At 45.1% G+C, this 576716-nt stretch overlaps 8 protein-coding genes, 1 long non-coding RNA gene, 1 other non-coding gene and 1 pseudogene across 41 annotated transcripts; 4 read left to right on the forward strand and 7 right to left on the reverse strand.

The window, feature by feature from the left end:
• The first annotated feature begins 14636 nt into the window (after nucleotides 1-14636).
• On the forward strand, nucleotides 14637-115223 carry TMEM181 (transmembrane protein 181). 6 transcript variants are annotated; one of them, XM_004044884.5, is made up of 17 exons: nucleotides 14637-14995; nucleotides 51273-51376; nucleotides 58819-58874; nucleotides 61840-61930; nucleotides 63201-63322; nucleotides 67567-67677; nucleotides 83155-83235; nucleotides 85236-85335; nucleotides 86329-86459; nucleotides 86655-86746; nucleotides 103469-103526; nucleotides 105024-105126; nucleotides 105623-105674; nucleotides 108189-108271; nucleotides 109511-109600; nucleotides 111106-111172; nucleotides 111594-115223. In XM_004044884.5, the coding sequence occupies exons 1-17, from the start codon at nucleotides 14865-14867 to the stop codon at nucleotides 111670-111672; spliced, it is 1551 nt and encodes a 516-aa protein (XP_004044932.4). In that variant the 5' UTR covers nucleotides 14637-14864; the 3' UTR covers nucleotides 111673-115223. The 6 variants fall into 6 exon arrangements, 5 of the variants coding, with proteins under 5 accessions (XP_004044932.4, XP_055246978.1, XP_055246979.1 ...); XM_055391003.2 differs by lacking the exon at nucleotides 14637-14995 and adding an exon at nucleotides 30746-31474; XM_055391004.2 differs by lacking the exon at nucleotides 14637-14995 and adding an exon at nucleotides 38513-38698.
• Nucleotides 115224-116258: 1035 nt separating this feature from the next.
• Nucleotides 116259-124544, reverse strand: DYNLT1 (dynein light chain Tctex-type 1). 2 transcript variants are annotated; one of them, XM_004044885.3, is made up of 5 exons: nucleotides 124420-124544; nucleotides 121067-121108; nucleotides 117553-117676; nucleotides 116910-116987; nucleotides 116259-116682 (listed from the first exon to the last, which is right to left on the reverse strand). In XM_004044885.3, the coding sequence occupies exons 1-5, from the start codon at nucleotides 124444-124446 to the stop codon at nucleotides 116612-116614; spliced, it is 342 nt and encodes a 113-aa protein (XP_004044933.1). In that variant the 5' UTR covers nucleotides 124447-124544; the 3' UTR covers nucleotides 116259-116611. The 2 variants fall into 2 exon arrangements, with proteins under 2 accessions (XP_004044933.1, XP_018884684.1); XM_019029139.2 differs by lacking the exon at nucleotides 116259-116682 and having other exon boundaries at nucleotides 116912-116967.
• SYTL3 (synaptotagmin like 3) lies at nucleotides 124506-246707 on the forward strand. Of its 22 annotated transcripts, none has more exons than XM_055391013.1 (19): nucleotides 124544-124914; nucleotides 131506-131595; nucleotides 141044-141160; nucleotides 142527-142589; nucleotides 142750-143155; nucleotides 145171-145389; nucleotides 164989-165053; nucleotides 189112-189163; nucleotides 190202-190271; nucleotides 195691-195769; nucleotides 199967-200091; nucleotides 207368-207502; nucleotides 227295-227473; nucleotides 233775-233877; nucleotides 239058-239228; nucleotides 242482-242587; nucleotides 243922-244024; nucleotides 245152-245357; nucleotides 246332-246707. In XM_055391013.1, the coding sequence occupies exons 5-19, from the start codon at nucleotides 143046-143048 to the stop codon at nucleotides 246439-246441; spliced, it is 1833 nt and encodes a 610-aa protein (XP_055246988.1). In that variant the 5' UTR covers nucleotides 124544-124914; nucleotides 131506-131595; nucleotides 141044-141160; nucleotides 142527-142589; nucleotides 142750-143045; the 3' UTR covers nucleotides 246442-246707. The 22 variants fall into 22 exon arrangements, with proteins under 22 accessions (XP_063563293.1, XP_030867945.2, XP_063563295.1 ...); XM_019029140.4 differs by having other exon boundaries at nucleotides 124611-124992; XM_055391009.2 differs by having other exon boundaries at nucleotides 124616-124992; nucleotides 142982-143155.
• On the reverse strand, nucleotides 207598-208661 carry LOC109027287 (archaemetzincin-2-like; annotated as a pseudogene).
• An 897-nt stretch (nucleotides 246708-247604) lies between the features above and the next one.
• EZR (ezrin) lies at nucleotides 247605-300969 on the reverse strand. Of its 2 annotated transcripts, XM_004044887.5 has the most exons (14): nucleotides 300771-300969; nucleotides 299472-299556; nucleotides 271117-271200; nucleotides 268929-269024; nucleotides 267136-267410; nucleotides 266467-266550; nucleotides 265343-265489; nucleotides 258232-258328; nucleotides 253069-253232; nucleotides 252590-252720; nucleotides 251614-251774; nucleotides 251156-251248; nucleotides 249105-249356; nucleotides 247605-248922 (listed from the first exon to the last, which is right to left on the reverse strand). In XM_004044887.5, exons 2-14 carry the CDS (start codon nucleotides 299481-299483, stop codon nucleotides 248758-248760), a joined length of 1761 nt encoding a protein of 586 aa, XP_004044935.1. In that variant the 5' UTR covers nucleotides 299484-299556; nucleotides 300771-300969; the 3' UTR covers nucleotides 247605-248757. The 2 variants fall into 2 exon arrangements, with proteins under 2 accessions (XP_004044935.1, XP_018884691.1); XM_019029146.4 differs by lacking the exons at nucleotides 267136-267410; nucleotides 268929-269024; nucleotides 299472-299556; nucleotides 300771-300969 and having other exon boundaries at nucleotides 271117-271175.
• A 960-nt stretch (nucleotides 300970-301929) lies between these two features.
• LOC109027289 (uncharacterized) lies at nucleotides 301930-326695 on the forward strand. The gene is made up of 5 exons (XR_008680862.1): nucleotides 301930-302046; nucleotides 310334-310418; nucleotides 319416-319540; nucleotides 325574-325690; nucleotides 326577-326695. It is a non-coding gene; the product is annotated as an uncharacterized lncRNA (long non-coding RNA).
• On the reverse strand, nucleotides 323101-323595 carry LOC109027288 (oligosaccharyltransferase complex subunit OSTC-like). 2 transcript variants are annotated; one of them, XM_063707229.1, is made up of 2 exons: nucleotides 323350-323583; nucleotides 323101-323118 (listed from the first exon to the last, which is right to left on the reverse strand). In XM_063707229.1, the coding sequence occupies exons 1-2, from the start codon at nucleotides 323581-323583 to the stop codon at nucleotides 323101-323103; spliced, it is 252 nt and encodes an 83-aa protein (XP_063563299.1). The 2 variants fall into 2 exon arrangements, with proteins under 2 accessions (XP_063563299.1, XP_018884692.2); XM_019029147.3 differs by lacking the exon at nucleotides 323101-323118 and having other exon boundaries at nucleotides 323124-323595.
• A 24487-nt stretch (nucleotides 326696-351182) lies between the features above and the next one.
• On the forward strand, nucleotides 351183-388493 carry LOC101136510 (putative uncharacterized protein LINC02901). The gene is made up of 3 exons (XM_055391022.2): nucleotides 351183-351334; nucleotides 373344-373489; nucleotides 388103-388493. Exons 2-3 carry the CDS (start codon nucleotides 373359-373361, stop codon nucleotides 388287-388289), a joined length of 318 nt encoding a protein of 105 aa, XP_055246997.1. The 5' UTR covers nucleotides 351183-351334; nucleotides 373344-373358; the 3' UTR covers nucleotides 388290-388493.
• A 16052-nt stretch (nucleotides 388494-404545) lies between these two features.
• Nucleotides 404546-404651, reverse strand: LOC115935116 (U6 spliceosomal RNA). The gene has a single exon (XR_004070823.1). It is a non-coding gene; the product is annotated as a U6 spliceosomal RNA (small nuclear RNA).
• A 20373-nt stretch (nucleotides 404652-425024) lies between these two features.
• Nucleotides 425025-478391, reverse strand: RSPH3 (radial spoke head 3). Of its 3 annotated transcripts, XR_008680859.2 has the most exons (9): nucleotides 477515-478391; nucleotides 472293-472380; nucleotides 464741-464882; nucleotides 462156-462301; nucleotides 460982-461185; nucleotides 458935-459097; nucleotides 456429-456515; nucleotides 455653-456018; nucleotides 425025-426057 (listed from the first exon to the last, which is right to left on the reverse strand). XR_008680859.2 is itself a non-coding variant. In XM_004044895.5 (8 exons), the coding sequence occupies exons 1-8, from the start codon at nucleotides 478054-478056 to the stop codon at nucleotides 455708-455710; spliced, it is 1683 nt and encodes a 560-aa protein (XP_004044943.4). In that variant the 5' UTR covers nucleotides 478057-478391; the 3' UTR covers nucleotides 455538-455707. The 3 variants fall into 3 exon arrangements, 2 of the variants coding, with proteins under 2 accessions (XP_004044943.4, XP_063563297.1); XM_004044895.5 differs by lacking the exon at nucleotides 425025-426057 and having other exon boundaries at nucleotides 455538-456018; XM_063707227.1 differs by lacking the exons at nucleotides 425025-426057; nucleotides 462156-462301; nucleotides 464741-464882 and having other exon boundaries at nucleotides 455538-456018; nucleotides 477515-478300.
• Nucleotides 478392-512496: 34105 nt separating this feature from the next.
• TAGAP (T cell activation RhoGTPase activating protein) lies at nucleotides 512497-523057 on the reverse strand. The gene is made up of 10 exons (XM_004044896.4): nucleotides 522908-523057; nucleotides 522148-522232; nucleotides 522006-522059; nucleotides 521616-521682; nucleotides 520107-520273; nucleotides 519383-519544; nucleotides 518752-518861; nucleotides 517131-517326; nucleotides 516140-516254; nucleotides 512497-515134 (listed from the first exon to the last, which is right to left on the reverse strand). The coding sequence occupies exons 2-10, from the start codon at nucleotides 522172-522174 to the stop codon at nucleotides 513837-513839; spliced, it is 2196 nt and encodes a 731-aa protein (XP_004044944.3). The 5' UTR covers nucleotides 522175-522232; nucleotides 522908-523057; the 3' UTR covers nucleotides 512497-513836.
• Between the last annotated feature and the right edge of the window lie 53659 nt (nucleotides 523058-576716).

A 576716-nucleotide genomic window follows, 5' to 3' on the forward strand; every position in this document is an offset into this window, starting at 1 on the left:
TCCAGCCTGGGTGACAGAGTGAGACCCTGTCTCAGAAAAAGAAGAGGAGGGGAGGGGAGGAGAAGGGAGAGAAGGGAAGGGGAGGGGAGGGGAGGGGGAAGAGAGCCTGGCACTTTCAGTTCATTTCCCTTTCTCCCTCCCCCAGCACCTGATATTTCAACAGACAAATTTTCCATCAGCCAAAATTTAATCACTTAATTTAGAATGTCCTTTTTTGGGGTGAACTCGGAGAAACTCAGTCTCAGTGGCCTGTTTCACTTAAATAAATTAATGTTTCTTGGATTGCCATTTTTCACACTGTTCTTAGTTTCAAGCAAAAAAGAAATAAGTTGAATTAACCTAAGTTTGTGTAGAGATAGAAACAAATTACCAATTTTGGTTGTCAGTTACCCTCTTCTTTAGTCCTGCCTGGGGCTGCCAAGGCTGGAGTGGCTGGAGGCACCCTTGCTCAACCCATACCAAACACCTCTTAAGTCAAAAGGGCCTAACTACTTTAACAGCCCAAATACCAACTCCCAGAACATTTCCCAGCAATTAGAAAGTGCCAAACTTAACAAGTTTCAGTAAACATTTGTTGAATAAATGCAATGCAAGGCAGATTTAGTTCTTATTTATTCTCTCCTCTGGGAGAAACTGACTCATAGGTGAAGTTATATTTCTATAAAATAATTAGATAATATACATTTCTGGAAAGAAAAAAATGCTTAGCTACTTTACATAATACAATATCTTGATAAATTCGTTACTTAATGAAAGCCAAAAGGGGAAATGGGGAGGGAGATGTAAAGCCGTTAAATGATCGTGCTTCTTATTGTTTTCTAGCAATCATCTGGAAATCCATCTTCTATTGCATCAGAAACAAAACCCAAGGGACAATAAGGACTGTGTTTCTTTGTTGGTTTTTTTTTTTTTTTTTTTTTTGAGACAGAGTCTGTCTCTGTCGCCCAGGCTGGAATGCAATGGTGTGATCTCGGCTCACTGCAACCTCCACCTCTTGGGTTCAAGCGATTCTCCTGCCTCAGCCTCCCGAATAGCTGGGACTATAGGCGTGCGCCACCACGCCCAGCTAATTTTTGTATTTTTAATAGAGGTGGGGTTTCACCATGTTGGCGAGGCTGGTCTTGATCTCTTGACCTCGTGATCCCCCGGCTGGGGAAAGCTGTACACGGCCTGGTGGAAAGGAAATGGTCAGGGTGCATTGGCACGGGTAGAACTTTGTGGACGAGACGGTGAAGTGTCAAGCAGGCAGGTCAGCCCCCAGTACCAATGCTGTGGCTGGCATGGATGCCCCAGCACTCCTGGAGATGAACTGGCTCTCCATCCATAATAACAAGACACAGTGGGCCAGGCGCGGTGGCTCACGTCTCTAATCCCAGCACTTCGGGAGGCCGAAGCAGGCAGATTACTTGAGGCCAGGAGTTCGAGACCAACATGGTGAAATCCCGTCTCTACAAAAAATACAAAAATTAGCCGAGCATGGTGGCGCACTCCTGTAGTCCAGCTACTTGGGAGGCTGAGGTGGGGAAATCGCTTGAACCTGGGAGGCAGAGGCTGCAGTGAGCCGAGATCACACCATTGCACTCCAGCTGGATAACAAGAAGGAAACTCCGTCTCAAAAAAAGCAAAACAAACAAACAAAAAAGACAGTGGGTATGAGAGAGTAGCTAAAATAAAACGTATATCTGGAATTCAATATCGATGTGTCAGTGGTGCCAGCAGAGAGATCATGCAATTTTTTTTTTTTTTTTTGAAACGGAGTCTCACTCTGTCGCCAGGCTGGAGTGCAGTGCCGTAATCTCAGCTCACTGCAACCTCTGCCTCCCAGGTTCAGGCAATTCTCCTGCCTCAGCCTCCCGGATAGCTGGGATTACAGGCATATACCATAACACCCAGCTAATTTTTGTATTTTTAGTAGAGACAGGGTTTCACCATGTTGGCCAGTATGCTCTCAATCTCTTGACCTCGTGATCTGCCCACCTCGGCCTCCCAAAGTGCTGGGACTACAGGTGTGAGCCACTGCACCCGGCTGAGATAATACAAATTAATCAGCAATCTAGGTTGTGTATGACCAGCAGAAAGGAAAAGGATATATTTTCCTGAGTCTCATTTCCTGTGATGAAATAATTGGTGCCTGGTGGATAAATGTGTGATATGGATCGTGCTTGGAGAGAATAATCAGAAATGAACCAATTCCATTGGGTTGACGTGAACAAAGTGTCCTTTTTGAGGGTCAGAAAGGTTGACTATGGGCAGGCAATTCCACACGGCTCAACGAGATACTTCCATGAGCTAGTGATGTGAACGTGGTATTGGACAGCTTGTGGGATGGACGGGAAAGGGGCGCATCACTGCCTCATGGACAGAAAGCCTGGTGCCCTGCTCTAGTGGCAGATGCAGCAGAAAGCAGCTTCAAAGCCAGGAGCGACAGGAGCACAGCAGAGGGACAGCCACAGAGACCAGTCAGCAACTGCTGTGAAAGCCAACCCCCCAGGCCAAAAGCCAAGACGCACAGGACAAGGAGGAGAAGAAGATGCAAAAAGAGATGGGAGAGGGAAGCAAAAAGGAGGATTTTTTTTTCCAAAAAAAAATCAGCAAAGGAAGGAAGGGCAGATTGAGATGAGATGGCAGGGGCAACAGCAGCCACACTGGCTATGATGAGCAGACACAGCTGAGGCGGAGCAGGGCCCCTTCCTGGCAGCCCTGGGTGCAGGGTGGGTGCTGGCGTGTTCTGTTGGGATCCTGAGAGCACATTTGTCCAACTGCTCAGCCTATAGGGATGTCTGGCGAATAGACAAGCTGAGCCTCCCCTTCCGCAGACTCTGAGGATGTTCACCGATGCCCCATGCAGCAGGCAGGCGTCCAAGATGAGGCTGAGATAAACCAGCCCAGGGGGCAGAGAGGAGACGAACATTCCACACTCCGTTCAGGGACAGCCAAAGGCAGGCAGAGGACACTGGCAGCCCTACGAGAGACAGACGTCTCACCAATCCTTGAAGACGACCAGAACCAGAGCGCAGCCCTCGATACAACATCGCTCAATCATATGGTGTGTCATAAAGGAGGCGAGAGGTGCTTGTGCCCGGCCACACTGCCCGCAGCAGCTCCCAGGATGAGGATCAGAGACTCCGCTCCATCTCCCATGGTGCCGCCATGGGTGCTGACTGCCTGGGACGTCCATGCCATGGTCACCAGCGTCCCCAACCACTGGCAGTCACCAGCAGTCACCAGAGCCAGATAACTGAGTCACCCAAGATATCATATTCCACTTTTGTAAATTTCACCCTCAAATGTCTTCCCAAACTGTCTCCGTGTTCTATCCTGTGCCAGTGTGTGCTGGCTCTAGCCACTGTCACTCCTTGCCTGGGTTGCCACACTGGTCTCCTAACCCCTCCTCACCTCCATCCTGTCCTGCTGCCCCAGGAACTGTCCTCCTAAAACTCACTGAATCCAGTCCGCCTCTGCCCAGAGCCTTCCATGGCTCCCACTCATTCAAGACAAAGCCCAAACCCTATCATTGTCCAGAAGTCCCCATGGCTCAGCCTCTGCCTCCTTAACCAGGCTCAGCTCTTCCTCCTCCAAAGCAAACGTGGTCCACCTGTGAGGAACTATCACTGCTTCTGGAACAATCCCTCTCTAATGAGCTCCACGTGTTCACACTCTTCCTGCCGCCTGGAATTTCTCCTCCCCCGTCCACTCCGTGAATTCTTCATTCCTCGCCTCTCAGCACAGGTGTTACCTCTGCAGTGAAGTCTTCCTAGATCCATGGCCCCTGGAATGGCCTCCACTGCAGACTTAACCACATGGCTTGGATCTGTGTCTCCCTGCTAGACTAGGAATCCCTAGTGGGCAGGAATGGATTCTTACTCGATCTTGAATTTCCAGTACTTAGTATTGTCTGTGGCTTCATGGGTATTAAATGTTTATTAAAATCAAAATGAAATTAAAGTGCTCGATTCTGCCCCAAGGCTCAACTGAAACATCAAGATCTATTGGCTGATGTTGGTGCAGCTGCCTGTGGATTCTGCAGAGTGGCTGGGCCTCTCGACATGGGAGATGGTGGAGAGGCTGGCAAGGGCTGATGAGAACTGAGCGGCAGGCCGTGACGCTGGAGCACAACTCAGCTCTCAGCCCAGAGTTGCCACCAAAACTGGGGAAGTCAGAGCGTCTGGTCCTGCTGACCAACATCTCAGCTGAGGGCACCCTGAATCAAATCCCTCTGAGTCTCAGCTGTGTAAGGACAGGTGGCTAGACGTCATTTAAATTAAACTTTGGTGGAAGGACATTTTTGTTGCTCTAGATTATTCAAAAATGTTACTTACAAATGACCACTCAAGGTGTAGCTAGACAAAGGCTGTTTTCTGTCATCTTTGAATGCTTTCAGTGAAGATCATCCCAGCCCCACACACTTACAAGTGTCCTTAACTGCAAGGTGGCCACCAAGCTTCCATAGAGCTTACTGGTCACTGGCAATGCCCTTACCATTTTCTTGCCCACAGGTGTGTGTCAGTGATTCCATCTGCAAGCCAGAGAGTTACTGTAGGTGAAATTTCCCTGACATGATTAATTCACCACAAAGCACCACCGTGCATTTCATTTTAAGACACATGGTGCCACTTTTATGCTGTGTGTTCCCGAAATTGTGTTAAATTAAATGCAAAGGCAACGGTAGGAAACTTGGGACTTTGTGTGATAGTTGCAGAAGCGTCCAGTAATGGTGAAGAAGAATGTGAAGGCTGGCCCAGGACCAGACGGATTTAGAGCTGAATTCTACCAGAGGTACAAAGAGGAGTTGGTACCATTTCTTCTGAAACTATTCCGAACAATGGAGAAAGAGAGATTCTCCCTAACTCATTTTATGAGGCCAGCATCATCCTGATACCAAAACCTGGCAGAGATACAAAAACAACAAAAAAACTTCAGGCCAATATCCCTGATCAACATCAATGCAAAAATCCTCAATAAAATACTGGCAAACCGAATCCAGCAGCACATCAAAAAGCTTATCCGCCATGATCAAGTTGGCTTCATCCCCAGGATGCAAGGCTAGTTCAACATACACAAATCAATAAATGTAACTAATCACATAAAAAGAACTAAAGACAAACCACATGATCATGTCAATGAACATAGAAAAGACCTCTGATAAAATTCAACATCGCTTCATGTTAAAAACTCTCAATAAACTAGGTATTGATGGACCATACCTCAAAATAATAAGAGCCATTTATGACAAACCCACAACCAATATACTGAATGAGGAAAAACTGGAAGCATTCCCCTTGAAATCTGGCACAAGACAAGGATGCCCTCTCTCACCACTCAAATTTAACATAGTATTGGAATTTCTGGCTGGGACAATCAGGAAAGAGAAAGAAATAAAGAAATAGGAAGAGAGGAAGTCAAACTGTTCCTGTTTGCAGATAACATGATCCTACATCCAGAAAACCTCATCATCACAGCCCAAAAGCTTCTTAAACTGATAAGCAACTTCAGCAAAGTCTCAGGATACAAAATCAATGTGCAAAAAATCACAAGCATTCCTATGCACCAAAAATAGACAAGCAGAGAGCCAAATCATGAACTCACCATTGCTACAAATAGAATAAAATACCTAGGAATATAGCTAACAAGGAAAGTGAAGGACCTCTTCAAGAACTACAAGCCACTGCTCAAGGAAATAAGAAGGACACGAACAAATGGAAAAACATTCCGTACTCATGGATAGGAAGAATGAATATCATGAAAATGACACTGCCCAAAGTAATTTATAAATTCAATTCTATTCCTATTAAACTACCATTGACATTCTTCACAGAATTAGAAAAAACTACTTTAAAATTCATATGGAACCAAAAAAGAGCCCATATAGCCAAGACAATCCTAAGCAAAAAGAACAAAGCTGGAGGCACCATGCTACCTGACTTCAAACTATACTACAAGGCTACAGTAACTGAAACAGCGTGGTACTGGTACAAAAACAGACACATAAACCAATGGAATGGAATAGAGATCTCAGACATAAGACCGCACATCTACAACCATCTGATCTTTGACAAACTTGACAAAAACAAGCAATGGGGAAAAGATTCCCTATTTAATACATTATGCTGGGAAAACTGACTAGCCATATGCAGAAAATTGAAACTGGACCCCTTCCTTACACCTTATACAAAAATTAACTCAAGATGGATTAAAGACTTAAATGTAAAACCTAAAACTATAAAAACTCTAGAAGAAAATCTAGGCAATACCATTCATGACATAGGCACAGGCAAAGATTTCATGACAAAAAGGTCAAATGCAATTGCAACGAAAGCAAAAATTGACAAATGGGATCTAATTTAACTAAAGACCTTCTGCACAACAAAAGAAACTATCATCAGAGTGAACAGACAACCTACAGAATGGGAGAAAATTTTTGTACTCTATCCATCTGACAAAGATCTAATATGCAAAATCTACAAGGAACTTAAACAAATTTGCAAGAAAAAAAACAAACAACCCCATTAAAAAATGGGCAAGGGACATGAACAGACACTTCTCAAAAGAAGACATACATGCAGCCAATAAACATATGCAGGAAAGCTCAACATCACTGATCATTAGAGAAATGCAAATCAAAATGAGATTCCATCTCATGAAATCACAATGAGATACCATCTCACGCCAGTCAGGATGGTAATTATTCAAAAGTCAAGGAACAACAGATGCTGGTGAGGCTGTGGAGAAATAGGAACGCTTTTACACTGTTGGTGGGAATGTAAATTAGTTCATTCTTCCATTGTGGAAGACAATGTGGCAATTCTTCCTCAAAGACCTAGAACCAGAAATACGATTTGACCCAGCAGTCCCATTGCTGGGTATATACCCAAAGGGATATAAATCATTCTGTTATAAAGATACATGCACAAGTATGTTCACTGCAGCACTATTCACAATTGCAGAGAGATGGAATCACTCTAAATGCCCATCAGCGATAGACTGGATAAAGAAAATGCGGTCCATATACACCATGGAATACTGTGCAACCATAAAAAGGAATGAGATCATGTCCTTTGCAGGGACATGGGTGGAGCTAGAAGCCATTATCCTCAGCAAACTAATTTAGGAACAGAAAACCAAATGCCGCATGTTCTCACTTATAAGTGGGAGCGGAACAATGAGAACACATGGACACAGGGAGGGGAACAACACACACTGGGGCCTATTGGGCATTCGAGGGGAGGGAGAGCATCAGGATAAATAGTTAATGCATGTGGGGCTGAATACCTAGGTGATGGGTTGATAGGTGCAGCAAACCACCATGGCACACGTTTACCTATGCAACAAACCTGCACGTCCTGCACATGTATCCTGGAACTTAAAATAAAAATTAAAAAAAAGAATGTGAAGGTTTAAGGGACTAGACACGCCTCCAGTCCTTTTCAGAAAAAGAGGGGGCATCAGTCATCTATAAAGAACCTGCACTGGGGGCCACAGAGCTGGATTTAACCCCTGCTCTGCTCCCTGTCCTGTGTCAGCCTCTTAGTCCAGTAGAGCCTCAATTTCCTCATCTTCACAATGCCGACCTTCCAGCGTTCTATTCTGTGATTTGTAAGCCTCCCCTCCCCTCCCCTCCCCTCCCTTCCGCTCTCCTTTCCTTTCCTTGTTTTAAACATACGGTCTCACTGTCACCCAGGCTGGAATGCAGTGGCACGGTCACAGCTCACTGCAGCCTTGACTTCCTAGGCTCAAGCAATCCTCCCACCTCAGCTTCCCCAGGAGCTGGGACCACAGGCATGTGCCCCCATGCCCAGCTAATTTTTTATTTTATTTTTTTAAGAGACAAGGTCTCACTATGTTGCTGGTCTCCAACTCCTGGCCTCAAGTAATCCTCCCACCTCAGCCTCCCACAGTGTTGGGGTTACAGCCATGAGCCACTGGGCCTGGCCTGTAAGCCTTTTCTTCAAACACTCAAGCATGAATCCATGAAAGAGGCCATGAGCCCCCCTCCATGGTTTGCTGGCAGTGCTCTCTTTGAGCTGAAGCCCAGGACACTCATGTCTGCCTACTTCACCCACTTCTCTTTCTTCTCCTTAAAACTACTCCTGGGACTGCAAACGAGGATAGTTTTTTCTCTTATGTCATATTTACTCCCTACCATCAAGCAACAAACTTCACTGACATCAGAGGAAAGTTTTGTGAGTACAGTAGGCCGGTTACCATCTCTTCCCTGCTCTCCCTGGGTCCACGTTCCGCCCTTCTCTGTCTAGTCCTGTGTCCCAGGAGGCTGCATCGCTGGGCTCCCTCTATCCCTGGCTCTATCAGGATTGGTCAGCGGGAGGTACTGGCATGAGATTGGCAGGCTGGAGGACACGGCTAGCCCTTCTCTTGAACATATATGTGAGTGCACATGCCTGAACATGACCATCCATTCCAGCTGTCACAGATTCTAGGTGTCTTAGCTCACATGTCTTTAAACACACAGTGCCCCTTCAGTGGGTTGTGTGATGCTATGTAAAATCAGGGAAACGGGGCTGTTTCTGAGTAAGCTACAAGACCTCAGTCTCCAAACACAAATGGTCTCCACAGGGACTAACAAGAAATTGTTGACATCGTCAAGCACAAAGCTGCCTTGAAGACTCTAGGGAACTGAGTGGCTCCTCTGATTTGGTTAAACCTGGTGAAAATATCTTACCATAATGACAGAATAGTCTTCTAGACTTAATCACATTGTTTGGATCTGTTCACCATGTGTCTCTCCCACTAGACTACAAACTCCTAGAAGGCAGGAGCTGATTCTTACTCAATTCTGAATTGTCAGCACCTAAAATTCCCTAGGACATAATGGGTATTTAATTAAATGTTTATCAAGGTTAAAAGAAAATTAAAGTGTGGCACAGTGGCTCACGCCTGTAATCCCAACACTTTAGGAGGCTGAGTTGGGAGAATTGCTTGACGCCAAAAGTTCAAGACCAGCCTGGGCAACATAGTGAGATTCTGTCTCTACAAAAATTTTATTTTAAAATTAGCCTGGTGTAGTGGCACGTGGCTGTAATCCCAGCTACTCCAGAAGCTGAGGCAGAAGGACCACTTGAGCCCAGGAGTTCGACACTGCAATGCCCTATGATTGCACCCCTGCATTTCAGCCTGGGCAACGGAGTGAGACCCAGATTCTAAAAATTGCACACATTGGCTGGGCGCTGTGGATCACCCCCGTAATCCCAGCACTTTGGGAGACCGAGGCAGGTGGATCACCTGAGGTCAGGCATTTGAGACCAGCCTGGCCAACATGGTGAAACCCCGTGTCTACTAAAAATACAAAAATTAAGGCTGGGCGCAATGGTGGACGCCTGTAATCCCAGCTACTCAGGAGGCTGAGGCAGGAGAATCGCTTGAACCCGGGAGGCGGAGGTTGCGGTGAGGTGAGATCACACCATTGCACTCCAGCCTGGGCAACAAGAGCGAAACTCCATCTCAAAAAAAAAAAAAAAAAAAAAATTAGCCAGGTGTGGTGGTGCAAACTATAATCCTAGCTACTCAGGAGGCTGAGGCAGAAGAATCGCTTGAACCAGGGAGGCAGAGGTTGCAGTGAGCCGAGATCATGCCACTGCACTCAAGCCTGGGCGACAGAGCAAGACTCCGTCTTCAAAACTAAAAAAAAAAAAATCCGGGTGCAGTGGCTGACACCTGTAATCCCAGCACTTTGGGAGGCCGAGGCGGGCAGATCACGAGGTCAGGAGATTGAGACCATCCTGGCTAACAGGGTGAAACCCCGTCTCTACTAAAAATACAAAAAAATTAGCCGGGCATGGTGACGGGCACCTGTAGTCCCAGCTACTCAGGAGGCTGAGGCAGGAGAATGGCGTGAACCCAGGAAGCGGAGCTTGCAGTGAGCCGAGATTGCGCCACTGCACTCTAGCCTGAGCGACAGAGTGAAATTCTGTCTCAAAAAAAAAAAAATTGTACACGTCACTAATGTTATATACCACCCCGATAACTGCCATCCGTCTTCCTCCATTCTGCTTCCAGAATGCAGGCAACCAGGCCTTCACTGTCCAGTGGGAACTGGAAGAATCCTCTACAGAACTGAGCCAGTTGTGTCAGTTTTCTATTGTGGAAAAACAAATCACTCTCAAACTTATTCACCCCAAACCTCAACGACATCATGATTCTGTTGGTCTGTTCGACCTAAGTGAGCATCTCCTCTTCCCTGTATGTTGCTCTCTAGTATGATTCACATGCTTGCCTTCAGCTGAGAGCCAGGCTGAGGCTGGAACATTCACAGTGGCCTTGCTCACGTGTCCAGCAGTTGGTGCTGGCTATGGACAGGGACATCTCTGGTCTCCTCCACACAGCCTCTCATCCTCCAGGGTCTCTCTCCACATGGTCTCTCCAACAGGAAAATCCACACTTCTTTACACAGAGGCGGACTTTTGAGATGCTGAAAACAGAAGTTATAATACCTGTGAAGCCTAGGACCAGAAGACATACAGTGTAATTTCCAACCCATTTTACTTGTCCAAGAAAGGTACAAAACCAGCTCAGATTCAAGATTCTGCCGATTGATGGGAAGAGTGGCACAGTCACATTGTAAGTGGGTGACCTTTGGACACCAGTCTAAGAGGAAAGACCTAACAATATTGATACCAGGGGTTCCCTAAGGAATTAGCTCAGCCATATTACCCACAACAAAGCCTGCTGTCAACCACCGCCCCCTACCCACTCACACATACACATACAGAGTTTCCAAGGATTTTAGTGCTCCACTTGTAAAGAGGGCATTCAAACAAAATACTGGACATCTGAAGAAAACTTCTAACATGAAAGACAGAAACACAAACGATCATTAAAGAACAAGTTAGAGGAAATAAATTATAAGGGGAAAAGGAATTTTTTTTTTTTTTTGAGACGGAGTCTTGCTCTGTCACCCAGGCTGGAGTGCAGTGGCATGATCTCGGCTCACTGCAACCTCCACCTCCTAGGTTCAAGCCATTCTCCTGCATCAGCCTCCCCAGTAGCTGGGATTACAGGTGGGCACTACCACACAGACAGCTAATTTTTTTATTTTTAGTAGAGAGAAGGTTTCACCATGTTGGTCAGGCTGGTCTTGAACTCCTGACCTCATGATTCGCCTGCCTCGGCCTCCCAAAGTGTTGGGATTACAAGCATGAGCCACCGCGCCTGGCAGAGAAGGAAATATTTTAATATTATCATTAGTCTTGAGAGAGAAGATATTGTATCCATGAAACAAGAGTAAGATCATTCAGAGAACTAATCAAAACTCTTGGATATTAAAAGCATCATAGTGGCCGGGCGCGGTGGCTCATGCCTGTAATCCCAGCACTTTGGGAGGCCAAGGCGGGCGGATCATGAGGTCAGGAGATCAAGACCATCCTGGCTAACACAGTGAAACCCCGTCTCTACTAAAAATACAAAAACAAAATTAGCCAGGCATGGTGGCAGGCGCCTGTAGTCCCAGCTACTTGGGAGGCTGGGGCAGAAGAATGGTGTGAACCCGGGAGGCAGAGCTTGCAGTGAGCCGAGATCGCACCACTGCACTCCAGACTGGGGGACAGAGCGAGACTCCGTCTCAAAAAACAAAAACAAACAAAAAAAATGCATCATAGTAGAAATGAAAATCTTAATAGAAGAACTGGAAAATAGTGAACAAAAAATAATGAACAAAAGTGGAGGAAACAGAAAAATAAATGAAAACTAGTAAAAAAATTAGAGGGCAAATTCAGGATGACCAACTTTCAATTAATAGGAGTTCTAGAAAGAAATAACAAACATGAAAGCAACAATATGAGAGGAAAGGACATTATCAAAAAAACAACACAAGAAAATTTATTCAAGCTGAAATACTTAGATTGTCAGGAAAAAAAGTGTAGGCCAATGTATAACATAATCTTGAAATGTCATTACACTGTGGACAAAATGAAGCCCTTATACCCTTGTAGAGAGAAAAACAATTGGTCTGTGTAAGGTGAATCAGGATTTATAATGACTTTGGACTTCTCAACAGCAATACTAGAATCCAAGAGGCAATTGAAAAATACCTACGAAATTTAGAGGTAAATTATTTCCAATTGCTGGGGGCAGTGACTCCTGCCTGTAATCCCAGCACTTTGGGAGGCCAAGGCTGATCACTTGAGGTCAGGAGTTCAAGACCAGCCTGGCCAACATGGTGAAACCCCATCTCTACTAAAAATACAAAAATTAGCCGGGCATGGTGGCAAGCACCTGTAATCCCAGCTATTTGGGAGGCTGAGGCAGGAGAATTGCTTAAACCAGGGAGGCAGAGGTTGCAGTGAGCCGAGATTGCACCATTGCACTCCAGCCTGGGCAAGAGAGCGAGACTCCGTCTCACAAATCAAAACAAAACAAAACAAAAAAATCTATTTCCAACCAAATTTTTTATTCATAGCCAAGCTATTAAGAAAGTATAAAAGAATGACATTTTCCTACATCCAGAACCTCAAAAAATTTGCATCCCATGCATCTTTTCTCAAAATCTTGTAGAAGATATTTTCTACCAGTAAATAGAAAATGTGGGATTCAAACAGAACAGAGGGGAGATAATTACCAGGATGATGGTGGGGAGATCCCTCCAGGCACCCATGCACTGGGTGTGAAGATAACTTTTCTACAGCTGGTCAGAAGGCCCATGAGAGCTGTCATTCACAAAGGTGAAACTGACAGGATGTCTCATGCACCTGAGTATCTTAAAAGAGAAATTAGACAATTGGTGCAGGACCCGAGGTTATATTAATAAGTATATTTAAAAATCAAGCAATAAAAATGACAACCATTAATTCTATGGGAAATAAAATATACAAAAAAGAAATTGTAGTATGTGGCTCAGCTGTGCATAACATGCACGTCACTGTGTGTGTGTGGTTTTTTTTTTTTTTGAGGCGGAGTCTCGCTCTGTCGCCCAGGCTGGAGTGCAGTGGCGCAATCTCGGCTCACTGCAAGCTCTGCCTCCCAGGTTCACGCCATTCTCCTACCTCAGCCTCCCAAGTAGCTGGGACTACAGGCGTCCGCCACCTCGCCCGGCTAATTTTTTGTATTTTTAGTAGAGACGGGATTTCACCATGTTAGCCAGGATGGTCTCGATCTCCTGACCTCGTGACCTGCCCGCCTTGGCCTCCCAAAGTGCTGGGATTACAGGCATGAGCCACCGTGCCCGGCCGTGTGTGTGTGTTTTATCTCGAATTTCTAGCGATTTGTAGTAAAAGAGCTGACAAAATAGATTAGTACCTCACAGTGCTGGAGCCAGATGTGTATTATCCTCGAGGGGCTACTGTACTTCAAAGAGGGAGGGAAAAAAAACTAGGCTTGAGAAGCTAAGGAAGGCTCCCTAGAGGATTTTTAGTGTTTTGATGTATCTTGGAGATTGGCCTATATACCTCCTAAAAATAAGCTCTCTGTAGCCAATGATACAATGTTTAAAATATGGCACATGCTGAACTCACAGTCTCTCTCATTTCAGAAAACAAATCTGCATGTGTGTTCTCTGAAGTTCTTCTTAGTGCGGCTCTTGATGCACTATATTTTGAATATTACCAAACCTGAGCTCTTTAAAAAAAAATACTGAGATGATTAAACACAAATGCTCATGTTAATGAATTAAGGCTAAAACCTAACTGTGCGCAATGCAAGATGATCAGCAGTTATGGGAAGATGTGCAAGCCCTGATAGGGAGCCTGGCTAGCATACAAAAGCTGTTCCAAAATGTAAAGGGAGGGAATAAAAATACAGAGCAAGGAAGAGTGGGTGGAGTGACAGAGTAGGCACAGACAGCAGGAAACATGGGAATGCTGAGACCACTGGCACCTGAGTCGTCATTAGACTTGCCTGTGGAGTTTGGACAAATACAGATTCTTGGGATCGATATTCCACAATTATTTAGGTTCAATTGTGTAGGTTTTGTCCCTAAAAGTAAGAGGTTTCCCCCAGTGCAGGGAGGATCAACCTTGCGTGGAAACCTGCCCTGGGTTCAGTTGGAAATGCACTAACATCGTCTGGAAAGACTGTTTTTCCACCTATTACTGGAAAAATTCACAAGAGGAGATCACACCACGCTTTGGAGAAGCCATTCCGTAGAAGACGTGTTAACTGGTTAACTGTAGTTTGCACACTAGTGTTGAGCTTGTAGAGGGTGAGAAACTCCTCTGCGTAGACTTTTTTTGGTGGTTTTAGTACATGTGGGAAGAGGCACCTCACTTGGACACACTTCATTTAAAAATAATATTTATTATGACTATAACCCTAATGGGCTTAGTTTTAAATGTTTCTGCATTCGGCCAAGTGGAGCCCAAGAAGCCAGAAGTCGCCCGGGGGAGCTGTCCGCGGTGCTGAACCCGGTAGCCGGCTTCAGCCTTTGACCTCCCCAGCAGGAAAGGGCCCTCGGTCCGCCCCCAAGCACCATTTTCCTTCGTGCTCCCACCTCCAGTGTCTTCCCTTCCCAGCGCTGCCAATGGCGAGGGCGGCACTGAGATTTTTGTCCTGGGCGGCAGACGACCTTGTGTTGCACTTCCTCCCCCGCCTTCTGCCTCTCCCGGGGCGGCGGCGGATGGGCGCGGAGGCGGATGGGCGCGGCTCCCTCCCCCACTCAGGCCTCTTCACGGGGCGGGGGGCCGGGTCCCCCAGTCCCCACCCGCGCCGTGTCCGGCTCCTCGCGTGCTCGCGACGGAGCCCTGAGCGCACTGGGTCCGCGTCCTGCGCGCCCCCTCACCACCTCCCCCGCACCTGCTCCTCCTCCTCGGTCCCGCCCAGCGCGCCAGCAGCCCGATCCCCAGTGCTGGGAGGAGAGAGGGGGCGCAGGCGGCGACACAAAGGGCGGAGCGGCGGGACCGGGGCCCCGGAGGCTGCGCGGCATGGACGCCGAGTACCCTGCCTTTGAGCCCCCGCTCTGCAGCGAGCTCAAGCACCTGTGCCGGCGGCTGCGGGAGGCGTACCGCGAGCTCAAGGAGGACCTCACGCCCTTCAAGGATGACCGCTACTACAGGTGGGCGCGGCGCGGGCAGCGGCGGGGCGGCCGGAGGCTTCCGGGCCGCAGTCCCCTCCGGGACCCCGGCGGCGCCCCGGCCTTGGCCTGGTCCCGCCGACGGCCGCCTCCGCCGGCCGGGCGCGGAGCCTACGGATGGGGACGGGGTCGGGGCGGGGATCTGGGAGGGACCAGGAAGGGGACGGGGAGCAGGGGTACTGGCAGCGGCGCGCAGGTTCCTGGATTCAGGGCAGCCCGGCGCCCCCGGGCGAAGGGCCGATTTCCGTTCAGCTGAAACCCGAGCCGAGGCTCCCGCCTCCCCGGAAAGGAGCTGCGGGTTGTAGCTCCTCCCTGCGCCCCGCGTCGTTCTCCCCCAGCGCCCGCCTCGCCGCCCCCGCTCGGGCCTCACGCGGCGGAGTCTGGGGAGGCGACCGCGCGCTCCGGCGTCGGGAGGAGGGTCTTGGCCGCAGCTCTGAGCGCCCTAGGCTTTGCAGGACGCCTCGGAGGCTGGGGCGCCGCCAAGGGCTGGGGGCGGACGGGCGCGGCGGGGAAGACGCCGCGGGGCGCCATGCGGGGACACGGCGCCTGGGAGCGGCTGTGTGGAACTTGTTTGCGTTCATCTCTGTCTCCCTCTTCAGCGGCCTAGGGGAGAGCGGTGGGGACTGCAGACCCTGGCGCCGGCACCCGCCCCCTTCCTCTCTGCGCTCTGCAGTTCGGAGGGGAAGGAAAGTCTGTTCACCGCCAATGGCCGATTTACCCAAAGGCTTGGCGGTGTCGGGACAGGACCCTATCGCGAGTCGGTAGAAGGCTCCCTCACCCCCACCTCAACCTTCCTCATCTGTTACATGGGAAGTCTGAACCAGAAGGTCTCAGAAAGCTGAGGTTTAATCATGATTTACTCACTCTGTGCTAAGGATGGCGAGGGTATCGCACTGCTATGGGGAACGGGTGGTCATTTTTCTAAGACCCATCCTGTGCTAATCATAGGAACATGCTCAGAAAAAGGTGTGTCACACTTATCCTCACATCTGTTAAAAAACCTAATGCCTTCCCACGGGCTAATCAGCAACGCAGCGGGACCGTGGTCGTGGTTACTGAGTGAAAAAGCCCATTTTAAACAAATGTAAAAAATCATGTGATGTAGCTTTGGGGCGAGCCTGGAAATCTGTCTGATGCAGCCTCCTGGAAGACCTGAGGGTATGGGAAAAGAACCCACAGTTTCATATCATACTTGTTAAATAAGATTATTTCCAATCTCCTTTTCTACTAGTCCCCCGTCCCCCGCCCCCTACTCTGTTTTTTTTTTTTTCCTATTTATTTATTTATTGAGACAGAGTCTTGCCCTGTCGCCCAGGCTGGAGTGCAGTGGTGCAATCTTGGCTCACTGCATCCTCCACTTCCCTGGCTCAACCAAGCAATCCTTCTACCTCAGCCTCCTGAGTAGCTGGGACCACAGGCCTGTGCCCCATCACCTAATTTTTGTATTTTTTTTAGAGATGGAATCTCCCTGTATTGCCCAGGCTGGTCTCAAACTCCTGGGCTCAAGTGATGCTCCCACCTTGGCCTCCCAAAGTACTGAGATTACAGGCGTGAGCCACCATGCCTGGCCTTTTTTTTTTTTTTTTTTTCCTGTATTTTCTTTTCTTGGGAATATTTCTTTGGCAACACAGCTAGTGAAAGTGGAATGATCACAGTGCAAATAGCCGAGAAGAGAACACACCCCAGTGGTTAATTTCCATCTTTATTCATTGACCAATGTATTCACCTGGTAGTTACTGAGCATTTTTTATGTTCCTGCTGTTGTTCTAGGCGTTGTGAATACAGCGGTGAGCAAGACAGGGTCTCTGCTGTCCTGGGGCTTACAGATAATAAACCAAGTGACATGAGAGAGTGACAGGGTACTGCCACACAGAGGGTAGTCAGGTGAGGCTCATCTTGAAGGTGACATTTGTCTGAGAACTGAAAAATGAGGAGCTAACCAGACAAGGAGGCAGGGAGGAAAGTCCCAGAAGAGGAAGGAGTATTGCAAAGTCCCTGAGGCCATAAAAACATGAAATGTTCAAGGCACAGATGGAAGACCAGCGAGCCTGGAGCACTGTAGTCAGAGAGAGAGGCTGGGCCAGGCCCTGAAGACCCTTGAAGGTCAGACTAAGGAATGTGGATTTCACTGGGACTGCAGTGTGAAGCCACTAGAGGATTTTACACGGGACAAGTGACATCAGCAATTTGGCTGCCTGTACTACAGCAAGCATTTGAGTCTTTGCTCCAGGAGCCACTTCCTTAGTTGAGTTGGAGCTTGAAGACAGATTCACAGCGGTTGGAAGTGATCAGTGATGGATTCTGCCCCGCCCCCCGCCATGAGCACAAGTTGACTGCAGAGTACTTTACAATATTTTGTATAGACAGGGCAGTTAGGCTGAATCACAAAGTCTGTTTTATAGTGAGAAGATGTTTTAGATCACTGAACTATCTTCAGTAGCTCCATTGAATTTTTATATCAATGGATTGTTGCTGTACAAAACTAGGTGAAATACTCGGGTTTCTAAGTTGGGAAGCTGCTAGTTACAGCTCCACATCTGTCTAGCTGGAAGGTGAAATTGCTACTGTGATTTTGGCTCCTTCTCTTCTCACCATCTTCATTTCCTTATTGGTGATTTATGAGTAAAACGCACCAGCTCTTTCCCCTGGAGGACCAGGGACTCACCTCACGTGGTTGGCAGTTTTCTCATAACAGGGCGAAGCAAAGAACACAGCTGCTAAAGCTCCGTTTACAAAACATGATTGGCCCCTCTGTTCAGCAGCATGGCTGTTTGCATATTTGCTACATAATTTGGCATCAGTGAAGAGCTGCAGCTATGTGATCAAAGGACTCATGGCGATTTTCACAAAATGAGAGGTGACAGTTGTATTGCCTGTCAGGAGAGGGAAGGTGGTAAAACAATAGGCCAGGGATCTGAAATCCTGGTTCTAGCCGCAGTTCCACTCCTTGCTAACTCCCCGGCCTTGGGGGGAGTTAATTGCATTTCACTGGACAATCCGTTTCCACATCAGGATAAAGAAACCCTCTTCACACGGATTTTCATAAGACTCAGACACTTTATGAAGAGAGCACTAAAGATGTTTTCAGATACACACAACAGAAAAACCACAGCGAACCAGTCTAAACAATAAGGGAATGAATTGGGTTGCTGATTCAGCAGCTTAATGATGTAATCAAGTTCTTTCTTTTTAACTTGATAGCAATTGGCTGCTGATAATCATTTGGGCTATTGCTTCTCATTCATATTCATGGGGGAAACTGGCTGGCTTTCTATGACTGTCTCTAAAAGAAAAAGAATAACTTGAAGTCTACAGAAAACTCCTTGAATCTCCGTATCTACACCCCACCAAAATGGTAACAAGGACGTGGAATGTTCACGCACTGCGGATGGGAGGGTAAATTGCTATAATCATTATGGAAAACCACTTGGCAAGCAGCTACTGAAGTTGAACATACACATTTCCTCAGGCCCAGCATTTGCTGTCGGGTATATGCCCTGCAGAAATGCATACATGGGGCCATCAGAAGACATGTACTAAAAAGTGTTCATAACAGCACAAGTTGTAATACTCCTAAACTGGAAAGTAGCCAGATACTAAAAAATAGTAGAATGGACAAAGGTAGCAGGGTGCGGTGGCTCGTGCCTGTAATCCCAGCACTTTGGGAGGCCAAGGTAGGCAGATCACTTGAGCCCAGGAATTGGAGACCAGCCTGAGCAACGTAGTGAAAGCCCATCTCTACAAAAAATACAAAAGTTAGCTGGGCGTGGTGGTGCATGCCTGTGATCCCAGTTACTTCGGAGGCTGAGGCACGAGAATCGCTTGAACCCTGGGGGAATTGGTAAGATCAGGATTTGCAGTGCTGGCTGCACATCAGAATCATCTGAAGGAGCTGTTTCTTTTTTTTTGAGAGAGAGAGTCTCACCCCTGTCACCAAGGCTGGAGTGCAGTGGTGTGGTCATGGCTCACTGCAGCCTTGACCTCCTGGACTCCTCTCCCGCAGCCTCCCAGGTAGCTGGTACTACAGGCATGCGCCACCATACCCAACTAATATTTTTGTTCATTTGAATTTTTTCGTAGAGACGAGGTCTCACTATGTTGCCCAGGCTGGTTTTGAACTTCTGAGCTCAAGGATGTGAGGCAGCTTTTAAAAACAAAGATGCCCAGGTCCCACCCTTGAGGATTCTAATGTAATTGACCTGGGCTGGATCTCTGCCAGGATGGAGAGCCATGAGGGGTGAGTGAAATATCTTACAGCAGGCTGGGCGCGGTGGCTCATGCCTGTAATCCTAGCACTTTGGGATGCTGATGGGGGCGGATCACTTGAGGTCAGGAGTTCGAGACCAGCCTGGCCAACATGGCGAAACCCCGTCTCTACTAAAAAATACAAAAATTAGCAGGGCGTGATGGCGGGCACCTGTAATCCCAGTTACTCAGGAGGCTGAGGCAGGAGAATCGCTTGAACCAGGGAGGCAGAGGTTGCAGTGAGTTGAGATCATGCCATTGCACTCCAGCCTGGGCGACAAGAGCGAGACTCCATCTCAAAAAACAAAAAAACAAAAAACAAAACACAAAAGAATTATCTTAGAGCAGCAGGTGGAGGCACCCTGGGGCACCCATCTCCTTCTCTGATGGATTTTCTAATGGGTGGCAGTATTGGCAGCCAGGCGCCACGTCTCCCTCTCCCCACACAAAGCTCAGTGACTGCTGTCAGCTCACCTTGGCTCATGCTCCGTTTCCACGCCTCCAGGCTGGCCAACCTTCCTTTCTGCTTTGACACCTTTGATCAGGTTACATTCAGGTTTAAAGGTCTGGGAGCCATGTTTTTTATTTAAGGCCAACGTTATTTCCTGATGCATCTGTACTGATTTTGATGTAAGCATATCAGAGGGCCTCATCTTTTCTCCTTGTTTTCAAGTTATTGGGTACACCTCAGTGTAACTATTGACTGACAACTCTCTCTGCCTTTTGTTTCTTTTTTTGGTGGGAGGAGACAGTGAGTGTCCCTGATGAGACTGGGATTTTATCTTTTTTTTTTTTTTTTTGAGATGGAGTCTTGCTCTGTTACTAAAGGCTGGAGTGCAGTGGCCTGATCTCAGCTCATTGCAACCTCCACCTCCCGGGTTCAAGCGATTCTCCTGGCTCAGCCTCCCAAGTAGCTGAGATTACAGGCATGCGCCACTATGCTTGGCTAATTTTTTTTTTTTTTAGTAGAGATGGGGCTTCATCATGATGCCCAGGCTGGTCTCGAACTCCTGACCTCAAGCGATCCACCCACCTTGGCCTCCCAAATTGCAGGGATTACAAGTGTGAGCCACCGCACCTGGCCTAGATATTCTTTTAATCACACAGCCAGAGGCTAACATATTCTGAATCTCACATATAGTATTGGGCATATTTATGTCTATAATGGACATCTCTTGAATTATATTTTGTCAGATACTAAAGTTGTTACTCCGTTATTGAGTCCTTACTATGTACTGAGTACTGGACCAAGTGTTTACATGCATCATCTTATATAATCTTCCCAACAACCCTCAGAGGAAAATGAAGTCTAGCAAGACCAAGTAACTTGTTCGAGGTTGCACTTTAGAACCAGAATTCAAACCCAAGTCTGTATCGTATGCACTTACCAGAGCTCTTCCTGGTGGTTACCTAGGCTTAATTATGTCTTTGTATACCTTGGGGTAAGCGGAGCTATTGCCCATACAGCAGAGTGTGGGTTTCTTTTTGTTGTTTGTTTTTGAGGCAGAGTCTTGCTCTGTTGCCCAGGCTAGAATGCAGTGACGTGACCTCAGCTCACTACAACCTGCACCTCCTGGGTTCAAGCAATTCTTGTGCCTCAGCCTCCTGAGTAGCTGGGACTACGTGCATGGACCACCACACCTGGCTAATTTTTGTATTTTTAGTAGAGAAGGGGTTTCACCATGTTGGCCAGGCTGGTCTCGAACTGCTGACTTCGGAATCCGCCTGCCTCGGCCTCCAGAGTGGTTTTTTTTGTTTGTTTGTTTTTGTTTTTGTTTTTGTTTTGAGACAGAGTTTTGCTTAGTCACCCAGGCTGGAGTGCAGTGGCGCGATCTCAGCTCACTGCAACCTCCACCTCCCAGGTTCAAATGATTCTCCTGCTTCAGCCTCCCGAGTAGCTGGGACTACAGGTGTGTGCCACCACGCCTGTCTAATTTTTTGTATTTTTAGTAGAGATGAGGTTTTACCATGTTAGCCAGGATAGTTTCGATCTCCTGACCTCGTGGTCTGCTTGCCTCAGCCTCCCAAAGTGGTGGGATTACAGGCGTGAGCCACCTCACCTGGCCTCAGAGTATGTTTATTTAAGCCACATCTCGCTCTGAATTGAGAGGAAAAAATAAAGATACAATTTCCTGGATAGCAGAGCAGGTATAAGCATCCCATCTGTTCTTCCTGGTCATCATCCGGCTGGAAGGATGACTCAGTTCTGGCAACTGAAAGACCATCCTTTGCCAGAGGAGGACAGGCCTCAAGTCTGGTGGAACAACTGAAGCTTGAAGTGGACCTCGTTCCCCAGATATGGAAGCTGGGGCTCTGGAGCCGCCTTCTAGGGCCGCAGTAAGAAAACACCACAGCCTGCAGGGCTCAAGCAACAGGGGTGTATCGTCTCCTGGTTCTAAGGCCAGAAGTCCGAAATCCAGGTGTTGGCAGAGTTGGCTCCTCCTGAGGGACATTCTGTCCCAGGCCTTTTCTCCAGCTTCTGGTAGCTTCAGGCTTGGCTTGTAGATGTCTGTCATCTCCCTGTGTCTTCACATTGTCTTCTTTCTACGTGCGTTTGTGTCCAAATCTCCCCTTTTTATAAGGACATCAGTCACACTGGATTTAGGGCCTGCCTTAATGACCTCATTTTAGCTTGCTCGTCTGCCAAGGCCTTATCACCAAATAAGGCCACGTTCACAGGCACTGGGTGTTAGGACTTCAGCATCTTTTTGGGGACACAAGCCACACCATAACAGGCTTTCCTTGAAAAGAACAGCTCATGTGTTGATACAGGGCTATGGATTTTGGCTCCTCTCTGCCAATATTTTCTGAGCGTAGCAGCCGAATGCTTGATGAACAAGAGTCAGGAGGACTGGGCAGGTCCTGGCTTAGATCGGCTGCTGTGCTTATTGGAAATCGGGTCTGCACATCTTATAGGATGATCTCAGATCCCTCCTGGCTCTAAACGGAGAGAGCAGACTGATAGTGCAGCTGTGTCTGGATCAGGGTGGCTCCGTCTCCCTGGCAGAGGTGTCTGAAACCTTCACTGTGTCACCTGAGTTGCCTGAGGTTTCTCAGGTGCAAATTGGAGAGGGTGTGTGTGTGTGTGTGTGTGTGTGTGTGTGTGTGTGTGTGTGTGTGTTGGAGTGAGGGAGAGTATGCAATGAAGGCAGAGGAAACAGGCTCTGGCCTAGCTCAGGAGCTGTTCGGTCAGAGTTATGGTGCTCAGCGCATCCTGGCTTGAAAGTCTAGTGTTCCAGGAAACCCCTACGTCCCAGAAAAATCAGGATGGTTGGTCAACCTAAAGGTGGATCAGGACACAAGGAGTCACTCCAGGTTAAGCCAGGCTGGGTGAGGCAGGGTTGGAGACTCAAGGCAGATGAGCCGTCTGCTGGGGTAGTGTGTGTGTGCTGGGGTATCACGGTCACGTAGCGGGCAGAAGGCGGCTGAAAGCTAGCTGAACACTGCAGAAAGGGATGGGGTGCTCATTTTCCCAATTTCTTCAGCCTCAGTGGCATTCCCTTCCATGAGTCTCAGGGCAAACCCCTGAGCTCTTGCGCTCTGGGGTCTTGGTCTTCCCGCCTTCCTTCCAGCTGGCTGGTTCTCTTGCTCTTCTTGGCTCAGTCCTCATCACCCCCTCCCCTGCTCAATGGACAGCTCCCTGTAAGGCCTGCCCACGGCCTCAGGGCTGTGCTTCTCAGAGAACTCCCTCCTGCTCTTTTTATAACAGGGACTATGTTGTAGTCCCTCTTTTCCTATCCCGAAATGAAATTCCTTGAGAACGTCATACATGCTTCCATAACTTAAAAAAATTAAATTACCCTAAATGTCTTCTAAACAAGCAATGAAAGAAAAGTAATTTATAAGAAATAGCATGCATTTCAACGTGAAAATGCCCTGGCAAGACTACCCTAAAAGGAAAACGCCCCGGGGTGACGGTTTAGGAAGCTGGCACCTTAGAGCCGCACAGGGAGAGGATGCTGCCCACCGCTCAGGGGCCAGGCAGCTCTCCAGGCCCCGTTCCCCTGCGGCTTGCTCTGCCGTGGGCTGCAGGGCACTGCTATGCCTACTCCGAACGTTTCTGCACCAGCGTTCCCGCTACACCCCCCTTTCTTCCTTACCCCATGTTTACTGGAGTTGTGAGGTTTAGGCCACACTTAGGAAATCAGGACAAAGCCCCATGGTTCTGCATGTTCAAGGCTATAGCAGAGGATTTATTTGTGACCCTGGGACCCACAACGGCACAGAATCATCACGTGCCTGGGACTGGCCTCCCCTGGCCTTGTCCTGACTTGGAAAGTCGTGGCAAATGACGGATCTCGCTGGAGCAGCGCTTGTTTTGCTACGTAGGAAGCAGCTTGAGCGAAGGGCTGATCGCCTGCCTCTGGGAGCAGAGCTCTGAAGGCGTGAGGCAGGCTCGTCATGAGCAACGCCGCCCGCTTTTCCAGCTGCTGTGGGATGCAGGGGCACGTGGCGGGTGGGCGTTGTCCTGCCTTCTCTGCCTCCTGGGGCATGAAGGAACCGAACAGAACTTGGAAACATGCTGTAAGGGGGCATAGCTGCACTCTTTCCATTCTTTTTTAGTTTTTTTATTTTGGTGGTGGTTGTCTTGTTTTTTAGAGACGGGGTCTCGCTACGTTGCCCAGGTTGGAGTGCAGTGGCTCCTCATAGTGCAGTCATGGTGCACTACAGCCTCGAACTTCTGGGCTCAAGTGATTCTGATTCTCCCACCTCAGCCTCCTGAATAACTGGGGCTCTGGCTTCCCATTCTTTTTTTTTTTTTTTTTTTTTGAGACGGAGTCTCGCTCTGTCGCCCAGGCTGGAGTGCAGTGGCGCGATCTCGGCTCACTGCAAGCTCCGCCTCCTGGGTTCACGCCATTCTCCTGCCTCAGCCTCCCGAGTAGCTGGGACTACAGGCGCCCGCCACCACGCTCGGCTAATTTTTAGTATTTTTAGTAGAGACGGGGTTTCACCGTGTTAGCCAGGATGGACTCGATCTCCTGACCTCGTGATCCACCCGCCTCGGCCTCCCAAAGTGCTGGGATTACAGGCGTGAGCCACCGTGCCCGGCCCCCATTCTTTTTAATACACCCCCATGGCTAGGAAAGTGCCCTCTGTGCTGTGTTTGTTCATGGTGGAGTACATCCAGCAAAGTAATCTTGGTTGTTTACTGTTGACTTTCAGCCTTCAAGTCTTGTCAGGACTTAAAGACGGAGTTTTGCTCGTAAGTGAAGATAATGACCAGTTTCCCTGGCTCATCTATCTGGCATGACCAGGGCAGTGTTTCTGATGTGTAAACCCATGCTCTTCGGTGAACAGAGCCCCCCGTTTAGGATTCAGGCTGACAGAGATTACTTCCTATTCCATCTGGAAAGGTCGAGCATGCTCCTGCCTCGTGGTGACAAGCTGGGAGCTCCAGAACCCGTGTTCTTCCAGTGGAGACTGTCCTCAGCTTCTGCAAGCGGAAATGCAAAACCAAATACCCTCCCCTCAGGCTGCAGTAGGAATGAGAACATATTAGAACTTTGCTATAGTTCTCATCATTGGCAGCTATGTCAGGGACAGCTAGAGGCATTGATAGTCACTTTATAAAGATATGGCACTACAGCATTTAAGACCATTGGTTGCAAGTATTAGTTTCAGCCAAAAAGGGTAAACATGACGAGAATACAGGGATCATTCACAGACCAAAGGGCAAAAATAGAACTGAACCCGAGGAAGGAGCTGGAGCTGAAACTGAACCCCAGGAAGGAGTTGGAGCTGAAACTGAACCCCAGGAAGGAGTTGGAGCTGAAACTGAACCCCAGGAAGGAGCTGATGTGGCATGGATTCCATGGGTTCATCTTCTAGATCTCTCTTGCCAATGCCCTGAACTGTGGGTTATCAAATTTACTGTACATTAGAATCCCTTAGGGAGCTTTAAAAATACTGATGTCAGCCAGGCGCGATGGCTCACACCTGTAATCCCAGCACTTTGGGAGGCCCAGGTAGGCAGATCACAAGGGTCAGGAGTTCGAGACCAGCCTGGCCAATATGGTGTGAAACCCCATCTCTACTAAAAATACAAAAATTAGCAGGGCATGGTGGTGGGCGCCTGTAGTCCCAGCTGCTTGTGAGGCTGAGGCAGGAGAATCATTTGAACCCGGGAGGTGGAGGTTGCAGTGAGCCGAGATTGCGCCACTGCACTCCAGCCTGGGCGACAGAGCGAGACTCCATCTCAAAAAGAAAAACAAACAAATAAAAAATACTGATGCCAGCTGGGCGCAGTGGCTCACGCCTGTAATCCCAGCACTTTGGGAGGCTGAGGTGGGCAGATTGCTTGAGCCCAGGGGTTCCATGCCAGCCTGGACAACATGGCGACGCTTCATCTCTACAAAAAACACAGGAATTAGCTGGCCGTGGTGGCATGTGCCTGTAGTCCCAGCTACTTAGGAAGCTGAGGTGGGAGGGTTATCTGAGCCTGGGAACTCGAGGCTGCAGTGAACCGTGATTGTGCCACTGCACTTCAGCCTGGGCAACAGAGTGAGACCCTGTCTCTAAATAAATAAATACAGAAATACGGACGCCTAAGCCCTGCTTCAGATCTGCCTCAGTTGGTTTGGGGTTCAGCCTGAGCACTGGGTTTTTTTTAAAGCTCCCCAGGTGATTCCAGCTTCTGCAGATACTGAGACCCACTGTCTTCAACTAGTTTGCTTCTCTGTCTTTTCGTCTCGTCTGTCCTGGGGCCCCCAATCTCTGATCAGTACAAATACTCTCATGCTTACGCCACCCATTCAGCAGGAGGAAAGTGCCACCAGGCAGGCGCTCGTGGAAGTCACCACTGACACAGGGTCTCCCCTCTCAGCTGGGGCCTCAGCGAAGCCCTGAAATCCTGCTAGCTTTTCCCAGGCTGCTCATTTCTCCAGACTTTGTAACAACGATTCCAGACCTTCTCCACCTCTTTGCGCTGGATCTAGTTGACAGGCCCCCCAGTCCCCCTTGGTCCTGCCCATATCCACCTCCCGTCTCCCACCCTGCCCCCGGGCCACTGGTCCCTGGCCTTGCCTCCCAACCTGACCTCCTGGTGCAGGCCCCAGAGGTTGCGGTGAGTCGATATCACGCCATTGCACTCCGGCCTGGGCAACAAGAGCAAAACTCTGTCTCAAAAAAAAAAAAAAAAAAAAAAAAAAGTCCTGACAAATAAGTTGGTGAAAGCCATGGAGAGAAGCAGTTCCCAGCCTCTGCCCCTTCCACCCCACAGACCAAAGAGCTGCTTTGGTGCTGACTGACATGGGGGCTCCTTCGCCCCACACTGACTGAACTGGCAGCCACGGGCCTGGCTCCCCAGGGCTGCTTGAGGGCCAGGTAACATCACCTGGATGTGTAGGTCAGACTTTGGCCAAGGGTGACAGTGACTAGACAGAGCTAACAGATTGTTTCCAAACACAGTAGTTTGGAAATAAACCAGCCGTGTTTGTCCTGAAGCTCTGGCCCACGTGCACCCTCTGAAATGTACTCTCCGACCTCCTGTCTGACTCCATCCTCTCTCCTTCTTTCCCTGGGATTGTACCACTCCTAGTAAAATTGACATGGAAACTGTTGCTCTAGGTTCTGTGTTTGAGGGAACCCAGCTGCTAAGACATTCTTTAAATGTTGAGATAATCTTGCCCGGTAACTCATAGAAAAACATGGGCCAGAAGGAGGGTGGCCAACGATCCTGGTTTGTCTGGGACTGAGGGCGTCTTCGGGACAGGGACTTTCAGTGCTCATACTTGGAAAGTCTCAGGCAAACCAGAATCAGCCGGTTGCTCTGGCCAGGTGGCAGGAATGCTCTCAGCTGCCACCTCCAGTCCTGCGCTCACTGGCCCTCCAGCTCTCTTTCCTTGTTCCAAGGGATGGTGCCCTCATTCTCTAAACAATGAGGAAATGGGTGTCTTATTGTGAGGCAGCCAGCAAGCCCAGGGCAGTCATTTGTTCAACACAGGGGCTTGGTGTCTTTCTCTACCAGGCTGGGTGCCAGGTCCTGGAAAGAGGAGGACGAATAAAGGCTTGCACGGTGAATTCGTAGGAGACAATGATGGAGAGGCGCTGCTCAAACATTGAAAATAAATTAAAATACATGTTTCAGTTTGATAGCTTGGGACTGATACTTAAAAACCAACCAAGGCAGAGAAGGTGAAGGGTGTTGGGAGGCTGGTGCCTCCTTCCTGGTCAGTACCCGGGGCTTGTGAGTGATGGCCTTGCTGTGCCAGAGAGGCAGGGAGGGGCCTGCTCTACTCACCAGGCTTTGTTATTGTAAATTCCAGAAACCCGCAGGGGCCACAGAAAATAGGGCATTTGCTTTAATGGTGGCAAAGGGGACAAAATGAGGGAATATGTGCACATTTCTTTTTTTTTTTTTTTTTTTTTTGAGACAGGGTCTCTCTCTGTTGCCCAGGCCGGAGCCCAGTGGCGCAATCACGGCTCACTGCAACCTCCGCCTCCCGGGTTCAAGCAATTCTTCTGCCTCAGCCTCCTGAGTAGCTGGGACTATAGGTGCGCCACTATGCCCGGCTGATTTTTGTATTTTTAGTAGAGACGGGGTTTCACCATATTGGCCAGGCTGGTCTTGAACTCCTGACGTCGTGATCCACCCGCCTTGGCCTCCCAAAGTACTGGGATCACAGGTGTGAGCCACCGTGCCCGGCCTACACTTCTTAACATATAGTAGTAGACTTTCAAGTGATTCAGAATGTTCTGTGCATGATTATCTCACCCTTGGAAATGAAGAAAGGAGAGAATGCAAACATGGTTGTTTACAGACTTCACGACTATGGTTGTGTCAGCCTAAATAACAGAGAGCGGCTCTCAAAAATAATATTTATTTGGGAGCAAAGCATTGCAGTGGGAATAGGCATTCCACAGTAAGCTCTGTGCGTAGTCAGGGCGGTAAAGGAAGACAAAGGTTTTTAAAGGAAAAATGAAGAGGATTACGTAATTGCTTTGAGGTAATTATTTTTGGCTACAAGGATCAATAACAAGGGTGATGCCAATTTGAGGTTGGACCGGCAGTGGCTGGGCAGATGTTGTTGCAGGAGTATTTTTTGTATGTAAGGTGGTGACGGCCTTTATGCAACGTTGTGGTTTTTGTAGAGTCTTTTGTGATAGTTTTTATTACTAGGCATTTATGCGTAAGTGCATAAGACTCCTCTTCATGGCCTTCCCCAACCTATTTGTCAGGACTTTTTCTTTCTTTTTTTTTTTTTTTTAACACAAATGACTCCACTTTGATTCTGATAATTTTCCCATTCCCTCTTTTGATCAAGATCTTTCTCCAAAAGCGTCACTGATCGATTATCCTGTAGTTAGGTTTTGATGTCCCTCCGTGCTTGGATGGACCTGTCTTGGGTTGCTGGTCTGGTCCCATGTTGGAGGGCGTGAATGGTGGCCAGGAGTCAGTGTCAAAACCCTTTCAGCCACATTTGGGCAACAAGGGAGCTTTGAAGGGACTGGCTGTGAGGCTAAGAGACGGGGTTTCACTATGTTGGTTAGGCTGGTCTCGAACTCCTGACCTCAGGTGATCTGCCCGCCACGGCCTCCCACAGTGCTGGGATCACAGGCGTGAGCCACCACGCCCGGCCGAGACTTGTTTCTTAAAATGTATCTAGTTTCGGCCGGGCGCGGTGGCTCACGCCTGTGATCCCAGCACTGTGGGAGGCCGTGGCGGGCGGATCACAAGGTCAAGAGATCAAGACCATCCTGACCAACATGGTGAAGCCCCGTCTCTACTGAAAATAGAAAAATTAGCTCGGCGTGGTGTCGTGTACCTGTAGTCTCAGCTACTCGGGAGGCTGAGGCAAGAAGATTGCTTGAACCTGGGAGGCAGAGGTTGCAATGAGCCGAGATGGCGCCACTGCACTCTAGCCTCGTGATAGAGTGAGACTCCGTCTCAAAAAAAAGAAAAAAATGTATATAGTTTCATCTTATAGGTCTTAGGAACAGAATAGTCCCCAATTTTAGTAATTTCATGGAACAAAGTTGGATTGGAGAAATCTAGAAGAATTCAGGACCTAGCCTAGTCTACAGGCAAATAACTAGAACTTGAAGCTAATGCACAGAGCTACCGTTTATAGTTTTTATAGTGTATTATAGCACTCCAGCCTGGGCGAGAGTGAGACTCTGTCTCAGGAAAAAAAAAAAAAAGAACCAATAATGTTTTAAATAAAAATCATACAAACATTATCTTTATCAATTCCTTTTTTTTTTTTTAGACAGAGTTTCTCTCTGTTGCCAAGCTGGAGTGCAGTGCTGCAATCTCGGCTCACTGCAAATTCCAACTCCTGGTTCAAGCGATTCTCCTGCCTCAGCCTCCCGAGTAGCTGGGACTGCAGGCATGCACCACCATGTCCAGCTAATTTTTTTGTGTTTTTAGTAGAGACGGGGTTTCACCATGTTGGCCAGGAGGGTCTCAATCTCCTGACCTCGTGATCCGCCTGCCTCGGCCTCCCAAAATGCTGGGATTACAGGTGTGAGCCACTGTGCCCGGCTCAATTATTTAATTTTATGTAATTAATTTTTGTTCTGCTTGATCTGAATTAGCAGTTTCATAAACCTGTCAGTTTATTTATTAGAGTTCTGGGAATTTTATTTAATCCACTGGTCCTACAGTTACTAGAAATGTGTTCAAGAGTACTTGTTAGGGTCTTTTCCATGAAAAGCCATTTTGGAGTATAGCTAATTGTAAATGTTTTAAGGGACAAATCAAAACAATAACTGTGGATGACAAAACACAGAATAGCCAGGGTTAAGAACCTGACAAACATTTATTATAATCGGGAATTGCCAAGGAAATGTAGTTATTTCTATTACACACAATGTTTTAAGATGGCAACCAGAATCATGACTGACAGCATCACATATCAGGACCATTAGACTTTTACAAATTTTACATAATCTTTAAGATACATCAATAACATATCTCTAAAAATATAGCTTTAAATTAGATTTAACATAACAAGTAAAATATGATTGATAATGTATTATCTAATTTTTGAAACATTTGTATTGATAACATATCCATAAATGTAATTGAAAGAAGAGCTGCTATCACTGATCACCTGACAAAGTTTCCCATGGAGCAAGTAAGCCTAATCATTTCCTATCACTATGAGATGATATGACAGATACAGTTTTTATGCTCTCCAGGGGCCTAACTGGTAAATTCCCAAGTTAATTTTAGGTCAAAAGATTTAATTTAGAATTTTGATCCTGGGGAGGCCTGCCAAAGATGTCAAAAAGTTTACAGTCCTTGCTCAAGACAGGATCACAGCTCACTGTGAAATAATAGTTATTTAAGCAGAGTGGTAATCGAAAGATTTTAAAAGCAATACAGAAAGGCACGTGAAATTAAAAAAGCGTAACCCTTTTAAAGCTCAGTTTTCCTGAGTAATCAAAAATTGAATTGAGATAACACAGGAAGTTATCCTAATAAAATATAAATCCTTTGTTTTTTTTAGGCCAGTTACCAAAAGGTGAAGAAAAACCTCCTGCAGTGTGATTGCTTTTCCTTATGGGAAGCCCACTTAGATATCTTGGAAGTTGAACCTGATGAAAGGTACTTACATTTAATCAGAAGCAGGAAGAATGTGTTCAAGATGTTGAGTGTACACTATATCACAGAGGAATATACACAAGAAAACTAATACATTGAGCGGGGAATACATGGATCTTAGAGAAAGTGAGAGCCTGTGAAGTTTCCCTGTTACATAGAACAATTCAGACACATCAAGAAAAGCCAAGAGTACAGAATCAAGTTACACTGGAGGAAAAGATTGCTGCTTCAGGTCTTCAAGATAAACATTTTAGCATTGGGCCATAAGAGCAGAGTTAGAACTGAAGGGAAAAGTTACAGGAGCTGATAAAAAGGTTGAAGGAGAGAGTTATCGTCTCGGCCTTATCAGGGAAGAAAGAGCTGTAGGCAGTGATGTGTGACCTGCCAGTCATGGGCTGTGAGATGGAAACAAAGTTGAGCTTCTGAGAGATGAACCTAAGAAGCTTTAAGATGAAAACTCTACCTCAAGAAGTGAAATTACCATTCGGAATGAAAAAACAACATTTCTGTCTTGAAACTAGAGAAATTAAGTGGCTTTCAGGAAGAAATGTGGCAGAAATAGAAACTGTCAGCCAGGCACAGGGGCTCATGCCTGTCATCCCAGCACTTTCGGAGGCTGATGCGGGAGGATCACTTGAGCCTAGTTTGAGACCAGCCTGGGCAACATGGTGAGACCCCAGTCCTGCAAAACAATTAAAAAATTAGCTGGGTGTGGTGGTGTGTGCCTGTGGTTCCAGTTACATGGATGGCTGAGGCAGGAGGATTGTTTGAGCCTGAGAGGTCGAAGCTGCTGTGAGTTGTGATTGTGCCATTGCCCTCCAGCCTGGGTGACAGAGAGCGGTCCCTGTCTCCAAAAAAGAAAAAAAAAAATTGGAAATGAACCAGACATTTAATGAATATCTGTTGTTTAATTTAACATACCATAAAACTTTAAGATTTTAAATTACATAAAAAGCTTATTTATAAACACATATACCATTTACATTTACAAAATTTATTTTTAACAATTATACCTAGATTACTTATTAAAACTGAGATATTAGACAAAGCTAGTCATCAGTTATTTCTCTGTTAACCATTTTTATAGCCTGTGCATATCAGGTGTTCACCTAAGAACCTTAAATATATGGTTATTTTGTCAATAACTCAGAAGATACAGCTATTTTTATTAAACCAACAATATTAAATTAGTGTTACTTATCAAAGAATTGTACAAAAAATCATTTTATTTTAGGCTGGGTTTATAGTTTTATAATCTTTGTGCTAAACCCTAATACCTTAAAACATCTAATGAAGACTGTCTTAAAACTGTCTGCCACAAAACCCATGCAACAGTATATTAATATGTTGGCAATTGTGCAGACATTTTTATTTTTTTCAACAATTTAAAAGCTAGTTTATTTATTAAAGACATTCTTAAGTCACATGAACTAAAACGCATTTCGGTTAATTAATACAGAGAGCAAGTCAGCACTTACTGCCATTAGTAGGTTCTTGGAAACTGTGACTGGGTGAAACAACGTCCAGCAGGTCCTCAAATGATGTCACTTTGTTCAATGCTGTTTCATTATTTTTATTTTTATTTTTGAGACGGAGTTTTGCTCTGTTGCCCAGGCTAGAGTGTAATGGCACCATCTCAGCTCGCCAGAACCCCCACCTCCCGGGTTAAAGTGATTCTCCTGCCTCATCCTCCCGAGTAGCTGGGATTACAGGTGCCAGCCACCACGCCTGGCTAATTTTTTTATTCTATTTTTATTTTTTGAGATGGAGTTTCGCTTTTGTTGCCCAGGCTGGAGTACAATGGCCCGGTCTTGGCTCACTGCAACCTCCACCTCCCAGGTTCAAGTGATTCAACTGCCTCAGCCTCCCGAGCAGCTGGGATTACAGGCGCCTGCCACCACGCCTGGCTAAGTTTTGTATTTTTAGTAGAGACGAGGTTTCACCATGTCGGTGAGGCTGATCTCGAACTCTTGACCTCAGGCAGTCCGCTCACCTTGGCCTCCCAAAGTGCTGGGATTACAGGCGTGAGCCACCGCACCTGGCCATTTTTGTAGTTTTAGTAGAGATGGGATTTCGCCATGTTGGCCAGGCTGGTCTCGAGCTCCTGACCTCAGGTGATCCACCTGCCTCAGCCTCCCAAAGTGCTAGCATTATAGGCGTGAGCCACTTCGCCTGGCCAATGCTGTTTCATTTTAACAATGATGAGGAAAAAAATTGGTTTCATTACACATTGTTTTGCTCAAAGTCACAGTTTCCAACAACCTATTCACAACATTAAGTCAGGACTTACTATATTTTATATGAAAGCTCATTTATCTAAGCCACTCTGAATAGAATTTAAGGGTCCATGAAGACACAACATAAAACAATACACGTACATGTGTAAATGCACCGAAACAAATACCCACACAGAGAAATATCTTACAGCTTTCATTTTAGAATGTTAGTCATGAGACAGTAAACGATAATAAAACACAGCTGGATCCAAATTGTATTACTGACAACATTGAAACCTGTTCACGTGTCTGAACCTTATTTGCCCCGATAGGTAATCTAATGAAGATTGTGGGCGAAGATTTTGGACAAAGCAGTTTGGTTTTTAAAAATCTCTTTTACTCCCACTCTTTTGCTTTTTTCAGCTTTAAATGAGTTTAGGGTTACATTTTCAATGTTTACATTTTAGCTAGGACTGGCTGAATTGTATAAGGAAAACAAACTCTCCAAAGAGCCTTGAACTAGTAACAAATGTATCTTTTGTTTGCCCATCTGGTTTGCTTGGTTAATGTGAACAGGGAAGAATGTTAGCTGGGTTTCCTTCCTGTGTTTGTTTGGCTTTTTCTTTTTGGCCCCTGTGTGGCAGAAAAAGCAATTTTATGCCAGAGACACCTTATATTATTGCTCTGAGCTCAAGATTTTGACTTGTTTGATCTGTGAGCCTTTTATGAAGATTTATCTAATTTTTTCTTTATCAATCCTTCAACTAACTTCCATTACCCCAAACAATTATTAGTCAGGCAAAACTAAATTTACCTTGAAAGAGGTGATCCTTAGGCCTAGGTTGTTGGTTTTGGTTTAAAAAATCTTGGCTGGAATGCCATAAGCAGTGAGTTTTATCTCAACTCCAGTAGAAAAGTCAGCAGATTTAAAGTAAGCAGAAAAAAATAGAGAATTTAGAAGACTCTACATGCTAACTGTATAGTTGCAGACGTGTTTTTAGAGAATTCAGATAATGATCATTTGAGTTCTGAATGTTTCTTGATGTAATTTGTCTATTAGTTTAAAAATGTGCGTGAAAAGAAGCCATAATATACAGCTAGCTGGAGTCCCAGAAGACTTGAGAGAATCCCATTGACTTGACTTGAGAATCCCATTCTGCTTTTTATTAATCTCTCAGGAGCAAAGGAAACCCTATAAATTCTGTCAGCAAATGTCAGGAGTTTGGACAATGTTTAGATGGTGGCTTTTAACTAGCCATCGTGTGCCCACCATTTAGAATGTTTGTTTTTCTCTTGGAAGATTTTCAGAAACAAGCAAGGGAAAAAAAGACGAATCATTTATAGACACATAACTAAACCAAAATCAGTGTAGTCACAAGCTTTAACTCAGCATGCAGATCAAACAAAATATTAAATTAGACATGCAGAAAGAAGCAAAAGTAAATTAACCAGAAAAGACACGTCTCAGAGACAGAATGTCAATTCTGCAGAAACCAGAGTACTCAAACCAGCATGTCTTTCTACCAACAAGGACTTTTCAGAAAAGACAAAAAAGTCTTTTATCATCCCAGTAGGGATGTAAGGCAGCCTTATAACCAAAACGAATCCAGAATAATATAAAAAAGCTGCGACCAAAAAGAGGGAGCGTGGGCCTGAGAGAAGAGTCGCCTTGGCCAAAAAGGCAAGCTGTGCCAGCAGAGTTCAGAGGGCTCAAGTGAGTACCACACACCCGTTCTAAGAATCATCACTTCCTTCCCGTAGTGATCCTTTTCCCGATTCCATTTCTGACACATTTGCGTCAACCTAAATAACAAACAAAGAGGCTCTCTAAAAGAAATGATATTTATCCAGGAATAGGGCATTGCAATGGGAATATATGTGCCATAGTGAACTATGTGCCTTTTCAGGGAGGTATAGAAAGATGAAGGTTTTTAAAGGAACAATGGGGAGGATTACATAATTGTTTTGAGTTAATTATTCTTGGCTACAAGGATCACTCACAAGGGGGATGCCAGTCTCACGTTGGACAGGCAGTTACTGGGCAGATGTCCTTGCAAAAGTGTAAGATTGCGATGGTCTTTGTGCAAGGTTATGGTTTTTATAGTCTTTTGTTATGGTTTTTGTTATCAAGCATTTATGCATGAGAATCCTCTTCATGGCGTTCTCTGGCTCTATTTGTCAGGATTGTTTTTGGTATTTTTTTTTTGAGATGGAGTCTCGCTCTGTTGCCCAGGCTGGAGTGCAGTGACGCCATCTTGGCTCACTGTAACCTCTGCCTCCTGGGTTCAAGTGATTCTCTTGCCTCAGCCTCATGACTAGCTGGGATTACAGGCACCTGCCACCACACTCAGGTAATTTTTGTATTTTGTTGGCCAAGCTGGTCTCAAACTCCTGAGCTCAAGTGATCCGCGCTCTTCAGCCTCCCAAAGTGCTGGGATTATAGGCATGAGCCACTGCACCTGGCCTGTTTTTTGTTTTTAATACAAGTGACTCCATTTTAATTCTGACAACTTTCACAGTAGCTTATCTCCAAAGGCGGTGCACCTCCTAGGATCCCAGCACTTTGGGAGGCTGAGGCAGGCAGACTGCTTGAGCCCAGGAGTTCAAGACCAGCCTGGACAACATAGTGAAACCTTGTCTCTACAAAAAATACAAAATTAGCTGGTTGTGGTAGTGCACACCTGTAGTCCCAGCTACATGGGAGACTGAGGCCGGAGGATCTTTTGAGTGGGAGGCAGAGGCTGCAGTGAGCCGAGATTGCACCACTGCATTCTAGCCTGGGTGACAGAGGGAGACTCTGTCTCAAAAACAAACAGGTCATGTGAGAAATGGCTGATAGATCACACCAGGCTTCTGAGAGCCCAGAATAGTTTGGGTCCCTTTCCCCTTTTCATAACATGATCATAGCACCTTTCATTTCCTTTTCTATCACAGCTGTAATTAAGTAATTGTTTATTTATTTATTTATTTGAGACAGAGTCTTGCTCTGTCGCTCAGGCTGGAGTGCAGTGGTGTGATCTTGGCTCACTGCAATCTCCACCCCCTGGATTTAAGCAATTCTCCTGCTTCAGCCTCCCAAGTACCTGGGATTACAGGCACCCACCACCACGCCCAGCTAATTTTTGTATTTTTAGTAGAGACGGATTTCGCCATATTGGCCAAGATGGTCTTGAACTCCTGAGCTCAGGTGATCCCCGCCTCACCCTCCCAAAGTGCTGGGATTATAGGCGTGAGCCACCATGCCCATGCCCGGCCAATTAAGTAATTATTTAGGTTATTGTTTGTTCTTGACTAGAAAAGGACAGGGACCTCATCTGTCTATTCGTGTTGTGTTTCCAGAGCTGAGAGTTGTTCCTGGCACACACACAGTGCTCCATTAATGTTTGAAGAACAAATAAATGAGAAAACGAGTATGACGGGAGAAGAGGAGCTGAGGGCCATGTGGTTGTTCACATCCTTGAAGAAGGAGTGTTGGGAGAGGGCTCATGCTGACCTGGGTGATGCTGGACAGCAAATCCGGGGAGATCTGACAGGAAGGAATTGCCAGGAGGTAGTTTGGAGCCAAATGCACACAGTGAGGGCCAGGGGTCCTTGGGGTGGTGACAGTTTCCTCTCGCTGGAGATGCCTCAGGAGAGACTAGGCAGCTGGCACAGAGCAGGGATTTCCACGTCATCTCATGCTGCTCTGGGCTGGAGGTAGATACTGGCTGCCTCTAGGCAAATGTGGCCAGCAAATGTGCTTTGTTTAGTCCCTCCCAGGGTTTAAGATATTTTTTCGAATTAGTTTCTAACATTTTAGAATCAGAAGTGTCGAAAGACAAAATGACAGCAAATTTAAAGATCCTAAGTAGCTTTTCTTCGTGATTCTAGAATCGGGCAGCCCTCAGAACCAACAGGTTCAAAGGACTCCGGGGCTGCAACGTGGTTAGACAACATTTATGGACAGAAAGTGGAACTGAGGCGCAGAGACAGCTTGATTGGTTACAGGTTTATGTTCTAGCTTATTTGAATCAGCTAACCACCTGCCAATGACAGAAGCTCACTGGCTGTGATTGGCTGAGACTCAGCTGTTTGTTACAAAAGCATCCTCCTCAATTAGGGTGTCTTCTCTTTTATGTTAACTATGCCAGGCTGCGGCTCCTTATGTAAGGACTCAAGTAGGGAGGCATCCTCAGGCCTAAACATTTAACAGAAGGTGTTGCATGAAAACGCATGTTTGGGCTGGTTGCGGTGGCTCACGTCTGTAATTTAACAGGCCCCGGGGTTGGGGACCCCTGCTCTAGCTCATAGAACTCCCTCCGACTCACCCCTTCCCGCGCCCCACGTCCCTGTGAACAGTCTGTCCCTGCAGGTACCGAGTTTCTGTTCTCCGGTCTTGTTGCTATGAAGAACCCTTTCCCTCTGCTTATGTATGAAAAGAACTTAAGAAATAATCTTTTGTTATTCCTTGAAGAGTTGCGGTTTAGGATTCAGAGCACTAATGAGATTTTGTGTAACTATTCCTTGGTGCCCTGGCTTAGGGTGTGCTTTGCTTGGTATCTCCCCCTTTTAACCCTCCTCTTCCTAATATCCACCTCACCCTCCAGATTCAGCCCAAACTCTGCATTCTGTCCCCTACCTTCTCCACTCCCCCAAGGCGAGTTAGGCACCCTTCCTCACTGTAGCACCCTGAGCTAAGGGTACCTAACTTACTGTTGGTAATTTTCTTTGCCTGTAATTTCACTGAGGGCAGGAACTGTTCCTTATTCATGTCCACACTTTTCTGCCAATAATAAGCCTGTTTACAGTTTAGTGAATGAATGAGGATACACTGCAAAGGAAGCTTGGAAGTCCTTTATTTAACTCATGCAGACCGACTTGAAACCCACAGCACACGGGAACACGGGACATTTTGAGTAATGCTCCAAAGAGAATCTCAGAAATAGCCAAACCTTGGTTCTCATCCATTCTTGATTACAGAAATGGGGAACACTGAGCCAAGATGCGAAATCAGGAAAGTGCTTTTGGTCCACTGGTCTAGCTGCAGTCTAGAAGCGGCTTGCGGGAGAAGCTACCAGAAAGAGCCCGGAAGGTTCCTGTCATCATTCGGGATGGCAGAAGTTTGTCCTGGCTTTTAACCTTTTTTGGGGTCACAAGACCTTTTGGGAATGAATATACAGCTATAGCTCGTCTCCCTAGAAAAACGCAGACACCCATAGCGTTTTCCAGACAACTGCAGGGCATTCATGGACTCCCGAGGCCCATCCTTACGCCCCGACACTCGGGAAGTAGGAGTGAATGAATGCGCTGTTTCCCTGCCCTAGGGACAAGAGGTAAACTAAGTCATTCATTCACTCATTCCTTCTGTCTTGAGCCCCAGCTCAGGGCTAGCCTGGGTGCTCCCGGCCGTGGGGCTCCGCCCTCGCACGGGGCCACGACGCGGGGCCACCCCCCTCGCCGCGCGCCCGCGGCCCCGCTTCCACCGCGCCGCGCCCTCTTCCGCCGTGAGAGTCGCTTCCGCGCACGTGATCTCGGCGTCGCGCTCTGATGAGTTTTCCGCGGCCGGCCGCTGCTGAGCCGCTGTCGCTCCGGCTCCGGCTGCGGCTGCGGCTGCCGCTGCCGAGGCTGCTGCGTGGCGCCTGGCGGGCTCGGGACGCGCGGGCCGGGGCCGAGGGCTCTGGGCGCCGAGATGGAGCCGTGAGTCCCCGGCCGAGCGGGCGGGCTGGCTGGGTCTCCGGACACTCCGGCCGAAAGTTGGGGCTCCCTGGATCCCGGCGCCGAGCCGCAGGGTCCCTGGCGCCCACGTGGAACTGGCGGCAGGGAAAAGGGCGCTGAAGGGGGCTTCGCGGGCGGGTCAGGCGGAGGTGTTTGCGCGGGGCGAGAGTAGACCGGGGCCGGGGCTCCCTCCTGCCTGCCCGCCCGGCCACGGTTAGAGACCGGGATGCGGTCGGGGTTCCGGGACGGGGTTGCGAGCCAGAGCGCTCACCGGCGGGCCGAGAGAACCGGGAGCGCTGCGGCCCTTCCCCGACGGAGGGTGGCCGCCCGCATGGAGCCCCGCCGCCTCCTGGGCAGCCTCTCCTGCCGGAAAGGCCCCGCCCCGTCGTCCCTTCGGTATCGAGAGCGCCCCGCGCTGCCCTGCGGTCTCGCCCAGCGCCGGGTGCGAGGCTCTCAGAGGCGATTGGTGACGTGGGCACCGGGGAGCCTGCCGAAACAGCCCCTTTGGACTCGGGGTGTCGAGTTTTATGGGTTTTACGATTTGCTGACTTTCGGCTTTTTTTTTTCTTTACCTCTTTGAAGTCCAGGGTTTTTAATGAGGAAAAACCTGTCTGGGGCCTCGTGGACGCCATCCCTAAAGCTTGCTTTTGACCCAACAGTCGCCTAGGTGTCCCCCTGGGCGCGTCTGGAAAAGAAGGAGACGGAGTTAACCAGAGGGTTAGCGCCGCGTGGAGTTGCAGAAAGTCCGGGAGAAGGAGTGGCCCAGCTGTGCAGCCGCGCCTGGCGCAGGAGGCTTCCAGGGTCGGCTCCCTGCACTGAAGGCAGCCTCCGAGGGGCCTGGGTGCCCTTCTTGGCTTATATGCGGTTTTTGAGGCAGAAGGGTTTTGCTTTGGATCTTTGCTGATTTCTCTGGCTGTGGACGTGGTCAGAGAAGTGACACCCAGGCCTGTTGCCTCAGCGCAAGTGCCTGTGACAGATCTGTTTTTCCTTCTGCTTCCTTAGAAGTTTCTGATTTTGGTATGTTGCTTTAGCACCTCTTGGGAAACTGGAATGGCATCAAATATCAGACCTATGTGGATGTTTTAAAGATTTTAAAAGCCAAGTGGAGGTAGGTTAGCAGTATTGCCTCTGCACAACTCCAGAGGGCAGGATTCTTGTGCGGCCTATGTAAATAATACTGCTTGGAACGGTGTCTTGTGGAACTGTGGCCTTGTAGCAGAGTGACAGCTGCGTGTTATAGGAGTTCTCTCACGCGCTGCCCCTTGGAGCTGCATAGGTGGGCTGGGTGTGCTTTTTCAGTAGGAGAGAGGCCGGGGGCGTGAGGTGGTGAGGGCCTTGGCCAGAACAGGGATCTGGGCCTTCTGCCAGGGTCCTGGGCTGTTACAGGACAGGGAACTAGACCAAAGAAAGCAGTTGACTAAGGAAAGGTCCCGAGGAGGACAAGCAAAACACAGCTTGAATTTTGTGCGAGTTGGAGGCCTCCCCCTGCAGCAGTAAGCGCTTTGTGCCTCAGGCTCTGTGGAGCACTGAGAGGGTTAGGGAAGAGGGAGGGGGATGAGGGTATCTGGAAATCAGCCCACCGCCATCGGCCAGCATTCCAGGCACCTACCTGGAAACTGAGAAAAGTTTGGTAGCAGATAAAACCCTCCTAAAAAACAAGCCTGAAAATCCGAAGTGCGTCCTGGACTTAGGTGACTGAGTGCTCTCTGTCCTTGTCTGGTGTGCCTGAGAGCCCAGAGGTGAGAAAGGTGAGAAAGAAGAGAAGTCCAGGGAAAGAATGGGAGAGAACAGAGCCGCTTGGAGGAGCAGGGGCAGCTCCACCACTCTGCTTACGGTGTGTAGGGGACCGTCCCCCTGCAGACCCTGGCCCTATGACCTCTGACTCTCATTCGGCCTAGCCTCCTCTTTAAAAATGTAGGAGAGGTTGCCATCAAAACTCATCAGCAAAAAAGGTTAGCAGTTCTTACAGTTTTACCTTGAACTCTCCTGCAGTCTCCATTCCTTCTCTGATGATGCTAGGGACGGGAGAGGTGCTAGGAGTCTGAGGACGGTGTGGGGCGTCTCATTTGCTAACCTGACTTGTTTCAGCTACAGGGCTGCACGGAGTTGAGACTCTCATGCTCACATGTTGCTTTGGTCTTACTTTAGCATTTCTCTGCAAATTTAAATAAGGCTGTTTTTGTGTGTGTGTGTGTCTTGCTTGGCACGTGAAGCCATTTTTTAGTGTGTATTTTATGTGTCTTTTTCATCCTGGGGGCATTTCAGTGTAGAAGTATATTAATTAGAGCCACCTTCGGCTAGCAGCAAAGCGTGGCACAGACAGATTAAGTACCCTGGAGCCCTGCTGTGGTTTCAGGGTCCTGGGCCTCCTGAGTCTCCCAGTACTTTTGAGGGCACACTAGGCTTGGGTCAGTATCCTATTCCTACAACCATTTAATTATTTAGGACTTTGTCTCGTGGAATGGTTTTTTGTTCTGACCAAAATGATCTCTAGAAATAGTAAAAGATAACTGTGAGTGTTCACCATGTAGCAGGTGCCGTTGTAAGCACATTACATCCATTGTTTCATGGAATCCTCACTATCACCTTTCGTGAGGAAGTTTCTCTTTGCCCCATTTTGCAGATGAGGAAACTGAGGTATGAAGAAGACAAGTGAGTTTTTCAAGGCTTTAGAGCTGAGCCCAAACCCTGGGCCGCCTGGCTCTAGAGCCCACACTCCTGACTGCTGTACTCTGCTCCTCTCAATAACAGCTGACAGTTCATGGTTACTTGGCAAGGGTTTTCACGTCACAACGGATTTAATTGCCACAGCATTGCTAGGCGGTGGGTTCCCTAGTTTCCTGAATTTTCAGAAACGGGATGTTTTGTTTGTTTGTATTTTGAGACAGAGTCTCGCTCTGTCACCCAGGCTGGAGAGCAGTGGTGCGATCTCGGCTCACTGCAACCTCTGCCTCCCGGGTTCAAGTGATTCTCCTGCCTCAGCCTCCTGAGTAGCTGGGCTTCCAGGCAAGTGCCACCATGCCCGGCTAATTTTTGTATTTTTAGTAGAGACAGGGTTTCACCATGTTGGCCAGGCTGGTTTCGAACTCCTGACCTCAGGTGATCTACCTGCCTCAGCCTCCCAAAGTGCTGGGATTATAGGTGTGAGCCACCACGCTTGGCCAGGAACTGGGGTTCTTGAGAGATAGAGTAACTGCCCCAGGTTACCCTGCAGTGGATAGGTCCAGGCAGCTGGCCCCCAGCCCAGGTTCGTAACCACCAGGCCGCACTGCCTGGAGCCTCCTGCTAGGGCCAGCACTGCTTGTGCTGAAATGGGGCTCACTGGCCAGCGTTTGACCTACTTCCTTGTTCCCTGTGGCCTGGGCAGGGTATTTGCTGAACTGACCAACATGCTCCTGCGTGTGAGTCACTGGGCTTGCAGTCTGGAAAGGATACACGTGAACTCACCGGTCCTTGGGTAGCTTAGAACATTGTTTATTAAATTGTGTTTTGAGGTGGTTAGGCCTTGAATGTTCACATAATAGCTCTGCGAACTCTGTTGCTCAGGCTGGAGTGCAATGGTGCGATCTCAGCTCACTGCAACCTTTGCCTCCCAGGTTCAAGCAATTCTCCTGCCTCAGCCTCCCAAGAAGCTGGAACTACAGGTGCACGCCACCACACCTAGCTAATTTTTGTATTTTTAGTAGGGACACGGTTTCGCCATGTTGGCCAGGCTGGTCTTGAACTCCTGACCTCAGGTGATGCACCTACCTCGGCTTCCCAAAGTGCTGGGATTACAGGCATGAGCCACCGTGCCTGGCTTGTACTTAACTCTTGAATAGCTAGAGAAATGACTTATAAGATACCCAAGTTGGCTGATTGAAATTTTAGAGTTCCTATCCTGCTCCCTTTGAGAAGTTTCTTTTCAAAACCCATTAGCTGGTAGGTTACTTGAAAAGGAAAGATTTTAGTGAGGGGCCAAAGAGTGAATGTGAGGGAGTGGTGGGCCTTCTTTCTGCCCCGACCTCCACATGCTGGGTGTGCATTTGTGGGTTCCAGTCCCACCTCCACACCCTGCTGCCTGGGGCCTCAGTGGGCCTGCATCCTCTCACCCCAGCCTGTGTTTTCCCACTTGTGAAATGGGCCGATGTGCCCGTCCTACAGGGAAGCTCCCAGCCTGGTACCAAATAGGTGCTCAGGAAATGCCAGCTCCCACCTCTGCAGCAGCCAGCTGGAGGGGAGACTTCATACAGTGGGGTCTTTGAAGATGTTGTTAGAATGAAATCCAAAATGCTTTCAAACAGAAAAAGTAGAGGAGAAAAATCACAGCCATCGTTTCTAATAGCTAGCCTGGCTGAGTTCTTGCCACGCTGTTCTGACCACTGTGTTTATGATTCCACTCGCACCTGCCAGCAACTCTGTGAGATGAATCTTCTGCCCCTCTCCATTTTGCAGGTGAGGAAACTGAGGGTCTGGAGATCTGATTACTTGCCTGCTGTCATGTGGTCAGGAAGTGGGGAGCCAGGCTGTCAGGCAACAGGCTGGCATTTTGGGCCAAAGGAGAAGAGATTATTTTTATACAGATTGGAAAAATAAAAACAACAGCGTGAGAATGGGCTGGGAGATTTAAAGTCCCCGACTACTGCTCAGATCCTAATTTGTCAATTCTCATGTGGGAGATCCCGGCATGAGTTGAACAAGCAGCAGGATGTGTAGTACCAGACGTTCTCAGTCTTACCCGCCTACCGTCGTGGTGGTTTGTGGAGACCGAGATGAAGGCGTCTCTCACTCCCCTTGGGCCCCTGCTGCGGATGCTGGTGTTGCTGGGTTCTGTAGAAGTGGGAATGCTGGTGCTGGCTTCCCTCACATCTCTGTCCCTCTCGCTGCAGGACAGCAATTTGAGGTGTTCTCACGACCTCTGCTTACCCGGATTGTATCTGTTTTGTGGTTCTGTGCAGCAGTCCTAGGGCAGCTGAGTGCTTGCGGACTGCTCGCCTCACCTGCTGTGCCCTCCTGGCCCTGCTTTCTGAACCCCTCATGAGCCCTATGTGGGAGGGGTAGGCACTTAGTGGGCAAAGTTGTGTTGGTGCCGTGGTCCTGAGGTGCTCAGTGCATCTAGTGGGGACATGGCTTTACAGCTGGCCAGGCCTGAGCAAGCATTGTGGCCTCAAGGACCAGGTCCCAGGGAGAAGGCTTTCTGGATGGGGCTGCCAGGAACTGCTGTGCCCCAGCTACAGAAGCAGAGGGCCAAAGCCAGAGCCACAGACAGCAGGAAGAGACAACGCTGGGGGGAGGAAGTTCAGTGTTGCAATTCAGTGGTTCGCTTACCATTTACCATTGCAGGGAAGATAGGAGAACATGGAGGAAAATAGAAAAAAACAGGGAAGAGTGAGTTAGTAAAAATGAGAGGCATCGAAAGTTACTGGACCTGCACCATTCCTGAGGCTCAGTGCTGGCCTCTGGGGGTGGGAGGGGAGCTGCAGGTGTGGGGAGGGTGTGGGGTGGATCCACAGTGGAGCCCCTGCAATGAAATCCTGAAAACTGGTGCAGCGTGTCCTGCGGGCGAGTGGACAGTTGCTTTCCCCCACAGAGCCTCCCGGTGGGGGCGGGGGTGGAGTGACCTGTCAGTGGCAGCAGGATGGGCAGTGCTCCACAGCAGGGATGGCTGCTGTCTTGCGTTCTGAAAGGACAGTTCCCGGCACCTCTAGACAGGAGGTTTTCTATGCCTATGTGACTTTGTATGTTGAGTTTCCTTCTAAATTTTGTTTTATTTCTGGGGTGTGTGTACTGGTGGAAAACTTTGGATTTAGTAGAATATCTGAGGTGAATCTAAATAGATTCTTCCCAATCTCCTGGCTTGTGTACCTGGACGGTTGGAGTTGTTGTGTCCTGAGATGGGCCAGGCCACAGGCACAGGACCAGGGGTTTGGTGTGAGGCAGGTCACGTGTGAGGTACCTGCTTGATAGCCAAACGGGCATGCCAAGTGGTTGAGTAGGGGTCTGGAGTTGAGGGGAGAGGACTGGGCTGAGGTCTAGAGCAGGCCATTGTTCATACCTGCATCCTCTCAGAAGCCTGAGACAGGATGAGATTACCAAGGGAGTGAGAGTAGAGAAGGGGAGGGGACAGAGAGCAGTGTGTCCCAGGATGATGATGGTGAGGGAGGTGATGGGGTGAGGAAGATGATGGCGAGGAGTTGATGAGGGAGGTGATGGGGTGAGGGAGGTGATGGGGTGAGGGAGGTGATGGGGTGAGGGAGGTGATGGGGTGAGGGAGGTGATGGGGTGAAGGAGATGATGGTGAAGAGTTGAGGGAGGTGATGGGGTGAGGGAGGTGATGGGGTGAGGGAGGTGATGGGGTGAGGGAGGTGATGGGGTGAGGGAGGTGATGGGGTGAGGGAGGTGATGGGGTGAGGGAGGTGATGGGGTGAGGGAGGTGATGGGGTGAGGGAGGTGATGGGGTGAGGGAGGTGATGGTGAGCTCATGAGGGAGGTGATGGTGAGGGAGGTGATGGGGTGAGGGAGGTGATGGGGTGAGGGAGGTGATGGGGTGAGGGAGGTGATGGGGTGAGGGAGGTGATGGGGTGAGGGAGGTGATGGGGTGAGGGAGGTGATGGGGTGAGGGAGGTGATGGGGTGAGGGAGGTGATGGGGTGAGGGAGGTGATGGGGTGAGGGAGGTGATGGGGTGAGGGAGGTGATGGGGTGAGGGAGGTGATGGGGTGAGGGAGGTGATGGGGTGAGGGAGGTGATACGGTGAGGGAGGTGATGGTGAGGAGTTGAGGGAGGTGATGGTGAGGCTGTGGAGAGACCGACGAAAGTTTTCCAGCTCCTGTCTCATTTGGATTAGACACTCCACAAACCTCACCTTGCTTGGAAGCAGTCTTTTGGGAAAGAAGATGCATAATGAGGGGAGACCTGGCTCACGGTGATTTGCATTATGGATGCAATTTTGGGGATAGGCATTCCAGTAAAAGTGTGTTTAGTTTTTCTAGGAAACACATCTGTGATATTTTAAAGCACCTGTGAAAGTGAGATTAATTTAGAAAGGGCCCAAAGAGTCAAGGGGACCTTCAGGGGACAGTTTATTTCCTTGCCTTTGACAGATCTTCCAAGGGCCCCGCGGCTCTGGGCAGGCCAGAATTTGTGAGTGTATTAGATGCCTCTTGTGAAAAGCTGCATGGGCCAGGAGGGGAAACTGACATGTGGCCCCAGCAAGAAGAAGAGACAGTGTTGAGAGCCGGCAGGGGTTTTCTAGGAAGTCTTGCTGGCCTGGGTAGCTGGGCCGAGGACTTCCTCAGCTGGCATGCCGACCCGGCTGGGCACGTGGGGAAGCATGGAGCCCCTTGCCTAGCATCTCTCCACCAGCTTGAGGGAACAACACAAACGCTTTTGGAATAACGAATGGAAGTTGAGTTTGGTAGATGATTTTGTATGCCTCCCATGTGCCAAGCCTTTCGCCGTCAGGCACTCTGCTGTGTAGTGCAGACCGCATCTGTTGTAATGGTTTCAACTGTGGGCAGCCGTGAGAGATGGAGGGTGAGGGAACACTTCAGGGAGAAGGTGGGACACAGCTGAACCCTGGATGCTGGGTGGGATTGAGGTAGCTTTGCTGGGAGAAGAGAGAGCATCTTAGATCAGCAGAGCGCTGTGTGAGTGGGCCAGCCTGGAGTCTGGCTTGACCCTGTTGGGCAGCATCATAGAATTGAAGCTCTGGAGTCGGATGCGCGGGTTTCAGTGTTGCACTTAGCAGCCTTGTGATCTCGGGCAAGTGATGGAACCTTCCTGAGTCTGAGCTTTCTCATCTGAAAGGGGTTGCGATAGCACCTATCTCAGGGCTGTGATGACGGAGGGAGCGCGTATAATTCACATAGGATATGTGCAGGGTGGCAGGAAGGCTGGAGAGGGGTTGTGGGGAAGGATCTCGGGGACTTTGAAAGGCCTGTGTAAACTCGATGGAGTTGGCTGCGGGGCACTGTACGCTTCCTGAGCAGGGCGAGGCTGTTAAAGTGCTGTAATGGCACAAAGGAAGGTGCGTTTGGAGGTGATGGCAGCAGCTGGCAGGAGTTTTTGGGGCCTGAACGGTGGCACTGGCGTGCTGGGGATGAAGAGGAACTGGGGAGCAAGGACTCAGCTCTTCCTGGCTGGCTGAAAGTGTGGGAGGAGCGAGAGAAGGGCATCTGAGATGGTGCCAGGTTTCAGGGTACGAGAATGGAGAAAGGGTGGAGGCAGGAAGTGGGCAGTGGAAGCGGGCTTTTCAGTAATGCTATTTTGTTTTTTAGCTCAGTTTGAAACCTTTCGACCTTGAAGTACTGTAGGGCTTCTAGGTGAAAATGTGTTGGGCAACGCTGCTTCAGAGTGGGGTAGGGTGGGCAGGGAGGTTGGCTCCCGAAGGCAGGAAGGACGGAGAGAGAAGCAGCAGGAGATGAGCTGGTGCTGGAGGACTGGTGCGAGGGGTGGCAGGAGTCTAGGACTCGAGGTTTCAGGAAGCACACGGGGACGACAGAGATGAGGAGAGGGAAGGCCTGGGGTCAGGGGACCCCAGGGACCCTCCCCTGTTCATAGGCTGTGCGTATTTTCTGCATCACAGACTTGCCTCTATGTGTTTAGAAATATCCTCCCTTGGGGGACTGATCAGAGAGGGCCATGGGCTCTCTTGGTCGCTGAGACTTACTCGGTCACTGGTCTAGGTTGGCTTGATGTTAGAGACCTGTGAGCATTTCAGCAGGAGGCAGAGCTGCCAGTGGGTTTCTGGTGCAGAACAGGAGCCGTGTTCTGAAGCGACTGGGGACTCTACCCGTTGTGGGCACTGAGCTGGTCTCACAGCAGGGGGCTAGGTTAGTTCTGGCAAAGACACCTCCCCTCTCCCATCTTTACCTTGGCTTCTCAATGTTTTGTTGTTTTGCCCATGAGCAACAGTTTTAGAGCTATGATTGATCTGAAACGGGGTCTTGTTTCTGAGGTTTCTGAAGTCTCTGGTTTTTTTTGGCTCAAATCTTTTTTAATTTTTTAGTGACAGGGTCTCGCCCTGTTACCCAGGCTGAGTGCAGTGGTGCAGTCTTAGCTCACTGTAGCTTCAAATTTCTGAGCTCAAACGATCCTCCCCCCTCAGCCTCCAGAGCTGCTGGGACTACAGGCATGAGCCATGCTGGGCTGTTTCAGAACTTTTAGATTGGAAGTCGAGAGCGGAAAGAGTCGCAGAGGGGAAGGCATTGATCATCACGCAGAATTATCCTGTCCTGGGTGCTGCCTTGGCCCATGATAGCCCTGCAGACTGCAGAGGGTCCCAGGACCCTAGGCCCTCCAGTGAGGATGCCTGCTTGTCAGGAAAATGAAGACGGCGGAAGCCAGGGCCTGGCGCCCACCCTCTCACCCACGAGCCTGGTGCAGCACAGGCGGTTATACCCAGCTTACACTTGCTTAAGAAGACAGATTATGTTGTTTTCTCTGTGTCTTTTTTCCTTTGAGTTGGATGACTTGATTGTTAAACCAGGAAAATTTCTAATAAGTTGGACTTAAGTAGAAGTTTTCAGGAAGGGGAGACAATAGATTTTATTGAGCCTTCTGAGAGAGACTGGCAGGTGCCTGGGGCGGGTTGTGCCCTCATGCCCTTTCTCTTTTTTTTTTTTTTTTTTTAAATTGAGACAGGGTCTTGCTCTGTCGCCCAGGCTGGAGTCCAGTGGCATGGTCTAGGCTCACTGCAACCTCCACCTCCCGGGTTCAAGTGATTCTCCTGCTTCAGCCTCCCAAGTAGCTGGGATTATAGGCATGTGCCATCACACCTGGCTAAGTTTTGTATTTTTGTAGAGATGGGGTTTCACCATGTTGGCCAAGGCTGGTCCCGAACTCCTGACCTCAGGTGATCTGCCCGCCTCGGCCTCCCATGCCCTTTATGGGATTGCAGGCATGAGCCACCGCACCCAGCCTCTCATGCCCTTTCTTAAGGCCTCTTTTTGCAACGTTCCTTCTCATTTGCTAAATAACTAGCAAATTGCTAGTAGGGGGTCAATAATGTGTTTTTGAAATCAAGATTTAAAATATAGTTATTCTGGTTTTCTCTGCTTCCAAGTAATTTCTCTTGTGCTTTCAGCCTCTGCTTGGGGAGTTCTCGGAGCTCCATAGTCTTGGGACTGTGGCTGCCCCTGGGGGATGGGACCCCCGAGAACGTTGTAGTGGAGGAACTCAGAAATAGCAGTGTCATTGTTTAAAAGCTACTTGAGCTTTACAGCAGAGGGCCAGAGATAGCAGAGTGTTTCCGTACACTCTTTTTTTTTTTTTTTTGAGATGGAGTCTTGCTCTGTCGTCCAGGCTGGAGTGCAGTGGTGCAATCTCAGCTCACTGCAAGCTCTGCGTCCCGGGTTCACACCATTCTCCTGCCTCAGCCTCCCGAGTAGCTGGGACTACAGGTGCCCGCCACAAAGCCCGGCTAATTTTTTTTTTTTTGTATTCTCAGTAGAGACAGAGTTTCACCGTGTCAGCCAGGATGGTCTCGATCTCCTGACCTCGTGATCCGCCCGCCTTGGCCTCCCAAAGTGCTGGGATTATAGGCATGATCTGCCCGCCTTGGCCTTGTGATCTGCCTGCCTTGGCCTCCCAAAGTGCTGAGATTACAGGCCTGAGCCACCGCGCCTGGCTGCTAATTTTTGTATTTTTAGTAGAGACGGGGTTTCATCAGGATGGTCTCGATCTCCTGACCTCGTGATCTGCCCACCTTGGCCTCCCAAAGTGCTGGGATTATAGGCATGAGCCACCGCGCCTGGCCATCTGCAGTGTTAATAACGTATTAAACACACCATGCTTAAACTAAGGAATAGACTTGACACCTGGGTTAACTGCGGAAGGTCAGAGGAGACACTTCTTCCCGGGCCAGCCTTCACACTTTGCAGGGCTTGCCCAGAGGAGTTGGTGTAGGTTGGAGCCTGCAGCGCCGTCCCAGAGCCACCTCTGTGCAGTGCAGGTGCAGAGGGCAGGGCTGCAGCATCTTGGGCACATGCACTCTCTCCAGACCTCATTTTCCCCACTTGTGAATTGAAGGTGTTGAGTTTGCTCCCTGAGGTCATTCCTATGGCTCCTGGGTCTCTGAGGATCTGTCAGGCCCCAGAGCTGAGTTGGGGCCGGGCCACCTCCTTCCCCAGCTCTCTCGTCTCATGTTTGTGGGTGAGTGTTTGCACCGAGTCCCGGGGCAGCTGTGGAGCCACCTATTCTTTATTTCTTCACCCAGCGACCCTGGTCTGTGTGCTCACTGCCCGGGTGGCCACGCAGGCCCTGCTGGGGGCAGCGGGCCCGGCCTTATCAGAGCCACGTTGCAGAGGTGTTGACTCACGGCCTCACCCTGGCCCTGGGACGGGCCTGGCAGTGACTTCCTGCTCTGCAACTGCAGTCTCTCAGGCGTGTGCTGCGGGGATGTGGGCACGCAGGCCCGTGTGAGCTTTGGACCGTGAAGCCAGTAACCTTCCTGCAGGGCCAGGCTGAGCCTGTGTCCATCTCCCCGGGTGGGCGTGCAGCTGCTTGTCCCTGAGGTGAGGTGCTCGGTCTCCTTCCCACTGGTCTGGCTCCCAAGACCAGAACATGCGAGGACAACAGAGAACACAGAAGACAGAGCAAAACAGACAGCGCCGCACGTCCCTCTGGTCTGTGGGTCTCCTCCTCAGGGCACAGGGCGGGGGCCGGCCACACCCCTTTTGTCGATGGTTTGACTGGGACACAGCCATGCTCGTGTGTCCCGTGCTGCTCAGAGAAGCAGAGCTGTGCCTTGCGACAGAGACTGAGTGTTCCCAAAGCCTCATATATACTACCTGGGCCTTTACAGAGTTTTCTTTTGTTTGCTGGCCCTTGATAGAGAGTGTTCTAAAAGAAATGATCCCTGCCTCCTAGAGTTTTCCTGTGACCGGGCGGACACCTGGGAGGGCGAGTGAGTTTCCCTGTCTGTGTAAATCACAGAAACCTGCACGGCAAGGCAGCGTCCGTGTTGGGTGGCACAAGGGGAACCTGAAGTTGTGGAGGACTTGGGATGTGTGGGCTTGTGGGAATGGCAGAGGGAGGAGTGGGTTTGTGGGCTTGTGGGTTGTGAGGTGAGGTTGTGGGCTTGTGGGAATGGCAGAGGGAGGAGTGTGGTGCTGGCAGTACCTGGAGCTTCGAGTGGGGCCTGGCAGTGTCACCCCCATAGGCCATGTGCTTGTGGGTGTGCCAGTGTGTGTGCGTGTGTGTATGTATGTGTGTGCATGAGGTGAGTAGTGGGATCTGGACACTGCCTCTGTGGCAGTGACCCCTGGGGGGCCTAGGAGGCCCCCCCAGTGCGTTCTCCTCGAGTGTGGGGTTGGTGTGCCGCGTGCAGACCGTGGTGGCCGGTGTGTCCACGGACCCTCTAACCCGGAATGTGCAGGAACGCACAGCTCCTGAATTGGCCGCCGAGGCTGTTTTGTCAGGAGGTTACCTGGTGGCAGTGCAGGCCCACTTCAGAAGTGAGGGTCTGGGAGGGGAGGTGGGCAGTGTCGTGTGGGGAGGGGTGTTGCTGCAGGGCCGCTTTCCTGTGACCTCCGGGCCTTCCCCTGACCGTCCCTCACTGCTGGCTTCTGCCCCCAGGCTGGCGCCCATGCGGCTCTACACACTCTCCAAGCGCCACTTTGTCCTCGTGTTTGTCGTCTTCTTCATCTGCTTTGGCCTGACCATCTTCGTTGGGATCAGAGGTAAGGTTCGGTTTTTACTCAGTGAATCTTTTGCCATGCGCGGTGGCCCTGGCGTGTTGCTTTGGGTCAGCCCAGCTGTGCCCCTATCTCCCACTGCTAAGGGCCCCAGCGTGGAGGGAGAAGTGTCCACAGGGTGGATGGGGTCCCAGCCCTGTGCTTCTAGCTGCTCTGTCTCTTGTGGGGGAGGTGTGCAGTAAGTAGCCCCAAGTGACCCTGGCCATGCCCTGTGCAGCAGCCAGGGGCAGCCTTGACCACATACCTTCATTGGCCAAGCAAACGTTTCTAATCTGTGCACTAGACCCAGCTGGGCGCTGGTGCGTCCAGAACGTGCTGCCTGGTTGGGGAGACAGGCCACGGAAGAGCTCCGATGCAGCTCATGGGGTGGGGAGGAGAGTGGGGGGCTGATGGCTGTGAGCATGGGACGGGGTGGCTGTAGGAGCAGTGAGATCATCTAGGCCAATCCCCTTTCTCATGGATGGAGAACCTGAGAAGCCAAGTGGTTTTCACAAGGTTCCCAGAGACCCAGGTATCTTCAGCCCCGTGCACAGGGCAGGCAACCAGGAGCCTGACTTGTTTGGAGAGAATCTGTTCCTCCATTGCTTTGTTTCCCTCTTAAATAAAATATCTTTTTCCATAAGGGTGATTTCTGGTAGATGTTATTTAATTGATTGACTTAATACTAAAGTGTGAATGGCAATTAGGCTTAACCTGTCCCAGAGGCAATTTGTGCCTCAAAAGGTTAGTTTCTTACCCAAAACTGGGTTGGTAAATGGATGAGGAAGCTGGGGGAGAGTGCTGTTTATCTGATGGTGATGGTGATAATAGCAGCTGTAGCCAACTTCTTTTCTTTCCCGTTAAGTCATCAAGAAATAAAAATTACATTAATTACAGCACAAGATATATCCATGATCTTATTTGATTTTCACTGCTATCCTTTAAGATTGGTAGGGGAGGCATTAATATTCTCATGGTTTCCAGTCTCAGTGGGACCTCAGCCACCTTCTGTTCTTTTAAGCCACTCTTCGATCTCAAACGTCCATGATTATATCAAACCCTCTCCACTCTTGCAGAAATGAGAAATGTAAAGTGTGCGCCAAGGCTGAGATACAAGTGATGTCAGGATTTCTACATCCCCTTCTTTCTTTCCATACAGTACTCTATTAGTCAGAGTTCTCCGGAGAAACAGAATCAATACGAAATATCTATCTGCCTGCCTGCCTGCCTATCCTGTCTGTCTATCCTGCCTGTCTGTCTATTATAAGGAATTGGTACATGATTATGGAAGCTGGGAAGTCCAAAGGTCTGCAGTCAGCAAGTAAGAGGCCGGGAGAGCCCATGGTGTAGTTCCAGTCCAAGCCCAAAGGCATGAGAACTAGGAGAGCTGATGGAGTAAATTTCCAGCTGAGTCCAGGTCCGAGTCTGAAAGCAGGAGACCAGTGTCCCAGCTGGACATAGAGCAAATTCCCCCTTACTCAGCCAATTTGTTTTATTCAATGGATTGGATGAGGTCCACCCACATTGGAGAGAGCAATCCGCTTGACTCAGTCTACCGATTCACATGTTAATCTCATCCAGAAACGACCCACAGACACACTAGAATAATGTTTAACCAAATGTCTCAGCACCCTGTGGCCCAGTCATGTTGACACATAAAATTATCACAAGTACTCTGCTCCTGATTATTTTATGTGATAAGGTTATTATTATTTTAGAGTTAGGAGTACCTTAGGGACTATTGGCTTAGTAACTCTCATTTTGCAAATGAGGAAATCAAGACCCAGAAAGCCTTGTTAGTGAAGACTGGAGTCCAGATTCTTCTTTTTTTTTGCCCAGGCTAGAGTGCAGTGGTGCGATCTTGGCTCACTGCAACCTCTTCCTCCCCAGTTCAAACGATTCTCCAGTAGCTTGGATTAGAGGCAGCTGCCTCCATGCCTGGCTAATTTTTGTTGGTATTTTTAGTAGAGACAGGGTTTCACCATGTTGGCCAGGCTGGTCTCGAACTCCTGACCTCAGATGATCCGCCTGCCTCGACCTCCCAAAGTGCTGGGATTACAGGTGTGAGTCACCGCAGCCAGCCAAGTCTAGATTTTTCTGATTCCCAGTTCTTAATTCTTTACAGGAAACCAGACTGCCTTACTTCCTGGGTTAGGAGTTCACTCAGATTGTGAATCTGTTTAAAAGGGGCCTCATTGCAGACACAAGCCTCTTTCCTACATTTGATATATCCTTCCCAGCATTCCTAAATGCATTCCAGAGAAATGTTACTGCCTTGTATTTCCTCCTTTTGAGTGGAGGATTGTTGGCAGACAATCCTTCTGGGCATGGTCACTGAGGCAGCCCAGAAAAACTGACATCACCAGTTGATAGTGATACGTTTTGGAACAAATCTAGTTCTAAATTAAATTAAAATCAGATTCACAGTGTTTCCTTTGACTACTTCTTTTAAGGCCAAAACTCTAAAGAAATGCATTGTAAGAATCTGTGAAGCTTGGAGAGGATTCTGGGAAGATGGTGGAGTAGGAATCGATGTCTTCTACTTAGCCAACAGCTGCAGTGGCAGAATCTGTATGGTGTAACTGTTCTGGAACTCCAGAGTCTGTTGAAGGCTTGCCACTTGGAAGGGAACACTTGTACATTAGATGGTGGCTAACTTTGGTCAGCGCAGCTCTTAGCACAGTAGCAGGTACCCATCTTCCACTGCAGGCCTATAGCAGGCAGCTAAATGTGTGTTCCTAGAGCTTACAGAAACCAAGGTGGGCAAAAAGGACCCTGTCCTCCAGATAGCAGGCATCTGTGCTCTGATTGCTGATGCTGCTTCTGATTGCAGAAGTTTGACGAAGTAAGAGTGGCTGCTGCTGTTGTACCTCCCTCAATTGTTGCAAGCCCCTCCCCCGCTGGCTAACGTTACTTCCAGGGGATTTAAAGGGCTGGCACTTTTTTACCCCTTCATTTTTGCCTTTTTCCTTTCTCGGGAGTCAGACATAGAAGACCAGGACATTCAAAACTGCTAATACAGGGAAATTTAGAAAGTCACCACACATGCCCAGAGGAAGGCACAGGCTCAGAGAAAACCTTAAGTTTAAACCTCAGGCCGATCCTTTGCACAGAGACACTCTATAACAACGACAAAAACAAAAATTCAAAAATGAATAACAGCAAACTCTGAGGAAGGGGAGAGTCTGGTTTCCAGAGGTACATTATTAGATTTAAGTGTCCACTTTTAAACAAAAGGTCACAAGGCGGCTGGGCGCGGTGGCCTCATGCCTGTAATCCCAGCACTTTGGGAGGCTGAGGTGGGTGGATCACAACGTCAGGAGATGGAGACCATCCTGGCTAACATGGTGAAACCCCATCTCTGCTAAAAATACAAAAAATTAGCCAGGCATGGTGGTGGGCACCTGTAGCCCCAGCTACTTGGGAGGCTGAGGCAGGAGAATGGTGTGAACCTGGGAGGCAGAGCTTGCAGTGAGCCGAGATCGCGCCACTGCACTCAAGCCTGGGCAATAGAGCAAGACTCCATCTCAAAAAAAAACAAAAAAAAAAAATAGTCACAAGGCAAACAATGAAGTATGACCCATCGAAGGGAAAAAAATGAACTGTCAGAATCTGTCTCTGAGTAAGACCATACGACAGATCTGTTAGGCAGAGACTTTAAAACAGCTGTCTTAAAGGTGCTGAGGCAACTAAAGGAAGAGACATGGAGACAGTCAAGAAAACAATGTATGAATAAAAAGATAGAAAACCTAAAAGGAAACCAAAAAGAAATTCTGGAGATGAAAAGTACACAAGAGTGATTCAAAGGCAGATTTGAACAGGTAGAGGAAAGAATCAGTGAATCCGAAGATAGGACAGTGGAAATTTTTGAGTCTGAGGAACAGAAAAACAGAAGAAAAATGAACAGAGACTGAGGGACCTTTGGGACACTATCAAATGGACCAACATACACACTGTGGGAGTCTGAGAAGGAGAAGAGATAGAGAATGGGTCAGAGAGAATATTTCAAGCAGTGATGACTGAAAACTTCCCATATTTGGTGAATGTGAATATAAACATCCGAGAAGCTCAACAAACTCAAAGTAGGATGAACTCAAAGAGACCCACACCAAGATATAATCAAACTGTAGAAAGCCAAAGACAGAATCTTGAAAGCAGTAAGAGAGTGACTCATCACATACAAGGGATCCTCAGTAAGTTTGTCAGCAGATACCTCATCAGAAACTTTGGAGACCAGAAGGCAGTGGGTTGATACATTCAGAGTTCTAAAAGAAAACTGTTGGCCGGGTGCAGTGGCTCACCCCTGTAATCCCAGCACTTGGGGAGGCTGAGGCGGGTGGATCACCTGAGGTCGGGAGTTCAAGACCAGCCTGACCAAGGTGGAGAAACCCGATTTCTACTAAAAATACAAAATTAGCCAGGCGTGGTGGCACATGCCTGTAATCCTAGCTACTTGGGAGGCTGAGGCAGGAGAATCTCTTGAACCCGGGAGGTGGAGGTTGTGGTGAACTGAGATCGCGCCATTGCACTCCAGCCTGGGCAACAAGAGCGAAACTCCATCTCAAAAAAAAAGACAAAAAAACAAAGAACAAAACAAAACTGTCAATCAAGAATCCTACATATAGCAAAACTGTCCTTTAAAACTAAGGGAGAAGTTAAGACATTCCCAGATAAAATTTGAGGAAGTTATTACTATTAGACCTGCCCTGCAAGAATTGCTGAAGTGAGTCCTGCAGGTTGAAATGAAAGGACACTAGACAGTAACTTGAAGCCATATGATTTCAGTAAAGGTAAATACTTGGGTAATTATAAAAGCTCATACCATTGTAACAATGGTGTATAACTCCATTTTTTTTGTTTTCAACATTATTTGAAAGACTAACACATTTTTAAAAAGCCAACTATTTCTGTAAAATCCAGTATTATTATAACTTTGGTTTGTAACTCCACATTTTGTTTTCTGCATAGTTTAAGAGACTAATGCATTAAAACTCATTGTATGTTTTTGGACACAATATATAAAGATAGGCTTTTGTCACAATTGTGACAGCAATTGAAAGAGGCGGGGATGGAGCTGTTATAGGTGCAGAATTTTTACATATTATTGATGTTAAGCTGGTGTAAATTTAAATTAGAGTGTTATAACTTTAGGATATTAAAAGAGGTACAAAAAGGCTATGAGACATATAGAGAACAAAGGCATATAGAAAGCAAAATGACAGAAGCAAGTTTCTCCTGACCAGTAATTACTATAAATGTAAATAGATTAAACTCTCCAATTAAAAAGCAGAGGTTGGCAGAATGGATTTTAAAACACCATACTCCAACTGTATACTGTCTGCAGGAGACTCACTCTAGATCCAAAGACACAAATAGGTTGAAGTAGAAGGATGGAAAAGGTTATGCCATGCAAATAGCACCACATGATCCAGCAGTTTCACTCTTGAGTGTGTATACTCGAGATTTGAAAGCAGGGTCTTGGCCGGGCACGGTGGCTCATGCCTGTAATCCCAGCACTTTGGGAGGCTGAGGCGGGTGAATCACCTGAGGTTAGAAGTTCGATTCCAGCCTAACCAACATGGTGAAACCCCGTCTCTACTAAAAATACAAAAATTAGCCAGGCGTGGTGGTACATGCCTGTAATCCCAGCTACTTGGGAGGCTGAGGCAGGAGAAACGCTTGAACCCAGGAGGCGGAGGTTGCAGTGAGCCGAGATCGCGCTATTGTACTCCAGCCTGGGCAACAACAATGAAACTCCGTCTCAAAATTAAAAAAAAAAAAAAAGCAGGGTCTTGATACTTGTACACCCATGTTCATAGCAGCATTATTCAAAATAACAAACTGTGGAATCAACCACAGTATCCATTGACAGATAAATGGACAGAGGAATGAAATGTGGTATACACATACAATGGAATATTTAGCCTTAAAAAGTAAGGAAATTCGGCCGGGTGCAGTGGCTCAAGCCTGTAATCCCAGCACTTTGGGAGGCAGAGGTGGGTGGATCACAAGGTCAGGAGTTCAAGACCAGCCTGGCCAACATGATGAAACCCCATCTCTACTAAAATGCAAAAATAAGCCGAGCATGGTGGTGAGCACCTGTAATCCCAGCTACTTGGGAGGCTGAGGCAGGAGAATCGCTTGCACCTGGGAGGCAGAGGTTGCAGTGAGCCGAGGTCCTGCCATTGCAGTCCAGCCTGGGCAACAAGAGTGAAATGCTGTCTCAAAAAAAACAAAACAAAACAAAACAAAAAACAAAAATAAGGAAATTCATACAGAAGCTATAATATGGATGAATTTTGAGGACATTATACTAAGTAAAATAAGCCATTGGAAAAAAGATAAATACTATAAGATTCACTTATATGGGGTACTTAGAGTAGTCAAAATCATCAAGACAGAAAGTAGAGTGGTGGCAGCCAGGGGCTGGGGGAAGGGAATGGGGAATTGTTTGATAGGCACAGTGTTTCAGTTTTGAATTGTGGAGATGGATGGCAGTGACGGTTGCACAGTATGAACATATTTACTACCACTGAACTGTATACTTAAAAATGGTTAAGACGGGCATGGCGCAGTGGCTCATGCCTGTAATCCCGGCACTTTGGGAGGCTGAGGTGGGCGGATCACCTGAGGTCAGGAGTTTGAGACCAGCCTGACCAACATGGTGAAACCCTGTCTTTACTAAAAATAAAAAATTAGCCGGGCATGGTGGCGCATGCCTGTAATCCCAGTTACTCGGGAGGCTGAGGCAGGAGAAGTGCTTGAACCTGGGAGGTGGAGGTTGTGATGAGCTGAGACTGCGCTATTGCACTCCAGCCTGGGCAACAAGAACAAAAAGAAAAAAAATAGTTAAGATGTCAAGTTCTTTGATCTATAGGAAAAAAAATGGTTAAGATGGCAAATCTTATGTATATTTTGTCACAGTAAAAATTGGGAAAAAAACTATGAGGTTCGTATACCTATTAGTTAAAACTTTATGTTTTCCTGCTTATATTAGCATATATTATGTTTATAGCCCTTAATAAGTATTTTTGGAAGACGGGATTAATTGGATGAGCAGATAAGTGTGTCTTAGGTCTTTGAAGAAGTATTTTACAGAATATATAAGACAGAGTCTCTATAGTTAATGCCTTCTTGGGCCCATGCATGTAGAGAGTGCTCTCACTGAGAGCTTAGCAGGGTGTTTAGTGTGGAAACCCTCTGTGTTGTATGCCAGTCATGCTGGTTGACTTGTGTTGGGAAGTCGTGAAGCACAGCAGAGTGGATATTCTGTGTCTGTGTTTGTGTGTTTATATCTTTTACTTACACATTGTATAATCTCTAAAGAAAAACCAGGTGAATTAAGGTCATCTCCGTGTAATGTGTGAGTCTTTCCTGGAATTTGGGAAAAAATACTAAATTATCAATATCGCTATAATCTGCTTTTGTCCTTTTCTGTTACACTTTAGGACCTAAAGTGATCCAGACTTCTGCGGCTAATTTTTCACTAAATAATAGTAAAAAGGTAAGACTGGGTCTGAGTGGCAGCTGGGTGGTGGGGTGCATTATAAACCTCAGGTCACTGAGAAATGGTTCTGCTTAGAGTCTTTAAGGTAGCCTGCCCTTGCCTTGTGGCTTCTCAGGCAACACATTTCTTCTTCCATTGTCAGCTGCTGGCGTCTGGGTTCTTGTTTGCTAAAGTCACCATTTCTGCTGTAATAAACACCTCCTCAGTACTTAGGAAGATGGTGGTGTTACCTCTTAGGGAGCAGTTGTTCATTTCCAAAGAGTGGCTAACTCATCCTGATTCCTTGCCTCTGTAAGTCCTATCAGATTGTAATTTTTAATAATGATACCACTTAGGTGTCTCATCTTATATTTGCCCAGGTTAAGAATTGGCTTCTGTCAGGTTTCTAATGGTACATTTCTTTCTAATGATTACTTTGTATTCCTTGTGTGAACTCAGTTTAAATGAAAAATCCTTTAAAAAATACACCTTAACTTGGCCGGGCGAGGTGGCTCATGCCTGTAATCCCAGCACTTTGGGAGGCTGAGGCGAGCAGATCACAAGGTCGAGATTGAGACTATCCTGGCTAACATGGTGAAACCCCATCTCTATTGAAAATACAAAAAAATTAGCTGGGCGTGGTGGGGGGGCGCCTGTAGTCCCAGCTACTCGGGAGGCTGAAGCAGGAGAATGGTGTGAACCCAGGCGGGGGAGCTTGCCGTCAGCCAAGATCGTGCCACTGCACTCCAGCTTGGGTGACAGAGTGAGACTCTGTCTCAAAAAAAAAAAAAAAGCCTTAACTTTTTACCACCTTTAGAGAAAAACAGAGGTTCTTTCAATTGCAGAATTTTGGTTTCCTTGAATAAATACTAACTTGTGAGAGCCCAGACAACTAAACCTTTTTTTGTGTGTGAAACATAACTTTACCTATAAACTGAACACAGTTGCCCTGTATCTTCGAGACACCATGATATATATAGTTTAAGTCTGATTATATGACCCCAAATCCCCCTTCTCTCTGTTCTCACACTTCCTTGCTAGTTTTCTACCCTTATAATTTTGCAAAAAGTCAAAAGAAGAAAAAGTACTAAAACTTACACCATTTGATTTTTCTCTTTGCTACTGCTAGTTTGAAAGGGCCCTCTGCATAGCCTGTTTTCACATTTCCTTTGCATTGCTTTATTTTCTTTCACTGTTGGCGTGATGATCTGATTTGAAGAGGTGCCGCCGTGGGCTTTCCTGATAGTAGTTCATCTTTTACAGTTTCTGTCTCTCAGGGTGTGGGTCTCTCTTTGACACTGAACACAGCAGCCATTCCACTGAACTGACTTGCTTCCAAGAGACCATCCTCACTTCACTAAGACAGTAGCTCATTCCTGGAGAGATTTCCTGCCTTGATGGTTTTTAGGCAAATCTTTAGTCCTAGGGAGTTTTATTGAGACCCTGACAGAAGTATTAAGACACAAAAACACATTCACTTGAGACTAGCCTGGGCAACATAGGGAGACTGTGTCTCTACAACAAATTTAAAAATAAGCTGGGTGTGGTGGGGCATACCTGTAGTCCCAGCTACTTGGGAGGCTGAGGTGGGAGGATCACTTGATCCTGAGAGGTTGATGCTGCAGTAAGCCGTGATTGCACCACTACACTCCAGCCCTGGGTGACAGAGCACGACCCTGTCTTAAAAAAGAAAAAAAAAAAAAAGAAAAAAAAGGAAAAACCCATTCACTTCCAAAGACGATGCATTCAAATAATGCTTTTCTTTGGAACCATGGGTGGGCTGCTTCAGTAACTCTCTCTGTGGCCTGCTGCTATTAAACACCAGTATTACGGCTTTCAAAAGATACTGCAGAAGAATCACTGGCAACATCATCACCTCTAATTTTTCTCCCCAGGGGTGTTAAGATTTTCTTTCAGAAGGCTAAAAATAGCAGATGTCAAAGAGCAATTTGCCTGGCATATGGATACTACAGAAATAATTCTTGGCCGGGCGCGGTGGCTCATGCTTGTAATCCCAGCAGTTTGGGAGGCCGAGGTGGGCTGATCATGAGATCAGGACTTCGAGACCAGTCTGGCCAACACAGTGAAACTCCATCTCTACTAAAAATAGAAAAATTAGCTGGGTGTGGTGGCAGGTGCCTGTAATCCCAGCTATTTGGGAGGCTGAGGCAGGAGAATCACTTGAACCTGGGAGGCAGAGGTTGCAGTGAGCCGAGATCACGCCCCTGCTCTCCAGCCTGGGCGACAGAGCTAGACTCCCGTCTCAAAAAATAATAATTCTTGAGATATATTATCTTGTAAATATGAAAGCATTCCTTTGGTATTCTTTATTATCTTAGTATGTATCTCATCATTCTGCTCATTTTATTCTTTTTCCAAGATGGTTTTTTTCTTGGTATTTAAGTAAGTGTATTGTTCCCAAGGGTCCCAGTGTGAAAAATGTCTGCTTAGAGATTTCTGTGAGAGACAGACATGAATTGCTGCTGGAAGTTAGTCGTTTCTTCTTCTGAAAGGCAAAATGTCACTTATGTTCTTGAAAGGAAAACCTCATGGCCGGGCGCAGTGGCTAATGCCTGTAACCTAGTGCTTTAGGAGGCCGAGGTGGGCGGATCACCAGGTCAGGAGATTGAGACCATCCTGGCTAACACGGTGAAACTCCGTCTGTGCTAGAAATACAAAAAACTAGCTGGACGTGGTGGCGGGCGCCTGTAGTCCCAGCTACTTGGGAGGCTGAGGCAGGAGAATGGCGTGAACCCAGGAGGCAGAGCTTGTAGTGAGCCGAGATCGCGCCACTGCACTCTAGCCTAGGCGACAGAGTGAGACTCCATCAAAAAAAAAAAAAGAAGGAAAACCTCACATATTTCTGTTTCAAAGCTAACACTGAAGCCTTTATTGCTAAAAGTAAACTTTGTGTGTTAAAACGATGAGGTATTCGGTAGACTCAATGAAAAGGTCACATGGATTACTTTGTTTTTTTTTTCAGCTAAAGCCAATTCAAATACTTTCAAATCCACTGTCTACATACAATCAGCAACTATGGCTGACATGTGTTGTTGAGTTGGATCAATCAAAAGGTATGGAGCTTGACATTTTGGAATGATTTTTCTTTATACGAAGAAACATCGTATTTTAGATGTTGACTTCAGAATATTTGGACAAGCAAGTACTCAAAGATAGATGTATAAGGATGTCGATTATTATTTATCATAGCAACAAATTGGAAACCCCTTAAATGTCTTCCAGTGGGAGAGAAAGTTGCGATAGATAGACGTCCTCCGTAGAGTCCTGGTTAGCTCAGCTCAGTGGCTGCATGGTGTCGGCGCTACAGCTGCCAGCCTTTTTCAGTGAGGATCTGGGAGAGAATTAAGACCTGATGCCCTAAAGTAATGGTTCTGGCCCCCAGGGACACTTGCCAATGTCTTGAGACAATTTCGTCCCACACGGAGAGGAGGAGGGAGTGCTCCTGGCATCTAGTGGGTAGAGGGCAGAGGTGCCGACACCTCCCCCACTTTCACCACAAGGAATTATCTGGCCCAAAATGTCAGTGATGCAGAGGCTGAGAAACCCTCCCCTAATGCATCCATTGTTTATGATGAATTAGCTTCTGTCAGTCTACAGTGGCACTAGTTTTATATCATCCTAGGGAGGAATTGAGAAGATAACCAAATCCTTTTCTGTTCTGTGCTTCACATGAGACACTCTGGTTGAGAAAGAATTTGAAAAGATAACCCCATGACCACAGTAAATGAAGTGAAACAAATATATATTACAAAAAAGTTATCCCCTCTTTGTAACATTTTAGAAAGCAAAAAATTCATATTACTACGTATTTGTCTAGAAAATGGTCTGGAAGGATAGACATGAAATATGAATTACGATTAATCTCTAGGTGAAATTCTCAGTATTTAGTGCTATCTTTATATTTTGTTATGATTTTTTAAAAATGAGAATATAATGAGAAAAACCTATAATCAGAAGAAATAAATCTATTTCTATTTTTGGTGTAGAATTTGGTAAGTTAAAAATGTATGTGAGAAATTAAAAATATAAGTTCATTAGCCATGAAATATTTACCCTTTTTTTGTGTGTGAAGTGAAACTGATGGGTCTGAAGTGCAGGTTTTGACATAGACCCCCTGGGTGCTGGGTTGGAATCTAATGGAAAGGCTTTTACTTTGCTGGGCAATTAAGAGATTTTCAAATGTGCTGAGGCCAATGTGGCCTAAGGACCTTATGGGCTATCTGCGTTTTCCTGGCTCCAAGGTCATTACAGAGCCAGGAAGGCACCTTTGTAGGTGTGATGTGCCTGGCATGGTCTCTAACACTGAATTTTTTTCTTTTGTAGAAACTTCTATTAAGACAAGCTTTCCCATGACTGTTAAAGTCGATGGTGTAGCTCAAGATGGAACCACGATGTACATTCATAACAAAGTTCACAACCGGACAAGGACCCTCACATGTGCAGGGGTGAGTGTGTGGGGTGAGCCCCACAGTCAGTCCTCAGGCTGCGTACACATTTAATTACAGAGCCACTTTCCAGTCTAAAAGATAGCATGGTAAGAGGCTTCGAGAAATTGTTCTTAAGTGAAAAAAATGGAGTCATACCAAAGATGGCATGAAAAAACTTACTTATTTTTACAGTTGGATACCCTTAAAAATTCTTATAAGCGTACACATGCATTCACACATCCATAAACACATGTGTACGCACATATGCATGCACACACGTACTGCCAGCCACCCTGAGCATACACGGTACTTGTTTTTACTGTGTGTGTGACCTTCTGCCCAGTGTGTCCCTAATGAATGTTATGGGCTGCCTCCTCATACGAACGTCTGCCACAGGCTGTGGTCACTGGATTTTTTTGTTTTATTTTGTTTGGAGACAGGTTTTTGCTCTATCACCCAGGCTGGAGTGCAGTGGCACAATCACAGCTCACTGCAGCCTCAAACTCCTGGGCTCAAGCAATTCTCCTGCCTTAACTTCCCAAGTAACTGGGACTGCAAGCGTGTGCTACCAGGCCTGACTAATTTTCCATGGTCACTCTTGACTGAGGCTTTGGGTTGTTCCCAGCTGAATGATGCATGCCCTAATCCGTCTGTGTGAAGCCAAGTACCTGGGCCTCTTGGGCGTCAGGGGCCTACCTTTTTGAGCATCTACTTCAGAGCACAGTGTGGCTAAGGGATAGGAAACCTGGGGTCCACAGTGGGGAATGAGCCCTCACGGTTGATTTCATTGGCACTGTATTCTGTTCAGAGTCCAGAGAATGAGAACCAGATCCCTGCTATAGCAAGGAGTCCACCTCAGGCACAACAGGTTATTGGCAGCGTGGAGAACTTGGAGAGCATCAAAACAGGGCAGTGCATTTTCTTATAGGATTAGGAAAGTAATGTCAGAAGCCAGATGGCAAGTAGTTTCTCTGCTGGGTGTCATGCCAAGTACCGTCCACTCATTGTCTCATTCAGTCCTCACGACAAGTCCATGAAGTAGAAACTACTGTTAGAGCCTATTTTGTAGAAGAAGAAACTGAGGATTAGAGAGGTCTAAACCATTGCCCAAGGTAACGCAGATATTAAGTGGAGGGCCCAGGATTTAAACCTGTGCCCTTTTATTCTGAAGCTTGTGGCCTTAACCACCATGCATACTGCCTAGTTACTGGTGATGCATATACTGGCACTGTTTTTCCTAGCAAGAAATAATTCAAGGGCTGGGCGCAGTGGCTCATGCCTGTAATCCCAGCACTTTGGGAGGGTAGGGTGGGAGGATCACGTGGGACTGGCCTCTCATTCTGCTTCCAGGGGCTGAGTCAGCTTCCAAAGTGTATTTTCCCCATCTATAAAGTTGGGATCCAGCCTTCCCTGCCTGCCTTAGGAAAGCAGTAAAGATCAAGGTGAATAACGTGTGAGTGTGCCTTATGTGTGCAGCCTGAGGCATCCCTGCGTCCCCCAGTGAGGCCTGTGTGCGGGAGGGGTGCGATCAGTACTGCTGAAGGGATAACAGGTGTGAGTGTCAGACAGGACCATGGCCCAAGAAGCTGCTCTCTTCCTATCCGAGCGCCTGGTGGCCACTCCCACCTGGACAGCTTGATGACACCCACCTCTCAGATTGAGGCTCAATGGACTATTAGTCAGGGGTTGCTTATTTGGAGCTGTTGAGACCCATCGTCCTGGTTTGCTTGCACTGAGTGGTTGCTCAGCACACAGGACTTTCTGTTTTAAAATCGGCACAAGTGGGTTGCCCTACCTAAAGCCTTTGCTTCAAGCAGGGCCAGGCTGCCAGGGTACTGGCTGGTCTGCACTGTTCCTTCTTGGATGTGCCCGCCATGCTTTGCACCTTGAGAATGGCCCTTCAGCGCATCTTCATGGTTTCTTCCCGCTTCTGTTGTTGGCCCTACCTCATTTTACACTGTGTTACCCCTTGGGAATATCTTGCTTCTGTTCCTTGTCTACGCAGGTCTCTAACCCTGCAAGGAGCATTGCCCTGGCTTTAAAAAACATGGAATTTTTACATTACAGAGATATTTACCACCCTCTTATATTACTTTTTTTTTTTTTTAAACACACAGTCTTGCTATGTTACCCAGGCTGGCTTTGAACTCCTGGGCTCAAGCAGTCCTCCTGCTTCAGCCTCCCAAGTAGCTAGGATGACAGATGTGCACCACTGTGCCTGGCTTCCTTTTTTTTTTTTCTACTGTAAAGAAAAGCCATTGTCTGACTTAGGTAGCAAGGCTTTCCACGCCTTGCAGGTGGGAAAGCTGAGGTACCATCACGTGATTTTCAGAGGTACATCATTGTCAGCAGCAGAACCGTGGTTTGAAGTTGGGATGCCGCAACCGCTGGTGTAGTTTTTTTAAACTCGTAAGTATATGCAGCCTGAGATACAGCTCTTTTGTTAATTAAAACATCCCTGAAAAGTGAGACAAATTCTTAAACTCGCAAGAGATGTTTGTCTACCCAGCAAAAATGTATTTACAAATTTTAAGCCATCCCTTCCTGCATAGTCCTTAGCCACCCCTGCCTTTGCACATCATCCTGTGACCCGACTGCCAGAGGGGAAAGGTGAATTTAATTTTGTGGAGAAGGTGGACCACACACTTAAAGTCCAGAGGGCAGGCAGCAGATTGCAATGAGAGCTGATCAGGTGGAAAGGAAGCCTTGGCTTCCCCTTCCAATGTGATGAAAATAGCAGATGACCTGTGCTTCCGGCATAGGAGAATGGGAGGTGGGCGGGTGGCCAGCCAGAGGGCTTTTAGCCCTTTGCAGGGCAGCCCCTCCCTGCGGAGCATTGTGGGCTTTAGTGCAGACCCAGGGCTGCTAGTGGGCTGAAGTGTTTGGTGAGTTGAGATGGTGACCTTGGTGCTGCCTTCAGCCCCCTGCACACTCCCCTCCTCTCTGCTTTCTCCCCCTTGCCTTAGGTCAGCACCCCACTGTGTTAACCCCACTCCTTGTACCCCTCCCTCACAGTTGCCCTCTTGTCTTTTTGTTTGTTTTTGTTTGTTTGTTTTTGAGACGGAGCTTTGCTCTTGTTGCCCAGGCTGGAGTGCAATGGCGTGATCTTGGCCCACTGCAACCTCCACCTCCCAGGTTCAAGGGATTCTCCTGCCTCAGCCTCCTGAGTAGCTGGGATTACAGGCACCTGGCACCACACCCGGCTGATTTTTGGTACTTTTAGTGGAGACGGGGTTTCACTGTGCTGGCCAAGCTGGTCTTGAAATAGCCTCAAGTGATCCGCCTGCCTTGGCCTCCCAAAGTGCTGGGATTACAGGCGTGAGCCACCACGCCCAGCCACCTTCTTGTCTTTTTTAAGCCTGCTGTGTAAAACCCACACCTGTTTTCTTACCTGACCTCAGACATTCGAGGCTTGACCAGTCATTGGAGCGATGCCCTATTAGAAAGCCAGAGAACCACCCGTTTGCTCTGGGCAGCAGCAGGATGGTGGAGAGCGACATTCCGAAAGGCAGGGCCGGGGCAGAGCTTGCTGGGGAGGAGTGGCTGGCTCGGTGTGCGTGGCTGGTGGGTGCACCTCTGTATCCCTGCATGAGGGTTTGTCCTCCCTGCCACTCCGGAAGGGGATAACAAAGCAGAAGAGACCTGGCTTTTAATTCTAAAGGACAAAAGGAAGGGCTCTTGTCAACAGTGGAGCACACATATCCTCACATCTGCACTTGGTGCTGTGCACACAGCCTTTGCTTTGACTCGGAGTGGAGGGTGGAGAGAGCAGGATGAAGAGGAAAGAGGGCTCCATGTAGAGAGTGACAGGTTAAAAGGAGAGAAAGAAGAATGTGTAATTCACTCTGTTCATTATTATAACAATCGCAAAATTGGGCCAGGGAGGACAAATTAGGCCGCGGCATCTGCATTGACGTGTCTTAGCTTACGTTTCCCCCGTGCTCTAGTGTTATATATTTATGGAAATGTCAGGCTTGCATTGCACTGTTAACTTTCTTACACGGTGACTTATTTTCAGTCATCCAAAGTAGAAAGATTGTAATTGGTGTAAATCATATATTATGTTTCCAAAAATACCCATTTGGTTCATTCTTTCTAGGAACTGTGTTTGGCTGGCATCTGACTTTCTCTGGGCTTTTGGCGAGTTCCCTGGAGACGATGAGTTCTGCTCATCTGCTGTTGAAACGTGTTACTTCACGGGTTATTTGGCGGGAGCGGGAGTCTCGCTTTCTTTAAAGGCAAATCTTTCTGTGTATTTGCAGAAATGTGCGGAGATTATTGTGGCTCACCTTGGCTACCTGAACTACACTCAGTATACAGTGATAGTGGGATTTGAACACCTGAAGCTCCCCATCAAGGGAATGAACTTCACGGTAAGTATACCAGCTGACTGCACGTTTCCATGGCTCATGTTCTAGTTCCCATTCTTTGTTCAATGATGGAAATACATCTCAGCATCTAAATAATGTTAATTTGGACAGTGGAGGACTTGTAAAGTTTTTAAAAATTATAGGAAAACTACAGTTTCTTAAGTATATAGAACTAAGAATAGCTTAAATATCATAGAATTGGGCAAACCTTAGGTGTCTGAGATTTAGAATAGAGAGTATATAGTGTGTTCAGCTGCAAGGCAGTGAAGGAGTTAGCAGACACAGCACCCCCTTCTCTGGCCCCTGTGAGTGGTCGTCAGTCTCTGCCTGAACTGCCGGTGAGTGGGAGGGCACTGTTCTAATTGTTAGACTGTCCTTTCTTGTGTCCAACTGAAATCTCCCCTTTCCACTCATTAGGAGTCAGTATAAGCAGCATAGTGACGAGGAGTGGGGGTTTAGACTGGACGGTGAGCTGGGTTCTCACGCTGCCTCCATCATTGACTCGTGATTTTGTTGAGCCTCAGTTTTCTTATCTGTAAAATAGCTGCCTCATAGAGCCGTGAATATTAAATGAAGATACTAATGGATACCTTCAAAAAAAAAAAACAGCTTTATCTAAGTAGAAAGTTTGCTTGCCCTTTTAATGAAAGCGTACATTCAGTGGTTTTTTTTTTTTTTTTTTTGAGACAGAGACTCACTCTGTCACCAGGCTGGAGTGTGGAGTGCAGTGGCACGATCTTGGCTCACTGCAACCTCCGCCTCCCAGGTTCTAGCAATTCTCCTGCCTCAGCCTCCCAAGTAGCTGGGATTACAAGTGTGCGCCACCATGCCCAGCTAATTTTTGTATTTTTAGTAGAGACAGAGTTTCACCATGTTGGCCAGGATGGTCTTGATCTCCTGACCTGGTGATCCGCCCACCTTGGCCTCCCAAAGTGCTGGGATTGCAGGCGTGAGCCGCCGTGCCTGGCCCATTCAGTGGTTTTTAGCACAGTCATGGAGCTGTCCAGTCATTCTGTTCCAGAACATTTTCATTGCCCCTTAAAGAAACCTGTTAGTGATCATTTCCCATTCCCTCCCCCACAGTCCTTGGCAATCACTAACGTTCTCTCTGTCACCGTGGATTTGCCTGGTCTGGACATTTCGTGTGAATGGAATCACACAACGTGTGGTCTTTGGTGACTGGCTGCTTTCACTTAGCATGATGTCTCAAGGTCCATCCAGGTTGTCGTGGGATCAGTACTTCACTCCTTCATTTTGCTAAGTGATATTTTGTTGTATTGCTAGACCACATTTTGTTAATCCCTTCATCAGGTGACAGGCGTTTGGGTTGTTTCCATTTTTTTGGCTGTTGTGAACTACACAAAATGAGTTTTCTTCTCTGTCTACCCTATAGCCCTTTGCAGGCGGCTGTCTTGTCCCCTCTGAGATTGTTCTTTTCTTTCACATTGTGCTGGGGATGTGACCTCTGCACCCCTCTGGCTCCATGTTTCCTTCCTGAAGCTGCCCCAGTCACCCGGCTGCAGGGGCAGGTGTTGCTGATGTGGAAGGAGCAGGTGGCCCTGGGCTGTGCTGCTGGGACAGCTGAGCCGGCTCTCGTCACTAGTGGTCTCTTCCTTTCGGCCCTTTGCCTCAGCCAGCCTTTCCAGATCTTTTGGATCTGAATCTGGGGTCTGGTCTTTGCTGTCTGAATGATCTCCTGGATCTTTGTCTTCAGAGAATCTGATTAGTATTCTGCTTGTGTCCTCCATTCATGGTGCAGTGGGGGATTCCAGATGGGGTCTGAGGCAGGTGCACTGAGCTTAGGCGTACTTTGATGTAGTCCTTTGTTAATCATCTGTGCTTTAGACTTTGCTATTTCAGAATCATTCTGATTCAACAGTGCAGACAAACAAGGGACCTCTCCCTTTCATCATCTTCTTTATTAGAACATCATCTCCTACAAGCCTTTTATGGTTCTCAGCACCTTTCTCCAGAGGCTGTAGTTCATCCTGACCCTATTCCATGGGTGTGGGCTGCTGTTTCGTCTTTATGGTTTTTGTCCTTCCATGTTTTGTATCTATGTTTCCTCTTAAAGTTGTTCCTGAAGAATGTGGTACATATGTTAGGTGAACTAGGTACATGCCATTCTGCCATTGCTGATGGAAGGCAAGTGATACAGTGTTGCTGTGGGGCTCAAAAAGGAATTGGTTCAAAAGACGTTACCATGGGAACCACTCACCTTGAATTACACCACAGCCAGAGCCTCATTTCTGGTGGCACTCTTCAGTATCTGGAAAGACAGCCCTTAAGACCCTTGGGATTTGTAAGGGATGTCACCAAAGATTTTTCTGCGTTTTTTGTACATTTCGTTTCCCCAGCAGCCAGCATAGGGCCCAGCAGCTGGTAGGCTTGCAACAGATATGTATTGGTTGAATGAAAGAACAGCAGTACAGCACCTTACAAATTCAGAAATTCACGTGGCAACAGACTTCTGAAATTGTGTTCATCCTTGCTTTAAACCAAAGATTAGAGAGTTCAAGAATGAATGTCTTTTTTCAACCAATCAATTTTCATAGATTGGGCCGGGGGCAGTAGCTTATGCCTGTAATCCCAGCACTTTGGAAACTGAATGTAGGAGGATTGCTTGAGCCCAGGAGTTCGAGACCAGCCTGGACAACATAATGAGACCCCATCTTGTTTTTTTTTTTTGAAACGGAGTCTCACTGTGTTGCCCAGGCTGGAGTGCAGTGGCGCGATCACGGCTTACTGTAACCTCTGCCTCCTGGGTTCAGGCAATTCTGCCTTAGCCTCCCTAGTAGCTGGGATTACAGCTACTAATAGCTGTAGTAGTTCACCACGCCCTGCTAATTTTCATGTATTTAGTAGAGATGGGGTTTTACCACGTTGGCCAGGCTAGTTTCAAACTCCTGACCTCAGGTAATCGGCCTAGCTGAGACCCCCCTCTCTAAACAAAAGTTTAAAACTTAGCCATGCATGGTGGTGCACACCTGTAGTCCCAGCTACTAGGTAGGCTTAGGCAGGAGGATCACTTGAGCCCGGGAGTTTGAGGCTGCAATGAGCTGTAATCACACCACTGCATACTCCAGCCTGGGTGACAGAGTGAGACCCTGTCTAAAAAAAATGCAAATATTAAAAACAGCAAATAATATCCAGGGTTGGCGAAATGCAAGGACACAAGTTTTCTCATACACATGAGTGGGGGGGTGTAAACTGATTTAACTTTTGGGGTAATTTAGCAATGTATAAAAGCCTCTACTTCCATGTTCTTTTTGACTTAGTAATTCTATTTCTAGAAATTTATACTCAGGAAGTAGAAACATACACAGTGATTTATGTTCAAACCTATTCCTCAGAGTAAGAAGTTGGGAGCAATCTGTATTTCAGCAGTAGATTTCTGGTTAAATAAATTAGTTCTGTAGCTACTAAAATAATAAGTTAATAGGATAGCTAGTACAAACTATATACTGATTTAAGACAAGAAAAGCACATGAATTAGAAGTGTTTCTATTACAGAAAACTAGACGTCTAGAAGGCTGTCTCTGGGTGGTGGGATTAATGTTTAATTTCTTCTGTGTTTTCCTTTATTTCCCATAATGAATGTTTATTATTTTTATTACCTGAAAAGAAAATTATTTGAAAACAAAACAAGAACTCCTGAGGCAACTAATATTTGAAGGGGGAAGTCCTGGGCATATGCCAGTATCCATCCCAGAACCTCAGGTGCTGGCAAGCCCTGCATGCTGTTTCTTCTGGTCTGACTCAGTATCCTCGGAGAATCACATAACCAACATTGTGCTGGCAGCTTGTAGAGAGATGCACTAAGAAATTAGAGAACTGTATGCAAAGTGTTTCTATGTCTTTTATAAAATTGCTGTTGAAGACATTGTGTTGTGAACTTTAAACCTCCAAATATAATTCTTTTTTTCCCACATTATTACTATTTTTTAGAGCAATTTTAGTTTCACAGCAAAATTGAGAGGAAGGTACAGAGAGTTCCTAAATGCTCTCTCCGCCCACACATGCACAGCCTCCCCCATTGTCAGCATCTCGCACCAAAGTGGTCCATTTGTTACAGTTAATGAACCCACATTTGAACCCACACTGACACACCACACAGAGCCCACAGTTTACATTAGAATTCCCTCTTGGTGTTGTACATTCTGTAGGATCCACTATTTGTAGTACCATAGAGTTCATTTCAGTGCCCTGAAAATCCTTTGTGCTCCACCTATTCATCCCTCCCTCCTCCTCACACCCCTGGCAACCACTTGTCTTTTTACTGTTTCCATGGTTTTGCCTTTTTTTTTTTTTTCTGAGACAGAGTCTGTTGCCCAGGCTGGAGTGCAGTGGTGAGATCTCAGCTCACTGCAACCTCCGCCTCCCAGGTTCAAGTGATTCTCGTGCCTTAGCCTCCCGGGTAGCTGGGATTACAGGTGCGCACCACTATGCCTGGCTAATTTTTGTATTTTTAGTAGAGACGGGGTTTCACCATGTTGGCCAGGCTGGTCTCGAACTCCTGACCTCTGGTGATCCACCTGCCTCGGCCTCCGAAAGTGCTGGGATTACATGCGTGAGCCACTGTGCCAGGCCATGGTTTTGCTTTTTCCAGAATGTCATCTAGTTGGAATCATATAGTATGTAATTTTTTCAGATTGACTTATTTTACTAAGTTATATGCATTTTAAGTTTTCTGTATGGCTTGATTGCTTATTTCTTTTTATCATGGAATAATATTTCATTGTCTGGATGTACTGCAGCTTGTTTGTCCATTGGCTGAAGGACAACATCTTGGTTGTTTTTAAGTTTTGACAATTATGAACATAGCTACTATAAACATCTGTATACAAGTTTTTCTGTGGACATAAGTTCTCAATTTCTTTTTTGTTGTTGTTCTTTTGAAATGGAGTTTCATTCTTGTTGCCCAGGCTGGAGTGCAATGGCACAATCTCAGCTCACTGCAACCTCTGCCTCCTGGGTTCAAGCGATTCTCCTGCCTCAGCCTCCTGAGTAGCTGGGATTACAGATGCCCATCACCATGCCCGGAAATTTTTTGTATTTTTAGTAGAGACGAGGTTTCACCATGTTGCTAGGCTGGTCTCGAACTCCTGACCTCAGGTGATCCAGCCTCTCAAAGTGCTGGGATTACAGGCATGAGCCACCATGCCTGGCCCCTACGTTTTCAACTTCTTTGGGTAAATATCAAAAAGCAAAAACAGAATTTCTTTGGCTATTTGTTATAATGCCTTTTCTTAGAGAGTGAAAGCCATGGGATGCATTGCATTTTTCTCTTGGTACTGGCTGTCAGATATTTCAGAAATCATTTTTTTGCTGAATTGTACTAATTACTAACATCCTGGTATGGATTTCTGGTATAATTATCTGCGTTCTTTCTTCACTATTTTGCCTTTTAAAACACTTTAAAAATTATTTCTATCTAATCTGGCTTTTTATTATAAGCTGCTTTCATTTCTTTTTGGAAGTAAACAAGCTATAATGAATAGATAGACGCTAATGGTATTTTAGTGGTGTTAATGCACACCCACCAGAATGGCAGAAATAAGACAGAATATGCTGAAGCTGGCAAGGATGTGGGGCAGGCGGAGCCCTTGCCCCCTGCTGGGGAGCGTGTAAATTGATACAGCAGTAATGCATACGTATGTTGACCGAAAGACTTGCATTTAGATATTCACAGCAGCTCAATTCTTAATAGCCAAACTGTAAACTGTATACTAGCAGCAAAATGAGTACATAAATTCTGCTATATTCATATAATGGAATACTATACAGCGAGGAGAATGAACTTTCATCGCTTCATGTAATGTCATGGAGGACTTCCTGAAGCATAATGTTGAATGAAATAAGCCAAATACGAAACAGTACGGAGTGTATGATTCCTTTTATATAAATTACAAAGACAGGCAAAATGAACCTGTGCTGTTGAATCAGGGTTAGTGTTCCTTTGGGGTAGGTTAGTGGCTGGAAGGGAGCATCAAGGGGGGGTTTCTGGGGTGCTGGTGATGTTCTGTGTCTTGGTCAGGTACTGTTGACACAGGTGTGTTCAATTTGTGACGTTCATTGAACTGTAATTTAGGATACCTGTCCAATTCTTTTTTTTAATTTTTATTTATTTTTATTTTTTTTGAGACGGAGTCTTGCTCTGTCACCCTGGCTGGAGTGCAGTGGCGCAATCTCGGCCCACTGCAAGCTCCGCCTCCTGGGTTCATGCCATCCTCCTGCCTCAGCCTCCCAAGTAGCTGGGACTACAGGTGCCCACCACCACGCCTGGCTAATTTTTTGTATTTTTGTAGAGACGGGGTTTCACTGCGTTAGCCAGGATGGTCTTGATCTCCTGACCTCGTGATCTGCCCGCCTGGTCTCCCAAAGTGCTGGGATTACCAGTGTGAGCCACTGCGCCTGGCCCAATACCTGTCGCATTCTTTATACACATTACGTTCAGTAGGAACTTAACGGTATACAGTGCGCCTGATAAATTGGAGCTGCCGCCTGTACGGCCGCACGTTTCTTGAGACAGCTCTTGCTTCTTCAGCAGTACCGTGTGTGGCTGGCTGTACTGACACAATTAACCTTTGAGGGTTTCTGTTGCTTTTGTTTGGCATTTCCTTGGGAAATCTTAGTTCTGAGTTCTGCATTCCTGGAGTCTGGGCTCCATTTCACTGAGCCTGGTGGTGCCCTTGGCTCTGATAAAAGAGCACCAGAATCACACAGATACCTTCCCCTGGTGCCACTGTTTGTTTCACTAACCAGCTCTTCTTCCTTGTTGATGACAATCAAATTCAGGGTAAAGATGACCCTGATTGCTTCCTGTATTAGTCTGTTTTCGTGCTGCTGGCAAAGACGTACCCAAGACTGGGAAGAAAAAGGGGTTTAATTGGACATAGAGTTCCACATGGCTGGGGAGGTCTCAGAATCATGGCGGGAGGCGAAAGGCTCTTCTTACATGGGAGCAGCAAGAGAAAATGAGGAAGAAGCAAAAGTGGAAACCCTGATAAACCCATCAGATCTCATGAGACTTATTCACTATCAAGAGAATAGCACGGGAAAGGCTGGTCCCCATGATTCGATGACCTCCCCCGGGTCCCTCCCACAACACATGGGAATTCTGGGAGATATAATTCAAGTTGAGATTTGGGTGGGGGCACAGCTAAACCGTATCACTTCCCTAATGTACTGAGAGAAAAATTGTCACCCTGCACCCAGCGTGTTCAGATGAGGCTCTGTTTTCGGTGGAAGGTGTCTGTGCTGAGCAGATGTCGAGATGGTCGATGGCCCCTTCCTGCCTGAGCCTGTCGTGTGGGCTGTGTCTTCCATCTGGCACTGTTGTTGATGCCGTCTCCCTTTAACTCAAGAAGCTGATTTCTCTCTCCTTTTGTTCTCAACCCCATTTTCCATGAACATTTGGTTCATTTGTTTCTACTTAAGTGTTTATCTTTTAAGTAGATAGAATGGTGTCTTAGTCTATGCTGCTGTAACTGTACACCACACACCGGGTAATTTATAAATAATAGAGATTTATTCCTTACAGTTTTGGAGGGCGGGGAAGTCCAGGATCCAGGCACTGGCAGGTTTGGTGTCTGGTGAGGGCTGTTCTCTGCTTCCAAGATGGTACCTTGTTGCTGTATCCTCTGGAAAGGACACATTCTGTGCCGTCAGTGGAAGGGATGGAAGGACAAAGGGGGCCTCAGCTAGCCCCCCTTTTTTTGAGACAGGGTTTTGCTCTGTCACTCAATCTAGAGTGCAGTGGCACGATCACATCTCGGTTGCAGTATCAACCTCCCAGCCTCAAGTGATCCTTCCACCTCAGTCTCCTGAGTAGCTGGAGCCAGACAGGCACACACCACCATGCCTGGCTTGGATTTTTTTAATTTTTAATTTTCTAGAGACGGGGTCTCACTGTGTTGCCCAGGCTCGAACTCCTGGGTTCAAGCAGTCCTCCCTCCTTGGCCTCCCAAAGTGTTGGGATTACAGGTGTGAGCCACTGCACCGTGCCCCTCTAGCCCTTCTATAAGGTGCAAATCCATTCATGGGGGCAGAGTCCTTATGACTTAATCACTTTACCAAATTCTCCACCTCACAATACCACCATAATGGGGGCTAAGTTTAAACATGAATTTTGGAGGGGGACAGATTCCAACTGTAGCAAGTGGTGATCCTTCTCTGTATCCCTCTTGTATCAGCTCTTACTCTTTGGAATACGTTGTGCCCACACCCGTTGCCATGTTCAGGCCATGAGACCACTCACTAGGTCTCACTGGCACTTGTGGGATGATGCTTACCTCCTGTGTTTTTTAAAAAGTTGGTTTCATCGGCCACGCTCTGCATATGCAGTGACCTTTGACACTACAAAAATCACTTGTACTCACTTTCCTGTTCTTTTCTCCTGAGATTTTGCAGGCACCTTCTCTGGGCACGTCACATGCGTCATCCTCAGCACCCTGAGTCCTCTCGGTTATTCTGGGCATTTTTTCCTCTGATTGTTTTTCGGGCCGAGTTTTGATTGACACTCTGTGGCCAGCTGTTCACATCTCATTTCCTCCATTTTCTTCTAAGCCATGACCTTTGACTGGGGAGTGAGATGAAAACAGCGACTCACGTCTCGAGTCCTTCAGGCTCCTACCTGAGGCTGCCCTTGCGCCTGGCCATACTTTCCTGAGTGTCTCCCGGCTTCTGAGACCTGTGCTTACTGTACTTTCCTGAGTGCTGCCCGGCTTCTCGGACCTGTGCTTGCTACATCGTTGTCATTTCCAACCCCCCAGTATTCCTGGACAGTGCGTTTCATGTTTTTTTTTATTTTTATTTTTTTATTTTCATTTTCATTTTTATTTTATTTATTTATTTTTTTGAGATGGAGTCTTGCTCTGTTGCGTAGGCTGGAGTGCAGTGGCACAATCTCGGCTCACTGTAAGCTCTGCCTCCCGGGTTCAGGCCATTCTCCTGCCTCAGCCTCCCGAGTAGCTGGGACTACAGGCGCCTGCCACCACGCCCAGCTAATTTTTTGTATTTTTAGTAGAGACGGGGTTTCACCGTGGTCTTGATCTCCTGACCTCGTCATCCGCCTGCCTCGGCCTCCCAAAGTGTTGGGATTACAGGCGTGAGCCACCGCACCCGGCCATTTCATGTTGTTTTTAAACATGGGGACCCAGGCTGTGAATCTGAAGCTGGGCCTCCAGTCCAGGCACTTTGCTTGGTGCTGCACAGGTCGCTGTGACACGTCCCTCCTCCGGTCTGTTTCTGTGGTTGTCCATTCAGAGGACTCTGAGGATGTGAGGAAACGTTTGTTCTGTGCCAAAGAGCCAGTCAGCTCCTGGAGGCCTTTTACTGGTCATATTTTTGTTAAAGTCACTTATTTCGTGCTGCATGGGAATTGACATCACCTGTGCCTGCACGGAGGACAAGGTTGTGCTCAGCAGATGTGGATGGATGGATGGGCGCATGGGAGATTTAATCAGGGAGGAGTGGCCCAGGGTATGGTGTGGGCACTTGTTCCAAAGGTAACTTCGTGGTGTCACAGGGCAAGCCTCGGCTCTGAAAGGACAAAGACAGCAGCTTTGTAATGCCAAAGGGACCTTGACGCAAAAGCTTGAGTGCCGAGTGACAGTGCTTCAGATTTCAAAAGGAATGTCTAAGCCGGAATATTTTCTGGGAACTGTACTCTTTATTTCATTTTACTTATTTTACATTTTAATTTCAAAAATGTATTTTGTGGTTTAAAAATAAACACAGAACAAACAAAACCCCCAAACCCAGTACCCTAGAGTTGGGTCCACACAGTGAACCTGGCAGTGCCCACCGGACGGGACGGGACGGGACGGGACGGAACGGGACGGAACGACCTCTGCTTGTGGACACCTGTGAGGCACTGGCTGGGCTTGCTCCTGTGGATCTTCTGGCCCCAGCTCACGGGATCCAGCGCGCCTGGAGGCTGCTGTGTGTCATGGAGGGGCCAGGGCCCTACTCTCGGGACTTCCTGCAGCTTGCTTGGGAAAACTCAGCCTTTCAGGCCCTTGGCAGAAACGCGTGTCAGATTGAGCTGTCAGCTGGGCTGGCCCAGGAGGAGCACGCAGGTGATTCTGCTTGGCTGCTGCTGACAGGGGCGGCCTCCCAGAGAGTCAGAATATGTGGAAATGGCTTTTCCCGGAACCAGGAGGATGGGGACCCATGATAGGAGGAAGGAAGCCCGGATGGAGCGTGATGAAGGCGCCGCGTGCCTCCTGCAGGCCACATAGCAGGTTGGGTGTGCAGGGTCTCATTTGAAAGCTGGACCAAAGCGTGCTCTCAGCTCACATTTTAGAACTAAAATGCATGTTTTAGATTAGCTACATTTATTGAATAAAGCATTGTTTTGTAGTGTTAATTTTTTGTTTTTGAGATGGAGTTTTGCTCTTGTTGCCCAGGCTGGAATGCAGTGCGATCTCAGCTCACTGCAACCGCTGCCTCCTGGGTTCAAGTGATTTCTCCTGCCTCAGGAGTAGCTGGGATTACAGACATGCGCCACCACGTCTCTGTTTTTAGTAGAGACAGGGTTTCTCCGTGTTGGTCAGGCTGGTCTCGAACTCCTGACCTCAGGCGATCCACCCGCATCGGCCTCCCGAAGTGCTGGGATTATAGGCGTGAGCCACCGTGCCTGGCCTAGTGTTAATTTTTTTTTTTTTTTTTTGGAGATGGAATCTTGCTCTGTCGCCCAGGCTACAGTGCAGTGGTGCAATCTTGGCTCACTGCAACCTCCACCTCCTGGGTTCAAGCACTTCTCCCTGCCTCAGCCTCCCAAGTAGCTGGGATTACAGGCATGCACCACCACGCCCGGCTGATTTTTGTATTTTTAGTAGAGATGGGGTTTTGCGATGTTGCCCAGGCTGGTCTCAAATTCCTGACCTCAGGTGATCTGCCCACCTCAGCCTTCCAAAGTGCTGAGATTACAGGTGTGAGCCACCGCACCCAGCCCTAGTGTTAATTTTTAATGAGAGTGAGTTGATTATTTTCTGTTGCTCTAACAGACTCTTAAGCTAGAATCCCCCTCCTCCAGGGAGTCTGAGATTATTTTCTTTCTTAAGAGTTACGGTTCCTTGAGAGTAAAAACAACCACCCAGCCTTTCAGACCTATTAATTCAGACATATTTTGTGTTTTTTTCTGATGGTAGCAATTCTTTTTTCTCTTCTTGACTGTGCGTTAGAGTATGTTTGTTCGACTAAGACGTAGTAAACGTTTTTAATCTCAATATTATGTTTATATCAACACTCCCCCCAAATGCTCAAGTCGCTACTTTGATCATTCTATAAATGATATAATGTTATAAAATTTAAATGCTGTAGCAATAATAATAATAGTTATGTGATGTTTTGGGTTTATAGTAGGAACTGTTGTTTACTGAACCTTTGCTGTTTGCTGGGCATTGTGCTTAGTTTTTAATACGCATCATCTCATTAAAATGCTATGATGGGCCAGGCATGGTAGCTCACGCCTGTAATCCCAGCACTTTGGGAGGCCAAGGCAGGCAGATCACCTGAGATCAGGAGTTCGGGACCAGCCTGACCAACATAGTGAAACTTTGTCTCTGCTAAAAATCAGAATTAGCCGGGCATGGTGGCACATGCCTGTAATCCCAGCTACTCAGGAGGCTGAAGCAGGAGAATCGCTTGAACCCAGGAGAGGGCCAGGTGCAATGGCTCACACCTGTAATCCCAGCACTTCGGGAGGCTGAGGCGGGTGGATCACAAGGTCAGGAGTTCAAGACCAGCCTGGCCAATATGATGAAGCCCCGTCTCGACTAAAAATACAAAAATTAGCTGAGGGTGGTGGCGTGCACCTGTAGTCCCAGCTGCTTGGGAGGCTGAGGCAGGAGAATCGCTTGAACCTGGGAGACGGAGGTTGCAGTGAGCCGAGATCCCGCCACTGCAGCCCAGCCTGGGTGGCAGAGCAAGACTGTCTCAGAAAAAAAAAAAAACAAGGCTAAAAGGATACAAAAATTATGTGAAGTAGGTTACTAGCATCCCCATTTTATGGAGGAAAATCTGAGGTTTCTTGAGATTAAGTCATTTGCCCAACTATTAATGGCAAGAGCCGGAATTTGAACCTGAATCACTGTGATCTCCACTTGCCCATTACCGTCTATTGTTAGTGGTTGGTTTTTGTTTGGCAGCTTTATTGAGGTATATAGTTGACACACAGTGAAACCTGGGAAACCGTTCCCACAATCAAGATCATAAGCATCCCCTCACCAGCCATCACCCCTAAACATCTTCTTGTGCCCCTTCCTCCTGTCCTTTCCCATCCCTGGGAAGTCACTGATCTGTTTTCACAACACGCTTATTTGCATTTTTTTTTAGAATTTTATGTAACTGGAATTATACAATATGTACTTCTCCAATATGAATTGTTTCACATAGCATAATTATTTTGAGCTTGATCGATGATGAGTGTGTCCATAGTGATATTCTAGTATAAATATAACAAATTGTTTATTCATTCACCTGTTGATGGACATTTGAATTACTTCCAGTTTGGGGCTGTTACAAAGAAAGCAGCGATGAACATCTGTGTATAAAGCTTTGTGTGGACATATGCTTTCATTTCTCTTGGATAAATGCTAGAAATGGAATGGTTGGGCCATGTGGTTAAGAAACTCACAAACTGTTCTGCAGAGTGGTTGTGTTACTTTATGTTACACCAGTAGCGTGTGAGGGTTTCAGTTACTTCATATCCCATCAATGCTCGGTATGGTCAGTCTTTTGAATTTTGGCTGTTCTAATAGGTGTATAATGGTATTTAATGGTTTTACATTGCGGTTTTAATTTATGTACTTTTTTTTTTTTGAGATGGGACCTTGCTCTGTCGCCTAGGCTAGAGTGCAGTGAGATGATCATGGCTCACTGACCCTGGGCTCAAGAGATCCTCCTGACTCTGCTTCCTGAGTAGCTGTGAATACAGGCGCACGCCACCATGCTGGCTAATTTTTTTATTTTTTATTTTTGTAGAGACAGGATCTTGCTCTGTTGACCAGGCTCATCTCAAACTCCTGGCCTCAAACTAGCCTCCTACCTCAGCCTCCCAAAGTGTTGGGATTACAGGCGTGAGCCACTGCACCTGGCCTAATTTACATACTTTGAAAATGTTGGTCACTGTCTTCTGGCTTGCATTTTTCTGACAAGAAATCTGATGTCCATCTTATCTTTGTCCTTATCTTCGTCTTCTGTAATAATGTTCTTCCCTCTCCCCACCCCCTTTTAAGATTTTTCCCTCATGGTGCTTCTTGTACTTTTCCTCGTTTCTTGTGCTTTGCCATTGAGCTTCTTGGATTTGTGAGTTGATAGTTTTCATCAAATCGGAAACATTTTGGCCATTATCTCTTCAAATACTTTTTTTGTCCTTCTGGTTCCCTGACCTCCCAAATTCAGGGACCCCAAATTAGGCCAGTGGTCCCCAGCCTTTTTGGCACTGGGGACTGGTTTTGTGGAAGACAATTTTTCCATGGACCAGGGTTGGTTGGGGATGATTTGGGGACGACTCAAGGGCATTTCATTTATCATTAGATTCTTGTAAGGAGCGTGCAGCCTAGATCCCTCGCCTGCACAGTTGACAGCAGGTTCGTGCTTCTGTGAGAATCTAATGCCCTGGCCGACCTGCAGAGCTCAGGCGGTAATGCTTGCTGGCCCACTGCTCACCTGCTGCTGTATGGCCCGGTTGCTGACAGGCCACGTGGCCAGTATTGGTCTGTGGCCTGGGGACCCCTGTATTAGGCCACTTGAAGTTGTCCAAAGCTTCCCGATGCTATGTTAATTTTTTTTCAGGGTTTTTTTTTTTTTTTTAGTTTTATTTTAGATAGCTTCTATTGCTGTGCCTTCACATTTACCAATCTCTGTCATGTCTAATCTGTTGATCATCTTCCAAGTCTTTATTTAACACAAAAATCTTTCATCTAGCTGCTTTATTTCCTTATCTGCTAATTTTGTCATCTGTGATTTCTGGGCCTGTTTTGATTGGTTGTTTTTTTCCTCATATGGTTTGTATTTTCCTGCTTTTTGGTGTGTCTGGTACTTTTGGTTCAGTGCCAGACATTATTGATTGCTAGGTTTTATATATTATAAATATCCCTGAGCTTTGTTCTGGGACGTTGTTAATTTCCTTGGAAATGGTTTGATCTTTTCCGGCCTTGCTTTTCAACATTGCTAGGTGGGGCCAAAGCAGCATCAAGTCTGAGGCTAATTTTTTCCTAACGCTGAGGCAAAAGCATTCAGCATATGCTACCCAATGCCCTTTCATGGTGAGTTTCTTCTCTGTCTTGTGGGTGCCAGGCACTGGCTTTTTGGGAGGTTCGTTCTCTCTCTGTACAGCTCTCCTTTCCAGCACTCTGTCCTGTGGATTCGGGCCAGCCCTGTCTCCCTGGACTCCCAGCTGTGGCTCTGCCTGGGTTCCCCTCCATGATGTGGGGCCACCAGGGGCACCCCTTGTTGTTTCCCATTAGTCAGAGGTTACTACCCTTCATTGCTTCCTCAGGTCCAGTGTCTTAAATCATCCTTGTGCATGCGTGTGTGTGTGTGTGCGTGTGTGTGTGTGTGTGTGTGATGTTTTAGGTAAATCTGTAACTATTTGTACTGAAGTGGATTTTTTAGATGGCTCAGATGACTTTAATTCAATTCATCAGAATGATGGGGCTCACTGGTCCCGTGAGCACAGTGTTCTGGGGTCTGGTTATGGACCTGGCTCGTGCTTAGGTTGGTGGTGGCTAGCCTCTGCTCTGCTGTCAGCAGCAGTGCCCCTGTCCTCGGCTCCATCAGTGCACACTTGGCACACGTGGGACTGTCCAGTCAGCATGAGAACGGTCTCCTTCAACTGCAGCTCACTCTTCTGCTTTCACATTCATACTTAAAGGTTTTACTTAAACTTTGTTACAACATTCTAGTCGCACTTCTACATCTTTTAAAACTTTGTTTTGATGGAAAGTATGACTATTTCTAATAAAGAGATTGACAAGGTTGATTTTTGATGTGAGATTTAAGATCCAAATGCTTTTATGATTATAAAATAATTTGTCGGATTTATCATCCATATAACAACATTTGAAATTATTTTTCGCTCTTGGTAATTAAGATTTTTTTATGTCTGTGTCCTTTGATAAAAGAGTAAACTGTACTAAATGTTAAAATTTTGGAACATGTAGGATGTTCCAAAATTTTAACCTGCATGGTGGCAGGAACCTGTAATCCCAGCTACTCAGGAGGCTGAGGCAGGAGAAGTGCTTGAACCTGGGAGGCGGAGGTTGCAGTGGGCAAAGATTGCGCCACTTCACTCCGGCCTGGGCGACAGAGCGAGACTCCATATCCAAAAAAAAAAAAAAAGTGTGTGTGTGTGTATATATATATGTATATATATTGTCTCATCTAGAGATAACTATTAGTAATCTGGTGTATTTTCTCTTAGATGCATATATATTTTTTTCAAATCGTTTTCTCCACTTTCTATTTTAGTGGAAGACTTATAACCCTGCCTTCTCCCGGTTGGAAATCTGGTTCCGGTTTTTCTTTGTGGTGCTCACCTTCATCGTCACTGTGAGTACCATTTGCCTGATGGACTGCGGCAGATCCCAGCCAGGAAGAAGCTGGTTTATGCAGTTAGGATCTTCGGTGCAAGCCACGTGGAGATTGATCTGAACTCAGATGCTCCATCCAGTGGGCTGTGCTGATATTACAACTCTGTGTGTTTGCCGAGATGCTGCCATGCAAGAAAAAATGATGTGGTATCATGTATTCAGGATTTCTGTAGAGTGCACGTCCCTGACTTTTAAGTAAATGTTGATCATGTGCGGTGAAAAGTGCCATTTCACCTGTGTGGAAGGAAGCTGCCTTACTTGAATGAGCTTTTCTGAGTGCAGATGCAGCATGCTCTTGGGTTTTTATATTTTTATAGTTGTTCCAGTCCTTTGCGTTTTTGGGCATTTTCAGGAATAAGGCCAAAGAGAAGTGTTTTGGAAATGCAGGCATTGGGCTCATTTGGGATCTGAGGTTTGTGTCCACAAACCCACATGACTTTGGGGGAAATGCTTACTCTGAGAAGCCCAAGGGAGGCCCCCAGAGCCCCAGTCTGCGAAGACAAGAATTGGTAAATTGGAGGAAGGGAAAGTGTGCTTCATTTAGTGATATGTTGCCGCCCGAAGCGTGGCGTTCTGCCTGCATCAGCTGCTTGTCCTTGTGCGGGAGGGTGGGGAGGTGACATTTAGGAAATGTGTCCACCCAGGAACACTTGGTATTTTTCAGAGGAACTGTGCATGGAAGGACACAGGTGCGTGCACATGTGAGGGGGTGCTCTGCTGGAGCGAAGGGCGTGGGCGCTAGAGCCACAGGGAGCTGGAGGGAAGGGCGTGGGCGCTAGAGCCACAGGGAGCTGGAGGGAAGGGCGTGGGCGCTAGAGCCACAGGGAGCTGGAGGGAAGGGCGTGGGCGCTAGAGCCACAGGGAGCTGGAGGGAAGGGGGCGTGGGCGCTAGAGCCACAGGGAGCTGGAGGGAAGGGCGTGGGCCTAGAGCCACAGGGAGCTGGAGGGAAGGGCGTGGGCGCTAGAGCCACAGGGAGCTGGAGGGAAGGGCGTGGGCGCTAGAGCCACAGGGAGCTGCAGGTTGTGGTGCTTAGGCCCAGCCCAGGGCCTCCAGGATCTCAGGGCTCCCCCAGTGAGCTTCATAAATGAAAGCGGAAAGCTGTTATTTGTGTCTGGGCAGCCAGAAACACTTGCTTCTTCTCAAAGGCTCTCTGATGCCCTGAGATTCTCCTGCCACACTCTGGAGTCCAAAGAGCTATTAATTACTCAGGGCCCTAAGTATGTTCTTAAAAACAGGGAAGATGGTCCCTAGGCAAGGAAACCCACATTGCCTAGAAAACTGTTGGCTTATATCAGATTATATGAAAACAATCAACAACAAAACCCTGGCCTAAAAATTATGTTATATAATGTTTTAAAGCAGTTTAAAGAAACTTATTCCACGGGCCTAACACACCTTCTTCAGGGAGGTGTTTGAAAAGAAACGCATCCTCTGACCTTTGTTACAAGACTCCTACATTCTCTTGGCTTTTCATGGGCGAGCCCTGGCACCATCTTGGAAGCTGCTGCCATCTGTAGCAGTTGCGCTGCCGGGAACATGAGGCTCCTGTCACACCCACAGATGTGGCCTGTGTCCTGGGTGGGTTCGTCTGAGTGCTGGCTCTCTGGAGCAGGCCCAGTGGAAGTGGGCCTTGTTTTCCTCGCCGTGGTGGTGAGAGGGCGGGTCCTCTTTCCTTTTGCAGGGATTACGTTCCTTCTCCTTTCCTGCTCCTGTGAGGACAGCTCGGAACCTGTCTTAGCTGTGGCTTCTCTGCAGAAAGTAACAACCTTGTCTTGGTTGTCACTGATGGCCTCCAGGACACAGTAGGCAATTCAGCCAGGGCTTAAGGCAGCGACTCTTAGTGGGGCACCTAGACCATTGATTAGAGAAGACAACCTGGTATGCCGGCAAGGTGTGAGCAAAGGCTGCAGGCAAGGTGTGAGCAAAGGCAGTAACTGGAGGCCTGATTTGGTTTGCAGTGCCTGTTTGCGCATTCCCTCCGGAAATTTTCCATGAGAGACTGGGGCATCGAGCAGAAGTGGATGTCTGTTCTCCTGCCTCTGCTGCTACTTTACAATGGTGGGTAGTTCCATTTTTACTTAGGAACTTTTCCCTTTAAAATGTAAAGCTGGAGGCCAGGTGCAGGGTTGTGCCTGTCATCCCAGCACTTTGAGAGGCTGGGGCAGGAGGATTGCTTGAAGCCAGGAGTTTAACACCAGCCTGGGTAACATAGCAAGACTCTACAAAAAGTAAAATTTAGCTGGGCATGGTGGTGCATGCCTGTGGTCCCAACTGCTTGGGAGGCTGAGGTGGGTGGATTGCTTGAGCCCAGGAGTCTGAGGCTGCAGTGAGTCATGATGACATCACTTCACTCCAGCCTGGATAACAGAGCAAGACCCTGTCTCTTAAAACAAAACAAAACTAAAGCTGGAAGCCATCTTGGAGATGGCCTAGGCCCAGAAGAGCCCGTAGGGAGCCCCAGAAGGAACATGTAGCCGTGTGCTCCCTGGCACCCCAGGAGCCATGTTCCACCGAGCTGGGGCAGATGCCTGGCTCTCTAACAAATAGGCAGGCGGCTGTTCGGTAGTTAAAACTTGGATGTGCTACAGACACAGCAGTCCTGGAACTTGGCTGAAGGTGGCCAGACATGGCTGGCTGTTCCTCTTTTCCTGCTCCAAGAGTGTTTGCTTCCCGAGCTGCCGCAGTCGGAACTCCCAGGCTCCGGGAGGAGCTGATGGCAGCGGCATACGGCTCTCTGTCATGATCAGTGCAGCAATCTGTTCAGTGGCTTTTAGGTGTTTTGGAAAACAAAATAGCCATTGGTTCACTACCTTTCCTTTGGCTCTGACCAGGGAGAAAAGCTGGTAGTGAGCTCCGACCCTGCAGTGGGATGGGGTGCTCTCTGCTAGGTGCTGACCCCGTAGAGGTATGGGGTGCTGTCTGCCAGGTGCTGACCCCGCAGAAGTATGGGGTGCTCTCTGCTAGGTGCTGACCCCGCAGAGGTATGGGGTGCTCTCTGCCAGGTGCTGGCGGGCCTGTTTTCCACATGCATTTCTGCCCTTTGTGTTCCAGATCCGTTCTTCCCCCTCTCCTTCCTGGTCAACAGCTGGCTCCCAGGGATGCTGGATGACCTCTTTCAGTCCATGTTCCTGTGCGCCCTGCTGCTCTTCTGGCTGTGCGTGTACCACGGGATTCGTGTCCAGGTGAGCCGGAGCCCTCCTCACTGCCGGGGGAGGTTCCAGACTGTGTCCTCCCTCCCGAACTCTGAGGACAGCCCAGAAAGGTGAATTTATCCATGGAAGCCTGTCTGCAGGCCCATACTCAATGGAAAAATCACGTTATGTACAATTACCAATTTGGTTTTCTTTATTTGTTACTTCTTATTTTTTCCTTTTTAGGGAGAAAGAAAGTGTTTAACTTTCTATTTGCCTAAATTCTTCATTGTTGGACTATTGTGGTTGGCTTCTGTTACGCTAGGAATATGGCAAACGTGAGTAATTCTATTATGTGTGAAACGTCAGTCATGAAAAGCATTTGACAAAAGTGGAAAGGCCAGGCCAGGCGTAGTGGCTCACGCCTGTAATCCCGGCACTTTGAGAGGCTGAGGCAGGCAAGTCACTTGAGCTCAGGAGTTCAAGACCAGCCTGGGCAACATGGTGAAACCCCGTCTCTACCAAAAATACGAAAATTAGCTGGCCGTGGTGGCGCATGCCTGTAGTCCCAGCTCCCTGGGAGGCTGAGGTGGGAGGATCGCTTGAGCCTGCGAGGCACAGGTTGCAATGAGCCGAGATTGCACCACTGCGCTCCAGCCTGGGCAGCAGAGTGAGACCTTGTCTCAAAAAAAAAAAAAAGGTGAAAAGGCTTACAATCAAACTGTGTTTTGTGAACTCATCCAGAAAAGAATCAGCTTTCAGTTTATCTAACTTGGTGACACAGTAGACGCCCCTTATTTTGGGGGGATTTGTTCCCAGACCCCCATTAACTATCTGCGGTCTTGGATAGTACTGATCCTTATATATAGCTGTTTATACCCTCTGTATACCCATACTATGTTTTTCTTTTTTTTTTTTTTTTTAGACGAATAGGAGGGTGACTTTAGTCACAGGCTGCTCAAAAACACAGGCTGCAGAGAACAGGATTTGGATTGGCAAACTCATTGTACCCTCATGTCACACTCCTTTGCTCCTACCTTGGAGCATTTTGGCTGGGAGGCAAAACCCCAATGCTATTATGGGCAGTCCCCTTACCCCTCATTCCACACCCACTACCCAGAAACTGAAGCCTCATGACCCGCTTTGAGGAAAAATATCCCGTCCTGGTTTTCTGTGTTTCAGTCGGCCTTCCAAACACATCCTCCTCCTGGGACACAGACTTCAGGCCAGCCTGTATTACATCAGGTTGCTAGTTGCCCTTTTCTGGGAGACTCCCAATGACTGTACCCTCTCTGCTTAAAGACTGTAGAGGCAACTGGTGTTCTCACGCAAAGTGGCCAGGGTGTGGGAGACTAGATCTTTGACTCTGGCAGTCTCTAGGACTGTATGCAAGGCCAGGCCCAGGTGGGCATACTGGCAAAGGCTTTTGGGAACCTGGCTAGGGAGGAAGTAGGGAGCATCCGTTTCCATGATGATTCTCTCCAGTGGGAACTGCCTCAGCACTTCCCGGGCTTCTCAGGTGGAGGAGTACGTCAGGACTGCCATGAGGCCCACCGACGTTGGGAAAGTACTTCAGCGGGGTTCGATGGCCAGGTAGCTGCAGTGAAGCAATGCTTGTGTATCTTGTAGTCAAGAGAACACACATTTTCTCATGGTGTCCAGCAGATCCTCGTCAGCTTGCTGGCAGAGGATCACCAAAGCTTCTCTAGAGACGCAGCCAGCTCAAGCTGTCTCTTAAATACCTTGTGATGTTCTGGGACAGGCCTGGTGCACTTGTAGGAGTAATTGAAGCCTATTTCTCCAAATGCCACAGTCGTGGGGTGCCTTAAGGCTTGTAAAAGATTTCTTTCCTGACTCTTATTGTAGTAACATGGAAAATGAGGGTGACAGCCAAAGGCCCCCCAGACCAGATTCTCTTTCAACAGCTCCCCCACCTAGGCAATTTGTCAGGGTGAGGGTGGCAGAGGTCAGAGATGCAACCCTGAAATTCCTTAGAGAAGGAGCTGCTGTAAATTCTTCTGAACTTAGTCAAGGTCCCTTTGAAAGACAACTTGGAATACAGCATATCCAAATGACAGTGGGTATCAGTGAAGCCCTGCTCTAGGCTTGGCTCCCAGTGGCTCTTTGGCAGGGAGCTGGATGTGTGTCCTCCACAAGGACACAGAGGCATCTCCTCTTGGAATGTTCTTTTTTGCTTCACCTCTTTTCCTCCCAAGCTTCTGGAGAAGTGAAATGAGTGAGAATTCTGGGAGCTGCCTTCCTTTGAGGCCTCCACATCTCTGGAGATGTTATGGGCGCTCACTGCAGAGTTGGGGGAAGAATCACTCAGGCACTCGGGCTGCTCCTCCCAGCCTGCGCTGCGTCATTGCTGCTGCTGCTCACAGACAGGTAGCCGGCAGGCTTGGGGCTGCTGGTGCACTAGCTGACATACTCACGCCAAGGACTACTGTAAAAATGAGGCAGGTACATGACATAGTAGTGAAGGAAGAAGGCTCTGGAATGGCTGAGGGTTTTAGTGAGACGGGTTCCTCCTGAGAGAATCTGACCGTGGAGATCTCCACATCAGACCAGTTGCTTCCTGAAGAGGGGTGCTCCATCACCACCTCCCTATCTTTATGCTTTCGGATTTCTAAATGAGAGAGTCATCCAGAAACTCGAGGGGTGGAGAGCATTTGTCAGTGACTGTCCTTTGGTCCCCAAGGGGCTCCTCAGTGGGTTTCTCCTGAGGGTCTGTGACTACTCTCCTGTCACAGAAGCTGCTTCTCTCTGGCACTGTCTTGTCCTTCTCCACTGACCTCTGGGATTGACTCTCTATCCTTCTCAGCAAGGGTGACTGTGACACTCCTGGCTGTTCCTTCTCAGTCTTGGCTGGTCCTTCTCCACAACTGGGACACTCTGCTATGCTTGGTTTTGAACTAGTGACAGCCTCTCCCTTCCTTTTCGGCATTGATTTCCCTGGATGCCCTGGTTAGCCTCCAGGTAGATCATTGTGGAGCCCTGATGTCGAAGTCTATCCGTCTTCCTTTTCTGGACCTTGTTGGGTTCCTCAGTCGTATCATTCTGACTCTCAGCTTCAGCTGCAAATTAAGAGTTCATGGAGTTACGAGAACTATCTTTGGGATCAGCCTTAAAGCTGCAGGCTTCCTTTTCTAGAGAAGCTATTTCTTCTAGAAAGGGATTGGTAGGATGTGGAGGGGTTCCCCCTGACAAAAAGAATCCCTGAGTGCTCTGAATCAGGCAGCCTTTGGTGGTGGCCCCGCCCACACCTGTGCCCGAGGAATGCCGGGGAGGAGTGTAAGAGTTAAAGAAAGGAAAGAAACAGGAAAAGCGGCTCAACAGTCAAAGACAGGTTTGTTTCGGACAATAAACCTGAGAGGGCCTTCTGGCCGAGTTAGGTCAGAGTCACTCTCTCTTACAGGCTAAGAGTATTTAAGGGTTCAGGGCAGAAGAGGTTATCACAGGCTTGAAATGTTTCTGTATCTCTTCGCCTTGCTTATCTGGGAGGGGGAGGTTTTGTGTCTGTTCCCATACAACTCCCTGCAGCTGCAGGGATACCCCCCCAACCCCACCTCCTAGTCTGCTTTTAGCTTGTCTATCTTAGCGCATTTAAAGGGAAAGGAATGTGCTTATTAGGGCCTACTTTTTTACTGGGGCCCATTTTTTGGGGCCCATTTACACTCCCAAAACATGAGTGTGAAGTTTGGTGGTTACCCAAGAGACTTGGGTGCCCAGCTGTGCCCAGCTGTCTTATCTGTGTTTTACTGTCTACTCTTTCTGGCTGCTTTTTGTTAGAAGTGATTTCCTTGAAACGCAAGAAGTTAGAAAGGGAGCTGGAACTGAAAATGGTGGTGTTTGTCCAAGATGACGGTGCTCCTGCTCTGTCATTCCAGACCCTATAGTTATAAAAGGACCAGGGGCGACGTGTTCTTTCTGGTTACTTCCTGCTGGGTGGGAGAGGTAGAGAGTCCCTTGGTCTCGGATTGACTGCGGGAGCAATGCCGTCTGTAGATGTTTTGGATAGTTGTCTGTGAAATAGCCATGCTCCTGTCAGTTAAGAATCTTTGCCGGGCGCGGTGGCTCACGCCTGTAATCCCAGCACTTTGGGAGGCCGAGGCGGGCGGATCACGAGGTCGGGAGATCGAGACCATCCTGGCTAACACAGTGAAACCCTGTCTCTACTAAAAATACAAAAAATTAGCCGGGCGAGGTGGTGGACGCCTGTAGTCCCAGCTACTCGGGAGGCTGAGGCAGGAGAATGGCGTGAACCCGGGAGGTGGAGCTTGCAGTGAGCCGAGATCACGCCACTGCACTCCAGCCTGGGCGACAGAGTGAGACTCTGTCTCAGAAAAAAAAAAAAAAAGAAAAAAAAAAGAATCTTTGAAAAAGGTTAATTAGGCAGGGTAAAAACATTAGTCCTAGGCTTATTATTAGGAGAGGGCCCAGGAATGGGATGACCCATGGTATGCTTTTTGTTCCCAAACCAATAATTCATTTGGTTGTTTTGGTATTCGCTTAGCCTTTTAGCCCTTTGTTTGAGATTTTTAGCAGCCTCTCTTACGAGACCTGATTGGTTGAGATAGAAGCAACATTTCTTTCCCAGTGAGAGGCAGAGGCACATGTTTGGAAAGACCCATGTGTTATTTTTTATTAGTAACTGTTATTCCTGCTGTAAGGATAGTAATTAAGCAAAATGCTACGGTAATTGAGATTGTCTGTCTGATATCCTACCCTCAGGGTGCTGCAGTACATAGTCCTACTGCAAATAGTCCAGTAAAGCAGTTCCCGCAAGGGTGGCATGGTAAATAATTTCCATAAAAAAGCTTTAATATTTGGCTTAAAAGGAGAGGTAGAAATGACAAAAAGTACTTGGTGAGGTAAGAGTGAGACTGAGTCAGATGAGTAATTGTCACTCAGTTATTTTTTATGATTTTCAGCTTAAGATTTCTTATTTCTTTACATTGATATTTAGGACGTTCTTCTGGGCTGTTGGGATTGCTTCCCCAGCTTTTCAGGCTTTGACTTGAGTGTGATGTATACAGGGGTTGATTCCTGTAACAGATGTAATTTAAACTGTCGAAAACCATAAAAATTGAAAAACATCAGTCAAGACTAGAATTTAACAGGTGTGCTATAGTTTTTGAAACCTAATTTTCTGTCTCCAGTTTCCCATTTTTATTAAAAGACAAAACATAATAGGACTGGTTTGCTTTATTATACTTGGCTTATTTATTTGTATACGGTGCAGCAAGAGTAATTATTTGCTACGTACGCCTTTTAAATTGGCTTTGATGGAACTTTTTTTCCATAGAAGGAATCAGATAAGACTTTCCAAAGCCAAACCCAGCCATGGATTTGTACCATTAAATACCTGTGAATTGGGTGAATTCCTTTCCTCTTGAGGTTTCAAGATAACTTGGGGTTCCTGTCCTGTCAGAAAGTGACATGCTTTGCTTAGCGCAGGTCAGAAACTCTGTACAGGGACTGTGTACACAGAATATGAGACCAGTTTCCAAGGGCTTTCTTGGCTTCCTAAGTCAAGTTCGATTCCTTAAAGTAGAGCACACCATTCCAGTGAAAGCCTTGGCAGAATAACCAGTTTCTCCAATTGTGTTCTGTTACACAAGAAAATATATTCTTACCACACTGATGCACACAACTATATTGTTGTGCTTTAAGAATACTTATAACTAGTTTTCAAATTCTAGAGGAGCTAGGCAGAGAGAAACAAACATCTTTAAATCCTAATATTTACAGGAGTATATTTAGTTTAAGACAAGTTTCCTTGACTCTGGAAAATAAAATAAGGATTGGCAGTGTCCTGTTTGGATACAGTCAGAAACGCAGTTGACAAATAAATTTGGTTATTTCTGTGGTTTACAGTAACCCAACATAACCTTACTTGTGATTAATAGCACATATTTAGATACTAGAACCTTAGACATCCCATACAGTTTTGGAACATATGTTAATATTATTCCCTCAAATAAAACCTATTGGACATTATCTTGACAATTTCATGTACCTAAACATGTTAAATAATCCTGTTTACCTCTTTTCCGGATGCTCCAGGGGCCTTCTGCAGCACCCAAAGGCCGGGGGTTAGGAAAGACAACCTTGAGACTAAAGTTTGATTTGGGGAAGCCTGTTAAATATGTTGAAAATTTGAAACACTTGATAGTATGAAATAGAACTTTAGATTACCGTTAAGTTTTTGCTTCGCCAAAATGATGAGTTAAACATTTGAAAGCAAAAACCATTCCTCATCCTTCTTATTACATAAAAATCCTGTTTAAGAGAGAAAGTTAAGTTTTATCCTTGCATTCGTTTGCTATTAATATTAACCCTAATTTTTAATGAAACCTTATAGACAATCCTATTTAATTAAAAAAAATTTTTTTTAATTACACTTTAAGTTCTAGGGTACATGTGCACAACGTGCAGGTTTGTTACATATGTATACATGTGCCATGTTGGTGTGCTGCACCCATTAACTCATCATTTACATTAGGTATATCTCCTAATGCTGTCCCTCCAACCTCCCCCCACCCTAAGACAGGCCCTGTTGTGTGATGTTCCCCACCCTGTGTCCAAGTGTTCTCATTGTTCAATTCCCACCTATGAGTGAGAGTATGTGGTGTTTGGTTTTCTGTCCTTGGCGATAGTTTGCTCAGAATGATGGTTTCCAACTTCATCCATGTCCCTGCAAAGGACATGAACTCATCCTTTTTTATGGCTGCATAGTATTCCATGGTGTATATGTGTCACATTTTCTTAATCCAGTCTATCATTGATGAACATTTGGGTTGGTTCCAAGTCTTTGCTGTTGGGAATAGTGCTGCAATAAACATACGTGTGCATGTGTCTTTATAGTAGCATGATTTGTCGTCCTTTGGGTATATACCCAGTAATGGGATGGCTAGGTCAAATGATATTTCTAGTTCTAGATCCTTGAGGAATTGCCACACTGTCTTCCACAATGGTTGAACTAGTTTACACTCCCACCAACAGTGTAAAGATGTTCCTCTTTCTCTACATCCTCTCCAGGACCTGTTGTTTCCTGACGTTTTAATGATCGCCATTCTAACTGGTGTGAGTTGATATCTCATTGTGGTTTTGATTTGCATTTCTCTGATGACCAGTGATGATGAGCATTTTTTCATGTGTCTTTTGGCTGCATAAATGCCTTCTTTTGAGAAGTGTCTGTTCATATCCTTCACCCACTTTTTGATGGGATTGTTTGATGTTTTCTTGTAAATTTGTTTTTTTTTTATTTTTTTTTATTTTTTATTGATTATTCTTGGGTGTTTCTCGCAGAGGGGGATTTGGCAGGGTCATAGGACAATAGTGGAAGGAAGGTCAGCAGATAAACAAGTGAACAAAGGTCTCTGGTTTTCCTGGGAAGAGTGTTTGTGTCCCTGGGTACTTGAGATTAGAGAGTGGTGATGACTCTTAAGGAGCATGCTGCCTTCAAGCATCTGTTTAACAAAGCACATCTTGCACCGCCCTTAATCCATTTAACCCTGAGTGGACACAGCACATGTTTCAGAGAGCACAGGGTTGGGGGTAAGGTCATAGATCAACAGGATCCCAAGGCAGAAGAATTTTTCTTAGTACAGAACAAAATGAAAAGTCTCCCATGTCTACCTCCCTCTACACAGACACAGCAACCATCTGATTTCTCAAACTTTTCCCCACATTTCCCCCCTTTCTATTCGACAAAACCGCCATCGTCATCATGGCCTGTTCTCAATGAGCTGTTGGGTACACCTCCCAGACGGGGTGGTGGCCGGGCAGAGAGGCTCCTCACTTCCCAGCAGGGGCGGCCGGGCAGAGGCGCCCCTCACCTCCCGGACGGGGTGGCTGGCCGGGCGGGGGGCTGACCCCCCCCACCTCCCTCCCGGACGGGGCAGCTGGCCGGGCGGGGGGCTGACTCCCCCACCTCCCTCCCGGACGGGGCGGCTGGCCGGGCAGAGGGGCTCCTCACTTCCCAGTAGGGGCGGCCGGGCAGAGGCGCCCCTCACCTCCCGGACGGGGCGGCTGGCTGGGCGGCTGGCTGACCCCCCCACCTCCCTCCCGGACGGGGCGGCTGGCCGGGCGGGGGGCTGACTCCCCCACCTCCCTCCCGGACGGGGCGGCTGGCCGGGCAGAGGGGCTCCTCACTTCCCAGTAGGGGCGGCCAGGCAGAGGCGCCCCTCACTTCCCGGATGGGGCGCCTGGCCGGGCGGGGGGCTGACCCCCCACCTCCCTCCTGGACGGGGCAGCTGGCCTGGCGGGGGCTGACCCCCACCTCCCTCACGGACGGGGTGGCAGCCAGGCGGAGGGGCTCCTCACTTCTCAGACGGGGCGGTTGCCAGGCGGAGGGTCTCCTCACTTCTCAGACGGGGTGGCCGGGCAGAGACGCTCCTCACTTCCCAGACGGGGTGGCAGCCGGGCAGAGGCTGCAATCTCGGCACTTTGGGGGGCCAAGGCAGGCGGCTGGGAGGTGGAGGTTGTAGCGAGCCAAGATCTCGCCACTGCACTCCAGCCTAGGCACCATTGAGCACTGAGTTAATGAGACTCCGTCTGCAATCCTGGCACCTCGGGAGGCCGGGGCTGGCGGATCACTCGCGGTTAGGAGCTGGAGACCAGCCCGGCCAACACAGCGAAACCCCGTCTCCACCAAAAAAATACGAAAACCAGTCAGGTGTGGCGGCGCATGCCTGCAATCGCAGGCACTCGGCAGGCTGAGGCAGGAGAATCAGGCAGGGAGGTTGCAGTGAGCCGAGATGGCAGCAGCACAGTCCAGCTTCGGTTCGGCATGAGAGGGAGACCATGGAAAGAGAGGGAGAGGGTTTGGCATGAGAGGGAGACCATGGAAAGGGGAGAGGGAGAGGGAGAGAGGGTAAATTTGTTTAAGTTCTTTGTAGATTCTGGATATTAGCCCTTTATCAGATGAGTAGATTGCAGAAATTTTCTCCCATTCTGTAGGTTGCCTGTTCACTCTGATGGCAATTTCTTTTGCTGTGCAGAAGCTCTTTAGTTTAATTAGATCCCATATGTCTATTTTGGCTTTTGTTGCCATTGCTTTTGGTGTTTTAGTCATGATGTCCTTGCCCATGCCCATGTCCTGAATGGCATTGCCTAGGTTTTCTTCTAGGGTTTTTATGGTTTTAGGTCTAACATTTAACTCTTTAATCCATCTTGAATTAATTTTTGTATAGGGTGTAAGGAAGAGCTCCCATTTCAGCTTTCTACATATGGCTAGCCAGTTTTCCCAGCACCATTTATCAAATAGGGAATCCTTTCCCCATTTCTTGTTTTTGTCAGGTTTGTCAAAGATCAGATGGTTGTAGATGTGTGATATTATTTCTGAGGGCTCTGTTCTGTTCCCTTGTTCTACATCTCTGTTTTGTTACCAGTACCATGCTGTTTTGGTTACTGTAGCCTTGCAGTATAGTTTAAAGTCAGGTAGCATGATGCTCCAGCTTTGTTCTTTTTGCTTAGGATTGTCTTGGCAATGTGGGCTCTTTTTTGGCTCCATATAAATTTTAAAGTAGTTTTTTCCAATTCTGTGAAGAAAGTCCTTGGTAGCTTAATGTGGATGGCATTGAATCTATAAATTACCTTGGGCAGTATGGCCATTTTCATGATATTGATTCTTCCTATCCATGAGCATGGAATGTTCTTCCATTTGTTTGTGTCCTCTTTTATTTCGTTGAGCAGTGGTTTGTAGTTCTCCTTCAAGAGATCCTTCACATCCCTTGTAAGTTGGATTCCTAGGTATTTTATTCTCTTTGAAGCAATTACGAATTGGAGTTCACTCATGATTTGGCTGTTTGTCTGTTATTGGTGTATAGGAATGTTTGTGATTTTTGCACATTGATTTTGTATCCTGAGACTTTCCTAAAGTTGCTTATCAGCTTAAGGAGATTTTGGGCTGAGACGATGGGGTTTTCTAGATATACAATCATGTCAACTGCAAACAGGGACAATTTGACTTCCTTTTTTCCTAATTGAATACCCTTTATTTCTTTCTCCTGCCTGACTGCCCGGGCCAGAACTTCCAATAATATGTTGAATAGGAGTGGTGAGAGAGGGCATTCCTGTCTTGTGCCAGTTTTCAAAGGGAATGCTTCCAGTTTTTGCCCATTCAGTATGATATTGGCTGTGGGTTTGTCACAGATAGCTCTTATTATTTTGAGATACGTCCCATCAATACCTAGTTTATTGAGAGTTTTTAGCATGAAGCGCTGTTGAATTTTGTCAGAGGCCTTTTCTGCATCTATTGAGATAATCATGTGGTTTTTGTCTTTGGTTCTGTTTATATGCTGGATTACATTTATAGATTTGCGTATGTTGAACCAGCCTTGTATCCCAGGGATGAAGCCAACTTGATCGTGGTGGATAAGCTTTTTGATGTGCTGCTGGATTGCCAGTATTTTATTGAGGATTTTCACATCAATGTTCATCAGGGATATTGGTCTAAAATTCTCTTTTGTTGTGTCTCTGGCCAGGCTTTGGTGTCAGGATGATGCTGGCCTCATAAAATAAGTTAGTGAGGATTCCTTCTTTTTCTATTGATTGGAATAGTTTCAGAAAGAATAATACCAACTCCTCCCTGTACCTCTGGTAGAATTCGGCTGTGAATCCATCTGGTCCTGGACTTTTTTTCGTTGGTAAGCTATTAATTATTGCCTCAATTTCAGAGCCTGTTATTGGTCTATTAAGAGATTCAGCTTCTTCCTGGTTTCGTCTTGGGAGAGTGTATGTGTCCAGGAATTTATCTGTTTCTTCCAGATTTTCTAGTTTATTTGAGTAGAGGTGTTTATAGTATTCTCTGATGGTAGTTTGTATTTCTGTGGGTTCGGTGGTGATATCCCCTTTATCATTTTTTATTGCATCTATTTGGTTTTTCTCTCTTTTCTTCTTTATTAATCTTGCTAGCGGTCTATTTTGTTGATCTTTTCAAAAAACCAGCTCCTGGATTCATTGATTTTTTTTGAAGGGTTTTTTTGTGTCTCTATCTCCTTCAGTTCTGCTCTGATCTTAGTTATTTCTTGCCTTCGGCTAGCTTTTGAATGTGTTTGCTCTTGCTTCTCTAGTTCTTTTAATGGTGATGTTAGGGTGTCAATTTTAGATCTTTCCTGCTTTCTCTTGTGGGCATTTAGTGCTATAAATTTTCCTCTACACACTTCTTTAAATGTGTCCCAGAGATTCTGGTATGTTGTGTCTTTGTTCTCATTGGTTTCAAAGAACATCTTTATTTCTGCCTTCATTTCGTCATTTACCCAGTAGTCATTCAGGAGCAGGTTGTTCAGTTCCCATGTAGTTGTGAGGTTTTGAGTGAGTTTCTTAATCCTGAGTTCTAATTTGATTGCACTGTGGTCTGAGAGACAGTTTGTTATAATTTCTGTTCTTTTACATTTGCTGAGGAGTGCTTTACTTCCAACTACGTGGTCAGTTTTGGAATAAGTGTGATGTGGTGCTGAGAAGAATGTATATTCCGTTGATTAGGGGTGGAGAGTTCTGTAGATGTCTGTTAGACCCGCTTGGTGCAGAGCTGAGTTCAAGTCCTGGATATCCTTGTTAGCTTTCTGTCTTGTTGATCTGTCTAATGTTGACAGTGGGGTGTTAAAGTCTCCCATTATTATTGTGTGGAAGTCTAAGTCTCTTTGTAGGTCTCTAAGGACTTGCTTTATGAATCTGGTTGCTCCTATATTGGGTGCATATATATTTAGGATAGTTAGCTCTTCTTGTTGCATTGATCCCTTTACCATTATGTAATGGCCTTCTTTGTCTCTTTTGATCTTTGTTGGTTTAAAGTCTGTTTTATCAGAGACTAGGATTGCAACCCCTGTTTTTGTTGTTGTTGTTGTTGTTTTCCATTTGCTTGGTAGATATTCATCCATCCCTTTATTTTGAGCCTATGTGTGTCTCTGCATGTGAGATGGGTCTCCTGAATACATCATACTGATGGGTCTTGACTCTTTATCCAATTTGCCAGTCTGTGTCTTTTAATTGGGGCATTTAGCCCATTTACGTTTAAGGTTAATATTGTTATGTGTGAATTTGATCCTACCATTATGATATTAGCTGGTTATTTTGCTTGTTAGTTGATGCTGTTTCTTCCTAGCATTGATGGTCTTTACAGTTTGGCATGTTTTTGCAGTGGCTGGTACCGCTGTTCCTTTCCATGTTTAGTGCTTCCTTCAGGAGCTCTTGTAAGGCAGGCCTGGTGGTGACAAAAATCTCTCAGCATTTGCTGTCTGTAAAGGATTTTATTTCTCCTTCACTTATGAAGCTTAGTTTGGCTTGATACGAAATTCTGGGTTGAAAATTCTTTTCTTTAAGAATGTTGAATATTGGCCCCCACTCTTTTGGCTTGTAGAGTTTCTGCTGAGAGATCAGCTGTTATTCTGATGGGCTTCCCTTTGTGAGTAACCTGACCTTTCTCTCTGGCTGGCCTTAACATTTTTTCGTTCGTTTCAACCTTGGTGAATCTGACAATTACGTGTCTTGGGGTTGCTCTTCTCAAGGAGTATCTTTGTGGCGTTCTCTGTATTTCCTGAATTTGAATGTTGGCCTGCCTTGCTAGTTGGGGAAGTTCTCCTGGGGGATAATATCCTGAAGAGTGTTTTCCAACTTGGTTCCATTCTCTCTGTCACTTTCAGATACAACAATCAAACATAGATTTGGTCTTTTCACATAGTCCCATATTTCTTGGAGGCTTTGTTCGTTTCTTTTTACTCTTTTTTCTCTGAACTTCTCTTCTTGCTTCATTTCATTCATTTGATCTTCAGTCACTGATACCCTTTCTTCCACTTGATCGAATCGGCTACTGAAGCTTGTGCATGCGTCACGTAGTTCTTATGCCATGGTTTTCAGCTCCATCAGGTCGTTTAAGGTCTTCTCTGTGCTGTTTATTCTAGTTAGCCATTCGTCTAATCTTTTTTCAAGGTTTTTAGCTTCTTGGCGATGGGTTCGAACATCCTCCTTTAGCTCGGAGAAGTTGGTTATTACCGATCTTCTGAAGCCTACTTCTGTCAACTCGTCAAAGTCATTCAGAGGAAGGAGTTTTGGAGGAAGGAGAGACCTAGGGAGGGTTTTTTGTTTTGTTTTTGTAAGAGAAGGATGTTGGCCAGGCGCGGTGGCTCATGCCTATAATCCCGGCACTTTGGGAGGCCAGTGCAGGCCGATCATGAGGTTAGGAGATTGAGACCATCCTGGCCAACATGGTGAAATGCCGTCTGTACTAAAATACAAAAAATTAGTCAGGCGTGGTGGTACACACCTGTAGTCCCAGCTACTTGGGAGGCTGAGGCAGGAGAATTACTTGCACCTGGGAGGCAGAGGTTGCAGTGAGCTGAGATTGCGCCACTGCACTCCAGCCTGGCGACACAGCAAGACTCCGTCTCAAAAAAAAAAAAAAAAAAAAAAGAGGATGTCATGAGGGGTGCAAGGTTGACATAGAGAGGGTAGAGGAAAGCCTGAGTATAGGGAACCTCTTGCCATTTGCCATTCCTGGTGATAAAATTGTCAAGGTCCCTGAGAATCTGAAAGTTAAAGGGTGCTGTTCTCAGGCGATTGGCTGTTACTATCTTGCTTGTATTGGGACCAGGCCATATTGCAATAAAAAACTAAACACTTTGGCTTTAGGCGTCCCTGTGAGCCAAGTTTGGCGAGGTTGTGAAGGAGACAGCCCAGAGGGGAGGCGTGGGAATGTGGGATGGTTTGGCACCATGTGGGCTGGTGAGAGGAGGCCCAGGGGGTCTATTTTTATTAGGCATCCCCAGACAAGAGACCTGGAATCTTCTTTCCAAAGAGGACAGTTAAGCTGAGAAGAAACTGGGCGCCCCCAAGATGTCCTCTAGCTTAGTCCCACTGGCCCCCTGAGGACTGGGACGGCAGACCGAACTTTCTCAGGTACCACGAGAAAGCCAGGAGAAGGCAGATCTTACCAGTCAGCTGAATTAGTGTCTGATGTTGGATGTTCCAGTTGGAATCAGCAAAGGGCCTCCCGAACCAGCATGCGCGAGGAAGAGAGAGGGAGAGGGAGAGAGAAAGAAGAGGGAGAAAGAGGGAGCGAGGGTTAGGGAGCGAAATACCCATCGCTGGTGGTTGGAGGTGGATTCCTGAGACCTGAGGGTTTTGAGAGCCCACTGGGGAGTAGCCCCCGCCCGAGCCTCGCAGTCCCCTTCAGATTAGTTGTCCTCGCACAAATTGCTGGAAAAGTGAAGTGAGAGAAAAGATGGGGTGCATCGCCAGAGACTCTCAGGATCCAGGAGTTAACTCGGGACAAGCCGCTGCTGCCCACTGCTTCCTGGGTTGCAAGAGAGCCTCTGTCCCCAACATCTGTCCCAGGTTTCAGCACCAAATGTAAGTGTTAAAGAGAAAAGAAACGCGAAAAGCAGCTCAACAGTCAAAAATAGGTTTATTTTGGACAATAAACCTGAGAGGGCCTTCTGGCCAAGTTAGGTCAGAGGCATTCTCTTACAGGCTAAGAGTATTTAAGCGTTCAGGGTGGGAGAGCTTATCACAGGCTCGAAATGTTTCTGTGTGTCTCTTTGTCTTGCTTATCTGGGAGGGAGAGTTTTGTGTCTGTTCCCATACATCTTCCTGCAGCTGCAGGCATAGCCCCCACGTCTGCTTTTAGCTTTCCTATCTTGGTGCACCTAAAGGGAAACGAATGTGCTTATTAGGACACACTGTTCTACTGGGGCCCATGGTATGAGTGTGAAGTTTGGTGCTTACCCAAGAGACTTCCCCTCTCTGTCTGTGCCCAGCTGTGTTATCTGTGTTTTACTATCTGCTCTTTCTGGCTGCTGCTTGTTAGAATCTCGAGAAGTGATTTCCTTAAAATGCAGGAGGTTAGAAAGGGAGCTGGCACTGAAAATGGCAGTGTTTGTCCAAGATGAAGGTGCTTCTGCTCTGTCAAGGAGGAGTAGTTACTTCTGCGGCAGGATGAGCCCCAGGGTAACCTCGGCGAAGCAAGCCACATCATCATCCTGGGTTTTCAGGCGCTTGGGGCTACCAGCCTGTCCTGAACCCAACACAGAGCTCTGAGCTGGCCAGCTGAGGGGGCCACATCACCGGACTCCGGAGGCAGCTGCGCTTGCTGGGACACCTTCCCACATGCTGCTCCGATGGTACCTGACCTTGTGCCAATCCAGCACCATGGACCCCCTTCCCTCTTCCTCCCACTGCCCATCACAGTTCTCACAGTTTCAGAGATGCCAGCGTGCTTCGGAGAAGTCAGAATGATCCGATATTTACTAAAGGCTTTGGTTTGGCTTCCAAGCTCAGTGTGCTTCTGAGATCACCAAGCGCTTCTGTCTGTGCAGGCCACTTCACAGATGCCTAACTGCTTCAGGGGCTACAGAGCACTTTGATTACTTTGCAATACAAAGTCCAGAGCTGTCAAAGCGCTTCCGAAGACCACAAAGGGCTTTAAGGTCCACACATGGCTGCTGGACCCATGGGCTCCCGCAGCTCGCCCACCTGCCCTGGGCTGGAAGGGGCCCAAGCGCCCCTCAGAGCCAGCCGCACCCCTGAAGGCTACCTCCGGACAGCCCACCTGGCTGCCGAGGCCCAGACACCCGCCCTGCCTGCCCCGTTGGGCCGCCCACACTGTTCTGCCCGGCCCGACCTCTGCCCAAGATGACACCACTCTGACCTCCCCAGCGCCTGCCCTCTGGTATGTTTTTCTCTATACATACGTACCTATGATAAAGAATATTTGTTAGGCTAATAATAACCAATAAAATAGAAAAACTATAACAATATATTATAATAAAAGTTATGTGACGTGCTCTCTCTTTTTCAAAATATCCTGTATTCTTATGATGATGATGTGAGATGCCCCAGTCCCTGCGTGTGGGATAGGTGAGGGGAATGGTGTAGGCATCGTGACATAGGGCTAGGCTGCTCCTGAGCTTCCTGTGATATGTCGGGAGGGTCACGCAGCCATGACAGTGTCGGTGGTTGTGTGTCAGGAGCAGATGATGTGGCCGACTGACGGGCGAGCCACGTTTGCAGCCGGGGTACACAGGACAAAGGGGTGGCACACGTCCCTGGGGGGATGGTGCAGGATGTCATCGTGCTATCAGATTGGCATGCAATTTAAAACTTAGGGAGTGCTTTTTTTTGGAATGTCCCATTTAACGTTTTCTGACTGCAGCTGATCTCAGTTAACTGAAACTGCAGAAAGTGAAACCATGGGTAAGTGGGGACAGCTGTATGACTTGAACTGACACATTCGTTTTTGCTTAAATGAGTTGTGGAGAATCCACGATTCTACTGGTCTATGATGAAAGATGAAAAAGACCACGTCCTTTTCGATTTCTCCTTTAGAGAGCGGAGACCTTGTTGTAGGAGTGAATCTTGGGTGGCTCCTGGCTTTCCACTGTCCACCGATGCTCTGCTGTGTCCACACACTTTCAAGCCCTATGCCCGCTCCCACGCTTGCTCTTTATGAGTGCTTTTGTCCTGTAAAATGGCCCCACAGCAGAAGCCTAGTGTGGTAGCAGCCTGGTTCACATGAATAGGACTTTCACGGAGTAGCTCCGTTTCCAGGTGTGACTTCGGAGCCCAGCATGCCTAGTGTCATGCCACAGTGACCCAAGTGAGTCACCCCGTCTGCTCCAGTCCCCTGTCCCCAATTCCCTGTCATCTCAGCCACCCATTTTCATTTTGAAAATCAATCTCATGGAAGTTTCTATTTGCTTTTATTGCTTTCTTTGTTTACTTGTCTATTTCCTAGTACTCATATGTGCCATTAAAAAGGTGACTGGAAAAACAGCTTTTAAAACTGCAAGAGAAATAGTGTATAGGGTTTTGTGTAATAAAAAATACTGCAACTTTCCAATACTGATAAATGTGGACCCTTGGTAGGATTGTATAGTTTTTTCATGTGAAATATGAAATTCAGGATTTCTCATAAATTTAGGATTGCTTTGTAAAAATCCTTCACTGTTGGTAAGTAGTTTATATTAATAAGTAAAAAAAAAGTCAATAAGAAAACATGTAAAATAAAAAGTAAAGGTAGTTATTAATCTATAATTATTTATAATGTCAATTTTTAGAGTTAACGAATTACATGATCCAATGTACCAGTATCGAGTTGACACCGGAAATTTTCAGGTAAAGATTGTTAATGAAGCCTGCAATTTTTCTTCTTAATGCTGTTTTGTAAAATTACTGAATTTTGTGACTTAAATTGTTCTGTTGAGCTTTTTGCTAACTGACTACTTGGGAAGGACTACATAGAAAGTTCAAGGGTGGAAGATTTGGGGAAAAATTTTTTTTTTTTTTTGAGATGGAGTCTTGCTCTGTTACCCAGGCTGGAGTGCAGTGGTGCAATCTCAGCTTACTGCAGCCTCCGCCTCCTGGGTTCAAGTGGTTCTCCTGCCTCAGCCTTCTGAGTAACTGGGACGATAGGCGTGCGCCACCACACCTGGGTAATTTCTGTATTTTTAGTAGAGATGGGGGTTTCACTATATTGGCCAGACTGGTCTCAAACTCCTGATCTCAAGTGATCTACCCATCTCGGCCTCCCAAAGTGCTGGGATTACAGGCGTGAGCCACTGTACCCGGCAGAAAAGCTCTTTAAAACAATGTTTTTACTCCCAGTCTTTGGTTTGTGGCTGACGCAGTTTGAGGCCCTGTCACTGTGGTTCTGGTCGGCTGCTCTTCCCTTCCCAGTCAGGTGTCGGGGAGAACCAGCCATGTGGGCTGTGGAACAGACCCCAGGGCCCACGTCTATTGCTGAAGGAGACACCGGAGAGCAGAGCCTTCTCAGTGCTAAACACGCTGGTCTAGTCCAGTCCCTTTGCTTTACGTAAGGTCCCAGCTAAAGTCACTTAGGTGCTTTTGAGAAAAATGATCCCGATTCCTGCTGTGCTGTCCTGTGCTCTGAGCCTTGACTGTAAGAGGGGAGCTCTGGCGCTGAGAGGACAGGAAAGGGCTGGGGGGATGGCGTGGGCCGGAGCCATCGAGGAGCGGGGACTGCATCTAAAGACACTGGCCACCCCGCGGCCTGGCCCTTGTCAGAACCCACGGGCCTGCCCTCCCCATCACAGCTCCATCTTCAGAAAAGGGCTTTGGCTTGCTGTGACATTACAGAATTGTGCACTTTTAGACCTTAGGTCCTGTAGGCATTTAATTCAAGCCCCTCGTGTCACAGATAAGAAAACAGAGGTCCGGAATGGTTGATGGTTAAGACGGCGCGTGGATTCCCAGGGCCTAGCCTGGGTCCTTTCTTGGACACCTGCCACCTTCCCACATGCAGGGGCGGGGTGGGGAGTCAGCCCCTCGCCCCCATGGGTGAGAGAGACAGATAGTGGCCACTGCAGTCTGAGCACCCACTGTGCCTGGACAGGTCCCTGGTGGGACGGGTTTGGGCTCTGCTCCGCTGATTTGCAAGGCCTGGGGTGTCGTCCACCTCAGGGGAGCTGCCTGTGCTCGCAGCGGGATTGAGCAGATGGTCCCGGGTGGGAGCCCATTGTTCTGCTTCCTGGAGGGACCTTCAGGATTTAAGTCCCTTCTAAAAACCTGTGGCTTTCCTGCCTGTGGTGCTGCGGGGAGGAGAAGGTCACAGAGGCCCTGTTCTGACTCAAGTGCTGCCTTGTGTCCTCCTAGGGAATGAAGATCTTCTTCATGGTGGTGGCAGCGGTGTACGTTCTGTACCTCTTGTTCTTGATAGTGCGGGCATGTTCCGAGCTACGTCACATGCCTTATGTGGGTAAGTGCTCCTTTAAGAATCGGTGCAGGGGTGGCTTGGGAGTGACTCAGGTGGGGGAAGAAGTGGTTGGAGTCTCCCAAGCCAGGGGCCTTCCTTGAGGGCCCAGGGACTGGTCCATTCCCACAGGCTGGGGACCAGGGCACATGGTCCCCGGGAGCCACAACAGGCCTTACAGGTTACTCTGGCATTTGGGAGCATCAGAGTGGCCTGGGTCCTGCGGGACTGTACCCTGCAGAGCAGGGCGAGTCACCCTGAGCTTGCGGGATCCTTTCCTGAATCTGTCCCCACCAGAGGATGTTGGCTGTGGCCTCCCTGGACACCATCCTGGCCCTGGGAAGGGACCAACGTTCTCCTAGGCTGCTGGTGACTCCGGCTGAGTCTGGAGGGAGGAGCATTTGTCCAAAGAGCTTTGCTTAATTTTTGTTTTTTATTTTTCAAAATAAAATGCAAGTGGAATTTACTTCCAGAGTTGTTAATGAGTTTCTTTCTTTTTCAGATCTCAGGTTGAAATTTTTGACTGCATTGACTTTCGTAGTACTTGTCATTAGGTAAGAAAACCTTATTTCTTGAAAACAGCAAAACGGAATTTTTCTTTTACTGTCAGGAATATCTGTTGCCTCCTTTTGTGGAGTGGATTTCGGGGTACTTCTAGCCCAGTAGACTCATGAGGTTAGAGGGCCTCCCACCAAGGCTGGGCAGCCGAGAGCAGCCGTCAGCCTGGAGAGCATGTTTTTGTTGTAAGCGGCCGAGGACTGGAGCACGTTCACTTGCACACTCGGCCTGCGCTGGGCATGTTCTGTCCTTGCTGTGCCACCTGCTATGTGTGCAGCGTGCAGTCACCAGCTGGATGTAGGGGCACTGGGGACCTCGGGATCCTTGGGGTGCCCCAGGGACAGGACTCTAAGCGAGTTAGGACAGCAAACACCCTTGAGCAGCATGCTCCGTTGCTGCCACTGGGGGAGATGGGAGGTGAAGTGGGCTTGGTCGTGTTGTGTCAGGGAGTGGGGTCAGCCTGAGGTCTCCCAGGGCAGGCTCAGCCTGGCCTGAGCGCCCCGGACCTCCCTGGGGACCGGTGCTGGCCAGTTGGTAGAGCAACAGAGCGGTCTGGGAAGTTGTTGATTTGAATCGATTCCAGGTAATTGCTTGGTGGTTTATGGTTTGTCTGTTTCTCCTAAAATCAGAATCCAGAGGAGGAAAAAATCTAGCTGCTGCTTGCCTTTTTAGGTTGTTTGGATGGCAAATAAGCGGATGTTGGCCCTTTTCCTTTATAGGAGTGACAAGGGGCCTCTGGGAGGTCAACCCTTGTCCAAGCTTTCCAGGTGGGCTCTGGGAGTCCCCACCTTGTGGAGGGCGAGGACTGAGATAGGCATCCAAGGTCGTCCACCACCACTAGGAGTGTGAACTCAGCTCAGACTTGGACTTGAACTCAAATTTCATTCAGCATCAAAATTCACTCAATAATGCTGCATGTGTGTTGTATTAGTCTCTGTTCAGTGCTAGGTGTGCACGTTGTCTCTGTGACGTCTCATATACATGGCCATACAACCTCACAACCTCACATAGAGGCTCACTCACACAACCTCACTTATGCCTTCACTCACAACTGACCCACCCTCACACACTCACACCTTCACACACACCCTCATTTTCACACATCCTCACACCCTTACAGCCTCTCACTCTCACACATCCTTACACACACCCTCATTCTCACACCCTCACACCTTCACTGACACATCCTCACCCTCATTTTCACCCTCACACCCTCACACACACCCTTGCTCGCACACCTTACACCCTCACTGTCACACATCCTCACACACACCCTCACTCTCACACCCTTACACCTTCACTCACACACCCTCACCCTCAAACTACCTAGTCCCCAAGTTGGGAGCTACTGTCTACTTCTGGTGGCCTCCGTCTCGGAAGTTGCCCTGCCACGTGATCTCTCTTCACATGGATGTTAGGGGACTCATTTATCCTACAAATAGTTACTGAGTGCCTGTCCTGGCAGACAGGCTTCTCTCTGTCACGGGATTTATGTTCACACAGAGAGAGACGAGTGGCAAACAACTAAATACATTCCCCCTGCGTGCCATGCTGCAGACGAAACAAGGAGACGTGACTTACAGAGGGGAAGGGTCCACTTTAGATGAGTGGTTTGGGGACGTGTCTCTTGGAGAGGCGACATTTGGCTGAGGACCTGAGGAGGAGCCCTGAAAGCTGTGGGGTGGCTGCCCCAGGCCGCAGAACAGGGCACCGGCAGCCTGGGTGGGCATCAGCATAGCGAGGTGGAGAGACAGCTGCGTCGCTGGAGGCCAGCGTGGCTGGAGATGAGCAGGCGTGGGCACGGCAGGAGGCAGAGCGAGCTCTTGAGTCCAGTTTCCATTCTGTGCTGGGAGACCGCCAGAGGGCCTTGAGCTGGGAGGTGAAAGGGTCTGGTGCACATGTTAATAAAGCCTTCTGGCTGAGGGTGGCATGTGGGAGGTGAGGTGGAAGGCAGGTGGGGGAGGAGCCTGTGGACCTGTGTCCCGAGGCCTCTGTTGTCATCTGTCACCGGCTGGGAGTCTGAACCAAAGATGTTGCCTTCGCTGCTGTGCAAAGTCACTGGAACTGACCGGGGAGGCGTCCCTGTGTCTGAAAGGGGAGCTGTGACGAAGGAGAAGCAGGTTTCCCTCGGGAGAGGGGCTCTGTCACAGGAGATGGTCTTGAAAACCTGAGTTACAAAAGCAAGAGCAGGGAGGAAATGTGCCAAGGGGGCTTCAAGGCCCCGAGTAGGGAGAGTGTGATGGGGCCCGCAGCAGGGTTCATCCTGTCCCTGCAGCTGGCTGGTGGGTCTAGCCCGCCTAGATCCGAGACCAAAAAACCAGAAGCAGGGGCTGTCTGTGTGTGTGCATGTGTGCATCTGTGCGTGCATCTGTGCACGTGTGTGGAAGTTCCCATGCAGAAATCATAGTGTACAGACGGAAAGCTTAAATGGGGTGAATAGAGAATTCTCTGAAGCTAGTGCCGTTTTCGTGCATGTTTACATAATGTCTCTGCTCCTCTGTCTCGTTCAGCATCGCCATCCTTTATTTGAGATTTGGAGCGCAAGTACTACAAGACAATTTTGTAGCAGAGCTGTCAACTCACTACCAGAATTATATCCTTTTCACTGGAGGGCCCTGGCTGCAGGAGGCCTGCTTAGCATTGCAGCAGTTAGTGGCTCAGATTTGCCCCTCTCAAGAGGAGACAGGTCAGCTCCTCGTGCCCTGTTCTCCGGAGGCCTCGTCTCTGCTGTGAGGTGTCTCAGTTGGCCCCGCTGCAGCCGTGGGAAGGGGCAGCCTGTCCCTCCTCTGTACGCAGGAAGCTTGGCTCAGTAGTTGCCCCAGGTCAGGTTTCGGGTGGCAGAGCCCGGCTCCAAACCCAGAGAGGCTGGCGCTCTGGAGCGTGCCCACGCCACGCTGCTTTCCACCCAGAGGGGCAGGTGCCGTGAGGTAAATGAGGTGCAGTTGCCTCTCCACACCGCGGGGCTCCAAGCCCCTACTGCCCTCCAGCAGAGCACTGCGGGGTGGCTGAGGGCTGCCGTGAGCCTCCTGTCTCCCCCCGGGATATCTCTCCCATCATCACTGAGATGTATCCAAGGGTATGACAGTCGTGGCAGGTTGAGCCTGTGTCTGTAGGGAAGAGCTCAGAAAATACTGGGACCCCCTTCGATTCCCGCTGTGCCCGAGGCCAGTGGCGCAGGGCTGTTGCCTCCCGGGAGCCCTGGCCTCGCCCAGAAGTCGGAGAGGTTAGGTATGTGCTTTCCACTCTTTGTTGGGGACACTTCAAGAGTTAATCCTTTAAATCCTGGGTTCTTTCTTTGGGATTTCTTACGTTCCAGTTAATGCATGAATTAATATACGATTTTTTCAAATTTTCGTGACTGAATTTCACGCTAAGCTTTTATCTGATTTTCATAGGGGTCTGTAATCCAGAAATGTTCAGAGCAATTGGTTTGAGAGTTTGTTTCTAATTCTTTATTTCATTATTGTGTCTAGAGACCTTGATTCACCGTATGCCCGTGGCCTTCCTGCCCTTTTCATGTAACTTGATCTCTTCTGGCCCTGCCCTCGGTGCTGGTGACAGGAGCGCCACCAGATGGCTCAGTGGGTCCAGGTTTCCACTGATGTGAGAGGCCATAGTTCACCTGTTATTTACTGTGACCTCGAAGAGTGCTTGTGACCCCTGGCTGTGGGCTTGAACTGTGGAGTCCTGATGTCTGGGTAATGGACCCCCGGGCAGTGGCAGGTGCTTGGCACTAGAAGGGGCTGCTGATGGTGGGAGGAGTGGTCGGGCTGTAGGCAGAGCCTCTGACTGATGTGTCCAGATGCCGCGTTCCTTCCCTTGACAGCACCACCAGCCGAGTTCTTATCTTTCTATGGCCTGTTGAACTTCTATCTCTACACCTTGGCCTTTGTATATTCTCCATCGAAGAATGCCCTCTATGGTAAGCCACCCTGGGGTCTGGACTGCTGGCCAGGTAGCGGGCACAGGGGCCTGTGTTCATCCACGACCCACTTCCCGGGTTTCCCATTCATGTGGGCGCTGTGATTCCCAGTGACTTCTCTTGGCAGAGAGACAGTGAGTTGAAATGTCGAGCTCTGAGGTGAGTTGGGGCCCAGCATATGTAGAACGTGCGTTGTGTCATTCCCACAGAGTTGACACACTCATTTTATTAGTGTCAGTCCCCAGCTTTTGCTGTTCAGTTTGGGATTTTTTGACTTTACAGTGGTGCAAAAAGCAATGCACATTCAGGAGAAATCACACTTTGAATACCCAAACAACCATTCTGTTTTTCACTTTCAGTACAGTATTCAGTAAATTCATGAGAGAGTCAACATTTATTACAAAACAGGCTTTGATCCTTTGATCCCAGCACTTCTGGAGGCCAAGGCGGGAGGATTGTTTGAGGCTGGGAGTTTGAAACCAGCCTGGGGAACAAAATAGAGACCCCATCTCTACAAAAATTTAAAAATTAGACAGGTGTGGTGACATGTGCCTGTAGTCCTAGCTACTCGGTTGGCTGAGGAGGGACGGTCGCTTGAGCCCAAGAGGAGAGGCTGCAGTGAGCTATGAGAACACCACTGCACTCCAACCTCGGTGACAGAATGAGACCCTGTCTCTTAAAAAAAAATTAAATAAAATAGGCTTTGCATTAGATGATTTTGCCCAACTATAGGCTAATGTAGTAACACTTAAGGCAGAATAGGCTAAGCTGCAATGTTCGGTGCCTTAGCTGTAGTTGATGCGTTTTTGACTTCACGATATTTTCAACCTAACGATGGGTTTATCAGGACATAACCCCATCATAAGTCAAGGAGGATCTGTAGTAGTGTTGTTACCATTAAAAAAAAAAAAAGCCAAAACATACAAAAAGTCACCTAATAGTGAAACCAAAACAACCCTCTTGCACAGGGAATGAAAAGGATGGGAACTCTCTAGAACATAGGCAGCTCTCCGCACCCCCTGACATCTTATAGTGGGCTAGCACTTTCCCAGCACCTTCACAAACGGCGTCTCACTTAAGCTTCACAACTTTATGATAAACATATAATCATGCCCATTTTACAGAAGCAGCAGCTCGCTGCATGTCCAAGGACTGGGCGGGGGCAGGCAGGGCAGAGCCATGTCTCCTGGGGCCTATGTTCAGCTCCCCACTCCTCGTGTCAACAGGAGGCAGCTCGTGCGTGGGCAATGGCAGCCTGCCTGCTCCTTCCCACAGGCCGCCTCCCTCAGCCTTCAGGACGTCCCTGCCAGGCAGGCCAGGCCAGCCCTGTCTTGTAGATGAGAAAATAGCCTCACGAGATGTGTTCAGGTTTATACAGACATGGCAGCATCTGCGATTTGAGTCCAGTTCTTTCCAACTCCCTTCCTTTGTCCGGGACAGCATCCTGCCTGTCCGGGCTCATCACGTCAATTGCTTGAGATGCAGATGCTCTTGTTGGTTTTCAGAGTCCCAGCTGAAAGACAATCCTGCCTTCTCCATGCTGAATGACTCGGATGATGATGTGATTTATGGGTAAGTCCCTGTCCGTTAGAAGGCCGGCACACCTTGGGCATCCCGGCACAGCCTTGCATGTTTCTGAATGGGTTACTCTTCTAAAATTATTTTCAAGGTATGAAGGCATTTACCTTGGAGTGTCAAAGTGGCTCGTGGTTTTCTGTTTTCACAGTATTCAGGCTTAGATGTGGTAGTAGTCCTTTCTGCTGGCTACCTGTAGGGCGTGCTGGCCACGGGAAGAACTGTGCTTTCTGGACTGATGGGCCCTGGGAACTGGGGGTCGGGGAGAGGAGGACAGGGTGAGCAGTAGCTGTTGGTGATAGAAAATTGAAAGAGCGAAGCTATGATTTAATTCCTGCTGGAATGGTGTGTCAGTGTGGAAGAGGAAAATAAAGAGCTGTCAGAAGTTAGACGGTCTCAAAGGTCTCTTTGCTCACAGGAGTGACTATGAGGAAATGCCGCTGCAGAACGGCCAGGCCATCCGGGCCAAGTACAAGGAGGAGTCAGATAGTGACTGAGCCCCGGCCAGTCCAGCGAGGCGACAAGATGCCTGGATGCTTTCCCCGGTGACCGTCTGCTGACCTTCCCGTTACATTCAGACTTTTCTTACAAGGAGAGATTTCCTGTTCCTCATTTGTTTACATATTTTTTTAAAGGAAAACCAAAACTGAGGGCAAATTTAAATGTTTAGCCAAATTTATTGTCATGGTGGCTACGAGAAAAGAGGCATTGATAACAAGTTTCAACAGCCAAATCCTTTTTTACAGAGATTTCAGATGAGCGTGTTTTCAGGGATGAGGAAATTACACGTTTTTAGTAGAGTGAATTATGTACTTTTTTTCCTGTAATCATTCACTGATTCCAAGTTCACGGGCAGCCTGTGACTAGGCCCTCAGCGTGACAGCATCACCCTCTTTCTTCCCTTTTCCGTGGTACTGTTTTTTGACCCTTTAAACTCAAAGGGAAGCCTTATCTGTGGCTGCTTCAGGGCAGTCCTTCCTCGTTGAGTGGCCCGTGCCCTGGGTAACCAAGCGGCTGAAGTGATTGGTCAGTTACGTGGACTGCATTTTGTGCAGTGTGCGAGTTATGACTCATCGGGAATGGGAGATGCCGGGGTTCCAACCCTTCACGTCACCAAAGGGGAAGTAATAGTGTAGAGTTCTGAGGAGGGTTTGGTAAGTTGAATAAGGAAAGGCTAAGATAATTTACAGGTTACCAACTCCTGTGGGGAAGGTCTTACTGCCATGGTGCTCTTCAGGGGCCTGTGTGTACACACATGATTAAATGGATTTCCCTGTGGGAGGTATGGGCAGGAGAGGAACCCTTACCATTCCAGTAAATAGCAGTTTCTGCAATTCTGTTAAATATGAAATGCCATAGAGCTTTATTTATTTATGTAAGTAAAAGCTAAATGAGGGGCCAGGCGCAGTGGCTCACATCTGTAATCTCAACACTTTGGGAGGCCAAGGTGGGAGGATCACTTGAGCCCAGGAGTTTGAGACCAGCCTGGGCAACATAGGGAGACCCCGTCTCTATAAAACATTTAGAAAGTTAGCTGGGCGTGCTGCGGCATGCCCATAGTCCCAGCTACTCAGGAGGCTGAGGTGGGAGGATTGCTTGAGCCCTGGAGGTCAAGGCTGCAGTGAGCCATGATTGCACCACTGCACTCCAGCCTGGGTGTCAGAGCGAGAACCTGTGTCATAAATAAATAAAGCTACATGAAAGATTGATAGACTATTTTAGATTATTTATTGGCCAAAAGTTTTTAAAACTCATATTTGGAAGCAAAATGAAAAGCAAGTAAAATGTTTTAAATGGTTCATGGAAAACGTATTTGGGTAGAAGGCAACTCGTGCTTCCGGAAGGGGTTCCCTGTCCTCCATGTGTCACATGGCGGTCAGGTAGGGATGACCTGTTCTGTGAAGTCCTTGGCACTGCCGAATCTGTGGCATCATAGAAGGCCCTGGAGCTGCCCCGTTCCTTTCAGTCAGGGACTCCATATAGAGTCTCATGTGGACGTCTCCCGTGCTTTCCTCTTGACCTCTACAGTCACACTTCTGTTAACATCTGGTAACTGTGGGCAACCTGACTGATGCCGTCTTGGCGATTGAGGTCCAGAAGATGATAGTTCCGCAACGCAAGCAGTATCTACTTTTTTTCTTCATCTATGCATTGACTCTCAGATTACCATGCAGAGCTTCACGTTATCATCCACGTTAAGTAGTGCTAGGTGTAGGACCTTAGAGATGTTCATGAGAAACTATTTGTTATGACTTCCCTTTGTATCTTTCCTTTTAATTTAAACTTTAATGATAATGTACTTTTAATATGGATTCTATTCACATTTGTTTTAAAAACCTTGTAAATATGAATGTTTAAGACAACTTACTGCAAGGGTAATTCAAGTTTACATGATTTTTAAATTTGCAATGATGTGTTTTTTTTATTCTGTGTATTGAAAAAAATTTTCTGTTACCAAATTTTACAACTTCTAATAAGACTACTATAACTTTATGTAAACTGATGAAGACGTGCTGATTAACATAGTCTGTGATATGGTTTACAACTTTTAATCATAATTGTCCATGATTTTGGAATGCTGTTATTTATCAGTAAATGTAAAATATTTGAGGCATTTAGCCATACACACACTAGAACTTTTTAAAACTTTGTCCTATAGTGTAATTATAAACTGATGACTATTATCTTCATACATTGAGTCTTCATGCATCAATGAAATGAAAAATATAGGATTATTTATTTACTTTTTGTAACTAAGTGGGAAATAAGAAAAAAAGTTAGAAAGAAAGTACTTAAGGGGAAAATCGTTCTTACTAAGTCATGTATTTTCAACTTGTCTTCCCTGGTATATCATAAACACTGACATATTACATACCCCATGTAAAATTTTGCTTAAACTCTCTAGCACTTGGCATGTAGAATATGTACCATAGGTATCAGGTTAAAACACTAAAGTCTGCCAGAAACTTTTGACAGTAGCAAGAAAATTGTTGAAGAAAAAATAAATTATTTACTGAGGGTAGTTATGTTAAAGTTTTGCGAACTTAAAGGGCTGACTTTAGTTCTTTCATGGTAATGGCTTGAGTAACATCATCTTTGGGATTTTTAAAATACTGGTCCAGTCTAGGAGAACCTGGAAGATGACCAGAGGTATTTCAGTTTCCCTAGGGAGAGCTTCGTTATCCATGTGGATAATAAGTCTGCTTGATTTATTATTAAATCATTACAGCAGTGAAGTGGTGCCATTTTCTCTCTCTTAAGCCCCATTTGAAAGGCTAGAGAAAGGGATATATATACTATGTTCAAGGTTTGTAAGGTTGTTAATGTACATAATTGCAGATTGCAATAAAAGCTTAGATACATTTTGTAAACCCAACCCACTAAATGAGCAGGTTACAAGACAAATGTCACCAGCCTCAAGTATTTTATGAACTATTTACTGAGGGTAGTTATGTTAAATAGATTATAATGTGGTAAATTATTTCCTGAATCCTTTATCACAGGAAAAACACAGACCCTCATAAAAGGGATAATTAAAACGGATGTGTCTAAACATTTAGTGAAGATGAGACTTAAAACATGAAAGTGTATTTGTGTATTCTGAGGGTTTTAGAAACCGGTTGCCTTAGAGGTTAGACTTTTGAAGAAAAAAAAAAAAAGATACAAATCTTTTTCCCCTGGCCAAAGGGAAGTTGTATTAGTCTGTGACATCTTGTGATGCTGTTTATCTTGGTTTGACATTGGAGATACGCTGGTAACTGTGATACCATACTATAACAAAGAAGAATTGTCTGCTACGAAAAACTGCCTTTTTACAAAATGACTGTAAATATTTGTAAAATAAAATAACACTAAACTTTAAGCCCAAAAGGAGAGGTAGAGCCATGTGTTCAGTTGTGGACCTGTCCGTGGGGCACAGTGCCACCCCATCACAGTGTTGCTGTCATCAGGCAAAAGTGAATGTTTGTTTATGGCAAGTTCGTCTTTTGCGAATGGCTTAATTCTGACACTACCTTTCTGGGAAATGTTAATAAATTTTTAATATTTACTTCTATGTGTCTTGATTTGTTTGCTGTTTGTGTGTGGAGTTAATTTGGCCTTGCAGACATAAATGCTTTAATAAAGCGGCTTTGGAGACAACGGCAGGGCTTTTCCATTTCAGCAGGCAGGCACGGAGGTATCTTTATTGCCATGTCTAATGTGGCCTGGGGAAGAGCACTGAAGATGGAGACAAGGCGTGGGTTTGGGCCCAACTTGGATGTGTGACTTTAAACCAATCAGATAACCTCCAAACACATTTTCTGAGATTTTTTAAATGACTGCAAATTGTTGAAGACACAGAATGAATGATTGTGAAAGCCATTTTGTAAGCTATGAAGTACTAAGACAATTTGTGAGCCCTACAGAGAACACGGGATTAACAGTTAAGGTGTTATAGCTTTGGGCCAAGTGTGAGTTAGAGCTCTCTGGCTAAGAGAATAGAAATTGGTTTGCCCACCTCCCACCCCTTCACCTCTAGAAGAGGAGGGCTTAAGAATTGGGGGGGTGTGATGCCCAGGGGTAGGAATCTAACCAGAACCCAGCAGAGCCGTCAGGATCCTGGTCCCATGGGTCCCATGGGTAAAATGAGTACATCATGGAGAGGACCACAGCAGAACTGCAACTTTTTTTTTGGTTGTATAGAATTTTTTTTTTTTTTTTTTTTTGAGGCAGACTCTTGCTCTGTCACCCAGGCTGGAGTGCAGTGGCGGGAACTTGGCTCACGATCTTGGCTCACTGCAACCTTTGCCTCCCGGGTTCATGCCATTCTCCTGCCTCAGCCTCCCGCGTAGCTGGGACTACAGGCGCCCGCTACCACACCTGGCTAATTTTTTGTATTTTTAGTAGAGACGGGGTTTCACCGTGTTAGACAGGATGGTCTTGATCTCCTGACCTCATGATCCGCCTGCCTCAGCCTCCCAAAGTGGTGGGATTACAGGCGTGAGCCACCGCGCCTGGTCTGGTTGTATAGATTCTGTAGCCACTCACTAAATACGAAGAAATCGTTTATGATACTATGCAGACTATGAAGAACACAACAGGCTTTAGATTTGAATAATTTATTCTAACAAAAGTATAAAGTATGGAAAATTAGTGTATTTGAATCATTTCAGAGAGTAGAGCAAGTTTCACACTAGCAGATTTCAGATTTTAGCACCTTTGAAATGAAATATTCAGAGTTAAGACAAGTGGCAATGCAGGCTGCAGGTGACCTACAGGGATACTCATCTGACTTCGGTGCCATTCACATCACAGTGCGGTCATTTGGTTTTTTCCTCTACATTGTGAAAGTGCCACAAAACAAAGAGAATGAGAAAAGAGTTCACTGAATTCATGGCTGGTGGTTAGAGGATGAACTAGAGACAAAAGGAGAAAGGCCATAGGCTGGACTGCAGGTCAAATAGACAGTCCGAAGGCACTGACGATGCAGTACATGGTCTTATTCTCCCATCGCACAGTGCAGCTCCCTGCGGGAGGGAAGAGAACAGCATTTAAGGCAGGGAAAGCTGGGGGACGACGTTTTACTCACAATAGGGCCAACATTCAAGTACCCATCTCTATGCTACACAAAGAACCTTGGCAAGTCTATTAAATGTTTTAAAAGGTGATAAACATGCATTGCATTCAAAGATAGGAAACTTCCAGTCATATATTTCACACAACAAAACTTCACAAACATGAATGAAAATCATACCGTCAGTAGAGCTGTCCCAGAAGCAGGAACTTGCTGTGTGTAATCCAGCTCCATTCTTCTGCATAATTACACAGGTCACTTAAGTTAAAACAAATTTTTGTTAGAGAAGTCTACTGGGTAACACAAATGTCATTCTGTCCATTTTTAGCAAATGTACAATGTATGTAGCTCCACATGGTTGATGTTCTCGATAAAAATTATAGGGGCAGATTGCCTTGTCTCACTATATTGACAGATTATAGGTGCTCCTTGACTTACAACGTCCCATAAACCCATCATAAATCAACAATATATGAAAATGTAAGTTGCAAATGCACTTAATACCCCGGTAAATCCATCAAAGTTGAAAAATTCTAAGTTGAGCCACTGTCAGCTGGTGGCTGTCCACACTTCCTCTACGCTTCACTTGTTCTAAAAGCATCTGATGGGACCTCCTGTAAGATCCCGCTTCACATACGATCTGCAATTGTACCAGCAGCCAAATGGTCAAGCGTACGCTAACGTATACTACACACACGACTGACTCCCACCAGGAGCCTTCCTTGAGTTGAGCCACGTTAGCTGTTGTTTCTGGTACTGGATGCCCCTCTGATCAGTGTTAAAAAACCATCCCGCAAATATACAAGAAACAAAACTCCATTACCAATGTATTTAAATGGTTTTCCCAGCTTGGTGAGTTGGCTTAAAGTTTGTTCTACTACATTTGTGGTCCACTGGTTCACTTTGCTGTGTTGGTAAGCGTTACCACCAATTGCGCTTTCTATAGCCTAGAAAACAAAGCACAAAGTGAGTCCCGGTTAACCAAATGCACCCACACCACCTTTCAATCAGGAACTGACGGCACCCCAAGAAGCGATTTCTGAAAAGTTTATTTTTAATCATGAGGGTGCCTTTGCAAATATACTTTTAATAGCATTATATTTCATTTAAATAAGTTTGAAATTTGCGTTAAAAATTCATAGTCTGTCAAATTATTTACACATTTTGACCTAATAATCACATTTAATGTTCACTACTATTAATACATTTTTTTTTCCTGTTGAGGCTAGAAAATATTTTGCCTATTCATTTCTTAAAAGTATATTATTTTTATCTACTACTACCTAACATACACTAATACTATATATTAGATGAATTGTATTTGTACAACTGACAATATACAAAGCTATCCAAATAATCATATATTAAAAAATACTTTTATCCAGCATTGTCTGAGAACATGTTACCACATTAAGTGCATTTTTCAGATAACTAAAAGCCCTTTATATTCCAAAACTTATTTTAGGTTTATGATGAGATTTTTTTATTTTTATTTTTCTGAGGCAGGGTGTCCTTCTGTTACCCAGGCTGGAGAGCAGTGATGCAATCTTGGCTCACTGCAGCCTTGACCTCCTGGGCTCAAGCAATCCTCCCACCTCAGCTTCTCCAGTAGCTGGGACTGCAGGCATGTGCCACCACGCCTGGCTAGTTTTTTGTAGAGATGGGGTCTTGCTCTGTTGCCCAGGCTGCTCTCAAACACCTGGGCTCAAGTGATCCTCCTGCCTCAGCCTCCTAAAGTGCTGGGATTACAGGCATAAGCCACAGCACCCAGCCCAACTTTTTTTCTTTATTATGTTTACTTCTTTTTCTATGCTGTATTCTTTGGGGGTTATCTGACAATGCAAGGCTCACTGTCGCTGCTCTTGCTAAGCTTATCATTATGATATTGCCATTGTATGATTTTCTGGGTTTTTGACTGTCAGTTCCCCTTTCACATGGATGCCAGTGTGCTTGCATCTCAGCAACTTTATTCTCTACCCCTAACTTGCTGTGCTGGAAACCAGGAACCTGAGTTTCTATGACAGCTATGACCTAAAGTGAAAATAACAACATTCAGTGAGGGCCAAGGTCTGTCCTCAGACAGGCAGAGCAAACCAGCAGTCCAGGGATCTGAGCTGTGCATGGTGGTGATGGACTGGGATCTGATGCCTGGGGCTTAGATCTGGCGACCTTGCTTTTGAGGACCTAAAACCTCCCTAGGTCACTCTGATTTCTACCTACAGACCTGCTGATCATCTCCCTGAGACTCTTGAGTAGTCACGTTACACATAGGGCTGGCTTACTTCTTGTCCTCGGCCACTGTGCTCCCTCCCAGCTCAGAGGCTACAAGAGGGCTGGGGGGCCAGAAGTCCCGGTTTAAGAGAACAGCAGTATTACTAGACCTGGGCATTGTCAAAGGGTAGGGGGGGCTTTGTTCAAGCTAAACCTCTGCCGTCAAAGGGTGGGGGAGGCTTTGTTGAAGGTAAACCTCTCCCTCCGCCAGCTCTCCCTCCGCACATACTTTGAAATTCAGTTTTTCAAGGAGGAGGGAACCCTCCACCAATTTTGGACCTGCGCAAATTGACTACTACCCAATATTTAGGGTCACTTGAGTACAGAATTACCTATTGCTGGGGCAAAAAAGCTGTTGAGGCCAGTGACACAAGTTCAAGTAACACTGCAATGTCACCTCATGCTTCCATGTGGATTGGAAATGTGTTTGTTTTGTTTTGTTTTTTTGAGACAGAATCTTGCTCTGTCGCCCAGACTGGAGTGCAGTGACGTGATCTTGGCTTACTGCAACCTCCGTCTCCCGGGTTCAAGCGATTCTCCTGCCTCAGCCTCCCAAGGAGCTGGGACTACAGGCATGCGCCACCAAGCCTGGCTTATTTTTGTGTTTTTAGTAGAGACGGGGTTTCACCATGTTGGACAGGATGGTCTCGATCTCTTGACCTCATGATCCGCCCACCTCGGCCTCCCAAAGTGCTGGGATGACAGGTGTGAGCCATCGCGCCCAGCATGGAAATGTGTACTTTCAATTGCACTTGCTAATTGAAAGCTGGTAACCAAGTCAAAGATAAGGCAGAAAACAACTGAGGCAGAACTAGACTTCCCAACCAGCCCCCTCCACTGTTCCCAGTTCTGGTGTAATCCACCCACCTTCCTGCCCCCTGCTGTGTTCCACGTGAAACTGTATATTTAGAAAAACCATGAAAACCAAATGTACAGCTCCCGCAAAGCAACCAGAAAGTCACTCCTGAAGCTGAACAATGTAAATGGTCAAACAAAATCATTTTGCCTTTGGATACTGATCACAAACATAGGTTGTGGTTTTTTATCAAACACTAGTCAATAATTTACATTAAATTCTAAATTACATCTGAAACCCCAAACAGTATCATTAAATTCAGATCATCTAATAGTTTTCTTTTAGCCAATGGCTTTAGTATCTGTGCCCCATTTTACCCAGGGAAGGCAGGGAAGCTGATGAGGAAACTCTTTCTGGCTTCATTCCTACCCTAGGTAGGAATGAGCCCCTAGCTCTCAGCACCACTCCAGCCACACCCACCTCCTTTCACTCCCTCACACACCATGTACTGCCCCCACTTCCCAGTCCCAGGGGGCCTTGTCCCCTCTTTTTACTGCATTACCCCTACTTCTTATTCTTCAGATTTCAGCTCGAAATGGTCCCTGAACTCCCTGGGTGGGTCACATTCCCAGTTCAGTGCTCTCACAGCACCACCACTAGTGGCACTTACCACACAGCAAATGCAGGCTGACACCTTCCAGCAGGACTGTTTGATGTGTCTGCCCTGCCCACCCCTCAGCTGTAAACTCCAGAAGGGTCTATGCCCTGCACGCTCCCTCAGTGTGTACTTTCTGAATGAGTAACAAACATCCCTTCTGTCTCTCTTCCTCTTCATGATCAACAACACAATAAAGTGTGAAATTTAGGAATGTAAGAAAAGTAAGCAAATAGGCCCCAAACTGGATCACTAGGTCCATAATAACTGGAAATTGACTGTTCAATTTTCTTATACTCACTCTTTCTTCATTCAACCCTGGAGACATTTATTTGTATATCAGGATTATTTTATGCTTAAAAGATTATAGAATCAAGTCTTGGTGATATGCAGTAATAATGCTATGTACATAAAATTCCTTATCTGATTTAAAATATGTAATTTACATAATATAGAAGCAACTCTTATCTAGCTATTTACTGAAGTAAAAACTGTTATTTGAAACACCAAAACACACAGACTCAGTCGAAACAATTCCAAGATAGTATTTAAAACACATTATTTTCTCTAATATAAGCCATTAAACATTTAAGAAGTGAGCATTTCTCCTCTTACCTCTTTTACAATGTTGCTCACTTCATCAACAACAAAAGCAGTCTGTAAGGAAGAACATTCAGTTAAGTTTGACTTATTTAAAAGATATTTCCACTATATTGATAAATGCAAATGTAGGTAATGAACATAATGTAGAAATGAAGACCTTAGAAATAATCTAACTAGACTGTTCAGCTTTACCAAGGATGGCATTACAGTCTTCAGAAACCAGAAGACTAGAATACATGCACATAATTTAAAGGTATTGTTTTATTTTTATTTATTTATTTTTGAGACAGAGTGTCGCTCTGTAGCCCAGGCTGGAATGCAGTGGCGCAATCTCAGCTCACTGCAATCTCTGCCTCCCAGGTTCAAGTGATTCTCCTGCCTCAGCCTCCCAAGTAGCTGGGATTACAGGTGCCCTCCACCACACCCGGCTAATTTTTGTATTTTTAGTAGAGATGGGGTTTCATCATGTTGGCCAGGCTGGTCTCGAACTCCTGACCTCAGGTGATCCTCCCGCCTCAGCCTCCCAAAATGCTGGGATTACAGGTGTGAGCCACCACACCTGGCCCTGTTTTGTTTTAATCATGCCACAATCTAAGACTTCACTTTAAACTAGAATTCATTCTCTTCTTCCATTTCAACTGGCTGCTAGAATCATTAACCAATAGAGAGGCTTAATGAGTTGGTCGATTTTTGTATAAATTAACTGAAGCTGCTGAAGCAATCCATTTAAGATGTAATTCTCTCTTCCATGAAGTAAACTGATTAGGAGGATCAGTTTGACCTTGAGGAGATTTTTTTAAAGCACCATTAGTTGTAAAATGTACAATGATTACATTATCTCCAGGTAATTATTTTTCTTTCCCAGTGCTGCCCTCCTACTCCAGGACTAACCACCAGCTGCCAGCATGGCTGTCCTCTGTCAGTGTCTGGATGACTCAGGAGGTGGGCTGCCTGCAGTAATCTAGTGCCAGGAGTATAGTTTTCCTTTTACACATGGTAGATCTGAATGGGTAAAAGGTCATCCTGAAAATAACATTAGTCAGGCACTTGCCTGCCAATGTGCTCTTCACATGAGCACAAGCGTTTAAAGTTACTGCTGAGTCCCAGGAAAGGTACGTAGCTCTGGACATGCCTTCGAGAGGGCAACCCCCGGGGCCCTCAGTCAATGTGCATCCTGAGGGAATCAAGGCAGAGAACCCTGACTTGGCAGTGAGTCTTCCTCCCCGTCTGGCTGCTGTCCACTGCAGGCCCTGCCCTTTCTTTTTAGGGGGGGTCAGGAGCTGACTGCCCGAAGCCACCTCACTTGCTGTACTCAGAAGTCGGACTTGGAAACAAAACCAACTCACTGAGTGAATACCAATTTGCAATATCTTAGAGATTAAGTCATTTCTGGAAGCCTAAAGGATCCTTCCAAGTGACTACAGTGACCTTAATCACAAAGGAAAGGCACTGTTATCACCTCCCATATGGTTACAGTACGAAAAAGGTTGAGGGACATTTTAAAGAATTTTTAGTGGAAAGCAGAGTTGTATTGAATCCAGTGGATAGTTTTAACTTCTCCAAGAAAGATGAATGGTGAGTTGAGAGAATAGTTACAAAGGCCCAGGCATCTACACGAAGTTAGAAGAGATGCAGAAAAGGCTGCTAAGAGGGTGGTGGGAGGACCAGAACGGGCCATTCAGTAAATACCTAAGACATGCCTACTACAAGACAGCCATGGTCTCCACCTTCCAGGGCCTCCATCCCAGGTAGAACACTCATCACTCTGTCCAGCCCCTTCATTTTACACATATGCGATTGAGATCTCGAAAAATAAAGCCACTTAGCCACCTTATTTGTGGGAGTCAGAATCGGACTGCAGTATTAAGCGCTTTCCTTTACAAAGCGATTTCTTTTTTAGAAGTTTTACTCGATATTACTATAATACAAGACATTTTCCAATATTATATTAGTAACAGTTTAAGGGGAAAGGCTTTTTTCTTTGCCAACTGCTCCTGAACCAGGTCTTCTCGTCATTATTCACTTGGTTGCCATCAGCATTCAAACACTGATTATGCCACTGTCACAGGAAGTGTGTGCTAGTTAGGAAATCAGATCAAAACAAACTCTAGAATCAGTCCTTAAGTTTTAGTTTTATTTTCCCTGAAAACATTCCTCCTTAAATTTTTTTCTTTTTTTTTTGGTTTTTGAGACGGAGTTTCGCTCTTGTTGCCCAGGCTGGAGTGCAATGGCGCGATCTCGGCTCACGGCAACCTCTGCCTCCCAGGTTCAAGTGATTCTCCTGCCTCGGCCTCCCGAATAGCTGGGATTACAGGCATGCGCCACCACGCCCGGCTAATTTTGTATTTGTAATAGAGACGGGGTTTCTCCATGTTGGTCAGGCTGCTCTCGAACTCCTGACCTCAGGTGATCCGCCCGCCTAGGCCTCCCAAAGTGCTGGGATTACAGGCGTGAGCCACTGCGCCCGGCCACTAAATTTCATAAATGGTAAGATATCCAACCTTACCAAATGTATCTATAGTTTATATTTTTGACAGGCTGCATAATAAATCCATAGGGCTCTATCTGAATTTCAACAAGGATTATTCAGTAAGAAGAAAATGAGTGTTATATCTCAGCTGCGCCGATCAGCTCTATTCCCCGAATGACAGTGGGCTTGAAAGAAAGCCATTTAACGCACACGGTGCCGATGGGTGTCTTCTGCTTGGCGACATCGTGGGCTTTATCCTACTTCCTCAAGGAGGTATAAGAGATGATTTTTTCCCCACAACAATGAGCTTTCTTACAGACATCTTAAACGGAAATGAAATGTGCTACTCATTCCCAGCGCTGCAGAACCAGGTGAGGCCCGAGACAAAGGCGCGGGATGGCCGGGACGCCAGCCCGGGGCGGAGGGGCTGGCGGCGGGAGCGTCATCCGCACCTCCGCGGGGAGACGTCCAAGCCTCGGCGCTCCCAGCCCGGCCGCCGCGCTCCGCTCCAGGCTGGGGCTGGGGTCAGCCCCGCAGAGCAAGGGGCGGTGATGTCATCCTCCCGGCGAGCTTGGCTGCGGGCCGGAGGCGAGGCCCTGCGGGAAGGTTTCTCGGCACCGCTCACCGGGGCGCTCTCTCCGAGTCACGCCCGGTGCCTCCCCGCGCGGGAAGAAGCTCAATCCCCTTCCCGCCCCCCGCGCCGGGGAAACGGCGGCAGTGTCCGGGCAGAATGGGGCCGGGCGGAGCGCCTGCAACCGGGAAGCTCAGGCCGTAGGCTGCCGAGACTGGCCTAGCTGAAGGAGGTGGGCAGCCAGGCCTTTCCGGGCAGGACCGCGTGTCCTTCCGCGGCCAGGGCTCTAGGCCTCCACCCTTCCGTCGCCGACCCGGCGGTTACCTCCTCCGCAGCCTGGTAGTCTTCCATCTTTCCTCCGGCGCGTCGCCTCCGCCTCCCTGAGTGGCGCGGACTGCGCAGGCGCACTCAGGCCCCGCCCCGGACCTGCTACGCCCCTCTCCGCTCGCGCCTGCCTCGCCCATGCCCAGCTCCCTAGCCCCCACGGCCCCGCCCACGCCCAGCTCCCGGGCCCCGCCCTTGCCTGCCCGGACCCTCAGTGACCCCATCCCTGGGCGGGGCCCGTGGGTGGACCCTGAATTCGCCTCTCCTCCTGTCCTCTGGGAGGTGGTGGTTTCCATGGGAATCCGTGAGGGTAGCCGGGCAGCTCCCTAAACCTTAGCAACAGAAACAAAACACACGTACAAAAGGCAGTCCTGGAGGGGAAGCGTGGTACCGGCCCCTCCTCCGGTTTGTACTGTGTGGATTGACGCGGACGTTCAAACCCGCTCGGACACCTGGCAACAAACTCGAAAGTGACTGCTGAAGGCAGTGCGCCCGGTGAGACGTTGTTGCAGTTCCCTTGGGGACTGGGATTGGCATACTTTAGCTATCTGAACGAAACTTCCCTTTGGGGAGGTAAGTTTTCCAGGTAAATGGGAATTTTTCCTTTAAGCACCATTAAAAAAAAAAAAAACATTTTGGGTGGAAGATTTTGTAAAATGTGGCACACTTGCTGACTACCTTAACCATAGTGAACTAGACAGACTTGATTTGTATGTGGGTTCTTTATGGAAATTAGAAATTGCACTGGGCTCTGGTAAACTGCCCTCCACGGAAAGCTGGGGAATATGCATCTATTGGCAGGTATTCTGAGGCTCCGAGTTTTGATTTTGGCGTTTGCTTTTTCTGGTTTCGTCATGCACTTGAATTCAGGTTGCTGGAACCCACTTCCCATTCCCCAAGAAAGAGCTGACTGCAAGGGTCCCAGGGATTTGGTAGACCTAAACTTCAAATCCCACATCTAATCCATCAACAACCCTTGTTATTTCTACCCCATATGCTCGGGACCCCAGTTAAAGATTGATATCTCTCATCTGGATTATGACCATCAGACTGTAACCTGGTCGATCTATCAGGGTCTTATTAGAGCCCTTCAAGAGGAACCTAACCCAACGACTCTTCCCTCCCCTCACCCATTGTGCCCTGCCATAAGTCAATAGTTACTAAGTTGTCAGACTATAGACTAATCTTAGTGATCTTTGGATGACTAAACTTTTAACATATCTTAGCTCAGAATCTCCTACAGAGAGCCATTCTGTGACCACGGCATCTAAGGTAGCCGACCTCCTCATTCTCCACCCCTGCATCCTGTACATTTTCCTCATAGCACTTCTCTCAGTTTGCAAGAACGTATTTATGGTTGCTTGTTTATGGTGTGTCTCCATTTAGAAACTAAGTACCATGCAGGAAGGATCTGTTTTATTCACTAATGTATCCCCTTCCTTCCACATTGTGCCTGGCACATAATAGCTGCACAATTAACATTTATTTATTTATTTATTTAGAGACAGGGTGTCATTCTGTTGCCCGGGCTGGAATGCAGTGGTGTGATCGGAGATTTTGAGCTAAGATGTGTTGAAGTTTAGTCATCCAAAGACCACTAAGAGCTTGAACTCCTGGGCTCAAGGTATTCTCCTGCCTTAGCCTCCTGAGCAGCTGGGATTCCAGGCACTAGCCACCACACCCACCATTTTTTTAATATGTCTTTTATAGAGATGGGGTCTCACTGTGTTGCCCAGGCAGGTCTCAAACTCCTGGGCTTAAGGGATCCTCCAGCCTCAGCCTCCCAAAGTGCTGGGATTATAGCTGTGAGCCACCATGCCCGGCCTAAAATTTATTGCATGAATCATTTCCCTCACGGGTGTTAGCTTTGCCTCAGACCCAAATGGAGAGAAATGGGGAGTGGAGGAAGATGCAACTACCTGCCTCCTTGAGGGAAACAGGGCTGGCAAGAGGAGGGCAGAGCCCTGACTGACCCAAGGGTGCTCGGCCCTGGGTGTTCGGCCTGAGCAAGGAGACTTGCTGGGGAGGCTGGTTGCTCTACCACACCTGGTCTTCCTCTCCTTGGATTCTGAACTTTATCTACCTTTTGAATTCCTTTCTTATTACCTGGCTTCAACTCCCCTGTCCTAGAGTTTCAGTCGTGCGCCTCAGTCCACACGTGATTCTGATGCTGACATTGCTTTGCCTTCCTGCCGTTCTCAGTATCACCTGAGATCTCGTTTTGGATGTTCTCTGCCTACCTGGTTCCAAGCTCTTGGCCCCACCACGATCCTGAGCCAATCAGGAGCCTCGGAAATCTTTTTTCTTCTGCTACTTTGTTGTGGACCTGGAGTTCAGTAGCTAAGTGTCACAGAATTATGTGCAAAGCAAGAGTAAACCGGTTCTGAGCAAACACCTGCAATGGAAGAACATGACACTTGGGACAGCCTTTTCAATTTTCCCCACAACCTTTTAGGAACTTCCTAATTTAAATGAATTTCCTGAATGGCTGCTAGGATGGTGCATAATTAATGCATGGATCTTGTTATAACTGCGGATCACCAGCATGCACATAAATCAACAGAAAACATGCAAATGTGCATTTTAAAAATGCTTACATGATTTTAGCTTTTATACATTGGGTACCACTCTCCAATTTTAACTATTAAAGAACATTTGTTAAATGATCATGATGTATGACATTTTGAGGCTGCCAGTAAACGGATGAGCTGGTCTGTTTATCTTCATAACTATCTGTTCACTTGTTCAATACACATATATGGAGCACTCCCTTTGTGCCAGGCTCTGAGCTGGGGGTTGAGGCTACAAAGTTGACTAGAACATGGCCTTTATGGAATTTTTTCTTTTAAACGGATATATCTGTAAATAGGAGGGTTTGAATTCTCTAGGCTTATGTGATGTTGTAGTGCTTGGAAAAATGCAGTGATGTGGTATTATATTCTGCCCAACTGATGTAGTCTGTAGGGCTAAGGAATTTAAAATCGTTAAGACATTTGGCAGTTCACCAGATGCCATTTCCAGCACCTTCTATCTGCCACGAATGGATGTCCATCAGAAGCATTGGAGCTCAGACACCTTTACTCGTAACTGCTCATGAATCTTTGGCATTCCGCCATATTTTAGAATAACGTTTAGTTTCTATGCAGTAAGTCAGTGGAGTGAATCTTAGGTTTGTTTTTCAATTTGGAGGTTAGTGATAGGTTGGCAGGTTTGCGTGCAATCACCTTTCTTTTCTGGAGTCAAATTTCTTGAATACAGACTGTGGGACTGGAGCTGCCAATACCTTTATTTAGCAAGTGTGGGCCTAATAATGATAGCAATCAACGAACTGTCACATCAATAAATAACATCAATAATATCCAGCAGTGGCTGGGCGCAGTGGCTCACACCTGTAATCCCAGTACTTTGGGAGGCTGAGGTGGGCAGATCACCAGAGGTCGGGAGTTCGAGACTAGCCTGACCAACATGGAGAAACCCTATCTCTACTAAAAATACAAATTTAGCCAGGCATGGTGGTGCATGCCTGTAATCCCAGCTACTCGGGAGGCTGAGGCAGGAGAATCGCTTGAACCCGGGAGGCAGAGATTGCAGTGAGCTGAGATCGCGCCATTGCACTCCAGCCCGGGTAACAAGAGCGAAACTCCGTCTCAAAAAATAAAATAATAGGCCAGGCGCGGTGGCTCACGCCTGTAATCCCAGCACTTTGAGAGGCTGAGGTGGGCGGATCACGAGGTCAGGAGATCGAGACCATCCTGGCTAACATGGTGAAACCCCGTATCTACTAAAAATACAAAAAATTAGCCGGGCGCGGTGGTGGGCGCCTATAGTCCCAGCTACTCGGGAGGCTGAGGCAGGAGAATGGCGTGAACCCGGGAGGCGGAGCTTGCAGTGAGCCGAGATCGCGCCACTGCAGTCCCGACTGGGTGAAAGAGCGAGACTCCGTCTCAAAAAAAAAAAAAAAATAATAATAATAATAATATCCAGCAGTGTTGTTCTGCTATAATCTGCAGCCCTTCATAGTCCAAATGCCATCCTGTGGATATTCCATTTTTTCCTTTCTTCCCCTGTGCCAAGAAGTGTGTTACTATGAGATCATGCTGAGTCAAAATAATAATAACAGAAGAAGACGATGAGGACAAGGGTGCTGTTGAAACACTCATGGCTGAGGAATTCAATGTTGTAAAGGAAAAGAAACGCTGGCTGACACATATCTAAAGTGAGAGTCCTGTGCTGAGAAAAGCTAAAGAGATTAGCTAAGAAGTGCCTATATTTAGATCTGCTGTTGAGCTGGGAAGCGGAGGCACAGATGTGCTGAAATACCTCTGTAACCCATGAAACAGTGGCTGCTCTGAGCTTCTTGGGTCCCTCTTCCTCTCAATCCTGGTGACTGCAGCCCCTTCCCTGGGACCTCATCCCCAAGATCCAATAACTAAAGGATAACTCGTGGTATAGCAGGGCCTCCGCTGGCATTTGTTCCAATGGGTAAATATTCATGCTATAGTAGTTATTAAATAGTTTGATGCTCAGTTCTGTGTTTGTGAAAACACTACACACTACATCAGCAGAATAGGCTAGGTTAGCTGCAGAAACAAATGGCCCTACACTCTCAGTGGTTGATGACAGCAAACATTTATTTGCCACTCACACTCCATGACCATCAAGGATCTTCCATGGCTCTGCTTCATGTCTTCTCCATGCTGAGACCAGGTTGCTGGGGCAGCCTGTGTCTGGAGTCATCAAGGGAAAGAGAAGGGAAAGAGAATGAATGGTGGACCCAGTACTGGCTTGGTAGGTGCCAAGCCTACGTGGCACGTGGCACCTTTGCACACGCTTCATTGTCTTATTGCTCTCCAGAGCAAGTCCTTGGCCATGCCTGAGTTAGCAGGGCAGGGACACTTCACGGTGCTGAGTAATACTACCTAGTACACGCACAGCATTTTGAAGGTTCCCCTTGGTGATTTCATTACCATCTTCATCGCTCTTGGCCTGGCTGTCCCCCTTTCTTGTAAATTATTCTTGAGTTAATAGCTGTTCTTTGAGATGTGGTTAGTCATTTACACTGAAGTCAACGTGAAACCCTTCACAAATGTGAGAACATTTGAATATTTGAAGGCTGTAGTCTCTGTAGGGAGTTTCCTTAGGAAGGGTGAAACATTTCACCAGCATTAGCCTGGTCTTTCCTCCAGCTAAAAATGTAAAATGTTGGCATAGAAGAGCTCCTTGGTGTGGTTTTGGGGTGGCTTTGCTCCCTGGGTCTCTAGTGATGTGGGAGTAGCCACCGAGGCATGTAAGGCTGGCCACACAGGGTGCACTGCGTCAGCCTGTGCCCGACAGGAAGGGAAGAGAAATACGTCAGTTACTCTAACAAGAAGAATTGACTTCCTTCTCCGCAGAGCCGGCTCTGGTCTCTTCTCTTGAAGCAGATGCGAAGGTAGGATGAGAAGGCATGGCTGGCCGTTGCAGCAGGTCGTTTTAGGAGTGGGGGAGTGGGGTGGGTAGAGATTATAGTTATTGTAACTTTTCTTAAATTTATTGAAAAGGTAGGAAACAAAACATAATAAATTAGATAAAAGATATCTTGTAATTTTATTGAATAACATACATTTAACATTTGAGATAATAATGATTTAAGTGATATGGTGGAAGTGACTTCAGAGTTAATTAAAAACCAAAACAAAACAGAAAAACACTATCCAAAAGCTATATGGTGTGATTTTTTTTTAAAGGGTAGAGTGTCATTTGCTTTCTTCTTTGGTTTGCAAATTCTTATACTTACAGTTTATTACTATTTTGCTCTCTCTGAATCGACTTTATTGTTTTGATCATCCGTAATTTCTAGTTTGGAGGTGGAACATAAATATCATTTTGGAATTATAAAAAAGTTAGCTAGGGTCTAATTTAAATTTCTTTTAATTAAGCTTCCTTAATCTCCAAATTGCTTGGTAAGAAAGAGACTATGAGACGAAAGTGCACATTAGATATTAAAGATTTATTAAATTAGAATTGGGCTGGGCGTGGTGGCTCACGCCTGTAATCCCAGTACTTTGGGAGGCCAAGGTGGGTAGATCCCTTGAGATCAGGAATTTGAGACCAGCCTGGCCAACATGATGAAACCCCATCTCTAAAAAAAAAAAAAAAAATTAGCTGAGTGTGGTGGCAGGCACCTGTAATCCCAGCTGCCCAGGAGGCTGAGGCACGAGAATCACTTGAACCTGGGAGGCGGAGGTGGTAGTGAGCCAAGATCCTGCCACTGCAATCCAGCCTGGGCAACAGAGTAAGACTCCATCTCAAAAAAAGAAAAAAAGAAATTAGAATTGGTGTAGAAAAGATTATTTAGCCAAGATAGTTGGAGATTCTAACTTAGCTGCTTTGCCTAAATGAAGCATAAGGTTTTGGAGTTACACAGACCCAGTTTAGAGTGTGAGTTTAGGTAAGTTACTTAATCACTCCAAGACTCACTCTCCTCATCTGTAGAATGGGTACATTTACTTCATAATGTGGCAATAAGGATTAGTAGAGATAATGTATGCAAAGTACTTAAACCATCTGGTTCAGAGTAAGAGCTAAATAAATAGTAGCTGTTGGCACAATAGAAAGCATAACAACAATTGTGAGTAGTACCTAGAAGGATATAATAATATTAATTCTCGGCCAGGTGTGGTGGCTCACGCCTGTCATCTCAGCATTTTGGGAGGCCGAGGCGGATGGATCATGAGGTCAAGAGATCGAGATCATCCTGGCCAACACGGTGAAACTCTACTAAAAAATACAAAAAAATTAGCTGGGTGTGGTGGCGAGCGCCTGTAGTCCCAGCTACTCGGGAGGCTGAGGCAGGGGAATTGCTTGAACCCGGGAGGTGGAGGTTGCAGTGAGCTGAGATCGCGCCACTGCACTCCAGCCTGGTGACAGAGCGAGACTCCATCTCAAATAAATAAATAAATAAATAATAACAATATTCTCATTTCTTTGCTCTTCCATACAAAGAGGTCAAGTTTAAAGTATGAATGCCATGGCTTCCTATTTCAGTCATGAATTCCTATTTCTGATTCTAAAGTAATATTTTTTGTTGTTTTTGGGTGGTAAAAGGCTCCCCGAATGAGAAAGAATACTCGGAATCAGCGGTGAATTGCAGTGATCTTTCAGAGAAAGCGCCTGTTCAACTTTGTCCTCTCTCAGGTAGGCTTCAAGTTTTATAGATTCAAGCCCACGTGTGAGTCTTCTAATGTTTTATTTATTTATTTATTTTTATGTATTTTTATTTTTATTTATTTATTTGAGATGGAGTCTCACTCTGTTGCCCAGGCTGGAGTGCAATGGCACGATCTCGGTTCACTGCAACCCCTGCCTCCCAGGTTCAAGTGATTCTCCTGCCTCAGCCTCCCCGGTAGCTAGGATTACAGGTGCCTGCCACCATGCCCAGATAATTTTTGTATTTTTAGTATAGATGAGGTTTCACCAGGTTGGCCAGGCTGGTCTCAAACTCCTGACCTCAGGCGATCCACCCACCTCGGCCTCCCAAAGTGTTGGGATTACAGGTGTGAGCCACCGAGCCCAGCCTGTTTATTTATTTACTTATTTTATTATTATTATTTTTTGAGACAGAGTCTCACTCTGTTGCCCAGGCTAGAGTGCAGTGGCTGCAATTTCAGCTCACTGCAAGCTCTGCCTCCCGGGTTAACACCATTCTCCTGCCTCAGCCTCCGAAGTAGCTGGGACTATAGGCACCTGCTGCCACACCTGGCTAATTTTTTTGTATTTTTAGTGGAGACAGGGTTTTAACATGTTGGCCAGGATGGTCTCCATCTCCTGACTTCATGATCCACCTGCCTCGTCCTCCCAAAGTGCTGGGATTACAAGCATGAGCCACCACGCCCGGCCTTATTTATTTTTTTGAGACAGAGTCTCGCTCTGTCACCCAGGCTGGAGTGCAATGGCGCGATCTCAGCTCACTGCAACCTCCGCCTCCCAGGTTCAAACAGTTCTGTCTCAGCTTCCCGAGTAGCTGGGATTACAGGTGCCCACCACCATGCCCGGCTAATTTTTGTATTTTTAGTAAAGACAGGGTTTCACCATGTTGGCCAGGCTGGTCTCAAAACTCCTGACCTCGTGATCCACCCACCTCAGCTTCCCAAAGTGCTGGGATTACAGGCGTGAGCCACCGCACCCAGCCGAGTCTTCTAATGTGAAGTAGAGATATCTGAGGGACCTGAAACTTATACCACTTGTGGAGACTTTGGGAAAACAAAGAGGGAACCAGGTACAGGGCATCTAGGGCCTTGGACAGGGCCGTGCAAATAAAGGATTCTGAAGTTGAGGTGTCATTCGCTTCCCAGAAAACCCACCTCTGAATGAGTAACAAGATAGACAGAAAATTTATAAACGCACATCTTCATTTCTGTGTCAGACTTTCTGATGGATATGCATGCGTGCTGTCTCATTGTTGCAAAAATGAGTCTTTTAAGCCTATGAATAGGGAACTGAGCTGAGAGCTGTTCTTTATTCATCACCTTCCTTTGTGGCTGTAATCAGCTTCCGTAAAGAATCTATGCAAGCAGGCTGGTTGCAGTGGCTCACACCTGTAATCCCAGCACTTTGGGAGGCCACGGTGGGCAGATCACCTGAGGTTGGGAGTTCGAGACCAGCCTGACCAACATGAAGAAACCCTGTCTCTACTAAAAATACAAAATTAGCGGAGGATGGTGGTGCATGCCTGTAATGTCAGCTACTTGGGAGGTTGAGGCAGGAGAATTTCATGAACCCGGGAGGCGGAGGTTGTGGTGAGCCAAGATCGCGCCATTGCATTCCCGCCTGGGCAACAAGAGCGAACTCCGTCTCAGAGAAAAAAAAAAAAAAAAGAATCTTTGCAAGCAAAAAAGTCATGAGGTCTTCGGGTAAAATTTCAAGGACAATGCAGTCACTCAACTTTTCCCCTGTGTACGAGGCAGAAAGCATGGTGGCTGCACGCTGAAGCTGTGAAACTTCTCAAGGAAATAGCTGTGGTAAACAATACAGGAGCGAGCTGCCGCCTGCTTGAAATGACCTGCAGGGCTGTGGCTTGTGGGCTTTGAGAACGTTCTGTAGTCTTCCCTTGAAAGCGTGTGTGGTGATGACAGTCACATTCACACGCACTCATGCTACCGCAGATCTCTGCATTTCCACTCTGATGACGTTTCCCCCGTACCAGGTAGGGCTGAACATTTATTTCCTTTGATCTGATGACTGACTGCTCAGAGACAATAGATGATTGGATGAAAGAAATAGGGGCCCCTGTCTAAGAATAAACAATGTGTCCCTTTCCCATCCTCCTCGTCTCTTTTCTTCATTGGTTTTACCTTTCTTGTACTTTTCCCCTTTCACCAGATTTAAAAGCCAAAGTCAAGATTTGCTGTTAGGCTGAGGAAAGCAAGCAGGCATTGTTTCAAACTCCTAGTGCATGGCTGACTATTTCAGTCCCCTGGTGGAGCTGTCCCACACGTCTCTCCCTGGGAAGCCCTCCCTGGTCCCACCAGCCCTCTCTGCTCCTGTGTGGAGTGACTCGTGCCTTCTGATCCTTGGGTTTTATACTCATCCCACCATGTTATGAGTTATTTGTCTGTGTGTCCATGTTCTGGCTGGGATGGGTCCTTCTTAAATGCAGAGATTGAGTCTCACTTCTTTTTAGATCCTCGATATCTGGCACGTGCTTGATACATAGAGGCCAATAAAATCAGTGTTGAACTGACACACTCAATGCCGTAACCAAACTGTGTTTGTCTGGATGCCGAAGTTCCACTGGGATACAGCATGACCAGATAAAGACCAATGGAAACACCTAGATTGAAGTTTTCCCCATGGCTGCCTGCGTCCTTCCCAATCCCAGAACAGTGGCTTAACTTCCTACTCTTGGGCCTTCCTGAAGGGGAGATGGAACGGTAGAAGAAACCCTTTTGAGTCGGGCTTGCTTTGTTCTGGCTGTTGCTCTAGGGCTGTGCCTGGATGACTCAGTGAGTTCCCCAAACAGCCCTGTGAAGCAGGGTTGGCTCCATGTCACGTAGGAGGAAGGCCAGTCTCCCAGAGATGAAGCAGCTGGCCTGAGAGCACGTGGCTGAGTCCTGGCTGGGTATGAGCCCAGACTGTCTGGCTCCAAAAGTGACACAGAGACAGGATGGCTGAGTGTCGGGGGGCTTCTCCACATGGCTGTAGGAGAATGTTTCCTTCCAGGTGGTGCTGTGGTGTGGGATTTATTCATTTTTAATTGGCAGATAAAATCAGGCTGATCGATGGAGTGCTGTAAAACAAAGACAGGCACCATTACAAAAATGTAGCAGGGGAGTTAGGAGACTGGATCTAAGCTCCAAGCAGGTGAGGACGGTGCCTGACTCAGTGCTTGGGACATCATAGAGCATTTAAGATCTTGTTGAGCAAATGACGGAGTGACCGAATAAATGTCATCCTGGGAAAATGGACCTAGGAGATTTCCATATTCAAGCTATGAGATTGTGAATTCCTGCATGAGATGATTAACATACAATTTCAAAGATTCCTGTTAAATTCCAAAATGACTCAGATTTTTCTATGCTTTTTGGATTTCTGAAGACTGAGGTTTTCTGCAGTGAGGACTCACTTGCCCCCTGCCCATCCTTACTTCCTGCTGTACTTGAATATGGGCTTCCTGCCCTAGGAAGGAAGTTTGACATTGGAGTAAATCTCCGTGTCGCAATATTCTTCAGGTTTCTCAATTCAAGCCAAACATCAAGTGCCTCCTGGCTGGGTGATGGGGGAATCGCTGAAATCTGATATTGTCTCTAGAAGGCAAACACTCAAGACAGAATGAAATCAGGGTCACCATTGAAATATACAAATTAGAAAGCAGTTAAATTTGAAGGAGCAATGGATCTTTATTGTAAATGAGGAGAAAGTTTCTGAACTAGGTAGCCTTGATCTGGCCCTTGAAGGGCTAATAGTAAGAGTGAGGCTGCTCTTACTGTTAGTACCACGACTGTCAGCCGGCATTAGCTGAGTGTACTTATGAGCTCAGCACTGTGCTCTAGAGGTCTCCACATGCATCAGCACGTTTCATCATCACAGCACCTCCATAAAGTGGGTGCTGTACCTGTCTACTTCGTAGATGGGGACATGAAGCCCCAGAGGGCTTAAGTAAGTTGCCCATCATCAGCTCAACAGCAAGTAGGTGGCAGAGGTAGCTACTCACCCACACAGCCAGCCCCCAGCCCTGGTCTCCTGACTGTCCCCGTCTCTTGCCTCATTGGGCAGAAGGAAGAGTGGGGCCGATGCGTGGAAATGCAGAGTGCATGTGGTCAGGGAATGGTCTTGAATGAGGTCAGTATGGGAGTGGCAAGCATTCTGTGGGAACTGAGGATGGAGGAGTCAGGAGAACTGGATCGGGAGGTCAGGACTGGGATGCCTGTGCTTTAGAATGTGTTTACGGGAAGGGAAAACCAGCGTGACTTCACTGGAGAGTGGAAGAGTGACACATTCCCACCTCAGTATTGTCACATCTGCCGTCTCTCACCCTAGAGATGCCTTCTCCTCCTTTCCAATCCTCACACAACTCCCCTCTTCTCCCAGGCCCGGCGGTGGCGTCTCAGCCGGGCAGGTGTCCTGTCCTTTCCTGTCACCTGTCAGTCTTCCTCTTCCTCGTGGTCCATTCAGCAACATCACTGCTGCTCTGGGTGGTTGCATGTGGTCGTTTGCCTGCAAGCAGGTGGGTGCAGCCAGTTCAGGACCCCTGTGACAACTATTCCTGTTACCTGCTTTGTGAGTGTTAAAAATGTCATCCCTGGCTGGATGTAATGGCTCACGCCTGTAATCCCAGCACTTTGGGAGGCTGAGGCGGGCAGATCACGAGGTCAGGAGATCGAGACCATCCTGGCTGACACGGTGAAACCCCATCTCTACTAAAAGTACAAAAAATTAGCCGGGCATGGTGGTAGGTGCCTGTAGTCCCAGCTACTCAGGAGGCTGAGGCAGGAGAATGGCGTAAACCCGGGAGGTGGAGCTTGCAGTGAGTGGAGATTGTGCCACTGCACTCCAGCCTGGGCGACAGAGTGAGACTCTGTCTCAAAAAAAAAAAAAAAAATCATCCACCTTACTCCCTTACTCTATCGTTGTAGAAGGGCCTGAAGCACAAACCTGGTGTTGTGTGGTGATGGCGGGACAGTGTGGAGAAATATGCAGACGAATTGTAATAGATTTCACAGAATTCCTTGACTACCTCATGTTCTACTTCAAAACGGCACAAAACCAAAAGCATTCAAGAGAGAATTACATTTGTTTTATCCATTTTTAAGACTATGTAAAGAACTCCATGTGGTTTTTCATATCTTGCTAGTGTAAGTGACCAGAATTTAAATCTGTAAAGGTTCACTTTTTCTTGCTAATGCTGTGAGGTGTTTGGAAGTTATCTCTGATCTTCCTGGTACTTACTATAGGCTCATTCAATTTACTAATTAACTCCATCTGCCACCTTAAAAACCCTTAGTAGTGGCCAGGCATGGTGACTCATGCCTGTAATCCCAGTACTTTGGGAGGCCGAGGCGGGCAGATCAACTGAGGTGAGGAGTTCAAGACCATTCTGGCCAACATGGTGAAACCCTGTCTCTACTAAAAATACAAAAATTAGCTGTGTGTGGTGGCGCATGCCTGTAATCCCAGCTACTCAGGAGGCTGAGTCAGGAGAATCGCTGGAACCCGGGAGGTAGAGGTTGTAGTGAGCCGAGATTGTGCCATTGCACTCCAGCCTGGGTGGCAGAGCGAGACTCTGGCTCAAAAAAAAAAAAAAAAAAAAAAAAGAAAAAAGAAAAAAAGAGAAACTGTTAATGGCTAGGAAAAACTTTATGAAAAAACAAAACGAAAACCTGAAAGATAATTTTAAAATGAGTAAATTGTCACCTAGGCATACTTTGTCTTGGAAAAATAGACTATGACTGTGTCTCAAAAAAAAAGAAGTAAAGGGATAGTGAATGATAATATGTACTTGTATATGTAAACTGCATGAGAAGACAAGGTGAAATAGTCAGATGTTTGCATACATCAAATCATATTGAGGACATTGTCTGCAAACGCGGGCCATCAATACACGGCATAGTGATTCCAGTACCATAAGCAATGTTGCCCTCCATGATGTCTTTCTGAAACAATAAAAAATTCTTGTTAAAGTTTGAAATGAAACAAAGTACAGTCTTCCTTCCACTTACACACTAGTTGCATTTCTTTTTTTTTTAAATTTATTACTATTATTTTTTGAGACGGAGTCTTGCTCTGTCGCCCAAGCTGGAGTGCAGTGGCGCTATCTCAGCTCGCTGCAAGCTCTGCCTCCCGGGTTCACGCCATTCTCCTGCCTCAGCCTCCCAAGTAGGTGGGACTACAGGTGCCCACCACCACACCCGGCTAATTTTTTGTATTTTTAGTAGAGACGGGGTTTCACTGTGTTAGCCAGGATGGTCTCAATCTCCTGACCTCGTGATCTGCCCGCCTCGGCCTCCCAAAGTGCTGGGATTACAGGCGTAAGCCACCACGCCTGGCCCACTAGTTGCATTTCTAGAACATTTGGAGTATATCAAAACCCTGCAAAATATACTTTTAAATATGAGTTAAATTCTGTTAATTAAAATTTTTTTTTGCCTAAATGACTTGTATGATTTATATGAAAATACAAGACAGTTATTTGTCGCTGTGACAATCATATATACTCCACACATTCCTAAAGATGGGGGTATGGTACTGCACTCATTGAAAAGCTGGAGCGAGTCCCGGTGAAATGAAGCAACTGTGGTTCAAACATGTTCAATCGAATGCCCAATGCCATCAAGCCAGTGGGGACACCAGTGGAACACTGGAAACCAAAGAGAAATGACCTTCCTAGCTTTCTGGTCAATCTTGATGCTACCATAGGATGATGCTCTATGCTATAACTCTTGGATCGTTGCAAAAAGTCACCCCTTCTTTGGAGTGGACCTTCCGAAGTTAAACAGAAGAGTACGTCGGCCGGGCGTGGTAGCTCATGCCTATAATCCCAGCACTTTGGGAGGTCGAGGTGGGTGGATCACCTGAAGTCAGGAGTTTGAGACCAGCCTGGCCAACATGGTGAAACCCTGTCTGTACTAAAAATACAAAAAAAATTAGCCAGGCATGGAGGCACACGCCTGTAGTCGCTACTACTCAGGAGGCTGAGGCAGGAGAATCACTTGAATCTGGGAGGCGGAGGTTGCAGTGAGTAGAGATCATGCCATTGCACTCCAGCTTGGGTGACAAGAGCGAAACTCCATCTCAAAAAAAGAGGGTATGTCTCAATCTGATCAATAGAAGGCTTTACTCATAGTAGTTGCTAAACCATAGGGTTGGTTGATTGTTGTTCTAAGTGCTAACCAAGTGCTTGAGTGACATGGTTTATAGAAGCTAGAATCAAGGTTTAGAGAAACTAGGATCAAAGTCTCTAAAAGTGAAGAGTAACAATGATGGGATGGATGCGGAATACACATACCTCGAGTTCTCTAAGCTCAGTCCCAGGCAACTGGGAACACCAGAAGGTTTCCTGCTTTGGTCTGTATTTGAAATACTTCCAGTGAATTACAATGTAGTGTTATATCCTTGGCTTTAATTTGAGATCTCAATATAGTGATACAGAAAGTACAGTTTTGCACATCTTCTGCCAAGCCAGAAGGAGTTGTCTGTCTAGGGAGTTGATTGTCTTAGTCTTTTCTTTTTTTTTTCTTCTTGAGATGGAGTTTCACTCTTGTTGCCCAGGCTGGAGTGCAATGGTGCGATCTTGGCTCACTGCAACCTCTGCCTCCCGGGTTCAAGTGATTCCCCTGCCTCAGCCTCCCGAGTAGCTGAGATTACAGGCATGTCCCACCAAGCCTGGATAATTTTGTATTTTTAGTAGAGACAGGGTTTCACCATGTTGGTCAGGCTGGTCTCCAACTCCTGACCTCAGTTGATCCGCCCGCCTTGGCCTCCCAAAGTGCTGGGATTACAAGCGTGAGTCACTGCGCCTGGGCAATTGTCTTAGTCATTTGCATTTTGAGGATGTCTTTCTGTATTTCTTTCAGTGTATTAAAGCTATAGACAGCATCTTGACTTTTCATTTCGTTTTGTTTTGCTTTGCCTTGGCTACCAGGAAGGTCAGAAATACATTTAAGGTTGAAGTGGTCACTGTTTTACTTCCTGTTCTTAGTAGAATTATCAGTCCTTTTTCACTGGCTGCTGATGTCTCTCTGACTTTATTTTAGCTGTCTTCTATATGCTTTTATTGTAAGCTGCATCATATTTTTGTTAGATGTAGAATAGGGTATAAATGACCAGTCAGTCAAGTCATGAACCTTAAGAACCTTGAACAGGCCGGGCGTGGTGGCTCATGCCTATAATCCCAACACTTTGGGATGCCGAGGGCCCGAGGTCAGGAGTTTGAGACCAGCCTGACCAACATGGTGAAACCCCGTCTCTACTAAAAATACAAAAATTAGCCAGGCTTGGTGGCGGGCACCTGTAATCCCAGCTACTCGGAAGGCTGAGGCAGGAGAATTGCTTGAACCCAGGAGGCGGAGGTTGCAGTGAGCCGAGATCGCACCACTGCACTCCAGCCTGGGCAACAGAGCAATACTCCGTCTCAAAAACAACAACAACAACAACAACAACAAAAACAAAACAAAACAAAAAAACACGGAACAGCGCCTGGGGTGTTCAATAAATATTTACTGAATGACTGGATGAATGGATCCAGGAAATGAACTGAATTTCATTTTTCTGCAACGCGGAGTGAATGGCCACTAGGGGGAGCGTGAGCTCCCTCTTAGCCGTCGAAAGGGCGTTCCCCACACTTGCACCTGGGGCCCACAGGCGTGGGTTTGGGAAAGTAAGTGTAGTGCTTTGTAATGATCACTGAACCCTGTATTTCTGAAGTGCATGAAGACCTAATAGCCACCTGTATGAGCGAGCGGTTGAATATTTCAGATTCCCCCACCAGATTCACTGAGTGGTGTCATTACCAGCCAGTACTGCAGCTATGTGGTCCTGCTTACCTGGAGTACTGGAGACCAGAGCCAGAGAATGGAGCACAAGCAGCCACATGAAAAGAAAGCACAGTGCACAGAGCAAGTGTTTGCAGCCAGGTGCAAAAACTCTTCACTAAAAACACTCGAGAGCCAGGTGCAGTGGCTTACGCCTGTAAACCTAGCACTTTGGGAGGCTGAGATAGGAGGACTGCTTGAGCCCAGACCAGCCTGCGCAACATGGTGAAACCCATCTCTACAAAATTAAAACATTAGCTAAGCATGGTAGCCCGCACCTGTAGTTCCAGCTACTCGGGAGGCTGAGGCTAAAGGATTGCTTGAGCCTGGGAGGCCAAGGCTGCAGTGAGCCATGATGGTGCCACTGCACTCCAGCCTGGGTGACAGAATGAGGTCCTGTCTCAAAATAAATAAATAAAAACTCAAGAATTAGACAAACCAGATAGCTCTGGACCCAGTAGTACGATTAGTAGAGTGAAAATAAGAAGACAGCATGAAGAACTGAGGGGCAAGTTGAGAAGAATGGGCTCGTGCAGTTGGTGACTTGATGGCTAATTTGCACCTTGCCACTTGGCACTTGGTCACACACGGTTTTCTATTACTTTCCTCTTTTCCAGAGACTCAGAGCCTTGGGGCACTGAGGGCTGCCAGTTCTGCCTGTTCATCTGGAACCTGGATCTAAGGAGGGAAGAGGCGTTGCCCCTGCTGGCATAGTCAGGTACCAGCCCAGCCAGGTAAGAACTTAAAAGTCCTTGTTGCTTTGTGATTTTCCCTTCATCTAGAGAGGAGGCCTTTGGAGAGCAGGTCTTGTGGGTGCTTTGTCAGAGACTAGAAGCCGAGAACATCCCTTTTCAGAGCTCTGGGTTTTCTGTTCCTCATGCAACCTCTGCAGTTGGGATGAATAATATATTTTAACTTTATTTTACAGTAGGGAAACTGACAAATATGGAATTCCTGAACTGAGCAATCTTGGCCTGTAGGCCCATGAACTTGAATGGAGAAAAAATTAAATCTTTATTTTTATTAACCTTTAACTCAAATTTAGCATTTTCTTAAAATATGGATATAGGCAAGAAACCACAGTAGAATCAGCAGAACTTGTGACTTTGTCACCAACAGGAATCACAGATATTTTCATACCACATGATATGTTGTAGCTATCTCAAGACATTGTTTCTATTCATCACTACTTTGAAATTCTGGGAGTCCTTAGATGACTGCTAGATCTTAATATTTCATGCATCAAGGAACACATATATTACTATATTACAATTTTTAAATATTTCAGTATAATCAATTTCCTATGTAACACAGCATACCTTATTTTATGCGTTTAAATACATAGGCTTCACCAGACTACCAAAGATTAAGAAAAAAGTTAAGAACCTTTGCTTAAAGGAAATGCTACCTTAGAGCTCTGTTAGCCTCTCATTCACTAATTTGCCATGGATCATAAATTAATATAATGCAGATTTTTTTTGAAGCCCAGCAAAGGAAGTTTAGCTTTTAAAGCATTGAAAGGACGTCTTATCACTAAGGGATTCCCATAGATTTAATAACAAAAATGGTACTATAGGAAGTATATTGATTTGATCTTCTGCATTTTCTGGATAAAAGGATGTATGCAGAACCTTTCAACTGTCATTAAACAAAAACAAGAGCTAATGCATAAGGCAGCTCATGAAACTTATTCAAGACCGTAAATAATTGCTAGGCTGAGCTTGTCGTGGTGCTGCTTCATACCTCCTTAATTGATTAAAAATTTTTTGAGTGTTGAAGTTAATTGTAAAAATAATAGCCAACAGTTGGGAATGTCATTTTTCCAATATATCTTCAATTAGGATAATGTACATTAAACACAGACTTTTACGTCCTCTGACCACTACAGTTATGGAATCCATATTAGGAAAAGTCAAGTTTGGAAGTTTGAGGCTTTTAGAAATATGAGAAGTGTTATTTAAGCAAATTTAAAATTTTACATTATCACCGCGAGCAGAAAATGCAAGGGTTTGTGTAGAATATTTTGTCTTTTTGGAAGTAATGCTGCAGAGATACTTAAGCCAAGAAAAATGTTGCCATTTTTTGTTTTCTCTTGTGCAGGTATTGAACGGGCTGAGCTTTTAATGATGGTTCCTGCTGACCTGGAAACATCTTAAGTGGAAGGTTAGCTTCTATGAGTCACTGATACTCTTTTTATTGCTATTTCTAAATTTCCTTGGCTTGAAAATTACTTCTGCTTTGCAGAAATTATCTGCTTGCAGCTGTAGATAATTTATAACAATCTCTGGTGAAGCCTCAGAAAAAAGATATGCTTTTGTCTTAGATGGATGTCAGCAGCTGCTGCAGAACCCGGTGAAAACACCCCCCGGGTAGCACGAGGCTCTGCGAGCCGTAACTCCGACAAACGCAGAACTTCTTGAGGCTTTCTTCTTCTAAGGAGTATGACACAGTTAAAAAGGAAAAAAGAACCACAAGCAAAACAGTTGCCAGTGAAATAGGAGAGGGAGCTCTTTAAACAAGGCTGGCTGCAGCTGGCCTCCGCCGCTCATCTGCAGGGCGTGAGCGCTTGGTCCATGCAGTGAAGCTCTTCCAACCTGGGTCAACGAAAACGGAGAAGAAATGGCCCAAGAAGTAGATCTGAGTGCTCTCAAGGAGTTAGAACGCGAGGCCATTCTCCAGGTCCTGTACCGAGACCAGGCGGTTCAAAACACAGAGGAGGAGAGGATACGGTAGGCTGCCCTTGCCGGGGGGTCACTTTGGGTGTTTAGCTTTCTCTGCTTGGGGCCTGCCGCTCCGTCGCCAATGCTGTTTGCTTACAAATCACTACCCACCTGCTGCTGGGCTTCGTGCCTGAGAAGGGTTCTAACGAAGGTCTGTTGGTGGAGATGATCCTCCTTATGTAACTAAACGTAGAGGACGCTCAGGAGGAGGAGGGAGACCGCTCTTGTTATTCATTTAAAACGGTGCCTTTGGGCGGTAAGTTTGCTGTCTGCCATCTGCTGGTCTGTTTGCCGACTTTGTGGGAATCATTCAAGGGACATTTTCAGGCTTCCAGTTTACCCCTTCTTTAAGGAAAGACCTCCAGTTAAGGGTTTTCCTACCTCATTTTTGACGGTGCCGGGAGGTGTAAAGAAAAGCAAAGAAAGAGGCTCACAAGCAGCAACTCTGATGGAATCCAGCCCTGTCTTTTTTTCTTTGCTCACTTTTGCTTCCCAGCTGGCTTTGAGGAAGGGGGAGCATAAAATATGAACCTGCTTAGCCTGTTTCCTGACCGCTTTGCCAACAGGGAACTCTTCCCTGTCTGTCTCTAAGCTGTGTGGGCCATTTGATATGGGTCAGCATTTAGAAAAGCGTGCTGAACTCTAGCAGAGCAGTGTTCCGCCTTAGCTGTCAAGATCCATCTTTAAACAGGTTGGCGCTTGTTTATCAGTGTCTATGGAGGAAGTGAGGGTTTGGTTTCTAATGGCAGAACACATTAGAAAACAAAACTTTGGACAACCAAATGCTTGAGGAGTGAGGAGAATTTTCTGGTATAGTATTCTTCATCCTCCCTGTTATTTCAAAGCTTTCTAAGTGCACTTGTAAACTTTCTTCCATTAAAAACTATAATACAGTCTGGGCGTGGTGGCTCACGCCTGTCATCCCAGCACTTTGGGAGGTGGAGGTGGGCGGATCACCTGAGGTCAGGAGTTTGAGACCAGCCTGGCCAACATAGTGAAACCCTGTCTCTACTAAAAATACAAAAATTAGCCGGGCGGTGGCAGGTGCCTGTAATCCCAGCTACTCAGGAGGTTGAGACAGGAGAATCCCTTGAACCTGGGAGGTGGAGTTTGCAGTGAGCTGAGATAGCGCCACTGCACTCTAGCCTGGGCAATAGAGCAAGACTCTGTCTCAAACCAACAACAAAAAAAGAAAACAAAAACTATAATACAGTGAGAAAAGTGAAATTTTATTTGATGATGAAAGATCTTTCAGTGATTTGAGACATCCTTTTGAATATTAACAAAGTGACATAGACATAGTGATAACAAAGTTGTATTTCAAAGGGTACTAATTCTAGGGTAGATCCTGAAAGTTGAATTTTAAAGTGCATTTCTGATGTCATCTTGTTTCTTGGGATTGGCTTATCTCTTCTACAAGTAGGTATCACAGACATTCATAAAAGAGCGTGCTAGTAAATGACACCTTTTTGGTCCAATACAGTATCTCTTTGCACTATGGCTATTTGTCTAGGGGAGTGGGCTGACCACTCATTAAAAAAAAAATGTAGCAAAAGCATAGCATCAGTTGATTTTATTGGGCAACTTATACCAATAGCAGGATGTATGCTGTGTGTTTCTAGATTATTCCATGCCTTGCAGATTAGAATGGATGCTCCTTTCAGTGTCTTTTCCTCTCTTTTCACTATTCTTGCTTACTATCATAACAGCCTTTGGGCAGGAAGGGATGGACCTAGCAGGGAGCTTCTCTGCCCCAGGCATGTTATTTATACTTTGCCATTTAGTCCTCACAGCAACCCTGGGAGGTAAGGTCATATCGCCTGTTTCACGGTTGAAAAAACCCTTGAGCCTCGACTCTGAGATGTTGAGTGAGAGCCCAGTTCACACAGCCATGTTGGAGTCCAGGGATGTCGAATGCCAAAGCCCCTTCCCTTGCCATGGGGGTTACTGCCTGGGCTCTTGCCCTGTAGCCTGGGGTCTGGTGTTCCATCTAATAGTATCTTCTTTAACTCTGTGGGCTGCAGGAAACTGAAAACACACCTGCAGCATCTCCGGTGGAAAGGAGCGAAGAACACGGACCGGGAGTACAAAGAGAAGTGCTGTGCGCGCTGCCAGCAGGTGCTGGGGTTCCTGCTGCACCGGGGCGCCGTGTGCCGGGGCTGCAGCCACCGCGTGTGCGCCCAGTGCCGAGTGTTCCTGAGGGGGACCCATGCCTGGAAGTGCACGGTGTGCTTCGAGGACAGGTAAGCATGGCCGGTGGTTGGATCCCTCCCACTGATTCAGGTCTCGGAGGAGGCCTCTTTACAAACCGCTCATAAAGAGAGCACTCACTCCTCACCTTCAGCCAGTAAATGTGTACCGAGTGCCTGATAGGGAGCTACCTTTCTAGCCTTGGAAGTTATCTTCATCTAAAAATAAATTTTATATAGCAACATTTTTTTCATTTACAGAAGTTTGGGCCAAGTGTGGTGGCTCATGACCGTAATCCTAGCACTTTGGGAGGCCAAGGTGGGTGGATTGCTGGAGCGCAGGAGTTTGAGTCCAGCCTGGGCAACGTAGTGAAACCCCGTCTCTACAAAAAAATACAAAAATTAGCCAAGTGTGGTGGTGCATGCCTGTAGTCCCAGCTACTCAGGAGGCTGAGATGAGAGGATCATTTGAACCTGGGAGCTGTGATTGTACCACTGCACTCCAGCCTGGGCAACAGAGTGAGAACCTGTTTAAACAACAAAAGTTTGTTAAGTCTGAGGATGGGCTAACCCAGGAGTTCAGATTCATTTGGGTCTCTTAACTAAGTGCTGTCATTTTCTTAGCACTTAATTTATCTCCTTCAGTACCAGTGGAGTAAATTATAATCTAGGGAATATTGGAGTAATCATCTGAGGCTTTAAATACTGCCTTTTTGAAGCTGACCTGTCTTTAATACTCAGGTAAAGAAATGGACATGCTTCCCTTTAGTGACAGACTGAATCTACATTTATAGTTATCAATTGGTGTTAGGGGGGTTTAATACCAGTTTTAACATGGAATTGGTGTTTTTGCACTCCCCATTCTGAAAACGATAAAGAGCCGACTTGGCTTAGACTCCTGCTGTTCAAAGCAAGAATGAACTGGCCATGAGCTCCGTGAAAACACTAGAGGGGTGACTCCGTCTGCTGGGGGAGACGGTGCACAAGGACATCACAGAACTTCGGAGAAGGGAAGGAATACTAGGCTGGTGTGAATGGGAGTCATCAGAGACCCTGAGATTTGAAAACAACTTCTAAATATTGCCACAGATGTGTGAGTGCCCCAGGGACAAAGACTGTGGGAGGCACTTACACAGTGTGGGCATCGTGGCTGGGGTTTCTTCCCCCTAAATCCGGAGGGCTGTGTTTAACGCACGCCCTGGCATTCATCTACTTAAGTGTCCTGTCCCTTTGCAAGGCTTACTGTATTTCAATCATCTAGCCAGGGAGGTGAAGTGGTTCAACCTGATTTCTTTGCTCTTGAACTGCATCTCGTCCATTTCGCTCACAGCGTGCCAAGTCGCACGGACGGTGGCAGAATTCGCCTTCTCATCTCATGTTTCTTTGGTTTGCTGAAGCCATTGTCCTTCAGGCTTTTCCTTGCTTGAGAGCAAAAAATAATTACTGTGAGCTGCCCTGGCGGCATAGAGAGCAATTCCAAATCATCTCTAGAAAGGTCTCAGGATCTTCTTCCCCATTTCAATCAACCATATATGTTTGAAGTCTAATAATCAACATTGCTGGGCAGGGTGTTACATTTCTCAGCATTTTTTCTTCTTCTAACAATGAACTGTAAATGAAAAATCAAAACAAGAGGACAAGGTCTGAGGCAATCTCCCAGGAAGCTGACAGTGTTGAAATCTCTGCCCTAGTGAGCCTTGTGTCCCAGGCACTGTAACTTTACCCTCTAAGTACATGAAATACGACTTCTAAAACCCCAGCTTCCTTATTTTGAAATGAGGATGGTTTTCAAAATACTTAAGGTCATTGCATTACTATGAGTGCATTAACAGGAGAAGTCGGGAGGGGAGAGAGCCAAGTAGTTTGTGGTGACGTGCATTTTCTTTCCCCTCGCCTTGCTCCCTGTCCCCACAGCCCTCTGTCCTCTCTCCAACTTTGTCCAGTCTGGGCTGTCGTCCTCCTTTTTAGGACCAAAAGAAAGATGAGACTTTGTAAAACTTTAGAATCTTTGACATTCATAACTGTCGCACATCTGGGGACCTAGAAAAGGTTTTTGACCCTGATCATTGTCTCCCCTGCTTCTTCCTTCGCTTCAGGCTCATTTCACGAGAAAAAGTGGATCTGTGACAGGAACAAGATGAGGAAAATTGGTTTTTAAAATCAAGAAAGGGGAAGTGCTAGGGTAGCAGTGACCAAAACCAACCAACCAACTCGTGGGTTGCTGCAGAACAAGAGGCCTGTGGCAGGTGTTGGCCCTGACCTTGTGTTGAGAGGTTCCAGAAGACATTTAAGATAAAGTTTCTGTCTTCAGGGAAGGTTTTCTCTTAGAGAACTGAGTGCCAAGTTGCTAAGGGCCCTGGGAGCTCAGAGAGGGAGAGATGAGGCAGGCTGAGTGGCTCAAGACGACTTCCAGAACATCCATGGTTGGAATAGTCTTTTAATGTTTTATTAAAAGCGTAAAACAATCGTGTGGGGTAGCTACTACTTTCATCCTCATTTTACAGTTGAGAAAGTGGAGGATTAGAGACACAAGATGGTTTGTCCATGTCATATCAGTAAGAACAGAGTGAAGATGGCAACCCAGGTCCCCCGGGCCCCCAGGCCTCCTTCTGAATCTCCAGTCCTCTCCCGCCTGCTGGGAGCCTTGTCCTGGGAGGGCAGAGTCTTTTATTTATTTATTTATTTATTTATTTATTTATTTATTTATTTATTTAGAGACGGAGTTTTGCTCTTGTCACCCAGGCTGGAGTGCAGTGGTGTGATCTCGGCTCACTGCAACCTCTGCCTCCAGGTTCAAGCGATTCTCCTGCCTCAGCCTCCCAAGTAGCTGGGATTGCAGGCACCTGCTGCCACGCCTGGCTAATTTTTATATTTTTAGTAGAGACGGGGTTTCACCATGTTGGCCAGGCTGGTCTCGAATTCCTGACCTCAGGTGATCCACCTGCCTGGGCTTCCCAAAGGGCTGGGATTACAAGCGTGAGCCACTGCGCCCGGCCGGCAGAGTCTTAAAAGCCACTCAGAAGAGCTTGCCTCCAACACAGTAGGAGTTGGAGCCTAAGCATGTGCTCTTTGCCAAGCGAACACCATGCCGAAAGTCTGCCTGGTTTTGCAGGGCAAGATCAGGGGAGCGGAAGGTAAAGGTAAAAGAGCGATCTGAGAGTTTCTGCAGTGAATGAGAGGCACCGAGGGAGGAGGCTGGTGGCAATAGTGATGGAGAATGGGAGAGACAGGAAAAGGGGAGGATGGACCTTGGTTACAGGGGATAAAAGAGAGAGGTGAAAAGTGATTCTGAGGACTGGCCAGACAGGTCGCTTGGCATGTTGAACTGGATCACGGGGCATCCGAGAACCGAAGGAACAGAAAGAGCCCAGTAATCAAAGGCACACTGGAAAGGACCTAGAAGAACCAAGGAAAGTTGTTTTCAGTAGTGAAGGGGCGCCTGTTGTCCTCAGCAGGGGCCAATCAGAAGAGGGTGACTTGGGAGGAGAAACAAAGAAGTTAAAAGTAGAAATATCCTTGTTTTCCACTGATGTTTCTTCCCGGGGAATGTATTGACACTTTCTGCAGTGAAATGGCAGATGGTAACAATTAAGTTGAAATATCAAGGAGGAGACTATGCTTTGTATATGTTTGTTTTAGCTTCATTAAAAAAATAAGATTAAGCTTGATGATTTATGTTTGTATTAATTTTTTTCTATTAAAACTAATATACTGTGTCATAACTAATTCCACGTCTAAAAGAAACCTGGTCTTCTCCCTTAAGATTGCTGAGGAATTACTCTTGTTCAGACTTGTTTCCTTCAAACTGTGATCTTCTTGTCATGCTTTGTAATTGCTGTGACCACAACAAATCGATGATTCTTCAGCTTCAGGTATCTGTGGACACACTGCCTGTTTCGTTAGGAACATTTTGCTGCCAGTCAGGTGCTTTAGAACCAAATTGGTTTGTACAGAGAATTCTGTAAGTTGCAAGTATTTTAACAATGATAAAGGTGCAACGGAGCTTATATACCATCATTAGAACAGAAGGTTTCAAGTTGCAGCAGGTGATACTGTTGATTTCAGGGTACTTTCCTGAATTGCTCAAATTTGTCTCTTGTACCTCACCTGATGCCAACAAAGAGCTGCTTAAGTGTGTTCGGTTGAAAAATTGATCCAGACCTTGGCATTTTATTATTATATCCTTAGTTCTCAGGTTGGGTCTTGAGTTATTGCTGCAGAGCAGTAGTGGTTAAAATAAGATCTTGGAATTTATCAAAAGGGAGGTGAGCTGGGTGTGGTCATCCACGAGGTCATGGATGTGGTGTGCATGCCTGTGGTCCCAGTTACTCATGGAATGCCCAAGCGGGAGGATCACATAAGCCCAGGAGTTTGAGGCCAGCCTGGCCAACATAGTGAGACCTCGTCTCTGAAACAACTTAAAAAGGTTTTTTGTTGTTGTTGTTGTCATTCAGCATTTCAGATAAGGACTTAAGATGTAAAGATATTGTTACAGGATGATGCATTGTATTTTCTGCATTGCATGAAAGAATTTTTATTGAAAATCAAGTGACATTTCAAAGGAAGTTCTATTCTAATTATGTTTCTGCCTAAAGTAAACTTCCCAGATTTTAGAAAATATAATCTTTTAAATTTCAGACTGGTATTCCCAGTACTTTTATAATCCCATGTTTTGATAAAATATTGAATCATCACTTTATACTCACAAAGGCAAATAACTAGTGTATGAGAATGGGATAATTCACTCTCACTCTTGAAAATATATCTACTCTTCAAGTGAGTAAAAGGTCTAACTCTACTAACTCTGTAAAAGATTGAAAAGAAATTGAATGCCAAGTGTGATACAGGAGAGTTGGCAAGGAAAGATTTTAGCCTGGTGCCAAGGTTAAGATGGTATTTGTCTACTGACTCTTTCCTGTTTCAAAACCTTGTTTCTTTTTTTCCCTCTAAATCCTACTTTTAACATTGCTGGCCGGGCATGGTGGCTCATGCCTGTAATCCCAGCACTTTGGGAGGCCGAGGCGGGTGGATCACTTGACGTCAGGAGTTCAAGACCAGCCTGGCCAACATGGTGAAACCCCATATCTACTGAAAATACAAAAATTAGGCCGGGCACAGTGGCAGGCGCCTGTAATCCCAGCTACTTGGGAGGCTGAGGTACAAGAATCACTTGAACCAGGAGGCGAAGGTTGCAATGAGCGGAGATCACACCAATGCCCTCCAAGCGAGGCAACAGACTCAATCTCAAAAAAAAAAAAAAAAAAAAAAAAAGTACAGAGTTTTTTTTTTTTTTTTTTTGAGACTGAGTCTCGCTCTGTTGCCCAGGCTGGAGTGCAGTGGCATAATCTCGGCTCACTGCAAGCTCAGCCTCCTGGGTTCACGCCATTCTCCTGCCTCAGCCTCCCAAATAGCTGGGACTACAGGCGCCCACCACCAAGCCCGGCTAATTTTTTTGTATTTTTAGTAGAGACGGGGTTTCACCTTGTTAGCCAGGATGGTCTTGGTCTCCTGATCTAGTGTTCCGCCCGCCTCAGCCTCCCATAGTGCTGAGATTACAGGCGTGAGCCACCACGCCCGGCCTATGGAGTACTTTTTAGAAAAAAAAAGTTTCTTTTGTGTTTACTAAAGGGAATGCTTTGACAATAGTGTGTGTGTCATTCTTCTTGTTGAAACTGAACTGTATTCTGTAGTCAGCACTTGATTAGTTAAGGAAAGTCCTGCCTTTAAAACCTTTTTGAGAACCAGTGAGCTTTCTGCGCATTGTCTTTTGTTAATATTCTCTGTTGTCACCTTACTTAGTTCAGCTGAAACCTGTCACCCTGTAAGGGAGGGGAGCCCCAAGAGAGTTTTTCTGGGTTGGCATTTTGCATGGTAGCCAAGACAGTTTAGCATCCAGGGTTCACACCAAGAATGGTTTATAGATAATTTTATAGGTGGCTCATGCCTATAATCCCATCACTTTGGGAGGCTGAGGCGGGTAGATCACTTGAGGTCAGGAGTTCAAGACCAGCCTGGCCAACATGGTGAAATCCCATCTCTACTGAAAATACAAAAATTAGCTGGGCATGATGGCACACGCCTATAATCCCAGCTACTCTGGAGGAGGCTGAGGCAGGAGAATCTCTGGAACCTGGGAGGCGGAGGTTGCAGTGAGCTGACAGCGAGACTCAGTCTAAAAGAAAAAAAGAAGATAATTATTTAAATTATTTAGCCAATCATTTTGAAATCTCTATATTTTTATAATTATTATCTATATGTTATACAGCATCTCTTTCCATAATTATTTTTTGTTACCTTCAGTGTTTTCTGATTATATTTACAACAATATTTTAAACCAACTTTGCATTTTATAACTGATTCAAGTGCTCATTGCTAGTCTTTGGAGACCATGATTTCCCAGTTTGCAAGTTCTTTATTTTGATTCATTTTTCAATCACTTGAATTGCCTCCTTAAGAAGTTTTTCCTCACACCTGTAATCCCAGCACTTTGGGAGGCCAAGGTGGGCAGATTGCCTAAGCTCAGGAGTTCATGACCAGCCTGGGCAACACAGTGAAACCCTGTCTCTACTAAAATACAAAAAATTAGCTGGGCATGGTCGTGTGTACCTGTAATCCCAGCTACTTGGGAGGTTGAGGCGGGAGAATTGCTTGAACCCGGGAGGCGGAGGTTGCAGTGAGCCGAGATTGCACTACTGCACTCCAGCCTGGGCGACAGAGCAAGACTGTCTCAAAAAAAAAGAAGTTTTTCCCCAGGAGAGGACTGTGAGTGGTGTATTTTCCACGTCATTGCGTATTTGAGAGTTGCTTTCCCTGGTCTTCCTTCATGAGGAATGATTTCACTGGGTTTTAAGTCCTGGGTTGCCACTGTTTACTCAGTAAATGCAGCCATGTTGCCTTTTGGAATTTAACATTATGGAGACAGCTGATGCTAGTTTTATTTTTATTTCATTGTTTATCTCTTGATTTTTATGTAGAAGAAACATACTGGTTTTTTCATTTCTTTTTTTTTTTTTTGGCAGAGACCGCAGCCTTATTCTCTTTTAAAACTTTTTATTTAGTTGGTTTTTAATTTTTTTAATTTAATTTTTTTTTTTGAGACTGAGTCTCACTCTGTTGCCCAGGCTGGAGTGCAGTGGCACGATATCAGCTCACTGCAACCTCCGCCTCCTGGGTTCAAGTGAGTCTCCTGCCTCAGTTTCCCTAGTAGCTGAGATTACAGGTGTGTGTTACCACACCCAGCTAATTTTTTGTATTTTTTTTGTAGAGATAGGGGTTTCACCTTGTTGGTCAGGCTGGTCTCAAACTCCTGGCCTCAAGTGATCTGCTCATCTCGGCCTCTCAAACTGCTGGAATTTCAGGCGTGAGCCACCTCACCTCACCTAGTTAGTTTTTTTAGAGACAGGGTGTCACTCCGTCACCCAGGCTAGAGTACAGGGCATGATCATAGCTCACTGCAGCCTCCAACGCCTGGGTTCAAGAGATCTTCCTGCCTCAGCCTCCCAAATAGCTGGGACTCCAAGTATGCACCACCACATCTGGCTGATATAGATATGTTTTAAGACAAGGTCTTACCATGTTGTCCAGACTGGCCTTGAACTCCTAGCTTCAAGTGACCCTCCTGCCTTGGCCTCTCGAAGTGTTAAGATTACAGGTGTGAGCCACCATGCCCAGTTATTTTTTTTTTTCTGTATCCTTTTTATTAAAAACAGTTTCTAATATGTGTCTGGGAATGAGGTTTTTGTGGATTAAGGGCCGTTCTTTTGAGCTGCTCCCTCTTGGGTCTCCTGGGTTTTTATTTCGGTTTAACTCAGTCATGCTTTCCTCAGTCAAGTCTGATTGTTTTCAAGATGCTTTCATGCCACTTACACAGCTTCTTTGGGAACAGCATTTTTTTTTTTTTTTTTTGAGACGGAGTCTTGCTCTGTTGCCCAGGCTAGAGTGCAGTGGGGCGATCTCGGCTCACTGCCAGCTCCACCTCCCGGGTTCACGCCATTCTCCTGTCTCAGGCTCCCGAGTAGCTGGGACTACAGGCGCTGGCCACCAAGGCCCCCTAATTTTTTGCATTTTTAGTAGAGACGGGGTTTCACCATGTTAGCCAGGATGGTCTCAATCTCCTGACCTCGTGATCCACTGCCTCAGCCTCCCAAAGTGCTGGGATTAAAGGTGTGAGCCACCGCGCCCCGCCAGGAACAGCTTTGAAGGCATAAGTTGGCTTCCTTTTCTCTTTGTATTAATAATCTTCTTACTCGGGCCGGGCGTGGTGGCTCACGCCTGTTATCCCAGCACTTTGGGAGGCCGAGCTGGGCGGATCACTTGAGGTCAGGAATTCAAGTCCAGCTTGGCCAACATGGTGAAACCCTGTCTCTACTAAAAATACAAAAATTAGTTGGATGTGGTGGCACATGCCTGCAATCCCAGCTACTCTGGAGGCTGAGGCAGGAGAATCGCTGGAACCTGAGAGGTGGAGGTTGCAATGAGCTGAGATCGCACCACCGCAGTCCACCCTGGGCAACATAGCGAGACTGTGTCTCAAAATAATAATAATAATAATAATAATAATAATAATGACGATAATCTTCTCCCTCAAAATTTAATGTCTTTTTCTTTCTCTTTCACATTCTGGCAAGTGTCTCTGCCAAGTCAGCCTCACAGATTCAACTTTCTAGCCTGCCATTTCTGCTCTTTTCTGCTGATGAAACAGTTCATTCTGCTTTGGCTCTGTTAGTTTATGAAATATTCCCTTATTGTAGTCCCACCGTCTCTTCATCCTGGCTCTTCCTTCTATCTTGCTGTGTCTTTTTCTCAGAGGTGGGTCTTAGATGTTTTTGGAGACTGACTGCTTTCTGAAAGTTCCCTCTGGTTCCACGGTGACACACGGTCACAGAGGCTGCTGGCCTGGTCTTCTGGACTCCGTGTACCCTGACTATGGCATGTTATCGGAAGCTCTTGGTTGTCTCTTTAGAAAGCCAGGTTGAGCGGTTGCCCACAGAGAGCGTGTGCTCCTGCTTTCGGCCTTCTTGTCGCCCCTCTGTTGTGGTGGATCCCCCTTCTTAGGTCTACAGGGAGAGGACAGGTCGGGGCACAGCATCTGACCATTTTTATCGTCAAGGCCTTAAGCAAGTACAGCTCTGTCCAGCTGCAGTAGAATTTTTCTTAATTTCATTGACTGGTTATCTGATATAACAGACCAGGAGTCACAAACTTGACATCAACAGACGACAGACAGGGCACAGACCTTGTTTGTTCTGACCTGCGCAGTGTTTAATATTGATCATTTTAGTGCTTTAAAATGGGTGTGTATCCTCTGGTTAAGCAAGTTCCCACCCCTCCCTGTTGTCTCCCCTCTCAGCTCCCTTCCCTCATTTACAGTTTCTGCTTGGGCCCTCAGTGTGTGGCCCTGCCCGACACAGTTAGAAGGCGTGACACCTACTCAATTTCCGTGCACACTGCTAAAAGGCTACACCTATTTTGGATCCCACCTTATCTCTTTAATTCTAAGGATGCCCCCCTGCAGAGGGGAGGCTATTCATTCATTCACTGGGGCTGTAATGTGCCTGGCCAGAGCTTGTAGCTGTGAATATAGCACTGGATGTGACAGAGAGGGGGGCACCTGCCTTCTCTCCGAGGTTAAGCAAGGGAGAGTTATTCGTGTTTTGTAAGAAGTGTTGGTAACAGCTTGATAAAAACCCTTTCTTTATCTTCATCTTGATTCTCTGACTCCTTTGATAGTTACCTAGGATTCAATCACAATGATCAGTCTTTTTTTTCCTGTAAGGATGTCGAAATCAGATCAATTGAGCTGGCGGAAAAAAACGAGTCTTGTGCTTTGTAACTATGAACCATTTTAGATGCGAGACTAGTTGAAGTAGGGCCGGTCACGGTGGCTCACGCTTATAATCCCAGCACTTTGGGAGGCTGAGGTGGGTGGATCACCTGAGGTTGGGAGTTCGAGACCAGCCTGGCTGACATGATGAAATCCCATCTCTACTAAAAACACAAAAATGGCCGGGCGCAGTGGCTCACGCCTGTAATCCCAGCACTTTGGGAGGCCAAGATGGGTGGATCATGAGGTCAGGAGATTGAGACCATCCTGGCTAACATGGTGAAACCCTGTCTCTACTAAAAATACAAAAATAAATTAGCCGGGCACGGTGGTGGGCACCTGTAGTCCCAGCTGCTCAGGAGGCTGAGGCAGGAGAATGGTGTGAACCCGGGAGGCGGAGCTTGCAATGAGCCAAGATGGCGCCACTGCACCCCAGCCTGGGCAACAGAGTGAGACTCCATCTCATGGATAGGAAGAATCAATATTGTGAAAATGGCCATACTGCCCAAGGTAATTTATATCCCCATCAAGCTACCAATGACTTTCTTCACAGAATTGGAAAAAACTACTTTCAACTTCATATGGAACCAAAAAAGAGCCTGCATTGCCAAGTCAATCCTAAGCCAAAAGAACAAAGCTGGAGGCATCACACTACCTGACTTCAAACTATACTACAAGGCTACAGTAACCAAAACAACATGGTACTGTTACCAAAACAGAGATATAGACCAATGGAACAGAACAGAGCCCTCAGAAATAATGCTGCATATCTACAACTATCTGATCTTTGACAAACCTGACAAAAACAAGCAATGGGGAAAGGATTCCCTATTTAATAAATGGTGCTGGGAAAACTGGCTAGCCATATGTAGAAAGCTGAAACTGGATCCCTTCCTTACACCTTATACAAAAATTAATTCAACATGGATTAAAGACTTAAATGTGGTCTCAAAAGAAAACAAAAAATTGTTTGGGCGCCTCTGCCTCTGCCTCTGCCTCTGCCTCTGCCTCTGCCTCTGCCTCTGCCTCTGCCTCTGCCTCTGCCTCTGCCTCTGCCCCTGCCCCTGCCCCTGCCCCTGCCCCTGCCCCTGCCCCTGCCCCTGCCCCTGCCCCTGCCCTCTTTCCACGGTCTCCCTCTGATGCCGAGCCGAAGCTGGACGGTACTGCTGCCATCTCAGCTCACTGCAACCTCCCTGCCTGATTCTCCTGCCTCAGCCTGCCGAGTGCCTGCGATTGCAGGCGCGCACCGCCCCGCCTGACTGGTTTTCGTATATTTTTGGTGGAGACGGGGTTTCGCTGTGTTGGCTGGGCTGGTCTCCAGCTCCTAACCGCGAGTGATCTGCCAGCCTCGGCCTCCCGAGGTGCCGGGATTGCAGACAGAGTCTGGTTAACTCAGTGCTCAATGGTGCCCAGGCTGGAGTGCAGTGGCGTGATCTCGGCCCGCTACAACCACCTCCCAGCCGCCTGCCTTGGCCTCCCAAAGTGCCGAGATTGCAGCCTCTGCCCGGCTGCCGCCCCGTCTGGGAAGTGAGGAGCGTCTCCGCCTGGCCGCCCATCGTCCGGGATGTGAGGAGCCCCTCTGCCTGGCTGCCCAGTCTGGAAAGTGAGGAGCGTCTCTGCCCGGCCGCCATCCCATCTAGGAAACAAGGAGCGCCTCTTCCCAGCCGCCATCACATCTGGGAAGTGAGGAGCCTCTCTGCCCGGCCGCCCATCGTCTGAGATGTGGGGAGCACCTCTGCCCTGCCGCCCAGTCCGGGATGTGAGGAGCGTCTCTGCCCGGCCGCCCCGTCTGAGAAGTGAGGAGACCCTCTGCCTGGCAACCGCCCCGTCTGAGAAGTGAGGAGCCCCTCCGCCCAGCAGCCACCCCGTCTGGGAAGTGAGGAGCGTCTCCGCCCGGCAGCCACCTCGTCCGGGAGGGAGGTGGAGGGATCAGCCCCCCGCCCGGCCAGCCACCCTGTCCGGGAGGTGAGGGGCGCCTCTGCCCGGCCACCCCTACTGTGAAGTGAGGAGCCCCTCTGCCCGGCCAGCCGCTCCGTCCGGGAGGGAGGTGGGGGGGTCAGCCCCCCGCCCGGCCAGCCAACCCGTCCGGGAGGGAGGTGGGGGGGGTCAGTCCCCCGCCCGGCCAGCCGCCCCGTCCGGGAGGGAGGTGGGGGGACCAGCCCCCCGCCCGGCGAGCCGCCCCGTCCGGAAGGGAGGTGGGTGGGTCAGCCCCCCGCCCGGCCAGCCGCCCCGTCCCGGAGGGAGGTGGGGGGGTTAGCCCACCGCCAAGCAAGCCGCCCTGTCCGGGAGGTGAGGGGCGCCTCTGCCCGGCCGCCCCTACTGGGAATTGAGGAGCCCCTCAGCCCGGCCAGCCGCCCTGTCCGGGAGGGAGGTGGGGGGGTCAGCCCACCGCCCAGCCTGCCACCCTGTCCGGGAGGGAGGTGGGGGGGTCAGCCCCCCGCCTGGCCAGCCGCCCCGTCCGGGAGGGAGGTGGGGGGTCAGCCCCCCGCCTGGCCAGCCGCCCCGTCCGGGAGGGAGGTGGGGGGGTCAGCCCACTGCCCAGCCTGCCGCCCTGTCCGGGAGGGAGGTGGGGGTTCGGCCCCCCGCCTGGCCAGCCGCCCCATCCGGGAGGTGAGGGGCGCCTCTGCCCGGCCGCCCCTACTGGGAAGTGAGGAGCCCCTCTGCCCGGCCAGCCGCCCCGACCAGGAGGGAGGTGGGGGGGGTCAGCCCCCTGCCCGGCCAGCCGCCCCGTCCGGGAGGTGAGGGGCATCTCTGCCCGGCCGCCCCTACTGGGAGGTGGGGAGCCCCTCTGCCCGGCCACCACCCCGGCTTGGAGGTGTACCCAACAGCTCATTGAGAACGGGTCATGATGACAATGGCGGTTTTGTGGAATGGAAAGGGGGGAAAGGTGGGGAAAAGATTGAGAAATTGGATGGTTGCCGTGTCTGTGTAGAAAGAGGTAGACATGGGAGACTTTTCATTTTGTTCTGTACTAAGAAAAAATTCTTCTGCCTTGGGATCCTGTTGATCTGTGACCCTACCCCCAACCCTGTGCTCTCTGAAACATGTGCTGTATCCACTCAGGGTTGAATGGATTAAGGGCGGTGCAAGATGTGCTTTGTTAAACAGATGCTTGAAGGCAGCATGCTCGTTAAGAGCCATCACCACTCCCTAATCTCAAGTACCCAGGGACACAAACACTGCGGAAGGCCGCAGGGTCCTCTGCCTAGGGAAACCACAGAACTTTGTTCACTTGCTTATCTGCTGACCTTCCCTCCACTATTGTCCTGTAACCCTACCAAATCCCCCTCTGCGAGAAACACCCAAGAATGATCAATAAAAAAAAAAAAAAAAAAAGACTTAAATGTTAGACCTAAAACCATAAAAACCCTAGAAGAAAACCTAGGCAATATGATTCAGGACATAGGCATGGGCAAGGACTTCATGTCTAAAACACCAAAAGCAATGGCAACAAAAGCCAAAATTGACAAACGGGATCTAATTAAACGAAAGAGCTTCTGCACAGCAAAAGAAACCACCATCAGAGTGAACAGGCAACCTACAGAATGAGAGAAAATTTTTGCAACCTACTCATCTGACAAAGGGCTAATATCCAGAACCTACAATGAACTCAAACAAATTTACAAGAAAAAAACAAACAACCCTATCAACAAGTGGGTGAAGGATATGAACAGACACTTCTCAAAAGAAGACATTTATGCAGCCAAAAAACACATGACAAAATGCTCACCATCACTGGCCATCAGAGAAATGCAAACCAAGCCACAATGAGATACCATCTCACACCGGTTAGAATGGCAATCATTAAAAAGTCAGGAAACAACAGGTGCTGGAGAGGATGTGGAGAAATAGGAACACTTTTACACTGTTGGTGGGACTGTAAACTAGTTCAACCATTGTGGAAGACAGTGTGGCGATTCCTCAAGGATCTAGAACTAGAAATACCATTTGACCCAGCAATCCCATTACTGGATATATACCCAAAGGATTATAAATCATGCTGCTATAAAGACACATGCACACGTATGTTTATTGCGGCACTACTCACAATAGCAAAGACTTGGAACCAACCCAAATGTCCAACAATGATAGACTGGATTAAGAAAATGTGGCACATATACACCATGGAATACTATGCAGCCATAAAAAATGATGAGTTCATGTCCTTTGTAGGGACATGGATGAAGCTGGAAACCATCACTCTCAGCAAACTATCGCAAGGACAAAAAACCAAACACCACATGTTCTCATTCATAGGTGGGAATTGAACAATGAGAACACATGGACACAGGAAGGGGAACATCACACACCAGGGAATGTTGTGGGGAGTGGGGAGGGATAGCATTAGGAGATATACCTAATGCTAAATGACGAGTTAATGGGTGCAGCACAACATCATGGCACATGTATACATATGTAACACACCTGCACGTTGTGCACATGTACCCTAAAACTTAAAGTATAATAAAAAAAAATGAGCCGGTTGTGGTGGTGGGTGCCTGTAACCCCAGCTACTCGGGAGGCTGAGGCGGGAGAATCACTTGAACCCGGGAGGCAGACGTTGCAGTGAGCCGAGATCATGTCATTGCACTCCAGCCTGGGTGACAAGAATGAAATTCTATCTCAAAAAAAAAAAAAAAAAAGACTATTTGAAATAAAAAAATAAAAATCCAACTATATGCTTGCATAGGACTAATGTAGCTGGGAGTTACTGAGCAGTTGGACAAACTATCATGAAAAAATTAGGTTGATCTCAGTTTTACAATATGCAGCTTCTGCTGCTGCTGCTTTTGTTGTTGTTGTTGTTGTTTTAATTTTATTTGAGATATGGTCTCACACTGTTGCCCAGACTGGAGTGCAGTGGTACAATCTTGGCTCACTGTAAATTCCACCTCCTGGGCTCAAGCAGTCCTCCCACTTCAGCCTCCTGAGGAGCTGGGACTACTGGCGTGCACCACCATGTCTGGCTGATTTTTGTATTTTTGGTAGGGATGTTGCTCAGGCTGGTCTGGAACTCCTGCGTTCAAGCAGTCCTCTCGCCTCGGCCTCCGAAAGTGCTGAGATTAAGACGTGCCCCACCAATGCGACTTCTTGATTTGAAGTTTTTGTAGTTCATGTGTCTAAAGGACTCTCTGGAGACCTCCTTGCCACTGGGGTACTGGTTGGAGAGCAGTTCTGCACAGGAGATGTGCTTCTTTAGGGATTTGAAGAATCCTGGCTGTGCGGACCAATTTTCTACTTCTTGTCAGTTGAATGGTGAAAATACATTAAGCAACTCTAGGGACATCATGCTGACTTTTCTTGGGACATACAGTTTAGATGCAGTAGCTTAGCCACCTGCAGATGCAAGCAATTTAGATGCAAAATGCATTACAACACGTGTGTTTGGCTCACTGCTTGGTGTTAGTAATGAGGTCAAAATATTTTCTAGTAGGGTCCTCCATTCATCTTATTGAACGTTTGTGTGCTAGAATTTGCAAAGTGTTTTTCAACAGTTATTTCTTCTTTGATAATGAAATGACAGCATTAACAGAATTCAGGGCTGTGAAAATGGATGCTGAAAACCCCAGAAGTTTATTAAGAGCCATCTAGGCATCCAGTGCTTGGCATTTGTAATTCTAGTAATCCTCATGTAGTTAATGTGAAGGTCAGTCATGTGTCAAGTCTCCTGATTCTATAGCTTCGGCCCTCCCCACCACCCTAGGCTTTTGCCTTTTGAGATATATTTATGGGCTGATTGAAAAAATTTTTAAGGAAGTAACTCATGATTCTGAAAAGTTTAAGGGCACAAATTTATTGCTGAACTCATAAATCTTCCAAGAAACTTTCATAACCTCATTCTGATTTAATCACCTGGGAAGAAGTGCTAGATGCTTTCTTTGGTTACTAATGAATCACACTACCCTGTGTTGGCCCTAACATGGACAGAGACTACAGGATCTATCACCTCTATCATAGACTCTAAGGGCAATGAGTGGTCCTCCTTTGTAAATTTGGGATTAGGCCAGGTGTGGCTCACACCTGTAATCCCAGCATTTTGGGAGGCCAAGGCAGGCAGATCACTTGAGGCCAGGAGTTCAAGACCAGCCTGGCCAACATAGTGAAACCCTGTCTCTACAAAAAATACAAAACTTAGCCAGGCATGGTGGTGCATGCCTGTAGTCCCAGCTACTTGGGAGGTTGAGGAGGGAGGATCACTTGAACCTGGGAGGTTGAGGCTGCACTGAGCCAAGATTATGCCACTGCACTCCAGCCTGGGCGATAGAATGAGACCCTGTCTCAAAGAAAAAAAAAAGTCTTGGGATTAGTGCAGACAGGGAGTCCTTACAAAAGATATTGTGGAATAATTGCTTATGAAGCCGCTGATTTTGCAAGAAAGGGTAATGGACACCCGGGCCAAACCTAGTATTCAAAGCAAACAGCCTCAAATGCAAAAAGTGCTGGTTGTCATATGGTTTAGGGGTAAAAATACTGTGGTATTTTTACTTTATTCTTTAATCACAGATAGGCCCAAGAGATCCTTGAGTTTGTGCCCAAATCTCTATATGCCAAATTAGCTCCTGTTTAAACTGCGCAAGTAATCAGTTGGAATTAAATGAGATTAGATGGTTCTATTAGATGATTCGCGCTGGGTGACTAGGATTTTAATTTATCTACTACTTGTGTAGGTTCTGAAACCAGGGCTGGAGTCCTTTCAATGATTTGCAATGTTCATTCACTTACGTGCTTTCACCTTTTGCTCTTCCCTCTCCTTAGCTGTTTTTCATTTTCTGTGATTGTATGTCTGTCTGTGTGTGTGTTTACTTATCGATGTTGTCCCCCTGTCTGATTAGCTCAGTCGACTGTAGCATCTCAGATATGGATATTTTGGGCCCAATGGTAACGGGCTGGAGCATGTGAGAGAGGAGATGAGCTGAAATGGGTCACTCACCAGAAAAGCAATTCTGCAAGTAAGGTGCATTTATCAGGCGGGGGCATTGTAATTCCTGCCCTTTGGATTTGCTTTCCTGTCCCCTCCTCTAAGGATTAGACCTTGTTCTGTTTGCCAGGACTGAAGAGGCATCTTTAGAAATTGAATATGGAGAGGTGCAGCCCTTCAAAGGCATGGGAATTTACCACCCATGACTCCCTCTAGACTTGCCCTGATTTTTTATGTTCTGCTTCCCACAAGTGCTCCAGGGGAAAACTTCTGCCTAGAGGCTGAGACTGCCTTAAGGTGTTTTGTGTTGTAGGGGATTAGATAATTGAGTTTCTGACTTTATGGATGCAAACTTTTCCCTTTCTCTGTAGAGACATATCACAGTTGTACACTTTATATATTTTTGGCTCTGAATGGTAATGACTGATTACCAAAATTCTGTTATAGGCCAGATGCTGTGGCCCATGCCTGTAATCCCAGCACTTTGGGAGGCCAAGGCAGGTGGATCGCTTGAGCTCAGGAGTTTGAGACCAGCCTGGGCAACATAGCAAAACCCCATCTCTACAAAAAAAAAAAAAAAACACACACAAAAATCAGTCAGGTGTGGTGGCACGTGCCTTTAGTGTCAGCTACTCAGGAGACTGAGGTGGGAGGATAGCTTGAGCCCAGGAGGCAGGGATTGCAATGAGCCGAGATCGCGCCACTGTACTCCAGCCTCAACAACAGAGCCAGACCCTATCTCAAAAAAAACTATGAAATTCTTAAATGCTCTCTCTATATTTTCCTTGTTCTAGTCACTAAGTATTGGTAGTAATCATTTATGTACTAATCAGAAAATAGTAGTGTCTAACCAGGTGAAGGAGAGAAAGTTAGTTGATGTCTTCTGACAATTACTAGCACTTCATAGAGAAGAATAGCATATTTTGAAAAACGTGCAGATTGGCATATATTTGTGATTTTACTTACATTAGCAAGCATTAATTTTTTTAAAAATCCACTTGAGTTCATATATAGCCTGAAAGAACCTAATGGAGAATTTATTTCAGTCAATACTGTAATTTATAGAACAGAATTAGTCATGAGTTGAAGTTTTAATTTTTTTCTTAAATTTGCATAACAAAGGAATTGGCCAGTTTTGTGGCACATTATTTTAAGGATGTGAAGATCTTCTAATATTTACATGTTTGCCTTTTTATATCCTAAAAGGATATTAACAATTCTGCCTTTCTGAGATTGAGGTTGAGTATGGATTCCCCCAGAAAACCAAGAGGAAAACCCATGTTAGGACGTCAGTTTGGAGCAGTTAGCGTCTCGAGTGCCCTCTGTGCTGTCATGCATGTGACTAAGATGGTAGGAGTTAAAGTCCTGCCGTAGGGAGCTGCTGTCAGACCAGTGGGCCAAACAGGGCTCCTTTCCCCTGATTCACAAGTGGTCTGCTCAGGTGGATCGCCTGAGGTCAGGAGTTCGAGACCAGCTTGGCTGACATGGCAAAAACCCATCTCTATTAAAAATACAAAAATTAGCCGGGTGTGGTGGCGGGCACCTGTAGTTCCAGCTACCCTGGAGGCTGAGGCAGGAGAATCGCTTGAACCCACGAGGGGGAGATTGAGGTGACTTGAGATCGTGCCACTGCACTCCAGCCTGGGCCACCAGAAAAACAACAACAACAACAACGACAAGTTGTCCACTCAGATTTAAGCCCCCAAATCTCCATCAACACACATTGATCCCATATTCCATACTTCAGGTCCTCCCAAGAATCTTCTCAGGTAAGCCTGCTCTGTGGGCTCTTGGAGAATGTTGTAAACACAAACTAGCCTTAGCTTAACCTACAGCTGATCTCCCTCCAAGCCCAATGCATAACATCGAGTTTTCCTGTAGCCCATCACTCGTGCCAAGAGCGTCCCACAGTTGACATGATACATTGGTCATTTGTGGTGATGTTGAGACGGAGGCCTGCTCTGTCACCCAGGCTGGAGTGCAATGGTGCAATCTCGGCTCACTGCAACTTCCGTCTCCCAGGTTCAAGCGAAAATTCTCCTGCCTCAGCCTCCCGAGTAGCTGGGATTACAGGCATGTGCCACCATGCCTGGCTAATTTTGTGTTTTTAGTAGAGACAGGGTTTTGCCATGTTGGCCAGGCTGGTCTCGACTTCCTGACCTCAAGTGATCCACCCACCTTGGCCTCCCAAAGTACTGGGATTACGGGCGTGAGCCACCTCGCCTGGCTGATACATTGGTCGTTTTGATGATAATAATTTTGTTTCTCTTTGTGTATTTGCTCACAAAATATTAAGTACTGGATTCGTGCTGGGCACAAGTATATGTTAATATGCTTAACATTCACTTTTTTTTTTTTTTTTTTGAGACGGAGTCTGGCTCTGCCGCCCAGGCTGGAGTGCAGTGGCGCAATCTCAGCTGACTGCAAGCTCCGCCTCCCGGGTTCACACCATTCTCCTGCCTCAGCCTCCCGAGTAGCTGGGACTACAGGTGCCCGCCACCACGCCCAGCTAATTTTTTGTATTTTTAGTACAGATGGTGTTTCACCGTGTTAGCCAGGATGGTCTTGATCTCCTGACCTCGTGATCTGCCTGCCTCGGCCTCCCAAAGTGCTGGGATTACAGGCATGAGCCACCACACCTGGCCCATATTCACATATTATACATTGAACGTACATATGACGTGCAAGATAAAACACATGGCGGTGGGAGTTGCACGGCTTTGCTGCTGATACTGAAATCACTTCGCCTCTATGGGGAATCTGTAAATTTAAGTGTTTAAGCCAGGAAATTGATTGCTGAGGTCCATTGCAAGACTAATATTTTGTGACCTTACCTAACCCTTAAAAGGGGTAAATATAGCACTATTCATATCTTCTCTCTCTGAAGCTTCCTTTCTGCTCATTTTTTCAGGAATGTCAAAATAAAAACTGGAGAATGGTTCTATGAGGAACGAGCCAAGAAATTTCCAACTGGAGGTAAATACTCTTTACTTTTTTAGTAAAGTAAAATGATCTATTCCTAGTTTTAAAATATTTGATGTTAAGACTTTGGAATATAAGCAACATGATGGGCGTAGTCTGTGGGCCCCTATGTCTTGCCGTTCCATTTGCTGATACTCTCACTGTAATTCACGCTGCTCATTCCCTCTGCTCGCTACTCTTCCCTCCACTACATTTCTACCTCTGAGGTTGGCCCTATTCCTTTTTTTTTTTTTTTGAGGTGAAGTCTTGCTCTGTCGCCAGGCTGGAGTGCAGTGGCACAATCTCGGCTCACTGCAACCTCCATCTCCTAGGTTTAAGCGATTCTCCTGCCTCAGCCTCCCGAGTACCTGGGATTACAGGTGCGTGCCACCACAGTCGGCTAATTTTTCTATTTTTAGTAGAGACGGGCTTTCACCATGTTGGCCAGGATGGTCTCGATCTCCTGACCTCGTGATCCGCCCGCCTCGGCCTCCCAAGGTGCTGGGATTACAGGCGTGAGCCACTGGGCCCGGCCAGGTTGGCCCCATTCTTTAAGGCTCATGCACCACAAGGTTTCCCTGGCTTCCTGCTTCTAGGCGTGATGTCCCCTCCTCTGAAACACCATCAGTGCTGGGTTTGTAATTCTCTTCTGTAATTGTTGCAAAGTTCCTTATGTTGTAGCGTTGTTTGTGCACTTCTGTTTCTCTCTACAAGCAGTAACTGTGATTTTAAAATCTTGTTAGCCCGTATTGCACCAAAGCACAATACCTTGTTTATCATACTTGAGCAAGATGATTGAATCAGTGAGGACCACAGTGAGTGAAGAGCATTTGAACTGAGCAGAGGTTGATGGTTGTGGAGTGAGCGCATGTTGCAGTAATATGGGTGGAAGCATTTTGTCCGTATACTGTGAATGTCTTATAATGAGATGTTGACCTAAAGAAGGAAACTGAGGCAAAACTAATATAGGTGGAGAGTTTATTTGGGCCAAGGCTGAGGTCTGCAGCCCAGGAAACACTTCCAAGGGCTCTGGAGAACAAAGGGGAGAAGGGTGAATCAGGAGAGGGGCGATTACAAAAGCTGGTTTTCAGGAATTCTCGTGGGTTTACGGAAATACCATTGATTCATGATTGGCTATCCATTGCTGAGCTATAGGCTGTGGGTGATGGTGTCCAGTGTGTGGCATTGTTAGGATAATTTATGGCTATTGGTGGTGACACTCAATCTAGAGTCCATAGAGCAAGTGGCTTTGAAATGATTAGCCCAAGTTGGGGGACGTGATTGCGGGCTCATTTCAGTGTCTCTCTAGGCCTGATACTTTAAAGGAGGCTTGTGTTTCTTAGATTAAATGTTTATTTTCTTTTTCAAAAGTTTTTGCAATGTATGGTGTGCCAGTGTAATTGGTAGCTGGGACCTGGAACTGTGGAGAGAACGATTTGTGCTTTGATCACAGAAGAGCTGTAATGGGGCATCAGGACAAAGGCGCACACAGGCACCGTCACGGTGGAGTGCAGGCAGGTGCTGTGGGAACCACATCTGACTGTATCAGGGATGCGGGCAGCACCCCTCCTCTGTGATGTGATGATGGGGACCTAGACTCACAGCCTGACTCAGAGGGCAGCGGTGGCTCTTTTCTAGAAAAAGTGGCAATTTGCAGGTAGGGAAATAAGCCATAGAACCTCACCCAAAAGTTTGTTGGCAGTAAAGGAAGCCATTCATTTGGGTTGATATTCAGCTTTTATAAAGGGTGGATTTGCCCAGATGTAGATTTGGTTGGTATTAAATTCTCCCATGGTTTATATTCCTGGCTCTTCTTAAAAAAAATGCTGCTTCTGCCAAGTTTATTGGAAACCTGGAGGAAAAAAATAATACTAAGGGTCATGTCAGGCAATGGAATGAAGCAGAGTGGCTGTTTCCTCTAAGCCAGTGTTTCTCAACAGCTTCTTACCGCCACCCTCTCCCCTACCCCACATAGCCTTTTTAGAGACTTTTTCAAAGTTGCTACCATAACCTTTTGATATCACAGATATCATATATCTATGTACTGAGGCCTTTTGGAGAGCCACAGACTGTTGAAATAGGTAAGATTTGCTACCAATCTTTGTCCCCTTAGGGGTGCCATCATCCCATGTGGAATGTGTGACCTTGGCAAAGCAGCTGCAGCACAGGACTTTTCTCTGTTTTTATTGCTTTTGTTTCTCTCTCTCTCTCTCTTTTTTTTTTTTAGACGGAGTCTCATTCTGTCATCCAGGCTGGAGTGCAGTAGCACGATCTCAGCTCACTGTAAACTCCCCCTCCTAGCTTCAAGGGATTCTCCTGCCTCAGCCTCCTGAGTAGCTGGGATTACAGGCACATGCCCCATGTCTGGCTAATTTTTGTATTTTTAGTAGAGATGGAGTTTCACCTTGTTGACTGGTCTTGAACTCCTGACCTCAAGTGATCTGCCCACCTTGGCCTCCCAAAGTGCTGGGATTACAGGTATGAGACACTTCACCCGGCCACTTTTGTGTTTCTTTAAAATACTTTTTTGACTGGGCCCGGTGGCTCACACCTGTAATCCCAGCACTTTGGGAGGCCGAGGTGGGCAGATCACCTGAGATTGGGAGTTCGAGACCAGCCTGACCAACGTGGAGAAACCCCGTCTCTACTAAAAATACAAAATTAGCCGGGCATGGTGGCACCTGCCTGTAATCCCAGCTACTCGGGAGGCTGAGGCAGGAGAATTGCTTAAACCTGGGAGGCGGAGGTTGCTGTGAGCCGAGATCATGCCATTGCGCTCCAGCCTGGGCAACAAGAGTGAAACTCCATCTCAAAAACAAACAAACAAACAAAAACAAAACCTTTTTGTTGGTGGGCTGGAGCCTTCTTCAGAAGGTAGATTCTACCCTTTTCCACATCAATTCCTAGCTTATAAACAGTAGTGCTGTAGGAGGTGAAGTTTGTCATTTCTCAATGCCAACTCAGTGCAGACATCTGCTTCACTGAAAACGTTTTCTACGTTGTTGGAAATTCTAGCATCATTATTTAAGGTAAGTAGTTTTCATGTGTGCATGAATGTATGTGTGTGTTTGTGCACACACGTTACCATCTTGTCATCTTTTCAGCACTTCATGTCTCCTGAGTGAGTGGGAGAAGTATGTTATCAAGGTGACTTAAGATAAAAAGGGAATTAGGAAAGAGGTGAGACTGGTGTCTTAGGGTTTTCTTTCTTGCCTTGTAACTTTAAGAATAAAAACATCAGTAAGGACAAACAAACCAGGGTCAGGAAGATCAACCTAAGCATAAATCATTCTTTTTTGCTGATGTCGTTTCTATCAATGTATAAAATAAACACCAGAAAAGCCCCAACTTTCCCTCCTTCTCTACAATGCTTTCTCAAATGCCAAGGTGCCTCATTTTCCCATTGTCCTGTTTCAGTACAGTTGGGGTAAGAGGCATGGAACTATGGGGAAAAATGCCAGGTTAGGAGCACACAAGTAGTGCTATGAGCCAGACCAGGTTGGGTGGAGTTTGCAGCGGGCGAGTCAGGAAAGGTAACAAGGATCAGTTGACAGAGGTTTAGGTGGACAGGCAGGAATTCCACCACGCTCCTATCTGTGGCCCTAAAAGAGAACCAGGTGCAGTCATTGAGGAGTTGAATTGAATTTGTGCTGTAGCAGTTAAGATCCACTTAGGGAAATAGAAACTGTCTGGTTATTTGAATAAGAATTTACTTTAGGGATTGGTTAGACAGGAATTGGAGGCAAAAAGGGAATAGTGAGAGAACAGAGCTAGCAGCTGCAGGAGGCAGACACCCTCCGACCCTGTTGAGCTGATGCTGGCCAGACACAGGTCGGAAGGAAGACATGAGCCCCTTCTCCCTCCTCCTGGCCCTGGTCTCCCTCTGGAAGCCCCCATTGGACCCTAATAGGGAGGCAACTTCAACCTCAATTCTCTGATGTGTTCCGGAAAAAGTGTGGTTTTGCATGTTCTCTAGTGTTTTTGTTGTCATGGTATGGGCAATACTCTTTCCAGCCCTCTATATCCTGAGCAGAAGTTAGAAAAACTAGATGGTGGTTTAAACCACAAAAGTGTACAGACAGCTCCAGTCTGTGCCTCTTTCCACGCACTGGTTATCTATTGCTGTATAGCAAATTCCCCTCAAACCTAGTGACATAAATCAAGTAACATTCTTTGACAGTTTCTGTCTTCAGTGGAAGGCTCGCCTGGGGCTGGGGGATCTGTGCTCTTGGGGCTTACCCTCATACCTGGCCAGTGACTGCTGGTGTTGGGAGGAGGACTTGGTTCCTCACCATGGGGATATCTCCACAGGGCTGCTTGAGTGTCCTCATGACATGGCGGCTGGCTTCTCCCAGGGCAAGTGATCCAAGAGAGAGAAAAGCAGAGCCCCACAATATCTTTTATGGTCTAGCTTCAGAAGCCACACCCTGTCATTTCTGCTATGCCCTATGGGTCCCACAGGTCAGCCCTAGTCAGAGGGGACAAAGGGTCTGAATATCAGGAAGCAAGAATCACTGGGACCGTCTGTGTGCTACCAAATCCCGTGTTCCTTGTCTTGGGAGAATGGCGACGCCTCTCACTCTGTCTCCAAATCCACAGACCTGAGAATCAAACTTGACTTCTTTGTTCCTCATTCTGCCGCTACATCTGGTCAGTCAGCAAATCCTGACATTTCTGCCTCCTGAGTCTCTGGAATCTTCCTCTGCCCTTCATTCTCACTTCCAATGTAGCAGCTCCTAACTGCTTCCCTCTTGGTCCATCTTCTATTCTGTGAAGAGAGGGCACTTCCTTTTCTCTTTGAAAGGAAGTTACTGACTTTCTGATTACAGAAGTAATGCAAACGTTGCAAGCATTTGGGAAACACAGAATAGTATTTAGATGCAATGGAAATACTACCACAGTCCCAAACTACTGTAAATTACATGCATGTGTACACACTTGCACACTCCCAGCCTTCTTTCTAGGTGAGCCTGTGTATATGTGTGTGCACAGATAGACTTATCCAATTTCAAATGTATTGTGATCAGACTCTATGTGGTTTTATTTTGCTTTTACAATTCAACTTGGCATAAACATTTTCCTATGTTATTAAGACTTCTTCCAAAATGTATTGATGACTCCATAAAATACACCAAATATATGCACTATAGTTTATTTAACCTGTTCCCGAGTGTCTGTGAGTATATCACTGTATTTGATTTTTCATGTTATAGATAACTCTGTGATGAACGTCTTGTACAGGTATCTTGACATGTCTGTTTATTTTTGGGGGATAAATTCTTAGAAGAATGATTGGTCAAGCGTATGAATACTTGAAAGGCTTTTGATGTTTTGCCAAATTACCCTCTGGGCGTGTGTGCTTATTTACAACAGGCTGGCAGGGTACACAAATTTCCTTCTTCCCACACTCTGGCCCCCATTACATTCTGAGCTTTGAAACATGATTTCAAATTACATTCACGTAAAAAACTAGACGCCAGGCGCAGTGGCTCATGCCTGTAATCCCAGTACTTTGGGAGGTCAAGGTAAGAGGATCGCTTGAGCCCGGGAGTTCAAGACCAGCCTGGGCAGCATAGTGAGATCCTGTCTCTAAAAAAATTAAATGAAATTAAAAAATTAAAACCTAGAAAATGAAGAAAATCATAAAGAGCAATGTTAAAAATACAGCAGCTTTGCCCAGAGAACAATTGTTGACATTTTAGTATATATTATTTCTGTTCTTTTGTGAGTGTATGTATCTATGCTTGTGGGTGCATATCTGTATGTGTGGATATATGTGTGTGTATACACACATATACATAGACTTTTTTAAAGTATTTAGGTTGAACCATAAGAAATTGGTATTTTTAGGCAAAAAATTGTTGAATACAGGCAATTTCACATGAGTCAGGCTAATATATTTACATAATTGAAATCAAATTGTATGTAGTTTTATCCTAATGTTTCTTCATGTAATAATTTATAAGGAACATTTTCAGTGTCCATAAATATCGTTGGCTATATGATTTCTGTTGAGTGTATTTCACCCCATCATAGGAATGTGTCATCATTTGTTTAACCAAATAACTATTGTTGGATAGTTAGGGGATTTCCAGTTTTCTGTTGCATCTTTGAAAGTTTATAATGTTATTAAAATAAGAATAATGCAAAGAATATCCTTGTAGATATCTCTTTGGCACATCTCTGAATATTTCTAGAAAGAGAACAAGATGAAGGTTAGGAATGTTGCCTCCTTTAGAAAGGGTGTGGAATTATCCTTAAAAATAAACAAACAAGCAAACCAACAGATAACTTTATCAGTTTGGCAAAACAACATTGGTCATGCAAAATGGTTTTCTCATCGTTTTGATTTGAATTCATCTCATCACGAATAAGATTGAGTATCTTCCACTTTTCAACCTTTTGTAGATGTTCTTGGTATGTCAAGGCGTTTAGTCCTTTTCAATCATGTTAGTTGCTTATGTTATCTTCCTAGTACATGGCCTTCTTTATAATTTTGTTTTTAACACAAAGAAGTTTTTTGTTTGCTTGTAGGCAAATTTCCTTTTCCTGTATAATTTCTTCTTTTGCTTTTATGCTTCGAGACTTCTTCCTTATCCTGTGATAGGTTAAATATCCACATTAATTTTCTTCTAATTTTTACTTAACTTTTTTTTTTTTTTTTTTCCTTGAGACAGAGTCTCGCTCCGTCACCCAGGCTGGAGTACCATGGCGCAATCTTGGCTCACTGCAACCTCCACCGCCTGGGTTCAAGCGATTCTTCTGCCTCAGCCTCCCGAGTAGCTGGGATTATAGGCACATGTCACCATGCTCGGCTGATTTTTGTATTTTTAGTAGAGACGGGGTTTCATTATGTTGGCCAGCCTGGTCTTGAACTCCTGGCCTCAAGTGATTCGCCTGCCTTGGCCTCCCAAAGTGCTGGGATTATAGGCCTGAGCCACCATGTTAAGTCTTTGCAATCATCAGGAGGCCCTATCTAATTTTTTTTCCTCCCAATCCTTGATGTTCCTGGTACCATTTGTTATATAACCATTCCCTTTCCCATTGCGTTGTAACCCAGGGCCACTGATTGGCACAGCATGGGGCACCACTCTCCTTGTGCCCAGCCCTGCGCTCCAGTGGGTGCTGTCTCATAGAGGACACACAGTGCCCTCTCCTTCACCTGCAACTCTTGGCAATTTGGCCCTAGCCAGATTTTGAATGTTTGAGAGCAGGAGCTATGAGTAAAGGAATAAGTGAATAAATAAATTGAGCAGGGATCTGCTCATTTGGCCACAAAAAGTGCTGTTAGAGGGAGTAGTGTCCATTGTCAGTGCCCAGCACTGAGTAGGCACCTTACAAATGTAGACTTCCTTCCCTTTTTGGCATGGGGAAACCTAAAGCTAAATGTAACGTTCAGTTGCAGTAATTCCAGGAATCATTACACCCTCTGCACCCAGTTTCCTTTTTATTAGCTTTTACTTATTTCTCTTTTGATGATCTTATTGGATATGTGCAATTTAAGGTAAAATGCCCCCCAGATTTCCTTGGAAGTAGACAAGCTGTACGAATCCAGTGAAGAATAATAAATTGTGGTAATATGTGTTGTGCTGTTTTTTCAACTATTAAAACAATTTAAAAACAAGAAAAAATGAGCCTCAGTTCTTCATTTTAGAGAGAGATAGTACAAAAAATTTTAAATATTTTGATTTATTTTAAAATTTTTCTGATTATAGGCTGGCTTTTTCCCCTAAAATTTCATAACTTGATATTTAGTTTTGTGGTGTTAAAATAATTTCTTCGATGCCACAGCGGTGGTTCATCTAGTGCATTCGAATTGTCAAAGCACCCAGACCTTCATAGGCTCTCTTGCCTTTAGGAAGCTCCCCAGGACAACCTGGCATCATCACCTTCTGTGCCTCCATCCATGGGCATTTGGCAATCCGTGCAGAGGGTTTTTAATGTGCTTCCTGGACCCACGCTCCAGGATCAGCTGCAAACTGATTCAAATTCAACCTTCCTGGCCTCACACACACAGGTTCTAATTTGGTGGGGCCAGATGGGGTTCAAGAGTGAATGTTTGGCTGAGGGCAGTGGCTCGTGCCTGTAATCCCAGCACTTTGGGAGGATGAGGTGGGAGGATCGTTTGAGGCCAGGAGTTTGAGGCCAGCCTGGTCAACATGGTGAAACGCTATCTCTAATAAAAATACAAAAATTAGCTGGGCATGGTGACCCACGCTTGTAATCCCAGCTGCTCGGGGGGTTGAGGCAGGAGAATCGCTTGAACCCGGGAGGCGGAGGTTGTAGTGAGCCAAGATCATGCCACTGCATCCAGCCTGGGCAGCAACTGAGACTCCATCTCCAAAGAAAAAAAAAAAAAAAGTGACTTTAACAGTTCCCCAAGTAACTTTTTTAATGTACTTTAAGTAAAGTAACAAAATTAGTAAACAATTGTGATAGAACTTTTTTAGATCACTAATAACTAGAAAACAAGCTGAAAATTCATCTCTCCTCTTTTGGCATCTGCTAAGCATATAGAAATGATGCCCTCTTCTGGCTCCTCCCTGTAAATGCACATCTTTTACTTTTTTTTTTTTTTTTTTTTTTTTTTTTTTTAGCAGCCATGACATTCTGTTACTTGATGTACAAGCTTAAAAGCAGAAAGGTGACAATATTAATATTAAACTTTTTTTTCTTCTTTGAGACGGAGTCTCGCTCTGTCGCCCAGGCTGGAGTGCAGTGATGTGATCTCGGCTCACTGCAAACTCCGCCTCCCGGGTTCACGCCATTCTCCTGCCTCAGCCTCCTGAGTAGCTGGGACTACGGGCACCTGTCACCACGCCCGGCTAATTTTTTGTATTTTTAGTAGAGGCGGGGTTTCACCGTGTTAGCCAAGATGGTCACGATCTCCTGACCTCGTGATCCGCCCGCCTCGGCCTCCCAAAGTGCTGGGATTACAGGCGTGAGCCACCGCGCCCGGCCAATATTAAACTTTCTTAAGTTAAGAAATAGTTGTAATTTCTTAATGCCTGTAATTCCAGCACTTTGGGAGGCCGAGGCGGGCGGATCACGAGGTCAGGAGATCGAGACCATCCTGGCTAACACGGTGAAACCCCGTCTCTACTAAAAATACACCAAAATTAGCCGGGCGTGGTGGCGGGCGCCTGTAGTCCCAGCTACTTGGGAGGCTGAGGCAGGAGAATAGTGGGAACTTGGGAACTGGAGCTTGCAGTGAGCCCAGATTGTGCCACTGCACTCCAGCCTGGGCGACAGAGCGAGACTCCATCTCAAAAAAAAAAAAAAAAGAAAAAAGAAAAAAGAAAAAAAAAGAAATGGTTAAATGTAATAGATAAGTAGTCTACTCAGACTTTCACTGTATTTCTAATAGTTAGGGAAATAAAATAATTTAGAAAGGCTAAGGCTTAACATAGCCTCTGATAATTCTCTCAATGATTCATCATGTAACTAACCAGGTTAATTATAGTATCTTATAAGTATGAAGGAAAATGACCTTTATCCCTCCCTCCCAGCAGTAAATGTGATTGAGTTCTTCAAGTGACTTTTCCAAGTTGTATTCTTCTGCATGGGCAGTTTAGACATGATCCGTCCCATCACAGGGTTATGAGGACGGCATCAGATTGGCTGTGTGGGCTTGAAACGCTCAGGCTCATGAGTTAAGAGAAGCAGGTGCCAGGCCGGGCGCGGTGGCTCACGCCTGTAATCCCAGCACTTTGGGAGGCCAAGGAGGGCGGATCACGAGATCAGGAGATGGAGACCATCTTGGCTAACGTGGTGAAATCCCGTCTCTACTAAAAAAAAAAATATATACAAAAAATTAGACGGGCATGGTGGTGGGCGCCTGTGGTCCCAGCCACTCGGCAGGCTGAGGCAGGAGAATGGCATGAACCTGGGAGGTGGAGGTTGCAGTAAGCCGAGATCGTGCCACTGCACTCCAGCCTGGGCTACAGAGCGAGACTCCGTCTCAAAAAAAAAAAAAAGAAGCAGGTGCCAGTCAATACGTAGCTGACTCTATCCCAGTGCCCTGCCTGCCTCTCCTCTCCGTTGGTTTGCTCAGTAAACACCCCTCACCCCTGCAATTCATCAAATGGATTCCACAAGGATGATTCTGTAAAGCTTTCTTTGAATTACAAATGGAGTCCGTAGTTTATGTGTGGTTATACTCCTAAGAGGATGTCTTTATGAAGTCATGTTTATTTCCCAGATAAAAAATTTAAAAATTTTACATAGACTTTTGTTTTATTTTTTCGAGACAGCGTCTCATTTTGTCACCTAACCTGGAGCGCAGTGGTGGGATCTTGGCTCACTGCAGCCTCAAGTTCTTGGGCTCAAGAAATTCTCCCACCTCAGCCCCCCAAGTAGCTGGGATCACAGGCATGCACCACCACACCTGGCTAATTTGTTTTGTTTTGTTTTGTTTTGTTCTGCTGAGATGGAGTCTCACTCTGTCACCCAGGCTGGAGTGCAGTGGTGCAATCTTGGCTCACTGCAACCTCTGCCTCCCTTCAAGCGATTCTCCTATCTCAGCCTCCTGAGTAGTGGAGATTACAGGTGCATGCCACTACACCCAGCTGACTTTTGCATTTTTAGTAGAGATGGGGTTTCACCATGTTGGCCAAGCTGGTCTCAAACTCCTGACCACAAATGATCCACCTGCCTTGGCTTCCAAAAGTGCTGGGATTACAGGTGTGCCACTGCATCCAGCCTTTCTTTCTTTTCGTTTTCTTCCTTTCTTTTTTTTTTTTTTTTTTTTTGGTAGAGACAGGGTTTTGCCGTGTTGCCCAGGCTGGTCTCGAACTCCTGAGCTCAAGTGATCCACCTGCGTCGGCCTCCAAAAGTGCTGGGATTACAGGTGTGCCACTGCATCCAGCCTTTCTTTTTCTTTTTCTTTTGTATTTTTTTTGTTTTTTTTTTTTTTTTTTTGTAGATACAGGGTTTTGCCATGTTGCCCAGGCTGGTCTCGAACTCCTGAGTTCAAGTGATCCACCTGCCTTGGCCTCCCAAATTGCTAAGACTTTAGGTGTAAGCCACTGTACCTGGCCTGTTTTTATTTTAAAGGAAAGGTGGATCCTATTCTTGAATATTTTGTTACTACTCTCCTTAAGAGGAAAGATAAACACATCACCACTAAAAGAAGTGTGTGTCTTGGTAGTGTTTTCCCAGCAGATTGGATTGCTTGTCGTGTCTCAGAGATTTTTAGACAGGTCCATTTAAACTAAGTAGAGCCAAGACTATCAAATCAGATTTTATGATTAATGTAATAAGACCTTGCCCTTCAAAATTTTTGCTTTCTCCCTGTGTTTCTAGATAATAATCTTCCTGAGACAGGCTCTTGATTTTATTCTTTTTTTCTTTTTTTGAGATGAAGTTTCTCTCTGTCACCCAGGCTGGAGTGCAGTGGAGTGATATTGGCTCGCTGCAACCTCCGCCTCCTAGGATCAAGCAATCCTCCCTCTCAGCCTCCCCAGTAACTGGGACCACAGGCGCACGCCACCACGCCTGGTTAGTTTTTCTGTTTTTAGTAGAGATGGGGTTTTGCCATATTGCCCAGGTTGGTCCTGAACTCCTGGGCTCAAGTGATCTGCCCACCTCGGCCTCCCAAAATGCTGGGGTTACAGGCATGAGCCACTGCACCTGGCTGATTTTATTCATTTTTGATTTCATGATGCCTTTGGCTTTGCACATAGTAGCAACACAAAAATTGAATTGATTAGAAGGTCCAAGTCACTTTGAATACATGAATTTAACCTAGACATTTTTTGTATCTCAAGTATCTTAACTGGATGACTGGAGTTTCCCCGATGCTTTCTGAGCACCTGCATTCCTTCCAGGACTGCTTCTTTGTATGTCTCCTGATGTCCTCTGAGCCCTGTGCGTCACTCCTTGATAATGAGGTCACTTTAGGCAGCCTACTTCTTGGTCCTGAATTGTCACGACTAGTCCACTACTTATTTGCTTCATTGGGTTTTGATTCACTGTTTTTGGAATGGAGGAAGAACCATGATTAGGTGGGCTGGTTATCAGGTTCGTCAATATTTTATTTTACTAAATACTCCCTGCTCTTTTGGGAGTTGGCAGACAACAGCCTGCAAGCCAAATCTGGCCCATCACCCTGCTTTTGTAAATAAAGTTTTATTGGAACAAGGCCATGTTCAGTCATTCTCATATCCATGGCTGCTTTTGCAACAGGTTGAGTAGTTGCAACAGAGACCTTATGGCTGGCAAAGCCTGAAATTTTCTACCAAAAAATTTACAGAAAAAGTTTGCTGACCTCTACTCTAGAAGATCAGTTGATAAAATACAACAACGTTTTCATGCCCATCATCATTTTTCCTATTTCAATGAATAGCATGGAAACCAAGGTGAAGTAATTGAACTGAAGGGATTTCTGAATGAAGGATTCATGTGTTCATATGTTTAGACAAAATTACTCATTAGACTAGTTTTTAGGGAGTAATTTGCTGCTGTTAAACTACCTCTTCATATGAATAATTTTTTAAAAGAGCAGACACATATATAGTTAAATAGGAAATAATTTTGAATTTAAGAACTTCATGTTCATTTTTAAAATTGTGGCAAAATATGCACAATATAAAATTTGCCATTTTAGCCATTTTTAAGCATTAAGTTCATTGGCATTAAGTATATTTGCATTGTTGTGCAAACATCACCACCATCTGTTTCTAGAGCTTTTTCATTCTGCTATATTGAAACCCTGTACCCATTAAACAATAACTCTCCATCCTCCCCTTCCCCCACTCCTACATTCTGTCTTTATGAATTTGACTACTCTAGGTACCACATATAAGTGGAATCATAATGTATTTGTTCTTTTGTATCTGGCTTATTTCACTTAGCAAAATGTCCTCAGGGTTCATTCATGTTGTAGAGCATGTATCAGAATTTCATTCCTTTTTGTGGATGAATAGTATTCTGTGTCATGGATATACCATGCTTTGTTTATCCATTCATCCGCTGATGGACATTTGGGTTGTTTCCACCTCTTGATCATTGTGAATAATGCTGCTGGGAACATTGGTGTACAAATATTTATTAGAGTTCCTGCTTTAAATCCTTTTGTGTTTATACTCAGAAGTGGAATTACTGGATCAAATGGTAATTCTATGTTTAATTTATTGAGGAACTGCCATGGAATTTTCAGCATCTGCTGCCCTATTTTATTATACTTCCCCACTAGCAACGCACAAGGGTTCCAATTTTTTCACAACCACACTAACACTTATTTTATTAACACTTTTTTTTTTGAGATGGAGTCTCACTCTGTTGCCAGGCTGGAGTACAGTGGTGCTATCTCGGCTGACTGCAATTTCTGCCTCCAGGGTTCAAGCGATTCCCGTGTCTCAGCCTCCCGAGTAGCTGGGACTACAGGTGCATGCCACCACGCCTGACTAATTTTTTTTTTTTTTTGTATTTAAGTAGAGATGGGGTTTCACCATGTTGGCCAGTATGGTCTCCATCTCCTGACCTCGTGATCTGCCTGCCTCAGCCTCCCAAAGTGCTGGGATTACAGGTGTGAGCCACCACACCTGGCCAACACTTATTTTTATAACACTTATTTTATATTTTCTTGATAGTAGCCACCCTAATGGGTGTGAAGTGGTATCTTGTTGTGGCTTTGATTTGCATTTCCCTAATAATTAGTGATGTTGAACATCTTTTCATGTGCTTATTGGCCGTTTGTACATCATCTTTGGAGAAATGTCTGTTCAAGTTCTTTGCCTTTTTTTTTAAATTGGATTGTTTTGTTTTTTAAAAACAAAAAAAGAACAAAGCTGGAGGACTCACGCTTCCAGATCTCAAAACTTACTACAAAGCTACAGTAATCAAAACAGTGTGGTACTGACATAAAGATGGACATATAGACCAATGGAATAGAATAGAAAGCCTAGAAATAAAGCCATGCACATATGGTCAAATGATTTTTGAGAAGGGTGCTAAGACCATTCAGTAGGGAAAGGATAGTTTTTTCAACAAATGGCACTGGGAAAACTGGATATCCACATACAAAAGAAAAAAGTTGGCTTATTTCTTAGCCAACTTTTTTCTTAGTTACCTTATTTCACTTAGCAAGTGCTAAGTGAAATAAGGTAAGCCAGACCCTTACCTAACAACATATATAAAAATTAACCCAAAATGCATCAAAGACCTAAAGATAAGAGCTCTTGTTTTCTTAGAATAAAATGGGGAAGCTGGGCGTGGTGGCTTACACCTGTAATTTCAGCACTTTGGAAGGCCTAGGTGGGTGGATTGCTTGACCCCGGGAGTTCGAGACCAGCCTAGACAACATGGTGAAACCCCATCTCTACGAAAAAAAAAAAAAAAAAATTAGCTGAGCATGGTGGTCCACGCCTGTGGTCCCAGCTACTTGGGAGGCTGAGATGGGAGGATCATTTGAACCTATGGTGAGCCAAGATCGTGCCACTGCACTCCAGCCTGGGTGATGGAGCAAAGACCCTGTCTCAAATCAGTCAATCAATCAGGGGGAAAGATTCACGACATTGGATCTGATAATGATTTCTTAGCTATGACAGCAAAGGCACAGGAAACAAAAAAAATAGAAAAATTGGACATCATCAAAATGAAAAACTTTTGTGCATCAAAGGACCCTATTAACAAAATAAAAAGGTAAGCGACAGAATGAGAGAAAATATTTTCAGATCACATATCTGATAAGAGATTAACATCTAGAATATATAGAGAGCTCCTAGAGCCTATATTCATTTTTTTAGAGAAAATCCAAAGGATGCTGAAAAGCAGTTTAGACCTTCTTGCCCCAGGTACTCACCAAACCTGAACCAGTCACCCTCGGCCTTGAGTGTATGTCAGTGGAAGACTTACTGCCCAGAGTGTCTGCCTGATAGGACATGGGTAGCTTCATTAAAGGGAAAAGGTATTGTTCTCTTCTGTCACTAAGCAGAAGAGTAATGTCTGGTGGCAGAAGGATGCCGGATGGGGGATGCTTCATGCCCACAGGATTGTAATCTTCCGTTAGTAATTGTTGCTCCCTGGAAGGCACTGGTTGCTGATTCACAGTCCTGCTCTGTGTCTTCTTTCATCCTGGGACAGTGGCTTGGAGCCAGTGCTATCTTAGCTCAAATTTTCCTAAGGACTAAAATATGCTTAAAATGGCTCTGGGCTGGGTGTGGTGGCTCACGCCTGTAATCTCAGCACTTTGGAAGGCAGAGGCGGGCAGATCACTTGAGGTCAGGAATTGGAGACCAGCCTGGCCAACATGGTAAAATCCCGTCTCTACTAAAAATACAAAAATTAGCTGGACGTGGTGGTGGGTGCCTGTAATCCCAGCTACACAGGAGGCTGAGGCAGGAGAATCGCTTGAACACAGGAGGCAGAGGCTGCAGTGAGCCGAGATCACACCACTGCACCCCAGCCTGGGTGACAGAGTGAGACTCTGTCTCAAAAAAAAAAAAAAAAAAAAAAAGGCTCTGGACTCCTGCTCTAAAACCATTTGTGACTGGATATCATGATTCTTTACATGCTGAGGGATTTTTTTAGGTCAAACTTTTAGAGAGATTTTCCATTTTGAATATGTGAACTATAGATTGGTTTAAAACTGTGTTGTCCGACACCCACTCCAGCCCCTGGTTTTGCTCACCTTTCTTTAGCATTTAGAGAAAACTCAAACTTCAGTGTGGGTCAACCCTCAGGACTGTGACTTACAGTGGCACAGGTCGGACACTGCACAAGGGAGCCACTTGTATAAGGGGATATTGTTCAAATACCCGCTTATATTGTGTATTGATTGTGATGATTGTTTATGTCAGATACAGCAAAGTGTATTGTTCTAACAAGATCCATATATTATGACAAATTTCCTGGGGGTGGGCATAAGGCCTGTTGAGGAAGGGGCACATTTGCCCAGTTCCCATGGAGGCTCCGTTTAGATAGCCCCACCTGTGCTTTGCTTTGGTGGCACTTGGAACTCCAGGGTATAGTTTCTTACACAGGATGTTATTCCCACTCCACAGGCACCAGCAGAGAGGTGGCCAGAGGGAAGGCCGCCTTTCCCCTGACTGCCTGTCTGTAGCACCCACAGCGTGACCCATGCCGTGTGGGTGTGCATGACCTTCTGCACACAGGGCCGCTGTGGGACCTTTCGGTGGAGGAGGGATTTGCTGATCCTGCTTTGAAAGAGGCCTAACCACACTGACGATGCAGTTCAGGACCTGAAAACCCTCAGCCAGCTACGAGCAACACGACTTGGCGGGCTGATGGAGTCTCTGTGGGACATTCCAGGGAGTCTGCCCTGTGTCCTCTTTCCCCGTGAACCAAGTCACCCGGGAGAGAAGAGTTGGAGCAACAGGGCCCGCATCTGCTGCAGGAATTGCAGTCCAGGGCACTCGTATGGTTGGGGGTTAGTGTCCTCAACTGACACCATGACAGAGCCCAGTTTGAGATGGTCATCCATGTATAGGGATTTGTATCGGTAGCTGAAATAAGTTGCTTCATCCCTATTATTTCTAGGCTGAGAAATGGATGCATAGATGGATAATGACTTGTCACAGACATGCCAGCTTCAGGGGCAGGACTGGTTTTTGAGCCACACGCGGCAGATCTTGACTTCCCGCTGCCTCAATCTATAGTTTGTGTGAATCCTCACCGTGCTGTGAGCCCTGCTGTGGGTAGAGGTTGTGACTCACTTATTCTTTTTTTATTATTATTTGTTTTTTTAAAATTGGGCCAGGCGTGGTGGCTCACGCTTGTAATCCTGGCACTTTGGGAGGCTGAGGTGGGAGGATCACTTGAGTTCAGGAGTTCGAGACCACCTTGGCCAACATAGTGAAACCCCATCTCTACTAAAAATACAAAAATTAGCCAGGTGAGGTGGTGTGCACCTGTTTTCCCAGCTACTCCGAACCTGAGGTCGAAGAATCGCTTGAACCAGGGGAGCGAAGGTTGCGGTGAGCTGGGTTTGGGCCACTGCACTCCAGCCTGGTTGATGGAGTGAGATTCTGTCTCAAAAGAAGGAATAATAAAATAAAAAATAAATAGGCTGGATGCAGTGGCTCATGCCTGCAATCCCAGCACTTTGGGAGGCCGAGGTGGGCAGATAACCTGAGGTCAGGAGTTCGAGACCAGCCTGACCAACATGGAGAAACCCCTTCTCTACTAAGAAATACAAAATTAGCCAGGCGTGGTGGTGCGTGCCTGTAATCCCAGCTACTTGGGAGGCTGAGGCAGGAGAATTGCTTGAACCCGGGAGGCGGAGGTTGCGGTGAGCCGAGATCGCACCATTGCACTCCAGCCTGGGCAACAAGAGCGAAACTCTGTCTCATAAATAAATAAATAAACAAATAAACAAAACAAATTTTATTTTGTAGAGATGGGATCTTGCTATGTTATCCAGGCTGGTCTTGAACTCCTGGGCTCAAGCAGTCCTCCCACCTCAGCCTCCCAAAGTGCTGGGATTACAGGTATGAGCCACCACACCCGGCGTCACTTATTCTTATCTCTCTCGAAGTACCTGTGTGTATTGCACTTAATTAATGTGAATGAATTAATGAAATTACATGTAAGCTAAATTGTGCAAAACCAATGACCTTGTGTTAATACACATTTGGTTGTACAGCTCAAATGAAGTAATGCTTCCTGCTATTGTTAAAATAGTGTTGGTTGCTACTGATGTTGTATGTATGTATGTATGTATGTATGTATTTTGAGACGGAGTCTTGCTCTGTCGCCCAGGCTGGAGTGCAGTGGAGCGATCTTGGCTCACTGCAAGGTCCGCCTCCTGGGTTCACGCCATTCTCCTGCCTCAGCCTCCTGAGTAGCTGGGACTACAGGTACCCGCCACCACGGCCGGCTAATTTTTTGTACTTTTAGTAGAGACAGGGTTTCACTGTGTTAGCCAGGATAGTCTTGATCTCCTGACCTCATGATCTGCCCTCCTTGGCCTCCCAAGGTGCTGGGATTACAGGCGTGAGCCACTGCACCTGGCCTGTTGTATTTATAAGCACCACCTCTTATATGGCAAGCCCTCTTCTGGGTACCAGGGACAGCGAGATGCAGAAGATGAGGCCGTGTCCTCAAAAAGGGGAGAGACAGATGCATATTGATTACAGTGGAGTCAGAGGAGTTTTAGTGCAGGTGTGCACGGTAACCACAATGGGGCCAGCCTGGTGAGGACAGTCATGGAATCCCTGTGAATGAACTCTTAGAAGGGTCATGGAGGAGGTGAGCTGGGGTGTAGATGAAGGAGGTGAGCTGGGGTGTAGATGAAGGAGTGTGAGCTGGGGTGTAGATGAAGGAGTGTGAGCTGGCGTGTAGATGAAGGAGTGTGAGCTGGCGTGTAGATGAAGGACTGTCTAGGGGGGAGGAGCCATGGGGAGAGGGTCATGGAGGAGTGTGAGCTGGGGTGTAGATGAAGGAGTGTGAGCTGGGGTGTAGATGAAGGAGTGTGAGCTGGGGTGTAGATGAAGGAGTGTGAGCTGGGGTGTAGATGAAGGACTGTCTAGGGGGGAGGAGCCGTGGGGAGAGGGTCATGGAGGAGTGTGAGCTGGGGTGTAGATGAAGGGCTGTCTGGGGGAGGAGCCGTGGGAAGAGGGTCATGGAGGAGTGTGAGCTGGGGTGTACATGAAGGACTGTCTGGGGGGAGGAGCCATGGGGAGAGGGTCATGGAGGAGTGTGAGCTGGAGTGTAGATGAAGAGCTGTTCTTGGGGGGAGGAGGCGTGGGGAGAGGCACAAGGCCTGGAGTGGGCACAGGCAGCTGGAAGGCTCTGTTTGACTGGGGCTGAGCGAAGGGGATGGGGGTGGCAGAAAGGGACAGTGGAGAGGCAGGTAGTCACTCAAGCACCTGCGGCCTCTGGATTTGCCTCCTGGGGCTGCAGTAACAGAGTGCCACAACCTGGGGATCCTCCAACAACAGAAATGTATCATCTCCCAGTTCTGGAGGCTGGGAGGCCGAAATTGAGGTGTCAGTGGGGCCATGCTTCCTCTGCTGGTGCTAGGGTAGAACACTGCCTCCCTCTTCCTGCTTCTAGTGGGTCTCAGCAATGACCCCAGTCTCTGCCCTGATGGTCACGGGGCTGTCTCCACATTGTCTCCTCTCTGTGCACATCTGCCTGTGTGTCTAGATTCCCCCTTCCCCTCTTGTTTTTGAGACAGGGTTTTACTCTGTCACTCAGGCTGGAGTGCAGTGCTGCGATTATAGCTCACTGTAGCCTGTCACTCCTGGGCTCAAGCTATCCTCCCACCTCAGCCTCCTGAGTAGCTGGATGGGAGGATCACTGCAGGCACATGCCACCATGCCCAGCTCATTTAAAAATTTTTTTGTAGAAAAAAAATTAGCTGGGCGTGGTAACTCATGCCTGTAATCCCAGCTACTTGGGAGGCTGAGGCAGGAGAATCGCTTGAACCCGGGAGGCGGAGGTTGCAGTGAACCAAGATCGCGCTATTGTACTCCAGCCTGGGCAACAAGAGTGAGACTCTGTCTCAAAAAAAAAAAAAAAATTTTTTTTTTTTTTTGTAGGACATATTCTCACTAAGTTACCCAGGCTGGTCTCAAACTCCTAGCCTCAAGTGGTCCCTTCTGCCTCCTGGAGGAGGCTGAGGTGGGAGGATCGCTTGAGCCCTGGAGTGAGAGGCTACAGTGAGCTATGATCACAGCACTGCACTCCAGCCTGAGTGACAGAGTAAAACCCCGTCTCAAAAACAAGAGGGGGGAAAAAGAAGTTACTCAGCTTTCTGGGACATGGTTGTTGGTTTCCAGGTGGTCGTTTCCCACCTGGCTTTGTATTAGGAAAATGTTCGAATAGAAGCAGAGCGGTGACCCTGTGTCTGTACAGCCCTCGACTATCCCTGTTTTGGTCTTGTCCCCAACCCCCTCCCCACCCGAAGTTATATTTGTACACTTTCTGACTTCCTGCAGGCTTTTTAGGCAAGTTGTGGTACAAAATTCGCTTTGTCACTTGTAGACGTTGTGACTTTGGGCCCATGACACCTTATCCCTGAGCGTCGCTTTTCATTTATAAAATTGGGGGCCTGGCACAGTGGCTCACGCCTGTAATCCCAGCACCTTGGGAGGCCGAGGCGGGCGAATCACAAGGTCAGGACATTGAGACCATCCTGGCTAATATGGTGAAACCCCATCTCTACTAAAAATACAAAAAATTAGCCAGGTGTGGTGGCGGGCACCTGTAATTCCAGCTACTCGGGAGGCTGAGGCAGGAGAATCACTTGAACCCGGGATGCGGAGGTTGCAGTGAGCCAAGATCGTGCCACTGCACTCCAGCCTGGGCGACAGAGCGAGACTCTGTCTTAAAAAAAAAAAAAAAAAAAAAGATTGGGATGACACCTGGCAACCACCCGAGCAGCAAATGTGTGCAAAATGCTCCGCGCCGTGCCTGGCAGAAACGGCTGCCAACCAGCCGTGTGCCTGAGACAAGCCCTGGCAGCCTCAGACCTGGGCCCTGGCCCGCAGCTGTTCCTGTCCCTGGCAAAGATGGGTATCCCTGCTAAAGTCACTCACCAGCCAGACCGGGCAGGGTGGTGGGGGCCCTTGGTCCAAAACACCTGCGTCTCGAGGGATGCCTGTCTGTGAGCATCTCACAGCTCCTTGCGTGAATACTGACATGTTAACAAGAGGTCAAAATTCAGGGCTCTTTAAGGAAGCTTCTAGGAAGAAACAACTGAGGAATCAAAGAGAAGAAGTGAAATGACAGTCAACAGTGGGCTGGTAAAAGCCACACAGCGCAGTGCTGCTCCAACTTCCTTGAGTTCTCAAATCTGCCCGGATCTTGCTCCAATGGGACTGGGGCTCTGCAGGCTGGAGGCTGCCTGGGGCTCTGTGTCTCTAGCAACCCCTGCCTTGCTGAGAGCAACAGCCCACAACTGGGGCAGTGAGGCAGGGGGCAGACTGGGACCTGCGGGTCCCGCTGCATGCTTTCATATGTCCTGTGAACTAAGAGTGGGTTTTATATTATTATTATTAGTAGTAGTATTATTTTGAGATGGAGTCTCGTTCTATCTCCCAGGCTGGAGTGCAGTGGTGTAATCTGGGCTCACTGCAACCTTTGCCTCTTGAGTTCAGCCTCCCGAGTAGCTGCGATTACAAGCGTGTAACCTCATGCCTGGCTAGGCTAATCTTTGTATTTTTAGTAGAGACGAGGTTTCATCATGTTGGCCAGGCTAGTCTCGAACTTCTGGCCTCAAGTGATCCGCCTGCCTCAGCCTCCCAAAGTGCTGGGATTACAGATGTGAGCCACCACACCTGGCCGGGTTTTACATTTTTAAACGGTTAAAAAAAAAAACAAAAGAATAATCTTTGTGACACATTCAAATTTCAGTGCCCATGAAGTTTCGTGGGAACGGGCACGCCTGCCCTTTATTACTGTCTGTGGCTGCTGTTATAGGGCGGAATTGAGCAGCAGTGACGGGCCCCTCCCCCGGGCCAGCAGAGTGCAACGTTCCCTCTCCAGCCTTGACCCAGGCCCGGCCTGTGCCCCGCGTCGCTGCAGCCGGCAGGGGGCAGCAGAAAGCCACGCGCACGCCCGGTCCATGCAGGAGCCGCAGCGGGGACGTGGGGGATTTGCGACCCGGGCCGAAGCAGAGGTTTCCTGGCTGGGGTCTGAGATGTGGACCTGAGGCAGAACTGCCCGTGGGGGATAGCACGAGGAGACGAGGTGGGGGTGACAGTAATCGTGCAGGCAGGGCCGGCCTCACCGGGTAGGCAGGGCAATAAGGGACAATTGGTTTGCTGGAGTGAAAGGGCAAGGCCTGCAGGCGGAGGGGTGACCCCGCAGGGTGGGGCACCCCAGAAGCCACGTGGGCCTGGACTTCAGACCACGCCATAGGGAGTCACTGAAGGGTTCCAGGTGGTAGTGTGATAGCCTCAGATTCTCTAAGAGGGATGTGGCTTTTTGGTGACTGTGCCTCAGGATACTGTTGCCACAACCAGGGACAGAGTGACAGTGAGGGCTGTAAGGCCACATAGGGCAGGAGGGACCCGGGGCAGGGTGACAGAGCTGTAAGGCCACGAAGGGCAGGAGGGACCTGGGGACAGGGTGACAATGAGGGCTGTAAGGCCACATAGGGCAGGAGGGACCCGGGGCAGGGTGACAGTGAGGGCTGTAAGGCCACGTAGGACAGGAGGGACCCGGGGCAGGATGACAGTGAGGGCTGTAAGGCCACATAGGACAGGAGGAACCCGGGGCAGGGTAACACTGAGGGCTGTAAGGTCACATAGGACAGGAGGGACCTGGGGACAGGGTGACAGGGCTGTAAGGCCACAAAGGACAGGAGGGACCTGGGGACAGGGTGACAGGGCTGTAAGGCCACGTAGGACAGGAGGAACCCGGGGCAGGGTAACACTGAGGGCTGTAAGGTCACATAGAGCAGCAGGGGGACCTGGGGGCAGGGTAACAGGTGAGATCTGGAAGGTCACGTAGAGCAGGAGGGACTCGGGGCAGGGTGACAGTGAGGGCTGTAAGGTCATGTAGACCTAGGGACAAGGTGACAGTGAGGGCTGTAAGGTCACATAGACCTGGGGACAGGGTGACAATGAGGGCTGTAAGGTCACATAGACCTGGGGACAGGGTGATAGGTGAGGGCTGTAAGGCCACGTAGGGCATGGGGGACCCAGGAACAGGGTGACAGTGATGGCTGTAAGGCCACATGGGGCAGGGGGATCCAGAGACAGGAGCACCCTGTGGTATATCGCCGCCCGCAGACTGCTGTGCGCTAGCTGTCTCCCAGGTCTGTGCTCGCCCCAGGATGGGCAGGATGAGCAGCGTGGCTGTTTTTCTCTTGCTTCCATGGCCAGCACACTGAGTCAGGCTGTTTTTTGCTTGGACCTGGATGTTTTCTCTCAGGGGGCTCCTGCAGGTGCTAGCTTTGGTCCCTGACCAGCTGGTCCTACTAGTTGAGTGCTCGGGCTTCAGGCAAGACTGTGTTGTACCTTTTCATTCTGTCTTAGGGAGGTATTTCTTAATGGGGAGGGGAAGGGTCACAGGTGCCTTATAGAATCCTGTGAAAGCCAGATGTCCCGCAGATGAACCCCAGAAAATGCACACAGGCAGGTGGACTCGGAACTTTAGCCATGATTTCAAAGACTCCTGCACTCGCTATGGCCAGCCTGGCTAAGGACCCTGACCTAGGGGCTGCCTTCTTCCTTTGAGGCTTGGGGCTTGGTGTTGAGAGCTTAACATCACATGCTATTTGCCCGCCCAAAGGCCAGCCCATCTGATTTTCTTACTGTCCGTGTCCTTCAGTGGGTCTTATGGAAGTGATGTTTCCATATGTAAATTTTTTTTTGGAATGGCTGAAATCCCCCAAGCATCGGCACAGGAGCTAGACTGCCTCCCAGGGTGGCAGGCCCGGTGTTCTGGTGTGTGTATTGGGCAGAGTGGAGCCCTCTGGGAACCTCCCTTAGCAGGAGAATGCTGCTTCCCAGCCCCCTGCTGGACGAGGACTGGTCTCTTCCTATGCATTTGGCCAGGGAACACTGTGTTCACAGAACTGGGAACATGCTGAGTTTTATTTCTGGCGTCTTAACACATCATAAAAACCTCTTTTCTTGAAACAAAAAGAGTACTATATCAGATGCAGTCTTATTTAGGAAATTATTAGCCTCTGTAACTAGAAATAAGTAGATTACAGTTTTTAAAAGATTAATTTAATCTTCATCACAAGGCAAGCTTACGGGAATAGATTCATTCCATTATGAAATGTTTCCAAAGGACGAATGGAAGATTTAGAAAATCTAATCCAGTATCAACTTTTAATAAAAGTAGTCATTCCCAACAATTACGGTTTCATAATGTGTGTGTATGTTTAAATGACTTTAGGAGAGTATAATTTCCGTAACATAAAATGTATCTTTTCAGTCTACAATCCAATGATTTTGAGTAAATTTACAAAGTTGTACAACCGTCTCTACACTCTAATTTTGGAACATTTCTATCACCTCAAAATGATCTCTTACTTTTTAATCACAAGAAATGATACTAGAGAAAATAATTTTAATCTACTATTTCCTGTATTTACATCAGCTAAGTGCTATTCTTAATAATAAACGCCCTCTATGGATATCTCTCGCAGGCAAACATGAGACAGTTGGAGGGCAGCTCTTGCAATCTTATCAGAAGCTGAGGTGAGTGTTACAAAGGACAGACCGTCCCCGGCCCTCTGGGGCAGGAGTGCAGAGGACACTCTGCAAGAACTTATAGGTCTCTTGACTTTCACATGTCACTGCTTTGGAATGTGACTCTTTTTTTTTTTTCTTTTAAAGATAAGGTTCCTGAAAAAGATTAAAGCAGAGATGTTTCCAGATTCTCATGAGAAACCTTCTAGCTAGCATAGTATTTTCTCACTAGACATTCAGCTCTACTTCTTAAATTCTCCTGAAGTGTTATAAGGAAACTAAATATTATGTTTAATTGCACTTAAGTGAAATTCTAAAGCAAGCATGTGCTTTGATTAATCATGCCTATCTCTAACACCCTACCCAGCGCCTGGCGCATTAGAGATACTGGTGAAATAAACATTGATAGAATTGAATAATGGCCTGAGAGATGTGAACTTCTTTGCACAAAATTCTAAAAACTGAGCAGTCATGAAGCTGGCCATAATTCACACACCTGATTACACTCAATTTATTAAAGTCTTTCTGAAAGCTCCCCACCAGCTGCTATTTTGTTTGGCCCATGGTGAAATTTTCCAATATCGAGACTTTTTCATTTTTTTCCTCCCCTATTCTTTCCCATTTCTTTTAGCACAAGCTTCCAGTTTGCTTCGTGGTTGATTCTCACATCCACAACATTTTTGGCGCTTCTGCTGGTGTGGTTTGTGCTAAGAGAACACGGGAGCGCAGATGGGAACCAGGGGTTTCCCCGCAGCCAGGTGGCAGGTCCAGGCCGGAGCACCCAGGCTGTTTCAGAACACATGACTGAGCGGGGCGGAGTACCCAGACTTTAGGCAGCATCACCCTCATATAGATACCAGGAAATCATGCCCCTCGTAGAGCAGCAGGTCCAAGCAGGGCTGCTGGCTATTTTTCCAAAAAGTGAGGCAGTTTAAAAAAAAGGCGGAGAACTAGAATTATAGAATAATGGCACATTTTGTGTATTTGTAAAACTAACGGCTTGCATGGTTCACAACCCATTTCTTATGCCTGTGTTTTCCTTGGCAGCAAAATTTCTGTGGTTCCTCCTACTCCACCTCCTGTCAGCGAGAGCCAGTGCAGCCGCAGTCCTGGCAGGGTAACGTATCCATTCTGGGCACTTCTCTAGTAGGGGTCAGGGGATAGAAGGAGAGGAAGCAGGGGAGCTTTCGAGGCTGAGGCTGGGCACGGAACCTCCCAGCAAAGGGATCTGACTGTGCCTGGAGCGGGTCACAAAGCGGGGCGGGGAGCGAGGGCCCTCAGGCTGGGCAGAGCTTCTCTCCTCATTCTGGTCGCGGGACCCTCTGTGTCATCAGCGACCCTTTCTGCCTGCACCCGAGGTCTCTTTACTCTTGGCATGGCATCGGCCCCCTTCCCCAACTCTGCTCTGTGCTGGGCGTGTGTGTAGAGTTTCTGGGGTCTAAGGGGAAATAAGATTGGTTAACGTGTGTGTGAGAGTGGGAGTGTCTCTTTTGAGTGTTTGCAGGCTCTGATGTACAGTGGACCAGCATCATTTCTGTCCAAAGAAATTAGCTGTGCGATCTTGGGGCAGTTACCTGGGTTTCCCACCTGAGAGGTGGAAATAATTATACAGGTGCTGCTTGACTTATGATGAGGTTATGTCCCAATACGCCCATAGTAAATTGAAAATACTGTAAGTCAAAAATATATTTAGCTAGGCGCGGTGGCTCACGCCAGCACTTTGGGAGGCCGAGGTGGGTCACTTGAGGATAGGAGTTCGAGACCAGCCTGGCCAACATGGTGAAACCCTGTCTGTACTAAAAATACAAAAATTAGCTGGGCATGGTGGCAGGCACCTGTAGTCCCAGCTACTCTGGAGGCTGAGGCAGGAGAATTGCTTGAGCCTTGGAGGTGGAGGTTGCAGTGAGCCAAGTGCCACTGCCCTCCAGCCTGGGCAACAGAGCAAGACTCCATCTCAAAAAAAAAAATTGTATTTAATACACACCTAACCTACGGAACATCATAGCATAGCATAGCCTGCCTTAAATGTGCTCCGAACACTTGCGTTAGCCTACAGTTGGGCAGAATCATTTAATGCAGAGCCTATTTTATAATAATAAAAATGTTGTTAATAATACAAAATAGAAAAGATCAAAATACAAAGTACGGTTTCTACTGAATATATATTGTTTTCACACCATCATCAAGTCAGAAAGTTGTAAGTCAAACTATCGTAAGTCAGGGAGCGTCTATATTTGTATATATCGTCTATATTTGTATGGCTGTTGTGAGAAATTAACAAAATAATGTCTGTGTTGGTACTTGGAAAACTGTAAAGTGCCATGGAAATATGTTGTCTTGGTTATCTTCATTATTCTATAAATTAAAGGGGGCAGGTATATATGGGAGAATATGGGAGCTGATCATAATCCCAGAAGACATAGTCCTGAGTGCTATCATCCTGAATGCTGGAATCCTGAAAGATCAAAATCCCAAAAAATATAATTCTAGAGAATCTAAAAATGATTTTGAAGAAATTTATTTAAAAATTTTAAAGGGGATTTGAGAAACATGTAAAAACATGACAACAGCCTGGGCAACATAGCAAGACCCTATCTCTACAAAAAATAAAAAAATTAGCTGGATGTGGTAGCACATGCCTGTAGGCTCAGCTACTCAGGAGGCTGAGGGAAGAGGATCCCTTGAGCCCAGGAGGCCAAGGCTGCAGTGAGCCATGATTGCGCCAGTGCATTCCAGCCTGGGCAACAGAGCGAGACTGTCTCTAAACAAACAAACTAAAAACAAAAACCATGACAGAACACTTCACTGGCCACTTTACACAATAAATAGGCAAAAACAGCATGCATATTTTTGCAAGCATAAACACTCAGATATACTAATGACAGTCACATGGGTATAACAATTATGAACAGATGAACCATATTCATAAAGAAATACATCAGAAAGGGAAGTGTAGAAATACACATTACTATGGCTGGTATTGTGTGGATCCAGCTTTGTAACTGAAATATTGTCATGAACAACAATATTTTTCAAACAGTCATTTGATGAGATGGATCAAAAACCGCCATGGGTCACCATTGCATATACAGTCACCCAAACAGCTGAGATCTCAAGAAATTTTATCTTTTGCAAATACAGATGTACAAAAAGGAGATCTCTTCCCTTAGGAAATATCAACATCTTTATGTACACGTCAGAGTCATGGTGTGATGACGTACTTTGAAGCATGGAGTCAATTTTCAAAAAAAAAAAATGCATAACACAAATTAAAACTCTGAAAGTCTCTGCAATTTTTACCTCCAGCATGGGACATGATGCGAACGTGAACGACACAGCATAGCAAACTGTGCTGTGTGTGAAGGGGCAGAATTCATACATAACTAAACTAAATAATTTGGCAGCGGAGATTTCTTGTATTTTTTTTTGCCTGTGTTTTTACTTCTAAGATCTTTGAAGCACTTGCTGCACTTGTATTTGGAGAGTGGTTGTGGTCTAAGCTTTTTTTTTTTTCTTTTTTCTTTTTTTGAGATGGAGTTTCACTCTTGTCCAGGCTGGAGTGCAATGGTGCAATCTTGGCTCATCACACCCTCCACCTCCCGGGTTCAAGTGATTCTCCTGCCTCAACCTCCTGAGTAGCTGGGATTACAGGCATGTGCCATCAGGCCCAGCTAATTTGTTTTGTATCTTCAGTAGAGACGGGGTTTCACTATTGGCCAGGCTGCTTTTGACCTCCTGACCTCGTGATCTGCCCACCTCGGCCTCCCAAAGCGCTGGGGTTACAGGCGTGAGCCACCTCGCCCAGCCAGGTCTACGCATTTTGTAAGCACATGCTGTCCATTTGAAAGGCTGGTTCTTGCTCCAGTCGTTGCAATTAAGCCATTTCCTACTTTTGCAACACCAATACTAATTAGCTTTTAAACTTTTACCATTCATTATTAAATAACCTTATACTCATATCACAGGCTTTTTGGGGAAGGAACCGTTTCACAGATCTCTTCTGTTGTGTTGTAAGGAATACAATAAGAAGGAATGATAGGTGGCTTCCTCAATACCAAATCTGTATTAGGGTTCTCCAGATAGACACAGCCAATAGGATATGTATATAGATACATGAGAGGAGTCTTACTAGGAGAATTGGCTCACGTGATCACGGCAGCTGAGAAGTCTCTCCACAAGCCATCTGCAAACTGGAGACCCTGGGATACCAGTAGCGTGACTCAGTCCAAGTCCCAACGTGTTGGCACCAGGAAAGCTGATGGTGTTGTTACAGGAAACAGACCCCGAGAGACGGTTCTTGAATCTCACGGAAGAAAGAATGCAGGGCGAGTCCATAGAGTAAAGTGAAAGCAAGTTTATTAGGAAAGTAAAGGAATAAAGAACGGCTACTCCATAGACAGAACAGCCCTGAGGGCTGCTGGTTGCCCATTTTTATGGCTATTTCTCAATGATATGCTCAACAAGGGGTGGATTATTCATGCCTCCCCTTTTTAGAGCATGTAGGGTAACTTCCTGATGTTGCCATGGCATTTGTAAACTGTCATGGCACTGGTGGGAGTGTAGCAGTGAGGACGACCAGAGGTCACTCTTGTTGCCATCTTGGTTTTGGTGGATTTTAGCTGTCTTCTTTACTGCAACCTGTTTTATCAGCAAGGTCTTTATGACCTGTATATTGGGCTGACCTCCCATCTCATCCTGTGACTTAGAATGCCTTAACCATCTGGGAATGCAGCCCAGTAGGTCTCGGCCTCATTTTGCCCAGCTCCTATTCAAGATGGAGTTGCTCTGGTTCACATACCTCTGACAATGTAACTCTCAGTTCAAAGCTGAAAGCCTCAGGACCCAGGGAGCCTCTGGTCTGAGTCCTGGAGTCCAATGGCCAATCAGCCTGCGTTCTGATGTCCAAGGCAGCAGAAGAAAAGTCTGTTCCAGCTCTCAGAGACCAATTCATTCGCTGTATTTGTTCTCCTTGGGCCCCTGGTTGAGTGGATGGTACCTGCCAATATTGAGGGCAGATCTTTCTAACCGAATCCACTCAGACTCACACACTAATCTCCTCTGGAAACACCCTCACAGACACACCCAGAATAATGCCTTACCAGGCTTCTAGGTATTCCTGAAGCCAATCAAGTGGATGCCTACAATTAAGGTGTCATTAATTAAGTCCACGAGTCCACCCCTTGTCAACCTGTACCCATAGGCTCTCCTTAAGTCATACTTAATTTAATAAAGGCAGTAACAAAGTAATAGGTCCCCCTAACATGATGCAACTATCCCATAATTGTGATTTTGGGGATTTTAGATGTTAGGGATTTGGACTTCAGGGATTTTAATCTTTAGGGATTTAGACTTTAGAGATTTTGATCTTTCAACGTTTAGGATTATGGCATTTGAGACTGTGTCTTTGAGATTATGATCCAAACCCAAAAATATATAATGCTGACAGGAGAGAAGAATCACATACATTCTTTTTCTTTTCTTTCTTTTTTTTTTTTTTTTTGAGACAGAGTCTCGCTCTATTGCCCAGGCTGGAGTCCAGTGGCGTGATCTCGACTCATTGCAAGCTCCGCCTCCCAGGTTCACACCATTCTCCTGCCTCAGCTTCCCAAGTAGCTGGGATTATAGGTGCCCGCCACCTTGCCCAGCTAATTTTTTTTTGTATTTTTAGTAGAGACGGGGTTTCACGTGTTAGCCAGGATGGTCTCGATCTCCTGACCTCGTGATCCGCCCGCCTCAGGCTCCCAAAGTGCTGGGATTACAGGCGTGAGCCACCGCGCCTGGCCTCTTTTTCAGTTTCAAACTGAGACTCTGGGGTGATCTTCAAAATCCTGCTCTACTTTCTCCTGGAAATTTCAAATTCTCCAGAGTCGTTCCAGTACCTACGTGCTCATGATGTATTTATTGGACAGATGGATGATTGGATGGATGGTAATGTAAGACGGATGGATGTTTGGTGGCTAGATGGGTGGATGGATGGATGAATGAATGAGACTTGGAGAAGGAAGTGAACTCCTTTCTGTTGTTTTATCTTTTTTTCTTCTGCTTTGGGAAGTGGAGCCCCTCAGCTCTCGCCTGGTCACCTTGTGGCTTTTACCATCCTCATCCCCTGTGCCACCCACATTCTGCCACTGTTGACATCCCTTCTGCATGGAGTTGGGGTGGGGCCATTGGCGAAAAGAGGTTAAACAAGCAGTAATTTACTTGAGTACAGTCTTTGAGCCAATGAAATGCCAGTCATCATTTCCCAGGGGTACTTGTCATCTTGTCAACAACCCACTGATAATGCTCCTTCAATGTGAATAGCAAAAGTAGGGAGAGACGCTGAATGAAGAAGATGCCTACCCCTCGGGAAGACTGCTGTCCACCTCCAGGCCTGCACGCACACACCCATGCCCACCTGCACCCCCAGCACCACGCCCACACTCACTCGCACATACCCACATGCCAGTGTTTTGGGGTTGGCAGCCTGGACGCTGCTGAGGCAAACACAAGTCATCAAGCATAATTCTCATTCTCTCCTTCTGTCTCTGTTTTAGTTACAGGAATTTGGTCAGTTTAGAGGATTTAATAAGTCCGTGGAAAATTTGTTTCTGTCTCTTGCTACCCACGTGAAAAGTAAGTGCATGCTTCATGATGTGTTTTCCCACTACCTTCCAGGCCAGCCGAGCCCACTGGCCAGGGCCTGGCCGGTGACCTCGGTTGACACTGTCCCTCAGGCCACTCACTTTGTCTCTGGACCCTGGGGAAAGCCACAGCACCTGGCCCTTCATCTCTTTCCCAACAAAGCAGGCCTCTGGTTCCTCATAGGAAGAGAAATGGTGGCTCACACCTGTAATCCAAGCACTTTGGGAGGCCAAGGTGGGTGGATCACTTGAGGTCAGGAGTTCGAGACCATCTGGCCAACATGGTGAAACCCTGTCTCCACTAAAAATACAAAAATTAGCCAGGCATGGTGATGGGTGCCTGTAATCCCAGCTACTGGGGAAGCTGAGGCAGGAGAATCACTTGAACCCAGGAGGCGGAAGTTGCAGTGAGCCAAGATCACGCCACTGGACTCCAGCTTGAGCAACAGAGCAAGACTCTGTCTCAAAAAAGAAAAAGGAAAAAAAAAAAAAGATGCAATTAAAGGGAATCTAAAACCAGAACCTTTCAGGCCAGTAGGGCCCAATTATCTATCTATCGTCTGCGTGGAATTACTTGCCTTTCTCCTCTTCTCCTTGGTAAATGTATTTTCTTCAGTTAGCAGTAATCCTGTGATTTGCAGATGCGTGTAACCCAGAACCACCTCCACTTGCAATCTTGTGTCTTTCAATGTTCTTTCTGCTCAGATACTTTTTTCTCTGTTTATCTTAAAATGCAAGTCCCAGAGGACAGACTCCTTTTCATGCCTCCTAAGATGCCCAGGGCTGGTCAGGTGTTTAGAAAATGTCCTTAGTGTGCTCGAGGGTCCTTAGGCATGGATTTCTCTTTCACTGTGTTTCTGCTCGGCTTCTCTTCATCATCCCCTTTTCTGCAGTTGCATGCGGATGGTCTCAGTGCTGCACTTGGCTCTGAGACAGTCTCTTTATATGACTTTAATTAGTTGTCCGTATTCCTCATGAGCCCTGTCTCAGCTGTCACACGATGACAATGGACATCAAAGCACTGCTCTTCAGATGAGCAGAAACAGTGACTATCATGCAATGGTCTGTTCCTTTCTTAGGGAGGAAGCAGCTGAATTTCATGGGCCTGTTTGCTAAGAGCGTTTGGTGGCTTAAAAATCACTGTTTCCACCCTGCTGGGCTCTCTGACAGTAACCCCTGCTCTGTGCCCCTTGGCCTGGAACGTGTTTTCCAGCTGTCCCGGCTGCCTCTTCTCTTGTTCTCTTGTGGGTGCTATTTTCCCACCCACCCCCTGGTATTTGTCATGTATGGGTGGGTGCTAGTTCACCTTCCCTGTATGTCTTTCTAGGTGCACAGCCCTTCTCCAAATCTATGTGGCTTCTGTGAATTGTCTTCCACCACTGCCACTGTAGAATCAGTGCCTTGGAGTTAGCCCCAACCCTGTCATCCCCCAGCCACCGAAATCCAGAGAGGTGGGACACACATGTCAGCACACATGCACCTTCCTGGATGCTCCAGCCCTGCACACAGGTTCATTGGATATGCTCACAGCTGTCAGGTGGCCACCCCAGAGCCTGGCCTGTGTACCTGCTCACACACTTGAGCACTTGAGGCTAACCAGTGTAATACCCAGGTGGACAACTAGAGCTAGTCCCTGGGTGAGGTGTGGGGGAATTCACAAGAGCAAAGCAGCAAGCATGCCTTCTTGGATATGGAAAGCAGACTGAAACCGCATAACCCACACACACGCACCCAGCACCCCCCATACCCCCCCCACCACCCCCACCCCCCGCCCAGAGGCAGAGATAGAAAACCCCAGCTTTCTGGCTGCTGGGAGTGGCGCTTGGCCTCTGACCTTTCCCGAGTGCTTCCCCTGGTTCTGCAGGAACAGGACACGTGACCACACACACGCCCTTCTCCCGTCTCTGCCACAGGACACTTAGCGTCCTATAGGCGCTGACTCCTATTTCTTTGGATTTTGAGCTCCTCTCCTCGTGCTCCTATTATCTTATTGGCTGCCTGTTTCCCCACGGAAGTGGGTGCAGAGGGAAGCCTCATTCTGAGGGGAGGAAGATTGGCACCTGAGGTCCTCAGGGAGGGACTGTAGAGGGCCCCAGACTCTTCACTGGCCCAGGTGCTGAAGGGCGGCTTTGCCCCGGAGGGGTTTTGAAAGGTGACCCAGAATTACAACATCTAGCTGCTGATGCTGCCCAATGAAGTCAAACCAGCGGGAGGAAATGAGTGGCTGCAGCTCTGTCTATTATCAGTACGTTTCTAGAAGATGTCAGCACTGTAGTCCCCCTTAGAAAGGGGAAGAGGAAATGAGAAAACTGGTCTTGCCCAGAAGCAATCTGCATTTCTTTCTCTTCCTTATCCTTTGTCCCCTAATAATACTGACCTATAAGCCTATTTCTTAGAGCCCAAATTTCTCAAGAAGGCTTGTCCTCTCCCCTCGTCTGTGAACTTTCAATGGCCCAAATAGGCCCAGGCTTTGGGATGGGCACTAAGAGATTGCTGGGGGACCAGTTCCTCCTAAGGGCTTAGAAATTAGAGCCCCTCACAGCCTCACAGTCCAGACTGGGATGGGCCATCTGAGCGTGTCCTTTACTTTGTCCACTTTGAGGACCTGGTGCGTACTAGTGCCTTGCGAGCTGCTGGCCTTAGAAAGATCCCCCAGTGTTTCTTGATGGTCACCTTGAGGACATGGGGATGGCATTGCTATCAGAGGAGGCTAGGAGGCATCCTGGTGGAAAAGCTGGACACCCCAGCCGTTCCCTCTCTAGATGAAAGAGATACTGCAAGACTCATTCTTGGGCAGTGTAGGCAGGAGAGAACGAATAAATAGTGAGAGGATAGAGGATTCATGCAATAACATCCCAAGGAGGTGGATCCAAAGCCAGCCGGGGGGTCGAGAGCCACAGTGTCCATTGCAGTGGCCTCTAACCACGTGTTGCTCTTGAGCCCCTGAAATAGGGCTGCAAGATGCACTACCAAAGTGAACACACTGGGTTTCAGAGACTTGGAATCCAACAAAAGTAAAATATTTCATGGATAACTTCAATATTGATGACATTTTTAAATATTTTGGATATATTGTGTTAAACTAAATATAGAATTAAAATTAATTTGGCCAGGCATGGTGGCTTAAGCCTATAATCCAAGCACTTTGGGAGGCCAAGGTGGGTGGATCTCTTGAGCTCAGGAGTTCGAGACCAGCCTGGCCAGCATGGTGAAACCATGGCTAATACAAAAATTAGCCAGGCGTGGTGACACACACCTGTAATCGCAGCTACTTGGGAGGATGAGGCATGAGAATCACTTGAACCCAGGAGGCGGAGGTTGCAGTGAGCCAAGATCACATCATTGCACTCCATTCTGGGCAACAGAGTGAGACTCTATCTCAAAAATAAATAAGTAAATAGAGTTAATTTTACCTGTTTTTTTTTTAACTTTTTTAATGTGGCTACTATAAAATTTAAAATTGTATGTGTGACTTGCATTGTCTCTCTGCCGGACAGCACAGCTCTAGAGACAGTTTTAAGGTCCCCGTTTGGAGGAGTGGGGTTCTCAAGGGAAAATGAAACCATCTTCAGAGGATGAAACTATCTTCAAGGTGGTTCTCTCACTTCTGTATGTGGCTTCCTTCCTTCAAACTTTATCCATCTTTATTCCAGACCACTATTATACTGTAAAAATGAAACAAATTTGTTTACGGTCATCTTTCCAGGGTTTGTTTATTATAATTGTTATAAGGACACCCCAAATCTTATTTTTACCTCACTTCAAAAAGTCACAAGAAATGGTGTTAAGTTGTAACATCTTTGTAAGGAACCCCTAGAAAGCCGGCTTGTTTGGTAGGCTGCCGTCATCGTGTTTGGATGAGTGCACAAACGTGTGTGACCTGGAACGCAGAGGAGCTTGGGTGGATGCTTTCCCTTTACCTCTCACCCTGACCATGGCCTGGGTGGCCACAGCGGGACCTTAAAGGAAGCCAGCCCTCTCCTGCCCTGACCCAGCACACTGTCTGCTCACCTTCCCAACGCCTCTGCACTTGGTGGGGGAATGTGCCGCCCTTGCTCCTCCGTGCACTTTGCCCTCTTAAGACCCTGGGACCCACTGTCTGTGGGTTCAGTGAACCCCAGAAGAGGCTCCCACAAGTCTCAGCAAAGCTGCTTGTTCCCACCCATCAACCCTTGTGTTTGCCTTTTAGAGCTCTCCAAATCCCAGAATGATATGACTTCTGAGAAGCATCTTCTTGCCACAGGCCCCAGGCAGTGTGCGGGGCAGACAGAGAGACGGAGCCAGTCTGACACTGCGGTCAACGTCACCACCAGGGTACCCTGAGCCGCAGAAGGCCTCCACGCTGATCACCTTCATGTTGTCTTCCAGAACTTTCTAGCCTGCCTTCTCTGTAGATTTATGTTTTCTTTGGTTTTATAGAAAAACAGTAAGCCATCAGAAAAACATAATTACCAGTCAGCGCCTCTATTTGGGCAGGGCTGGCCCAAGGCAGGTCAGGATTGAAGGTCAGTCTGGAAAACTGTTCAGCACAAGGAAAGGCTTCCATCTAATCACAAGCCCCTGAGGCTCCTCTGTGTCCACAGAGCTCCCTGCTGGCTTCAAGCCTGCGCCAAAGCCCAAGGGCTTCCTGCAGGGCCCACACCTGCCGGGTTAGCCCTGGAGTCTGCAAGACCAGCAGCCTTTAGTTAAAATCTGTCCTGGCCTCTGATGGAAACTATTGAAAACGTAAAGGCGCGAGCAAGCCTGTGGGGGCGCTCTTCCCCCGCTGTCCACACCACAAGTGAGAGCTCCCTTAGTAAAGGCTTCTAGGGAAATAATTATTCCACCTTCCCACCAGGGCTAACCCAGCCTGGAGTGAACGCTTCGGGTATGAGAGAGAGAGAGCCAACCTTAGAATGGGAAAACCCGCATTCTAGTTCAGCTGAGGTGCCTTGGCTGGGCAGGTGCCACCAGCTGTTGCTTGCAGTGTTGATGTGACTGCCCTGGTAGGCTGGACAGAACTGGTATCCCTTCTCTGCTGCTGTGGACTCCACTCAGGCTGTCCCCAGACAGACTGTCCTTTAGACGAGGGTGTGAGGTCAGCCCCCCTCTCCTGCTGGAACTTGCACACAGCCTCTTGAGAGTTCACGTCCTGCCTCCCGCTCGAGCCCAGTGCGCCCCTCTGTAAAATGAAGATGATAATACCTGTTCCGCCCACAGCACAAGGTTTTGTAAACATCTAATGAGATAATGTAGTATCTTGATTTGCTATCTAAGTCATCTAAATATTTTATCTAAATTGCCAGCATTGACTATGATGTGCTGGACTCTGTACTAATAGCTTAACTAGGCTATCTCGTTTTATCTTCATAACCACCGTCTAGGGTAGGTATTGCATGCAGCCTCGTTTTACATGTAAAGAAATGGAGGTTTAGATTAAGTCACCTGCCAAAGGTTGTATAGCCAAAAGAGGACTGAACTCTGAGGCAGTGATTCCCAGCTCTTATGAGTATAGGGGTCACTGGGGCTCTTAAAATGCAGATTCCAAATCAGTAGCTGCGGGGTGGACGTGAGATGAGGAACCGCAGATGCATTTTTGGTGAACTCCTGGGATCTGGCGAAGTCTATGCTGTGAAGTTCTCAGACCACACTTTAGGAGTGAGGTGTCTAGACAGTTTGAAATGTATTTGGCAGGCGTTTGAAATTCTATAACACAAGTGTCAGCTCCTGTCAGCTTCCCGGGGTCTACAGAAGCTCCCTCCGAACTCCCTCCGGGGATCACTCCTTCTCCTAGTGAAACAGGTGGAGGGGAGGGTTGGCAACCATATGAAGCCCTGTGTGCCACACGTGGTGGCAGCATTGTTTCTTGCCTACTTCATCACATTTAATTCTCACAAAAATACCGCGGTAGACATTGTTACTCCCATGATAAAGATCGGCCGAGCCTGGTGGCTCATGCCGGTAATCCCAGCACTTTGGGAAGCCGAGGTGGGCAGATTGCTTGAGCCAAGGAGTTGGAGACCAGCATGGGCAACATGAGAAAACCCTGTCTCTACAAAAATACAAATATTAGCCGGGTGTGGTGTCCCATGTCTATAATCCCAGCTACCAGGGAGACTGAGGTGGGAGGATTGCTTGAGCCCGGGAGGTCAAGGCTGCAGTGAGCCATGGTTGCACCACTGCACTCCAGCCTGGGTGACAGAGTGAAACCCTGTCTCAAATAATAATAAATTAAAAATTTTAAAAATTGGCCGGGCGCCATGGCTCATGCCTGTAATCCCAGCACTTTGGGAGGCTGAAGTGGGTGGATCACCTGAGGTCAGGCGTTCGAGAGCAGCCTAGCCAACATGGTAAAACCCCATCTCTACTAAAAATACAAAAATTAGCCAGGCTCATGGCGGGTGCCTGTAATCCCAACTACTCAGGAGGCCGAGGCAGGAGAATCTTTGCTTGAACCTAGGAGGCAGAGATTGCAGTAAGCCAAGATCGTACTGTTACACTCCAGCCTGGGTGACAAGAGTGAAACTTTGTCTCAAAAAAAAAAGCCTGAGTTTTAGTGAGAGGTTGACCAACGTGCCTAATGTCACATAGTGAATGAGAGATAGAGCCAGGAGCAGACCTGGGATTTGACTCTGAATTCTAAACTCTATGTTCCCATAAGAAGGACAAATGAGGACCGCTGAAGAAAGAGGGTTCAGGAAGGGGCTTGTGGAAGCATGAGTCATTCTCTTACTTGCTTGAGTCACAGGAAACCACTCAGAGGCTAACATTGACTTGGGGTTAACCAGATGCCTGGCATTGTTCTCAGCGTAATGCCCTTCAGAGGTATTTAGTCTTTGTAATCCTTAAGACAGCCCTATGAAGTTGGTACTTACTGTTCCTGTCCTTACTAAAGACGGGGACACTGGGGCAAAGAGGTGACCAAGAGCTAGGTGAAGCCTGCTCCAGAGACCAACCACACCCTGTCCACGCCCCAGAGGTGAGACGCATTTCCCATTTGCACCGTGATGTGCTGTGTGGTGGCGCATCCCACGCACCACAGGCTGGGCTTGTGGCGTTCTGCATGAGGATGGCCCGTGGGTCCTCGGCACGCCCCTTCCCCTGCTGCATGTGCACATGGCCCAGAGCCTGGCCAGGGTTGTCTGAAGGGCTAAGGGAGCTCAGGGATAGAAGTGGTGGGGTGCAGGGGAGACGGTGGGGAGACGGTGGGGAGAGAGCCGATCCAAGTAGACATTGTTATGCGTGTGTCCACTTCTCAGCCATGCTCTTGGCAGGAACGCTTCCAACTTTCTGCAGGCCTTCTCTCTCCCCACCTTAATTGAGGTTGTGGCTGGGTTGGTTTCTTTGTTTCATTTTGAGACCAAGTCTCACTGTCTTGCCCAGGCTGGAGTGCAGTGGTGCTATCGTGGGTCACTGTAGTCTCGATCTCGAAGGCTTAAGTGATCCTCCCACCTCAGCCTCCCAAGTAGCTGAGACTACAGGGATATGGCACCATGCCTGGCTGATTTTTTTTAATTTTTATTTTTAGTAGAGATGTTGCCCAGGCTGGTCTCAAACTCCTGGGCTCAAGCAATCCTCCCACCTAGGCCTCCCAAAGTGCTAGGATTACAGGTGTGAGCCACCACGCCCAGCCAGATATGGCTGTTATAAGGGACAATTTAGCCAAATGTTTATAAAGTACTCAGCAATGATAGTATGATCTATAAGTGCTAAATAACTATTGGGTTGAAATATAAGGAGTACACTTCTATTTATTTTTATTTATTTATTTTTGAGACAGAGTCTCATTCTGTTGCCCAGGCTGGAGTACGATGGCACAATCTTGGCTCACTGCAACCTCTCCCTCCCCAGTTCAAGTGATTCTCATGCCTCAGCCTCTTGAGTGGATAGGATTACAGGCATGCACCACCACATCTGGCCAATTTTTGGATTTTTAGTAGAAATGGGGTTTTGCTGTGTTGCCTAGGCTAGCCTCAAACTCCTGAGCTCAATCGGATGCCTGCCTTAGCCTCCCAAAGTGCTGGGATTACAGGTGTGAGCCACTGCGCCTGGCCCAGGAGTACGTCTTTAAATAGAACATTCATCAGACTGCAATTACACATGCCTTAGCTGGGGAGCTCACCAAAATCCCTCTCATTTTCATCAGATTATTAATATTTCATCAATATTAATTATAGAACACAGTGGCCCTGCTTTGGAAGTAGAGGATGCTGGTGCCCACCTTGCAAGTGGCTACACTGAGGCACAGAAGTAGTAGATAACTTTCTTTTTTTGTTTGTTTGTTTGTTTTTTTGAGACAGGGTCTTACTTTGTCACCCAGGCTGGAGTGTAGGGGTGCAAACACAGCTCATTGTAGCTTCTACCTCCTGGGCTCAGCTGATCCTCCCACTTCAGCACCCCCGAGTAGCTGGGACTACAGGAGTACACCACTCTGCCCAGCTAATTTTTGTATTTTTTCTAGAGATAGGGTTTTACCATGTTGCCCAGACTGGTCTTGAATTCCTGGGCTCAAGTGATCCTCCCACCTTAAAATCACGCAGTGACTCGGGGATGTTAACTGAGAAAACAGCTCAGGATCTTTTCCACACCACTTCTCTGTTAAGTTTGAACCACATGTTCTGAAAACACCCCTTCAAAAATGCTGACTTAAGCATCTGGGCCAGAATTCTTCAAGAAGTGAATTCTTACCTCTCCTCTCCTGTGCATTCCACTGGGATTTTATTGTATATGTTATGAATGTACAGTATTGACCTATATTGGCCATAAAAACATGCACCTGTTAAACAGGAAGGATGCCTAAAAACCGTCAGGAGGGGCTATCTCTGGGGAGGGGAACTGAGGACAGAGGTGGAGGGAAAAGATTTTCTCTCTCTTCTGGTTTTTTTTTTTTTTTTTTTTTTTTTTTTAAGACGGAGTCTCGCTCTGTCACCCAGACAGCGAGCGAGCAATCTGGGCTCACTGCAACCTCTGCCTCCCAGGTTCAAGCCATTCTCCTGTCTCAGCCTCCTGAGTAGCTAGGACTACAGGCACCTGCCACCACACCCAGCTAATTTTTGTATTTTTAGTAGAGACAGGGTTTCTCCATTTTGGCCATGCTGGTCTTGAACTTCTAACCTCAGGTGATCTGCCAGCCTCGGCCTCCGAAAGTGCCGAGATTACAAGTGTGAGCCACCGTGCCTGGCCAGTTATTCTTTTTAACAGCTATTCTTTTTTTTTTTTTTTTTTGAGACAGAGTCTTGCTCTGTCGCCCAGGCTGGAGTGCAGTGGCACGATCTCGACTCACTGCAACCTCTGCCTCCCGGGTTCAAGTGATTCTCCTGCCTCAGCCTCCTGTGTAGCTAGGACTACAGGCATGTGCTAATTTTTATATTTTTAGTAGAGACAGGGTTTCACCGTGTTAGCCAGGTCTCAATCTCCTGACCTCGTGATCCGCCTGCCTCAGCCTCCCAAAGTGCTAGGATTACAGGTGTGAGCCACCACGCCCAGCCTAACAGCTACTTTTTAAGGCTTTTAGTTCATGCTGCCAAGTTGCCCTCCATTGAGGTTGACTCAATTTACCTGACCACTGGCAGGGCAGAGTCACCTGTTTTCCAGCACTCTTGCCAACATTCAACTTTGTACCTTTTTTTTTCTCCTCAAAATGTTTATTATAGTAAAATACACATAAGACTTACCATTTATGCCGTTTTAAGTGTATAGTTCGTGGCATTGAAAACATTCCTAATGTTGTGCACCTGTCACCACCATCCATCTCCAGGACTTTCTTCATCTAGTAAAACTCAACTTTATAATTTTTAACATTTGCCAATATAATGGGCAGTTATTTAAAATGTGCCTTTCTTTAACTGCAGGTAAGCTTTTTCTCCTACTTTTTCCTCTGGCACACCTTCATTCTTGAACCCCTCTCATTGGATCTTCTGGCTCTTCCAGCCTCTGGCTCCTTCGCTGTAGCTTTGATTGACACTTCTGTCACACCTTTAGTGTCCCCTCAGACAACATCACACATCCCCTGTGTGTTTGTGATCTGTGTCCACGTGTCTACGTGTCTGTAGGTCTAGGACGTGCTTTCTGTTTAACCGTCACCAGCTGCTCCAGGTGGAAGGCCTTCCCTCTCAGGCTTACCCCAGCCAGCCTCAGCATCCTCTCGGATGATTGCAGCCTCACTGAAGACCATCCCAGAGGCCTGCGTGCTGGAGAAACTCTCCCTGGCCTCTTTCCCATTGACCTGGCTGGTGCTTCCATTTGAATGGTGTCTCTGTCTTCCTACTAGCTAGTGAGCCCTTGGAGGATGGATGTTTCATCTTCTCCTCTTTCTTCTCTCTTCCTCCCCTTCTACTCTTCCAGCCTTCAGAATTTAGCATAGTGGCGTGAATATAGTGTTGCTTAATAAATAAATGTCTGTAGGAATTAAGTTGGCATTCTGGGGATGGAAAGCATAAATAATTTGGAGGTAATCCTTTCTTTCATTTGTTCTATCATATTCTCACTTAATATTTTCTTCCTGAAAATTATGACTGTGGGGCAACTGTTGTATTTCTGAGTTCTTTCAACCCAGCACCAAAAACTAAAGCCTCCACTTGGAAACTGTATATTTTCAGTCATTAAGAGGTTTTCCCACCTTGCCCATTGTGTTCCAATGGAACTTTTCTGCAGGGATGGGAATGATCTTTATGTGAGCTGTCCACGCAATGCCCAGGGCTGCATGTGGCCATGGAGCATTTGAAATGGGTCTAGCGCAACTGAGAAGTTAATTTTGTTTGATTTCAATTAATTTAAGTAGTCATGTGTGGCTAGTGACTACCATATTGGAAAACACAACTGTATACATCATAGAAATGTCAGCTTGGCTGTGTGTGGTGGCTCACGCCTGTAATCCCAGCACTTTGGAAGGCTGAGGCATGTGGATCACTTGAGGTCAGGAGTTTGAGGTCAGCCTGACCAGCATGGTGAAACCCCATCTCTACTAAAAATACAAAAATTAGCCAGGTGTGGTGGCACATGCCTGTAGTCCCAGCTACTTGGGAGGTTGAGGCAGGAGAATTGCTTGAACCCGAGAGATGGAGGCTGCAGTGAGCCAAGATTGTGCCACTGCACTGCAGCCTCCAGTGTGGGTGACAGAGCAAGACTCCGTCTCAAAAAAAGAAAGAAAAAATAAAAAAAGCATAAACTATTAGCAAAGTATTTTTAGAAAATTTAGAGACATATTTTGATTTTTCCCTTTTTATAAGCATCTTAGAGCTAAAACTCTGCTTATCAGGCTAATTATTATATATCAAGTGATTAAATGCCAGGACCATTTATTAAGGTTAAAATTTGGACTTAAGACTTTTACTAATCCACGAGTAATCTACCCATGACTGTTCATGACTATCCCAAAGCTGGATGTTGTCTGTCTCTGGGCCCTGTGTGCGTGCGTGTGTGCGCTAGTGTGGTGTGTGTGTGTGTGTGTGTGTGCATGCACACGCATTTACCAAATGCAGGTGTGTCCTCCTACTCAGAAGTTTGCATGTTAGTAACATCAAGTCATAGATGCTTGCTGAAGTCACCACATTTGAACAAAACCAAACTGGGATGGAGACTATAATATTAATTTTTGTTTTTCCTTCTCCAGAAGGTCAGTGCACCAGATATTCTGAAACCTCTCAATCAAGAGGATCCCAAATGCTCTACTAACCCTATTTTGAAGCAACAGAATCTCCCATCCAGTCCGGCACCCAGTACCATATTCTCTGGAGGTTTTAGACACGTGAGTCTCATTCCAATGCTCTTTTTTTTTTTTTTTTTTTTTTTGGAAAGCATAATGTACAAGTCCTTATTTCAATTACTCCTATTTGAAGGTTCTTATTTTTGGAGAACAGCAAGGCATTTTATTATCCATCCTTCCATTCCTTAAAGGCTTCCACAGGTTTTAGTAAAGTTGCATTATCCTCAGGCCTGTGTTTTGGAGTTACTCCAGGTGTGTCAGCAGATTCATTATAAATCCACTCCACCAGTGCTTTGTAGCTTTCTATAACGCAGCATTCTGCAACTCGGGTAAACAGATAGGGCAGGAGGGCGCCGGTCAGCTTCTTCCAAGTGGTTGGAGCTGCGTTAGGCATGCAAGCCACTGACAGTGTCGCAGTCCACGTGTGTGTCCAATCTCATGTGTTAAAATCTTACAGGATCAATGTAGTGAAACATTAGTTCTTTCCAGAATGTAATAGTTATCAAAAATTGAATAGTCAGTTGAAGATGTTTTCTGTCACTTCCTCCCTTTGCCTTCATAGCACAAGCTATAAAAATCACTGCCATACTTAGCAAAGCTGAATATCCCTACACCATCTGTCAAAGAGGCCTGTCCAAAGACAAAATTTCAGGAGTCTCTTGGGTAAAGATCAATCATTGTTATCCCCATGACACAGGCGTCTTCAGGTTTCTTCTTTTTTAAGAACTTCAAGATGTCCCTTGCATGAACTTGTAGGCTTTGTTTGTGAATTATCATTGGCTCTAAAGGAACACCTCATTGCAGAAACAGGAACCAGTTCTAGGAGGTTTGCTCTCAAGCCATAGAATTATGCCTCCCAATAGGCCTTGAGCCATTTCATAGATTCTTCATTGATAATTCTGGTGTTTCCTAGAGATCCAGCGGACTGAATATAAATACTCATTTGTCTGGAGAGAGTGTCTTTCTGTAAGGGCCACTGAAGAACTGTTCAAAGTCTTGGGGAGCCTCTGGATGGGAAGTGATCTAATATGATTGGGAATGCAAAGTAATGGGTCCAAAGAGATCACTGGCTGGCTGGAAGCCTTCGTTCATTCAGCACTGTTTTCCCCAGCATCTAATTTCCCATACTGTGACACAAGGCCTGGGTTCTTTGAGATGGAGATGTTTTCAGTGTCTGTTCAGAGTGCCATACTGTTTGCATAATGACAGATCTCTTCTGTTAACATCGTGTTCCTAGGTTGAACTTTCTTTTTTTTTTTTTTTTTTGAGACAGAGTATTGCTCTGTCACCCAGGCTAGAGTGCAGTGGCGCGATCTTGGCTCACTACAAGCTCCGCCTCCCAGGTTCACGCCATTCTCCTGCCTCAGCCTCCCAAGTAGCTGGCACTACAGGCGCCCGCCACCACACCCAGCTAATTTTTTTGTATTTTTAGTAGAGACGGGGTTTCACCATGTTAGCCAGGATGGTCTCGATCTCCTGACCTCATGATCCACGTGCCTCGGCCTCCCAAAGTGCTGGGATTACAGGCGTGAGCCACCGTGCCCAGCTGAACTTTCTTTATTTTAACTTTATTTATTTATTTATTTTTTGAGACGGAGTCTTACTGTGTTGCACAGGCCAGAGTGCAGGCTGGTGCCATCTCAGCTCACTGCAGCCTCCGCCTCCCGGTTCAAACGATTGTCATGCCTGTCTCCTGAGTAGCTGGGATTACAGGCGCCCACCACCACGTCTGGCTAATTTTTGTATTTTTAGTAGAGACGAGTTTCACCACGTTGGCCAGGCTGGTCTCGAACTCTTGACCTCAAGTGATCTGCCTGCCTCGACCTCCCAAAGTGCTGAGATTACAGGCATGAGCCACCGCACCCGGCCTAGAACGTTCATTCTTCCTTTTAAATGGGTCAAACAGGTGTTCGGCCATGAGGCTTTATTAGGAAGAAGGCATCCTTCTGAGGTTTTTACCTTATAAGGATGGACATAGCTGGGCCTGGCCGGAAAAGTGTTGTGGAGGGAATCTTCACCCAGCAGGCCTCGAGGCCACCCGCCCACCTCCCATGGCTGTTCTCATGTGCGTGCCTCATCCAAGTACTCTTTTTTTTTTTTTTTGAGATGAAGTCTCCCTCTGTTGCCCAGGCTGGAGTGCAGTGGCACGATCTCAGCTCACTGTGACCTCCGCCTCCCAGGTTCAAGCAATTCTCCTGCCTCAGCCTCCCGAGTAGCTGGGATTACAGGCATGAGCCACTGTCCCCAGCCCCAACTACTCTTGATATGTGCGGCATGGTTATGACATCAGTAGACAAGGGGAGGGATGAGCTGTCGCCTTGTGAGAGAAACTGGAATGTGACAATAGAACTTGGAAGTGATATTTTACTTAGGTTGGGATTTGGGGAAACCCTTGCTATACTTTGAGAGTGGTTTTCTTTTTTACATCTTATGATGAACATTTTCATACATATGGGAGTAATAATAAATATTGGTGTCTTTTGATTTTGTGTGTTTATAATTTTGATGAAGTCTGATTTGGCAGCATATTCTTTTACGGTTAAGTCTGTGTCTCGTCCATCTGCAAGTCATGAAGATATTCTCCCATGTTTTCATCTAGAAATTTAGAAAAGTTTAGCTTTTACCTTCAGGGCTGTGCTCCAGCTCATTACTATTTTTGTGTGTGAGTGAATGGTGTAAGGTAGAGATTGGGGCTCATTTTTTTCCATATGGATATTTAGTCAACCTAGTACCATTTGTTAAAAAAAAAAAAAAAAAGACTGTTGTATCCCACAGTGATTTGGCATCTTGGTTGGAAATCAAATGTCCACATAAGTGTGGATCTCCTTATGGACTCTCTGTTCTGCTCCAGTGATCTCTTCCGTCTGCCCTTATGCCAAGACCACACTATCCTGAGTACTGTATCTTTGTAGTAAGTCTTGAAGTTGGATATTATAAGTCTTCCAATTTGGTTCTTCTTTTTCAAGATTGCTTTGTGATGTTTTAAATGTATTCTCTGTGTATAGGTAGGCATTTTAATTCATTCGTTCATTCATTTGTTTATTAAAAAACATTAAGGCCGGGCGCGGTGGCTCATGCCTGTAATCCCAGCACTTTGGGAGGCCGAGGCGGGTGGATCATGAGGTCAGGAGATCGAGACCATCCTGGCTAACAAGGTGAAACCCCTTCTCTACTAAAAATACAAAAAATTAGCCGGGCGCGGTGGCACCACTGCACTCCAGCCTGGGTGGCTAACATGGTGAAACCTCGTCTCTACTAAAAAAATATAAATAAATAAAACACAAAAAATTAGCCAGGCGTGATGGCAGGCGCCTGTAGTCCCAGCTACTCAGGAGGCTGAGGCAGGAGGATGGAGTGAACCTGGGAGGCGGGGCTTTCTGTGAGCCAAGATCACGCCACTGCACTCCAGCCTGGGCAACACAGCGAGACTCTGTCTCAAAAAACAAACACACAAAAAACATTGAGTGTTTACTTTTTTGCCTAGAATTGTGATGCATGGTATAATAGGTGGATTCTTGGGTGAGGGGCCATAATGCTTCAATTAACACTTGTGTTAGTCCATCCATGTTGCTATAACAAAATATCACAGGCTGGGTAATTTATAAACAATAGAAATTTATTTTTCATGGTCCTAGACACTGGGAAGTTCAGGATCTCAAGGCATGGACAGGACTGGTGTCTGGTGGTCTGCTCCTCATAGATGGCTCTAAGTGTCTTCCTCACATGGTGAAAAGGATGGAAGGGCAAGAGGGTCCAGTGCTGTGTGCAGCCTCTTATAAAGGCCTGAATCCCATTCACTAGAGCCCCACCCTCATGACTTATTCAGTTCCCAGAGGCCCCACCTCTTCATACTATCACATTGGCAATTACATTTCAACATGTGGATACTTGGATCTTTCAAGCTGCCTGCTTAGCCCCTTTCCAAGTGTACTGTACTGTACTTTACTTTTTTTTTTTTTTTTTTTTTGAGACGGAGTCTCGCTCTGTCACCTAGGCTGGAGTGCAGTGGCGCCATCTCGGCTCACTGCAAGCTCCGCCTCTCTGGTTCACGCCATTCTCCTGCCTCAGCCTCCTGAGTAGCTGGGACTACAGGCGCCCGCCACCACGCCCGGCTAATCTTTTGTATTTTTAGTAGAGACAGCGTTTCACCGTGTTAGCCAGGATGGTCTTGATCTCCTGACCTTGTGATCCTCTCGCCTTGGCCTCCCAAAGTGCTGGGATTACATATGTAAGCTACTGCACCCGACCAACGTTTTTTTTTTTTTAAAGTTTCCTTTTTTTGTTAAAGGATAATAATAAATGTTAAAAATAATAATTTCTTTTAAAGACTAACTTTCTTCAAGCCTCCTTGCTTTGTGCTAATAACTCTTTGTTAAGCCCTATCCTATGTAGCTGTTAGATACAAAGGAATAAGTACATTCTGTGTCCTTGTACTTTAACCAAGATATTTGTGCTGAATATGCTCACAGGCACGTTCCAGCTTGCAGCCTACGCCCCTTCCTTATTTGGAAATACTACTTTTCTAAGTCCTTTTGCAAGCAACTTCCTCTTTTCCTTTGTTCTCTATTGCCTATATCTATTTTTAAAAGTTTTAAATTATTAGCCAGTCAGGTTTTAGATTGTAAGGTCTGGCTCCAGCCAATGGAGACAAAACACAGCAGCGGGGACAAGCTGCGTAAAGGATAAAAATTGCTTCCTTCCATTGTTCAGGTGTGCTGTCGTCATTGTTCCGTCTGTTAGGAGCACCGTTTCTGCAGAAAGTAAAATTGCCCTGCTAAAAAAACTTTTTGTCTAAATGCTAATTTTTCCTTATAGTACTAAGGAACAAGCATTCTGTTTCTAAATAAACATTTTACTTATAACAAAATGGTGGCCCGTACGGGGATACACTCCTCCAGGGGCGGTCTCTATTCCTCTCTCATGAGGAGGCGCCCCACTGCCTTGTTGCGGTGGCCTCTGGGGTAAGGAATCGAGACCCACCCCGTGTGACGAATAAACCTGGACTCTCAGCAACGCGGAAAGAAAGCAGCCAGTAACCTGGAGTGCAGGGTCCTCACATACCACGTGGACCAGGTAACCTCATGCATAAGACAAGGAAGGAAATACCGGAGGAGCTGGTAAAATATTTCCTTGGTGGTCAGGACTAAGGGAAGAAAAGCTGCGGGGCGGTAAAGCATTCCTTGGTTAGGACATACCAAGGTAAGAGAAACCGCAGGGGCGATAAAGCATTCCTTAGGACTGAAGAAAGAAAAGCCGCCAGGGGGCGAGTCGGGGTGGGGCGGTGAAGTATTCCTTAGTCGGGATGTCTTAAAGGTTAAAAAGAGGTGAAAAGTCCCCATTAGGGGGGAGATTAAACATCATACAAACCTCCAGTAGTAAAAAAGATATTCGGGCCGGGCGTGGTGGCTCACGCCTGTAATTCCAGCACTTTGGGAGGCTGAGGCAGGTGGATCACGAGGTCAGGAGATCGAGACCATCCTGGCCAACATAGTGAAACCATGTCTCTACTAAAAATACAAAAAATTAGCCGGGCGTGGTGGCGGGCGCCTGTAATCCCAGCTACTCGGGAGGCTGAGGCAGGAGAATAGCTTGAATCCGGGAGGCGGAGGTTGCAGTGAGCCGAGATCACACTATTGTACTCCAGCCTGGGCCACAGAACAAAACTCCATCTCAAAAACAAAACAAAACAAAAAAACTAAAAGTCTTTTAGCACAGGTACTACCCCTAGAATTTCCAGCACACCAGCACCAGCCTGGGGACCACGTCCTCATCAAAAAATAAAAAGAAAAAAAACTCAAGCCAGCCTAGGAAGGACCCTACCTTGTGCTGCTAACCACCAAGACTGCCTTTGCACAGCAAAAAAAGGATGGACACATCATACCGAAGTCAAAAAAGCATCGTCACCTTCAGAATCATGGGCCATTGTTCAAAGTTATCTCTCTTTTTCTTTTCTTCCCTTTACTTCCCATCTTATAACTAATTTTTGTTGTTGTTGTTGTTGAGATGGTGTCTCGCTCTGTCACCCAGGCTGGAGTGCAGGGGTGCAATCTCAGCTCACTGCAAGTTCTGCCTCCCGGGTTCACGCCATTCTCCTGCCTCAGCCTCCCGAGTAGCTGGGACTACAGGCGCCCGCCACCATGCCTGGCTAATTTTTTGTATTTTTAGTAGAGACGGGGTTTCACCGTGTTAGCCAGGATGATCTTGATCTCCTGACCTCATGATCCACCCACCTTGGCCTTCCAAAGTGCTGGGATTACAGGCGTGAGCCACCGCGCCTGGCCAACATAACTAAATCTAACTCACCTCAAGTTATTACTTTTAATGCCTGTTTAATTATGCCTTATAAAGATTTACATAACCAAAAACAGCTTACTACTTCAGAAAAATATCTCTGTCCCTCTTGGACTTCCTCAAATTAGGAAGACATAGTAAGTTCCTTTAAGAATACTAGTAATCCAGAGAATAGTAGCTGTATTAGTAAAAATCAGACTCTTGTCCTTCTGAAACAAAATCTCTATGTTCTGCTTAGTCTAATGTCCTATACAACACTAAAGGTTTAAAATAGACTGCTTCCATAGGTCTTTGTCAGTCCTTAAATCCATATATCCATTTCACCAAAAGAATTACTCCTTCTAGTTGTCAATCTCCTTCAACCACTCCATCAATCACTCCTCCCAAGCACAAGGACAAGACTGATGTCTCTATAATAAAGGTGAAGAACCTAAGGCAAACAATAGCAATGAAGGCAAGGTATCAAAATATAAATGCCTGGCTAAAATGGATTAAATATTCCATCCGCACTCTAAATAAAAGCGACTGTTACGCGTGTGCGCACGGTAGGCCAGGGGCCCAGCTTGTCCCCTTTCCACTCGGATAGTCCTCTGATGGACAAGACGTAGACTGCATAGTAGGTCCTTTTCAAAATCCCACAGCCTAGGATAGTAAACTATGCCAGACTCTCTCTGCTATTTCCTAAAGTGCAGTACCCTGCAGGTCAGCCCTCAAGGGCCATCCAGCCTCCATCTTCCAAGACCAGTTTTACCTCGTGTCTCCAATGACGAAGGAAAAATTTGGCGTACCTTAAAGACTTAATAGGATGCAGTAACGTCAGGCACTTCCAAGAGCCTAACCCATCAGTTCACCCTTATTCATCCCCAAGTGAACGTATGTTAGTATTGTAAAAAACCTTTACTAGGCACTCTGCCAAATAATTAAAGCAGTACTTATGCTGTAGTTCAATTGGCTATCCCTTTTACCCTGGCATTTCATCAACCAAAAAAACTCTTTCCTTTAAAAACTCAAGCAAAACAGCTAAGCCAAAACATGTTTAAACAGTTTAAAAAGGAAAAAAAAAAAACACTGTAAAATCAAAAGGCGGGAATTGTAGAAAGTAAAAAGTTTCCTCTTCAGTTTCCCTTCTGGTAATAATAATAATGTTAAAAATAATAATTTCTTTTAAAGACTAACTTCCTTCAAGCCTCCTTGCTTTGTGCTAATAACTCTTTGTTAAGCCCTATTCTATGTAGCTGTTAGATATAGAGAAATAAGTACGTTCTGTGTTCTTGTACTTTAATGAAGATATTTGTGCTGAATATGCTCACAGGCACATACAGCTCGCAGCCTATGCCCCTTCCTTATTTGGAAATATTATTACTTTTCTAAGTCCTTTCACAAGCAACTTTCTCTTTTCCTTTATTCTCTATTGTCTATACTTTTTTTATTTTTTATTTTTTATTTTTTGAGATGGAGTCTCGCTCTGTGGCCCAGGCTCGAGTGCAGTGGCCCAACCTCAGTTCACTGCAAGCTCCGCCTCCCAGGTTCACGCCATTCTCCTGCCTCAGCCTCCCTAGTAACTGGAACCACAGGCGCCCGCCACCACGCCCGGCTAATTTTTCTGTATTTTCAGTAGAGACGGGGTTTCACTGTGTTAGCCAGGATGGTCTTGATCTCCTGACCTCGTGATCCGCCCTCCTCGGCCTCCCAAAGTGCTGGGATGACAGGCGTGAGCCACTGTGCCTGGCCACCTATGCCTATTTTAAAAAGTTTTAAGTTGTTAGCCAGTCAAGTTTTAATTTAAATCGTAAAGTCTGGCTCCAGCCAGTGGAAACAAGACACCGTAGCAAGGCCAAGCTGTGTAAAGGATAAAAATTGCTTCCCTCCATTGTTCAGGTGTGCTCTCGCCATTGTTCCATCTGCAAGAAGCACCCTTTCAGCCAGGCGCGGTGGCTCACACCTGTAATCCCAGCACTTTGGGAGGCCGAGGTGAGCGGATCACGAGGTCAGGAGATCAAGACCATCCTGGCTAACACGGTGAAACCCTGTCTCTACTAAAAATGCAAAAAAATTAGCCGGGCATGATAGCGGGCGCCTGTAGTCCCAGCTACTCGGGAGGCTGAGGCAGGAGAATGGCGTGAACCCGGGAGGCGGAGCTTGCAGTGAGCCGAGATTGCGCCACTGCACTCCAGCCTGGGCAACAGAGCAAGACTCTGTCTCAAAAAAAAAAAAAAAAAAAAAAAAGAAGCACCCTTTCTGCAAAAAGTAAAATTGCCTTGCTAAAAAAAAACCTTTTTGTCTAAATGCTATAGTACCAAAAAACAAGCATTCTGTTTCTAAATAAACATTTTACTTATAACGGGTGGAGGGGTTGGGATGAGACTGTGTGTTCATAGAGAGCCAGTGGGCCAGTTTCCACTGATCTGCCCAGGATCCCACTAGATTGGACTCTAAGCTCCTTCAAGGGCCAGAATCACATCCTTATAGCCCTAGAAACCAACACATAGCCAAGCACGTGGGCTTGGATCCACCCCCTGACAGTCTGTGGGATCCTGTATGACCTGCCCACCACTCTGCCCCGACCTCACCAGCTCTCACCCACCCTATGGCTCATTCCACTCAGCTGCAGGGCCACTCACTGGTGCTGGAACCCCCAGACACATCCCACCTCCAGGCATTTCTGTACCCTTCCCTCCCAGACATCACAAGTCATGCAGTCCCTTCCTTTAAGGCTTTGTTCCAAGCCACCTTCTCAGGGAGCTCCCCCTGCCCCGCTCTCCCCACCTGCTCTATGTTAATCCATGTCCTCACCACCCCTGACATGCTGTAGAGTTGGCTCATCTGTTGGATATTGTCTGTGTCACATCCACACTAGACTAATTCCCAAGAGCTGTGTCCAACACTTAAATGGCCTCAATAAATGTTTGTTGAGTGATTGGGTTAATCCTAATCATAGTTACCATTTATTGAAGGCCCAAGGCAGGTGCTTCACAGCTCAGTCATTCTCACAAAGATCTTGTTATGGAAGGTGCTGTTATCCCATTTCACAAATGAGGAACCTGAGGTTCACAGAGGTTAAAGCGACCTGAGCTGACTGTAGAACTCTGATTCAAACCAGGGGCCTGGGGAGTCCAGGCTTTTCACACTATCCCACAGGCGTTTTGTACTTTTACATTGAGCAGTTTTCCTGACCCATGCTGCCTGGTTCAGCCTCACTCACTCAGGGCCAGTCCACACGTAGAAGCAGGGAACCAGGATGCTAGCCTAGGGAGAGGTGGGGTGAGCAAATCCATCTTAGTCCCTTTGCCGCTTAGGGACTTTTTGTTGGAAAACAAAAAATTGTTTTTAACAGCCCCATCAGTGGCATATGAGATTCTGCAATTCCCCATATACTCATTAACTTTGAGTATTAATCAGATTTTACACATACACACACGGATGATGTTAATTTTATAATTATTAACTATGCCTAACTAAATCATAGTGCAAATTCAGTAGGGCTGTCTATTCTCACCCGTTTTTCTAAAGTTTTCTCTGATTTGTGCCCTTAAAATTTATAATCGTGTTACTATGCATTTAATTGTAACCTGTTCCCTTTAGGCTGAAGCAGCATTTATTTGAGGAAACTGAACTCCCACAAAACAAACCACTGATTATTGCTTCTTGCTAAAGGTGTTGCCTTCCCTTCTGAGAAATATTTACATTCTCTGAGAAACAAGGATTGGAGTAAAAACAAAAAACAAAAAACCCAGCTTATTAAAATTCCACTTATTACAGAAGTATAAAGCCAGATCTAGACAACAAATAGGGAAAATCATTTAACCTCCCAAGTAGGCAAATCAGTGCAAAATTAAAGCAAGCTGTTATTTTGGGACCCCTTTAGTAAATTTTAAAAATAATAGAGCTCAGTGTTGGTAAGGTGTAGGGTAGCAGGCGTTATTACAAACTGCAGGGTGAGCAGAAACTGTTACAACTTTTCTAGAGGGCAATTAGCAATAGATGTCAAAAGCCTTTACTTGTTCTCTTTAGTTGAAGAACTTCAGTCACAGGAACTACTCTTTAAAAATTATCATGAATGTTGGCCAAAATGTGCATACATAGACGTTCCAGACAGCATTGTTTATAATTGTTTTAATTTTGAAAAACTGTCAACAACGGCCGGGTGCGGTGGCTCACGCCTGTGATCCCAGCCTTTGGGAGGCCAAGGCGGGTGGATCACAAGGTCAGGAGTTTGAGACCATCCTGGCCAACATAGTGAAACCACATCTCTACTAAAAATACAAAAAATTAGCCGGGCGTTGTGGCGGGCGCCTGTAGTCCCAGCTACTCGGGAGGCTGAGGCAGGAGAATGGCGTGAACCCAGGAGGCAGAGTTTGCAGTGAGCCAAGATCACGCCACTGCACTCCAGCCTGGGCGACAAAGTGAGACTCCTGTCTCAAAAAAAAAAAAAAAAAGAAAAACTGTCAACAACCAAAATGTCAAGAGAAAGATAAATTATGGAGAATGTGCACACAGTATTATTCTAACTGTATAAATTTCAAAATCAGGTAAAACTAAACAGTAGATTGTTTGGGGGATATATTCATGTATAATAAAATCATTGGCTGGATGCAGTAGCTTATGCCTGTAATCCCAGCACTTTGGGAGGCCAAGGCGGGTGGATCACCTGAGGTCAGGAGTTTGAGACCAGCCTGACCAACATGGTGAAACCCCATTCTACTGAAAATACAAACGTTAGCCAGGCATGGTGGCAGGTGCCTGTAATCCCACCTACCTGGGAGGCTGAGGCAGGAGAATTGCTTGAACCTGGGAAGTAGAGGTGGCAGTGAGCCGAGATCGTGCCATTGTACTCCAGCCTGGGCAACAAGAGCAAGACTCTGTCTCAAAAATAAAAAATAAATTAAAAAAAAAAGTAAAACCATCAAGAAAATCAAGGACGATTAACAGACAATTTGAAATAGTGTTTCCTGGAGACAGGAATGAGAGGGGATTTGATAAGGGAGGAGGAGTTCTGGGGCGCTTCTTAAGTCCTGGCGATGTTATTTTTCTTAAGCTGAGTGTGGGCATGTGGATGTTAATTTTATAATTGTTTAATCCTATACTTTATATGTACTCTTTTGTTAAACATTTCATGGCAAAAAAAAAAAGGAAATGAAAAATCAAATGATTTGCTCAGCTTACAAAGGGCATCCACATTTTGTGGCATTTTTAAAAGGCTGATAATCACTAAGCTTACCATGCATAGGCATGGTTCTAAGTCTTTTTCCATGTGTTAATTAATTGAACCTCACCCTGACCCTATGAAATAGATCCCCATTTTACAGATGAGGAAACTGAGGCTCTGGAGGGTAAGATAATTGGTCAAGATCACACAGCCACTAAGTGTCAGGGCCAGGCACTGGAAGGCTGCTGTGTGGCCTCATCACTCACCATCTTAACCACTTTGCAAAAATGTTCTCAGTGTGTTCTTATCAGGATTTATTATTTTTAATTTAGCTGTGGCTTCAGTTGACTCTGAGTTTTCTGCCCTTGTGAAATAAAAGGGCATGAAACTTAGCTTGCAGTTACAGGACATACATTTGTGACCTTCAGAGAAAGTCACTGGCAGAAGGCTCCCTGCCTGCCTTGAGTTTTTCCTTTGCCGTTACCCAGATTGACTTTCTTTCAAACCCAGACTGTGCCAATGGCTTTAATAAAAGTCAGGCTGAGTTTTGGGTTGCTCTTCTGGGCCAGAATCTTTTGGTTGACTCCATTTGCTGCATTCAGCTTGTAACCTGCTCAAAGGCTCTGTTCTGGCTCCAGAGAGAGCAGAACCAGGAGCCCTGCCAGGGCGATGGTGGTGGAGCCATGAGTCGCCTGGGAAGGAACGCATTTGATGGATGGACGTGCTCTGCTCTCCTTTCATTATGAGGGTGTATCCTCCCCGTCCCTGCTCAGCAGACACAGCGGCTGAACTACTCAGAGACATGAGCATACATTATGGCCCAGAGATTTAGGAGCCCTGGTCCACTTCCAGGTCTGCTTCTGATGTGTGATGCAATTTGGGGCATGACTCAACCTGCCTTGACCTTCGTTTATCTACTTATAAAATGATGAGTAATGACAATGCTTCCTGGATGCTTTATAATTCTGGGTGCCAACCTGGACAAGCCCAGCTGTGCCCTTTCTTTCTACCTGCACACCAACAGCTGCACACCCAAGGAGCAAAGTGCATGGCAGGGCAGCCCTAACCCCAGGACACTCACGTCTGCATGCTGGAGATTAGGTCTGCCCTGTTGTGTTCCCAAGTCCACTGTGCCCAGCACTGCCCAGCAATCCTGATGTCTTTTCCTGATTAACACAGTTTTTTTGCTCTCCACAACAAACATTTCACACCTCCTCCAGTCTTTTCAAACCTGCTCTTCCTCCTCACTCTCAAATCTCCCTTTTTACTCTACCAAGAAAGAAAAGAATCAGTTTGAAATTTCCCAATCCTCCTGATAGCAAAATTAACCAACCGCATTTGCACCCAAGTGACTCTCCTTTCCCCACCCGCAATAGAAGAAGCTGATGCCTGCAGCAATACTTGGGATCCTGCCCTTCCCTGCCTTCTCTGTTCCTTATTCTATTACTTGTCCTTCCTCTCTCTTACGCATTCAGCCTCTACTTACCTGGACCCTGAAACACATTCAAGTCTCCTGTAATAAAACACCTTCACTAAACCTTCCATTCCCCTCCAGCTGCCACTTTTCTCTCCCCACCTCAGCTAATCTTTTTATTTTGTTTTGTTTTGTTTTGTTTTGAGATAGAGTCTCGCTCAGCTGCCCGGGCTGGAGTACAGTGGTGCTATCTCAGCTCACTGCAACCTCCACCTCCCGGGTTCAAGTGATTCTCCCACCTCAGCCTACCAAGTAGCTGAGATGACAGGTGTGTGCCACCGTGCCCAGCTAATTTTTGTATTTTTAGTGGAGACAGGGTTTCGCCATGCTGGCCAGGCTGGTCTCGAACTCTTGACCTCTAGCGATCCACCCGCCTTGGCCTCCCAAAGTGCTGGGATTACAGGCGTGAGCCACTGCGCCTAGCCCCTCCGCTAAGCTTTTATTAGTTGTCTGCACTTGGCATTCCCACCTTTCTCCTCCCACTCACAGCCCTCCCTGTCTGGCTCCCTGCAAAAGAAGGCGCCGTCTCTTCCTGCCCTTCTGTACATTCATATTTCAGCTGTGTCTCATCTAAATAGCACAGTCAGATGTTTTTAAAAATCCAGTCATTGACTTTTTTTGTAGTATGTAACCTGTTCCAGTTTATTGTAACTACTTTTTTCTCCTGTGTTACTGTCTCTGCCCCCTTCTTTTCATCATTCTTTTTGGATTAAACAAGTCTGGCTTCTATCATTTCTGGTGGGCAGTAAAATGGTTAAATCTTACTGTTGATTCCATCATAGCTAACAGACCCCTTTTTTCTCTACCATTAAGATTTTCTCTGTCTTTGATTTTAAGCAATGTTATTATGATGTACCTATGTATAGTTTTTTTAAAAATATTTTTCCTCTTAAATCTGTGGTTTATTGTCTCTTGTTAGTCTTTAGAAATTCTTAACCATTATCTCTTCAAATATACCTTCTGCCCGATTTTTCTCTATATGAGAGTCCAAACATATACTTTTTCATTATGTCCTGTATGTCTCTCTCCCTCTATCTCTCTCTCTGTCTCTTTCTCTCCCTCTCCCATCTTTCTGAGATGGGGGTCTCATTCTGTTGCCCAGGCTGGAATGCAGTGGCACAGCCCTAGCTCACTGCATCCCAGAACTCTTGGGCTTAGCAGGAGCACCCACTCACTATGTTGTGCAGACTGGTCATGAACTCCTGGCCTCAAGCAGTCCTCCCACCTTGGCCTCCCAAAGCACTGGGGTTACAGGCATGAACCATGGTATTTGGCCCTGTATGTCTCTTATACTCTTTATTTTTCATTCATTTTTTCTCCTCTGTGCTTCACTCCAAATATTTTCCATTGACCCATCTTCCAGTTTACCAATCCTCCCTTCAGCTTAGTCTGATCTTATGTTAATTTAATTTGTGGAGTTCTTCATTTCAGTTGCCTTACTTTTTAGGCAAGTTACTTTTTTTTTTTTTTTTTTGAGTTGAAGTCTCACTCTGTCACCTAGGCTGGAGGGCAGTGGTGTGATCTCGGCTCACTGCAACATCTGCCTCCTGGGTTCAAGCAATTCTCCTGCCTCATCCTCCTGAGTAGCTGGGATTATAGTTGTGTGCCATCACACCAGGCTAATTTTTGTATTTTTAGTAGATTCAGGTTTCACCATGTTGGCCAGGCTGGTCTCAAATTCCTGACCTCAGATGATCTGCCTGCTTCGGTCTCCCAAAGTGTTGGGATTGCAGGCGTGAGCCACCATGCCCAACCAAGGCCTTAATTTCTATTTGATTAATTATTATAAATTCTAGTCCTCTGGAAAAATTTCTATTTGATTCTTTATTATATATTCTGCTTCTCTGGAGAAATATATTCTTGTCATATATTTTCTTGACCATATTAGTTACAGTTATTTTAAAGTTTATATCTTTCAGTGCCAGTATCAGGATCACCCATGAGTCTATTTTTATTGTGCATTTTTTCCCTCTTTGTTTTTGGTCACTTACTCTTGGATCTTAGACTTAGGATGACCAACCATCCCAGTTTACTCAGGACTCGCCTGGTTTTAGCAGTTCAAGTCTTGCATCCCAGGAAATTCCTTAGTCCTAAGGAAACTGGGACACTTGCTTACTTTTTAGTCCTGGTATGCATGGCAGTTTTTTACTGAATGCTGGACATTGAGTATGAAAAACTGGGATAATTTGAGATTCAAAAATATTAGGTTGCTAGAAAAGTCCTTGTGGTTGGACCGTGAATTTTATATAATTATAACTTGGCTCAAACACATCTTTATTAATAAAAGTAGGATCCATTACAATCAACACATTTTTGCCAAAGAGAAATGAGTTTGTTTATTCCTGTACCATAAAAATCTGTGCTTTGGGATTCGATGAACTCTTGGAAAGCATTTTCTGCATCCTTCTGGTTGTGTTTTCCCTGCACAAAGTTCTCACGATGCTTGAAGAAGTAGTAGTCTGTTGGCAAGAGGTCAAGTGAATATGGCGGATGAGGCAAAACTTTGTAGCCTGATGTGTTCAACTTTTGTTTTTGTTTTTTGCTTTGAGATGGAGTCTTGCTCTGTTGCCCAGGCTGGAGTGCAGTGGTGCTATCTCAGCTCACTGCAACTTCTGCCTCCTGGGTTCAAGTGATTCTCCTGCCTCAGCCTCCCAAGTAGCTGGGATTACACAGGTGTGCACCACCGCGCTCAGCTAATTTTTGTGTTTTTAGTAGAGACAGGGTTTCACCATGTTGGCCAGCTGGTCTTGAACTCCTGACCTCAGGTGATCCACCTGCCTTGGCCCCCCAAAGTGCCGGGACTACAAGCGTGAGCCACCATGTCTGGCCTTGTTCAACTTTTGAAGTGTTGGTTGTGTGACATGCAGTAGGGCGTTGTCATGGAGAAGAATTGGGCTCCTTCTGTTGATCAATGCTGGCTGCAGGCGTTTCAATTTTTGGTGCATCTCATCAATTTGTTGAGCATACTTCTCAGATGTAATGGTTTCGCTGGGATTCAGAAAACTGTGGTGGATCAGACTGACAGCAGACCACCAAACAGTGACCAGGACCTTTGGTGCAAGTTTGGCTTTGGGAAGTGCTTTGGAGTTTCTTCTCAGTCCAACCACTAAGCTGGTCATTGCTGGTTGTCATATAAAATCCACTTTTTGTCACACATCACAATCTGATTGAGAAATGGCTTGTTGTTGTGTAGAATAAGAGAAGACAACCCTTCAAAATGATGATTTTTTTGACTTTCACTCAGCTCATGAGGCACCCACTTATCGAGCTTTTTCACCTTTCCAATTTGCTTCCAATGCGGAACAATCATAGAATGGTCAGCGTTGAGTTATTCAGCAACTTCTCGTGTAGTTGTGGGAGCAGCTTCGATGATTGCTCTCAATTGGTTGTTGTCATCTTCCGATGGCCGCCACTACACTCCTCATCTTCAAGGTTCTCATCGCCTTTGCAAAATTTCTTGAGCCCCCACTGCACTGTATGTTTTGCTGGGCCAAATGCATTGTGGGTGTTGCGGATTGTCTCTGCTCCTTTATGATCCATTTTGAACTCGAATAAGAAAACTGCTCAAATTTGCTTTTTGTCTAACATCATTTCCATAGTCTAAAATAAACATAAACAGCAAATAATCCATTATTAGCAAAAAAATAAATAAATAAAGCGAGAAATGCCCATTGAAATGATGTATAACATAACCACATTTATTCAAGAATGTATTCCAGTATCAAATGGCAAATTCCAACAATGCAAAAACTGCAATTATTTTTGCACTTTTATTATGCTTCATAGAGAATTTACTTTTGCTCTTAACATACAGTTAGAGTGGAGGCAAAGAATCTTTATCTAGTCTGGGGCTGAGCTGATTCAAAACTGGGTTTCCATTGATGAAGACAGGTCCATTTCCAGATGACTCTTCCTCCTAGTAAGGAAGTCTTTGGAGGATCCCAGCTGAAGGTCTGGATATTTACCAAGCCCCTTCCCTGTGATAAGCCTGAAGGGCAGTTTTTTCCTCTCTAGTAAGATGAAACTGCTGGAAGCATTTTTTTTTTTTTTGAGATGGAGTCTCGCTCTGTCACTCAAGCTGGAGTGCAGTGGTGCGATCTTGGCTCACTGCAACCTCCGCCTCCTGGATTCAAGCGATTCTCCTGCCTCAGCCTCCTGAGTAGCTGGGACTACAGGTGTGTGCTACCATGCCCGGCTAATTTTTTTTTATTTTTAGTAGAGATGGGGTTTCACTGTGTTAGCCAGGATAGTCTAGATCTGCTGACCTCCTGACCTCATGATCTGCCCGCCTCGGCCTCCCAAAGTGCTGGGATTACAGGTGTGAGCCACTGCGTCCAGCCAGCTGGAAACATTCTTAAGCTTCTCAGCCTCTCAGCCACAGCTTCCAGTTCAGCAAACGCCTTGAGGAAAGGCAGCATCTGGGTACTCGTGGATTTGCCCTGTCTCTGGGACCTTAGCTCCTCAGGTTCCCCATGACTTCGTAGCCTTGAATGCTGATTTTGCCCCCGAGTCCCGTTAGACTGCTGAAAACTCTGCTGAGCTTCTGAGTCTCTTTGCCATTTCATTTCGATTGACATCTTGGCCGTCCAGCCCTTGGACGTGCAGCGGTAGTAATTCAATATGCTCCTGATGCAAGGAGAGTCAAGCAGGTCAGTAGAGTAGAATCAAGTCCTGTGTTGCTTACACAGGGACCTATGCCTTGAAGTGAAAGGCAGCTCTGGATGTCAGGCTTACTTCCATGTGCTTCTCTTCAGCATCTTGGCCCCTTGCATCCTGGTGGTCTTGGCAGCTCTACAATGTCTTGAAATAGTTTGGTTGTTTAATTCAGCTTTCTAATTGTTCTCAGCAGAAAAGTGTGTGTAACACCATTTAGTCTGACATAGCCTGAAGCTGAGTCCCATGACAAATGCTGTATTATTCATTAGCTTCTCCATTCATCCACCTGGTTCTTCTCTCAGGCTGCTCACACCTTTTGCCAAGCTCCATTCTCTTCTATCTTCACTTCTCATACCTCACTCACTCATGCTGGTGCACCAGTCCATGCTTTTTTTTTTTTTTTTTTTTTTTTTTTTGGTAGAGATGGGGTTTTACCATGTTGGCCAGGCTGGTCTCAAACTCCTGACTTCAAGTGATCCGCCTGCCTCTGCCTCCCAAAGTGCTGGGATTACAGGCATGAGCCACTGCCCCCAGCCTGTGCCTTTTTGAGTGTGTAAAAATTTTACATTGTTTTCCATTTTAACACTGGAATGGTGTTGACAGGTGAGATTTTTCAGAGCCAGTGACTGGATGTGGTGAAGCTTGTTTTGTTCTTGGCATTCATCAGTTCAGGTTCCAGCCTGTCTGATGACTTGTTGGTATTGTTTTTTGTTTGTTTGTTTGTTTTGAGATGGGGCCTCACTCTGTCGCCCAGGCTGGAGTGCAGTGGTGCAATCTCAGTTCACTACAACCTCTGCCTCCCAGGTTAAAGCAATTCTTATGCCTCAGCCTCCCAAGTAACTGGGATTACAGGTACGCGCCACTTGCCTGGCTAATTTTTGTATTTTAGTAGAGACGGGGGTTTCACCATGTTGGCCAGGCTGGTCTCGAACTCCTGATCTGCAGTGATCCACCCTCCTTGGCCTCCCAAAGTGCTGGGATTACAAGGGTGAGCCACCACGCCTGGTCTCAGTTGTTGTTTTTTTTTTCTATTTTATCTTTCCCTTGTGGTTCTGACTTTCTGCCCCCAGGCTTGTTTCTTTTTTTCTTTTTCTTTCTTTCTTTTTTTTTTTTGAGACGGAGTCTTGCTCAGTCGCCCAGACCGGAGTGCAGTGGGGCACTTTCCACTCACTGCAAGCTCCGCCTCCCGGGTTCACGCCATTCTCGTGCCTCAGCCTCCGGAGTAGCTGGGACTATAGCTGGGACGCCACCATGCCTGGCTAATTTTTTTTTTTCTTTTTTTGTGTTTTTAGTAGAGACGGGGTTTCACCTTGTTAGCCAGGATGGTCTCGATCTCCTGACCTTGTGATCCGCCTGCCTCGGCCTCCCGAAGTGCTGGGATTACAGGCGTGAGCCACCGCACCCGGCACTCCCATGCTTGTTTCTTAGTTTCTTTTCAGGATGTTTTATAGTGTGGAGGAGCTAGTTGGGAATTGGAAGTAGAAATCAGTTAGGCTTCTCTTCCTATAAAGGCAGCACAGAGATTGGTTGCATGCAAAGTATTTAAGCACGTTTAATAGTGATAAGGTGGCTGATTGTATCTTTTAGGCCCAGGAATTTTGTGCTAATTAATAACATTCAGTAGCCTCTCCTTATCTACAGCGTATAAGCTTGGAGTACCGTAGACTGTGATGATAGTGTTATTTTTCATTTTAGGTAACCAGAAAAATTTAGATACAATTTACTGTTACCATTGGGTGCACACTTTACTTGCTTTATTCTATTTATTCCTCACCATAGCCCTGTGAGATCAGTATGGTTTTTTCCAGTTAGACTTTGCCACAGCTAATGAGTGGCAGCACTAGCATTTGAGTCCAGGTCTATCTGATTCCCAGTCGCAGCCACTTAGCCCGAGACTGTGCCGCTTTCCACATAGCTGTCCTGCCACGGATATTATCTTGGCCTCCTGGGAGTGATCTTGCAGAATTGCATAGGAGCTAGTCCATTTCGCCCCAAGCAATTTGTGTTAAAGAATGAGATTGTGTAACCTTTATTGCTAGGCAAAAACTGTATCTAGGCAAGAGAGGGCCTTCTGAGGATTCTCTATCTCCTTGAGATAGAACATGTGGCAACTTATTTTGGCAAAGTACAAGCTGGTGCATTATTAACTTAATGCGAGTCAGGATACATGCTGTATGAGTTTTTATTTATGTGCTGTCTTCAAACCAGAACATCAAAGAAATGAATTAACTGAAGTAACTTATTATATCTGTTCTTCTTGATTTCAGGGAAGTTTAATTAGCATTGATAGCACCTGTACAGAGATGGGCAATTTTGACAATGCTAATGTCACTGGAGAAATAGAATTTGCCATTCGTTATTGCTTCAAAACCCATTCTTTAGAAATATGCATCAAGGCCTGTAAGAACCTTGCCTATGGAGAACAAAAGAAGAAAAAGTGCAATCCGTAAGTTTTTTCTTTTAAGTTTAACATAAGACGTATTGATTCCAAAATGTATATGAAAAAGTAAAAGTCTAAGAATAACCAAGACAATTATTAAAAAAAAAAAATGAAAAGGCTCACTTCAAGAATTATTATAAAGCTGTAGCAATGCAAACAATGTGTTATTGATACAAGGATAGAACAAGTCAGGAGAGTAGAATCAAAAGTCCAGATACAGACCTTAGCGTATATGAAAACTTACATGATCAAGGAGTGTCTTAGTCCATTTCGGCTGCTGTGACAGAATACCATAGACCAGGTGGCTTATAAACAAGACAAATACATATCTCACAGTTCTGGAGGCTGGGAAGTCGAAGCTCAAGGTGCTGGTAGATTTGGTATCTAGTGAGGGCCCCCTTTCTGGTTCTTAGATGACTGTTTTCTTGTGTCCTCACATGGTAGAAGGGATAAGGCAGCTCTCTCGGGCCTCTTTTATGAGGGCACTAATCTTGTTCATGAGGGCTGCACCCTCATGACCTAATCACTTCCCAGAGACCCTACCTCCTAATACCATCACATTGTAGGTCTGGCTTCAACTATGAATTGGTGAGTGGTGTGGACATAAACATTCAGTTGTGGAGCTATTACAGATCAGTGAGGAAAAGTGGACTTCAATAAATGATGTTGAAAAATTTGGCTTTCCACGCAGGAAATACAAAATTAAAATCTTGACTCACACAATCCATAAAGAGATTTAAAATATTATTCTCACTGACAGATATGAAAAGGTGTAGCACCATAATAATAATAATAATATATAATAATATTATTATATGTAATATTATATTATTATATACATAATATAATAATAATATTATTATTATTATTATTATTATTTTGAGGTGGAGTCTTGCTCTGTCACCCAGACTGGAGTGCGGTGGCGCAATCTCGGCTCACTGCAACCTCCGCCTCCCGGGTTCAAGTGATTCTCCTGCCTCAGTCTCCTGAGCATCTGGGACTACAGGCACGCACCACCACGCCCAGCTAATTTTTGTATTTTTAGTAGAGACGGGGTTTCACCATATTGGCCAGGCTGGTCTCGAATTCCTGACCTCGTGATCCACCCACCTTGGCCTCCCAAAGTGCTGGGATTACAGGCATGAGCTACCACACCCGGCCAGCACTATTATTTTAATGTGCATTTCCCTTATTACTAACAAAGATGAGCAACTTGTTTAAAAAAAAAAAAAAATAGAGACAGGGTCTCACTATGTTGCTCAACCTGATCTTGAACTCTCGGACTCAAGCAGTTCTCCCACCTCAGCCTCCCAAAATGCTGAGATTACAGGTGTGAGCCCAGCCTTTTGAGCCACTTTTTATATATGCATTTGCCACTTAGGTTTATTTTATTTTATTTTTTTGAGACGGAGTCTTGCTCTGTTGCCCAGGCTGGAGTGTATTGGCATGATGTCAGCTCACTGCAACCTCTGCCTCCTGGGTTCAAGCAATTCTCCTGCCTCAGCCTCCTGAGTAGCTGGGATTACAGGTGCCCGCCACCACACCCGGCTAATTTTTGTATCTTTAGTAGAAATGGGGTTTCCCCGTGTTGGCCAGGCTGGTCTTGAACTCCTGACCTGAAGTGATCCACCTGCCTTGGCCTCCCAGAGTGCTGGGATTACAGGCATGAACCACTGTGCCTGGCCAGGCTTATTCTTTTGTGAGTTTTCTATTCAAATCTTTTGCCCATTTTTCTTTTTAAAAATTTCATTAATTAAAATTAATTTTTTTTAAGAGACAGGGTCTTGCTTTGTCACCCAGCTTGGAGCGCAGTGGTGCCACTATAGCTCACTGCAGCCTCAAAGTCCTAGTAGGCTCAAGGAATCCTCTCACTTCAGCCTCCTGAGTAGCTGGGACTACAGGAGTGGAGTGCAATGGCACGATCACAGTTCACTGCAGGCTCAAGCGATCTCCCTGCCTCAGCCTCCTGAGTAGCTGGGAGGCACATGCCTGTAGTCTCAGCTATGTAGGAAGCTAAATTTATAACTTTTTTTTTCCAGCTAGATTTTTTAACTTATTTTTGTAGAGACAGGGTTTTGTTCTGTTGTCAAGGCTGGTCTCAAACTCCTGGGCTCAAGCCATCCTCACACCTTAGCCTCCCAAAGCTCTGGGATTACAGCCATGAGCCACTGCACCTGGCCTCCCATTTTTCTATTGGATTGTTTATTGTTTTATTTATTTACCAGAGGTTTTTTGTTAAACCTAATTTAAATAGGTTTAAAAATTATTTATTAGTTGTATATATTGTACATATTTTATCCATCCTAGCTGTAACTTGTTTTCTATCTTGTTTATTATGACTTTTCTTGTAGAAAGTTTAATATCAGATGTATCAAGCTTTTCCTTTAAACTCTCTGCTTTTTGTGTCTGTAGAAGAATTGCTGTGGCACCCGAGAGTTTAAATACGTTCTCTGGTTTCTTCTTATCGTTTTTTTTTTTTTTTCCCCCACACTTAGATCTGTTCACATTACGAGCGGAATTGATTTTCTATATATAGTTTAAGGCAGGGGCCTCAGTTTTGCCTTTCTTTTTTCTTACATGGGGAACTTCTGGCATACTGTTTTAATTACCAGCTAAAGAGTGATGATGGGAAAAGAAATCAATTGTTGATTTAATCAAACTCTCTTCTGCTCTGAAATTTTTAGTAGCTCTTTAGTACCAGACAAATTAAGTACACATTTCTATAGCACTTGTGGTTCCTTCGTAACAGAATCTCTCCTATTGTTCTAGTCTTAGCTTTTATTATTACTCTTCCTGTACCATCTACCTCAGGAAAACTCGAATAGTCTTTGCCCCAAAAGTATTTCCTGACTTTTAAATTTCAAAATTTGAGGAATGCAGTTAAAGCAGTGCTTATATTTAAAAGAAAAAGACTTAAAATGAATTATTTAAGCCTCCACCTTAAAATGCTAGAAAAAGGCTGGATGCTGTGGCTCACACCTGTAATCCCAGCACTCTGGGAGGCCAGGGTGGGTGAATCACCTGAGGTCAGGAGTTTGAGACCAGCCTGGCCAACATGGTGAAACCCCATCTTTACTAAAAATACAAAAATTAGCCGGGCATGGTGGCGGGTGCCTGTAATCCCAGCTACTAGGGAGGCTGAGGCAGGAGAATCCCTTGAACCAGGGAGGTAGACGTTGCAGTGAGCTGAGGTCACACCATTGCACTCCAGCCTGGGCAACAAGAGCAAAACTCCGCCTGAAAAAAAAAAAATAGAGAATACTCAAATACCAGTATAGGAATGAAAGAAGAGACAACATGACAGCACTTACAGACATTCAAGTATAATAAGGGGGTCAGGCTGGGGGCTCATGGCTGCAAGCCCAACACTTTGGGAAGCCGAGAAGGGTGGATCACCTGAGGGTCAGGAGTTCAAGACCAGCCTTGCCAACATGGTGAAACCCTGTCTCTACTAAAAATACAGAGAAAATTAGCCAGGCATGGTGGCATGTGCCTGTAATCCCAGCTACACAGGAGGCTGAGGCAGGAGAATTGTTTGAACCCAGGAGGCAGAGGTTGCAGTGAGCCAAGATCATGCCAGTGCACTCCAGCCTGGGTGACAGAGTGAGACTCCCTCTCATTAAATAATAATAAAAAATAAAAATTAGCCAGGTGTGGTGGCACACACCTGTAGTCCCAGCTACTTGGGAGGCTGAGGCGGGAGAATCACCTCAGCCCAGGAGGGCTGTGATTGTGAGCTAAGATTGTGCCACTGTACTCCAGCCTGGGCAACCAAGTGAGACTCTGTCTGAAAAAAAAAAAAAAGAAAAAAGAAAAAAATATATAATAAGGGGATATTATGTAAAACTTTGTGTTAATAAATTTAACAACTTAGATGAAATGAACACCTTCTTTTCTTTTTTTTTTTTTTTTTAAAGAAACGAGGTCTCACTATGTTGCCCAGGCTGGTCTCAAACTCCTGAGCTCAACTGGTCCTACTGCCTTAGCCTCCCAAGTAGCTGGGATCACAGGTGCACACCACCGTGCCCAGCCAATTAAAAAAAATTTTCAGTAGTGATGAAGTCCCACTATGTTGCCCAAGCTGGTCTCAAACTCCTGGGCTCATGCAATCCTTCCGCCTTGGCCTCCCAAAATGCTGGGATTACAGGCATGAGCCACCACACCTGGCTGAAATCGACACATTCTCAAGAGACACAAATTGCCAAAACTGACATGAAATGGAATAGAAAACCTGAATAACCCTATATCTGTTAAAGAGATTGAATTGGTAATTTGGCATCATCTAGAAGAGTTGAAGGGGCATATATCCTATCACTCCTGGTTACATGCCAAGAGAAGTGCTTGCACATGTGCACCATGAGCAGAGAGAAAAACTAGGACATAAGACAAATGTTCATCAACAGGATAAATGACTTGTGTATTCATTCAATGGAATGATACATAGGATTAGAGATGAATGAGCGGCAGTTACAGCAACATAGATGAATCCCAAACATAATATTGAGTGAAAAAAAGCAAATTATGGAAGAATGTATACAGAATGATCCCATTTATATAAAAGTTCAAAAACGGAAAACTAAGCAGTACATTGTTTAAGGAGACACATCAAAATGGTGAAACCATAAAGAAAACCAAGGGGGTGATAAATATAAAATCCAGTATGGTTATTACCTGGTTACGGGCAGGATTATGATAGGGAAGTCACTGGTTATGTTCTGTTTCCTAAGCTGGGGGAGCGGGTATATGGGTGTGCACTTTATTATAATGCTTCCAACCATATAGGTATATTTTATATATTCTGTTTTACATATATGAGATTGCATGAATGTGTAATGCTCAGTAACTTAAGAGTAAATGAACTGTGAAGAATTAGAGATGGAGTTTTGAGGGATTTTTTGTTTTGGTTTGATTTTTTGAGACAGAGTCTTGCTTTGCCGTCTAGGCTGGAATGCAGTGATGTTATCATGGCTCACTTCAGCCTTGACCTCCTGGGCTCAGGTGATCCTCCAACTTCAGGCGTCAAGTAGCTGGGACTACAGGTGCACACCACCACACCCAGCTGACTTTTAAATTTTTCATGGAGATGAGCTCTCCCTGTGTATTGCCCACGCTCGTCTCAAATTCCTGGCTTATGGAATCCTCCCTGAGCCAGGTGCCTGGCCAGTTTTTGGGTTGTTTTGTTTTTCTTTTTTGAGATGGAATTTCGCTTTATTGCCCAGGCTGGAGTGCAGTGGCGCGATCTCGGCTCACTGCAACCTCCATCTCTCAGGTACAAGCGATTCTCCTGCCTCAGCCTCCTGAGTAGCTGGGATTACAGGTGCATGCCATCATGCCTGGCTAATTTTTTGTATTTTTAATAGAGACAGGGTTTCACCATGCTGGCCAGGCTGGTCTGGAACTCCTGACCTCAGGTGATCCGTCCACTTCATCCTCCCAAAGTGCTGGGATTATAGGTGTGAGCTTCTGCGCCTGGCCTCCTGGCCAATTTCGAGTATTTCCACAAAAAGCTTAACCTAGGGGGAAGAAGAGACCCAAGACTGGGGCTAAAGAAGGGCACAGATAGAGGAGGCTCACTGTGATTTTTTACTTTGGAAAGTAGAGCCTGTTTCTAGCCGGTGGAGAGGGGGCTTGGGCTGCTGCTGGTGTGGGGGTCATTGCCATCACTGGGGCTGCCAGAGGAGCCATGAAGGGCAGCGTAGGGGCCTGTATGGAGGGGTCAGCCTGGAACAGGACAGGACATGTCTTCCTCTCCGCCTGGATTTCAGGGGCTGGGTGAGTGCAGATGGAGACATCTGTCATGCTGTGTGCGACCTCTAGACTCAGCAGAATCCCACTTCTCTGCGGTTGGGAGGAGCAGAGTCTTTGAGGCCCCTGCAAGGAAACAGCACAGTGCGAGGCATATGCTTCCTACTTCCACTTTTTTTTCTTTTGCAGGTGGTGGGTGGCAGAAGGGACGGGAATCCGGCTCATGGCCTTGACATCCAGGCAGGCGAGAGAATCTCTGGTTCCATGGTCTTCGCCAGATGGAGTAGGGCCTGAGGAAGGCAGGACAAGCTTCACAACCCCAGGAATATTCCAGAGGGTTATGTGGCTAGCATTTGACCATAGACTGCATGGATCAGAAGCTGCCCACCCAGCACTAACGTTGCTCACTATTAGGCTATTAAGTCCTTTCTATCAACCCAAAAATTCCAGCAGGAAGCCTGGTAAAGAAAACGCTGGCATGTGGGTTCTCTGCTGCCCCCAAACTCTTTATCCACCCCTTTCCCTGAGTTCTCACTCTGTCCCCGCTGTGTTTGGCTCCTAGGTATGTGAAGACCTACCTGTTGCCCGACAGATCCTCCCAGGGAAAGCGCAAGACTGGAGTCCAAAGGAACACGGTGGACCCGACCTTTCAGGAGACCTTGAAGGTACTTGCTGGACAGATATTCCTGTGCAGAGTCCTCCTGAGCCCGGGTGGAGCGCCTGGGGCAGAGTCCAGTGGATGGTGCTTTCAAACTCTTGACTCAGTTAGATATAATACAGACACCTATATGTTTCTTTGCGGCTCTGTCAATCAGTGTTAAGTTGGTAGAAAATAAATGTCAGCCTTTGTACAGGAAAAGTGCAGAGTCTGCCAGACTCAGGAATGGCTTTTGATTAATGATTTCTGAGAAGATGGTGAAAAAGAACCTGGCTGCCTCTTTGTCTCGGGCTAACACCGGGGCACAGGATAATTTTAAAAATTAGTTTGTCTTAGTGAATGTTTCTATCAAAGAGGTGTTCTCAGACAGAGTGCCCTGAAAATTAAACTCCTGAGTTACTGTCTTTGTAAAAGTGCCCCTTTATTGTATTTCTGACAAACTCAGGTTTCTTCTAATTTTATTTTTTTTAAATGAATCCTTTTATGAAAAATCTTACAAAGGAATTGTTTGGGTTTTCACTTTCTATGATACTAGGAAATGTGATTGATGGTTGAGGGCAGAGATGGGGCCACGCGCTCTGATGTCGGGTGGAAGGCTGCAGCTGAGGTCTGGTATTTGCAGAGAGCTGGCTGTGGTGGCCCCAATCTTGGTGCAGGGTGAGGGGGGTAGCCCAGAGCTGCAGAGGCTACCCCGCCGGGGCTGGGCAGCCAGAGGTCCTCTCGTCTCATGCCTATGACAGGAGAGGGCTTTGTTTGCCTTTCTTGGCAAGTAGGGGGTGTCTGTGAGCTGCCAGCCAGGGGCCATCTGGGTAGCTGGCACAGAGCCCTGAATTCATTAAATAATAATAGCCCTTGTTTCCTGGGTCCCTACTGTGGCCAAGTGCTTTATAGACAGCCTGGGGTAATTATTAGAATCCTCATTTACCCACAGGGAAACTGAGACCTAGAGAGTCCTTAGAAATACAGCTCAAAGCCACAGAGGACTGGCGGTTCTCAAAATTTGTGTGCATAAAATCCCATGGGGATTTACATTTTTAAAACATTTCTTCTTTTCTTTTTTTTTTTTTTTTTTTGAGATGGAGTTTCACTCTTGGTCGCCCAGGCTGGAGTGCAGTGACATGATCTTGGCTCACTGCAACCTCCACCTCCCAGGTTCGAGCGATTCTCCTGCCTCAGCCTCCTGAGTAGCTGGGATTAAAGGTACCCACCACGATGGCCGGCAAATTTTTTGTGTTTTTAGTAGAGATGGGGTTTCACCATGTTGACCAGGCTGGTCTTGAACTCCTGACCTCAGGTAATCTGCCCACCCCAGCCTCCCAAATGCTGAGATTACAGGCTTGAGCCACCACGCCAGGCCTAAATTTCTTATTTTCTAAGATGCAGCTGTACTTGGACCTGGGGATTTTTTAAAAATGCAGATTCTGGGCTGGGTGCCGTGGCTCACACCTGTAATCCCAGCACCTTGGGAGGCTGAGGCGGGTGGATCATGAGGTCAGGAGATCGAGACCATCCTGGCTAACACGGTGAAACCCCGTTTCTACTAAAAATACAAAAAATTAGCCGGGCGTGGTGGCGGGCGCCTGTAGTCCCAGCTACTTGGGAGACTGAGGCAGGAGAATGGCGTGAACCTGGGAGGCAGAGCTTGCAGTGAGCCGAGATAGCGCCACTACACTCCAGCCTGGGTGACAGAGCGAGACTCTGTCTCAAAAAAAAAAAAAACAAAAAAAAACAATTTAGTTATATAATTGGAGTTAAAAGGTTACCTACCTTAAAATGTACACAGAATCTCAAAGATATCACTTAAAATTTTTATCCATGGGTCTTATCTAGTATATTGTGAATATTTTATAGTCCTGGGAAACTTTCCAGTTACAATTAAAATAATCGGCATCTCTAATTGATCCTAAATGCAAAATATCCCAACACCGGCCAGCCTCATCCTTAATAGAAATACGCATAAGATGCGAAGGATGGGAAGCCGGGGAGGCCGATCCAGCATTGAAAGTCTCGCTAGAAGCCAGTATTTCCAATCACAGTCACACCTTTGTGCAGCACCCAGGCTTTGTGCGACCTGGGGTGAGCCATCAGAGTACGATTCAGGTGGATGAGGCTGTGAGAACTGTCTCCAGCCAGTTTTGAGAGAAGTGCACATCAAACGTGAGGATCTAGAAATTGATCCTCAAATTTTTCTGAGCAGAGTACTTCTTGGCAAGCCTTTCTGGACCCAGGGAGACTTGTACCCCATTTGACACCACTGTCCTGGGGGCCTGGAGAGGATGAAGTGATCTCACTGGGTGACATTGGTCATTGCCTGGCCCTGCTCTCAAATGATCCTTACACCTCATTCCCAGCTGAGCCTGGAGCAAGCCTTGTGGACCTAACAGGGCTATGGAAAATAGGTCTGGTTTGAAAAGGTAGATTCTAGGCCGGGTGTGGTGGCTCACGCCTGTAATCGCAGCACTTTGGGAGGCCGAGGCAGGCAGATCACGAGGTCAGGAGATCAAGACCATCCTGGCTAACACGGTGAAACCCCGTCTCTACTAAAAATACAAAAAATTAGCTGGGTGCAGTGGCGGGCACCTGTAGTCCCAGCTACTCGGGAGGCTGAGGCAGGAGAATGGCGTGAACCTGGAAGGCGGAGCTTGCAGTGAGCCGAGATCGCACCACTGCACTCCAGCCTGGGCGACAGAGCGAGACTCCGTCTCAACAAACAAAACAAAACACAGCAAAGGTAGATTCTGTATATAGCAGGGAGTAGTCCTATTGACAGAAAGGGGCGAGCAATGGATAAGGACCCAGGAGAAGTGGCTGAGCGTCGCCCACACACAGCTGGAGATGAGAGAGCTGCCTGGGGGCCCGAGTTCGACCCTGCTAAGTGGCGTGGCGTTCCAGTAACCGCTTCATTTCTCAGAGGGCAGCAGATGCAGCTGGCCAGCTGCTTGGACTAACTGATAAGGAGTGTAGCTGGAATATGGGGAATAATCACATCAATCCAGAGTTTATAAACAGAGATTGAATGTGGGGCAGAGTCGGAAATGGACCCATGGGCTGGGTGTGGAGGCTCACGCTTGTAATCCCGGAACTTTGAGAGGCTGAGACGGGTGGAGGGCTTGAGCCCAGGAGTTCGAGACCAGCCTGGGCAATGTAGAGAGACCCCATCTCTACAAGAAATTAAAAGATTAGCCGGGCATGGCGACGCCTACCTGTAGTCCCAACTACTTGGGAAGCTGAGGTGGGAGGATCGCTTGAGCCTGGGAGGTGCAGGCTGCAGTGAACTGAGATGGCACTGCTGCACTCCAGTCTAGGTGACAGAGTGAGATCCTGTCCCCCCAAAAAAGATATGGACCCATAGACTTGAGGGAAAACTGGCTAAAAGTTACCCAAAGGCAGGAGAAAAGGGAATGTGACCCAAGAAATGCCCATCTCCATGGCCACAAGCCACCCCAGCGGGGAGGAAAAGGAGGAATGAACTGAGAAAGCTAACCTGGCCAGCCAAGCCATGTGTGCCTGGCCTGCAGACGTCAGAAGTGTGGACAGAGCCTACGGGCAGCCCCCAACAGAGCAGGGGACGGCCCTGCTGCGCCTCCCCTCTGTTTGCAGAGGCTGAAGGAGGGAAATTACCGTGTCTCAGTTCCTGTTTTATTCCATCTCGTTCCTCAGTTGGAAGGATGGGTAAAGGTGGGCATGAGGAGATGAACCCCAAAGCAAACAAACCGCACAGCTGCTGCAAATGGGTGCAAGTGTCCAGCCTCACAGCAACAGCCGTGTCACGAGGAGTCACCATTCAAACCCCAAACAAGCGCCGGAGTGAGGGCAGCATGGACCACAGAGGTCAGCAGCGAGACTCAGGCCTGGACACAGTCAGTGCACGTGAATCTGGCCTGCAGTGTCGGCTACCAGACCAAGGGAGGGAGGGTCACTGAATTTCCAAGCTTCTTTTTTTTCACCTGCAACATGGTTTGAATTATACTGACCTCATAGGGTGCGTGTGAAAGCTAAAAAGATCAATGCATCTAGAAAGCCTGGTGTGAAATAAATAAGTGTTCAATAACTTGTAGGCTTTGTTCATTATTGAGAAAATCCAACTAATAAGCTTAAAGTGAGGCCCTCAGAGGCTGAGGTGGAGTCAGCCACACCTTGGGAAGGGCTGGGTGCCACTCAGGGGCCTTCAGCCTCTAGTCTCTATGGGGCAGAACCCATGCTTGGCTGGGGAAGGGGTTCCCTCGTCACTCTTGGGTGTGTTGCGAGCCCCCTGTGTGGACAGTAAGAACATCGTGTTGGCCTCTGCCAAGCCAGCACAGGCCCTGCATGCCTGAACACAGGCACTGTCCCTCCAGGGCAAACACGTGGTGTTGCGGGGAATGGAGGAGGGGGGAGTTCGTGCTTTGCTTTAAAAAATAAATAAATAAATACAGGCTGGTGCAGTGGCTCACACCTGTAATCCCAGCAATTTGGGAGGCCGAGGCAGGTGGATCATTTGAGGTCAGGAGTTCGAGACCAACCTGGCCAATGTGGTGAAACCCTGTCTCTACTAAAAATACAAAAAAATGAGCCGGGTGTGGTGGTGGGCGTCTATAGTCCCAGCTACTCAGGAGGCTAAGGCAGGAGAATAGCTTGAACCCAGGAGGCAGAGGTTGCAGTGAGCCAAGATCGTGCCACTGCACTCCAGCCTGGTGACAGAGCGAGATCCTGCCTCAAAAAAAAAAAATTTTTTTTTTTTTTTTTTAGTATTTTTGGGCCTGTTATCATTATTTTTGGCCAAGCCTGGCTGAGTGCAGTGTTTAGACGCAAGTTCAAATCCTGTGCGAGCGTAGACTTTGGCTTGATTTCTAGTAGGCGTGGGCTGGACAAGGACTTTCATCCTTGTCTTGTTCTAAGAATTAGGGGTGGGAGGCTACCAGGGCTACCCTTGCCTGTCCCCAGGCAGAGCACTGGGCACCTGGGGAGTAGGGGGAGGGGTTCTTGAGCAGAGAGAGGACCCCCCGCCCCACCCTGGCTGTAAGCACCTTGGCCCACCCTAACCACATCAGGTCCCTGGCTGCATCCGCATCTTGGACTCAGCCTGTGGGAGGGAGGCCTGCGCCAGGCCCCGGGAAGTGGGGCCCTGGGAGGTGGGGTCCAGAGATGGGGATCCTAGGAGTGCGGGCCCCGGGAGCCCAGCTGACCATCTTTTCCTTGCCTCTGCAGTATCAGGTGGCCCCTGCCCAGCTGGTGACCCGGCAGCTGCAGGTCTCGGTGTGGCATCTGGGCACGCTGGCCCGGAGAGTATTTCTTGGAGAAGTGATCATTCCTCTGGCCACGTGGGACTTTGAAGACAGCACAACACAGTCCTTCCGCTGGCATCCGCTCCGGGCCAAGGTGATGTCTGGTTTTGGACTGAGTGCCCTCCATCCCCACTGTGATAAATAAATCACTTTTCAGAGAGATCCCAGAAGAGAAAACGTACCTGGCAAGACTTGGACCCAACACAGTGTGTGTTCGCCGGCCTGGCGCTGTGACTTTGAAATAGTTACTTTCTTGTGGGTGGGGTGAGCGGAGGGTTTGTTTTAACCGGCTCAGCTCTGTTCAGGCACCCGAACAGCCCCCGCCTCAGCATCATACACAGACCAGACTGGATCAGGTCCTGTGGCTTCCCCTGGCGGAGGCCTCCCTTTGCTGGTGGCTGACCTGCTGGAAGCTGGCCATGCCTTTCCCTGGGGGCACCGCCCGCAGCTATGCGGTCGTCCCCCAGGGGGCTACAGTGTGTTGTTTCTAACCTTTCAACCCCAGGCACTCTCAATAATAGGTGACAATAACTAACAGTAATAGGTGACAAATGGCTGGACCCGATGCTGTGAGGAAGGCAGAGGCCGCCCTGGCTGGGATGTGGGGCTCCAGCTCCTGGTTTGGAATTGCACAGCGGGAGATAGATAGCACATGGGCTGGGGGTGGGTCAGAGGAGCTGATGGACTCCATTTAGGATCCGTGTCCCCCAGGCTGTGCAGGTAGGAGGAGAGGCCTGGGGGAGAGGTTAGCATTTCTTGGAGACGCTGCTTTGTACTTTGCTGTGTCCAGATCCCGGACTGGGAGAGAGTTCATGTGAGACCACGAGGGATGAAAAACGTGGGCTTCTGCCATCTCTTTAAAAACCCCAGTGGGGAGGCTGGGCACGGTGGCTCTTGCCTGTAATCCCAGCACTTTGGGAGGCCGAGGCGGGCAGATTACAAGGTCAGGAGATTGAGACCATCCTGGCTAACACAGTGAAACCCCGTCTCTCTAAAAATACAAAAATTAGCTGGGTGTGGTGGTGCACGCCTGTAGTCCCAGCTACTCGGGAGGCTGAGGCAGGAGAATCACTTGAACCTGGGAGGCAGAGGGTGCAATGAGTTGAGATTGCACCACTGCACTTCAGCCTGGCAACAGAGCGAGACTCTGTCTCAAAAAAAAAAAAAAAAAAAAAAAAAAACCCAGTGGGATGGACTACTCCCCTCAGCCAAGGGCCCACAGCAGGCCCAGCCTTCTGCTCCGACCTGGACATAAGGCACAAGGGCCATCTGGCTTCTTTTCCTCTCCGGAGCCAGCACAGCTGGGATTCGCATTATCTCTGCCTGGAAGCTTCTCAGGTTTCAGCTGAGGCCTCCTGGTGAGCCACCTGCCCCCTCCCTGCTCCTCCAGGCAATGCCCACTCTCCCACTGCCTGTGCTGACTCCCCCAAGCTAGAGTCCGGGCTTAGACCTCCCCTTCCCAGTGCCTACCTGGAATGCATCCCCTATCCAAGGTCAGCCCAAGACGACCCAAAACCCACCTCCTCCAGGAAGCCATTCCTGATTACCCCTACCAGAAGTGGCCTCCCTTCCAGGACCCGGAGCTCAGGACGCCTGCTGTCTCTGGGCCTGATCTTCAGCCTCAGTGTCCCTTTGCTCCTGCCCCAGCCATGTTGCGGGTGGGTGAAGCATCTGGCTTCCATGCCTTCCGTGCCTTCCTCTCACCCCCACTCTGTCATCTCTCAGAACAGCATTGGCTCCTCTGGGACGCCCTGAGTTTCCAGCCTGAACTCCTTCTGTCCGAGGCTGAATCCCCCATTCACCCTGCCTCTCCCACACCTCTGTCATCAGCTCGAAGACAAGGCCTGGAACAAGCACAGGGCTTGGCATAGGACAGGTGGCCACCAGGCCTCATCAGACTGAGCCTGCTCTGGCAAGTGGGTGAGGAGCAGATGGCACAGAGCTGAAAGGCATCCCTCCTAAAGCCAGTAGGGTGGGGAGTCCGCCCACAGACCTGCCCCTGGGCTCTGTTCTGCCTCAGTTTCTGGCCGCTGAGGCTGGAGGCAGCCATATCTCATTTGGCACCCAAGGGCCAGGAAGACAGGGGCTGGCCCACGCGGGCTCCCAGGAGTCCTGAGGCCTCTGAGGGTAACTGAGAGGGCTGCTTCTCAGTGCTGGCAGGAGCCATGGTGGACCGGATGTGTCAAGACCAAACTTGTCCAACCTGCAGCCCGGGACGGCTCTGTTTTTTGGTTGTTGTTGTTTGTTTTGAGACGGAGTTTTGCTCTGTCGTCCAGGCTGGAGTGAAGTGGCGTGATCTTGGCTCACTGCAACCTCTGTCCCCTGGGTTCAAGTGATTCTCTGCCTCAGCCTCCCTAGTAGCTGGGATTATAGGCGCCCGTCACCACACCCGGCTAATTTTTTTGTATTTTTGGTAGACGTGGGGTTTCACCATGTTGGCCAGGCTGGTCTCGAACTCCTGACCTCAGGTGATCCACCCACCTTGGCCTCCCAAAGTGCTGGGATTACAGGCATGAGTCACCATGCCTGGCCTCAGGATGGCATTGAATGCAACCCAACACAAATTCATAAACTTTCTTAAAACATGAGTTTTTTTGTGATTTTTTTTTTTTTTTTAAGCTCATCAGCTGTTGTTAGTGTATTTTGTGTGTGGCCCAAGACAATTCTTCCAGTGTGGCCCAGGGAAGCCAAAAGACTGGACACACCCTGCTCTAGACTCTTCCCAATACTCTCCTCCCACCCCACTGGGAGAAGGATGGTGTGGATTTCAGGCTCATCTCTTCTCCCGGCCCTCTCTTCACTCACTTTCTGGTAAAACCACTCACGACAGAAGTGCCTCGGTGGGCAGGGAGGTGTCCTCAGACTCACCACACCCTGAGGGGCCACCCCCTGTGGCTCTGGACAGAGACTACACCCCATGCTGTCCCCAGTGTCTGTGCCAGTCCTTGGCATGGAAGGGCAGCGTGAATCTCTACTGACCTGGGTGGGGTGGATGGGGTGGAGGCTTGAATTCATTTCTGTTTTTCAAACTCAGGCTGTGTCCGGGTTTTCGTAGAAATGTCTTAGGGAGTGTGCAGTGCCCTTGAGTCCCTTCACTTCCTCAGGCCCGTCTGGCTCTGGTTCGCTGGGGTGGCCAAGCTGTTCCTCCCCATGCTGGGGTTGGGGAGGGTGGGAGTGAAACCATAGATGGAAGGAAGACCAGTCCTGCCACAGACACACCTGCTCCACCCAGGGCCTTGCAGGGGCCAGGGAAAGCATCTGTGGACGATGCTGAGACAACCAGAGGAACCCAGAAGGTTCTTGGGACTTGGGGAATCCTGTCCCTAAGCTCTGCCTCTTGTCCCCAGGCGGAGAAATACAAAGACAGCATTCCTCAGAGTAATGGAGAGCTCACAGTCCGGGCTAAGCTGGTTCTCCCTTCAGGGCCCAGAAAACTCCAAGAGGCTCAAGAAGGTCAGTGGCCTCCAGCTCCCTGGACATTGTCTGTGTCATTGTCTGCAGAGCCTGGTGCTGCAGGCAGACTGAGGTGGGGTGAAAGTTTTCTAGCATTTCCTTTCTACGGCCCCCGTGCCCAGCTCCAGCAGCTCTTCTTTCTGAGCGATGCAGCGAGCCCGGGAGAGGTTCTCTGGAGCCCGTAGTGGGGGAAACGGGTGACCAGAAGCAGACGAGGCCTCTGATGCCCTCTCTATGCTCCTCTAAGGGCACTGCCCTAGGCCTTCCTCCCAGGGGCAAATTGGATGGTCTCTGGGGAAACCGTGGCCCCTCCTGAAGAGCAGAGGCTCCATGACAATGTGGAGCCAAGAGCACTGGTACCTGCAGGGCTCAGACGAGATAAATCCCTGCCCCCAGGCATGTGGGTAGCTGCTGCCCAGCAAAAGAAGTAGGTCAGGAAGGAGGGTCCTCAGGGACCCTATGGAGATTTTACTCCTTCAGTAACGTGGGGCGTGTGGAAAGCAGGAGGGTGGAGGAGGAGGAGGGCGGGGAAGGAGGACTGGGAGAATGCACATTTCTTTTTTTTTTTTTTTTTTTTTGAGACGGAGTTTTGCTCTGTCACCCAGGCTGGAGTGCAGTGGCCTGATCTTGGCTCACTGCAAGCTTCGCCTCCCTGGTTCATGCCATTCTCCTGCCTCAGCCTCCCGAGTACCTGGGACTACAGGCACCTGCCACCATGCCCGGCTAATTTTTTGTTTTTTTTTCTTTAAGTAGAGACGGGGTTTCACCATGTTAGCCAGGATGGTCTCGATCTCCTGACCTCGTGATCTGCCCACCTTGGCCTCCCAAAGTGCTGGGATTATAGGCATGAGCCACTGCGCCTGGCCCAGAATGCACATTTCTGTTGTGTATTTTGGTGACTCCCTATTTGGCTAGAAGAGGAAATTCTGCTACCCAAGTTCACGGGGTCACCAGCAGACCAGCAGCAAGTGCCCCATGGCCATCCCAACCTCCTAGACAGGGTCTCGGGGCTCTCACTTTCCCCCAAACTTCTGGCTACAACTAGACTCAAACTTCGGCATCTTCCCTCTCCTTGCGTTCCTCTTTACTCTTTGCTAGGATCTTAGTAATCCCCCCATCCTGTCCTCCACCTGACCACAGAGTGGCACGGTGTGGGCAGCGCCACAGCCTGTGGGCAGGGCCAGCAGAGCCCACTGCACCACTCCCATCTGCTCTCTCAGGGTCTGAGGGCTGTAGCAGATTCTCTAGCTGAGCTCTTGGTTTTGGGGTGGTGGTACTGCATACTAACATATCAGGAGACATGGTTTGACAGTGAATACTGGCTTTCCTTCCAGGGACAGATCAGCCATCACTTCAAGGTCAACTTTGTTTGGTAGTGCTAGGAGCCAAGAATTTACCTGTGCGGCCAGATGGCACCTTGAACTCATTTGTTAAGGGGTAGGTATTCGATGTAATCAAATATTTATTGATGATCTAGTATACATCACAACATGGCCCAGAACCTGCAGCGAACACTAAAAAACGTAAGCCACTTAAAACGTCTTATTTTAGCTTTCCTATGAAAATCTAACATAACACATATTAAAGACCCCGATTTCCAAAAATTCACGGGATGTGTACATGCTGGAGTACTCGAAACCCTAATCTTCTCAGTTCTGTGATATCAGGAAGCCAGTTTTGAAATCAAGCATGAAAATGTAGTGTGGTCAGTAAACATTTCCTGAGCTTAACATCTCCTCTTGGACCAACTGTAAAACGCATGACTGTCCACATTTCATTCTCATTCAGTACAGGTGCATTGGCCCCTCTAAAAGTAAGGCAAATACCATTATTACATTGAATTGCAACCTCCCCGTCAGTGACATAGAGAAAAATGACGGTCAGGATAGAACTCAGGCTGGACGCAGTGGCTCGTGCCTGTAATCCCAGCACTTTGGGAGGCTGAGGCAGGTGGATCACCTGAGGTCAGGAGTTCAAAACTAGCCTGGCCAACATGATGAAACCCCATCTCTACTAAAAATACAAAAATTAGCTGGGTGTGGTGGCGGGCACCTATAATCCCAGCTGCTCTGGAGGCTGAGATAGGAGTCTTCCTTGAACCTGGGGGGAGGAGGTTGCAGTGAGCTGAGATCGCGCCACTTCACTCCAGCCTGGGCGACAGAGCAAAACTCCGTCTCAAAAAAAGGAGAACTGAGCTTATGTTCTAATCTTGTTGCTTATCTGCATGGCCTTGGACAAGCTTGTCTGAGTTGATTTTCCTGAGAACTGGGTTAAAAGGAGATAACATGTATCTGCAGTCATGGTGGGAGGCACCCCAAGGAGGAAAGATTAAGATGAGGGCCACGAGGCCTCAGCATGCAGCTCGCCCTTCATACCTGATGCAGAATTCGGCCCTAAGGGAAATGTGCCGAGTCCTGTGGTTCCCACCCTGCTTCACTGGGGAGGGTGTGGATGTTGTGGACTTGGCACTTTTCTTAGTGCTTCCGGTCTGCACTGACGCACAGGCCTCAGGAGAGAAGGCCGTGTGGATGGCAGTGATTGCAGGGTTTGTGTTCCCTCTTCAGCTGTCTCACTCTGCCAGACCAACAAAAACTGAGACTGAAGTCGCCAGTCCTGAAGAAGCAGGCTTGCCCCCAGTGGAAACACTCATTTGTCTTCAGTGGCGTAACCCCAGCTCAGCTGAGGCAGTCGAGCTTGGAGTTAACCGTCTGGGACCAGGCCCTCCTGGGAATGAACGACCGCTTGCTTGGAGGAGCCAGACTTGGTTCAAGTAAGTTGAGACATTGAGCCCAAACGTTTCTACTTTGTGATTATCCTAACGGGTACCGTGCAAAGAAAGAAAATGCTTCCACCAGGGCAGTGACTTAACTGGTTTTGAAATTGCCTAGCCTGCCTTAATTGGAAATTCCTAAGTCTAGTTTTTACTCTACAGCTGAGCCATAATACAGCCAAGTATTTTGACAATTTAAATCAGATTTAGATCTGCTAAAGAAACAAAAATTGTAGGCCTCCAAACGGGCTAGGTACAGTATTTGCTTTTGTTTCTGGTGTCAATCATAAAAGGATTATTTTCTTAAATGAAAATATCTTCTTAAACAAATGGCAATTCAGAAAGTACTTCATCAAAAGTGGTCAAAACAGCAATGCCGTCCAGAGCCGCTCGGCAGGGCGCCGCCGGCATGGTAGGTGGACAGCCCTCTGCTGTGAGGTTCTGTGCCTGGCACTGCTTCTGGCTGCCAGCAGTGTCCCTGACATGATGACAACCAAAAACACCTGCACACATCTCCAACTGAGAACCAGTGACTGAAGAGAAATAAGCTTCACTGCTCAATTGCTTTTCAAAGATATTTTGTCCAAAGCATACTGTCTTCCTCTAAGAATCCCTTCCCATGGGCAAGCCCAGCCCCCAGTCTGAGACGGCCCCACCCAGCTAGCCATGCTGGTGTGCAGCTACCCACTCCCTTGGTGAAGACCCAGCCCACCAAACCAGAGTCCTCGCCTCACTTTCAAACTACAGAACTCCGGGCTGTTAGAGCCTCGCAGAGCAGAGGATGCCTGGGTGAATCCGTCTCGATACCAGCTTGTTGGGGTGGGAGTGGTGGTGGCGGCGTCTGTCATCAGTGGTTGGCCTTTTAATGTGGATTTGAGGTGAAAAACTTCTGGCTGGTCATCATTTTTAAAGGGCTGAGAGGGGATGAAGTGGTGCCCTCCCCGACCATGGCTAAATTTCTTCCTCTCTTACAGAGGGAGACACAGCTGTTGGCGGGGATGCATGCTCACAATCGAAGCTCCAGTGGCAGAAAGTCCTTTCCAGCCCCAATCTATGGACAGACATGACCCTTGTCCTGCACTGACATGAAGGCCTCAAGGTTCCAGGTTGCAGCAGGTGTGAGGCACTGTGCGTCTGCAGAGGGGCTACGAACCAGGTGCAGGGTCCCAGCTGGAGACCCCTTTGGACCTTGAGCAGTCTCCATCTGTGGCCCTGTCCCGTGGCTTAACCGCCTATTGGTATCTGTGTATATTTACGTTAAACACAATTGCTACCTAAGCCTCTGGTGGGTTATCTCCTCTTTGAGATGTAGAAAATGGCCAGACTTTAATAAACATTGTTACCTGTGTCCTCCAGTGCTTATCAAATGAGGTAAAAGGCCGGCTGGTGGGCATGGTGACTCCACCCTGTAATCCCAGCAACTTTGGGAGGCTGCAGTGGATGGCTTGAGCTCAGGAGTGTGAGATCAGCCCAGGCAACATAGATACCCTGTCTACAAAAAAAACCAAAAAATTATCCAGGTGTGGTGGTGCACACCTGTAGTCCCAGTTACTCAGGAGTCTTGAGCCGGGAGGATTGAGCCCAGGAGGTTGAGGCTGCAGTAAGCCCCGACCACGCAACTGTGCTCCAGCCTGGGCCAAAGGAAGACCCTGTCTCGGGGAGGGGGGGGGGGGGGGTGGAGAGGAGTCACAGCTTTGCTGTGAGAAGCATTTTATTTTTTGAGACGGAGTCTCCCCGTCACCAGGCTGGAGTACAGTGGCACGATCTTGGCTTGCTGCAAGCTCCGCCTCCTGGGTTCTAGCAATTCTCCTGCCCCAGCCTCCCAAGTAGCCGGGATTATAGGCATGCACCACCACACCAGGCTAATTTTCGTGTTTTTAGTAAAGATGATGGGGGTTTCACCATGTTGGCCAGGATGGTCTCGATCTCCTGACCTCGTGGTCCGACCACCTCAGCCTCCCAAAGTGCTGAGATTACAGGTGTGAGCCACTGTGCGCGGCCATGAGCATTTTAGGAGCCTGATGAGTGTTGGAGCAGTCTTTCTTTCTCTCCTGTGGAAACCATCTTGAGGAGGTTAGGTGACCCATGGAGCACCATGTCTTGGGTTGGTCAGCTCCAACTTACTTACCAGTGTATCCCCAGGGACACCACGGCCCCTCACAAAACCTGGCCAGAGGACAGCATAGCCCAGGCGAGTTGGCGGTAGCCCTCCCACCCCACACACAAGCACACACCCGTGCTGCTTCGTGCCTTTGCAAAGCTTTTATTTCATGTCTGCGGCATGGAATCCACCTGCACATGGCATCTTAGCTGTGAAGGAGAAAGCAGTGCACGAGAAGGAATGAGTGGGCAGAACCAACGGCCTCCACAAGCTGCCTTCCAGCAGCCTGCCAAGGCCATGGCAGAGACTGCAAACAAACACAAGCAAACAGAGTCTCTTCACAGCTGGAGTCTGAAAGCTCATAGTGGCATGTGTGAATCTGACAAAATTAAAAGTGTGCATATTCCATTACATGCATAAAACACTAATAATAATCCTGTTTACACGTGACTGCAGCAGGCAGGTCCAGCTTCACCACTGCCCTCCTGCCACATCACATCAAGTGCCATGGTTTAGAGGGTTTTTCATATGTAATTCTTTTATTCTGTAAAAGGTAACAAAATATACAGAACAAAACTTTCCCTTTTTAAAACTAATGTTACAAATCTGTATTATCACTTGTATATAAATAGTATATAGCTGATCATTAATAAGAGTACAACAATGTATTCTAACTGTTAAGCAAAAAAAAAAAAACTAAAAAAAAAATCCAAGTGTCCTCCACCACCACTCACGCTGGTGATCACTGTGCTCTCTGCCAGCTGCGTGGAGTGACGGGAGGAGGGAATCACTGTGTGTGCGAGAGTGCTTCAGACTCAATTTCCAAAATAATTTTCACCCCTCTAAGCATGTAAATATACAAAGATGGATCCTTCATAGAAATTAAAAAATCAATTTGAGCTCATTTCAAATACAGAACAAGTATGGCACAGATGGAAGTCCTGCCACGTTTCCTTTAATGATGCTGACTCTTGTATCACACAGGCCAGCATGAAGTTTCTTACTCAGACTTTACAGGCATTTTCCATAATTCAATCAGTCCTGCTCCCAGCACAACACAGGAGGTGATTCGAGAATAATCGCGAGAATCAGGCCTGCTTGGCACTATGATACAACTGGGGAAAACAAACCAGGGCGCCTCCCTGGTTCCCAGCCCAGAATGTTTCTGTTGGGTAACTGCTTTTTAAAGGAACTGGGATCTGAGGGAGTTCCTAGACTTGGAGCACTAAAGACACAAGCGTGGCGGGGCTGGCAGCGCCTGCGATGAGCGCCCCTCTGCCCTTGGTCCTGGCCTGGCCGTTACAGGGCCTCGAACTCGTCGATGCGCTGCTTGGTGTTGCCCTGCCGGATCTGCCGCAGCGTCTTGTACTTGTCCCGGCCTTGCCTCATGTTCTCGTTGTGGATGATGTCATTGTGGGTCCTCTTATTCTCATCTCGGGCCTGGGACAGCTCGCTGCTCAGCGTCTGTAACATTAAGCAGCATTGGTCAAGTCCCTTCCTCCCCATATGGCCCGGCCCGTCCCCTAGGAAAACAGGAAGGGCAAGAGGGGTGCTGGGTGGGGCGGGCTCACATCACTGCCCTCCCCAAGCCTGTCTGCTCCAAGAGCAAGGCAGGCTCCCTGGAGACAGAGCCCCTTGGGCCTCACCAGCAGCTGCCGCTGCACACGCTCGTTCTTCTCTGCCTCAGTGATGCGCTTCTCCTCATTGCGGTCATCCCGGATGCCCTCACTAGACAGCTCCGCGCTGTAGCCTGTGGGCTCTGTGCCCTCATCCTGCAAGCTCTCCTGGACATGGTAGCTCACCGGCTCGTACACGGGGGGCGGTGGGGGCGGGGGTGCTGTCATCACCAGGTGCAGCTCCTCCTTGGTCTTCACCAGGTCATCCTGGGCTTCTTTGGCCTTTGAAAAGCAAATTAATAGGAGAGGACTTCTCACCCAGAAGTCCTATCCTCCCGGCTATGAGAACAGACTGTCGCCTCCCTCTGTCCTGGCAGGCTAAGGCAGCACTGAACTGTGCTGGGCTGTGGCTTCGAACAGGAGCACCCTCAGGGTGCGTGTGGGGTTTACAACCCTCTGCGTCCAAGACAGGAAGAGGAACTGTGATGCCGGAACCTGGGCAGTTTTAAAACTACCATTTCTTTTTTTACCTGTAACTCTAGACATTATATAATTTTTACAAAAAAAATCCTGTTAGCATGAGTAACGGGCTCTGTTCCTAGCCTCCCTTCATGCCACAGTCATCATCAAGTGCTCTCCTGCTCGCCACTTGCAGTCCTTCCAATAGCTTCACACACACCCAGTCCCGCCCGCCTCCATCCCAGCCCTAGAGTCGAGCTTAGTGTGGATCTGCTTTGTAGCCAGCTCTCCTCACTTAACAGGTACTTTCTCCAAAAACCTAAGAACCAAAGTCTTCCGCTTGCAACTTGGGATGGTGATATGGCTGTGTCCCCACCCAAATCTCATCTCCAACTGTAATCCCCACATGTTGGGGGTGGGGGGCATTACCTGGTGGGAGGTGACTGGATTACGGGGTGGTTTCCCCTATGCTGTTCTCGTGCTAGTGGGTGGGTTCTGAGCAAGAGCTGATGGTTTCAGTGTTTGGCATTACCCCCCTTTGCTTTTCTCTCTTCTGCCCTCATGTAAGAGGTGCCTGCTTCCCCTTCGCCTTCTGCCACGATTGTAAATTTCCTGAGGCCTCCCCCAGCCATGTGGGACTGTGAGTCAATTAAACCTCTTTTCTTTAACTACCCAGTCTCAGGTTGTTCTTTATAGCCGTGTGAGAACAGCCTAATACAGATCGGCAGCTGGAACAGAGGCAAGGAGGTACTAGGCAGAAGCGGCCCTGGACAGCCGGAGACACGTCCCCAGAAGGCACCGCCACAGATGGAGAAGCCACAGTGGGGGAAGGACGGGCCAGCGGGTCTGTGAAGGAGAGGAGCTGCTTAAAGCCTGGTGTGCAGTCTCCAGTGGGAACCATCCCCAGATCTTTTCAGGGGCTGTGCCTTCCTGGAGGGCACAGGGGATCCCAGACAGAGCGACAAGCTCTGTGTGCGTCCCACAATGAGAGCTACAGCTGACTAAACCTCTGTGCTAGGTCCTGGGCATGGGACCTCGCATCTGCAGAGCAACCTTATGAGTTGGGTATTGCCCCCATTCTACAATGAGGAAAATGAAGCTTGGAGAAGTGATGCTACTAGCCCCCAAATAGCTGATGAGCAGCAGAGCCCGGCTCTCACTCCAGCCTGGAGATGTCCAAGGAGCTGGATCTTTCCATGGTGCCCGCTGTATATACTAGCTGCAGGAGGTCGTGTTTCAGGCACTGCGACCCCATTGCAAGGGACACATATATAATTAGATTTAAAACCAGTTCCTGACCGGGGGGGCTGTCAGATCAGCACTGAACAGTTCGGGGTGGAGGGAGCAAAGTGGGTGAAAGTCAATCAGAAATCCTCCCTCTATGAATCCAGCAGCTGCACTGACTCGTGTACAAAGTCAAACCCATCTCTTTGGGGATGTCTACTTCAATAGTACAGCTGGTATTGGTAGAGGATCATGAGACATCCCAGAAGCTTCCAGTGGGATGTGGCAGCTTGAGCCAGACCTCTCCCCCAACCCACCCACCTGCAGAAGGGCCCCACCACAGGCAATTGGGCAACAGGTGCCATGGCCGTGCGGAGGTGTCCCCCGTGCAGACTCACCCTGTGCTGCCACTCTTCAACTTCATCCTCCTTGCGCCTCCGCGCCTCTTCCAGGAGGGCAATCTTGGCAGTGTATTCTGCAAGCTCCGCAGCCTAGGAAGGGAATGCCAAGCTCAAGTCAGTTCTGATATCCTTTCAACGGAGTCCAGTTGTGAATGAGTGTTCATGTGTGTTGGCAAGCAGTCTCCAACGTGACACCTGAGTCCCCGCCACCCTGACTCCATCGCCAGCAGGGTCCATTGTGCGCCCCTGGCATCTCTTCCTGGATGCCCACACCCACCTTCAATGGGTGACCCTGGCAACAGCCCAGCCCCTTCCCCACCAGCTGCCTTCAGCCCCCCAGCAGATCAGTTTACAGCTTCCAGTCATGACAATTATTACAAGGCAGGTGTCACATTTTCCATCCTCAGAAGCAGCCTCTCTATAATTCAGCATCTTGAAACTCAGGCCATTCCTACCAGCTGCTCCTGGCTCTTTATCTGATCCACCGCCTGTCTCTCCAGCTCCTCCTTAGCCCGCAGTGCAGCCATACGGTCAGCCTCCAGGCGCTCGGCCTCCTCCTGCGCCCGCTTCCTCTCCTCCTCCAGCTGCAGGGCCCTCTGAATCTGCTCCGAGAGCTCTGCAAAGACACAAAGCCAGAGCCATTCAAGCCCTCAGCCCAGGGACCTAGGAGCCCTCGCTTTCCATTCCCACCCCAAAGCCACAGAGCCCTAGACCAAGTCACAGGTTGAGGGGATGTCTTCCAGTGACCCTGGAGGAAAGCACTTCACAGAGCTCATTGCTGTTGTATCCATGACAACTTCAAGATGGCTAGAAACCCGTCCAACGCCAGCCAGGCGCCCTCTCTCTGGCATGCCTGACTCAACCCTCTTGGCGCTACTCTCCCCAGGTCAGCCGCCCGCTGTGCTGGTGGTCCACACTCCACTCAGAACACAGAACGCCCTTCCCATGTGTGCTATAAGGGCTGCCAGTGAATACAGCATCTGTGGCGCCTTGTGTAATCGGCCCAGCTGCTGGGGTTGTTGACTGGAGCTGTGCTGGGAAGTCTGGCTCTGAACACGCCTTTGGGTTTTAGTCTAGAGGTCGAGGGCAGTGCAGCATGGCCCTGTCACTCATGGGCTGGGGGACTGTGGGCAAATCACTGTACCGCACCAAACCTTACTGTCCTCATCGGGGAAACTGGGTGATTGAGCACTTACCGCAAAGGACTAGGGAAATTTTAAAATACAAAGTCTTAAAACAATTAGCACCAAAGTTAAGTAAGTACAGAACTGTTTTCCAAACCAAATAACCATTTTATCATTTCGGTTGTGAGTCTGTGCTGTGGGACATGTTCTTGGTTTCCTTCCCGGTGAGTGGGTGGGTGGGTGTGGCCCCTGCCCCTCTGTGGAAATGCATGACCCAGTGTAGAGTGCCAGCCCCAGGGCGCCTGACCTCTCTCTGCCTTCTTTGTCTTCTCCTCATAGTCCTGCAGCCGCAGCATCAGCTCCTCCTTCTCGCGCATCATCTGCTCTTTCTCTCTCTCCACGGTTTCTCTCCTTTTCTTCTCTGTTTCCAGCTGTTGCCTGGTGCAGGGAAAAAGAGGCACAGGGAGATTTAGACTCTGGCAGGAAAGTGAGGGGTCAACACACTTCACAGGTACTTGAAGCTCCAGGATGGACTTGGTATCCTGAGGGCCACCCTGGCCTGCTGCCAGCCTGAGCTGCCTGACAGAGCAGCCGCTCCAGGGCTGACACCAGGCTCAGCACCACAGCAACTGCCCAGAGACAAAGGCCTCGAAGATCCCAGCGTGGTGACTGGGTTCCATTCCACCAGGCTCTCCCCATCAGCTCCACAGTCACCTGACAGGCATTGGCTGCCAGTGGCTGAGTTGGGAGAACACAGGCCCCCCAACTCTGGCCTCCCGCGCTCACCGCTCCAGCTGCTTCTGATGCTTCTCCTCCCGGGCCTGGGCCTTCATCTGCTGCACCTCGATGGTGTCAGGCTTCCTGCGGCGCATATACAGCTCATGGTTGCCCATGCAGAGCTGCAGGATCCGCTTGTTGATTCTCAGACGCGGGGCATAAAACACAAAGTCCTACAAAACAGAACAGGGCCACCTGGACTCAAGCTCCTTTGTTTGGTTTTCTTCTCCCAAACCATCCTTCACAAAGGTCCGGAACTTTTCTAAAAGAACAAATGTAGCAAAACAGGGATGGCAGCATCTCGGCACTGGGAATGTGCATTCTCCAGGACAGATGGAGGAAGGGCACGTGCCGCGTGTGTGTGCGGTTATGTGTGGGTATGTAGCACTGGGAAAGTGCATTCTCTGGGACGGGTGGAGGAAGGGCAGGTGCCGCGTGTGTGTGCAGTTATGTGTGGGTAGGTACATGCTGCATGCACGGTGAAATGCCACTGCATGTTAACTGCAAAGCTTTTCCAAGGCGAGAACTCTCAGCCTTGGGAAACCTTTCAAGTCTCAGAGCTGCCTGCTCTTCCAGGTAGCCACCTTTCATGATGTCCTCTCCAGCCTCACTGCTCCCCATCCCCGATGCTTGCCTGGACTGCCTCTGCTTCTGTTTGGGCTTCCTGTCTCCTCTGCCACAGCCTCCCCTCCCACACTGTTATTGCTACACTGACTGGGTCACCACCCCGACCCATCACTGCCAGCCCGGGAGCTCCAGGGCCTGGGCCTAACCCACACGGAGACCTTCCAGCTCTGGGCCCAGCCTCCACTGTGCACTCGGTTCTCTCTCCTCAAAGCTGTCCAGCCCTGCTCCTGCCACATCAGCTACAGGTACTCGCCGCAGTGGCACTGTCACTTCACTCCAGTGACTCCTTTCAGCATCTCACTCCTATGAGGCCATCAGCTTCTGAGGGCAGGGGCCACATTCACTCATCTCTTATCTTCCCAGGGTATTTGAGGTGCGCAGTACCTGCCAGGCACTGCCAGCTCGTGCAGCACAGCCAGCCACGTGCGAGCTCCACAGCCTTGAGCACATCCCTTCACCAGGCTCAGCGCCTTCAACCATAAGGCGGGGATGCCGGTATCTCAAGGGACTTCAGATATGGGACTCAATCCTCCCAGCAGTCCCATTAGATGCTGGCGTCCCCGCCTTATCGGTGACGTTCAGGAGGTACTCAGCGCAGGAAGAGCTGGCTGACACACACAGCGGTCACTCCAATTGCTAGTGCCTTGCAAGACCGCAACCAGAGGAGCCTCCTGGAAAACAAGGCAGAATCACAGCCTTCGGGAAACTCATGACCATGACTGGAAACATTTGGGACACAGCTGACAATCTTGGTCCCAACTCCTTGCTACTGCTGTGATTAGCTTACAAGACAGAAGAATATGGTTTAGAAACTCCCATGAAAAGTTATTTTTCAGTGACTCTGTCCGCTTCCTCTTAACCTCAGGGCCCCCAGCATCCAGCTTCTGACCATTTGGAACAGAGGGACAGGGTGGCTAAAACAAAAAAAACAGTGCGATATATCCCACAGCAACTTCTGAGACTTAACGAGGAACCGGCTGAGCAGGCTCATCAACACATCCGAGAAGAATCTATTTAGCTTCAGTCTTTTCATCTGTTCCAGAAATCCTGGGGTGAGAGGTGATGCCAAGCCCTGAGAGCCCATGAACTTCCTGGGTGGGGCTGTCTTTGGGGTTTCACACCCTTGCTGTTAAGTCACTGGGTTTCCCAGGGAGGAGTCTGTGGAGCTGGGAGCAATCGGCATTTTTATGACCCACCTATCCCTTATTACACAAGAGGAAACAATCCTGCATTACAGCTTCGGAGGACTCTACCAAATAGGCCCTGACTCAGAAAACGCTGATTAGCACCAACTCCCCTTTATGGGGTTGTGGGGGTGCATGGGTGGGGGGATCAATGAAAAATCTCAATGGTAACTTCAGGTTAACATAACAATGTCTCCCTCTCTCCCTTTCCCTGCAGAAGACAGGTCCTGCCAGCAACGGGAACCAGAATTCGGGGAGTCCACTGCCAGTGGGTGAGGGAGGACGGTGCCTGGCAGGAAATCTCTCCCAGTGCCTTTGAAGGAAGCCGGTTTCTCACTTCAAGTTAAAACAAAGACTCATATTGAAATGCTTCTAAATCCAAGTCCCTAACCTGATGCAGGATGCAGCTTCCTGATGCAGAACCACAACACGACAAGACCTGGAGCAGGGTTTTTAAACTGGCCGAGGACCAGCAAGGTAAAAATGCAAACCAGGCACAAGGAAAGTTCAAGAAAAATAAACCCAAGACCCTACAAATACAGAAGGAGAGAAGGTAAAAGAGCCCCTTTTCAAGTCCCCAGGATGCCAGGAAACTCTCCCACAAGAGGCCAATCCCAAGGCTCATCTGGCCGCAGAGATGGCAGGAGGCAGCCGTGGGAGGCAAAAAGGCAGCGGGGCTCCTGGGAAGGTCACGTGGGGGAAGCGGCCGAGGAGTCAGAGCGGAAACGCTGCTTACTTTCTCCAAATTTCAGATGCCTGAGAGCCTTCTGCCTTTTCCACAAGGCCACAGAAACAAAACGCCCTTTTGAAAGGGAAAAGGCAGCCGCCTCAGCCCCTCATAGTGTCACCTGGGCAGGCTGTGTCAGCTGTATACAAGGTCCCATCTAAAGAGCCAAAGGGTGGCCCCAAACTGCTGTATACACCTTGGCAGCGAAGAGAAGCTGGCTTTTAAAAAGGAGACGCCAGTTGTTGGGTGAGAACTGGACAAAGACTCATTTGTGAGTTCACAGCAGAAACCGCCTGGGGTGAAGACGACCCGTGAAAGTCAACACAAGATAAGGAATCCCACCGCCTCAAACTCTGGGGCTTCCTCTTCTTTTTTACATGAAAGTTCGATGTTGAAAACTTGAACTTGTTCTGCCCAAAGTTTACAGACTGAGGTGGGGCAGTGCCTCGAGCAGCCCTGGGGTGCTGTGGGGGTGACAGAACTCCACCTCCTCAAACCAGCAGTGCCCACTCAAGGCAAATGCTGCCTCCTCAGTGTGGCTCCTCCCCAACCTGCCTAAAGGAATCTCACCCCCATCTTCTGATCCGGCTTAGTTTTTAATCACAGCTGTACCGTTAAATTTACTACCAGGAAGCATCTCAGTTGCCTTTTTAACCCTTTCCTTCACGTAAATGTAGGCTCACCAGGGCAGGAGCTTTGCCTTGTTGATGGTGCACACAGCCCTGGAAGAGTGCCTGGGACAGCGTGCCACCAGCGAATGTTTCTTTTGCTTAAGAGATGGCTTCACATGAGGCTACTCTATAATAAAGGCACATGTATGAGATGCATTACAATGGCTTCTGCTTGGGGCTTATTATGAAAATATTCTTCAGCTTTTCAAGAGATGGACTTAACATCAAACACACACACACACACACACACACACACGCACACACACACACACACACAAACATTCTGAAACAGTCTAGTCCAGAGCTTCTGCTCTAGTCAAATTTTTAATAAAAGTGTTCTGAAAAGGCAGTAGCGTCACAGAGTACGTAGTAGCCTACTGATGAGAGATTTCAGCATTTTCTTGCTCTTCTAAACTGTGCCAATCTTACTACCCAAGTGACATGAAGATGCTATGACCCTCCATTCATGGTGTTGCATAATATGAACTGCTGCCATGGAGCCTTAGAGTCTGCATTCAATACGCGTTTAATTTTAAATAACTGTGCAACTACCCACAGAGTAGCAGCCAAGAGTTTGCAAACAGCAGGAGCCCCTTTTTTTTTTTTTTTGAGACGGAGTCTAGCTCTGTCACCCAGGCTTGAGTGCAGTGGCGATCTCAGCTCACTGCAACCTCCGCTTCCTGGGTTCAAGTGATTCTCCTGCCTCAGCCTCCCGAGTAGCTGAGATTACAGGCGCCCACCACCACGCCCAGATAATTTTTGTATTTTTAGTAGAGATGGGGTTTCACTGTGTTGGCCAGGCTGGTCTCGAACTCCTGACCTCGTGATTCGGCCATCTCAGCCTCCCAAAGTCCTGGGATTACAGGCGTGAGCCACTGCGCCTGGCCAAGACGTTTTTAACAAAGAAGAAAATACTTTCACAAAATTGTCAAGACCTGCTGATTTTAAATTATGCTAGACAAACCTGTATGTGGGGAGAAGTAACGGGACAATAACACCACATACTGTTCTAAGTGGATTTACCATTGCTAAGCAGTACCCAGTCCCAAAAGGGTTAACAAGACAACCAAGGTATCGACCACAGCCCATGTTTGCCTCTCCAAGCTTAACACCGTAACTAAGAAACAAAAATTACATGAGAACACAAAGTCCTTTCCAATCTATAATTTTCGTAAAATTCAGAACAGGCTCTAAGGTGGTAACAGAATTTCTTCAAGTGGAAATTTTTTAGAGAACCAGATTTCTGATTAGATAACAAAAGCCTTACCCATTCTACAATGCTACAGTTATGTGCGTATGTCTCAAATATTCTGAGTTAACAAAAGTTTAAATGTCAGCAGAATAAATAAAACCAAATTTACATAATGCACTGGTCTTTGCAGCTATTACAATCAATACTATCAGATTTCAGGACATGAAATGTCGCCTTCTTACCATGTCCTCCCACAATGACTGCCTGCCAGTGTCACCTGTGTGAGGATGCACACCTCTGACAACAGAAGTGGGTGAAGCCCCGATGAAACCTTGGGGACCAGCAATGCTTGGGTGCAAGTCTGACTGTCCCTATCTTGGGTAAGTTCCAGGACAGCTCTGAAAGGCAAATCTGGCCCTTGAGACTCGCAGGTCCCACTGTCCGTCAGGTGCCGGGGAGAGTCCCTGCACCCAGGTGGTCAAGGAGGCAGGCTGGCTCTCCACACCAAAAACACAGCATTTTGGGAAATGCTTATCATTTGGCCAATGGCTCAGAACTGCCCTTTTCTTCATAAGGAATGAGAATCATTTGAAAAGTTAAGTGGTCTCCCCTGCAGCGATTGCCTGGCCCACAGGATCTCTGGCCCTCAATGTAACCTCATGAGGAGTTTGGACTATCACTGGCTACTCGTCACAGTATAACTTGTCCGTTACCCTGACAAGTATAAGAATGAAAAACAGTAGCCCCTGAATAGAATCCTTTGGAACTTACAGGTGCCTTCTTGTCGATGGGTTTAATGACAAACTTTTTGTCATTGAAAGAGATGTTCCTGATTTCACTCCAAGGAAAGCCAATCTTTGGGGTTAACCTGAGATTAAAAAGAAAAAGTATGGTTAGATTTATACATATGTTCTTGGATTGGCTAAGAGAGATTCGCAAATCAATTCTTATTAGTTCAATTAAAATAATATGAAGCTAACCCACGAGGCACAATGTGTTATATGCTATTATCAAATAGTTCCCACCTGTCCTAGGTTAAACCAAGTGGTTGGCTGCAAGGCATCTGCAACCTTAATCTGTTCCCATTTCCTTTGGTTTTTCCTCAGTCTAGGGCACCTATGATTACCCAGGCTGGTGATCTCGAGGTCAACTGAAATTCCTACCCAGGTACCTTGACCCTCCCCCTCAGGTATCTTCTGCTGTTCACTCCCACATCACATCACCACACTCACCTACCTCTCATCCTGCCAGAGCCCACTCTCAAGCTGTGTGCTGGAGCAGCCCTACTTTCAGTCTGTTGATCTGATAAATTTCCTCTCCTCCCATGTCAACACAGTCCTTAACTCAGCATCCAAGAGCTGTCAAATCCAGCCCCAAACTCCGCGGTTCAGACCCACCTTTCAACACACGGTTCCCCGGGGCTGCCTCCCTTTCCCTTGAGGCCTCTCTTAACATACAGGCTCTTCTGCTACAGACTGTTCGCTGAATGTTATTTAAGTTACTGATCATTTAGTTCTATGAAACCAACAGGGAGGGCCAAGATCCCATCATGTTCCTAGACGTGCCATACTCAACAGAGCTTGCCAAGAAAAACGGACAAAGGCCTTGCTATGCATTCTGCTCCTCCGGTTCTCATTCCAGTGTGTGTTCTCCTGGCTGGACAGACATCTTCCCATGTCACTCTCCAACTTCCAGGACGGCCTTCAAACTAACGGCCCTAATGAAGGCCCCACACGGCTAATCCTACTTAACCAATGCAATGCCATGACTGGCCAGACTCTGGCTTTTATTAGCACTCCCAAGTTCATCATGTGACTTCAAGACCACATTGCTCTGCTCACCTGACACTTCCCACCCTATTCTTCCAACACATTTTACCAGGGATAATGCCATTCTGGAAGTAACGACAAATCCTCAAAACCACCATCCAACAATGCTGCCCTCCAAAGCAGTCCTTTCCAACATCCCACAAAAACCTTCATTTTAGAAGTAGCAGGAAGGTCAAGCAATCTATGGCCTACCAACAGCTTCAATACTGACGAGCAATACAGGTTTCATTATGACCACATCAACAAGATCAAGGCAGTGGGGTGGACTCTGTAGGCTGAGGGCAAACATGTAAGCCTGACATGGCCCTTCTGGGGAATAGCGCAGTCAGTCATGGTGTGCCTGCAGGAATGATGGCAGGGCACTGGCCAGACCATGGTTCTAAATGTCAAAACTTTTGTATACATCCTTTTACAGTGCTATGCTCTAGAATCACCAATCCCCATTAAAAAAAAACACACCTGGCATTCAAACAAACCTGCAGTGAGTTTGTTCTTTTATCTTTGAGATGTAATTTTCTTTACAGGTTTCAGAGCATTAAAGGGGAACTCCAGATACCACCTTGCCCTGCTACTGACTTCAGCCTATGTCCTCCTTACATTGAAAGGCTGTGAAAGTGGCATCAGGTAGGCATGTGTTGCTTCTGGAGCACTTTCTCCCAAAACACAAGAGCAGCCTGCTGGCACCAACAGAGGAGCTAGGATCCAAGCTCCGGAGGCTCTGCCCACAGCACATAGCACTGTGAGCCAGCGTGCTGCATCCTGAAACTTCAAGGGGCTGGGATCCCATCTCCGGCTCCTGTGTCTACACAGGACTCTCAAAACAGGTTCTGACCTTAGAAAATTTAGGCCTCCGGCTCTCTGGTGTGCCTAGAAAGTCTTTCCTCTTAGGACTTTGAAACCTCATATAACAATTCATAGCCACTCATAAGCATAATTGCAGTATCAAAACAAAAAGGTTAAACATGAAAATTATGACTCACTTTTGAGTTAAAGAACTTCTTTTAATTCTTGACCAAAGTTGGAAAATTAAAGCCCAAGGATTTCCTTTTTCCTAAGAGATCACATATAGGACATGAACAGGGTCTACAGAGAAGGTGGCCACAGGGTTTATAAGTGTCCTTGCTTAGGCCACACATTAAAAAAGCGTGATTCTCCAATAACAGGGACCAGACAGAGGCCTTTGGAGAAATGGCTGATTCCAGGACTAGAACAGGGAACACAAAGGATGAACCTGGTGCATCTCGAGGAGCCAGAGAGTAAGGAAGCCTGCAAAGAATGCAGGGCTCACACTTCAAGGTGCTCCTAAAGGCCAAATCTCAAACAACCTGAGCAAGAAGATACATACTCATAGATCATAACCCAAAGACCGAAACACATATCCATGAGTCCATATTAATATAACTGAATAAATGGAGAACAGAAATTGGCTCCTTATAGAATTCCAATTAATACACGTAAAAAGTTTTTAAAAATCACAATTTCTCAAATACCACAGTAATCTCATCAATGGTGGCTAGAACTAGGACATCTACATAGTTTAAAATTATCTCCCCCAAATATACTGACCAATTGTAAAGGGAAGGATAGTGATTTTACAGTGGAGAAACCTGGCAGACACTACCTTAACTAATAATCAAAATTAGCACCACCTAAGATAAGATATACCGACCACATGTGCCACCTTGAAAGAGGCCCTGGAAGGGCAAAACAGCACTTTATTCTCACCAAAAATGTAAAACTCCAAATAATGAGAAAACACCAGACAATCCAAGCTGAAGGGCTTTCCAAAGTCAATGGCCAGTACTCTTCAAAAATACCAAGGTCATGACAAAAAAAGACTGGAACTATCCCACGTCGAAGGAGACAGGGAGGTCTAACAACTAACTGTGTGGCTCCAGAGAGGGTCCCGGGGCAGAAACAGGACATCAGCGAGACAACTGATTAAAATGGGAATGAGGTCTAGAGACTACTAATGTTAATTTTCTTATCTTGGTATTTGGACTACGGTTACATAAGGTGTTAATGTTTGAGGAAGCTAAGTGAAGGGTATAGGGGAATTATTTGTACTATTTTTAGAATCTTTTTAAAGTTTGAAATAATATATATTTTTTAAATTGAGATGGGGTCTTACTCTGTCACCCAGGCTAGAGTGCAGTGGCACAATCTTGGCTCACTGCAGCCTCCGCCTCCCGGGCTCAAGTGATCCTCCCACCTCAGCCTCCCAAGTAGCTAGGACCACAGGCATGCACCACCACGCCCAGCTAATTTTTTGTACTTTTGGTGGAGACGGGGTTTTGCCATGTTGGCAAAGACCAGCCCAGGCTGGTCTTGAACTCCTGAGCTCAAGGGATCTACCTGTTTTAGCCTCCCAAAGTGCTGGGATTACAGGTATGAGCCACCCTGCCCAGCCTGAAATGACTTTAAAATGCAAGAATGGGCCAGGCATGGTGGCTTACACCTGTAATCCCAGCACTTTGGGAAGCCAAGGTGGGCAGATCATTTGAGGTCAGGAGTTTGAGACCAGCCTGGCCAACACAGTGAAACCCCATCTCTACTAAAAATACAAAAATTAGCCAGGAGTGGTGGCATGTGCCTGTAATCCTGGCTACTCGGGAGGCTGAGGCAGGAGAACCGCTTGAACCCAGGAGGCAGAGGTTACAGTGAGCTGAGAATGTGCCATTGCACTCCACCCTGGGTGACACAGTGAATCCATCTCAAAAAAAAAAAAAAAAAAAAGTAAGAATGATTAAAAAATGTAAATCCAAAATATGTAGCTGAGTGTGATAATGTTCTACATGTCTTAAGATTTTGCATTTTTCAGGCATATGTCAGAACTCAACAAATGAACACTTAAGATTACATTTCATTGTATTTAAATTTTACATCAAAAGAACAAAACATAACCAACCTCTAGTATATCATATGCACTTTCATTTTGATGAAGGATATGGATGCCTGCAGTTTTCTTGGAAATGTGTTAGAGGGCCAGAGGGCGACCGTGGAGTGCATACGGAAAGAGACGTGAGAAAGCAAGTGAAGCCCTGAGTACCTATCCGCAAGGAATTTAAAGAGGAGACATGTTCTGTGGCTCCTGTTTCAGTCCCCAAGCTCCCCGTGCACCCTTTCCCTTTAAGGTGGAAGCCCTGGACCTAGTGCACTTCCAGAAACTCCTACCTACAGAAGGACTTCTATGATGAAATCTGCCCAAAGAGGGATGAAGCTAAGGGAAAAAAAGTGCTTTTACAGGACTAAAGATCAGGTTCCTCTAGTTTTTGTTAGTTTTTGTTTTTGGTCCGAGTGTCAGGTTTCAAATTGTAACCCAGCTAAACTGAACTTTCTCTGTTCACAAGCTTACAATGCCTGTCAGGAGGGCGCTTACCTGTTTTTGCCCTCTTTATACTCCCACTTATTCCAAGCTAAGGGTTTAAAGAAAGATGACAAATAGTCCTACATGCTCCCACTTAATGCTTATGTGTACAATGAAAAGGGGACCCCAAGAGACAGATTTCCTAGCCAGACCCTATTTAATACTAAAACAGGTGTTTTAATAGAGACTTGCAGAGTATAAATCTCTTAGAGCTCAATTTCCATATTCAATAGATCAGCTTTCTCACCTGAACAATGTTTCAGGCATATCTAATTCTCCTAGTTCTACCGAGAGAGGTAACAGCGCAACAGCTGGCGAGTTCTCAGCACTCCTCAGACTTCAGGACAGTCTCCTGCTTATGCTGCTACCAAGTTGTCAATATTTGTTCAAAAGGGAAAGAATTTGGGCCTATTAAATGACTGAATATCTACATAAATGCTTTTTTCATGAAGAGAGGGGTGTGCCTTCAGGAATGGGGAGAAGAGAGGCAGAAAGTGAGCCTGCCCAACACCCCAGCATGCTCTGTGGGGAAAGAACCATTTGACAGAGTTGCCAGGTTCATCGCTCAATGGTGGGGGAGGGGGAGCAGAGCGCAAAAACAGTACTAAATAGGGCACACAGCTCACATTTTTACTTGGAAGAAATGGACACTTACGTGGGCTGGGGCAGTTACAAGCTGACATCAGCAAGTTCCTGCCCATGGCTGTTTTCCTGCAGGTTGAAAAACCTGTTTGGACAGCCCTGGCCTGGCCACGTTACAAAATCTGGTCATTGAAGAGATTTCCAAGGCAGAGGCAGTTTCCCACATACGTTCCCACGAGGACTTTGTGCACTGCTCCTTGGCATGGCTGTCTTAATAGCCACGGCTTCAGCTCTAGGGTCTCCCGGAAAGATGGTGTCCTGGTTCCAAGTTCCTGTATCTACCCACTTTCCCCACTTCTTTAAAATTTTTTGAGACACGGTCTCGCTCTGTCACCCAGGCTAGAGTGCAGTGGCGCAATCTTGGCTTACCACAACCTCTGCCTCCCAGGCTCAAGTGATCCTCCCACCTCAGACACCTGACTGAGACCACAGGCGTGCACCACCATAGCCAGCTAATTTTTTAAATTTTGGTAGAGACAGGGTTTTGCCATGTTCCCCAGGCTGGGCGAGACTCCTGAGCTCAAGGGATTCGCCTGCCTCGGCCTCCCAGAGCGCTGGGATTCCAGGTGTGAGCCGCTGTGCCTGGCTTTTCCGTGCTTCTTTACCAATGCTGCATCCAGCACACTTGGAGTAGGAGCGAACCGAGAGTCCTCAATATCTCATTTCCAGGTTCTCTGAGGAGCTCCTGTGACAGCGCCTGCCTCCCTCCCTGTGCAGTATCACCACGTGGGCCCTGGAGGTGAGAGGAGGTTGGGCACGGCTGGCACAGGTCCCTGACTTGCCCAAGTGAAATAGATCTGTGCCCTGGGGTCTGGCAGGAATCCGCGTGGTTGCAAATGGAGATGGACTCGTGCAGGTCATTTGTGGAAAGCAGCACCACTCCCTTTGAGAACTCCAGAGAGGGTTTTTGGGGAACCTGAGATGTGGGGATGCTGAGAACAAAAATATCTGAGAGCAGATGAGATGGGTGAGCCTCAAGTGGGAAATGGGGAGGGCTGTCATTTCAAGGAACAGCATGAGGCTGGGAAGGAAACCGGTACATCCAGGAACTCTGGGCCACTCTGCTCTTTACGTGGAAAGCAGGAACCCAGGCCAAAAGGCAGGGCTTGGCAAAAAGACCCCAGGAGCATTCTTGCCCTGGCACCTTCTCTGCCAGGCCCCTGAACCTGGTGGCCATCAGATGATTTGTTTCGGGGAGCCCTGCAGAACAATCAGGCTGACTGTGGACAATCAGGGCAGAGACGGTAGTCAGGAGGCAGTCAGGAGCCTCTCCCTTCTCTTTCCAGAGGTAGTTTCCTTCTGCCTCTTAAATTCAGGTAGCTTCTGATCAGATCAATCTAGAATCTAGGATTATGCTGATGTCGCAGACTCACCATGGGAAACTTGCCCTCATGAACTAGGATGACTTTCCCTGTTTATCCTCAGCAGAAAGAAGGCAAATGCCCTGTATCTGAAAGCGGAACTGTCTGTCCCTGTGGAGAGGCCTGGCTCTGCTGCTCTACCCAGCTTGCTTACAGGCCCTCACTCAACAACGTAACTAATGCGAGGCAATTAAGATATCTCCTGCAGACTCCCAGCATTTAGCTCAAGTGTCTACACATACAGGCTATTGTTTACAGCTTTTCAAGTCTCTCATCACACCATCAATATTCTTGGTTGGATTAGCACAAACCTCGAGCCAGGAGTCGAGCACTGGCTGGGCTGCCTGCGAAGTAGCTATGGATGGATGTGCTGGTACCTGCAGGCAGCCGGGGTGGAATCTCAGAGGCAGGGGGAGGAGAGGCAGCCTCTGCTCTATTCTGCCTTCCTCTACCAGGCCTGAGCCCACTATTGGCCCCGCCCACCATGAGAGAGGATAACCCACACCTCTGGACCACCCTTTGAGAGGGCCGCAGCAGTCCAAAAGCCCTTTAAAAAGATTCCTACTTTGGGATAGTAAGTTGCTAAATAAATACTTCAAAAATAACCCACAAATTTGCCGTTTTGCCATTGTTTCCAGGCCCACCACCCTACCTACTGAAGATAACTGTGAACTTCAACTCACTTATCATCTTTCTCATAAATATTCAGTCCAAGGGCATCAACTCCAAGCCAAAGGTCTGTTCCTTTCTTGTTTTTTATCTCGAAATAGTTGATTCCATACATTTCCAGGTCCTGAGCAATCTTCAGGTATTCCAACATAGCATTATCTCTAATTGGGGAGAGTGAAACAGGCAGAGTCACTGGTAGCACTCAATATCTAGAACAGTAAAACCTTTCCAGTATTTTTAAATTAAGGCACCTTGTGTAGGATGGGCTCAACACTGTGTGCTGCGTGCAGGCAGGCAGGGGCCGGGCAGCCGACCGGTGAGGAGGGGACCCATACAGCCCAGAAGCTATGCCTGGGGTGGGCTCTGTGCTGCCCTGGAGCCTCACCACCAAACCCCACACTTTGAAGAAGAACTGATTCACACTGGTTTCTCTGACAGGTTAAGTTTTATCACTCAGCACAATCCTCCTTTTTCTCTTGCCCACACATGTCTTCCCACAACCCTCCTTATAGGCTTTGAGTTGTTTTCCTTCCATAAAGGATGCTTGGGCCAGACAGGAAACCCTGAAGCACAAAATCTGAGGCTCAAACCTCAAACAAACTTCAGAGGCTGAAATAATGCAGACTCGCAAGACTAGGCCAGAGACAAGGCTCTAGGACGAGAACACCCAGAATCAGGTGGCTCGGCCATGTCTTACATTAACAGCCCCACGTCCAGGTTCTCTGACATCAGCATTTCTCACTTGGGATCCTTTTTCATTTATATACACTTTGTAAGACAAGTACCTTCATATAATGAGCAAACCAGCATCTCTTTGACAGAATAATGCTGATTGCAGGTGAACAATGCCCCTCTGACTAAGATGAAGTTTAGACACAACACTTTCTACAAAGGGAGGGTGTAAGCTTTTAGAACCTGAAGGCTTGACCTAAACTGCTTCTTTCCCCAGGCAAGACACCTGGCTTTGTTTAAAAAAAAAAACCTCTTCCCTAAGAAAACCCCACTTTTAACTCGGTTCCCTCAAGGTCTTCACAAGGCCTGACACAGAGCCCTTTAAAGCACTAACTAGAGTCACAGGAAAAGACACGCTGGAGCGCACGGAGATGGCCAGATCCCTACAGCAGGGCACAGCACTCACTTGAGCATCCCGCGGTGTTCCGCATGCCACACCTGGATCCGGTCCTCCCACTGGTCCCTGGTAAGTTTGTGCTGGTCCATCACTCTGGAATGCAAAAGGAAACAGCACTGTCATCCTTAAGGCATGTGACAGGCAAGGAAGGAGGCCCACTTACCACCCACATTCAAACCCTTACTTTCCATTCAAATCAATCAATCCCAAAGAGCTTTAGTTTCTATTTCCTGATGTGCAGCATTTCTATTTATGACAGTTAATCTGGAAGACTTAGCATTTTGAACAAGAACTCAGTTCTGCTGGAAAAACTAAGAGGTATTTTAAGTGGCCTCTTCTTCCAAATGGGGTAATTTTTGTGACCATTACTAAATAAAAACAGATTTCACAGGGGCAACCTATCATACCCCAGGAGGAGCTGAGCAGTCAGGTCGAGAAGTTTGCTATGCTGCTGCGTTCCCACAGGACAGGGCCACGCTTTAGTTTCCATGAGGAATGGCAGCTTGCCTTCCCTGGCTATGTTTCAGGTCGCTGGTCAGTGACTTAATGACTAGCATGAAGGAGCACTTGACACTGGCGAAGTCCTTGTGTTTTTAAACAGTGCTTCTAAGGCAATCACTTCTCCCTGCCGAGGACGGCATGACTGCTCCTGCCCAGGCCGGGTCATCCTGTGCTCACCTTTGAGGGATCAGCCGCTCAGAGCTGAGGTACCCAGACTTGTGCACTTCTTTGTTGTAGTCCCCAAACTTGGCCTGCACAGCGTAGGACCCCAAGAGCACGGCAGTCTCAGGGGGGCAGTAGATCTCATCGCTAAGGATTCCCTCCTTCACTTGGAGGAAGAAAAGTTTCTGGGTGATGTCCTGGATGAGCTCCTCAGCCACATCTTCAGGGTAGAACTTGGCCCGGAACTTGAACTGGAGGGGATTCTCCTTCCTGACCTCCTGGGCAGACACCTGCACAAAACAAAGCCACACTCTCCACACAAATCCGGAAGACGAAGGCCCACTGTCCCCAACACAGGCTTCTAACCAAGACTCAATGGGGCCCTCAGGCCAGTTTTCAGGAGATGTTTATTCTTAAAGTCATCTTTTTAGCATTCCAGACAAAAAAAGGTTAGTCAAAAGTGCTATCACAGGCCAGACATGGTGGCTCATGCCTATAATCCCAGTGCTTTGGGAGGCCAAGGCAGGAGGATCACTTGAGCCCAGGAGTTTAAGACCAGCCTGGGCAACGCAGAAGAGATCCCATCTCTACAACATTTAAAAAAAAAAGTTAGCTGGGGATGGTGATGCATGCTTATAGTCCCAGTTACTCAAGAAGCTGGGCAGGAGGAACCCTGGAGCTCAGGAGTTCGAGACTGCAGTGAGCTATGATGGCGCCACTGCACTCCAGCCTGGGTGACAGAGCAAGACCCTGTCTCTTCTTAAAAAACAACAACAAACAAACAAAAACAAAAAAACAGGCCGGGCATGGTGGCTCACGCCTGTAATCCCAGCACTTTGGGAGGCTGAGGTGGGCGGACCACGAGGTCAGGAGTTCGAGACTAGCCTGACCAACATGGTGAAACCCCATCTCTACTAAAAACACAAAAAAATTAGCCAGGCATGGTGGCATGCAGCTGTAGTCCCAGCTACTTGGGAGGCTGAGGCAGGAGAATTGCTTGAACCTGGGAGGTGGAGGTTGCAGTGAGCCAAGATCGCGCCACTGCACTCCAGCCTGGGCGACAGAGCAAGACTCCATCTCAAAACAACAACAAAAAACAAACAAGTACTATCACACTCTTGTGCTCAGCTGGAAATCAAAGCTACAGCCTCACTAAGCCCCAGTCCTCATGGGATGATGCTATCAATCCTGGAGAACTCAAATTTGGAAATGACCCCAGTGACCTGGAATGGGGCCACATGCCAATCAGGCCCTGGACCCCAAAACTTACTGTTAAGAATTCCTCCTGCTCCTCCACTCTTCCCCACCTCCCATCATCTTTTTAACTTGTTGCTGTGACTTGGGAGGACAGTGGGGGTTTCAAAAAAAAAAAGGATAATTTTCAGAGTTTGAAGAAAATGTTTATTTTACTACTTTTCTTTTTGGTTGGTTAATGGAATTATCCAATCTTTACAGTTGGAAGATAATCTGTCACAGGTTCAAACAAAGCAATAACAGGTTCTTACAAGATGGTGGATGATTCACAGTTTATAAGATTAACAATCTCATTGAAAAAACTAAGGTCAACTAAAAGCTATGCAATTAACCATCATATGCTCCAATGAGTGAGCAGTATGGAGAAATGCCAGATCTGATTTCCAATCGATATCCCCATTTACTTGAAACCTGCAACCTTTTTGTCTGTAAAAACTTTTACACAAACAAAAAGGAACAGAAAACAAAAGACAGGGTGAGTTGCTCCAGTTTCCTTATCGATGAAGCAGACCAACACCCAATCCACAGCCTGTAAATAGTTAATCCTGACTTGCCTTCTTATCCAGCTTCAGCCAGGTAGGAAATCCTTTATTATCCACATAGTGGAGGCCAAAGTACCACACTTCCCGGAGGCCGATAGTCTTTACCACCTGCGTGAGAGAGAGACAGGCCCAACAGTCATGAGAAACTCACTCAAAAGGGCAACAGCGTTTGGCTGTCGTTCATCACATGGTCTAGCAGAGTCCCCAGGAAACCAGGACATCTGCTCAGTCCAACCACTGGGCAACACCTTTTTTTGCACTCAAATAACTTGTTACTAACTGAGGCTATTATCTCAAAGCCATGAACGACTTATTTTTAATATAAATTTGAGCAGATTCAGGGTTCTACCTTCAAATCTTAGAAAATCTCACTCCTACTCCTTTGTACTCCAGGATGCTCTCCTGCATGAAACTCAGCAGGGCGGGTTATGGCCAGCACACACAGAACCATGGGAGCCCACAGCCCCCCAGGGAACAGTGTGGTGGGTGCATCACTGCCCATCAGGTGTGCTCATGCAGAAGACTAAAGCATCCAGTGCCACACCTGAGCCTCCTCTGGCTGCCTGCCTCTGCCTCTCAGCCAGCTGGCCCAGGGGTCTGACTTACTAGGAACAGGGACAAAGAAATCCTAGGAAAGGCAGGAAAACAGGCAAGGCAGACTTCTGGGACGGAAGGGTGTCAATGCACAGGGGTGCCCAGAGGAACCTGCATCTTATAGACCTCCAGAAATGGGACATTCTGATACTGCAAAGGTAGAATCCCGACCCTAGGTCACAGCAAAGATTTCACATTTTCAAGTCTCTGTTGTGCATTACAGGAGTCCTGAGCTGCTTAGTCTCACGACTGTCTTGTAAACAGAAAAGCAGTGATAGTCGAACTTGCCGTGGACATTTGTTGAACATCATCTAAACCGAGTCCCAGACAAGTTCGACTATTTACATATACATAGATGTGTAATTTAAAATCCCATGATATATAATGTTAAACTTTAAAAAATGCTACCATCCTTCAAATACATGGCTTCTATCATATATAATGCCAAAGAGGGTTGAATACATTAGAAATGACAACTCAGGTATACAGAACATTTGCTTAAAGTAAATCCTAAAATTCCAAATTAACTCCTGATCTGGGCCTGTTTCTTCATCTGAAGGGTGCAGGGAGGCCAGAGGCTCCCTAAAGCTCTAGAAGTCTGTTTATTAAATGCCCAGGACTGACCTGTTCTTCCCCCTCTTCCCACTCACCCAAAAGGGATGGGGGAAGGCTGCACTGCAAGCTGAGCATGGTGGCTCACACTTGTAATCCCAGCACTTTGGGAGGCCAAGACGGGTGAATCACTTGAGTTCAGGAGTTCGAGACTAGCCTGGCAAACATGGCGAAACCCTGTCTCTATTAAAAATACAAAAATTAGCAGGGCGTGGTAGCATGCGCCTGTAATCCCAACCATTCGGGGAGCTGATGCAGGAGAATTGCTTGAACCTGTGAGACAGAGGTTGCAGTGAGCTGAGATTGCACCACTGCACTCCAGCCTGGGCAACAGAGTGAGATTCAGTCTCAAAGAAAAAAAAACAAAAAAAAAAACGCTGTATTTGAAGCAGCTGTTATTGGGGAAAAAAGTATTTAATAAGTAAGTAGTAATATCACTAATAAATACTTGATTTTAAAAATCTTCCAATTTTAAAAAGTGAATTATTTCTCTAAATCTTCATTTCTTCCTTTCATAGATGTTCAGGTACGACCACTTAGAAATGAGAAGCTGCAGCAACCGAGACAACTAAGGCTCACTCATCCACGCAGTGAGAGGGGTTCTACTCTGGAGGTGGAGGCAGCTATGGGTAGGAAGCCGCGTCTCTACTACAGGGTGAGACACACACAGGCCAGCACCTCCTTACAATGACAAGCACAATAACTCTCTTTTCAGTCCTTTGCTTCCATGCCTGGTAACACACTGAATCCGCCTGACTTTATACAACAGACAGCTGTGTGCTTTCATACACCTCACTTCCTAGGCATGATATACATGTCTGTTAATGCATTTTATAATGCTATCATGAAATACTTTCACCTTTTAAAAGATCCTTCTCATCTATTACCTCAAGTGAGTAAAACAAGGTAATATGCTTCGCAAACAAAATAACTGAAATGTTGCAAAACAGTTTTTTTTTGTAGGTGGAGTTAACTCTCAAGTTCAGAGACCAACCTGATCAAAAAGCTGTTTTCCAGTTGTATTTGGCTGGATTGCAAACTCCAGCTCTGCATCCATGGTTGTAACTCGGACATTGATCTGAAAAACAGAATGAAACAAATTACGCTTAACTGAGTATTCTTTTCTTCAAATAACCTCCTGCACCTTCTACATAAGCTGCTCCTCAGTGTGGCGACGGCATATGCCTGACATCAGTTCCTGTGCTAGTCAGGAAGCCACACACCACTCCTGACTGCAGATGGCTGGGGACGTCTCAGCAGGCGCACAGTGCGAACCAAACGCAGCCTCTTTGCTTTAATAAAGCACACTGACACTTAGGTCTAAGCAGTTTTTCTCTTTTCTTTGAGACAGGGTCTTGCTCTGTCACCCAAGTTGGAGTGCAGTGGCGCGATCACAGCTCACTAGTCATGATCTCCCAGGCTCACACGAACGCCTCCCACCTCAGCCTCTTGAGTAGCTGGCATTATAGGTGCCACCATGCCTAGCTCGTTTTGTTTTTTACTTTTTGTAGAGATGGGGTCTCACTATGTCGCCTAGGCTGGTCTTGAGCTCCTAGGCTCAAGCAAGCCTCCCATCTCAGCCTCCCATAGTGCTGAGATTATAGGCATGGGCCACCCTGCCCAACCTAAGCAGTTTTTTTCTTTTTTGTTAAAACAATACTTTAACCTATTTTTCCATGCACCATCTCATATGAGCCTTACGACAGCCAAGGGAGGCAGGAGGGCTCCCAAGGCACCAAGGAAGTCAGGGAAGGGAAGAGAGAAAGAGCTTTGAACCAGAAGGTTTGAAGCAACCTTAGAAACCATAGTGAGAGAGAAATGGTGAAATGTCCAGACACATCAAAAATGGATTATGTAGTGATATTAAATTATAATTATGAAAATAGTAGAAACTGGGCAAATTGCTTCTGAAATCAAAAATACGACAAGCAACACTCAATGCAAATGTGAAATCTATTTAGACAAGACATGAAAATAAAATGTAAAAATGGAAACAGTATGAGGATGGTGAGACACAGAGTTGAGGAGGTGGAGATGGGAGGGCCTTAAAATATTTCTAATGTTGCCATGTAGTTGTTTTAAAAAAACAAAACACTGTCGGGCGCATTGGCTCACACCTGTAATCCCAGCACTTCGGGAGGCCGAGGCAGGTGGACCACTTGAGGTCAGGAGTTCAAGACCAGCCTGGCTAACATGGTGAAGCCCTATCTCTATTAGAAATACAAAATTAGCTGGGCATGGTGGCGCATGCCTGTAGTCCCAGCTACTTGGGAGGCTGAGGCAGGAGAATCGCTTGAACCCAGGAGGCGGAGGTTGCAGTGAGCCAAGATTGTGCCACTGCATTCCAGCCTCGGCTACGGAGCAAGACTCCATCTCAAAACAAACAAAAAAAACCCACCACCACCACAACAAAACAACCCACTTACATCAAGGCAGTTTTCAAATTTATCACTTGAGAAAACCCAAATTTACTAAAGCATATGAAAAACACTCAAATCTGGCTACTTTATGTCACTGTCCCAAAGAAAACAGCAGAGCCACATAGCAACTATAATGCTTAATATTAAGAAATGCTTGCTTCTCACCATTTTTCAAGTGAAATATACAGAAGCTGGAGAGATACCTATCCCGGATTCTTCCTAACACAGGTGTAAATGTAATAAGGACGTATTACCTGTGCCAGTATATGGCGACAGAGGTTTCGTTATCCAGCCAGGGAACCAGAAATATTAAGCACTCACCAAATGTCACTTCCTACTTCAGGAACATAATTAGTCTCCCCAGCCGCTCCCACCCCATCCCAATAACATTTAAGACCATGATGACTATGACTGAGAGATCCTCTGACATGCATCCAATATGCCTTAAAGGCTCCCCAACTGGTACAACAAGTACAGAAGTATCGTTTTCCAGATCTTGTTTCAAAAGTTTTCTCCACAATCCCCAAGTCCAGAAGTTAAAGAACTCAAGTTTACTGGGAGGCAACGAGACATGTTTTAAAGTCTTTAATCATACTAAAATATAAAAACCTACTTTTCTTTCATTTCCTGCTGGTAATTTTTTTTAAAATCACAAAATGGCTGTTATGAAGCATAAAATAAAAGCACGCATTTCTCTCAATTATGGTTCCAAGGGCATGTATTAGAGATGGGAAAACCAGCCCCAAGTCAAATATCTCAATAACAAATGCAGCTCCAGCTACATACACAGAAGCCAACAATGACATAACACACGAAAACTAAAGTGGAGGAGCGTTCGCTCACAAATGCAGAACCCTGGATATGCCACCTTTCTTTCTCTGTTATCTACTGGTTCAGAAGTGGGAACCCCAAGTACAATTAGAACTGAAGGCCACTGTCTGGTAGGACAAAGACAAATGACCAGACTCCACGCAAACGAGATTTCAGACTCCATTTTCTTTTGAGACGGAGTCTTTCTCTGTTGCCCAGGCTGGAGTGCAGTGGTGTGATCTTGGCTCACTGCAAGCTCCGCCTCCCAGGTTCATGCCATTCTCCTGCCTTAGCCTTAGCTGGGACTACAGGTGCCCACCACAACACCCAGCTAATTTTCTGTATTTTTAGTAGAGACAGGGTTTCACCGTGTTAGCCAGGATGGTCTCGATCTCCTGACCTTGTCATCTGCCTGCCTTGGCCTCCCAAAGTGCTGGGATTACAGGCGTGAGCCAGCCACCGCGCCCGGCCCAGACTCCAAATTCTAAACCTGAGTCTCTTCTAAGTTTGAAGACAGTGTGAAAATGACATCTCCTGAAACCAAAGCTAATAATTAACATTAAAAAGATATTAAGCATTTTGCAAACTGATTAGCAGGAATTTAGAATAACTTATTTTTGGTTCTGAAACAGTTTCATATCTGACTGAAAGTTCACACAACCCTTTGAAAAAGCAATTAACTTGTTTTCTTTTTTTGAGATGGAGTCTCACTCTGTCGTCCAGGTTGCAGTGCAGTGGCATCATCTCAGCTCACTGCAACCTCTGCCTCCTGGGTTCAAACGATTCTCCTGCCTCGGCCTCCCAAGCAGCTGGGATTACAGATGCCAGCCACTACACCCAGCTAAATTTTGTAATTTTAGTAGAGACAGGGTTTCACCATGTTGGCCAGGCTGGTCTCAAACTCCTGACTGTGCCTGGCCTGAAAAAGCAAGTAACTTGTAAAAAGGATACTTTTATTGAGGTTGGTTTTAACAACCCAGTAGCGTGTAGAAAGTGAACTTAAAAATTGGCTGGGCACAGTGGCTCACGCCTGTAATCCCAGCACTTTGGGAGGCCGAGGAGGGCGGATCACGAGGTCAGGAGGTGGAGATCATCCTGGCTAACACGGTGAAACCCCATCTCTACTAAAAATAGAAAAGATTAGCCAGGTGTGGTGCCGGGCGCCTGTAGTCACAGCTACTCGGGAGGCTGAGGCAGGAGAATGGCATCAACCCAGGAGGTGGAGCTTGCAGTGAGCCAAGATCGGCCCACTGCACTCCAGCCTGGGCAACAGGGCAAGACTCCGTCTCAAAAAAAAAAGTAAGCTACTGAGAAGGTCTGCATGAGTCAACAAATCTACACCTCCTATCAAAAGGACTTCATCTGAGCACCAGCAGCTCCAACACAATGCCAACTCTTAGCTGGTCCGATCATTCCACAAAATTTTTTACCTATGCTCCAACACCCATGGGCAATCATTCCCTACAGTACGCAATCTAAAACAATGATTGCAAGTCTAAAGATCAGGGAGGCCAGGCCCATTGGCTCATGCCTGTAATCCCAGCACTGTGGGAAACCAAGGCAGGCAGATCACTTGAGTCCAGGAATTTGAGACCAGCCTGGGCAAGAAGTCAAGACCCCATCTCTCTACAAAAAATCATTCCGGCTGGAGTGCAGTGAGCTATGATCGAGCCACTGCACTCCAGCCTGAATGAAAGAGTTAGATCCTCTTTTAAAAAAATAAAAATAATGATCAGGGAGTTGTTCTGGCACTGCAGTAATAAAACTAGGACCAGCAATAGGAATCCATTGGCCCTGTTAAAAGGAATAATTTCCAGTTCTGATTTGGGGACACACCAGAACCTTAAGAACCCCTTCTTAGAATCACAGTTTATATATATATATATATATTTTCATACATAGAGCAGGCTCTACAATCTGTATCTTTACATAGAGATTGAAGAGAAGATACTCAAAATCTAAACAGGTAAATGAATACTATGTTAATGAGCTGCTTTAAGTTAAAGGGCATGTCTGTTACTTGATTAGTCATTACCCTACTAGTGTTTCCCACTGGGGGTGCTCTTGTCATTCTGGACCGCACAAGTATTCATTCTGCAAGACTATCCCAAGCACTCAGGAACGTTTAGCATCCTTAAGCCATCCAATGACTGAGTGTCCCCAGTCACTGAAACATCTAAAAGCAACCCCATCCACACACACATTTCCAAATGCTCTATGGGGAAAAGGGAGGAGATCCTCCCCAGATTAAGGACCACAGCATGGCACTGCCTTACCCTACTGCATGATAAACAGTTCCATGTTTAGAAAGACAATTATTTTCAATGTTATAGATAAAATAATGTGCTACAATACAGCGTAAGTTTTCACCAAAATTTAAAATGAGACATTCACTGAGATGACAGGACCATTTACATACATACTTTGTCTACTTATCCAAGGGCTTGGAAAAAAAAAAAAAAGACTTTGGGGCCAGATGCAGTGGTTCACGCCTGTAATCCCAGCACTTTGGGAGGCCAAGGTGGGTGGCTCACTAGAGGTCAGGCGTTCGAGACCAGCCTGGCCAACATAGTGAAGCCCCGTCTCTACTAAAAATACAAAAATTAGCCGGGCGTGGTGCCACGTGCCCATACATAGTCCCAGCTTCTTGGGAGGCTGAGGCAGGAGAATTGCTTGAACCTGGGAGGCGGAGCTTGCAGTGAGCAAGATCGCACCACTGCACTCCAGCCTGGGCGATACAGCGAAGACTCAAAACCACCACAACCACCACCAGCACCACCAGCACCACCACCAGCACCAGCACCAGCACCACCAGGCTTTGGCAATTGAGAAAACACATCTAAATCCCAACTTTCCATTTTATTATCAGGGTGTTAGGTTTCCCTCATCAGCAACTGTTTTTAGTGAACTCAACATATTTGAATGCCAACTGGTTCTTGTATCTTCAATAATGCCAGAGGAATAAGATGGTACTGGGACTGTATGATTCTGATACACACAAGGATTGTCCCATAAAAAACTCAAGTCCATGGGCTTAAACACACCACCACACATATCCAAACTATGTGCAGACTGGAGAAAAAGAGCGCGTGGTCTGCAGTTTTTATTGTCTTAGTAATTCCCCTCAGATTACACACTGTTATCAAAAACGGTGTTCAGGGAAGGCAACACAATCACGTGTGGTACAGGTGTGTGTATAGTCATCTAAGCAGTCAGTCATCTAAGATCTACCCAAAAAAGTGCAATATTTCTCTCAGGCTTGCCAAAATATTAAAAACTTTTAAAAGTGATGCTTAGCTTGGGGGTGGTGGTGGTGATTTAAGTTTAACTTTACTCCTGTACCACTACCAAGACAAAAAGAACCATGTGGTTGATGGTACAGATGAAGCTAATGAAAAACCAATACTGTTTCTACTCTCCCTTTGCTTAATAATCTACTCTTTAAAAAAGTCTAGGCCAGGTGCAGTGGCTCACACCTGTAATCACAGCACTCTGGGGGGCCAAGGCAGGCAGATCACTTGATGTCAGGAGTTCAAGACCAGCCCTGGCCAACATGGTAAAACCCCATCTCTACTAAAAATACAAAAATTAGCCAAATGTGGTGGCACACACCTGTAATCCCAGCTACTCAGGAGGCTGAGGAGAGAGAATCGCTTGAACCTGGGAGGCGGAGGTTGCAATGAGCCAAGATCACACCACTGCACTCCAGCCTAGGTGACAGGGTGAGACTCCATCGCAAAAAATAAATAAATAAATAAATAAATAAATAATTCTATTTGTTGGCCAAGTATAATGGCTCAGGCCTGTAATCGCAGGACTTTGGGGAGCCAAGGCAGGAGGATCTCAAGGCAAGGAGTTTGAGACTACCCTGGGCAACATAGCAAGAACCCATCTCTAACTTTTAAAAACATAAAAAAAAAATTATATTTGTGTTATTACAGGTTAGCTCAGCTCAAACTTACTATACTACAGGATGAACCACAATAGCTTTATTCTTCTAATGTTCCATGCCCACAGACTACAGGACCAACCCCTGCTAGTGGGCACCTAACATGTTCATTCGATCCACAAATACCAATTAACTACTGCAAGGTGTGCCAGGCACCTCGATGGGCACTGTGAGTACAGAGAGGCATTAGCCCTCCCTATCCCCGAGTGGCTTACACATTAATGAAGATGGGTGTGCCTCAAACAGTGATCACACATCACAGTGCTTCCCACATCAGCCTCACCATCAGAATCCCCACAGAAGCTTTTCAAACACCCGCAGCCCAGGAAGCTGTCACTTCCACAAGTGATTTTGAGGAGGCCAAATTTGGGAATCACTGGAAGGCAAGACACGGGAGACAGAGGGCCTGGGTTTGAGAGCTAGCTCTGTAATCTGAGGACCCCTAGCTGATGACTTCCTGCCACTGGGCCTCTACCTGATCTGCAGGTAGAGTTTGGACTAGATGGCTTGAGGCCTTTTCCCACTCTGAAATGCTAGGTTCAAAGCCCACAGGCCAGGTGTGACACAGCCAGTGCCATCGGACAGTAGAGGTGTAAGTACCCCCGAAGGGTCTCCCTCCTTATGGGACACATGCCAATGGAACCAGAGGTCCAATAAATACTCTCTGACCACCAGGAGAAAAGTAACCCACTAGAATGCTATTCAAGGCCAGCAAGTAGAGTGTTTTCACGGAGAAGGGACAACACACCTGTGTTCACTTTCCCAAGAGGGAAAGTACCCCTCCAGGCAGACACACGACAGCACAGGTGTTACCATTCCAATGCAACCGACATGCAAGGTGTTAAACCCCAAGCTGCTTTATTTTTAAATAAACTCAGTAACAATTCGCCTTATTAAAACAAAATAAACCCAACATCCTCTTTGCTCATTCCCTGGAGCACCTGAGCCTGGCACACAGGCCTGGCGGCAGGGGTGGCCCCACCCTCACTCAGGCCAACCCTGTTCCTCTCCCTTGCTGCTGATATTGAGTGGCTGGAGACCATTTAATCTGTGAGCATCTCCCAGCTCGATCATTCTATGACTTAAAATCATCTTGCCTGGCTTTTGACACCATCCCAAGCCAGCAGCTATGTAGTTCTCTTTGAAATTATTTGGCTTTGAAAGGGAAAGGGACAAAAATGGGGATACGCTGTTGGGGGCAGTGTTTGGAGGTCACGTAACTCTGCAGTGGTTAAGGTGGGGTTTTCTGTTTCTTCCTTCTTTAGCTGAAAGGCTGTTGCCTGTCTGCCATGTTGATGCCAACAGTGGCAGCCCAAGACGGGGCAACAGTCTCCACTTCACAGATTGTTCTGCCCACAGGTTATTTCCACGGAGCATCCCAGGGAACTAGGATTTTTCAGAATATAGTTGGGAAAACATGATTTCTGAGTCTTCCCAGTTTAATTTTATCAAAATGGCATCTTAAAATGCCTTCTAAGAGTCTAAGGAATGAAAAAGGTACCAAGTTGACAATCAAATTTTGTATTTTGCTTCTAATCTATGAATATAATTGCTGAATATTCGGCCAAATTATTTCCCAGGTATTTTCCTCATTTTGGTAAATAAATATAGGTATGCAATTTTTCCTTTGGGAAGCATCCATTTCCTCTGAATATTTTAAACTTATAGATTACCTCTACAATCACACTTTTTACAGCATAAATTCAAACTGTAATAAAAGCCCAAGACAGGAGGGAAAAGTCCAAGATCAGTTCCTCCACAAACATTACAGGAGAGCAACCCTTGAGTCTTAGACAAAAGAACCAGATTTAATTTCAGTGGCCAGAACACTGCAGGAAAAAAGTTTGCAATAATTTTTTTTCATGTACTCAAAAATCAGGAAAAACATGTAAAATAAGAAAGGGAAATTCAAATGGGAGCATTTGAATGTCTGAATTTCGGCAGTGGATTCAGTGGTTAACAGATTAATCCCTATATTATCACACCTGCCATTTACTCAAAAACCAGTCTGAGTAGAGCCATCCAGCCACCACCAAGATTACATTGCGAGCTTGACCTTCCATATCATTTAAAATGTCAACGCTGTTTTCCAACATTCCAGCCTTCTTCCGAAGGTGCCACTTCAGCAACTTTTAACAGCTTTCAAATATTTGGATAAGACCTTTCAAATACTTAGAAATGCTCTGATAGGAAGTAGATACAGTAAATTTTCTCCCACAAATGGGAGTATGATAGGGAAAATTCTTACAACCAATGATGAATGAATTAAAAACTTCGTAGCTATTTTGGTTCACTTAATTGGGTAATTATAGAGACAAAACTGTATATTTTCTCTTTCATGTTGAGTCACTATGTACTTTAAATAGCAGCTATTGAAATGTAACTTACCATAAAATTTACCCATGGAAAATGTATAATTCAGTGGTTTTTAGTATATCCAGAGTTATGCAACTGACACTGCTATCTAGTTTTGGAATAGTTTGTCAGCCCAAAAAGAAACTCCATGGCCACTGGCAGTCACTCTGCATTCCTCCTGATCCCTCAGCCCCTGGAAACCACCAATCTACTTTCTGTCTCTAAGGACTGGCCTATTCTGGACATTTCAGAGACAGAATTTTGTAATATGCAGTCTTTCGTGACTGAATCCCATGACTTAGCATAATGTTTAAAGGGGTTATTCATGTTGTAGCATGTACCAGCACTTCATTCTTTTTTTACTGCCCAGGAATATTCCATTGTGTGGCTGTCACTTCTGTCTACCCATTCAGGTGATGGACATTTAACTTGCTCCTTGTTGCTTTTAGCAATTGCAAATAAGAAACAGCTGAAAAACAATGGCATTCAAACTAGACTGTGGTCATTTTCAAAAGAATAAAAATCTTTAGGGAGAAACAAAATGAATTTTTAAAAACTAAACTTTTTGGGTTTACTGTTTTTAAGTTCTAAATGAAAATATTCTATGTTCTTAGAAGTTGCTGGCTGCCAAACTGCCACGAACACAGTAGGAGCGCTCCAATCATGCATGGCCATGCTGCACTCTGCCGCCTTAGCCCTCACTGCTTCTGGGCGCTATGGGGTGCCCCACCAGGGCAGAGCTGAGAGGCCGGCTCAGCTTTGCTTCAGAGACCTCCCTTGATGGAAAAGGGACTTAGTTTGCTGCTCCACTTTTTTTTTTTTTTTTTTTTTGAGAAAGGGTCTCGCTCTGTTGCCCAGGCTGGAGTGCAGTGGCGTGATCTCAGCTCACTGCAACCTCTGCCTCCAGGGTTCAAGAGATTCTCCCACCTTAGCCTCCTTAGCTGGGACCACAGGCACCTGCCACCACAGCCAGCTAATTTTTCTATTTTTTGTAGAGATGGAGTTTCACCATGTTGCCCAGGGTGGCCTCGAACTCCTGACCTCAAGGGATCCGCCCACCTCAGCTTCTCAAAGTGCTGGGATTACGGGTGTAAGCCACTGCTCCACATTTAACTCCAATGATGCTGAGCACAACCCAGCACTCTAATTACAAAAATTTGTTTTGTTATAACTGAACATTCCCTTTCTATTTTAGACTTTCTTGGCTGAACATTTCTCTCCCCCAGCCCTATTCACGGCTGCTCACAAAAACATGACAATACCAGGCATGGTTCATGAAGTCTGGTGTGGGAAGAGGAGACCTGGCTCACACCCCTTTGAAGTCATTTAAGACATATGGCCAGCTGTACCTTATACGCAGCCATTCACAGGCCCTCGAGGCGCTCAAACTTGAACATGTGAAAAAAAAAATCACCCAGGAGCTTGTTAAAACAGTTTCCTGGACCCCAGGCTAAGGGTCTGACTCAGGTTGGGAGGGGCCTACATTTCCATGTTTACCGGCTCACAGCTGATGCCAAGGTCATGCTATGACCAACAGTGCCCGGGCGGCAGGGGGCAGAACCTGCCATCAGGAAAATGCAAAAGGACATGACCTGTTTGGCCAAGATTAATGTATTTACCTCTGCTGATTTATAATCCTTTATATAAAAACATCCTTACTAAGTCTCCATTTATTGTACTAGCAGACAGGTTTTCTCTAATGAAACCTCAGATCACAACAGATGGACTCACATATTTTAGTAGTCTCTCTGGATCCTGATCCCCTTATCTCACTGTCTCCATAAACAATATGCCAACTGAATAAATTATAGCACTAGCTATGACAGACAGTGGTCGTTTTCCACAAATGCTGGCTAACAAATAGCCAAGCTCTGTAAAACATTACCATTGACTTAGCAAACCTCAACCAGCTTAGTGCAGAAATGCAGATACTCTAATTCGGTCAAGGCAGGCAAAGCAGAAAAGCCCGAGAGGCAAGTGAATTGTCTGTAGGTTTTTTTAAAGCTCTTCTTTCTCCCTATCACCAGCCTTTTTTGGAGTGTCACAGTAATGGCTAACATTGAAAATATAACTTTGTTTCCATGTATTATATGAAGCGAACATCTTTCTTACATGAACAATGCTGCTCCCAGTAACAAACTGTTTTATATACAAAATTATATCAATGTAGTTGCAATTGAAAACCCAATGACTACTTTTTACATTATTATGGTTTCCAGCAAGCATATGGTTAGAATGCCCAAGTTTTACTCCAGAAGGGCAGTCCAGAAACCACCCTGTTATAAATAACATTCTTTCAAGGACAGAGAGGGCTGAGATGAGAACCACTATGTCGCTAAAGGTATTTATCAAAATATTCAAAACATTATTAGAGAAGTAAAATAGCAAGGTGGTCCTTAAAATATTATTTTCTATTAAATGAAGTCTCTCTCTATATATCATCAATTTATGACACTGACCTGACAGTATACTTGGCAAAGACATCAACACCACTGGTCAGGGCTCTTCTCTAATTCCCGCCCATAGCAGTGGCCATGTCACCAAGGAAAGGAAGGGCTAGAAGAAATTCCAGGGACACACATTTAAGCTCCCTTTTTCCTCAGAGATCCCTGTTCTGATAAGCGTTCTCTCTCAACATCAGCCTTCTTGAGCTAAGTGTCCTTGTTGACTTTTAGGAGGTGGAAATAACAGTATAAATACATGACGCTAGGCTGGGCACGGTGGCTCATGCCTATAATCCCACCACTTTGGGAGGCTGAGGCAGGTGGATCACTTGAGACCAGCAGTTCGAGACCAGCCTGGCCAACATGGCGAAACCCCATCTCCACTAAAAATACAAAATATTAGCCGGGTGTGGTGGTGCACATTGGTAATCCCAGATACAACAGGGAATAAGGCAGGACAATCGCTTGAACCTGGGAGGTGGAGGCTGCAGTGTGCCGAGATTGCACCACTGCACTCCAGCCTGGGTGACAGAGTGAGACTGTCTCAAAAAGAAAAAAAAAATTGTACTAATAAAATAATCCTGAAGCATATCTGCAAATGCAATGGATGAAGATGTAGAACACGGCTACTCCTTTCTATCAAGCTTTCTGTATCTTAAATTATACCTGATTATTTTATATGACCTCTTCTTTTAAGGTTAAAGAACAACGTGAGCGCAAAAGCAAAGAAATCTTGGCCAGGCACAGTGGCTCACTCCTGTAACCCTAGCACTTTGGAAGGCCAATGTGGGAAGATCACTTGGGCCTAGGAGGTCGAGCCTGCAGTGAGCCATGATTGCGCCACCACACTGGGTAACAGAACCCTGTCTTTTTAATTTTTTTTGAGACAGGGTCTCGCTCTGTCCAGGCTGGAGTGCAGTGGCACAATCTCGGCTCACGGTAGCCTCCACCTCCCGGGTTCAAGCGATTCTCCTGCCTCAGTCTCCAGAGTATCTGGGATTACAGGCGTGCACCACCATGCCCAGCTAACTTTTGTATTTTTGGTAGAGACGGGGTTTCACCATGTTGCCAGCCAGGCTGGTCTTGAACTAGGCAGGGTGCTGGGATTACAGGCATGAGGAGAACCCTGTCTCCAAAAACAAACAAAATCTGCTTGTCTATCGGGCTCAGGAAAATGTTCAGATGCCAAAGAAAGGCCAGCCATTTATCTAAGCTCCACAAATCTTGTAAAAAGTGCACAGAATTAATTGTAACAAAAATTGTCACGTAATTCAGTAAAATTTCAGTGCGCCATTTTATCTGCAGCACAATAACAAAAACATAGGTACGCTAGTTATAAAACTCATTCTGATAAGTTTTCATATAATTATATAACACCAGGATATGTACTAGTCTTTTATTGCCTGAGTAATAGGAATAATAAAATCATCCAGTGTTGGAACTCACAAGAGTCCACTTGTCACAACCCTGATAACCACTATAACCAGCACTCCCCACAGGGGTCAAAGTGCTAGCTCCTCATCCTCAGTTATTCCTCTAGCTTTCCTAGGAATCATGGACAGTCATACTATTCCCAGGAACATGACGCACAGAAGTCACTGGCCAGGTGGCAGAGTCCCGAGTACAGACCAGTGTTAGCTGCTGTGGGACGTCCTGGGGCCCATGATGGAGCTGCAGACACTGTGCGTTGCGACAGCTGTTGTTCCCCATCAGGAAGCTAAACCAGCAGGACAATTCAAGTTTGGCCACACATGGATTGATAATGATAGTTAATGGAATGACTTAGTTGCCTGCAGGCAGTGTCTGTCTACCAAAAAACGTAACCCACCACAACGTAGTGCCCTTTAGATTGAAACAATCTGGCCTCCCCACCCATTCCTTCTTGCCAGGTGTAAAGGGCATTCATTGGTTAGTACCTGCCCAGGTGCTAATTACTAATGAAAGCAAGGTCATAACTACAGACTTCAGCATCTAAGGAGCCAACTTAACTCTATGGAAAATCAAGCAGCTGTAGCTAGAGTTTCTCAGTTCAGTCCTTATTTTAGGAAATGGGAGTACAACTTTTAACCTGAATAAAAAGGCTTTCGGTACAGTCACTGTTTCAAATTTTAACTGCCAGCAAGTCCGGCAGAAAGGAAAATTTACCAAATATCAATTTTTATGATTTTTTATGATGCGTTGTTTATACTCATTCACATCTAAATATTTACAAACACCTTATAGTTTAGTTCTTCTGGAATATTTGTATACTTCTACTTGACTATGGCTAGTTAGGTTTTTGGTGGTGGTGTTTTGTTTGTTTGTTTTTTTTTTTGAGGCGGAGCTTCACTCTTGTTACCCAGGCTGGAGTGCAGTGGCGCAATCTCGGCTCACTGCAACCTCTACCTCCCGGATTCAAGCGATTCTCCTGCCTCAGCCTCCCGAGTAGCTGGGATTACAGGCATGTGCCACCACGCCCAGCTAATTTTTGTTATTTTTAGTAGAAACGGGGTTTCACCATGTTAGTTAGATGGTCTCGATCTCCTGACCTTGTGATCCACCCGCCTTGGCCTCCCAAAGTGCTGGGATTACAGGTGTGAGCCACCGCGCCCGGCCAGGTTTTTGCTTGTTTAAGCACAAGAACCATACATGGTTTATCCCTCGAGTACAGCATCCAGCCCATGTCCAGTGTCCTAGGGGCCGTGTCCCCTACCCTGCGATTCGCCTGACATCACAGGGAAGCAGGAACTCATTTCCCAGAGAAGCCAGAAGCACTTTAAGGAACTTTTTGAGCAATTTAAATGATGAAAAGTAACACTACATGCCACTCACACCTCCTTTTCTAAACTGTTCTCCTTACTACTTCCTCCAGCACCACTATTAGGCTAAACTTAAAATGTCAAGGCTAAATTCTTAATGTGCAGCAGACGTTAACAAGGCAGAGTATTGACACAGAAGTGGGGGCTTGGAATTTCCTAGTAACTTTGACTTTTCACGTATCTATATGATGTTACATTTTTATGTTATATAAACGTATGTTTTAAGTAGACCAATCAGAATAGTGATGACGTATAACTGGTAGAGTGACTCCAAATGAGTACTCGATACGAGGTATACGGTTATCCTCGTCTGATGACCTTTTTTTAATGGTTACGAAAACTGAGACCCTCAACTTCTGGTAATCAGCTACCAAATATCTGTGTAGCTCTGGCTCTTTAACATTACTCCTAAAATAGTATCTTTAAATAGATGCCAATGGTTTTAAGCTTTTGAAAAGTTTGTATTTACCAATTCCAGGGTAAATATTATGTAACATTATATATATATATAATATATATATAGAGTCCAGAATAATAGCCACCCCATAATTTCAAGAACATGTAATGAAATCTCAAATCCTAAATAGCTCCTTTTTCCTCTGAGAGTAAGCCACTTCCTGCCCCTAGACCCACATCCTGTCAGACCAAGGCTGCTTAACAAACACAAAAAGCGGACAAACCGGTCCCATCTGTGCTCATTATAATCAGCAAGAAAATCATGACCTTAGAACTAGAAGGGAACTTTCTGGGCATTCACATTCAAAAGAAGGTCATTTTAAAACCAGGTTGGGAAGAGTTCTGTGCTAAGCCCTCCCTACTGTCCACTCCATCTGGGAGGCAGAAAGGAGCGGCTTTCCATAGGTCTGACGATGAAATGACTGCTAGTCATGCCCGAGTTCCAAGCCTGCACTGCCGAGTAACACTGACGGCCATTTCCAATCTGCTGATGGCATATGAAAATAATGCTCCTGATACCTATTAGCTGCTAGTTTTCAAGGCCCTTTTTGGTGAGTGTCTCTAATTAAGAACCAACTTCTACACTGGGAATAACATACATTGTGTGTTATCTAACAGGGAAGTAAACTGGAATTCTTAGACACCACTTTCCCCTAGGAAAGGGAAAAGAAATAATCAAAGGATGTTACATTCAGCAAAAGAAACTATTCTTTCTAGAAACACAATCTACATCCTTCTCATCTCCTTAACTCAGGGCAGGCAAAATAAAGAGAAAGTGACCTTGAACAAGAATTTATCTAATAAACTCCTGAAGTCTAAGTCTTGATTGTATACCATGTGATTTCAGTTTCACTAGGTATATCATAAATACTTCATCACCAACATGCTTCACTGAAATGTGCAGGTAATTATACACAGAAACTTAAGTTTAGTAACTACTTAGTAAACTTAGTAACTACACACATAAACAAAAGTAAGGGACGAGGCCAAGATGGCTTATTATATGCTAGAGTCGGTTTTAATTCTAGGCTCAGAAAACATAGGGAACTAAAGGCCTATAGATTAAACATCACTATTCACCTGGAACGCATGGTTGTCTCTGCAAATTTAGAAGCCTGTGAAGAGTTTTTCCTTTCTGATCTTGGGGGTGAGAAGGTGAGCCTAGGAAACAATGAGGCTGAGGTGGGTGGATCACGAGGTCAGGCGACCAAGACCATCCTGGCCAACATGGTGAAACCATCTCTACTAAAAATACAAAAACTAGCTGGGCATGGTGGCGTGTGCCTGCAATCCCAGCTACTCGTGGGGCTGAGGCAGGAGAATCGCTTGAACCAGGGAGTCGGAGGCTGCAGTGAGCCTACATGGTGCCACTGCACTCCCAGCCTGGTGACAGAGACTCTGTCTCAGGAAAAAAAAAAAAAAAAAAAAAAGGTCGAAAAATTTCTTTGCTAACCTGTTTTTTAGAGGACATAAGACATAAACCATACTTAAGTCTTGTGCCATTGCTGAGATAAATTTTTGCCCCTAGTTAAGATCACATGAGCAATATTATACAATGTTAAAGAACATTTCTCCTGTAAGAAACTTTGATTAGACAAGATTTGAACTCACCCCAGTCTTTACTTTTGCCATCTGTCAAAAATTAGCAAGACCAAAGTAGCTTCTTTTAAAAAATCCAAACTAAATCAGTAATCTTACAAAATTTGCTTAAATAAGCAAACCCCACCAAAACTTACTTTTAAAATCACCGTTTCTGAAATTATACTAAATTAAAATTAAAAAAAAACTCTTCAATTTATACTGTCAGTATCAAGTATGTTACATCTGAAATGGCATCATAATTTGTACGTCATTACTTGACTGGAAAAGACATGGTGTACACTTTACAACCCTATCACTCACCCCAACCCCAACCCCTGGTTTGCTGTATTTCCTTCCCCCATCCCTGCCCACAGCCCCAGTATGTAGATTGATCTCTTAAAATGGCTAAAGCCCTACCCAGTAGATGCCCCTTATTTTGTTCATTTCAATTTTCAAGTCTGAGAAAATCGCTATTAAGACAATGACCTGTTCCCAGTTGGGTCACAGCACTGTGCCCCATTCCTATGGGCCCCCCAAAACATTGGGAATACAGAGTAATAGTGGAAAAAACTGGGAACAAATCATTCTATGTGTTTCCAAGTCAGCTGCAATTTTAAGTAGTGACCTCCTTTTAAAACATGTGCATGGAGGGTGAGATGGCCCGGGTGGGGCCATCAAATTGTGGGGCCATTTGATGAGATCAAATCAGTTACTCATTTGATCCAGAGCACAAAGGTTGCCCCAGCAGCAGGGAATGGGGGACCTGCCCTCGCCCTGAGATCCTCCCACCTCAACACTCAGGCACTTCACGACGAGCAAAAGTAAAGCATCTCTCCCTTTCTACCCTATAACATGCTTTTTAAAAGCAAATATTATATTACGGAAGGTTGAAAACATTCATAAAAGTAGAGAGAATAAGTAGTACCACGATCCTCCACACTCTCTTTTCAGCTTCAACACCATTCTTTCTTCTACTCTACCACTTTCACTTTTTTTTTTTTTTGCTGGCATATTTTAAGGCCCTCATTCATTATTTCACTTGTAAAAACTTCAGTATATTGCTCTAAAGCACTAAAAAAAATAAACATAATCACAATACCACTATCACATCCAACATAATTTAAAACAATTCCTTAATACGTCAAGTTCAGTAAATATTATTCAATTTTCCTCCATTTCTTCGAAAATGTCTTTTTGCAGTTGATTTGTTCAAGTTATATAATGTACCTTGTTATCACACTATTTCCACATTGCCTTGTTCAGCCAGGTTCTAAATAAAAAATCCAGTTTTCTCACCATTATCTCCCTGTCTAAATCCATTTAAGAGTCTCACCCAAACAGCAATGGATTATGTAAGCAAATACTTCAACATCCCAGAAGCCAACACCCTTAATTATTTAACTGAGGCAATGAAACACACCTTAATGAAAATACTGTACCAATATACACTACATATATGTTTACAAATAAAGTGATTCCAATCTCATATTTATGTGCTAAGCTTTAACCAAGTGACCTGTGGTTCAATTTTCTCTTTAAAAACATAACAGGCCAGGCGCAGTGGCTCACGCCTGTAATCCCAGCACTTTGGGAGGCTGAGGCGGGCGGATCATGAGGTCAGGAGATCAAGACTGTCCTGGCTAACATGGTGAAACCCCGTCTCTACTAAAAAATACAAAAAAAATTAGCCGAGTGTGATGGCTGGCGCCTGTAGTCCCAGCTACTCAGGAGGCTGAGGCAGGAGAATGGCGTGAACCCGGGAGGTGGAGCTTGCGATGAGTCGAGATCACACCACTGCACTCCAGCCTGGGCGACAGACAGAGACTCCGTCTCAAAAACAAACAAACAAACAAAAAAGACAAGGCTGGATCCCAAGACATATTTTATAAGAAATTTACAGATGAAGTAATGGTGCAACAGGTAAAATACTATCAAAACGATCATTTCCCTGAACCACAGCACCTGAGAAAGGATGGAAGAGTAAGTGGGTTTGGCAAATGATGGACTTATCACCAAACCCTTGCAAAAACAAGTTCTTGAAGACAGACCATCATGGTTCACTGTCCAACCCAAAAGTGATTTACCAGAAAACCAACAAAAACACATCACAGTGGGCCCACTCATAAGTCACTCTGCCCAATGGTTTTAACGCTTCAAAGAGTCAGTAAAGAATGAAAGTTAATTCTAGCTCTTGCCAAAGCCTAGGTGAAAACTTACAGTAGCACGCTCACCACCCCCTGACAATGTATTAGACATGTGTCTTTCCCCCTGCAATATAAGCTTCTTGAAAGCAGGTCTTTCTTTCAGGAGGGGCTGAGGAAGGCACGGCTCCCTTTACAACTCCAAACAGAAAGCCCATTTTATTTAGTCAGACCAGCACCTCCTTTCCAGAGCATTTTGCCATTGAGGAAAGGTGGGACAATGTGCATTTCAGGCTCAAATACACATTAGCAGGAAATGGGTTCCACCATTCACTGGATGTGACTGTCAACCAAGCAGGTGATAATCCTTTAAAAGCCTCTTTTTGTTCACCAATGTCTCCCCAGTACTTGAAAACCTGGCACAAAGTAGGTGCTCTATTTGTTGAATGAATGAACTTTATGCAGGGTGGTTGTACAGGTGTACCTAACATCAATAACTTAAGAAGAATGTGTGTGTGGAGTTCCGAGCTAAGGAATCCTAGTGGCCAACCCTGAAATCAATTCCTTATCTAGGGGGAACATCTGAACCCCCAGCCCACAAGCACTTTAAGGCTGCCAGGTGGAGGCTGTTAGGGGGAGAATGTTAAGAATGCTGTGTAAACTGCATGCTTTTTGCAAGCTTTCGGGAAGCAGTTGCTGTTCTGTCCAACCCACCACCACTGGACTGTCCCATATGTAAATTTCCAATAAACCTGATGCTATCCCTGTTGAAGTCAACAGAGGTCTAGCAAGACAGCTGTGTTCATCGTGGCAGCAAAAGGATAAACAACAAGGTTACATTTACTTACTACATTATTTCATCGGGCTGCTAAGTTAGAGGAAAAGAATGACCATCATGAGCTAGTAAAGCTTTTAATCAGATTAGAATTTTATCAGGTACAAGTGGAACCGCACAGCCCTTACTGACCAGGGCCAGGCATAAGGCCAGGTGCTTCCCATGTGCCATCTCAGCAGGCATCCCAGGCGGGCACGCAGGATCTTGTTTACAGATGAGGAGGCAGAGGGAGGTGAAAAAACTTGCCCAAGATTACCCACTAGGAGGCAGGTATGTTTACCTATTTGCTCGTCCTCCTTCCCTCTATTTATCCTGCCAATAAACAAGAATTTAAAGTTTGCTATAAAATAATAATGCTAAACAACAAACAAACAAACAAACTTGGGCCAGGCATAGTGGCTCATGGCTATAATGCCAACACTTTGAGAGACTGAGGCAGGAGGATGGCTTGAGGCCAGGTGTTTGAGACCAGCCTGCACAAAACAGTGTGAAACTTCATCTCTATAGAAATAAAAATAAAAAGATTAGTCAGGTGTGGTAGTGAGCGCCTGCGGTCCCCCCAGGAGTTCAAGGCTGTGGTGAGCTATGATTGTACCACTGCACTCGTGCTTGAGCAACAGAGCAAGACCGCGTCTCAGAAACACAAAAACAACACCTATCCTCTTGCTTTGCTGCCAGAAAAGACAAAAAGCACAAATAAACAAGCACCTGACAGCGTTATAGGTGGAGACCGAGTTCTATTGAGTGCAGTAAAGTGGGGCACGGCACAGACAGAGATGGAGCTGTACTTTAGACAGGGTGTTCGGAATCAGGAATGGACTTATAAAACATCTGCATTCAGAAACTCACATACAGACTATAGTAGATCAAAAGCTCATTTTAAACTATCAATGAGGAAAAAAGCAATTCATTTACATAACATTCTCTTTCCAACTCAAACATCAGGTACAAATTGCTTTCTTTTAGCATATGCCAGAAATCTGTCATTACACAATAGCTTAGCAAGTGTGACACAAGATACTGCCACTTTCTCTACACAAAGACCCACCCAAACACCAGCTTTGTTTAAAACATTACCTCAGCACCACGATGCCTCTCCTCAGTAGTTTCTGAGTCCATGCTCAGAGTCCATGATGTGCTCAACACTGGCTAACAAAACACATTCTGTTCTTTGAGAACAATTTTTTAAAAACTGGAACCAATGGGGTGGATCTGCTTCCAAATATCAGTCCAGCCATAAAATATATACAAGGTTATAATAAATGCTTAATAATTATTTTTATGCTAGAAGCAGGAGTTGGCCCATTTGTTTCTCTAAAGAGCCAGCCAGTAAGTATTTTAGGCTTTGAGGGTCTTACTTGGAGTCCGTTGCATATTGTTTTTAAAATCCTTCAAAAATATAAAAACCATTTTTAGCTGGTAGACCAAATAAAAACAGGCCACAGCCAGACTCGGCCCTAAGATGATAGTTTACCTACCCCATCCTAAAGTAAAAACAATTATTTACAGTATCTGAAATGACAACTGTCCACACAGGCAGTTTAAAATTGATCTCTCAGGCAAAAATGGAAAACAAAATTAGGTTGCAGAAGTGACTTCGAACTTAAAAATATGAGCAAAATCTGATATACTGACTACTAGAGTTTGATCCTCAGGTGATACTGGTTCCTCTCCTATCAATAAAAGGTGGGTCATGGTGAGATATTTTTTATTTTGCTTTTAAGATTTTGTTTTCAAGTATATTAGATTAAAAGGATAACTGTTAATGAAGTTTTACATTTCCTTTGAAACAGCATTACTGTTTGCCTATAAGTGTTAAGAACGGGTTAATGAATAAAGGAAAACAGAACTGACCACTGCTGACTGGGAAGCCCACATCCCTCCACACTTACCCAAAGGATCTTACCAGCCGGGAGGCCCTCCCTGGTCCCCAGGGCACACTTCTCTTCTGTGAAGACCTCTACCATGCACTACACTGCATTGTAATTGTTTACACATCTGCTTTCACTAGGAGACTGAGAACTCCTTAAAGGCAAAACCAATCTTATTTTTATTGTCCCTGCACCAAGCGCATAACGGGATATAATAGCGCTTCAAAACATGAAGGTGGTACCCATGTGACTGATAAGGGAATTCCGACTACAACACACAGAGAGAGGATGGACACGAGACAAAATCAGAGCCCTCCCTTTTACTAAGATAACCCAAACTGTTCATATTGCTTTTTCCCTGAGAAGACCAATGGACAAACTTTACCTCGTTTATAGGAACCCAAAGTTTTTAGCTAACAGGGTTAAGTTTGAAAAACATTTGCGGGGTGGGGAAACACAAAAGAAACACATAAAGCTTACAGCATCTGAAGATGAGTTGTTTGGATTTCACTGATAAGATAAATGGAGACAAAGTTTTTATGTAACATTCTTTCCACTTAAAAACTAACTCCCATTTTACGGCTGACGAAATTTAGGTTCACAGATGCTAAATGGCTTCCCCAAGTACAGGTAAGCAGTAAATTAGCTATGAAATTCTCTTTATAGCTCTTTGTGGTTTCATTTTGAAAAAAATTATGTGTATTAACTATATCAAGCATTTCAGCCAAAAGTCTCTAAGTCGCATTATAGCACAAGGGTTTTGTTTGGTTCTGAAAACTACCCAAGTCTGGAAAAATCTTTTTATGTCAACAGGCATGGATGGTAAATACATCAGAAGGAAAATAATGCAAACTTTGGTCTTTTCAACACACATTTACTGCTGAAATTAAGAACTAATTGGAGTACTTGGGGAGTCTCAAGGTAGTTACTACTGAAATGAAATAAGGGATAATTCAAAATGCATTCACTGACTTTGAAAGCAGGCTGAATTTCACTGCTTCAGAATAGAGCTGAAACATCTAACTACCATTAGAAAGCAGGTATATCAAACCACCCTAAGAATCTCCAAATTGTCAAAGAGATATAAAAGTTTAAGTTAAAAAAATTAAGAAAAAAATTATAGTTCACTAAGTGATATTGTTTTCCTTTCCCAAACTATAATTATTCAACATTTGTTAGAAATCACATTATCAGCCAGGCATGGTGGCTCACACCTATAATCTCAACATTTTGGAAGGCTAAGGTTCGGAGGATAGCTTGAGCTCAGGAATTTGAGACTAGCCGCCTGGGCCACACAGTGAGATCCTGTTTCACAAAAAAATAAAAAATTAGCTGGGTGTGGTAGTGTGTGCCTGTGGTCCCAGTTACCCAGGAGGCTGAGGTGGGAAGATCACTTGAGCCAGGGGTGGGGGCCGGGGCACTGAGGCTGCAGTGAGCTGTGACTGTGCCACTGCACTCCAGCCTGGGTGACAGAGTGAGACCCTGTTTCCAAAAAGAAAAAAAAAATCACATTATTTCATTAACAAAAGAGGCCAGTGTGGAAGGAATAAAAGAGAAAAGAGGAACAAGGAATGGGATCTGTTACTTCCCTACCATTTATAGGGAATGTCTAGCCTCTTTTTTTCTCTTTGAAAACAAAGAGCCAAAATGTGAGAGACCACTGGGCACTGCCAAATGAAGCTCTGCTACTGGACTCCCTGCAGAGAGAAACTCAAGTCAGAAGGATATTATGTTGAATGGCCTGCCCAAGTATAGGTAAGCAGTAAATTAGCTATGAAATTCTTATTTTTATGGCTCTTTTTCACAGTCATCCTAGCCCCTATTCAAGTCCCAAATACCAATAACAGCACTCCTGGCATTTCAGCCGGACTGTAAGAAGGCGGCTGGGCATCAGTGACTGCTTTCACCCAAATGGGTGCTCTGAAATCACACTGGGCTTGATTGGGGTGCAGGAGAAAGGAATATATAATAACTGCCCTTTTCCTATTGAATCAGCAGTACCATCTGGAGAGCTTATTTAAAACATAAGCACCCAGCCTGCACCTCACCCTAGAGATGGAAGTCATTATTAGTTCTTCAAGGGACCCAGGAATCAAGTCTCCAGACAATTGTGTACACAAAATTTTGAGAACACTGCACTAAATTAACCCTTCCTCTTAACTTTAGGCATGTACAGTGTGTACATATACTCAGGGAAAACAAAAAGCTGAATTATTTGGATTTAAAAATAACGTAGTTTAAGGAGTCTGGTCCTTTAATATTTTGGGGGGCAGTGGATATAGTAATGAAAGAAGGCAAGGACTTTTTTCATCAACCATTGTCACAAACTTATTAACATGTAACAACAAATCCAGACTCCACACCTTCTCCCACACCTGGTCCTCCTCCAGGATTACTTATCTCAGCGATGGCACCACCACACATCCACTTGCGCAAGCCAGAAACGAGAAGTCAGCCTCGACACCACCCTTGGCCCTGCATATCCAACCCATCACCAGGCGCCATCAATTCTACCTCCCAAACAACTCTCAAATGCATCCACTTCTGTTCCCACCACCACCACCTTGGTCCAAGCTATGAGCTCCCTCAATGGTCTACCATAACTACCCTTGCTGTCTCCTGCCTCCTGTGATTTTCCTATTACAGATCACAGTCAACTTTTCAAAAGGCAAATCTGATCATGTCACCTCCCAGTCAAAACCCCAAGTTAAACTAAAAAACACCCAAGAATGGCTTACAAGGCATGGCCTGACCTGTCTTCCTCTCTAGCCACATTGGGCTTCATGTGGAACCCCAAACTCACACTACTTCCTCCCACCACAGGGCCTTTGCACAAGTTGTTACCTCTGCCCAGGGAGGTCACGTCCTCAAGGATGCCTTCCTGACCTCCCCTATTTGCACCCCCAGCAGCACACCCACACTTCATCTACTCTCAGGCCTCATGTACCCCTCTTCAGGCATACTCTCTGGAGCTGCAGTTTTACATTTACTCTGGGATTGCTGTCTGTCCCCGAAACCAGACTGTAAATCCACTGACAGGGACTGTGTCTGTGAACATCCAAATACATTCATTGTGCCTTACAGCGTGATCATGGCAAATCACTCATCCTACCAGCACCTCTCACTGCCACATGGCAAAATGTTAGCTACCTAATTCACCACTGCCCCTCGTGGAGGAGGAGGGGTGGAAACAGATGCTACGCATCCTCCTCAATTGCGAAGGGATTGTGAGGGGCGAGTACATTCAGTAAACTGTCCCTGTTAAAATATTTAATAGAAAAGGTTATGTGTTCCCAAAGAGGCAAGGTAATCTCAGAAATTACCTTAAAATTTTGGCACAGTAGAAATGTGAACACACTTTCAGAGTTTTCCTAATGAAAGGTAAACCTGCTTTTATATTAGAAATGTCTATAACACTTCAGAAATGAACAGGTAAGATGTGTTGGAGCCACTTAAAGGCAGTTCAGCTCTATGGTTCTCATGACAGCTTAAAGAGATCTCAGCCCTGAACAAAACCCCTTTTTCTTCCAGAGCTTAACTACAGCGGTGTTCCTTGCTGACTCCCCATGCCTTCTTTCCACTGGGCAGAAGACAGCAAGTGTGGGAGAAAGGCGCTCCGCAGTCACCCTAACATGAAGGGGCGGGCAGAGAGGATGCTTCCGGGACCAATGATCTGAGCACCAACTCCTACACCTCTCCCTAGATGGGGCAGACCCACAAGGCCACACAGCACACCATGTCCTGGGGACTGGCCTGAACAGAGGCCAAGGCTCCCTCCGGAACCCCAAATCACCCTCCTTGGACGTCAGCCAGTCACACATGAATAGAGTCCCTAAGCAGCTGTGGGAAAAGCAAAACCAGACAACAGACCACAGCTGTTCCTCCCTGTGGAGTGCTGCCGCGTGCGCCCCCCAGCCCTCAAGCAAGATTCAGCTGAAGTGTTACTTCTCAATACAGTCTGCCAATTTCCCCATCAGATGATTTTCCTTTCCCCATCAGATGATTTTCCTCTCGACTGCATCACGCATTACCTAGGCTCTTTCCCAGTCTGACAGCACTTAGCGGGTTTTCAATTTCAGCATTTACCCCGCATCTTGGCCCAGGTACCAGACACTAAGCTTCCAGAGAACAAGGTCTGCCTCGCCCTCTGTGCAGGTCACTCCGCTTGCTGATGAATAAAGTCTTTTTTTTTTTTTTTTTTTTTTTTTTGAGACGGAGTCTCGCTGGTGCAATCTCAGCTCACTGCAACCTTCACCTCCCAGGTTCAAGCGATTCTCCTGCCTCAGCCTCCCAAGTAGCTGGGACTACAGGCACCCATACCACGCCCGGCTAATTTTTGTATTTTTAGTAGAGACGGGGTTTCACCATGTTGACCAGGATAGTCTCGATCTCTTGACCTTGTGATCCGCCCACCTCGGCCTCCCAAAGTGCTGGGATTACTGGCATGAGCCACTGTGTACCGCCTCAGTCTTTTAAGTAACTGTTGCTTTTGGGAAACAGTATTAGGAGAAAACACAGGAAATAAGTATTTTCAGTTATACTGTTTTATGAATAAAGTCATCCACTCACTCAGTTCAGGCAAATCAATCAAAAATACTTTGCCTGTTGAATTCAAGGGTTAACAGTTGCAATGAATCAGGTGGAAGGCCAACTACTCAGAGGTATCCATCCTTTGTGTTTGCCCCTTAATCCAGTTGTTAAACATTAAGCCCAAGAAAACCACCTAACATTCTTCGCTAACATTCTTAACTTAGGCTTGAATAATTAGAATCAATAAACCTTTGTTTAAAGGACACATCCACAAAGCTGTTGGTGGATGTTTAACATTTACTAAGGCAGCAAAAAACCCCCAAACCAAACCAAAACTAACTGGATCCTCTCTAACAGCCTTAAGAAATGTCATATTCAAATATGTGCAACCTACTATGCTCTTCTCAGTGATTTGTGGGATGGCTCTAATATAATTTACACACAGAAAGGCTTAGTGTGTTTGACTTATCTCTAAGACCCTCCTCTGCCAAGAGGGGGCAGGGAGAAATTTCCCATGGCAGACAGGTATGGCTGACCTAAAAGGAAGCCTCTCAAAAAAGGGGTTTTGTTTGTTTTCAGACAACATCTCACTCTGCTGCCCAGGCTGGAATGCAGTGGCTTGATCTTAGTTCACTGCAGCCTTGACCTCTAGGGCTCATCAAGCAATCCTCCCACTTCAGCCTCAGTCAGAGCGCCAGCCACCACACCCAGCTAATTTTTCTATTTTTTGTAGAAACAGAGTCTATGTTGGCCAGGCGAGTCTCAAACTCCTGGGCTCATGTGATCTGCCTGCCTCAGCCTCCCAAAGTGCTGGGATTACAGGCTCATGCCTGTAATCAGGCCACCTCACCTGGCCTCAAAAAAAAGTTTAAAAATTGTAATTGTAGATATTATACAGAATACAGTCTTTCAAAGAGTAACTCTGGCTCTAATACACAAGGTGATGGCTACTGTCTTTCCTTAACAGTTTCACAACTATCTTCACTTTGTCAAATGTCAGAAACATCTTTTAAGTTCTGATCTATCATAAAAGACCTCTAAAACAAAATGAAATGAAAACATACCTGCCATAAGAAATAAAAGAGAGAAGGGAGTTCTGACATTGCAACATGGATGAACCTTGAAGACATTATGCTACAGGAAATGAGACTGTCACAAAAGGACAAATGCTATCACGATTCCACCTGTATGAGGTATCTAAAGTTGTCGAATTCATAGAGACAGAAAGTAGAATGGTGGTTGGCAAGGGCTGGTGGTGGGGATGGGGAGGGAGAGTTTAATGGGTACAGAGTTTCAATCTGGGAAGATAAAGTTCTGGAGATGGACCTTGGTGATGGCTATGTAACAATGTAAATGTACTTAATACCTTGAAATGTAAACCTAAAAGAGGATAAATTGTATATTTTACCAAAATACAAAAAAGAAACCAGAAAAATAAATTACCATTCATTATGAGAAATGAGAAAGAAAAGTAGTGACGGAGAACAGGTTAACTTTTTCCTGAGTGCTATCTTAGCTGAGCTCTGTACCTCTTCTTTTAGTGAAATAAAGAAAACCACACCCAGAAGGGTAATCTTGACCACTCCTCCGCATACCGTTGCACTCAGCTCTGCCTGAGTAAGGGGTTGTACTTAGGTCAGTTTCATACCACATGCACTGTCAAGCCTGGATGTCACGTGTCACTTTTAAGTTTGAATTAAAAAGAAAAATTTTGTATAGAAAATACTCTGCATCACAAATGAATCATCTTGATGTAACTCAGGCAAAAATTATATTGGCTTCTGAATCTACTGGCATATTAATATTCTTTATCCTAACAGCAAAATTAACACTTCTAACTAAGATCTTAGAGAACATAAAATGTAACAGAAGCAGCACACAAGGCCGGGTGAGGTGGCTCACGCCTGTAATCCTAGCATTTTGGGAGGTCGAGGTAGGCAGATCACCTGAGGTCAGGAGTTTTAGACCAGCCTGGCCAACATGGTGAAACCCCCTCTCTATAAAAATACAAAAACCAGCTGGGCATGGTGGCACATGCCTGTAATCCCAACTACTCGGGAGGCTGAGGCAGAAGATTCGCTTGAACCTGAGAGGCAGAGGTTGCAGTGAGCCGAGATCATGCCACTGCACTCCAGCCTGGGCCACAGAGAGAGACTCCGCTCCCCCCTCCCGCACAAAAAGGCTCACAAGCATTCATTACAGAACCAACTTGTTTGAAAAAACAAAAAAAAAATTCCAGGTGTATCTGTAATCCCAATTTGTAATGAATCCTGATATTTTGTCCATTGTGATTCAAAACTCAAAAAATGTTAAACCTTCCCCCCAATGTCTAGTCACCAGTTCCCCAGTGTTAAAAGCAGGTAGAATACATACAACTTTCTAAGAAGCGTCAGTCCCAGAGAACCTGCCTTGTGCCTACAACCCCCAGGTCTGGCCAGCAATCTCAACACAATCAGATTCAAGGAGACAGAGGCGCAGGAACAGCCCTTTCATCAGCTGACCAGGAGTGCTCGGCCCGGCCTGCCAGGAACCTCTTATCAAACTCCACCGGCTGCCTGCATCTACAATTCAAGTCCATGGCTAACATTCTGTTAGAGACAGAAATTCTGCTGCAGCCAGCAAGTTTGCTGGTGAACAGGGCACCGCTTCATGGGCCTAGTAGGAAGCGAAGCTGAAAGGCAACTTCCGAAAGCTAGTCTCCTCTCCCAAACGCCCTTTAAAATCTCCCCAGTTGGATCTGGGGCGCCTGTGGTTTCGGACCCTTAGGAACTCTGAGAACTGGTGTGTGTGGTCGGAAGCCATCTGAGTCTCCCTGTGATTTGGACTTTTTAAGAAACTTCGAAGTTGTATTACTATACCCTTTAAAAACAGACGGAAGCAGTGTAAAAAGGCTTCTAGTTTTTAGAAAAGACCGTAACTACTGGGGAGGGGGCTCACAAAGAAAAAGACTGCAGAGAAAAGCATCAAAATGGTGTTTTCCTAACGCTCCACAAAAGGGTCAAAAAGTAACAAAGAGCGGCGACAACCTCCTATTCCTATCGTCTTCTGCGTGTGAGAAGAACCCTGTTCCCCAGGAACTGCCCCAACACCTCGTGCAGGTGCCTCCCCTCTCCAATGAAGCCTCCCCCGTCCGCCCGGCCCAGAAACTGGGCAACTTACTGGTTTCGGCATTTTCGGTTCCTGGTGAGTATCCTCGATCCCCGAAAACACGACTCTCCAGCAGCAGCGGAGACGCTGTCCCAACCTGGAGTCAGAGCAGAACCCTTAAAGCGCCCGCCCGCCCTACCTCGTCCTCCTGCCGCGCCCGACACTGGGCGCCCGCAGCGCGCTGCCGCTTAAAAACCGGCCAGCCCGGGCCCGGGTGAGTCAGCGCCCCGCCCAGCACCGCGGGCATGGGGAGGGGGCACGGGCGGGGCGGGAGGGGGCACGGGCGGGGCGGGAGGGGGCACGGGCGGGGCGGGAGGGGGCACGGGCGGGGCGGGGCGGGGCCGGGCCCCCGGCGAGGCGGCGCCCGAGAGCGGGGACGCGCGCCCAAGGGGCAGCCGGCGGGCACTGGAGGTGCCCCCCAGTTGGGGGTGGGTCCGAGGAGAGGGGGTGCGCACTCAGGGGACCCCCAGCATGAAGGGGCTGGTGGGGGGCGCAAGCCCGGGAGAGAGAGGGCAAGGGGAACACTCAGTGGGGAGGATCGGGGGTAGGGGGCGCGGGCCCCGGGGAACACTCGGCCAGGAGGGTCAGGGGAGAGAGCGCCGGCCGGGCGGGGAGGGGTCTGGGGGACACTCGAGGTGCACCCAGCGGAAAGAGGCGGAGAAGAGGGGGCGCGGGCCCAGGGATACCCGGCGGGGAAAGGCCCGGGGAGAGGGAGCGCGCGCCTGGGAGAGAGAGGGCGAGGGGCAGGGGGAACACCTAGGAGGAAGGAGTCCCGGGAGAGCCAGCGCGAGCCCGCGGGGCACCCGACAGGGAGGGGTCAGGGGAGAGAGGACACAGGGAGGGCGGGGGGGGCACTCGGCGGGGAGGGGTCCGTGGAGAGCGGGCGCGGGCTCGGGGTCCGCCGAGGAACTTCCCGGGGCTGCCAGGAAGCCCGTGAGAAGCCGAGCACTCGGCAAGTTTCACTTTGTGTAGCAACCGTTGCCCCACGGCTGCAGTCACAACCGTCAAGCCTTTGAGAAACTCTTTCAAAAACTGCAACCGCCCGGGAACCGCCGAGGGACGGCGCCCAGGCACCCAGGCTCCGCGCTTCCTTCGGTAGAGACCTGAGGGGACCCGGCGCCGAGGGGAAGGTCGCGGGGCCGCGGGCCAGCTCAGCTCCACCTGCCCCGCGGGTGCCGGGCGAGAACCCCGCGCCGCGCCCCCTAGGCTGCCCGCCGCACCTGCCGCCGAGCCCCGCCGCCCGCCCGGGCCCTCCACCAGGAACCCCCCGCCCAGAACCCCCGTCCCGACCCCGGCCGCCGCACGCCTCACCCGGCGCCTGCAGTGCTCTGTGTGCTCCCCGCTGCCCTTGCGTCCGCCGAGTGCGCTCGCTGCCCGCGCTCCCAAGAGCCCCGGCGGGGTGGGTCCCGGGACCACGCCCCTTCCCGCCCAGCTCCCGACCTGTGAGGTGCGCCCCCCGCAAGATGGCGGCAGCCGGGCCTCGGGCTGGGTGGGGGCGGAACTTGGCGGAAGTGCGCGCTACTCCCCTCGCAGATGCAAGTGGGGAGGCTGTTTGTCCCACAGCGGGCAGGGGGAAGTCAGGAAAACGTAAATAAATCTGGAGGGACGGACGGCTTGGGGGAATCGCTGGACCGCTTGGGGCGGGGACCGGGGGCCAGTTCCGAGGCCTCGGCCCTGGGGCGGCTGCACCTGGCCCCGAGTCTCGGTGCACGTGGCCGGCCCAGCCGCCGCCTTTCCGAAGCTCTGGTTAAGTGGCACGTTTGTGGCCTCTTTTGACGTGACTGGCAAAAAACTCCATGGGATTTCTCTGAAATTCTAGGAATTAAGATTTTTGTTTGTTTTTTTGCTAATGGTTCTCTACAAATTTTTAAGACACACAAAACACGTACTTTGGGGGCCAGTAGAATTTGCTGTGGGAGAGCTCACTCTAGAAGGGGTTCTCAACGTCTGGCTTCCAGACGAGCAGCAACAGCATTCACTGGGAACTTGCATAAGTGGAAATTAGGTGTTGCTCAGCCTTAGGATTCAGAAACTCTAGGGCCGAGCCCAGCAATCAGTGTGTTACAAGCCCTTCGGGTGATTGTGATGTTGGCTAAAGGTTGAGACCAGAGCTTCTCCTGAATTCCTCTCCTGGGTTTACTCCTCCCTTTCTGCTTTTAGTTTTCTTGTTTGTAAAGCGGCATAATTATGGCACCTGTATCAGAGGGTTCTAATGAGGATAATGAGTTAGTACATGTACGATGCCTGGAACAGTACCTGACACTTAGTAAGCACTTAAATCTATCCTGGTAGAAAGAGAAACCAATGACTTTGGGCGAAGTTCCAAACTCTGTTTCGCAATTTGTTGAGTGAACATACTAGTAGCCCCACCTACATAGACTTGTAAGGATTAAATGAGATCGTGCATGCGGAATGCTTAACTCGTGCTAGCCTCATAGTAATTGATGCTTAACCTGTCTTCCTAGGGACACACTGCTGTTTGGGCAACCCTTTGTCAGGGCCTGTTATCTCCCACTTGCAGATCCAGGACATTTCAGAGGTCAGAGAGAGGAGGGAGGCCTCTTCTGAGATTTTGACCTCTATTCAGGTAAGTGTATTCCCTCTGAAAGACTGAACTTTTCTTTCCCTTTTTTTTTTAGACGGAGTTTCGCTCTTCTTGCCCAGGCTGTAGTGCAATGGCGCAATCTCGGCTCATTGCAACCTCCGTCTCCCAGGTTCAAGCAATTCTCCTGCCTCAGCCTCTTGAGTAGCTGGGATTACAGACACCCGCCACCAAGCCCAGCTAAATTTTTGTATTTTTAGTAGAGACGGGGTTTCACCATGTTGGCCAGGCTGATTTTGAACTCCTGACCTCAGGTGATCTGCTCACCTCGGCCTCCCAAAGTGCTAGGATTACAGGCGTGAGCCACCACTCCTGGCCTGAATTTCTTTTTTATTAAAATGAAGATATAGGCCGGGCGCTGTGGCTCATGCCTGTAATCCCAGCACTTTGGGAGGCCGAGGCAGGTGGAACACCTGAGGTCAAGAGTTCAAGACCAGCCTGACCAACATGGAGAAACCCTGTCTCTACTAAAAATACAGAATTAGCTGGGTGTCGTGGCGCACGCCTGTAGTCCCAGCTACTCGGGAAGCTGAGGCAGGAGAATGGTGTGAACCCGGGAGGCGGAGCTTGCAGTGAGCTAAGATCGCACCATTGCACTCCAGCCTGGGCAACAAGAGTGAAACTCCGTCTCAAAAATAAATAAATAAATAAATAAATAAATAAATAAATAAAATGAAGATATAATGGTAACTGCAGTAGAAAGGAAACTATGAAAGATATTTAAATTACCTGCACTGATAATGTTTCCAACTGGACATCAATACCTCCACCGCCTTATCACTGCCTGGAGCCTGGTTAGCCAGTTTGGGTTCCCAACTCTCATAATAGGATATGCCTCTAATCTAATTTTTATCTCGCTCCGTTTGAAGTATACTGTCTTCTAAATTGAATGTTTGAAATAGTGGTGCCCCAAGACCTTGAAGAGCATTTCTGAACTTTACCCTTTAGGGGAATGCCGAAAAATGAAGTGGCCTGTGGCGGTGTGGTAAAAATGAAACGGCCAGGTACGATGATTCAAGCCTGTAATCCCAGCACTTTGGGAGGCTGAGGCGAGCAGATCACCTAAGGTCAGGAGTTCGAGACCAGCCTGGCCAACATGGGGAAACCCCATCTCTACTAAAAATACAAAAAATTAGATGGGCATGGTGGTGCACGCCTGTAACCCCAGCTACTGGGGAGCCTGAGGCAGGAGAATCACTTGAAACCAACTGTGAGGCAGAGGTTGCAGTGAGCTGAGATCGCACCATTGCATTCTAGCCTGGGCAACAACAGCGAAACCCTGTCTCAAAAAATAAATAAAATAAAATAAAAATGAAACAATGGCAGGTTTTTGAGGCAAACAGAGCTAAGTCTGAATTCTGCTTCCTGCAAACTGACCAACCTGGTCCGTTTGGGCAAGTCTGTCAACCTGACTGAGCATCCATCTCTTCATCTGTAAAATGGAAAGGATAATATGTATTTCATGGTATTCTTGTGTCACTGAATCATATCATATGAGCATTTGACTCACTCAACTTATATGTACAATCAGCCCTCTGTATTTGTAGGTTCTACATTCATAGAATCAGCCAACCTTGGATGGAAAAGATTTGGAAAATAAAAAATAAAAATAATACTACAATTAAAATACCAATAAAAATCCAATACAGAATATAGTATAACAAGTATTTACATTATATTACATATTATAAGTAATCTGGAGATGATTTAAGATATACAGGAGGATTTTGTACATTATATGCAAATACTATACCCTTTTATGTCAGGAACTTGATCATTGGAGAATTTTGGTATCCTCAGAGGTCTTGGAACCAATCCCCTGTGGATACAGAGGGATGCTATATAATCTTTCTTACATAAGTTAAAATAGTATAAAGTCATATTTGTACATGCATTCCTTATCACGTATCTTACATTACTGTAAGTATGACACATAGCATTTACATGTTACTGTACTGTTCTGCCCACCAAGGAAACACCTACAGTGTATCTTATGAATGTTTTAAGATTTTCTAAGGGTAATTTATTTTCATCAGGGTTTAGAACCTAAACCCCTGCCCCCCAGCACACACAGAAGACTCAACTCCAGCTGTGTTGAAACTTGAATATGCATTAGAATCACTCATAGTGCCCTTCTCCAGGAATTATGGCTCACTAAGACTAAGTCTCGGGCAGCCCCTGGGAATCTGTTTCTTTAACAAGTCCCCACGTGGTTTTGATGATGTACACCACAATTTGAGAACAACTGACTTAGGATGTGGCAGGACCTTGACGCATATTTCACTTGCCTCTCCTTTTAGCCCTCATTTGTGAAGCTGTTCCTTGTGTTTGAAAGTCATCCTTTTGTTAATATATGATACTCAGTGCCTTGGAAGGAAGTGAGGAAACACGAGCCAGGACTACTGGAAACTTCTCTGCTGTTAGTTTAGGTATAAGACCTTGAATGACCCTTCATTGCCAGGTTTCCATTTTTCAGTTTTTCAGCTGGAGAAGGGTAATCCTAAGTCTGCCTCTTGAGCCTGGTGAAGGGCTGTTGGTAATTTCCTGGGAGTTCTTCAGACAAGGTTAAAACTAAAGTGAGGAAGGGCAGCCCTCCCGGAAGCTCAGAACAGTGACACGGACTAGAACCATTGTACCCAGAACAGTCACATCCACTGATACAGGAGATTTCTATCAAATCACCTTGGAGCCTGTCTCCACACTGGTGCCAGGTTAATCTCAACCAGTAACAAAAAAGTGACTAAAGCTCTATCTAGCTGTAGTCACTTCAAAAGAACAGTCAGTAGGCAGTGGGGAAATACATAAAGAGTACTCTTGGCAAAGCAAGGATTGGGGTTATTTTCCACCCTTAATAACCTTGGGGGAAAATGCAAGACAGTGACTAAATCTGGAGGATAGGGCGATGACACAGTGAGAGAAGCATGGAGGTTTCCACTGTCTTGGTAATACTTGACTAAGGTGCCTGGTAGTCCACGGGTTTCCTTTATAGCCTCCTTCCTACCTCTTTATTGGTCTGAAATTTTTATTTTATTGTATTTTATTTATTTTTGAGACAGGATCTCACTCTGTCACCCAGGCTGGAGTGCAGTGGTGTGATCTCTGCTCACTGCAACCTCCACCTCCCAGGCTCAAGAGATCCCCACACCTCACCCAAGTAGCTGGGACTATAGGCGACGCCACCACACTGGGCTAGTTTTTGTATTTTTTGTAGGGATGGGGTTTCACCATGTTACCCAGGCCGGTCTTGAACTCCTCAGGTGATCCACCCACCTCAGCCTCCCAAAGTGTTGGAATTACAGGTGGGAGCCACTGTACCTGGCCTGAAATGTTTATTTAAGAAAAAAAAAAAGACAGTAAGCATTTCATTGGCTGAGATGATAGCTACAGAGAAACATTTCATGGAATCATAAAGTTCTATGAACTTGGCATGCAAATTCCTGATATCATCTAACATTCCTTTTTGACCTTGGGAAGGGTGACCAATCCTTTCAGAGTGGGTGAGCAAGCACAGGAACAACTAAGGACTCAGACAAGCTGATAAGTGGCCGTTCAGTGGAGTCCAAATATGTTGTGTTCAGAAGGAATATTTAAGGCCAGGCTCAGTGGCTCACGCCTGTAATCCCAGCACTTTGGGAGACCAAGGAGGATGGATCACCTGAGGTCAGGAGTTCAAGACCAGCCTGGCCAACATAGTGAAACCCCATCTCTACTCAAAATACAAAATCAACTGAGTGTGGTGGCACGTGCCTGTAATCCCAGCTACTTGGGAGGCTGAGGCACGAGAATCCCTTGAACCCAGGAGGTGGAGGTTGCAGTGAGCTGAGATGGCACCATTGCACTCCAGTCTGGATGACAGAGCAAGACTCTGTCTCAATTTAAAAAAAAAAAAAAATGTTTAAGGATCTTTATGGTATAATAAGCTAGGAAGAGTGTCTTGGTACTGTTTTGATGGTACAACTTACATAATTTGGGTCTGCTAAGAAGAATTCTGGCCACTAACTGTTCTATTTTAATTGTTTCTTTGGCTTATTTAATAATTTGCACAAATATCCTTAATAACTTCTGTGTAAAAGAGAACTAATGGCTGGGCACAATGGCTCACACCTGTAATTCCAACAGTTTGGGATGCAGAGGTGGGAGGATCACTTAAGCCCAGGAGTTTGAGAGCAGCCTGATCAACAGAAGGAGACCCTGTCTCTACAAAAAAAAAAAAAAACAAGTACTGATGATCACACAACCTGTTTGACTAATAAACTCCCAAATAGGAGAGCTTTCTTTATTATGATTTTTTTTTTTTCTTTTTTTTTTAGTAGAGACGGGGGTTTCTCCATGTTGGTCAGGCAGGTCTTGAACTCCCAGCCTCAGGTGATCCACCCACCTCAGCCTCCCAAAGCGCTGGGATTACAGTCGTGAGCCACCGGCCCAGCCTATTATGATTTCTTATCCTTGATCATTGTTTTGTTCCCCCACCCGCACTTGCCCCCTTTTGTTTTTGAGACAAGGTCTGGCTCTGTCACCCAGCCTGGAGTGCAGCAGCACAGTCTGGGCTCACTGCAACTTCAGCCTGCTGGGCTCAAGCCAACCTCCCATCTCAGCCTCTCAAGTAACTAGGACTACAGGCATGTGCCACCACCAGCTAATTTTTGTATTATTTGTAGAGACAGGGTTTCGCCATGTTGCCCAGGCTGGCCTCGAACTCATGAGCTCAAGCAATCTGCCCGCCTTGGCCTCCAAAGTGCTGGGATTAAAGGCATGAGCCACCCAGCTTGGCCTCTTTCCCCATTTTTTGAAAAAAAAGTATTTGGCATAATGGGGTAGTAGGAAGCTTAAACCTCCTCTATTCGGATACTCTCATTTGACAGAGGAACCAGGCGCCAAGAGATTAAACTGATTGTCCTCATTCCTGCACTTAAACTTCTCTTGTCAATATTAACATTACTTCCATCTTGCTGAATCCAGAGGCCAAACCTCCTGGCCTCATCTGACCCTTCTCCTAAGCAGCTTTCCACATGTCCAACCATTCCCTGAGCATATTTTGTGCTTAGGATTTCTGTGCTTTCTCTTCTCTTCCCCTCTGGGTCCTTCCCAGCCCTTATCTATGTACGAATTCTTCCCCTAGGTCATGTAGCCTGATCCCAAGGCTTCAGTCACGTCCCCAGCCCTGCCTTTTCCCCCAGCAACAACCGTCTATTGGTGTCTCCAGGGTTCTTGTTTGTTCGAGAAATTCCTCCCTCCTAGCCTCCCTGTTCTCAGCAAAGAGCTCCACCACACACGCTGTTACATGGCCCCAAACCTAGAGGTAACCTGCATTCTCTTTTTGCCTCAACCCCATTTTATCCTTCACCCCTGTGCCTCCAGTCCAGCAGACCAAACAGCCACATTTCCCGGCTAGGTCAGATGGTGCACGCCTGGGTTTGGGGATAAAATTCAAACTCCTCCTTGGCCCGGAGTGCATCGGCATCTCCAGCTGCATCTTCTTTCCCTCACTCTCACTCGCCCTGAGCTTGAGCTCAGCTGGCTCTGCTCCCGCTGCTGATTTTTTGATCTGTGATCACTCAGCCCCGTTGCTGCCTTAGAGGTCTTGTGCTTCATATTCCCATGGCCTGGAAGGCGTGTCCCCCATCTGTGCCAGCCTGGCCTTTTCTCATCCTCCAGGTCTTTGCAGCAGTGCCTCCTCCTCTAAGAGCACTTCCCAGCCACTGTCCCCTGCTGCCCCCTACCATCTGAAGAGCCACCCTCTGGTGCCCCGCCACTTCACCCAATTCACTGCCTTCAGAGAACTTGACTCTGCAATTCTCTTCCTTGGTTTTTTTTTTTTTTTCTGATTTGAGACAGGGTCTCACTCCATTGTGCAGGCTGGAGTTCAGTGGTGAGATCATGAAGATCATGGCTCACTGCAACGTGAACCTCCCAGACTCAAGCGATCCTCCTGCGTTGGCCTTTTGAGTAGCTGGGACCACAGGTGCGTGCCATCACGCCCAGCTAATTTATTTATTTATTTATTTTTAGAGACGGGGGTCTCACTATGTTGCTCAGACTGGTCTTGAACTCCTGGCCTCAAGCAGTCCTCCTGCCTCAGCTTCCCCATTGTGTTTTGTTTTTGTTTTTTGAGACAGAGTCTCACTTTTATTGTTGTCCAGGCTGGAGTGTAGCAGTGGTGGTGTGAACACAGTTTCCTGCAGCCTCGACATCCTGGGCTCAAGTGATACTCCCACCTCAGCCCCTCAAGTAGCTGGGACTACAGGTATATGACACCACACCAGGATAATTTTTGTATTTTTTGTCGAGATGGGATTTCACCATGTGGCCCAGGCTGGTTTTGAACTCCTGAGCTCAGGGGATCCACCCACCTTGGGCTCCCCACAAGAGTTGAAGCTCCTCTCAGTCTTGTTTGTTTGTCGATGGACCCTCAGCAACTAAAACAGTGTCTGGTGTGCGGTAGCTGTTCAATAAATATCTGTTGAATAAATGAATGAACAAATCCTGTTAGTTCCAGAACCGGGGTACTCTGGTAAGTTTTCCTTCCTGTGTATCATACTGCTGTCCACTGGGTTGCTAACCATGGAAACACCTTACTTGAAGTCTTATTTAGCAGCCCAGCTGTCCAAAACACCATCGAAAACCAGATGTTAAAAAAAAACAAAAACAAAAACAGAATTCATGTTTTTAGAATTTCTCTGGGTTTCCCCTAAAGTGTATTAATTCCTGTTTTCATTGTGAGTCTAAGTTTTATTAGTTCCTTTCCCAGGCCATGGCAGATGAGGGTGCAGGATGCAGGCAGACACACTGACAGCAGTAAGAAGCAATGCTTGATGGTGAAGAGGCAGGAATTGTACAGAGCAGGCAACTCAGATGGACAGCCCTGAAGCCCGAGGGCATTGATTGGTGTTCCTGGTGATTGTTTTCTCAGGAAAGGGAGCTATGTCTGCTCTCTATTATCATAAAACATGTTATTTTGTAATGTTTAAAAAATGGTGAAATGTTTTAAATCTTCAGGAGTTAATTCAATAGACAACTATCTCAATTTAACAAATGGTATTATTTTATCCTGTTAGTTTCAGGTTTTTTAAAAAAAAGAAATAACGGCCGGGTGTGGTGGCTCACACCTGTAATCCCAGCACTTTGGGAGGCAGAGGCAGGCAGATCACCTGAGGTGAAGAGTTCGAGACCAGCCTGACCAACATGGAGAAACCCCGTCTCTACAGAAAAAAAATACAAAATTAGCCAGGCATGGTAGTGCATGCTTGTAATCCCAGCTACTCGGGAGGCTGAGGCAGGAGAATTGCTTGAATCCAGGAGGTGGAGGTTGCAGTGAGTCAAAATCGTGCCATTGCTCTCCAGCCTGGGCAACAAGAGCAAAACTCTGTCTTAAAAAAGAGAAAAAAAGAAAAAGAAATAAAATGCGATAGATAAATTAAAGCCTCTCTAGCCCTCCCCAGGAACAATCAATGTTCTAAAGTTGCTGGGTTTCCTCTATGCAAGGGTTAATTTTGTTTGTTTGTTTGTTTGTTTGTTTTTTGAGATGGAGTTTCGCTCTTGTTGCCCAGGCTGGAGTGCAATGGCACGATCTCAGCTCACAGCAACCTCCGGCTCCCAGGTTCAAGCCATTCTCCTGCCTCAGTTTCCGGAGTAGCTAGGATTACAGGCATGCGCCACCATGCCCGGCTAATTTTGTATTTTTAGTAGAGACGGGGTTTCTCCATGTTGGTCAGACTGGTCTCGAACTCCGGGCCTCAGGTGATCTGCCCGCCTCGGCCTCCGAAAGTGCTGGGATTACAGGCGTCAGCCACCGCTCCTGGCCAAGGGTTAATGTTTTGTATGAAAAAAAAAAAAAAAATGTGGCTGGGTGTGACTCCCTCCTGTAATCCCAGCACTGTGGGAAGCTGAGGCAAGAGGAGGATTACTTGAGCCCAGGAGTTCAAGACCAGCCTGGGCAACATGGTGAAACCTCATCTCTACTAAAAATACAAAATTACCTAGGCATGATGGGGCGCTTCTGTGGTCCCAGCTACTCAGAAGGCTGAGGCGGGAGGATCACCTGAGCCTGGGAGGTAAAGGCTGGAGTGAGCTGAGGTCATGCCACTGCACTCCGGCCTGGGTGACCGAGTGAGACCTGTCTCAAAAAAAGAAAAAAACCAAAAACATGAAACAATTTCCTAAATAAATTAGATGTTATTAATTAGGTGTTTAATTGCAGAATATAAACGAATTATTTATAAATCATCCTGATTTTTTCTTTCTTTCCGCTTCCTTCTTTTTTTTCTTACGAAAGGCTACCTTAATAAAGCAGTATGTGCTGAAATGCCCGGCACGACACAGGTGGTTATCAGTCATTTGGATTGTCCTCTGCTCAAACTGTGAGTTCCTCAAAGGTGAGACCAGTGACTACTGGTCTTGGTATCTCAAGTACCTAGCATAGAGCCTTGCACATCATAGGGGCTCAGTAAATATTGATCGAACTGAATTGAAAACTGAGCCCCGTGTGTTTTCTGTAGTGAAGACAATGTCTCACTAAGCATTTAGATGTCCGGATCCCAGAGATTTGACATGTAAACTAGATAATTGGCACTTGAAATATTTTCTTTAATTAAAAAAAATTTAGCCGGGGCGCAGTGGCTCACACCTGTAATCCCAGCACTTTGGGAGGCCGAGGCAGGTGGATCACAAGGTCAGGAGTTCAAGACCAGCCTGGTCAACGTGGTGAAACCCTGTCTCTACTAAAAATACAAAAATTAGCCAGGCGTGGTGGCACACGCCTGTAGTCCCAGCTACTCGGGAGGCTGAGGCAGGAGAATTGCTTGAACCCAGAAGGTGGAGGTTGCAGTGAGCAGAGATCGAGCCACTGCACTCTAGCCTGGGCGACAGGGCAAGACTCTGTCTCAAAAAAAAAAAAACAAAAATTTAAGCCTTCTGATAACCAGAGAAAACAAATTTCTGTAGCAGGTAACGAATGTTACCTGACCCTGTGGAATCTTACTGAATATCAAAAGGACTCATTCCAGAAGGAAGTCATCTTGTAATGTCCTGGGCAGTGCTTCACCCTAGGCTGAAACATGGGCCACATACTTTATTCACCAATCAGTGAGCTATAAGGGAGAGCAAGACAGATAAATCTTGAAGTTTACGCTTAATTAAAACTTGGCCTTTGGCTGTTTGGGTTTTCCCAGACTTCCCATGAATTTCCATGAAATCAGCATTGTCACTTTGTCAATCTGCCGTTCCCAGCCACCTACTCAGACTGGGTCCTCAGGTCACCCTGAGAATGTGACTGGGGAATACAGAGACTGGGACGTGGAGTCCAAGGGCAACTGACTGTAAGGTCTGGGTCTGGTCCTAGTTCTGCCATTGACCCTGAGTGTTGGCACAGCGGCCATCTGAGGGACGTGCTAGCTGGGAGGTAGGCTGGCCAGCTCTCAGCTTCTGCACATGGCTGTTGCTATGCTAGAACATGAGCCCTGTCCTGCTACCTGTCTCATTTCCAAGAAAACCCTGAAATCCTGATTTTTATGTGACATTTCCCAATTCTTTTTTCTCTTTGAGATAGTGTCTCACTCTGTTACTCAGGCTGGAATGCAGTGGTGCATTCTTGGCTCACTGCAACCTTGAACGTCCAAGCTGAAGTGATCCTCCCACCTGAACCTCCTAAGTAGCTGGAACTAGAGGTGTATGCCACCATGCCCAGCTAATTTTTAAATTTTTTGTGGAGATGAGGCCTCACTATATTGCCCAAGTTAGTCTTAAACTCCTGAACTCAAGCAATCCTCCTGCCTTGGCCTCCAAAGTGCTGGAATTACAGGCATGAGCCGCCACCGTGCCCAATTCCCAGTTCTTAAATATTGGCAAATGAGTTACAGTTTTTTTCCAAGATCCTCTGCAAGCCAGATGAGACGTGTGCAGGCCAGATGTGTGTTCCTCCCTGCCTTCTGCTCTGCAGATCCACTTAGTGTCTGTCCTATACGTGGGTTCAACCAGGTAACTTTTTTTTCTTGAGACAGAGTCTCACTCTGTCGCCCAGGCTGGAGTGCGGTGATGTGGTCTCAGCTCACTGCAACCTCTGCCTCTCGGGTTCAAGTGATTCTCCTGTCTCAGCCTCCCCAGTGGCTGGGACTACAGGTGCGTGCCGCCACGCCCAGCTAATTTTTGTATTTTTAGTAGAAATGGGGTTTCACCATATTGCCCAGGCTGTTCTCGTGACCTCAGGTGATCTGTCCGCCTTGGCCTCCCAAAGTGCTGGACTACAGGCGTGAGCCACCATGCCCGGCCTTAACCAGGCAACTTCTAATGTCCCACTAGGCTTCAAAACACTGTCACTCCTGGCATGCTTGACTTTCCCTGGTGACAGTGCTGGCAGGGACTGTCCTCCCTGAGTCTAGGTGTGGTAGAAGACACACAGGCCCATCCACACAGCCTCTCATTCTGTGCACACGCAAAGGCAGCTCTCGTGGTCGCATTTTCAGTTTGGGGAATTGTCATGTTGGTAACTGTAGGCCTTAGACTTAAGGGACATTCGAGGAGGGAGTGACCCCCTTTCGTGGTGGACGCAACACCCTAAATGGCTAGCCTCAGCTCTTCCTCCCTGGCAGGCCCCATATATGCTGACCGCCCTGGTGGGGTTCTGAGCTGTACACCCCAACCCCTTACTCTGCCAATAAGAAAGAGTGGCTTCCATGTTTCTGCACACTTCCTTGCCAGCAGGGTTGTGTTTTGCTTCTAGACTGGTAGCGTCCACAGCCCTCTCACCGGTGAGCACCTCTGACGGCTCCACATCCCATCTGCCCCATTGCTGTGGCTGTGAGAGCTGTTCAGGGTTGGTGGAATGACCACCACAGCAGATGGGCATTGAGTGCAGGGTCCCTGCCCTTCCAGGCAGCTTACTTTCAAAGGCACGGCCATTTCACAACATGCGTCTCCTCCTGGATCTACCTACAGCAAAGCTGGGACTATTGGCATGGATTTCCTAAGACTTGCTTTCATTTCGAAATTGTTTTTAAGAAAGAAAAAGTAAAAGCAGCTCGGCACAATGGAAAAGCTGCTTTGCATCTCATCTCCAAGTGGAGCTGACCTGGATAGTCATCCCCTGGTTCCTAGGTGGGGCAGGTGCTAACTGGCGGGTGGGCAGGGATGACGCCCATAGGAATGTTGACAAACTGGGTTTTGTGAATCTCCCGAAGCTCAGAACTCTGATGGCATCGATTCTTGGTGGCTCTTCCTCCCTTCTCTTCCCTTTATCCCAAGGTCTGGCCATCGGATCCTAGAACTTGCAACTGAGAAGGGGGAGACCTGGCTTCCATGTAGAGGACACACGATTTCCTCCCCTCTGAGGGGGCTCGTGAGGGTGACTGTCGGGCCTCTCCTGGAGCCTCAGAGGAGAAGGACTCACTTGTCTGTGGGTGAATTTGGAAGGAGAACCTGGGCATACAGAGCCCAGCCCTTTGGCTCACTCTTCCTCTTGGGAGCTGACCACCCGCACACTGCTCTATCTCTTCCAGCCATGCATGTTGTGGGGCCTGGTCCCCTGTGGATGGCCCATGGTGGCCTAGAGCTGTCTCTGCCAGGGGGCATATTTGTCTAATTCCGTCATGCAGTTTTAGGCAGTCCACTTGCCTGTAGATCGAGGCCATGCCCTCCAACGGTGGCTTTATCAGCAGTAAAACTTGCAGGTTTCATCTCCCTTGTCTCATTCACTGGCCCTTTCACATTGCAACCAGCACCTCTGCTGGCTCCCAGGCTGCTCCGCTGGAGCTGAAAAGAATGAATACCCATCTTCAGCAACTGTATCTTTCCCCTCTTAACTTAGGCTCGGGAATCAAGCTTCCCCTAAATAATGAATTGGACTTTATTCTCTCTAACCGTACCGGCTCTCAAAACATTGGAAGCCAGATTTACTGGGTCCAAATGTTTATGTTTATGGTTAGTTACATCAAAGAGACTTTGTCATTAGTAAAAGTGTTTTAATTTAAGGCAGGAACTTGGTTATGGCTCCTTGAAGACATCTGCTTACATTGCCTGGTGTCTATCCCTGTATCTGACACCCAGAGAGCTTAATAAACATTTTTATTCCATCAATTTGGTTGATTGAATGAGCCAGGACTTTTTCCTTTGTAACTCTCCAAAGCACTGAGCTCTCAGCAAAACAGAACCAACCAAGATGTGGCGCTGACTGACTCAACTGAACGTTTATCCCCAGAGACTTCTGATAGCGATCCTACCTATTCGAATTGAATCCAGCTCTTTATGTTTTAATTACTTCTTGTTATTCTCATTTTCTTTTCCCCATCATCCTAATGTGTTTAACATGTCTGTTTATATGTATTTTCCATAAAGTATATATTATTTAACATACACATGCTTTCAATTTATTTATTTATTTATTTATTTATTTTGAGATGGAGCCTCACTGTGTCACCCAGGCTGGAGTACAGTGGCGCGATCTCTGCTCACTGCAACCTCCGCCTCTCAGGTTCAAGCCATTCTCCTGCCTCAGCCTCCCGAGTAGCTGGGACTATAGGCGCATGCCACCAAGCATGGCTAATTTTTGTATTTTTAGTAGAGATGGGGGTTTCTACGTGTTGGTCAGGCTGGTCTCGAACTCCTGACCTCAGGTGATCTCCGCCTGCCTTGGCCTCCCAAAGTGCTGGGATTACAGGCGTGAGCCACTGTGCCCAGCCAGCTTTGTGTTTTTAACATTCATTTTTAGAAGTATTTTCTCTCCCCCTTTTCAGAAAGATATTCTCCTTCATTTTCCTTTCTTAACATTTTAGTTTACCATCCACATTTGGGACTTTCTCTGGAAATAGAGTCCACCGTTCTGTGCAGTTAAATTTTATTTTTCTCCATACAGATAGCCAGTTTTCCCAGCTCCATTTACTTCATGATCCACCCTTTTATTATTTATTTATTTATTTATTTATTTATTTATTTATTTATTTATTTATTTATTTTGAAATGGAGTCTCGCTCTGTCGCCCAGGCTGAAGTGCAGTGGTGCAATCTCGGCTCACTGCAACTCCACCTCCCAGGTTCAAGCGATTCTCCTGCCTCAGCCTCCCAAGTAGCTGGGATTATAGGCGTGCACCACCACACTCAGCTAATTTTTGTGTTTTTAGTAGAGACAGGGTCTCACCATGTTGACCAGGCTCCCAGCCTCAAGTGATCCTCCCACCCCAGCCTCCCAAAGTGCTGGGATTACAGGTGTGAGCCACCACCGCCAGCCACGATCCATCCTTTTCCCATTGATTTGTGATGTCACCTTTATGGTGTATTATATTCCCATGTGTCCCTGGGTCTATCTGCCGGTTCTCTGTTCTGTTCCATTGGTCTATGCATTCTTGCATCTGTGGGCTATGTCTTTGCAGCAATAGATATTAACCTCTGATGGGGCACATTTTCTCCTCATTGTTCTTCTTTTTTCACCATGGATCTTCATGAAATTCCATTGTAAGCAAATGAATCTCAGGAAGATCTCTGCAGGAAGGAGCTGCTCCACTAAATATTTCACCTTAACTTTTGTCTCTTCATATCATGCTTATTGTTTGATTGTTAAATGTGAAGCATTCTTTATTTTATTTATTTTTTTGAGATGGAGTCTCGCTTTGTCGCCCAGGCTGGAGTGCAGCGGCATGATTTCCACTCACTGCAACCTCTGCTGCCGAGGGTGAAGTGATTCTCCTGCCTCAGCCTCCTGAGTAGCTGAGATTACAGGTGTACGCCACCACGCCCAGCTAATTTTTGTATTTTTTTTATTAGAGATGGGGTTTCACCGTGTTGGCCAGGCTGGTCTCGAACTCCTAACCTCAAGCGATCCACCCACCTCAGTCTCCCAAAGTGCTGGGATTACAGGCGTAAGCCACCACACCCAGCCAGCATTCTTTAAAAATAAGTTTTTGTTATATAATTCAGACTGATGTTTCATTTCTACTCAGTTATAATTATCGTGAGCGTTTTGGCTAGGTGCAGTGGCTCACACCTGTAATCTCAGCACTTTGGGAGCCTGAGGCAGGAGGATCGCCTGAGCCCAGGAGTTCGAGGCCAGCCTGGGCAACATAATGAGACCCCCATCTCTATTTTAAAAATTATCGTGATCATTTAAAACATAAATCTCTGAAAAAGTGAATGCTCTATCATTTGAGAAGGGCTCATTTGTTGCTAAAGGAGCTAGGCACACACCCAGGACCATGGCCCAGCTTGCCTGTTGTGTGAGTAACCGGGCAGCATAGCCTTGCCATCTGGACACCCCCAGCCACTCAGGGAGTCATACAAGAATCCTTGTTTCCACTCCAAGGCCTCTGCCAGGCAGGACACACGGTCAGATCGACCCGAAGGCTCTCAAGTACTTGCTTGGCATTCACTGGTTCCTAACTTCTGCATTGTTCTCAACTCCTTTCCTCCCTCTCCCACCACATCCTCTGTTCTAATCCCTGACAGTTCCACTTTTATATCCATTTTCTCCTTCCCAGCCTCCAGAGCCCTCTCCCGCCAGCTAGAGCCAACTCAGTCCATCTGAACCCTGTGCTAGCCCCAAGGGCTGACCTGGACCCAGCAGCCTTGGGCTGTAGCACTGGACACGTGTCAGGGTGGCCCGACTTTGGCTTTGTGCTTCGACTTCTTGTTCTCAGCTTGCTCCCTGGATCTGGTCAGTCATGTAACTAGTCTGTTTTCTCAGCCATGCATTATTTATTCTTACTAATTAAGCACACTGGAGGGTCCTGATTATTGGAGCTTTGTTCTCTCCCTCACCTGGGTGCTGGCCAGGTACCTTCCTTCCCCAGATGACCCAGACCCTTGAGAACCTGGGTGGTGTTTGCTCTTCTGATTCCTTCTCCAAGGAATTAGAGTCGAGCGTGTGGGGGTCCTACCACCTATTGACCAATCTCTTGGATGCAGATCACCACAAACTGTAAAAATCGCCTTTTCCACATTTACTGGCTCAGGTTGCTCTGAGAGGTGGATACTAATATCTCCTCCCCACGAAGGAGGAAGCGGGGGCTCAGAAGTTAAGTGGCTTAGCCAAGGTGTGTGGCCAGAGGCGGTGGAGCCAGGGCTGCCCCTATACGGCTGATTGGCACAGCCCTCACTCCTCTCCTGCGTCACAGAGCCCCACCTCCCAGGCCCCACTCCGCCTCGTCCTGCTGCTGGCTGGGTCTGAAATGAGATAAGCCTGTATTGAGAAGCTCAGTTCCTCCGCCCTGGACAATTACAACAATCTTCACGTTTGCCCCTTTATCCATTCATTCGACCAACGGATCGTCATTAAGCACATCATTTGTGCCAGACAACGCTTCAACATGGCTTATTTTTTAGTTCAGCATTGACTGAGCAATCAGAGCTGTGGTTTGGATTACGGCACGCTCCTGCTCCCAAACCTTCAACGACATAGCTCAGGACAGGGCCTGCTGGAGCCAAGGAAGGCTGGGCAGACTGGGCAGTCAGGGAGAAGCTAGGACCTGGAACCACGCCCATCCGTGAAGCTGGGAAGGCCGAGCACAGTGTGCAGAGGGCATGGCCAGGGCAGGCTGGGGTCTGGGAGGCTCAGCAGCAGGGGGGCAGGGAGGGGCGGGGCATCGAAGAGGTCCCTCAGGGCAGGAGGATGCAGGGCAGGGAGGAGCTGACCAGACTCAGGGAAGATCTTAGGGCCCAGCCCCTCCCAGTCAGGGAAAGAACTCCAGACCCTGTGAAAGGTGAAAAAGGAGAGGAGGGTCCTTCCGCTATAGGACCAGGCTGCTACACCTGCTTTTATAAGGCAGATGATGCCTTAAAAAAATTGAGGCAGGCCAGGCATAGTGGCTCACACCTGTAATCCCAGCACTTTGGGAGGCTGAGGCGGGCAGGTCACCTGAAGTCAGGAATTGGACACCAGCCTGACCAACATGGAGAAACTCCGTCTCTACTAAAAATACAAAATTAGCCGGGGGCATGGTGGCGCATGCCTGTAATCCCAGCTACTCGGGAGGCTGAGGCAGGAGAATCACTTGAACACAGGAGGTGGAGGTTGCAGTGAGTCGAGATCGTGCTGCACTCCAGCCTGGCAATAGAGCGAGACCCATCTCAAAAAAAAAAAAAAAAAAAAAAAATTGAGGCAGAAAAGGGTAACACATCGTGGCTAACACAGCAAGGGGATGCCTGCTTCAGGAAAGATGGGTCTTGAGCCCAGGGGAGACAACTTGGGTCCCAGGGGGCCTGACTCATTGAGCAGGGGCACAGGCGGTGCCGGGGAGCAGACAGCTGACGGCTGCACCCCAGAGTCCTGTGTGGAGGATCCACAGCCCTCCGGGATCCGGTCCCCACCGCCGGTGTACCCACCACCCTCTTCTCTCCTACACTGTGGTCATGTGGCCTTCTGCCCTCTCCCAGGCTGATCGCAGTCACCCCTGCTGCTGCTCCTGGACTTGTACTTTCCTGCAGCCCACCTCTTTACTTCCTCAGCCCTACTTATCCTTTAAGACCCAGTGCAAAGGCAGCAGACCAGACCTTCCCATTCTGTTTTAGCCACTCCCCTGACCTCAAGTTCTGCTCACTTGCTCACTGCTCCCTTGCCAGCTGTGCCGGGTTCCTAGGGCTGCTGTCACAAGGGACCGCAAACTTGGTGGCTGAAAACAACAGAAATGTATTGTCTGTCAGCTCTGGAGGTTGGAAGTCTCCCTCTGAAACCCACAGGGAAGGATGCTTCCTTGCCTCCTCCAGCTTCTGGTGGCCCCAGGCATTGCTTGGCTTGTGGCAGCATCACTGTCATCCCTGCCTCTGTGGTCACAGCCTCATCTTCCCTCTGTGTCTCTTCTTTCCTTATGGGAGCACCAGCCCTATTGGATTAAGAGCCCGCCCTACTCCAATGTGACCCCAAACTAATTACATTTGCAATGACCCTATTTCCAAATAAGGTCACATTAGGAGGTACCAGGGGTTAGGACCTCAACATATCTTTTTGGGGGACACAATTCAGCCTGTAATACCTGCTATTAGAGTTAGCTATACACAGGTCCGCATCCTTCATGACAGGTCTCCATCCTTCACAGCACTAAGTCCCTTGTCTACCGTTCAGTGGTTTTGGAATGAGACAGACCTGGGTTTGCCACTCACCCTTTGTATAAACTGGAGCAAAATTCCCAAGCAATCTGTCCTTTCCCATCTGTAAAATAACCACAACACCCAGAGTCACTGTGCTACTCATTAGAGTCAATTCATTCACCTGGCAAGTGCCCAGGAAATTTTAATTTTAACAATAATACAATAAATTAATAAATGTATTAAAACAATAATAACATTAATCAATTAATTATTAAATAAAACAATAATTAATATTGTGTGTTGAACATAGCAGGTGCTAAATAAATAAACATTAGTCACCATTTCCTCTAATAGGTATGTACAAAACTAGCCGGCTAGCAGAACACTGGAGCTGAGGAGCTTTTCCAGAGGGAGGGGGAAGCGGTGGCCAACAAGCCCTGGAGGCCCCATCCGTCGCCTGCATCGCGAGAATTGCTGAGGTGACTACGTGGCGCTGCCCATTCTTGCCTGGGTGGCAGGGAGATCCCGGTTCCCACTCCCACACCACAGAATCCTGGCTGTCTCTGTGGAAATGTGACGGTGGAGCAGGCAGAGACTCCACACCCGGCTCTGTTCTCTAAGGCTGTGTGTGGGTGTGTGCGTGTATGTATGTGTGTGTCTGTGTGTAAGGGCTTGGAAGACAGAGGCCAGAAGAGCCAAGAGTCCTTCCAAAAGGATCTGTTTCAGGCTGGGATGAAAGACAGCAACCACAGCATGCCCTCGGGCTCTGCAGGCCTTCCTGGTTTCTGTGGAGAACCAGATTCTCCTGTGGAAAGAGGGTGGGTGGCAGACGCAGCCAAGCATTTGGAATCAGAGACCTGGGTCTGAAACAGAACTCTACTTTTGACGAGCTGGGTGACCTCAGTGACCGCAGCTTTCTCTCAAAGAGGGGCCGATAAAATCTGCCCTATCAAAGAAGAACACGATACAAGTGCCAGCTGTTAATATTTATGTCTCATTGTTGCCAACCCTTGAAGATAGGTTTCCAAAGCACATCCACGTTTACAAAGTACTGTCACAGCTTTGCTTTGTTTTGATTTTCATTTAGACAACAAGAAGTAAAAAACAAAACTAAACCTTTTAATTACTATTAGAAAGAAAGGAATATGTCTAAGGTTCAGTATTCATCTGCAATGGGATCGAACTTGGCCTCCTTTATCCTCTGCATATTTTATGAACATCCAAAAATATATGCTTCTATTTCGAGGGATTTCCTCTTTCTTCTTCTTTATTTGCTTCTTTATTTTTCTTTCTCATTTTTCTGACCCTATGTATTATATTGAGGAATTTCTTCTTCTTTTTTTATAATACATTTTATTTATTTATTTATTTATTTGAGACGGAGTTTCCCCCTGTCACCCAGGCTGGAGTGCAGTGGCACGATCTCGACTCACTGCAACCTCTGTCTCCTGGTTTCAAGCGATTCTCTTGCCTTAGACTCCCAGGTAGCTGGAGCTATACACCTGTGCCACCACTCCCAACTAATTTTTTTTTTTTTTAGTAGAGACAGGGTTTCACCATGTTGGTCAGGCTGGTCTCGAACTCCTGACCTCAAATGATGGGCCCACCTCAGCCTCCCAGAGTACTGGGATTACAGGCATGAACCACTGCGCCCGGCGAGTTTCCTCTTCTGAAGAGCAAACTCTGACCCAGCATATGCCCTCATTAGACTTTAAACAAGACAAATCCTTCCATAGTAGACACTAATCATCATTTCCTTGAGGTTTATAGGTAAACTGTTTTAAGGTGACATACCTAAGTGGATGCAGGTTTTTAGAAAAGAAGATAGTGAAGGAATTTTATCCAGAAATCACACGTTTGAGAGACAGACATCATTATAGCAGATCAACACAGACACACTGCAAAACATGAGTAGTTTGGCCGGGCGTAGTGGCTCATGCCTGTAATCCCAGCACTTTGGGAGGCCGAGGCGGGCGGATCACAAGGTCAGGAGATCGAGACCATCCTGGCCTACATGGTGAAACCCCATTTCTACTAAAATACAGAAAATTAGCTGGGCATGGTGGCGCAAGCCTGTAATCCCAGCTACTCAGGAGGCTGAGGCAGGGGAATTGCTTGAACCCGGGAGGCAGGGGAATTGCTTGAACCCGGGAGGCAGAGGTTGCTGTGAGCTGAGATCGCACGACTGCACTCCAGCCTGGTGACAGAGCAAGACTCCGTCTCAAAAAAATAAGTTTTATTATTAAATTAAAACTTTCCAGCAAAGCCAGTGAGGGTGATGGATAAGATGCACATAGATAACCGGAGAGAGGTACAAAGTGTGATGAGGTCAGAGAATAAATAGCTCACATTCTTTGAGGGCAGTAAGGACCTAAAGTCTTTCTTCTGATGTGGGAGAGATGAGAGCCCAGATAAAGAGAAGGGAATAAACTATGGCAAGCTGGTGATCTGAGGTAGAAAAGCAAGTTTCTTTTTTTTTTTTTGAGATGGAGTTTTGCCCTTGTTGCCCAGGCTGGAGTGCAACGCGTGATCTTAGCTCACTGCAACCTCTGCCTCCCGGGTTCAAGCAATTCTGCTGCCTCAGCCTCCTGAGTAGCCAGGACTACAGGTGCCCACCACCATGCCCAGCTAATTTTGTATTTTTGGTAGAGATGGGGTTTCATCATGTTGCCCAGGCTGGTCTCGAACTCCTAGGCTCAAGTGATCCTCCCACCTAGGCCTCCCAAAGTGCTGGGATTACAGGTGTGAGCCACTGTGCCTGGCTAGGATGAGTTTTTTCACCCAGTAATTTTTGTTCCCTTTTATTGGCCTGAACTTGTCTGAATCCCCTACCCTCCTCCATACATACATACTAGCTACTAGAAGGTATAAAAGAGTAGGAAATAAATGTCTTAAATCTTTCCAGATTAACAAATTTGTATTGAGCTCTGATAACTCTAATGAATCATTGAGCAACACCAAAGTTTGAAAATGGTTGATCTCACTTGAGATTAACTTTGAATGTGTTGCTCCTGGTTTTGCAATTACCTGAGAGGTTCTTCCTGTCTGCTGCACAAAATTAATCCATTGAGACCATGGCGTTGCAGTAAAGAAAGAGTTTAATTGATTTGAGGCTGGCCATGCCACATGGAAAAAGAGACACTACTCAATCTCCCCAAAAATTCGGAGGCTAGTACAGTTTGGAGGCCAAGTACAGTTTAGTGGGCAGGGGGCTAAGGAAGGGACAGTGCTGATTGGCTGGGGAATGCAATCACAGGGGAGTGGAGAACGGCCCTCTTGTGCTAAGTCCACTTCAGGGTGGGGACCCCCAGAGGAGCTGCTGATCTGGCTGGGGCCATCTGCTAGTCAGCAATGCGAAAGCCTGAAAAGACATCTCAAAAGGCTAGTCTTCGGTTCTACAATAGTGATGTCATTTATAGGAGTAATAGGGAAGTTGCAGATCTTGGGACCCCCGGAATAATGGCTGGTAGTCATTTTTTTTAATTAGAAAAATTATTTATTTCTGCTCCTTTCATACATCTTATTGTTCAGGAAACAGTCTTACATACATATCTGAAATAATCTACCGTCACACACTCTAGTTAAAGGCAAAGCACCATAGGTAAACCTGATCAGCTGTCCAGAATTCTCAGCTTATGGAATCTTGCTTCTTGATTTTACGTTAATTTCTGAAAACAGAAATGTCATCTCCAAAAGGTGTTAAGGGGGTTGTAAAAAATAATCACTTTATTTGATATTATAGTTGTAAATATGGAGCTTTTTTTTTAAGAAATGAAAAACTAAGAAGAAAATGCCATTCAACATCGTTGGTACAGCAATAGGTCAGCAGGGAAAAAAAAATACTGTGATAAACTTGTCTCTTTAATACCAAGAAGGAATTCTAGTCTAAGCTTCAATACACTTCCTGTTTTTTCACTCGGTATTTCTTTTACTGCTGCTCTTCATTCTTTTCCACATTTCATATTAGAGGATTGGACAGCCTTTAAACTTCATTGACAGGAGCAAATCCAGTATCCATTGAGTTCTTCTCAAAGTCACTCTAACCCATCAGATAGCCCTTCTCAAAGGCACTCTAACCCATCAGATAGCCCGGCAGTTTCATTCTCATGAATACTCTAGCCATGAAAAAGCTCAAGAGGACACAAACGAATCCAATGAATAGAAGAAGAAATCTATTGAGTTTTGGGATATTTGGTGCATTCCATCGGTCCAGGAATATGAAACCAAAACCTCCTATTGTAAACAGGAAGCTGGATGCAAGTCCTTCCATAATACATTGTTCATTTACTCTGTAGGCCAAGAAAGCTACTGGCCTCTGATGCCCGTGTTCATCAGTCATAGAGCCAACGCTTGGAGGTTCAACAATAACATCATAAATTATTCCTCCAGTGACGAGGAAGTAAGACACCACCATCAGAGCATACACAATCATGGCCGACAGCACGTGCAGCCAGGGCGGCTTCTTCAGCTTCAGGTTGGGACATTCGAGCACTAAGAATGGGACACGGTACAAAGTCTCCATGTTAGTGGCAGCAAGGGCGGCTGGTAGTCATTTAACTATGCTTACGTTTTAGCAGAGTTCAGGCACCTCTCATCCTCCTAACCTGGCGGTTAGTTTTACAAGGGTGGTCGGGTATTATCATTTAAACCATAAACTAAATTTTTCCCAAAGTTAGCTTGACCCAAACCCAGGAATGACCAAAGGCAGTTTGGAGGTTAAAGGCATATTACGGGCACGATGGCTCACGCCTGTAATCCCAGCACTTTGGGAAGCCGAGGCGGGCAGATCACGAGGTCAGGAGATCGAGACCATCCTGGCTAACACGGTGAAACCCCATCTCTACTAAAAATACCAAAAAAAAAAAAAAAAATTAGCCGGGCATGGTGGCGGGTGCCTGTAGTCCCAGCTACTGGGGAGGCTGAGGCAGGAGAATGGCGTGAACCCAGGAGGCGGAGCTTGCAGTGAGCTGAGATCATGCCACTGCACCCCAGCCTGGGCAACAGACCGAGACTGTATCTCGAAAAAAAAAAAAAAAAAAAGGCAAGATGGAGTTGGTTAGATCAACAGATCTCTTTCACTGTCATAATTTTCTTATTGTTTCAATCTTAGCAAAGGCGGTTTCAATCCAATTAAGATAGGAAAGAAAAATTGTCTAGACATTGGATCTTGGACACACCCTCGTCTTAGTGCTTTGGCATTTGCTCCTCCCCGTGTTGGGACACGCTTCCCCCAGGGTATTTAATGGCTCTCCCTCAATTCCTTCAGGGATCTGTTAAATGCGGCTTCCTCAGAAAGCCTTCCTTGTTCACCCCATTTGAAACAGTGCTCTCATCAACTCCAACCCTTTCTTCTGCTCCAACATCTTCATAACACTTAATTCTACCCAACATTAGCGTACATAGCAATTTGTTCATACATTTATGGTCGTTTTGCTTGTTAGAACGTACACTCCACGGACAGCCACTTTACCTGGTACACTGAAGGCACTCAGTAAATATTAGTTGAATGAATGAATGATTGGATGAGTGAATGAATGGCCATTTGGCTTATCACGTAACTCTACATGTGATTGGCTAAAGAGTCTTGCTGAGGTCCAGGAAACAGAGACCTAGTGAGGAAAGGCTCTCCTGTCACCTGCAGGTCACCTAGGTCACCAGGCAGAGGCATAACTGCCTCTACTGCTAGAAGGAATATCTTTTGTTAGCTAATTACATAGCAAGAAACTCCACTTTTGGCTGGGTGCGGTGGCTCATGCCTGTAATCCCAGCACTTTGGGAGGCCAAGGCAAGAGGATCACTTGAGCCCAGGAGTTCAAGATCATCCTGGGCAACACAGTGAGATCCCATCTCTATGAAAAATACAAAAATTAGCCAGGTATGGTGGTGCGTGCCTGTAGTCTCCACTACTCGGGAGGCTGAGGTGGGAGGATCACTTGGGCCTGGCAGGTGGAGGCTGCAGTGAGCCAAAATCACACCACTGCACTCCAGCCTGGGTGACAGAGTGGGACCCTGTCTCAAAAAAAAAAAGAAACTCTACTTTCTGGAAATCACGAATGCAGATACTTTATAATAGCTATAGCTGTCAATATTTTCAAAACCTAATTGGGGCTTATGGATTAAAAAGTATATTAGCTGAAAACATTTTGACTCAACACAATTATAGCCAGTGGCATTAGAAGAGAAGCACTTAATGATACATTATGCTTGTGGCTAACAGAGCATTTGCACTAAATGGGTAACATTTTCATTTCCTATTTCAATTTCCACATCGTTTGTAGAGAGCTTCATTACATACACCCCAAACCTAAGTGAAAGCTTGAGCCTGTAAATTAGGATTCTGACTTCCCCATTTACTCCAGACTCTTAAATGGCTTATTTTCTATTTCTACAAAAGCCAGAGATCAAGAATTCACGCAAAAGTCAGGGGATTTAGGAAATATTAATTCATCTCCCTTAGGGAGCCCAGTGCCAAAAGACCAACCACAAATTTAAAAAATAATTATACATTGCAGGGAGGCAGAGGTGAACAGAAGATGGAGACAAGGACAAAGTCATGATAAGAAGAGAGGAACTGTTTTTTACAGAAGCTGACAACATAAGGAAACATGTTAGCTCCCTTTTTCTAAAAGGTAAGGAAGGACAACTATGAAATTAATTGTTCTGTTAGTGGACTATCAAGGCAATTAAGTCTTGATCTATTCGGTATATTTCCTCTTCAAATCATAACACTTATTGAAATCTGGAGAGTTGGAGTCATGGTGTAAGAGTCTTGTATTTTCCGTGGGCTGTGTGAAGGTGATAGCATTTTGCACATTCCGCTGGTAGCACGTATCTTGCTGCACTGTAACGTTGTTTACATTTACATGCACCGTGATGGATTATGAACTCCTGCGGGTCTGGGCCTCTGGACTCATAATCCTCTGTACACCAGTACAACCCATTAAACATTTCACAGATCAACTATGAAGCAGATGCACCTTCGCCCTACAGTTCCTTAAAACTCATTCCATATTCAATTAAATCCAAAAGGTCTAGAAAATTCTTAGTCCAGCAATGAAATCTGGTAGTTTGTCAAGAGTCAACTGGTGTTCAGTTGTTTTTAAAAAACAGATTAGAGTTACTTAAAAATTTTCTATGGGAGGCTGAGGAGGGAGGACTACTTGAGCCCAGGAATTCAAGGCTGCAGTAAGCTATGATTGTACTACTGCACACCAGCCTGGGTGACAGAGCGAGACCCTGTCTCTAAAAAAAAAAAATTCTCTGCAAGTGCAGTGAGAGAGTTTGTAGTGAATAGAATGCTAAGTAAATATTTGAGAAATATATTCAAAGTGTGATAGGAGAAATTTAATTTTCACAGATAAAATAAGCTTCTCAATGACAAATAACTTTGCAAAAAATTTGTTGCCACAATGGCACTCAAATGTGTATTCACTTTCCTGTATTCACTAATACTTTACTGTTTTTCTTTTCTGTTTTTGTTTTTCATTGTTGTTGTTTGTTTGTTTGTTTGGACAGGGTCTCCATCTGTCGCCCAGGTTGGAATGCAGCAGCACAATCTCAGCTCACTGCAGCCTCGACCTCCTGGGCTCAAGTGATCTTCCCTCCTTAGCCTCCCCAAGTAGCTGGGACTGCAGGTATGCACCATCATGCCTGGCTAACTTTTTTGTATTTCTAGTAGAGACAGGGTCTTACTCTTCTTACTCTACTCCATGTTGCCCAAGCTGGTTTTGAACGCTCAAGTGATCCACCCGCCTCAGCCTCCCATAGTCTGGGACTACAGGTGTGAGCCACTACACCTGGCCCTGTTTTTCAAATACTATAACTGCTTCCCCAGTTGGAAATTCTAAGGATCAGTATTGACCCATTCACTCATTTACTCACTGATTCACTTAACCAATATTTATCGAGTTCTCACCATGTGTCCAAGCACTAAGGATATATATATAGATAGATAAATAGATTTTTTTTTTTTTTTTGAGACGGAGTCTCACTCTGTCACCAGGCTGGAGTGCAGTGCCGTGATCTCTGATCATTGCAACTTCTGCCTCCCGGGTTCAAGCAATTCTCCTGCCTCAGCCTCCCGAGTAGCTGGGACTACAGGTGAGCACCACCACGCCCAGCTAATTTATGTACTTTTAGTAGAGACGGGGTTTCACCATGTTGGCTAGAATGGTCTCGATCTCTTGACCTCATGGTCTGCCCGCCTCGGCCTCCCATAGTGCTGGGATTACAGGCGTGTAAGGATATTTTAGTGTATGAATATAGACATGCCATTGTGGAGCTTAGGGTTATCAAACCAATACACAAATAGTCGAAACATTTCAGCTGTGATAAGAAGATGTATTTGCTGCACCTGGTGCTAAAGTTATTATAAGGGAGATTTGCTTTAAGCCGGGTCCTCAAGGGAAGCTCCCTAGAAGAAATGATGAATAAACTAAGATCTGGAGGGTGGTAGATGAACCAGGTCAACAGAGCGGGGAAGAGCGATGCAGGCACAAGAGAAGCCAAAGTTTCTGGTGTGGGAAGCAAAGCCAGTGGGGCACAGGCTGGAGACCGTGCCAGGGCATAGATAGGCGTTACAGAATTTGACTTATCCTTGGAAAATGGGAAGTCACTGAAGTGCTTTAAGCCAGAGAGGGGATGGGTTGAGCTATGGTAGGATCTCATTTGCCTTCCTCGAGGCGCTCTGATCCTGTGCAGAGGAAATATTAGGGGGCAGTTGAATTGGATTAGGAGTTAGGTGACTTGGACAGGAGGCTTGAGGGAGACCTAACGTGCCCCAATCCTGCAAAGAGTGGCTCCTTCTTAGCAAAAGTCAGTGTTTTGCTGCAAAATTAAAATAAAAGCTGAAAATGTATTTCCCAACTTATAAGGAGATGGAATGCCAGCCACATTGAACCTAAATGATTTTTTAAATGTAATTGTTCCGCCACAAAGCCTACAGGCTTCTTAAAGGCAGGACATGTATATTATTATTATTGATTGTGTCTTCAGGCCAAACATACCAGATAAAGTGATTAAATGGTTGTCAAATACATGAAGAAAGCATGGTGTGTTTGTTTGCTAGGGCCACCGTGACAAAGTACCACAGACCAGGTGGCTGAAACAATAGAAATGTATTTTCTCATCTTCTAGCAGGTAGAAGCCTGGGATCTGCTGGGTGCAGTGGCTCACACCTATAATCCCAGCACTTTGGGAGGCCAAGGAAGGAGGATCACTTGAGGCCAGGAGTTTGAGACCAGCCAGGAAAACATAGCAAGACCCTGTCTCTGTTTTTTAAAAAGAAGTCTGGGATCGAGGTGTGGACAGGGCTGGCTCCTCTTGCAGTCTGCGGGAAGGATCTGTCCCAGGCCTCTCTGCCCTGTAAATTGCTGCTTTTTCGTTGTCTTCTCATCCTCTTCCTCTATGTATGCTTCTGGGCCCAAATTTCCCCTTTTATGACACCAGCCGTTTTGGATTAGAGCCCACTCCACTGACCTCATTTTAAGCTTCACTGCCTCTGTATAGACCCTATCCCAATCCAAATAAGGTCACAGTCTGCGGTATCGGGTGTTAGGGTTTCGACATAGGAATTTGAGGAGATAAAATTTAGCCCATAACCCATGGGGCTGTGCGTTTTGGTAGCCAGGCAGTGTTAGAAGAAGCCCTTTAATGTGGCAGCCTGTGCTAGTAGCCAGTGGGCCCCGTCGTGGGCCAGGCATGAGCGGAGTTGGTGGTGGGTAGGGCAGGGCAGAGAGCATGCCTTTACCTGGTCTCTTCAAAGCCCATCTCGTTTTCTTTCTTTCCTTTTTTTTTTCAGATGGAGTTTCGCTCTGTTGCCCAGGCTGGAGTGCAATGGTGCGATCTCGGCTCACTGCAACCTCTGCTTCTCAGGTTCAAGCAGTTCTCCTGCCTCAGCCTCCTGAGTAGCTGGGATTACAGGCATGCACCACCACACCTGGCTAATTTTGTATTTTTAGTAGAGACAGGGTTTCACCATGTTGGCCAGGCTGGTCTTGAACTCCTGACCTCAGGTGATCCGCCGGCCTCAGCCTCCCAAAATGCTGGGATTACAGGCGTGAGCCACTGCACCTGGCCCCATCTCATTTTCTTGAAAAGGCCCAACCAAGTAAAGTAGATTTTCCAAACTGTTAGAGGTTGAATTGTGTTTCCCACCGAAAAAAAAAAATCCTCTGTTGAAGTCCTAACTTCCCCAGTACCTAGGAATGTGACTGTATGTGGAAACAGAGTCTTTAAACAGGTAATTAAATTAAAATTAGGTCATTAGTTGTGCTGTAATCCAATATGGCTCATGTGTTTACAAGAGGAAATCTGGACAGACAGGTGCAGGCATGTGAAGACACAGGCAGAAGACCGTCATCTGCAAGCCGAGGTGAGAGACCTCAAAAGAAACTAACCTTGCCGACACTTTAATCTCAGACTTCTATTTGACAGGATGATGAGAACATAGATTTCTGTTGTTTCAGCCACCCAGTCTGTGGAATTGTGTTATGGCAGCCTGAGTAAACTAACACACGATCCAACCTGGCTAGCACTCCTACTCTCAAAGCCCAGGTTTCACTCAATAATTCCAAACCATGGTTCACTTCTTTTTTTAAAATTAGTATTATTATTTTTTGAGATGGAGTCTCACTCTATCGCCCAGGCTGGAGTGCAGGGGAGCAATCTCGGCTCACTGCAACCTCTGCCGCCCAGGTCCAAGCAATTCTCCTGCCTCAGCCTCCCGAGTAGTTGGGATTACAGGCGCCAGCCACCATGCCCAGCTAATTTTTGTAGTTTTTAGTAGAGATGGGATTTCACCATCTTGGCTAGGCCGGTCTTGAACTCCTGACCTCGTGATCTGCCCGCCTTGGCATCCCAAAGTGCTGTGATTACAGGTGTGAGCCACCGCGCTCGGCCATTTCACTTCTTATTAATCACGACCAGTGTTTCCTGAGCACTTACCACATGTCAGACACGGTACTAAGAATGTTATCAGTGTTATTTACTTAACCTGTACAAATAGAGATAGGGACTATTATGAACTTAATTTTTATAGAAAAGAAACCTGAGAGTAAGAGACATGAAGAAACTTGCCTGAGGTCATCCAGAAGGAAGAATAAAGAGTCAAGGTGTCTCCAAGGCAATGCCCTTCCACCCTGAGCACCTCTGTAGAACATGTTCCAGGAGGCAGAGCCTCACTTCATGGTGGGGTCTGGGGCACAGCCAACACATCTGGGGGCTTAGATGATGAAGAAGTGAAGGTATCCCTTAAAACAACTTTTCTAGTTTCTTGGATTGGCTTGTGACTCTAGGTTCTTCTTAATTCTTGCAGAAATCATAACCCCTCTATTAACAGTATTAAGACTATGCCATGCTGGCCGGGCACGGTGGCTCACACCTGTAATCCCAGCACTTTGGAAGGCTGAGGCAGGCAGATCATGAGGTCAGGAGATCGAGACCATCCTGGCTAACACAGTGAAAGCCCGTCTCTACTAAAAATACAAAAAAAAAATTAGCTGGGCGTGGTGGCGGGCGCCTGTAGTCCCAGCTACTCAGGAGGCTGAGGCAGGAAAATGGCATGAACCTAGGAGGCGGAGCTTGCAGTGAGCCGAGATCACGCCACTGCACTCCAGCCTGGGCAACAGAGCAAGACTCCATCTCAAAAACAAAACAAAACAAAAACAAAAACAAACAACAACAACAAACTGATCTTAAGTAGAGGAAAAGAAGATTGAAGATTGGAAGAAAATGACAGATCATCAAATCACAAAGAAATGGGGGAATGTGGAATCTGTCCTTGATGACTGCCACTGAATATTCACACTAACATCACAGTGAGGTCCCTGTTCATTTGTGCAGGAGAACATGTACAAACATTTAGGTGGAACATACGCAGAGTAGAGTATACAGACCTCTCCCTCCTATTCAGGCCTTTAGCTGGCATTAGGGGTTTGAGACCTTGGAATGCTGTCAAAGAAAAACACACTTTAAAAGCCCGTTTCCAAAAGGGTTACATACGGGACTGGATGATGTGTTTAACCTCATGAAATATCGAACTCTTGGATGTAAATCTGCCCATATCACTAGAGATGAAAGAGTTATTCCTGTTTTTATGTCTAATTGTGGAACTGGTGAAATTTGCATTTCCCTAGAATCACTGCCCCTGTTGATGGTTGAAACACACGGTATTGAGGAACAGCAAATCATACTCTAAGAGGCAATAGTCCCCTATGTCCTGTCGTTTTCCCTGTTTCTGCCTTCTATAGACACCCCTCCACCACTCAGAAATGTTTGAGACTTTGTGGAGAAAGTAGACTGGTGAGAATTTCCTCGTACTTGGAAGGGTTAAGCACTGAGTCAATCTACAGCAAGTGGCACACCCAGTTTGAGGTCCACGAGGGTGAAGTAATTTATCTGTGAGTCATATCACTGAATACACTGTTCTATAGAATGTTGGTTAGCAACTCACTTCCAAACATCGTGGCCAATGGTTCTGTTAGACATAACATTTGAAAGTGAGATGAGTTGCTCATGTGGGCTTAGCAATAGGCAATGAAACGAATCTGGCATTGAAACAGACGTGGGTTTTTACAATGGGTTTAGAGTGAAAAGAAGTGCTGTGTTGCATGAGTCCATCTTCACACTAAGCATGAAAGCCAGAGAAGGACCATCCGGTGCTCCTGGTGGAGACAGTGTCTCGGGACACTGCCTGCGAGGTTTTCAGGATAGGAAAAAGAAGAGAAAAGGAAACCCAGCCCCTTGGTTTTCTTGTTTTATAATGTGGCCATTTCAGAGGCTGTGACTATAGGATTAAATGCTTAGCAATTGGCAGGACTTTATATTGACTGGTGTTTAAAACTTAAAATTCAGTTATTCCAACCACAGATACTATTAAAAGAACTCTGGAGTCAAGAGGAATGAGCAGGCAAGAGGGTGAGGCTGTGTCTATGGCTGGAGGAAAGGTGTGATGAGTTGCTGTTTTGTTGCTAGGCAATAGGTTTTATGTGACAATTCCTTTCCTTTAAAGAACTAGAGTGCTCTTTTTGTTTAATGAAAGCATTAGATTTTCTTGGTACAAGAGGTACCCATTGAGTTTACGTGAATATGTGGTATTATAGTAAACAGTGCTTATGAAAGGGAATGCTATTCTATTTTTGAATTCTTTTGTTTTACATTGCCACCTCTAGAAATCATTTGCCTGAGGAGATGTGTTTTTTTCCTTTTCTCAAATGATTTCTGTTGTTTGGCTTGTCTGACTGTAAACCTCTAAATTACCCCCGACTGTTATGAATGTGCTTCTGAACTTCTCAACAGATAGCATAGCATGTTTGTGTTTGGGGATGTTAGAAGATTTGCTTTTATAATTCCAAACTAGTTAACAAATCCTGATGTAAATATGTTATGGTATCTTCTATATTTCTTCTTTTATTGATCCTATTATAATGTAAAGTGTTGTAGACTGCTTATGGTCACATTAAGACAGGGCCATATATCTCTTGCATCCTTATAGCCTTAATACCAATCTAACATAAAACTTGGCATATAGTTTATATCAATAAATGAACGGTTGTTGAATAAGTGAGTGAATGGATGCACAAATCATTAATATACTGTTGCATTTTCCAGTGACATGGATTTATTTATTTATTTATTTATTTATTTATTTTGTTTTTGAGATGGAGTCTCGCTCAGTCTCCCAGGCTGGAGGGCAGTAGTGCGATCTCAGCTTACAGCAACCTCTGCCTCCCCTGCCTCTCCGGTTCAAGCGATTCTCCTGCCTCAGCCTCCTGAGTAGCTGGTATTACAGGCATCTGCCACCATGCCCTGCTAATTTTTGTATTTTTAGTAGAAGATGAGGTTTCACCATGTTGGCCAGGCTGATGTAAAACTCCTGACCTCAAGTGATTCACCTGCCTCGGCCTCCCCAAGTGCTGGGATTACAGGCGTGAGCCACTGCGCCTGGCCTGATAATATTCTTCTATATTTTAGAGACCATGGAGTTAATTCTAAAAATGGAAAATACTTAGGCCTGAATACCAGCCTATAGGTTTACTATTTTTCCCTAAGGTAATGTCTTCTCCTTAAGCAGCATTAGAGCTTTGCTAACACGCCATCTAAAAATGTACCCCCCAAGCTGGGCTCAGTGGCTCACGCCTGTAATCCCAGCACTTTAGGAGGCCGAGGCAGGCAGATCACCTGAGGTTGGGAGTTTGAAACCAGCCTGACCAACATGGAGAAACCCCAACTCTACTAAAAATACAAAATTAGCTGGGCATGGTGGCGCATGCCTGTAATCCCAGCTACTCGGGAGGCTGAGGCAGGAGAATTGTTTGAACCCAGGAGGCAGAGGTTGTGGTGAGCCAAGATCGCGCCATTGCACTCCAGCCTGGGCAACAAGAGCAAAACTCTGTCACAAACAAACAAACAAACAAACAAACAAAAATGTACCCCCCCAAGAACAGGAAGAAGTGTCATGGAGGTCTTTTATTTTCAACAATATAGAAACATTTTTGGATGAACTTTGTCTCCCAGGTTTTGGAGAATTAAAATGCCTCCCTTATCCCATCCCTGCCACACTCTAGGACATTGATTCATGTTCCCAAAGAATAATGGTTAGCTTACTGTATGCCAGCTACTATTCTTAGCTCCTTACATGAACTAATCCTTTTAATCCTCACAACTACACTATGAAGCGGATGCTACTATTGTCCACTTTATGGGGGAAGAAACTGAGGCACAGAGAGGTTAGCTTGCCTCAGGACTCTGTCTCTGCTGAGATTGGAAGCAGAAGGCTAGTTCCAGAATTCACACTCCTAACCCTACTACAACACCCGCTCTCAAACAGAGAAGGGAAAGGAAGTCCTGGCGTTTGCACTCTCCTTGATCTTGTGCTGGTCTGGTCTGGACATGGACCAAGGCTTGGGGGCCTTGCACACGTAAGTGAGTGCAGATGCCCGGCCCAGCCCCAGGGCTCCCTTGTCCTTGAGCTGGGGCCATGCTGAGGCTGAGGCTGGCCTCCATGGCTTGACTTGAGGCCACCTCCAGATCCACACCCTGAAAGCTTGGGACTGGCCTTCTCGGAGAATGGGGCAAAACACTCTGACGCCAACTACGACCACCACAAGGAGGTACATTCTCTGTAAGTGCAAGCCTGGGGCTGCACCCAAGTAGACTAGCAGACACTCATTACACGGAGAATGTTCTGGCACTCTGGCCCTGCCAAAGGCTACCAGAACACAGAAGGCCCTTTCTTCCAAGGGGCCGAAGGAGGAGCAGGCACACACCATATGCCTCACAAACCACACGAAACCACACACCACATAGCACACACGCGTGCACCCCCATACCACACTGACCCCTCACCACACACACACCCATACACCTTCATGTCACACACACCACACACACAGATATACCACATGCACCCCATACACCCCACCACACACATACAAACACCACACCATATACACACACACACACAGTACAACATACACACTCACACACCATATGCCACACACATATACTTTACACATATACATACCTCCAAACACACACCATGCACACACATGGTACACCATACACACACCACACACTATGCACACACCAGGTACCACACACATACCCCTCCAACATCATATGAACACTACGCACCCTCCCCCATACCACACACATACACGCACACGTACCATGCACGCACACACACCACAATGTGCTGTTACTTAACAGGTTTGCCTTCCCACAACTCTCCTTTATCAGCAAACCCTTCTGGAGGCGCAGCCCACACCTGCATTCCAAAGACCGCAAATCCCTTCCCTGCCCGATGGAAGGCCCCTCCCACAGTGAGTCACAGAAACTGCAGCCGAGCAGGCAGTGGTGGGCCCCACCCTTCTCACAGGAAGTGAGAAAGAGTAAATATGTAGTTTTTCTTTGAGGGCCAATGCACATGTTAAATGGGTGATTAAGAAGACAGAGAGCTGCTTAAAAGGTCATGGGAGAAGTACAATGTCTGGGGACTTGGCAGTAGCCTGGCAGAGACCGCAGGAATCCTATAGAGTCTTTTATGGACAGGGTTCTGAAATTCCAGAGCCTGCAGGAGGTGCCTTCCCGTTTGACTCGGCGGGGCTGTACCACCAAGAATGCACTGAGCATTGGGTGCACTTGGGATACCTGAGCTGTGGGGCCAGAGAGGCAGCCCTAGGGGAGAATTCCGGAGTTGGGGCTGGGTTCTTTCAGCATAAAAAATCAAAGTGTCGCTTCTTTAATGAACCTCCCGGCAAGGTCTTCCCTGAAGACCTTGAACAAGTGTTCTTAAACAAGTGTTCCTTTATGCAACTTTAGGACACAATTAAAGGCCAGGGAAGCTGGGGTCTGAGAGGCCATGGAGCCATTGGGATAATAGTGACAGTTCGGCTACCATTCAACTGGGCTTCTGATGAATCATGCTGGGGGCAAGGACTCCAAATCACCAGCTCTACTCTATACTCGAATCAGTAGGCAGTTCAGACAGTCTTGGGGGATTTGGGCAAATGAACGCTCCACTTAGAATCTCTCCAGAAAGACAAAGGGGGTGCCTAACAAACAATTCAAGGACTGTGGGAAACCAATGATCATCAAGGGCTCAGTTGTACAGTGTAAACCAAAAAGTATCTGAGACAGGTCTCAATCAACTGAGAAGTTTATTTTGCCAAGGTTAAGGACAGGCCAGGGAGGAAGAAACACGGAATCACAGAAACAGTCTACGGTCTGTGTCGTTCTTCAAAGATGATGTTGAGGGCCTCAATGTTTAAAAGGGAAAAGTGGGCTGGAGAGGAAAGAGGAAGGGCATGGGAATCTACTTGTTGCAAGGGAAAAGGAGCAGGAAGAGGAACAATCAGTTACGTTTCCTCTAGCAGTCTGTAAATTGGTGCTTTACATAAGATGAGCATAGAGTTTAGCTGCCTGTGGTGGGGATATTTAGCCTTTTATCTGTAGCTATCTGCTTAGGCACAAACAGAAAGGCAGCTTCTTGCATGACTCAGCTTCTAGTTTAATTTTTTCCTGTTGCCAAGAAAAAATTGGGGTCCTGAGAGTTTTTCTGTTCCTTTCACAACAGGAAGAAACAAACTATAGAGCCCTTAGGTATACTGGGGCCACCTGGGGTCTTGTTAAAAACGTGCATTTGGGGGAGGGGCGGAGAGTCTGTGTTCCCCCCATGCAGTGCCCAGGCTGCTGCTCTGTGGGCCACACTTTGAATACTGAGAGTACCAGGGAGGACTTGGTGGTAGGGGGGTGGTGGGTGGTTTCTGGTACAGTTGGAGGGAGGAGGCTTCCTGCGGTGAGGGCACTGAGATGGGTCCTGGTGGTAAGATTGTGTGGGGAGGAGAATAAAGGTACCCTAGATCAACCTTGTGGGGCAACAAGTGACCTGACAAACTCCCATCATGTATGGCCACTGTCCCCCATTCAAGGCCAGGGACCGTTGGAGGAGTTGGAAAGTTAAGAGCTTGAAAACTGGATTCTGCCTCACTGGGAGGTTCACTGACATTTAGTCTTCTCTGAAAGATGGGCATAGTTATACCAATCCTACAGGAGTAGTGTGAAGATTAAATGAGATGACATATAAAGTGCTTAGGGCCTGGGGCAGCATAAGTGGTAGAATATTTGTTCATATTATTATTGTTATTATTATTAGCTGAAGCAATTTTTTTTTTTTGAGATGGAGTTTTGCTCTTCTTGCCCAAGCTGGAGTGCAGTGGCACGATCTTGGCTCACTGTAACCTCCGCCTCCCAGGTTCAAGCAATTCTCCTGTCTCAGCCTCCCAAGTAGCTGGGATTACAGGTATGCGCCACCATGCCTGGCTAATTTTTTGTATTTAGTAGAGACGGGGTTTCACCACGTTAGGCAGGTCTGGAACTCCCGACTTCAGGTGATCCACCTGCTTCAGCCTCCCAAAGTGCTGGGATTACAGGCCTGCACCACCGCGCCCGGCCTTCCTGTTGACTTCTTTTTTTTCTTTTTTTTGAGACAGTGTCTCACTCTGTTGCCCAGACTGGAGTGCAGTGGCACGATCTCAGCTCACTGCAACCTCTGCCTTCTGGGTTAAAGCAATTCTCCTGCCTCAACCTCCTGAGCAGCTGGTATTACAGGCGTGTGCCACCATGCCCAGCTAATTTTTTTTATTTTTAGTAGAGACGGGGTTTCACCATGTTGGCCAGGCTGCTCTTGAACTCCTGATCTCAGGTGATCCACCCGCCTCGGCCTCCCAGAGTGCTGGGATTACAGGCCTGAGCCACCATGCCCGGCCTTCCTGTTTACTTCTGAGCCCTGGGCCAACATACTTCAGAACAGAAGGCCCCTGGTGGCTGGAGGGGCTCTCTTCTCCCTCTTCATGACCCTGAAGGGGTGGGGCAGTGGTGACACTGAGAGGGACAGGAGAATTGGACCTGCCTTGACAAGATGGCAGCAAGGCCTCATTCCCTGGGGCCTAGAAGAAGGTGACTGCGCTGGGCATACACAGGGGAGAGGATTCAGAGTATTCAAGACGAATATATTGGGTAGAAAAAGTTATTTAAAATATTTGGAACAAGTCTCATTTTTACACTGAAATGTCACAGTCCTTCAGGCTCTCTATTTTAGCCAAAGGACATCAGGACATGGTCTTACCCGAGATATAGCCAGATTCAGTATAGGGACTTCCTAGTGTTAGGTGTTCTAATGCCTGTGTCCCGCCCCAGCCCTCCATGAGAGCCAAGAGCTGTGCTGAATAGAATCGCTGAGCCCTTGCAGAAGAGGGTGTCATATTTTCCAAATATTCCCTTTGCAAGATAAACTAGCCAGAAGGTAGGAGGTGTCAGGCAGCGCCGAGCACCGGCTGGGCCAGACCTCTGGAAGAGCAACTGGGAATGTTGATTACAGGGCAAGAATCTAAACAGCAGTGATTTATTTTCCAAAGTTGCTGGCACTTTTTAATCCCTTTTTCTCTCTTCCTCTTCCCTTTAACAGGGCAGAGCAAACAATCTTCAGGCCAATGCAATGCTTTGTGGGTTTTTTGCATTGATTTGTACGTGAAACCATGTTTTTTTTTTTTTTTTTTTTTTTTTTTTTTTTTTTTTTTTGAGATGGAGTCTTGCTCTGTCAACCAAGCTGGAGTGTAGTGGCACGATTTCAGCTCACTGCAACCTCCACCTCCCGGGTTCAAGCGATTCTCTTGCCTCAGCCTCCTGAGTAGTTGGGATTACAGGTGTCCACCACCATGTCTGGCTAATTCTTGTATTTTTAAGAGAGATGAGATTTCGCCATGTTGGCCAGGCTGGTCTCGAACTCCTGGCCTCAGGTGATCCTCCTGTCTTGGCCTCCCAAAGTGTTCGGATTACAGATGTAAGCCTCTGCTCCTGGCCTGAAACCATGAATTTTTTATGTGGCCATTATTAGTTTATAAATGCTGCTTTCTTTCTCTATCTGTTCTTTTCAGTACTTAGCCAGCGTGCAGAGAAGCTTCCCAGTTAGGAGGTGAAGAAACACAAGGCTGCACTGGATGTGGAGGCTCCCACCTGGAATCCCAGCACTTTGGGAGGCCAAGGCTGGAGGATTGCTTGAGCCCAGGAGTTCAAAACCAGCCTGGGCAACATAGTGAGAACCCGTCTCTACAAAAAATAAAAATTACCTGGGTGTAATGGTGCACGCCTGTAGTCTCAGCTACCTGCAGGATAGAGGTGGGAGAATGGCTTGAGCCCAGGAGATTGAGGCTGCAGTGAGTAGAGATCACGCTACTGCATTCCAGCCTGGGAGACAGAGCAAGACCCTGTCACAAAACAAAACAAAAAAAAAACAAAACAAAACACAAGGCCACCCTTCCTCACGATGCCGCCGGTCCCCTCCCCTTCTCTCAGCATGGCTGGAGAGCCCCTCAACTGTGGCCTGCCGTCCTTGATCCAGTGCCCCACGCTGCCCCACCCTTCTGGGGAGCCCACCTCAAAGAGAACTCCCTGGAGGCTCCTACAGTGGCCTCCGGCTGACCAAAGTGTGCTGTGGGCAGAAGCCCCTGCCTTCCTCCCCATGTACTTCCTCATCCCAGATCTCAGTCCCTCAAGGGCCAGGCAGGTGTCATCCAAGACGACAAGCCATCTCAGTCTCATGTACTGTGGGGAGAAGACCTCCCAGAGCCCTCTACCCTCTCCTTGAGTCATACATGCTTTTTTTTGTTTTTTTTTGAGACGGAGTCTCATTTGTTTGCCCAGGCTGGAGTGAAGTGGCAGGATCTCAGCTCACTGCAACCTCTACCCTCTGGATTCATGTGATTTTCCTGCCTCAGCCTCTTGAGTAGCTGGGACTACAGGCATCCGCCACCATGCCCGGCTATTTTTTTTTTTTTTTTTTTTTGTATTTTTTAGTAGAGACAGGGTTTTGCCATGTTGGCCAGGCTGGTCTCGAACTCCTGACCTCAGGTGATCCACCTGCCTTGTCCTCCCAAAGTGCTAGAATTACAGGTGTGGGCCACTGCGCCTGGCCCATACATGCATTTTAACAGCTATATTCATGGATGCATTTAGCAAGCAACCTGGCTTCACATGCAAGGCACAGTGCTAGGAATTAGGTCTACAGGGATGAGCAAGATGTGGACCCCGCCTCTCCTGTCTCCAGGCCACTAGGGACGATGGTTGGGGAATAGACCACTGGGATTGAAGTGATGAAAGTCTCAAAGAAAGAACAGGGAGGCGGAGGTTGCAGTGAGCCAAGATTGCGCCACTGCACTCCAGCCTGGGCGAGAGCGAGACTCTGTCTCAAAACAAAACAAACAAACAAAAAAAGAACTCTGGCATTCCACTGAACACGTTCTCCTTCAAAACTGGGTCCAATCATTCTGCTGACACCAAGAGAGTGCCTAAAGGGACAGCCCAACTCAGGGCTTAGATTTATCTTGAGAGAAAAGTCCTAGAAGCATTTTGATTCTCATAGATGAAAGGACACCAGCACGGAGGACATGATTGGTCTTCTCGCCTCTCAAGCCGCGGTGGTGCTGTCCGATTTGTGCATAGCCAGACGAAGATTTCCTGAGAAGCCAGTCAAGCATGAGCTCCAGGGTCCTTGCCTGTGTGCCCCTCTTCCAAGGTCCTGTACCGATTTTTTAAAAATTCATAATTGTATAATACTTTTCTTAAATGGTGTGGGACACAAAACATAGACCTGCATCGTAAGACCTGGATCTACCCCTGGAATATGTTTCTGATCTGAAGATGACAACCTGGAGCAGTAAGCCCTTCAGTCCTTGGCAACAATTAATCATGTTTTGATTGAACATGGCTCCTAATTGTAAGGAGGCTTCAATGTTAAGAAGTGGTTTGTCTTCAGTGTACTGTAGATTCTGACTTCAATAGACATGTGACCTCAAAAAGTAAATTAATGCTGCCAGATCCAATTCTTCACATCCTTTCTGTCAGTAGCGCAGGTTCAAGAAGGCAGCTGGACACACTGCCTGGCACAAAGTGAGTGCCCGCCTCCAGGTTAGTGAATGCATGCTAGCAATTGTGGCAAAAACTTGTTAGCCTCAGTGTGTTTGAAGTCCTTGGTTTAAAAAAATAATAAAAAATATAGAAAAGTTGCAAGAATAATTCCAAGAACTTTTTAGTTCTTGAATAATTTGACAGTAAGGGCTTGGTGTGGTGGCTCACACCTGTAATCCCAGCAATTTGGGAGGCCAAGGTGAGCAGATCACCTGAGGTCAGGAGTTTGAGATCTGCCTGGCCAACATGGAGAAACCCTATCTCTACTAAAAATATAAAAATGAGCCAGGTGTGGTGGCGCATACCTGTAGTCCCAGCTACTCAGGAGGCTGAGGCAGGAGAATCACTTGAACCCAGGAGGCGGAGGTTGCAGTGAGCTGAAATCATGCTATTGCACTCCAGCCTGGGTGACAGAGCGAGACTCTGTCTCAAAAAAAAAAAAAAAAAGTAAGGCCGGGCGTGGTGGCTCACACTTGTAATCCCAGCACTTTGGAAGGCTGAAGTGGGAAGATTGCTTGAGCCCAGGAGTTTGAGACCAGCCTGGGCAGCATGAAGAGACCTCATCTCTACAAAACAATTTAAAAAATTAACCAGGTGTGATGGTGCACACCTGCAGTCCCAGCTCTTTCGGAGGCTGAGGTGGGAGGATCACATGAACCCAGAATGTGGAGTCTACAGTGAGCCATGATCACACCACTGCACTCCAGCCTGGACTACAGAGTGAGACCCTGTCTCAAAAAAAAGAAAAAGTTGCAGGCATGATTTCCTTGTACCTCTAAAAACATTAGTATACATGGCCCACAAACAAAGACACTCTTCCATACACCCTCAGTATAACCAGCAAGATCAGGACACCCTGTTCAATGTTAACCAGTTGTCCAAATGATCTTATTTTTTAATAATTAAATTAAATTTCAGATTCAAGGGGTATACGTGCAGGTTTGTTACATGGGTATATTGCATAATGGTGACGTTTGGGCTTCTAGTGTACCTGTCCCCCAAAGAGTGAACACTGTACCCAATAGGTGATTTTAGAACCCTCACCCCTCCCACCCTCTGAATGAAGTTCTTTGTAGCCAAATGATCCAGTCCAGGATCAGGCACTTCATTTAGTTGTCGTGTTTCTTTAGTCTCTGTCAGTCTGGAACGTTTCCTCAGTCTTTCCTTGTCTCTCAGAACAGTGACATTTTGAAGATTACAGGCGTTATTTTGGAAAATGTTCCTCAATTTGGGTTTGTGTGATGTTTTCTCAGAGATTCAGATTATGCATTTTGGAGGAATTTCGCAGAAATTATTCATGTTCTTACTGTATCTTATCAGGGGGCACGTGGTTCTGTTTGTCCCATTATCGATGACGTTAACTTTTATTTTTTGGCAGCTCCTGCCTGAGGTTTTTCTACAAATGACACAGAAATGACACCAGGCCCATTCAGATGGCAACCCAGGAAGACACCAGTCCTTCTGTCCTCACATTAACAGAAGGAGGCCTCTGCTCGAGAGCCTTCCTGGGGGCTGAGGAACATTTGGGAGCCTGAGCTGATGGAGACTGGGCCTAAGCCTTTGGCCTACAGAGTCTGAGACCCTGGTGATGTGGGCGCCCCAGGCAATGTGGGCACCAGTACGCTTCCTGAACTTGGGCTGAGCAATGCGGACAAGTCAATTGAACCTGTGGCTTTGGGGATCTGCCTCGGGATTTCTGAGGGCCCTGATGGCCTCTGCAAGTACACTCCCAGCCTTGGCATTGTTGACCTGCTTCTTCTCCAGGCCCTATTTTTTTTTCTTTTTTTGAGACAGAGTTTCCCTCTTGTTGCCCAGGCTGGAGTGCAATGGCACGATCTTGGCTCACCGCAACCTCCGCCTCCTAGGTTCAAGCAATTCTCCTACCTCAGCCTCCTGAGTAGCTGGGATTACAGGCATGTGCCACCATGCCCAGCTAATTTTTTGTATTTTTAGTAGAGATGGGGTTTCTCCATATTAATCAGGCTGGTGTCGAACTCCCAACCTCAGGTGATCCCCCCGCCTCAGCCTCCCAAAGTGCTGGGACTGTATACAGGCGTGAGCCACTGCGCCTGCCCTGTCCAGATCCTTTTTGTGCTTCTTTGCAAACTATATGTTTCTCAGGAACATCTTCATGGTTTATTGATGCCATGTGTGTGTCATTTTGAGGACTGGTTGTGTGCGACGTAGTTGTTAGACTTATCCATGTTTGCACTCTAGTCAGCCAATGATGTTAACTTTGGTCACTTGATTCAGGTGGTATCCGTCAGGTTTTTCCACCATCAGTTACTTATTTTCTCTTTGTTTTTAATAAGTACTTATTTGAGACTATATAAATGTCCTATTCCTCATCAAACTTTCAGTCACTAGTTTTAGCATCCATTGAAGTTTCTTCCTTAATTATTACTATGATGGTTAGCAAAAGCTGATTTTCTAATTCTGTCATTCTATCTACACTTACTGGTTGCACGCTACTATAACATTGAGCTTTCCCTTTTAATATCTATCTATCTATCTATCTATCTATCTATCTATCTATCTATCCATCTATCTACCTCAGTATGGACTTGTGGATTCCTACTTTATTCGATGAATTTATCATCTCTTATTACCATTATATATCTTGATACTTTAATTGTTCCAGACTTGGCTAGTGAGAGCACATTCAAGTTGGCTTCTGTGTCCTTTGGGCTTATTTCCATTATACTTTGAGTGCTTCCTGACTTTCTGGCCAAACAAGATGTTCTAGGCTCCTTCTGTACTTTCTCTGACTCAGCCGTGGAACCAGGAAGCCCTGCTCCTTTTAATAGAGAATGATTTTTAGAAACCAAGATTTTGGTGATAGGTGTGCTTGCTGCTATTGGGATCTCACTGCTTTAGTATCTTTTAATAGTCAGAACTAGAAAATATATGCGTGCACATGCACACACACACACAGATACTGAAAACCTACAGTGCATATTGATGCCTCCAATTCCAAAGCAATGCTACATGGTTTATTCAGCTTCTCCCCTTTCATACTTGTAACTCCCCCTTTCAACAGTGAGAAACCCGACACTCATTATCCTCAATATATTTACTTATTTGCTCAATCTCTCTGTATGAAACTAGTCTACTGACTCTGCCAGGCCACTGCCCTGCTTAGCAAACTCGCTTTGTGTGGGCCACTGATCTCAAGGGCTTTAGAACTGAATTATTAAGGAAAGAAGACAGGAAAGCCTTGGTTTGCTTTTAGAATGGGAATATTATAGATTGTAAAGACCTTATATATGTGGATCAGCAACACTAGCAACATGGATCAGCTTAGGAAGGTGACTTGGTCAGGCGCGGTGGCTCACGCCTATAATCCCAGCACTTTGAGAGGCTGATGAGGGCAGATCATGAGGTCAAGAGATTGAGACCATCCTGGCCAACATGGTGAAACCCTGTCTCTATTAAAAACACAAAAATTAGCTGGGTGTGGTGGTGTTCGCCTGCAGTCCCAGCTACTCCGGGAGGCTAAGGCAGGAGAATCGCTTGAACCTGAAAGGTGGAGGTTGCAGTGAGCCAAGATTGCGCCACTGCACTCCAGCCTGGTGACAGAGCAAGACTCCATCTCAAAAAAAAAAAAAGAAGGTGACTTCAGAAGTTCTGATTTTATGTCCTTTTTTCACTAACAATCTGTGACACACGTTATGTACAGAGATGAAGTAGGGCTTCTGGATATCCTGAAGTCCCTAGGTTACTGAGACTGTCAGGTACTGCTATTTTGGATATTGCATTTAAAGAGAAGTTTGCTATATTTTATGCATGTTTAGGTGTTTTTTCATAGTGAATGTGTTTTCAAATTAGACTGGCCTCTTTTCAAAATATATAAGGCTGGGTGCAGTGGCTCACGCCTGTAATCCCAGCACTTTGGGAGGCTGAGGTCGGTGGATCACGAGATCAGGAGATCGAGACCATCCTGGCTAACACGGTGAAACCCCGTCTCTACTAAAAATACAAAAAAATTAGCCGGGCATGGTGGTATGCACCTGTAGTCCCAACTACTCGGGAGGCTGAGGCAGGAGAATGGCGGGAACCTGGGAGGCGGAGCTTGCGAGCCGAGATCTCGCCACTGCACTCCAGCCTGGCCACAGAGCGAGACTCAGTCTCAAAATATATATATGTGTGTGTGTGTGTGTGTGTGTGTGTGTGTGTGTGTGTGTATACACATACATACAGAGAGAGAGAGAGAGAGAGGGAGAGAGACAAGATCTCACTATGTTACCCAAGCTGGTTTCAAACCTCTGAGCTCAAGTGATCCTCCCGTCTCAGCCTCCCAAAGTGGTAGGATTACAGGCATGAGCCACCATGCCCAGCCAGATTGTTCTCTTTATTACCAGAAATTTTGGTCTTGAACATGAGTTTGAAAATATCTTAGTTGAGTAATTCCTCTGAAAAGTCTGCCTGTACTTCTACTGGCAAGTAAACTGTTAATGTGGCCAGGTCTAGAATGAAGGCCACTGGCTATCCCCTGGAAACTTCCAGTCCTTGGAGAATGCCTGGGAAACCTCTGGAAAACATCCAGACATCAGGCCTTTCCAAGGTCTGCCCATCTTGACTCCTATGCCTGGTGGAGTGAACCAGCTCATTCTAAGAGGCTTTCGGGCACCTCTGTGAAGCTGCTCACTCAAGAGTCCATGCAATCACCACACAGAGTTTCAGCCACTGACCCGTCATCCAAAGTGAGCAGCTCTGGAGAAGGGGCTCATGCCCCAGGACTAGGTGAATGTGTCTCATGATTCCTCCCCGCAGCCATAAAAGACTATTTTGCATTCCGTGCATTTTTAGGATTCCTGCTGTAAAATGCTACTCTGGTGAGCCATCCTGCCCAGATCCACCTAAATGTGGTACAATTCCTTAGTTTCACTGTGGAGGAAATAATCAAGACTCCTCAAAGCAAGGCACAGCGAATGGCTTGAACACTTCTGAATTTCATTCTGATGGATTTTGATCCCACATTCTTTGAGACAGCTGTTTCTGTAGAATCGGTGACTTCTTTCCAGACTCAGATGTACCTCTGAACTGATTTTTAGCTGTTCATTCTGTACTATGCATTTCTTGTGCTCTGATTTTTTTTTTTTTTTTTGCAGGAATGCTGCCTTCATATCACCAATAGTGTTTATGTTAGAATGTGCCCCTTCAGTGACTGTGGCAGTCTGCAATGTATTAATCCACTCAATGGCTAGGGCATTTAACGAGTATTATATACTTCCAAGAAGGTGCTAGCAGAGAGCCTCACCATGCATTTTACAGCAAAGAAGTGAGCAATGTCATTAAGACACCCTCCAACTTGCAGTTTTTAGACAGAAGGCCAATTCTGTATGTATAAGAACACTGTATGTATTAAACGTGGTAATGATCTCCCAGGCTGCTGGAACCATTTGTTCACTATCACAGAACCATGACTGATGACATCTGGTAAAATGCTTTCCCTAAAAATCCTGCAAATTCACCTGACGTTCTGGTTCTGGGTAAAACAGAGACAGTAAAATATCTTGAGGCAAATATTAAGGACAATACCACAGCCCAGGAGAACTGGACACTAGAGCCGAGTCTTCCCTTTTTCTTCCTTCTGTACAGCATGGAAAGCCAGTCAGCAGGCTCCAGGAAGCAGCCTTTCTGATATTCTCTTTGTCTTTTTTTTTTGAGACAGAGTCTCGCTCTGTCACCCAGGCTGGAGTGCAGTGGCACGATCTCGGCTCACTGCAACCTCTGCCTCCCGGGTTCAAGCGATTCTCCTGCCTCAGCCTCCTGAGTAGCTGGGACTACAGGCACGCACCATCATGCCTGGCTAATTGCTGTATTTTTAGTTGAGACGGGGTTTCGCTGTGTTGGCCAGGCTGGTCTCGAACTCCTGACCTCAAGCGAGCTACCAGCTTCGGCCTCCCAAAGTGCTGGGATTACAGGCGTGAGCCACTGGGGCTCCCCACTCTGATATTCTCTCAACTGCCTGTAAGCTCCACACTGCCCTCAGGATGGTGGTCTAATGCCTTAGCGTGGCTGTCAAGCCATCTGTGTTTTGACTGACCTTATCCCCCGACACTCCCAGATCGTGAGCCTTGTGCTTGGTGTTGCCTACAGTCTCCATAGCCTTCCCCATCCTTCCACCTTTGCACACCTACTTAAATTCCTCCATGGTTGCAATTAGCTCTCAGCTGCCTTATTTGCTTATTCATCTCTCACTCCACTAGACTGCAAGCCCTTCCATAGCAGGAAACATGAACTACTCCTATTTATTCCTATGTACATGCTTGGGACATAGAAAGCAAGAATTATTTGTTGAACGACTGGATGGATGAATGAATGCTTCAAAAGAGCCATTTAAAATGTAGATTCTCATTGAATGCTCAGGTTTCAGGGTGATGGCTGTGTTCACTTGTTTAGCAATAGTAGAGGACATTTTCACTACCTGCTAGCGTTTGGCTCCTCAGTTTTGTTTAATAGAAGATGTAGTATTGGGGCAACAGTAATGAGTTAGAGAACAGGCAGGTTTTCAACAGCAGCCCTTTATTGCAGCAAAAAATAATCTGAGCCAACCACAACCTAAATCACTGTTGCTGGCAATGACAGGAGTTAAAAGGAGAATCAAAATGATTATGTTGAACCACTCTGGCATCCGGCATCTATTACAGTGCATCCTCAGTTCATTACTATTTTTGTAGCTAATAACTTATCAGTTTTTTCAATAATTGATCTTATATATTTAATATATATATTAATTTCACATTACTTAGATACAAGTGCTATGAAAGATTGCAAAGTCTAAAAGCAGAAGTGAATGTGATCTAAAAAAGTGAGTTTGATGAATTTCTTTTCTATTGAGCTGGCTGCTCATTTGACTAAATCAACTAATCCACACTGGTGTTTGGGTGTCAAGTACGTGTTGCCTAAGTCATATTCTTTTGAGCTAGAGAAGTTGTTCCACTTAATTTCAAACCATTTTGTTAATACTTTCCAAATTTCTGGAAATCTGCTCACTTAAAACTTACTTGGATGTCTAATGGTTTGCAAATTTTGTATTTTAGCAGTAGTATCCACCACTACCCTGATGTGCAACACACACTGCACATTTTACAACTTTATACTTGAAGACTTAAAAGTCTCCCTTTGATTGATTAGCAGTGTTGAAAATGATGGGTCATGTCTATGATGCAAAATCAATTGACAAAAAATACTGAATGGCTTTAAAAGGGAAAAGCATCTCTGAATTATGTTTGTAAAGGAACACCTTTAATTTTTGTTAAATTCTACTTTCTGTTCTTAGTTTTTTGTCTTTTTTCTTTTTCTTTTTTATTTAGAGATGGGGTCTCACTGCATTGCTCAGGCTGGTCTGAAACTCCTGGCTTCAAGTAATCCTCCCACCTTGGCCTCCCAAAGTACTGGCATTACAGGCATGAGCTACTGTGCCCAGCCCAAGGTTTTGCTTTTCAATAAACTTTGTTTTCTTTTTTATTTATTTAGTCTTACCAGACCAAATTATTTTCATTAAGAGTTATGGTCAGAGTTGGAGCTTGGGAGCAGTAAGAAGGAACAGGTTATAATAATAAAAATACTATTTCCCTAATACTTGTTTGTAAACCATGCTTTTTGTTTTTGTTTTTCAACATACTCATTTTTCTCAATAGGCTATATGGCTGAAAAGTTTTCAGAAAGTTCTATTAAAAAATAACCAAAGTCTTACACTTAATAGATTTTTAGTAACTTTGTTAAATGAATGTCAGACACAAAGCTAATGCTAGTATTTGGAAGTGATGTCGTTGAAGTTTTGATAAGGACATTTAAAGTTATGGATGATAATTAAGTCTTACTGTAAATTACTACCTGACTATGAAACTTAGTACAGTCAATGTAGCTCTGTAAGAGAAATAATAAAGATAGAATAGTCATGACTAGGTGCTTTTCTTCTTAATCATTCAGGGGAAGGAGCAAAAAAGATAATGAACATTATTTTGAATACCTATTTGTGCCACTCAATAATTCAGGAACTTCAGAGATCTCACTTAATCCTTTCAGCAAAACAGGTTACAAATAAAGAATCTGAGGTTCATAAAAGTTTGGAAATTCATACAACTTCAGAGAGACGGGTTGGGGGATGGTGGGACTGGGGGTTAAACCCAAGCCTGCCTGGCTCCAAGGCAGTTTCCACTGCAGGGTCTACTGTATTTGGAACTTTTATCAGGTAGTTCTGGTAGCTTTTTGGAAGAAAGTGTAGAAGAAAGTTTGAAAATCATTCTTATGATCGGTTTGCTTCCTGGTTCCTAACCAACCAAGTGGATCTAAGTGAGGCCACTTTGTAAACAGGTCGTTCTCCAAATTGATGAACACAGCAGAATCTGAGACATTTTCAGAAACTTTGTACTGCAGATTTAATATGGTCTGTTGCTCAGGGGAAGTGGAGATTGTTGAGACTGTAGGCACCCTTATTTTCCCTCTCACATAGCAATCTTTTTTTTCTTTTTTTAAGACAAGGTCTCGCTCTGTCACCCAGGATGGAGTGCTGCGGTGTGATCACAGCTCACTGCAGCCTCAACCTCCTGGGCTAAAGTGATCTTCCCACCTCAGCCTCCCAAGTAGTGGGGATTACAGGTGTGAGCAACCACGCCCCACAGTAGCAATCCTTTTCTTAAACCAGCAGCAGGACAAATGTCTTCCTGAAGATTTATAACACCTGGTAGTGATCCCAACTCCTTCTGGGCCCGCTTAAGACTAAGTTTCTGGTTAGGAAAGAAGAAACTGCAGAGCTTAGTAGTTAAGGGCACACAGGAGTCAGACAACCTTGGGTGTGAATCCCGGCACTGCCATGGTACTAATGTGTTGCATCAGTCATGCTGAGAGGTGAGGCCAGCTGGACTTCCTGGGTCCAGTGGGGACTTGGGGAACTTTCCTGTCTTACAAGAGGATTGTAAAATGCACCAATCAGCAGGATTCTAAAAGTAGCCAGTCACGGGAAGGATTGAAAAAGAGGGCACTCTGATAGGATAGAAATGGAACATGGGTGGGGACAATAAGGGAATAAAAGCTGGCCACCCCAGCCAGCAGCGGCATCCCGCTTGGGTCCTCCTCCATGCTGTGGAAGCTTTTTCGCTCTTCACAATAGACCTTGCTACTGCTCACTCTTTGGGTCCCGGCCATCTTTAAGAGCTGTAACACTCACCGCGAAGGTCTGTGGCTTCATTCTTGAAGTCACTGAGACCACGAACCCACTGGCAGGAACCAAGTCCAGACAAAATGTTATGCAAGCTTTCTAGGCCCTTTCTGTAAAATGGGTATAATAATAGTATCTAAGTCATGGGGATTTTGTGAGGATTAAATGAAATGCCTGTTAAGCATTTAAAATGCCTGGCACATTGAAAGTTCTTTTTGGAGACAGTCTTGCTCTGCCGCCCAGGCTGGAGTGCAGTGACATGATCTCTGCTCACTGCAGCCTCTGCCTCCTGGGTTCAAGCGATTTGGTGCCTCAGCCCTGAGTAGCTGGGATTACAGGCATGCGCCAACATGCCCACCCAATTTTTGTATTTTTAGTAGAGATGGGGTTTCACCATGTTGGCCAGGGTGGTCTGGAACTCCTGACCTCAGGTTATCCGCCTGCCTCGACCTCCCAAAGTGCTAGGATTACAGGTGTGAACCACTGCCTTTGGGCCAAAAGTACTTAATTCTTATTGATGTCCACATTCAACAATTACTAGGTTTGTTTTTTCTGCATCCAGCTGCAAATGATCTTCAAAGTTGTGAACTCAGGAAATCTCAGAGGCGTTTATAGGCTTTCCAACCAGAGATGATATTTGTAATTCTAAGAAGTAAATAGAAATCCTTAAGAGAACCCCTTTCAAGCTAAGTTTCCATCCAATATGGAGTGGTGGCTTCGAATGATCCTTTTGGCTTATCTTTTTAAGTGTAAGAATTTTTGATGAATCACACTTCGTACCTATTTGGTCACTTTCACCAAAGTACAAAACCAGTCTGCCACCAGAAGAAATTTAATAACCTTGAGACTCAGAGAAGCAATGCTGCCTGATTGGTGGACAGCCAGACCAGTGGGGGTCAGACGTGGCTCTTCGGGTCCGGACATGGGAATGTGGTGGAAATGAGATCCTCCAGCGATTCTAAGGAGTGTTTTGTTCTTCTGGCTTAAGAGAAGGGCAGGGGACAGGCCCAGCCATTGTCTGACGTGAGGCACGATAACACATTAGAGGGCTGGTTTAGCAAAGGGCAAGGTAGAGTTGGCATTAGACGCGCCTGCAAAGGGAGGCGGGCAAGAGCTTCAAGACGCGAATGACACTTGAGCAGCCTGGGCTCACGTCTGGTAAGGTTTACGCCGCCTGTTCCCCCATCTGGCAACTCCCTCCCAGAAGGGTGAGTTTGGTTCTTGGCAAATCCCTTTCGGACACACAAGCTCTTTTATTAAAATATAACCCCACTAACAGATTGCAGACTAGGCACAGAAGCCCCAAAGCACCCCCAGAGACCGCAGCAGTCCCGCCCCGCCGCCCCCGGATCCGCGCGGCCGCCAGAAGCTCCCCTCCCCCAGATCTTGGCCCCTCCCTGAGGCGCGCGAGCGTGTCGTCGCCCGCTCCCGGCCAATCAGGGCGCGCGACCAAAATAGCGCCATATAAAAGCTGGATGGCGGGCGCGGCCGGTGCAGAGCCTCGCGCTGGGGTGGGGTTGCGCGCGCAGGTGAGGGGGGCGGGGCCGGCGCCACCGGCGGGGCGGGGCGGATATTCCCACCGCGCACCTGCTTCTGCCTGACGTGTACCCGGAAGGTCGTCAGCTCAGGCTCCACATATGTAACAGTGAGTTTCTAAGTGAGTCACACGGACGCGGTTGGTCTCCAGTGAAGCATAACTCATGGCTTCACTCTTCTCAACGGTTCCCTCTTCGGAAGGAAGCGCAGTCCGCAGCGTCGTCCGAGGGCGTGATCGCCTGCGTCGCACCCGCGTGTCCAGTGGCCACCCCTTGTCCTACAGGAACGCACATCTGCTTAGCAGGCGCGGAGCCCTTGAGGAGGCCTAAAATGAATGAACGCGGCTGTGCCTCCTGAGCAGGCTCACAGTTGTGGGTGGGGGACAGAAGGGTGTCCATGCCTAAGGTCGACGGTGATAAGACAGACGTTCTTCCCAGGAGGAGATCAGTTCCAGGTGGGAGGCATTTCTAGGAGTCACCTTTCTCCGAGGAAGTGACCTGAGCTGTAGGAGGTGGAATCACAAAGGCTTTGGTGCCCTACACACCTGGGTTTTAGCCTCAGCTTGAGTCACTCACCCAGTCTGTGACGCTGAACACATCAGCAAACCTCAAACTTTCCCCATCTTTAAGATGCAGATAATAGCCGGTCACCATGGTGTGTGCTTGTAATGGCAGCTACTCGGGAGGCTGAGGCAGGAGGATCTCTTGAACCTGGGAGGTGGAGGTTGCAGTAAGCCGAGATCGCACCACTCACTCCAGCCTGGGCAACAGAGCGAGACTCCGTCTCAATAAACAAATAAATAAATAACACTGCATGACTGATAGCATATTTTTGAGGAGCATCTCTCCCCCTCCGTGCTTGGGTTTAATCCCCCCTTCCTCCCTCCCTCCCTCTTTCCCTCCCTTCCTTCCTCCCTTCTTTCTTCCTTAGTTACGTTTCTCTTCATTTCTTTTTTTCTCCATCATTCCTTCATTTTTCTTATTTTTTCCTGACATAAATTACACACAATAAATCGCACAGAAATTAAGAGGACAGCTGGGTGAACTTTTACATATGTATACACATGTCATTAGCCCCTAGGTCAAGATCTAGAACATTTCCATCATCCCAGGTTTCCAACTGCTCCTTCCGGTCAGTAGTACTTCCCCAGAGGTAACCACTATTCATTTGGACTTAAATTACCAAGTATGAGTTGTGTCTACTCTTAAACTTCATGTAATTGCAATCAAGCATTATGCTTTATTCCAAACTTGTCCAACCCGCACAGGCCATGGTTTTGAATGTGGCCCAACACAAATTTGTAAACTTTCTTAAAACATTGCGAGATTTTTTGTGACTTTATTTATTTATTTATTTGAGACAGAGTCTCTGTTGCCCAGGCTGGAGTGCAGTGGTGTGATCTCGGCTTACTGTAACCACCGCTTCCCAGGTTCAAGCGATTCTCATGCCTCAACCTCCCGAGTAGCTGAGATTACAGGCTGGTGCCACCACACCTGGCTAATTTTTGTATTTTTAGTAGAGATGGGGTTTCACCATATTGGGCAGGCCGGTCTCAAACTCCCGACCTCTGGTGATCTGACCACCTCGGCCTCCCAAAGTGCTGGGATTACAGGCATCAGCCACCGTGCCCCGCCATGTGATTTTTTTTTTTTTTTTTAGCCCATCAGCTATTGTTAATTTTAGTGTATTTTATGTGTGGCCCAAGGCAATTCTTCCAGTGTGGCCCAGGGAAGCCAAAAGATTGGACACCTTTGCATTTCTGTCTGTGTTTTTTCACCCACCGTAGTGTCTGTAAGATTCCTCCATGTTATCACACGTATCAGTAGTTCGAAGTTTGTTTATTACTGAATAGTATTCTATTGCATGAATATACTTAAGTTAACTTATCCTTTTTACCATTGATGTGTATTTGGGTTGTTTTCAGTTTTTGGCTATTATGCATAAAGCTGCTCTGAACATTCATGTAGTATGATGAATAATTGATTTTAGTAGGATATATACCTATAAAAGGAATTTTTGTGTCATAGGATGATAGGTGTATATTTAGTTTTAGTAGACACTGCTGGCAGTTTCCCAAAAGGATTGAATCAATTTTTGAAAATTGGCCGGCTGCGGCAGCTCACGCCTGTAATCCCAGCACTTTGGGAGGCCGAGGCGGGTGGATCACGAGGTCAGGAGTTCAAGACCAGCCTGGCCAATATGGTGATTCTCCATCTCTACTAAAAAAAAAAAAAAAAAAAAAAAAAAATTAGCTGGGCATGGTGGTGTATGCCTGTAGTCCCAGCTACTTGGGAGGCATAGGCAGAAGACTCTCCTGAGCTCAGGAGGCAGAGGTTGCAGTGAGCTGAGATCATGCCAATGCACTCCAGCCTGGGTGACAGAGCGAGACTACATCTCAAAAAAAAAAAAAAAAAAAAAAGGGCTGGTCGAGGTGGCTCACGCCTGTGATCCCAGCACTTTGGGAGTCCAAGGCAGACAGATCACCTGAGGTCGGAAGTTCGAGACCAGCCTGACCAACATGGAGAAACCGCGTCTCTACTAAAAATACAAAATTAGCTGGCCATGGTGGCGCATGCCTGTAATCCCAGCTAGCTACTCGGGAGGCTGGGGCAGGAGAATCGCTTGAACCTGGGAAGTGGAGGTTGCGGTACGCCGAGATCATGCCATTGCACTCCATCCAGCCTGGGCAACAAGAGTGAAACTCCATCTCAAAAAAAAAAAAAAGAAAAGAAAAAAAGAAAATTATAGTTACTTCACATCCTTGCCAACAATTGGTGTTAACAGTCTTAAATTTTTGATGGTTATGCAGCAGTATTTCCTAGTGTTTTTTTTTTTTTTTTTTTTTTTGAGACAGAATTCTGTCACCCAGGCTGGAGTGCAATGGCACGATATTAGCTCACTGCAACCTCTGCCTCCCGGGTTCAAGCAATTCTCCTGTCTCAGCCTCCTGAGAAGCTGGGATTATTGGCATGCGCCACCATATCCGGCTAATTTTTGTATTTTTAGTAGAGACGGGGTTTCACCATGTTGGCAAGGCTGGTTTTGAACTCCTGACCTCAGGTGATCTGCTCACCTCGGCCTCCCAAAGTGCTGGGATTACAGATGTGAGCCACCACGCCTGGCCTTTTTTTTAATTATTTTTTTTAAGATGGAGTCTTGCTCTGTCTGTGCACCCAGGCTGGAGTACAAATGATGTGATCTCGGCTCACTGCAACCTCCGCCTCCCAGGTTCAAGCAGTTCCTCTGCCTCAGCCTCCCAAGTAGCTGGGATTACAGGCACCTACCATCACACCTGGCTAATTTTTGTATTTGTAGTAGAGACGGGGTTTCACCATGTTGGCCAGGCTGGTCTTGAACTCCTGACCTCAAGTGATCCTCCTGCCCTGGCCTCCCAAAATGTTGGGATTACGGGCATGAGCCACTGCTCCTGGTCCTTTTTTTTTTTTTAAACAGAGTCTTGCTCTGCCACGCAGGCTGGAGTGCAGTGGCATGATCTTGGCTCACTGCAACCTCCGTCTCCCATGTTCAAGCGATTCTGCTGCCTTAGCCTCCTGAGTAGCCGGGACTATAGGCATGGGCCATCAGGCCTGGGTAATGTTTATATTTTTAGTACAGATGGGATTTCACTATGTTGGCCAAGCTGGTCTCGAACACCTGACCTCAGGTGATCCACCTGCCTCAGCCTCCCAAAGCGCTGGGATTACAGGCATGAGCCACCATGCCTGGCCATTTTTTTCTTCCTTTGATGTAAATTTTCCTTTCTTTATGTAGATCTGAGTTTCTGACCTATATAGTTTCCCTTTTTTCGAAAAACGTACCTTAGCATACCTTGTAAGGCAGTCTCCTGGCAACAAATTCCCCCAGTTTTTGTTTATCTGAGAAAGTCTTTATTTCCCCTTTTTTTTGAAGGATAATTTCACTGGATACAGAATTCTAGGTTGGTGAGTTTTTGCTTTTTTCTTTTCAAAATATTTCATTCCACGTCGTCTTGCTTACATTGTTTCTGATGAGAAGTCTAATATAATTCTTATCTCTCTTCTGCACAAACAAGGTATTTTTATTCCGCTTTCTTTCTAGATATCCTCTTAAGTCTTTGGTTTTCTGCAGTTTGAATGTGATGTGCCTAGGTAGAGATTTTTTGGTGTTTATCCTGCTTGGTGTTCTCTGATCTTCCTGGAGCTGTGTTTAGATGTCTGTCATTAATTTTGGAAAATTCCTAGTGATTATTACTTTGAATATTTCTTTTGCTTATTTCTCTTTCTTCTTCTGCTATTCCCATTAAATGCATATTAGACCTTTTATAATTGTCCCACAGTAAGTGATACTCTGTTTGAGCATTTCCTTCCTTCCTTCCTTCTCTCGCTCCCTCTCTCCCTTCCTCCCTCCCTCCCTCCCTCCCTCCTTCCTTCCTTTTTCTTTCTTTCTTTTTTTAATTTTTGAGACAGAGTCCCGCTCTGTCGCCGAGGCTGGAGTGTAGTGGTGCGATCTCGGCTCACTGGCTCACTGCAACCTCCGCCTCCCAGGTTCAAGCGATTCTCCTGCCTCAGCCTCCCAAGTAGCTGGGATTACAGGTGCCTGCCACCACGCCCGGCTAATTTTTGTATCTTTAGTAGAGATGGGGTTTCACCATGTTGGCCAGGCTGTTGTCGAACTCCTGAACTCAGTTGATCTGCCCGCCTCAGCCTCCCAAAGTGCTGGGATTATAGGTGTGAGCCATGGCCCCTGGCCCTGTTTGAACACTTTCATTCTCTTTTTTTTTTTCTCACGTTTCAGTTTGGGAAGTTTCTGTTGACGTATCTCACAGCCCACTGAATCTTTCTTCAGGCACATACAACCTACCGATGATCCCATAAAGGCATTTTTCATTTCTCTCACACTGTTTTTAATTTCTAGGATTTTCTTTTGATTCATTCTTTTAGTTTCCATCTTTCTCATTATTTCCCTTCTATTCTTGCATGTCATCTGCCTTTTCCCTTATATCCTCATTATTTTAAATTCCCTACCTGATAATTCCAAAGTTTGTGCCACATCTGAGTCAGAGTCTAATGCATAGTTTGTTCTTCAGACTGTTTTTCTTGTATGTTAGCATCCTTGTAATTTTTTGTTCAGAGTCAGACAGGATGTATCAGGCAATAGGAACTGAGATGATTAGGCTTTCAATGTGAGGATTTAATTTGGCCAGGAGCAGACCTGTGTTTAACGTTTGCTGTATCTGTAGTGCCAGATGCTTCCTCTACTTTCCTTTTTCTTTTTTTTTGAGACGGAGTCTCGCTCTATCGCCCAGGCTAGAGTGCAGTGGCGCGATCTTGGCTCACTGCGAGCTCTGCCTCCTGGGTTCACGCCATTCTCCTGTCTCAGCCTCCCAAGTAGCTGGGACGACAGGCGCTCGCCACCACGCCCTGCTAATTTTTTGTATTTTCAGTAGAGACGGGGTTTTACCATGTTAGCCAGGATGGTTTCTAACTCCTGACCTCGTGATCTGCCCGCCTTGGCCTTCCAAAGTGCTGGGATTACAGGCGTGAGCCACCGCGCCCGGCCTAGTTTCCTTTTTCTTTTTGTTGTCTTTGGGTTACCCTAAAACCTCCTTCTTCAATGGAGTCTGTGCTTTACAGCTCTCTCAGTTGCAATCCTGTTTCCTGTTGTTACACAGGAACCCTGTTGATGTGATAATTTGAGGGAGAGGAGGTGCTCTCTAACCATCTGATTAAATCTCAGCTTTTTAATGGCTCTGAAACCTCTGAAGGTGGACTGTGACCTTCAGAAGCTGTTCTTAGCCTTTTTTTTCTCTTCCTTTACCTGATACAGGAAGGCTAGAGGGGCTGGAGTTGGTTAATTGCCATTCCTCCAAATGAGATAAGACTCAGGTAAAATAGTTTCCCTTAGAAGGCAGGCCTTTGTTATAGAGAACTGAGTGTTTTTCAAAATGTTTACTTTCCCCCTGGATGTATTTTTAAATGGTTACTTTTCCTTTTCCCGCCGCCTGAAACCCTGGTGAGGCTCCTGGAAATAAAGCCCATGGAAGTGTGGGGCCCCTCTAAGACTAGGCCCTCAGGACAGCTTAACCAGAAGTTCTGTTGTTTACGTTTAAATATTAGCTAGTTATCTTTCTCTTATGATTTTGATTTTGTAACCGCCCAAGGGGTTCACATTGCCTGCTGCCTAGACAGAGCCGATTGATCAAGACAGGGGAATTGCAATAGAGAATGAGTAATTCATGCAGAGCCGACTGTGCGGGAGACCAGAGTTTTATTGTTACTCAAATCAGTCTCCCCTAGCATTCTGGGAGCAGAGTTTCTAAGGACAGCTTGGTGGATGGGCGAAGCCAGTGAGCCGGGGGTGCTGATTGGTTAAAATCACAGGGAGTCAAAGCTGTCTTCTTGCTCTGAGTCAGTTCCTTGGTGGGAACCACAAGATCAGATGAGCCAGTTAATCCATCTGGGTGGTGTCAGCTGATCCATCAAGTGCAGGGTCTGCAAATATCTCAAGCACTGATCTTAGGAGCAGTTTAGGGAGGGTCAGAATCTTGTAGCCTCCAGCCACATGACTCCTAAACCATAATTTCTAATCTTGTGGCTAATGTTAGTCCTACAAAGGCAGTCCAGTCCCCAGGCAAGAAGGAGGTCTGCTTTGGGAAAGGGCTGTTATAGTCTTTGTTTTAAACTATAAACTAAACTTCTCCAAAAGTTGGTTTGGCCTATGCCCAGGAATGAACAAGGACAACTTGGAGGTTAGAAGCAAGATGGAGTTGGTTAAATTAGATCTCTTTCACTGTCTCGGTCATAATTTTGCAAAGGTGGTTTCAGTCTCCATTGTGATTGTAGAATTTTTTTTTGTTTTTTGAGATGGAGTCTCGCTCTGTCACCCAGGCTGTGCAGTGGCGCAGTCTTGGCTCACTGCAAGCTCTGCCTCCCAGGTTCATGCCATTCTTCTGCCTCAGCCTCCCGAGTAGCTGGGACTACAGGCACCTGCCACCACGCCCAGCTAATTTTTTGTATTTTTAGTAGAGACGGGGTTTCACCATGTTAGCCAGGATGGTCTCGATCTCCTGACCTTGTGATCTGCCCGCCTCAGCCTCCCAAAGTGCTGGGATTACAGGCGTGAGCCACCGCGCCCAGCCAGAACATATTTTGTATGATTTCAGTTCATATTCTCTATGACTTCAATTCAGTATTTTGTGTGATTTCAGTTCAGTCATACAAACATATTTTGTATGATTTCAGTTTGTATTTTCAAAATACAAAATCGTATTTTGTTTAATTTCAATGCATCTTTTCAATGTATCAAGGGAGGATCGCGTCTCACACGTCTGTGTGCGTGTGAAGAGACCACCAAACAGGCTTTGTGTGAGCAACAAGGCTGTTTATTTCACCTGGGTGCAGGTGGGCTGAGTCCAAAAAGAGAGTTAGCAAAGGGTGGTGGGATTATCATTGGTTCTTATAGGTTTTGGGATAGGCGGTGGAGTTAGGAGCAATGTTTTGCAGGCAGGGGGTGGATTTCACAAAGTACATTCTCAAGGGTGGGGAGAATTACAAAGAACCTTCTTAAGGGTGGGGGAGATTACAAAGTACATTGATCAGTTAGGGTGGGGCAGAAACAAATCACAATAGTGGAATGTCATCAGTTAAGGCTATTTTCACTTCTTTTGTGGATCTTCAGCTGCTTCAGGCCATCTGGATGTATATATGCAGGTCACAAGGGATATGATGGCTTAGCTTGGGCTCAGGGGCCTGACATTCCTGTCTTCTTTTATTAATAAGAAAAGCAAAACAAAATAGTGAAGTGTTGAGGCGGTGAAAATTTTTGGGGTGGCATGGAGAGATAATGGGCGATGTTTCTCAGGGCTGCTTCGAGTGGGATTAGGGGCGGCGTGGGAACCTAGAGTGGGAGAGATTCAACTGAAGAAAGATTTTGGGGTAAGGGGTGATATTGTGGGGTTGTTAAAAGGAACATTTGTCGTATAGAATTATTGGTGATGGCCTGCATGCGGTTTTGTATGAAATGAGAAACTAAACGAAAGACACAAGGTCCAAATAAGAGAAGGAGAAAAACAGGTATTAAAGGACTAAGAATTGGGAGTACCCAGTTCATCCAATTACAGAGTGTCCAAGAGGGTTCAGTGAAATTATTTGCTTGGTTGGTGAGTTTTTGGGCTGTATCCTTGAGTTTTTTTTTATGTTGTCATATACCAGGCCAGACTGATTTAGGTAAAAACAACACTCTTCATTTGAAAATATACAGAGTCCTCCTTTTTCAGCAGTGGGTAAATAGAGGCCTTGGTGGTTCTGAGGACAACTGCAGCTAAAGAGTCAACCTGTGCTTGGAGAACAGATGAAGTTTGTGATATATCTGTAATGCTAGCAGAGAAGTCATTAGAGAGGCTGTGGAATGTTGTGGCAGTGGTTGAGATGCCTGCTATTCCAGTTCCAAGTGCAATAGTGGAGGCAGAAAGTCCTAGACCCACAAGCAAAGGGATTAGTGGGATGACTCTTTCTTGTCGTGTTGATGTCATGAGGGGGACAGGCAGTAGTTTGTTCCCATCTGCAAACTGGATTTTGGGGGTAAGGAAGACTAGAGTACATGTGCCTGTCCAGTTGGGAGGTAGGCACATGTAGGTGGAAGAGCCACATAAGAAGAAGAGACCTTGTGTCAGGCAGAACTGGAAATGTAAAGTGAAAAGGTGAGAGGGTGTACTGAAAGAGGAATCCTGCACCCCAAATCCTAGAGATCCAGCAAGGGCAGCAGCCGTTAGAGGTTGTAATGGGGATTGATGGTGCGACTGCGTAAAGGGAAGGGTTCAATTTTCATGGTGTATGAGAAAGCGCATAGTGTCTACAAGTAACCTTTCACTGCTATTCATGGGGCTGGGTATAAGCAAGCAAGAGGAGGGGCTAGGAGGAGATTCAGACGAGCAGGAGGAGGGTAGCCCAGGATGGAGTGAGATGCAGGGTATGTGTCTTCCTAAACAATAGTGACTGCCAATGTTTTTTAGTTTGTCAGTAATGGGCTTATCAGTAATGTGAAGTTGGAATGCTCCCATCTGTTTGGTTATGTGTGTGGCTGGGTTCTGGAGATAAAGAGTAAAGGAACATTTGGACAGAGGAAGGTTGCCTAAAGGGATTCCAGCAGGCTGTTGTCGGGAGAAGCATAAAGGAGTGGCAACAGGGATGGTTGTTTGTGTGGTCAGGGGTCCAAATATGGAGGGGGTGGAATTGACATAAGGAGAAAGGTGCCGTAAGTAGATGCGGAGAAGTGTGGCAGCTTGTTGGTGTGAAATGTCTGGGGAGTTCTCACCAAATCTGTCTAGAAAGTAAAGAATTTCCTCAGGCAGGTATAGATGAGGGCTATTAAACGAGGTTCTGAGGTGCAGGGAGATGGAACAGGTAGCCAAGTTGGCCTGTAGAGCGGGGATGGCTGTGTAAAAGCAGGAAGAGGCCAGGCGCGGTGGCTGACGCCTGGAATCCCAGCACTTTGGGAGGCTGAGGCGGGCGGATCATGAGGTCAGGAGATCGAGACCATCCTGGCTAACACGGTGAAACCCCATCTCTACTAAAAATACAAAAAATTGGCCGGGCATGGTGGCAGGCACCTGTAGTCCCAGCTACTTGGGAGGCTGAGGCAGGAGAATGGCATGAACCTGGGAGGCGGAGCTTGCAGTGAGCCAAGATTGCTGCCACTGCACTCCAGCCTGGTCGACAGAGCGAGACTCCGCTTCAAAAAAAAAAAAAAAAAGCAGGAAGAAAGGGAAACGCATAGCCAACAATTCTTTGCTAGAGAAGGATTGAAGGCAGTGAGGAGAGAGTGGGTGAGATTGATAGTGTGCTGGAGATGCTGGAGGTAACTAGGGAGGGGTAGAGAGTGGCATAAGAATGGGAATGAGAATAAGAGGGAATATAAAAGCAAAGAATAGAACTTCATCAGGGTGGAAGTATTGGAGTGTGCCCTGCCACCAAAGATCATCTACCTGCTCCAAGAGGGAGTCAAGAGTGGTGGTTTGGGGATAGCACCAGGAGATAACAGCTGTGATGGCTTGGAGAAACAGTGTAAACAAGAGCAGGTCATTTATGAGTAGTTGCGAATATAGTAGGGATGACAAGTTTTTGGGGCACAGTCCAAATAGTGGGGGTGACTGCATAAAGCCCTGTTGCAAAGAGTAGGGTAAGGATGGATAGGCCTAATAGAATGAAGGGATGTATTAGGCTCATAAGGGTTATTATTGTTCTTCAGAAATGTGAGTGAATTTAAGGGAAGTAGGGGAGAGTACCTGCGACTTCCAGGAGGAAGAGGACATATCAGGCTGTCTGACTGACGGACGCAGCTTTATTCTGGAATGGTGAACCCAATGGGGAGGGTCCTGCAGGCGGGTGGTGGTTGGGGTACTATAGATGACTAAGTAGGGTCCAGTCCATCGAGGTCGTAGAGTTTGAGGGGTCAGATTCTTAACAAGAACTGATCATCCAGCTAGGGTGTCTTCGTATGGCTGGGAATCTGGAGTAGGCAAGAGAAGATTAGCAGTCTGGTGAATTTCCTGTCTAGCCTGCTGGAGGACTGGAAGATAGTCACCTAGAGGGCTGGTGTCTGGGACGAGGTTGGGGCCGAGTAAGAAAGTGCGTCCATATAAAAGTTCAAATGGACTGTACCCTGTAGCATCTTGAGGACAGGCTCTAATTCTGAGAAGGGCAAGAGATAAAAGTACTGTCCAGTCCTTTTTAAGCTGGAGGCTGAGCTTAGTGAGGCATGTCTTTAAAAGACCATGAGTCTGTTCTACCTTTCCTGAAGATTGGGGATGGTAAGGGGTATGAAGTTTCCACTGAATACCAAGAGCCTGAGAAACTGCTTGGGTGATTTGACTAATAAAGGCCAGTCTGTTATCGGACTGTATAGAGGTGGGAAGGCCAAACCGAGGAATTATGTCTGACAAAAGGGAAGAAATGACCGCGGTGGCCTTCTCAGATCCTGTGGGAAAGGCCTCTACCCATCCAGTGAAAGTGTCTACCCAGGCCAAGAGGTATTTTAGTTTCCTGACTTGGGGCATGTGAGTAAAGTCAATTTGCCAGTCCTGGGCAGGGGCAAATCCTCGAGCTTGATGTGTAGGGAAGGGAGGGGTCTGAACAATCCCTGAGGGGTAGTTGAGTAGCAGATGGAACACTGAGAAGTGATTTCCTTGAGGATAGATTTCCACGATGGAAAGGAAATGAGAGGTTCTAAGAGGCAGGCTAGTGGCTTGTAACCTACATGGAAGAGGTTATGAAATGACGGCAGAATAGAATGGGCCTGTGAGGCTGGAAGGAGATATTTTTCTTGGTTGAAGAACCATTTGCCTTGTGTGGGAAGAGATTGATAGGTGGAAACTTCAGTAGGAGAGTAAATAGGAGTGACCAATGAGAAGGAGAAAAACTGGCCATGAGGGACAGAAATTGGAATGCTAGCTGCTTCTTTAGCTGCCTTATCAGCATAAGCATTGCCCTGAGCAGTGGGATCTGATGCCTTCTGATGGCCCTTGCAGTGTATTACTCCAGTTTCCTTTGGAAGTAAAGCGGCCTTGAGAAGAGTTTTTATTAAAGAGGCATTAATGATGGAGGACCCTTGCGTAGTAAAGAAACCTCTTTCAGCCCATATAACAGCATGGTGGTGCAGGATATGGAAGGCATATTTAGAGTCAGTATAAATATTGTCACGTAATTCCTTTGCAAGAGTGAGGGCTCAAGTTAAGGCAATGAGTTCGGCTTGCTGAGAGAGTGGAGGGGCAGAGCGGTAGCCTCAATGATAGATGTGGAAGATACTATAGCATAGCCTGCCTTTGCTGGTGAGTGGCAATTAGGCCTGGTGGAACTGCCATTAATAAACCAAATGTGATCAGGGTGAGGAACAGGAAAGAAGGAAATATGGGGAAATGGGGTGAATGTCAGGTGGATCAGAGAGATACAGTCATGGGGGTCAGGTGTGGTATCAGGAATAACATGGGAGGCCGGATTGAAGTCTGGGCTAGGAACAATGGTAACTGTGGGAGACTCAACAAAGACTGAGTACAGCTGAAGGAGCCAGGGAGCAGAAAGTATACGTGTCAGGTGTAAGGAAGAAAATAGATTTTGGAAGTTATGAGAACTGTAGAGAGTGAGTTGAGCATAGTTTGTGATTTTGAGGGCCTCTAAAAGTATTAGGGTGGTGGCGGCTGCTGCACGGAGACATGATCGCCAGCCTAAAACAATAAGATCAAGTTGTTTGGACAAAAAGGCTACAGGGTGGGTCCTGGCTCTTGTGTAAGAATTCTGGCCACACAGCCCTGTACTTTGGCTGTGTGTAATGAAAGGGTTGGGATGAGTTAGGGAGAGCTAGTGCGGGAGCAGCTTTTAGGGCTGTTTTTTAAGGAATGGAAAGGGGAGTGGGGAAAGGATTTAGGATTTAGGGGGTCAGCCAGGTTTATCTAGAACAGAAGGGGTTGTGGAGGGAGGTACTGAGGATAGGAGAGTATATGGGTTTGGCACCATGGGATGGATAGGCAAGACAATTTCATTGATAAGGCTCAGATCCTGAACTAACCTGTAAGACTTGTCTGGTTTTTGAACAGGTAAAATGGGAGAATTGTAAAGAGAGCTTATAGGTTGTAGAAGCCCATGCTGTAGCAGGCGAGTGATAACAGGTTTAATCCCCTTAAAGCCTGCTGTGGGATGGGATACTGGCATTGAGTGGGGTGAGGGTGATTAGGTTTTAATGGGATAGTAATGGGCGTGTGATCAGTTGCCAGGGAGGGAGTGGAGGTCTCCCATACTTGTGGGTTAAGGTTGGGGGATACGAGAGGAAGACATGAAGGAGGCTTTGGGTTGGGAAGAAGGGTGGCAATGAGATGTGGCTGTAGTCCAGGAATAATCAGGGAAGCAGATAATTTGGTTAAAATGTCTTGGCCTAATAAGGGAACTGGGCAGGTGGGGATAACTGAAAAAAGAGTGCATAAAAGAATGTTGTCCAAGTTGGCACCAGAGTGGGGGAATTTTAAGAGGTTTTGAAGCTTTGCCGTCAATACCCACAACAGTTATGGGGGCAAGGGAAACAGGCCCTTGAAAAGAAGATAATGTGGAGTGGGTAGCCCCCATATTGATTAAACAGGGGACGGACGTACTCCCTTCTGTAAGTGTTACCCGAAGCTTGGCGTCTGGGATGGTCCAGGGGGCTTCCGAGGCGATTGGGCAGTGTCAGTCTTCAGCTGCTAAGCCGAGGAGATCTGGGAAGGAGTCGGCCAAGGAACACTGGGTTTGCGCTCCAGGGGCTTTAGGAGTGGCAGTGATGTGAGTCGGACAGTCCGACCTCCAGTGGGGGCCCGCACAGACAGGGCACGGCTTAGGAGGAATCCCAGGCTGTGGGCATTCTGAGGCCCAGTGGCCAGGCTTTTGGCATTTGAAGCAAGGTCCACGAGGATGTTTTGAAGAACCCCTGGGAGCTGTGGCTTGGATGTCCTGAAGTTCTTGTATGCTGGAGATGTGGTTGTGGGTTGTCTTACAGAGGGGGCAAGTAGCTGTAACTCAGAAATGTGTTGCTGTCTGGCCACCTCCTCTCTATTACTGTACACCTTGAAGGTGAGGTTGATTAATTCCTGTTGTGGGATTTGAGGGCCGGGTTCCAATTTTTGAAGCTTTTTTCTCATGTCAGGAGCTGACTGGGTGATAAAATGCATATTAAGAATAAGGCAGCCTTCTGGCCCCTCTGGGTCTAGGGCGGTAAAGCGTCTAAGGGTTGCTGCTAAGTGGGCCATGAACTGGGCTGGGTTTTTGTCTTTACCTCGGGTAGTTTCTTTAAGTTTGTCATGATTAACAGCTTTGTAAGCTGCCTTTTTAAGCCCTTCAACTAGGCAGGAAACCATGTAATCTTGCCTAGCTGTACCTGGGGAATCTGCCTGATAGTTCCACTGGGGATCCTCTTGGGGAACTGCTCTAATGCCTTCCTGGAGGTCTGGCTCATGAAGCCAGCGGTTATCAGCATGAGACTGGGCTAGAGAAAAACTTTCCCGTTCATCTGGGGAGAGGGTAGAAATTAGGATGACACTTAAGTCACTCCAGGTTAACTTGTAGGACAGAGTTAGATATCGGAATTCCTGTGTATATTTAGTGGGGTCTGATGAGAAAGAGCCTAAACGCTGGCTGATTTGGGAAAGGTCTGATAGAGAAAAAGGCATATGTACCCTGACTATGCCTTCAGCTCCAGCCACGTCTCTGAGAGGAAATTGTTGGGCAGGTGGGGGAGAGCTGGTCACAGAACGAAACTGCAAACTAGACTGGGTGTGGGGAGGGGAGGTAATAGAAGGGTTATAGGGTCGGGGAGCAGAGGCTGAAGAAGAGTTGGAGGCTGATTCAGCCTGGCGGGGAGCGACCTGAGGAAGAGCAGTCTGGGGAGGAGGTGAGGGGTCAGATGGCTCAGTAGAAAAGAAAGATTCACAAGACTCAGTGATGCTTGGGGTTGAGACTTAAGGGTTAGGCGGGAGGGAAAGAAGGAGGATTTGGGACGAGTCGCATTGGAAACAGACACTAGAGAGGGAACGAAGTGTGAGAAATGCCTGGATGTAAGGCACCTCAGATCATTTGCCCATTTTTCGACAAAAATTAGGTCTCGGATGGAGAAATCAAAAGTGCCATTTTCTGGCCATTTAGAACCATTGTCGAGTTTGTATTGGGGCCAAGCGGTGTTGCAGAAGAAAATAGGACGCTTAGATTTTAGGTCAGGTGAGAGTTGAAGAGGTTTTAAGTTCTTGAAAACACAGGCTAAGGGAGAAGAAGGAGGAATGGAGGGTGGAAGGTTGCCCATAGGGAAGAAAGCAAGTTTAAAGAGAAGTGTAGAGGCCGGGCGCGGTGGCTCACACCTGTAATCCCAGCACTTTGGGAGGCTGAGGCGGGCGGATCATGAGGTCAGGAGATTGAGACCATCCTGGCTAACACAGTGAAACCCCGTCTCTACTAAAAATACAAAATAAAAATTAGTCAGGCATGTTGGCGGGCGCCTGTAGACCCAGCTACTTGGGAGGCTGAGGCAGGAGAATGGCGTGAACCCAGGAGGCGGAGCTTGCAGTGAGCTGAGATGGAGCCACTGCACTCCAGCCTGGGCCACAGAGTGAGACTGCATCTCAAAAAAAAAAAAAGAGAGAAGGGTGGGAAGGGTAGAGACACGGAGAAGCGGGGTGGGGAGCAGCCCTGGGCTGCAATGTGGGTGAGCAGCCAAAGCAGGCATCCCTGCAGTTGACTTGCCACCAAGGGAATGTGGGTGAATGACCAAGGCAGGCATCCCTGCGGTGATCAGACACCAATGGAATGTGGGTGAATAATCAGGCAGGCATCCCCACAATGATTAAACACCAAGGGAAGGCTGTCTTCCCGAGTCCATGACTGGCACCAGAGTTTTCGGTCCACCGATAAAATGTGTCTCCTTTGTCTCTACTAGAGGAGAAAAAGAACTGGAATTGGAAGGACAGGGGGATTGAAGGGTAGTGAGAGAGGCTGGAGAAGAGAGTGAAAAGACCGCTTACCCGATTTGAAATTGGTGAGATGTTCCTTGGGCTGGTTGGTCTGAGGACCTGAGGTCATAGGTGGATCTCTTCACGGAGTGAAGGTGAGGACAAGGGACTGGTCTCCTGAAGGAGTCCCTCTGACCCAGGTCTTTGGCACCAAATGTCTCACGCATTCGTGTGAAGAGGCCACCAAACAGGCTTTGTGTGAGCAACAAGGCTGTTTATTTCACCTGGGTGCAGGCGGGCTGAGTCTGAAAAGAGAGTCTGCAAAGGGTGGGGGGATTATCATTAGTTCTTATAGGTTTTGGGATAGGCGGTGGAGTTAGGAGCAATGTTTTTCGGGCAGGGGGTAGATCTCACAAAGAACATTCTCAAGGGTGGGGAGAATTACAAAGAACCTTCTTAAGGGTGGGGGAGATTATAAAGAACCTTCTTAAGGGTGGAGGAGATTACAAAGTACATTGATCAGTTAGGGTGGGGCAGAAACAAATCACAATTTTGGAATGTCATCAGTTAAGGCTATTTTCCCCTCTTTTGTGGATCTTCAGTTGCTTCAGGCCATCTGGATGTATATGTGCAGGTGGCAGGGGATATGATGGCTTAGCTTGGGCTCAGAGGCCTGACAGGTGGGTGCAGTGGCTCATGCCTATAATCCCAGCAGTTTGGGAGGCCGAGGCGGTCAGATCACCTGAGGTCTGGAGTTCGAGACCAGCCTGGTCAACATGGCAAAACCCTGTCTCTACTAAAAATGCAAAAAATAGCTGGGTGTAGTGGCACGCACCTGTGGTCCCAGCCAGTCAGGAGGCTGAGGCAGGAGAATTGCTTGAACCTGGGAGGCGGAGGTTTTAGTGAGCTGAGATCGTGCCACTGCACACTAGACTGGGTGACAGAGTGAAACTCTGTCTCAAAAAAGAAAAAAAAAAAAAAATTGGCCGGGTGCGGTGGCTCACAACTGTAATCCTAGCACTTTGGGAGGCCGAGGCGAGTGGATCACAAGGTCAGAAGATCGAGACCATCCTGGCCAACATGGTGAAATTCCATCTCTACTAAAAATACAAAAATTAGCTGGGCATGGTGGCTATGGTCTCTTTTGGTAAATACCAAATTTAGGAAGCATGTATTAGGTGAAATATTCTACAAATATCAATCAGATTAATTGGTTATGATATTTTTAGTTCTGTATCTTTGCTGATTTTCTGTTTGTTCTATTGATTACTGAGAGGAGTGTTGAGCTCTCCACTTATAATTGTGGATTTATCCATTTCTCATTTCAGTTTTATCAGTTTGTCTTCAGATTTTTTAAGTTTTTGCTCTGTCACTCAGGCTGGAGTGCAGTGGTGTGATCACGACTCACTGTAGCCCTGACCTCTGGGGCTCAAGCCATCCTCTTACCTCAGCTTCCTGAGTAGCTGGGACCACAGGTGTGTGCCACCATGCCTGGCTAATTTTTAAAATTATTTGTAGAGACAGAGTCTCACTATGCTGCCCAGGTTGGTCTCGAACTCCTAGGCTCAAGCAATCCTCCTGCCTTGGCCTCCTAAATTGCTGGATTACAGTTGTGAGCCACTGTTCCCGGCCTTCTTCAGATGTTTTGAAGCTCTGTTAAGTGCACACACATTTAGGATGGCTTTGTCATCTTGGTGACCCTTTTATCTTTTGCATGAACAGTGAAGGGTGTGGCATTTTACCCTGCTTGTAAGCTAATAAGTCAGTCTGCCAGTTTCATAGATGCTAACAAAAGACATAGATTGCGGGAACAATGACACAGGACCTTATCACCTACAAGAGCAGCGGCCATGGTAATCACATCTGCATCAGCTCCTTGAGCTTCATTTTCAAAAGGATGATGTGAAAGGAACTAGATGGCACCTGCACATGTCAGAGGTTGCACTGTGGGACCTTGGGAGAGGATCTCTGGGGTTAGGAATCCACATCTTTAAGAATGGGAGATGGGCCGGGCGCAGTGGCTCATGCCTGTAATCCCAGCACTTTGGGAGTCCAAGGTGGGTGGATTACGAGGTCAGGAGTTCAAGATCATTCTGGCCAACAGGGTGAAACCCCCTCTCTACTAAAAAAATACAAAAAATTAGCCAGGTGTGGTGGCGCATGCCTGTAGTCCTAGCTACTCAGGAGGCTGAGGCGGGAGAATAGCTTGAACCTGGGAGGCGGAGGTTGCAGTGACCCGAGATCATGCCACTACTGTACTCCAGCCTAGTGACAGAGCAAGACCCCGTCTCAAAAAAAAAGGGAGCTGAGCCTTCCTGATTTTTGCCCCAAAGGGAGAAGTTGTCTTTATTATGCTGGATGGAAAACAAACCTGCCCTTCGCTCCAGAGAGAGGCCTATTTCTATTTCCAGTGCTGTTGACTATATAGATATCCTTGAAAAGATACTCTAGATCCAAGGCAGTCATTGCCTCTGCTCATAAAACATTTAGAAATGTGAGCACTTTTGGAGAATATCTTTCAACAATAACATCTCTCTTTATCACTGGTCATTTCTTTTGCTCTGAAGTCTCCTTTGTCTGATATTAACATAGCTACTCCACTTTCTCTTGGTTGGTGTTTGTATGACATGTCTGTTTCCATCATATTTTATTTATTTATTTATTTATTTATTTTGAGACGGAGTCTCGCTCTGTCGCCAAGGCTGGAGTGCAGTGGCACGGTCTCAGCTCACTGCAACCTCCGCCTCCCAGGTTCATGCCATTCTCCTGCCTCAGCCTCCTGAGTAGCTGGGACTACAGGCGCCCGCTGCCACATCCGGCTAATTTTGTTTTTGTATTTTTAGTAGAGACGGGGTTTCACCGTGTTAGCCAGGATGGTCTGGATCTCCTGACCTCGTGATACACCCGCCTCGGCCTTCCAAAGTGCTGGGATACCAGGCGTGAGCCACCGCGCCCAGCCTCCATCCTTTTATTTTTAAACTCCCTGTATAATTATATTTAAGGTGGATTGTGTGTGTATTGTTTGGTTTTGTAGACAGCATATAGTTCGGTACTTTTTTTTTTCACTCTGAAAATCTCTTTCACTTGGTATGTTTAGATCAGGGTCAGCAAACTATGTGGGTCGAATCTGGCCAGCTGCCTGTCTTGTAAATAAAGTTTTATTAAAACATAGCCATGCTCATTTATCTATTTTCTTTTTTGAGGTGGAGTCTCACTTTGTTGCCCAGGCTGGAGTGCAGTGGCTCAATCTCGGCTCACTACACCCTCCGCCTCCTGGATTCAGGTGATTCTCCTGCCTCAGCCTCCTAAGTAGCTGGAATTACAGGTGCCCACCACCATGCCTGGCTAATTTTTGTATTTTTAGTAGAGATGGGGTTTGACCATGTTGGCCAGGCTGGTCTTGGACTACTGACCTCAAGTGATCGGCCTGCCTCGGCCTCCCAAAGTGTTGGGATTACAGACACCATGCCCGGCTCATTTATGTATTTTCTGTGGCTACTTTTCTGCTCCAAAAGCAGAGTTGTGTGGTTGCAACAGAGACCATATGGCTGACAAGTTCAAAAATATTTACTACCTGGACTTTTACTGACCCCTGGTTTATATCATTTACGTTGAATGTAGTTATTGATAGGTTTGGATTCAGATTTTTATTTCCTTTTCAGATTTTTATTTTATTTCTTTTCTGTTTATTTCCTCTAGTCTTTATTTCTTTATTATCCCTTTCCTGCCGTGGTTTAGATTATTTGAACATTTTTAGTTTTCCATCTGAATTGAACTCTAGAGTTTTTAGTTATATCTCTTTGTATGTGTGTTTTAGTGGTTGCTCTAGAGATTACAATGTACATACTTAACATTTCCCAGTCTAATTAGAATTAGTATTTTGTCATGTCAAGTGGAATGTAGAAACCTTATCACCACGTAGATCTTTTTATTCTTCCTCCTTTGTGTTTGAATATCTCTATTCATTTAGGGCTTTCATTTCTCTCAGAAATGTTTTGCAATGTTTAGCATAGGGATTGGGCACGCTTTTTTCTTAGGTTTTTTTTTTTAGGTATTATATTTTGTTCCTAGATATTCATATGTTTGATATTATACATGGTATTAAAATTTTTTTCATTTAAAAAATTTTTTGAGGTCAGGCACTATGGATCATGCCTGTAATCCCAGCACTTTGGGAGGCTGAGGCAGGTGGATCATCTGAAGTCAGGAGTTCGAGACTAGCCTGGCCAACATGGTGAAACCCCTTCTCTACTGAAAATACAAAAATTAGCCGGGCATGGTGGTGGGCACCTGTAATCCCAGCTACTTGGGAGGCTGAGGCAGGAGAATCGCTTGAACTCGGGAGGCGGAGGTTGCAGTGAGCTAAGATCGTGCCATTGCACTCTAGCCTGGATGACAAGAGCAAAACTATGTCTCAAAAAAAATTTTTTTTGTTGACATATGGTAATATTATTGATGTTTGTATACTGACCTTGTAGCCTATGACTTTGCTGAATATATTTATTAATTCTAATTGTGGTTTATTTTATATTTTCTAAGTTTGTAGTCACGTTATTTACAAATAAATATACTTCTTCCTGTCCAATCTTTACACCTTTCTTTTGTACAGGAGGAAAAATTGCTTCCTTCTTCATTTCTGGGTTCTGTGGCTGGTCTAAGAATTAATTCTTATTATTATTTTTTGAGACGGAGTCTCGCTCTGTCGCCCAGGCCGGAGTGCAGTGGCAGCAATCTCGGCTCACTGCAAGCTCCGCCTCCCGGGTTCACACCATTCTCCTTCCTCAGCCTCCCGAATAGCTGGGACTACAGGCGCCTGCCACCATGCCAGGCTAATTTTTTTTTTTTTGTATTTTTAGTAGAGACAGGGTTTCACCATGTTGGCCAGGATGGTCTCGATCTCCTGACCTCATGATCTGCCTGCCTCGGCCTCCCAAAGTGCTGGGATTACAGGTGTGAGCCACCGTGCCCAGCCTCCTGTTTTTTTTGTTTGTTTGTGTTTGTTTTTGAGACGGAGTTTCACTCTCGTTGCCCAGGCTGGAGTGCAATGGCGCTATCCCAGCTCACCGCAACCTCCACCTCCCAGGTTCAAGCGATTCTCCTGCCTCAGCCTCCCCACTAGCTGGGATTACAGGCATGCGCCACCACACCCAGCTAATTTTGTATTTTTAGTAGAGACGAGGTTTCTCCATGTTGGTCAGGCTGGCCTCAAACTCCCGACCTCAGGTGATCTGCCTGCCTCGGCTTCCCAAAGTGCTGGGATTACAGGTATGAGCCACTGTGCCCCGCAATTTTTTTTTTTTCTTAATGGATAAGAGGTTTTTTTCTCCTATTAACATCAATGTAATTCCTGTGTGTGTGTGTGTGTGTGTGTGAGAGAGAGAGAGAGAGAGAGAGAGAAAGGGAGAGAGAGTGCCAAGGTCTTGCTCTGTCACCCAGGATGGAGTGCAGTGGCACGATCTCAGCTCACTGCAACCTCTGCCTCCTGGGCTCAAGTGATCCTCCCAACTCAGCCGCCTGTGTAGCTGGGACTACAGGCGTATGCCTAATTAATTTTTATATTTTTAGTAGAGACAAGGTTTTGCCATATTGTCCAGGCTGGTCTCGAACTCCTAGGCTCAAGTAATCTGCCCCCCTCGGCCTCCCAAGGTGCTGGGATTACAGGCATGAGCCACCACACCCAGCCTGGTTCCTCCCCTTTTAAACCATATAAAGTAACTTCTGGGTGTTGCCATGGCATTTGTAAACTGTCATGGTGCCAGTGAGAGTGTCTTTTAGCATGCTAGTGCATTATAATTAATGTATAACAAGCACTGAGAGCAACTAGAGGTTTTGCACAGTTTCTTTACGGCATCCTCAGAAAACAAGTCCTGCTGACCTCATACCTTAGGAATGCCATCTCTGCATTTCCAAAGGCATCAGTGTAGTCTTTTGTAGGCTGCAGTCTTTTGTAGGCAAGGGGTAGGCAGATGCTCCTAAACTATAAATGCCTGTGTGCATATTAAAAACAGATACTTCTTTGGTGAGACTACTGAAAAAACAGTGCTCTTTGATGTGGACTGTTGTAGACCTTCTCTTACCTAATACACTCCACCTGGGGAGATACATTCCTTCATCTGTTTTTTGTTAAAGGCTTTTAACAACTTTTAGTAAAACTACCCAATATATGCATGGAAGAAACCTACAATTTCACCCCTAAATACATAAAAATAAATTTTTAAAAAAAGTTATTGAGGCCAGGTGTGGTAGCTCATGCCTGTAATTGTAGCACTTTGGGAGGCCAAGACAGGAGAATTGCTTGAGCCCAGGAGCTTGAGAGCAGCTTGGGCAACATGATGAGACCCCCGTCTCTCCAAAAAAAAAAAAAAAAAAAAATTAGCCAGGCATGGTGGCACGTGTCTGTGGTCCTAGCTACTCAGGAGGCTAATGTGGGAGGATCACTTGAGCCCAGGAGGTCAAGGCTGCAGTGAGCTGTGATCATGTCACTGCATTCCAGCTTGAGTGAAAGAGCAAGACCCCCATCTCAAAAACAAAACAAAAAACTTTTGGTAATGAACTATAAACGACCCTAATAGGAAAAACACATTAAGTCATTACCAGCTTGTAACACCATTCCGTGACTTCATTGACACATTATTGTGTATTTGTCACTTAGCTTTCTAATGACCCTGCACAATTTTGTTGGCAGAACAGGTGGAGAGGTATGAAGAACGAGGAACACTGCCCGGGGAGTTTCTTCCTCTGCAAAATAAGGGAGTGTGTACTGAATTACCGTTTCCAGCTCCAACATCCAGGATTTCAGCACTACCTGCAGAGTAGTGGGAGGAGAGATAGGTAAGAAGTTAAAAAGAGACCTGATGGAATATGTGGCATCCTGGTACTGCTGGGGTCCATCCCCACACCTCATGCTCATGAGAGGGAGACAAGCTTCTTGGAGCTCCTCCTCATCTACAGGGCTCTCCTCCCAGGGCCTGGAAGTTCTGCCCCAGCCCTGTGGGGATTTTCTAGAGTCATTTGCCTCTCTTTAAAGCCTTGGCAGAGGGAGCCGGTGTGGGGAAGGGGTGGTAACATAGATGGCAATGCTTGTCAGAACAGATTAGAGCCCTCTTCCACGCTCTGCAGCCCCTGGGCCTAGGGCTAGCATTATTCTCCCCTTTTATAGCCATCTGTTGATTTCACCTTATCTCGCACTAAGCAATGGGCTTCTTGTGGGCAGGTGCTGTCTCTCACCCATCTTATTTCTCTCTGGCTCTTTCACGGGGCCTGCTGCATGGTAAGCGCTCAGTGTTCAGTGAGTGAATGGACAGGAAAGGGCAGGGAAGTGAATCAAATCTCAGGTTGAGACATCAGCACCATCTGTGATCCTTTCCTCATTTGGACCTTCACACGCAATTAGGCTCTAAAATCCAGTGAGTTTTTTTTTTTTCTTTTTGACGGAGTCTTGCTGTTGCCCAGATTAGAGTGCAGTGGCGTGATCCCAGCTCACTGCAACTTCCACCTCCCAAGTTCAAGTGATTCTCCTGCCTCAGCCTCCCGAGGAGCTGTGATTACAGGCGCCCACCACCATGCCTGGCTCCTTTTTGTAGTTTTAGTAGAGATGGGGTTTCGTCATGTTGCCCAGGATGGTCTCGATCTCCTGACCTCAGGTGATCTGCCTGCCTCAGCCTCCCAAAGTGCTGGGATTACAGGCGTGAGCCACTGCGCCCGGTCCTAAAATCTGGTGATTTTTATTTCCCTGTGTCTGTTCCTACGGCTGCCTCCCTAAGTTCTTTCTCTGTTGGGTAGTGGGCTTCGGCCTAGCTTTCTCATCACCGCCACACCCTTCCTTACCCATCCTGTACGGACAGATAGATTTTTCTAATGTACATTTTCAGCATATCTCTGGGCTGCTCAGACCATTTCCTCAACTCAACATCCAAATTAATCAGCTCACTCTTCCATGTCTTACCATCCTATCTGTCCTTCTAATAAATACATCCTGAGCTTCTGGGGAGGAGGTCTCATCTCAGATTCTCTGCCCAAGCCATATGGTTTCAACATAGTCCTGCCTCTGAGCCCTTATGCAAGCCATCTCCCTGCCTGTCCCAACTACTTGCTTCTGTCCAGAGCTTGGTAAGCCCACTTCTCCCAGAGAAGCCTCCTGGGGTCATCCCAGGCCACTTCGAATTTTCTCTTTGGTAGCACTTGGTCACAGCAACCTTGGGCACCAAGCTGAGTATAGAATGGAGTCCAATCAATGTTGATATGATTTTTAAATGGTGGCGACAGTCATGTGCCATCTGAAGCAGGAATAGGGAAAGAGAAGCAGTGACTAGCCTATACAAATTAGCCAGGCGTGGTGGCAGGCGCCTGTAATCCCAGCTACTCAGGAGGCTGAGGCAGGAGAATCGCTTGAACCTGGGAGGTGGCGGTTGCAGTGAGGCGAGATTGAGCCACTGCACTCCAGCCTGGGTGACACAGCAAGACTCCATCTCAGAAAAAAAAACCACTTTGGGAGGCCAAGGCAGCTGGATCACGAGGTCAGGAGTTCAAGACCAACCTGGCCAACATGGTGAAACCCCGTCGCTACTAAAAATACAAAAATTAGCTGGGCGCGGTGGCGGGCGCCTGTAATCCCAGCTACTCGGGAAGCTGAGGCAGAGAATTGCATGAACCCGGGAGGCAGAGGCCGCAATGAGCTGAGATCACGTCACTGCACTCTAGCCTAGGCAGCAGAGCCAGACTCTGACTGAAAAAAAAAAAGAGTCTACAGAGCCTTTCTTGGAAACTAGTGTGGAAAGAGAAGAGCAGCATGAAAAGCCGAGGCCCTGACAGCCTGATGTCCCGCTCCCTCCTTCACAGCTCTGTGCCCAGGGCCTGCCTGATGTGCAGTGCTGCAGAGAATCCAGCACACTCTGCTCATGTATGTGCCCGGGCATGTTTTCTCTCTTGGCTACCTCTTTAGTCATTTGTTATGTGTTATGAAGAAATAAACTCCCAGCAAAATAATGTCTTTTGCACAGTCTTAAAGTGATCCATTACCTAAGATCATCATAGATGATTGTGAATTGGGTTGACCTGAAATCACCTAAGACCAGGGCAGGTTGACCAAAGATGAAGATGGAACATGGTATGTTGGGAACTGTTGAGTACTGTGCCCTTCTTATTAGGGCATGTAGTTTAAGTACTGTGAACCTCAAAACATTTTATTTTTCTTATTGCAAAAGTAATACAGAATTGTTCTAAAGCATTTAGAAAATACAGACAAGCAAAAATAAAAATCTGCCATAATTCCACCATATTCTAGAGTATATCTTTTATTCTTATTTATTTATTTATTTATTTGAGACGGAGTTTCATTTTTGTCACCCAGGCTGGAGTGCAATGGCATGATCTCGGCTCACTGCAACCTCCACCTACTGGGCTCAAGCGATTCTCCTGCCTCAGCCTCCCGAGTAGCTGGGATTACAGGCACCTGCCACCATGCCCGGCTAATTTTTTGTATTTTTTTTAAGTAGAGATGGGGGTTTCGCCATGTTGGCTAGGCTGGTCTCCAACTCCTGACCTCAGGTAATCCAACTGCCTCAAAAAAAAAAAAAATTCAATGTTATTATTGATAAGTAGGGATTTACTCCTACCATTTTGTTATTTGTTTTCTGGTTGTTTTGCCATCTTCTCTTCCTTCTTTCCTTCCTGTCTTTCTTTTAGTGCAGGTGATTTTCTCTGGCGATGTGCTTCATTTTTTTGCTTTTTACTTTTTGTATATCCATTGTATGTTTTTTGATTTGAAGTTACCATGAGGCTTGCAAATACTATCTTATAGCCCATTATTTTAAACTGATGACAACACTTACTGCATAAACAAACATGCAAATAAATACTAATATAAACTCTACAGTTTAGGCTGGGCACGGTGGCTCACGCCTGTAATCCCGGCACTTTGGGAGGCTGAGGTGGGTGGATCACGAGGTCAGGAGTTCAAGACCATCCTGGCCAACATGGTGAAACTTCGTCTCTACTAAAAATACAAAAATTAGCCAGGTGTGGTGGCATGTGCCTGTAATCCCAGCTACTCAGGAGGCTGAGGCAGGAGAATCGCTTGAACCTGGGTGGTGGAGGTTGCAGTGAGCCGAGATCATGCCACTGTATTCCAGCCTGGGTGACACAGCGAGACTCCATCTCAAAAAAAAAAAAGAAAAACTCTACAGTTTAACTTCATCCCCCTGCTTTTTTTTTTTTTTTTTTTTTGAGACAGAGTCTTGCACTGTTGCCCAGGCTGGTGTGCGGTGCTGCAATCTTGGCTTGCTGCAACTTCTGCCTTCTGGGTTCAAATGATTCTCCTGCCTCAGCCTCCTGAGTAACTAGGATTACAGGTGCCCGCCACCATACCTGGCTACTTTTTGTATTTTTAGTAGAGATGGGGTTTCACCGTGTTGTCCAGGCTGGTCTCGAACTCCTGACCTCGAGATCTGCCTGCCTCGGCCTCCCAAAGTGCTGGGATTACAGGCGTGAGCCCCCATGCCTGGCCATCCCCCTGCTTTTTAACTTTTTGTTATTTTCCTTTATGGCTTATTGTACTGTCTATGCCTTGAAAAGTTGTAGTTATTTTTGATTGGTTCATCATTTGGTCTTTCTACTTAAGATGAGTAGTTTATGCATCACAATTTCAGCGTTATATTATTCTGTGTTTTTCTATGTGCCTACTATTCCCAGTGAGTTTTGTACCTTCAGATGATTCCTTTTTGCTCATTAATGTCTTTTTTGATTGAAGAAATCCCTTTAGCATTTGTTACAGGACAAGTATGGTGTTGATGTAATCCCTCAGCTTTTGTTTGTCTGTGAATGTCTTTACTTCTCCTTCATGCTTGAAGGATATTTTCACTGGATATACTATTATAAAAAATTTTTCCTGGCCAGGTGCAGTGGCTCACGCCTGTAATCCCAGCACTTTGGGAGGCCAAGGCGGGCAGATCATGAGGTCAGGAGATCGAGACCATCCTGGCTGACATGGTGAAACCCCGTCTCTACTAAAAAAAATACAAAAACAAAATTAGCCGGATGTGGCAGCGGGCGCCTGTAGTCCCAGCTACTCGGGAGGCTGAGGCAGGAGAATGGCGTGAACCTGGGAGGCAGAGCTTGCAGTGAGCCGAGATCGCACCACTGCACTCCAGCCTGAGCAACACAGTGAGACTCCATCTCAAAAAAAAAAAATTTTTTTTTCCTTTAGCACTTTAAATATGTCATGCCATTCTCCCCTGACCTGTAATGTTTCCACTGAAAAGTCTGCTGCCAGACTGGAGCTCCACTGTATGTTACTGGTTTTTTTTGTAGTTGTTGTTTGTTTGTTTTTCTTGCTTCTTTTAGGATCCTTTCTTTATCCTTGATCTTTGGGAGTTAGATTATTAAATACCTTGAAGTAGTCTTCTTTTGGTTAAATCTGCTTGGTATTCTGTAACCTTCTTGTATTTGAATGTTCTTTCTGTAGGTTTGGGAAGTTCTCTGATACTATCCCTTTGAATAAATATTCTACCACTAGCTCTTCCTCTGCCTCCTCTTCAAGGCCTATAACAGATTTGCCCTTTTGAGGCTATTTTCTAGATCTGGTAGGCATGCCTCATTGTTTTTATTCTTTTTTTTTTTTTTTTTTGAGACGGAGTCTCACTCTGTCACCCAGGCTGGAGTGCAGTGGCACGATCTCAGCTCACTGCAACCTCCGCCTCCCAGGTTCAAGCGATCCCCCTGCCTCAGCCTCTGAAGTAGCTGGAACTACAGGCATGTGCCACCATGCCTCCGGCTAATTTTTGTATTTTTAGTAGAGATGGAGTTTCACCATGTTGGCCAGGCTAGTCTCAAACTCTTGACCTGATGATCTGCCCACCTCGGCCTCCTAAAGTGCTGGGATTACAGGCATGAGCCATTGCACCTGGCCTTTTATTCTGTTTTCTTTTGTCTCTGTGTTATCTGACTGTGTATTTTCAAATAGCCTGTCTTCAAGCTCTCTAATTCTTCTGCTTGATTAATTCTGCTATTAAGAGACGGACGCATTCTTCAACATGTCAATTGCATTTTTCAACTCTAGAATTTCTCGATTCTTTTAAATTATTTCATTCTCTTTGTTAAATTTATCTGATAGAATTCTGAATTCCTTCTCTGTGTTATTTTGAATTTCTTTGTTTCCTCAAAACAGCTATTTTGAATTCTGTCTTTAAGGTCATATTTCTCTGTTTATTCAGGATTGGTCCCTGCTGACTTATATAGTTCATGTGGGGAGGTTGTGTTTTCCTGGATGGTGCAGATGCTTGCAGATGTTCGTTGGTGTCTGCATTGGAGAATTAGGTATTTATTGTAGTCTTCACAGTCTGGGCTTGTTTGTGCCCATCCTCCTTGGGAAGGCTTCCCAGTTATTTGAAGGGACTTAGGCCCCAAGCCTAATAATGTAGTTGTTTTTGCAGACTCAGAAAGATCCCACCTTGGTGGTCCTGGATAAAATCCAGAAAAATTCTCTGGATTACCAGGCAGAGACTCTTCTTCTTTTCCCTTATTTTTTACCAAACACATGGGTTTCTCGCTCTGTGATGAGCCACTTGGAATTGGGAGTGTGGTGATGCAAGCACCCCCGTGGCCATCACCAGTGGGACTGCACTGGGTCAGACCTGAAGTCAGCACAGCACTGGGCCTTCCCAAGACCCTTCCCTTCAGGGCAGCGAGTTCCCCCAGGCCCTGGGCATGTCCAGAGATGCTGTCTGGGAGCCAGGGATAGCAATAAAAAACCTTAGCAATTTACCTGATGTTCTAGTCTACTGTGGCTAAGCTGGCACTCAAACCACAATACAAAGTCCTTCTCACGTTTCCCTGCCCTTTCCACAGGGAGACGACCCTCTCCATGTGGCCACCACCACCACTGGTCCACAGTGGGTTCTGCCAGGCAACCGCTGATGTTCACCTAAAGCCCAAGGACTCATCTGTCAGCTTGTGGTGAATGCTACCAGGCCTGGGACTCACCCTTCAGGGCAGTGGGTACCCCTCTGGCCCAGGGCAGGTCCAGAAATGTCCAAGCGCCTAGGCTTGGAGACTCCAGGAGCCTGCTTGTTGCTCTACCCCACTGTGGCCTAGGTGGTACCTAGGAGCACAGAGCACTTCAGCCCACGGTGGTGGAGCCTGCCAAGAAACTCAGGTTCTAGCCGTTGGGATGGGCAGTTCCCCCCTGGCTAGGGCTGGTGCAAATGCTCCCTCCATGCACAGGCACTGGCTGAGTCCAGCACAGCTTTATTCTCTTCTGTGACATGGCAGCACTGAGTTCAGTGTGAAGTCCCCTAGTTGCTGTGCTCTCCCTTCCCCAAAGTGCACAGATCCTCTCTCTGTTCCATATGGCTGCTGCCGGGGGTGGGAGAGGGGTGGCGTCAGTGATTCAAGACTGTCTCTCTGAGCCTCTTCAATGGCCCTTTTAGCGATATGAAGTTAAGACCAGGTACTGTGATCGCTTACCTGACTTTTGGTTCTTGTGACGGTGCCTTTTTGCAAGCAGACAGTTGTTAAAATTTGATGTTCCAGCAAGGGGCATGAATTGTGCTCTACCTTCTCTACTATAGATTTTTTAAAGTCTGCATAATTTTGCATTTTATGCATGTGCCATACTGTATTTGACCAGCCTTCAACTGTTCAATGTGAGGGGCTATGGTTTGAATGTTTGTGTCCCTCCAAAGTTGATACACTAAAAGCTAATACCCAATGGGATAGTTTTAAGAGGTGGGGTTTTTGGGGAAGTGATTAAGTCATGAGTGCTCTGCTCTCATGAGTGGGATTAGTGCCCTTATAAAAGAGGTTCAAGGGCCCTTTTGCCCTTTTTCCCTTTACACCATATGAAGATACAGCCTTTGTCCCTTCAACCATGTGAGGACGCAGCAGCAAGGTGCCATCTTGGCATCTGCTGGTGCCTTGATCTTAGACTTCCCAGACACCAGAACTATGAGAAGTCAACTTATATTATTATTTTTTCTTTTTTCTTTTTTTGAGACAGAGTTTTGCTCTTTTTGCCCAGGCTGGAGTGCAATGGCGCAATCTTGGCTCACTGCAATCTCTGCCTTATGGGTTCAAGTGATTCTCCTGCCTCAGCCTCCTGAGTAGCTGGGATTACAGGCACGTGCCACTACACCTGGCTAATTTTGTATTTTTAGTAGAGATGGAGTTTCATCATGTTGGTCAGGCTGGTCTCAAACTCCTGACCTCAAGTGATCCGCCTGCCTTGGCCTCTCAAAGTGCTGGGATTACAGGTGTGAGCCATCGTGCCCTGCCAATTTATATTATTTATAATGTACCCTGCGTGTGATATTTTGTTATACCAGCAGGAACAAGTAAGACATGAGTTAACTTCATTAAAAAAATTATAGACAGTAATTCACTGAACATTCTTACCATTAAGTCTTACTACACATCCTTGATTATTCCTTTAGAATAAACTTTTGGGAATAGAATCACTAGGTCAAAGGTCGTATGCCTATTTAAAACTTTGTTATTGAGAAAGCTTGTGCTAATTTTATCGGCAGCAGTGGATGAGAGTGTCTCTGCTTCCTCAAGTTTTTACCATCACTGGTTATTTTATATATATACGTGTGTGTGTGTGTGTGTGTGTGTATACATATATATATATATATATTTTTTTTTTTTTTTTTTTTTTTTTTGAGATGGATTTTCACTCCTGTTGCTCAGGCTGGAGTGCAATGCTATGATCTTGGCTCACTGAAACCTCCGCCTCTGGGGTTCAAGCAATTCTCCTGCCTCAGCTTCCCAAGTAGCTAGGATTACAGGCACCCACCACCACCCCTGGCTAATTTTTGTATTTTTAGTAGAGATGAGGTTTCACCATGTTGGTCAGGCTGGTCTCAAACTCCTGACCTCAGGTGATCCGTCCACCTAGGCCTCTCAAAGTGCTGGGATTACAGGTGTGAACCACTGCTCCTGGCCTGGTTATTATATTTTGAATTTGCAAATGTTATAAGTGGAAATATCTCTTCTAAAAATAACAGATGGAAAAACTTTAAAAAAATCTTGTTGTAATTTGTATTTATTCCGTGACAAATTTGGTTAAAACCTGTTATATTTATTAATCATTTCTTTTGTCTTTAGACTTTTGATGTCTGTGTAAGGCAGGGTTTAGTTGGAGGTAACAGAAACCACTCTTCTTATTTTGAGGAGAAGGAGCTTTGTCAAAGGAAATTAGCTTTTTACAAAATCACTGAAAGGGCCGGAGGAACAGGATCTATGCTGGGCTTCCAAGAATGACTCTGAGAACAACACCCGAGAACTAGTGGCTCAGGAAAGCTGCTACTTCTGCTCCAGGCAGCTTCATTCTAGATATTAGACTGTTCCTTGCTAGGTCTGCTAGAGCTTCACAGCAAAAACCAGTGCTCTGTGCCCTGCTCCCAAGACACACTAAGCTACTAACTGTTATGGAATCTCTGCTACCATCACAACGGACAAACAACAACAAAAGTGAAAATAAACCAAATGTAAAATACCTCAACATCCTAGCTTAAATGTAACAAATACGTTTTTACATACTTAAAGCAGATCAGAAGAATATCAAGGAAATTCCCAGTGGTCACAGTGGAACGAAACTGGAGTTGTAAACTAATATTGAAGCCACTGCTGTGCCTAGCATATTTGTCAGTCTTGATGACCTGGATGCTTAACTGGCCATCTGTGCCTGGTAGATAATGCCTTGGCGGCAGTGAAGGGGTTGCAAATTAGGGATTTGAAACTGAGAACTCCACATAGTACCAAGACACTCAAAAAGCTACATCCTCAGGAAAAGAATGGATTGAATAAAAGAAACAAAATCTGACTTTTAGCAAAGAGAAATAACAAAAAAACTTATCTTTGCCTGTGCCCTGGGTGGAGAAAAAAAGCAGCTTCCACGGATGTATAACTCCACATCTTCACTCTTAGGGGTTTTGGATCTGGGATTTGAGTCTACACCAAGTGGTTTTAGAAGTTAATTCTATGATCCCGAGTTGGTTGCAATTCTGGACATCTGACAGAAGCAATGCAGATCCTTCCTGGAGGGACATAGTCTCAACCTAGGCCTTATAGAATTCCCACAGATAAGCCCTAGCTGAACATAAACTTTCACTCCAAATTAAAAAAAAATACATGAAGAAACAAGCTACCATAAGAGTCAGCAAGAACTCCTAAGAACTTAAGATAATGGGTTTATCAAATGTGTTATATAAAACAAATATACCTAAAATGTTTGATTACATTTAAAAATACAAGAAAAGAGCAAGAGATATTATATAATGTAATCATATACATGCAAAAAATATACAAATTGTAAGCATATAGCTTGATGGATTTTCACAATTGGAACACATCTAACTAGCACCCATAAACCCAAAACATTACTAGCATCCCCAAGTCCCTTGCCCCCATGTTTCCTTCCAGTCATGACCCATACCCTTCACAAGAGTAAGTACTATCCTAACCTCTAATAATAGCACAGACCAGTTTTAGGCAGATTTTAAAAAGCACTAAATAGAACTTCTAAGAAAAAAAAAATTTTAAAACCCCAACAAACCAATGAATGAATAGTAGATTTGACATAGCTAAAGAAAGAATTGATATGGAATTAACTGGATTAAAGCTGAAAAAATTTTCTAGAACACAGCATGGAGAGACAAAATGATGGGAAAATAGCAGGAGTTAAGAGACATGGAAGATAGAATGAGGGGATCTAACCTGCTTCTAATAAAAATTTCATAAGGAGAGAATAGAAAGAACAGGTAAAAGGTGATTTTCAGCAAGATAATGTCAGAGAGTTTTTCAGAATTGCTGAAAGTTACATATCCTTAGATTCAGAAATAATAGCGAATCCCAAGCTGAATAAGTAAAACAAATGAACACCTTAACACATTATAGTGATACCGAGGTCACTGAAGTAAAAGAGAACTATGGGCAATCACAAGGAAAAGACAAATGACTTATGAAGGCGCAATAGTAAGATTAACAGCAGATTTCTCAACATTAACAATGGAAGCAAGAAGTCAGTGGAAGAGTAACATCTGCAAAATGCTGAGACGAAGAGATTTTCAGGTTGATTTTTGACAAGTCTACCTATATGCTATTTATAAGAGATAACAAAATGATGAAAGAGGATGAAAAAATATATGCCAGGCAAGTAGATAGGAAGACACAATTTCATAAAGATGTCAGTTCTCTAAATCAATCTGAATTCAATTGCAATTGAATTGCAATTCTAATTAAAATTCAAACAGGATTTTTCTTGGACCTTGACAAGCTGGTTTTACATTTCAGTAGAAAAACATAGGCAAGAATAGCTAGTTTCGAAGAAGCACAACGTTTGGGTTTACTCTACCAGGTGTAACTACTTATTATAAAGGTCTAATAATTCAGAGTGGTACTGATGAAGGCACAGAAAAATAGATAAAAGGTTTAGAGCAGAAAGCACAGAAAAGTGCCCATGCCTGTATAGAAATGGACAAACATCAGAGGGTCATGGAAGATCAGTGGGGAAAGAATGGTGTCCAGATTATTGGTTTTTCATCTGGGAAAAAAAAATAAGGCTGAATGTTCACATTATAAACAAAAATCAATTCCAGGGTTGGCTGAAGATCTAAATAGGAAAGAGAAAAGTTTCCAACTTTTAGAAGAAAATGCTTATGATCTTAGGTTAGGGAAAGATTTCTTATAAGTCACAAAAAGTATAAATAACAATTAGATTGATAACCTCACTGATATTAAATTTTAAAACTGTGCTCAAAAGACACAAAGAGTAAAAAAATAAGCTATTGACTCTGAGAAGGTATCATATAGTTTGAATGTCTTTTTCCCACCAAATCTCAGGTTGAAATGCGATTCCTATGTTGGAGGTGGGTCCTGGTGGGAAGTGACTGGATCATGGGGGCGGATCTCTTGTGAATGGTTTAACATCATCCCCTTGGTGATAAGTGAGTTCTCACTCTGAGTTCATGTGAGATCTGGTTGTTTAAGAGTGTTGAACCCACCCCCACCATTTTTCTTGCTCCTGCTCTTGCCATGTGATATTGCCTGCTCCTCCTTCACCTTCCGCCACGATTGTAAGCTTCCTGAGGCCTCACCAGAAGCTGAGCAGATGTTGGTGCCATGCTTGTATAGCCTGCAAAACCATTGGCCCAGACACACTTCTTTTCTTTATAAATCACCCAGTCTCAGGTGTTCTTAAAAGAACAAATGGACTAACACAAGATATATGCAACATATTTTGCCCATAAATATTAGTAGTAGATTTTATAAAGTATCCAAAATATATGGAGATCTACTATTAAAAAGACAAACAACCCGATAGAAAAGACAGGCAATTCGCTAAAGGAAAAAGCAAAATAGTAAATTAACATAGAAAAAGTTACTAGTAATCAGGAAAATGGACATTAAAACCATAGTGAAATACCGTTTCACACCCTTCAGCTTGGCTAAAATTTTAAATCTGATGATAATGTGAAAATAAATAAATTTACAAGCTGTTGGAATCCCAAAACACTTTAAGCATTGAGAGAGATGTGACTGTGATCTGAGTCATATATGATTACAACGTCTGTTTCTCAGATTATAGATTAACTTACTTTCTTATTTTTCTTGTTCTGTACAATAACTAGAGAGAATTAAATAACACCAGGGACAACAACCTCCTGTCTTCCTAATTAATGGCCTTTGTTATTGATTAACATCCCCTTTGTTGTCCTGCCTTGCTGATCGCAGATGACAAAACCCATCACTATTATACCCTTTATTTAAAAAAATGCTAAATGTAGCCTTCCCACAAACACTGCCTATCATCAATCAAATTGCTATAACTATGTACCAACCTTGTATGAAAAATGTTGTAATCTTGCTAAAAGCTACCCTGTCTCTCCCTGTATAAATGAAACCTTAACTTCCCTACTTTGAACTGCCAACTCCATTCCTTGGAGTTGGTTTCCTGGTGGACTATTCTCAAACTTTGCATTTGAATACACTCCTTTAAAATTAGATTCTGACCCTTTTGATTATTTCAGGTTGACAGTACCAACAATTGATGTGGCTATGAAGCAATTTACAGTAATGATAATATAAATTGGTAATCACTTGGTAGAATAAGTTGAAAATATCTAATAAAGTTGAAAATACACATACGATAAGATGCAGTAATTCCCTTTTAGGTACGCACTGCAGACAAGCCCTTGCACATGGCAGGAGATATGTCGAAGAATATCTAATGTGTCATTCTGATACAGGAGCTAAAAAGAAATTATTTAGGCAGATAGTGAGGCTAAAGGAGTCCTTGGCAAGGCTGCCTTTTAAACAAAAAGCAGCCCCCAAATCATTTCTTTTCTAACAAAGAGCAGCCTATAAAATCAAGCTGCAAACATAGATAAGCAAGCTGGAAGCTTGCATGGGTGAATGCTGGCAGCTGTGCCAACAGGAAAAGGCTACCTGGGGACCAGGTATATTCAATATGGAGACTCCATCTTCCCTTTTCTTTGTCACCACGTGTGCAGTAAAGAAGCAGGCAACATGGCACCGGCCAGGTGGAAAACCCACCTGCATAGTAAAAGATCAGGGTGGGGCGGCCAGCTTCTTTGCACGCTATGCAAATGGCACACCCAGTCCTAACCAGTTCTTCGTGCTGTATGCAAATGGCACAACTGGTTTGACCAATCTTTCGTGCCCTAGGTAAATCAGACACCACCTCCTCAAGCTTATCTATAAAACCTCCTGCGCTTCACTGCGGACCTGAAGACCCGCTCAGGACCGCCTCTATCTGCAGGAGAGAGCATTTCTCTTTCTTTCGCCTATTAAACCACCACTGTTAACTTCACTCCTTGTGTGTCTGCGTCCTTGATTTCCTTGGCGTGGGACAACGAAGCCTCGGGTATTACCCCAGATGAATGACACCATGTGAATTCTTTTATAGTAGGAAATTGGAAACAAAACGTCCATTATCAGGAGAATGAATAAATAAATAGTTGTCTATATAATGGAATGCTAAATAGCAATGAAAGTGAATGAGCTAGAGCTGTGGTTGTCAACATGGATAATTCACACAATGTTGAATGGTAAATGTGAACTTCAGAAGTACACATGTGGTACACTTGTACTGGTCCTAGACTGGTGCAAATGGGGCCCCTGTCATGGGTCCCACATCTCAGGAGCTAGGGCAGAGCTTGGACAGAGACCCAGATGACTAGCTTTCCTCTCCACCCTTTGCGCAGCTCCTGAGGTTGACCAGATGCCCCTAGCAGCTCTGGGCTGCACCTTTGTGTGCCAAGTCTTGGTTCCAGGAAGAACTCTGAGCAGATTGCTCCTGTTGGCTGGTGCAGTTGGCTGGTGTTCCTGTTGGCAGGTGGCATAGCACAAGATTGGGCTGCCAGAATGGTACTAATATGCTGGTTTGGGCAACTCAAATTGTTTATATAGACAGACGCCCCCACAAAAATATTTGCTTATGATTCCACATACCTTTGGGCATATAAAGCTTAAAAATGTGCAGTATAGGCCAAGCACAGTGGCTCACACCTGTACTCCGAGCACTTTGGGAGGCTGAGGTGGGCAGATTGTGAGGTCAAGAGATTGAGACCAGGCCAGGTGTGGTGGCTCACGCCTGTAATCCCAGCACTTTGGGAGGCCGAAGCGGGCGGATCACAAGGTCAGGAGATCGAGACCATCCTGGCTAACACAGTGAAAACTGTCTCCACTAAAAAAATACAAAAAATTAGCCAGGTGTGGTGGTGGGTGCCTGCAGTCCCAGCTACTCAGGAGGCTGAGGCAGGAGAATGGCATGAACCCAGGAGGCGGAGCTTGCAGTGAGCCGAGATGGAGCCACTGTACTCCAGCCTGGGCAACAAAGCGAGACTCCATCTCAAAAAAAAAAAAAGGCCAGGCGCGGTGGCTCACGCCTGTAATCCCAGCACTTTGGGAGGCCGAGACAGGTGGATCACAAGGTCAGGAGTTCAAGACCAGCCTGGCTAAGATGGTGAAACCCCGTCTCTACTAAAAATACAAAAATTAGCCAGGCATGGTGGCAGGCGCCTATAATCCAGCTACTCAGGAGGCAGAGACAGGAGAATTGCTTGAACCCGGGCAGCAGAGGTTTCAGTGAGCCGAGATTGCGCCACTGCACTCCAGCCTGGGTGACAGAGTGAGCCTCCCGAGTAGCTGGGACTACAGGCACCCACCACCACGCCGGGCTAATGTGTTTTTGTATTTTTAGTAGAGACGAGGTTTCACCGTGTTAGCCAGGATGGTCTTGATCTCCTGACCTCATGATCCGCCCGCCTTGGCATCCCAAAGTGCTGGGATTCCAGGCGTGAGCCACCGCGCCCGGCCTATCATGTTTTATTTCTTAAGCTGGGTAGTGGGGGAGTAAAAGGTGCTGATTGTGTTATTTTTTATGCCTTTGTGTATATTTGATTTTTTTTCTTTTTTTTTTTTTTAAAGAGGAAGAAGTGAAGATAAGAAATCCCTCGAAGCCAGTGTCTGGTGCTGGGACCGTGATGGCTGGGACGGCAGCAGTAGTGCTGTCCATCTGCTCGTCCGAGGGGTGGCACATCCTAGCCTCTATCTTTTCCCCAGAGAAGATCCCCCTCGTCTGCTCTTCCCCCTGTCTCAGCCTTTTAGTGTGTGAACAGTTCTGGTGTGACTCAGCAGCGCTTTTGTTAGCACCTTTACCAGCAAGTACTTGTTAAACACTTAAATCTTACAAGTGGAAAGAAAATTCCGTGGTAAATTTAAGTACAAAAGTCAACCAAAATTCTGAGTCTCGGACAAGACTGGTTAAAAATCGTTCTACAATGAAACTAATATATTAAATTAAATCATATAAAACTTTTATTGCTTTGCAAGGAAGCTTTAGTATGAAATGTAGGCATTTTCATCTGGTGATTCTTCCCAGTCTCCTGTGGTAATAATACCTGGACAGGGAAGAAATCTTTTGAGATAACTAAACTATACTGGGAAATGGGCCCCTTGCTAAGTTTCCTGTGGCAGTGACACCCCCTCTGTTGCAAATATTTTCTCCGATGTGTGGTTTCAGTTCCAAGCCAAACCCGTTCTACAGCGTGCTTTGTACCTTTCCAGAGACTGATCGGTATCAGCTTGCCAGGGCTTTAAACCCCATTCATTCTTTCATTACTTAAAAGCCTCTTTCTTTGGAAAACCTTTGAGTGAAGCATAAAATTAGCATCTAAAAAGACATAGCAGCAACTGAACCCGGGAACGTCAGGGAATATGTGACCACCAGCACCATTATTGACCTTCCTAAGTGCAGTTTGATGGGGGAAGGGGCTATGCAGGTGGAAAAAGGTGGCCGAGAGGTGGAGGTCCCCTGGCAGGGGCAGTCGCCTCTCTGGCCTGAGCCAGAAACTCCCAGTTCTCATGGGTGGCTGATGAGAGAACCCCTCCCCTCCTTTGTATTTAATCCTTTCTCTAACTCACTTCTAAGCTGACATCAGAAAATCTTTGAAGAAAAGCACAGGGGAGGCCTATTTCAGTGACTTTCACTTCTCTAAATGTTTGTTCTTTTCAGTTAGTTGTAAAATATGTTTGAATAATATTTTCAATTTTCTTTCACCACTGTTCTACAAAATGTGAGCCTGTAGGCATTGTTTTTTTAAATGAAAAAGAAAAGATTGATTTTAGGAATCACATTCAAAGTGTTTGATGAATCAGGGCTCAGCTTAGCATTCAAGAACATGGCTGGGAAGTTTCCACTTTGTTTTCGCCCTAGATTCGTCTTTACCTCTTTTGTCTCCTATATTTTTCCAGCTCTGTGGACTTCTTTGAAGAGAAGAGGGCTATGAAGATTGAAGAAAGAAAGGCTTTTATCCAGTAATTTGTAATGATCCCGTTGGATGATTATGGAATATTTTTTGTGTATGTAACCCCTCAGGGAAAATCTGAGCATATCTCTACCCTTAAAAACTCTGGTAGCCTGATGGCGGGTGGCGAGGAGAGAAGAAATCCTGTTTCTCCTTTCCCTGATTTTGTCCCCAAACTACATCTTGCTTTGAAAGTAGAGGAGTTGGAAGGGGAGGAGTTAGTCTCTCATGGGGCCCCTGGAAGGCAGATAGCTGCCAATCTTTGTGTGCATTTTGTCAAGAATGGCTGCCTTCTAAAAACAAACCAACTCTCCTCGATCCCTCAGGTCAGGGATCTGGGAGAGACTGGATTGTATAAAAGATGTTTCCAAGGCAAAAAAGCATTGCTCTCATGGGGCATTTACAGAGGATGTCGTCAGTGGGCACTTGGAAGTTCTAGAAGTCATGTGGGGCACTGGTGTCTGCAGTTCCTGGTGTGCTCAGGACATTCTGTGTCCGCATAGAGGGTTGCTGCACAATGGCTGGCCAGCTCATACCTGCACAATTACTTCCAGCACCTTGGCAGGCAGGAAAGGGATTACAAATATACCAACAGGGTAGGCGTTTGCTCTGGGGAAGAGGCTGATTTGGGGTGAATAGTTCATACCACAGGAAGCCCGCTGTGTGTGGTGGGCAGGTGACATTTGGACTGGGCTCCTGGTGGCTTTTGGCTCTCTTCCAGTTTGGCCTAACAATGAAATTACACGTTGAAGGGGTTTGTTACTGTTGATCTTTATTCCACAGCCTGGCTTCTTGGTAAAGGCATCCATGTTGTCCGTGTCTACACTTCCTCATCTCCCATTAATTCCCCATCAGCCCACAGTTTGCTTTCAGCCTTCACAGCTCCTGGGAAATGTCTCCCTGTCTGTTGCCATCCTGGGGCCCCTCCCGAGGCTTAGTCTCCTTCCTCTTCTGCCCAGAGCTCAGCCCCTTGGCTGCTTTGCTGCCTCCCTCCTCTAAAGTCACCCACTTTGGGAGCTTCTCATTTTTCTGTCTCCTTTGCCCTTTCCTTATGTTTAGTTGTTCCCAGACTCCTGGGACTTAAGTTCAAACCCCAACTCTACCATTTATTACCACTGAGGCCTGGGCAGGTCATATAACTTGCTTCAACCTTAGATTCCTTCCCTGTGAAATGGGGATAATATAGTACATACCTCATGTGGGGGAAGATGCAATGAGACAATACTTATAAAGTGATTTACATGGAGCTTCTTATGGGGAAAGTACTTACTAGATGCTAGTTAACATCACTGCTACTCCTTTCTCACTCTGCCCACTGTCCACCCACTACAGCCAGAGGCCTTAACAGCTTCCATTCTTTGAAAGTTTGCCCTCTAGCCTAGCCCTTCCTCCTCAGTCTACACCCCAGGATGCTGGGTATCTCCCGCACCATAAATACTGCAGAGCAGTGAGTGATGCCTGTGGGGTTCACTGAACCCACTTCATAGGCCCCACTCCCTGTGCTCAGTGAGCAATAAGTCCTCTCGTAGCTTCCACACTGTTAAATAGAAGAAATAATGCTGATCATGGCTGTGCACTTTGTTCACTATGCAAAGGTACTTGGGAGAGCACCGCTGGCTGGAGAGTATATGGTAGCTGGGGGGCCCAGGAAGAAGGTCTTTCTCTATCTCAAGCCTTCTTTGAAATTCAGATATGTTGGAAGACTTGCTAGTGTCTTTCAGGGCTGCGAAGTTACCCAACAACCTTTAATTGTGTGCATTGCTTTTTTTTTTTTTTTTTTTTTGAGATGGAGTCTTGCTCTGTCATCCAGGCTGGAGTGCAGTGGCATGATTTTGGCTCACTGCCTCCGTCTCCTGGCTGGTCTCGAAATCCTGACCTCAGGTGATCCACCTGCCTTGACCTCCCAAAGTGCTGGGATTACAGGTGTGGGCCACCACCCCCAGCCTGTGCATTGCTTTTTTTTTTTTTTTTTTAAGACAAGGTCTTGCTCTGTCACCCAGGCTGGAGTACAATGGTGCAATCTTGGCTCACTGCAACCTCTGCCTCCCAGGCTCAAGCGATCCTCCTACCTCAGTCTCCCAAGTAGCTGGGACTACAGGCACACACCACCACCCCCAGCTAATTTTTGTATTTTTGTAGAGACAGAACTTCGCCATGTTGCCCAGGCTGGTCTTGAACTCCTGAGTTCAAGTAATCTGCCTGCCTTGGCCTCCCAAAGTGTTGGGATTCCAGGTGTCAGCCACCACACCCAGATTCTAATATTTTTCTATAATGTGAGATACAACCTCCCACCCATGATTGTCGTGATATAAATATAAACATATTCGGTATGGAACCCAGGCCTGAAACCTAGGCTCACCATTATTGTGTCACCTTGTACTGTGACTGCCACCCCTCGAGCTGGCCCCCGCCGCATAAGTCACATGACCTCTGTGCAGAGGGCAGAATCTGCTGGTTCCTCCTGAGTGTTAAACTCCTAGTCCCCTGTCTCCTTGGGGCCAGCTCCCTTCTTTTTGCTGTTGGGACTGACTGACCGCCCATCACAGCTTCCAGGGCTGCCGCTCAGAGGCCCTCCCCATGCTCTAAGGAGCTGCCCCTCTCCTGGCATTCTGTTCTCTTCCCTTCAGTCTCCTTGAAGTGTGGAGAAAGAGGCAGGCATTTTATAGCCATTTACAGCCAGGCACAGTCCTTCTAGCCTTTTGGAGAGAGGCCTGTCGGTGAGGACGGGAGGTATGTGACAAAGATTCTCTCCTCGACCAAACTCTAGCCCAGCCTCCTCTGAGCTGTTTCTCAATGAGGCTCTATCCTTAGACACATCCTTAAAATCCCAATTTTAGCAAGAATCCTGCTAAGTCAGTTTAGCCTCGATAGTGGGTCACCCTCTGTATCTGATCAAACCCTCCGTATCTGATCAAATCCTCCCCCCACCATAGCCTTGGCCTGCCTTCAGCAAGAGCCCTCTTAGTTGAGTGTAGCCAGAATCCCCATGACCCGATGTTTCATCTGAATCATTTTCCATCTACTGAGCCTCCTGCCCTGCTCCATGGCTAACAACTCCCACTTTCCCCTATCTCTCTGTCCTGCTGCAAAATCCCATTGCGGTGGTCCCTGTCCCTATCACGATAGTCCTGAGTAAAGTCCGTCCTTTAACAAGGGTGAGGGCCAGTTGTGGTGGCTCACGCCTGTAATCCTAGCACTTTGGGAGGCTTAGGCAGGTGGATCACCTGATGTCAGGAGTTTGAAACCAGCCTGGCCAACATGGTGAAACCCTGTCTCTACTAAAAATACAAAAATTAGCTGAGTGTGGTGGCACACGCCTGTAATCCCAGCTACTAAGGAGGTTGAGGCAGGAGAACTGCTTGAACCTGGGAGGTGGAGGTTGCAGTGAGCCGAGATTGCGCCACTGCACTCCAGCCTGGGCGACAGAAGGAGACTCTCCATCAAAAACAAACAAACAAACAAAAAACCCCAAAAAAACAAAAACAAAAAAAACACAAAAACAAGGGCGAGAATAATCTTTTCCTTAACATGTGGGTGGACCACTGCTGCAGGCCATGTGAGATGGGAAGCTGGGGGCCCATGTCCAGCTTTCCCTGCTTTCCAATTGCGGGGCTCCATGTGGATGTAACAACAGGAGAAGCTACAGGCACGTCATGATTTCCCTTGTTCTTTGGGAAATCTGAAAGAATGAATCCTTTCCTAATCCCAGAAAGGCAGCCAACCTTTGAGACCTTGAGGGTAGACTGCAAAGTTCACATCTCACAGGGGTCAGGTAGGTTATGTAAATTTGTAAACTGTTCCCGGTGCTGCGAAAGGGAGGAGTGGAGACTGTGGCAAAGCAGAGAAGACATGTCCCATGGAACGCTGTCGGTCGGCTCCAACCAGTTACGGCTTCTGGGACTGTGGGCCTGGTCTTGCCAGTGCACCTGAAGACAGGAAGCTGGGTTTTTACGTGAAAATTCGATTTTGTAAAGTGTTGACAAGTAGTAAAAATAGAGTATGGTCAAATCAACTCAGAATTTTGCCTTCAGGCATCTGGTTTGTAATATCTGGGCTAGAGTCTCATTATCCCTCTTGTTGAGGGAGGGAAGTTATTAGGACCGCCAGTGGGAAGGAAGGAGGCTGCTCACCGGCAGGAAGAGGGAAGTGGTGCAACCTGGAGTCAAGGTGGATGGCTTAGGTTTAGGCCTTTGGGGGATTTCCTTGGGGCGGGGGGTGGGACGGCTCACTGTGTGCCTGCAGTGTCTTCAGTGGGCACCTGAGTTGCCCCTGGAGAGCTGCCAGCCCCACCTGAAAGCCTGGACTTCTTGGCTCAGATCTTCATGTGAGGCTCAGCCAGGAAGAAGGGGTGCCACCCACCTTTGTGAGGCCACATGAGTTATGCTAGCAACCCCAGATCCATAGGACCTTCCTCCAGTTGGACTTCTGTGGACTGCACAGGCCCAGGAGTTCCTACATGAGCCCAAGGGGTGTGGAGAGTGGAATCCCCAAAACATGGCTCAGACTGGATTATCTGCCAGGTCGGGGACTGAGGGCCAAGCCATGTTTAATTGATTTAGAAAATGAAGAGATGGAGGCCGGGCATGGTGTCTCACACCTGTAGTCACAGCACTTTGGGAGGCTGAGGTGGGTGGATCACGAGGTCAGGAGTTCAAGATCAGCCTGGCCAACATGGTGAAACCCCATCTCTACTAAAATACAAAAATTAGCCAGGTGCGGTGGTGTGCGCCTGTAGTCCCAGCTACTCGAGTGGCTGAGGCAGAAGAATTGCTTGAACCCACGAGCCAGAGGTTGCAGTGAGCTGAGATTGAGCCACTGCACTCCAGCCTGGGTGACAGTCGCAAGACTCCGTCTCCAAAAAAAAAAAAAAAAAAAAAAAGAGATGCAAAAATATCCCAGGTATCTTCGTATGTCAGTATATGTGTGTGTGTTTAGTATCTCCTGATTGGGACCCAGTTTGAAAGCCTGAGAGTTCTGGAGATGTGGATGCCTGGGAATCATGGTTTTACTGGGCAAAGAGTTTCTCCTCTTCTCAAAATAGCTGTAGCTATTAGACATCCTAAGTATTTAGGTTCCATATCACTTTCTCCAACTGGGGCCGGTTTTGGGAAATTGTCCAGGTGCCTGGTTTCCTTGTACAAACACCTTGCTGACTTACCCACTAGTATCGGAGCCGCTGAGTTTTCATGACTCTGTCACTGACTTTAATACTTGCTTTTCCCTTGACTGAACTTCGGATGTTTAAATGGAATTTAGTGACGTTTTCACACCACATTTTTCATTATTTAGCACTTTGGAAACAGAGGTTGTTTTGTTATAAGCTTTTTATTCTTCTTAACCTCCTCTGAATACTTGAAACCTTTCACGACGGAAATGAGTTTACTGTGACCTGACTCGGTATTATACAGTAAACGCATGATTCTCAAAACACACTGTTTATATGGAGAATAAACGCGGTCCGGAACACAGTGTTCAGTGTCTGAAATGAAATGCAAGTCTCCTGTTTCCAAAGGCTGACAGGATGGTTGCTGAATGATATTCCAGCTGCTCAAATGAAGGGCCCTGGAAAGGTCTGTTGGAAGTGAATTCGAGGGCGTTGCCTCTTCGTGGTTGGGTTTGCTCTCTGCAGACCCAGGAAGGCCCTACTTTCCTTGAATTCTGAGCTTCAAAGCTTACATCTGTGTCCTTCTGCTTAACAACCTGTTTTAGCAACCAAGTATGCCAAGATGTTACTGTCACATTAAACCGTGTACCCCTGCACTCTCCTTTCCTTTCCTTTCTCCCCTCCCTCCCTCCTTCCTTCCTTCCTTTTTTTTTTTTTTCTTTTTCAGGATCTCACTCTGTCGCCCAGGTGGGAGTGTAGTGGCATGATCTCAGCTCACTGCAACCTCCACTTCCCGGGTACAAATAATTCTCATGTCTCAGCCTCCTGAGTAGCTGGGATTACAGGCATGTGCTACTATAGCCTGGCTAATTTTGGTGTTTTAGTAGAGATGGGGTTTCACCATGTTGGCCAGGCTGGTCTCGAACTCCTGGCCTCAAGTGATCTGCCTGCCTCGGCCTCCCAAAGTGCTGGGATTACAGGCATGAGCGACCGCACCCGGCCTGCGCTTCCTTTCTTGATCACACCACCACAGTCTTGACCTGCAGGTCAATCTATACCTTATTTGACATGAAATATTGTCAGCAAGTCTAATGGACTATTCCACCCGAGTGGGAAACCCATCTCCAAGATGCAGTGGTGAGCTATTAATTAAAGCTGGCTCGTGCCCTCAGAGCAACTTTCTTTGATGCTGCTTGTGACAGGTCAACCTTTGCATCCTATGCCCAGTGGAGCCTGCTCTGCCTGGCGTTATCACTTGTCCTTTAGGGACGGCGTGGCCTTTTTCTTCATGTCTGTGTTAGATGTCATCCAAGTGAATTGCTTCTTTCTCTTTCCTGTTTATTTGTTATAGGGTGTCACCTCTTAGCCATCTGAGCACTGGGCTGGCTGCCAAAAACAGAGGTGATGATGTAACGTGCCAACTCTCACATGGCTCAGAGGAGGAGGACCCCAGGACTCCAGGATGGGACAGGGCAGCCACTTCTCACCAAGGTGACACTGGGGCTTCTGAGCAAGCCTCTGAGTGGGGAATGGGGGGAAGGGCAACATGATGGAGGGGTCAGTGACACCCCCCCGTCCCCATGAAGAAAGGATTTCTACTTTGAAATTCCTCTACTAGAAACTAATTCCTTCTGCTCAGTTTTCTTCCTCAGGAAGGGGTGTGTGTGTGTGTGTGTGTGTGTGTGTGTGTGTATTTTGACAGTTCTTTCTTTCTTTTTCTTTCTTTCTTTGAGACGGAGTTTTGCTCTTGTTGCCTAGGCTGGAGTGCAATGGCACGATCTTGGCTCACTGCAACCTCCGCCTCCCGGGTTCAAGCGATTCTCCTGCCTCGGCCTCCTGAGTAGCTGGGATTACAGGCATGCGGCTACTACACCCAACTAATTTTGTATTTTTAGTACAGACGGGGTTTCTCCATGTTGGTCAGGCTGGTCTTGAACTCCTGAGCTCAGGTGATCCACCCGCCTTGGCCTCGAAAGTGTTGGGATTACAGGCGTGAGCCACCGCCCCCGGCCAACAGTTCTTTCTTCAAAAGTGTTACATATTCATTGTAGAAAAATTTAAAAATTCACAGAGGCAATAAGTCATTAAGATCAATCAAGAACTATATACATATAATCACTATTTAAACCTGAGGGGTGTGTGTATCAGTGTGCGTATGTTTGTGCATGTGCACACGTATGTGTAGAGACAGAATTTCATTTCTTTTTTTTTTTTTTTTTTTTTTGAGATGAAGTCTTGCTGTCGCCCAGGTTGGAGTGCAGTGGCACGATCTTGGTTCACTGCAACCTCCCTCTGCCTTCTGGGTTCAACCAATTCTCTTGCCTCAGCCTCCGGAGTAGCTGGGACGACAGGCGCCCACCACCACGCCCTGCTGATTTTCATATTTTTTGTAGAGATGAGGTTTCACCATATTGGCCAGGCTGGTCTCGAACTCCTGACCTCAGGTGATCTACCCGTTTTGGCCTCCCAAAATGCTGGGATTACAGGCATGAGCCACCGCACCAGTATAAAAACTGGTATCATGTAATACATACATTTTCACTACTTTAAAAAAATTTGTCATGTGGTGAAGACTTTTTCTTTCCAATAAATATCAATCTATATCATTACGTGGGTCTGTCAAAATTGGTTTAAATAAAGAAATAATTTAGTTTCCAGATTTATGCTTGGGTGAAGGTGTTTGAAGTTAATTTGTTTTCTCCTCTTTTTGAGACACAGTCTCGCTCTGTCATCCAGGCTGGAGTGCATTGGTGCTATTGTGGCTCACTGCAGCCGTGACCTCCTTGGTTCAAGTGATCCTCCCATCTCAGCCTCCTGAGTAGCTGGAATTGCAGGCATGTGCCACAACTCCTGGTTAATTTTTTTTTTTTTTTTTTGGTATTTTTTATAGAGACAGGGTTTCACCATGTTGCCAGGCTGGTCTTGAGTTCTTGGGCTCAAGTGATCCTCCTGCCTCAGCCTCCCAAAGTGCTGGGATTACAGGCGTGAGACAACACCCCCGGCCCCGGGAAAAACTTTTTACTTCATGAAGATGAAATATTGGACCCAAATTTCTGTCTTCAGTGAGGATTTCTTTGGAGAATCCTTGGCCATATTTAGCTTTAATTCAGGAGGTGCTGGAATCACGACTCAGTGTGTGCATTTGAGTTCTCTCTGCAGTGCTGGCTTTCTGAGGAAAGGGTATGACCGCAAACATTTTTTCAGGATATCAGAACTGCCTTCCTACCGACCCTTTGGGGCTAGCAAGAAGTGAAGCCATTTGGATGACTATTCAGGGCGCTAAACAGCCTGTCTGCTTCATATTGCTAAAAGAATCCAACACTCATCTTTTCTCACCTAGGAGCTGCATACAATTTCAGCAACTGCAAGGGATTCAGACCAGCTCTAATAATCACCACTTCTATATACCTAGTGGTTAGAATAGGCTCTTTTCCAAGTGCTTTATGCCTATTAATTTATTTACTCCTCATGAAAGCCCTGAGAGGAAGGTGCTGTCACTAAAGCCCACACCACTGCGGGAACACAGGCATCCAGAGGCCAGGCAACTGTGAAACTGCCTTTGCAAAATTAAGACTGTGACAGAGAGATCTAACTTAACCGACTCCATCTTGCTTCTCACCTCCAAGCTGTCCTTGTTCATTCCTGGGCATAGACTGAACTAACTTTGGGAAATACTTAGTTTATAGTTTATAGTTTAAAACAAAGATGATAACAGCCCTTTCCCAAAGCTGACCTCCTTCTTGCCTGGGGACTAGATTGCCTATGTAGGACTAACATTAGCCACAAGGTTAGAAATTATAGTTTAGGAGTCATGCAGCTGGAGGCTACAAGATTCTGATCCTCTCTAAACTGCTCCTAAGATCAGTGCTTGAGATACTTTGCAGACCCTGCACTTGATGGATCAGCTGGCACCACCCCGATCAATAAACTGGCTCATCTGATCCTGTGGCCCCCACCCAGGAACTGACTCAGCACGAGACAGCTTTGACTCCCTATGATTTCATCCCTGACCAATCAGCACCCCGGCTCACTGGCTTTCTCCTACCCATCGAATTGTCCTTAGAAACTCTGCTCCCAGAATGCTCGGGGAGACTGATTTGAGTAATAATAAAACTCCAGTCTCCTACACAGTCGGATTTGCATGAATTACTCTTTGTCTATTGCAGTTCCCCTGTCTTGGTGAATTGGCTCAATCTAGGCAGCAGGCAAGGTGAACCCCTTGGGTGGTTACAACTGGCCCATAAGTGCGAGGCTCATGAGCAGGGAAGCAGGCCAGCCCCCCAGGCAGCTGGCTTTGACCACTAACGCTTTCCCATTTCCCGTAGAACTGGTGTGCAGCCATTAGTTCACACAAGTCACATGAAAGCCCTGTGTTTCCAAACGTGCAGCCGCTCTGCACCACAACAAATATTGTGTTGGTCGGAAAACAATAGCTCTCCCCTCAGACACACAGAGAACCTTCTCATTCTGAATATGTCCATTTCTTCAATAACTACAAGAGGTATCTGCTATGTGCCAGGTGCTGTTCTAGAAACACACTGATATTCTTTTTTTTTTTTTTTCAGAAGCCAGTTGGAGTTTATGGTTTCATTTGCCCAAAAATACGCCTTTGGGGACCTCAAATTCTTTCCAAGAATCACTACCACACATATTAATTTGAACATTTCCCACCCTTCCACCATCCCTGTTTCTCCTGAGAGCTTCAAAATAAAAATGGCCTGTGTGCCCCCACTCCAGGTCCTCGTGTAGGGCTGTCTCTTCTTCTCTGGGGGCTGCAGTTCTGACGCAAATGATGGTGCTGTTCCAGTGCTGGGCCATTGCACAAGACGAGTTTTGTTTCCGGGAATTTTTTTTTTTTTTTTTTGAGAGGGAGTCTCGCTCTGTCGCCCAGGCTGGAGTGCAGTGGTGCAATCTCGGCTCACTGCAACCTCCGCCTCCCAGGTTCAAGCAATTCTCCTGCCTCAGCCTCCCACATAGCTGGGACTACAGGTGCAGGCTGCCATGCCTGGCTAACTTTTTGTATTTTAGTAGAGACAGGGTTTCACCATGTTGCCCAGGCTGGGCGTGAACTCCTGACCTCAGGTGATCCGCCCGTCTCGGCCTCCAAAGTGCTACAGGCATGAGCCACCGTGCCCAGCCTCTGGGTGGTTTTATAGAAGGCTTTAGACTGTGTTCCCAGCCCTCGGATTTGGACACCAAGCCACCTCGCTTCTCACCTCGCTCTAACAAACACTCCATGGTGTTGTGCACAACGATTTGGGTCTCGTCTGGTTCGGCCTGCACGTTAGTCACAGGGTCAGCGTCTCGTGGGTTCTGGTGTCTACTGAGGTGACCATCCAGGGCTGCAGAATGGATTGTAGCAGGGGATCCTACTGGCCAGTCTATCCTGTTGATTTGCTTGGAGAATTCATCTAGTACTTTCTCCAGCAAGGTAAAGGCCACCCGGGATGGGCATTCATTGTCACCTGCAAGACTGTCATTCTGGACATAGACGTGCCACATATAGTCTTGTTCTTCGACAGAAGCTCTAGTGCCTTTGGATGAGTGCTCCACGATCAGTTGATTCGTGAAGGTCATGAATTCCTGAACGCTGGATCTCTGGAAAAAGCTGAAGGAAGCGACATCGTCGTACCTGGCTTTGAGCAGCACTACCTTGGCCTCGCCTTTGTAGAGGACACTGAGGCTGTACGGCTTCACGGCTCTGCGCCCTCAGGCCACCTGCCTGCCCAGCTGTGGGACCTGCTCTCAGGGATCAGCGCTGCCCCTCGGGACCACAGCTGCCTACCGGCCTCTCAGCCCCGGGCAGCTGAGCAGCCAACAGGGCCAGTGCCCGGCTTCCTCTTCCTGGCTCGGGATCCACCCACATTGGTATTCATTATAGATGTATGCACAAGGCATGGAAGCTACTCAAAACACACAAAGATACCTGCCTCCTGGAGGGGATGTTGCTCAGACCAGCAAGTAACAGGCCCTTGTATAAGAAACTAAGAGCTTTAGAGGGGCACCCCCTGCCTGCGCAGGCCCAGGTATAATTGTAATGGAGAAGCTGCACTTCAGTCCCTCAGCCAAAACCTCTCTTGGGGGCCTTTCACTTGATTCCAACTGTCCTATCTTCCTGGCTCCCAATGGGCTATGCTGTCTTCCCAAGTTACTCCATTTCCTGATCCCAGAACCAGACACTGTGCATCCACCCATCCGGTGAATTGTTTCAATCACTCATTCAATCACCTCTTATTGAGTTCCTCCTTGGTGACAGGCACTGTGCTGGCTGGTAGAGATATACAGATAAACAAGGCAGCCTGTTGCCCGTGAGCCAGCTCCGGGACATTCAGGTGGAAAGCACCATGTGTTCCTGAAGCAGTCAGTTAAGTTTGATGACATATTCTGTATTTGGAATGAAAGATAGAAATTGGGCCGGGTTTGGTGGCTTACGCCTGTAATCCCAGCACTTTGGGAGGCCGAGGCAGGAGGATTGCTTGCTTGGGCCCATGAATTTGAGACTAGTTTTGGCAATATAGTGAGACCTGGTCTCTACAAAAAACAAAACAAAACGAAACAAAAACAAAAACAAAAAACTAGCTGGGCATGGTGGCAACACCTGAAGTGGGAGGATTGCTTGAGCCCATGAGGTTGAGGCTGCAGTGAGCTGTGATCATGCCACTGCACCCCAGCCTGGGTGACAGAGCAGGACTCTGTTTTAAAAAAAGAATTGAACAAATATTTAAAAAGAATGTCTGCAAAATTGTTTCTGGTTTCTCTGGGTTTCTTCCCATCAGGTAGCAGAATGTTAGAGTAGGAAGAGGATTTGCGAGATCATCCAGCCAACCTCCTGGCTGCCTTACAGAAACTTGAAAATGGTCTAGGATTGAGAACTCGCTCCTTAGATGTTTCAGAGGCATAACCTGTGCACAAGCAGACTTGTTCAAATTGATGTTTAACATTGATAGGCTATACTATTATCTCTAACCAGTTGTTCTACACCCTGCCCCAATCACTTTTTTTTTTTTTTTGAGACAGAGTCTCGCTCTGTCACCAAGGCTGGAGTGCAATGGTGCGATCTCAGCTCACTGCAACCTCTGCCTCCTGGGTTCAAGCGTCTCCTGCCTCAGCTTCCTGAGTAGCTGGGATTACAGGCACCCGCCAACACGCCCACCTAATTTTTGTGTTTTTAGTAGAGATGGAGTTTCACCATGCTGGCCAGGCTGGTCTCGAACTCCTGACCTCAGGTGATGCACCTGCCTCGGCCTTCCAAAGTGCTGGGATTACAGACGTGAGCCACCACGCCAGGCCCCCAATCACTTTTAATGTAGGCAAATTCGTAGGAGCTCTGAAATATACAGTCAGGTGTTGCTTCACCGTGGGGTTATGTTGTGAGAAGTGCATTGTTAGGTAATTGTGTTGTTTTGGAAACATCATAGAGCGCATTTACGCAAACCTAGATGGTATCGGCCTACCTAGGCTAAGTGGTAGAGCCCATTGCTCCCAGGCTACAGACCTGTACAGCAAGTACTGAGTACTGCAGGCAATTGCAGCACAATAGGAAGTATTTATGTCTCCAAACGTATCTAAACAGAAAAGGTAAAATACAAATATGGTAATATAATCTTAAGGGACCACATCAAGAAATGACTGGCAAAGTTCACGTAAAAATGCCCTTGGCAATTATGCATGACTTGACCTGCAATAACTACTGGGTCCCACATAATGAGCGGAAGGTCGGGCACCCTACTACAGCTCATAATTCACATGGGTAATTTGATGTAGTTGTTAATGGTCTGCCATAAAAGAGTCATCATCCTAACAGCTCCAAAGCTATTTCTGTAACTGATCTTTATCCTAGCAGTCACAGCCGAACACCCCCACATGGATCCTCAGTGAAAGGCAAAGTTAGAAGCTGGCAAGCTCTTCATTAGCTGCAATCATGCTGGTCTAAGATGAATCCTTTTATTGGAAATCTGGTGGGCAAAGCCACAGAAGCTCTCTTTTCCCTGGGAAATACTATAGCTTCTAGGTAATGTGTGCTTTACAGCCCACACCTCCTGGCCATGCTTTGCCCTAGGGATGGGGAGACACAGTGGGAGAGAGTGAGGGGGAAGGGAAGGGGGAGAGGGAGGAGGAAGAAAGAGGGAGGGAAAGTGGGTGGGGGAGGAGGAGTGGGCATGAGGGGGAAGAGAGAAGGAAGGGGAAGGGGAAGGGGAGAGGGAGAAGAGGGAGGGGAAGTGAGAAGGAAGGGGAAGAGAGGGAGAAGGAGGAGGAAGGAAAGGAAAGGGACAAGAGGGAAGGATGAGAGAGAGAGAGGGGCTTCAAACAACTTTCAACGCACACAGAATGGCCCTCTGCTTCTATTTCTTTCTTTGAACCAATAATTTAATTGAAAAAGAATTTTAAGGCCCAGTGTGTTGGCTCATGCCTGTAATCCCAGCACTTTGGGAGGCCGAGGCAGGTGGATCACTTGAGGTCAGGAGTTTGAGACCAGCCTGGCCAACATGGTGAAACCCTGTGTCTACTAAAAATACAAAATTGTGCTGGGGAAGCTGAAGCAGGAGCTACTGGGGAGGCTGAGGCAGGAGAATCACTTGAACATGGGAGGCAGAGGTTGCAGTGAGCTGAGATTGCGCCACTGCACTCTAGCCTAGGCAACAGAGTGAGACTCTTGTCAAAAGAAAGAAAGAAAGAAAAGAAGGAAGGAAGGAAGGGGAAGGAAGGGAAGGAAAGGAGGGAGGGAAGGAGGGTGGGAGGGAGGAAGGAAGGAAGGAAGGGGAAGGGGAAGGGAAGGAGGGAGGGAGGGAAGAAGGAAGGAAGGAAGGAAGGAAGGAATTTTAAGGCTAAGTACAGACGGTCACGTACCAGTTTCAGTCAACTATGAACCAAATATACAGCAATGGTATATTTGCTGTGTCCCATAAGATTATAATGGAGCTGGAAAATTCCTATCACCCAGTCACATCTTGATGATCCTGACCCTGTGTAGGCTAATGTATGTGTATGTGTCTTAGTTTGTAACAACAAATTTTTAAAGTAAAAAAAAATAAAAAAATTTTTAAAATAGAAAAAAGTTTATAGAATAAGGATACAAAGAAAGAAAATAATTTTGTAAAGCTGTAAAATGCGTTTGTGTTTTAAGCTGTTTTATGAAAGAGTCAAAAAGTTAAAACAAATTAAAAAGTTTATAAAATAAGAGAGTTACAGTAAGCTAAGTTTAATTTATTATAATAATATTATATAATTTATAATTAATTTATTATAATAATATTCTTTTAAAATATGGAACACTGCATGAATTTACATGTTGATATGGTTTGGCTGTGTCCCCACCCAAATCTCATCTTGAATTGTAATCCCCATAATCCCCACATGTCATAGGAGGGACCCAGCGGGAAGTGATTGGATCACAGGGGCAATTTCCCCCATGCTGTTATTGTGATAGTGAGTGAGTTGTCATGAGATCTGATTTTTTTTTTTTTTTTTTTTTTTTTTGCGACAGAGTCTTGCTCTGTAGCCCAGGCTGGAGTGCAATGGCATGATCTTGGCTCACTGCAACCTCTGCCTCCTGGGTTCAAGTGATTCTCCTGCCTCAGCCCCCCAAGTAGCTGGGATTACAGGCGCCTGCTACCTTGCCCGGCTAATTTTTGTATTTTTAGCAGAGACGGGGTTTCCCCATGTTGGCCAGGCTGGTCTTGAACTCCTGACCTCAGGTGATCTGCCCGCCTCGGCCTCCCAAAGTGCTAGGATTATAGGTGTGAGCCACCGTGCCCTGCCGAGATCTGATGGTTTTATAAGCGTGTAGCATTTCCCCTGCTTGCACTCACTTCTCCTTCCTGCTGTCTTGTGAAGAAGGTGCCCTGCTTTTCCTTTGCCTTCTGCCACGATTGTGTTTCCTAAGGTCTCCCCAGCCATGCTGAACTGTGAGTCAGTTAAACCTCTTTCCTTTATAAATTACCCACTCTCGGGTATTTCTTTATAGCAATGTGAGAACAGATTAATTCACATGTCATCCTTGCACAGGGGCCATGCTGATCTTCTCTGTATCATTCCTTAATTTATTACTGAAGAAAGAAAAATATTTGTTACACATTTAGCAGAGCCTACGTGTACAATGTTTATCAAGTCCACAGCAGCGTACAATAATGCCCTAGGCCTTCACATTCACTCACCACTCACTCACTCATTGACTCACCCAGAGTAACTTCCGGTCCTGTAAGCCTCGTCCATGGTAAGTGCGCGGTTCAGGTGTACCATTTTTATCTTTATGTAATTGTAATTTTAATTAAAATAAATTTTTTTTATAGAGTTGAGGTCTTGCTTTGTTGCCTAGGCTGGTGTTGAACTGCTGGCTTCAAGTGATCCTCCCACCTTGGCTTCCCAAAGTGCTAGGATTACAGGCATGAGCCACTGTACCCAGCCCATTTTTATCTTTTTTTTCATTTTAAATTTAGTTTGTTGGTTAAATCATGACATAGAAGTTCACTGTTCAAAAAATCATTAAAGATTATTGTGGCCGGGCGTGGTGGCTCACGCCTGTAATCCCAGCACTTTGGGAGGCCGAAGCAGGTGGAACACGAGGTCAGGAGTTCAAGATCAGCCTGGCCAATATGGTGAAACCCCGTCTCTACTAAAAAAAATACAAAAATTAGCCGGGCATGGTGGTGTGCCCCTGTAGTCTCAGCTACTTGGGAGGCTGAGGCAAGAGAATCGCTTGAACCTGGGAGGGAGAGGTTGCAGTGAGCCCAGATCGCACCACTGCACTCCAGCCTGGGTGACAGAGTGAGACTCCGTCTCAAAACAAACAAACAAACAAACAAACAAAAAAAACAAAAAAGATTACTGCAAATAGCTAAAGACCTAGATCCCGAGACCCAATTGCATTTGTTATGCATCTTAAAGTTTAATATTTTTATTGTACCATACAGGTTAGTACTGTTATTGTCAGTATGTACTTTCATAAAAACATATAGTATGAATCATTTTCTTTTAAAAATGCTTCAAGGCAGGGCACGGTGGCTCACACCTGTAATCCCAGCACTTTGGGAGGCTGAGGTGGGCGGATCATGAGGTCAAGAGATTGAGACCATCCTGGTCAACATGGTGAAATCCAGCCTCTACTAAAAATACAAAATTAGCCAGGCGTGGTGGCAGGCACCTTTAGTCCCAACTACTCGGGAGGCTGAGGCAGGAGAATTGCTTGAACCCAGGAGGTGGAGGTCACAGTGAGCTGAGATCGTGCCACTGCACTCTAGCCTGGGTGACAGAGCAAGACTCTGTTTCAAAAAAAAAAAAAAGTTTCTAAACCTTTTAAAATGTGTGTAATATAGAATACATACAAAAAATACATTTAAATGCACAGAATAATGGATTATTATGAAGTGAACCCAAGGACAATGGCCTAATGACTTTAGAAATAAACACCGTCAGTATTCCCAAAGTCCCATACCTACGTGTTCATTGCCTAACCTTTTGAGAATTTCTTCTTCTTTTTTTTTGTTTTCAACTTTTAGGTTCAGAGGTACATGTACAGGTTTGTTATGTAGGTAAATTGCATGTCACTGGGTGTGCTGTACAGATTATTTCATTACCCAGGTAATAAGCATAATGCCTGCTAGGTCGTTTTTCCATCCTCACCCTCTTCCCACTCTCCACCCTCAGGTGGGCCCCTGTGTGTATTGTTCTCCTCTTTGTGTTCACGTGTACTCAGTGTTTTGCTCACACTTATAAGTGAGAACATGCTGGATTTGGTTTTCTTTTCCTTTGTTAGTTTGCTTAGGATAATGGCCTCTAGCTCCATCCATGTTCCTGCAAAGGACATTATTTTGTTCTTTTTCATGGCTGTGTAGTGTTCCATGGTATATATGTACTATATATATATATATATTTTTTTTACCATTTTTATCTTTTATACCACTTTTTTTTTTTTTTTTTTTGAGACGGAATCTCTCTCTGTCACCCAGGCTGGGGTGCAGTGGCATGATCTCAGCTCACTGCAACCTCCGTCTCCTGGGTTCAAGTGATTCTCCTGCCTCAGCCTCCCGAGTAGTATACCATATTTTTACTGTACCTCTTATCTGGTTAGATACACAAATACATTGTGTTACAGTTGCCTACAGTATTCAGTCCAGTAATGTGCAGTACAGGTTAGCAACTCAGGAGCAAAGGGCTCTACCATAGACCCTTGGTGCACAGTAGGCGATACCATCTAGGTTTGTGTAAGCACACTCTGATATTCACATGATGATAAAATCACCTAATGAGGCATTTTTCAGAACATATTTCTATCATTAAGAGATTTGTGGCCAGGTGTGGCGGCTCATGCCTGTAATCCCAGCATTTTGGGAGGCTGAAGCAGGCAGATCATTGAGGTCAGGAGCTCGAGACCAGCCTGGCCAACATGGCAAAACCCCGTCTCTACCAAAAATACAAAAATTAGCCAGGTATGGGGGTGTGTGCCTGTAATCCCAGCTACTAGGGAGGCTGAGGCAGGAGAATCGCTTGAACACAGGCGGCGGAGGTTGTGGTGAGCTGAGACTGCGCCACTGCACTCCAGCCTGGGCAGCAGAGGAAGAGTCTGTCTCAAAAAACAAAAACAAAAACAAAAAAAATTTGTAACTGCGTATGTTATGTATGCATGTATGTATCTATTTATCTATCTATCCATCTATCTGATGACTTTCTTTTCCCTCCAGGATGTATGGTGTTTTAGAAGAAATAATAGCTCAGTGGCACAAAGGATCAGAGAAATTCACACCTGAGATGTGGGAATCAATGACAAAGACAAAGATCTCTTCCCAGAGAATATTCTCCTTCATGCAGGAGCCTAGGAATACTATGCGACACTTGATACTAGCCCTGAGTATTGGCAGGTCCTGTACCTCCCATCTGAGGTGTGGTCATTTCTCCCACTTCTAAGAGTAAATGAATTATCATTCCCATCTTGATTGACTCATTTAACAAGAATAAGAAGCTCATATCTCAAGTAAGGGCTGGACCATAAGACCATGTGTCTTAGTCTGTTTGGCTGCCACAACAAAATACCTTAGACTGGGTCATTTATAAACAACAGAAATTGGTTGCTCACAGTTCTGAGGCTGGAAGTCCAAGATCAAGGTGCCAGCGGACTTGGTGTGTGGGGAGGGTGCTCTGCTCCATGAACGGTGTGCTGTTGCTGTGTCAACATTTTGCCCAAGTGTCTTTTATAAGGACTCTAATCTCATTCACAAGAGTGGAGCCCTCCTGACTTAATCACTCCCCAGGGGCCTCATCTCTTCATAGTACTACATTGGGTATTAGGTTCCACCTATGAATTTTGGGAGACACCAACTTTCAGACCGTAACAGCATGGTCCGTCAGCTGGTGAAGAAACAAACTGAGGTATAGCCACATAATGAAACAGTACTCAGCAACAGAAGGAATGGATGAATCTCAAAATAATTATACTGAGTGAAAGAAGCCAGAAAAAAAAAGAGTATGTGTGGTTCAACATCTATAAAATTGGAGGCAATGCAAACACACCTACAATGACAAATCAGTGGCTGCCTATGGTTGGCAGGGTGGGTGTGGATCACAAACAGGTGTGAGAAAACTTTCATTATTTTTTCTTTTTTTTGAGAGGGAATCTCGCTCTGTCACCCAGGCTGGAGTGCAGTGGCGTGATCTCGGCTCACTGCAACCTCCATCTCCGGGGTTCAAGTGATTCTCCTGCCTCAGCCTCCTGAGTAGCTGGGATTACAGGCGTGCACCACCAAACCCGGCTAATTTTTTTTGTATTTTTAGTAAAGATGGGGTTTCCCCATGTTGGCCAGGCTGGTCTCAAACTCCTGATCTCAAGTGATCTGCCCGCCTCGGCCTCCCAAAGTGCTGGGATTACAGGCGTAAGCCACGGTGCCTGACCAGAAAACTCTTGAGGGTGATGGATACGTTTATTATCTTGATTGTGGTGTTGGAGACATGGGAGCATATGTCCAAACTCATCAAATTGTATACCTTAAATATGTGGTGTTTATTTTATTTATTTATTTATTTATTTATTTATTTTTGAGACAGGGTCTCGCTGTGTTCCAGCTGGAGTGCAGTGGCTTAAACATGGCTCAGCGAAGCCTTGACCTCCTGGGCTCAAGCAATCCTCCTGTCTTAGTCTCCCAAGTAGCTGGGACCACAAGTGCACACAACTGTGCTTGGCTAATTAAACAAATTTTTTTGTAGAAATGGGGTTCCACTATGTTGTCCAGGCCGCTCTTAAACTCCTGGGCTCAAGCGATCCACCTGCCTTGGCCTCCCCAGTGGTTGGGATTATAGGCATGAGTCACAGCACCTTTGCTGTTTATTGTGTACCAATTATACCTCAACAAAGATGAACAAACAAAAAGAATATCTAAGCTGGGCCCAATGGCTCATGCCTGTAATCCTAGCATTTTGGGAAGTTGGGGTTGGAGAATCATTTGAGGCCAGGAGTTCGAGACCAGCATGGGCAAGGTAATGAGACCTCGTCTCTACCAATAAATAAATAAATAAATAAATAAATAAATAAATAACTGAATAAATTAGCTGGACATGGCAGCACATGCCTGTAGCCTCAGTTACTCAGGAGGCAGAGGCAGGAGGATGGCTTGAGCCCAGGAAGTTGGGGCTGTAGTGCCTCTGCACTCCAGCTTGGGTGACAGAGCACGCCTCTGTCTCAGAAAACAAACAAACAAAGAAACAAACAAAAAGAATGTCGAAAGGAGGGCAATCTACAATAATTCTTAATGAGAAGATGGGAAAAGACTATGAAAATCTTCTGGACCACGCAGATGCTCACCAGTTCTCGTTGATAAATCTTTCAAAACAGCTGCTCAACTTAAAGACGATTCTGTAGACTTTTGTTACGTAAAAAGACAGTGTTCCAAATTTGCTGACATTTTCTGACATGGTAAGTTGTTCTCAGAGACACAACTCCACAACTCCTGGCAGATTTTTTTTTTTTTTTTGAGACGGAGTTTGACTCTTGTCACCCAGGCTGGAGTGCAATGGCACGATCTCGGCTCACTGCAACCTCTGCCTCCCGCGTTCAAGCAATTCTCCTGCCTCAGCCTCCTGAGTAGCTGGGATTACAGGTACGTGCCACCATGCCCAGCAAATTGTTGTATTTTTAGTAGAGACAGGGTTTCATCATGTTGGCCGGGCTAGTCTCGAACTCTTGACCTCAGGTGATCCACCTGCCTTGGACTCCCAAAGTGCTGGGATTATAGGCGTGAGCCATTGTGTCCGGCTGCAGATATTTTTGAAAACAAAAATAAAAACAAATGCATAATCTGATTCCTCATGGTTAGAGGAGAGATCTAAAATTGAGTATGCTAGTAACTACTTTTCAAAAGAAACTTTCAAAAAGATTTTAAAAACAGATGTTTGGAACTATTTCTATTATTACGTGATTTTGTTACTGAAAATGATGTGTGTCGCTTTTAAAAAATCCATACTTTCCCACTTCAAAAGTTGGCATCCCATACATATATATACCTACTATGTACCCATAAAAATTATTTTAAAAGTTGGAACCAGAATCTTCTAACCTGCTTAAAATGTTTCACATTAAATTATCAGGCTTTCAAAGCATTTATTAAAATTGCCAAAGTGGAACACCCTCTGATTATCTATTTTGCAAGAACAACTGGTTGGATCAGAGAGGATTAAATTTGCTAGTGAATTTCAAGAAACAACTTCTGTGTAATTGATGAATGAGATTAATAAATATTTTAATTTAATAAACACAATATCTTTTTTCCATTTGTCTGTACTTATCTTTGTGAGATGCCTTTTTTAGCTAAGGTACTCATGAAAACCAAGTAATGAAATAACATGAACTTAAAACCAGACCTTCAAATTGCCCCATCATAGAGTATTAAAACAATATTTTAAAAAATTATGCAAAATTTAAAATCACATTGCTTGCTCTAAAATATTAATACAATCTATATATGCATAATACAGATTATATTTTATATGTACACACAATATTACTATTCCTTTTTTTTTTTTGGGACGGAGTCTCGCTCTGTCACACAGGCTGGAGTGCAATGGCGCGATCTCGGCTCACTGCAACCTCCGCCCCCAGGTTTAAGCAATTATCTGCCTCAGCCTCCAGAGTACCTGGGATTACATGCGTGTGCCACCATGCCCGGCTAATATTTTGTATTTTTAGTAGAGACGGGGTTTCACCATCTTGGCCAGGCTGGTCTTGAACTCCTGACTTCGTGATCCGCCCACCTTGGCCTCCCAAAGTGCTGGGATTACAGGCGTGAGCCACTGCACCTAGTCATAATATTACTATTCTTAATGAGATAAAATGTTTTTTGGTACCATTCATAAATAAAGTAAAGCAAGCATTATTTTAGAAAACCCACTAATGTACTACCAAGGATACAAGATGAAAAATGTGGTGACCTCTATTCTAGTGATGTTTCTGAAGATGCTGTAATTCTCTAGGTACTAGCACCCCTGGGCTGCTACCCTCCCCGTACAACTAGTGACTGTGATCTGTGGGAACTGGCTGGGCTTACTGCTTGAACACAGTCTTGTTCTAAAGATAGTTATGGAGTTTGTGTATACAAATTCAGTGTGCTGTCTTGGTTTTATTGGGACAGTCTCAGGTCTATAGCACGTCTAAAGCAATCAGTAATCACATTTGGATGTTGTGTTAGAATATGTGGTTATGATATGGTTTAATGTAATGACCTCCAAAAATAGCATAACACTCAGATGACTGTAAATTATTAATCAAGTCAATGTGGACTGGGAAGCACAGGTCCCAGAAGCAGCTGACCAAGCAAGTTTTATTACAGAAGATAGCACCCTAGCTATCCTTGAGCCATAACAATATCCATAAAAAACCCTCTGTATAGGCTCATTAGGGAGCCCAGAGTGATTTAGGGAATTATTTTGCAACGAATAAAAGCCTAACATTGACAAAAGTGAGAAGCCAGAGTGGAAATACTGTGATGATTTAGACTGCTTCTTGACTTCGGCTGGACCTTCAGGCCACCTGGGGCACTAGTATTTAAACACACCCACAAAAAGTCCTCAAGGTATTCCGATATGCAGCCATGGTTGAGAACCACTTTTACAACCATAATCATCATTGCATTTGCTTCACTTTCACTTCTGGACATGATAGAGAAACTGGTACCCGACTTGCCCTCTGCTAAAAACAATAAAAGTAGACAGAATATATGCATCGACTGTTTTGGGGCATTGAGTAACAGACAATGCTGGACTGGGATCGTGAGATATGGGGAACACAAGACGAGCCCCAGGATCACCTGGCTTTCTGCCCGCTTTGGCACAGGGAAGTGAGATCCAAGCTGAGCAGTGACTTTACTGAGATGAAGAGGCAGAAATTGGGGCTTGGGGCTGCTGAAGTAGCTGAAGTCTGCAGAACAGGGTACTAGAGAAGAAGAGAGTTGTTCAGGACAATGAAGTCTGTGTGGGAAGTCTTTATGTGAATCTTTAACTTAGGACTAGGCTGTGATTGTCCAAGGCAGGCCTCCACGAGGCCTGTGCTGGGGCTGAGAGCGGCACAGTAATACTAGAACTTGTACGTTGCTTGGAGATGTTAGCGCTCTGGCCTAACGTGAACATTTTGGGCATTCGGGTGAGACCTAGAAAGGCTATGCCTTGGGAGTAAGGACTATGCCGTAAAGCAAGAACAATACTTTAGGACTAAGCTTTAAACCAAAATAGGTTCCTCCCAAACAAAGAATAATACTAGCCTAGCCTGATCAAAAGGATATAACAGTAATTTAAATGCCTGCCAGAACAAAACTCAACATCTTATACAGGAAGATGACATAATCCAAACTCCCTACGTCGTATAATTCATAATGTCCACCACACGATAACAAATTAGTAGACGTGCAAAGAAGCAGAAAAATGTGACCCATGATCAAGAAGAAAAAGCTATCAGTAACATCTAGATCCAATTGGCCTAAATGTTGAACTTAGCAGAGAAATACTCTGAACAACTAATCTAAAAATATCCAAAGACTTAAAGAAAAGGATCATCCTAATAAGATCAATGAGGAGTCTCAGCAGAGAAATGAGATGATAAAAAAGGACCAATGGAAATGCTAAAATGAAAAATTACCATCTGTAAAATAAAAGTTTCACTGCTTAGCAACAGACTGCAGAAGAAAGGGCTGATGAATCTGAAATAAAGCAATAGAAATGATCAGATTTGAAGAATGAGAAGAAAAAACGAGCAGAGGTGTAGTGACTTGTAGGGCAGTTTCAAGTTGTCTAAATCATATGTAATTAGAATCCCAGTAAATGAAAAGAAAGAGAATGGCAGAACAATTGTTGAAAGAAATAATAGCCTTGATCCCTCAAATTTAATGATAAACATCAGTCTACAGATACAGGAAGCTTGGAGAACCCTAAACAAGAGAACAAGAGAACTATACCTCAGTATATGATAGTCAATTTTATTTTACTTTATTTTTTTCAGACAGGGTCTTGCTCTGTCGCCCAGGCTGGAGTGCAGTGGCATGATCACAGCTAGACCTGTGCAGCCTAGACCTCCCAGGCTCAGGTGATCCTCCCACCTCAGCCTCCCATATAGCTGGGACCACAGGTGCACGCCACCGTGCCTGGCTAATTTTAAAAAGTTTTTGTAGAGACAAGGGCTCATTACATTGTCCAAGCTGGTCTCGAACTCCTGGGCTCAAGTGATCCTCCCGCCTTGGCCTCCCAAAGTGTTGGAATTACAAGCGTGAGCCACTGTGCCCTGCTGATAGTCAAATTTATATTATAGAACACAAATTCAACAGTGGCAGAATCACATTGTCAACGCCAGCAGCATCAGGACAACAGGGAAGGAACGCCACAGTCACAGCCATAGGGGAACCCAGCTTCTTTGATGATGACAACCATCCAGGTACCTGTTAAAATACAAGTCCCTGGCCTCCATCCCAAGCCCACTGATCAGAGTCACTGGGGGAGCTGGGTGGTTAAAAAGCAACCAGATAATTCTCACTCTGGGCAAGTCAGGAAACTGCCGGAATTCCCTTTACTGAGGAGTGGCCGACTGGTGATTGTCTTGGAAAATAAGAAAGGTTGTGTTTTTTCAGTGTGATAAATTTAAAAATATTCTGTTAAATAGTATTTGCTTTGTTTTTTAATGTTTCACAAATTGATATTGATTAGTAGACAAAAGGATTGACCTGGCACAGACTTTACTTAGTTGGTGGAGATCCACAAATCGATAATTATGCAGTCATAATTTGTGAAAACCCAGTATGCTAAAATCAATTCGTTTTCGGTAGAATGTTCTAATTCATGCCTCTTATCCAGTAAATATACATAAGCATTTTAACGATGTATAGAAACTCTTTCTTTTGTCAAAAATAGACAGGCCCACAGCACTATGAGTTTGTGACCAGCTGCCCAACATAAGAAGGGCTGTATCCCCCTGTTGTTATTTATGTGAATCCGTAGAAGCCAGACTATCATCCATTTTTTTTTTTTTTTTTTTTTTTTTGAGACAGAGTCTCACTCTGTTGCCCAGGCTGGAGTGCAGTGGCTCACTGCAAGCTCCACCTCCCAGGTTCATGCCATTCTCCTGCCTCAGCCTCCGGAGTAGCTGGGACTACAGGCACCCGCCACCATGCCTGGCTAATTTTTTGTATTTTTAATAAAGACAGGGTTTTGCCATGTTGGCCAGGCTGGTCTAGAATTCTTGACCTCAGGTGATCCATCCACCTCGGCCTCCCAAAGTGCTGGGATTACAGGCATGAGCCACCGTGCCCGGCCAGACTATCATTCTTAAGAAGCAATTCCTTTAAAAATATAATCAGGCCAGGTGTGGTGGTTCATGCCTGTGATCCCAGCACTTTCGGAGGCTGCGGCAAGCGAATCACTTGAGGCCAGGAGTTCAAGACCAGCCTGGCTAACATGGGGAAACCCCATCTCCACTAAAAATACAAAAAAAATTAGCCAGGTGTGGTGGTGCATGCCTGTAATCCCAGCTACTTGGGAGGCTGAGGGCAGGAGAATCACTTGAACCAGGGAGGCAGAGGTTGCAATGAGCCGAGATTGCACTACTGCCCTCCAGCCTGGGCAACAGAGTGAGACCGTCCGAAAAAAAACAAAACAAAAAAACAAAAAACAAAAAACAAAAAACAGATCAGGTACAGTGGCTCACTCTTGTAATCCCAGCACTGTGGGAGGCTGAAGCAGGCGGATCACCTGAGGTCCGGAGTTTGAGACCAGCCTGGCCAATATGGCGAAACCCTGTCTCTACTAAAAATAAAAAAAAATTAGCCGGGTGTGGTGGCACATGCCTGTAATCCCAGCTACTCAGGAGGCTGAGGCAGGAAAATTGCTTGAACTGGGAGACGGAGGTTGCAGTGAGCCGAGATTGCACCACTGCACTCCAGCCTTGGCGACAGAGCGAGACTCCATCTCAAAAAAAAAAAAAAAAAATCCGATTTCATTCTGGTCAACCAAATTTGACCAGAATGGGAAATCACATTTGAGCTATAGCTATAGGATTCTTTCAACTCTCCAAAGGAAATCACTAAACCATTTCTGTCTGGGAAGATAATAGCAGGAGGTAGAGAGACGATCATTAAATGACTATTGAAGCTCTTATTACAACCAACCATGATGTCACTCTCTCCCTGTAGATTTCTGCATTCATTGCATTTCATGTTTTTTAGCTTCAGAGTAATCTGGTTGTAATTGCTAAGGTTGTCTGGGTTTCAGGTATCAGAAACCAACTCTAATTATTTTGAATGAAAAGGGAATTTACTGGAAGTTGGCCCAAGCATTTCAAGGCATTTGAACAACTGCACTTTGAAAGGGGCAGGACCTAGGAAGGCACTAGAAACCTGGACAATTGTGGGTCTTTTCTTTAGTGTGCTGCTGTTAATGTGACTTGTACCAACAATTGCCAGTCTGTTTCTTCCTTTCTGTCTTCAAAATCCCAGCTTCTTCTGTGAGGGAATGTGACTTGTTTACCTTGGGTCACTTGTCCTCTTGCAGACCTGTCAGCCCTGGGGGCACAGGATTTCATGGCTGCAACATGCTTGTTGACTGGGGCGGGGAAGTTATGGGTTTATTCTCTTCATTCTCTCCCTGGACACTAGTCACTCTCATAGTTTCTGCTTTCCCTTCATTTAACTCACATTCAAATTTTTATTTCTGGCTGGGCACGGTGGCTCATGCCTGGAATTGCAGCACTTTGGGAGGCCAAGGCGAGCAGATTGCTTGAGCCCAGGAGTTCAAGACCAGCCTGGGAAACATGGTGAAACCCCGTCTCTACAAAAAATACAAAATTTAACCAGCCATGGTGGTGTAGGCCTGTAGTCCCAGCTAGGGAGGCTGAGGTAGGAGAATCACCTGAGCCTGGGGAGGTAGAAGCTGCAGTGAGCTGTGATCACGCTGCTGCACTCCATCCTGGGTGACAGAGCCAGATCCTGTCTCAAAAACAAACAAACAAAACAAACAAGCAAACAAACACTTAATTTCTAGCCATTGCCTTCCTTCCAAGTTTGAAGCCCTCACCTTTGACTCCCGGCTTTGCGTTTCTATCTGGATGTTCCACCTGATCCAGACTCAGTTTCCCCCCGCATCCCTCCCTTGCCTCAGCCACAGTGCGCATCTGCTGTATGGTGGTTACTGAGGATATCAAAGTGGATAAAATGTCCCCACTATGCTCTAGTGGCGCAGACAGGCAAGTCAGACAGAGGAGGTATTGGTTCTTGCTGGAGCCTTTTGAGTTAGACCTGAGGAGAGGTGGAAGGACTCTCTGAGCAGAGGCCCCTGCGGATGAGCCCATCACAGACAGGGCACCTGTTGGGAGGTGGCCCAGAGGAAGCTGGGAGGGCAGGTGGGGGCCCAGGTCAGCACAGTAGTAGAGGATCAGAGCCACGTGGCGGGGAGCAGCTCCTGCAGGCTTCGGGGTCAGTGAAGTGCCAGCTGAGACTGTGGCCAGCGGGAGTCGGCAGGTGAAAAGGAGGGAGGAAGGTAGGGAGAGCAGCAGGCGCAGAAACTAGTGCCCCTCACATTTAGTCAGCACTGGAAACCAAGTTCAACGTTCTCCGTGGACAGGATTCCGCACAAGTAGTCAATTTTCTGTTCTGAGACTGGGTTCGTTTCTGTCTCTCTCTTCTCTGATTCCAGCTCCTATTTGAGTGCTTGTGCATAATCAGAGTTTGATTATTTTAAAGCATTCTTTTTCCACTCTAAGTACATAATCATTGTAGAAAATCTGAAAGCAGAGGAACCCCTTAGAGGGCGAAATCACAGTCAGCCTTCAAACTCAAAGACACGGTAGGTACTTGGCACTGTCTTTCATTTCCTCCTGCGCCTGTGATCTGCTGTGATGGGTGTGACTATACCAAATCCACGACTGTGCCACGCCTCCTAAACGCCGATTCCTGGACGACACTGCAGCTTCCTCCGCTGCCTTGGGGACACGCCCCACTCGCTGTCAAAGCGTCCTGGAGTCTCCTCGCATCTCCCTTCCCTGGGCTCCACCCTTGGGGGCCCCCGGCTGTGGCTCCCGCTCTGGGTCTCAGCTCCCAGGAACCCAACCCACTCCCTTTCGCTCCTCGGCCTTCTCCTGCCGCCTTCTCTGGAAGGCTCCCTCATCCTCTGTCGTAGTCCAGGGCTCCCTCCTAGACCTGCGCGCCGGCACCGCGGCCATTCCTTGGTGCCCCGCCCGCCCTCCACCACCGAGCACGTCCTGCTTTTCTCCTGGGCTTCCTGGTGTCCACCAGGAGTTGAGCTTCCTCTCTGTGTCCCCCTTGCCTGGCTCAGTGTCTGGGACAAGCTCTGTGCTCCTCTGCCCTACGTCCTTCCCATGGCCCACTGTCCCGAGCCCTCTGTCCCGTGGCTTGCTGTCCCGAGGCCCTTTCTCCTGTTCTCTGGCGGTGTGGCAATCTGTGTTCCCTTGGATGCATCTGTCCCTACCTCCGGGGCTCGACAGTCCCCTCTGCCTGGGAAACTCTTGCCGGCTGTCTGCATGGCTCCCGCCCCTTTTCAGGAGGTCCCCTGACTGCTCTACTTACTGTTCGCTACCTGCCCCCAGCAGCTAGTAGGCCGTCGGTCCCTCATAAAATGTGTTGCTGACCTCGCACCCAGTACGCAGTGAACACGGGCGGGGAACGTCCGCGCAGGGGCGGGCAAACCCTCATTAAATGCAGCCCCAGCACTCCCACCTGGGTCAGCTTCCGGGCGCCTCCGGGCTGCTGCAGCGCCACCAGCGCGCTTTCTGCCCACTGCTGCCCACTGCCTTCCTCTTTCAGTTGGGTCACAGATCGCTACACCGTTCCCATCGCCCTCCTGCTCGAACAGTTCCTTCTCTTTCCCGGCAGTGAGACCTCAAACGCTCGGGCGTGGGACTAAGGCCTCCGCCATCATTTCCCCGAGTTCCCTGCCTTTGACAATTCATCGAATAGCGCTAGCTCTTTTTGTGTCTTAAATTTAAGCGGTAATGAGTAAAATCAGTGTCTCCCTGACTAGTGCTCCAATTGCTAATGGTGACAAAGGCAATCAGGTGTCACCTGAAGTAACACCTGTAACATCAAGTAACATCTGAATTCTGTTGGGCAAGGCCTTTATCATGAAGTTGTCATTATGGGAAAATAAATGAGACTAGTTTCCTGTTAGAAAGCACACACTGGGAAAATCACAAATAGGAAATTCAAGATTAACTCTTGTTAGGGAGAATAATCATTCTAAAATATATATATATATATATATATATATATATATATATTTTTAGACGGAGTTTCGCTCTTATTGCCCAGGCTGGAGTGCAATGGCACTATCTCGGGCAATGTCCGCTCACGGCAACCTCCGCCTCCCGGGTTCAAGCTATTCTCCTGCCTCAACCTCCCGAGTAGCTGGGATTGCAGACATGGCCACCACGCCTGGCTAATTTTGTATTTTTAGTAGAGACGGGGTTTCTCCAAGTTGGTCAGGTTGGTCTCGAACTCCTGACCTCAGGTGATCCACTCGCCTCAGCCTCCCAAAGTGCTGGGATTATAGGCGTGAGCCACCGCGCCCGGCCAATAACACATATTTTTAAAGGCAAAGCTTCCCATGGTACTGATAAACCAAGAAAGATAACTGGATGAGGTGGATAGCATGGGTCTCATATACAAGGAGAACTGCATTTTCCTAAAGGGAACATCCCCAAGAGTGTTTTTGTCTTTTGATTCAAATTGAAAAGACACATATTTGAACTTTATTGTATGAGGGGTTTTATAAGGTCACAAATATAAGATTTTGTGCCACAAATATGCATTTTTGTCTTGGGTTTCATATTTGGACAGAAAAATATCACCTTATATTTGGGCGAATGTAACAAATGTCTCCTTCTGAAATAATGGATTTAGAAATCTTGGATTTCTATGATTTGAATTAAGATGATTAAAAGTTACAGAATTGGCTGGGTGTGGTGGCTCACGCTTGTAATCCCAGCACTTTGGGAGGCCAAGGCCGGCAGATCACCTGAGGTCAGGAGTTCGAGATCAGCCTGGCCAGTATGGAGAAATCCCATCTCTACTAAAAAATGCAAAAAATTGCCAGGCATGGTGGTGCATGCCTGTAATCCCAGCTACTCAGGAGGCTGAGGCAGGAGAATTACTTGAACTCGGGAGGTGGAGGTTGCAGTGAGTTGAGATCACACTACTGCATTTCAGCCTGGGCGACAGAATGAGACCCTGTCTCAAGAAAAAAAGAAAGTCTACAGAATTGTTCAGGATCCCCAGATAAAGATGAGTTTCCCTGGACAGAGATGAGGTTAGGACACTGGAAGGCTATGTGCAGACTGGAGGGACCAGATGGGTGGAGGACAGGGCTGAGCAAGGTTGGTCCCAGGACCAGCCTCAGTGGCAATTTCCATGGCAGGGCTGCTGCCTTCCTGTAAATAACCCAAGGATATTTACATACACATCCTCCAGGATGTGTATCAACTGATAACTAACTCAGAGGAGAGCAATCTGATCTCCATCTCTGCTTCCTGCTCAAAATCCCCCAAGTAGGGCAGGAAGAAGAGCATGTTGACCCAGACTCTCAGCTTCTATAACCAGTTTTGATTTTCTGCTTTGATATTTGGTAGGAATTTTGTCCTGTGGACAGTATTATTTATTTTATTTTATTTTATTTATTTATTTATTTTGAGACAGAGTCTGGCTTTGTGCCCCAGGCTGGAGTGCAGTGGCGCAATCTCGGCTCACTGCAAGCTCTGCCTCCGGGATCATGCCATTCTCCTGCCTCAGCCTCCCGAGTAGCTGGGACTACCGGCGCCTGCCACCATGCCCGGCTAATTTTTTTTTGTATTTTTAGTTGAGACAGGGTTTCACTGTGTTAGCCAGGATGGTCTGGATCTCCTGACCTCATGATCCGCCCGCCTCGGCCTCCCAAAGTGCTGGGATTACAGGCGTGAGCCACCGTGCCTGGCTGACAATATTATTTATTAAGGAGTTAGTAATACTGACATCCCATTAAAAAAAAATTGGGTCATTCCTCTGCTAAAAATCTTGGAATAACTCTGCATTGCACCCAGAGGAAAGCCAGTGGAGTCCTTGAAATGATCCTCAATGCTCAACATGATTAGGTTTTATTACCTCATTGAGCTCTTCTTTATTTAAAAAAAATATTTGTTTCCTTTCCAACTTTTATTTTTGGTTCAAGGGGTGCATGTGCAGGTTTGTTATATGGGTAAATTGCATATCACAGGGGTCTGGTGTACAGATTATTTTGTGACCCAGGTAATAAGCATACTACCTGAGAGGTAGTGTTTTGATTCTCATCCTCCTCCCACCCTCTACCCTCAAGTAGGCCCTGGTGTCTATTATTCCCTTCTTTGTATCCATGTTTACTCAATGTTTAGCTCCCACTTATAAATGAGAACATGTGGTATTGGGTTTTCTGTTCCTGCATTAATTTGCTTAGGGTAATGACCTCCAATGGCATCTACGTTGCTGCAAAGGACATGATCTTGTTCTTTTTTACGGCTGTGTTGTATTCCATATTGATCTCTTCTTTTACTGCTTTTCTGCTCGTTCACTCTGTTCCAGTCACACTGGCCTTGCTATTCTTTGAATGCCAAATGCTTTCACTGCTATAAGTTTATACAGATTTTAAAATTTTCTTCTTGCATTATAAATTGTATCTTTCCAGGAATTTGTTCTTTCTAATTTGTTAAACTTGTTGACATAAATTGTTTATAATATTCTATTATACTTTTAAGTTGTTCATTAGTAGTACTTTGATTATCCTTTTAGTGTCTGTAGGATCTGTAGAAATGCCCCTTCTTTTTTCCCCCGATATTGTATCTTCTTTTTTCTTGATCAGTCTAGCTAAAGAATTTTCAATTTGATTTTTCCCCTGAGATAACTTTTGGTTTTATTGATTATTATCCTGTCTTCTGTTGTTATTATACTTTCATTTTTGTTAATTTCTGCTTTGATCTTTATTACTTCCTTTTCTTAACTTTAAGTTTAATTTGCTCCTGTTTTTCTAGTTTCTTAGGGAGGGCCCTAGATAATTTATCTTACACCTTTCTTTTTTATTACAAGTGTTTAAAGCTATAAATGTTCCTATAAACTTTAGTAGACACATTTTAATAAGTTGTGTTTTCATTTTCATTCAGTTCAAGATATTTTCTCAGTTCTCTTGATATTTATTCTTAGATCCTTGGGTTATTTAAAACTGTTATTTCATTTGCACTGACTTGGCTTATATACTTTTAAACTTTTATACTGAAAAATTTGAAGTCTACAGGAAAGTTGCAAGAATAACACAGAGAATACCCATAAACCCTTCACCTAATTTTGCTATTAAGATTTTACCAGTTCTCTTTTCCCCTCTCTCTTTCCATATTCTTGTTAGTATTTTTATTTCTTCGACATTATTAGATTTGAGAATATGTTACTGACATGATGACTTACCTTTAAGTACTTCAGTGTATGTGTCTTAAGAAAAAAGACATTATCTTACATAAATATAGCAGAATTATCAAACTCAGAAAATTTAACACTCATAATGATATTCATATCTAAAATATAGTCTATATTCAAATTTCCCAATAATGTCCTTTGTTGTTGCTATCTTTCTCCTTTTTTCTCTCCTCTCCCCCTTCCCTTCCCTTCCCATTTCCTTCCCTTCCCTTCCCTTCCCCTCCCCTCCCCTCCTTTCCCCTCCCCTCCCCTCCCCTCCCCTCCCTTCCCTTCCCTTCCCCTCCCCTCCCCTCCCCTTCCCTTTCTTTCTTCCCTCTCTCTTTCTTTCAAGTAGAGACAGAATCTCTCTATGTTGCTCAGGTTGGTCTCGAATCCCTGGCCTCAAGTGATCCTCCTGCTTTGGCCTCCCAAAGAGCTGGGATTACAGGCATGAGCTACTGTGCCTGGCCAGAACTCAAACTTACGTATATTGTAAAAATTACAATATATGTATTACATGCATATTTGTACATGTATGTAATTTGTATACTGTAATTTTTTAATAGTACATTTATAAAATCATTATAAAATGAAGTTCTGGATTAGACTGTCTTGTTGGTCAATCAGTAAAATGAATTATTTTGTTTATTTATTTGAGACAGAATCTTGCTCTGTTGCCCAGGCTGCAGTGCAGTGGCACAATCTTGGCTCACAGCAACCTCTGCCTCCTGAGTTCAAGCGATTCTCCTGCCTCAGCCTCCTGAGTAGCTGGGATTACAGGCACGCACCATCACACCCAGCTAATTTTGTATTTTTAGTAGAGATGGGATTTCACCATGTTCGCCAGGCTGGTTTCAAACTCCTCACCTCAGGTGATCTGCCCACCTCAGCCTCCCAAAGTGCTGGGATTACAGGTGTGAGCCACCATGCCTGGCCTCTTTTGTTTTCAAATCTGCAGAAACTCAAGTATATATCAAAGCATTGTTATGTAATTTCAGAAATTTTGGTCCTAGAAGATTTAAATTGTAGCAGCAGCATGCTCTGTTATCCATGCTCCCTCTGTTTCAATGTCCTGAGGCCCTTTGGCTAACATCCTAAGTCCTATGTCTGTGTTCTCTGTGATGAAGCAGGTAATGTATACTTGTTCTTTTGTTAGCCTTGTTCTGCAGATGAAAATGAATTCAGTGGACTGAGCCGTCTGCGGCCTCTTTCCCAGAATCTCAGAGGCTCTGACAGGGGTTCAGGGTTGAGCTGCTTCCAGGGTCAGCCTAATGGCTCTGCTTCTAGATGCTGCTGAATTGACCTGATCAGTGCCTTCTTGGTCTGAAAGAGTTAATGTGTTGACTTAAGTCCGCTATTCCGAGGGAGTGTTTGGTGCAGTCTTAAGTGAGTATCAGAATATTTTAGCAGGTGGTTTACGCTGTCTCTTAACATTGATTCTTCAGTCAGTAAACTCACTGAAGCTGACAAAAGAACACTAGTGAAATACAATGCCTCCTCATGCTAGGCTCTGGGGAGAATCAGGTTTGTGGGTAATGCTTTCAACATCCACAATATTCTAACATCTTAAAGAACATGCTCCTAGACAGCTTACATACTAAAGAGTACTATGCCTCGAAGAACTAATCATCCTTCCTAAGTGCAGTTATTTGTAAATGCTAGTTTGAGATATTTAAATAATGTGATTTGGATTTTACAAAAAGACTTTTTTTTTTGCCTCCAGATGGACGTACTTTAAGATTGCTACCAAATGAAAACTCTGTAATTGTTAGTTCGGTTTTCAATGCTGGATATTGGCTAAATCCCCATCTGTGCTTCTGATGATGGTGTTTGTGCATACCCTAGGCATATTTTGTTCTGCAGGAAAATAAACCGAAGTTAAGTTCCAGAAGTCTAAACTGTGGAAAGACAGGGCTTGTTCATCCTTGTCATGTTCATCCCTGTATCTAAAGCTCAGGAGCTCAATAACTATTTAATGAAGGAGTAAATGAGTAAAGGAATTTATTAGTATTTTTGACAAATTCCAAACAGATTAGAGAGGCACAAATGATTTTTATTAAAACTTATATTCTCCCCTTTCTTCTCCCAGACTGTAATTTAAAATATGTACTCATATTTGCTTAATTTGGAAACAGGTGGAGAATAGAAATTCTATCTTTAAAAGTACCATATTCTGTATGGAGTATTACTTGGCACTTAAAAAATAATTTGTTTTTTTGAGGCAGGGTCTTTCTCTGTTACCCAGGCTGCAGTGCAGTGGTGCAATCACGGCTCACTGCAACCTTGACCTCCCAGGCACAGGCAATTCTCCCACCTCAACCTCCCTAGTAGCTGGGACCACAAGTGTGTGCCACCTCGCCTGGCTAATTTTTGTATTTTTTGTGGAAACAGGGTCTTGCTATGTTGCCCAGGCTGGTATTGAACTCTTGGGCTCAAGTGATTTGCTCACCTCGGCCTCCCAAAGTGCTAGGATTACAGGTATAAGCCGCCACACCTGGCCAGAAATAATGTTTTAAAAGCATGACAGGAAGTTTCCAGTCAATAAGTTTAATGTCAGGGTTGGTCAGACCATACTATACATGCTGTGAGACTTTTTCATCCTATCAGGTTTATTACATTTATTGTACATTATTGATTTAGAAACTCATAAACTACCTTTCGTTAAAATTACATTTTCAACCAAAGCAAGTTATTGGAAATAAAAAGCACTGTAGGAATTATATATATGTACATACAGACATATATAATTGTATATATGTACGTATATCTTATATATGTATATATAATATATGTAAATATATAATTATATATGTATATTATCTATGTGCATATATACATAAAATATGCAAATATATGTGTATACATACATATTTAATTATATATTAAATTATATTAATATATTAATTGTATATTAATATAATTAATATAAATATATTAATATATAAGTTGTGTTAATATAATTAATATTAATATATTAATATAATATATAATTATATATGTGCATATATACATATATTTGTATGTTATATATGTATATATTTATATATAAATATGTATTTATGTTTGTATATATTTATATATAAATATGTATTTATGTTTGTATATATTTATATAAATATACATTTATATATTAATACATATATATGTATAAATATATAAATACATATATACATATAAATATATATACATATAAATATATTTATATGTATATATATTTATATGTATATATGTATTTATATACATATATGTATATATGTATATATGTATATATACATATTTACATGTATATATATTTATATAAATATATATAAATGTATACTTATAGATTTATATATTATATACAAACATATATTTATATATTTTATATATATTTATATATTTTGTGATTTTTTATCACACTAGAAAACTGATCAATTAAAACAGAAAACTCCTATTTAAACTTGAAGCTTTAATACTTCAGTAATTTTATCATATAATACTATTTTAACATTGTAATAACATTGTAATATTTGCTTTGGCCAATACTGCCTGAAAGTAAACTCATGGCTATATTCTTAAAACCTAGGTATGTCCTAAATTTCTGAATAAAAAGGGATAGACTATTGCTTTTTATAGAATTTTATACTTTTTGTAAAAACATTCACCAAAGTAAATAAGATACAATTTGACTATATTTATTTTAATTATAAGAAGACACTTTTTGGGCATTTTCCTTCCAATCTACATGGACTCTCATCCATTCTTCTAACTGAGCACTTAGTGCAACAGATGGCTAGAGAACATGGATGGGGTTAGCTACACCTATGTTCCCCTGAGAATCACACGAGCTAGTCCCTAGTCTGTGTTCTTTGGGGGTTTAGAGATTGGCAGGGATTGCTAGGATCTGGTAGCATCACCTAATTCACTGGGTCCAATTTCCATTTTTCTTTAGTATGAGGGACTATATTGTGGGTCAAATGAGAAGAAGAAACGAATGTGTATGAAAGAACCCAGAGAAGAAACAGTGCTCGGTGGTTTTCAAGTTTTCAACTCTGGCTGCGCTTTCCGCTAACTTGGGCAGCTTTAAAACCGTGATGCCTGGACTCCGCCCCAGCGCAGCTGAATCACAGTTTGCATTCATTGCACAAAGTATTGTTTAGAAGGTGCTTTTAGGAGTATCTTGCAGTGCTCTTATAGGGACTGAGGAAGTTTGCCCATGCAGGGAGGCAGGACTTGCTTCATTTTCAAGAGACGCGGAAGTCGGGCAGCAACCTTCCCTGTTAGTTCATTGTTGTGTTTTTAGTCACAAAACAGGTCCCGGTGCATAATAAGTCTAAATAAATATCTGTTGAATACATAAATGACAAAGTATAAAGACTAAGCTGTGTTTTCTCCTCATGGTAGGGATATGCACTCTAGGTTCTCTCTTCAAATGTGCAGCAGATTTCTCTTTAGCCATTCCACTCGCAAACTGGCATCTGTCTGACAGGCGATGTCTTAAGTCTTTTCTTATTGAATGCTATTTTATTTCTTGATGTTTATTACGGAAAGAGTAGATGATGTTTCATGTATTATTTTCTGATTAATAAATGAAAATGAGATTTTGTTATGTTAAAATAACGTTAAGAGATTTTACTGAATAATCTATGTTTTGAGTAGATAAATTAACCGCAAAATAAAACCATTTTCATTTACCCTTTCTTCCCATCCAGAAATCAAAATGTTGTGGTCAAAATCTTCCTGATGCAAAGGATGAAGACTGGTCTTGGATAAAATCAATGTCCTGGGATACAGATCCACAATCTATAAAAATCTCATAGGGCACTGAAGACATCTATGACACTGACCACAAGTGTGATCTTCCATGGTCCCAACTTTCAGAAACGGAAGAATGACCCGGCTGAGGGAGTTCAATGGGACTATGTTAACTGACATACTCCAATAGAAAGAAACGTATGATGCTTTAACAACTTACATGAACATTATTAAAGTAATGGCTAATACTTTATCCATGAATGATACTGAAGTGATTCCATGCTGTAATATAAGGATTTGCTAAAATTACATTATAATTTGTTACATCATATATACATATTTTACTCATCTGTAATTTTGTTAGAAATAATTTTAGCAGTTACTTCACAAGAAATGAAAAGTATTAGAAATAAAAAATTTGTATATTGATGAGTGCTTTGTGTAGTTTTCCTTTAAGGTACTATATAGATAGCTTTCACTGACTATTAAATTTTTTTTCCCAAATAGAGGAAATTACACACACACACACGCAAAATTTCCTTAGCACTTAGCACTTGGCACAATTAAGTGTCTGGTACAGATGTGTGTGTGTATATAAAATCAGAAGTAGATGAGCCATTTCAGGGATATTTTATTGCCTATACTAATTGAAAAATGGGACCTGAAATTTAAAGTTTGGAATGATAAATTTTCTTTAGTATTAGGGACTTGGATTAGGAAAAATCCAAGCATACAACTTTTTGGCTACTACTACTGCTGAAAAAACAAAAGAATCACATACATAGACAGTGTTCTCTTGCAACATTCTGGGAAAACTATGACATTCTCGTATCATGTAAACTGTTACTCCATTTTCTTTACTTATGTGGAAGTAGCTCTATAACTAATTAAATCTTGTGTGAAACATGTGAGTGCAGTCACTTCTTTTTTTTTTTTTGAGATGGAGTCTTGCTCTGTCGCCCAGGCTGGAGTGCAGTGGCATGATCTCGGCTCACTGCAAGCTCCAACTCCCGGCTTCACACCATTCTCCTGCCTCAGCCTCCTGAGTAACTGGGACTACAGGCGCCCACCACCATGCTCGGCTAATTTTTTTGTATTTTTAGTAGAGATGGGGTTTCACCATGATAGCCAGGCTAGTCTTGAACTCCTGACCTCGTGATCCGCCTGCCTTGGCCTCCCAAAGTGCTGGGATTACAGGCGTGAGCCACTGTGCCTGGCCAGTCACTTCTTATTTTACTTTTTTTTTTTTGAGACAAGGTCTTGCTCTGTCACTCAGGCTGGAGTGCAGTGGTGGTATCATAGCTCACTACAGCCTCAAGCTCCTGGGCTCAAGAGAACCACCTGCCTCAGCCTCCCAAGTAACTGAGACTACAGGGGTGTGCCACCATGCCTGGCTAATAAAAGAAAAACATTTTTTATTTGTATTTTTTTCAAAGCCAGAGTCTCACCACCTTGCCTAGGCTGGCCTTGAACTCCTGGGCTCAAGTGATCCTCCTTCCTGCCTTGGCCTCCCAAAGTGCTGGGATTACAGGTGTGAGCCACTGTGCCTGCCCCTACAGTGATTTTTTAAAAAAGCAAATCCTCCCTTCTATTCTACCATCTATTTCTTCAGTTTTCCTCCAATTTTTTTGACCATGTCATCTGTTTCCTCCAATGTCTCCTCTTCCTTCCTTCTCCTTCAACTGCATTCTCATTGACCTGAGAATTTCTCTACTCTTTCAATTTCTGAGGTCTCATTCATTTTTTAGTGTTCAGTTCTCAGATGATGTCCCAAAACCCATCCAGTTTCTCAGGCCCTGACTCTTCTTTGCCACCCCGACAGCTTATATCTACACCCCAGAAGCTGATTCTCCACGGCTGGAGCTGACCAGATTCCAGATCACAGTCGCCACACTCCCACCCTGCTAACTGGCTGCTCCTCTCTCTTCCCTGTTCCTATCACAAGCATCGATATTCTTTAGTCTCCCACGGGCTCTACTCCTAAGCAGGGAGGCCCTCAAGGGCTATTTCTGCATTATTCTGTACTAGAGTGTGAGCTTCATATGGGCAAGGCTCAGGTCTGTTGTGATCAATGCTGTCAGCCCAGGGTCTAGAGCAGTAGTGCCCAGCATGGAACAAACATGCAGCGTGAATTTTTGTACAAATGACATGAACAGCTCCATCTATTCATGACATACCACATACCTTTGCTTTGCCACATGGATTTTAAAAATATATTAAAGTAGAAAATTATCTCAATAGATGCAGAAAAAGCCTTTGATAAAATTCAACACCCTTTCATGCTAAAAACGCTCAATAAACCAGGTACTGATGGAACGTATCTCAAAATAATAAGAGCTATTTATGACAAACACGCAGCCAATATCATACTGAATGGGCAAAACCTGGAAGCATTCCCTTTGAAAACCAGCACAAGACAAGGATGCCCTCTCTCACCACTCCTATTCAACATAGTGTTGGAAGTTCTGGCCAGGGCAATCAGGCAAGATAAATAAATAAAGGGTATTCAAATAGGAAGAGAGGAAGTCAAATTATCTCTGTTTGCAGATGACACGATTGTATATTTAGAAAACCCCATTGTCTCAGCCCAAAAACTCCTTAAGCTGATAAGCAATTTCAGCAAAGTCTCAGGATACAAAATAAATGTGCAAAAATCACAAGCATTCCTATACACCAATAATAGAGAGCCAAATCATGAGTGAACTCCCATTTACGATTGCTACAAAGAGAATAAAATACTTAGGAATAAAACTTAAAGTGATGTGAAGGACCTCTTCAAGGAAAACTACAAACCATTGCTCAAGGAAATAAGAGAGGACACAAACAAATGGAAAAAAATTCCATGCTCATGGATAGGAAGAATCAATATCGTAAAAATGACCATACTGCCCAAAGTAATTTATAGATTCAATGCTATTTCCATCAAGCTACAATTGACTTTCTTCACAGAATTAGAAAAAACTACGTTAAATTTCATATGGAACCAAAAAAGAGCCCATATAGCCAAGCAAAAAGAACAAAGCTGGCGGCATCATGCCACCTGACTTCAAACTATACTACAAGGCTACAGTAAAAAAACAGCTTGGTACTGGTACCAAAACAGATATATAGAACAATGGAACAGAACAGAGGCCTCAGAAATAACACCACACATCTACAACCATCTGATCTTTGACAAACCCGACAAAAACAAGCAATGGGGAAAGGATTCCCTATTTAATAAATGGTGTTGGGAAAACTGGCTAGCCATATGCAGAAAACTGAAACTGGACCTCTTCCTTACACCTTATATAAAAATTAACTCAAGATGGACTAAAGATTTAAATGTAAGGCCTAAAACCATAAAAACCCTAGAAGAAAACCTAGGCAATACCATTCAGGACATAGGCATGGGCAAAGACTTCATGACTAAAACACCAAAAGCAATGGCAACAAAAGCCAAAATAGACAAATAGGATATAATTAAACTAAAGAGCTTCTGCACAGCAAAAGAAACTATCATCAGAGTGAACAGGCAATCTACAGAATGGGAGAACATTTTTGTAATCTATCCATTTGACAAAGAGCTAATATCCAGAATCTACAGGGAACTTAAACAAATTTACAAGAAAAAAACAACCCCATCAAAAAGTGGGCGAAGGATATGAACAGACACTTTTCAAAAGAAGACATTTATGCAGCCAACAAACATTTAAAAAAAGCTCATCATCACTGGTCATTAGAGAAATGCAAATCAAAACCACAATGAGATACCATCTCATGCCAGTTAGAATAGCGATCATTAAAAAGTCAGGAAACAACAGATGCTGGAGAGGATGTGGAGAAATAGGAACACTTTTACACTCTTGGTGGGAGTGTAAATTAGTTCAAACACTGTGGAAGACAGTGTGGCAATTCTTCAAGGATCTAGAACTAGAAATACCATTTGACCCAGCAATCCCATTACTGGTTATACACCCAAAGGATTATAAATTATTCTAATATAAAGATACATGCACACGTATGTTTATTGCAGCACTATTCACAATAGCAAAGACTTGGAAACAACCCAAATGCCTATCAATGATAGACTGGATAAAGAAAATATGCCACATATACACCATGGAATACTATGCAGCCATAAAAAAGAATGAGTTCATGTCCTTTGCAGGGATATGGATGAAGGTGGAAACCATCATTCTCAGCAAACTAACACAGGAACAGAAAACCAAACACCACATGTTCTCACTCATAAGTGGGAGTTGAACAATGAGAACAATGAGGGCATGGGGTGGGGAACATCACACACTGGGGCCTGTTGGCGAGTGGAGGCAAGGAGAGGGATAGCGTTAGGAGAAATAACTAATGTAGATGACGGGTTGATGGGTTCAGCAAACCACAATGGCACATGTATACCTATGTGACAAACCTGTACGTTCTGCATATGTATCCCAGAACTTAAGTATAATTAGAAAAAAGAAAAAAGAAAATAATAACCAATATTTGTGGATCACTGTTTTCTGCATTTGATACTTATCTGCTTTATTTCTTACAAAAACCTTATGATGAGGCAGAGGGAACATATTGTTAAATTTCCACTTTAGAAATGTTAAACTGAGACTCGATGGGCAAATAATGAGTCTAATTTCTTCACCTGAATTTGGTTTCATCTTCTCTTAACTTCTTACAGACTTTGCTTCATCTAGAATCTCCTATTGGCTTTGTCTCATGTGACTGTCCCCTGCTTTCAACTCCCACTCTCTCAATGGCATACTCTCTCTTGCCTAACAATTGGAATATTGTACTAATTAACCTCCTATTTCCTTTTCCTTTTTTTCTCTTTTTTTTTTTTTTTTTTTTGAGACAGAGTCTTGCTTTGTCACCCAGGTTGGAGTACAGTGGCATGATCTCGGTGCACTGCAACCTCTGCCTCCCAGGCTTAAGTGATCCTCCTGTCTCAGCCTCCTGAGTAGCTGGGACCACAGGCTAGTGCCACCATGCCCTGATTCTTGTATTTTTTTGCAGAGACAGGGGTCTCACTATATTGCCCAGGCTGGTCTCGAACTCCTGGGCTCAAGCAATCCACCCGTCTTGGGATTACAAGCATAGCTACCATGCCTGGCCCTATTTCCATTCTTAACAAAATTCTATTTTATACTTCTACCAGAATTACCTTCAAAAAATACAAATTTGATGTCATTCTTCTTAAAAACTACAACAGTTTCCCTGACCTCCCAGAAGATTTCATCTTTTCCCAGACATAGTAATACAGAAACTAGAATAAAACAATTTCTATAATCCAGATTGAAGAGTAATGAAAAAATAATTTGGTACAAGAAATTTTCAATTAGCCTTCATAGTGCAGGGAGTATGGTTTCAGTATCTTTTGAAAGTAACATGTATTGGCCCGGCACGGTGTCTCATTCCTATAATCCCAGCACTTTGGGAGGCCGAGGCGGGTGGATCACCTGAGGTTGGGAGTTCGAGACCAGCCTGACAAACATGGTGAAACCCTGTCTCTACTAAAAGTACAAAATTAGCCGGCCGTGGTGGCACATGCCTGTAATCCCAGCTACTTGGGAGGCTGAGGCAGGAGAATCGCTTGAACCCGGGAGGTGGAGGTTGCAGTGAGCCGAGATTGTGTCATTGCACTCCAGCCTGGGCAACAAGAACAAAACTCCATCTCAAAAAAAAAAAAAAAAAAAAAAAAAGAAAGTGACATGTATTTTTCCGTATAATAATTTGAAAGACACAAGCTTCAAATGGCATTCATTTTATGTGTGTAGAGGTATTACAGTAATGGTTAATACAGCTATGCATAAGATGTACTTAGGGCTGATGTGTCTAGCTAGCTAAAGGCAATACTGCTTATTAGTATTGCTCTCATATTAAAAAATTAACATTTTGTGAAACACACACAATGCACTAGAATGGCCTTGGTTAAACCATCAGGCGGAGCCAGTCTACAGATAATGCTGCCTCAATTCCTAGATGTCGTGGAAATACAACTCTTAATGTTTTATTACTTCATCGTCTGAAGTTAAACAAGTCCTACAGGAGGATAACAGTAGGCCAGAGTCATAACATTGCTCTATGTAATGTCAGCACACTGATGCTAAATTCTTTTTTTCTTTTCTTTGAGACAGGGTCTCACTGTGTCGCCCAGGCTGGAGTGCAGTGGCATGATCAGAGCTCACTGCAGCCTGGACCTCCCAGGCTCAAGCAATCCTCCCTCCTCAGCCTCCCCAGTAGCTGGGACCACAGATGTGTGCTACCACAACTGGCTAATTTTTTGTAGAGATGAAGTTTCGCCGTGTTGCCCAGGCTTGATGCTAAATGATGCTACTGCCAAACCCAGCATGGTGATGGCTTTCCTGTATCTCATTTGAACTCATGAACGTATTTAATGTAATTCTCTTATGTTCAGCTGTCAAGGAACTTACATTTTATTGTATCTTTTTTTTCTGGGAGAATCTTTTAGCTACCACCACTTTATATTTATAAAATCCCATTCTTGTTTTCTGTGAGATTTTTAAAAACAAGATAACCAGATGTAACTCTATGAAGATAAATTATGGGTGAAAACTCTTTCAACTAAATCAATTCAATATAGTGTTGTGCAAAATGCTATGCATTCCTGTCATTTGGGGGAGGTGTTTAAATTTCTCAAGACCCTTCCTAAATGAAATCAGTGTAAAAGATATGAAATCATTACTTCATATTTTCTATCAGTAGCTTCAGTTATAATTCAGGGACCCACTGAGATGCTGCTGGCTGCCAAAGTTTACCAAAGCAAGGAGGCAACCCGGTCATATTATCTATTTAGAAACTCAATGCTCTATAGGTGGCACTCCTTTCCTGTTATGTTTGGATAAAGGGAAATGATTGTGAAATAAAGAACACAAGAAATTAAAAAGGGTAGCAATGTATGAGAAGATAAGTGATTGTGAAACAAAGAATGGAAGAAAGTAAACAGAGTAGCAATGTATGAAAATTTCACCTTCATAGCATTTACTTAATACATTTTACTCCTACATAACTAGATTATTGAACAAACTGGACTTGAGAGGAGGCAGGCAGGACACAACCTTATTTTTCCTTCCACTGACTCTTTAAGCCCAATCTGTGGACTTGTTTCTTTGCCTCTTGGATGAAATGTTGGGCAGATTCCACAGCTTTTCTGGTTACTTTTTAAAAACGCTGTGAAATTCATAATGTAAAATTTAACCATCTTAACAATTTCTAAGTGTACAATTCAGTAGTGTTAAATATATTCATATTATTGTGCCACCAATCTCTAGAATTTTTTCATCTTGCAAAACTGAAACTCTAAACACATTAAGCAACAACTTCCTGTTTCTCCTCCCTTCCAGCCCCAGCATTCACCGTTCTACTTTCTGTCTCTATGAATTTGACTACTCCAGATATCTCATATAAGTGGTATCATATAGTAGTCATCTTTTTTGTGAGTGGCTTATTTCACTTAACATGATGCCTTCAAGTTTTATCCATATTGTAGCATTTGTCAGAATTTCCTTCATTTTTAAGGCTGAATAATATTCCATGGTGTGCATATACCATATTTTGTTTATTCGTTCATTCATGCATGGATACCTGGGTTGCTTCCACCTCTTGGCAATTGTGAATAGTGTTGCTATGAACATGGGTATACAACCATCTCTTCAAGATCTTGCTTTCAATTATTTTGGATATATACCTGGAAATGAGATTGTTGGATCATACGGTAATTCTACTTTGAATTTTTTGAGGAACCATCATGCCATTTTCCATAGGGGCTGCACCATCTTGCATTCCAATGACAGTGTACAAGGGTTCCAACTGTCCCACGTTCTCATGAACACTTACTTTGTATTGTGTTTTGGGTAGTAGCCATCCTAAATGGTATATGGTGGTATCTCATTGCAGTTTTGATTTGCATTTTCCTAATGATTGGTGATGTTGCATATCTTTTCATATGCTTGTTGGCCATCTGTATATCATCTTTGGAGAAATGTCTATTTAATTCTTTTGTCCATTTTAAATTTGGGTTATTTTGCTCTTGTCGTTATTGTTGAGTTGTAGGAATTCTTTATGTATTCTGGGTATTAACCCCTTTTCAGATATACGACTGGCAAATATCTTCTTCTATTCCATAGGTTGCCTTTTCACTCTGTTGAATGTGTACTTTGGTACACAGAAGTCTTAAATTTTGATGTAATCCAATTTGTATATTTTTACTTTTGTTGCCTGTTTCTGGTCATGTTTAAGGTACTAGAACTTCTAGGTAAATAACCGAGTCTAATACAGTGCAATAGTCAAAACTCTGGACACTCCACCAGTTGGAAACCTCTCCCTCCCGCATCCAGCCAGCTTCAGATTGGACGATCTGTGGTGGAGTGGCAGAGGGCTGGCGCTGGGATGCCTGGCTTTTCCTCTTTTCTCCAAATTGCTCTCAACTTGTTGCAGGTGCTTGTTGTTTCTGACCCCTCTGTTAGAAGGTGTTGGGCCCAGGGAGAGCAAGAATCTGCACAAGTGGTGCATCCGTGATCTACTCTCAGGGTCCTCTAGATGGTGGGTATCAAATCTTGGTTCTTCCTCTCAAAGAGAACTTTTGAGGGTTCCTCAAAGAACCCATGAGGGAGCTGGCTGTAGTTCTTCTGAAGCCACGTACTGATCAAAAGAAGTGTGCCCTGACATTAGTGGTCAGGGACAGCAAGTCCTTTCGGGTCTTCGAGCTGGTGTGAGAAGTATCTGATGCTGTACTGCTGCTGGCCCTTGGTGTACCAGGCAGCCATGCCATGTCTGGCACTTTTGCCTGTGAGATGCCCAAAGGCTCATGTTAGTGGGAAACACGAGCAATGGCAGGCTGGTTGTGTGGGAGGTGAAGGCTGAGCAGTCCTGCTGTAGACTGACCTGAGGGAGTCCAAATGCTCCTGCTACCGTGGCTTGTCTTTTACTACGTGGCGTATGAATCCACTAGTTGTTGTTTGGTGGTATATTACATTTTGCAGTAGCAATTAACTCCAGCTCCAAGGAACACAGGTCGAACTCCTGAGCTCTCCCCTTGAAGCTTCTTTCCCGCCTAGACACTGTGTGGTACACCAGTATCTCCAGAACAAGAGCCACCCCTGGTCTCCCTGCACTCCCTGTCTACAGCGTCATGCTGGGCGGGGCCTAGTGCTCACAGCCTGCTATCTCTCTGCAGGGCCTTGCAGTTGGTGCCTTTCTTAGGATGTAGCAGTACCAGGTGCTACTGCATGGTTCTCAGCCTCTAGGGCCTTGGCTTGCCCTGAGAAGGGAGTCCCATTTAAATATCCTGCTGGGCGTGGTGGCTCACACCTGTAATCCCAGCACTTTGGGAGGCTGAGATGGGTGGATCACTTGAGGTCAGGAGTTTGAGACCAGCCTAGCCAACATGGCAAAACCCTCTCTCTACTAAAAATACAAAAATTAGCCGGCTGTGGTGGCGTGCGCCTGTAATCCCAGCTACTTGGGAGGCTGAGGCAGGAGAATCGCTTGAACTCGGGGGATGGAAGTTGCAGTGAGCTGAGACTGCACCACTGCACTCCAGGCTGGGTGACAGAGTGAGACTGTCTCAAAAAAAAAAAAAAAAAAAAAAAAAAAAGTCCAGTTACCTGACTATATTACAGAGAACAAAGAAAACTAAAACAAGTAGCAGTTTAAAAATGAGGCACTAGTGAAATTACTTGATAAAAATACGTCTGAAAAAAAATTTTTAGGTACTTTATTTATTTATTTATTATTATTATTATTTGAGATGAAGTCTCACTCTGTCGGCCAGGCTGGAGTGCACTGGTGTGATCTCGACTCACTGCAACCTCCACCTCCCGGGGTTCAAGTGATCCGCCTGCCTCAGCCTCTTGAGTAGCTAGGACTACAGATGCATGCCACCACGCCTGGCTAAGTTTTGTATTTTAGTAGAGATGGGGTTTCACCATGTTGGCCAGGCTGGTCTCAAATTCCTGACCTCAGGTGATCCACCTGCCACAGTCTCCCGAAGTGTTGGGATTACAGGTGTGAGCCACTGCATCTGGCCATAATTTTAATAATAGTATCTGAAATAATGTATCTTATTAACCCGTCTTATAACAACAAGTGACTCAATACTGAAATTCAAGCAAAACCAACGTCATGATGTCTTAGTCTGTTTTCTGTTACTTACAACAGATGACCTGAAACTGGATGATTTATTCAAAAGAGGAATTTATTTCTGACAGCTCTGAAGGCTGAGAAGCTCAAAGTTGAGGGGCTGCATCTGGTGAGGGCCTTCTTCCTGGTGGGAACTGTGCAGAATCCTGAGGTGACAGGGCATCACGTGATGTGCTGGCTCAGTTCTCTTTCCCCTGCTTAGAAAGCCACCAGTCCCACTCTTGTGACATCCCATTAATCAACCAACCCATGAATCCTTGCGTGGGTTAATCTATTAATGAGGGCAGAGCCCTCATGACCCAATCACCCCTTAGAGAGCCCCCGCCTTTTAATACTGCCACATTGAGGATTGAGTTTTAGAAGGGACAGTCAAATGGTAGCATTCCACCCCTGGTCCCCCAAAACTCATTTCCTTCTCACATTCATTCTACTCCCATAGTTCCAAAGTCTGAACTAATTCCAGCACAAAATTCCAGTTCAAAGTCCAGAGCCTCACTTGTGAGCCTGTGAAACCAAAACAAGCTATCTTCTTCCAAGATACAGTGGTGGTACAGGCATTAGACAGACATTCCTATTTCAAAAGAGAGAAATAGGCAAAAAGAGAGGAGTAATAGGCCCCAAGCAAGCCCAAGACCCAGCAAAGAAGACATCAAATCTTAAAGCTGGAGAATAGTCTCTTTTGACTCCATGTGCCACCTGCTGTACACACTGGGGCAGAAGTTGGGGTCCTAAGGCTTCAGGCAGCTGCCCCCACCCCCTGGCTTTGCTGGGTGCAGTCCCTGTGGCAAAGCGCCTGAAGCTTTGCCATGCAGGTGCTGCATGCTGCTGGGGACTCCACCGCCCTGGGGTCCTGGTGGTGGTCCCGCTCCCATGGCTCCACTAGCAGCCCTGGTGGGGACTCCCTGCAGCAGCTCTGACTCCACATTTCTGCTAGCATTACTCTAGTGAGGGCTCTCTGCAGTGACGCCATCCCTGAACATGTCTCTACCTGGCTTCTAGGCTTTCAGCCACATCCTCTGAAATCTAGGTAGAGGCTGCCAATCCTCCGCAGCTATTGCTTTCTGCAAGCCTGCAGAATTAGCATCATGAGACACCATCAAGGCTACAGCTTGTATCTTCTTGAGCAGCGGGTTGATCCACATCTGGGACTACTTGAGCCACAGCTGGGGCAGCTGAGAAGCACCTCACCAGAATCTGGTGAACAGGGTCCTGAGGTGGCCCTGGGGAGGGAGTCTGTGGAAGGTGTCTTGGGCTCATCCCTGCCCTCATAGGCCTCTGGGCCTGTAACAGCGGCGAAGCCTCAAAGGTCTTTGAAATGGCTTTGCGGTCTTTCTTTCATTGTTTTGAGGAGAAGCACCTGGCTTCCTTCTAGCTGTGCTAATCTCTTTGGCAAGAGGTCGCCGTGCTACATCCTTGATTTCCTTTTCTAAACATGCTTTTTTACTTTTTTTGAGGAAGGGTCTCACTCTGTTGCCCAGGAATGCAGTGGTGTGATCATGGCTCACTACAGCCCCCTAGGCTCTGGTGATCCTACCACCTCAGCCTCCTGAGTAGCTGGGACTACCAGTAGCTGTGCACCACCACACCCAGCTATTTTTTTTATTTTTTGTAGAGGTGGGGTTTTGCCATGTTGTGCAGTCTGGTCTCAAACTCCTGGACTCAAGTGACCTGCCTGCCTCAGCCTGCCAAAGTGCTGGGATTACAGGCGTGAACCACTGTGCCCAGCCATTTTTCACTCTTTGTATGGCCAGGCTGAGAATTTTCCAAATCTTTCTGCTTTGCTTTTCTTTTGGTTATAAATTCTGTCTCCAAGTCATTTTTTTCCCTCTCACAGCTTAATGTTAGCAATTAAAAGTAGCCATGTAGCAGCCTGAATGATTTTCTGCTTGGATATTTCTTCCACAGATACCCTAGTTCATCACTTTCAAGTGTGCTCTTCCACAAAGCCCTCAGACATGGGCACAGTTCAACCAAGTTGGTTTTTTGTTTTCTAATTTATAAAAAGGATAGCCTTTACTCTAAGTTCCAAGAGAGTTCCATTTGAGACCTTGTCAGAATGGCCTTCATTGTCCAAATTTCTATCAGTATTCTGGTCATGATCACTTAAACAATATCTAGTGAGTTCCAAACTTTCCTTAGTCGTCTTGTCGTCTAAGCCTTTACCAGAATGAATTGAAGGCTTTTTCTGGCCTTGGCCTGCTCCTCCAAATGCTTCCGGCCTCTGCCCTTACTTTCACGTTTTCAGGTATTCATTATTAGCAACAGCCCCACTTCTGATACCAATTTTCTTAGTCCATTTTCTATTGCTTATAACAGAATACCTGAAACTGGATAATTTATAAAGAAAAGAAATTTATATATATTGATGATAATTGCTTTCCAGAAAGATCGTGAGGGCCTTCTTGCTGGTGGGGACTCTTTGCAGGGTCCCAAGGTGGTGCAGGGCATCACATGGCAAGCGGTCTGAGTGTGCTAGTTCAGGTCTCTCTTGCTGTTCTTATGAAGCCACCAGTGCCACTCCTGTAATAACCCATTAATCACTTAACTCATTAATCCATTGATCCATGTGTGGATGAACCCATACATGAGGGCAGAGCTCTCATGACCCACCACCTCTTAAATGTCCTGCCTCTCAAAACTGCCACACTGGGGATTAAGTTTCCACATGAGTTGAGGGAACAAACATTCAAACCATAGCGCATGGGAAAGGCATAAGAGTCAGGTTAACACAAAAATATTACTAGCTGTATGAAAAAAGCAAACTAAATGTTGGTCATTTGGGCAACCATTATTTGTAAACAAAAATGCAACTTATGAGATGAATGATAAACCTGGGTATCTGCAAATCAAGGAGTTAGAAAAATTTGGAAAACTACTAGATGAATTGAGCTTAATATAAGAGTTCCTATGACCCCTGGTGTGTTTAGCAATGCCTTCTTAGAGCTATGTCAGTCACTGGCCTCTTAGTACTCATGGCTGAAACAGTATGAGATGCTGATGGAACAGAAAATGAGGCACCTTTTGAATTCAGGGGGTAAACTGAGAATTTAGGGTCAACTTGACTAGAACTCGTTCTCTGCAGATTGGTCTTCCAGAGATGGAGCTGGCCTCCCATGGAATAGGACCACTGGGTTCTGAAATATGCGCCACAGATACTAGCTAGAATTGAGTACCTAAGGCAGTGAAGTTAATCATGATAGAATGCTGAGTGGCAGATCAGAGTTGGGAACTACTGATCTACCAGGTTACATAGCTAAAACTATAAGACTTGGCTCCTAGACTCTCTGACTATGCCACGGGAAGGCCTGGTACTTCCCCTGTCATGTAGCTGATCACGTTTATGTAAGAATACAAGGCTGAAGTCCCTTTCCTGGAGTCTAATATCCAGCTCTTCTCAGTCAACGTGAGCCACCCAACTGTGGGGGGCAATGGGAAACTCTGCACTTGCAATTGTTCTTGTCTTGGTAAGTTTAGGCCTGGTGTGTGCTGCAAGGACACTGGAGCCCTGAGAAAGGCTTCTTAAAGTGGGGACTCCTAAGCTGAGTACTTAAGGACGAGAAATTTGCTAGGTAGGCAAATGGTTTGTGTGTGTTGTGGAGGTGGAGGGGATGGGAACAGCAGGTGGGTATATCAGATATCATTTGGTTCTTTCATTAATCATTTCTCTCTTGAGAAATGATTTCTTTCTTTAATCATCTCTCTCTTGAGAATTCATATTTTTCAACTCGTTGAAAGCATATTTTGTTTTACTTCATTGAGGAGAGTTCTAATAGCTGTTTAAAAATCACTGGCTGCTAATTCCAGTATCTGGCACATCTTGGCATTGGACTCAGTTGATTTTGAGAATAGGTTTCATTTTCTTGGTTATTTATATGATAGGTAGTTTTTCTTATTGTATACTGGACCTTATCAATATTAAGTTGTAGAAATTCTGGATTCAGTTAATTTTCTCTCATGATTATGATTTCTTTTGTTTAAGCAGGCAATCATCTGTGTTTGAGTTGCAATCTCTATTTTTTTGGGTGGCAGCTTCAGTCTCAGTTCAGATATTTTTTCTCTAGATGAGCTGCTTTGAATTTGGTCCATACATACGTGGTTCAAGGGTCACTCGGAAATGTGGGCAGACATGTTTGCTGAAACCTTCTCTTGCTGTTTTGCTTCCAAGATTCTTCCACTTTTTTCAGTGTCCATGATTCCCTAGCTTGGTTTTTTTTTTTTTTTTTAATTTCCCTGGTCAAAAAGACTGCTGTTTTCAATTAGTGTCTCCTCCAAGACCACACACTCCAAATAGACTATATTTAGCCCTAGAACAGAAGCCATAAAAACAGAGAATTTGTACAGCTCCCATCCTCTTTTTCTCTGAGCTTGTCTCCTCCACCCGATTTCGCCTGCTCTGTCCACTCTCCAATTCACTGACGTAGTTGCTTTGGTATTATGTCCAGTGTTTATAGATATTTTCTGTTGGGACTCCTCCAGTTGGGTCTTGTTCTGTCATTACTGGAGGTGAGGTGAAAATTCCTACTATTTATCTTTTAGCATAAAAGATGTGTTATTAAAGAAGGCAAAATCCAACCTACTTAGATTCCACTGACATTGATGGGAGTGTAAAAAGTTGGTACAATCTTTCTGGAAAGCATTTATCATCAATATATATCGAGAGCCTAAAAATGTTCATTATTTGACCTAGTAATCTCACTTGTAGGAATCTGCCAAGGAAAGATTTAAAGACACATTTATGATTGAAAATGTTGTTTATAATTTTAGAAGAGTAAAAAATTAGGAAAGCTTCAATGACCAGCAGTAGGACATCATTAAATCAATAATTGCACTTTAGGTGCTATTTGTAAGGAATACTGAATAATATGGGAAAACACAAAATATATTTAATGATAAAAACAGAAAATAAAATTATATTCATCATCCCAATTTTATGGAATTATAAACATATACATAAAAAGACTGAAAGGCAATATTATAAGTGATAATTCATACTCAATTTTGGTGGTGAAATTAGGAGAGATCTTTTTTCTTTTTCATAATTTCTCTCCTTCCTCTCTTCCTCCCTCCCTCCTCTCTCTTTCCTTCCTTCCTTCTTCCTTCGTTCTTTCTTTCTCTCTCTCTCTCTCCCTCCCTCCCTCTCTCTCTCTCTCTTTCTTTCAGATAGGGTTTCACAGTCTTCCTTCCTTCCTCCCTCCCTCCCCCTCCCTCCCCCTTCCCTTCCCTTCCCCTCCCCTCCCTTCCCCTCCCTTCCCTTCCCAGTCTCTTTCTCTTTCCCTCTTTCTTTCTTTCTCCTTCCCTCCCTCCCTCCCTTCTTTCTTTTCTTTCTTTCTTTTTCCCTTTTCTTTTTTCTTTTCTTTCTTTTGATAGGGTTTCACAATGTTGCCTAGGCTGCAGGGCAATGGTGCAATCACGGCTCAACAACTCACTGCAGCCTTGACTTCCCAGGCTCAAGCAATCTTCCCACTTCAGCCTCCCAAGCAGGTGGGACTACAGGCATCTGCCACCAAGCCAGGCTAATTTACAAAATTCTTTTGTAGAGACAGGGTCTCACTCTGTTGTCCAGGCTGGTCTCAAACTCTTGGGCTCAAGCAATCCTCTTGCCTTGGCCTCCCAAAGTGCTGGAATTATGCCATAATTTCTAGTAACTTCCAAATAGCCTCAATAAAATAAAATGGAATAAATAACAATGAAAACAATTTTTAACAGCCATAGATCCCAAAAGTGATGTACTAGAAAGTAAATTTTCTACCCCTCCTCTTACCCCTGATAAAAATAACTTTTGCTAGTTATCAGGAATCATTAACATATGTACCCTATTCAAACAATGAGGGAGGTATGGACAAATGTTCCAAGACTTTTGGGTTCCACAGACCAATAACTTTTCAAAAACAATTTTAAGAATGGGCAATTAGGGGGAAAAATTCTGAACAACTACTCTTTATTATCTTTAATTTCTCACACCACCCTCTCCTCTAATATAATCTCAGAATAAAGGACAGTTCTTTAATTGGGAAAAACTTATAGTATTGTCTTTATTTTTCAGTTTTTGCCATGGATTGATAGGTTTTGTGGACTGAATCAAATCTAAGGATCAATGGGATTAGATGGATTCTCAAGTCTTTTTCTGTATTGTGATTGTATGGTCTTCAACTCATTTTTAGGACCTGAAATCCAGATGTGGCCAGTGTCATGTCATAAATCATTAACTTTATTTGCTTGAATGAGTGTTCCAATTTCTCCTCATCCTTAATAACTAGTTATTGTCTGTCTTTTTAAATTTTAGCCACCTTAATGGGTATGAAGTAGTTTTGATTTGCAATTCCTTAATGACTAATGTTATTGAACATTTTCCATGTGTTTATTGGCTATTTGTTTAAATTCTTTGGAGAAATGTCTCTTTAAACCCTTTACTCATTTTTAAAATAGGTTGTCATTTTATTGTTGAGTTGTAATTCTTTGTATATTCTGGATAATAAATTCTTTGTTAGATATATGCTTTGATAACATTTTCATCCATTCTCTGAGTTATCTATTCACTTTCTTGATGGTGTCCTTTGAAGCACAAGTTTTAAATTTTGATGAAATCCAATTTATCTTTTTTCTTTTACCATTTGTGCTTTTGATGTCATATATAAGAAACCATTGTCTAACCCACAGTCACAATGTTTTACTGTTATGTTGTCTTGAGTTCTAGCTCTTACACTTAGGTCTATAATCTATTTGGAGTAAATTTTTGTAAATGGTGTGAAGTGGGATTTGACTTAATTCTTTAGCATGTGGGTATCTAGTTGTTCCATTACCATTTATTGAAAAGATCATTCTTCCCTTACTGAATGATCTTGAACATATGTCAAAAATTAATTGACCATAGATGTATGGATTTATTTCTAGACTCTGTAGTATTCCATTGATCTATATTTCTATCCTTATCCCTTACCACATAGTTTTGAATACCGTAGCTTTGAAGTTGGGAAGTCTGAGTACTACAATTTTGTTCTTTTTCAAGATTGTTTGGCTACTAGGGTTCCCCTGTAATTCAATATGGGTTTTAGGACTGGCTTTTCCATTTCCGTAAAAACAGTCTGTTGGGATTTTGATTGGTATTGCATTGAATCTGGAGATCACTCTGGGGAGTCCTGCCATCTTTACATCATTAAGTGTCCCAATATGAATATGTAATATCTTTCCATTTATTTAGGTCTTCTTTAATTTCCTTCATGAGTGTTAAGTAGTTTTCAGTGTACTGTATAAGTCTTGCATCTCCTTGGTTAAATTTATTATTAAGTATTTAATCCTTTTCAATGTTTTTGTAAATGAGATTGTTTTCTTAATTTCCTTTCAGATTGTTCATTGCCAATGTATAAAAATGCGATTTTTATAAACTATTGATTTTGTGGTCTGCAAACTTGCTGAACTCATGTATTACTTCTAATAGTGTTTTCATAGATTGCTTAAAATTCTGCAACTAAAGATATTTTAATTTTTCCTTTCCAATCCGGATGACTTTTCTTTTTCTTGCCTAAATGCCATGACTAGAACTTCCAGTACAATGTTGAATAAAGTGGCAAGATAAGATGTCTTTGTCTAATTCCTGATCTTATAAGGAAAACATTCAATCTTTCACCGTTAAGTATTACGTTGTGGAATTTTCCTAGATGCCTTGTACAGGATTGAGGAAGTTTCTGTCTGTTCCTAATTTTGTTGACTGTTTTTAATATGAAAGTGTGTTGAATTTTGTCAAATGCTGCTTCTGCATCTATTGAGATGATCATGTGGTTTCTGTTATTATATTAATATGGCATATATTCTTTTCTTTTAATTTTATTTTTTAAACTCTTATTTTAGGTTCAGGGTACATGTGCAGATTTGTTATATGGGTAAACTTGTGTAATGAATATAACATATTATATTGATTGACTTTTGGATTTCACAACCTTGTATTCCTTGGATAAATCCCACTTGGTCATCCTTTTCGTATGTTGGTAAATTCAATTTGCTAGTATTTCATTGAGGATTTTTGCATTTATATATTTAAAGGATATTGGTCTACAGTTTTCTTGTGATGTCTTTGTCTGATTCTGGTATTAGGGTAAACTGGTCTCACAGAATGAGTTGGGAACTGTTCCCCTCTTCTTTTTCATAGTTTGTGAAAGTTTAACCTTAATTTTTCTTTAGATGTTTACTAGAATTCATCGGTGAAGCTGTCTGAGTCTGGGGTTTCCTTTGTGGGAAGTTTCAAAAATTAATAATCCAATCTCTTTGTTACAGATCTATTCAGGTTTTCTATTTCTTTTTAAGTTAGTTTTGGTAAATTGTATCTTTCTAGGAATTTGTCAATGTCATCTAAGTTATTTAATTTGATGGCCTACAGTTGTTCATAATATTCCCATAATAATCTTTATTAATGTAGGGCTAGTAAAATGTCATTTCCTTCATTCCTAATTTAATAATTTGAGTGTTCTTATTTTTTCTTGTTCAGTTTAGTTTTGGGTTTGTCAATTTTGTTAATCTTTGCAAAAAAAAAAAACCAAATTTGTGGTTTTAGTGATTTTCTCAATTGTTTTTCTATTCTCTATTTCATTTATTTCTGCTCTAATCTTTATTATTTTCTTTCTTCACTGGCTTTGCATTTATTTTCCTCTTCTTTTAGTTTTTTAAGGTGGGAGTTTAGGTTATTGATTTAGGATGTTTCTTCTGTTTTAAATATAGACTTTCAGAGTTATAAATTTCTGTCTAAGCATTGCTTTAGATGCATCCATAAGTTTTGGCATGTTGTATTTTTTTTTTTTAAAGACATGGTCTCACTCTGTTGACAAGCTGGAGTGCAGTGCTATGATCATGCATCACTGTAGCCTTGAACTCCCTGGGCTCAGATGATTCTCCTATCTTAGCCTCTCAAGTAGTTGGTACTACATGCATGTACCACCATGCCTGGCTAATTTTTGTATTTTTTTTGTAGAAACAGGGTTTTGCCAGTTTGCCCAGGCTGGTCTTGAACTCCTCGGCAATCCACTCACCTTGGTTGGGATTACAGGCACGAGCCACAGCATCTGGCCTATTTCTGTTTCTATTCACCTCAAATTACTTTCTAATTTTTCTATGATTTCTCCTTTGAACCATTTATTATTTAGGGGTATATTGTTTAATTTCCACACATTTGTGAATTTCCCAAACTTCTTTTTATTATTGACTTCTAACTTAAATGTATTGTGATTGGAGAACATACATTGTGCAATTTTCACTATTTTAAAATTTACTAAGGCTTATTTTTGGTCTAACATGATCCTGGAGAATGTTCCACGTGCACTTGAGAAGAATGTGTATTCTGTTGTTAAGTATTTCTATAAATGTCTACGATTAATTAGTTTATAATATATTTCACATCTTCTTTTTCTTTGCTGATCTTCTCCTTAGTCTATCCATTATTGAAAGTGGGGTTTTGAAATATCTATTGCTTTGAGTTGTCTAATACTCCCTTTAATTCTATCACTTTTTGCTTCATGTATTTTGGAGCCCTGTTGTTAGGTGCATATGTGTTTATAATTGTTGTCTTTCTGAAGATTGAACTTTTTATCATAAAATACATTTCTTCACCTCTTGTAACTATTTTTATCTTAAAGTCCATTTTGTCTGATATTAATGTAGCTACCCCAGCTCTTTTTTGGTTACTGTTTGCATGCCATATCTTTGTCCATCCTTTTATTTTCAACCAATTTGTGTCTTTGAATCTAAAGTGTGTCTCTAATAGTACTGTTGGGTTATTTTTTATAAAAAACCCTCATTCTGGCAATCTTTGCCTTCTGGTTAGGGTGTTTAAGCCATTTACTTTTGATTAAATTACTGATAAGCTAGGATTTTAATTTACCATTTTGCTATTTGGATTTTTATATGTCTTATGTATTTTTTGTACCTTTATTCCTCCATTATTGCTCTCTTTTGCATTAAGTGGGTATCTTCCAGGAAAAGCTTTTAATACTCTTGTTTCTTTTACTGTTTTTTATTTTTTATTTTTTTGAGATGGAGTCTCACTCTGTTGCCCAGGCTGGAGTGCAGTGGCACGACTTCAGCTCACTGCAACCTCCACCATCTGGGTTCAAGCAATTCTCCTGCCTCAGCCTCCTGAATAGCTGGGATTACAGGCATGTGCCACCATACCTGGCTAATTTTGTGTATTTTTAATAGAGATGGGGTTTCACCATGTTGGCCAGGCTGGTCTTGAACTCCTGACCTCAAGTGATCTGCCCACCTCAGTCTCCCAAAGTGTTGGGATTACACGTGTGAGCCACCACACCTGGCTATTTTTACTATTTTGTAAAAAGATACTTTCTTAGTAGCTGCTCTGGGATTACAATTAACATCTTAATTTAAGACAATCTACTTCAGATTAATAGTAATCTAATTTCAAGAGTATACAAAAAGTTTTCTCTAGTATTATTCTGTTCCTTCTCCTTCCTTTGTAGTAGTATTATTATTTATTTATTTATTTATTGTGAAAGAGAGTCTTGCTTTGTCACCAGGCTGGAGTGCAGTGGTGTGATCTCGGCTCACTGCAACCTCCATCTCCTGGATTCAAGCAATTCTCCTGCCTTAGCCTCCTGAGTAGCTGGGACTACAGGTGTGAGCCACCACACCCAGCTAATTTTTGTACTTTAGTACAGACAGGGTTTCACCATGTTGGCCAGGATGGTCTCAATCTCCTGACCTTGTGATCCACCCTACAAATTACATCTTTATACATTAGAAGCCCATTAATACAGTTTTATAATGATTGCTTTATGATGTAACTGTCTTTTAAATGACAGAAGAATTACAAAGAAAAGTAAATTTATACTATCAATTATATACATATATACAGTCTTTATTGGTGCTCCTTATTTCTTAATGTGGATTTGAATTGCTGTCTAGTATCCTTTCATTTCAGTATGAAGGACTCCCTTTAGTATTTCTTGTAGGGCAGGTGTGCTAATGACAAGTTCTCTCAGTTTTTGATTATATGGGAATGTCTTAATTTCTCCTCATTTTAAAGGATAGTTTTGCTGGATACAGAATTCTTGAATGGCAGTTTTTTCTTTTAGCACTTTGAATATATGATCCCATTGCCTTTTGGCCTTCATGATGTGGGATGAGAAGTCAGCTGTTAATGTTATTGAGGAGCCCATGTACATGAAAAGTAATTTTTGTCTTGCTACTTTCAAGATTCTATTTGTCTCTGTCTCTTGACAGTTTGAGTAGCATATGTCTAATTGTGGATCTCTTGAATTTCTCCTATATGGAGTTCACTGAATGTCTTGAATGTGAAGATCAACATTTTTCATCAAATTTAGTAAGTTTTCAAGCCACGATCTCTTCAGATATTCTGCCCCTTTCTCTCTTCTCTCCTCTCCTTCTGGGGATGTGTATGTTGATATGCTTGATGGTGTCCCACAGGTCTCTGAGGCTTTGCTCATTTTTCTTCATTCATTTTTCTGTTCCTCAGAGTGGATTATCTCAATAGACTTAACTTCAATTTCATGGATATTTTCTTCTGCCAGATCAAATTTGCTATTGAGGCCCTGAAGAAAATTTATCATTTCAATTATTGCACTTTTCAATGCCAGAATTTCTATTTGGTTCTTAAAAAATATTTTCTCTCTCTTAACTGATATTCACATTTGGTGAGACATCTTTCTCATACTTACTTTAATTCTTTAGACATGGTTTTCTTTAGTTCTTTGAATATATAACAGCCAATTAAAGTCTTTGTCTAGTAAGTTAAAAATCTGGACTTCCTTGGGAACAGTTTCTATTGACTGCTTTTTCTGACTGCCATATGTTCCTATTTTTTGCCTGCCTTGTACTTTTTTTTTTTTTTTTTTTTGCTGAAAATTAAACACTTTAAATAATTACAATGTAGTAAATTTGAAAGTTATATTCTTGTACTACCCATCCAACCTGGGTTTTCTGTTGCTGTTTGTTATTCTTTGTTTGATGACTTCTCTGGAAAAATTTTGTAAAATTTGTATTCTTTGTTGCGTGTGGCCACTGAAGTCTCTGCTTAGTTAGCTTAGCAGTCAGCTAATGATTAGAGATTTCCTTAAATGCCCTGAACCAGTAAGTTTTCCATCCTTTGTTGAGTGGCTCTATAAGTGTTGGGCATGCCTTTACTATTTTGGCAGTTTATAGCTCTGTCTTAGCTTTCAATTCCTGGTTGTGCAGATCCTTAAGGTCAGTCAGAAGTGAGTGATTCAGGCCTTCTTAGCTCTTTTCTGGGCATGCATGCAGTCCTACACATGTACCCTATATGTAGTTTCCCAAGAATGTCAAAGCTTTTCTTTTTTTTTCTTTTTTTGAGATGGAGTCTCACTCTGTCACCTGGGCTGGAGTGCAGTGGCGTGATCTTGGCTCACTGCAACCTCCGCCTCCTGGGTTCAAGTGATTCTCCTGTCTCAGCCTCCTGAGTAGCTGGGATTACAGGCACCTGCCACTATGCCTTGCTAATTTATTTATTTTTTATTTTTAGTAGAGATGGGGTTTCATCATGTTGGCCAGGCTGGTCTTGAACTCCTGACCTCGTGATTCACCCGCCTTGGCCTGCCAAAGTGCTGGGATTACAGGCGTGAGAAACTGTGCCCAGCCAAATGTCAAAGCTTTTCAAAGCCCCTTATCAACACTGCACTCTCAAGATTTTCAATTTTTTTTTGCCAGTCTCTTATTTGCTCTACCTCAGGCAGCTGTGATGTTAAACAATTGCTGCTGCTTTTTGTTCTTAATGCCTTGATGTCAGGACTTTTGTCACTGAGAAAGCTCTGAGTCAGGTTAAATAAAGACATGCCTCTGTAAATGGGCTTTTCCAGAGAGCTGCCACAGATGCCAAGTAGTGACAACTGTCTGGAGATGCGGTTTTATTGTGCGGGTGGGGAGGCACCAAGCCTTTCTGCTCCTTTCAATAGCTCCTAAGCTTCTGTTTCTTGGTTACTGACTTTCAAGGCTACTGTGGAGCTGGGAAGAGCGGGATGGAAACAGGTCAAGTTAAAATGCCGTGAAGCTTACTGTTCTTACTAAGATTCAATCATTTTTCTTTAATAAATGTTTCTCATTGTTGCAAGCCGTTGGTTAATTTCTAGAGTTCTGAAAATACTGATTTTGGCAATTCTGGCCTGCATTCACATTGCTTTTATGGAGGAACAGATTTTCAGAGATCCTTATTCCACCATTCCAGAGGTGCTTTGTCCATACACATTAATTTCTGTATTGTACTTTAATATAAACATGTAGTCAGGACATGCTGAAGAATACTCAATTTTTGCTCCAGACTGCTATACTTTTTGAGTTACCTATTTTTTCCTGCCATTTCTCTTATGTTAGTACTATGAGTTTTCCCACAGCAGTCCCTCTTCCCTGGTTAATGTTACTTCTAACATATTGTAGGGTCAATAATGAAATAGCCTGGTTGGTTAGCAACATGTTAAGATAGGCTTGGAGGGTCCACTGCAAAGTCTGTTGACTTCGTGACATTGCAGCTGCTCAAAACTCATTTTGGCTTTTTCTCTCCAATGTCCTGGAAGATATGATTTCTAGGCATTTGAGTTTAGAGAAAGTGATTTGGTGATGGGTGATTGCCGAGTCAGATTACACCTATAGTTGTCTACCTAATTCTGGGAAACATGTTTTAAGAGAAACTTTGACCAAATAGCCATTTAAAAGTAATAGTAACCAGGATGGTGAGTGGGGAAGTTCCGAAACTGTGCCATATGAGGAATAATTGGGAAGAGTGGTGAATCTCATTGGGAGAAAAAAAACTTGGGGTGATAAAGAAAAATTTATTGGGGTACATGATAGGGCTGATATGGCAATAAAATCATTTTGTCTCCCTCTACCATAATCATGCCCTCATGATTATGACCAATAAGCAAAGGTTATAACAGGCAGGTTTTGAATCAGTATAGAGAAATTTCTAATAATGAGAACTGTCCAACAATGTTATTGGCTAAGCATCTACCATAGCCCAGGCCTGTGGAGACAAAACCAAGTAAGACAGAATTGCTATCTACAGCAGCTCATAAAGTGAAAACCTCATCCTTAAAGTGATGAAACAAAGACTAACTGACCATCTGTTAAGAATCCTGAATTAGATAGTGAAGTATGGGACAACTAAAGTCCACTCTAAAATGAACATTTTAAGAGTCTGGCACCCCTACAGAGCTGGCAGAGAACTTTAGGGCAAGATAAAATATTCATTGAGAGTCTAGAAGATTCCAAAGAATACAATATATTTTTGAACTGTGCTCACCAAGGTCTTTTATGGTCATGAAATTATGTATGAAGTTGGCAGCAAGTCAACCTTACCTTAGGGTTTCACTGACACCTAGTGGTTATAATCTAAAATGTTAAAAGACAACATACAATGATCACAAAAATGTTCGTATTTATAAAAATCATAAATGAATATAGTGATAAAAATTCATTCATTTTGAATTCTCTTTTCAAAAAGAAGTTAAAATTGCTTAAATGGAATCTTATATCTGAAATATTTTTATCCTAAAATTTCAAACTCTTGATTATAAGCAAGCCTATAATGCTATTAGCTTATCTTTTAACTCATATCTTTCAGTTATGTTATTCTCTTGTTTATGAAAAACAGAAGAACATCATCTAAATGATCAGTTTATTAAATTTTAGTAATGTAAGTTGAGATCATGAAACATACAATCTAATTCAAAAGAAGAATCATAGGTACCAATTCAACACCATTAGCACTACTTTCACAATAGTGACACCCCACTTATAACACTCTTTTTTGGGTTTCTGACTGTGAACAAGATTGTGGAAGGTTGGTTCAGGTTAGGCCTAGGCACTACGGTTAAGAAATAACAGATGCTAATTAGTTAGTGGGGAAGTGAAGCTCATGTTTAGGCCTTTTCATAATGCCTTTATGCTAAATAAATTAAATGAAGTAAACAGCCATGGCTATTGAACTACAGAATACATAAAAATACGTTCTGTGATTCACCTATAAACAAAAGAGTAAAGCAGAATGTGTCAAATTTTCCATAGCAGGTAAAGCATAGAAAAAAAATCTAGCTGATATAGTTGTTATGTTTTAACAACATAAAATGAAATGTTTCTAGGATAGAAGAAATTGGTACCATTAACATTTGGATGGTTATGGTACCATAACATTTTGATATAACATGCAAAATGCTGCTTCCCCAACTATGACCGCCATTATAACTTTTAATGGAATTATAGCTCCAAATACCTTCTTCTGCAAGTTTCCCACCCTTTCATATGTTTTTAAAATGAAACACTAGACTGATAAATCAGTTGTTTTTCTTAATTTAAAAGAAAAAAGCTTTGAGAAAGGCAAACCCCCTTCTCCATGGTGAAGACTACATGCTTGCGTGTGAGGACTCAAGCCCAGTGGTCTGGCTTTGAATCTGCTTTCAAACTCCACCTTGTGTTGCTCAGAGTGACTTTGCAGGCCACGCTCATAGCCCTCAGATGGCTTAAATGTAATGATGCCTATGCTAGAGAAAATTACATTCTACCTCTCTGATCTATTTTAGTGATATGTGAATTTATGTTAAGAATGACAATTTCTTTTTCTTTCTTTTTTTTTTTTTGAGACGGAGTCTTGCTCTGTCACCGGCTGGAGTGCAGCGGCGCAACCTCCTGGGTTCAAGTGATTCTCATGCCTCAGTCTCCTGAGTAGCTGGGATTATAGGCATGCGTCACCATACCCAGCTAATTTTTGTATTTTTAGTGGAGACAGGGTTTCACCATGTTGGCCAGGATGGCCTCGATCTCCTGACCTCGTGATCTGCCTGCCTTGGCCTCCCAAAGTGCTGGGATTATAGGCGTAAGCCACCACACCTGGCCAGGAATGACAATTTCAATATATTTACTATCTGTTCTTCATTTTATTATTATTTAGCTTCTGTTAGCTCAGTGTTAGCTGAAACATCAGAAAGAAATAAAACTTATGAGAAGGGTATTAGCAAATGTGTGGAAAAGTCAAGTACTTTTTATACTCCAAAAAGTATTTGGAGCTTATAATTCCTTTAAAAGTCATACTGAGGGTCATAGTTGGGGATGTAGCATTTTGCATATCACATCAAACTGTTATGATGGTCCCATAACCATCTGAATGTTAATAGTACCCATTTTCTTCTATGCTGGAAGAGTTTTATGTTCCCAAACCATTTGCAAACGTTGCTTACAGTTATGAAAAGTCTTCTAGACATATGGAACCTAAGAATGCTATCTTGTAATTTCCCATAAAATCCTTCAGGTACTTGAAGAAATTCTTCATAAACTTTGTTTCCATTTAACATTCTTCTCTCCAGATAACATATAATGTGTTACCTCTAAGCTTTCTCACAGCAACAATGCCCTAACCTCTCAATTATTTTGATTTCTCTCTAGGATGGACTAGGATTGCAATTAAGCTTAACCAGTTCAGTGTGGGGTTTATAGATATCTACTTCTTTCAATAAATTGAATTAATTTATGGATTTATAGAGCATAGGTCTGGCATCTGCAAAGTGTTTAATGGACTGGATCATTCTAAAGGAGAATTAGAAGATTATGAAAGGTAATCAAGCTCAAATCAATTTTACGGTTTTTTTTTTTTTTTTTTTTTTTTTTTTTTTTTTTGAGAAGGAGTCTCACTCTGTCTTCCAGGCTGGAGTGCAGTGGCGCGATCTCGGCTCACTGCAACCTCCGCCTCCCGTGTTCAAGCGATTCTCCTGCCTCGGCCTCCTGAGTAGCTGGGACTACAGGTGCCCGCCACCACGCCTGACTAATTTTTGTATTTTTAGTAGAGATGGGGTTTCACCATGTTGGCCAGGATGGTCTTGATCTCCTGACCTTGTGATCCGCCTGCCTCGGCCTCCCAAAGTGCTGGGATTACAGGTGCAAGCCACCGTGCCTGGCCCAATTTTAAGGTTTCTAAAAGCTAGTTGTAGATATTTTAAAATTGGTAATAACAATAATAATCAGCAATAGCCCTAATTAAAAATGTTTGGTCTTCTTGCCAAAATTAATATCTTATAAATGTTAGGATGATCATAAAGACTGTTTAACAAGATGGAACCAGCCCCATGATGGATAAGAGGTGTGATTCCATTTTTTTTAAATGCTATTAGTGCAATAATTTATTTTAAATTATTCTTTGTACCTCACAAAAACAGCAAATTATTAGAAGAAAGTATATCATATTAGAAGTAAGGAGATTTGGATTCCAGCTTTAGTCCTATTCCCTACTAGGCTCATCATCTACTGCAAATCACTTTAAATTCCTGAGCTTTGGTTTCTTTATTTACATCATTTACTTCATTTAGCTCCACTGCTAGGCTGTAAAAAACATGTAGTATTCGTGACTGTTCACCGCCATATCTGCAGCCTCATTCCCAAGGCAGAGCAGGCACCCAGCTAATGTTTGCTGGCTGACCGAATTAAGGATTAGAAACTAAAAAATACAAATATTGTCATGCATGCTTCAGAAGGTTGCCATGAGGCCTAAGTGTTATAGTGAAATACTATATGGGAAAATGGGTGCATTCTTTAAAAATTTTTTAAATGTGGATACATTCTTGGTACCTAACTTAAAAGAAATTAAGGTAAATGGGTTAATAATTATAAGTTATTTTAAATCACTACGTTTATATATGTGTAAGTATTTTGAGAAAAACAGACTCAGCCAGGTGCAGTGGCTCATGCCTGTAGTCCTAGCACTTTGGGAGGCCAAGGTGGGCAGATCACTTGAGCCCAGGAGTTGGAGACCAGCCTGGGCAACACAGCAAGAGCCCATCTCTACAAAAAATACAGTAACTAGCCAGATGTGGTGGTGCACACCTGTAGTCCCAGCTACTTGGAAGGCTTAGGTGAGAAGATCACCTGAGCCTGGGAGGTCAAGGCTGCTGTGAGCTGTGATGGTGCTGCTGCACTCCAGCCTAGGTGTCAGAGTGAGACCTTGTCTCCAAAAAATAAAAATAAAAATAAGTAAAAAGAAAAATAGGCTCTATTTATCTAAAGGCTCTGAAGACTTCAGTTATTGCTTACGATTAGCAAGGCTTTGGAGAGAAAATAACTTGTGATTTTAATATTGCAGGTAAATTCTCTAACACATTCAGATTAAAAAGTCAAACGTTAATTCCCTATGCTACAGCACAGTCATAATATGTAATACCTTAACCATATTTTGACAAGATAAGAGATTCATGCCACCAACCTTGAAAGATCTAAGACATTCTCTTAAGTGAAAAATAAAATATGTAAATAATGTTTATATTTATATAAAGAAAATCAAGCTATATATTTCTAGATTTTCAAATACATTTGTATAGGAATACCTCAAAAGAGGTCTAGATAGCTCATACCTAACTGATAACAGTGATCTACCTTTGAGGAGGGGAGTGAGACTGTATGAGGGCAAACAGGGACTTTTGCTTTACTGGCATTGCCTGAAATTTTTTCATAGTAGGAATGTGAAAAAATAGATGAGAGCATATACTAATCCACTGAATTCCTTAAGCCTTACTTGAATATTGAAGATGGTCCTTGCAGGAAGGGAGCACTGTGGCTTTCAGTAGCACAACGTTTAGGCATTCTCTCTCTTTTTTTTTTCTTTTGTTTTTTGAGACAGAGTTTTGCTCTTGTTGCCCAGGCTGGAGTGCAATGGTGCAAACTTGGCTCACCGCAACCTCCGCCCCAGGTTCAAGTGATTCTCCTGCCTCAGCCTCCCAAGTAGCTAGGATTATAGGCATGCGCCACCACGCCTGGCTAATTTTGTATTTTTAGCAGAGACGGGGTTTCTCCTTGTTGGTCAGGCTGGTCTCAAACTCCCGACCTCAGGGGATCTGCCAGCCTCAGCCTCCCAAAGTGCTGGGATTACAGGTGTGAGCCACCACGCCTGGCTAGGCATTCACTCTTACAGTAGGTGAAATAGTTTTCCTATAGAGAAGAAAAGCTATATGGCTGACAGCACTGATATTGAACATTAAATATATCATACTTACTAAAAAAAACTAACCCACAAAATTAGAAGGACTAAGGAAAAATATATTTGCTGGTTACATATAATGGTAATAGAAAGCTAGTAATTAAATATAATTCTCATTAGAATTAAAATATAGCCTTTGAATATTCTATTAAATAAATGAATTCAATTTAAGTTTCATTCTCAAATTAGTTTTATCACATTTGATTGGCCCAGTCCATTACACAAAAAGACATACTGACTAAATACAACATAATTTCTATAACCTGAGGGGACTCGCACATCATTACCTGATTGCTTGCTGACTTGGCTGTTGATTGGTTTCATGACTTTGAAGCTTCCCTCCTATGACAATTCTTCCTCCCCTAAGGACTTCCTCATTGCTGTTTCTTCATCCTGCCCTAAGAGCTCTCTCTCTTCCATAAACTTCCTTTCCTGGGATGACCTTCTGTCATATGTTGTTCTTTGTAGGTAGTCTCCATCTAAAAGCAGCTCCCGTGTCTGTGACATGCTCTGCTCTGGGAATTCAGAGGCCTCCAGTGACTCTGTCATTGCTCCAGGACCACCAGGCTCATCCTCGGGTTCTGGAGACTGATGTGTGTCTTCCCCATGCTCATACATACACAGTCTCTTTTCAACCACCTCACGGATCAACACTGAAAAGTTAAATGTTCAGACATCACTATGATTTTCATATTATGGTATATTTCAGGAGTTGTAATGCTAACTTATAGATGATTACAAAACCTTCAGGAAGCCTCATCTCTTTCCTATGTCATAACCTTTTTTGGAAGTCAGCATACTTCACACTTAATGCATTAAATATAAAATATATTCTGTTTTAACAGAGTATCATTTATGAAGTAATGGCAGAAGATATTAATAGATAGCAAATTATAGAAGAGCCAAAAATAATATTGAGGGTAAAAATTTGCACTTTTATTAATACAATTGATATACTAAAAGTTTAAATATTCGAACTGTAAAATTAATCTTTCTTTCAGTTATTCAATTTATTCTTTCTACTAAAAACTTTAGAGATGAATTTTTGGAAAAAATAACTTACTGTCAAGCACTGTTCTTCCCACCATGCTATATTCCATGGTTTTTTCAACTTCATTCATTAGCCATGGAAGAAATCCTATCTCAATATCTATAATAAAAGAATTCATTGATTTTCATGTATTATCAGAGGAATAATGCACTTTTCTCTTAATGTAATAGACTCATCAACATTGGTTTCTTAATATAAAATGTTAAGTAGACTCATACAGCATAACTTTTGCCATATTCCTTATATATGTTCTGGTCAGTTTCCTTTCTGTTGCATAAGTTATTATTATTATTTTTTTTTTGAGACAGAGTCTCACTCTGTCGCCCAGGCTGGAGTGCGGTGGCGCGATCTCTGCTCACTGCAACCTCCGCTTCCCGGGTTCAAGTGATTCTCCTGCCTCAGCCTTCTGAGTAGCTGGGACGACAGGCACACGCCACCACACCTGGCTAATTTTTGTATTTTTAGTAGAGACGGGGTTTCACCATGTTGGCCAGGATGGTCTCAATCTCCTGACATCGTGATTCACCCGCCTCGGCCTCCCAAAGTGCTAGGATTACAGGTGTGAGCCACCGCGCCTTGCCCAATATTTTAAGAACTATGAGGCCTTCCTTGGAGTCAAGGCATTTGGAGTTTCCTTCATAGGTGCAATCTGAGATGGATCAGGGAGGCAGGGGGAGGATGTGGGTTTAGGAGAACTCCAGTCCAAATGCAATGCAAATCTGGGATTGAGCAATGCCAGTAAAAGAAAGTCTCCACCTGAAGCCCAGGGCCTAATGGAAGGAAGCTGATCAGACTCAGAGAATGCAGTGAGAGGGCATTTGAGGAGGCAGTCATCTAGAAATAGGTCAGAAACTAGGTGTTTCCATCAGTATGAAGTTTGTTCAAACTGAAATCTACTGTGTAAGCATTTTAAAAATATGGTCTATTACAATATACATTTTAAAGTTTCAAAATAGCATTTTTTGGGGCAGGCATCTAATTTTATTTTTCAATAGGATGAAATGGAGAGTGTGATAGAATATTATATTCACTACTATAAATAATTTTTATCTCAGGTATGAATTTCATTTGCAAGCTTTTAAATGATCTATAACTTACTTTTTTGGTAATCTGTGATAGAAAAAAGGCTACTGGTCTCTCTGGCTAACAGTTAGAGTCCAAGCTAGAGCCCAGGACAGCAGGATGATAGCTGAGAATGAACACTGGACTTGGAGTCTGAGTTCCAAGCCAGTTTGAGGCCTAATATTTCCACTGCCTGAGGATTTGGGAGCAAGGCATTTAACTTCTCTGAGCTTCAGTTTCTATTTCTGAAAAAATGGGAATTCTATCTGACCTGTCTATCCTGCAGGGTTATTGAGAGTATCAAATGATATCACCTATGAAAAATACTATGTATATTAATAATATTTGTCTGTGATCTGACCTCTTTGTATTGAATTGAATATGTAATCAGTGAAAATTACCATTACTAACATGTGTCCCAAGATACTACTGGCCAACAAAATAGGACCTATACACCAAGCACGGTGGATGTAAGTGCTTTTCACTCTGAGGAAGGTGGGTGGTGGTGAGGACATGCAACTCTTCCTTTCCACTGGCTGAGCAGCTAGGAACGTGGGCTTTGAGGGGATACAGACAGACAGCTATCAGGCTATGGGCTCCCTAGTGGCAGAGATCAGGGATCCTTCCTTTTCTCCAACACCAAACACTGCCTGGAAGAGGGTAAGCGCCTAACTAAATGAATAAATGACCTTGATAGCTGCCCTCAAAGGGTTTTTGATTTGAATAAGTCAGCTGAGAAAAAGTTAATAACAACTACTTATGCATACACAGGACTTTATAGTTTACACAGTTTCATATATTTTATGACTTAACTCCTAAATAATCCTCATTTCAGGCTGGGCACGGTGGCTCACGCCTCTAATCTCAGCTCTTTGGGAGGCCAAGGCAGGCAGATCACTTGAGGTCAGGACCAGCCTGGCCAACATGGCGAAACCCCGTCTCTACTAAAAAATACAAAAATTAGCTGGGCGTGGTAGCAGGTGCCTGTAATCTCAGCTACTCGGAAGGCCGAGGCAGGGAGAATTGCTTGAACCCGGGAGGCGGAGGTTGCAGTGAGCCAAGATTGTGCCACTACACTCCATCCTGGGCAAAAGAAAGAGACTCTGTCTCAAAAAAAAAGAAAAAAAATTCCTCATTTCACACATGAAGAAACTGGAGGTCATCAAGCTAGCTAATGATAAAGCTGCAACCCAAACTCAAGTTTTCAATACCAAGTCCATATTTCTTTCTACTATACAAATGTTGCTTCTCAATAAACAAACACTAATATCCTTAAATCAAGATCTTTAAAATATACATCTCATTAACAACTGTACTTACTTTAAACAACTAAAATTGACTTTGTGTCAGAAATAGAAAGATTCCAATTCAAAATAAAAATGGACATAAGATAAATTTGAACCATTAAGAGGATGCTTATTACAACAAAATTAATCTAACAAAAATATCTACAAACCTCTTTCAATGGGATCATAAAAGTAGCCACTATCCCTGAGGCTGCCAAAAACAGACGGGAGAAGGTCAGCCAGGTAACGCTGTGCAAATGCTCGGGCGGCGATTTTTTGTGATGTCTCGTTGTGCTTGTGCACTATTTCCCACTGCTGTTTCTTACGCCGTTCCTGCCAAGAACGACGGAGGTGGTTATTTAGCTCTTATGCCCTCCCCAAGTGCTGAATCTAGTGAAGTTAGTAAGTACAAGAATCCAGACTTATCAAAAAATGGACAGCGAGGTGTCTATCTATTAAAGGTTCATATTTTTCATCAAAATTTTAATGAATTTCAACAGCTAGTGGCTACTGAATTCAGGAAGTTATAAAAGATGGAATTCAAGGTAAAACATGTCACTATTCATTTCAAGTAAAATAATTTCAAGACATAATGCTTGACAGTATAGATGGTAGCAAAAAGATAATCACCATTATATGTATTTTTTTTTTTTTTTTTTTTTTTTTTTTTTTTTTTTTGAGACGGAGTCTCGCTCTGTCACCCAGCCTGGAGTGCAGTGGCGCGATCTCCGCTCACTGCAAGCTCCGCCTCCCGGGTTCACGCCATTCTCCTGCCTCAGCCTCCCGAGTAGCTGGGACTACAGGCGCCCGCCACCACGCCCGGCTAATTTTTTTGTGTATTTTTAGTAGGGACGGGGTTTCACCATGTTAGCCAGGATGGTCTCGATCTCCTGACCTCGTGATCCGCCCGCCTCGGCCTCCCAAAGTGCTGGGATTACAGGCGTGAGCCACCGCGCCCGGCCCATTATATGTATTTTAAATTAATATTATCATGAAATATTACTGGTAAGAAAAATTAGCAGTGGGCCAATGAATGAGTTCATTTGTAATAATTCCCTGAATTTGTAAAGCTGAATGGTTCTGAAGATTATGAAAGCCTCTTAATTTTTGTTGTTGCTTCCTTTAGACCATGTAATATTTATAAAGCTGATGAATCCTGTTCTCTACTCTCATGTGGAAGTGGGAGCATTAATACGTTTTCTAATTAAATCTATTTTCAAACTTTAAACAAATATAAATCTAGGTGATTCTTGTATCCAGTTTTCCGTAATATGTTTCCAAATAGCAAATAAACAAATATTTTTTGATAAAGACTTCACGACTCATTTCAACAAAGTTTATTTTGCCACAGTTTTTTTATATCTATAAATTTGCACAATCCTTATTGTAAGCCCTATGCTCTTTACACAACTAAGTATTCATCTTAGAATTAAAGTCCATTTGATAGGTATTGAGTAGGATTTCCCAACAATTATGCTATTTTTCACAGTATAGTAAGTTAGGCCCCTTGGGAATTTTTTCTTAACTGTTTCAGGTATTAAGATATGACTTTATAATTTGTTCATCAGTATACAACAAAGGCGGACAGTTATTGCCAGAACCAGAAAGACTATCTTTTCTAGTGATTCCTAACTGTAGGCTACTGGCACATGTAAAAAAACTGGATTGTAAACCTTTCCTTATTGAAGATTCTAAAAATCCAGACCCTGAAAAATATTCTATGAGAACCCAAATAGGTCTGGTGTGTCACCAAGGGTATAAAGAAGGGCCTGGTCACCGAGAAAAAGAATCAGAATTCTATCCAGATCCCCTGCTTTTTACCCACAGTCTCTCTCTAATACATTCACTTTTTCCTTCCTTCCATCTTTCTGCCACTGACTTATGGCAAACCAACATACGTCTTTCTTTCTTTAGGACTCCTGATATTTAAGAGAGTCTTCCAACTGGCACACATGTAACTTAGGAACTTTCACTTCATTTAGAAACTTTTGGAAACTCAATTTAGGTATATTTATGTAAGCTGGAGTTTAAAAGATGTAATTCTGTCCATGAAAGATCTATGATCTATAGGAGAGACTTGAGCAAAAATACTATAGATCTTTTTCTAATATATTCCCAAGATCTTTAGTTTTATGACATATCATCACATGTAATTTTGAACATAATATGCTAACTAGCCAAAAGACTGCCTAAGAAAGAAAATATAATTATATATACTTTTTCTTCTTGGTGTCGCCTCTCTTGCTCTTCAAGTCGTTGAACTTCAGCACGTTCACTATTCCGTAGTTCTTCATACTCACGCTGACTGGCCCGCAGGTTAGCCAGCTCTTCTTCTTCCATTACTTCCAGAAGAGACTGCTCAATTGTCTTCCCCACCAAAACTTCTAACACTGGTTTAACTTCAAGATCAAAGTCAAAGAGCTTAAACATACAAAACAAAGCAAACTTAAAATTTTAATTACGAATCAAATGCTCAACAAAAATATAATGAATAGCAATAACAAGATATTATTTATTAAGTGTCTCCTGTGTGCCAGACACTGTGCTGGTGCTTTATTCATGGTTTCTAATTCTCAAAATGAACAACATTTTGTTTACAGGCAAAAATCTGTTAAGTCAAAGTTATGAAAAAAACCTATGCATTCATCAAAATGAACCCTGACACTGAAGAGAAATATCCTCGTCTGTCTTATTCTTTGCCTTTTCTGTTTGATTTTTATTTATTTTTAAATAACAGTTTGATGAATGAAGGAACAAGAATGAGAGATATTTTGGTGATTCATTGCTAGGATTTATAGGCAAATATAACTTTCAGGTAGCTTCTGAAGATTTATTTTATTTCCCAATTTCAATGACAGTTCTTTCAAGTTCCCACAAGTGTTAAAACTCACTTAGGTCACTATGAACATAATCATTGCCTTCTCTTCTTCAATTTCATAAACAGGCCTATTTATGCATTCCACACTGATAGAAAAATGTAATTATTAATTTTTTTTTAAATGAGAGAGTATCTTTACAAAAGTTAAATAATCCAAAAGCAACTAACTGTGGAATTTTTTATACCAGGGATATTATTTTTCCCTATGTAGTACAAGTCTATCTTATATATATATACGTTAAGCAAGCATATAAACAAACAAAAATCAAATGTGGAAATATTCTAAAAATATTTCAAATGATTTTGTTTTTAATCAGCAAAGAAATTGGAACATGGTATGTTAAAACATTTCTGAGTACTATATGATAAAACCATTATAGATAGTATCTGGAAAGAAATCCAAGAAGTAGAATCTGATTGTGAAGTGGTTCTTGCTCATATTCAGCATTATCTACACCTAACTTTACCTCATTTATAAAGATTATAGAGGGAAGCCCAAAGGATGTACTGTACCTCTCCTTCTAGTATTTGGGTGGCCACATCTTTGCCAGTTTTGGCAGGAATAAAGAGTGGTGTTGGTGGTCTGTCCAAAAATGCATCTGTTTGGCATTCCATATCAACTTCTATTATGCGATCAGCAATTTCTTCAAGGTATAATTCTAAGAAGAATATCATATATATTGAGTTTAAAATTCTGGTCTAAGGCCAGGCATGGTAGTTCATGCCCATAATCCCAGCACTTTGGGAGGCCGAGGAGGGTGCATTACTTGAGGCCAGGAGTTTGAGACCAGCCTGGCCAACATGGCGAAACCCCATCTCTACAAGAAATACAAAAATTAGCTGGGCGTGGTGGTGCGTGCCTGTGGTCCCAGCCACTCGGGAGGCTGAGGTGGGAGAACTGCTTGAACCTGGGAGGTGGAGGTTGCAGTGAGCCAAGATCGTGTCACTGTACTACAGCCTGGGCAACACAGTGAGACTCTGTCTCAAAGAAAAAAAAATTCTGGTCTATTTCAAGCATATATGTGTATTTGAAATTTTAGCTCCTTCAAAACATATTTAAATGAATCATAAAATAAGTATTAGAATAAAAGTGCTCAAATGGGCTTACCTCACATACTGAACTAAGAGTTTTTAAATATTTGGAAGACCATAGATAGAGTTAGGCTAGAACATTTACTGAATGTCTAGAAAGCACTGAGCTTTGTATTTGAAAATGGAACTAAAGAAGAACATGAGATCGTAGATGTGTATAAGACGCAGAGTAGAACAGTGGATAAAAAGTCAATTTTATATATATATATTTGAGTCCTAAGATAGTAAACATATACAGATTTGAAAATTCCTGGATAGTTAAAAAAATCATGTACCAAGTCACCAGGTTATTTGATGTTCCCTCTACACTACAGATTATAAACAGATGTATGAAAACAAATTTCATGTTAGGAGTAATTTATATGAGGCAGGGGTAATGTGGTATCAAGCAAAGAACATGAGCACTAGAGTCAGATGTTGGGCATAGGACTTGGCCAAGTCATGTCCTCTCTGCGCCTTAGTTTCTTCATTTGGAAAATGGGCTATAACTACCTGTCACACAGAATCTTTGTAATAATGAAGGAAATACACAGATAAAGGACCTGGTTCAGTCTCTGAGGAAATAGCCAAAAAAAGCTGGCTGCTATTATATCACTTAATATTCTGATGGCATAAAGAAACATGAAAACTTAGCTCTTTGGCTAATGACAGCCATACACTCATTCTAGACTTAGCCTAAAGGCAGGGGTTAAAGCATGGAATGGTCCCTTTTGCCTTTACCATGCAGAAATAATCCCGATGGATCCACTCACCATCTTGGAAGGGTACAAAGTGAACCTGAAGTAGTGACAGTGGTCCAAAGAAAACACCAAGCACTGTCTGATGACCAAGATTCTGTCAACAACACAGCTAGACCCTATAGGACCAGGTAAGCCTCTACAGCTGAGCAGAGCGAGACAAGTATGCAAATCCTGGCACCTGCCTCAGGGGTGCCTGTGTGGCCCTGGGGAATGTGCACAGCGACAGAACCAGAGGACAGAAGAGGCTGGTGTGAGAGGCAGATGACTCAGATGGGAGTGGGTTTACTAATCTCAAAAGACAAACAAAAGGACAAAATAGAACTATATTGCTCTCCTTTCCTGTAAGTCCTAATGAAAAGAACAGTGATTCACGTTGGGCTGTGAGAAAGGATCCCAGTTTGAGAACAGAATATGTGAAAAGGGCTAAGAGAGAATTTGGTCACAAAATTATTTATTTATTTGTTGTTCAGGCTGAGTGCAGTGGTGTGATCATAGCTTACTGAGGCCTTGAAATCCTGGGCACATATGATCCTTCTGCCTTAGCCTACTGAGTAGGTGGAATTACAGGCGTGCACCACCATGCTCAACCAATTTTAAAATTTTTTTGTAGAGAATGGGGTCTTTGGTCTCGAACTCCTGGGCTCAAGTGATCCTCCCGCCTTGCCTCCCAAAGTGTTGGGATTACAGACGTGAGCCACCGTGCTTGGCCAAAATTCTTCTTTTTGTTTTTTTTAAACCCCATCCCACATTTCCAGCCATATCCACTATGATAATAGTATATAATCTATGTATTTCTCTCTCTCTCTCTCTTTTTTTTGAGATGGACTTTTGCTTTTGTCGCCCAGGCTGGAGTGCAATGGTGCGATCTCGGCTTACTGCAACCTCCGCCTCCCGGGTTCAAGCAATTCTCCTGTCTTAGCCTCCCGAGTAGCTGGGATTACAGGCGACCACCACCATGCCCAGCTAATTTTTGTATTTTTAGTAGAGATGGGGTATTTCACCACATTGGCCAGGCTGGTCTCGAACTCCTGACCTCAGGCGATCTGTCCGCCTCAGCCTCCCCAAGTGCTGAGATTACAGGCGTGAGCCAGCACACCCAGCCTAGTCTATGTATTTCTTTAATAAAGGAACTTCCCTACCAGGTGATCGGGGAAGTATCAGATAGCACAGGAGAGGCATAAGTAATACAAAGGCCAAATAAAAATGAACTGACATAGACAACTGAGTAAACCAAGAGGGCACAATGCCAAGGGCACAGTCACACACCTGTTTGCACATCAACATGCTTTCTGCCTTCCACAGCTTCAGGTGTTTGTGGTCTGAGCTGCTCTTGGGCTTGTTTTCTGGCAAGAGCCCTCTTCCTAGCCTCCCGTCGTCTCTGGAGCTCTAGAGAATCAGGCTGTCCGAGCTAACAGTGATAGAAAATACTTCTAGAATTTAGAAAATATTTATTAAAGCATACAGGAACTGCCATTCCAAAAGCAATTCCTGAGTAGTATAAAGGCATTTGTCATAATGTTTCTTGATTATCAGTAACTTCATTAAAATTGTATTGGTACTTTGTCAGATAATTACAAAGATGTTTGACAAAGCATAAAAGAAACTTCAAAGTATGGCTGTTAACTGGAATATATGGGTGCACAATCCTATCTATATATTTAGAAAAATAATAAAAACATTTCCTTTTTAATTTATTCATTGACCTGCTGATCATTCAGGAACATGCTATTTAATTTCTATGTATTTTTGTAGCTTCCAAGATTCCTCTTATTATTGATTTCTAGTTTTACTTCATTGTGGTCAGCAAAGATATTCGATATGATTTCTACTTTTTTGAATTTGTTCAGACATGTTTTGTGGCCTAAGATATGGTCTATTCTGAAGAATGATCCATGTGCTGAAGAAAAAAAAATGTGTACTCTGCAGAAGATGGATAAAATGTTCTACAAATATCAGTTAGTCCTAATAGGTCTAGTGTGAAGTTTAACACCAATTTTCTTTTCTGTCTTTCTTTTTCTTTTTTTCCTGATTTTCTGTTTGGATTATCTATTCATTACTGAGAACAGGTTGTTAAAGTCTCCTAATATTAATGCAGTCTATCTCTCCCTTTAGATCTATTCATGTTTGCTTTATATAGTTGGGAGCTCTGGTGTTGGGTGCACGGATATTTATCATTGTTACATCCTCTGGCTGAATTGATCACTTTATTATTACAGAGTGACTGTGTTTCTTTTTACAGTATTTGATTTGTAGCTTATCTGATGTAAGTATACTCATGCTCTTTTTTGGTTTCTAGTTGCATGGAAAATCTTTTTCCATCCCTTTACTTTCAGTCTATGTGTGTCTCTATAGGTGAAGTGGGTTTCTTGTAGGAGCATATAGTTGGGTCTCGTTTCTTTATCCAATCAGCTATTCTATGCCTTTTAATTGGAGAACCGAGTCCTCTTACATTCAGTGTTATTATTGATAAAGCAAGGACTTACTACTACCATTCTGTTGCTTATTTTCTGGTTGTTTTGTATCTCCTTCCTTCTTTATTGTCTTTCTTTGTGTTAAATGACTTTATCTGGTAGTATATTTTAGTTTGTTGCTTTTAATTTTTGGTGAATCTATTACACATTTTTGCATTGTGGTTACCATGAGGCTTACAAAAAACATAGATATAACAAGTTGTTTGCAGAGATGACAACTTATCTTAGATCACAAAGAACAGAAGCAAAGAAAAAAAGAAAAAAAATTCTACACTTTAACTCCATCCCCCCACATACTAACTTTTAGTTGTCTCATTGCACATATTTTTATATTACCTACCTCTTAACAGGTTGCTGCAGCTATTACTGTTTTTGATAGTTGTCTTTTGGGCCTCATAGTAGAATTATGAGTGGACTGCATACCACAGTTATAGTATGAGAGTATTCTAGGTTTGTCTATGTACTTAATTTAACCAGTAAGTTTCATACCTTCAAATGTTTTCTTTTGGCACATTAGTGTTTTTTGTTGTTGTTGTTCAGGCTGAAGAATTCCCTTCAACACTTCTTGTAAGATGGGCGTGGTGGTGCTGAATTTGCTCAGCTTTTATTTGTCTAGGAAAGACTATCTCTCCTTCATATTTGAGGGATAACTTTGTGGATACAATATTGTTAGATGATTTTTTTTCTTTCAGCACTTTGAAAATATCACCCCAGTCCCTCCTGGTCATCTCACTCCCTCCTGGCCTGTACAGTTTCCACTGAGAAGTCTGCTGCCAGATGGACTGGAGCTCCTTCATGTATGTTATTTGCTCTTGCTGCTTTTGGGATTCTTTTTTTGTCCTTGACCTTTGAGAGCTTGATTATTCTATGGGGTATTATTTGGGGTGAATCTGTTTGGTATTCTCTGACCTTCCTGTACCTGGATATCTATCTCTTTCTCAAGTTTTGGAAAGTTTTCTGTTAGTATTTCTTAAAACAAGCTTCCCACTTCTTGCTCTTGCTCAATTCCCTCTTGAACACAAGTAATTCTTAGCTTTGATCCTTTGGGGGTAATTTTCTATATCTTATAAGCAGTCTTTGTTTCTTCTCATCCTTTTTTCTCCTGAGACTGTGTATTTTCAAATAGTTTGTCTTTGTCTTCATGTTCACTGATTCTTTCCTCTGCTTGATTCATTCTGTTGTTGAAAGCCTCTAATAAATTTTTCAGTTCAACAAATGTATTACTCAGCTCCAAGATTTCTGCTTGATTTTTAAAAATTATTTCAATCTCTTTGTTAAATTTCTCTAACAAATTTCTAAATTGCTTTTCTGTGTTATCTTAGACATCACTGAATTTCCTTAAGACTGCTATTTTGAATTTTTGGTCAAAGAGCTCACATCCTGCCATCTCATTAGGGCCAGTTACTGATTCCTTGCTTTGTCCCTTTAAGTAGGTCATGGTTCTCTGTTTGCTGTTGTTTCATGTGGATGGACGTCTATGTCTCTGCACTGAAGGATTATTTAGTCCAGTCTAATCTGTCTGGCTTGTTTTGCTTTTTACTGGATATATTTTCTTAGAGATTTTTTTTTTTTCCTTTTTTGAGACAGAGTCTTGCTCTGTCACCCTGGCTGGAGTGCAGTGGTGTGATCTTGGCTCACTGCAACCTCTGCCTCCTGGGTTCAAGTGATTCTCCTGACTCAGCCTCTCAAGTAGCTGGGATTACAGGTGCCCGCCACCATGCCTGGCTAATTTTTGTATTTTTAGTAGACGTGGGGTTTCATCATATTGGTCAGGCTGGTCTCGAACTAATGACCTCAAGCGATCTGCCTGCCTTGGCCTCCCAAAGTGCTGGGATTACAGGCATGAGACACTGCGCCCCGACAGAGATCCTTTATCACTAGATTGCTGCCTCCTTTTTGGCTCTAGGTGGTGCCTTAAGGCCAGGTTCACCTGGCTCTAGTAAATGATCAGAGCACTGCCCATCCTGAATGGGGGAGGTCCCAAAGGGGATACACTGGTAGTGTGACTGGCTAGGGGTTTGTGCCCAGGGGACAGGTACAATGTTATCTCCTACAGTGTGGTGCTGCTGAACAGCCACTCTGATTTGGTGTTTCCTTTGGTTGAGTTATACAGCAGAGTGTCCAGGGCTGGGGGTGGTAGTCTCACCTCCCCATTTTGTTTTTGGCTGTACTCAGGGGTATTTCTCTCTTCAGGAACTCATGATGCTTCTGGTGGGTTGAATTTCCTGCCAGGAAACCCAACATGGTAGGGAAACTAGTTGTCCACCTTGATCTTTTTCCAGTGCAGAAATCACAAGTCAGAGATAAATCCTTGTGATGGTTAATACTGAGTGTCAACTTGATTGGATTGAAGGATACCAAGTACTGATCCTGGGTGTGTCTCAGGGTGTTGCCAAAAGAGACTATCATCTGAGTCAGTAGGCTGGGAAAGGCAGACCCACCCTTAATCGGGGTGGGCACAATCTAATCAACTGCCAGAGTGGCTAAAATATAAGCAGGCAGAAAAATGTGGAAAGAGAGACTGGCCTAGCCTCGCAGCCTACATCTTTCTTCTGTGCTGGATGCTTCCTGCCCTTGAACACTGAACTCCAAGTTCTTCAGTTTTGGAACCTGGACTGGCTCTCCTTGCTCCTCAGCCTGCAGATGGCCTATTGTGGGACCTTGTGATTGTGTGACTTAATACTTAATAAACTCTCCTTTATATATATATATATATCTATTCCATTTGTTCTGTCCCTCTAGAGAACCCTAATACAATCCTCCACACCCTTAATGCCAGGAAGACTAGAAGGAGAGATACTGTAGACATGAACGTCTGATTCTCCTACCATCTCCTTGAAGCTTTTTCACTTTTCTGTAGCCCTGGGAACTGCTTCTTCCTTCTACTTGAGCTCTAGAATATTGCTGATGGTAATCTTGGCACTGTACATTTGTTCTTGATTTTCTTTTGCAGGGGGAGTGAAGCCAGCCTGCTTCTATGCTGCCATTTTGGAACTCCTGAAAAATATTTTCACTGGATTAGAATTAGAGCTTGATAGTTCTTTAAGGACTTGAAAAATATTGTGCCACTTTCTTGTCTCCATGTTTTAGGTAAGAAATCCACTGCCATTTAAATCATTGTTCTCCTTTAGCTAACGTGTAATTTCTTTCTGGCTAATTTCAAATATTTTTTTTTTTAATTTTCAAAAGCTTGATCTTGATTTGTCTCGGGTAGACTTCTTTGGGTTTATCCTCTTGGGGGGTCACTTGGCTTCTTGGATCTGTAGGCCTTTTGCCAAATTTGTGGAATTTTCAAGCATGATTTCTTCAAATATTTTTCCATCTCATAGTTTTCCTCCTCTCCTTCTAGGATTCCAACAACATGAATGTAAATCTTTGTGATTGTTCTTCAGCTCTCTCAGGCTTTTTTTTTTTTTTTGGTCTATTTTCTCTCTGTTCAGCTGGATAACTTCCATTCTTCATTGATTCTTCTTCAAATTCACTGACTGTTTCCTATGCCATTTCCAATGTACTACTGAGTCCATCCTGTGAGTTTATTTTAGTTATTGTATTTTTCAGTTCTATAAGTTTCCATTTGGTCCACTTTTGTATCTTGTATTTCTTTGCTAAGATTTTTTTATTTGTTTCAAGAGTGTCTATAATTGTTCACTTTTCATTGAAACATTTTTGATTGTTGCTTTAAAATCCTTGTCAGGTAATTCCCACATATGAGTCATCTTGGTTTTGTCATTTCTTGATTGTCTTTTCTCATGCAAGTTGTGACTGTCCTGATTCTTGTATGATGATTGATTTTCGTTTGTATCCTGGCTATTTTGGGTATTATATTTTAAGACTTTGGATTCTATTTAATTTTTCAGTAGGAAGTCACGCTTTTTGTTTTAGTGCACAAGCCTGAGTGGGGTTGGAAGTTCAACTTCCTGCTGGGCCCCACTGACACCACCTCAACAAAAGCAGAGGGTCAACTTGTACCAACACATTGGTGCCAGGTGGGGGTGGTAGTTCAGCTCCTTTCTAGGCTCTGTCGACACTGGTGGTGGTGTAGGGCGAGTGCAGCATTGACTAGCACTGCCTCATACCACCTTGTTACTGCCAGATAGGACTGCAATTCAGCTATCCACTGGGTTTGCTGGCACCACCCCAGAAAGAGTGGGGCACTGACTTGTGCCATCTCCTACTACCTCATTGGTACTGGGTGAAGGTGACAGTTCAGCTTCCTGCTCCACCCTTGTTGATACCACCTCAGTGGGAGAAGCAGGGAACCCCCGGAGGTTCTAATGCAGGAGATCCAGGATAGGGCTGAAGCGTATATACATACATACATATATATATGTTTATTAAGTTAACCATTGCTTCAGACTAATAGATGTTCCCCAACTTATGTGGTTTATGATTTTTCAGCTTTATGATGATACAAAAGTATCCACAGAAAATGTACTTTGAATACTCATACAACCATTCTATTTTTCACTTTAATATTTCATAAATTATATGAGATATTCAGTACTTTATTATAAAATAGGCTTTGTGTTAGATGATTTTTCCCAACTGTAGGCTAATGAGCACTGTTTTTTTTTTTTTTTTGTAGACAGGGTCTCACTCTGGGAACATACCTTAGGTGGGTTCTTCACATCCCTCATTTGACATTCAACAACATTCTCTCTAATGTGGATTTGAATGCTATTATTCATCTTTAACTACTTTTTAATCACGTATTTCTTAATACTCCCTGCCTCAGACTCCGATTCAGGCACACTGAGCTTCCCTCAATTCCTTAACATTCTAGGTTGTATTTTTGTTTTTGTTTTTGTTTTTTGAGACAGGGTTTCCCTCTGTCACCCAGGCTGGAGTGCAGTGGTGTGATCACAGCTCACTGCAGCCTTGTCCTCCTGGGCTCAATCAATCCTTCTGCCTCAGCCTCCCAAGTAGCTGGGACTACAGGGGTGTGCCACCATGCCCAGCTAATTTTTGTGGGTTTTTTTTTTTTTTTTGTAGAGACAGGGTTACCCCACATTGCCCAGGCTGGTCTCAAGCGCCTGGGCTCAAGTGATCTGCCCACCTTGGCCTCCCAAACTGCTAGGATTACAGGCGTGAGCCACCACGCCTGGCCTCTGAGCATATTTAAGGTAGGCTATGCTATGTTATGGTGTTTGGCAGGTTTGGTGTTTTAAATTCATTTTCAGTGTTCAGTGGGTTTATTGGGACGTAACCTCATCGTAAGTGGAGGAGCATCTCTATCACCATCTTGTATTAGGCACTTATATGTCATATACTGTTTATGGATTCACCTGTATTTCATTTCTGTGCCAAGAACTCACCACCCTTAATATCATACCATGTCTTACTCATCTCTGTATCCTAGGTACCCAGAACAGGACCTAAAACTCAATAAATATTTGTTGAGTGAATTAAAGAAGCAGAATTCAGACTTTTTGATTAAATAATGATAATTGTATTAGAGTATGAGATAATCTAAACAAATCTAGATGCAATAGACAAGTGCCACTCAAAATGTGGGCCTCTGGCTAGTGTCTATAAACTATTTGAAGTGGTCTGTAACAATTTAAGTACAGAAATTGAGAGTAAAAGTTTAGAAATGTTTAGAATGGCAGAGTTCTGTTGAATCTAATGAAAAATTGGGGCTTTTCTTTTTGAGATGGAGTCTCGCTCTGTCGCCAGACTGGAGTGCAGTGGTGCGATCTCGGCTCACTGCAACTTCCGCCTCCCGGGTTCAAGCAATTCTCCCGCCTCAGCCTCCCGAGTAGCTGGGACTACAGGTGAGCGCCACCACACCCAGCTAATTTTTGTACTTTTAGTAGAGACGGGGCTTCACCATGTTGGCCAGAATGGTCTTGATCTCCTGACCTCGTGATCTGCCCGCCTTGGCCTCCCAAAGTGCTGGGATTACAGGTGTGAGCCACCGTGCCCAGCCAACTGGGGCTTGCTTTTTTTTTTTTTTAGCTAATTCTTTTTTTGTGGTAAAACACACGTAATGTAAAATTTATCACCTTAACCATTTTTAAGTATAAAATTCAGTGGTATTAATTACATTCACATTGTTCTATCACTGTCACCATCCTCTATCTCCGGAACTCTTTTCACCTTGCAAAACTGAAACTCTACACTCATTAAACAATAACTCCCTCCCTGGCCCCCTCATCCCCCAGCTCCTGGAAACTGTCACTGGGCTTCTATTTGTACGTCTTTTTAAAAATTTCATTTTTATAGTAATTCATCTTTATTTTATGAATGTTTTAGTCTGCAATGGATTAGAAATTAACACCAAGAAACTGATCCTTCCCCATAGATAATGTGAGAACACGGTGTTAGACTATTCAAACTGAACTTACCAGTGGCCCTGTCTGGAGTGCATAAGTGTTACCTCGAATTACCCTTCTGTCATACATTATGTTTCCATAATGCATAGGTTCTTCACCTCTGTAAAACAGAAAATTCTGTATAACCACTTTAATAGAGTATTGGTATCTATGAAGTAACTCATTTTCAATAGGACTTAGACTAAAATCAATGTATTTTAAGAAAATAAATTTCTGTTTTAGTGTGGTCCATAAAATAAGGAGGTAAATGGATACAATTTATGTAATGCTTACTATATGCCAGGTCCTTCATGTACATTATCTTATTTATTATTCACAATAAGCTGCAAGTTGGGAATTATGATTCCTTTTTCAGAAGGGGAAACAGACTCAGGAATCTGCCCAAGGTCACCTTGCTAGTAAGTGGCAGGACTAGATTTAGGTTGTAAATCTGTATGACTTTAGTAAATATGAAAATGGCCCATTTGAAAAGGAGCCTTCTTTAAAGCACTGAAAAAAGCTTGATTCAAAGATTGAAAAGTTACACTAATCAAAAAATGAGGCTTAAAAATTAGGTCAATTTTCTCATTGTTCTTTAAACCCAAATATATTTTTTAAAGTTATTGTTTAAAATGTTAATACTATTTTCCAGCCTGGCCAACATGGTGAAACGCTGTCTCTACTAAAAATACAAAATTAGCCAGGCCTGGTGGCCTGCACCTGTAATCCCAGCTGCTCTGGAGCCTGAGGCATGATAATGGTTTCAGCCCAGGAGGCAGAGGTTGCTGTGAGCTGAGATTGGGCTACTGAACTCCAGCCTAGGAGACAGAGAAAGACTTTGTCTCAATAAATAAATAAATAAATAAATAAGAAATAAAATAAAATATTAATTTCAGTGATCGAATGATTGCTAGTAAAAAATACAAAAACACAGTTGATATTTCCATTCAAAGTTATTTCAATTATATATTGCTTATAGCTAAGACACTAAACATTGCCCTACACCAATAACAGTACTCTATGGGAAATGATTCTGAGTGGGGTATAAGTTGCTTTTTTATCATATATTGAAGCCACTATTGAACATTCTAACAAGTTTCATTTCTTGTATTAATTGATCTCTGGGCAGTGTTAAGCCCAGCTGGCCACTCCTTCACTGAAGCATTCTCTTTCCTAGGCCTCTGTGTTACCACTATAATCTTCTGATTGTTTTTCTACTACTTCTCTAACACCTTTTTCTTAGCCTTTGTTTGCAGTTCCTCCCATACTGGAGGATTTCCTCCGGGCTCAGCCTTCTCTTATCCTTAGTTGACCTCATCCATCTTCAAGACTTCAATTATAATCCATATACCCAAAACTCTCAATTTTTATTTTTAGCTGAGAACTCTTCTCTCAACTCTAGGCATATCCAGTTGCCCAATGACATCTCACTATGTTACCTGGAAAGCAACCTCAGAATTGAACTAATTATCACTCTCCCATTCCAACTCATTACTTCTTCAGTGTTTCCTATTTCATTAAATGGTACTACTAACTACATAGTTGGCTTAAAATAACGCATTTATTCTCAGAATTCTGCAGTTTAGATGTCCAAAATGGGTGTCAACAGGGCTGCACTCCTCCTGGAGGTCCTGGGGAGAATGTTTCTTTGCCTTTTCCAGCCTCTAGAGACTGCCCTCATTCCCTGGCTTGTGGTGGCCTTCCAGTCAGCATTTGTGTGATTCTGACCTTTGCTTCTAATGACACATCTCCTTCTATGACTCAGACTCCTGTGCCTTCTTCTTTCACTTTATTTTTATTTTTTTTGAGACAGAGTCTCACTCTGTCACCCAGGCTGGACTGCAGAGGTGCAATCTTGGCTCACTGCAAGCTCCGCCTCCTGGGTTCATGCCATTCTCCTGCCTCAGCCTCCTGAGTAGCTGGGACTACAGGCGCCCGCCACCACGCCCGGCTCATTTTTTTTTGTATTTTTTTAGTAGAGACGGGGTTTCACCGTGTTAGCCACGATGGTCTGGATCTCCTGACCTCATGATCCGCCCACCTTAGCCTCCAAAAGTACTGGGATTACAGGCGTCAGCCACCGTGCCCATCCTTCTTCTTTTACTTTTAAGGCCCCACTGTGATTCTACCGGGCCCACCTGGATAAGCCAGGCTAATTTCCCATCTCAAGATCTCCCATCTCAAGATCCTTAATGTAATCACATCTCAAAGTCCCTTTTACCACATAACATGTTCACAGGTTCTGGGGACTAGGAAGAGGACATCTTTGGGGAATCATTATTCTGCCCTCTACGGTGATTTTAAACCTTATTTGATCTGAGTAAAAATAAAAATAAAAAAAAGGTATGTTCTAAGGTTTTAATTCATTTGCATTAAAAATGTTATTTTATTGGAAGGGTTATATATCCTTTACCAAAGGATTTGTAAAATGAGGGGATGTCATTATCACAATTGTCTTTTGACACATGCCCAAAGGTGAATTTAATGGCATTTATGATCACCCAACTACCAAGAAATACATAAAAGATGTATTACATTCTCTTGTTTGTAAATGAGAAGACTAGTATTCAAATGTTCTCTTTCAGCTTTATAATCCTATGAAAAAGTGGAAGTTCTCGATTCACATTAGACTTGTGTTAAATTTCTAGACCCTTTCAAAGGAAAAATCAGATACTCCCATTTCTGTATTTGTGTAACTGACTTCTCATACCTAAGTAAAACTTCACAGCTTTCCAATTAAGTTTCATTTTTTGGTTTCAGCCCAGTTATATATACCCAATCAAGATAATTTAGAACCTTGACTCCCTTCAGTCATGTTAGTTATCCATTCCAGCCATGTGTCATCTGAAAAACTGAAGATTTATCCAGTTCAACATAAAATTTTGAACAGGAAAGAACTAAACGACATTCTAGGATAGAGACAGATTGACACAAAAGCATACTCTTTTTGGATATGGTCATTCAGTTACTCACCAGCAAGTACTAAAAGTACTGCTGTGGTCTGGATATGGTTTGTCGTCCCCACTAAAACTCACATGGAACTTTAATTTCCAATATGGCAGTGTTGGGAAGTGGGGCCTAGTGGGAGGTGTTTGGAACATGGGTGGATCCCTCATGAATGGCTTGGCACCAGTTCTCGCAGTAGTGAGGGAACTCTTACTCTCAAGAGACTGGATTAAGTTCTCACAGGACTAGTTCCAGAGACAGCAAGTTGCTACAAAATGAGGTACTTCCTCCTGTTTGGCCACTTCCCACGGATCTGCTTCCCCTTTGACCTTCTCCATCATGTTATGAAACAACAAGAAAAGCCCTCACTAGAAGGCAAGCAGATGCCAGCACCATGCTCTTGTACTTCTCAGTCTGCAGAGCTGTGAGCTAAATACATCTCTTTATAGACTATCCAGTTTCAGATACTCTGTTAGAGCAACATAAAATGGATTAAGACAAGTACTCTCCTGAACGCTTTTTTTTTTTTTGAGACAGAGTTTCGCTTTGTCGCCCAGGCTGGAGTGCAGTGGCATGATCTTGGCTCACTGCAACCTCCGCCTTCCGGGTTTAAGTGATCCTCCTGCCTCAGCCTCCCAAGTACCTGGGATTACAGGCACATGCCACCATGCCCGGCTACTCTCCTGAACACTTAAAAAATATTTTATTCATAAGGATATCAGAGGAGAATATTATCCTTATCCATAAGCAAATTATGGATAAAATATCAGTATTTTATCCATTAGGATATTAATGATTATGATTTGTAAGATACTACTTCCTCAAAATTGAGATTTTTCTGTCTTGTGCATTACTCAGATATACTAATAAACTAATCAATAGATTACTTCAATATACTAATCAACTATCAAAAAGTTGTTCCTAATGAACCACCATTGATTCTTGTTTCTAATCTGTTGGTCTGATTGGATAGTAATGATTTGTAAGCAACCACTTAAAGGCACCAGAAAGTGTTTTTGGAAGGATTAGAAAATTTTAAAATTGAATCCTTTTCTAATATAAATGATCACTCTTCAAATTTAAATTTTCTATTTTAGTTTTCTTATAGTGATAGACATCTCTTGTAGAAAAAGAATTTGTTAGAACAAGATAATTATGAATTTAGAAAGAGCGTTTGAAATAAGCATCAATAATTACATTGTTGATGTTCAATCATCAGTTTGACAATTCGTATTAAGTGCTTACTATGTACCAGGCATTGTACTAGGTGAACAAAAGATGCAAAAGTTCCTGCATCCATGGAGCTTGCATTCCTATAAAGTTCTGCTGAATTCAACATTTGAGGCTTATGGAAAGAACTTTAGAGAACCGTTTAACTTCAAGAGAACTTTAAGAGCTTATGCTTTTTTTGCTGGGTGTGGTGGCTCAGGCCTGTAATCCCAGCATTTTGGGAGGCCGAGGCGGGCGGATCACGAGGTCAGGAGATCGAGAGTATCCTGGCTAACATGGTGAAACCCCGTCTGTACTAAAAAAATACAAAAAAAAAAAAAAAAAAAAAAAAGAGCCGGGCGTGGTGGCGGGCGCCTGTAGTCCCAGCTACTTGGGAGGCTGAGGCACGAGAATCGTTTGATCGGGGAGGAGGGGGGGAGGGGGGCGGAGGTTGCAGTGAGCGGAGATCGCGTCATTGCAGTCCAGCCTGGGCGACAAGAGCGAAACTCCGTCTCAAAACAACAACAGCAACCACCACCACCACCACCACCACCACCACCACCACCCCCACCCCACCCCCCCCCCCCCAATCTGTGGTCCTGCATGGAAGAATAATCTTACTCCTGCTCAAAGCCTGCCGAAGAGATTTACTCGGCTCCCATTTTGGATATGCTACTGTTGGATATCTTTGCACCGCGGTCTCCTCATCTGCATAATGGAGTTATAAAACCAACTTCCCAGCACTGTGGATTAACTAAGAAAACGTATTTGAATGCCCCCAGTAAGGTGCTCAGCACGTAGCTGGCCCTCAATACACACTGGTACAATTCAAACTTTGTGAAATGAGCCAATTTGTGTACATGTTAAGGACCACGGCAGCAACTCATATCACTAAAAGTTAACTGATGCCCAACCCATGCCCCTTCCTGCTTCACTCCTCCACACCACGGGAGATTCCTTAGGGCAGAACTTTTATTTCAGCAGAGTGCAGCCAAGGGAAGACAGCATAAGCAGCTTTTTTGCCAGGGCGAAGGGGCCAGACCCCGGCCTGGGGATGGGGTGCAAGTATGGACCACACAGGGGCTGGCTTGGTCACTCACGGCTGCGTCAGGCTGTCCCGGTAACGGCTGCGCTGGCAGGGCAGTGCTCGGGGCCGGCTGGTGTAGGTGTAGGTGCTCGGGGCCCGAGAGGTGCGATCAGTCAGCGCCGAGGCCATGTCCGGGGGCTGACTGCCTCGCTTTCGGTGGAGCTTGGCTTTGAAGCAGGTGGGCGCTAAGGTGTTGTGGGACCCGCAGAGATGTAAGTAGTGCCAAGGGCAAGGATTCCGCGACGCGAGGAGAGGCGACAACAAGGGAGGCGGGCGGGACGGGAGGTTACCAGCGCAGGAGGTGGGAGCTATACTGGGCTCGCTCCCAGCACCACAGAGACCAGCTGCGGCAGCCGCATCGGTTGCCCAGCAACCCAGGGTTCTGTCTGGGGGCGGGAACTCCGGGCAGTTCCGGTCCCCGGGTTTCCCGGGAAGGACTGCGGCGCAAGGGACTTCCGGTTCTTGACTCCGCCCAGCCGCGCCACCCAGGTAGGTGCGCCTGCGCTTTGCGAGGTTCCTGGCTAGGGAGGCGGCCTTGGCTGGCTTGACTGTCATCCTTGAGGCCTGCGGGGCAACGATGGCTGTCCTTGGCCCGGCTTTGGAATGTGGCTTTGCAGGGCTTGTGTTGGCGCCATTCTCGCAGGCCCACGTGCTCCTACTCTTCCAGGGTGTCCTCGGCTGTTTCTCCTGCCGCGGCGCAGCAGCGCTCCCAGGCTGCCCCCGCGATAACACGCCCCTGGCAGCCAGGCTCCCAGCTCTGTTAAGTGCCCGGGCGGGGAAGAGCTTCCTGGTGTCTCCCGGCACCTGCCCTTCTCCCGCCCCAGGGGCGGGCTGCCGCCGCCCTCTGCAGCTGAGTCAGTGCAGTTCCTCACCTACCTTCTCTGCTCACCGCTGTGTGCTAGCAATCGGAGGACACTTGGCACACGGAGCGACAGGGGCCTCCCCCACAGACACCTCATTTTGGGAAAGAAGTGAGCAATTTATTGAGTCTTAAAAAATACAAAGGCATAGTTCCCCTTAATTTATCAGGCTTCCAGCTCTAAAGAATGTCTCTAATATTGCGGGGTGGGGCTGCGCTTAAAAACGCAGACGCTTTGGTTTTAGTACCAGCAACGTTAAAAATCTTGTATCTTGTATGAGTGAATGTGTATCCCTTGTGATCAGTTATTTGCATTTGCAGTTACACCTTCATTCAGCTAATTGCTGTCTTGATTTGAATCCAGGTTCTAGAATGTACTAGCTCCGAAACCTCAGGCAAGTTAAATGTTTTTGTGCTTCATTTTCCTAATCCACAAAGTGGCAATAGAAGAATTTATCTCTTTAGGTTTTGTCTTGAGGATTAAAACCGTTAATACTTAGAGCTGTGCCTGGTAAATGGCAAGCCTTTATATTAAGATCTGGACCGTTCTGCGCTTTGAAGTGTATGACCTAAAGCAGATGTTGGCATTCTATAAGTAACACTAACATAAAGGTGTATGGTAAATTCTAGAGGTGAAAACACTCCCAAAATATTTTAGGTCTGATCATTTAATTTTGAGGTAATTTCTGAAAGGGCTAGAGGAGAAAGTGACATTTAAATTGTGTTTGATGAATGATAGTATTTTAACTGGCCAGCCTCTTGGGGGAAGTGCATTCGGAATGGCTTGATCAAAGGCTCAAGAAGCCCAAGGTGCATTTGGAAAACTGTAAGCAAGGTTTGTGTAGATGAGTTGTAGAAATATCTATAGACAGGCTGACACCACATCGTGGAAACAGTAAACACTAGCATATTAATTAGAATATTTTTTCCCTCAAGTAACAAAAAACCAATTCCAAGTGGCTGAAATAATAAGGAATTCATTATTTTACAGTCCCCAGGTTGGTTAACCTGGAGGTTAACTTGGGGGCTCAGCACATTATCAACAACACGTTTTTTCCCCTACCTTTCCACTCTGTCACCTGGGTTGTTGGCTTCAACAAAGTAGTAATAGAAGTATCTGCTCTTTTGTCTTTATTGGAAGAGCAAAACCCCCTCGTAAACTCCCGACTGACCAGAATTACATCATATTGATTTAAGCTTAGGATCTATATAAGACCACCATATTTGGATTAGACCAGGTAACCGGTCTTTCTAGGCCTCCAAGAAACACTTGGCCAGGGAGGAGGAGAACAAATTCTGTTAGGAGGATGTTGGGGCAGAATTGAATGGGTATTAAGTGGGTAACCAATAGTGCTATACCAGCCACAGTGGGCTTTATAAAGAAATTGATAGCCACTATAGGTTCTTTTACAAGTTTCTTTCTTTTTTTGTTTTTTAGATGGAGTCTCGCTCTGTGGCCAGGCTGGAGTGCAGTGGCGCGATCTTGGCTCACTGCAACCTCCGCCTCCCCGGTTCAAGTGGTTCTCCTGCCTCAGCCTCCTGAGTAGCTGGGACTACAGGCGTGTGCCATCCCGTCCAGCTAATTTTTGTATTTTTAGTAGAGGCGGGGTTTCACCATGTTGGCCAGGATGGTCTTGTTCTCTTGACCTGGTGATCCACCCTCCTCAGCCTCCCAAAGTGTTGGGATTACAGGCGTGAGCCACTGTGCCTGGCCTGTACAAGCTTTTATCCACAGCCTGTTTCTCTTCTTGTACTTTCTCCCAGGGCAGTCCCATTTCACGTCTGTAATTTCTAGTACCACCTATATACTCAGGGCAGCAAAGGATGTATCTCTAACCTAGACTTCTCCCTCAGGTGACAGTCCTGGATATCTGACTATTTTGTGGACAACTCTTGGATGATCTGAAACTGAAAGATTCATTCCACAAATAGTTATGCGTATCTAGTATGTGCCAAGCATTGTTGTTTTCTTGTCCCTCGTCCCCACTCCCCTGGTGTTAGTGGGGATATAGCAGTGAAAAACAAAAACAAACAACAGATTAAAACTCCTGCCTTGACAGAATTTATATTCTAGTGGAGGAGTCATACAAACAAGAAAAGTGAGTACATTATGGGTGTTACATAATTATAATAGCTGATTCGAAATAAAGCAGGAAATAAGGCTAGGTGCTAGGGGCATGGGAGACCTATCAATTTTATAGTGGTCAGAGAAGGCTTCATTGAGAAGGTGACATTTGAGTAAAGACTTGAAGGAGGTGAAGAAATGAAACTTGAGACTTGTGACTAATTGTCACAGCATTCCAGGTCAAGGAAGCAGTCAATTCCTCGTTCTAAGGCAGGAAGTCGTGTTGGGGATGGGAGTAAGAGTGAGTGGAGCAGAGTGAGCACAAGGAGGAGCATTCGGAGATGAAGTCAGAGGCTGGGCCGTGCGCCTTGTTGTAGGTCAGTGAAAGGACTTTAGGTTTTACTCTAGGGTTAAAAGTCCCTAAAGGGTTTTGAGTAGAAGCTTGACATAGTTGGATTAAAAAAATTTGTTTTTTCTAGTTGTTTGGTTGAGAATAGACTGAAGTGGGGCAAAGGCAGAAGCAGAGAGACCAGATAGGAAGCTGCTCCCAATAAGGCTGGTGAGAGGGTGGCTTGGATCTGGGGTAGGTGTGGTGCTTGGGCCCGAGAGATGCAGTGAGTCAGTGCCGAGGCCGTGTCGGGGGGCAGACTGCCTTGCTTTCAGTGGAGCTTGGTTCTGGATCTGGGCCAAAAGTGGTGGGAAGATCCCAGCTCAATTTTGAAGGTAGAACAGATTGGACGTGACGTGGTGCACGAGAGAAAGAAAGGCATAAGAGATGAACCTAAGGTTTCTGATTAAATGTTAGACATTGTGTAGGAAAAAAATCACATAGAGGCTCTGGCAAAAATAAATAAATAAATAAATAAATAAATAAATAATAAATAAATTGCATAGAGACTGTGGCTGATGTTGTCTTTCTCCAGAAAGGATTTAATTTTATTCTGGCAAGCAATTAGAGTAGGAACGGATGACTTTTTTTTTTTTTTTTTTTGAGGCAGAGTTTTGCTCTTGTTGCCCAGGCTGGAGTACAATGGCACTGTCTTGGCTCACTGTGGCCTCCACCTCCTGGGTTCAAGCAATTCTCCTGTCTCACCTCCCAGGTAGCTGGGATTACAGGTGTGCACCACCATGCCCGGCCAATTTTGTATTTTTTTAGTAGAGACTGGGTTTCACCATGTTGATCAGGCTGGTCTCGAACTCCTGACCTCAAGTGATCCACCTGCATTGGCCTCCTAAAGTACTGGGATTACAGGTGTGAGCCCCTGCACCTGGCCTCAGATGACCTTTAATCAGGGATTCAGACTTTGTGAGGGCTGATCATTTTCTGGTTTGGCCTTATCCCAGAGCTAGGCCTTTCTATTCTTTCTCAACATGAACATCTGTGGTATTCAACAGGTCCCCATCTTTGGGTGACCTTGAACTCCAATTTTTGTACTCCCAGCTCTGTGAGACTGTTGAAATGTGCACTTAGCATTTTAGCTATTTAGCAACTGTTTGGTTTCTTGATTTCCAGTGCCCTTACAGCTTAGAATTCAGCAAATGCCTCAAGGATAAAAGCCAAACTAAATGTCAGACTGGCTTCTCTATGATCCTCCTTTCTTTGGGATCTTGTCCCTTCAAGTCCTATCAGCAGTTTTCAACTCCAATTTTTTATCTCCCCATATCTGAAAGGTCCCTGATACCTCCAGGTCACTGCTTTCTGCTCTCCATAAATGCCCTGCACAAAACTCAGCAAATGACCCAATCAGAAAAAGCAGTGGAGAAGTTCTGTATCACTTTATGCATCTGTCTTCTGGGATCCCAGTCTCTCATGTCTTGACCATCTTGATTGCTCTCCAGAGTCTTCAAACGGCCTGTGTAGTTTTTGTTATGTGTGCTTTTTTAAATGTTCAGCTTTTATGCTTATTCCCATGAGAGGACTGGTTTAATTTAAACTATTCAATTACAGCTAGAGGCCATGATAAAGTTGTTGACTAGAGTATCTGGAAGAATGGAGTTGCCATTTAGTGATAGAGGGAATGCTGGGGAGGATCCATTATTGGAGTGAGCATTAGCAGCTTGGTCTGGGGCACATCAAGCTTGGAAGGCATGTTAGTCATCCAAGTGGAGATGTTGAGTAGACAGTCGGACATGGGAGTCTAGAGTTTCAGGAGATTGGTCTGGGCTACAGAAGTGGATTTTTGAATCAACAGCCATGAGACTTGATAAAATTATCAAGGGAGTGTAGAGATATAAGGCCTTGAGCATTCCAATATTTAGAGTTTGGAAAGATGAGGAATAATCAGCAAAGGAGACTGCAAAAGAGGGCCAACAAAAATGGTAGAAAATGCAGAAAGCCTGGTCACCTGGGAGTTAAGTAATGAAAGTGTTTCAAGGAGAAGGGAGTAATCAGCTGTATCTAATGCCATACATGTGCTAAGCAAGATAAGAACATTGGATCTAGCAACATAGAGGTCTCTGGTGATCTGAAAAAAGGCAACTTTCATGAAGTTGTAGAAGAGAAAGTTCAGTTATAATGGATCCTGAAGAGAGTGACAGAAGAGCGATTTATGACTCAAGGAAAGAAAAAACAAATGGGCTGGTAGTTAAAGGGAAATTGAGTCAAGAAGAGGTTCAATATTTTTTAATGGTAGAATTGACCGTATGTGTATGTGCTTCTAGAAGTGATTCAGGAGAGAGGGTGGAATGGATGGTGTGGGATGGAGGGAAGAATTGGTGGAATGATGTTGGCAAAAAGGAATAGGCTTTTGTGCATAAGTTGAGGGATTGGCCTTGCCTAGAAACATGGACAATTTGTCTATAGTAAGAAGAGAAAAGGTAGATCTATGACCACAGACATAGTCAGATAATCATTTTAAAATTCTTTAATCAATAGGTGTTTCTGATGTATAGCAGGCACTAAGCTAAGCACTTTACATACCTGATTTCATTTAGTTGTTGTAACAATCCCAGTCTAACAATGAGGTAGATTCTGATATTATTCCCATTTAATTTGCAAGGAACTGAAATTTAGAGAAGTTAAAATAACTTACCAAAGTCATATAGCAAGCAAGTGACAGGACCAAGACTTAAGCCCTTGACTGCTGGACTCTAGAACTTAAGCAAGAAAGCATCAGCTTATGATGTTCATTGTCCTCCCACTCCCAGATCCCCCATTTCTTGCCCCTTTTGCTTGTTCCCCCTCCCCTCATTCTCCATATCCCAATAATCACCAAGTCCTGTCCATTTTACTTCCTCAGTGTTTCTTGCTTCTGGATCCTCTTTTTTGTATCCTTCCTATTCCTACCAGCCTTTGACCTCATCATTCTGACCTCATGTAGTCTAAATTAAATCGTCTATGGAACCAAACAATAATCGAACAGAAAGTGATCCTTGATCATGCTTGCTCCATAACCCACTGCCTAATGAGTTCAAGTTTCTTAAACTATGCTATAAGCCTGCCACTACCTGGTTACTGCGTATTTTTCGAATTTCACATGTCACTGATATCTGTCTTGTACTTTTTTTCTCAGCAGAGCTGAGCGCTTGCAGTCCCACTGCATGAACTATCATGTTTCCACACTGTGTTTGTGCTTTATGATTTTTCCTTGTCTCTTTTCCTGGATTTTTTTTCTACTCCTCTTTTAAACCTCAGCTCCTGTTGTTTTCTCCAGGAAGGCATTTCTTTTTTTTTTTTGAGACAGAGTTTCACTTCTTGTTGCCCAGGCTGGAGTGCAGTGGCTCCATCTCTGCTCACTGCAACCTCTGCCTCCCAGGTTCAAGCGATTCTCCTGTCTCAGCCTCCCAAGTAGCTGGGATTACGGGCATGCGCCACCACACCTGGCTAATTTTGTATTTTTAGTAGAGACAGGATTTCTCCGTGTTGGTCAGGCTGATCTCGAACTCCCGACCTCAGGTGATGCACCCGCCTCGGCCTCCCAAAGTGCTGGGATTACAGGCGTGAGCCACAGCACCCGGCCAGAAGGCCATTTCTGATGCCTCTAACTTGGGTTCATATAGTTTGCAGCCACAACGCCATCTTTTACTTGCCACATGGCTTTTATAATGATTTGCTAACATGTTGGCTTCCACTAGGCCATGATTTCCTTGAGGGTAGGGATCATGTTCCATTTGTATTTGTAGTCCTACCATATTACTTAATGTTTGGTTATAATAGTTTTTTGAATGAGTGAATAGCAGGGGTATATAATTTATCCAATAAAAGAAGCAGCAGCATATTTTCCATTTAAGTGTGCAAAAAGTGAGTGAAAGGCTATGGTTTCAGAAATGTTTTTAAGTATAGGTAAATGTATTAGTCTGTTACCACATTGCTATAAAGAAATACCAGAGGCTGAGTAATTTATAAAGAAAAGCTGTTTAGTTGGCTTATGGTTCTGCGGGCTGTACAGGAAGTATGGCGGCATCTGTTTCTGGAGAGGCCTCAGGAAGCTCCCAGTCATAGTGGAAGGCAAAAGAGAAGTGAGGTGTCTTACATGGCAGGAGCAGGAGCAAGAGGGAGAAGGGGAGGTGCTCCATGCCTTTGAACAATCAGATCTTGGCCGGGTGCAGTGGCTCACACCTGTAATCCCAGCACTTTGGGAGGCCGAGGCAGGAAGATCCCCTGAGGTCAGGAGTTCGAAACCAGCCTGGCCAACATGGTGAAACCCTGTCTCTACTAAAAATACAAAAATTAGCCGGGCATGGTGGTGTGTGCCTGTAATCTCAGGTACTTGGGAGGCTGAAGCAGGAGAATCACTTGAACCTGGGAGGCAGAGGTTGCAGTGAACCGAGATCACGCCACTGCACTCCAGCCTGGGCGACAGAGTGAGGCTCTGCTTCAAAGAAAACAAAACAAAACAAAATTAAAAAATCTAGATCTCGCAAGAACTCATTCACTATCCTGAGGACAGTATCAAGTAGATGGCAGTAAACCATTCATGAAAAACACCTCCATGATGCAATCACCTCCCACCAGGCCCACATCCAACATTGGGAATTACACTTTGGCATGAGATTTGGGTGGGGACACAGATCCAAACCACATCAGTAAGAGAATGCAAGGGAGAACTTACTATGGTTCATTATTCGACAGACACTAAGCACCTTCCTTGTACTGAGCAGTATTATAAGAGCTTCGGATAGATGAAGCTTTTGTCCTACTGTAGGGAAGTAGATAATAGGCAAATAGATCAAAAAAGAAAAAAAGAAAATTTCATGAAATGATAAAAGCTTTGGTGAAAACAAAACAAAAACTTTGTGGTGGTGGTGGGGGGCATGAGTGGCTGCCTTCAGTTAAGTAGCAGAAAAGGCCTGAGAAGGCAACATCTAACTAGAGACCTTGTGACATAAGAAGCAGCGAACCACATGAAGTTCTGGGGGAGCCGCCCAGACAGAGGGCGGTGGCTAGTGCACTGTTCCTAAGGAAGGAACAAGCTTGTATGTTTAAGGAGCAAAAGGAAGGCCAGTGTGGCTAGAACATGGAATGACGGGGAAGAGTGGTTAGACGTGAGCTTTTAGAGCATTTTGAGGAAGCTGGGGGCAAATTGGAGGGCTTTGTAGAGTGGAGGAGGAGTTGGGATTATGGGGAGCCATTCAAGGGTTTTAAGAAAGGATATCATCTGAGTTATATTTTAAAAAGATCACTGATTGCTATGTGAAGAATGGATTGTAAGAGGTGAAGATTAAGTTGCTAGTTAGGAAGGTGCTGAGTAGGTTAATGAGAGGCTCTGGTTTGAATTAGGGTGATAGTAGGGAAAATGGAGAGAAGAGGTGCATTTGGGAGCTTTCAGAGAAGGAACTGAGTTCCTTTATTCCTCTACTCCTCACTGCCACTTACTAATAGTAAGTAGTGGAGGACTACAGAATGACTGCTAAGATTTTGGCTTTACTAAACTGACAGGATGATCATGTTATTTACTGCGATGCAGTCAATTGTTGGAAAGAGTAGGAAACCAAGAGTTTTGTTTTGGACAGATGCTATTGGACATCCAAATACATACGTCACATTGGCAGGTTAGAGATGCGAATCTGAAGTTCAGTGGAACTAGAGATATAAATTTGGTACTCATGAGCACTTAGATGGCTTTAAAAAATTTTAAAGGAGAAGGGAAACTGATTTTGCCAAATCCAAGGGTTTTAGGAACAGTGTGTTCAACCTGGTCAGATACCACTGACAGCCTGAGAAAGATGAGGCTTGAGAAGTAATCATTGAGTTTGCCAACCTGGAAGTCATCTGTAAACTTGACAGTCACACAGATTCTGTGAAGAGGAGGGGACTGAAGCCCATGTAGAGTGATTGAAGAGAGAATCTAGTTACAGAGGCAGAGTTGCAACCCTAGGTTATTGTTTCCAAAACTTTTGCTCTTGTCTTAACTTCTTAGTGAAGTGCATGAAGCCTTTGGACATCTCTGAAAATGGGTAGCAGTAGAACATGAATTAATAAGCTTTTGCCACAAGGTGTCACTAATTCTTCATTAGCTTCTAGTAAGCGAAATAATTGCAGCCCAGGTATACCTTGTATTAGGGAAATATTATTTTTAAAAATCACATTTACAAAGTAGGCCAACTTGGCCCAGCGCGGTGACTTACGCCTGTAATCCTAGCAGTTTGGGAGGCTGAGGCAGGCAGATCACCTGAGGTCAGGAGTTCAAGACCAGCCTGGCCAACATGGTGAAACACCATCTCTACAAAAGTACAAATATTAGACAGACATGGTGGCAGGCACCTGTAATCCCAGCTATTCGGGAGGCTGAGGCGGTAGAATTCCTTGAACCCAGGAGGCAGAGGTTGCAGTGAGCCAAGATTGCGCCATTGCACTCCAGCCTGGGCGACAGGCAGAAAGAGACCCAGTCTCAAAACAAAAACAAAAACAAAAGCGAAACGAAGTAGCTAACTAGAAGGCAGTTACTTACATGGTGGAGAGGTTTCCTTTCGAAAGACAGTCTCTAGTATGTTTAACAAATGTGCATAGCTGTCAAGTGGTGCATGGAGCACTGGGCTAGCAATCAGAAGACCAGAGTTCTGGGTGTAGAGTATTGGATTTGGAGTCAGAAGCTTCGAGTTCATCTCCTGTTTTGTTCTCACTAGCTATGTGACCTCATGCAAAATTTAAATTATTCTTTGTCTTATTTTGTTGTTGTTATTTTAAAATGATAGATAGTAAATGCTGTTCTAGCCATCTCAAGCAATTATTTTTGCATACCAAAAGAGATAATGTGTGTAACAATTTAGAAAATTATGAAGTGCTATGTAAATATAAGATTTAAAAAATTTTATAAAAATTATTTATACCGAACTTTACAGCAATATAGGTATTATGTAAAGCAGTTGTATTAGTGAGAACCCCCAGTTGCGTAAGGGAGAAATCCAATTTGAATTTGCTTGGCAAAAGGGCATGTTTTGAAGTTTATGGGGTGGTTCCTGTGCCTTCAGGGATGGCAGCATTGTGGGTGGGCTTTAGGCATTGCTGGAATCAGAGATTGGAATGACGGCAGCATGTGTACCCTTCATTCCCCTTTGCTTCTATCTGATGCCTTTATTCTCTTTGGCCCAAACTTACTTCCTCTACCTTGGGAACATTTTGATATTGTGATTGTAGGGTACCTGCATGACAACATCCTATAGCTTGAGAAGGTGAGAAGCTGGGGCTGGAGAAGTAGACATAGAATTACCTTGATTTTGATGAAGAGAATAAGAATTTTGAATTTATGAGAGCCATTGTCAGTTAATGCTGACCTTCCAGTTTTGAAAAATAAAACTCACATGCTCTGAAACAGTTTAATATCCTGGAGTCTGCATGTCTTTGCCCAACTGCCCGCCCGCCCGCCCACCTTCCTGCCTGCCTGCCTGCCTGCCTTCCTTCCTTCCTTCCCTCCTCCCTTCCTTCCCTCCCTCCCTCCCTCCCTCTCGCTCTTTCTTTCGTTTCTTTCTTTCTTTTCTCTCTCTTTCTTTTTCCCTTCCCTTCCCTTCTTCTTCCCTTCCCTTCCTGACAGGGTCTCACTCTGTCACCCAGGCTGGAGTGTAGTGATGCAAAATCATGACTCACTGCAGTCTTAACCTCCTGGGATCAAGCCATCCACCGGCCTCAGCCTCCAGAATAGCTGAGACTACAGGTAGTTGCCACTATGCCCAGCTAATTTTTCTATTTTAATTTTTTCCAGTTTTAAATAGTTTAAAAATTAGCCAGGCATGGTGGCGGGTGCCTGTAGTCCCAGCTACTCAGGAGGCTGAGGCAGGAGAATGGCGTGCACCTGGGAGGCAGAGCTTGCAGTGAGCTCAGATCTCGCCATTGCACTCCAGCCTGGGCAACAGAGTGAGACTCTGTCTCAAAAAAAAAAAAAAAAAAAGTTTATTCAAGAAAAAGCTGGGAGTGGCCCATTCAGGAGGAAAAGACTCCAGAGAAACAGGGTCAGTGCTCCAAACGTCAAAGGTAAGTTCTTAATTATAGAGGCAGAAAACAAAGACATTAACAGGATTACAAAATTTTCTATACAAGGCTGGTTTAAGATGAAACTCTAATATATAGGACATAAATAAGACTTCTAAAGTGTGTTCTAAGAACACCTGCCAAAATTATCAAAATTACGTCATTGTCCCTGGGATTCATTTAAAATGACAGGGCTGGGGACTCCTGGTTTAAAGTGGCATTGACTGAAGTTGGAATTTCTTCCAATTCTAACTAAATACCCATGGCAGTAGGACAGGGCATGTCCCATTTCTGTCTAGAGGAGCACAGTAGCTGGAAATGGGAGGGAGCTGGGAGCTGGACATTGCAGTTTGTTTTTTAGCTTGAAGAGGAGATTGACAGGCACCCAGGTAGATAGAAAGTGAGGCCGAGGACAATATGATGTGTGTCTGTTGGTGGGCACCAGGTCTGGATCTGTTCTATTCATTGGAGGAGGAGGTGAGGAGAAACATAAAATCTGCCAAAAAATGCTATCAAGTAGGAGGAAGGGAACACACATTTGAATAATCAGAGGAAGACAGACCTCTAAAAATGAAACTCATTGGTATCCCTAAAGATGCTGTTTGGTACCACCTTTGAATAAAGCCATGCAGAGAATTCTTAAGATGCAAAAAGACCGATGTGATTGAAAAAGACTGATATTATAGGCAAAAATATTTTTTAAATCTTACCACATGCCAGCAGTGGCGCTCGGGGCTGAGGATATAATGATGAATAAAATTGCCATGGTTCTTGTCCTCTCAGAATCTAGTGAGGTACCAGACAAGGGAACTGGCATTTCCAATTCAGTGTGAAATGTGTGATAATAGGGTTGGCAGGGTACAATAGAAGCACGAGGACTCCGAGTCATCCTTGGCGGTCGTGGCAAGCTTCCTACATGAAAGCTGGAGCTCAGAGCATATGAAGATGTAGGAGTTTGCCAAATGAAATGACATGGTGGTGGAGAGTGTTTATGACCAAAGAATGCCGTGTGTGAAGCCCTAGAGGTGAGAAAAAACCCAAGATGTTGTCCAGGCGCAGTGGCTCATGCCTGTAATCCCAGCACATTGGGACGCAAGGCAGGAGAATTGCTTGAGCCCAGAAGTTTGAGACCAGACTGGGCAACATGGTGAAACCCCATCTTTACAAAAAAATACAAAATTTAGCTGAGTGTGGTGACGCGCGGCTGTAGTCCCAGCTGCTTGGGAGGCTGAGGCCAGAGGATCGATTGAACCTGGGAGGTAGAGGCTGCAGTGTGCTGTGATCATGTTGCTGCACTCCAGCCTGGGTAACAGAGGGAGACCCTGTCTCCAAAAACAAATACAAAAACAAAACCCTAGAATGTTGAGGAATTGAGAGAAGTTCAATGTGTCTGAATCAGAGTATGAGGCAGGGAATATCAAGAGATAAGTGATTAAAAAGCAATTAAAGATGAAAAATAGCATTCACATCCACATAGAGAGAATGCTGTTGAATGTCAAATGAGGGATGTGAAGAACCACCTAACATATGTTGCCAGAATGCAGAGAAAAGGATTAAAAATATTGGCCAAGTGTGGGAGATGAGAGCTATCTAGGGGAGGGAAGAATGATTCAACGCAAGAATCTTAGGTATTCCTATGGGAAAATAAAAGCAACAACCAAAGACCTAATTAAACAAGTGTTTCTTGTGCTGAAAAGAACTTGAAGAAGAAGATCAAAAGAATCCACCACAGGGCTGGGCGCAGGGGCTCATGCCTGTAATCCCAACACTTTGGGAGGCCTAGGCAGGCAGATTGCTTGAGGTCAGGAGTTCGAGACCAGCCTGGCCAACGTGCAGAAACCCTGTCTCTACTAAAAATACAAAAATTAGCTAGGTGTGGTGGCGTGTGCCTGTAATCCCAGCTGCATGAGAGGCTGAGGCAGGAGAGGATTGCTCGAACCCAGGAGGTGGAGGTTGCAGTGAGCCGAGATTGCACCACTGCACTCCAGCCTGGGTAACAGAGCGAGACTCCATCTCAAAAAAAAAAAAAAAAGAATCCACTGCATTCCAAGAAAAAAGAATGACAACATTTTCACATTACAAAGATATAAGAAATAGACCATATGAGCATTCAGATAGAAAAAAGTAAGTTTCCTATGCAGGAACAAAAATCTCTCTGGCCATAGGCTTTTTTTTTTTTTTTTGGCAACACCCAAGATCAGAAGACAATGAAACCACACGTAGTAGAGTTTTCAGGGGGAAATGTTGGGAACAACCTCATGCCCAACTAAGTCTGTTGTCTTTCAAGGCAACAGCATATACTTTCAGATTTGCAAGGCCTGGTACCATAGACCTTCCCGTCCCTTCATTAACACATCTCAAAGATCTGCTACTCAAAAGAGCGGTCAAAATGAAGATCTCAGTAATGAGGAGATCATGATCCACTTTAAGACCAGCATTGTTCATGCTGGACCCACACACAGGTATTTGATTGGCCTCCATGTGGTCTGGTCAGTTCTGTGGCCACGGGCTGCGGTTTGGCCTGCAAGAACCTCCTTGAGCTGCTCCTCTTAAGGTCTCTGTCATTTCCCGGAAAGTGGATTTCTTGCATCACATGCTTTACCTCATGTTTCAGAAGAAATGTCATGATTGATGACCACATGAAACTGATTTGGCTCCAGGGTCTGTTAATATTGGCCAAACTATTTACATGGTTGAGAACCAATGCCGAGAAGAACCAAACACTTCCCCTTTCTCAAAACCAGAGCTGTGTAGTGCATCGTATTCATCATTAGCATCACCAAGAGCTTCACATGTTTTCTATGTCTTTTTTTTTTTTTTGAGACAGTCTGGCTTTGTTGCCCTGGGTCTGCTCTTGAAATCCTGGACTCAAGTAATCCTTCCGTCTTAGTCTCCCAAAGTGCTGGGATTACAGGCGTGAGCCACTGTGCCCAGCTGTTGTCTGCATCTTTAAGACTTCAATGGTTACCTGATTTCTCTGACTTTTAACTAGGGAAGAATAGTAAAAGGTCTAAGCAGCCACTGTGTCAGAAAGCTTCAGTTCATACTGTCCTCCACCTGGGACTTGTGAATGTCCTTGTGTTACCTATGGCTGGACTCAGTATATTCATTATGTTCATATAATGCAAATATTTAGAAGTGAGGCTGACCTGTTTTTTATATTTTTTAAAGTAAATCTCAGAATTAGAGAAATTATCATTTCCTTTTGATCTAAGAAGTTAGTGACTCACTTTAGTAAGAGAAATATTTTTAAAGGCACAGAAAAAAGACTAAGAATTATAATAATATAAGAAAATATTTCTGACTAGAAATATTACAATATAACTATTGCTGGGTAATTAGCCCTCCGCCCACCTCTGAAATTACTGACTTAAACAATGTATTTGGAACCTTCAGAAACAAAGCCAATAGTGTATAAATACATACATTATAAGACTGTTATTATAGGCAATTTATTATGAGGAATTGGCTCATGGATTGTGGAAGATGAGAAGTCCCATAGTCTGCCATCTGCAAGCTGGAGACCCGGGAAAGCTGGTGGTGTAGTTCCAGGCTGAGTCGAATGGCCTGAGAACCAGGGGCACTTGATGGTGTAAGCCCCAGTTTGAAGGCAGGAGAAGACTGATGTCCCAGCTCAAGTAGTCAGGCAGAGGGAGCAAGTTCTACCTTTCCAGGCATTTTGTTCTGGCCTGCAATGGACTGGGGAAGGAACACTGGGGAAAGCAATCTGCTTTACTCAGTCTATGATTCCAGTGTTAATCTCATCCAAACACCTTTACAGACATACCCAGAATAAGTTTATCTAAGTATTCAGGCTTCTTGTGGTCTAGACATAAAATTAACCATCACAAACAACATGCGTTTATTGTGCTCAAGGGTTCTGTGGATCTGGAATTTCAACAGGGCACAGGAGGGAGGGTTTGTCTTTATTCCCTGGTGTCTGAGACCTCAGCTCAGTAAGACTCAAGCTGGGAATGACTTGGTAGCTGGGGGCTGGAAGCATCTGGAAGCTCTTTCGTTCCCCTGCCTGGTGCCTGGGTTGTCATGACTTGAATACTAGGATTACTGAGCAGAGCAGTCACCAGCTTGCCCAGATTCAGAGAAAGGGGGACACAGACCCCAACCTCAATCAGCAGAGTAGCAAAAGAATTTCTGGCCATGCTTTCCAAAACGACCTGGTAATAACTTGTTAACATCGGTTTTCTTTGGCTCATAGGATTTGGGATGGTGTTCTGTGTTGAATTGTGTCCCGCCACCCCCTTCCAAATTCATATGTTAAAGTTCTAACCCCCACTACCTCAGAATGTGACTATTTGGAAATCGTGCGTTAATTACTTAAGTTAGAATGAGGTCATACTGGAGTGGGGTGGGCCTCAAATCTAATAAAACCAGTGTCCTTATAAGAAGGGGAAATTTGGATACAGATTTGCACACTGGGAGGACACCATGTGAAGATGAAGGGAGAGGTCAGTGTAATGTTCTGTCAACCAAGGGATGCCAGAGATTGCCAGTAAAACACCAGAAACTAGCGGGGAGGTGTGGAACAGACCCTTCCCTCACAGCCCTCAGAAGGAACCAACCAGCCCTGCCAACACCTTGATCTTGCACTTCTGGCCTTCAGAACTGTGAGACAAAAAATGTCTGTTGTTAAACCATGCAGTCTGTGGCACTTTGTTATGACAGCCCTCGCCAACAAATACAGATGGTTTTAAGGTTTTTTATACTTTTCATATTTTTGACAGGGAACATATATTTCTTTAATAATGAGAAAAATAGATTTGATTTAATTTAATGTTTTCAATTTCTTTGTTCCGTAAAAACATGAAAATATGCCAAAATCTTTCCATGGTTGTGTCTAGGTAATGTGACTACAGGTAATTAAAAAAATCCCGTCTACTGAAAATGTTTTGTCTAATAAGTATGTGTCACCCTTATTATGGTGAGGAAAAGAAGGCTGGAAAAGCCACCATGGGAAGTAGAAAGAGCACCTGCCCCGGGTCCCACTCCGCTGGGGAGTAGCTCTGAGTCCGGCTCCCAGTGTATAACAGGGGGAGTATTCCTCAGTGTTGGGAGAAGCAAATGCATGCATCTATGCAGACACACACAGAATCCCGGAATCCAGTGTCTAGCGCTGGGGCCTGGTGAGCCGCACTTTGCCTCCATTCTCCACAGTGTGGTTTACAGCCTGTGGCTGTGATTACGAGTGGTGGTGGAAGATGTCAGTACTTTAAGATATACATATATATATTTTAAGATATCTATATATAGATATATATATTATATCTATAATATATAGATTATATATCACCTATATATAGATTATATATATATCTAGAGTATTTATATATATATAATCTATCTATCCATCTATATGAGAGAGACAGAGAGAGACAGAGAGAGACAGAGAGAGAGAGACAGAGTCTTGCTCTGTCACCCAGGCTGGAGTGCAGTGGTGTGATCACAGTTAATTGCAGCTTTAAACTCCCTGGGCTCATGCAATCCTCCCACCTCAGCCTCCTGAGTATCTGGGGCCACAGGAGCATACCACCATGCCTGGCTAATTTATTTATTTATTTATTTTGTAGAGAAAGCATCTCCCTTATGTTGCCCAGGCTGGCCTCAAACTCCTGGGCTCAAGTAATCCTCCTACTTTGGTCTCCTGAAGTGCTAGGGTTACAGGCATGAGCCACCATACCTGGCCGCAAAAAATATTTCAACCACAATCATGTCTCTTTTCATGCTGACTTACCTCGTTGAATGGCCCTGGAGTGGCCACGGGGATTTTAGGACTAGGCTAAGGGAAAGCTGACTTATGGATATATTTATTTTGATTTCAGTGAATGTCTTAATCCATTTCAGCTGCTATAGCAAAATCCCATAAACTGGATGGCTTATAACAACAGAAATTTATTTCTCACAGTTCTGGAGGGTGGGAAGTCCAAGATCATAGCACCAGCAGATTTGGTGTCTGATGAGGGCCCCTTTCCTGGTTACAAATGGCACTTTCTCTGTTAATGTCCTCATGTGGTGGAAGAGGTGAGGGGTCTTTCTCAGGCCTCTTCCATAGGGCACTAATCCCACTCATGAGGGCCCCAGCCTCATGACCTCATCACACCCCCAAATGCACCACCCCTTAGTAGCATCACCTTAGGGGTTAGGATTTCAACCTAGGAATCTTGAGGGAACCCAAACATTCAGGCCATAGCAATGGGATTTACTTATGTGCTTTGCAATCACTTCCTTAAGTAGGTAAGTTATTCATAACTATCCTGGGGTGGGAGGGGCTTTCAAAGATAGTCCTACTGACCACTGTGCCTACTCACCAGGCTTGTGACGTGTGCTACGAGAAGAACACTTTTTGCAGAGCCTAACATTGGCAGTATGTAGGTAGTAGAGGAACATTTGAAATATATAGAACCAGCAGTCTGCAGGTATTTTTCCAGATTTTATAGCTCCTATATGAAAAACACTTGGCAGAGATTTCTCCAAATTTGTCAATAATTCTAAAAATTTACATGACATTATCAATGAGTTGAGAAGCTGAAATAAATTATTCTAAGCTATTAATGTTGGAAAGAACTCCAAATTTTAGCCAAATTAAAGGAAAAACAACTTTTATTCTCACTATAGAAAATAATATTAAATCTTTATTTTTTAGGAAAAAAGTGTTTTAAAAGAGCATGCAACTAAAAAAGATAGGAAAGGGAGCACTACCAAAATGTCCCAGGCAGTTAGTAAAAATGTTATTTCATATTTTGGTGAAAAATTTTGTTTGCTGTATTTGTCAGCGTTATTAAATTTATGCTTTACGTTTTTTTGTTCTAGATACATATTTGTGTTTATGATTAAATTTGCATTTGTAAGTTTGCCTTCTTTTTCTTGTAGAGAGCCTCCAAAATTATAAAAACACAAAGCCCCTCAAAATCTGAGTCTGACCTGAAGGAGCCCAGCTTTCAAATCGATCCTTGTTTTCCCACAAAGTTGTTATTTGAGTCTGATGCTACTATTTAGAATTGTAGGTTCTCTGTTTTTCCATTTCCTACAGAAGAGCTCAGATTGAGAAAAGCTATTTACCAATCATTTCCTTTTAACCTAAAAGGTTTCAGTGACTCTCTCTAGCAAGAGTTTGAGGGTGCATGCTATTTACCTAGTCAGAGCAAAACCATGATTCAGAGTGTGAGAAAATGGCTCTCATTTTCCTAGGAAGTTTTCAATATAAAAACATGCTGTGCTTTTGAATGAAAAGTAAAATTTAAAGCCAATGGATGGAAATTTCTTGTAAGAAGATGTAAAAAACCCCTAGCTGTTTCTATTCTTGAAAATAAGAGTTGTTTTTTCACAGGGTCTAAGACTTGAATACATTTTTTCGAAATGAATTTGGCCTGTTGTATTAAGGCCTGTGATAATACGATTTCATTCCTTGGTGCAGCTCCTTAACTACCTTCCTTCTGTAGCTACTGTGCTTTGGTGTTTTAAAGTTAAAAAACTCAGGAAAAAATAGTCTTGGGTCATAAAATTACATTTGCATATATGGGGTTTTAATTTGAAGCCAGGGGTTTCTTTGCCTTTATCTCTGATCAAAGATAAGCTTCACTTATTTTGCTGAACTTATTCTGTGGTTTAAAAAATATTTCCTGTTGTAAAATATAACAGATCTGTTACAGAAAGAACATAAACTAAGTATCCAGCCTAGAATATTTGTCCCCTTTCCCCTATGCTGGGATGGAGAAAAAGAAAAGAGCATGTCTTCAGAATACAGTAGCCTTATGTTAAAATGTCAGCTCCATCTTTCATTAGCTGTGTGACCTTGGGCAAGTTACTTAGTCTTCTCATCTATTAAATCATGGGTATTAATATTCATCTTGTGAAGTTGTGAAAATTACATGATAAATTAAAAACAAGAAAACAACCAAAAAACCTTTTCCCATCTAGTTATAGTAAGTACCTGGCACAAAAAGGAACTAAGCAAACACTTAAAATATGAGAAAGATAAGGCCTTAAGCCTGCTCCTGAGGAGTGTGGAATCTGGAACATGGCAGAAAAGAAGGATCAAAGGGGAAGGGTTAAATTATGGAGCCTTTGAAGTTGGTGAATTTCGAAGGAAGTGGTGGAAAGAAGTTGAGTGATTCTAGTTTGGAGAAAGCTATATATAAAGCTGAGGAGTAAGTGATAAATTACATGTAGGGGACCACTGTTATATTTTCTTGGTTGAATTAAAGAGTAGAAGTTCATTTATTTCTTTATTCTTTTATTAATTCAACAAACACGTAGTGAAATGTTTAACATGTGCCAGGAACTTTTTTTAGTTCTGGAGAATACAAAGAGAAAGGAGACCCATTTCTCACCCTTAAGGAAGTTATAGTCTACTGGGAGGAGAGAAACAGGAAAAAATGGAAGATATTAAAATGTGGGGTACAAAAGAGAAATGGAGGGAGGTGGGGTCTGTAAGTTCTTTAGGTGTCAGAGGTAATTCTTGAGCTGAGGTGTCTGCATGGCTGCGAAGGTCCGGTGGCAGGGTGTGTGGACTGTGTAGACATTGTAGGTAGGGAACTGGAATGAACGAAGTCCCAGGTGTACATCAGCTTTGCATGTGTGTGGGAGCTGCTCCAGAGTAACAGCATGTGGGGTCAGTGATGGAGGGCTGGCTTGCATGCATCAGCGCAAGCCCGTGAGGGGCCACGTCGGGGAATAATGACAGTGGCTGTGGCAGTGACTCCAAGAACAAATAGATGTAACCTAGGGCAGGGGTCCCTGATGCCTGGGCCACGAACCGGGTACTGGGTACTACTGCTCTAGGGGAAGGTCTGAAAGACCAGGTGAAAGGGTGGGATTTGAAAATTTTGGGAAACATGATGAAGGTGGGGTTTGGAATGTGAGGCTTCCAATTGTATATACTGCTCAAATTGCATGAGGAGGTGGCGCATGCCTGTAATCCTAGCACTTTGGGCCCAGGAGTTCAAGACCAGCCTAGGCAACATGGCGAAACCCTGTCTGTATAAAAAATACAATAAAAGTAGCCAGGCATGGTAGTGGACTCCTGTAGTCCCAGCTACTCAGCAGGCTGAGGTTGGAGAATTACCTGAGCCCGGGAGGTTGAGGCTGCAGTAGGTGCCAGATTGAGACTGTTTAAAAAAAATTGCACGGGGAAGACAGCTAAGACAAGGATATTAAATAACAAGACATTTTATAAGCCTGGCCATTTGAAGATATAGGCTTAGACCAGTAGATTGTAATTTAAATTTTACTTTTTTATTTTCCAACTCTTTAATCTCTAGGAATAACTGGAAATTTTAAGAAGTTACTATCTGTGCTATGGGGATGGATAGTCAGACAGCAATGTTCACAAATTACTCTTGAAACTTGTTGCAAACAACCTGTTTAAATACTGATGTAATGAGAGGAATTTCATGGATGCAAATGAACACCTGTGAAAATTCTTCGGCAAGAACTGTTTCATTTAGCAACACCAGGTTAGCAGTTTGAGAGAGGATCTTTTTTGGGTCTACATGCCCAAATTTACAGATTGTTTTGCTACTTGAATCTGCCATAATGTTTGTTGAATACATAATCTCTATCTTTGAGGGAGCTGTTGAATTTTTTTATAATCAAAATCCTGAAAGGAATACATTTAGATTGTATGCATCTCAATGTGCTCCGAGGCCTGTGGATGTTTGCTGTTCTTTTTAAAGAATTTAGGCATCTTAACTCTTGGCATATAAAATTATTCTTAGGAATGATATGGATATAATTCAAGTGTAATACCACCTATACATTTGCCAGAAATCACAGATATATATGTGTGTGTGTGTATATATATATATATACTTTTTCTCATTTCTAGTAACAGTGAAAATCCTGTAACTTTTTGCTACAGATGAAAATAACTGGGATCATGAATGAAATGACCAGATGGTTGCCCTATCACCTAACAGTGAGGTGCCCCCACTTGAAATGTTGCCCCCGCTTGAAATGTTTCTGGTTTCTTTTTTTTTTTTTTTTTCGAGACAGAGTCTCGCTTTGTCACCCAGGCTAGAGTGCAGTGGCGCGATCTCGGCTCACTGCAAGCTCCACCTCCTGGGTTCACGCCATTTTCCTGGCTCAGCCTCCCTAGTAGCTGGGACTATAGGCGCCCGCCACCACGCCCGGCTAATTTTTTTGTATTTTTAGTAGAGACGGGGTTTCACCGTGTTAGCCAGGATAGTCTCGATCTCCTGACCTCGTGATCCACCCGCCTTGGCCTCCCAAAGTGCTGGGATTAAAGGCGTGAGCCACCGCGCCTGGCCAACATGTTTCTGGTTTCTTAAGACTTTAATATATTGTTCTTAACATTTATTTGGGCTGTATTTGCATTTTTGGAAGCTGACCAGTTTCTACACATATCTAAATGCCTCCTTACATTTGACAGTACATTTAACATGCTAAAGTACTTTTCTTAGATATGATCAATTTTATCTTTGAAATAAGCCTATTGGGAGCCATGGACACCAGCTCATTGTGGTGAGGACGCTGAACTCAATGGTGCAGATACAGTGGTGAAGGAGACACACACCCTGTGGTATGGTGGAGTAGACTCCTAACAGACCAACCCTGCCACAAATATAGCAACTATAAACTGGACAAACTACCAAAAGTAACTACTTAAGAGACCTGGGAAGTGAGCAAATGCAGGCAGAGGGGAGTTGAATCTTGGAGGAGACTGTGAGTTTCCTGTTTTTCAGCCTTGTCCAAAAGATGGGCCCTGGTCACAAAGTGTCTGGGGGTGGCTAAAACTCCCATAGAAAGACTGCCATGTTTCTGGTCTAGGGAACCAGGGGCTGGAGCCTGGGGCAATCATGGCCACGAGAGTGAGGGAGAAATCCCAGAGAGGACAGAGCCAGAGAAGGGGGCACCCAAATGCTGTATCTGAACTCTGCCCAAGTCTCTAGCTGACCCGTGAACCACATGTGCACAAACCAGATTCAAAGCCACTTGCAGTTAAGGTTTGGAGTACTGAATTGAGATATGAATGGCCACTCACCATGAGAGACATGGAGTTTACAACCTTCAGTGTAACCAAGTCAATTGCTTGTTAAAACAAAGTATGAACAGCCTTGGAATGAATACAACAGAATTTAGAGTCTTAACTTATGAAACATCCACCATGTCCAAAACTACTCATACTCAAAATATGAAGGACCAGGAAAATGTGATGTATTGGCAACAAAGAAGTTAATAAAAAGAGGTCAATTTTAGATGACCAAAATGTTGAAACTATTAGTCAAGGAATTTAAAGCAGCTATTGTGCTCAATAGAGTGAAAAAAATGCTCCTAATAAATGAGAAGATAGGAACTTTTAGGAAAGAAATGGAAAATATATAAAGAAAATATATAAAAAGTGGAAATTTTAGAACTGACAAATACAATACATGAAAAAAAATTTGCTGGATGGGCTCTAATAGCATAATGGAGATAGAGAGGAAAGAACCAGTGAATTTGAAGATAGAGCAATAGAAATTGTCCCATCTAAAGGAGGAGGAGAGGAGGAGGGGGGCGGGGGAAGGGAGTGAGAAACAGAGAGAGCCTCAGGAATGTGTGGCACAATATAAAAAAAGCTGACATTATGGATAGTTAAAGTATCAGGAAGAGAGGAGAAAAAGAATGGGATGGCAAATATTTGAAAAAATAGTGGCTGAAAACATCCTAAATTTAATAAGATGTTTACATTTTCTGATTGGATAAGCTTTGTGAATCCCAAATGGGATAAATACAAAGAAAAACAAACTAGACACATCATAGTCAAACTACTGAAAACAAACAAACAAAAAACAGAGAGGAATCTTAAAAGCGTAAATAAAAATCACACATTATATATAGGAGAATAATGATTTCAATGGTTGTGGACTTCTCAGCAGAAATTATAGAAGTCAGGGACAGTCGAATGAAATCGTTGAAGTGCTTAAAGAAAAAACCGTCAGCTTAGAAATCTCTGTCTAGCAAAAATACCCTTCAAGAATGAAAGCAAAATGAAGACATCTTCAGATATCAGAAAACTAAGAGAATTCATCACCAGAAGACCTGCACTTCCAGAAGCTAAAGAAAGTTGTACAGAAAGAGAATGAAGGGAGATGATATGAGAAAAGGAATAAAAAGCATAAAAAATTATAAATATTGGAGTAAACATGAAAGACCAATTTTCCTCTTAATTTCTTTCATATATGCACAACTGTATAAAGGACATATTATAATATTGACTTAAGGTTTATATCCCATGTAGATAGATTTTACGGCAGCTATGGCATAAAAGATGGTGGCAGTGTTGGTGGTGTGGCCGGGGAGGGTAAATGGACCAGTAAAATTGCCAGTAGACTGAGAAGTTAAGGGATTATATTATAGTCTCTAGAGGAGCTTCTAAGAAATCATGCAAAAGACTAAAAGACCAATAAGTAAGTTAAAATGAAATTATAAAAATATTCACTTAATCCAAAAGAATATAGGAAAGGGAGAACAAGAGGGACTAACAGCAGAGGAGACAAACATAAAGCAAATAATAAAATAATACAGCATAACCAATTAGTTTTATCCCAGGAATTCAAGGTTTGTTTAACATTAGAAAATCAATATAACTCACCATATTAACAGAATAAAGGAGAAAAACCATCTGATCATTTTCATATGTAGATAAAAAATATGACAAAATTTGATATCCATTTATAAGAAAAATTCTCACCAAACTGACTATGAAGGACTTCTTCAACTTCATAAAAAGCATCTATGAAAAACCTACGGTGAGCATTATACTTAATGGTGAAATATTAAATGATATTCTACCAAACTCAGAAAAAAGGCAAATGTGCTCATTTTTTTTTACCACTTCTACTCAATATTGAATTGGAGCTTCTAGCCACTGCAATAAAGAATGATAAAATGATAAAGATTGGAAAGAAGGAAGCAAAACCGTCCTTATTTGCAGGCAATATGATTGTTTACATATGATTGTTTTCTACATCCTAAGGATCTAAAAAATAATTAGAAGTAGTGTATTATTCCATTCTCACACTGCTATAAAGAACTACCTGGAACTGGGTCATCTTTGAAGAAAAGAGTCTTAATTGACTCACAGTTCCACAGGCTGTACAGGAGGCATGGCTGGGGAGGCCTCAGGAAACTTACAATCATGGCAGAAGGTGACAGGGATGCCAGCACATCTTCACATGGTGGCAGGTGAGAGAACGAAGGGGGAGGTGCTACACACTTTTAAAAGAAGCAGATCTCATGAGAATTCTGTCACAAGACAGCACTAGAAGGATGGTGCTAAACCACTAGAAACCACCCTTATGATTCACCTTTCACCAGGCCCTACCTCCAACACTCAGTATCACAATTCAACATGAGATTTGGGTAAGGACACAGAACCAAACCATATCATTTTGCGCCTGGCCTTTACCAAATGTCATGTCCTTTTCACGTTTCAAAAAACAATTATGCCTTCCCAACAATCCTCCAAATTCTTAACTCATTCCAGAATTAACTCAAAAGTCCTAGTCCAAAGTCTCATCTGAGACAAGGCAAGTACTACTCCTCTGCCTATGAGCCTGTAAAATAAAGAAACAAGTTAGTTACTTCCAAGATACAGTGCAGGTACAGGCATTGAGTAAATGCTCCCATTCCAAAAGGGAGAAATTGGCCAAAACAAAGGGGCTATAGGCCTCTTGCAAGCAAAACCCAGGAAGGCAGTCCTTAAATCTCCAAGCTCCAAAATACTCTCCTTTGACTCCATGTCTCACATTCAAGGCACACTGATGCAAGGGGTGGGCTCCCAAGGCCTTGGGCAGCTCTGCCTCTGTGGCTTTGCAGGGTACATCCCCCAAAGCTACTTTCATGGGCTGGGATTGAGTGCCTGCAGCTTTTTCAGGTGAACAGTGCATGCTGTCAGTGGATCTATCATCCTGGGGTCTGGAAGATGGTGGCTCTCTTCTCACAGCTCCATTAGGCAGTGCCCCAGTGGGAACTTGGTGGGAGCTCCAACCCCACATTTCACCTTCACACTGCCCTTGTAGAGGTTCTTCGTGAGGGATCCAGTCCTGCAGCAGACTTCTGCCTGGACATCCAGGTGTTTCCATACATCCTCTGAAATCTAGGCAGAGGCTCCCAAGTCTCAACTCTTGCCCTTTGGCTACCCACAGGCCCAACACCATAGGGAAGCCATCAAGACTTGGGGCTTACACCCTCTGAAGCAATTACCTGAGCTGTACTGTGGCCCCTTTTAGCCATGGCTGAAACGGGAGCAGCTGGGTTGCAGGGCACAATGTCCCAAGGCTGCACAGATCAGTAAGGCCCTGGACCTGGCCCATGAGACCATTTCTCCCTCCTAGGCCTCTGGGCCTGTAATAGGAGGGGCTGCTATGAAGGTCTCTGAAATGTCTTAGAGGGATTTTCCCCATTGTCTTGGCTATTAATATTTGGCTCCTTTTTACTTATGTAAATTTCTGCAGCTGGCTTGAATTACTTCCCAGAAAATAGGTTTTTCTTTTCTACTACATGGCAGGTTGAAAATTTTCCAAGCTTTTATACTCTGCTTTCTTTTTAAATATAAGTTCCAATATCAAACCACCTCTTCGGAAATGCATATGAGCATATGCTGTTAGAAGCAGCCAGGTCGCTTCTTGAATGCTTTGCTGCTTTGAAATTTCTTCCACCAGATACTCTAAATAATCTTTCTCAAGTTCAAAGTTTCACAGATCCCTAGAGCAGGGGCACAATGCCACCAGTCTCTTTGCTGAAGCATAGCAAGAATGACCTTTACTCCAGTTCCCAATAAGTTCCTCATCTCCCTCTAAGACCTCCTTAGCCTGGACTTCATTGTCCATATCTCACTATCAGTATTTTGGTCAAAGCCATTCAACAAGTCTCTAGGAAGTTCCAAACTTTCCCTTATCTTCCTGTCTTCTTCTGAGCCTTCCAAACTGTTCCAACCTCTGCCCATCCAAAGCTGCTTCCACATTTTCAGGTATCTTTTGTAGCAATGCCCCACTTCTCTGATACCAATTTCCTGTATTAGTCCATTCTCACACTGCTATAAAGAACTATCTGAGACTGGGTAATCTATGAAGAAAAGAGGTTTAATTGACTCACAGTTCTGCAGGCTGTACAGGAGGCATGGCTGGGGAGGCCTCAGAAAACTTACAATCATGGCAGAAGGTGAAGGGGAAGCCAGCACATCTTCATATGATGGCAGGTAAGAAAGAATGAAGGGGGAGGTGCTACACACTTTTAAAAGAAGCAGATCTCATGAGAATTCCATCATGAGATAGCAGTGGGGAGATGGTGCTAAACCATTAGAAACCACCCCCATGATCCAATCACCTCCCTCCAGGCCCCACCTCCAACACTCAGGGTCACAATTCAACATGAGATTTGGGTGGGGACACAAGAGCCAAACCACATCAAGTAGTAAGTAAATACGGCAAAGTATATGAAATTCAAAATACAAAAATCAATTCTGTTTTCTTTTTTAAATTTTACAGACAGGGTCTTGCTCTGTTTACCTAGGCTGGAGTGCAGTGGCACAATTATAGCTCACTGCAGCCTCAAATTCCTTGGCTCAAGCAATCCTCCCACCTCAGCCTCCTAAGTTTCTGGGACTACAGGCATGTGCCCCCCACACCCGGCTTATTTTTGTTTTTGTCAAGATGGTCTCACTCTGTTGACCAGGCTGGTCTCGAACTCCTGGCCTCAAGTGATCCTCCCGCCTTGGCCTCACAAAGGATGAGATTTCAGACATGAGCCACTGTGCCTGGCCAATTCTATTCTTATATTTTAGCAGCAAACCACTGGAAAATGAATTGAGAAACAATTTCATTTATAATAGGTTCAAAAATAAAATATTTAGTAGTACATTTAATAACAGATGTACACAGGTGTATATCTACATTTAGATGTACACCTGTTACACATAACAGATGTACACATCAGCATAGTGATTATTAAACTTTTAGATTTTTGCGTATCTCATGGGAGAAATAGTGTCTTCGTGTAGTTTAGTTTTTTTAAAAAAATGAGTGAACTTGTGTATCTTTTCAAAAGTTAAAGAGCCATTTGCTTTTTTTTTTTTTAAACATATTTTAAAATAGAGAGGGGGTCTCACTATGTTGCTCAGGCTGGTCTCTTAGCTTCTGGGCTCAAGCTATCTGCCCACCTCAGCCTTCTAAAGTGCTGGGATGACAGGCATGAGCCACCATGCCCAGTTCCATTTGCTTTTCTTTTTCTGTGTATTGGCTGTTCGTATCCCTTGCACATTTCTTATTGAGTTTTGTTCTTTCCCTTATCTTTTTACAGGAACTTTATATGTTATAAAAGTTAGCCCCAAGAATGAAATCGTGTCCTTTGCCAAAACATGGATGGAGCTAGAGGCCTTTATCCTAAGTGAGTTAACGCAGGAACAGAAAGCCAAATAGTGCATGTTCTCACTGATAAGTGGGAGCTAAACTATGGGTTCACAAAGGCATACAGAGTGGTACTGTGGACATTGGAGACTCAGAATGGGAGAGGCTAGGAGGGAGGTAAGGGATGAAAAAGTACCTATTGGGTACAATGTACACTACTTGGGTGACGATGGGTCCACTAAAATCCCAGATTTAACCACTGTACAATTCATCCATGTAACCAAAACCCACCTGTACCCCAATGCTATGAAAATAAATAAAACCAAATTAGCTCTGTTTCTGTTAGATGAGATGCAAATATTTTCCCAAGTTTGTCCTTTGTCTTTTGACTTTGTTTATGGTGTTTCACTCATGCAGATGTTTTTTATTTTTATGTTTTTAACTTGTCATTATTTTCTTTCATGTCTTCTGGATTTTAAGTCATGTTATCAAGGCTTTCCCACTCTGATATTATAAATGAATTTTTCCTCATTTCTCTTAGAACTTTGATTCTTTCACTTCCCACATTTAACCTTCCACGTATCCAGAATTTCCCCTAGCATAAGTTGATACGGTCCCAATGTTTCTTTTTTTTTTCCCAAATGGCCACTCATTTATACCAACACCATTTATTGAATCGTCTATAGTCCCCACTGATTTGAAATGCCAGCTTTACATACCAAAGTCCTGTATGCATTTGCCTCTGTTCTGTTCGGCAGGTCTATTCAAGCTCCAGTTCCCAAAAGTGTTGAGTGTCGCTTAAAATCTAGAAGGGCTGGTTTCTAGTTTTCCATCATTGCTCCTCTTTTCTAGCGTCCTCTGTCCTATTAGGGCTTATTGATTTTTAAATATGATTTGTGGATTCAATTTTCTTTAGTTCTAGTGAGCAACAAAAACAACCAAGAAAAAAATCAAAAAACCCCTTCCTGTTTTTCTTTCTTTCTTTGTTTTTTTAATCAAGATCACCTTAAGTTTAAAAATTAACATAGGATAACTTGACATATTTTATGATTTTTATGTTACTCTCCAAAAATATAATAAGTGGTTCTATTTATTCAACTCTACTCCTTTGTCCTGCAGGAACATTTTGTTTCCTTATCAAGTCTGATATTGTCTTTTGGTCTGAGATAGACATATTTAAAAAAATTGTGTTCATTGATTTCTATCTTATTAAAGACTGGTTTTGCTAACTTTGTTCCTATCTATTTTTTGTGAACATACATGGGGCCTTTTCTTTTGCTATATTTTCTAGCTATTAGTATGTACAGAGGCTTTTGATTTCTGTGTATTTATTTTATACCTTGCTTGCTCAGTGTGTTTTATTTCTAGTAATTTTTGTTATTAGTTGATTCTCATGAATTTTCCAGATATCCAATTATATAATTTGTAAATAGTCATAGCCTTACCTCCTCTCCTACAATTTTTGTTTCTCTGATTTCTTTCTCTTGTCTGGTTGCTTTAGATAGTACCTCCAGAGTGTGTTAGATAATAAAGGGAAATAATGCCAATCAGACTTTTTTCTGACTTCAAGGGAGTTTCTAGTGTTTCCTTATTAAGTCTGATATTGCCTTTTGGTCTGAGATAGACATATTTTTTTGAAAATTGTGTTCATTCATTTCTATTTTATTACATATATTTTTAAAAAACCTCAAAAGGCCAGGTGCAGTGGCTCACACCTGCAATCTCAGCACTTTGGGAGGCTGAGATGGGAGGATTGCTTGAGGCCCGGAGTTCAAGACCAGCCTGATCAACATAGTGGGACCCTATCTGTATTATTTTTAAAAACATAATACATAAAAACCTCATAATGGAGATTAAATTTTGATAGGGCTTGTCTTACTATCTATGGATCTAATCATGTTAGTTTCCCTCTAACTTATTAATATGATATATTAATAATTCCTAGGTCAAGTCATATTTGCATTTTGGAATAAATGTCACTTGGTCATCATATATTCTATTGGATAATATTTTATAATTTTTACATCAATATTTGTAAGACTGATCTGTAATTTTCCTTTTTGTGTATGTGAAATTGTTACTGGGTTTTGGTAGCAGTGTTATAGTTGCTTTATCAAGATAATTTAAAAGTTTTTTTTTTCTTTTTCATAGTCTAGGTAGTTTAAATAGCACTGGAATGATCTGTTTTTTAAAGATTTGGGAGAAATCCTGTGAAACCAACTGGACTTAGGGAATTAGGGAGAGTGGTTGGCTAGTTTCTTTGTTCCATCTATGAAATAAATCTGCTTAAGATTTTTCTCTTTTTTGTAATCAGGTTGGTAAATTATGTCTTCTTAGAAAAATGATAATCTCATTCATATTTCAAATATAGTTGCATAGCATATTCAAATATATTAATACAATATATAATATAATATATATTAATATAATGTATAATATTATGTATTATAATATCTAGTACTTCAAATATATTTGCATAGAATATTCAATATATTTGCAAAGTAGTCTTTTGATTCTTCTAATTTTCTGTAGTTATTGTCCCATTAGCATTTCTCATGTTGTATGTTTTTAATTTCTCCCTTTTCCTTGCTTAGATTAAGCAGAAGTTTGTTTTATTTATTTTTTCAGAGAGCCAGCTTTGGTTGTATTTATCAGTTTTATTCTTTTTCTGTTTTCTAAATTATTAATTTCAACTTTATTTTTATTATTTCCTTTTCTAACTCCATAAGTGGTATGCTGAATTCATTCATTTTTACTTTTGTTTATTAATATAATCATATGAGGATGTAAATTTTCATCTGAACACCACTGTAGCTATATCTCAGATTCTTAGTGTTAATGTATATAATTAGCTGTTGTCATAATTATGATTTATGGTAGAAAGCCACTAGAGAGTTAAGAAAATAAGTGAATTTGCTTACTTAGGATGGGCCTAAATTAAGAAGGGCCTTGAATGATAGATGGTGGGCAGAGGACTTTAGACTCAATAAAAATAGTGTTAAGAAGACATTGAAAATCCTTGGTTAGGAAACTAACAAGATACGTGTTGTTTGGAAAGATGAACAGCCCGTATATCAGCAGTTACCTTATCTACTGCTTTGTGTTTTTCAAAACAAATTTTGGATAGGAAATGCCCTTTTCAGCAAAGATGGAAAAATGACATCTAACTATTTACTTCTCAAAGATATTGCCAAATCCTGTAAGTGAATATCCAGCTGGAACCTTCCACAATTGTTTTGAATGTTGTACTTGCACTTGTTTGAAATCTTTAAGGTTCCTTTAAATGTGAAGTATATCCTAAAGTAATGAGACCATGAAGCAGCCATTCATTTCTACTATGTATTTTGTGTTATTATCACTCACTTGGAACTTAACCTTTGCTGTCAAAGGTGTCTTATTTCTCTACTAGATTGTAAATTCCTTATACAAATGCAGTATTTTTATATTGTAGGAGGCCAATATTTGTTACTAATTTATTTTACTTAAAACTACTGTTGTATAATTGTAAAATTCTCACAGTGAGCATACAAATAATTGAAATACTCTTGAGACTGTTATCTGCCTTATCTTTTTATTATTCCTAATCATATGGAACATTTTCAATGCTCTCATTATATTAAGTAGATAGTCTACTTTATCCTGCCTTTTTAATCATTAGAGCAACTAAATTTGGATGTGTTTCGTTGTACCTACGATCTCTTTTATTTGACTTTTGTGTCAAGGCCTTGCAGTATCCATCTCCTAATTTCTTACTGATTTTGCTGGGAGAGGCAATTGGCTATAAAAACTGTATTCTTAGGTTCCTTTGCTGGTAAGAGTAGCCACGTACTGGCCGAGTGTGGTGGCTCACGCCTGTAATCCCAGCTCTTTGGAAGGCCGAGGCAGGCGGATTGCCTGAGCTCAGGAGTTCGTGACCAGCCTGGGCAACATGGTGAAACCCCGTCTCTACTAAAATACAAAAAATTAGTTAGGTGTGGTGGCATGCGCCTGTACTTCCAACTACTTGGGAGGCTGAGGCAGGAGAATTGCTCGAACCCAGGAGACAGAGGTTGCAGTGAGCCGAGATCGCGCCACTGCACTCCAGCTTGGGCAACAGAGTGAGACTCCGTCTCAAAAAAAAAAAAAAAAAAAAAAAAGAGAAGCCACGTACTAAGTTCTGGCCTCTGGGATGGAGGTAGAGGTTATTGAGCAGAAAGTTCCTGCTTGGGATCTGGAGGGAAAGGTTGAGGGAAGAGGATCATGTTCCCAGAAAGGATGGTAGACTAGAAAGTTGAAGTTGTGCACAAGACTGGCTACATAATTTGCAGGGCCTAGTGCAAAGTGGAAATGCAAGGCTCCTGTTCTCAATTATTAATACTCTAAAAATGCCAATAGCAGAGAATTACCCTAGCATCGGGTCCACAGGTCATAGCCCCATGAAACTGGCTCTGAGTGTGAAGGAACCCGGGGCCGGAGGAGGCCATGAGCCTTCATCCCAGCCCTGGACTGCCAGTCTGTTCTTTTCATAGAGCGCACAAACCTCCTTCTTGGTTAAGCGTCTGTTGTCTGGGTTTTCTGTTACATGCGTTCCGTAACTGATGCAAGTTATCATTACCCTCATCTGATAGATGGAGAAACCGGAGCTCAGACAGGTTTAGTGCCCTGTGCATGGGAGCAGATTTTGGGGCATTCACAGACTCAGGTTCTGTGAATTTGGGTCTTATATTCATTCTGTGTCAACACGTTGTCTTTCTTTTTCCGCGGAGATGTTAACATTCTGCATTTCCTGTTTCTGGCCAGATTTTGCATTCTGCAAGTTTGCTTGTTTCACAATGCCCCCCTCTTTGTAGCCTGTAGTAGGAGGAAGCACTTCATCCCGTTTGTTTTTCCTCATTTACATTTAATTTTTACTCTGGAGTGAACATAATGCAGAAGTTCAGTCCACATTTAAAATATTGCTAAAAAGTGATTCACTTCCAATTCTAGCAAAATGTTTATACCTCTGATTCCTCAGTAATTCTCTTTTTGCAGAGGAAGAGTTAAGATTACATAATTTAATTAAAAAAGAAACTGGAAACATGTAAGATCGCATCCGATGTGAGTTTCTGTCTGTTTGACCTTTCAAGAGAGAAGCATGTGTTGGCGATTTTTCCAGTGAGATCATAATCAGAAGAATTTATCTATCAATGTATTCTTTTAATTTAGGATAAACCTAAGGATAAACAGTGTTTGTAGCTCTTTGCACATTCTGTCTATGGCCATAGGATGTGCTATGGCCATTAACTGTTATTTGTTTTGTTAGCGCTAAAAACCATAGCTGCGACTTCAGCTTCTAAGGGACCCCAGTGTAACACAGGTGTTGTATCTGTTGCGTTCAAGTTCTGGTGCAATCTTAGTTTTGCTAAGCTCCTGCAAAAGCACCTAACCTTGGTTAACTCCCACAGGTCAACATTTCTGAAACAAGTTTTAATTTCTTTCAGTCCTCAGTAGTGCTGGTGTGTGGGTGGGGGGCATGGTGCACGGTGTGTCAGCACAGATAATCCGTGTATCATGGGTCATCCACCTCTCCCCCTCTTTACCAGAGGAGAGAGCATCTCCCAGGGAATCAGACCTGAATTTAAGTTTAAGCTCCTAATTAGGCTTCCAACCCGGTTTTACTATACACTTTGCGTCAGGTACATCTGTGATTGTCCCATTTGTCATTAGTGTGGGCCCTTAGGAAGTCAATAGAGGACAGAACTCTGGTGTTCCTGGATCCTTGACTAAAGCATCATTTTAATGTCATCTAAATCTCACTATAAGCCCTAGCTCTCTGGTTATGGTGAAATATTCAAATTATTGGCATATTCAAGGTATCATTAAGTAGTATTTTGAAAAACTTGGTGTTATGGGTTGAATTGTGTCTTGCCCCATCCAAATTTATATGTTGAAGTCCTAATCCCCAACATCTCAGAATGTGACTATATTTGGAGAGAGGGTCTTTACAGAGGTAAAATGAGGTCGTTAGGTTGGGTCCTAATCCAGTATAACTGGTGTCCTTAGAAGAAGGGGAAATTTGGAGACAGATTCACGTAGAGGGAAGATAATGTGAAGAGACACAGGGAGGAGGCCATCTGTGCTAAGGAGAGAGCCCTGGAACCTATTCTCCCTCACAGCCCCAGAAGGAACCAACCCTGCTGAAACCTTGACCTTAGACCTCTGGATTTCAGAACTGTGAAACATACATTTCTGTGGTCTGAGCCGCCTGATCTATGGTACTTTTTACAGCAGCTCTCAGAAACTAATATACTTGGGAGCCAGGTTGGGAAAACCTGTTTGAAAGGCAGATGGACTCCGTAGATAGGAGTGGGGCTACCACACTGTGCAACATTTGAGATAGTCAACTGTTACTGTCTGCACTGTTCAAAGACTAACAATGACATTTGCTTGGGCAGGGAGCTCCTAAACGTTCGTCAGCAAAATGTGCTATTCATTTGTGTAGAGGACTTCCAGTTTCATTCCACTTTTTTAAAATAAGGAAATTTGGGTAGGGTTTTCGTGACCTGAGTCGGGTTTTCGTGACCTGAGTAGGGTCACACGGAGATCAGGTGAATGGTAAAGTGGGAATACATTTGTAGCTTCCTGGTTTGTAGTCTTAGTGGTCTATTGATGGGAATCCTCTGATTCTCAATAAGAAGTGGCTATTATTAGAGGCAGAGGAATTTTTTTTCGGTACTGAAATACTTAGCACAGTGCCTGGCACATGGTAGATGCTAAAATTGTAACTATTGCTATTAGTGACCAACTCTGGAAAAGAACTGCTTTTCTTAAGTTAGCAGTCAGGTAAGCTCTGCCCCATAAAATTTATATATTATTGGGGCTTAATAAAGTATTTTTATTATTTATTTTATTTATTTATTATTTTAATATTTTGAGACTGAGTCTCACTCGGACACCCTGGCTGGAGTACAGTGGCACGATCTCGGCTCACTGCAACCTCTGCCTTCCAGATTCAAGTGATTCTCCTGCCTCAGCCTCCCAAGTAGCTGGGACTACAAGCACCCACCACCACACCTGGCTATGTTTTGTATTTTTAGTAGGGATGGGGTTTCACCATGTTGGCCAGGCTGGTCTCAAACTCCCGATCTCAAATGATCTGCCCACCTTGGCCTCCCAAAGTGCTGGGATTACAGGTGTGAGCCACCACACCTGGCCCATCAATGAAGTATTTTTAATATTAGGTCTGAGTATGCTGTCTTGAGCAGTCTATTTTACAACATTATTAACTTTGCCCATTATTGATAAATCATCTCCGAAAAGACTCAACACAAAATATTTCTATAACAAATCAGAAGCATGCATGATATTTTATTTTAAAAAGATAAAATAAGGAAAATTGAAGTCCAGCATCTGTAAGATACTGGATAAATATCTTAATAATTGAGCAGTAAAGCTCTAATACAGTACAAACATTTTACCGTTCTGTTTGCCAATAATTAAGCAAACTGAGCATCATAAGAATGAGGTGAGATGTAAAATTACTGGAAAGTTTAATTCACTAGAAATGAGAAATTTTACATTTGTTATATTATCCTGTATTTGTGTACTACATTTTTTCTGGCAGAATGACTGCTTGCTGAAAAAAAATGGCTTAAAGTAGGTGCTTTTTTAATGGTTTTGCAAATTCTGGAGAACAGGGACTGCTTCTTCCTAAACAAGATCCCCGGTCTTGCTATTAGTCTAGAATAGTGAATATATATTTAATAAATGCTTATTGAGTGAACCAATATGTGAATGGTTTTCTTAGTGGATTTCTATTAATTGAGGGAAAGGAGTTAACATGTCAATAAAAAAAGAACATTTTTACTTTCAAATAAGGAAGGCAATTTATTGTAGTGAAATTACATTGAAGTTTTATATATGACCCCCAATGCATATAAAATCATTTACCTCCACATTATAGGATAGGATATCATGAACTACAAAGAAACTCAAAGTGCTATAGATGAGTTAATATTGATGTAATACATTTTCATTAATCTACCCAAATTTAATTGGATGATTGAAAGGACATGTTGAAGTGTTTTTCATGATTTTTGCTATTGCCTCAGCTTTTACTGAGTTTTTAATGCCTTTGATGACTCCAGACACTCAACTCTGTTCCTTGCAGTCTGTTTCTTTCTTCTATGGTGGTGATTAGTTATTGCAAGGCTGCTTATATAGAGTAATATATAGTTTACTCTGGTATGGAGTAAACTTATACCAGAGATTTAAATATTTCTCCCTAAATGGAGTTTGTGGAAGATGTGAAAATTGGCATGACATTTGAGGCCACATTAAAAAAGCGAAGATAATTTTTAAACACTAACCAAGAGAAAAGTGCCCCAGGAAGCAAGGAACAGCAGTGTACTTCACTGCAAGTTCAAAACGTGTGCAGGGATTATTAGACATCCTTTGCACCTAACACCTTATCTATAATACATTTGATACATTTTTACATATTGCACAAATCCAGGTACACAGAGACTATCTGATGCGCCATGGCCATGGTGTAGCTATCCTCACTGAGGAGGGCTTTCCACAACTTTCTAAAGGAGCTTATTCAAGACCTTTTAAAAACAATCTAGTTCTTTACAAGTCTCATATTTACAGATAGCACAAGCTATGGCATGGCGTATGGCCTCCCTCCTAAATATACGATTCTTTGGCATATTGGAATTGGTCAGCCTCAAAGACCGGCTGGCTACATCGTCGCACGAGACAGTCCCGCTTATTCCTCTGCATGGACTCGGAGACGGTCCTCAGCGGGAGGAGCTCAGGTCTCCCTGGGCCAGACACGTGCCCCAGAGAGTCCCCAGAAGCATGGACAGTTCTGCTCTGTTTCCATCGCTCAGGCAGGGGAGAGAGTCCGTGGCCAGGGAGTGGCTCTTTGCTGCCCCTGTGTCTTGAGTCCTCTACGTGGTGAGCAGGTGGAAGAGGGGGTAGGAGGCAGTCCGCCTCCAGCATCCTCGCCCTCATGCTCCCCACCGTCATGCTCCCCAAGGTCTGGCTCTCGTAGGCCACTAGTCTGGCTGCCGGGCCCTGCATGGCCTCTTCATAAGAGGGTGGGCTTCCAGGCCTCTCCCAGTCAGCTCCCTGGAACACATCATCCACCGAGAGGGCGTGGGGTCTCAGACAGAAGCCGCGGGCTGTTTGGTTGTGGGTTTCACACTCATTTTCCTGCACGATTCGGCCGGCAAGCTGGCTTTCCTTTCTGACACCCCTCGGGACGTGGTCCCTGGTAAAGTCTTGCGATTTCCCAGAGCCCGCGCTGAGGTTTTTGGTCAGCAGTTTTTTGTGAGGGGCAAAGGAGAAAGACATGGAGTGCTTTTTAATTTCTCGGCTGGGCTTGCCTTTCTCCGTCTTTGTGGTGAAAGACTGATGTCTGCTGAAGAAATTTCTTTTGGGACTGGAAGGAGAAGCCACGGGCGAGCTGTCAGAGGACGCGTCCAGCGAGCTGCTGGAGAAGGCTTTGAGAACCAGTGCCCGCGGGATCACCGAACCCGGGGCCAAGTTCTTGATCTTCAGGTCCACCGGCCTCTTGGTTTTGCCTTGCACTGCAGGGAAGACCTCCTCTGGAAATGGGTCTTCAGCCTCCTCACTTTCCAAACGAGAGCCTACCCGGGGCACGGGGAAGTCCCCTTCACTCTTTGTTAGTGTTTGGTTTGTCACCCGGCTCTCGAGGCACTCCTGGGAGGACGGCATGCTGGGCTCTGAGTACCTCCTATCGGGCTGTGCGAGGGAGCTTTTCAGCCTGGCCACGGTGCTCACAATGGGCTCTGGGCTGACCTCTCGGGCATCCTGTGGGCCCGCGCTATCCAAGCCAGCAGCTGTGGCCATGGGCACCTGGGGCTGCCTGCTGGGAGAGCTGATGCCACTGCTGCTGTTGGATTCCACATCAGGGTCGTTGCTGTCGTAGGCTGAGTCATTCTGCAGGGTCGACACATCTGGGGGAAGTCAAGCAGCAGTTGAACATTTGTTTGGGTTTATTTATTTATTTATTTATTTATTTATTTTTATTTGTATTTTTTATTTTCATTTTTTGAGATGGAGTCTCGGTTTGTTGCCCAGGCTGGAGTGCAGTGATGTGATCTCGGCTCACTGCAACCTCTGCCTCCCGGGTTCAAGCGATTCTCCTTCCTCAGCCTCCTCAGTAGCTGGGATTACAGGTACCTGCCACCATGCCTGGCTATTTTTTCTATTTTTAGTAGAGACGGGGTTTCACCACGTTAGCTAGGCTGTTTTCGAACTCCTGATCTCAGGTAATCTGCCTGCCTTGGCCTCTCAAAGTGCTGGGATTATAGGCGTGAGCCATCGCGCATGGCCATTCAGGTTCTTTTAGAAATGAACTTTGCTACAGTTCGCCCTGCTCATACCAATCAGGGCACTAGGTGATTTATTAGCAGAACTACTTAGGGGCTTGATATGACAAGAAATGTACCACATGAAAAGTTTATTTCTTTCTGAATTTATTTTGAGATCAGAAGAAAAATAGGGAAAGGAAATGAGTAAAGGAGGGAGGAAGGAGAGAAAGAGAGGAGAGAATAAGAAAAGAGAGAACAGCATTTCACTGAAAATGTATTGACCTTAATTTTTTAAAACTGCTCCTTTTACTGGACCCATTTTCATTGTGATGGAGTCATATCCCATGAAGTGGAAACAAAAGTTTCTCACTCCAACTCTAGAGCTAAAGGTAGCTTAGTGAAATCAGCAGTGATTTGCGATGTACACTGGGAAGGGGGAAAGACTATCTGTGGTCTGAGGAGGCACTGCAGGAAAAGCCCGGAGCAGGGTTTTCATGTTTAATGACTTCCTAATGGACTGGAGTCTAGTCTGACTCGGTGATTTGTGAAGGTAACTTCTGCCTCAAATATCAGAGATGCTTTACATGACTGGCAGACTGGCATGAACTTTTCCCTACAATCGTAATCAAATGATAGCGCATTCCATACCTGAACTGTCAGTGTGCTCCAGGGAGTCATCAGAAGTGATACTGGAATGCACTGGAATGTTCTCCCCAAATATTTCAAAGCAGTTATCAATGAGGAATTCCACCAGTGTCTTCACCTGTGAGGAAAAGTAAGCAATTTGTCAGCTTGAAGACTTTTTTTTTTTTTGGAGGTGAGGAAGAATGGGGACACTGGAGTCAGGTGCCAAAATGAGAATCTGAGATCTTTATGTGTCTGAAAAGAGCATACAGAAATTTGGTAACAATCAGATACTTTTTTTTTTTTTTTTTTTTTTGAGACAGGCTCTCACTCTGTCACCAGGCTGGAGTGCAGTAGCCCGATCTCAGCTCACTGCAACCTCTGCCTCCCGGGCTCAAGCGATTCTCCCGCCTCAGCCTTCCGAGTAGCTGGGACTACGGGCGCCTGCCACCACGCCTGGCTAATTTTTTCTATTTTTAGTGGAGACGGGGTTTTGTCATGTTGCCCAGGCTGGTCTCAAACTCCTGAGCTCAGGCAATTCGCCTGCCTCGGCCTCCCAAAGTGCTGAGATTTCAGACGTGAGCCACCATGCCAACAATCATATACATTAAAGTTAGATACTCCTTGGTGTTTTGAGACATGCATTTTAAATTTAAGAACTTAAAAAAATTTGAAGTATTGATAAAATGTTCATTTAAGTAAGTAGTTTCCCAGACTGATAGACTGTGGTGTACAAAACACAAAAACAAAAGGGCTTTTTTTATATCGGGAGAGAGTGATGTAAACACTCGCAGCACTCGTCTGTCTCACAGATGACAGAAGACACGGATTTATTCAGTTTCATTAGATACATGTATCTGAGAGAGTGGAACTATGACAAAAGCATTTTGCATTTTATATTTTCACTGTGATTCTGAGTCAGTTGGAGACATTCAGAAGCATTTTATTGCCTGGACTTGGCAAACAGATGGTGAGATCATAAGTTGGGGATTTCTCGTCAGTAAGCAGAACAAACCTTGTTGTTCAGGTCCTTCTGGGCTTCAAATGACAGGCTCTGGTCATTCTCCAGGGTGAGCATGTTGGGTCCAATGCAGATGGCCAGATTGCTGGAGTCCATCCTGTTCACCTCAGAGTTCTTGCTGATGAGGTGCAGCACATAGACCAAGTGCTTGAGTAGCAGGAGGTTGGGCCGGGGGAGCTTATCTGCAACCCTGGAATAAAGTGAAGGGATGTTAGTTTTCAAAAAGGCTAATGGTCTTCAGTGTAGCAAGCTGAGAGTTTCTGCCGAAACCAGACTTCCTTTAAAATAAGGAAGGTGCATTTTCACAAGTAATATTGTGAAATGCTCATTCAGACACTTCCAGTGGCAACTGACACAGAGTGAGACCGGTTAACCACAAGGTCTTGAGGAGCTAAGAAACTGGCCTTTGTAATTGGGACACCAATAACACAGCCCTTTATTATTTATACAGAGCTTAAATTATGAAGCCAATCTGCATTAAACACCATAGTTTGCCTTTATGTTTAGAAAATAGTTTTGTTGAGTAATCATTTAGTCACGTAGAATTTCTTTCTGTTTCTAACACGACTAGACTGGTTTTCTTGCCTTAAAACAAAGACGGAAACAAAACTATAATTACCAAACGAAGATGACACATTTTTACAACATTCTGAGAAATCTTTATGAAGACTAAATCAGTTTCTAAGGGCATGTTCATAATAAGGCGGCACTTAAATCACAACATTGTTTCTAATGATAAGAAATTAGACTTCTTAAAGTCTCACTTTTTCAAAAATGAAATGGTGATTATTTTCATTTCTCAGAAGAAGGAATTGTTATAAAAATGCTTTATGTCTAGGTAGAAACTCATTGTGATAATCTTAGAATTTTCATTTTGCGACAGACATTTTAATGTCTTCAATTCTATACATATGTCATTGAAAGTATTTAGCCATGTGGGACAATTATAACATTTAGATAAACTTTCATAGGATGTCACAACCATGCTGACATTTCAAAGCTTGGGTTTTAGAATTCTCTAGTCACTAACAGATCACACTTTCCATTGCATATGTTATTATTTTTACTCTCACTGGAATGTGTTATTATATAGTTTTCATTTGGGTTAGTTATAAGAAGATGAAATATGCTATGAAGTTTTATGAACAAAACAACTGCCCCCCACCACACTGTCTGGCTGCATCCTGAGGGATGTTTTATGGAAGAACTGTTGCCTTGCATGACACCAGTCTGTGTAGCTTAAAGATAATCCCGAATTCCTACACTTTGCTGGTGAGCGTGTGTTAAAGTTCTCAGGTCTGATTTTATCTCATACCTTTTTGAACATCTTACATTTTCAGACTTCCCTACTTCAGAAATCCTACTTGGGATTTGTGAGGATTGAAGTTCACTTTCTACTTTTTGAAGAAATATTTCATTTGGCTAAAATTAAAATTCAAAAGTCCAGGGCACCCTCTGGTTTTTGTTCTGGGAGTGGACGAGCAATTCCACTCGGATTCCCTAAACATCACAATTCTCATGGAACAGGGATCATGAAGCATTTAGAAAGCTGTATAAAGAATCAAAAGACGGAGGTGATGCGGCCTGGCAATGACTGATGACTTTGATGACTTACTGTTTCAGGGCCTCGATTCTGTCCTCCTCGTCCTGCATCTCCAGAGCACCCATCCACTCCTCAAAGAGGTCGCTTGAAAGTAGCTTCCGGGGGATACTTCTGAGGAAGTCCTGGGGGATGAGAGCGGGCTGTTGGCCTATTGGTACTGTATGATGTCCCATGTCCTCGTTTTCACCTGGTTTTCGTTCCATCGCAGGGTGCTCTATGCTTAGCCCATCATAGATTGTGGCCCTTCATTCCTGCATTTGATGAATCCAGGGAACCCTCTCTCCAACACCCTTGGCCTCTCTGCAACTTTCTAACATCAGGCAGAGTCAGAGGCACCATCCCCAGGTGGGTGTGTTCTGAGGGGCCACTGGATTTTGACATATGGATTCTGCCACGGAACAATCAAATTGCCCGTACTTGGCAAAGTTTTGGGAGAGCAGAATGCATCACTTTCTGTTGGAATCTGAGGTCACAGAAACAGAGGTGCTTACTCAATAAATAAATAAAGGGCTTAATGAAAAAAATTAAACTCCAAGATCAGTGTACCTTGCTGTGTGGGGAGAAGAGCCTATTTCTTGCATCCTGAGAATGAGTGTGTCAGGGCCCCTTGGCAGGTTATTTGGCGCAAGTGTGTTGAACTCACCTTAAAGACCACAGCGAGGAGGTGCACGGGGAGCCTTTCCAGATCCACCGCATCCCCAGAGTTGAGCTCCTCCTTCAGCTCCTTACGGGCTTTCTCGTTGGCTGCTCTCCTGAATATCCCTTCCGTTGAAGGGCCTTTAAGGCATAGAATAGTGAGAATGTCCTAAAGGAAACAGCAATAGGAACAGGAAAGGGTTACCCTTCTTCTCTAGCATACTGAGATAGTCTTAACAGGAATATTGATGTCAGATTTTGCTTTCAGTCCAGTTGCTGTCAATGGCCTTCCTCAAACCTGCTATTTTTCTAAGAGGAGGCAAATTGTGAAAGCTCTAATTTTGCACTTTCTAAAATCACTTTGGAGCTCTGTCCTTTCAAATACTTCCATATGAACATTGGATTTCGGATCACAAAGTCTATATTCTGTTTCCCCCTTTTGACTTTTCAGAAGCTACAAATCTTCAGCATTCTCCACTCTGTGAAGTCAGAGGAATGGAGGGACCATAGCTCTGAGCTCATTGGCAAATACAACTAATTTCAATTTCTGGAATGGAAGCAGTCAGATATTCTTCTGACTGCACGTGTATGTGGGAGTGCCATGTCGAAGAGTGGAAAATATGGAAGATCAGTCCCTACAAACTTAATAGGAGAATGACATTCAGATTTCCCGAGTATTTTGCATGTCCAGCTGAAAACTGAAGTAGGTTTATGAGAGAATGCACACCTACCTGGATGGGTCTGGGGAGTGTGTCACTGTCACCGCAGATAATTGACAAGGGCTGATCAAATAGCGATGCTTTCAAGTCTGTCTCCAAAGCCCCAGAAAAATCTGATGCAGGGGAGAGCCTTCTCATGAGAAAGGGCCAGGACAGCACCTTCTTTCTCTTCTTAACTTCTACAGCCAAGAAAACAAGGCAACGAGAAAAATTAGACTACAGTGTTAAGAAGCAAAGATCCAGGTAAGAAAATGGGTATCGTTGGCTGCATAATGTGGGCTATAGTATGCGATGTGAGAAAAATAATTTTGAAAACTTGAGAAAGCAAAGGGCGTGAATCTTAATCTAGAAAAACCAACCGATAAACAACCACACTGTTACCAGGGCAACCAGTTCCCTAAACAGCAACACCAGAGTTCCTCAAGGCCTCCACCTTTCCTGTTTTCACTCTTTCCAGCTGTTTGCTACAGAAAATTAGCAAAACCTAACTGTGCTGATCATAAACAACCATCTTAACCTACTGGCCTGAATAACTATAGAGGAAATTTCTGATATGAAATAGATTATTTTTATTTCCTCCTTTAACTGGCGAAGAAAACGAAACTTAAAAGGTGAGGAAGTGACTTGCTCAATATCTTTTCGAAGGCACATAGCAGGGCTGGCTCCAACCCTTTGCAGCCACGCAGGCACTAAACAGCCACTAGAGGGAGCTGACACCATTTTTCCTTCCAGGTGACTGGTCACCTGGGTTTTCCAGGTTGCTGCTTTAGGACAGAGGCCAATACGAATGGCTGCGGGAAGCCTTGAACCTAGATCTGGCAACTGGGAATTATCAGCAAAACGTTATCAAGATATTCTGTCCTTCCGAAATCCACAAGATGTGTGTGCAATGGATATTGCAATCTCAAACATTTCCTTCTTTCTTTTCTTTTCCTTCCTTCCTTCTCCTTTTTTTTTACTAATTATAAAGGCTATATTTTCTAAATGCATTGGCATCTGTTTCTATACATTTCAGATTGGCAAGTGGAAGCACGATGAGAAAGAAGTGGCCTGTCTTTATGGTTCAGGAGAACTGGGTCAGGGTTACGCTATAATGAAATGCATTATGAAAAAAGTTGAGAGTGAATGGTGGGTCCTTTGGGATTTGAGATCAGCAACAGTTGCTTCATAGGCTCTTGGATGCATTCTCCATAAGAGAAGGAAGAAAATGGAAAAGACACTGTGTGTTTTTCAAATGTGTGCATGCTAATTGTCGAAACATACATGGCCAGGAGATTGAACCGCATTAAAAACGCTTGGCAGAACTGGGGATTCTCTATGGAGAGGCTCTTTCCTTTCCCAGCACTCCCTGCTCTAGTGAGTTGGAGCATACCTGCCATTTAAGGGTTAATGTTCTGCGGTCTTTAACAGAACAACTTATACAAAAAAATTCCTAGTAGAGTAAAAGCGCTGTGGTTTTGCAAACCAAGAACACTGGTTGTTAGCACTTACATAAAAGATCGGTATGTTTTTAAAACTCACCAATGAGCTGGCAAATACTGTCTTCACTCTCACATGATGCCAACAGGGGATGTTCCTTGATATCACCCTAAAAACATTTTTATTTCAGTTAAATATAGTGACTGAAGAAACCTATCGAGGCTTTCGCCGCAAAACACACATACAACATTTTATTCATATTAAAAATGAAGTCAGTAGAGTGCATTGATGTTTTTTTCTAGCTTCTAGAAGCAATATTAAGGTCTTGATTGTCATCATATAAGATCCTAATTAATGTGCTTAATTTACTACATGTGTGATGTTAGTTTACTACTCTGATAATTAATATTCAACCCAAATAATATTCAATTAAAACAAAGTTTTCCACCTTCTCACAGTACAGACAAAAAGTTTTAAAAATTGCTGTCTTACCTCTGATTGACATTCGATTAGTGTCTCCATATTATTGGCGTTTAGTGTTTTTGACTAAAAGAGAAAAAATAAAATCAGGTAGATATCTTTTGGCCCTTGCCTCTAGGAAACGTGAATGAATGAATGTGAGAGGGGCACTCACAGCATTGTGGCTGCTTCTCAGCTTCATCAGTATTGCGGCTGACTGTCCAGGGGTGGATTTCACTCCCGTGTGGCTGTGGCTCTGTCTGCAACGAATCATATGGAAAGGAGTTAGGAGGGACACACATAGTAGGCCACTTTCAGCACCACTTTGCCAAAGCACAGAGTTTGAAACTATGTATTTATTTTTCTATTTTGCTATTTTTTCACTTGCCTTTACTTTGGAAAAAACTATTACATAGACAAGTTTTCGTTTAAAATCAGTTCTGTTACCAGATGTCGTATGTTGTTAAGAGCAGCATCTGAACACAATTATTTCTAAATTATTTAAGTCAACTATCTTTACCACTCTAAACGTTGTTACCAATTTATTCCGTTCCATCAAGAGATAATCTGGATATCAATTACATTAACATCTTAAATTAACATGAACATTAACTTTTTTGGGGGAGTGCTGACTATATGCCAGCTATCGTAGTAGGTGCTTTGCATGGATTTTCTCATCTAATCCAAAAAGGAAAAAAAAAAAAAACATATCCCTAGGATGCTAAAATAGTAAACATGAAACAAAGATAACATTTACAGAATTCCTACACCAAAAAGGTGCAGCCTTCACGTTGAAGCAAAGCTTTGTCCTGAGACTTTATAAAGTGAGAGCATATTCCACGGGATAGCTGTTTTCTGTTGCCTGTGATCTGAGTGACCAGTGACTTGCGAGGCAGCTTGTAATTTCTAGGCATGTTAATATATAGTGTACTTACCTTTGGAGGGTCTCTAGCCAGAGTTCTTTTACATCCGGTGAGCTGTAAAGAATGGGAGAAACAGCATAACACTCTGCTCCTTCTAGTCCACTGGGAGAGAGAGAGACTGAGCCGGTCTCCCTTCACATGCTCTGCATTATAAGCGAGGGGGCGGGCAGGTGGAAATTCAGAATATTACAGAGACCGGAAAGAACATCATGGGCTGTCACACGGACGGAGCCAGCCAGACACTGGAGAGCTCTCGCTTCCTCATTCCTTTTAGGGCAGCTATGTCTTTTTTTTTTTTTTTTTTTTTTTTTATCTCTTCCACTTCAAAGTAAAAAATCTGTAAACTACTAGGAGTGGAAAACATGACATTCAGCCCATAGGTGAAGGCTCTGATTAATGTCATAGGTGGGATGTGTGAACAAGAAATTGTGTTATTCTGTGCATAAACATCACTTTATTTTCTAAAGTGGTAATTTCAAGTGCCTTTTTTTGCATCCTGTTTGGGTGCTCTTTCCCCTCCCACGTGCCATCTGCTCTGTCCACCAGCACCACACATTGATTAGCACCCCTGGATGTGGAACACTGTTACAGAACCAGAAAGAAACCCAAGACAGTCCCTTCCTTGAGGAACAATCACCGTCCAAAGCCAGGTTAGTTTCCTTTGGAAGTAGAAAGAAAACTCCCTCGAGTCAGTTGTCAATATAGTAACCCCCTCCTCCTTTCTGTAACTCCTGGTCAAAAGCATTGATACTTAATTTACAGTCAGAGTAGCTGTCGTTCTGACACGGAAGGAAAGCAAACAAAAAATTCCTTTGATCAGACCAACTTAAAGTAGGAAAGAGATGGTGAATTTCATTTGTGGATCACTCTTCTGCATAAGAGAATTTCTGATCTTTTCTATAGATCAAGGGCTATATATGAAACCACTCAAATGCCTCGAAACGAGAATGGATGCATAAATTGTGATCCATTCACATAGGGAATGAATGTTGTATAGCACTGACAATGAACAGCCTATGACTATAGCCAACAATATGGTTGGATCTCATAATATGACGCTGAGCAAAAGAAGCCAGACGTGGTAGTGTATATCCTGCCGGCTTCCATTAATGCAAAGCACAAAATTAGCAAAAGTCGTCTGTGCTGTTGGAAGCAAGAGTAGCAGTTTCCCAGAGGGGATGGTAATGACTTCCAGGGGCCAGTGGGGGGTTTGGTGATGGTCCATTCTTGATCTGGGTGGTGCTAGGCTTATGTGCACACTTCCCTATTTATGTAATTTTTCAATAAAAAGTTTTAAAATAACTTGGCTTCATTTATCATCAGCATCTTTAATTTTAAGACTTTTCCGCATTGTCAGTTCTTTTGTCATTTTACTGAAAGGAGGTGATTATGGGGCAGACTTTGGGAAACTGAAGCACGGAGAGGTCGAAATTTGCTCTGTAACTCAGCGGCTCAGTGGGGACCTAGGGACAGATCCTGGTTTTCAGGCTTCCAGCTGGGGGCTCCCTCTCTTAAAGCCACCACAGTGCCAGAGTTCACCCAGAGTTCCCAGGGCAGCTGTAGAGGCCACCACTCTTTCAGCATCCCTCTCCTGCCTTTATAAACCTCCAAAGTGAACTCACTGATTTTTTTAATTGAAAAAGGGCATTTACGCTGTGCCCAGCCTAGTGCTAGGCATATAGTAGGTACTAAATAACTAATTTCTGAATATATACATTTCCTTATAAAATAGCCAAAATAGAATATTACTATAATGTTCTATATATCATAGAATATATATGTGATGTATATTCATTGCTAGTATGTATTTTCTAAACTTTTTTTTTCCTGACAAACGGACTTTTCAAATTTTTGTAAGAAACTTAATGTACTTACTGTTCTTTCTTTCTTTTTTTTTTTTGAGATGGAGTTTTGCTCTTGTCACCCAGGCTGGAGTGCAATGGCCGATCTCGGCTCACTGCAACCTCTGCCTCCTGGGTTCAAGTGATTCTCCTGTCTCAACCTCCTGAGTAGTTGGAATTACAGGCACGCACCACCATGCCTGGCTAATTTTTGTATTTTTAGTAGAGATGGGGTTTCGCCATGTTGGCCAGGCTGGTCTGGAAATCCTGACCTCAGGTGATCCACCCACCTTGGCCTCCCAAAGTGCTGGGATTACAGATGTGAACCACTGTGCCCAGTCTCAGCATCTTTTAAAAATACGTAACATGAATGGTTTGATGACCTGCAGAAATGGTTACATCGACGGACTTTTCTTTTTCTTCTGGGACCTACCATGCCTAGTTAAGCACCCAGGGAACTATCTAGGATGAAAAGTTAGTAGCAAATACGGCAACAGAATTAGGGCCCCTCCATTTTTTGAAACAGAAATATGTTTTGGCTCGTCTTATTGACACAACTGATGGTGGGAAAGGCCAGAGGGAGGTGCCATCCTTTGGGGTCCCTGGGAGATTTTGACAGTCAACATCTAATGAATAGGTACATTTTTGTGACTGAAGGAAAGCCACCATTGTTGGCTGGTGCTGCTGGGGGACTGAGGAGACGTTCTCCTTTATGACTGTGGCCCCGCCTGCATATGGCGCCTACTGTGGAAAGAGAAAGAGTTGTGAAGGGCAGGTGCTGCACCCTCAACTCTGAAAATCTCACAGTAATTTTGATCGCAGTTTTCCGAACACTAGGAGAAACATTTATAAATACAGTGTAAAATTTGGAAGCAGTCATGCCAAAAGTTAGAAAAAAAGATGGAAATGTCAGATTCACTTTTTCCATATTCTTGTCTCCCACACATCTCTTTGAAAAGCAAGCTCTCATCGTCCTGCATAGTAAGAGTCTTCAGAATGTGAAAAGGAACTTCAGTGGCTTTTGCTGGGTTGGGCTGAAGGAAACCCCGGTGAAACCCACACCTGTAAAGATGCTTCTCACAGTGGGACTTTTATCGCTTAGGTCCTGGTCACAATCAATTTTTCTGCAAATAATTGGCTTTGCTTTTCTTGTGGTGAGTCTCTAAGGACAGTGAGTTCCATTCTGGGGACTGTGAGTTCTATGCTGTGTACATGTGTGCTTTGGAGGGTGACTGGAAGCACCATCGTTCCTTCCCATACTTTCAGGCTCAGTTACCGCTTCAGTCTGGACTGTTGTGAACAAGAATATGGAAGTCATTTTCCCCACATTGTTTACCCAGCTTGCCTGGGAAACACCAACTGGAGGATCAGAGTCCAGCTCTTGAGTTTGAACTCACTTTCCCTTTCTTTTCCTGGGACCACCCAGTGATTCAGAGCCCTGCATTCTGTAATGAGATTAATGTCAACAGTTTCCTGCGTTGAAGATTATTTTCCCAAAGAGTTCACGATTTCCTTCAGGACTTCTCCATCACCCCAGTGTCTGGCTACCTAATGACTGATTAACAGATTGATCTTCTAGAAAGCTCAAATTACAATTTCTTTTTTTTTAAAAAAGGGCAGTCCAGCCTTTTCTCTGATTATCTGTCCTCCCCATCTCCCACTTGTCCTATGTTTTAGCCACACAGGCTGTTGTCATCCCCTAAAAGTGTTCTTCTGAGTCTCCACGCCTTTGATAAATTGTTCCCTCCTCCTGAAATGCCATTCACCCCATCTGCCTTTTGGAATTCTGCCCTTCCCTCAGAATCTAGCCCAAGTCCCATCTCCTCTAAGAAGGGACTTTTCTAGATTGAATTAAACTTCCTTCCCTGGCCCTGCATGGTGGCCGCACCCGGTAGACTGTGAGTCTACTTTTTTCGTCTTTTATTCTTACAAGTGCCTGGCCTCATATTTTGCACACAGTAGGCATTTGCTATACCTTAATTACTACTAAAATTGTGTGATAAAATAAAACATTTAAATCTCACCATACGTTTGCTGGTATTGCAATTTGTTACTCAGACTTTTTGTCAGTTAGCCTTTGACTGTTTCATTTCATGGAGAAAGACTACCTCTTTGTCATGCTGTAACAGAGACCATCGTTGCAGAATTTGATTGAGCTGGAGACAGCCTCTCCTTGCACACACCGCAGGCTTATGTCGATACCAATGTTGTGGGATTAGACACATGGACTCTCTAGCTCTGTGGTGAGGAAGGAGGCCTCGCCTTAGGTGGACTTGAGCGTCAGCTTCTGTCAGTGAATCTGTCAGGAGGGCGCGACCACACCTGTCCAGCCTCTCACCTCCCACCCTCCAAGGACCAAAGCCTTACCAGTGTTCTCACCTTAGACTCCCTAGTTCTGTGTGCTCTGGGAGGTGTGGACGTCCCCAGAGCCATGCTCCTCACTGTCTGGTGGCAGAGGAAGACTTAGCATAAAGGACTCTGGGGGCTGGGGAGTTGGTGCTCACTTTGAATGACGGTCTTGGATTCACTAATCTGCAAAGTACCCAACCTGCAGAATCTTTTATGCGGTGACTTTGGTTATAGCGAATTTGCAATAAAACTCCTTGCCTGCCTCTCCTCTAAGAAACTTCTAGGAAAGTCTGTGGGTGGGGAAGATATGCCTGGAAGAGACGTTCTCACCTCTCTGCAGGCCCCGGGCTCACAGATGTAGGCAAGGACTCAGTCTCGGCTATAGTAAATACAGTTCAGTCCTTTAAGGTCATTTTTTTATTTTTATTTTTTTTCCTGGCAGGAGAAGGGCTGCCTTCCAGGGAACTTCTCAGAGGTTTGCTGGGACCCTGGCATCCCTGAAATAATGTCAAGCATCATTTCATCTTGCAAAATAATTTGCTGTCTCCACAAATGCCTGCATTTCTGCAGTAGTGGAAGCAGACATTTCAAATTTGCCCCCTTAGATATTTGCAATTATGAATTTATCTTTGTGCTGGAATACAAAATAGGCTCAGCATAAAATAATATTTGAAGAACGCTGTGTTTTCAAAATCTGGCTTGAAAACTAAGAAAGGCTCAAACAAAATGTTCTTTTTAAACTGGCTTCTCCACTTATTGAGATCAAGATGAAGAATTAAAAATAAGACATCCTGAGATTAGGTGATATAGAAGCTGTATGGCTGATGACACAAACTGCTATGGGACCCAGGCAGGGCTTCAGCTTAGCTGCGCTTATCACTGCTATGGGACCCAGGCAGGGCCTCACCTTAGCTGTGTTATCACTGCTATGGGACCCAGGCAGGGCCTCACCTTAGCTGCGTTATCACTGCTATGGGACCCAGGCAGGGCTTCATCTTAGCTACATTATCAGTGCTGTGGGACCCAGGTAGGGCTTCATCTTAGCTACATTATCAGTGCTGTGGGACCCAGGTAGGGCTTCAGCTTAGCTGTGTTTATCGCTTTAAGAACTAAAGAATATGGCTGGGCGTGGTGGCTCACGCCTGTAATCCCAGCACTTTGGGAGGCCGAGGCGGGCAGATCACGAGGTCTGGAGTTCGAGACCATTCTGGCCAACATGGTGAAACACTGTCCCTACTAAAAATACAAAAAATGATCTGGGCATGGTGGCACACGCCTGTAGTCCCAGCTATTCAGGAGGCTGAGGCAGGTGAATCACTTGAACCCGGGAGGCAGAGGTTTCAGTGAGCCCAGATTGCACCACTGCACTCCAGCCTGGCAACAGAACAAGACTCCGTTTCCAAAAAAAAAAAAAAACTAAAGAATCTTTTCTTTCTGTTGATATTTTGGCCTGAAAAATTGCACAAAGCAAACATGATGTCAAAAAAGGCATGTCAGCAGCCCTGAACATCAGTTAACTACAATATGATTTGGTAGGTTATTTTTTTTTGAAGAAACAAAGAGAAAACTATGAAAGCTGAGGTTCTTTGTTAGCAGTCTACAAAATTCATGTGCGGCATTTGTAAAAATCTGAACCAAAAAAGTAGAAATGGTGGAAAAATGTTTAGTTTGCCCCATGCTTTTAAAATGCCTTTTAAAGATATATTTACTGTAGTTGACTTTGGTTTTTTTACTGAGCACTTTTTTTCATTTGTCATATGAAAAAAATTATCCAGGGCTTTTACCTCCCTGTGTAAATTTTAAAAAAGAAAAGTATTTGTTATTTTGAATGTGTGTGGTCCCCTTCTCAAATATGTGCCTTATTTGGTGTCTCCTAAGAAAATCTTTCAGTGATGCCCTCCCAAGCAGCCCCTGCTCCTCGGGGTTGGGGAGCGTGGCCACTAGGCACGCAGCTCCTGCCAGGGGAAGCAGTAAGGGGGTCTCCAACCTGAAGACAAACTCTCACCTGGCCGGAGCGGGCTTGCCAGTGCTCAGGGCACTGTGCTCATTGGTGGCTTCACATCTGATTTTCACCTTTTCGCCCAGGTTCAGGTAGCAACCATTTAGCAAGTCCTAACCCTTTGTGGCTGGATCTGTGGAGTGCTTTCTTTTCCTGGAAATTGTAGCCTTCCTGATGGACTAGTCCAGACTGGTTCTGATTTAGACCCTAGGACCAGTCCGGGGGAAGGGTTTAAAGCTAGTGTCATCTTCTGTGTGAAAAGACTTTGGGCAGAGGAGCAAGGGAAAGCCACGTAATTTTTGCAAACCTGATGCTGCCTCCTGGGCTTTTCTTACAGAAAAAAGAATCGTAAGATTTCTCCTTCTGTTTTTGGGTCATAAAACATTATGTAACACACTAGAAAGCATTCTATATATATATATATTTTTTTTTTTTTTTTGAGATGGAGTCTCGCTCTGTTGCCCATGCTGGAGTGCAGTGGTGTGATCTTGGCTCACTGCAACTTCTGCCTCCTGGTTCAAGCAATTCTCTGCCTTAGCCTCTCGAGTAGCTGGGATTACAGGCACCCGCCAGCACACCCGGCTAATTTTTGTATTTTTAGTAGAGACGAGGTTTCACCATCTTGGCCAGGCTGGTCTTGAACTCCTGACCTCGTGATCCACCTGCTTCGGCCTCCCAAAGTGCTGGGATTACGAGCGTGAGCCACCGCGCCCAGCCATGATACATATTTAAAAAAATTTCTATATCTTTCCTAAGTTTGCATATGTTAACTGGAAAACTGAGCCCAGAAGCCCTTTCTCTGAGTTGTAGGCTTTGTGAGATCTTCCATAAATCTCAAACAGCAACCATTTCTCAAATGTGCAGTGCAGTGCTGCTCCAAGTTGATGGCGTATCAGAATCACCTGGAGGTTCATTCACACCTAGACTGTGGCCTCTACCTTGGAGAGTCTGATTCAGCAGGTCTGGGGAGAGGCCTGAAAATGTGCATTTGTAATGAGTACCCAGTGACGCTGATGCAGCTGGTCTGAGGGCCACACTCTGAAGGATGGCTGTGGAAGCACAGTGAGACCTCATTTAATGTCATCCGTAGATTCTTGGAAACTGTGACTCTAAGCAAATCAACATATAACGAAAACAATTTTCCCTAGGCTAACTGATGATGTAAACAAGAGTCAAGTTCCTGTGGCATATTTCTGGTCACAAAAGGATCACTGAACTTTTCAGTAAAGAGCCAGAACACTTCAAATATTAAACATTGAAATAAGTGTGAGCTATACGTACATTTAGGAAAGATGAATAAAAACAAAGAGGTTCATTATTTACCTGCTCATTCCAGTTCAGAGTCTGGGGTGACAAGAGACCATCCTGGCAGCTCAGCTGCCACCCCATTGCAGGGCACACTCACACACACACCTAAGCTCACTCAACCTGGGACCACATAGACACGCCAGTTCACTGAACGGCACAGCTTTGGGATGTGGGAGGAAACCAGAGGACCCAGAGGAGACCCACGTGGATGTTGGGGGAGCATGGAAATTCCACACTGAGAGTGGCCCTAGCCGGGAAGAAATTGTTTTTCTTCATCCACGTGATAATGAAATGACATTGAACAAAATGATGTTATTTGAGGGCCTGCTGTATCATGAAAAAGTAAAAAGTAAAATGTATTTAATATATTCCTGCTTCCTGGCTTTGGAGCAGTTTATTTAACGGCATTTTTATAATCACTAGGTTATTCCATGATTCTTTGCTAGCTTTCACATTCTATCTTGCCCCTTGAAATTAGAGTGCAGGTCCTTAAATTGAAGCAATTCATTCTTACACCCCAAGACAAGCCTGGGGTGCACAGTATGAAGTACACAAATATCCATTTTTAAGAATGAGTAAAACAGGTGCCCAGCCTGAAGCTGTACTTCTGCTTTTTTGGATATTTGGACACATTTCTTCTTCTGATTGCTATGCTCAACCATATTTTCCCAGACAAAAGCTGAGGGCTACTCCAAAGGAATCATTTACACTTTTATGTTGAGACTAAGCCCTAGACCTTTCACTAGGTGGCTAAACAGAAGAGAGAAGGCATCTACTGCTTGGCTCACTTAGAGCCCCGAGATCTAACTCAACAGAGGCTTTGCTAATTTTACTTAATTTTTTCAAATAAATGTGGTATTTCCCTATTGGCAACTCACTTTCAATGGCCTGGGTTAAGGAAGCCAAATAGAGCACCAGGTGCACAAACTTGTCTTGAACCTAAGAGCCAGCTGTATGTCCACGGGGCGTCTGTTTTTTGTGAGAGAGCTCAGCTCTCCACAAATGCCCCTTGGAAGATCCCTAAACACTTGAAGGTGAGCTTCCTTGACCACCACCTACAAGAACACTCGGTGTGTGTGTGTGTGTGTGTGTGTGTGTGTGTAACATTATCCTTTCATGATGCATGTTTACCATGTACAAATGACCAGGTCGACAGAGTAAATAAGGCGTTAGTTGAATCTCTCTGACAATTGAGAAAAAGCAGTTTAAAGTTTAAATATCAGTCCTTCTCAAACTTGGCTGCACGTGAGAATCCCCTGGGAAGCTTTTTAAGAATAATCAATGCCCACACCTAATCTTTGACCAATAAAATGGAAATTTCTGAAGATGGGATTTCAGGATTTAAAAAAATTCTCCAGAGAATTCCAACATGCAGCTTAACCAGTGATCTCAGACACAGTTTTTGGGGTCAACTGATCTGTCAGTTTTATAATGGGATCCTTTTCCACTGTAACCACAGGCACTGGGCAATCTTAGAAGCAGCAGGTACCTTGTCCGCCTGGGTGGGAAGCTGAGCCTCAGCGTCCCTCCATTGAGCAGCGTCGTCTCAGGAGCACTATTTCCCTAACTTACCCCTTTTCACCCACAAAGTGAGAGAGCTGAGGTGACTTAGAATCTGCTGCAGTCTTGTGGTTAATGAAATGTGGCCATAATTCTTTGAGGCGGCTTCTATCAAGACACGGAGTCTACTTCCCCACTTTATGTGAGGCTGCCCTCATGACTTGTAGAATGCAGAAAAAAGGATACTGTGCTCCAATGGCCTCAAAGTTTCCACCTTTGCCCTCTTGAATGCAGCCCTGAGATAGCCATGTGAGGAAGCCATACAAGCTTCCTGGAGGATGAGAGACCACGTGGAGGAGAGACAAGGTGCCCAGCCCACAGCCAACACCAACTCTCAGACGTATGTGTAAGGCCGTCTTGGGCGATCCTGAATGTCATCTAAGTGAGACCGTGTGAAACCAACAGTAGAACTGCCCAGCCAACCCATAGAATCCTGCTAAATCAGAAATTGATGCTGTTTTAGGAGACTGAGTTTTTGGTGGTTATTATTCAGCAATAGGTGCCTGAAACAAATAGTGATTCCATAAATTGTTACCATGACTTTTGCACATGCACCCCCAGGGTAACATTGCAATGCATTGCAAATGCAACTTTAAAAAGCACTGATTTAGCCTCGTTCTCGGTGGAAGCAATCCAGCTTTATTTTAAAGCATCTTAGTGAGCTACTGATAACAGTATTTCTCACAGCGAGCCCATGATGCATTTTTTAGTGTGTTTAAGATAATAAAGTTTAAAATAGACCAGAGAGATGTAAAATAAAAATCAATCAGTGGTAGATGCTAAAAAAATCTGTGCTTATGGATACAAATGACATACAAGGGAATTTTCAGGATGCAAAACTAAAGGGTGGAGTATCCAGAACTTTGGGTAGAACTTTCAGAAATTCCAAAGAAAGACTGACATTCTTTGGGTACTCGAAAAGTTGAACTGAGATGCTTCTGGAAACTTAATTTCATTATTATTTGTACTCAGTCAATAAATACTTTGTGAGTCCCCACAAGGTGCATGGAGCTTTACTGGGTATTGAGTTGGAAAATGGACATGGCTCCCAAACTCAAGGTGTGTTTCACATTCCTATCTCATCCTTTCAGTTTTCCAAGTTATTAGCTGCTGTCAACAGGCATTTCTCAATCCTAACAGTTGGGATTCACATTTAGTTCTTCTGGAAATGTTCGTGGTTCTTCAGTGCAAAGAGGGAGCCAAGGTTCCCAGGAGGATGCTGTGGAGCGTGTGTTGGGCTGTGACAGGGAAGGGCCCTGTCACACGGTTCAGAACGGAGTCAGGAGGGCTGGCACATTTCATTTGACAGTGTAGACAAGGGGCTTCTACTGGGCAACAGCCATGTGATTCAGCGATCTAGAATTAATTCAGGGAGGAGGCTTTGCCTCGTGACTAGCCACTCCAACTTTTATCAGTTCCTCATATTATACACACACACACACACACACACACACACACACACACACACACACACACACACACACACGTCTGCTGGGGCTGCCACAACAAAATACCACAGATTGGATGGCTTAAACAATAGGAATGTGTTCCTTCCAGTCCTGGGGTCTAGGAGTGACCAAGGTGTGGGCAGGGTTGCTTTCTCCGAGGCCTCTCTCCTCGGCTTGCAGATGGCCATCCTCACTGCACCCCGCCTTAGTCTTCCCTCCGTGTGCACATTCCTGGGGTCTCTCGTGACCACATTCCCTCTTATAGGGGCGCCAGTCGGACTGGAGTAGGACACACTCTAACTGCCTCACTTTAACTTCACCACCCCTTTAAGAGCCTCCCTCCAAACACAGTCACATTTGGAGGTGCTGAGGGCTCGGGCTTCCACACAGGAATTTTGGGGAGACACAATTCAGCTTATAAATATACATAAGTATATATGAATACACATATAGGTGTACATATATATACTTTTAAGTTGACCAGAAGTATGCCTGCCTTTGTTTCTCTGTCAGGGGGTTGGTATCAGTTCTCTGCCTTGTGGACCACCCTATGATGTGACAGATACAGGCAAAGGGAAGGGTCAGGAGGGTGGTTTGAAAGCAATAGACACTCAAGTCAGACTCAAGTCAGAATCGCTGAAGGCAGAGACCAGGAAAGCTCCAGGAAGTCTGGAGCTGGCAGTAGTGACAGAAACTCAAATCTTTGCATCCAGGGACCACACAAAGCTGTGGGCCAGCCCCACAGCATCAGGAGGGCATCGGTTTGCACACTTCTGAGCAACTTAAGTGGGACAAAAACCTCACCTTCTCGAGTGTGATTGCTCAAGTTCCTATTCAGAAATAATTGTCAAAGAGGAAATTACATTTTTTTTGGCGGCTCTTTTCCTTCTTCTCATTTTTAAACTCTCTAGACTGTGATAGGCAGATAGGAGTTTTGCTTCCTTAAATGAAAGCCACTTAGTTCCTGTTTTCTGTCATTGGAGGCATTTCAAATAAAAAGCCAGGTTATCAGATAGACATGAAAAACCTACTTCCTAACTGAAGGGGAATTCTGCAGATAACTAAGACATCTGAGAATAGGGATTGAGGATGTCTGCATGAAGTCCAAAAACATGTATTCATTTACAAACTCAACAGATTGTTTTCTAGGATTTACTCACTATTCATGTCCGAGGAGCCTTTTTCCAAATAAGTCTGACAAAGACCTTTGCTCAGCTTTTATGGGAGAAGCCTTTGAAGCCAGCCAGAGGGGAGACTTCCCACAGCCTTCCCCAAGAAGGGCTGGAGCCATCACAGCAGGAGGTGAAGCGCTCCTGATGGCCATGGATGAGAGAAGACAGGGTTTTAAGGAAATATGAAAAGCCTAACCCAGGAACAAACAGGGAGACAATGTTAACATCGCAGTCCTGAAAGTGGAATTGTCAGCAAAAATGGCCAGATGAAAACATCAAATCCTGGAGACTCTGCATCCCATGGGCAGAAGTCAACATGAGGAGACTGGGGGATGCTGCCTAGGTACCCCGAGAGTCCTGAGTGGGACAGCTTCCTGCAGGTTTTCAGCCCTATAGTTAGTCTGCCTTTCTGCATACTTTTGTTTGTTTGTTTGTTGTGTTTTGATCATGATGGGATTGAAAGCTTTAAAGAAGGCAGATTCGAAGAGCTTGCGCGAATTTCTGCAATGGTCCCTGGATGCCAAGATTTATACATTTTACTCAGAGCTCATTAAATTAGTAAAATATGTAAACATTTCCTGTACTGCTTTTTCTCAACAGGGAAACCACTTTTTCCCCTGAAAAAGGAGCCGTGTCTGAGACACACAATCACACAGGAGCCTGAGTTTCTTCTGTGGTGATGAAGGGACCTGCTTGGCGTGAGTGTGACTGTCTAAGAGCAGAGGGTCCTCAGATGTCTTTCTGGGAGCCCTGCCTGGTGTCCCTCAGCTGGTCTGCAGTGTTCTGCGGCGAAACACAAGAATGGCAGTCTCTTCCCAATCCACAGACCAATTTCACTTGGTAGAGAAAACTTGCTTAGTTTTACATTTTCTCCCCATATTTACAACAAATTTGCAACTCACATTTGTCTATGTTGGAATCTACTCCATGGTACTATTTGCTTTGGCATAAAATTGCCAAGTTATTTTACAGCGAACGTGTTAAACTTTCATAGTGATCAAAAAAACTTTCCTGTGACTTTCAGACACTCTGGTCCTTGAACAAGGGTGTCCCCTGCGGTGGTCTGCTTGACTGTCTTTCCATGAGGGCAGGGGCTGTGTCCTGTTAATGTTGACATCTTCTCCGTAGGACTCGCATATAGTCGGCATTCAGTAAAGGCTCACGGACTAGATGAATTCTGGTAGGGTCCATCTTTGAGCATGAAGCATGTGTGGCTCTGGCTCTGCAGCTGGCGGTGACGAAATGTCATTAAAGGGCAGGGGATCCATGAGCCCCAAGAGTCAGAAGGGAGGAGGAGGCAGAGTTACCTTCTGGTTTCTGGGACTTTATGTACCAGGCTCTACCCAGATGGGGAGGGAGGATGTATTTCCTCTGTGGTAGTGAGTATGGTTTTGTCTGTGGTCCATTTTGGAAGTCATACTTCCATTTTGGAACTCTATCCTAGCTGCCCTTGGTAGAGGAATGTCTTAAAAACTTTTACAAAAGCCCAGGAAAAGACCCCGAATGATGGGAAAAGGTGGCCACAGAACCAAGACAATGGCTGGTTCCCCAGAGTTTCTCTCTTTTTCTTTGATGGCCACAAGAATACAGAGAAACCCTTTGTCCAAAGCCAGGAAGGAGGTTCCTCACTATGAGAGGTGGTGAAAAGTGAATCTCTCCCTAAGGAACAGAAAGTGATGGCCCTGGTGATAGTTGACTAGTTGGGTGCGGGTTATATAAAGACTTATGAGTCAAATGTTTTTCGTATCTTTCTCAGAGCTGTATATTTCACATAGTAAAAAGTATAACTATGTTTTTCTTTCTTTTTTTTTTTTTGACGGAGTCTCGCTCTGTCGCCAGGCTGGAGTGCAGTGGCACAATCTTGGCTCACTACAACCTCTGCCTCCCGGGTTCAAGTAATTCTCCTTCCTCAGCCTCCTATAGCTGGGACTACAGGCACGCACCACCACGCCTGGCTAATTTTTTGTATGTTTAGTAGAGATGGCATTTCACCAGGTTGGCCAGTATGGTCTTGATCTCTTGACCTCGTGATCTGCCTGCCTCGGCCTCCCAAAGTGCTGGGATTACCGGCATGAGCCACCATGCCTGGCCAACTATTTTTCTCTTAATGGAAAGAAAATTATTCCCAGTAAGAATTGATTTTCCTTTCTGCACCCTCGAAGACCTCTGCATCCTTTTTAGAGCTTGGATATTGGGGTGGTTGTGTCCAAGGATACTACTTAGTGAATCTGGAACATGAGAATCACCTGGGGAGCTCCCAGTGATCCTAAGGCCTGTGTTGGACCCCGTCCAATTGCTTCAGAATCTTTGATTCAGGCATCAGTATTTTAAAAGTTTGTCAAAGGGTTCCAAAGTGAAGACAGTACTGGGAACCACTGCCTGGAGTCCACTATAGTCCTCAAATGCAAAGGTTTTGATTTTTAAAAAATGTTCAAAGGTTTCTTTTACTTGGAAAAAGTGTATTTTAAAAAATAATCTCATAACTCAAAAGTTACCAAAGGGATTTTTCCCCTTAAACTTTCCATTAATAAAAAACAAAGCAAACTTATACTGAAAACAATTATGAGAAAATTCAACCCAAAGTAGAAATTTCCAGAAAGTTATGGGCAAGTGAATAAAAAAGGCAAAAACTATCACTGAAAAAAAAATGCTTTTTACAGGAATTTCATTTTAAATTCATTTGCAATGAATGTCTAATTTCAAAGGTGGATAAACAGCATTTGCCAAAAGTCCCACCTTTGGTGGTGCTAAGAAGCTCTGTGTCGAGTGATGGAAATGCCCACAACAGAGTTAACTCAGTCTGACTCAATGTGGGTTTTAAAAAAAGAAATTAACAAATTTTGACAGTAAGAGCACAAGTGGGCGACAAAATGACTAGCAACAAAATGACTGGTTGAAAAGGATTATCTTGCCAGCCAGGATGGATGGTTCATTTTGCAAACACAACTTTTCTAAATACCATGTCAGCCTTATCTTTTGGTGGCAAAAGAAATGCGTGTTTCCAATTAGTTAGATAATAATACTACACTCTGCAAGGCTCTAGACTACTCTGCAAAGAGCAGAAAAAGTGGATGTAATACATCAGTTATTGACATGGCACAACTGCACCAAGTAATTGTTAACTCTTTGCATTGTATTAATCTGGCACAAGACATTGAGTTCACTGATTTTTGTGACATCAGTTTCCCATTAGCTGCAGGACAAGTAGAAATTCCTCGGGCTGATGTTTAAGCCCTTCCATGATGAGGTCACACTGTGCCTTTCCATCCCTGTGCCCCTCTGGTGCCTTTTTTTGGGCCAGTCTTCCTAAAATTTTTCTAGTGAAGAGACACAATGACAAATGAGAGTCTAAGAGAGTCTCCCAAGCCCTCTGTTTTCCCCTCTCTACCATTATTGGGGTCTTCCCCTAGGTCAGACTCTCTGTTACACATTTCACAAATTGATCTTCTTTGCGCCTAACCGTAAACCTGAGAAGTGGGAATTATTATTCTCTTTTTACTTACGATCCCATGTCACTGCTGAAGTCTCCTTCTTACTATACCAGGGTTTGTCTTCATAATAAAGAGAGTACTTTTTCACTCTCAAATCACCAAAGTTGAGGTGCAGGGAGATGCTTAGTCCTGGGTCATGCTAATCTCTTGGATGCTTTTGACTGAGCACACATGTTTGCAAGTGAACTGGAGTGAAATAACTCAGGAGTAGGCCAAGCTGGAATTGCTCTGCAGGAATGGAGAGGTTGGGCATTCCTTGTTCAACTTTTCTGTTGCGTTGCTTAACTCAGTGTCGGTCATGGCCATGACAGTGGGGATGATGGGAGTAGCTTATGGAGCAGAAAGGAAGGGACGGGCAGATACCAAATCCCGTTCAGCCCTCCTCTGCTATGCCTGCTGCCTCCTGTGGGTGAAGGCTGCTTTGCATCTCTGGGCCTTCATCCCTTTTGTCCCTCTACTGAAATGTCCTTTCCACTCTTCTCCAAAGGCCCAATCCTGCCTCTCCCCACAAGGCCCAGCTCAGAATGCCCCCTGCCTCTCACTCCCAAATCCTCCCGTTTCTCTCAATGAGGTTAATTGTCTACAGTGGCTGTCCCTCAGAAAGATATGTCTAAGTCCTAACCTACACTACCTGTGCAGGTGATCTCATCTGGAAATAGAATCTTTGCTGATGTAATTTAGGTAAGAATTTTGAGATGAGATCATCCTGGATCAGGGCGGGCCCCAAATCCAATGATGGGTGTCTTTAAAATAAAAAAAGGAGAAGATTCACAGAGCAGAAGCCATGTGAGGATGGAGGTAGAGACGGAAATGATATGTCTACAAGCCAAGGAGCACGGGGGATGCCAGGACCACTGGAAGCCAGGAGAAGGCCCGGACACGTTCTCCCTTAGAGCCTTCCAGCGGCACCCACCCAGCGGAACCATTGACTTTGGACTTCTAGCCTCAGAGCTGTTTGTGGTAATATGTTACAGCGCCCCTGGAAATGAATACACTTCCTTTTCCTGAACCCTTCTATTATTCTATCTTATTTTCTCTTGAGACCCATCAGTTCTGACACTATGTTTTATTTCTTCACACACGTTTGCCTTCTACCAGATCACAACCCCCAGAGGGCAGGATCCAGCTTGACTGCCCTCATGCCACCTCTCTCGAGGATTCCTGAAGGGTTGGTACTCTGGTAACGTCTGCATGGTACTGCACGAGGAAGCTGGAGCACCAATGAGTTAATGCCCCTGAAGGGACTTGACCGACTCAGAGGGAGCTGGAGCACTTCCTTGGCCTCCATGGCAGCCCCTCCCCTCCATGGCTGGGTCAGCCTGATTCTGGCTCAGCCCTGAGACTTCTTTGTTGCTTCAAGTCTTAGGATGTCCTCACCCAACCTCCCTGGTAGACTTCAGACAGCACTGGGTGAGGGGCTTATCCTCTTCGCACCCCCGTTGTCCTCATCAGCACTTAGAGCCCTTGAGGACTTGGTCTTCAGCCAGATTTCAGGCTCAGTTTGTCTTATCTGTCTGCTTGGCCGGTCCCCCAGCCCCCTGTCCCTACGGCGAACTCTCTGACTGCAGTGCAGTGATACCAGCCCCTTGGCAGTGGGTTGATTTGCGTGCCCACCTGCCCCCAACCTTATTTATGTGTTGGAGTCCCCAGTACCTCAGATTGTGGCCTTACTTGGAGATAGGATCGCTACAGAAGGAATTTGGTTAAAGTGAGGTCTTTAGGGTGGGCAATCCAGGATGACTGATATACTCACAAAAACTAGAAATTTGAGCACAAATATGTATAGAGGGAAGAGGATGTGAAGATGCAGGGAGAAATCAGCCATCTACCAGCTGAGGAGAGAGTCCTGGAACAAACTCTTCTCTCACAGCCTCAGAAGGAACCAACCCTGCTGACACCTTGATCTTGGACTTCCAGCCTCCAGAACCGGGAGATGTACATTTCTGCCATTTAACCCACCCAGTCTGTGGTCCCTTGTAATGGCAGCCCTCGCAGGCGACCACTCTAGTAGTTCTCAAACCATCCAAACCCTTCCCTGGGGTTTGCAAAAAGCCATTCTGCAAGGAGAAAATCCATTTGTGACACCCAGTTTGAAAGACTCTTACCTCACATGTGACTAGGGCATCTGTGTCAGAAAGGAAGTGGGTGACTTATTGTATATCAAGTGCTCAGAAGAGTGACAGGCACATAGTGAGTTCTGGGTAACTGTGGACCATTATTATTATTAGTATTCTAAAGTTTCTCTGTCAAGAAAGAGTGTCACAAACATTAATGATGGCTCCTACCTTGCACACTATGAGCAGATCCTATGAAGTTTATAGGACCACAGTTATCTACTGCAAGGATAAAATAGAAGCCATTTTTCTAGAATATTTCAGAAAGTAAAAGAAGGTGACACAACCCCAACCATTTCCTGCCAAAGCCCTACATCTGTGGCTACAAACTTTGCGGAGCTGGTTTTTTATTGTGATGCTCAGTGAACCTCTCAGTTCTTATGTGTGGCTGCAAGCTTCTCTGCTATCATTTGGGCCTCTGTAAGGCTGCAGAGTGAGCCTTCTTCATGGCCCCTCCTTTTGCAGGTGTTTATATCTGCTCTCCAGTAGAAAGCCCTTCTCCACACTTTGCCATTAAGCAGTTTGCCAGAACAATTTGAAGCAAATAGGGAGGTTGTGGGAGAGTTCCCAAGTCACCCCTCAGAGATGGACTGAGATCAGAAACTTAGTAATTCTACCCTTATCAATCATCTTGGCTGTGAAGACCATCTTCACTGGCCTGGATCTTCCTTCCCCCAACTAAAACAAAAAACCAGTTAGCAGCCAGCACTTGCATCACACACCTGCTAAGTGCGAGAAATTCTGTGTTAGTTATTTCTATTTAAGCTACCTCATTCTCAGTTCTCTAAACTATGTGTGACAGCAGCTCATTTATTCTTCCTCAAAATTCTGTAGTGCAGATAAAGCTACTTCCTTAATGGATGAGGAAACTGAGGGAAATTTGCCTGGGTAAAATACTCAGGAAAAGACAGATTTAGGATTCCAATGTTGGTCTTCTTGGCTTCAGGTTCTAGGCTATTTCCAAATCCCCTGAAGCTTCTCAGTTTGGGAGTGCCTGAGTCAGGGAGACCATTTAGGCTGGAAAGGACACGGTTGATGAAATACACTGAGAAGGTTCCATATGTGAGGTCTCTCCAGAGATGTCTGGAATTCCTCAGTCAGAAGCTCTGTTTTCGGCTAAGGTGCGTTTACAAAGGGGCAGCAGAGGCTCTCAGGACTGACCTGGGGGGCACACAGCCCCCTGTTCCAGTGGGTCTCTTGATCAGATGGCACCACCAGCCAACGGAGGGCACAGGTGAGTATGGATGGCAGGAGGGGATGAAGAGGCTTCAAGAAGAGGCCGGAAGAGCAGGAAGAGTCAATGCAACAGGTATTGTGGGTGTTACTGGGAGCCAGGCTCTGGGCTGATTGCAGGCTGTGGGCTGGAGGGACCTGCTCTACGAGGGAGGAAGGTGGAGCATGTCTACAGCAGTGTGTGGGTCACGAGCGTCAATGGGAAAGAACATAGAAGGCAAATTCAAGCTATGTTTCTATGACGTTCGTGTCCCATATTGAAGGAACACATGCTGAACTTTTGGAAGTTTTGTTCCTTTGAAACAGGTGACCCAGGCAACCCTTCCCAAAGCAAAGAAGAGGTCATTCTCATAATGCTGTGTACATCTCATCATCCCGGCAGCCCTTTGCCCACAGAAGAACCCTACGAACTGTGAAGGGGAAGCAGGGTGTGTAATAGAGAAATAACACCCCATTTCAACTCTGTTCTTGGCGGGAGCCTAGAGTTGCTCTGAACCTTCTCATGAAAGATGGAGACAGAGCAGCTCTCTTTCGTGTGTCCAATTTCCTACATGATAAACTGACTTATTGGGTTATGTGGTCACAGATGTGCTATAAGGAAAAGAAATGCCATTGTTTGTGTAATACAATCTTTAGAGGGAAACAAAACTAGCAGTTAGCTTGAGTCCAGGAATTGGTAGTGAATTACTAAAATTCAACTGTTTCTCTTCCCTTCATATCTCTGCACACAACACAATTCTTTCTTTAAAAACTAATCTGTATGAAATACGAGAAAAAGCAAAAATAGGCTATGAGGCCGTCTGGTAACAATAATGGAAGTAAATGGAGATCCAAATACTTCCTGCAAAACTTCTTTTTGTGAGAGCTGGAATCTGTCAAGGACCCAGACTTGCTAGGATGACTGTCTTCAGAGCCTTCTCCCTGGCACGTTCCTATTTTCAAGGGTGCCATGCTTTGGCATAATGTATTCTTTGCAAGTGACACGTCTGGGTTGAGTGTCTAGAAGACACTGTCACGTGCTCTTTGTTGTAACAGTCATGAGTTAGTGAAAGGACCAGAGGCTTCCTGAAGATCTTAGCTTTGTAAACCTGTAATTGAAACTGCTGGCACTCACGGAAACTCGGCGACACAAGGGTCAGAAGCCAGCATGAAGACCAGAGAATTTCCTCGACTGATAGTGAGATCCTGGTCTTTGTCCCCATCCTGCCTTTCCTTTCTGTCACAGGTGACAACCTGCCTGCCAGACAGATGCAGCTTCTGTTCGAATCTGTAGCTCTTGGAAGACCTGTAAAAAAGAAAATGAGAATTTCGCTGATTCTTGGATTGACTGTGAACTGCAATGGAAATGCTCCAAGGGAAGCCAGGCACCAGTGAGACCTGGGCAGCCCCCAGTTAGACGCTTGGTCCGTGTGTGTCCCTTTCTATCCGGATCGGTCCTTGATTAGCCTTCTCTTCACTTTCCAGACAGCATCTGCAAAGGAAGACACACCACAAACATACCTGGATCTGAAAGTGTGAGGCGCTTGTGAAGGAACCATTAGGTGGCCTTGGTGTGACAAAGCGTTCCCTGGCACACATGACCTGAGCTTTCTACCAGGTCCTGTCTCCAAGGGGAGAAGGAACCTGTGTTGAGATATGGGCCAGCTAGGTGACACGGCTTCCTTCACAGAGCTGATGTCTCAGCATGGCTCCCACTCAGCCCCCGTCACCGGCAAGAGCCAAGTCGTGGCCAAGTGTTTTGATAATAAAACAGTAACAATAAATGATAGCCACTATTTTCTCCATGACTTTGTTTTGAAAGCATCAAAAGCCAGCAAAAAGACATTCCTGCTCCCCCCACCTTCTCAGCTTTGTTGTAGGTATAAATAAAAAGTGTAATTTAACAGATCAAAAGAAAAGCAGAAGGCCAGGCAGATCATAGGCACTTAATAATGAAAAGAAAAATTTACAAAAAGCTCAGAATGTATCAGGAGTTTGAAGGTTGAATAAAAACTGATGGGTATGCAGGGGGGTAGAGACTTTCCTTTTTAACAAGGACAAACTTGTAAGTTTCCCTTCCAGTCTCAGCAGCCACGACAAGGTACCATAACAAAATTGTTTTAAGTCAGGGAAAGACAAATTCTGAACATGCAGGAAGAAGAGAAGCCCTAGAAGGAGTATATTTCTTGACTTCTGGACTCTCCTCCAGCTCTTTTTCCTAGGAACCTCCTAGCTTCAATTCAACATGAGAATTGTGGACAGAAAACAACTGTGGCTTTGGCAGGGATTAAGAAGTTGAGTGGGGGTGGCCCTCACTGTCCCTTGATTTAGGAGGGGAAGGCAGCTTTATTTTCAAGAGCAGATCTGAACTGAATAAGAGAAATGGAACAAACAGAGAGGGCAAAACAAGAGACCCATAAATATCATTAAGCCTCAGCATGTTTTCAAAACATCTCAACCCTCCCAGAAGCACATGGTTATCCTAACACATGACAGTGAACTTGGACAATACCAGGGCCTCAAGAGGCCTTCTGGTGGTTGGTGGTGGGGGTGGGGGATGCAGGGGGAGCTGTGGAGGGCGGAGGAAGGGTTGAGGCAGGGCATCGTAGCAGTTCTCTCCTTCTTCAAAGACCAGCAGAAGGGATTCTGTTGGCTGTCTTGAAAAAGCCCAGTTACTCTGTGGGGTAGTCTGAACTGTCAGTCCTAAATATATATGTTTCTAACAACAATTTTCTGCTTGAAATAATAAATAAGAAATGAGGTTGCATTTTGTTTTCCTCTCTCTTATCACCACCAGGGCACTTCAGATTCTTTAGACTGCCAAGATTAAGGGCAAACGGCCAGTGGTGACCCCTACTTAGGTGCCAATGAAGATGACATGCATTTTTCTAATGGATCATACTACTGTGTAACTTCATTCTCTTTAAACATGTCACCCACACTGTGCAATCACAGACTGTTCTTTGGAAGCAAACAGAAATCTAAATCCTTCCTGCAAAACTTCTTTTTGTGAGAGCTGGAATCCATCAAGGACCCAGACTTTGCTAGGATGACTGTCTTCAGAGCCTTCTCCTTGGCACATTTCTGTTTCCCACGGTGCTGTGTTTTGGCACAATGTACATTTTGCAAGTGACACACCTCTCTCTCACTGCCAAAAAGCAGTAAGTGAGGCCAGGTGTTCTTTAACTCAAACTCCAGAGACGGCCCCATCCTTCTAAATTTTGAAAATTAAAAAAAATTTTCCCTGATGCTCAGTACTTGTTCTCTCTTCACCCTTCTCCTGCCCTTCTCTCTCTCTCCCCCTAAACCTCCCCTCTGTGTTTTCTGATCTTCGTGAAGGATTTTTATTTTCTCGAGGGATGCAACAGCCTGGGTTGTTGCATGCTCATTCGTGTTATTCTTCTTTGTGTTACTGTCAACTAAGTAGATTGTGTCATTTATTTTGGGTGGCTGTATAGACTACAAGCCAAACACAGAATTTTTGCTTTTTCTACAAACCCAGTAGACAGCAGGACAAAAGGACACTTCAACCCAGTAAGATGCCATTTTTTTTGTCCTTGTGAAGGAAAATGAAAAGGAATAAATTGTTAATGTCTTCTCTTTTAGGAGATAGGATGGAGTGTCACCAAGATAGAAGACAAAAACATAAGCTGTGAAATATGATTATAAAGTAGTGACATGAGTGCCAGAAACCACGGAGGAAACGTCTCCTTGTTCTGGATCCACACTTCATACGTGGTCATTGAAACGTGGCATCAAATGGGAGGAATGTGATGGGCCAGGTCAGGGGAAGAGCATCAAGCAGGGCCTTTCCCTGGGAGATGGCACCACGTGACATGCTTCATACGGAAGCACATGGGCCCTCAGCGCTGGTATCTTGCTTCACCTGGGGATGGTGATGAAATGATGCAGAGCTGACTCAATACGATACAGAGCTGACTCAATACGATGTGTGGGATCTTCCATCGTGAAGCAGCTGGGAGCACCAGGAGGCAGGTTTTCCCGTGCTTATGGAAAGCACCACATTGTTCTGCTGGGGACATGTTCTTTTACTCCAAGGAGTAGTGGATGTGCAACGGGCTGTCCTGCCCGTAGAGATGTGTGGGGCTGGCTGCTGAGAACAGATGGCAACTGGCTGGCTCTGATGCCTCAGAAGAGGTGAATACATTCGGAGAGGCCACAGCTGAGAGTCCCTCAAACTGGGGAGTTATTATTCTAAAAGCTGGATTTTTAGCAAGATTTTACCAGGTGAGGCTGATTAAATGATGGTGGCAGGGGCGGGGAGAAAAACAAATAAAAGTGAGTTGAAGTCAACTTCTCCAGTTAATGGATGTGCGTCTCCTTTACCCAGTGTTCATGGGTCAGAAATCTCACTATTCCACTTAGTAACACACTTCTAGAATTTTTGGCTTCTGTTGTCCTGAATTTGAGCTCTTCTAGGACATTTTGTTTTGCAATGGAGGAATACTTCCAGCAGGGCACCAACGGTGGCTCCATTGATTGCCAGTCGAGACTTCTATCTGACCATTCGGGTCTCCTCACAGCACTGAACTGCACAGAAAAGAAGGGCATTACTCCACTGGCTGGGGTGGACATGCAACCACCAAGAGGAAATGTGGTTGTTGCCATACAGTGGGGCAAGGGAGGATTCTCTGGAGCACAGGGGACTCTCTGGGCTGTCCCTTAGCTCTTCCATGTCTAATAATAAATGTTAAGGGAAAACTATAGTAACAACAAAAATGCAGGGTCACTGACCCCTTAGGAATGAAGGTTCCAGTCACTGTGTAGAGAACCCTCACAAGCTGAAGCCATGGCCGAGGACAAAGGAAAGAGAATGGCCAGTGCAGAAAGAAGCTGTACACATCAACGACAGCCTCATGATCAGTCAGAGAAAGGGGGACCAAAGCCACTCCGTGTACGCTCTCACATTCGTCATAAGTGTGTGCATGAGCATGCTTACATATGAACATATTTTGTCTTCTACTTTCTCCCTCTCTTTACTTCTTTGAGCAAGTATTGTTGGAGATTAATTTACAATTTTGTCTTTAGGTAACACGTTATTTGAATTGGCTGTGACTGAATTTGAGGAACAACGCGCCCACCCCAGAGATGGACAGTGGCCTGTTTTCAGGAGATGGCAGCATTGATGACTGGGACATTGTATCTCCTCATTCAAGGGAGAGAATGGGAATGCCTCCATTTCTTATGAAAGAGGCCCCACATCTTGTTAAGTTGAAACATGGATGTCTTGGGAGTTCCAAAGCTCACAGAGGGGAGTGTGTGGAAGCAAAGCCCAGGGCAGGCTGTGCCGAGTATGGAGCTTTGGTTTCTCAGTCCCAAACCTGCCATCCTCCACCCCGAGGTGCTGGGCTGGGACGTTGCAAATCAATGCCTGCCTTGCTGCCTGGCTCCCTGTGAGGTCCTGCTGATTGGGCCGCTGCAGGCTGGAGGAGGGGGAAGGGACTTGCTCCTTCCTGGTTTGTCCTAGTTCTGCTTTCTTTCATTCGGTTCCCGTCAGACACCTGTCCGTGTCTTCAGGTTGGCAGTGGCAGTCCCATCCAGTAGCAGGAATTGAGATCAGTTTTCAGTTTTTTCCAAGATTCTCAGAACTGGCCTCATCACACTCTCTTAGGGCCGTGAGTGCCTGTTGCCCAGCGTCCCTCCCCTCTTCAGAGGTCAGGGACTCAGCCTCACAGGGACCCCGCTCTGATCTCTGGGATCCCAACCGGGCTGAGCATCACTTGATTCTCACGGGTTTTGCTCTGCAAGGCTTTCCCCCAAACTGTTAGGAATTCCAACTTCTTCCCTTTGTTCTCCTAGCCGAGGTGCGACGGCTGCTTCCCGCCTTTGCTACATCCACGATCCCTCACTGTTTCCATTTTGCCTTTTCATTTCTCCAGGTAGTTAGCAATTCTATGCATTACATTCTCTCTGTCAGAGTAACCAGTTTGGTTTCTGCCTCTTGTCTGCATTTTTAAACTTTGCTTCTTTTTTTATCTCTCTTCCTCACTCATGTGGAATTGGTCAAATTTTCTTTTACCTGCTTTCAGAATTTTCTTTTGCCTCCTTTTAGAAGGTAAAAACATACATTCTACTTTTACTATTTTAGAAATCATCCACTAATTCTTGATTCTTAATGCTTACTCGACCTTATTTTTTTTTCTAACAAAATCTAGAGGTGGTTATTATTTCTACTCTCTTCTTGAACAAGTCAAGAATGGTTTACTTTCTTCTGAAGTCTTCTCTTCCATCTTTTATGATATTGTCTTTAATATCAGTTCTACTATCTTGATTTTTTTTTTTTTTTTTTTGAAACAGGTCTCATTCTGTCACCCAGGCTGGAGTGCAGTGGCACGATCACCACTTGCTGCTACCTTGACCTCCTGGGCTTGTGTGATTCTCCCACCTCAGCTTCTTGAGTAGCTGGGACTACAGGTGTGTGCTACCATGCCTGGCCGATTTTTATATTTTTTTGTAGAGACTGGGTTTCGCCATGTTGCCAAGGCTGATCTTGAGCTCCTGGCCCCAAGCAATCCACCCGCCTCAGTCTCCCAAAATCCTGGCATTACAGATGTGAGCCACTGTATCTGGCCTCCATCCTGATTTTTAAGCAATCTCTAACTAGCTGTAATTATGATCTGTACCAGTCAACTATGTAGACTGATCAGTGCATTTGATTTATTTCTTTGGTTACCATTGTCTTTTTGGATCCTCATTTTTCCCTTTGGATTCAACTTCCTTCTTGCCAGGGTAAAAAATAATAATTTTTTTTTCCACCAAGAGTCTGCGGGCATTCAACTCTCAGTTTTCGTTGTCAGAAATTGTCTTTATTTAGCTTTTAACTTAGAATAATAATTTAGCTGGAATTTAGATTTCTTTGATGAAAACTGTTTTTCCCTGAGTATTTAAAAGATATTATTCATGGCTCCTGCTATCTGTTATTGCTTCTTGGAAATCTACTGTCAGGTTAGTTATTATTCATTTTAGCTCTCTGCTTTGTTTTCTTATTAGATAACATCCAGGTTTTTTCTCTTTACTTTTGATATTCTGCAGGTTTATTACCATGTGCCTTGGAGCTTTTATTTATACTGTCCTGGTTTCAGTCTACTTATACAATTTGAAAAGTGATGTTTTTCCTCTCTTCTGGAAAAGTTTTCAGATATTATCACTTGAATATTGCCTCTCTAACTTTCTATTTTATGCACTTATTCTAGAACTCTAATTAGACACATGTTGACTTTTCTCACTGTACCCTTGTAACTTTTTTTTTTCTTTTCTGTATTTTTGGTACAGATGGACTTTCACCATATTGGCCAGGCTTGTCTCTAACTCCTGACCTGGTGATCTGGCCCCCCTCGGCCTTCCAAAGTGCTGGGTGAGTCACAGCTCCTGGCCACCCTTGTAACTTTCATATGTTACATTTTATCTTTCTGAACTATATTCTAGATGATTTTTCCTAGTTCTTTATGCTAATTCACTGTTCTCTTCAACTATTAAACCCACCTATTAGAGGCTTTTTGTATAATTTGTTTTTTTTTTTTTTTGGAGGTTAATCTCTCTTTTTCTCTCCCATGCTCTTCCTTTATGCTATGTACATCTTTACATTACATGTTTTAGATATATTTAGGATCTTTTCAGATTGTTTTATTTTTCTTATTTTATTTTTTGAGACAGAGTCTGCTCTGGTTTTTGGGCTGGAGTGCAGTGGCAAAATCATGGCTTACTGCAGCCTTCACCTCTTGGGCTCAAGGGATCCTCCTGCCTCAGCCTCCTGAAGTTCTGGGATTACAGCTGTGAGCCACCATGCCTGGCTAGATTATTTTATTTTTAGTTCTTGAAATGCAAATATTCCCATTTATTGTGTTTGCTATTTGCCCCTGTTGGTAGTCCATTTCCTAATGTGATTTAGAGTCTAAATTCATTTTTTTAAAAGGGCTATTTTCTACAGGAGTCTCCCATACTGCTGTTTTATGGAACTATTCCTACAGAGCTGTTTATATTTCCCAGAAACCTCCAGGAAACCTTTCCTGGCATCTCATTGGCCAGAGTGGAGTCACATGTTTTTCTCAGGCCAGTTGATTGTAAGGGGGAGGGAATTACCCTTAGATCAATCAAGTCCACCCTAATCAAGCTGAGGGTGTTTCAATCTTCCCCTCAGAAACAGGCTGAGAGGGAGGGTGGACACCTGAACCAAATCAGGGTTCTGTGAGGGAGAAACGTACATTTGAAACTTCAGCACTCCTAGAGATGTTCCAATTTGCAAAGAATCACTAGTTACCTATCCAGTAGACAAAATCTCCAAGGGATATGGAAGGGGAAGGGAGAGACAGAGAGTAAAAATGGAAACAAATACAGTAAGGGCAATTTTTTGATGAGACATATTCTGGTGGAGTAGCATTTATATGTTCTCTAGAAGTGACTCACGTTTTTCTGAAAGGCGACTTTGGCTTTTGTTGTTGGATGTGGAGTAGCACTGTACATACCACTCTGTTTTTCTTTTGTCTTTTTTTCCCTTCTATTTACAGGAAAATAAAAACAAAAGCAATCCAATGAAGAAAATGTAAACAAAATGACCTCTAAATTTCAGATATGGCAAGACAAAAATTTAGTACTAAGAACAGTTTGAATTAATCTGTGAGTACACTGTGATCCTTCGATGAGTTCAAAGTAATTTGTAGAAAGTTAGTTATATTTTCAGTATTGACGCAGAGCTATGCTTTACTCTGCGTCATGTAGTTAAGTAACATGATAGGGAACAGAGTGTCTGACTGTGGGTCTATCTGGGTCTAACACTATCACCAGCCACACAATTTTGGCAACATCTCTTCTGTGATTTGACAAGCTAAGTTCCTATAGCAGTAACGAAAGCCTCAGGGGTGCTGCCAAAGCTCTATGAAGTTTTGCTAAGATTAGTCCACTTCCTTTCGTCCTGTCAATATTTGATGAGCATCCACTATGTGTCAGGCACTGTGCTGTGTCAAAGACGTGACAGGGAATCAACAAAGTCTCTGCCTTCATTGGAGCTTATTGAGGACCAAATCTCTGAGGAGATGAGAATATTGTAACAGACTTTATACATATTTAAATCTATGGACATTTCAATTCTTCATTATTTATGGGCATACTTGCCACCTTGTTGAAAAGTAAAGGTATTATTGATCCTAGTAATAGGTGCTAAAATACCCAACATTTAGCATTCTAGATATATCTAGCCTCTCCATTTGCTTGTGTGACTTTGTCCAGCCATTCACTCCTTCATTTTCTCAAGAGACGTTAGATCTTAGATGGCAGAAAGACTTCTCGGCAAAGGTGACAATTAGGCTGAAACCTGATGATGCGGGGGAGGAATGGTGGTATTGGTGGGAGTGAGGGTAGAGGTTGGCTGAGGCAAGAAGAATGTTTCCAGAGAAAGGAAAAGAGCAGCACATGTAAAGAACCTCAGCTGGGAAAGAGCTTATGAGGATGAGGAACCACTATTTCCTTCTCGCATTAAAGCCATCAGCTACCCCAACCTGTATGTCCCTCGCTCCCTCTAGCATTCCCATCTTAGACCCGGGAACAGTGGTTTTCTCCTTCCTATCTCCTTTGCTTTTTCCCCTTGCATCCTTTCATGTGTCGTCCTCACCTCACCCCTTTTCTATGTTCTTATCATTTCATCCTTGAACTTTAAGTCTGCTTGACGTTTGGTTGTTTTCTGGTCATAATGTTATTGTGTAACCTTTGAAATCTTTTGAGTCTATGAACATGCTTTGAATCCTGCTGGCTTTTCTGTAATGCAACTTTCAAACGCCATAATGTAAACTTGGAACAATTTCATATATAAGCCCTGTGAAAGAATCCCCATTTGTCCATCATGTTTGCAAGGGGGGTTTTACACATGTCTCATTGAATTCCAGCCCCAATCTGTCAAGGAGGTGTTCTCATGAGGAAACCAAGGCTCCAAGAAGGACTTTGTTAAAATCTAAAAACTAATAAACAATGGAGGTCAGCCAGACCCAGGTCTTCGGACTCCAAATCTAGTGTTCTTCCCAAATCACTTCTTTGCCTTTTTCACAAATGATATCATTGCCCTAAATAGAGACTGCAGATTTAACTTAAATAATTACAGGATCTCTTACACACAGCTTATGTTGAGTAGGATTCAGAGGCTCAATTGATTTTTGGAGATTGTAGCTGTATTTAGATCAATTATCCTTTTAGATGGCATGGACAGAACAGATTATGCAACTCAATTTTATCCCCCACCCCAGTCCACCCAGTAGAACTAGGATTACTTGTATTTGCTCAGACAACTTTTTGTTTAGTTGATTCTCTATATTTGCTAGATCAGGAGTTGACAAACTTTTTCTGTAAAGGACTACATAGTAAATATTTTGGGCTTGCACAACCTCTCGACTCTTCCACTCTAGCACAAAAGTGGACATAGACAATGTGCAAGCAAACTTACAAAAAACACATGGCTGGTGGGATTTGTCCTCTGGGCTGTAGTTTGCTGACCTTTGTTTAAGATAAATGATCCAGATAAGTGATATTGTCTAATCTTTATTCCTCATATCAGTTAGGATTTGTTTCAACTCTGAATAACAGATCCTCCAGATAATAGTGGCCTAAACAAGATAGATGTTTATTTCTGTCTCATAAAATGCTCAGAGATGAGCAGTCTCAGGCTAGTATGGCATCTCTGTTCTGGGAAGTCCTCAGAGTCCGTCCAACTCACCACTCTCCCATCCAGAGTGTGGCCTCATCCTTAGATCTGAGATGGCAGTATCCAATTCCAGGCAGCAGGATGGAAGAAAAGCCAATGAAGCTTTTCTTCCATCGAAAGAAGTGACCCTTTGGGAAAGTCCCTGAACCTGTCACAGGATACTTCCTCTTTCATCCTGTTGGTCAGGCTCAGTCACATGGCTACTGGCCTAACTGCAAGAGACTCTGGGAAATGTGGTTCTTACTCTGGATGGTCATTTGTCTGGCTCAGAATTCTGTTACTGTGAAAGAAAAGGAAAATGGATATTGGGAGGTTCCTGACACACATGCTTCTTAATTCTTTCATTAACTGAATTTCAGTAGAAAATTCAGTAACTAAATTTTATTTTTGTTATTGCTAATATGATATTAACTAATGAGCACTCTTTTCTTGTTTAATAGGAATGATGCTAATGTTTCACTTTTAAGTATGAAATATTTAAACAGATTATGCATATTATCTACTATATTAAGTATAGTAGATTTCTGTCAGAGATCCTTTGTCAATTTAAGGAAGTTTTCTTCTAATTTTAGCTTGTTAGCTACTTTTTAATCAGAAGAGAGTAAGCCATAAAATCTTCTGATAAGGCAGGCCTGGCTATCCCACCCTCTTTATAGTTCACAAGAATAACGTTAACACCATCTGAATGGAAACGCACAGGATTCCCGTGGAGGTGAGCCAGATCTCCTCGATTCTCCAGGGCCATCTGGTCATGCTGTCAGTGAATTAGTCTCAGGGACGCTGATATCCAGCCTGGGGGAAGACAAAGCTGCCTTTATATAGAATCACTTCTTTGGCTCTCTGCAAACAGAGACCCTGCTCTGTCAGACTTATTTGGGGTTGGTGTATCATGATGATTTCCTATCTTCCTTTGTGATAAATATGTAAACTATAAAATGTCCCCCTGGGGTGCAGAGCGGCCACAGACTCTCGGTTTATATGGTCTGTCTCAGAAGATGGGAGAGTTTATTGCTTGCTATGGGCATAAAAGCACACCCCATACTCCTTGTTGAAATTGGAGTCTTCCAGCCCCTGCAGACACACACCCAAATGTTCTTACCTGCCATGCCTAAGGACTCCCTAAACCCAGGCAGAGAACCTTTTGGAAACCCTCTATGAAACAGCAGCTTCCTTGCTGACTTTGTCAAATTTCTATGCCTCTGGATTCGAACTGGATCCATTTCACCTGCCTCCTCCAGTCTACTTTGAAGAGGTGTAGATTTTCTTTTTGTTTAGTTTAGTTTAGTTTTGTTTTGTTTCTGACCCACAGCGCCTACTTGCCACTTCCTACAGGAACTGCTGTTCTGGGTCTGGGCTTGTTGCCAGGCCCTTCCTGGGTGATGGGAGTCCTGCTTTGTCACCCCAGGTCTGTCCTGTGGGGCTGTTTGCATCCAAGTGCAATACTCTCTCTGCTCTGTTTATGCCTGGCATAAGGCACATATCACCTGCAATTCAAGCTTTAAGAGCCCGGGAATGTTTTACTACGTCTCTTCTCTCTTCAACAGAGCCTGTTCCATCAGCCCGGGTCCTGGGATGAAGGTAACGTGGAGCAGAGTTGCAGCTGATCCACCATGTGTTAGCGCAAGCAAGAAATAAACTTTTGTGGTCCTAAGCCACGGGCGTTTTTAAGTTGTTTGTTAGAGCATGACCTATCTTATCCTGACTGCTGTACAAAATTAAGCAATTTCTGTTTGGCAGGATTTCCCAGACCCTCTGGAAGGCTGCTGTGCTGTGTGAATCTTTAAAACGGGAATGAGGTATATCGTTTTTCCCAGTCTTAATGCCCAAGACTTTCTTAATGAAATCATCTACTGGGACTTGAACTGCTGTTCCAAAGAAGTTAATGGGATAAATGGCTACGTGTGTTCTGTGCATGAGTCATCTTCTTCCAATGAGACTGAAAGCCCCTCAGTAGAGTAGCATAGCATCCAACACAGAGTTCAATTCAACAAACTTGTTGATAAAAAAATTTCATCCTTTCCTGCCACCTCCATGCCCACCCCATGCTGAAAGATTTATTTGTAATACCTGTTTCTTGCTTTGTGAACCAAGTTAAGCAGTCAGTGCATCCTGCTCATGTCATATGAGGCCCTGTCTCGCCCATGGAACTGCCACTGACTTCTTTTTATTTACTTATTTTTGAGACAGAGTCTTGCTCTGTCACCCAGGCTGGAGGACAGTGGTGTGATCTTGGCTCACTGCAACCTCCACCTCCTGCGTTCAAGTGATCTTTCCACCTCAGCCTCCCAAGTAACTGGGACTACAGGTGTGCACCACCACACCTGGCTAATTTTTTTGTATTTTTAGTAGAGAGATGGTTTCACCATGTTGGCCAGCTGGTCTCGAATTCCCGACCTCAAGTGATCCGCCTACCTTGGCCTCCCAAAGTGTTGGGATTACAGGCGTGAGCCACCACGTCTGGCCACTACTACTGACTTCTACAAGTGCTCCCTTCTGGGGCAGCGCCTGGGAGGCAAAAAGCTATGTGAGAAGCTTATTTCCGGAAGAGGTGATGAAGGTAAATCAGTAAGATTCCGATGCTGTAAACTGGTCAAGTGTCACTCTGCAGCAGACATGCAGTATTAAAGGCTTTGCTAAAAAGAAACCTTTGCCACGTCTGCAGCTATTAGAAAACTTTTTGAATGTCTTCAAAGTAGGATCGCGACAATAGTTTCTTAAAAGGTGTGATTGTTGGGGAGAAAAGAGAGGCTGCCATGAAGTCCTTTTCTTCTCAAAAGCAATTGCAGGAGAGATCCCTGTGTTCAGAAGAGAAGGGAAGGTGTGGACGGGAAACGCTTTGGTCTGCAGTTGATGTTAATTGAGGCTCCTCTGGGACCAGTCAGAAGCTGCCAGTGCCTGTGATTTCCCCAGCCCTCAGTGCTGCGAGCGAGGCGGCCCGTGAGTAATAGCAGCGCAGCCCACTCTGCAGTATGTGGGAGGACAATAAAGGTCAAACCACAGAGTGGGCTTCCAGCTGCCAGCGCGGTGGCCTCTGTCCTTTCACTGCGAGGGGGCTTGGGAGGCTCGGGGAGGAAAGGGAAGGCTGGGTGTTAACGTGAGGTCCTGTCATGGTTTCCGTGGTAAACCATGGGTTTTCCAGGTCTTCAGATTCCAGGCCCACCGCCCTGTGGTTGCCATCTGCCAGCCCCTCTGGACCAGATCAAGTGAAGTCTCTCTCCCAGTACCCTTCTAGCGAGGAAGCAGACATCTGGCTCCTTATCACTGAAGAGAGAAAGCACTTATGAAATTGGATTTTGATTTGTGAGAGATTCAGCAACAACAGAATAATAAAACTAGAGATCAGTGGATCCAGGTGCTTTTTTAAAAAGTCGGCATTCTGGGGCACTTTCATTGTGCCTGGTACTGTGATAAAGATTTTTCAATAACTATGTTGTTTTGTTTTGTTTTTTGAGACGAGGTCTCACTCTGTCTCCCAGGCTGGAGTGCAATAGTGCAATCATGGCTCACTGCAGCATCGAACTCCTGGGCTCAAGCAATCCTCCTGCCTCAGCCTCCTGAGTAGCTGGGACTAGAGGACTGAGCTACCAGGCCTGGCTATTTTTTTTTTTCTTTTGTAGATACAGGGTTTTGCTGTGTTGACCAGGCTGGTTTTAAACTCCTGGGCTCAAGCAATCCTCCTGCCTTGACCTCCCAAAGTGCTGGGATTACAGGTGTGAACCACCACGCTCAGCCTAATAACTGTCTTTTCTAATCTCCCTGTCACCACTATGCTGTGGTACTATTACTATCCACATTTTACAGAGGACGAAACTGGCATCTAGAAGCTTAAGACCCCCATAGACAACTGGGACCAAATTCAAGTTCAGCTAAATCACCAGCCTGCTCTCTATCATGCTGCTGCCCTGTATGGCCATTTTGGAAATTTCTGGCTAAAATAGCTACTGGATAGAAATGAACTACTACTATTGGTTCAGCATTTCTTCATTTATTCAGCGAACTTCTGTTGAGACCCTGCTGGTGAGAACCCAAGGTGGATAAGGTTTGCCCCATCTGGAAGTCACCTGGGCTGGCTCAATTAGAGGGAGGCAATGCCAAAGGCAGTGGGAACCTTGAGGAAAGAACAACTCACTCTACCTGCGGCAGCTGGAGTGGACTTCCATGACATGGTGACATTGACGCTGAAGTGGGCTATCCCAAAGAGGAGAAAAAGGGGCAAGAGACTTGGAGAAGACTCAGCAAGGTGACCCAGGAATGGGAGGCGTGGGGAGTTTGGGAAACTCCAAGTATTTCCCTGCACAATGGGAGGAGAGGGAGGAAGTAGGAGAGAGTAAACCTTCTTAGTGCCACACTAGCTGGAGGGGCTTCATAAGAAGGCAGGTGACGTTACTGATGTTTTATTGAGCTGATGTTTGCCATTGAGGATTGGAAGAGACGGGAGTGAGGTGAGGCGGGTGCTAGATGAGATCAGTCTTGAAGCCACTACTCCTCTGTGGTGGCATGAAGGATGAAATGGGCCGAGTGGGTAAGGAGACAGGTGCAATAGTCAGATGCGAGATGATGAGGGCCTGGGATGATGCAGAGGGGATGGGTTAGAATGACACGGTCTTGGTCATTGAATGGATTTAGGCGAAGGAAGAGAAGGAGAACATTTTGGCTTCTGCCTCACCCCATTGTCTCAGTCTCATGCTAAAGGGGACTCTCTGTCTTGACTTAGTGGGTGCATACTCAAAATGGGGTTTCAGGCTGGGCGTGGTGGCTCATGCCTGTAATTCCAGCACTTTGGGAGGTCAAGGCAGATGGCTTACTTGAGGTCAGGAGTTTGAGACCAGCCTGGCCAACATGGTGAAAACCTGTCTCTACTAAAAATACAAAAATTAGCTGGGTGTGGTGGTGGGCGCCTGTGATCTCAGATACTCAGGAGACTGAGGCAGGAGAATCGCTTGAACCTGGGAGGTGGAGGTTGTGGTGAGCCAAGGTTGCGCCACTGCACTTTAGCAAAAAAAAAAAAAAAAAAGGGATTTCAGGGTGGCTATCACCTAAGTAAAGGCAGATGGGTTTTTAAGTTCCTCTGTTTCATTTGTTCACTTCTATTATTCATGTCTCTAGCATGAATCTGCAAGCAGAACCAGTCCCAGTGGAAACTGTGGTGGAGGAGGTTCGAAGTGACGGGGGTACATTATGTAAAGCTTCTGTCCTTTTTTTGTCTCCCAGCCACTCCCAGCCTTGCACTGGATCTCTCCCTGGTTACAGAGTACAGCATTCCAGGGAAGAACAGTTTGGCAGAAAATAAAAACATTTGGCCTATAGTAAAAATAAACAGAGATCTGCAATGAGGAAATCTTAACCCTGAACAATTCATGGAGAAAATATCTTCTGGGATATTTGAACCATCAAGAGTTGGGATAATTTAACATATGGGCTATAAAATGAGGAAGAAGGAGACAAATTTAAATGCTTCCTTTAATTAGAATATCTTGGTGAAATTGGGTTATAGCCTCCTGGGACCAATTGTTTTATTTTATAACTTTTCCTTAAATTTTGTTTTGCATTTTTTTTCACTATATCAAGAAAGCCTAGACCAAATAAACTACTGAAACATCTGGGCTCAGAACTATGAGGCTCCCACATAGCTGTCTAAAGCACAAGAAAATCCAGGTTCAAATCCCAACTTCACTGCATACTTGTGCTGTGACTTTAGGCAAGGGGATAACCCACGCATCAGCGTTTCGATCCTCAAGCTGAGAATAAAAACACCAAGGATAGGTTGATCTGAGGACCAAATTACAGAAATAATATGAAAATGTTAGTCTACTACCTGGTCCACAGGCAACAGAGAATAAAATGTTAGCTCTTTATTATATCATTTAATCCAAAGAGACCAAAGTCACGTGTAGTGGCATTTGGGCATAGCAGCAGGCACACAGGAAGTCTCATGGCCCAGCAGAATTGCCTTACTTAGCTTCTCTCTAGAGACAGAGGTGTGGGGCAGCCTTCATTGTGATTAATGAAACAGAGGTTGGCCAAGGTCTATGACAGCACAGGTCTTCCAGTCAGAAGTGAACTCCAGGCAGGGGTCCATTCTAGCTCTTGTGTTGACAGCACAATGTAAGAGACACTAAGTCTGTAAGAAACTTGAAATAGCCCATAACCTTCCTCACATCCTCCACCTCCTACTAAGCTCTGGGGCTGTCCCACTTTGTGCACAGACTGGAAGTTGTGCTTTGTTGACACTGGGGTAACGTAACTGTGCACATCTGCTAATGGGCAAGGTGGCCTGGCAGAGGAACGGTCTCAGGGGCTTCCCGTTCTGCAGAAAGGACTGTGGAGCTCACACCCTGAGTTTAGAGAAATGACCAGTCCCTTTCTTTCTTTCTGTCCATGCTCTATGGGTTAATCTAATAATACCCATCAAAAGGAAGGAAGAGCCACGAGGGTCTTTTTGTTTTATTTTTAGCAGAGCCCTCCTTCCTGTCTGGTCTTCCCCAGTCCCTCACTTAGGTCCCACACTCTGTGGTGAGGCAGTCACGCTAATCTGCCTTACAACCAACTTTCCATCGTCCTTACAATTAGGAGTTACTGTAAAAAATAGACCTGGAACAAGGGAATATACATCCTTAAAAAAAAACAAAACAAACAAAAAACAAACCAAAAAACAAGGCCAGGTATGGTGGCTCACGCCTGTAATCCCAGCACTTTGGGAGGCCGAGGCGGGTGCGGGTGGATCACGAGGTTAGGAGATCGAGACCATCCTGGCTAACATGGTGAAACCCCTCTCTACTAAAAATACAAAAAATGTAGCCGGGTGTGGTGACGGGCACCTGTAGTCCCAGCTGCTGGGGTGGCTGAGGCAGGAGAATGGCATGAACCTGGTAGGCGGAGCTTGCAGTGAGCCGAGATTGCGCCACTGCACTCCAGCCTGGGTGACAGAGCGAGATTCCATTAAAAAAAAAAAAACAGAAAAAGAACTTATAGGAATTTAGAAGTAATTACAAGTAATTACATCCTCACACTATCCTGAAAATTCAGTCCATTTCAGTTTTTAAATCAACATTTAAGGAAAATAACTAATATTTGTTGAGCATCAAGGACTTGACCCATTAACATCAAATCTTCAGTAATGCTCTATAAGTGAGCTCTATTTTCCTTATTTCATAGGTGAGGAAATGTGTGGCCAAGCTTAACAGAGCTCCAAAATAAAAAGACAGGGATTTGAAACCATCTGTGTCCAAAGCTCACACTCATTCCCAAACTCTGCCTGGCTCATCACTAAACCTAACAGCCTCAGCTAAGTGAGATAATCCAGCACCGCTTGGTCAGAAGTTTCATCTCCCAAGAAAAAGCAGATAAAGCAAATTGCTTTTTAAAAAAATTTCCATATGTATTTGTGGAACAGGAGGTGTTGGGTTACAAGAGTAAGTTCTTTAGCGGTGATTTGTGAGATTTTGGTGTACCCATCACCAGAGCAGTATACACTGTACCCAATTTGTAGTCTTTTATCCCTCATCCCCCATCCCCCTCCACACTTTCCCCCAAGTCCCCAAAGTCCATTGTATCATCTTATGCCTTTGCATCCTCATAGCTTAGCTCCCACTTATGAGTGAGAGCATAAAATGTTTGGTTTTCCATTCCTGAGTTACTTCACTTAGAATAATGGTCTCCAATTCCATCCAGGTTGGATGGAAACAATGATAAATAGGTGAGACTTAATTAGACTAAAAAGTTTCTGCAGAGCAAAAGAAACAATTAGCAGAGTAAACAGACAACCGGCAGAGTGGGAGAAAACTCTTCACAGTCTATATATCAGATAAAGGACTAATATCCAGAATCTACAAGGAACTCAAACAAATTAGCAAGAAAAAAACCCAAACAATCCCATCAAAAAATGGGCTAAGGACATGAATAGACAATTCCAAAATAAGATATGCAAATGGCCAACAAACACATGACACAATGCTCAACATCACTAATGATCAGGGAAATGCAAATCAAAACCACAATGCTATACCACCTTACTCCTGCAAGAATGGCCATAATCAAAAAATCAAAAAATAATTGATATTGGTGGGGATGTGGTGAAAAGGGAACATTTTTATACTGCTGGTGGGAATATAAACGAGTACAACCACTATAGAAAACAGTGCAGAGATTCCTTAAAGAACTAAAAGTAGAACTACCATTTGGTCCAGCAATCTCACTACTGGATATCTATCCAGAGTAAAAGAAGTCATTATACAAATTACTTTTAATAATGAGCTCATCTCTCAGAGCAGGGCTGGAAATGCAGGGCCTTTCTGCAGGTGTTGACATACCACAGAATCACACTGGAAAATGATAGAAAACAAAATATCTTACTTCTACTTAACTAGTCATATGCTTTATTAAAAAAAGGATTTTTGAGATTATAACGAATATTAAACAATAAACTTGGGCCAGGCGCAGTGGCTCATGCCTGTAATCCCAGCACTTTGGGAGGCTGAGGCGGGTGGATCACCTGAGGTCAGGAGTTTGAGATCAGCCAGACCGACATGATAAAACCCCATCTCTACTAAATACAAAGAATTAGCTGGGTGTGGTGGTGCATACCTGTAATCCCAGCTACTCGGGAGGCTGAGGCAGGAGAATTGCTTGAACCTGGGAGGCGGAGATTGCAGTGAGCTGAGAATGCGCCATTGCACTCCAGCCTGGGCAACAAGAGCAAAATTTCATCTCAAAAGAGTAAAATAAAATAAATAAAATTGAAAAAAATAGGATTTTTAGTAAAGGAAATTTCGTTTAGATTTATTACAACTAACATGAATATAACATTTTATTTCTCTGAAAATAATAAAATTGGAATCTGCTGATAGACTGATAGAAAATGTATGCATGTACATACATTTCTATATCTGAAAATATAATCTGTGATGATGCAAAACATTGCTAGGTAACTTAGTGACTAGATAGAGGATTACATATTCAGCTTGCTGAACCATATAATGTGGGCTAGTTGTTAGCTCTGTCTTCATGCTGATTTTCCTAAATGCTATTTAAAGAACACTTGAGATTTTTAAAATTCCTTCTCCTTGTTCTTGCTGTAGCTAGGTACATATTTGTTTTCTATGTTTTCTTTTTAGGAGGAGACTAATTTTTAAAAATACAGAAAACAATATAAATAACAAAAAAGCAATAATTCATAAAGCCACTACCCACTGGTATCTGTTTTAATGTCTATGGCTTTATATTTTATTTTGGTAAATGATAGCATCTGTCTTCTTTCTTTGTTTATCTTCACACAGTTGCCTTGGCTTTTTGGCACATTTAAGAATTTAATAATCAATTATGTTTTAAAAAAAATCCCTTGATGATTTTGATTGATATAGCAGTTATACAGTAATTTGAGAAGAAATTGAGTCTTGCCATCCATGAATGTGGTATAGCTCTTCACTGTTCAAGTCATCTCTCATTTCATATTTAATTAAAACTTTCTCTATAAAGGTCTTGAAGATTTTTCTTAGATTTATTCCTATTTTGAATTTTTTGCAATTGCAAACTAGATCTTATTTTTACATTTTAAAACTTTTGTTATTTCCAATTTTTAAATTAAAAAAGTTTCTACTTGTTTGGATATATTTAAATTCTGCTTTTCTCTATTTTTTTTTTTTTTGAGACGGAGTCTTGCTCTGTCACCCAGGCTGCAGTGCAATGGTGCAATCTTGGCTCACTGCAAGCTCCACCTCCGGGGTTCATGCCATTCTCCTGCCTCAGCCTCCCGAGTAGCTGGAACTACAGACTCCCACCACCACGCCTGGCTTATTTATTTATTTATTTATTTATTTATTTATTTAGTAGAGACAGGGTTTCGCCGTGCTAGCCAGGATGGTCTCGATCTCCTGACCTCGTGATCCACTCCCCTCAGCCTCCCAAAATACTGGGATTACAGGTGTGAGCCATCGCGCCCAGCCTGCTTTTCTCTATTTTTAAATTTAGTGATTGATTTATGTATTAATCTCTCCTGTTTTGTAATAATTGCATATAAAGTGTATAATATTTTATAACCTGGGCTAGTTCTGAAGTTTTATACTTAATAGCAAAACAAGAGATTCCATTTTAAATAGTAAATTTATTTTAATAACATGATTAAAAGTTTTGCCATAATTGTATTTAAAGGTTTTGAAAACCAAGATAAAGTTTGTGCATGCAAGTATCTGTAGCTGAAAAAAAATTAAGGTAGTGGTTTTACAAACCAGGGTGGTATGTATCACTTGTGCAATGACATCAGTACATGAGAATCTTTTTTGTTTCTATGAAAGTACTGATGTTGCATCATCTGCTTATTAAGTAATTGTTCTTGTTTTTTTTAAATCTATTTTTGGGTTAAAACAAGATTGCCATCTCTCTTTGGATGGTTTTTCACATTGAATTACTGTTTCATCATCCGTTACCCTATTGTGGATTTGATTTGGAATAAGCAACTGATCAATAGAAGAAGACAAATGCTTACATTTCACTGAAATTTTAAGAAATATTGCCCACATTGGTATCATTTTGCTATAATAGAACATTAAAATGTTAAAAATTTTAAATGTAAAAAACTCTTCTCATCAATCTTAATTGTACTTATTTTTGTTATAAATGGTTACTTAATGAATAGATACTAAAAATTTTAAGTCAATTTAAATTGATTTGATTACTTTTTCATCCACTGCATACAAAATTTTTTACAATACTTGGAAAACAGTTTTTGAAGTAATTGAAATTTATTCCTGTCTTACACATGTCAATGGAGTAGATTTTTAGGTTCAAATAAAAATTCTGAAGACTTAGACTCAATATTTGTAGAGGGAAAAATCTTTGGAATTCCATGAATTAAAAAAATCTTCAAAATATATTTAAATATATTCAATATATAACAGAAAAATTCCATGAACAAAATCTCAAACCATTTTTTATTTATAAAAGTTATACTTTTGTTCAATGTAGACAATTTGAAAACACAAAAAAAGAAAAAAAGCAAACTTTTGGGTAATTAATGAGAATTTTGAAAAGATTTTGAGAATAACTTCTCTGTTTGTGGGTATAAACTTGAAAATTTATGATTCCACCCTTGGCCTAGAGTGTGAGGTCCGGCATGGGCCAGATTCCTCTTAGGCTGATCCTAGCATGCTCCTTCCTCTGGTCTTTTTTCCATCCATGTTTGACCCTAATGTGTCTTTCCTGGCCTTCATGAGTTTTTGCCTGGTCCCTGACGAGCTGCCCGGCATAAGAGCTTGCATTCTGGGGCCGGTCTACTTGGGGTTAAGTGTCAGTTTCTCCACTTAACCTTAGTGGGACATTGGGCAAGTCTTCTAACCTCTGCTGGTACCCTCATCTGTAAGATGATTGTAAGAATAGCAGTGTGTATTTAACTGCTATTTAACTAAATAATGGCTGTATTTAACTCGCCATTTGACAAGTCTGGGCGATAGGATGTTCGTGCACATGAGGCAAGCAAAGACCTGACACATCCTTGTGAGGCTAGGTTTGCCCTCTTGCATTTCAGTTGTCATTAGAAACGCATGCCCTGAGTATCCATCCTGCTGGTCCTAGAAGAATAACAGACACTAGAGAATGCCTGAACTTAACCTGTGTTGGGCACCCAAGCCCACCGGGTCCAGCGGAATGCTAAACAACCTGGAGATGCCTGAATAAGATGCAAATGCTTGTTTTCATGAGCTACTGTGTTTTGAGATGGTTTATTCTGTGTCATTTTTGTGACACTAGCCAATTAAAACAGTACCTGCTGCATAGAGGTATTATAAAGGTAATTAGGCACTGTGTCTAAAGTACTTCAGAGCTTATCACAAAGTCACAGCTTAGTGAGTGTTGGGTTTTTGAGCTCAGTTTCCAAACCACTGTGTCATGTCCTGCCTCCCTAACTGTTTCCTCCCAGTGGGCTGATTTTTCCACCTTGGGACTCTCTTGTGAAAGGCACACAATGCAGCTATGGTGGCAATGCATCTGGCCTGATTCCTGGGACCAGCCTCTCCTCACACGCAGCCCCAGAGTCAGAGGGCAGATGCCTGTGGATGAGATTCTCTATGGATACAATCATTTCATAGTTTCAGATAGTTAAAGTGAGAGCACTACTCATATCAGAAACACTTAGAAAGATTCTAGAAATAATTTTCTTTCTACCATTTTTTTTCCCTTGCCAGTATTCACCTGAGCAGTGAAGATAATCTCTGGTTCTAGAGAACCCAGAAATAAAGCCACATGTTTACAACTAAGTTATCTTCAACAAAACTGACAAGAACTTTCATTGGGGAAAGGACACCCTTTTCAATAAATGGTGCTGGGAGAATTGGATATCCACATGCCGAAGAATGAAACTGAACCTGTATCTCTCACCATATAAAAAAAATCAACTCAAAATGGATTAAAACCAACCAAAGACCCAAAACTGTAAAAATACTAGAAGAAAACTTAGGGAAGACTCTCCTGGAGATTGGTCTAGGAGAATAATTTATGACTAAGACCTCAAAAGCACAGGCAACAAAAACAAAAATAGACAAATGGGACTTAACTAAACTAAAAAGCTTCTACACAGCAAAAGAAATAATCAACAGAGTAAAGAGACAATCAGTTGAATGAGAAAAAAATATTTGCAAACTATTCTTCTGACAGGGGACTAATATCCAGAATATACAAGGAACTCAAACAACTCGACAGGAAGAATCAAATAATCCCATTAAAAAGGGGGCAAAGGACATGTATAGATATTTCTCAAAAGAAGGTGTACAAATGGCCAAAGATATATGAAAAAAATGCTCAACATCACTAATCATCAGAGAAATGCAAATCAAAACAACGAGATATCATTTTACCCCAGTTAGAATGGCTGTTATTAAAAAGAAAAAAGATGTTTGCAAAGATGTGGAGAAAAGGAAACTCTTATACACTGTTGGTGGGAATGTAAACTAGTACAGCCATTATGGAAAAGAGTATGGACATCTCTCAAAAAACTGAAAATGGAATTACTATTCTATCCAGCAATTCCACAACTGGGTTTTTAGCCAAAGGAAAAGAAATCAATATATAAAGGGATTCTTGCACTCCTATGTCTATTACGGCACTATTTACAAGACAATGATATGGAATCAACTAAGTGCCCATCAACAGAAGAATGGATAAAGAAAATGTGGTATATATACACAGTGGAACCCTATTCAGCCAGAAAGAAGAATGAAATCAAGTCATTTGCAGCAATGTACCTGGAATTGGAGGTCATTATTGTAAGTGAAATAAGCCAAGCATAAAAAGACAAATATCTCATGTTCTCCCACTTAGATGTGGGAGCTGAAACATTTGATCACATGGTGGTAGAAAGTGGAAAGAGAGAACAGAGATGGGAAGGGTGATTGGGGTAAAGGGGTGAGGATGAAGAGAACTGGGTTAAAGGACACACATACAATTAGATAGAAGAAATAAATTCAATTTTTAAAAAATAATTAAAAAAATTAGAGATGGGATCTTGCTGAGTTGTCTAGGCTGGCCTTAAACTCCTGGGCACAAGCAATCCTCCCACCCTGGCCTCCCAAAGTGTTGGGATTATAGGCGTGAGCCACCGTTCTGGGCCTAAATTCATTGTTTGGTAGCAGAGCAGGATGAGTATGGTTAAACAAAAATGTATTGTACGTGGGTGATGGATATCCTAAATACCCTGACTTGATCAGTATACATTATATACATGTAACAAAATTTCACATGTACCCCATACATTTGTACAAACAAGAAAAAAATTTTTTAAATGTAATCTACTGTTCCTGTGGATGGAGGTGACTTTTTCCATGAAGCCAACAATCTCAGGAAAAAAATTGTTAAATAATATATAAAATGAAAGTTAACATCAACTTTCTACTTCCTTAAGATGTCAAAAATAAGCCAGAATTTTTTAAACAAAGGTTAATAATTCATCTAAGTAAGTTGTCACTTGACAAATGGCAACATACCGTGAGGGAGTATTATAACTCTGGGACTTGGGCAGGCATGCAAGGTGCGATGAAGAAGAGATGCCAACTTCACAGAGCTGCTGTTGGCTACTAAATACATCAAGACGTATGAAGTGATAAACCTGGTGCCTGGGCCATAGGAATGATCGACCTTGGTATTAAAATTTGGCATAGGCTAAGTGGAGATGGGTGGTAATGAGGTCATCCTTCATAAGTGTCCAGCGGGGAAGACAAGAGTCAGGACAGCCATGGACATTTGGATGTTTATGACACCAGGGAACAAGCCATGATGAGAGCTTTTATACATTTTATCACATGTAAAGCGTTTCGTGAATAATTAGGAATAAATATGAATCTTGTTATGTCTGTTTCTATTTTATCTACTTGGATCACTATTAAAGATGTTCTTTTTGCCTGTTTGCCAAATTATTTTGTTTTGAAAACAATTTTATAGCATTGCAATTGTGACAATTTTTTTCAAAATAGGTAACTCATAAAATGAATTTGTTTATTTATTTATTTTTGAGACAAAATATTGCTCTGTTGTCCTGGCTGGAGTGCAGTGGCATGATCTCAGCTCACTGCAACCTCTGCCTCCCGGGTTCAATCCTCAGCCTCCTAAATAGCTGGGATTACAGGCGTGCGCCACCATGCCTGGCTAATTTTCATATTTTTTAGTAGAGATGGGGTTTCACCATGTTGGCCAGGCTGGTCTCGAATTCCTGACCTCAAGTGATCTGCCCGCCTCAGCCTCCCAACGTGCTGAGATTGCAGGTGTGAACCACCACACTCAGCTCCATAAAATGAACTTAGATGTACTCAAACTTTCACATCAACTGTAATTACATTAAATAGTGATTGAGAAGAGTTAAAATTTAGTGAATGAATTGAGCTTATGTTTTTTAAAATCTTACTTTAATTTGATATTTTATGTTATACTTACACTAATATTAGCTAATAGTTTGCTTAGCTCTGTAATAGCTTTTAGTAGGAAAAGTATTTTGAATGCAAAGGTGTGCTGATGTATGTCCCACAGTAAGACACAATTAGACACTGATCGCTCATTATCACCAGTGACCTCTATGATGCCTGATCCAATCCCCAAATCTCAGTGCTCACGTTACTTGGCTTGGGTATGGGGTGTCCATAAGATTCTTTGTCAAATATGGCTCCTTTTGAGAGTGAAAGGGAGCCTGATAAGTAATAACACCAGGACGAAAGCAGATGTGAGCTGGGACCTTCCTGGGCAAGCCAGTATAAATGACTAACCCTATCCCACAGCAGCATTTGCTGAAGTTGCTCACTCTCTCCTCCTTGATGCACTTTCTTTACTTGGTTCCAAAATGCCACAGTCTCATGATTGTCCTCCCACTCGCAAGCCTCTCATTCTTGGCCTCCTTTGATGATTTCTCCTCTTCTCCCCAACCTTTTAATGTTGAAGTACCCAAGATATGGTCCTTGGTCCCCTTCTCATTTCTCATTACACTCAGGGCTTTAAATATAATCTGTATGTCAATGAGATGGTTTTAAAAAATATGTCCACCAACCCTTGTTGACTGGTTCTAGTGAGTAGATGATGGCAGAAATGATGGGATGTCATTTCCAAGATGAGGTTATAAAACTACTGCGGTTTTTATGTTGGGTACTCTCTCATTCTCTTTTGGCTCACTCATTCTGGGGTAAGCCAGGGGCCATGTGAGGTTCACAGGATGAGGATCTGAGGTTTATTAACAGCCACACAAGTGGGCGTGGAAGTGGATCTTCCAAGACCTGCACCACCTGTGTGAGTGAACTTGGAAGCTGATCCTTCCTCAAACTCGCCTTCAAATGAGGTAATGAGGTCATCCTCATTACCTACTAGACTACCTGTTAGACAGGACTGCAGCCCTGTCTAACACCTTGACTGCAGTTCTAAGCCAGAACCACTCAGCTACATGGCTCTCAGAAACCCAACCCACAGAAACTGTGGGTTAATAAATGATCCTTGTTGTAAGCTGCCAAATCTTGGAGCAAACTTGTCCAGCAATAGAAAACTAATATGGGCGACTCCGATATCCAACTGCCTCCCACCATTTTCCTTCAGATGTCTAACAGCATCTCAAGCCCACACGTCCAACACTGAACTGCTGATCTCACAGGTCCAGAACCTGCTCCACTCCACCCTTTCTCATCTCAGTGGACGGCAACTTCATCCTTTATTATGTTATAACTCTGTGACTTGGGCAAGCATGCAAGGTGCAATGAAGAAGTGATACCAACTTCACAGAGCTGCTGTTGGCTACTGAATACATCAAGATGTGAATTCCAGGCCAGGGAATTTCAGTCCTCTTTGATTCTTCCCAAAAGGGGAGAAAGCCCCACCTCCAATTTGGCAGGTTGGTCTCACCTTCAAAATGAACTAAGAATCCAGTCCCGTCTTACCGCCTCAGCTGCAGTTTCTCCAGTCTGAGCCACCATCATCCCATGCCTGGATTTTCTGCAGTCATCTTCTAACACTTCCCCTTCTTCCTACCCCTGGCATCTCCCTGAGCCCTACACTGTTTTCAGCAAAGCAGCCAGACCGAATCTTTTAACACAGAAGTGAGATCATATTATTACTCTGCTGTCATTTTTTCAATGGCTTTCCATCTCACTCAGCAAGGAAAACAAGCCAAAGCCCCGCCAAGGGCCCATGAAGCTCTGTTTGATCTGCCGCCCGCCACCTGCTGACCTCCTCCTCTGTCCTCCTGCTCTTGCTCCCACCCCTCCATCCCTGCAGGCCCGCCTGCAATTCCCCGATGTGCTTGGCACGCTCCACACTCTGGGCTTCTGCTCTTGCTGTTTCTTCTGCCATGAATGCTCTTCCTCTGGATATCTGCTTGGCCAACTCCATATTTTTGCTCAAAACTCCCTTTTGCAATGAGGCCCACATAGGCCACTCTAATATTGCAACTAACCACTCTCTTACTGTGAATTGCCAATTCCCCTTGCCCAGCTCTCCTTTCCCCCCATGGCAGGTACCACCTTCTAACAGACTAGATCATGTACTATGTTTCTCATCTATTTTCTACCTCCCCCGGCTGGCACATAAGTTCCACAAGAGCAGGACTCCTTTTCTATTTTATCCCAAGTACCTAGAATAGTGCCTGACAGTATACCAAAACCTATGGAATATAGCAAAAGCAGTACTAACAGGGAAGCTTATAGCTACTAAGTGCCTACCTCAAAAAGGAGGAAAAACCTCAGATAAGTAATATAACGACACATCTTAAAGAACTAGAAAAGCAAGAGCAAATGAACCCAAAATTAGTAGAAGAAGAGAAATAATAAAGCTGACAGCAGAAATAAATGAAATTGAAATGAAAAAAATACAAAAGATCAATGAAGTCAGAAGATGGTTTTTTTGAAAAGTTAAACAAAACTGACAAACTTTAGCCAGACTAAGAAAAAAAGAGAAGATCCAAATAAATAAAATCAGAAATGAAAAAGGAGACTTTACAACTGATACTGCAGAAATTGAAAGGATCATTAGTGGCCACTATGAGCAACTATATGTTGATAAATTGGAAAATCTAGAAGAAATGGACAAATTCCTAGATACACACAACCTACCAAGATTGAACCAGGAAGAAATCCAAAACCTGAATAGACCAATAACAAGAAATGAGATGGAAGCCATAATCAAAAGTCGGCCAGTAAAGAAAAGGCCAGGACCTGATGGCTTCACTGCTGAATTCTACCAAACATTTAAAGAAGAACTAATACCATTCCCACTCAAACTATTCTGAAAAACAGAGGAGGAGGGACTACTTCCAGACTTATTCTGTGAGGCCAGTGTTACCCTAAATTCTTCAAAAATCAGGTTGTTGGATAGTTCAGCCTTTGTGAAATGAGAAAGGCAGCTTATGTCCACAAGTGAATGAGAGCATGGCGTGAAATTCACACTGAATTTACACTGTCAGCCTAAAACAAATAAAGCGATTTATTTAAATTCACAGAAGATGTGGGAGATGTACTTTTGCAACTTTTATTTTAAAAAATAATGTTGAAGTTGTGTCTATTTTATTCCAAAACATGATTTTTGGCAAAGAAATAAGATCTTTTGTGGAGCAAAGTGAATGTTATTAAATATAGGTAAATGCTGGTAAATATATCCAGTAAAGGTCTTAAGCTTGGATGTTCCCTAAATATGTCTGATGATTTAAAATATATTAAATCCATCAGAGGGGGCAGCCAGGGCCAGCTCCATGAACAGGTGACCTGTGCAGCCCCTGGGTCCCCAGGCTTGGAGACCCCTGTGGTTGGTTTATCATTCTGCTCCTGCTGTCTTAAAATTCCTATTACTCTTTGAAAAAAGGGCACTGTCTTACAGATTGTGTAGCCGGTCCTGGGGGTGGTTATTATCAATTGTGAATGGCTATTGCCTCAATGGAAAAGAATATTTCAAAACCACTTGGGCAAGTTATGAAATATGCCTTTGTATGTCATACTGTTTATAGTAAAACACAACTGAAAACACTTCCCTTCGCCTGTGGAGTCACTGGCTGTGCTATTCTTGTCAATGGATTGCCAAGCCTCTCCTGGACGTTTATTCGCTGAACCTAATTGCACAGATCTGAAAACAACCATGTGGTCATAATTCACAAGGCTTTAAAAATCAGGTATCTAGTCCTATAAAAAACAGTAAAACTTCTTTAAGATAGTTCCTCATTACACATATTGGAATATGGTACCAAGTATATCTTGAAAACTTACAGCTGAAGATTACACTAAAAATAGAAAAATTAAATAAATTTCCCAAACAAACACATGAGTCTCACTCTTTGAATTCAACAAAACCAAAACACCACACAAAGTAAAGAGTCAGTCATGATTCCTTCCCTTTGTCCATGAAGGCTGGCAGATTTTTTAAAAACTAATTAATTAATTAATTAATTTTTTTTTTTTTTTTTTGAGATGGAGTCTCGCTCTGTCACCCAGGTTGGAGTGCTATGGCTGGATCTCAGCTCGCTGAACCTCCACCTCCTGGGTTCAAGCCATTCTCCTGCCTCAGCCTCCCGAGTAGCTGGGATTACAGGCGCCCACCACACACGCCTGGCTAATTTTTGTATTTTTAGTAGAGACGGGGTTTCACCATGTTGGCCAGGTTGGTCTCGAACTCCTGACCTCAGGTGATCTGCCCGCCTCTACCTCCCAAAGTGCTGGGATTACAGGCGTGAGCCACCGCGCCCAGTCGAGGCCGGTGGATTTTAAACCTTTCTGCTACATTATAAACTCTTTGAGAGCTTGGACTCTGACTCCAGAGTATGGCAAAACGGCTTGAGTGGAGCAGACCCTCTGTGTGCCGGGAGCCATTAGCTAATAAGTGATTGAGATTCATTTCAGGCTGGTGGAGGAGACTGAGAGCTCTTCTCTGGTCTTCTCTTTTTGTGAGCGGGTGGGGCCTCAACCCTTCTTGGAAAGCACGTCAGAAAGCGACTCTACTTCATAGGAAACACTGCACACACGTGCCAGCCGGTTCTAAACTCTGATCTTGTAGTTATTCTTTCAATCCCCACCCCAATCCATCCTGTGAGGAAGATGCTATTTTTATCTCCATTTTACAGACGAGAAGACAGAGACACATAGAGCTTAGTCACAGCTGGTAAAAGGCGGAGCGGAGATTCAACCCCCGCCTGGGTTCCAGAGTCTGCGCTTTGATCCAGTTCCCTGGGGCCGTGTCCCCCAGCATGGGGAAGAGCTGGCTCAGGAGGAGGGGGCACAGCCTCCCAGGTGGTCGGAGCAGCGCGGGCGGAGGCGCAGAGGCAAGAAGGAGCTGGTCTCTTTGAGGGCGAAGGCGGTTCACAGGGTGTGTGCACATCTAATCCGGCTTCTTCGAGAGTGCCGCCACCCTCATTCTTAGGGAACGGGCGGGGAAGGGTTCCTGGGATCGTCATCCTTCCTAAGCACCCCAGTGAGTGTTCAGTTCCCGGCCGCAGCTAGTGCCCTGTGCCCAGTGGGAAGCCACGTGGCCAGGCCTAGCGGGATCTCCGGGCACGGTGGCCCGCGGGTGCCTCTAGCCAGCCGCCGTGGCCAGGGCTTGGTGGTGTGTTTGACGCTAACCTTCCATGTCAACTCTGTGCGTTTCCCCAACACCCCGCACTGACCCTGTCCTCCTGGCTGCTGGTGACCCCTGACTCCCTGTCCTCCTGACTGCTGGTGAGCATGCTGAACCTGTTTAGAGGGGCGACTCGGGGAGTTCCTGAATGCAAAGTGAGGGGTGGTTCAGGCCACACACCTGTGAGTGCCCTGGGTACCAGCCCGCGGCCCAGAGCCTGGCTCAGGAGCTCAGCTGGGGCGCTCGCGGAGACTGTGACAAGTGTGCGTTCTGAGCCGTGGCAGGATTTCCCCAGCTGCTGTTTGTGCCTCCCCGGGGCTTTCTCAGGTCTCTGAAAACAACACATCCCGGGCTGGGATACGGGGGGAGGATGCCAGATGGGTTTTGAATTCTTTGAAATCTCCAAGCACCAAAAAAAATAATCACGGTGGGTAGGTGTGAGAAGCTCTTTAAAATGTGGCACATTTCCCCCAAAGCTTAAAATAGAGCTTTTCAAGGGAAATTAAATGGAAGTATAAAAATATGTAAATGCTCTTCCTTCCTACAAAACAGAAATAATGTTACAGGCATCACCCCGGGGCCCCAGGCCCCTCCGTAGTCAGCACCAGCCGTGCCAAATATGGCCCATGGCTCTGTGTTTCTCCCTATATTGACTCTGACCAGGGACATCAACACTTCCCCCAGGGGACTCCACTATTTCTCTGATGTGTTCTATTTGCCTAATGTCTGTGTTTATCCCTTGTTTTTTTGTTTTTGTTTTTAAACTAGTGTGGGATTTTTAGAAGGTTGTCACATGTTCCTTGGGCCTGTAGGTTTCTTTGTGAAAAATATACCACGTCCTGGGAGATGTGGCTCCAGTCCAGAGGCTGCTCTAATGCACACATTGAGGAGGTGTTCATTGCAGAGCTTCCCAAAGAGAAAGATGGTGCAGGTCATGTTAACTCAGTTATCGACTTTCTCAATTTCTGATTTCAACTTTATTGCTATAAACACATTATTCACTTTTAGTCAAACCAAAAAGTCAAGTTTGCATAGGGCTTTTTTTTTTTTTTTTTAAATGATGGATTTTCTCTACTTTTCTTGTCCTAGTTTTCTACCCACTACCTGTGTGATGTTGTCCAAGGGATTCAGCCTCTGGGTGCTTTGCTTGTCAACGAACAGGGAAGAAGGACGGAGCCACCTAAGCCTGTGCAGGCTGGAAGCGCCGGTAACGTGGGCCAGGCTGGGTCCCAAGCTCTGGAGCCCCTTGCAGTGCCCTTGGGTGTTGCTAGGGTCTTGGAAAGAGATTGAGTTTTAGGAGAGAGCAAGGCGATGACTGCCACCAACTCACCTCTGCTTGGCAATGACCAGCCAGTCCCTGAAGAGGAAGAGGTGCCTCCTGGTGGTCTCAGGGCCCTGGGTCAGCACCACGGGGCTGTGAAGGGCAGGCTCAGCGTGCTTGAGGGGCAGGTGCAGCTGCAGGGACAGCTGCTCCAGGGTCACTGCGGATGCCAGGCTCTTCCTGAGGGCGGGGGAGAGTGGGATCAGTCCTGAGGGAAGAGGGTTCCACAGGGAGCTGGCGTGCAATGCCTGTGATGTCTCCAAACACCAAGTCACCACTAGTGTGGCTTAGTCAGAGTGGAAATCAGCAGGAAAAAAGTGCAGACTTTTTTTCTTAAAATTTGAACTTAAACAAAATGAATTTACAATAAAGCACAGCAAATTGAGTCAAATTGTTGGACCTGATTCAGGTTATAGCTAATCACTGCTAGTAATGTCAATGCTAAGGATTTCTGTGAGAATTTTAACCGAAGGCAATACTTTCCAAATATTTTCATGCCATAGCACACACAGCAAAGATAGCATTTATATCACACTCTGAGGGAAACTGAGGCAGCCAAAGGCCTACCGGCCCACCCAGGCTGGCCCACACACAGAACAGAGAGGGTCAATGCCGCGGCTTTGCTGTAACTCATTTGTGGCACGTGGCTTAGGAAGCTCTGACGTATTCCTTTGATTAGCAGAAGTTTTCCCTAAAGGTTAAAAAGGTCAGGTTTCCCTGCTGCTACGTCTAAACAAATGTCTCTCAATTCATGGTTTTCTTCCATAGAGTAAGTTAGCCGCAGAGCAGATTAAACATCACCTGTGAGACTCAAGCGGTCATCATTCATTCATCTGGACTCCAGCATCTTTTCCCTGTGCTTCCTACAATGCTAGAGTCACCCAGCTCCTGTTGCCCTTGAGACATGTTCTCTTCCTGGTCCTCTACCCTGTGTCTGGGGCCGATGGTGCATTTAGGCCATGGGGGGTCTGTCCCTTGGCCTGCTTTGCCAGTTGCTTTGCCGCCACTCCTTTCCATTCTAAACACAGCAGTACTAGCTCTCGCAGGCACATCTCCATTACCCAGGGAATCAAATGTGATATTTGAATAAAGATGAGCTGGGATACGTTTCTGTTATTTAAAAGGCAAACATTAAAACATTTTGATACTCGGCTGCGTGCAGTGGCTGACGCCTGTAATCCCAGCACTTTGGGAGGCCGAGGCAGGTGGATCACTTGAGGCCAGGAGTTTGAGACCAGCGTGGGCAACATGGGGAGATCCCCACGTTCGAATATTTCGCCCACATCGCCAGAGGCTCTGTAAAGGCCGCATGTTTTCATGTGCTCTAAATCTGCAGATGGTTGGGATGGCTGGGGCGAGAGGTCAGAGCTTTGACCCACGTGTGTTTAAAGAAATATTTGTGTATTTGTCTCTACAAAAAAATACACAAATTAGCTGGGTGGCATGTGCCTGTAGTCTCAGCTACTTAGGAGGCTGAGGTGAGAGGATAGCTTGAGCCCAGGGGGTTGAGGCTGCAGTGAGTGGGGATTGCACCATAGCAATCCAGCCTGCATATGAGATCCTGTCTCAAAAAAAAAAAAAAGCAATACTCAGTGTTTTCCAAAAATCAATTAAGTGGCATGAGTCTTGGATTTCGTGCCCTGATGATGGGTTCCCGCTCTGGAGTGGGACTCTGCTCTCTGGCCTTTCCACCCCGCAGACACCTCCCACAGCGTCGTGAATAAGTCAGAGCTTTCTCTCCATCAAGCGAGGGTGGGCGTCTATAAATGATACAGCCCAAAGGAAAGCCTGGGCGGCTCTGAAGTGGTGGTGTTTCAAGTCTTGCTGGTGGTTAGTTTGCTATTTAGGGAGGGAATGCAATAGAGAAATTGGGTCTCAAACCATAATGCATGGGAACTAGAACTCTCTGCTCTGTTTTTAAATGGCTTCTGCTTCTCTTTGAATTTATTTGGAAAAATGTCTGGCTATTTCCATATATTTGAGGGATATATAACTCCCAGGTACGGAGCAAACATTGCCTCTCCGGCTATACCCATCAGAGCCTGCTTCACCGCCTAGCCCAGAGGCCACCCTCAAACGCCTGAGGGGAAAGTCAATGGTTGAAGTGAGTGCTTGGGAGTGGTGGGACCGTAGAAAATGGTAGGAGTTGTGCTGGGTCCAAAGGGACAGCCCATGAGGGCCGCATAGGAATGCGGGCCCAGTGTTACGGCCAATGATTTAAAACGCCAGTAAGCCGACATTCTATTAAATGTCCATTCATTCTAAACATTTCTTTCTTTTTTTTTTTTTTTGAGATGGAGTCTCGCTCTCTCACCCAGGCTGGAGTGCAGTGGCACAATCTTGGCTTACGGCAACCTCCGCCTCCCGGGTTCAGGCAATTCTCCTGCCTCAGCCTCATGAGTAGCTGGGACTACAGGCACGTGCCACCACTCCCGGCTAACTTTTTGTATTTTTTTTTTTTTTTTAGTAGAGACGGGTTTCACCATGTTAGCCAGGATGGTCTCGATCTCCTGATCTCGTGATCTGCCCACCTCAGCCTCCCAAAGTGCTGGGATCACAGGTGTGAGCCACCGCACCCGGCCCTAAACATTTCTTTGAACACATGTGGGTCAAAGCTCTGACCTCTTGCCCCAGCCATCCCAACCATCTGCAGATTTAGAGCACATGAAAACATTGAAAACATGCGGCCTATACAGAGGCTCTGGCGATGTGGGTGAAATATTTGAATATTTAAAATAAGATGTTATGAACCAAATTGAGAGGAACAGATCTATATTTGTCAGATAATTATTCATTTGAGCTTGAAAAAGCATGCACGTGTAGATAATCCACGTCCAGTCAAGTGAAGTAGGTCAAGTTTCTTTCCTGAGTATTCTGCTTGCCAGGCACCTGTCCGCATGTCAGTCTTGGTCTGCCCACGATTTTTGTTTTCTTTCCCCTCTCCTTTGATCGCTGTTCCTCCTCATGCTCCCTGGCCAGTCCCCCGCCCTCCAGCCCTATTTTGCACTTCCTTGTGATCCCAGGAGAACTGTACACTTGCCGGGGTTAATTTTTCTGACACACACAGAGACCTAATTTGGTGATGTCATGAAAAAAAAGCACTCGTGTTAACCATATTTCACAACAAAGGCGCCTCAGCGCTCTCACCGGAGGGGAAATTTTTTTAATGCACTGAAATAGGAAACAAGTGACGTGGCGAATACCTGGTGAACGGAAACAACTATGCCCTTTGCCTTTCCATGCACTGATGAATTTCCA

This window comes from Gorilla gorilla, chromosome 5 (assembly GCF_029281585.2).
Source record: "Gorilla gorilla gorilla isolate KB3781 chromosome 5, NHGRI_mGorGor1-v2.1_pri, whole genome shotgun sequence".
NCBI classification, from domain to species: domain Eukaryota; kingdom Metazoa; phylum Chordata; class Mammalia; order Primates; family Hominidae; genus Gorilla; species Gorilla gorilla.

Coding starts and splice junctions, on each gene's coding strand:
- TAGAP (XM_004044896.4), bottom strand. CDS start 522,174: ATGAAGCTGAGAAGCAGCCACAATGCT. Junction 521,683..522,005: donor TAATCGAATGTCAATCAGAG/GTAAGACAGCAA, acceptor AAATGTTTTTAG/GGTGATATCAAGGAACATCC. Junction 515,135..516,139: donor GGAGCACACTGACAGTTCAG/GTATGGAATGCG, acceptor GACTTCCCCCAG/ATGTGTCGACCCTGCAGAAT.
- TMEM181 (XM_055391003.2), top strand. CDS start 31,236: ATGAACCTAAGAAGCTTTAAGATGAAAACTCTACCTCAAGAAGTGAAA. Junction 105,675..108,188: donor TTCGTAGTACTTGTCATTAG/GTAAGAAAACCT, acceptor TGTCTCGTTCAG/CATCGCCATCCTTTATTTGA. Junction 108,272..109,510: donor GTCAACTCACTACCAGAATT/ATATCCTTTTCA, acceptor TGACAGCACCAC/CAGCCGAGTTCTTATCTTTC.
- DYNLT1 (XM_004044885.3), bottom strand. CDS start 124,446: ATGGAAGACTACCAGGCTGCGGAGGAG. Junction 117,677..121,066: donor TGAGCAACATTGTAAAAGAG/GTAAGAGGAGAA, acceptor TTTGTTTTCTAG/GCTATAGAAAGCGCAATTGG. Junction 116,988..117,552: donor AAAACCATTTAAATACATTG/GTAATGGAGTTT, acceptor TTTTAACTTAAG/TGACCTGTGTAATTATGCAG.
- RSPH3 (XM_004044895.5), bottom strand. CDS start 478,056: ATGACAGTCAAGCCAGCCAAGGCCGCCTCCCTAGCCAGGAACCTCGCA. Junction 461,186..462,155: donor CCCAAATACTAGAAGGAGAG/GTACAGTACATC, acceptor TGTATGTTTAAG/CTCTTTGACTTTGATCTTGA. Junction 459,098..460,981: donor GGCGACACCAAGAAGAAAAA/GTATATATAATT, acceptor CGTTCTTGGCAG/GAACGGCGTAAGAAACAGCA.
- SYTL3 (XM_031012085.2), top strand. CDS start 143,046: ATGGCCCAAGAAGTAGATCTGAGTGCTCTCAAGGAGTTAGAACGCGAG. Junction 165,054..189,111: donor CAAGAAATTTCCAACTGGAG/GTAAATACTCTT, acceptor TATCTCTCGCAG/GCAAACATGAGACAGTTGGA. Junction 233,878..239,057: donor CCTTTCAGGAGACCTTGAAG/GTACTTGCTGGA, acceptor TTGCCTCTGCAG/TATCAGGTGGCCCCTGCCCA.
- LOC101136510 (XM_055391022.2), top strand. CDS start 373,359: ATGAAGAACGAGGAACACTGCCCGGGGAGTTTCTTCCTCTGCAAAATA. Junction 373,490..388,102: donor AGTAGTGGGAGGAGAGATAG/GTAAGAAGTTAA, acceptor TTTTTTTTAAAG/AGGAAGAAGTGAAGATAAGA.
- EZR (XM_004044887.5), bottom strand. Junction 266,551..267,135: donor GAGCGGCTGATCCCTCAAAG/GTGAGCACAGGA, acceptor TTTGCATTCCAG/AGTGATGGACCAGCACAAAC. Junction 252,721..253,068: donor CATCAGAAGCAGCTGGAGCG/GTGAGCGCGGGA, acceptor TCCCTGCACCAG/GCAACAGCTGGAAACAGAGA.
- LOC109027288 (XM_019029147.3), bottom strand. CDS start 323,583: ATGGAGACTTTGTACCGTGTCCCATTCTTAGTGCTCGAATGTCCCAAC.